Source organism: Phocoena phocoena, chromosome 1 (assembly GCF_963924675.1).
Source record: "Phocoena phocoena chromosome 1, mPhoPho1.1, whole genome shotgun sequence".
Lineage (NCBI taxonomy): Eukaryota > Metazoa > Chordata > Mammalia > Artiodactyla > Phocoenidae > Phocoena > Phocoena phocoena.
This window is the reverse complement of record NC_089219.1, coordinates 44727924-45300132: the sequence shown is the minus strand read 5'-3', so window position 1 is coordinate 45300132 and position 572209 is coordinate 44727924. Positions and strand designations below refer to the sequence as shown.

The 572209-nt window shown below is 46.2% G+C and overlaps 9 protein-coding genes, 1 non-coding gene and 1 pseudogene across 18 annotated transcripts; 6 read left to right on the top strand and 5 right to left on the bottom strand.

Annotated features, from left to right (window-relative positions):
• Positions 1-9473: 9473 nt before the first annotated feature.
• On the top strand, positions 9474-18425 carry LDLRAD1 (low density lipoprotein receptor class A domain containing 1). The gene is made up of 6 exons (XM_065894616.1): positions 9474-9494; positions 9998-10049; positions 12624-12752; positions 15067-15204; positions 16961-17089; positions 18277-18425. The coding sequence occupies exons 1-6, from the start codon at positions 9474-9476 to the stop codon at positions 18423-18425; spliced, it is 618 nt and encodes a 205-aa protein (XP_065750688.1).
• Positions 18426-43229: 24804 nt separating this feature from the next.
• Positions 43230-55889, bottom strand: LRRC42 (leucine rich repeat containing 42). The gene is made up of 7 exons (XM_065890554.1): positions 55417-55889; positions 51359-51490; positions 49888-50006; positions 48563-48651; positions 48277-48390; positions 44875-44959; positions 43230-43504 (listed from the first exon to the last, which is right to left on the bottom strand). The coding sequence occupies exons 1-7, from the start codon at positions 55887-55889 to the stop codon at positions 43230-43232; spliced, it is 1287 nt and encodes a 428-aa protein (XP_065746626.1).
• Positions 55890-61636: 5747 nt separating this feature from the next.
• On the bottom strand, positions 61637-62513 carry LOC136127744 (proline-rich protein 2-like). The gene is made up of 2 exons (XM_065883353.1): positions 62286-62513; positions 61637-62236 (listed from the first exon to the last, which is right to left on the bottom strand). The coding sequence occupies exons 1-2, from the start codon at positions 62511-62513 to the stop codon at positions 61637-61639; spliced, it is 828 nt and encodes a 275-aa protein (XP_065739425.1).
• Positions 62439-101891, top strand: IFT25 (intraflagellar transport 25). Of its 2 annotated transcripts, XM_065888199.1 has the most exons (7): positions 62439-62520; positions 81942-82012; positions 82709-82821; positions 95600-95706; positions 97311-97379; positions 99567-99610; positions 101689-101891. In XM_065888199.1, the coding sequence occupies exons 3-7, from the start codon at positions 82724-82726 to the stop codon at positions 101800-101802; spliced, it is 432 nt and encodes a 143-aa protein (XP_065744271.1). In that variant the 5' UTR covers positions 62439-62520; positions 81942-82012; positions 82709-82723; the 3' UTR covers positions 101803-101891. The 2 variants fall into 2 exon arrangements, with proteins under 2 accessions (XP_065744271.1, XP_065744275.1); XM_065888203.1 differs by lacking the exons at positions 62439-62520; positions 81942-82012; positions 97311-97379 and having other exon boundaries at positions 82724-82821.
• Positions 101892-104337: 2446 nt separating this feature from the next.
• On the bottom strand, positions 104338-104410 carry TRNAG-UCC (transfer RNA glycine (anticodon UCC)). Its single transcript has one exon. It is a non-coding gene; the product is annotated as a tRNA-Gly (tRNA).
• A 10816-nt stretch (positions 104411-115226) lies between these two features.
• On the bottom strand, positions 115227-129589 carry DIO1 (iodothyronine deiodinase 1). Of its 3 annotated transcripts, none has more exons than XM_065883600.1 (4): positions 129236-129589; positions 121262-121405; positions 118089-118288; positions 115227-116292 (listed from the first exon to the last, which is right to left on the bottom strand). In XM_065883600.1, the coding sequence occupies exons 1-4, from the start codon at positions 129570-129572 to the stop codon at positions 116224-116226; spliced, it is 750 nt and encodes a 249-aa protein (XP_065739672.1). In that variant the 5' UTR covers positions 129573-129589; the 3' UTR covers positions 115227-116223. The 3 variants fall into 3 exon arrangements, with proteins under 3 accessions (XP_065739672.1, XP_065739682.1, XP_065739677.1); XM_065883610.1 differs by having other exon boundaries at positions 116224-116292; positions 129428-129572; XM_065883605.1 differs by lacking the exon at positions 121262-121405 and having other exon boundaries at positions 116224-116292; positions 129236-129572.
• A 13693-nt stretch (positions 129590-143282) lies between these two features.
• YIPF1 (Yip1 domain family member 1) lies at positions 143283-180200 on the top strand. Of its 3 annotated transcripts, none has more exons than XM_065879333.1 (9): positions 143283-143299; positions 145692-145773; positions 150042-150205; positions 154903-154983; positions 155259-155346; positions 161517-161633; positions 164871-165037; positions 165398-165580; positions 169462-169551. In XM_065879333.1, exons 2-9 carry the CDS (start codon positions 145743-145745, stop codon positions 169549-169551), a joined length of 921 nt encoding a protein of 306 aa, XP_065735405.1. In that variant the 5' UTR covers positions 143283-143299; positions 145692-145742. The 3 variants fall into 3 exon arrangements, with proteins under 3 accessions (XP_065735405.1, XP_065735386.1, XP_065735394.1); XM_065879314.1 differs by lacking the exon at positions 143283-143299 and adding an exon at positions 144863-144968 and having other exon boundaries at positions 145695-145773; positions 169462-169613; XM_065879322.1 differs by lacking the exon at positions 143283-143299 and adding an exon at positions 180027-180200 and having other exon boundaries at positions 145693-145773; positions 169462-169593.
• Positions 180201-194536: 14336 nt separating this feature from the next.
• Positions 194537-238394, top strand: NDC1 (NDC1 transmembrane nucleoporin). 2 transcript variants are annotated; one of them, XM_065881669.1, is made up of 18 exons: positions 194537-194593; positions 196074-196194; positions 198755-198851; positions 201827-201886; positions 203038-203176; positions 206362-206470; positions 208407-208458; positions 210218-210353; positions 211390-211482; positions 213013-213094; positions 215731-215889; positions 218268-218513; positions 218603-218718; positions 221363-221413; positions 223186-223249; positions 224011-224111; positions 234925-235085; positions 238331-238394. In XM_065881669.1, exons 1-18 carry the CDS (start codon positions 194537-194539, stop codon positions 238392-238394), a joined length of 1908 nt encoding a protein of 635 aa, XP_065737741.1. The 2 variants fall into 2 exon arrangements, with proteins under 2 accessions (XP_065737741.1, XP_065737732.1); XM_065881660.1 differs by having other exon boundaries at positions 198755-198856; positions 201712-201886.
• A 32543-nt stretch (positions 238395-270937) lies between these two features.
• On the top strand, positions 270938-495586 carry GLIS1 (GLIS family zinc finger 1). Of its 3 annotated transcripts, XM_065889187.1 has the most exons (11): positions 270938-271184; positions 407248-407425; positions 411681-412563; positions 415704-415727; positions 472899-473060; positions 477919-478029; positions 482118-482250; positions 487165-487321; positions 492135-492313; positions 492816-492983; positions 495429-495586. In XM_065889187.1, the coding sequence occupies exons 1-11, from the start codon at positions 270938-270940 to the stop codon at positions 495584-495586; spliced, it is 2400 nt and encodes a 799-aa protein (XP_065745259.1). The 3 variants fall into 3 exon arrangements, with proteins under 3 accessions (XP_065745259.1, XP_065745260.1, XP_065745264.1); XM_065889188.1 differs by lacking the exon at positions 415704-415727; XM_065889192.1 differs by lacking the exons at positions 415704-415727; positions 492816-492983.
• Positions 495587-536986: 41400 nt separating this feature from the next.
• Positions 536987-547004, bottom strand: DMRTB1 (DMRT like family B with proline rich C-terminal 1). The gene is made up of 6 exons (XM_065883308.1): positions 546458-547004; positions 541727-541932; positions 541605-541662; positions 538591-538706; positions 538386-538533; positions 536987-537030 (listed from the first exon to the last, which is right to left on the bottom strand). Exons 1-6 carry the CDS (start codon positions 547002-547004, stop codon positions 536987-536989), a joined length of 1119 nt encoding a protein of 372 aa, XP_065739380.1.
• Positions 547005-560700: 13696 nt separating this feature from the next.
• On the top strand, positions 560701-561698 carry LOC136127576 (solute carrier family 25 member 3 pseudogene; annotated as a pseudogene).
• The last annotated feature ends 10511 nt before the right edge of the window (positions 561699-572209 follow it).

Here is a 572209-nt window from a genome sequence, read left to right as displayed (position 1 = left end):
AATGCCCTTTAATACACTACATTTTCAGTTGTATTGAACTGAAATCATTAAAATTTTATTTGAATAATTATGTGCTGGAATTTGAGTTAATATACTAATTTTCCAGATTGTCCCTTTCACCCCTACCCAACCCAGAAAATAATGAGGAAATGTTCTATGTCTGTTTATTGCTATGTGATGATCAGGGAGCAAATTAAAGCAAAAATGATTCACAAATGCATTTTATGTTATTTTGCACAGGCTATAGATTTTTTTGTTGGATGGATCTTTCCAAAGAACTATTTTTCTCTGTTAGAAAGCATATCAAGTATAAGTTAAAGATATTATCAGAGAAAGCTTTCCTTTTTTTTTTTTTTTTTTTTTTTTTTTTACGTTACGCGGGCCTCTCACTGTTGTGGCCTCTCCTGCTGCGGAGCGCAGGCTCAGCGGCCATGGCTCACGGGCCCAGTCGCTCCATGGCACGTGGGATCTTCCCGGACTGGGGCATGAACCCGTGTCCCCTGCATCTGCAGGCGGACTCTCAACCACTGCACCACCAGGGAAGCCCCAAGCTTTTCATTTTGATAGTAAGAATTAGACTCTCATGTTGCACAATTAAGTATAGAATTCACTTTGCAAAAACTGTTATTATCATTCCTTTATTATTATTGTCAATAATACAGATAAAAAAATAAGAGTGACATCAAGTAACATAGTACACCACAGTCTTAATGTGATTCAGTGTCATTAGACGTGAAATGTTAAATGACTTTGCTAACCAATACTTTCCTCACATGGGCATTACTGGCAACTGCACTAGTGCTGTTTGAATAAAGAGTGAGTCACACACTTGCCTTCAGCCTAGTCATTAGCTTTCTCTGAGTCAAAAGAAAATACAATTAACTAATCAAGTAAGGCTTTGGTCACAAAATATAGGTTTTGCTTTTTTAAATAGTAGGTTGTCTAGATTTGGAAGATAGAGGGTTAGAAAGTATGTCAGGCAGTCGTCTCTTTCTGATTTTTTGTGAGAAAACAGTTATAAAACATGAGAAATGGATTGGATTTACCTTAAAAAAAATAAGCCCAGTTGTCTTATTTACCACCCATGGTATACACTTATGTTCATTAATCAGACACACATTTAATTGCAATGCACCCAGTGAGGCCAACTGAGGGGAATATATTCAAAATGCTGCAGATTTATAGGAGTCAGAGAGCCCACTATTAGGAAAGGCCTCCCTTATAAAAACAAAACAATGCGAAAGAATATCTCGATAAGAAAGAGCAACTGTATAATTGTCCTATGCTGTTCCACCTTCCCTTGGTTTTGTTTCTCTTTGCTTCCCGAATGAGATACCCCTGAGATACCCTCAATCCTCTTGAAAGCATTGATCCAAGTTTAGACAAACTTTCCCCTCTTGTTTGTAAGAGACAATTCCTTGTATGAGGAAATACCCAATCTTTCCTGTTATTTATCAGGCACTCAAATATTTGTGTCCTGCCTTTTTATTTTCACATGATTAAACCAGACTGATGTTTTCAAAAACAGTTTTACTTTTATTTATTTATTTATTTATTTATTTATTTTGCGGTACGCAGGCCTCTCACTGTTGTGGCATCTCCCACTGCAGAGCCCAGGCTCCGGACACGCAGGCTCAGCGGCCTTGGCTCACGGGCCCAGCCGCTCGGCGGCATGTGGGATCTTTGCCACCAGGGAAGCCCCAGTTTTACTTTTTAAAAAAAGAAAAGAAAAACGACGACCACCACCCCCCCCAAAGGTATACAGCATAAAAATATGTGACTTGAAAATTGCAACAAAAGCAAAGAAACTGGCCCCTTCTAAAGTAACAGTTTAGCCCTTTGGGTGGACCCAACTTTACTTGTTTCCATTAGACAGGTATCACCTTCTTTCCTACCACACAGCATATTCTTGGGAAGCTTGCCTTGGTTCTAGGCAAATTATCAAGACCCTTGAGTCTCTGGTTCAAACCTCCCAGACTCCTAAGGTCCTTCTTGCTTGGTTCAGGTCCCTGGTGTAAGAGATACACTGATTCAGGCAATTACAAACACAGTAGAAATCACCATAATGAATGATTTAGGCCCAAGATTCCCAATCTTTTCACAAAACTTCATGAATACCTTTTATATATGATATATTTTTTGTAAATCAGAAATTACCAGATTATCTGGTCTATCAATCTTATCTCAAAAATTCATATGATGTATTATCAGCGAATTTGAGCTGCTCATCAGCGTGTGAAACCTGGTACTTTGAGCCAAAAGCAAAAACTTTATCCCTTATTATTAGTCTGTGTGGCTTTATCTTAGATAAATGTGCCATTTCCATTATGATTTTTTAAATATATAAAATAGTTCTATTATAATTTTTGTGGGCTCTTAAGTATCTTAGGACTACATGTGGAGAATCAGAGGGTTCTAGACCTTTTTCGGTAAAGCTAATCAGGCCCCCCAACCTTTGGTGTCTATATAACATTCTCAGCTGAGTCCCCACACCACGGTAGTGATTTTTGCCGAGATACCATATTAGAGATCCACAGTTTAACCATTCAACAACCACTTGTGAGCCTGAGTGCCAAGCCCCATGCTGGGAGATGGCACTGCAACAACAAACAAGACCCAGTGCCCAACTCTGGTCGCTCAGATTTTAAAGAGGGAGACAGACTATTATTAATGTGGTAAGTGTTGTGACCAGATAAGCATGGAGTACTGCGAGGGGACCCCGAACTTCTGGGGGGAAGTGATAACCAAGCTTAAACCTAGAGGGAAAAGGGAAGCCAAACAAAATATAAGGAGCAGTGTTTCAGGCAGTGGGGACAGTATGCTCAAAGACCTAGAGGCAAGAGGGTGGGGAACAATAATTGTTTAGCAGGCAGACACAGAGCATACAAAAGTATAGCTATAGATAGGGCTTGGCGGATCACATAATAAAGGACCTCATTAAACCTGGACTTGGTCCTGAGCAAGGTGGAAAGCATAGAAAGGTTTTAAGCAAGAGTTGCAGTGCTTTAGAACGATGCACGTGGCAACAGCGTGCACGATAGACCAGAGGGGCAAGTCCAGAGGCCAGCAATGTCTTAGCTCTACGGTAACCACCAGGGTCTATTAAATTTTGTGCTTATCCAGCCACAGAGAAATGGCAAATTCCATTCCCTTCCCAGGGTTTTGTTTTTGTTTTTGAACGCCCAGTAATCCTATTTCATTGTGCTTCACGTATATTTTTGAGCTTTTATGTATAAGGCTGTCTGTTCCTCCACCTTATTGTTTGGATGGTAAGCCTAGTCTTTGGGCCACAGTCACAATCTGAGTATTGCCAAGCAAACTGGGAAGGCTGTCCCATGCATTCCTAAGCTTCTTACCAGATTTCACATTGGGCTAAATTTTTAAACCACAATACTTGGTCAACTTATCACCGTCCTCAAATTCTAGGTTTGCCGGCCCAGCCTCAACTAACCCAGGTGTTCCTGAGCCCCTCCCAGCACATTTCCAGTTGCTGAGCATGTTATGTTTGCATATGAGTATCAGCAGTATGAGCTACCTTTTTTATCTTTCTTTCTCTGCCTACTTGTTCTAGACTAGAGTCTGGGGGAGGTATGTACAGTGACAGAGATAAAAGATTGAGATAGTGGGAAATGCAGCCTTCTGTGGAAAGCTAGATTGTACAATTAGTGTGGATTTTCTGACTCCTTGCAATATTGTAAGTTCTGAAGTACAGTTTATATACCTTTTCTGAAGTGTGTAATTGTTGAAGCCAGCTTTACATATTTCACTATTAAGTATTCTCTTCCTGTGATGTTAATGACTTATCTGTTTAGAGCAGGTGTTCTTGACGCTTTTTCATGCCATGAACCCGTTTGATAATCTGGTGAAGCCTGTGGACTGTTCCTCAGAATAATGTTTTCACATGCATAAAACTAAGTATGCAGGATTGCAAAGTAAACTATATTAAAATACAGTTATTAAGGTATTTTCAAAATTTTGCAATTATGTATATATGTACTTCTTTATTAGCACATAAAATAAGGCCTACTGGTGGTTCTAAATCTATTGGAATTTCAAAGTAATTTCAAACTATTGTTTTGAAATCTCTGCAACATCTGTGATATCTAAATCTGATTTCTATTAATGATAAAGTCACAGTACTGCTAACAGTTCTGTCATTTATTGCCTATGTTCATAATTGAAGGAAATGCTATATTTCAGTTAGACATTAGTGAAAATATTTAATTTTTTTCTCATCCAAGTTCCCTGAACCCCTGGTTTAGAGGTTGTCTAATTTTACTTCGTCGTTTTAAGAGTAAAATATTTTTGTTTGCCTCTTCAATTCTAAATTATTTGGGTTCATTTTACTGTTTCTTGTATGTTTTTCGTACCTGAATTGTTTTGCAACACTGCAGCAATAATTGAAGGCTTGGATGGCAAGAAATCAACAACTGATTAGAAATGAGAGGTTTCAACCAAAGCTCTTGATAATGTTACCTCAGGATATACCATCATGCAGTCATTATTGGAGCCCCACATCTAATTATTTCATAACACTTAAGTCTGTAAGCATCGATAAAATTTGAATCATTGGCCTAAGCAATATTATAAGCTGTCTTGTAAAAGTGTCTACTTAGACCTTTCATGATGAAGTTTATCTATTGATTCCCCACAACTTTTGCAAAGCCCTTTATAGCACTCTATCATTTTAAATGGGTCCTTACAGCATCCCTCTAGGAAAGCAGGATGGGGTTTAACATCTCCATTTTAGAATTGAGGAAACAGTCCCAGAGAGGAGAGGTGGCCAGCCAGGGCTCTCAGAGTTATGGAAGGCACAGGGGAGGAGTGGTAAATATTGAGGCAGGGACTTGGCCTCACCTCTAGGCAGGTATGGAAGCTGATCTCTCAGGTCCCTGGCTCAATCTAGTTGTGGCGCCCACTTAGCATTGTCCAACCCAGAGCCAGGCACTGAACTAAGAAGCAGTCCCAGCCCCCAAGCAGATCTCTTTGTAATTATAAACAAACCAAGTCATCCAGAAACAATATCGCACACTCCCAGGGTGCAGAACCCTTTCACATATGTGCACTCGCTTCGTTCTAACCACAACTCTTTGAGGTAAGTATTCTTATCCCCATTCTTCAGACGAGGAAACAGAGAGGCTGTGACTTGCCATCTTAAATCAGGTAGGTATTAATTTGGCAGAATCGGGATAAAAGGTTTGCCTGACTCAAGGTGAGGTTTACTGATCTCATGTGCAGAGGTCTCCGCTAGCCACAGCCAGGGTAAGATGGGGCCCTTGACCATAAGGAATATAGGGAAAGGTAAATCCAGGGTAAGGGGGAGAGTCGAAGAAGGCTTCATGAAGTGAGATTATCGCCTGGTTCTGGGCAAGAAAGATGGATTTAGAAAGGTGGAGGGAGCCAGCAAAAATCACTCTAAGCAAGTGACAAGCTGCAGACTGGGAGAGAGATGTATGATCCATGCAACAAATGATTCAAATCCAACATAAATCCATAAATCAATAAGAAAAAGATGAACCACCCATAGAAAAATGGGCAACAGATAGGAAAAAGCCATTCACCAGGGAAGAAATCCATATGACCAATATACTGGGTTGGCCAAAAAGTTCGTTTGGCTTTTTCCATGACATGGAAAAGCATTGTTAAAATGCAGGTTCTGGCTTGGCAGTTCTGGGGTGAGACCCCATCTCTCACAGATGATGAGGAAGCTGCTGGTCCGAAGACCACACTTTTGAGAAGTGAGGGGATAGGTAGGAGTAGAGTGTGAACTTTTCACCCACCCCAGTCTGCATCCCAGCTATGCTTCCTTTCAACTGTGAACCTTGGGCGAGTAACTTATTGTTTCTGTGCCTCAATTTCCTCATCTGTAAAATGGAGATAATAATAGTTCCCATCATCTGTGGTTGGGAGGACTGAATGAGTTAATATATGTAACACATGTAGTACAGCATGTGGCAAAATAGGTGTTCAATAAATGTTAGCAATTGGTGGTGGCCATAGGAATTACTAGAGAAACGCAAATTAAACCACACCGAGGGCTTCTCTGGTGGCACAGTGGTTGGGAGTCTGCCTGCCAATGCAGGGGACGTGGGTTCGAGCCCTGGCCCAGGAGGATCTCACATGCCATGGAGCATCTAAGCCTAAGTTCTAGAGCTAAGCTCTAGAGCCCACAAATCACAACTACTGAGCCCACATGCCACAACTACTGAAGCCTGCGTGCCTAGAGCCTGTGCTCCGCAACAAGAGAAGCCACGACAATGAGAAGCCCACGCACTGCAGTGAAGAGTAGCCCCCGCTAGCTGCAACTAGAGAAAGCCCGCACTCAGTAACGAAGACCCAACACAGCCAAAATAAAAAAACCATACCGAGATGGATGTTGGAAAGTCTGACACTTTCAAGACTGGGGAGACAGAAACTCTCACATGCTGCTAATGGGAGTGCAAACTGGTACAGCCACCTGGAAGAGCAGTTTGGCCATATCTGGTAAAGTTGAGGGGCCCCTGCACTGTGATTCTAGATGTATGTGTATGTGTGTGTCTAGAGAGTGTGTAAAAACCAGCCATTGGAATCATGCAAGGCATATTCAGGAAACTGGTTGACTCTGGGGAGGGGGGAAGGAATAATACAACTGGGGAAATAAGAGACCTTCAATTTTTGCTATACTTGATGGAAAAAGAAGTCTGAAGCAAAAATGACAAAAATTTTAACGTTTTTTATCTCTGGATGGTGGATACATTATTCTTCCAAGTTTTCTGTATTAAGTTTTTGAAACTTTTTTTCCCAGGGAAAGGGAGGGGGGAAGAAGGGAGAATTTGGAGCAGGTGGGCCAAGGGGGCCTGGTGCAGTGTTGGGTATTGAGTGGGGAGGACGAAGAGGTCCATCTACTGGGGCACCACCTTTCTTCAGGAATGAGTGGAAAAGAAGTTTAGAGAGGTAGATGGGAGAGCTGAAGCTCAGAGAGGTTAAGTGACGTATCAGAGGTCACACAGCTAGTGGTGGGACCATTTGGACCATCAGCTCCAAAGTTCCCACTCTTGCTAGAAGTTTACCCAGGTGTGCCATGGCCCAAGCAGGGGAGGGAGCCCAGCAGGGTGGAGGTGGAGGTTGTACAATGCAGCCCAAGTCCTTTTTCTCCTTAATATAACCTGGCTGTGACACCAGGAAGTTCAGGGATTGAGGCACCAGGGCCTCTCCTCCATCTTTCCAGGACCCCCTGTTGCCCTTCACTCAAGGGTTCTTGGTGACAGCCTGAGCCCTGGAGAGATACAATGCTGCCAGCACAGCCAGGTGTGGCTGTACCTGGACTGGAGCAGGAGTCCAGAGGAAGGGAAATTTCATATCCCTGAAGAGTCTTTTCATAAAAGAACACTAAAGAATCACAGTCAAGAAAGGCCAGGGCTTCCCTGGTGGCGCAGTAGTTAAGAATCTGCCTGCCAATGCAGGGGACATGGGTTCGAGACTTGGTCCGGGAAGATCCCCCGTGCTGAGGAGCAACTAAGCCTGTGCGCCGCAACTACTGAGCCTGCGCTGTATATCCTGCAAGCCACAACTACTGAGCCCGTGTGCCACAACTACTGAAGCCCGCGTGCCCTAGAGCCCGTGTTCCGCTACAAGAGAAGCCACTGCAATAAGAAGCCTGTACACCGCAACGAAGGATGGCCCCCGCTCATTACAACTAGAGAAAGCTCGCAAGCAGCAAAAAAGACCCAATGCAGCCATAAATAAATAAAAATAAAATAAATTTATCAAAAAAAAAAAAGGAAAACCAGAGTTTAAGGACATGTGTTGGTCCCAGAATGGCAAAATGGTCATCATGCATGATACCACTCTCCATTCTTATACCCATGGCAGACATCACTATTCAATCACAAAATCCTGAGTCCTGACCTCATAATCCTTCTGAACCTCATGTTCCAGACACTCTCAACAATCAGTTGGAGTTGGCATGCAAGGTGAAATGCCGATGCACCTTCAGCACATGCCACGAGGGTCCTGCCCGTACCCCTCAGCCCTTTCCATTTCAGGGCACATCAGCCTAGCTTGCAGCTGCCAACACTGGCATCTCTTTGCCCAAGGCGGGCCAAGGGGTGCCAGGAATAAATACCCTCCAGCAGTTCTCAGCCAGTGACTGGCAAGAACTGGCAAATGCATACCTCAGTTCCCTTACCCTCGGGTGGGGTGACTCTGATGTGCATCTTCTCCCGAAATCCTTAGCAAGAGAAAGTTCCTCTTGCCCACAGTGGGATGAGTGTGATAACACTCCTGTTACTGGAGCCTCACTTCCCTCGTTCCCCCGGTGTTTCCTGGGATTGCTCCCTCTTAAATCTGCTTGCCTTCAAAACTGCTCTTAGGTCTGATTATGGGGATCCCCAAACTAAGACATCCTCTTCATCCAGTTCAATTCCTTCTTTTTCTGGACAAGAGAACTGAGACTCAGAGAAAGGAAATGACTTGCCCACGGCAGAGCCAGTGGCAGGGCCCGCATGAGAATCGTGTTCCCCTGACCTATAGCTTAGCCCTTCCCAGCGCTGCTGCCTTCTGAGGGCTGCCGCTGAGTCTGTCCATTCCACCCCCATCCCCGTGGACTTGGTAGTTTATATCCCAACAAAAAAGAAAAGGCTGGTTACAGGTTAGGCAACCCATGGGCATCAGAGGCAGCCTACGTACAGAGACACCCTCCCTGGAGCCCCCAAGCTCACTTCTGGAGGTGGACACCACTCCTCCCTTGGTCCAGGGCTTCCAACCAGACCCTTAAGCTCCCAGGTTGTTGGTCTCCTCGGCAGAGGGATGAGCTGAATTGGTAGAAGGCATTATTCAGGGAAGCAACCTGCCCCCACCCCTCCCCCATCACAGGCATCATCTCCGGAAAAATTTAAAGTACACGGCCACTTTTTTAAAGAAAATAATTTAAAATTATATTTGCTTTATAATTTTAGTGGGAAATGCATATTCTTTCCACCTAGGTTACATATTTAATTGAACAAACATCAATGAAAAAAAAATGACCCCTGCTTTTTAGCCACTGGAACGTTAATCCTGGATATTTCTGCCTGGATCTTCATGCAGTTGCGGGGCCTGACATCCTCCAGTCTCATAATTGATGTGGAGGAAAAATCACACCCTGAAAAATTCCTGGGTTAATGCCCCCACCAAACCCACACTGTGTGACTTGAGGGCAGTTTCTCCCTCTATGAACCTCAGACTCTCCGCCTGTAACATGGGGATGAGAACTCCAACCTTGGAGTGTCTCTGTCAGACCGCAGAATGGGGAAGGGCCAGGCAGGAGCAGGGCCCTGCTGCCCTTTCCGCAGCATGGGAGGCAGCCTGGGAGGGGCCTGCCCACAGGGAGGGTGCGGCCAGGCGAGGCCTGCTGTCATCCCTCCTCCAGGCTGCCCCTGGTGACAGGCAGGGAACCTGCGCTGAGTTCTCTGCACCCACCCAGGGCCCGGAGACTGGAGCCGGGAGCCGGAGACATGAAAAAGATCTTCCCCCAGGTAAGAGCTGCCCTGAGACAGCTCCTGACCAGGGGGAGCCAACCTCAGGCTAAGGGTGGGCAGTAAAGAGGGGAGACACTGAGGTGACTCCGGTCCTCCACCACCCTGGAGGCTCTCTACGGGGACCCAACAGGTGAACCAGGTACACGGTTCAGGTGATAAGTGCTGGGAGGGGAGAAGAGGCCAAGGGAGAGAACGATCGACATTATGGGAGGGGACATCAGGGGGATCCTCTCCAAGGAGAGCCGCCTGAGCTGGTTTGAAGGATGAATGTTTGCCAAGTAGACAGTGGAGGAAAAGGCATTCCAGGGCACAGTACAGGCATGGGTGTGGGAACGTGAAGTGGACGTGATGAGTTTGGGGCATTCAGCATGCTGGAGTGGGAGGGCCCGTGGTTTCCCCCGAGGCTCTTGGTGACACTTCTGAAAAACTTTTCAGTCTGGCTTCCTGAGGCTGGACCTCGCCTCACCTCAGCCCACCCCTCACTCTGTTCTCTTGGGCAGGGGGATGGCAATGCTGCTGCCGCTGGAAGCAAAGCCCTCCCCAGAAGGCAAGGTAAATGACGGAGGGCCTGGGGCCAGTCCTTCCCCAGTGTGGGGCTCCCTTGAAGCTGGGCCGTTGCTACAGAGACACAAAGGGGGCTCTCTAAGGCTCCTGCTCTCTCAGACCTCTGTCCCCTTGCTGATGTCCCCTTGCTCCCAGCATCCTGGCCAACCATGATGACAGCCATTTGTTTAATAGGGTGGTTCATTCTCTCCATGCACAAGCATGTGTGGAGCACCTACTGTGTGCTCACAGGCACAGAGCCACATACAGTACCCCCGGCAACCTATAGAGGAAAGAGCTCTGGAGTCGAGTCCCTGGCGCAGAGGATGACCTGGGTGATTCTCTTTACCTCTGAGGGATAAAATAGGCAGGATTACGCACTTATTTAGCACCTGTTCTTGGCCACTGGCTCACCTTGTGACCAGGACAGTTTGCTTTACCTCTGTGGAATAAAGGAAGGAAAGAACACATTTATTAATCACCTGCTATGTGTTTCCAATCTTGGCCCTCATTTGATCGTTTAAGGAAACAGCCCCAGAGAGGTAGCTACTACTAATAACTATCAAGGATCAAGGCCCTGTTATGTGCCCGGCATCGCAGGGCCTGTTTCAACCCTCAGGACAGCTCTGAGAGGGGCTCCTATTAGGGGGCAATAACAGATGAGGCAGCTGAGGTGGAGGGAGGTGAAGGTAGCTCAGCCAAGCTGGGATCCCACACGGATGGGAGGAGGGAGGCAGCGTTCAAATTCGAATCAGGGTCCCTCTGGTTGCAGAGCCCCGGTGCCTTTGCTGCTCCACACTGGCGCTTGTTTATTTCAAGCCTGGCTCACGGTGGGCATGATGTGGGAAAATGGCCTCCTTTCCCCATCTGTCCCCCGGGGCATCGGCACCTAAGGGCTTTCAGGCTTTGAAGTGCAGCCTTCATCTGGCTGTGGCCCGAGGCTCTCCCGTGACCCCACCCACCCGGCCTGTGCTGTGCAAATGTTTGAGGAGTGGCTGCTTGGCCAACCAGGATGCTGCTCCTTGCCAGCCTTCCCGCTGTCTCCCTGGTTACCTGAGTTTACAAGGGAGCCACGGACTAAGGCTGCAGGGAATATGGGTTTTAGATTTATGCTGCATCTCCTACAGCATAAATCGGCTATCATCTCCCTTCCCAATGCATGCCCACTCCAGGCTCCGGACACACGGGGCCACTTGCTGTCCCCCACATGCCATCCAGGCGCTCTCTGCCTGGAGTGCCCTCTCCTCGCACCTTCCCCTCGCCTGCCTGTGGAAATCCCACCCTCCTTCAAGCACCATGACACCTTGTTCACGCTTTCTTAACCACACTTGCCACCTGGCTCTGTGAGCAGCTGGTGTACAGGTATAGTCTGAGTACAGAGTAGGCAGCTCTGGAAATGTGAATGGATTATATGGAAATGACATGAACTGACCTGAATTGGGCCCTTCCCTTGTTTCCTGGATCTTTAGATCAGAGTATTCAGAAAGCACCTACTGTGTGCCTGCCTACTATGTCCCCAGGCTGGGGACGTAGATGCGTCAGACCTGCTCCTGCCCCCTCTCTGAGATAATTGTGCCCCAGAGGACAGCAGGAGTGCCCACACTCTTCTTTTTACCTGTCTACATCTTGTCTTCTAAGTGCAACTACAAGCTTTTGGAGGGCAAGGGGATCAGAGCTGTGACTGCTTTTGTGTCCTCTACAGAGCAGGGCATCTAGTAGGATCCTAAGAAGACTTTGTTTCATTATTTCACAAGCAAGCAAATATTAAAGGATCGAAGTCAGTTAAAGGAGGAGGACATCACCTATTTCCACAGTACTTCAGATACAGAATGGCACATAGTAGATGCTCAATAAACATGAATAGTAGCTAAAACCTTTACAGCACTTACTATGTCCCAAGCACTGTTCTGATACAATACCTAGCTTAATCCTCTCAACAACTCTAAGGTGGGCATTATGACCCCCATTTTCCACTTGAGGAAACAGACAGAGAAGTAAAGTGGCTTTTCAGTGTGGCCCAACTGGAAAGTGGTGCAGCTGGGATTCCAGTCAGCATCCTGACGGGCTCCAGAATGAGCAATCAGTTGGCATGTGGAAAGGGCACCCGTTTGGGCAGCAAATAAGTGTGGATTCACATCCCAGCTCCACACAAGGTGACCTGAACCTTTTCTTCTCTGAGCCTCAGTCTCCTCATTTATAAAATAAATCTTGTCTTGAAAACTACAAATAATGGCTATGAAGGGCCTGCTTTGGTCTTTGCCCCATGGTAGGGGCTTGATACGCAGGTGTACATCTCTCTCTTCCTCCTGAGGAGACAGCCTCATGGAAGGACAGGAGGGTGAGGGGGGTGGAGCAGAGACCTGGGACCCTCATCCTGACTGCCACTCACCAGCAACTGGACCTGGGCCAGAGACAGGTGTTTGTTGGGGGTGGCCCACAGGCAGAGCCGAGAACATAATGGTGGACTTGGGAGCCCTCTGCCTCCAGGACCCCAGTGGGTAGGGACCACTAGCAGCGGTCAGGGCAGGGAATCTCTGGGCCCCAGCACTGGCTGCTCCATCACTGGTTTCCCACCCCACACAGCAGACCAGAGCCCTTTCTGCTGCTCGTGCCGAGGGGCCTGCCTCTCAGCCTTCCTGATGCTCCTGCTGGCAACTCTTGCAGCCCTGATTGCCCTGGTCGCCATCCTTGGACCCCCACCTCGCACGCCAGGTCAGGGTGGGCAAGGGAGGGTGGGTCAGACTTATTGGGAGGGGAGGGGGACACAGAGAGATGGGGGAAAACTGACCCTGCCTGGTTTCTCCATGAAATGACTTTTGGACAGTTCCTTAGGGTGCATGTGCAGACACACACAGACACTGACATATACACATCTCTGAGCTTCCATTTGCACATCTATAAGCATGAGCTATTGAGAGGACCCAGCTCTGATGCCACCTCCTCCAGGAAGACCTCCCTGCCTGCCTGGTTTAGGAGCCTTGTCTCAGCTCCCATAACTTTCACCCTTCCTCTTCCCCGAGTCTGCTTACCCTGGGTGGTGCCATCCATCTGCATGTCTGCCTTCGCTACAGAGGACAGGGACCTGTCCAACATATCCCTGAGGCCCGACTTCAGTGGTGAGCCCCAACACCTACCCTGCCATCATGCAGCTAACAGTTTGGAGAGTGAGGCGGATATTAATCCAATAAGTACAGTAAGGCAGGGTTAGTGGGGGCTCTGAGAGTCTGGAGCAGGGCTCTGACCCAGTCCAGGAGTCAGGAAGGGCTCCTTGAGCAGTGAAAGGGGGCTGAGGCATGAAGGGAAAGTGGGATTGGTTAGTGAAAGCGGTGGCAGGAAAACCACAGGGAACACCCTGTGCAGAGTCCCTGGGATGGGAGGAAATGTGAGGAGAAGGTCAGTGGACACGAAGGACAGAGCAGTGGGTGGGGCCGAGGTCCAGGGCCTCAAAGGCTGCACTGGGGAAGGAGGTCACCATCCAGAGAGCCATGGGCGGGGATTAAGCTGGGGGCAGGGTGTCAGCAGACCTACCTTTCTGAGAGATGGCTCTGTCATCTAGCAGGAGGTGCTAAGGGGACAGGTGGAGTAGGGGGTAAAATCCAAAGTACCCTACATGCCTGAGCATGGGCACTGGGGATAGATATGAGCACGCAAGGAGTTGCCTGCCTGTATGTACCTGTGTGTCTGTGTGTTTATGTGTGCGTGTACGTGTGTGTGCAGGTATCTATGCACATGTCTGTGTATGCAGGTACATATCTGTGTGTGTGTGCCCGTGTGTGTACACGTCTGTATATGTGCGAGTGTATTGATGTATGTCTGTGTGAGCAGCTGTGTGTGTATGACAATGTAACTGTCTCTGAGGGTCGGCCCCCTCACACTAGCTGAGGCAGTTCCAGGAGATGAGCCGTGGTTCACATGTGCACAAACACACAGGCACAAACCCGCTCCCACGTCCAACCTGCACTCATGCGTGTACACGTGCCCAGCCTGCGGAGCCAGACCTCCCAGTCCGTCTGCCAGTTTCTCTCCCCTAATTCTTTGGGGGAAGCCCCAGGGTTGAGTGTTCCCCGCAGTGGGATGGAAGGGCAGACTCTCAGAAGGATGGACACTCAGATGGTCCCCACCATTCCTGGATGCTGGGGAGGCGACCCGGCCTCAGGAAAGAGCAGAGGCAGCAGCCTAGGTTATTAGCCATGTGGCCGGGCACGTCGCACCTCTCTGAGTCTTACTTTCCTCATCTAGGAAATGGGGCTAATGATGACACCTCACAGAGGTTTTTGGGGAAACAATAGAATAAAAATGTGAAGGCGCTTTGCAGCCCGTAAAGTTGTCCCAGATGTAAGGGATTGTGGCATAACGGTCCCCAGCCAGCCCCAGGACGTTGCCTCTGACACCTTCACCTGCACCAGGAGCCCCACTGTGAAAGCCACTTCACTGACTTGAGCACTGTCCTCAGGAACTTCCCGTGAGACAGTCATTCAATAAACCATGACTTTCTCTGCATTCTCTCTAGGGTTATTCAAACAGAGAGGCTTTTTTTTTTTTCGGTACGCGGGCCTCTCACTGTTGTGACCTCTCCCGTTGCGGAGCAACAGGCTCCGGACACGCAGGCTCAGCGGCCGTGGCTCACGGGCCCAGCCATTCCGTGGCACGTGGGATCCTCCCAGACTGGGGCACGAACCCGTGTCCCCTGCATCGGCAGGCGGTCTCTCAACCACTGCGCCACCAGGGAAGCCCACACACAGAGGCTTTTATGTAATCTCCCCAACTGTCCTGTGGGGTGTGTGCTATGATCCCTATCTTGCAGAAAGGAACCTGAGGCACAGAGAGGTTGGGTCATCTGCCCATGGTCACACAGCTGGCAAGTGGTTGAGCTGGGGCTTGGACCCCATCTCCGACGCTGAGCCCAGTGTCCTCCCCACTGCCCCAGCCTCTCACCTCAGCTCAGGTGGGGCTCAGTGGGGAGAACTTGGTGATGCCCTTGTAAACACCACCCTTGACCCTTCCGGGGCTCGCCCTGCCCACTCAGGGGCCCAGCCCTGCGTGACACAGATGAACAGGACGGGCTTCCTATGCCACGACCGGAGGAGCTGCATCCCAGCCAGCAGGGTCTGTGATGGCATCCATACCTGTGCCCACGGCGAGGACGAGGAGGAGGCCTTGTGCCGTGAGTAGTTACTCCAGGGCCCCTTGGGAGTTGCCTCCCCCAACTCCAGCTCTCCCTGCAGCCATACTGAAGCTCGACCACCCCTGAACATACCAGGCACCCTGATGTCCTCAGGCCTTTGCTTATATGCTGCCCTCAGCCAGGAACATCTTCCCCCGCCCTGTCCCACTCACACGCACACACATGTGCCCACACTAGGAGATGCCTCCACTCTGTGCCTCTCCGTGCCCAGAGAACCTGTGTACAACCCTCAAGGCAGATTTCAAGTGCTATCTCCTCCAGGAAGCCTTCCCTGACACCCAAACTAAATTACGTTCCCTCGTTTGGGCTCTCACAACCCCTGTGCTTCCCTGCACCCCAGCCCTAGTCACACTGGTTGTCACTCTCAATTGGCATGTTTGCCACCCCCATCAGACTGTGAACTCCTATGGGGCAAGCCTAATCTGCTTGATATTGGGGCCCAGTGCCTGGTGCAGGGCACTGCACAGAGAGGTATCGAGAATGATTTGCTGAATAAATGATGAAATGAGTGAATGAATGGGAAGGTCTAGTCCCAGACCTTAGAGACCTGACAGTTCTCAAGAGAGAGGAGCGTGTCACTTGCCACAGAGGAGGGAGAGAGCCTGGTGAGTCGGAGTGGTGGGATGGGGTAGCTTATGGGGGTAGGGTCATTGCATCATGGACCCTCAAGACCAGAAGAGATCTTAAAGGTCATCTAGTCCATGTCCCAGCTCATGCCCAAATCCCCTCAGCCTCTGCTTGCACATTCCCAGGATGGGAAGCTCACTACAGTTTGAGGCAGCTGCTCCCGTCATTGCCTGGTTTTTCCACGGGAACGTCTCCCTTGTACTGAGTTTAGAGCTGCCTCCCAGTAGCATCCTTGATTGGTTCCAACTCTGTCCTCTCATTAACCCCTGCCCCCCAAGAACCACATTTCAATCTGTCTCCCGTGATGATGGCACTGCATGGATTTGGAGATTGTTTTCTTGTCCCCTATGAGTGTCCTCTTACCCGGGCCACCCTCTGAACTCCCAGTCACCCCCTTATGATTGGTCTTCCCCACTCCACCAGCACTCTACAGAACACATACCAAATGCCTATGTCCCTCTCCCTGGACTGGCCCCGGAAGCATCCATGATACTTCTTTCTGGCTGGCTCTGGTGAGTCCAAGGAACAAAGGCTTTTCCCCTCCCAAGTCTGGGTTATACCTCTAATGATGTGGCCTGAGTTTGTGTTAATTTTTGGTATACCTGTCACACTGCTGTCTAACACAGAACCCACTTTCAAGAAAGATACTCTGACTCTCTTTCACAAAGCATGTGATCCCACATTCCCTGAGCTCTGGGACCCAAGTGCAAGGCTTCATATTTATTCTTGTTATGTTCCAGTCGGAGGAGGCTTCCTGGAGGTGAAGGAACTTGAACCTGGACTTGCAGTTGGAATGGTTTTGGACAGGTGTCAAGGAGGACTTTTCTGGAGGGAGGAATAAAGCAAGCAATGGTGTGGAGTGGGAAGGCGCAAGAGCTGACAAGGGAGAAGTGGCTCTGGGCATTCTATTGGGTGAACAGGGAAAGAACCCTCCTCTCTCCTTGACGACCTCCTCCCCCAGAAACCTCCTTTTGCCCTTCCTGGATAGATGGGCAGTGACCCCGAGTTTGACAGCTGCCAGGGTGGCCAGGACAATCCACCTCCAGATAGTCCTGAGACAGCTGCAGCCAGATGTGGACTTTCTCCTGCCTCATCTCTCCCTCTGTAGGAGACATGCCCCAGAGCTTCCCTGGCTTCCTCATGGCTCACTGCGGAGACCCCGCTTCCTGGATCTACTCAGACCAAAAGTGTGATGGGATCAACAACTGTGGGGACTGCTCAGATGAACTGAGCCCAGGTAGGGGTCTGGGCACAAGCTTGGCTGGGGCAGGTGGCCAGGCAGTGGCAAGAGGGCAGAAGTTAAACAGAGAGAATCTCCAAAGTTCCCCCTGCATCCCCTTCTTGCATCCTAGGAAGAAGTTTTCCACTCCTCCTTGAATGCTTCACGTGGTAGGGTGCTCACTACCACTCCAAGGGGCTCCTTCTGGAGAGTTATTCTTCTGTGGTGGGAAACTTGCTTTCAGGGTCGCAGAGGAGGAAACTGGGACCCAGAGGGCAGTCATGTAAGGAGTATGTACATGGCCCAGCCGGGGTTTGAACCTGGGCTTCCTTCATCTTCTCTGCACCACCCAACAACCCTGTGAGGAAAGGAAGGCAGGAATCGCTGGCCCCAGTTTATATGTAGGTAAACTGAGACCAGAGAGGAGAAGTGACTTAATATGATGAGTGATAGGAAGGGGGCTTGGGTGTAAACCCAGGTTTCCTGACTCTAAGACGAGTTCTTTCACTGCTCCAGAGTTTCCTTTCAATTTCTTCCCCAAGGTTCAACCCACAAACATGTTCTGAGCACTGTTGGGGGCTGGCCTGGTGCCAGGTTCTGCTGGGGTACAGTCCCACCCCCAGGACTCACACCGTGATGATGCCAAAAGGAAGTGCTGGGGTCCCGGAGAGGTTTTTTGTGGAGGGGCTGGATAGGAGAAGTAATCATCAAGGGAGACTTCTCAGAAGACGCAGTATTCAAGCAGGCCTTAGAAAATGGACAGGGCTTCAACAGGCAGAGGCTGGTGGGCAGGGAAGAATGCTGGAGGCCCAGGGTCCAGGGCAAAGGAGGGAGGTCTGCAAGGTGCCCTCAGGGAATCATAAATGGGCTGGTGGGACCGAATCAAGGTGAGAGAGGAGGATGGGAGACTATATGTGCCCACTAGTAACTGAACACTGACTGTGGGCCTGGCACTTTGCCTATCTTCCTTGATAACGACCTTGAGCACATGAGGAAACTGAGGTTCAGACAGAGAGACTTGCTTGAGGTCGCACAGCCTATGAGTTGGGGAGTCTAGATTCTCTCTTCTCCAGGGAAATAAGGAATATAGTCAACCCGTGTCAGATGGGGCAGGGCTGTGGAGGCAATGGTAGGTTTCAGAGCTAAAGAGTGCCCTGGTGCATGGGGCATTCCAGGACAGAGCAGCTGCTCTTCTGTCTTCCCAGTGACTGTGTGCCCACCCTGCGGCCCTGGCTGGTGGCGCTGTCCCTCGACCATCTTCAAATATTGCAGCTGTATCCCCAGGAGCCTCTGCCGTGATCACGTGCAGCATTGCTCTGACTGGTCGGATGAGTACTCCTGTCCTGGACCCTGAATGGGTCCGGAGTGGGAGGCTGATTGGAATGGCACTGATAACCTGTCACGTGTGCTATGAAGCCAAGTACACAAGGGCAGGAAGGAGCCTTCGAGATCATGTAGTGGGATCTACACACCGTTGTCTCTGAATAGGAATTGCCTCTCCTGCTTTCAAGTTTTTCAGCCTCTGCTTGAATTCTTCCAGTGATGGGGAGCTCACTACCATGTTAGGCAACTCCTAACAAAGACGAAGGGAATCTGCTTCCATGATCGGAGGCCTGCCTCTGGGGCCGCACAGAGGAAATCTGCTCCTCCACTCCAAGACAGGCTTGCAGATACTGACCTTGTCACCCCTTGGAGAAAAGATAAGTCTTGGGCTTAAACACCAAGCTGAGAACTTTAGTCCTTATGGATGGCACATATATGAAGTATATGCCACTTCCTGCCCCTTTGGTACCTAAGGCAGATATTCCTGGGCTTGGATGCAGCCTCAGTGTTTTCTCAGCTCAGTAATCCTAGCAGGTCCCACTGATGGATCACATGAGATGCACATGAGACGGGGTACTTGTCGTCCTGCCCCTAGGAAGCCACCCCAGGAAGCTCTGAGCTGTAGGAAGAACAGCTTGAGGAGCCCCTCCCCCACCCCCCGTCCATCCCTTCTCTTCCCAACCACTCCCACCCTCACCCCGCGACCAGCTGCCCAACAAAACAGCCCAGGTTCCTTCAAGTAGGGATTGTATTTTGGTTTCGGAGCCTGAGTGAAGGAGTTGTTTCTCGGCATACATTTCCAGTTTCACAGCACCCAGGCCGGCAAGGATGGTTATCCCCATTAAACAGATGAGGAAACTGTGGCCCAGAGGGAGAAATAACCAGGATCATACAGCAAAGTAAGGGCTGGAACTGGGACTCAAATACCATCCATGGTGTCCCAACCCCAAAGTCTTTCCATCTACCAGTGTGACTCTATCTTGGCCAGGGTGGAGGCAGAGTCTCTGTAGTGTATTTAAAAAGGTAGCTTGGGGCTTCCCTGGTGCCACAGTGGTAGAGAGTCTGCCGACCGATGCAGGGGACACAGGTTTGTGCCCTGGTCCGGGAAGATCCCACATGCCGCGGAGCGGCTGGGCCTGTGGGCCATGGCCGCTGAGCCTGCGCGTCTGGAGCCTGTGCTCCGCCACGGGAGAGGCCACAGCAGTGAGAGGCCCGCGTACCGCAAAATAAAACAAAAAACAAATAAAAAGGTAGCTTGAGGGTCAGAAAGTGTCCCACCCTTATTCTGAAAGATGGACTTGGAATCTGGCCAATAAGGGACTCCTGTTGAGGGAGACGGACATATCCCCACTGGAAATTAATAAAATCAGTTCTGTGTATCAGTCTCACGTGAGTTTTGAAATAAATATGGGCACCAAGAGAGACGGGTGAGCTCTAGTTCATTCACTGCCACGTTAATTCATTCACTCACACACTAAACAGTCTCTGTATGCCTGCTCTGTGCCAAGCCGGGCGCCAGGCACCCAGGAGTGAGCAGGCCTGGGTCCAACACTGGAGGAGCACAGGATCCCACGGAGGAGGCACCTCACACTGGGAGGAGGGGTGGGACAGCAGAAAATGCTGGGCTGAAGGCACCAAGGAGGGGCCTTTGGGAGCCAGGACACAATCGTGTTTGGGGCTCTGATGACCTAAAGATCAGTTCCCAGAACGGGATGCCTCAGCGATCCTGCCTGGGGGAGGCTCAGCAATGGGCTCTGGCATCTTCGGCTGAGTTTCTCTCCAAGTGCAGCACAAGTGAGGCACTACGGGCGCACTCAGGGCATCCTTGGTTCTGAAGACTGATCCAGAGCAGCCGCTCCTTCCCAGAGGAGGGGCATTTGGGCTGGCTGTGGAGGGCAGGAGAATTTCCAGTGGTACAGGTGGAGGAGAAGGCATTTCCGGCTGAGGGACCTCATGAAGAAAGGCATGGGAATGCCCAGCAGGCCACATGGCCAAAGCAATAGAACAGTAGGAGGTGAGGAGGTGGGCAAGGACATGATCCTGCAGGGCACAGTGTGTCACACTTCATCCTAAGGGCAGTGGGTGTCATCAAAACATGGTAAGCGAGGAAGTCACCTGGAGCTAGTGACCTTTAATTACAAAAGTCCAAGAAGAACATGCCAGGGCATGACCAAGTGGGCAGAGAAGAGAGGATGATCAAGGGCTATTTACTGGTGGAACATGTGTGTGTGTGGAGGGGAGGGAAGTAGGGAGAATGAGGACAGCAGGGGCCCCGAAGCCTGAGAGAGGACAAGAGAGTTGAGCTGACTGACCCCTGAGGAACAAGAAAAGTTTCAGAAACTCATTCCAGCGTTCAAATACCAACATGTTCCTGACATCCTGAGCATCAGTTGTTGAAAACAAGGCCACTGGGGAGAGGCCAAGGATGAAGGAGCCTATGTTTGCTCATGCTGGAACTGTGCAACTCACATGGGGATTTGAACCCGCTGTCTTGTCATTGGGATCGCATACCTGGTCTCAGGACTTAACGAACATCAGGTTCTTTATGTCTCTTGGCAGAAAGAATTCAGTGAGAGACAAGGTGATAGGTAACAAGTGCATTTATTTAGAGAGATACATATTCCACAGACAGAATGTGGTCCGTCTCAAAAGTTGAGAATGGCCCTGGGAGAAGCACACCCCACAGACGAGTGTGGGCCATCTCAGAAGGCGGGAGGCCCCCAAATATGGGGTGGTTAGTTTTTATGGGCTGGGTAAATTCATAGGCTAACGAATGAGAGGATTATTCCAACTATTTTGGGAAACGGGCAGAGATTTCTAAGTATTGGGCCACCGCACACTTTTTGACATTTTATGGTTAGCTTTGGAACTGTCATGGCGCCTGCGGGTGTGTCATTTAGCATTTGCTGATATATTGCAATGAGTGTATAACGAGGCTTAAAGTCCACTGGAAGTTGAATCTTCCACCATCTTGGACCTAATGGTTCTAACCAGTGTTTGTTGTATCCTCAAGGGCTATGTCATTCTGTTATAGGTTGTGCCCTGCCCACTTCCCTGCTGTTTCAAGATCAGTCAGCCTTGGTGGTTCAGGTGTAGGAGAGGCCCAGTTCCTGCCAGGGGCTGGTGGTGCTGCAGTTGGTCCCCGCAAGAGAGACGGGGAGACCTCAGTGGTCATCCATTCCTGGGCTTCTTCACTGGGCTGTGGCTTTCTCAGAAAAATGCCCAGAGGCACTGGCACCACGGGTTGCACATAATTCTGCCCTCCCCTCCCAACCAAGCCCATCTATGGGCCTGTTGCAGGAAGGGGACCCCTTCCACGGCCTGAGAGTGGACGTCTTGTCTAACACTTGGAAATGAATTGTCTGAGGAGACATGTGTACTTGAAATAGGAGGGAAGGGGTTAGGGCACAACCTTTCAAAGAACGACATAGCCCAAGGACATGACATAAACTGATTAGAACCAAATGGGTCCAAGATGGAGGACCAGTCAACTTTCACTAGACCTTGAGCCTCAGTATACGCTCACTGTAACACATCAGCAAGCTAAATGACACACCCACAGGCACAATGACAGTTCCAAGGCCAACCATAAGGATCAAAAAGTGGGCGGTGGCCCAAGTCCTGGAAATCCCCGAACCCTTCCCAAAATAGCTGGAATACTCCTCCCACTCATTAGCCTATGAAATTGCCCAGCCCTATAAAAGCTGACAACCCCATAACCTGGTGCCTTTCTCACCTTCTGAGATGGCCCACACTCTGTCTGTGGAGTGTGTTTCTCTCTAAATAAATCTACTTCTTACCTATTACTTTGTCTCTCACTGAATTCTTTCTGCGATGAGACATCAAGAAGCTGAGCTTCATTAAGTCCTGAAACCAGGTGTGTGATCTCAGTTGGAATACTATGGGTTTTGACCGAGTTGGAGTCCCGGCAGTGTGGGTTCAAGTCCCAATCTGAGTTTTGGCCAGGTTCGAGTCCCGGCACGTGGGTTCACGTCCCAGTCTGAGGTGCACGGTTTCATACTGACAAAGCAAAAGACTTTATTGGGAAGGGGCACCTGGACGGAGAGCAGGAGAGTAAGGGAACCCAAGAGAACAGCTCTGCCACGTGGCTCACAGTCTCGGGTTTCATGGTAATGGGGTTAATTTCCAGGTTGTCTCTGGCCAATCATCTTGCTTGGCCCATATTTGGTCTGACTCAGGGTCCTTCCTGGTGGGACCTCTTGTTGTGAGACAACCCATGAGTATTTATCACCGTGTCTGGCCAAGGCAGGCGGTTTCAGTCAACAGTTCCCCAACAGGCCCATGGGGTTAAGATTCTTCATTTTACAGGATGGAGAAACCAAAGCTGAGACCAACTTTCCCCGAGTCCATTCAGTGTGTCAGTAGCAGGGGGAAGACCAAAAGGCAGCTTTCTGGGTGCACACAGTTGGCACTTGCTGAGCTCTTACTATGAGCCAGGCACTATGCTAAGTAGGAACTTTACCTCTCATCCTCCAACAAGGCTCTGAGGGCGGTACTGTGTTTATATGAGGCTTAGAGTGGCCAGGCAGCTTGCGGAAGTGTGTATGGCTGGTAAGGGGGGAGCCAGGGAAACTGAGAAGAACCCTGCAGGGCCTCCCAGGAAGGGGAGGGGGGACCCTTTCCATGCCCCGCCCCCTCATTTCTTGCTTAGTCTCCTAGGCCTTCCCTGAGTTCCAAAGAGCAGATTCAAGCAGTTACTAACTAGGGATGTGTGGGAATATAGAAACAAAGGAAAAGCAGCTAAACAAGAAAAGTAATGATAATAGTTTAGTGAAAACAGAGTTCTAGTTCCTCCTCAAGGAATATACATAACAATCTGATGCATATCTTTAAGTTGTTCTACAGGAACTGAGAGCCCCCCCCCACCCCAGCACTCAGGTGGAGGATGGCGACTACCTGCTGACACAAGCACTAGACCCCAGACTGTTCGGAACCAGAAAGTTGGTGATTAGGATTCCTGAAACACCACACTGCTGCTTCACAACATATCAGTGAGAAGAAAGTCATGAATCCTGCAGCTTTCACCCCCAAATGTTGCCTTTAAAAATGCTCCCCTGGGGCTTCCCTGGTGGCGCAGTGGTTGGGAGTCTGCCTGCCGGTGCAGGGCACACGGGTTCGTGCCCCGGTCCGGGAAGATCCCACGTGCCGCGGAGCGGCTGGGCCCGTGAGCCATGGTCGCTGAGCCTGCGCGTCCAGAGCCTGTGCTCCGCAACAGGAGAGGCCACAACAGTGAGAGGCCCACATACCGCAAAAAAAAAAAAAAAAAAAAAAAAAATGCTCCCCTGAAAGCCATTGGGGAGTTTGGGTCTTTGGAGCATGAGCTGCCTGTTCTCCTTACTCGGCCCTGAAATAAACCTTTCTCTGCTCCAAACTCTGTTTCCGTTTGTCTGGCCTCACTGTGCCTCAGGCACATGGACTTGCGTTTGACAACACCAGGAGTCTGGGCACTTAGCCACGGCAGTTGGCTATTTCATGCTATGTCTCAGGAGGTCTGGGAAGCTTCCAGTGGCAGTGATGTCTGAGCAGGGTGATGAAGGAGCCAGGGACAGGGCAGACCAGGCTGAAGAGCCACCGGGGCCAGTGGAAGAGGGGCACCTAAGGGCACGTGAAGTTGTCCCCCATGGCTGGAGTATGAGGAAGAGTCTTGGCTTCTGGGTTCTGGCAGAGGTATTCAGCAGGAGAAACACATTTGATTCCTCCATCTGAGGAGAGGCTGCAAAGAAGGCTCTCCTCTGTACAGCAGGAATAAGGATGTCATGATCAAACTACTTTGCAGGCATTAGGGGGAAAAGTGATGTCCAAAAGGTGAATACCACTGGGAAACAGTAAAGCTTCAAGCAGAAGAAAGGAGAGGGCCTTTAATGAATATGGCAACAGAAGAAAAATGCACAACTAAAAGTTGCAAGTTAAGTTTTATCCAGGGACCTTACTGAGGACTATAGCCCAGGAGACAGCCTCTCAGACAGTTCTAGGAACTGCTCTGAAGAGGGAAGGGAGGAACCAGGATATATAGGAGGTTTTTGCTGAAAAAACAAAAACATGTAGTCTAACACCAAAAGATTACTGCTAATCACAAAGAGCAGACATCAAAAATGAAAGATTTTGGCACTTTTCTATGTATGGAAAAGTGAAAGGATCTGCGTTCATTGAGATTATTCTTTACATATGTATCTTAATTCAAAGCACAGAATGCTTCCTGTTTTTCTCCATCCTGAATTCCCCTCAGGGTACACCATTGGTGGGAGGTTGCAGTACCTAATGGCTCGATCTTTATAGGATTGGGATGGTGGGCAACATTCTTTTTTACTGGACTGGCAGGCAACAGTCCCTGTCCACAAATATTATCAGGCAATATTTAGTGAGCATTTGGTACATGTCTTAGCTCTTATATCCCATTTTCACTTACCCTCACAACCATTCCAGGAACCTGGTTTGGTTATTTGTACCTCACAGGGGCTAAGAGAGATGAAGTTGCTTGGCGAAGATCACACAGTTTTTAAAGGGTGGAGTCAGGATCAAAGCTTGATAGGCTCAAACCCAGAGCCCACCATCCCCACTCCTTGATGGCTCACTCTTTCTTAGCCAGGACTCCCTAGAAGAGGAAGCTGGAGTCCAGGCCAGGGGGAGGCAGCCTGTAAACAGGAGGTGGCTGGTGCTGGCAGAAGAACGGTGTTTGTTCTTTTCTGCTTTATTGGTTCTTCCTTTCACAAAGAAGCAGGTGCTGTAGCAACCTCCCAAACAGCATTCCATAAGCTAGGTCCAGGAAGACACAGAGCCCAGGGCAGCCAGCCAGGCCCCTCCCTTGGTTCACATCAGCAGAGCAGGGGATTTAATGCCACAGCCTGCAGAGAGAACTTAGGTATAGAGCGTCAATATTTGCCATCTCCCAGCCTCCCTGGTCCTTGCTCCAAGATCAGTGCCTTAAGTACAACAGGTTCTTTGCTGTGCAAACATGCAGATACAGATGAATGGAATTTAAAGTGACTCAGGCTTCACCGCAGGGTTTGGACTGGAAATCTGGTCTGGTTTAACCTTCTGCCATCACTGTTTCCCAGGACTTTCCATTCATCCTTAGACTAACGAAACCACAGACATCAGAGAACTGCGAGGAGCTCAGAGCCCAGCCAGACTTTTAATAGGAGGACATTGCTTCTCAGAGAGGCAGAGAGGGAAGGGACCAGCCCAAACTGGCACTGCCTGGTAGCTGTCACTGGGATTCTGAGGGTCACCTAGCAACTCCAGGTCAGGTAGAAGCGATTTCTTTGATTCCATTTTTTAAAAAAAATATTTATTGAGTTGTAATTTACATTAGTGAAATGCACAGATCTTAAGTGTATATAGTTCAGTGAGTTTTTTTAAAACAGCTTCATTGAAGTATAATTGACAAACAATAAGCTACACATATTTAAAATGTACACTTTCATAAGTTTTGACACATGTATTGATGAATACCCATGAAACTATCACATAGTTTCATGTCCATAGTGAACATGTGCATCACCCTCAAGAGTTCTTGTGTCCCTTGGTAATCCTTCACTCTCACCCCGCCCTGATCCTCACTCCCATACTTAGACAACCACTGATTTTCTGTCAGTATAGATTAGTTTTCACTTTTCTAGAATGTTATATAAGTGAAATCACACAGCATATACTCTTATTTTTTGGCCTCTCTGACTTCTTTCATTCAGAATAACTATTATGAGATTTATCCAAGGACTTCCCTGGCAGTCCAGTGGTTAGGACTCTGAGCTTCCACTGCAGGGGGCATGGGTTCGAGCCCTGGTTGGGGAACTAAGATCCCACATGTTGAGAGGTGCAGCCAAAAAAAAAACATATAAAGATTTATCCATGTCGTAGCATGCCCACAGTCATTCCTTTTCATCGCTGAGTAGTATTCCATCGTGTGCATGTACCATGATTTTTGAATTCCAGGCTGAAGAAATGCATTCTTCACCTATCCATTCATTTGTTAATAGATTTTAGGTTACTCCAAGTTTGGGCTATTACAAATGAAGCTTCTCTGAACATTTATACACAAGTCTTTACATGGTCATGTTAGGGGAACCACTGACTGAACTCGCCCACCCTGGCCAGGCACCACAGCAACCGTTCGAGTTATCTTGCGACAGGAGGTCCTGGTAAGGAATGCAGAACTAACAAGCCACCACCAATCGGAAGAATCCGGAAAAGGTCAAAAGGAGAAAGGAGAAGCCAGTCCATATGTCCTACCAACCTCTCAGATCCTCCTCACTGGAATCCATCTTGGCTGAGCGATGCGTGTGCCACCAGGAAGGTCCCTGAGTCAGAATGATTGGCCAGAGGCAACCCGGAAACTAATCCCATCACTATAAAACCCAAGACTGTGAGCCATGTGGCAAAACAGTCCTCCTGGGTTCCCTAACCCTCCTGCTCTCCACCTGGGTGCCCCTTTCCAATAAAGTCTCTTGCTTTGTCAGCATATGTGTCTCCTTGGACAATTCATTTCTGAGTATTCGAGCCCATTCTCGGGCCCTGAAAGGGGTCTCCCTTCCTACAACAGACATATGCTTTCATTTATTTTGGAAAGTAAATGGCTGGATGTGGTAGGTGTATGTTTAACTTTTTATGAAACGACTTGTTTTCTAGTGTGGTTGTATCACTTTACATTCCCATCATTGGAGTAGGAAAGTTGAGTTGCCCTATATCCTTGTCAACACTTGGTATAATCAGTATTTTTAATTTTAGCTATTCTAATGGGTGTGTGGTAGCATCTCATTGTGATTTTACTTTGCATTTCCCCAATGACTAATGAGGTTGGGCATCTTTTCATGTGCTTATTTTCCTTGGTGAAAGGTTTGTGTAAATATTTTAAAATTTTATTAGATTGCTTGTTTTTTCATTGTTGGGTTTTGAGAGCTCTTTATATACTCTGAATACACACACCCTTTATCATATAACGATTTGCAAATACTTCTTCCAGTCTATGGCTTGTCTTTTCATTCTTTTGACAGTGCCTTTCAAAAAGCAAAAGTTTTTTATTTTGACGAAGTCCCATTTATCAAATTTTTTCTTTTATGGATCATGCTTTTGGTGTTGTATTTAAGAAATAGTTGCCTAACCCAAGGTCACAAAGATTTTATTTTATATGTTCGTCTAGAAGTTTTATAGTTTTAGTTTTTTTTTTCCCTTTCCAAGAAAAATTCCATTTTATCATGGAATGTTAACAATGCTCCATTCTTTTGTTTAGATAAATTCCAATAGTGTTTATGCTGATTTCTCCACAGGGAGAAAAAAGAGACCATTTATCTGAAAAGCCACTGGCAAAAAAATATTCAAGTTCAATTTGGTTTCATCCTGAAGGTTTGAAGTCAAACAATTCTTTGTAAGGATTTATAAATAAGACATTCATTAATTAAACTTCAAAATATTACTTTGAAGTGAATGATACTGAATTCATTTAACCAGTGGTGAAATTCTGGCAAAGAAACAGAGTAATTAGACTTGTTCAGTAAAGCATTTTTAAAGCCTAGAAAAAGAATCCAGAAGTTTCCAATGCCTCATCCTCCATGTTGAATTACTCTGTTTTGGAATCAGATACTCGGTGTGTAGTTGCAGTAAGGGTATTCTGCTGTGACCTAGATAGAACTGTAAGTATAGCCTAAACAAACTGCTTAAAGTATCAGTATTTCCTATTTGGAATGGCTATCCAATACATATCACATCTGGAAGAAGAGGCTTCTGGGAAGTCCATGAGTGCTTTCAGAGTCTTTTCACAGAGCTGAACATCTGTCCTGACCTCTCTCCAGTTATGAGGCAACCTTGGTGTTTTAGGTTTTTTAATTAGGTCTGTGATCAACTTTGAGTTCATTTTTTATATGGTGCAAGTAATGAATCAAAATTCTTTTTGTTTTTCTTTTCGCACATGGAATCCAACTGTTCCAGCACTATTTGTTGAAAAGACGATCCTTTTTTTTTGCAGTACGCGGGCCTCTCACTGTTGTGGCCTCTCCCCTTGCGGAGCACAGGCTCCAGACGCACAGGCTCAGCGACCATGGCTCACGGGCCCAGCCGCTCCACGGCATGTGGGATCTTCCCAGACCGGGGCACGAACCCGTGTCCCCTGCATCGGCAGGCGGACTCTCAACCACTGTGCCACCAGGGAAGCCCAGACGATCCTTTATTGAATTTTTCTTGCATCTACGTTAAGAAAAAAACGGTAATTCATATATTTGTGGTCTATTTGTTCCATTGACTTATTTGTCAGTCTTGTTGCCGATATCACATTGTCATGATTCCCGTTGCCTTGAAATCAGGTAGTGTTAGTCCTCCTACCATTTCCCTCCCCCCACAAAGCTGTTTTGGCTATTTTAGCTCCTTTGCATTTCCATATGAATTTTAGAATCAGTTTGCCAATTCCTATAGAAAAGTTCTGCTCGAATGTTGATTGAGATTGCATTGAAATTACAGATCAAGTTTGGGGAGAACTGACATCTTAACATTGTTGAGTCTTCTCACCTGTGATTACATATCTCCCTTTATTAGTTCGTCTTTAATTTTTCTCATAACTATAAGTTTTCTCAAAACTATAATGTTTATAGTTTTATAGTGTACAGTTTTGTATGTCCTTTGTCTGATTTATTCCTATTTCATATTTTTTGACAGCAAGTCATATTTTAAAATTTTAACTCCCCATATTTCATTGCTAGTATATAAAAATACAGCTAAATTTTGTACATTCTAGATTTTCTTTTTTGTAGATTTCATCAGCTTTTCTATATATATAATCATATCATCTGTGAGTGAAGACGGTTTTCTTTCTTCTTTCCAATCTGGATGACTTGCATTCAATCTCACCATTAAGGATAAGTTAGCTGTAGGTTTTCATAAATGACCTTTATCAAGGTAAGAAATTTTCGTTCTTTTCCTACTTTGCTGAAAGTTTCTACCAGGATTGATGTCAGATTTTGTCAAATGCTCTTTCTGTGTCAGTTGAGGTGACCTATGTTTTATTTGTTTGTTAATGTGGTGAATTACATAAATTGATTTTTAAATGTTAAATTAATCCTGCTTTTGTGGGATAAACCCCACTTGGTTGCAATGTATTAAGCTTTTTATATATATTGTTGGATTCAATTTGCTAAAATTTTATTAAGATTTTTGCAGGGCGGGAAGGGATAAATTAGAAGTTTGAGATTAACATATACATACTACTTATACATAAAGTAGATAATCAACAAGGATCTACTGTACAGCAGAGGGAACTATACTCAATATTTCATAATAACCTCTAAGGGAAAAGATTCTGAAAAAGATTCAGTTATATACATATATAACTATATATATATATATATATATATATATATATATATATACATATACATATATATAACTGAATCATTGTGCTATATACCTGAAACTAACACAACATTGTAAATCAACTATACTTCAATAAAAAATAAGTAAAATTTTTTTTAAAAAGAATTTTTGCAGCTGTGTTCATGAGGGATATTGGCCTGCATTTTTCTTTTTTTGTAATGTCTTTGTCAGAGTAACACTAGCCTCATAGAATAGGTAGGGAGTGTTCCCTCCTCTCCAGTGTTCTGGAATAGTTTGTGTAGCATTGGTATTATTTCTTTCTTAAATGTTTGGTAAAATTCATTAGTGGAGCCATATGGGCTTGGAATTTTCTTTGTGGGGAGGTTTTGAACTACAAATTCAACTTCTTTAATAGATACAGGAATATTCAGATTAGCTATTTCTTTTTGAGTGAACTTTGGTAATGTCTTTCAAGCAATTTATCTATTTCTTCAAAGTTGTTGAATTTATTGGCATAAAGTTGGTTGTAATACTCCCTTATTATCCTTTTAATAGCTGTACAATCTGTAGTAATACTGCCTCTCTCATTCTTGATATTGTAATTTGTGTCTCCACTCTTTTTTTCCTGATCGGTTTGGCTAGAGGTTTATCACTTTTACTGATGTCTTCTCTCTCTCTTTTTTTGTTGATCTTGGTAGAAATATACCATTCTGTGTGCACTTGAGAAGAATGTGTATTCTGCTGCTGTGGGACTCTATAAATCAGGTTGGTGGTATCACTTACAAATTGGCACTTGCCATCTACCTCTACAAGGATCAAATTATGAGCCGCTAAAGCTGCTGACCTTCAACACCCCCTGAAAGGAGTTTAGGGTGGAGATCAGGAATGAGGCACTCTGTGCTCTGGGAAAAACTGGCAGAACAGGTCTTCAGATAGCTATTTTTAGGAGAGGATTTTATGAGCCCAATTCTTGCATCTCCTCATATCTAGAAAAGCACTAAAATCCTTCATGGTGACATCTGCTCCTTGTGACTAGCAGTAACCTGTACGAGACTAGCAGAAACCTTCTGCAAAAAAATATGTGCTTGATTGCATCCCCTTCTCCAAAATCACATATACTGACTTTCCTCCCCACCTATTTGGAGCAGTTTCTCAGAGCTATCAGTAACGCTGTCTCCTAGGCTGCTGTCCTTATTTTGCCCCAAATGTCAATAAAACTTAACTCACAGCTCTCAAGTTCTGCTTCTTTTTTTCAGTCGACAGTGGATAGCGTTGTTCAAGTCTACTATAAACTTGCTGATTTTCTGTCTACTTGTTCTATCATTTATTGAGAGAGGGGTAATGAAATAGCCAACCAGAATTGTGGATTTGTCTATTTTCCTTGCAGGTTTATTAGCTTTTGCCTCATGCATGTCGAAGTTCTGTTATTAGGTGCATAAACATTTAGGATTGTTATATCCTCTTGATGAATTGACCTATTTATCACTATGAATTGATCTTCTTTATCTCTGGTATATTCTTTGCTCTGAAATCTATTTGTCTAATATTAATTTAGCCACACCAGTTTTGTTTTGTTTTGGTTTTTTTCTTTTTCTTTTTTTTTTTTTACATCTTTATTGGGGTATAATTGCTTTACAATGGTGTGTTAGTTTCTGTTTTATAACAAAGTGAATCAGTTATACATATACATATGTTCCCATATCTCTTCCCTCTTGACCAGTTTTGTTTTTAATTAATGTCAGTAAGGTACATTTTCCCATTCTTTTACTTTTAGCCTATTTGTGTATTTATATTTAAATTAAATATTAAATATAAATGTGTTTCCTTTAGTCAACATATAGTTGAGTCTTGCTTTTTTTTTTTTTTTTTTAATGCGTTACGCGGGCCTCTCACTGTCGTGGCCTCTCCCGTTGCGGAGGACAGGCTCCGGACGCGCAGGCTCAGCGGCCATGGCTCACGGGCCCAGCCGCTCCGCGGCATGTGGGATCCTCCCAGACCGGGGCACGAACCCGCGTCCCCTGCATCGGCAGGCGGACTCCCAACCACTGCGCCACCAGGGAAGCCCCCGAGTCTTGCTTTTTTATTCAATCTCACAGTCTCCTCTGCCTTTTAATTGGGATATTTAGACCATTTACATTACATTTATTGTGACTATTGATATGGTTGAAATTATATTGCTATTTGTTTTCTGTTTGCCCCATTTGTTCTTTCTCCCCTTTTTCCTTTTTTTCTAATTTCTTTTGGATTAAATACTTTTTATGATTCCATTTTATCTACTTTGTTGGTTTATAAACAAAATTGTTTTGTTATGTTAGTGGTTCCTTTAGAGCATGTAGTATACATCTTTAATTTAGCACAGTCTACCTTTAAGTGATTTTAAACCAATTCACTTTTTCTTTTTTATAGTTATTTTTTTTTTTTGGCTGTGTTGGGTCTTTGTTTCTGTGTGAGGTCTTTCTCTAGTTGCTGCGAGCAGGGGCCACTCTTCATCGCAGCGCGTGGGCCTTTCACTGTCGAGGCCTCTCTTGTCGCAGGGCACAGGCTCCAGACACACAGGCTCAGTAGTTGTGGCTCACGGGCCTAGTTGCTCTGCGGCATGTGGGGTCTTCCCAGACCAGGGCTCGAACCCGTGTCCCCTGCATTGGCAGGCAGATTCTCATCCACTGTGCCACCAGGGAAGCCCACCAGTTCACTTTTAAGAACCTAATAGTACCAACAGTATAATTCCATTTCTCTCCACCTGACCTCTGTGTGCAATTATTGTCATACATTTTATAATACATTGCTGTTATTCTCATTTAAATAGACAATTGCCTTTAAAGAGATTTAAATAGTAAGAAAGAGCCATTATGTATTTAGCATGTAGTTATTTCCACGTGCTCCTTATTTGTGTGTCTGTGTAGATTCATATTTCCACCTCATATTATTTTCCTTCTGCTTGAATGACTTCCTTCAACATTTCATGTACTTTAGGTCTGCTGGTGATAAATTCTTTCAGTACTTTAAAAAGGTCATTCCACTGTTTGCATTGTTTCCCATGAGAAACCTACTGTCATCTTTATTTTTGCTCTTCTGTATATGAGGCACTTTTTTTCCTCTGACTGCTTCAAGATTTTATCATTACTTTTGAACAATTTGATTATGATATGGTGCTTGGTGTGGTTTTCTTCACGTTTCTTGTGCTTACGGGACATTGGGCTTCTTGGCTCTCCTTTCATCAAATCTGCAAAAATTTTTACCATTATTTCCTTAAACATTTTTTCTGTCCCCTTTTCTCTTTTTCTTCTGGATTTCCAATTACACACATATTGGCTGCTTGAAGCTGCTTTGCTCATCTTTTTGAAGTTATTTTTCCCTATGTATATTTTGTTTTGGATAGTTTCTATTTTTATGTCATCAAATTCACTGATATTTTCTTCTGCAATTTTAAACTGCCATTAATGCCGACAATGCGTTTTTCATCTTATACAAGGTTATTTTCATCCCTGGGAGCTGGACTTGGGTTTTTTCTGTATTCTCCATGTCTCTACTTAACTCTTTCAATACATGGAACACAATTATGACTTTTAATGTCCCTCTCTGATGATTCTAATATCTGTGTCAGTTCTGGGTAAATTTAGATAGATTTTTCTCCTCACTATGGATTATATTTTCTTTCTTCTTTTCATGCCTGGTAATTTTATTTTCATATACTGTAACAGCTATACTGTAGTATAATTTATATACCATTCAATTCACTCCTTCAAAGTGTACAATAGTCTTTAGTATATCTATAGAGTCGTGCAACCACCACTATAATCACCTTAAAAACATTTTCATCACCTGAAAAAGAAACCCCACACCCATTAGCAGTCAGTCCCCATTTCTCCCCGACCCCCCATCCCTAGGCAACCACTAATCTACTTTGTTTCTATAGATTTGCCTGTTTGGGGCATTCCGTATAAATGAAATCATACAATATGTGTTTTTTTGTGGCTGATTTCTTTCACTTAATTATTTTTGAGGTCCATTTATGTTGTAGTATGTATCAGTACTTTATTCCTTTTTATTGTTGAGTAATATTCTATTGTATGGATATATCACATTTTGTTGATCAGTTCCTCAGTTGGACGTTTGGGTTGTTGCTACTTTTGGGCTACTGTGAGTAATGCTGCTATGAACATTCATGTATGATTTTGTATGGATGAACATTTTAATTTCTCTAGGAGTGGGACTGCTGGGTCATATGGTAACTATGTTTAACCTTCTGAGGAAGTGCCAGATGGTTTTCTACAGTGGCTGCATCATATTACATTCCCACCAGTAGAGTATATACAAGGGTTCCAATTTCTCCACATCCTCACCAACACTTGCTATCGCTTCTTTCTGATTATAACCATCCTAGTGGATGTGAAGTGGTATCTCATTGTGGATTGTGATTTTGATTTGCATTTCCCTGATAATGATGTTGAGCATCTTTTTATGTGCTTATTGGCCATCTATATATCTTGCTTGGAGAAATGTCTACTCAGATATTTTGTCCATTTGTTTTAGTAATTTAACTTTTTATTGCTGAGTTGTAAGAATTCTTTATATATTCTGGATACTAGATCCTTATCAAATACACGCTTTGCAAATATTTTCTCCCATTCTGTAGGTTGTCTTTTCACTGCTGCCCATTGAAGCATAAAAGATTTTAGCTTTGATGTAGTCTAACCTGTCTTCTTTATCTTTTACTTTTTGTCGACTGTGCTTTTGGTGTCATACCTAAGAAGACTTTGCCTAACCCAAGGTCATGAAGATTTATGCCTATATACTCATCCAAGAGTTTTACAGTTTTAGCCCTTACATTAAGGTCTATGATCCATTTTTTGTTAAATTTTGTATATGGTATGAGGAAAGATCTAACTTTCTTCTTTTGCTTGTGGCTATCCAGGTGCCTGACATCATTTGTAGAAAAGACTATTCTTTCCCCATTGGATTATTTTGGCACCCTTGTCAAAAATCAATTCACTGTAAATTGGGGATTTATTTCTAGACTATATATGGTAATTTTTTATTAGATACTAGACATTGTGAATTTTAATTTGTTGGGTGTTTGTTAGATATTTTTGATTTCCTATAAATATTCTTGATACTGCTCTTGGATGCAGTTAAGTTACTTGTAACACTTGATCCTTTAAGGTCTTGCTTTTAAGACTTACTGGGCAGGACTAGAGCTGTTTAGTCTAGGCTAATTACTATTTATGACTAATTATTCTCCACTACTGAGGTAAGACTTCTCTGAATTCAATACCCATGGATAATGAGGCTCTCCAGTATTCCCAGCCCTGTGTGGCCATCAAGCACTGTTTTCTCTAATCCCTCCGGGTGGTTCTTCCCCTGGCCTGAGGTAGTTTCCCTACATGCGTGTGCTGATCAGTACTCTGCTGAATACTGGAGGGGCACTCTCTGCATATCTCCAGAGTTCTCTGTGTCTGCAGCTTTCTCCTCTCTACTACTCTGTCCTGTGAACTCTAGCTGCCTTGCTTTCCCTGAACTCTAAGTTCCAACTCCTCAATGCATGGATTCTGTTAGGCTCTGCCTGGACTCCCTGTCTTTGTGCTGCAGCCTGGGAACTCTCTCTAGGCAGTAAGCTGAAGCAGTCGTAGGGCTCACTTTGTTTCCTGTCTCTTGGGGATGACTGTCCTTTATTGCCTGATGCCCAGTGTTTTTAAACTGACGCTTCATATATTCTGCCTGGTTTTTCGGTTGTTCCAGGCAGAAAGGCAAAGCTGGTCCCATTACTGCATTGTGGCTGCTTTCTGAATCCTTTGAGCAGGGCAGAGGGAGACACTTTCCCAGAGTGTCCAGATTTGTTCTACGTCCTTCATTGAGAAGACAGAGTCCAACCATCATTATTTCATTTTAAAGGTTGGGAGACTTAGGCAATGACTCAAGTGGTGTTAAGTGGTATCTCATTGCAGATTCTATTCTCTTCAGATGGGAATGTGGGAGTGAATGAGATTAAGGCCTGCAAAACTCCATTTAGCCTGCTCAACGCCGTGGGGAAATACTGAACCTGAGAGTCAATCTGAGATTACATCTTGACTTTCCCAGCAAGCCCCAATACCTCTGAGACTAGTTTCCCATCTGCAAAGCACACTGAAATTACAGAGCACTTTACCTGGAGGATCCTTGTTACCCTCATTCAGTTTCTCAAAGACAGTCCTGGGATCTGCCACATCAGATTCTTGGGAGGGGTGGGGATGTGTTGCTTAATTAAAATGCATTATCTTGGGCCTGCACGTCCGGAGCCTGTGCCCCGCAGCGGGAGAGGCCACAGCAGGGAGAGGCCCGTGTACCGCAAAAAAAAAAAAAAAAAAAAAAAATGCATTATCTCAGTGGTTCATAATTGGCAGGGGTGAGGGTGAAGCACACGTCTTCTCCCCTTTGAGACTGTCATGACGGCTATGGATCTACTTCACAGGGAGGGGGGAAACCCACATGATCCAAACACACAGCATTTTTGCATACAATTCCACGTTCTTAACCTGACGTCTGTTCTTCCTGTGTGACTTCATTCCCACCCCCAGCTTCTTCCCAATCTTTCTCCCAGGCCCAAAGCTCTCTTGCCCTGCAAAATAACAGATCAGTAGTCTCCTGGACAGTTTCATCTGGCTGTACCACCTCAAACTCTACAAGCTCCAAAACTGAACTCATCTGACCCACGAACTTCTTCCTGCTCCAATGCTCCCATCTCAGTGGTTACTTACTTCAGGCTAGAAACCTTGAAGTCCTCTTTGACCCCTCCTCTCCTGTAAGTCAATACCAAATCCTTTCAGTTCCACACCAAGCTCCACAGCAGCAGAGTCTGCGTCCATTATGGATCCCCATCACCAGACTAAGTACCTGGCTCGGAACAGATGCTCAACAAGTATGTATTGAGTGAATGATCACATCTCACGGCTGCATTCCTAACGCCTTGCCTTAGGTCTCCCTCGGCTACTCACTGGACTTCCCCTCCTGGTCAGCTTCCACCTAGTAGCCAGAGGCATCTTTCTAAAACACAGACCTCTGTCACCCTACTTTTTTTTTTTTTTGCGGTACGCGGGCCTCTCACTGTTGTGGCCTCTCCCGTCGCAGAGCACAGGCTCCGGACGCGCAGGCTCAGCGGCCACGGCTCACGGGCCCAGCCACTCCGCAGCATGTGGGATTTTCCCGGACCGGTGCACGAACCCGTGTCCCCTGCATCGGCAGGCGGACTCTCAACCACTGCGCCACCAGGGAAGCCCTGTCACCCTACTTTAATCCCTGCATGGCTCCCTATGATTTTCAGGATCAAGGCTTTCCCCTAAATGGTTCCTGCTCACAGCTCTGGCTTCATCACTCAACTCTCTCCAACTCCCATTGCTCCAGCCACCCAGAACTCCTAAGGGACTCACACGTGGAAATGCTGTCACTCTTTTCCACACTCTATAGAGCCCGAAATGCCTGGTCCCTCTCTTTGATTTGCTAACTCATATTCATCCTTCAAAACTCACTCAAGCATCATTCAGGAAGCAACTCCTGCCTCACAGGTCTTGGTTACCCATTTGAGCATTCTTTCACTGTGGTCCCAAAGCTCCCAAAGCACGCCCAAATCACAGTAATGATCACACTAAACTGTACTTGGGAAGTCACTAGTCTGCTCCCTACTTGAGGGCAGGGACCCTGTCTTATTTGCTCTAACAAAACCCACAGTAGATACCCAATAACTGTTTGCCATATGAATGAAAGAATGAATATATTAGTAAGAGTCCTCCAGAGAAACAGAACCAGTAGGGTGTGTATGTGTATATGTGTATTCCCAAACAGAGAGAGAGAGAGAAAATTTTATTCTAGGGAGCTCAGTCTTTTCTCTTAGGCCTACAACTCATTGAATGAGGCTCATCCACATTATGGAGAATGATCTCTTTTATTAAAAATCTACTGGTTTAAATGTTAAACGTATCTATAAAGCACTTTCACAGTGACACCTGGACTGGTTTTGACCACAGAACTTGGCATCACAGCCTAACCAACTTGACACATAAAGTTAACCACCATAATGAATAAGTTTCTTCTCTCTGAGCCCTAGCTTCCCTATCTGTAACATGAAGAGCTGTGGTAATGTTTTAGGATTCTACAAAGAAATAAATAATTAGATAACATCTGAATTCGACTCTATAGTTTAAAGCACTTTCACTCACATTATATCATTTAATTCCTATAACAATCCTATCAAACAAGTAAGTTTACTACATTCTTTCACAGATGAGGAAATCAAGGCCCAGAGAAGGCAAGAGATTTGCTAGTAAGCGACAGAACATGGACTAGAGCCTGGGTTTTCTGACTCCTAGTCTAGAGCTGATCCTTCACAGCCCAAAGAACCATCTTTGAGAGTTGATAGAGAGAGGAAGTTGCCAGGAACAAGAGGCTGAAGCCGAAGCAGAGGGGAAATTTTTGCTACAGATACTGAGAGCGAGACCGTAACAGCAGGATGTCAAAATCATCCAGGTCAGGCCAATCTAGGAATTCCAGGATATAATTTCTCTTCTCCAATTGAGAGGATACAGGTATGGCCAGGGCTCAACACTGATATACCAAGAACTAACTTGGGTTTTAGGATAAATTTCAAAATATAAGGATGGCCAAAGACACATGGTTAAAGGTGGCCAGAAAAGCTGTGTCACTGCTCTTTACTACCCAGAAGTCATACTGCATTTAATGTTGCCAGAATATTCTCTTATAAACCTATTGCAAAGTTAGGCCTTCATGTTATCCCCAAAGGTATGGAAAAACCTTCAGTGGAAGGACTAGAAACAGAGCAAGGCCTTCCGGTAAGATGTTCTATTTATTTTGACATGGTATTACTTACAGGAATCTAGAAGATCAAAGCTAAGTTCAACACTAAAAGGCAGTGGGGAGAATCTCAAGACCAGAAAAAAAGCTGCAAGCTAACTCTGCAAGACTTGTCAAGAAGCTAAGTGTCCCAAGCACATCCATTATTAGGAGAGCTAATTCCTTGCTCTTTAACACTCCTCACGCTTTCTCATTCTCATGTATTTTCCCTCTGTCTGGAGGCTTCAGGGGAGAATCCATTTCTCTGCCTTCTTCAGCATCTAGAGGCCACCTGTCTTCCTTGGTTTGTGACCCCTTCACTGTATCACTCCAACCTCCTGGATCCATCGTCACATCTCCTGCTTTTTACCCTGATCTTCCTGCCTCCTTCTTAGAAGGACCCCTGATTACATTGCCTATCTGGATGATCCAGGAAAATCTCCCCATCTCCAGATCTTTAATTTAATCACATCTGCAAAGTCCCCATTACCATGTAAAGTAACATATTTCCAGGGGTTATGACCTGGACATTTTTGGGGGGCTATTATACGCCTATCACAATGAGTAACAAGCATGCTCTATTCTCTCTACTTTTAAATGTTTGAATAAAAATCTACAAAAGAAAATACTTCTTTGACCCCAAGACTCCAGTTACTACAAGAATTTGGAATTTATACTCCTTTACGTAGTACAGATAGAAAAGAGACATGGCCTGAGGAATTTTTTCTGTGGTTCTTATTTCCACTTCCTCATCTCCCATTCTCTTTAATCCACTCCGGTTGGGTTTTTAACATTCACCTCTCCCCCAAACCTAATCAAAGCCACAAACAACCTCCAAATTGCCAAATCACTGTCCTCATCCAATGTGAAGTACTTGACACAACTCACCACTCCCTTCTTACCATAACATTTTCACTTCTAGGCTTATACTCTCCCGGTTTTACCTCTGTCTTCAACACCCATTCCTCTTTCGCATGATCTTAAGTGTGGGAAGGCCCCAGGCCCCGTATCTCTTTTCTATCTACACTCTCTCTAGGTGATCGTATACAGTCATGGGCTCCAAATATCAACTCTATACTGCGGAACCCCAACTTTATATCTTAGTCCTGATCACTCCCCTGACCTCGAGTCATGTGTCCAACTGCCTGTTTGTGCATCTCATTAGGCCTCTCAAACTTGTCTAAGACAGAAGTCTTGATTTCCCCACCTACCCCAAACCTACTCCTCTCCTGCATTTTACCATCCATTCAGTTGCTCAGGCAAAACCTTAGGAAGGAGTCACCTTTGATCTTACTCCCTCTGTTCCTTTACTCCCTGACACCAAATGCATCAATGGGACCTGTCAGCTCGACCTTCAAATTAGCCTCTGTATCCAACCTCTCATCATCACTACCATCGCTACTATCTAGTCCTAGCTGCCATCGTCTCTCACTTGGACTTCTTTAATGGTCCTGATTGGACCTCCCTGCTCTACTCTTGCCCCCACTGTGATCCATGCCCTACACGTTGGGCCCATAGAGCAGCAAAGGTTCACTCTTCAAAAGAGAAGTTAGATGACATGTTTTATGCTTAATCAGTGGCTTTCTGTTACACTAAGGTAAAATTCAAATGACCACGACCCACAAGGCCTAGATGATCTGCCACTTGTCTCTCTCCTAAACTCACCTTTTACGACTTGTTCACGATGCACAAGCCACCTGGCTTTCACTCTTTTTCTTCTTTCTGTCCCTAGAATGTGTCAAGCATTTCCCATCTCAGGCTTTGCACTTGTTCTTTCCTTTCCTCAGACCCAGATGTTTGCATGACTATCTCCTTCTTGTCATACTTCTCAGCTCAACGTCTCTTCCTCAGAGAGGCCTTCTGCAACCCCCTAAATTAAAAACCGAACTCTCCCCATCCCCGTCCCCCAGTATCTCATTACCAGCTCCACTTTTTCACTATGTGAACTTAGCTTGCTGACTCACCGTCCTGTTTACTTACATGTCTGTCTCACCTCCCTTGAATGGGAGCTCCTTGAAGGCATACACCATCTTTTGTCTTGTTCAGTGCTGAATCCCCAACACTTGGCACAGGTTAAATGTTTAATGGATACTTTTTCAAATGAATGGCTCAGCATTTTTTGGAATAAATGTATGAAAAGAAAATTTGGCTTAATGTCAGATTATTACGTAATTCTAACAAACTAAAAGATTCTGATTCAGTAAATATGGGTGGCGTACAGGAATTTTCATTTTAACAAATACCCCAGGAGACTCTGGGGCAGGGGTCCACAGACCATACTTTTGAGTAACACTGATTTATTCATTCTTGCAAGCATTATGTAGGTAGGTGGCCCAGTTTTAAAGAGGTAAATTGAGTGTTAGCAGAACTGAGTCACTTGCCCAAAGTTCATAATGAGTCAGAAAGTGAATTCTAAGAAGAAACAAGAAATTCTAATTAAAAAAATAAAAAAGTTAATCTTACATGTAAGTTACACACACACACAGATCACCTCATCTATTTTGTACTAGTCATAATTTCTTGAACTTCATCATTTGTTTCAATCATTAAAACAAAGACTAGACTTTCATAACTCCATCTGAATGACTACAATGAATTGTTCAGATCAAACAAGAAATACTTGCTTAAAGGACTCACCAGCAGAGGAAAATGAGAACCTTGAAAGAAAAAAAGGATTAAAGAAAATGAAATCTTAGCTTCAAAAGTATACTGTGTTTATAAAAGAGAAGTAATCCTAAGTTGCTTTGAAGGAAGATTTGCCCTCCAAAATGATCAGAACAGGTGGGATGTTTGAAGAGTAATCAGACGTCACTTTCTGACATAGCATTGCACCACAGCAGCAAGGGGGTGGTGATAGTGGGGGGTGATCAAATTTGACTCAGGTTTGACTAACAATATATGCTAAGTTTGACAAGTAAGGCTGCCTGTACTAGGAATTTGGCAAGCTGTGCTCCTGTTCACCCAAATGACATTTTAAAGCTCAACCCTACTTCCACAACAAAAACCAGTCTGCACTGAATCTGCTTTTTCATTGGATAAATTTCAAAAATCAGAACTTTTGAGATGATCCTGGGCAACAGGCCACACTTACAGAGTAGCACCTTGACTAGCTCTGAATAGCAAATAGAACACATATCAGATCCAAGATCCACTTTTATTAAAATCCTGGTTAAACTCCAGAGCATTTCCAGATGTCAAATCTACCACAACGATGCTCTCAATTCCTCGAGGCATTCTCTCCCTTCCTTTTACTTGCCAGTAAGTCTTGCTTTAAGCTCACCTTTATGGATGGAATATGGTCTAGCGCAGCACTGCTCAACAGAAATATAATGCAAATCACGAATGCAAGCCATGTAAATATTGTAGTAGCCACATCAGAAAAATAAAAACAGATGAAGTTAATATTTTAATCCCCAAATTACCATTTTAACATGTAATCAATACTTAAAAATGCAAATTTTTTTGGGTTTCCCTGGTGGCGCAGTGGTTGAGAGTCTGCCTGCCGATGTAGGGGACACGGGTTCGTGCCCCGGTCCAGGAAGATCCCACATGCCGCGGAGCGGCTGTGCCCGTGAGCCATGGCCACTGAGCCTGCTGCTCCGCAATGGGAGAGGCCACAACGGTGAGAGGCCCGCGTACCACCAAAAAAAAAAAAAAAAAGGAGATTTTTTTTATTCATACTTTTGGACTCTGGTATCTGATATCCAGTATGCATTTTACAGCACATCTCAATTTGGACTAGCCACATTTCATGTGTTCACGGGCCACATGTGAGTAGGGGCCACGGTACTGGACAATGAAGGTCTAGAGCCTTGCTACTCCAAGTGTAGCCCACAAATTAGAAGTGCTAGCGTCATCTGGAAACCTGTTAGAAATGTTCAATGTCAAGCCCAACTCCAGATTTACTGAATCAGAATCTACAGTTCAAAAAGATCCCCAGGGGACTTCCCTGGGGGTCCAGTGGTTAAGACTCCTCACTTCCAATGAAGGGGGCGTGGGTTCAATCCCTGGTTGGGGAACTAAGATCCCACATGCCACGCAGCGTGGCCAAAAAAAAAAAAAAAATCCCCAGGTGATCTGCATGCACAATAAAGCTTGAGAAGCACTGGTCTAAAGTGAGTCATTGGTCTCGGGTTCTTCATCTGATAAATGGAGGGGATGATCCTTACTTGGCAGGACTATCGTGAAGATTCTTGGTGGTTTACTTAATAGACCTAATATTTGAGATTTTAATGAATGGTAACTATTATTTAAGAAGGCCATGTAATAGAGTGGGCTTTACAGCTGGACAGAAAGAAATATAAATTCTGGTTCTTATAAGCTCCGGACCTTAAACAACTCACTTAACTTGAGGCTGGGCCAAACCGGAGTAGTAACAAATGACGCTAAGCTGCCTCGTTAGTCCCCATGGCCTTCGTCCCAAACCAAAGTGTTACTTCCTGTGGCTCCAGTCTATTTTTCACAAGGAGAACCTAAGGACAGCAAAAACGTTTATTTGAAAAAATTACTATGTATTGAAAATATACATTAGAAATTATTACATACTTCCATAGCATTCCCCTCCCCCACCACAAAAGTAGAAATATCCGCTTGCTATGCTAATGCCATAGGTAAATTCAAACGAAAAGGAAAACATCATCAGCCCCCTTTCCTCGTACATTAGAGTTGGAGGGGAAAATGGTCAACTTATATCCGCCAATCAATAGGAATTTAACAAGTCCCAGTCTTCCACAGCAAGACACACATATTTCTGCTTTGAAGACTGTGAAGAGTTGCTCTGTTCCTTCTCTGGCTCCTCGAAAGCTCTCTTCTTGCTCTTCTTTGACTCCTGGCCTGAGAGGGCTTCGTGTTTCAACAGTGGTCCATGGCAATCTGGGGCTTTCTCTTTATAGAACTGGAGTTTCTCAGAAGAATTCATGTGGGCGTCTGCCAGGTGACACTTCACTGGGGCTTCTGTTCGAGCCCGTTTCCCATCTGTAAGGGTGACAAACGGAAGGGCAACGAGTTTTCCTATGCCACTGCTAACGGCTGCCTAAGTCCAGAAAGATGATCCAAGGGAAGTGATAAGAGGCCCAAACAGGGTGAGGTTTGGATTAATTTTATTCCCTATTAAGTGCCCTGTAAAATAACTTACAGCAAATGCACCAGCACAGGTTGAAGGTATGTACTCACATGAGAGTATCACAGATTTGGATTTAAATCTCAGATCTGCCACTTGCTGCATAAATGACCTTGAGCAAGTGACTTCTCTGAGATTCAGTTTTCTCATCTTTAGAGGGATATAAAACCTATTTCATAAGGGTGATGTGAAGATAAAGTAACATAAGGTGCTTGGCACAATGCCTGGCACAATAGTAAAAGCTCGAAAAAACGTCAGCTATTATTACTCAAAATCTGGACTTGACTCTGTCTCCTAAAAACAGCCAAGTTTGCGGCACAACTCTAGCAAATGATACAACCTTATCCTATATTTTTTGGTTTGCCCTGAATTTTTCTTATTTTTCTACGTTTATTTTTCCTTCACTTCGATTTCATCCTTTAACTCCTTACAGAAAAAAGTACGGTAAAATACACATAACATAAATTTAGCATTTTAACCATTTTTAAGTGTATAGTTCTGTGGCATTAAGTACATTCACATTGTTGTGCAAACATCACCACCATCCATCTCCAGAACTTTTTCAGCTTGGCGAAACTAAAACTTGGTATCCGGAAACTAAAACTTGGTATCTATTAAATAGTAACTCCCTACCACTCCTCACCTCAGTCTCCAGCAACCACCATTCTACTTTCTGTCTCTATGAACTTGACCACTCTAGGAATCTCATAAGAAGACTCATACAACATTTGTCTTTTTGACTGGCTTATTTCACTTAGCAGAATGTCTCTAAATTTCAGCAATGTTATAGCATGTGTTAAAATTTCCTTCCTCCTTAAGGCTGAATAATATTCAATTGTATGTAAATACTACATTTTGTTTATCCATTCATCTGTCAATGGACACTTGGGTTGCTTGTCCCTTTTGGCTACACTTTTAATTCCTTTTTAATGTTCTATATCCATCTACATTTGTACCACTGCAAATTTTTTCTGGAACAAGATGGGATGTCAATAAGCACATATGTGCATACATACATACATTTAATAAGGTATTTTCCTGGTGCTGGTACTCAAAGCTAAGTGTGAACTTACACTGTAGGCTGTGTTGACAGAATACAAGTCTCAGTGATCTAATTAAGTCAATACTATCATAATTAATTTTCCCACTGAGTGAAGATGAGCTAAGTGCTTTAAGGGCAAATAACCTAAGGGCAAAACACTCCAAAGGAAAGGGAATTTCTCACAGAAATGCTGAGCAGCTGTTCCAGGCTCCGAGGTTTCTCGTGGCTTCACAGCTTCCGAAGTCACACGCTCCCACTGCAGAACAATCTGAAATGTATTTGGAAAGATTTGAATCCAAACAAAATCTCAAGCTTTCCTTGGTCCCCACCTCTCTCTTTCCATAAACACAAACCCCCATGGTAATCTTACTTCAGATGATGGGGATAAGAAAAAGAACCAAGTCAAGTCTGAATTTTCTGTTTTAAGGCATGAGTTGGTCAGAATACAAACATGCTGGATATACATACTTGCATGACTCCGAAAAAATCTACAAAGCTGACTCCCTATTTTCATCTCTATTCCAATCTAGAAATAAACTGCATAACCTTAAACTAAATACTAAAATTTAAAACCTTAGTCATAATACTTTTCACACATTCCTAGACTCACTTTCATGCCTTAAACTATACCAACTGTAACTCACTCTTGTACGTGTGTGAAAGGACCATGTTTCCATATTCTCATGACACTTCATGATCAGTTTCCATTTTTTTAAACTGCTACAAATGTATTTTTATTACAAGCTACTATAAATTCTTTTGAAAATTTGGTTTAGTATAAACTACACATAAATAAACAATTATTTCACATATAGCACAAGTAGCAAGAACTTTAAATTCAGCACTTCTCGTGGTATGCAATGAAATGATCATAAAAGAAAGTCAAGACAAACATTTTCAGGTCACAGAGGCAGCACAACACATAGTTTAAGAATATTGTTCCAGAGTTAGTTCCACCACTTACTAGCCAGGGGACCCTTGGCAAGTGATTTAATTTCTGTCTTTCAATTTCTTCATCTGTAAAATCGGGATTAATAATAGTACATAGCCCATTGGGTGGTTGTAAGGATTAAATGAGATTAACATACATGAAGGGTTTAGCAGTGTCTGGAATATAGGAAGCACTCAATAAATCTTAGTTGTCAGCCCCTCTATGATACCTCCCTGAGCATGGAAAATGGGGACAGATCTAAAAGAATGCTAAGATGAACTGAATCTGGTGGCTCAGGGGACAATAAGGAAAACTGTGCTTCTACTAACAGAAATAAGAATGTCAATTAGGAAAAGCTGTTTGGGGATGGGGAAGAAGACGACAAGCCTGGTTCTGGACAAGCTGAATTTGAGGTACCTGGCAGAGATTTATGGAGAATATTTAGGAACAGGTCTAACGTGTAAGAGAAGGTGATATCATTCCCGCAGGGACAGTAAAGGCTCTGAGAACAGTTCAGATCACCAGGAGAGTGGGTGGAGATAGAAGAAAAGAGGAGAAGAGGAAATGAGGAATCAGCAAGAGCTAAAGGGAGAAGCGAGAAAGTTAGGAGATACTGAGCAGGAAGGCCAGAGAGAAAAAGCATAAGGCATGCATGTTTATATCAGAACTGCAGAAAAGCCAAGGAAGGTGAAGAATGAGATCACATGCCACCTTCAGGACGACACCTGCAGCAGAGCCGTGAGGGCCAGAACTAGCTTACAAGGGATTAAGAACTGAGTAGGCAGTGAGGACGTGGGAAGACAAGAAAAGAAAACAGCTCACAATCGCAATGGGGGATAAAGAACATGTGAGAATAAAAGTAACATGTTTATACACATAAAGAAAACGGCCAACAGAGAGTGAGATTGAAGATGTAGTGGTGGGGCAGTACAGGGAAATAATTATTAGTAAAATATCACAGAGTATGCTGGAGATCTCAGGGAACAGAACTGAAAGGAAAAGAAGCCACTAAAGGGCTTATCACTGGAATAAAGAGGCATACCTGTTCCCTTAGATAGGAGGGAAGTGGGGTATGTTGCAGAACTGTAGAAATTTTGAGACAGAGGGAAGTAAAGGAACTCCTGTTAGATGGCCTCATTTTTCTGTGTCACCTTCTGAGAATGAGGCAGGAGGAGGATGGAGTCAGCCTGAAACAGTTTCAATAAGGATCAATAAAAGATAGATAAAGCACTGCTGCCAAGTCCTAGGGTCCAGCTGAGATTGCATGGTGCTTTCAGTCCAGGCTGTTAGGTATTTTACTTCATCCTTAGCTCTGCAAGAAAGGTCCTGGTTTCTGCATTTTACGGATAAATAAACAGAGACTCAAAGTTGCCTTAAGTCATATCCCTATTGGGTTGCTGAGCCAGGATCCCAAATTCAGGCCTCTGACCCTACAGCCTATGCTCTTTCCACCATGTCACCTGCTACCATAACCAAACTACATCAAGCCCTTGTAAGACCATCCCACACCTGCCCCAAGTCTACTGGATGTATCTAGGATTCTTCCAGCACTATAAACTTTGTCTGACAATGAACTGTTGTAATTATTTCAGCATGCATTTTCACAAACTTCAAAGTGCTTCTGAAACACTGATTCACCAGCACCCCTTCTTGCTTACTTATAGGGAGGTGATGCTACAATCAGGTGGATGGATAGGTCCACAACCATGCGTTATTGCTTGGAGCCAAGGAGGGATCCAGATCAAAAAATTTGGTGGGTCCTCTAGGCCTCCAGCAATAAACATTGGTTTAAAGTATCTGAAGGAGAAAGGCACCAGCCACAGGGAGGCTGGCATCTACTGGTGCTCTACTACTTGGTTACCTTCTGACTCTCTACTTACGTCTGTACTTCACCAACTTAAGGAAGGCCATCAAAAAGACAAGAGAGCATCAAAGTTCAGCTAAGAAGCTGAAAATGGAAGGGCTCAGTGTGCTCAAACTAGCATAGTCTGATCTGGAAATATGGCCTCAATATGTGTCACCGGTGTTTCTGCCAGTACTTGGAGGATATCGGCTTCATTGAGTTGGACTAAGTGAACTTCCTCGAATGGTTCATCCAGGACATCTACCTTTCCAAACAGTCCTAGTTCTTTGTACATAAAATAAAAATTTTTAAACTTCAAAAAGAAAGAAAGAAAATGGGAGAGCTCAGGATAAAAAAAGATGTTTCTTCACTAAGGCTCTAAGAGTTAAGAAATTTGCCCCCAAAAAGGGAAAGAGTTAGATTTGAATTCTTATCAGTGTGACTTATTCTCTTTCCAGTATACACCACTGCTAAGAGAATCTGTCCCTGTGAAGCTGGGTCATACTGCTTTTTTGCATAGCAAGCAAGAATTCATTTATTTTCTGAGTCATTTATAAGAAGGCGTTTTCTTCCAGGTCCCATACGGATGAAGCACAATCTAGCAACCAGAGCATGAGATTTAAGGACTGGCATCTAACACCTTTTCTTAAGTAACTGGGTTAGTTACCAGGCCATCAGTATCTCGGATTCGACTGAAGATGACAATTCAGCCAAGGAATACCAAGAGGATTAACATTTGTTCAAGTGTTGAATAAGACACTTGGAATTAAAATGAAGCCACGTTAACTGTAGGAGAAAATATCTGCCTTACCTGGTCAGCCCAGCCCTCTGTCTTGCAGTTACTGTGATCAAATTCCTTCAAAGGCACTTTGGAATGAACGAGACCTATGTGGGTCTGAAGCTTGTGTTTGACAGCTTTGACGTCCTAGTAAGGGAAAACCAGAACACTAATGCACACACATCTGGTTAACTCCTACTTGCTTTCAGTAGGAAATAAACACCATCACAGATCCCAGTCCTTTCTAAATGCCAATTAGCAGAAGCAAAATATCAAATTGTAAGTCTGGAAAAGCAAGAGAAGGGAGTAGAAGTCTTACCTTGAGTCCCGTCCCAGAGATATCTAAGCAGTTTAGTTTTCTAAAAGAAAAGAGGTATCCAATTCCTGCATCTGTGATATCAGGGTTACCTAAATGTCAAAACATAGATAGTATTCTGTTATAAGTATTGCTACAATGCCAACAATAAGCTCAGGAAAAAAGGCCAAACAATGATAAAATAGAAAATACTGAGTGAACAAGCTTTTCAGAGTAAATTGAATATAGAAATCTTATCTTTCCTATTGTAATGTGAAGGAGCCACGCTGGATGATCCTTAAGATCCTTCACAGCTTTAACTTTCTAGGAGCTGGGGGTTAGCAGAAAAATTAATGAACCAGATAGTTATTCCAAAGGGTTTAATTTGGAACCACATGAAAACAACATATGTAAACATGTATTAGAATGGTATATTAGACTTTGTTCACAGCCATTTTACCTCCAAAGTAAAAGATTTATTTTAAAAAGATTTTCAAGGATACTGAGGCACAGAGACTATTAATGTCTACTAACCTGCATTTAAAAAAAAAAATCCTTTCTTACATATCACCTTCTCATATCAGAGAGTACTGCATTTAGCACTGAGTCCTAAAGACCATGAGCACAGTGCCTGGCACATTGTAGACACCCCAAAAATATTTGTTAAATGAATAGACTTCCCTGGGAGGAAGGGAGGGCATTCATTATTATCTTCATTTCACACAAGCCAAAACCGAGGCTCAGAGAGGTTAAATAACTTGCACAAGGGCACACAGTAGCAGAGCAAGGAGTGTCCTCTGACCTCAAACCCCTGCTCCTTCTATTTTTTTGACACCATACCATCCTGCCACATATTTAATAAATGCTCAGTTAAATCATAAATGATCTTACCATCTTTCTACTACTGGAGTCAATAACTGGTTCATTCCATGCAAGGTATCAAAACTGTGAATTTCATCCTGATTTTCACCAGGCAATTACTGATAAAAAATGACCTAGCTGACAGACACTATAGATCAGCAACTCAAAGAAAGTAAAAATGAGCCAAATGTCCTTCATATATGCTGTGAATATGATGAAAGGTTGCCCTGTCTGCACAGAGTAAGTGGCATGGGTGAATCTGTAAGGGCTTTTACTACCTTACAGAGGTGGCACCATGCCAGGAAAGGTATTTGGCCAGGCGTCAAGAGCCTCTGGCTTTAGGTCCTGCTCTGCCATTAACTTGTTGTGGCACCTAAGAAAGTCACCTCCCCTCAATTTTATCACCTCTCAAACAAAGAGGAAGAACTAAATGATTTCTAAGTCCATTCTTCCAACGTTAATCATCTATAACTTCTAATAAAACTTACAAGATAAATCTAATAATGTTAGATTTTCAAGGCCTCTTTTCATCACCCGAACTGGTGCCGTCATTTTCCGCACCCCAGCATCAGATAAACAATTATCCTTCAGGTGGAGTTGAGTTACACTAGAAAACAAAGTCCATAAGTAAATTACTTAAAGAGCATTTGAGAAAGTCTAGTCATGAGAACATACTTTCATAAATTTCATTCAAAAATGTATCTTCTAACCTCTGCTATTTCACACATAATGCATTTAATAAAGTTAAAGATATTTTGGTGCTACTTCAGTTGCTAAATGAGGGTTAACTTACAGATCAAAGTCATGTAGTACTAGTCTCAGATGGCAGAGGGCACTAAAGGTATATGATGGAATGAGGTAAACAGGGACTGCATTAAGGATATAAATACACTTGTTTATCACAAAAGCTGCATTCCTGACAAATGATGTGTGAAAACCAAAACCACTCTAAATATACTGGGAAAGTCTGCTAAGAACTCCTATGAGAATTCTTTATGCAAAGCACAATTCTTTCATTCTAATTATTTTATAAATCCAATTCTCAGATTGGGTTTATAAGGTACAGACATAAGCCAATCCATTCAGCTAACCTGTAACTGGTGTTATTAATGTGTCCCACTGTCCCACACTCAAGAAATCCGAACCTTTACTAACCTTGTACAAAAATACCTTTGTACAAGATGAACCGGTTTGCAGGGCAGAAATAGAGACACAGATGTAGAGAAGAAACATACGGACACTGAGACAGGGAAAGTGGCGGGGGTGCGAGGGTGGTGCTGATGCTGGGATGAATCGGGAGATGGCGATTGACATATATACACTAATATGTATAAAACAGGTAACTAATAAGAACCTGTTGTATAAAAAAATAAAATTCAAAAAAAAAAACAACCTTTGTACAGGTTAGACTCAGGTTTGTAGTACTGTTATCCTTCTGGGTGTTTATTAAACCACAAAGGAATCCATCTGGCCTTCTCTCTGCTGGCCATACTGAGATCAGTCGGACTATTTGTGAATGGTATGAACTGGATGATTTCTTTAAATTATGGTTCTTGAAAAGGATTTATTTGGCTGTCTTTTAATAGCTCACATTTTAAATAATTTATAGTTAATTAGCAGTTAAAATAGAAAATGATAATGATTGTAGAAATTGTATAACTTCTCATCTCTTGCTAGAATAAACCAGGGCAAAATCATTTTTCAACACAGATAGCGTCAAGTATTATATGTTGAAATAAAGTTTATTTAGGTAAAGAACCTAGTGACTTACTTTCCTAAGAGTTGTCCAATCTATACTGCTTGTACCGAGTAAATGGAGATTGAATCATTTTAGAAAAAAGAATTAGCAAATAAACACAGGATTGGGAAGTAATCAACATTCTTCAAGATGATCCCAACTGATCATCCTTTAAAAAAAGAAACAAAACAATTCATCTACAAATGGTGGCAGGTCAATACCTAGAGAGGGCCTCATTGGTGAGATGTTCTAGAAGTTCATGCTCATCTCCAAGCTTGCAACAGGATAGATCCAGGCAGGTCAGCTCCCGGAAAGACTTAATCTCCTCGAGTTTTTCTGAAATCACCAGATATCTGTGGGGTGTGGAGAACAATCAACAGCTTTTCTTTTCTTTCTTTTAAAACATCACCGTTTGTGGCTTTGTGACACATCAACATTCCATCAGGACAAGGTACTATGTAATAAGCAGACTTTACTGATTACTATGTAGGCACAGGTTGAATTTTTTAAGCTAAAAATCTTTGTAAGTGATGGTGGAATAAAAACTTTAAATAAATAAATAAATACATATGAGCAAAGGCAGGACACGAGAGAAAAACTCTGCTTTGTTAGAAGTCAGACAGACCTTGGTGTCAATGCTGGGATTTTATCAGAGAATTTCCAAAGTTTAGAATACTCGAAATTTTAATCACTCATTCCTTTAAGGTTGCTTTTTATCTAATGCTCAGTGTCTAGTGCTTTGAAAACTGGAACAGGCCAAGAATTCTGGGTTCTAACCAGCACATCCCCAAGAACATACCAAGATATATTTGACAGTCACGTTTTATCTTTTCTATTCAAACACAAGTTTGAGTAGCTGCCCACGTCACTGTGCCACTGTTATCCCGCTAACTTTACTCCAAAAGTATGCGCAGCATGACTATTATAAGAACTCATTCTAAACTAGATGGTTATTAAGGCAAACCTGTGAGCATGAACACTTTAATTACACTGGGGCACCTTGCCGAACTGCTATCGGGAAGTATCAGGAGGCCTCTGGAGAGGAAAAGAAGATCAAAAAGACACTGCACAGCCCAGGCTATAGCCTCCACCCTGCTTTCTAGTTGTCCATCTATTTCATATGATGTCAGTGAGAAAAAATGAAAAGGGATTAGAAGTGACAGGAAACAGGAGAGGAGTCTAAGAGAACAGGGAAATGCTTGTGGGCAAGAGCGTGCCTTTCTCATCCACTTTTCTCATGGATGTCTAGAAGTTTCCACAGCGAGATGGTAAGCTAGGATCAGTGGGGTTATACTTAAAAGTGTTCACATTTCTCTACTGTTGCCAGAATCATAATAACCAAAAACAGCACTGAATAATCCAAGGACAAGAAGGGAGTTAGATCTCTTTTCTTCCTACTTCCAATCAGAATAAGATATACTGAAGCTGATCGCTGGCCTGACTGCTGGGTACAGATGGCCTGGGGCACTGATACCCCCTCTAAGCTGCCTGGTGACTGAGCTCAGCTGGGTACACAAATGAGCCTTATTTACTCAGACATATTTTAATTGCATTGTAAATAAAGCTGCTGTTTTCCATCTTCCAATCACAGAGTTGAAGTGGGTTAATGGGAATTTGGGGAATTACTGGCAATTACAGAAAGGAAAACACACATCCTTTGATCAGTTAACCAAAAGATATTTAGTAATTCTGAAACAAGGGTTATCTGGGAAGGACACAAAAACATATAACATGATTAACAAACATTACAAAAATCAAAGCTGAGAAACGAACATGCAAAACCACAGACACTACTACATGCTTATCTAGGACGTAACTGAAGCTCTAGGGTCTCACTCAAAATTAGTCTTACAACTTGCCCCTTAAAAAGTTCAGAAGAGTGTAGTGGAGAAGCAACAGAAACAGCACAGATATTTTAGTGTCAGACCTGAGTTTGGGTTCCAGCAATACTAATTACTTGTATGATTGTAAGAAACTTAACCTCTGTGAGCCTCAATTTCTCCAGCTAGAAAATGGAGCTGATGATCACTTCCTTTAAGGACTATTAAGAAAACCAGAAAAAATGTTCCAAAAGTAAATGGCATCTCATAGGCCCTCATTAAATGGTAGCTATTATAATTACTTTGGTTACACAGGGTGATATTTTAAGGCAAATACTTGCCTCCCTGTGACCACTGGTGGGATTAAAAATCACAGGGAGGAGACAGTTCTGTAGGGTTGAAACCCAGTTGCAAAGACACTGGCTTCCCCTTTTGGCAGGCAGCTTTGTGACCCAACCCCACAAAGCAAGTGCCTGTACCTACACGATTATCTTGTTTTTCAATTATTTTCTCAAGCTCTTTCCCCGTGACCTGAACCCTTTCGTGCTGGTAAAACCTTTGCTGCTGCAGCTTCAGCTGAGAATTGCAAATGCAAACCCAAATCTCCTGCCTTCTTCCTATTTTCCTTTGAGGATTCAAAAGAAGGAAAGTTTTTGATCACAACTGAAAAATCTTACTCTTATATCTGAATAAGGCAGCATTGTCTTAGTTATTGTCTTATTTGTAATTGTTGCAATAAAATATGAGCCAAAAGATTGCTAAAAATGTTTCTTATATTTTTCTGATTATAAAAGTAATATACATTCCTTGGAGAAAAAAATTAAGAAAATCTGGAAAACTATAAATAAAATTAAAACCAATTTCAATCTCATTACCTAAATTACATTTCAGTGGGCTTCTCTTTCCCCCCCCATATATGCAATACATGTAAAATTTTCTATTTTTTTTACAAACAAAATTGGGATCATACATATAATTTTAATTATTTTTTTCATTTATTCTATAATGAACATTTTACCACACCATTTTAAATGATCTTTGGATATTATCTTAAAAGTTATACACTATTTCATTATATGAATGTACCATAATTTATTTAATTAATTTCCTCTTGTTGGATATTCAGCTTTCAGATTTTCACTATTACAAATAGTACTACAATGAACACCCTTATGTAAAGTATTTGTCCTCATATCTGATTATTACATTAGAAATTACAACAGACTCTTAATAAATGGAATTAATGGGTCAAACAAATGATACGAATATTTTTAAAGCTTTTGATACATAGTGCCAAGCTTCTTTCCAGAAATGCTACATTAATTTATGTGCTGATCAAATGTGAATGAAAGTGCTATTCTCATCCAATTTGACCACTGGAACAGTGTGCAGACATCACAAATGGATAAAAAGCATCTTCCCTATTGTGAGAAATACTTAAGGTATAATGGTACGTGGAGGAAAAAACAGAATACAATTTATATATAGAGTATATTCCCAAATGTATAAAGATATACATAATGGTATACTATACTGCTATCTTAAAAATCTACACATATTGACGGTAAATGATTTTCAAAATATGTGAAGAAAGCAAAGTGCATACCAGTGTGAGCACTGTGTGTGTGTTGTTGTTTGTATAACAAAGGGGACAGCTATACATGCATGTATATGTACAGAATATCTCTGGAATTATGTAAAAGAAATTGATAACAGGAGTTGCCTCTGGGGAAGGGAAACAGGAGAGAGATGGGAGGGAGGCTTATGTTCCACGTTATACCTTTTTGTGTTTGTGTTTAAATTTTCTGTGTACTTTTTCAAGTTTTTCTTTTTAATTAGTAGATGCCCTGAAAGTCATTTTACACGATGGTGGTATAAAAATTTTAAATAAATCAATAAAAGTATATGAGCAAAGGCAGGTGATAAGAGAAAACATCTGCTTTGTTAGAAAACAGACAGACCTTGGTTCTGGTGTTGGGACCTTACTGAAAATTTCCAAACTTTAAGACACTTGAAATTTTAACCACTTATTCTTCTAAAGTTGCTTTTTATCTAATGCTCAATATCTAGTGGTCTGAAAACTGGAATAGAGACAGGAACTTTGGTTACTAATCTTCACATCCCCGAGAGCATACATACCAAGAGATATTTAGCAAATCACATTTTCTATTTTCTCTTTCTAGAAAAGTTGGTAGAGGAGTATTTACTACCTAATGGAGGAGCTGTGGCAATCAACTAATCCTTTAAAGCGTTTTCAAAATAAACCTAAGTGTTGTCTGGGAGGGTAAGGGAAGGGAGAAAGACAACGATTTTTCTCAAAATGGCCTACCACTTCGTGTATGGAAATTCTGAACTCAAGGGCTGTTTGATGGGGAAAGTGCCCAAGCACACTAAGCCCCACAGCTTGACAGAATTCACACACCCAATAAACTACTCACTGTCTTAATCAGAACACCCACCTGTTTCGCAAACACAAGGAGCAAAGCACCAGACTTCCATAGGCCTCTGTAAATTTCTGTAAAGCCCTCAGCCCTGCACCTGGCTCTGTGAATTTCTGTCTGGCTTCAGCAGCAGAGAACAGCTTTTCAGCAATCTGCTCAGGAAAGCCAATAAGGGAATCAATGTGATCAACATTGTCAGAGATGAAGCCCAGGACGAGGCTGAAGAGGGATTTGGCAGAGTACCGAAGATTCCCCTCCCGGGTGTATGTGAAGATGAAATGATCAGTCTTCTCTTTCTGTGCAGTATCATCTTCCCTGTTCATGCAAAGCTCCACCGAAAAGCCTTTGGGAAACAGTCTGAAAGGCCTTGGCTTCTGCAGGCTACTCCTGACACCATCCAAGGCCAGATTGACCATGTGCAGTTGCCCATTTTCTCGCACGTAGACGGGCCCTGGGTCCAGGTGGTTTTCTGAGTTGAGGTAGTAAGACATTGCCTTGGTCGCAACTGTAAAAGCAAGGCACAAGGAAATCAAATCCAATTAAAATGCCATTTGTAATGTGTAACTTCATCTTGCTGTGCCCAGAGCTTTATGAGCTTTCCAGGCAGGCCCTGTAGCTGATTTGGGGAACCAAAGCTTACCAGTTGCCTGTGAACTCTGGCACTGGAGGTTACCTCTATTACCTTGACCTGGAATGCCCTTTCCTATGCTCCCCCTTTTCTTGTCTATCTGGTGAACTCTTATTCATCTTTCAAAAGCCAGCTCAAATCTCATTTCTAAAATCCACTCTAAGGGAGTTATCACAGAAGTGGTCAAAGAGTCACCTACAAGGAAAGTCATGGCAGCACAGCTGATATTAGCAAAACAACCGAAAATAACCTAAATGTTCAACAAGGGTGTTATTATATAAATGATGATACATCCATACCATGGAATGCAGCCATTAAAATGATAAAATTTTTTATTGATTTGCAAGTTACAAATTGTACACATGGAATTTACTATTTCTGTTTTTTTTTAATTAATTAATTTTTATTTATTTATTTTTGGCTGCATTGGGTCTTCATTGCAGCACGTGGGCTTTCTCTAGTTGCAGTGAGCAGGGGCTACACATCGTTGCAGTGTACGGGCTTTTCATTGCAGTGGCTTCTCTTGTTGCGGAGCATGAGCTCTAGGAGGTGAGCTTCAGTAGTTGTGGCACATGGGCTCAGTAGTTGTGGTACATGGGCTCAGTAGTTGTGGCTAGCAGGCTTTAGAGCACAGGCTCAGTAACTGTGGCACACGGGCTCAGTTGCTCCGAGGCATGTGGGATCTTTCTGGACCAGGGCTCAAACCCGTGTCCCCCGCATTGGCAGGCGGATTCTTAACCACTGCGCCACCAGGGAAGTCCAACTATTTCTGTTTTTTAAAACATGTTTACACACAGAACAAAGGCTAGAAACTAATAACTCCCTTGCTACCTTGGCACCTTCCACACATTTCTTTATTGCACTTGGCTCACAGTTCTGCTACTGATTTATTTCTGGGCGTGTTCTGCTGATTTGAGCTCCTTGAGAGCAAAGATCATGTTTAATTCATCCACCCTAACAACATAGTGCTCTGGCATGTAATAGTCCCTGAGTAGAACTAAAGTTTACTCCTTTGCTAAACCTTACACAGACCACAAGCAACATGGTTTTTTGGATCCACAAATAAAGACCTCCACCACAAGAGCTAACTAAAAGCTATTAAGGTGTGATGCTTCCAAGGGCTAGAATAGCCTTTAGTTAGCTCTTGTGCCTTAACTTCTTCAGTTAGCTGGCACTTCCGAAGTAAGGCAACATATCAAAAACAGCAGGGTAAAAAGAACAAAAACCAGCAGGGTATTTATGCAATCATATGGGTGACATTTTGTGTCCAAGCGCTAACTGAAATAAACACTTGCTTTCCTGAGGAACTGTGAGGTTTCAAAATATTCGAGAAATTGCCAAGTTAAATAAAATGAAAGTATATGATTATCATTGCTACAATTTTTAGGTAAAACTTAATATAACATAGGTCAAAAAGCCGCTATAATCTCTAAAAGACTCCTGACTGACTTTTAGAGTGAACAAACCCAGCTTCTTCTGCATCAATGCAGGGCTAGGATGTAGCTCTGAAGCCACTTAAAAGTGTCAACAATCAATCAAGTCAGTGATCAAAAATGCTGAGTCTCTGGAGATCAAACACTGATCCTATTTGTGGGTATCAGTATGATCCATGTTTCTCCTGAGGATAATTATGTGTATAAAAGCACATCAGAAAAGAGGGCCCTGCCACGCCCGAGAGCCTCACTCTTCCCTGCTCATCTCCTTATGCCCTACTCTCTGGCTAAGCCATACGACCCAGGTAAGTTGGCTGTGTTCTCGTCTCACTGGCCCTTGCACATCCTGCTCCCTTTGGCTGGAACATCCTTCTCTGCTTCCCTGACCTAGCTAACTCCTGGTTATCATTAACACTCAGCTCAACCACTATCCCTCTCCTGAGAAAACTTCCTAACCCCTGCACTAGTGCACACATCTGTCTGGTTTTCCCAGAGCACCAATGTCTCTTTCTACATAGCACCTCGCACTGTGTACTGTCCGTTCACTTGCTAATATTCCCAAAGCTGTGAGCTCTTTGAGTACACGACACTTAACTTGATTCATCTCTCTTTTCTTTTCCAGGTCCAACACAGAGCCTAGCTTGAATAAGTCCTCAACAGATATTTGCTGAACCAAATGAAGAGGAAGGGTGAGACCTCAAAGGGACAGACTTAGTACTCTGAGCTGCAAGGCCTGCTGATACTGTTGCTAGGAGCCAGCTCCTCTACCAGGCAACAGCTGCAGACTCCTCCCCCACTCGCCAGACCCTTTTGCAGGTGGTAGAAGCAAAAAGGATGATGGGAGTATATTGCTACTGGTACTACCAGGGAGGAAAAAAAAAAAATCTAAAAACCAGAAAAAAAAATTGGCTAGCTCTCACAGCCCATACTCTCGCCAGTATTCAGTGCCTGCTGCTGAGGAGATACTTCAGTTATTCTAAGCTTTTCTTCCAGGGGTGAGCACCTGGCCCCTTCAGTCTCACAGAGTTTAATCTTGATAAGGAGATAAAGCAGATCCCTTTCAGTCTTTATCTCTGGATTTGGACATTCAGAGTCCTACTCTACCTGTAGACCAGAAAGTAGATACCAGATATGGCCCCAAACAAGAATGACTTAATTTTAAAAGTAGAAAGACAAATTCCATGGAAGATAACATATTATAAGTAATCAGCACACTTAAACTTCCTGGCAACAAAATAGGGTCTGCCTATCTGTAGTACCCCTAATCATCACCTACAGTAGTGTCTTCCATAAACTTTGGAGTAAAATGGACAAATGGATGAATGGATGACCACTTCCGGTGAAAATCAGAAAAATCTGATTCCATCCAGCAGAGGGCACAAGCAGCTTGGGACCAAAGTGAGGACACTTACCCAGGCTGCCCCAAATCCTGGCAGCTTCGGCTTCCATGGATCATTTTCAAAAACGGCACAGTTCTGGCTGTATTATACTTTTAAATTACTCATCAAATGCTAGTTCTCTTTCTAAACGATGAAAAAAATCAAATATTTCCTGAAGAGTAAGCCCACATCATCTGTCCAGAAACCCCAAGGGCTCTCTGTTCTTCAACTATGATACTTGAGGAACTGACCATGGTCAGGAAATCCTGGTGACCTTTGATTTCTACGACTAAATTTGTGCATCTTGCACTCTCACAATAAGGAGCTTCCTGAGAGTCTGTGAAGTACTATAAAATGATCTCAGAATTGAATTAATGTTTATGCCTTTCACGGTTAAGAACCATAAAGGTGAGAAAATTCCAAACAAAGCTTCTGTAACTTGCCTTTGCTTGTGCCTGGCTGTTACACAGAGTGGTCTATTATAAGGGAGCCCCTCAGGAGACAGGGCCTATTCTATACCATGGCACAAATACTACACGAACTGGAAAATTTAAGTAATTGGTATGTGAAAGAATAACAATGTCCAGTGGAGATCTGTATTAGCTATACTTCATATTAGAGCGACAGAGTAACAGGGCATTCTGATAGCCTCTAAGCCTGTCTCCAGGGAGGGAGTTTTGTAACCCATAAAACCTCATAGAAAACTATTACAATAGCGCATGTTCTAGTATGTGGTCACCACAAATGAGCCAAAGTTACCACGAAGCATGTCATTTCATCAAATGCATACTAAGATGTAGCCTTACTACATTAAAAACTCAGTGCTCTTCAGCCTCTTTGAATAAGAGGCAAGATAAAATAATTGATAACTAAACTTAACAGCTTTTTAGATCTTGAAGCCAGTTTGCCAAGCAAGACTCATGACTATCCAGTCAAGTGGACTGGAAGGACAGAGTCAGGGAAGCAGACAATTAAATTTGTGAGCTGAGTCTATGGATATCTAATTTGAAAAGAAAGAGAAGAAAACGCCTAACTTCAGTAGGTAGAGTAAGTTAACAATCCCCCAGGAATATTAATCATAGTAAGATTATGATGATAACAATATGGGTGTGAGCTACCACTGAGCTGCCAAGCACTGTTAGGCACTATATTAAATGATTCCTGTAATTCTCAACAATCCTGTGAAGTCAGGATCGCCATTTAACAGATGAAGGCGCTCAGAGATGTAAAGTAACTTACTTAAGAAACAGAACTAATAAGTGGCAGAGCCAGAATTCAATCTCAAGGCTGTATCACTCCAAAGCTCAAGTTCTTGCCACTGCATGATGCTGTCTCTCAAGAATAAAAATATGACATCAGCCTTAAGGATAAAAAAATGTTAAAAATTAATCTCACCCACCTGTTGGATCCCTCTGGTATTCACTGACTCAAGCTGGGGGGGAGGGGTGAGAGAGGGAGGAGATAAAAAAAACAGTGGACAACTGAGGAAAGAGTTGGTGGGAACAGAGCCAGGACAGAGCTACACTGAGGCCTCCCCTCCTTCCTCTGCCAGGGCAGAAATTACCCAAATCCACACACCAGGAAAACACCTGTCAATCCATGGCCGTCATCCCAAGGCTGCAGACACCCTTGGTTTATTTGAAAATGCAGTATTCTGAAGAAAGTTTCTAACATAAAAACCTGAACAGAAAGTAGTTCCAAACCACCAAGAACCAACTAACAATCTCAAGTTTATTGTTCTGGGTCACCACCATTATCCAGTTTTCAACTCATTTCTGTTGTCCTATAACTTGCACTTTCCTACCTGCCTTCTCACCCATACCTAGCTCCTTACTTCCCTCTTAGAACAGGCCAATCTCTCCTACACCCTGACATTTCACAGCTTTTCTACCTGCCAACTCTAAGCTTCTCACACAAGATCCAATCTCCACACCAAAAATCCTAATCCACCCCCTTCACCCACGCCCAGCTTCCCTGCCCCCACCTCTCAAACCCCACGCCCTTCCAATCCTTCCATCCCTTCTGAAATACGGCTCCCTGTCGCCCAGCTGCAAGCCCACCTCCACCTGGCTCTCCTTCCTTCCCCCCACACCATTCCACCCACGCCCTCTCTAGCCCCCATGCACTCTTCCTCTGTCCTTCACCATGTACTCCTCCCTTCCTCCCATTCTGAGATTCCCTCTCCCAGGACCCCAAACTCTCCATCTTTTTCCTTGTCTTCTGCCCTCAACCTTCAAAATCCTTCACGCTCACTATGCCCAACTTCACAGCCCCAACAACTTCTCCCAGCCCCCAAAACCCCACCCCTTCTCCTATTCCCATCCCAGATCCTTTCCTCCTTGCACTCCTCTAATCCCACTTTTTCCCCCTCCCCAGTACTGCAATTCTCCCTCTCTCTCTAAATTCCCACGCATGTCCCTCCCCAAATCCACCCAAGCTAATCCTGCTCCCTTTTCCCACCCAGGCCCCGAACCCCAAGTCTCACACGCCCCCATACACTACCCCAGCACCCCAACTCCACCCTTAAACCCGTCTCTGACAACCCTAGACCCTCACACCTTTCACCCAACCACACCCCAGCCCCGTCCCTCTCGGTCTTCCCCTCCCCCCATTCCACCCCTCCCTCAAACCTCACACCCGCCCCCACTCGCAGCCCCTGGCTCGGTGAGCGGCCCAGCCCGCGGCCGCCACCTACCTGTGCCCCTGCCTGGGGCAGCCAGCGGCAGCTCCTCGCTGACGGCTCCCTCCTCCCGCGGCGCGGCTGAAGGGGGAAGCGGCTCCGCGCCCCCGGCACAAAGCTAGGGAGGGTGGGACAGAGAGTGTGCGGGAGAAGGGAGGGGGCTGGGGGCGACCTGCGCCTTGGGACCGCGGGGCTGTCGGGGGCGGGGGAAAGGCTGGGCAGGGGAGGCGCGCTTGCGCGATACCCGGCATGAGGGGCGGGGTCGCGCTTGGAGGCGGGGCCGGACCCGGGGCTGGCGACCTGAGGGCCTAGGGCTCTGAGCAGTGAGAGGTGGGGACTGCGCGTGCGTGCTCTTGCGAGGGCGGGTCCCGTGGGTCTCAGAAGCCCCAGGGAGCCAGCTTAGCTGGGGGAGGGTAAGCAGCGTGTGCTCAGGCGCTTGCCTAGGGAAAGGCCCTTGGGCGGGGCTGCGGAGCTCAGCCCGCGCAGTAAGGAAGAGCACGGGGGCGTGGTCTGGGGGCGGGGCCTGAGGGAGACTGGGCGCGTACAACCGTGAGTACAGCTGTGCGCGACTGGGATCTCGGAGGAGGCTGGGCGGGAGCGGGGCGGAGCTGGGAACCGGCACGCTGCGCAGGGTGGGGCGGGACGGGGCAGAGCCTGTGGGCGGGGTGGAGCGAAGATCCGGGAGTAGGATTTGAGCGCCCGCGAACTCCGCGGAGGCCTGCGGAAAGGGAAGGGGGCGGGGCGGTAGGGAGACCTCGAGGCCCGACAATCAGCGCGCTTAGAGCTAACCAGAGGCCCAGGCGAGCAGGGTGGTTCGGCGGGCTCGGCTGGCACCGGGGGAGGTGGGAGCCTGGCTGGGCGAGGCCGACGGAGGTGGGGGATGCTGGTGGAGGAGGGAGAGAGCGAGCGTGGCTGGGGTTGTGAGGAGACGCGCGGCGCGGAGGCGGACAGTGGGCGGGCGGTGAGGTGACCGGGATGGTGGAACACTGACGCATGACGCAGGTCTGTTCACTCCCCTGAGTCCTAGAGACACTAGTGCCAGCCCACGAACTTTCTGGAAGCCAGAAATAATGTTTTGACCCCCAAAAGGGAAAATCAGTTCCAAATAGAAATTAATAAATGTATCCAAATGTAATCTATTAACTGGAACGTAACCCATATACTTAAGAATTATATTTGATATAGGATGTGGGTTCATATATTTTATGTAATTTGGGCCGGGCGTCCAAAAGTATGTGTTTAGGGCCCTTGGAGCTATTGAAATGGTCTTGAACTGAGTAGAAGGGTGTGGGACGGAGGTGAAAGGGTAGTGTCAGGGCTGGTTGCCTTTCAAGTGATACCAAGCTATAGGCCCTGGCCCTGGGGAGGCAGAGCATGGCCGTTTTCTAATTTACACAAAAGTTTCCAGTGGATGATGTTATGGGAAAGGGTTTGAGGAGTCTGGTTCTAAGAGTACCAGACGCAAGGGGTACTCTTTCCTGACCACAAGAAGAAAGTGAAGGCTTGGCGCAGAAAGCTTTTTGGAAAGAAAGGTGACGTGAACTGGAGGTGAAAGGGTTGGGTAAGTGGCACTGGGTTTAGAGGAGGATAAGGCATCAGGGAAGTCCAGGGTCAGGGAGTTTTAAAAATGCAGAGGATGGCACCCCAGAGTGCACCACCTTTGATGAACTGAGGCCCTGAGTGAACACGTGTGAGTTAGGTAAGGCACCCCAGGATGGGAGGTTAGATTACATCCTGAACCTGCATTTTGGAGTTAAGGAAGCATCATATCTGTTGAGTTGTGTTATGGGTTTCTTCGGGATTGGTGTGCCTCTTTCGCATTAAGCGCAACAAAGGAACCTTAAAGTGAACCCAAATTCTGCCGCTTCTTACTTGTTATTTAAATAATTCCACCCAACACAGGAAAAAGGAAGGGTATTGGTGGCTATAGGACGTATGAAATGAGTTTTGTATTAAAGTACATATTTGCTTCCTTCAGACAGTTTAGGTGGTAAGAATGTGACGTCAGAAAAGAACTGAACATTTGGAGAATACACGCTCTTATTTATCTACTACACATCAATGCTAGATATATTTCCCTAAAACATATTACTTTTTTAAAGCAAATTCTCTCCTTAAGTCTCCAACCCCCACATTTCCACTGCCAAGTAGGTTACCACAGGGTTTTTCTACCTCTGCACTATTCACATTTTCCGTCAGATAATTATTTGATTTGGGGGACTGTCCTGTGCATTGTGGAATATTTAGCAGCATCATGAAATGCCCACTAGATGCCAATAGCATCACCCCCCCACCCCCAGTATGACAGCCAAACTGGCTCTAGACATTGACAAATGTCCCCTGGGGGGCTGAATCACCCCCAGTCCAATTGAGAACTACTGGACTACAGGCTAAAGCCTACCATCTTTACCTGGCTTTCAAGTTTCTTCATTGTCTGTTCCTAATCTACCTTTCCTAGAATTTCATTCAGGCTAAAAGAACCCCAGTGCAAGAGTTCTTTCTCTGGTTTCCTCCGTAGGTTATCACCTAGTCTTCTTGGACACTTTCAGGGATGGAAAAGATTAAAAATCTTTACTTTGCTGGAAAGTTCTTACATCTATGATGTCTTCCTGCTTACAGTTCGTATTTGTTGAGTCCAGTTAAATCCTTTTTCCATTTGTGAAGACTTGTGATATTAAAACTTGTAGTCACATTTCTCTCACTAAAGTATCTCTTCTTTAAACGATAGTCTTTCAACTCCCTCCATGTAACATAGTTTATAGATCATCATGAACTTTCTGTTCTCCTCTGAACAATATCAAGCCTGATAATGTCCTACGTAAATTATACTACCTAGAACTGAACACAGTATTCTAGATGTGGATCACACTATTTGCACATAACAAATTATTAGTTTCATGTTTGTCCATTCTCCTTGACTCTGAACTTAAAGGCAAAAACAACTCTTAAGTCACCATCTTTGTCTTAGGTTTACATAGTCAAAGATTACTACGTAGTGTCTTTGCATTACTAGCACAGTGCCTGGCCCTTAGTTGGTTTTCAAAGATTTTGGTAGAATTTAGTTCCTTCTTAGCTACATTAATGTAATTTAAAATAACATTCCTTTACCTTTGGGGGCAGATATAGTACACTCTTGCCTTATAGTGACTTTGCAATCAACTAATCCTCTACATGTTATAGATGAAAGGTTGGCAAACTTTTTATGTGCTAGATAATAAATATTTTAGGTTTTATGAGCCTTATAGTCTGTCACAGCTATTCTGCTCTGTCACTATAGCACAAAAGTAGCTATAGACAATATATAAATGAATGAGTGTGGCCATTTCTAATAAAACTATTCATGGACACTGAACTGTGAATTTCATATTTCATATAATGTTCATGTGCCACAAAATATTTTGATTTTGAAAACATATTTTAAAATGTAAAAACGGTTCTTAGTTTATGGGCCATACAAAAACAGGTGTCAGGGTAGATTTGGCTCACAGGCAGTAGTTTGACAATCCCTGATCTAGGCCGTTCCTTGTGTGATTGATTTTTTTAAGTCTGAGTATATTAAATATCTTACTCATTGCAACCTATCTTTCTAGCTTGCTCAGATTTTTTGTGTGCTAATTCTTTCATCCAGTATATTAGCTGACATCACAGCTTTGTGTCATCTGCAAAACTGATAAACATATTTTTTCCTTCCTTAATTAACAATAATCTTGCATGGGATAAGGGTAGAGGTCTTACACAGTTCATTTTGTTCCATTAATCACCATTCTTTGAGTATTACCATTCCAAGAATTATAAATATCTACCTAAAGTATTGCCTGTCACCCATCCCATATTTATTCATCTCATCCACAGGGTGTCTTGGGATGCTTTGTCTGAAGTTTTGTTGAAATGTTCAGGAATATCCCTAATAGGTAGTAACTCTATCAAGCAAACAGAAATATGTAGGTTTGGTATAACTTGTGAATTAATGGTACTGTTGCTTTCCAATTTTACTACTTTCTTGTTTAGATTTTCAAAGCTATCCTTTTAATAATAATGAAATTTAGTAATTTTAGAATTTTGTTGAAAATTCACATCCAAGTACATCAGTCTCTATTTCCAGGAATTCACCGTATTTTTTTGTCTTCAAACTGTTAACAGTGTTCATATAACACCTGTTCTCTGGTATCAGTCGTATTAAAAGCTGTAGTAAGATTGGCAAGAAAAAAGGCAAAATAAAAGCATATTCGAATATATGACTTTTTCTGAACCACTGCTTTTAACACTTGACCAATCTTAGCACAGCTTTTAACACTATCAATACTAGATTTTAAAATTACAATAGAAAATGCACTTTGTGCCAATAAATATAAAATCTAGGAAGAAAGAATTTTCTCAAAATACAGATTTCAAAATTGACTCAGGAAAGTGTAGAAAGCCTGAAAAGAACTATTGAATTGAAAATAGTCAAAAATCTACGTACAAACACTTTACTAGGTTTATAGGATCCAATGACCCAGCAAATAGAAAAATAAGGGAAGCTCTCCAGCTTCTTTATGTTCAGGGTACAGTCTAAATTCCAAATCCAGACATAGACTAAATAACACCAAAAAAAATTATAGGCCAATTTCACTTAGAAATATATTTGCAAAATTTCTAGAAATAATAGCAAACTGAATCCAACTATGGATAAAAATACCAGTACACCTTGGCTGTGTAGATAGAGTTTATGCTGAGAACTGGGGATGCTATAACATTAGAAAATCTTGATTTAATTTATCACATTAACCTGTAGAAACATCTATGTGATCACCTTAGTAAATGTTAGAAGAGCATTTGATAAAATTCAACGTTCATTTGTGCTTAAAAAATAAAAGCTAACAAACTAAAGAAGGGAATTTCTATAACCCAATGAACAGTGTCTAACAAAACCTTCACTGAGCATCACATTTAATGGTGAAATGTTAGAAATATTCCTTGTAAAGAATAAGATTTTTTAAAAAATAATGTTATTTTTTTGAAGGTCTCATTTATAGTAGCAATGGAAATGATGAGGTATCTAAGAGTGAATCTAATGAAAGGCGAAGATATGTTCCTAGAAAACTGTAAAACAATTTAAGGACTTAAAAGAAGTCTTAAGTTAATGAAAAGATACTCCAGATCCATGGATTTGAAAACTCATTATAAACATGTCACTTCTCTCCCAATTAATCTATAATGGAATTGAATTATAGTTAACATCTCAGAAAATGTTTTAATATAATTTAACAAAACTATAATAATCAAGTATAAAGAATAAAACAAAAAATTTTTGAAAATTAAGTAGGGGAATTTACCTTACCAGATATTAAGATTTATTCTATCTTATTCTATTCTTTTAGTTTCATATTTAGAGTGTGTCTCTTGAAAAGAGTACTTAGTTTTTTTTTTTTCTTCAGTCTTAAAGTGTTTAGTTTACTAACATTTAATGGAATAATCTGTGTGTTTGTGCTTAAATCTGTCTTCTGGCTGTTTATTTTCAATTTGTCCTAACTGACTTAATTCTTTTTTTCTTCTTTTTCTACCTTCTTTCAAATTTACCATGTATTTTATGGTATTCCATATTTTCCTCTCTGTTGGCCTCCTTCCTATAACTCTTTATGTTTTTTAGTGGTTGCTTTATCCTAAGTCTAGGATTATAACATGTATCCTTGCTGTCTTTTTGTTTTTAACATCTTTATTGGAGTATAATTGCTTTACAATGGTGTGTTAGTTTCTGCTTTATAACAAAGTGAATCAGCTATACATATATAAATATCCCCATATCTCCTCCCTCTTGCGTCTCCCTCCCACCCTCCCTATCTCACCACTCTAGTTGGTAACAGAGCACTGAGCTCATCTCCCTGTGCTATGCGGCTGCTTACTACTAGCTATCTATTTTACATTTGGTAGTATATGTAAGTCCATGCCACTCTCTCACTTTGTCCCAGCTTACCCTTCCCCCTCCCTGTGTCCCCAAGTGCATTCTCTACGTCTGTGTCTTAATTCCTGTCCTGCCCCTAGGTTCATCAGAACCATTTTTATTTTTTAGATTCCATATATATGTGTTAGCATATGGTATTAGTTTTTCTGACTTCACTGTATGACAGACTCTAGGTCCATTCACCTCACTACAAATAACTCAGCTTCATTTCTTTTTATGGCTGAGTAATATTCCATTGTATATATGTGCCACATCTTCTTTATCCATTCATCTGTCGATGGACACTTAGGTTGCTTCCGTGTCCTGGCTATTGTGAATAGTGTTGCAATGAACATTGTGGTACATGACTCTTTTTGAATTATGGTTTCCTCAGGGTATATGCCCAGTAGTGGGATTGCTGGGTCATATAGTAGTTCTATTTTTAGTTTTTTAAGGAACCTCCATACTGTTCTCCCTAGTGGCTGTATCAATTTACATTCCCACCAACAGTGCAAGAGGGTTCCTTTTTTCTCCACACCCTCTCCAGCATTTATTGTTTGTAGATTTTTTGATGATGACCATTCTGACCGGTGTGAGGTGATACCTCATTGTAGTTTTTTTTTTTTTTTTTTTTGCGGTACGCGGGCCTCTCACTGTTGTGGCCTCTCCCGTTGCGGAGCACAGGCTCCGGACGCGCAGGCTCCAGACGCGCAGGCTCAGCGGCCATGGCTCACGGGCCTAGCCGCTCCGCGGCATGTGGGATCTTCCCAGACCGGGGCATGAACCCATGTCCCCTGCATCGGCAGGCGGACTCTCAACCACTGCACCACCAGGGAAGCCCCTCATTGTAGTTTTGATCTGCATTTCTCTAATGATTAGTGATGTTGAGCATTCTTTCATGTGTTTGTTGGCAATCTGGATATCTTCTTTGGAGAAATGTCTATTTAGGTCTTCCACCCATTTTTGGATTGGGTTGTTTGTTTTTTTGATATTGAGCTGCATGAGCTGCTTGTATATTTTGGAGATTAATCCTTTGTCAGTTACTTTGTTTGCAAATATTTTCTCCCATTCTGAGGGTTGTCTTTTGGTCTTGTTTATGGTTTCCTTTGCTGTGCAAAAGATTTTAAATTTCATTAGGTCCCATTTGTTTATTTTTGTTTTTATTTCCATTTCTCTAGGAGGTGGGTCAAAAAGGATCTTGCTGTGACTTACGTCATAGAGTGTTCTGCCTATGTTTTCCTCTAAGAGTTTTATAGTGTCTGCCCTTACACTTAGGTCTTTAATCCATTTTGACTTTATTTTTGTGTGTGGTGTTAGGAAATGTTCTAATTTCATTCTTTTACATGTAGCTGTAGTTTTCCCAGCACCACTTATTGAAGAGGCTGTCTTTTCTCCATTGTATACTCTTGCCTCCTTTATCAAAGATAAAGTGACCATATGTGTGTGGGTTTATCTCTGGGCTTTCTATCCTGTTCCACTGATCTATATTTCTTTTTTTGTGCCAGTACCATACTGTCTTGATTACTGTAGCTTTGTAGTGTAGTCTGAAGTCCGGAAATCTGATTCCTCCAGCTCGGTTTTTCGTTCTCAAGATTGTTTTGGCTATTCGGGGTCTTTTGTGTTTCCATACAAATTGTGCGACTTTTTGTCCTAGTTCTGTGAAAAATGCCATTGGTAGTTTGATAGGGATTGCATTGAATCTGTAGATTGCTTTGGGTAGTATAGTCATTTTTACAATGTTGATTCTTCCAATCCAAGAACATAGTGTATGTCTCCATCTGTTTGTATCGTCTTTAATGTCTTTCATCAGTGTCTTACAGTTTTCTACATAGAGGTCTTTGTCTCCTTAGGTAGGTTTATTCCTAGGTATTTTATTCTTTTTGTTGCAGTGGTAATTGGGAGTGTTTCCTTAATTTCTCTTTCAGATTTTTCATTGTTAGTGTATAGGAATGCAAGAGATTTCTGTGCATTAATTTTGTATCCTGCTACTCTACCAAATTAATTGATTAGCTCTAGTAGTTTTCTGGTAGCATCTTTAGGATTCTCTATGTATAGTATCATGTCATCTGCAAACAGTGACAGTTTTACTTCTTTTCTGATTTGGATTCCTTTTATTTTTTTTTTCTTTGGTTGCTGTGGCTAAAACTTCTTAAACTATGTTGAATAATAGTGATGAGAGTGGGCAACCTTGTCTTGCTCCTGATCTTAGCGGAAATGGTTTCAGTTTTTCACCTTTGAGAACAATGTTGGCTGTGGATTTGTCATATATGGCCTTTATTGTGTTGAGGTAGGTTCACTCTATGCCTACTTTCTGGAGAGTTTTTATCATAAATGGGTATTGAGTTTTGTCAAATGCTTTTTCTGCATCTATTGAGATTATCATATGGTTTTTATCCTTCAGTTTGTTAACATGGTGTATCACATTGATTGATTTGTGTATACTGAAGAATCCTTGCATTCCTGGGATAAATCCCACTTGATCATGGTGTATGATCCTTTTAATGTGCTGTTGGATTCTGTTTGCTAGTATTTTGTTGAGGATTTTTGCATCTATGTTTATCAGTGATATTGGCCTGTAGTTTTCTTTTTTTGTGACATCTTTGGTTTTGGTATCAGGGTGATAGTGACCTCATAGAATGGGTTTGGGAGTGTTCCTCCCTCTGCTGTATTTTGGAAGAGTTTGAGAAGAATAGGTGTTAGCTGTTCTCTAAGTGTTTGATAGAATTCACTTGTGAAGCCATCTGGTCCTGGGCTTTTGTTTGTTGGGATATTTTTAATCACAGGTTCAATTTTAGTGCTTGTGATTTGTCTGTTTATATTTTCTATTTCTTCCTGGTTCAGTCTCAGAAGTTTGTGCATTTCTAAGAATTTGTCCATTTTATTGGCATATAGTTGCTTGTAGTAATCTCTCATGATCCTTTGTATTTCTGCAGTGTCAGTGGTTACTTCTCCTTTTTCATTTCTAGTTCTGTTGATTTGAGTCTTCTCCCTGTTTTTCTTGATGAGTCTGGCTAATGGTTTATCAATTTTGTTTATCTTCTCAAAGAACCAGCTTTTAGTTTTATGGATCTTTGCTATTGTTTCCTTCATTTCTTTTTCATTTATTTCTGATCTTTATTATTTCTTTCCTTCTGCCAACTTTGGGGGGGTTTTGTTCTTCTTTTTCTAATTGCTTTAGGTGTAAGGTTAGGTTGTTTGAGATGTTTCTTGTTTCTTAAGGTAAGATTGTTGCTGTAAACTTCCCACTTAGAACTGCTTTTGCTGCATCTCATAGGTTTTGGGTCGTCATGTTTTCATTGTCATTTGTTTCTAGGTACTTTTTTATTTCTTCTTTGATTTCTTCAGTGATCTCTTGGTTATTTAGTAATGTATTGTTTAGCCTCCATGTGTTTGTATGTTTTTAGTTTTTTTCCTGTAATTGATATTTAGTATCAGAGCGAGTGTTGTCGTCAGAAAAGATACTTGATACGATTTCAATTTTGTTAAATTTACCAAGGCTTGATTTGTGACCCAAGATATGGTCTACCCTGGAGAATGTTCCATGAGCACTTGAGAAGAAAGTGTATTCTGTTGTTTTTGGTTGGAATGTCCTATAAGTATCAGTTAAGTCCATCTTGTTTAATGTGTCATTTAAAGCTTGTGTTTGCTTATTTATTTTCATTTTGGATGATCTGTCCATTGGTGAAAGTGGGGTGTTGAAGTCCCCTACTATTATTGTGTTACTGTCAATTTCCCCTTTTATGGCTGTTAGCATTTGCCTTATGTATTGAGGTGCTCCTATATTGGGTGCATAAATATTTATAATTGTTATGTTTTCTTCTTGGATTGATCCCTTGATCATTATGTAGTGTCCTTACTTATCTCTTGTAACAGTCTTTATTTTATTTTATTTTTATTTTTTATTATTATTATTTTTTTGCGGTACGTGGGCCTCTCACTGTTGTGGCCTCTCCCATTGCAGAGCACAGGCTCTGGACGTGCAGGCTGAGCAGCCATGGCTCACGGGCCCAGCTGCTCTGCAGCATGTGGGATCTTCCCAGACCGGGGCATGAACCCATGTCCCCTGCATCGGCAGGCGGACTCTCAACCACCGCGCTACCAGGGAAGCCCTAACAGTCTTTATTTTACAGTCTATTTTATCTGCTGTGAGTATTGCTACTCCAGCTTTCTTGTGATTTCCATTCACATGGAATGTCTTTTTCTATCACCTCACTTTCAGTCTGTATGTGTCCCGAGGTCTGAAGTGGGTCTCTTATAGACAGCATATGTACAGGTCTTGTTTTTGTATCCATTCAGCCAGTCTGTGTCTTTTGGTTGGAGCATTTAATCCATTTACATTTAAGGTAATTATTGATATGTATGTTCCTATTACCATTTTCTTAATTGTTTTGAGTTTGTTTTTGTAGGTCTTTTCCTTCTCTTGTGTTTTCTGCCTAAAGAAGTTCCTTTATTATTTGTCTTAAAGCTGGTTTGGTGGAGCTGAATTCTCTTAACTTTTGCTTATCTGTAAAGGTTTTAATTTTTCCCTGGAATCTGAATGAGATCCTTGCTGGGTAGAGTAATCTTGATTGTAGGTTTTTCCCTTTCATCACTTTAAATATGTCCTGCCACTCCCTTCTGGCTGCAGAGTTTCTGCTGAAAAATTAGCTGTTAACCTTATGGGGATTCCCTTGTACGTAATTTGTTGCTTTTCCCTTGCTGCTTTTAATATTTTTTCTTTGTATTTAATTTTTTTTTTTTTTTTTTGCGGTACGCGGGCCTCTCACTGCTGTGGCGTCTCCCATTGTAGAGCACAGGCTCCGGACGCACAGGCTCAGCTGCCGTGGCTCACGGGCCTATCCGTTCTGCGCCACGTGGGATCTTCCCAGACCATGGCACGAACCCGTGTCCTCTGCATCTGTAGGCAGACTCTCAACCACTGCACCACCAGGGAAGCCCTGTATTTCATTTTTGATAGTTTGATTAGTATGTGTTTCAGCATGTTTGTCTTTGGGTTTATCTTATATGGTACTCTCTATGCTTCCTGGACTTGGGTGACCATTTCTTTTCCCATGTTTGGGAAGTTTTCGACTGTAATCTCTTCAAATATTTTCTCAGAACCTTTCTTTTTCTCTTCTTCTTCTGGGATCCCTATATTTTGAATGTTTGTGAATTTAATGTTGTCCCAGGTCTCTGAGACTCTCCTCAGTTCTTTTCATTCTTTTTTCTTTTTTGTGCTCCCTGGCAGTTATTTCCACCATTTTATCTTCCAGCTCACTTAGATCTGTTCTTCTGCCTCAGTTATTCTCTTACTCATTCCTTCTAGAGTATTTTTAATTTCTGTAATTGTGTTTTTCATTACTGTTTGTTTGCTCTTTACTTCTTCTAGATCCTTATTAAATGTTTCTTGTATTTTCTCCATTGTGTTTCTGAGATTTTGGATCATCTTTACTATCATCACTCTGAATTCATTTTCAGGTAGGTTGCCTATTTTGTCTTCATTTATTTGGTCTTGTAGGTTTTTACCTTGCTTCTTCATCTGTAACGTATTTATTTGTCATTTCATTTTTTTTGTTCTCTTGATGGGTGGTGCTGTATTCCTGTCTTACTGGTTTTTTGGCCTGAGGCATCCAGCACTGGAGTTTGCAGGCAGTTGGGTAGAGCTGGGTCTTGGTGCTGAGATGAGGACCTCAGGGAGGCCTCACTACGATTGATATTCCCTGGGGTCTGAGGTTCTCTGTTAGTCTAGCAGTTTGGACTCAGAGCTCCCACCACAGGAGCATGGGCCTGACCTCTGGCCTGGGGACCAAGGTCCCGCAAGCCAGTTGCTGGGGGTTCTTCCCATCCCCTTAGGTGTCCACGGTCCCTCACTGGTGCCTGGTAAGTGCCCTAGATGTGAGGAGACGTGAATTCCGTATCCTCCTAGTATGCCATCTTGACTCCGCCCCATCCTTACTATCTTACTCTACTTTGAATTAATAGCATATCACTTCATGTTCAACATAAGAACTTTGCAAAAGTACTTTACAGAAAGCACAGTGTCATTTACCTTTTTATTGCCTTTTGTGTTGCTATTATATTTATTACTTCTACATCTATTAAATTTCTACCATTCATTGATATTGTTTTCACTTTAGTCAGTAGTCTTTTTTTTTTTTTTTTCTTCTGGCCACGCCACACAGCATGTGGGGTCTTAGTTCCCTGGCCAGGGATCAAACCTGTGCCTCCTACAGTGGAAGTGCAGAGTTTTAACCACTGGACTGCCAGGGAAGTCCCCTACTCAGTAGCCTCTTAAAGAAATTTTAAGAATATTTTTTTATGTTAGCAATATATTTGCCATCTCCAGTGCTCTTCATTCCTTCCCACAGATCCAGGATTCAGCTTGGAATCATATCCCTCCAGCCTAAAGTACTTCATTTAATATTTTTTGTACTGTGGGTCTACTGGTAACAAATACTTTCAGTTTTTGTTTGGCTTTATTTTGCCTTCATCTTTTTTTTTGGCCGTGTTGGGTCTTCGTTGCTGCATGCGGGCTTTCACTAGTTACGGCAAGCAAGGGCTACTCTTTGTTGCAGTGCACGGGCTTCTCATTGCAGTGGCTTCTCTTGTTGCAGAGCGTGGGCTGTAGGCGCACGGGCTCAGTAGTTGTGGCAGGCAGGCCCTAGAGTGCGCGGGCTTCAGTAGTTGCAGCTCGCGGACTCTAGGGCATGTGGGCTTCATTAGTTGTGGCTCATGGGCTCTAGAGTGCAGGCTCAGTAGTTGTGGCACATGGCCTTAGTTGCTCCATGGACATGGGATCTTCCTGTACCAGGGATCAAACCCATGTCCCCTGTATTGGCAGGCAGATTCTTAACCACTTCGCCACCAGGGAAGTCCCTGCCTTCACTTTTTAAGGATATTTTTGCTGGGTATAGGATTCTATATTTTTTCTTTCAGCATGTCATGGACATCATTCCATTTTCTTTTGGCTTCCACTGTTAATGATAAGTCAGTTTTGATTCTTCTTATTGTTTTTCTGCATATAAGGTGTTTTTTGCTCGACTGCTTTTAACTTTTTTCTTTAATTTTCAACAATTGACTAAGGTGTGCCTAGGTGGGATCTTCTTTGTACTTATGCAACTTATGGTTCACTGAACTTCTTGGATCTGTCGGTTTATGTCTTTCATAGATTTTGGAAAATTTTCAGCCATATCTCCTTAAATTATTCTTCCATATTATTCTCTTTCTCCTCTCCTTCTGGGATTCTAGTTACATGTATTTCAGATTAGTTTGATATTGTTTCACAGGTATATGATGCTCTGTTATTTTCATTATTTCCCCCTCTGTTTCATTTTGGATTATTTCTATTGACCTATCTTTAAATTCACTGACCTTTTCTTGTGCTGTGTCCAATCTGATGTTAAACCCATCTAATGAATTCTTTATTTCAGATATGGTATTTTTCAGTTCTAGAATTTCTACTGTGTTCTTTTTTATAGTTTCCATTTCTCTTTTAAAATTCCCTTTCTGTTCACCCATTTTGTCCATCTTTTCACTGAATTCTTTAATCAATTTATAATTCCTGCACCTGGGTCATCTGTAGATCTGCTTCAAATGACTTTTTTTTAAGTTTTTAATTTTTAAAAAGTTTTTGTATTTAAATTTTTTATTGAACTATAGTTTCTCTACAATATTATCTTAATTTCAGGTGTACAGTATAGTGATTCAGTATTTTTACAGATTATACTCCACTAAAAGTTATTAAAAGATAATGGCTATAATTCCTTGTGCTATTCAGATGACTTTGCATGTTCGACATTGTGTTTAAAAGAATGGTAGACACTGAAGTAGATAATGTTTTTTTCCCAGAGAGAACACACCATTTTCTTTGTCTGGTAGCTAGGATAAGGGGCAGATCATTTCAGTCCAACTAGGGGTTATGCTGGGATTGTAATGAGTTGTAGTTTTATTTAAATTGTTTCAGTTTACCTCTGATTTCACATATTTGAGAGTGAGATCAGTTCCTTCCTTCATCAGGGCTTTGGGATCTAAGTACCCAAGACCATAGAAATCTTTCTTTGCTTTTTAGCTCACACCCAGTTTCCTGTGAAACTCTACTTAGGGGTTGATTTCCTTGATCTGATTAAGAATTGAACTGGGTTGGGGCTGGGTTACTTAGTTGCACTTCAACTCTGCTATACATAACAACATGGATAAATCTCAAACACATAATGATGAGTGAAAGAAGCCAGATACAAATGAGTATAAACTGTATTATTTTCATGTACATGAAGTTCAGGTGAAATTAATCTGTAGATTAGAAGTAAGAACCACGCTACCTTTGGGAAGGAGAGAGGGGTAGTGACTAGGAGGGGGCATAAGAAGGGCTTGTCTCAAATGCTGGTGATGTTCTGTCTCTTTACTTGGGTGGTGGTTACCTGGGTGTGTTTACTTTGTGAAAATCTATTGCACCATATACTTATGATTTGTGTTCTTTTCTCTATGTGTGTTATAGTTCAAAAACAAAAAAGAAAGTGTGTATGGTGGGGGAGGAGCTCTTGCACAAAAAAACAAAGTTAAAAAGAAAAATCAAGCTATAGAATAGAAGATATTTGCAATGCTATAACAAAGGACTTGTGTACAGGTTATTTTGTTTTAAATTTTTCTACAAATCAAAAAGAAAAGGACAGAAGGAGAAAAAGCAACCCAATAGGAAATGAGCAAAGGATAAGAAAAAGCGAATAAGAGAAGAAGAGGCCTGAATAGCCCATAAATGTGAAAAGGTATTCAGCCTCACTAGTAATCCTGGAAATACAAATTAAAACCTTATTGAGGACTTCCCTGGTGGCACAGTGTTTAAGAATCCGCCTGCCAATGCAGGGGACATGGGTTTGATCCCTGGTCCAGGAAGATCTCACATGCTGTGGAGCAACTAAGCCCATGCACTACAACTACTAAGCCTGCACTCTAGAGCCCACAAGCCACAACTACTGAGCCCACATGCTGCAACTACTGAAACCCGTGTGCCTAGAGCTTGTGCTCCACAACAAGAGAAGCCACCGCAATGAGAAGCCCATGCACCACAATGAAGAGTAGCCCCCACTTGCCGCGACTAGAGAAAGCCTGCATGCAGCAATGAAGACCCAACACAGCCAAAACTAAATAAATAAATTTATTAAAAAAAAAAAAAACCCTTATTGCGATACCATTTCACACCAATGAGATTGGCTAAAGCTAAAATGTCTAACAATACCAAGTTGGTGAGAGTATGAGGGAGCAGAAAGTTTCATACACTGCTAATGGTAATTTAAATTGTTATAATTTAGGGGGGACCTTGAAGATGGCGGAAGAGTAAGACGTGGAGATCGCCTTCCTCCCCATGGATACTCCAGAAATACATCCACACGTGGAACAACTCCTACAGAACTACTGAAGGCTGGCAGAAGACCTCAGACCTCCCAAAAGGCAAGAAACTCCCCACGTACCTGGGTAGGGCAAAAGAAAAAACAGAGACAAAAGAATAAGGACGGCACCTGCACCAGTGGGAGGGAGCTGTGAAGGAGGAAAAGTTTCCACACACTAGGAAGCCCCTCCGCGGGCGGAGACTGCGGGAGACGGAGGGGGGAGATTCGGGACCGCGGAGTAGTGCACAGCGACGGGTGCGGAGGGCAAAGCGGGGAGATTCCTGCACAGACGATCGGTGCCGACCAGCACTCACCAACCCGAGAGGCTTGTCTCTCACCCGCCGGGGCGGGCGGGGCTGCGAGCTGAGGCTCGGGTTTTGGTTTTGGACGGAGCTCAGGGAGAGGACTGGGGTTGGCGGCTTGAACATAGCCTGAAGGGGTTAGTGCACCACGACTAGCCGGGAGGGAGTTCGGGGAAAAGCCTGCACCTGCCGAAGAGGCAAGAGACTTTTTCTTCCCTCTTTGTTTCCTGGTGCGCGAGGAGAGGGGTTTAAGAGCGCTGCTTAAAGGATCTCCAGAGACGGGCGCGAGCCGCGGCTAAAAGCGCGAACCCCAGAGACGGGCGCGAGACGCGGCTAAAAGCGCGAACCCCAGAGACGGGCGCGAGCCGCGGCTAAAACCGCGGACCCCAGAGCCGGGCGGGAGACGCTAAGGCTGCTGCTGCCGCCACCAAGGGGCCTGTGTGCGAGCACAGGTCACTCTCCACACCCCTCTTCCGCGGAGCGTGTGCAGCCCGCCACTGCCAGGTTCCCGGGATCCAGGGACAACTTCCCCGGGACAACGCACGGCGGGCCTCAGGCTGGTGCAACGTCACGCCGGCCTCTGCCGCAACGTCACGCTGCCTCTGCCGCTGCAGGCCCGCCCCGCACGCAGTGCCTCTCCTTCCCCCATCCCCCAACCCCCGGCCTGAGTGAGCCGGAGGCCCCAATCAGCGGCTCCTTTAACCCCGTCCTGTCTGAGCGAAAAAAGAGACGCCCTCCAGCGACCTACACGCAGAGGCAGGGCCAAATCCAAAGCTGAGCTCCTGTGAGCTGTGAGAACAAAGAAGAGAAAGGGAAATCTCTCCCAGCAGCCACAGAAGTAGCGGATTAAAGCTCCACAATCAACTTGATATACCCTGCATCTGTGGAATACCTGAATAGACAAGGAATGATCCCAAATTGAAGAGGGGGAATTTAGGAGCGAGATCTATGATTTTTTTTCCCTTTTCCTCTTTTTGTGAATGTGTACGTGTATGCTTCTGTGTGAGATCTTGTCTGTATACTCTTGCTTCCACCATTTGTCCTAGGGCTCTATCCGTCCATGATTTTTTTTTTAAAATTCTTTTTCTTAATAATTAAGTTTAATTGTAATAACTTTATTATACTTTACCTTCGTTCTTTCTTTCTTTCCTTCCTTCCTTCCCTCCTTTAGACAACGAATCACCCCAAATTGAGGAGGTGGTCTCTGGGAGCAGGATTTATGATTTTTCCCCCTTTACCTCTTTTTGTGAAGGTGTATGTGTATGCTTCTGTGTAAGATTTTCTCTGTATAGCTTTGCTTCCAACATTTGTCCTAAGGTTCTATCCGTCCCTTTTTTTTTTTTCTAAATATTTTTTAATTCAATAACTATATTATACTTTATTTTATTTTTACTGTATCATCTTTCTTTTTTCCTTCTTTCCCTCCTTCCTTCCTTCCTCCCTCCCTCCCTCCCTCCCTCCTTTCTTTCCTTCTTTGCTTCTTTCTTCCTTCCTTCCTTTCCTCCTTTCCTTCTTTCTTTACTCATACTTCTACTAATTCTCTCTACTTTTTCTCCCTTTTATTCTGAGCCGTGTGGATGAAAGGCTCTTGGTGCTCCAGCCAGGAGTCAGGGCTCTGCCTCTGAGGTAGGAGAGCCAACTTCAGGACACTGGTCAACAAGAGACCTCCCAGCTCCACATAATATTAAACGGTGGAAATCTCCCAGAGACCTCCATCTTAACACCAGCACCCAGCTTCACTCAACGACCAGCAAGCCACAGTGCTGGACAACCTATGCCAAACAACTAGCAAAACAGGAACGCAACCCCACCCATTAGCAGAGAGGCTGCCTAAAATCATAATAAGGCCACAGACACCCCAAAACACACCACCAGACATGAACCTGCCCACTAGAGAGACAAGATCCAGCCTCATCCAGCACAACACAGGCACTAGTCCCCTCCACCAGGAAGCCTACACAACCCACTGAAACAACCTTAGCCACTGGAGACAGACATCAAAAACAATGGGAACTACGGAAGTGCAGCCTTCAAAAAGGAGACCCCAAACACAGTAAGATAAGCAAAATGAGAAGACAGAAAAACACACAGCAGATGAAGGAGCAAGATAAAAACCCACCAGACCTAACAAATGAAGAGGAAATAGGCAATCTACCTGAAAAAGAATTCAGAATAATGATAGTAAGGATGATCCGAAATCTTGGAAGTAGAATGGACAAAATGCAAGAAACAGTTAACAAGGACCTACAAGAACTAAAGATGAAACAAGCAACGATGAACAATGCAATAAATGAAATTAAAACCACTCTAGATAGGATCAATAGCAGAATAACTGAGGCAGAAGAACGGATAAGTGACCTGGAAGATAAAGTAGTGGAAATAACTACTGCAGAGCAGAATAAAGAAAAAAGAATGAAAAGAACTGAGGACAGTCTCAGAGACCTCTGGGACAACATGAAACGCACCAACATTCGAATTATAGGGGTTCCAGAAGAAGAAGAAAGAAAGAAAGGGACTGAGAAAATATTTGAAGAGATTATAGTTGAAAACTTCCCTAATATGGGAAAGGAAATAGTTAATCAAGTCCAGGAAGCACAGAGAGTCCCATACAGGATAAATACAAGGAGAAACCCCCAAGACACATATTAATCAAACTGTCAAAAATTAAATACAAAGAAAGCATATTAAAAGCAGCAAGGGAAAAACAACAAATAACACACAAGGGAATCCCCATAAGGTTAACAGCTGATCTCTCAGCAGAAACCCTACAAGCCAGAAGGGAGTGGCAGGACATACTGAAAGTGATGAAGGAGAAAAGCCTGCAACCAAGACTACTCTACCCAGCAAGGATCTCATTCACATTTGATGGAGAAATTAAAACCTTTACAGACAAGCAAAAGCTGAGAGAGTTCAGCACCACCAAACCAGCTTTACAACAAATGCTAAAGGAACTTCTCTAGACACGAAACACAAGAGAAGGAAACGACCTATAGTAGCGAACCCAAAACAATATATAAAATGGAAATAGGAACATACATATCGATAATTACCTTAAATGTAAATGGACTAAATGCTCCCACCAAAAGACACAGATTGGCTGAATGGATACAAAAACAAGACCCTTATATATGCTGTCTACAAGAGACCCACTTCAGACCTAGAGACACATACAGACTGAAAGTAAGGGGATGGAAAAAGATATTCCATGCAAATGGAAACCAAAAGAAAGCTGGAGTAGCAATTCTCATATCAGACAAAATAGACTTTAAAATAAGGACTATTAAAAGGGACAAAGAAGGACACTACATAATGATCAAGGGATCGATCCAAGAAGAAGATATAACAATTGTAAATATTTATGCACCCAACATAGGAGCACCTCAATACATAAGGCAAATATTAACAGCCATAAAAGGGGAGATCGACAGTAACACATTCATAGTAGGGGACTTTAACACCCCACTTTCACCCATGGACAGATCATCCAAAATGAAAATAAATAAGGAAACACAAGCTTTAAATGATACATTAAACAAGATGGACTTAATTGATATTTATAGGACATTCCATCCAAAAACAACAGAATACACATTTTTCTCAAGTGCTCATGGAACATTCTCCAGGATAGATCATATCTTGGGTCACAAATCAAGCCTTGGTAAATTTAAGAAAACTGAAATTGTATCAAGTATCTTTTCTGACCACAACGCCATGAGACTAGATATCAATTACAGGAAAAGATCTGTAAAAAATACAAACACATGGAGGCTAAACAATACACTACTTAATAATGAAGTGATCACTGAAGAAATCAAAGAGGAAATAAAAAAATACCTAGAAACAAATGACAATGGAGACACAACGACCCAAAACCTATGGGATGCAGCAAAAGCAGTTCTAAGGGGGAAGTTTATAGCAATACAAGCCCACCTTAAGAAGCAGGAAACATCTCGAATAAACAACCTAACCTTGCACCTCAAGCAATTAGAGAAAGAAGAACAAAAAAACCCCAAAGCTAGCAGAAGGAAAGAAATCATAAAAATCAGATCAGAAATAAATGAAAAAGAAATGAAGGAGACGATAGCAAAGATCAATAAAACTAAAAGCTGGTTCTTTGAGAAGATAAACAAAATTTGCCAATGGATACATGCACAAGGATGTGCATTGCAAATTTGTTTATAATAGCAAAAAATTGGAAACAGACCTAAATATCCATCATTAGAGAAATGGAGAAATACCTTACAGCAGTTAAAATGAATAAAGTAGATATACATGTATCAACATAGTAAAATCTTGAAAACATAATATTGAATGAAAAAAGCAAGTAGCAAGGGGTATATATACTGTGAAAACATCTAAGTTTTAAAAGAACAGTACATATTGATACATGTATGGTAAAAGTATAAAACTATAGTCAGGGACTTCCCTGGCTGTCCAGTGGTTAAGACTCTGCACTTCCGCTGCAGTGGGTGGGTTCAATCCCTGGTTGGGGAACTAAAATCCCACATGCTGCGTGACTTGGCCAATAAATAAATAAATAAAACTATAGGAAGGTTATTCACCAATTTCAGAATAGCTGTTACCACTGGGCAAGGAAGAGAATAAGGACAGTAAGGGGCTACTTATTTCTTAAAAAAAAAGTACCTATGGAAAAATGTTAACATCAAATCTGGGAAGTCAGTACATAGCTGTTTAATAAGTGTAATATTAGCTCTACCTTGTTTGTTTATTTGAAATAGTTTTTTTTTTTTTTTTAAGTTAGACTGGGGCTAGGTTATGAGGTGTATTAGAAGCCTTTCTTCCTTTTCCAAACACTCTTCATCTTTTAATTCTTTATAGATACAGCTTTCCCCATCACTTTGCATCTATATTTTGGTTTGTGCCTTATCACCAGTAGATCAAGGAGAAGGGTGAGTTCTGATGTAATCTTCTATGGTCTTCCATGTGTCTTACCCTCCAGGGTTCATAGTAGAGCTCAGCAATATCTTTTCATATGCTTTTTATCAGACTTAAAATATTACTCTCCAACAGAAATGTGTTTAAGTTCATGAACCAAGTGACTGATTTAGACTTTAAAAATAAGTGAAAAGTTATCTTCTCTCATTTCACATTTCTGCTCAAAAAAAAAAAATACCGATCATAAAGTATTTTTTAAGATTTAAATAATATTGCTTGCTATTTCAATTGATGTGTATGGATAAATAGTTACAAAGCGTCTGTTTTTATGCTCTTCATTTTTTTAAATTTCTGAATTATAACTATATAAACACTTTAAAAACTTACCTACTAAGTCATGTCACTCTAGCGTATTAACTGTTTCCATATAATTGTTGAGGGTTTTAATTTTAGAAACAGAAAAATTATGTTGGTGTCAGGGACTTCTTTTGTGGAGTAGAGTAGTGCAAATACTCATATCTCACAGATTATCCCTGGGAGAGGTCAGAAGTTTACCTAAGTAAATATGTTAAGAGTCCCTCCCACTTGTTGAATAATTTGGTTGGTAAGCTTTGTGCTAGGCAACAGGCTTTCTCTCTCTTCCTTTGCTCAAGATAAAATTCAGAGAATAAAAAGGTTGCTTTTGTTGTTTTGTTTTGTTTTCCTTGCAGGTTAAATACTTTAAGATGAGAAACATTGATGTTTGTTTGAGCTCTGAAGGGACTGAAGTGATTTTAGCTACATCAAGTGATGAAAAACACCCACCTGAAAATATAATTGATGGGTAAGAGTTACTGTTCTTTCTTCCTTAAAGTCTTAATATTAAGTCAGTGAACCCCCTGAGTACTGAGATTATGTGTTTTACAACAACTAGCACTGTTAAACATAGTTTAATAAATGTCTGGTGAACTAAATTACCTGACTACCCACTTTAGTACCATCCCTGGAGCTAATTCAGTTGTGTATATTTAGGGTTTTGATCCTTTTTTTTTTTTAATTTCTTTATTTAATTTCTTTATTTTTGGCTGTGTTGGGTCTTCATTGCTGCGCGCGGGCTTTCTCTAGTTGTGACGAGCGGGGGCTACTCTTAGTTGCGGTGCACAGGCTTCTCATTGCGGTGGCTTCTCTCATTATGGAGCACGGGCTCTAGGTGTGTGGGCTTCAGTAGTTGTGGCACGCGGGTTCAGTAGTTGTGGTGTGTGGGCTCTAGAGTGCGGGTTCAGTAGTTGTGGTACACGGGCTTAGTTGCTCCACGGCATGTGGGATCTTCCCTGACCAGGGCTCGAGCCCATGTACCCTGCATTGGCAGGCGGATTCTTAACCACTGTGCCAACAGGGAAGTCCCTGATCCTTTTCTTTATGAATTCCTAAACTGAACTTTTTAGAAAAATAGTTTTTAAAGATGTGGTCTAACAAGGCAAAACTTCAAACAACAGCTACCTCATTTTATGGAAGTATACATTTTAATATCTGGTTATGGTTTTATTCCAAGTTTTTCTTGGTAAATAGGAATATAAACAGTATGACTTACTATGTACTGCCTATTTTCTTTCTGGTCTAAGCAACATCTTTGCTGAACTGAATGCTTCACTTCTTGCTATCCACCTGCATTGTTTGGTTCTCAGCTTCTTGATATCATTCCAGTTACCACTCTTCACTGTGCTAGAGCTTATTCTAGGTAGGGATAGATATCATTCTCAGACTTTTAAATTCCAGGAAAAAAGTAGTTAATGGAAGAACTTCTTTTTTTAAAAAATTGAGGTATATGGGACTTACCTGGTGGTCCAGTGGTTAAGACTCTACACTTCCGTTACAGGGGGTGCGGGTTCAATCCCTGGTTGGGGAAGTAAGTTCCCGCATGCCGCAGCAAAAAAATTTTTTTTAAAAATTGAAGTATAGTTGCTTTAGTTTAGTACCATTCCTGGAGCTAATTCAGTTGTGTATATTTAGGGTTTTGATCCTTTTTTTAAAAAATTTCTTTATTTAATTTCTTTATTTTTGGCTGTGTTGGGTCTTCATTGCTGCACGCAGGCTTTCTTAAATATTATGTAAGTTTCAGGTGTACACTGTAGCAATACACAATTTTTAAAGGTTATACTCCATTTATAGTTATTATAAAATATTGGCTATAATTCCTGTGTTGTACAATATATCTTTGTAGCTTAATTATTTTATACATAGTAGTTTGTACCTCTTAGTACCCCAGCCCTATCTTGCCCCTCTCCACTTCCCTCTCCCCACTAGTTTTTTCCCCTTATCTGTAAGTCTCTTTCTTTTTTATTATATTCACTAGTTTTATTTTTTAGATTCTGCATATAAGTGGTATACAGTATTTGTCTTTCTCTGTCTGACTTATTTCATTAAGCAAATACCCTCCAAGTCCACCCAAGAAAAACTCCTTTTTTAATAGTTCTTTTATTACCCTCCTGAATTCTCTTTCTTGGTATTTGTACAGTGATCTGAGTTTGAGTCATAGAATCATGTAATTTTAGAGCTGGAAAGACTTATGAGTTCATCTTATTGAAACCTTTCATTTAGACTTGTGGTAAGAGAGATCTAAAGAGGTCAGGTACTAGTTTTAAATATTGAAGGCAGAGCCAGTTGTAACATAGATCTCGTGGCTCTTTGTGTTCTATTGTGAGGTCCATGTATCTGTATAAAATTCTAGCAATTGGACCTGTTCCTTTAAGCCCAGTTCTTACCTCCTCTCTGACTGACATCTGTCCCTTTCCCTCAGGTAGGATAGTTTCCCTTTTTGGTGGGCTCCAGTAGAATTTGATATATATACCTCTATTATCTTATTTATTCCTTTATTATATAATTATTTATTTTTAATGTATGTCTCCCCTTTCAACTGGAAATTTCTAGAAGTCAGAGACTATGACTTCATCTTTGACTCCACAGTGTCTTAAAATATTTGTGGAATAGCTTGTGAATTAGACCATCAAAGATTAGTCATACATACACTCAACATGTACACATATACATACATACATACTTACATATATGCATCTGTTAATATATATTTGCATAGGGCTTTATAGTTTTATAGATGTTATGTCATGTGACCCTCAAAGTAAGCTTGGGGAGTAAGAGGCCAAAAAAAAAGTATTTTCACCCTCATTATAAAGATGATGAAAAGAATGATTAGAGGTAAAATGACTTACTCAAAATCATACAGATAAGCAAGTGTCAGAATCAAAACTAACACTCATGTCTTCTAACTCCCAGTTTCTAAAACTTAAGGTTTGAATAAAAAACTTAATATATGTGCCTCTTAATCCTTCTTAGTTTTTTATTTCCTGAAATTCAGGTAATAGTTATTTATCTCACTCTGCCTTAGAGTAGAGATATAAATGTGGGAACTGCTATGAGGATCACAGACCTATAGAGATGTACCTTAAATCATTTGCCAGAAATAGAGATCTTTCCAAAAATACTCCTTGTCTGTGATTGGAGATAAATCAAATTTTCAAGGCAAGATCAATTTACCTTACACCCTTTTGGTGACCTTTCTTTCAAGGGAATATGTTTATAGATCATTAAAATTGGCTGTTATATGTAACATAATACTTCAGACTTTATCAGTCCATAGTAATGAATAAGTACATAATATTTTTTAGATTACACAAAGACCCTTAATACAGAAAACTATATGGAGTAAAGTAGTTACTGACCCGATAAACTGAACAGAGCACATCAGAGACTTTTAATTCATATGCATTCCAAACAATTAGATTTTATATAGTAGATAGTAAAATTTATTCTTTGCTCATAAGTTGATTTATCTAAATGGAAATAACAATAGAATTATTTGGAGAAAACAGTGCTATAAATTAGCCCCTAATGGATAGTGCTCCCAATTCTCAATTTCCTCAGAAACAGAGTTTTAAAAAGTGATTATATTTCTACTTCCTCTTGACTCTACTTTTGACCCCTGGTATTTAACATGTCAATGAAAAAGGAGAAAAATTTTACACAAAAAAAATGAGTTAGAAAAAGTAGAAGAGAGAGAGAATTGGTTCCTTTGGCATAATGTAAAAGAATGAGAGATTTACAGTTAAAATTCCTGGGTAAGTGAACTATGTGTGTTACTTTGGGCTAAGAATATATGTGTTATTCTTTGAGCCTCAGTTTCCTGGTCTGAAAAGTGGGGATAATACCACCTTCCCTGACTACCTCAGAGTTGTGAAAAAATTACGTGACTTTTTTTATTATCACATAAGATGATAGATGTTGAACAGTCAATGGCTATAAGGCCTTGTTTTAAAGGAAACTACTATTTTGATGACTTCATTTTACTTAATTATAGGAATTCAGTTATTTTAAAATCCAAGTGCATCTCTATATATCTTTATGTTATTACTTTGATCATGTTCATTAAAAGCACCCAAGGAAAAACATAGGGCAAGTAAAAATTGTTTAATTTATTTAAATAAATAAAATTTTAAACCATATAAATATAAATAAAAAGAAATTGTGAAATAGTAAGCATAGTATAAAAAAATCAAGAATTGTGAGTTAGAGACCTGGATTCTGTTCTTTTCTTTTTTGTAACACCTTTATTGACATATTATTCTCATACCATAAAATTCAACCATTTAAGATATACAATTCAGTGGCTTCTAGCATATTCAGAGTTATGCAGCCATTTGCACAATCCATTTCAGCACCCCAAAAAGAAACCTCACACACTTTCATTGTCATCCCCTATCCCCATGAGCCCTAGGCAACCACAGATCTACTTTCTGTCCCTACAGATTTGCTTATCCAGACATTCATATCAATAGAATAATACATATGTTGTCTTTGGACTGCCTTCCTTCACTTACATGTTTTCAAGGCTCATCCATGTTGTAGTATGTATCAGTGCTCCATTCATTTTTATTGCCAAATAATTCCATTGTATGTATATGGCAAATTTTATTTACCCATTCATCAGCTGATGGATATCGGAATTGTTTCTACTTTTTGGCTGAATTTTCCCCAGTTTTATTAAAGAATACCAACTCACAGATCCAAGGAACTCAGCAAACCCCAAGCAGGATGAATAACAGACCATATCATAGCCAAACTGCTGAAAAACAAAGATAGAGAAAAAAATTTTTGAACAACTGGAGCAAAAAAATACATTACATACAGGGGTACAGTGGTACCAGTGACAGCCAACTTTGCATCACAAGCAATGGAATTCAGGTGACAATGGAATCATATCTTTAAAATGCTGGAGAAAAAAGAGAAACAAACCTGTCAACCCAGAATTCTGTGTCTAGTTAAAATATCACTAAAAAATATAGGATATAAGAAAGACTTTTCACTTACCACAAACAGACTTGCATCACAGGAAATGCTAAAGAAAGTTCTGCAGGTTAAAATGATAAAATACTAGATAGAAATTCAAACATTCAGGAAGAAAGTAAGTGCATTGGAAATGGTAAATATTTCAGTAAATATAAAAGACTATCTTTTCTTTTAATAATTTTTTTTAAATTTTTTGCGGTATGCGGGCCTCTCACCGCTGCAGCCTCTCCCATCGCGGAGCACAGGCTCCGGACGCACAGGCCCAATGGCCACGGCTCACGGGCCCAGCCCCTCCGCGGCACGTGGGATCCTCCCATACCGGGGCATGAACCCGCGATCCCTGCATCAGCAGGCGGACTCTCAACCACTGCACCACCAGAGAAGCCCTCTTTTAATAATTTTGAAAGACAGCTAACCACTTAATGGGAAAAAACATTTTGTATTGTGGGATTTATTATATATGTGTGTATAAAATATATTAAAACAATGGCACAAAAGTGGAGTTCAGTGCAAATTGACTGTCATGAGGTTTGATAACTTTGAGAGCAGCCACTAAAAATAAGAGTTATAGTTAAATAACTAATAAAGGAATTAAGCAACATTAAAACTTTTGTTGATTCACTCAAAAGTAGATAGGAAAGGAGGGAATTCCCTGGTGGTCCAGTGGGTAAGACCCCACACTCGCAATACAGGGGGCCTGGGTTCGATCCCTGGTTGGGGAACTAGATCCTGCATGTGTGCTGCAACTAAGAGTTCACATGCTGCAACAAAGAATTCTGCATGCCGCACCTAAGAAGTCTGCATGCTTCAACTATAAGCCCACGTGCTGCAACTAAGAGCCGGTGCAGCCAAAATAAATAAATAAATATATATATATTTTTTAAAGTAGGTAGGAAAGGAGAAATGGTACAAGAAAAAATAGATGGGAGAGACAAATAAAAATGAATAGCAAGACTTAAACCCAACCATATCAATAATTATATTAAATGCCAGTATTCTAAACACTTCAATTAAATGGCAGAGAGGGTTATACTGGGTAAAAATGAAAGACCCAAGTATATGGTGTCTGCAAGAGATGTACTTTAAATATAAAGTCATGAATAGTTTGAAAAAAGAAGGATGAAAAAGATGCACCCTATCAATAGTAAGCATGAGAAGGTGGCTGTGGCTATAGTCATATCAGACAAAGTAAAATATAAGGAGTATTTCCAGATGTAAAGGGGACATTTTATAATGTCAAAATATCAATTCCTCAAGAAGAAATAATCTAAATGTATGTTGACCTCATAATCGTTATTAAAAATACATAAAGCAAAAACTGACAGATGGGAACTTCCCTGGTAGTCCAGTAGCTAAGACTCCACGCTCCCAGTTCAGGGGGCCCGGGTTTTATCCCTCGTCAGGGAACTAGATCCCACATGCTGCAACTGAGTGTTCACATGCCACAACTAAAGATCCCACGTGCCACAACTAAGATCCCGCATGCCGCAGCTAAAGATCCCGCATGCCACAACTAAAGATTCCACATGCCACAACTAAAGATTCTGCATGCCACAACTAAAAGATCCCGCATGCCACAACTAAGGATCCTGCATGCCACAACAAAGACCTGGCACAGCCAAATAAATAAATAAATATTCTGACTTCCCTGGTGGCACAGTGGTTAAGAATCCACCTGCCAACACAGGGGACATGGGTTCAATCCCTGGTCAGGAAGGTCCCACATGCTGCAGAGCTACTGAGCCCCCGTGCCACCACTGCTGAGCCCACACACCGCAACTACTGAAGCCTGTGTGCCCTAGAGACTGTTGCCACAAGTACTGAGCCCACGTGCTGCAACTGCTGAAGCCCACGCGCCTAGAGCTGACGCGGAGCAACAAGAGAAGCCACTGCAGTGAGAAGCCCACGCACCACAATGAAGAGTAGATCCTACTCGCTGCAACTAGAGGAATCCCACATGCAGCAATGAAAACACAACACAGCCAAAAAAAAAAAAAAAAAGAATGTTTTAAAACCAATAATTAGGGCTTCCCTGGTGGCACAGTGGTTGGGGGTCTGCCTGCCGATGCAGGGGACGCTGGTTCGTGTCCCAGTCCGGGAGGATCCCACACGCTGCGGAGCGGCTGGGCCCGTGAGCCATGGCCGCTGAGCCTGCACGTTCAGAGCCTGTGCTCTACAATGGGAGAGGCCACAACAGTGAGAGACCCGCGTACCGCACACAAAACAAAAACAAAAAACAATAATTAAATGTCTCCCTTAGGAAGCTAGATAACAAAGAACAAATTTTACCAAAAGAAAGTAGAGGACAATAAATAACAAAGGTAAGAGCAGAAATCAATGAAATAGAAAATAGACAGACAGAAAAAATTATCAAAGCCAAAAGTTGACTATGTGAAAAGGTTTATAAAAGTTATAAACCTCTAGCAAGACTGACTAAAATAAAAAGAGAAAATGCAAGTTACTAGTACCAGAAATGAAAGAAGCAATATCACTACAGATTCTAAAACAATAGTAAGTCAGTATCAAGAACAGATTTAGGCTAATCAGTTTGAAAACTTAGATGAAATGGACAGATGCCTTGAAAAACTCAACCTATAAAAATGACACAAGAAGAAATTTAATAATTTGAATAGTTTATATCAATTATAGAAATTATGTAAAATATTTAGAGAAAAAATAGTACCAGTCTTTTAGAAACCCTTTCAAAAATAGAGGAGAAACATTTCCCAGATTGTTTTATGAGAACAGCATAACCCTGATACCAAAGCCTGACAAAGACTTTACAAGAAAGGACAATTAAAGAACAGTATCCTTTGTAAACATAGACCCAAAAAACCTTATAAATTGAATTCAGCTAATGGAGTTTATCATAAGAATGCAAGATTGGCATATTTACCACATTATCACAGGAATACAGATTGAGTGTAATTTACCATATTGCCAGAACAAGGGAGAAAAAAAATCATATGATCATTCCAAAAAATCATTTGACAAAATTCAGCATCCATTCATGATAACAACTCTCAAAAAATTAAAAAGAGAAGGGAATTTTCTCAGTTTGATAAAGGTATCTACTAAAAATTTTCAGCTTAATGATGAAATAATAAATGCTTTCCCAATAGAACAAATGAGTATATATAACAAAACAGAAACAGACTCACAGATATAGAAAACAAACTCATGGATATCAGTGGGGAGAGGGAAATGGGGAGGGGCAAGATAGGGGTATGAGATTAAGAGATACAAACTACTACATACAAAATAGATAAGCAACAAAGATATATTGTACAGCAGCAGTCCACAGCCTTTTTGGCACTAGGGACCAGTTTTGTGAAAGACAATTTTTCCATGGACCAGGGGGTGGGGGTGGGGTGGTTCAGGCAGTAACACAAGCAATGGGGAGTGGCAGGTGAAGCTCCACGTACTTGACCACTGCTCACCTCCCGCTGGGCGGCCTGGTTCCTAAAAAGCTGCAGACCAGTACTGGTCCGTGGTCCAGGGGTTGGGGACCCCTGTTGTACAACACAGGGAAATATAACCATTATTTTGTAATAACCTTAAATGGAGTATAATCTATAAAAATAGTGAATCACTGTGCTGTACACCTGAAACTAATATAATATTGTAAATCAACTGTTCGGTTAAAAAAAAATGCTTCCCCTCCAGTATTGGAAACAAATCAAGGATGTTTGTTCTCACCATTTCTATTCAGTATTGTCCTGGAGGTCTTAAACAATGCAATAAGGCAAGAAAAGACATAGAAGTCATAAAGATTGGAAAGAGAGCAAAATTATCTTTGTTCAGTATAGTATGATATCACTTACGTGTGGAATCTAAAAGACACAACAAACTAATGAATATAACAAGAAATGAAGCAGACTTACAGATCTAGGGAACAAACTAGTGTTTACCAGTGGGGAGAGGAGAGGGGGAAACTATTGGGTGTAAGATAGGCTCAAGGATGTATTGTACAACATGGGGAATATAGCCAATATTTTGTAATAACTGTAAATGCAAAGTAACCTTTAAAATTATATAAAATTTAAAAAAATTTTTTAAAGAAAATTATTAGACATAATGAGGATAATGATCAAAATGCACCCTTGTGGTATTTCCCCAAAGAGCCTTCCCCTTCCAGATGGCAACAAGGAAAAATAAGCTTTAGAATGAGTCCTCTTTACATATCTTGTAACCAAGTAGCCTTTTGAACTATTCATAACATTTATTTGAGTTTCAGTTTCTCCAGGTGTGTGTGTGTGTGTGTGTAAATCAAGAGCTATTGGCCACTAAAAAAATATTGCCTTTGTTCGCAGATTATGTGAATCTACATAACCCTAAGGAATCTGCAAAAAACTGCTAGAGCTAATAAGTAAATTTAGCGAGGTCAATACACAAAAATCAATTGTATTACTATATACTAGTAGGAAGCATTTAGAAAATGAATTTTTTAAAAATTCCAATTACATTAGCATTTAAGATGTGAAATAGTTAAAAATAAATTTAATAAGACATGCAAGACCTTTACACTCAAAACTATAAAACGTTGCTGAGAGAAATGAAAGAACTAAGTAAACGAAAAGATATACTACATTCATGATTGGAAAACTCAATATTGTTACAGTGGCTGTTTCTCCCTTAAATGACCTATAGATTCAGTAAATCTCGATAGACTTTTACATAGAAATTAACAAGTTGATTCTGAAATGTGTATAGAAATGCAAACTAATCTTGTCAGACTAATTTTGAAAAGAAGAAATCTTAAATTATCTGATTTCAAGATTTAAAATAAATACACAGTAATCAAAACAACATGGCATTTTTGTAAAGATAGATCTATATAGATCAGTGGAACAGACTAGAGATCCCAGAAATAGACCCACACATATAAAGTCAATTACTTTTTGACAAAAGGCTAAGGATACAGAAACAGGTCAATGGAATAAAATGGAGGGGCAGAAGTACATACACCCATAGACAGTTCATTAATTTTAGGAAAAGACACTTAGGTGATTCAATAGGAAAAGGAAAGTCTTTCTTTTTTTTTTGGCAGCATTGGGTCTCCATTGCTGTGTGCAGGCTTTCTCTAGCCGTGGTGAGCAGGGGCTACTCTTCATTGTGGTACACTGTCTTCGCATTGTGGTGGCTTCTCTTGCGGAGCACGGACTTTAGGTGCACGGGCTTCAGTAGTTGCAGCACACAGGCTCAGTAGTTATGGCATGTGGACTCTAGGGCGCACGGACTTTAATAGTTGTGGTGCGCAGGCTCAGTAGTTGGGCTTAGTTTCTCCGCGGCATGTGGGATCTTCCTGGACCAGGGATCAAACCCGTGGCCCCTGCATTGGCAGTCAGATTCTTAACCACTGCGCCACCAGGGAAGTCCAAGGAAAGTCTTTTTAACGTGGTGCTGGAATGACTGAATAAACATGTGGATTAAAAAAACCCTCAACCCCTGCCTCATACTAAACACAAAAATTAATTCAATATGGATAATAGAACTCAATTCAAAGCTAAAATAATTAAGTTTCTAAAAGAAAATACAAGAAAGTACTTTTGTGACAATGAAGTAGGCAAAGGTTTCTTAATAAAAACACAGGGCTTCCCTGATGGTGCAGTGGTTAAGAATCCTCCTGCCAATGCAGGGGACATGGGTTTGAGCCCTGGTCCGGGAAGATCCCACACGCCATGGAGCAACTAAGCCCGTGCACCACAACTGCTGAGCCTGCACTCTAGAGCCCGCGAGCCACAACTACTGAAGCCTGCACACCTAGAGCCCATGATTGGCAATAAGAGAAGCCACCGCAGTGAGAAGCCCGCGCACTGCAACGAAGAGAGTAGCCCCCACTCACCGCATCTAGAGGAAGACCACGCACAGCAATGAAGACCCAATGCAGCCAAAAATAAAGAGAGGGAGGGAGGAAGGAAGGAAGGCAGGCACAAAAATTACTAAGCATAAAAGAAAAGAGTAATAAAACTGGACTTCACCAAAAATAAAACTAATTAAGGGCTTCCCTGGTGGCGCAGTGGTTGAGAGTCCACCAGCCAATGCGGGGGACGCGGGTGTGTGCCCTGGTCCGGGAGGATCCCACATGCCGCGGAGCGGCTGGGCCCGTGGGCCATAGCCGCTGAGGCTGTGCGTCCGGAGCCTGTGCTCCGCAACGGGAGAGGCCACAACAGTGAGAGGCCCGCGTACCACAAAAAAAAAAAAAAGTTTTTTAAAATAAATTTATTATTTATTTTTGGCTGTGTTGCATCTTCATTGCTGTGCGGGCTTTCTCTAGTTGTGGCGAGCGGGGGTTACTCTTCGATGCAGTGCACGGGCTTCTCCATGCGGTGGGTTCTCTTGTTGTGGAGCATGAGCTCTAGGTGCATGGGCTTCAGTAGTTGTGGCGCACGGGCTCAGTAATTGTGGTTCGTGGGCTCTAGAGCACAGGCTCAGCAGTTGTGGCACACGGGCTTAGTTGCTGTGTCGCATGTGGGATCTTTCTGGGCAAGGGCTTGAACCCATGTCCCCTGCATTGGCAGGCAGATTCTTAACCACTGCGCCACCAGGGAAGTCCAAAAGAGCTTTTTTAAAAATGAGAAAATACTTAACAGACACTTCACGAAAGAAAATATATGAATGGCCAAAAACACATGAAAAAGGGCTTAGAATAATTTGTCATCAGGGAAATGCAAATTAATAACATAGTCAGATATCGTTTCACATCCACTAGAATGGCTAAAAAGCCTGACAACAGCAAATGTTGTCAAGGATGTGGAGCAACTAGAACTCCGTCACATTTCTGTTAGGAATGGAAAATGGCACAACCACTTTGGAAGTCTGACATCATCTTATAAAATTAAACATACCTTTACCTTATGACTCAGCAATTTCACTCCTAGTAATTATCCAAGAGAAATGAAAACATCCACAAAAACACCTGTACAAGAATGTTTATAGAAGTTTTACTCATAACAGTAAAAAATTGGAAGCAATTCAAATATTCAACAAAAATATCAAACAAATAATGAATAAACAAACTATAGCATAGTCTGTGGTGATAGGAATCAGAGCAGTGGTTGCATAAGGGAGGTTGTTTGGAGGGAAGAGAAGGGAAGTTTCTAGAGTGATGGAAACGTTCTTTATCTTGATTAGGGTATTGGTTACCTTGCGATATTGGTTACATAAGCATATACATTTATCAAAACTTTGAATTGCACTTAAGAGAAATTCCACTGTAGGTAAATTTTACCTCCAAAAGAGAAAGAAAAACCTTATATAATTAAAATAGAAGTGATTATTTCTGTAGTCAATACTATATATGTGTGTGTGTGTCTAGGTATATATGTAATTTTACATAGTATATGACCAACATTGAGTGCATGTTTTAATTTTTTTCAACAAACATCTGTTGTGTATCTGCTGTGGGTCAGCCATTGTGATAGTTGCTGGGGATATAAAGGTGACTAAGAGAAAGTGGTTGGACTTACAGAGGGTGTAGCTGGAGCAATAAAAACACAAGAGAAAAGTGCTAATGTAAAAATGGATGCTGTGTGTGAGGTGAGTGCAAAGGAGGGAGAAAGTTACTGTGATTTGTTGGGGTTGGAGAGATGTGACCAAAAAGTGAATAAACTTTTGCACAGGAAGAAGGGCTTTTTAGGTCAAGAGAACCTCATGAACTAAGGCACAGAGGCATGAGCCTACATGACGTGTTTGCAGAATTTTAATTGGTCCAACGTGACTACAATAATGGGAGATGATATCACGATGGGGGACGATATACTTAATGATGGGACCAGATTGTACAGGGTCATAAAATGCCATACTAAGGAGTTTAGATTCATAGGCAGTAAGGGGTCACTGCTTTTAGGCAAGAGTGACATCAATTCCATTTTTTAAAAAATGTATCTGGTAATAGTAAAGAATTATTAAAGTTGGGGAGAGATTAGAGGCAGAATGAACAGTTAGAAAGGGGTTGTGGGACTTCCCTGGTGGTCCAGTGGTTAAGACTGTGCTCCCAACGCAGGAGGCCCAGGTTCGATCCCTGGTCAGGGAACTAGATCCCGCATGCCACAAGTAAAGATCCCATGTGCCACAACTAAGACCCGGTGCAGCCAAATAAATAAATAAATATTTTTAAAAAAAGAAAGAAAGAAAGAAAGGGGTTGCAAGAATCCGGTGGTCGTTTATTTTTTTAAATAGTTATTCACTAGAATTTTGTGATTAAACATTTCTAAACATTTGGCTGTTTTTTTTCTCTTTTTCTTTAAAATTAACAATAGAAATCCAGAAACATTTTGGACCACCACAGGAATGTTTCCCCAAGAGTTCATTATTTGTTTTCACAAACATGTAAGGATTGAAAGGCTTTTAATCCAGAGTTACTTTGGTAAGCATGATATTTTCATTTCACTTCATTTCATTAATTTTCATCATCTTTCAGTTTTTCCATAGGCAGAAGGCACATATGTAAACTTTTGGCAAAACACTGATTTTTTTTTACCGCATGGAATCCAGTTTTCTTGGTGGGGTTGATGGGTGGGGAGTATGGGTTAACTGCCTTGAGCACAGTTAGCCTCTCTGAAACTGCAAATTTGAAACCCTTCCAAAGCACATAATAATTTCCATGCAATTTACTACGTGAAAGCCTTTGGCAAAAGACCGTGTTATGAATATAAGAAGCCAGCTTGCCAGAACACTAGGTTTCTGGACATCTTTATTCCAGATTCTTTTGGCTAGGGGTTCTCTGTCAAATTCTTACTGAAAATCTGATAACCCTGATTATTTGCATTTGATAATTTTGATTCTTTTATTAATAATGGCATTTTCCGAGTGATTCAGGAAGACTATCTCCCACTGGAACATCATCCTAATCCTGTCTTATGTTTATTTAAGGATAAAGTATGTCAGACAAAATCATGGCAGGAAACAGGATATACCCCAGATGACTCAGATGAAGAGACATTATTGATGGGACTACTTACAGAATTATGGCCTGGGTTAAGGGAACAACTAGGGATGGTGAGACACCCAGAAAGTGGCTACAGCAGTAAGCCATTACCTCCCCTGGGCCAAGGGACGGAAATAGTATTGCTGGAGCCCAGTGAGTGCTGGAGCCCATGCATAAGAGCCTGCCCAACAGGAGCCGTAACCATGAACGGACATAACAACTGTCAGACACGGCACTGAAATGGGAAGGGCGCAGAGAAAATACAACCTGATGTCACTTCCCCACTGCTCTTCAGTTTCCTTCCAGTGCCTCCAGTTGGCCAAATCCAACCAGTAGGCAGTGGGCAAGTGAGTCCAGGTGATGCAGTCCCCAGGGGTCCTCCCCACAGGGCACAGAACACAGAAGGGGAAGAATGGATTTGGGGTGAAGGGAACTGATTTAGGGGTAAAGGGAAAAAAACAGTGCAGAAGGAAGATGACTGCATTTTCTCTTCTGTCATTAATTGCGAAGGCTCTGGAGTCAGACCTAAAGTCTGAATTCCAGTTCTAGTACTTACTAGCTCTATATCATTGAACACTTCACCTGGCTTCTCTAAGTTGCCTGATTTCTTTAAGCCTGTTTCCTCATCAGTAAAGTAAGTTAATAATAGCTTTCTCCTAAGATTGAAGAGGCAATGAATATGTCTGACTCATAGTAGTTTCTCCATAAAGTTTTATGATCAAGACGACTAATGGTATTATTTACCAGTGTACAAAAACCCAAAAATCTAGATAATTCCAAATGCAGAAAGACCCTACTAGCTTTGTGTTGTATGCTTGCAAACACTTGTAAGATTACAGTTACACAGTCTGCATTTTACTGTAGGGACTTACGGAAAAACGGAGGGAGTGAGTGATTTTCAGAACATGTTGTTCCTGATCCCAGTACTTTGTGCAGTCCCACCAATGCCTGACGGTCTCAGACAAAGGAAAAAAGGAATACAGGGACAGCAACATAGAATTAGATAGATATTAACACTTTATTTTGTTTATTTACAATGTCAGTACGGACCTTGAGGATTGAAAAGAGCACTTCTAAAGAGCCAGTTGATTTTGAGCAGTGGATTGAAAGAGGTATGTACTGTTTCACCAACATTGTTCTGATCATGAAGAAGTAGAGAATTGTCCTTTACTCTGTATTTCCAACTGGGCTGCATTTTGGTGAAAAAAGATGACTTGAATGATACTTGTGACACACACATATATATGTATATTAAAAAGGACCCTAGGTACCTTCTCCCCTATAAAGCTAGTGACCAGTCTTTCCTCCCACAAACCACCCCCAAGAGGTGACTAGGAACATTGAATGTTGAGGCTCAGGACTCAAGGAGACGAGGCATAGTAAAGAGAGTGAATGAGACATGGAGTAGAAAACAAGGGATTTAAGTGGAAGCGTACATATTGAGTGGTGGGAACTCCAGCCTCCTTCCTGTGCTCTGCTCAGCAACCAGGAATATAGCCCCAGCCAGGAGATTGGAGGATTCATCTTTGGAGAAACTGAATGGTCCCAGAAGATCTATGGATACTGACACAGGCTAGGTCATTCCTGGTCACCCTATCAAAGTCCAGTAGTCAACGAGTCTGGCTCATGCACATTTTTCAAATGATCTATTCATGAGTAACAGAAGCCAAAAATCACCAGACATATGATGAAGGCCTTAAAACCTCAATATAATCAAGCCTTTAGCTCGAATTCCAATCTATAGGAAAAGGGGATAGAGAACAAATTAAATGAAACCACGAGGAGGCAATATGAGAAAATGAGGGACATTTACAGGATAACTGACCTGCTCTCTTCAGTAAGTCAGTGGTGTGGGAAAAAAATGTGTGTGGGAGAGAAAGCAGTTCAAGATTAAAAGAGACTTAATTCTGATTTGAATAAACCAACTATAAAAAGACTGTTAGGGGGACAATGGGGAAATTTGAATATGGACTGGATATTAAAGCATTTTTTATTGTACTATGATAATGGCATTGTAGTTATATAAGAAAATATTCTTATTTAGAGATAGATAACCAAATATTTAAAGGTGAAATGTAATTATGTCTTAGACTTTCTTTAAAATACTTTAGCAAAAAAAATTAGATAAATCAAGTATGGTGAAATTTTAGTAATTGCAAATTCAAGATTATGGGTATATATAGGAGTTATATCCTGTCTTTTATGTATGTTTGAGATTTTCCAATTTTTCATAATTTAAAAAAATGAAGCAAATGAAAGAAGAGGTTATTATTAACTTCTAGTAGAGGAGGAGTTGTCTAAGAAAGAAAATGTGTCACAATTTATTATTTCAGCAGTAAATAATGTTTATATAGATAATAGTATAACCATCAAGTATTGATTTCAAAATTGAGAGGATGGCAGGAGGGAAAATTTGCAGGAGGAGGAGGAAGAGGATATTGGTCCAAGAGACATAAATTTTACCTACCATAATATAAAGTCAGTAAAAAATTGATAAATCAAGAAAAGGAGTATAAAACATAATTCCAGGAAAAACAGCTTAAAGTGTTGAAAACATTTGCCTTTAGGGAGCAGGACTGGAGGAAAAGGGGTCAAGCAGGGAATTACTATTTTTCATTACTTCAGAGAAAGGTTAGGAAACAGAAAGTCATACATAATCTTACTTCCCAGAAACTTCCCTTTTTGTACTACATGCCTTTTAAAATTATGTACACTATTTTGATACAAACAAAATTAATTTCTAAATAATGTCGACATTATTGTATCAATTAAATATTTCATGTTTCCAAAAGAATGTTTGATGTGATTAACTCATGACCAAATAAGATAATCTGTCCTAAAATTACACAATTAAAGGTTTTCTAAAGCTGGACACCAGAAAAGATCAATTCATGGGTGGCATAACTCAGCATCATAGTGAAAATTCATTGTGAGAAATTGAGCCCTAGTCTGTACCCATGAGAATGGTAAGATGGCTCCTTTCAGGCCTGCAATTACTCTTAGTAACTTGATCCTTAAAAAGGACTTTCACATTTTATCAATTCTTCACTTTATATTCCTTTACTGTAATTTACATTTACTTTTATTTATACTCACTAGAGATATTTTATAGCTCATAGTTTATCTTTCATACCTTTTATATCAAATATCTCTATTTTTATATTGAATTTTAACCCCAAAACACTGGTAAATCTGGTCTGACTATAGTTTACCAGATATCATGTGTTGCTGAATATAAATTTCAATATGTCCTCATGCATTTTGAGCCCTACCCCAATTCTGTTGAATTTGTGTTTTAGATCTGGTACATACAGAGGGGCAGCTTCAAAATGAAGAAATTATGGTAAGTAAATATACTTTGAAGAGATAAACATTATCTTTAGCCAGCACAGCATATTTAAATTTTACACCTATCTCCATAGTCATAAAGTTAATAAATACCCTCATAATATTATAGGTTCTGTGTCTCATCAACCAATAGAGACGGTTATTCTCAATAATATATGACAGCATAATAATAATATGACGGCAAGGATAGAACAGAATTCACTTGTTTTTGTTTTGTTTATTCATTTATTTTGTAGTATGTACTTGCTTTCCTTTCATTTGATTCTGTGGGCCTTATAGAATAGGAATCAAAAAAGGTTGAGATGCCAAAATCGGATGTTAATTTAAGTATGAAAGGACAAGGGAGATTCAGATAAGGGAACTGGAGCATAGGATCAGCAACAAATAAGCCAAAGAGAGATGAGGTGAAAAGAGAACCAGCAGTTTCCAACAACATTCCATTGGGCTTTGCTTGTCAAGTGGAATGAATGCCCGTTGATGAGGAAGCTGCTGCCTCATCAGGAGTTTCTCTGTTCCTGCTAGTTTGTCAGGCCCTGGTTTTAGACAAACACAAAAAGCCAAACAACTGTGAATATGTGTTTTTTAGGTAGTAGTGTTTATTTAACTAAGGTGTCTCTAAATAAGGGTTAAAGAGGTACCTTGTCCATTAGGTTTCCTTCTTCACAACTTACTGGCAGCTGCTATGAAATCGGTGTTTCAAATGATTCTCTAGGAGTTTTTGAATCCTGTTAATTATCTTCTCTACCACCTAAGTGTGCCCAATGACTGGGGAGGCCAGTGGGGACCAGAAAAATGATTAATTAGACTGAATTTTATCTTCCTGTTTTTCTCCATCTTTATTAATGGGTTATGGCTAGTAAGCCTCTGCTGAGTATTTTGTTTCAGGACTCACTGTGGATCAGGGAGGGTTGCAGCATCATAGAGCATTTGGAGAAAAGTAAGGGGGAATGGAAGACTGTAAATCACCCAAAGTTTAGTACCGTCTCACAACAGCTTTTACTATACTTATTTTCTTCTAGTTGTTAACCAAATGCATTACATAGTTATAATAGTATGTATGAAAAAATTTGTATCTTTTAAAAATTTAATAATGTATCAAAAGCTTTATAATTTTAAAATTAAATGTATGCAGATAGATGTTAACTGATTTCCTTTTTCCTCTCTCTGTCATTATAACTAATACTACAGGGGACATCTTATGCCTGTTCCTGCTACCACAATGTTCACCTTTTTAATTATTTTCTAAAATTAAATTTCAAGGAATGGAATTACTGGGTCCATGGGTATAGACATATTTATAGCTTCTTATATATACTGCCAAATTGCTTTTTGGAGACTTTTTTTACATTTTTATATAAATGTAAAAGTATAGTAATATTCAGGGTAGTGTATTCTGAGGCATCATCCAACAAATGAAATCTCTTATTATGAAAAATACTTCAGAAAAACACTTAAAAAAATTAATCAGGGCTTCCCTGGTGGCACAGTGGTTAAGATCCACCTGCCAGTGCAGGGGACACAGGTTCGAGCCCTGGTCCAGGAAGATCCCACGTGCCACGGAGCAGCTAAGCCCGTGTGCCACAATTATTGAGCCTGCACTCTAGAGCCTGTGAGCCACAACTACTGAGCCCTTGTGCCACAACTACTGAAGCCCGTGTGCCTAGAGCCCGTGTTCCACAATAAGAGAAGCCACAGCAATGAGAAGCCTGCACACCGCAACAAAGAGTAGCCCCCACTCGCCGCAACTAGAGAAAGCCCATGCGCAGCAACAAAGACCCAATGCAGCCAAAAATAAATAAATAAAATAAATTACTTGAAAATTTTAATCAGAATTGTACAGTGCAATTTTTAACTCCACCTGCTATTCTTCCTCAAACCAAGGCTGATATTTGGCTGCTACATATCAGAATAACTGTACTGTTACGTGTGGCTGGCTTCTCTTCTGAACATTATATCTTATAAATCATTATATATTTAGAATATTATTCTTGCATCAAACACTTTCTTCTGCTAACTGCTTGTTTAACAGTTAACTAGAATTCTAAATCATCTATATTGATTTTTCCCCTACAGGTACGTGATGGCCACGCCACTTACTTGAGATTCATTATTGTATCAGCCTTTGATCATTTTGCATCTGTGCATAGTGTTTCTGCAGAGGGAATAGCAGTCTCAAATCTTTCTTAATAATTATAACAAAATACTCTTGCACTATTTTTTAACAATATATTTATTTAAACATGAAGTTGTTATTATTAAAGGTATTTGTATCAATCTGTTTCAGTTTTTATTTATTTTCTCCTCAACATTTTGTAGGAATTTGGTTCATCAGACAGCAGTGACGGCCACCGTGTAGGGCATAAGAAAGCTTTTGCTTCGGTATACAGCTTAATCAAGGATGTGACTATACATGAAAACAACTGATAATACATTGTGTCCCCACAGTATCTAACATAGTACCCTTCAGATATCAGTGCATTCATTTTTTAAATTTATTGATTGATTGATGCAAAGGGCTAAGGGAGCAATATGGAAAATAAACAATGTACGAGTTCAAAAAAGAGAAAGTATTTATGGGATGGTTTCTTTGAGGTCATGGAACTTGAACTGGGCCCTGTAGGACAAATCATTTTATCTTTATTTTATTTTATTTTGATTTCAAGACCTCAGAGAAGAGTTAGGAAACATATAATCTTACTTCCCAGAGACAACCATTATTGATATTATTTGATTTTCTTTATATTTTGGGAAGGAAATGAACAGGATAGGACAGATTCGGGTGGGGATATAAGACTTCTCTGAATATATCTTATTATACAACTTGAATTTGAAAACATAAATAATATAGCCAAAAGTTAAAGAGCAATTCCAAAATGTTGAAAACAATAGAAATGCATGAACCTAACTCTGTTACAATTGATAAACCCACAGGGGAAAAAAATGGCATTAGAATATAGTATTTTATCTATGCAGTCTATGTTAGTCTCTCTTTTTTTTTTTTTTTAATTTATTTTTGGCTGTGTTGGGTCCTCGTTTCTGTGCGAGGGTGTTCTCTAGTTGCGGCAAGTGGGGGCCACTCTTAATCGCGGTGCGCGGGTATGTTAGTTTCTTATAGCTGCTGTAATAAAGTACCACAAACTTGGTAGCTTACAACAATAGAAATCTATTTTCTCAGTTCTGGAGGCTAGAAGTTGGAAATCAAGGTATTGGCAGGGTTTGTTCCTATCAGAGTTCTGAGGGAGAATGTGTTCCATGCCTTTCTTTTAGCTTCTGGTGTTTCTGGCAGTCCTTGGCATTCCGTGACTTGTGGCACCATAGCCCCAGTTTCTGCCTCCATCGTCATATGGCATTCTTTCTGTGTTTCTCCACATCATCTTCCCTCAATGCATATTCTGTGCCTTCTCCTCTTCTTATAAGGACACTGTCATATTGAATTAAAGGTGCACCCTACTCCAGTATTATCTCATCTTAACTAATTACATCTGCAATGATCCTGTTTCCAAGTAAGGTTGCATTCACAGGTACCAGGGGTTAAGATTTCATCATATCTTTTGGGAGACGCAGTTCAAGCCACAACACAGTCTTAGTGAAATATATATGTGATAGTTAATTTTATGTATCATATTGACTGGGTCACAGTGCCCAGATATTTGTTCAGACATTATTCTGGATGTTTCTGTGTAGGTATCTTTTAGATGACAGTAACATTGGTGGACATTGAGTAAAGCAGACTGCCCTCCATAATGTGGGTGAGCCTTATCCATCAGTTGAAGACCTTAGTAGAACAAAGACTGACCTCCCCTGGGCAAGAAAGAATTCTGCCAGCAGATGGGCCTTCAGACTTGTATTGCAACATCAGCTCTTCCCTGGGTCACTGACCAACCCTACAAATTTTGGATTTGCCAGCTTTCTTGTTATCACATGATACTTTCTTACCAGTCTCAGCATTCTAAAAAAGTAGCAAAAGAGGGACAGCCACAAAGTGCCAACGCTTTGAGTCTCTGCTTGTATCATATTTGCTATTGTCCTGTTTCCCAAATCACGTTATATGGCCAAGCCCAGAGTCAGAACAAGAGGGGTCTACCCAAGGGAATGGATATAAGGAGGTGTGACTAAATTGGGAGTGGGGAGGAAGTGGTAGCCACTACTGCTAGAATCTACTACAATTAAACATGGTGCCTCCTGATATGATGCAATGTGAAGCATATAGACCAACCTATGAAGTGCTCATGCCAAAATTACTGAGCCTGAATCAAATCAAGTTCTAGAGTTATCTTTCACTTTCAGGAAGTTCAAGAGAGAGAGGAACAAGTAAAATGACACCACAAGGAAGCAAATAGACTTGTAGCCATTAATGCAGCTCAGTGAAATGCCCAGATCTGTGCCTTCTCTGCCCATGGTAAGATATACTTCCTGGCCTTCTTTGGGTAGGGCCATGAGACTAATTCTGGCCAATGAGATGAAGGGTAGTTGAATTCCAGGCTGAGCATTTAATTGCCTTCAAGAGACCCTTCAAAGCTCTTTTCTCTCTCCCACAATGACCAGAAATTTTATTCTCCACAGTAACTACTTCATCATTCTAGGTCTGGGAGTGAGACTGATGATAACAGGTAGCAGAGGTCCCAGTCAATCTGAGGTACACATAGAGGAGAAATAAAACTTCATTGTTTTTTTTTGTTTGTTTTGTGTGTGTGTGTGTTTTGGCCATGTGCGGGATCTTAGTTCCCCAACCAGGGATCAAACCTGGGCCCCCTGCAGTGGAAGTGCAGAGTCCTAATCACTGGACCACTGGGGAATTCCCAAGTCACTGATACTTTGGAGCTGCTTGTTACCCCAGCATAACCTGGCCTATCCTGGCTGATATACAGACAAATCTAGAATATGGCTTATCCTACAGGACAAGTGACCTGGTTTCTTCAACAAGTCAGTGGCATGAAAAATGCTAATTAATTAAGGAAGGGGATCCACTCTAGATTCAGAGAGATGTAAGAGCCCCAAAAAGCACATGCTATGTGTGGATTTTATTTGGATGCTGATTTGAGCAAACCAACCGAAAAAAAGACATTTTAAAGATAATTGGGGAAATCTTATGGACTGGGTTTTATTGTTCATTTTGCTAGGTGTGATACTGGCATTAAGCTTATCTAAGAAAAGGCCCATATTTTTCAGAGATGCATTTAGAAGTATGTAGGGTAAAATAACATGGTATTTGGGATTTGCTTTAAAATACTTGAACATATTTTTTTAAAGGAAAAATTGTTCGTTGAGGTAAATATAACAATAAATTGTTGGACCCAGGTTATGGATATATGGGGCTTCATTGTACTAGTCTTTCTACTTTAATGTATGCTTGAAATTCTTCATAATAGACAAATAATAAATAATGCTACAGAGGATATCTCTGTGCATAAATCTTTGCCTACCCCTCAGATGATTTTTTTTTTTTTTTTTTTTTTTTGGCCATGCTGCGGCATGTGGGATCTTAGTTCCCCAACCAGGGATCGAACCCATGCCCCCTGCAATGGAAGCACAGAGCCTTAACCACTGAACCACCAGGGAAGTCCCTCTGATGAATTTTTTAGAAGAGATTCCCAGAAGGGAATTAGACAAAGTTAGGAACAGTTTTAAGGCTTTTGATACTTTCTGATAATTTGCTTAACAAGATTTGTTGCAAAAATTTACTTACTCTCAGAAACGTACGTTTTAAATAAATGGAGGAGAGTAGAAAAGCTACTTCAAGAGTAACGTTGGTGCCATCAAAGATATGAAGGTGAGTACTCTTATAAAACGTATTTAGGGAGTGATGAATGCATACGTCTGACTAGGGCAAAGGAAAAGACTAAAACCAGACATTGCAGCCAGATCAGAAAGAGCCTTTAATGCTTTCAGATATTTTCCCATAACACTGGAGCCATTTAAGGTTTTTGAAAAGGAAGGTGACTTAGAGCAATTGTGTTCATGTTCAATAAAATCAAACACTGAGGATTTTCCTTTTGCCAGCTTCCTAAACTGGAATGTCAGTAATTCTTTGTTTAAGAAACACTGTGTTAATTTGTATGGAAACACAAAAGACCCCGAATAGCCAAAGCAATCTTGAGAAAGAAAAACGGTGCTGGAGGAATCAGGCTCCGGACTTCAGACTATACTACAAAGCTACAGTAATCAAGACAGTATGGTACTGGCTCAAAAACAGAAATATAGATCAATGAAACAGGATAGAAAGCCCAGAGATAAATCCATGCACATATGGTCACCTTATCTTTGATAAAGGAGGCAAGAATATACAGTGGAGAAAAGACAGCCTCTTCAATAAGTGGTGCTGGGAAAACTGGACAGCTACAGGTAAAAGAATGAAATTAGAGCACTCTCGAACACCATACGCAAAAATAAACTCAAAATGGATTAAAGACCTAAATGTAAGGCCAGACACTATAAAACTCTTAGAGGAAAACATAGGCAGAACACTCTGACATAAATCACAGCAAGATCCATTTTGACCCACCTCCTGGAGAAATGGAAATAAAAACAAAAATAAATGGGACCTAATGAAACTTAAAAGCTTTTGCACAGCAAAGGAAAACATAAGACGAAAAGACAACCCTCAGAATGGGAGAAAATACTTGCAAATGAAACAATTGACAAAGGATTAGTCTCCAAAATAAACAAGAAGCTCATGCAGCTCAATATCAAAAAAACAAACAACCCAATCCAAAAATGGGTGAAAGAACTAAATAGACATTTCTCCAAAGAAGATTGCCAACAAACACATGAAAGAATGCTCAACATCACTAATCATTAGAGAAATGCAGATCAAAACTACAATGAAGCATCACCTCACACCAGTCAGAATGGCCATATCAAAAAATCTACAAACAATAAATGCTGGAGAGGGTGTGGAGAAAAGGGAACCCTCTTGTACTGTTGGTGGGAATGTAAATTGATACAGCCACTATGGAGAACAGTAAACATAGAACTACCATATGACCCAGCAATCCCACTACTGGGCATATACCCTGAGAAAACCATAATTCAGAAAGAGTCATGTACCACAATGTTCATTGCAGCTCTATTTACAATAGCTAGGACATGGAAGCAATCTAAGTGTCCATCGACAGATGAATGGATAAAGAAGATGTGGCACATATATACAATGGAATATTAGCCATAAAAAGAAACAAAACTGAGTGATTTGTAGTGAGGTGGATGGACCTAGAGTCTGTCATACAGAGTGAAGTAAGTGAAGTCAGAAAGAGAAAAACAAATACCGTATGCTAACACATATATATGGAATCTTAAAAAAAAAAAAAGTTATGAAGAACCTAGGGGTAGGACAGGAATAAAGATGCAGACATAGAGAATGGACTTGATGACATGGGGAGGGGGACGGGTAAGCTGGGACGAAGTGAGAGAGTGGCATGGACTTATATACGCTACCAAATGTAAAATAGCTAGTGGGAAGCAGCCGCATAGCACAGGGAGATCAGCTCAGTGCTCTGTGACCACCTAGAGGGGTGAGATAGGGAGGGTGGGAGGGAGACCCAAAAGGGAGGAGATATGGGGATTTTATGTATATATATGTGTGTGTGTGTGTATAGCTGATTCACTTTGTTATAAAGCAGAAACGAACACACCATTGTAAAGCAATTATACTACAATAAAGATGTTAAAAAAAATAAATAACAACAAAAAAAAGAAATACTGTGTTAGACTGTGTTAGGCTTACAGATTGCTGGAAGGGATTTCCAGAGGTTATCTGATTGATCTCTTTGGCACAAGCCTAGTAAATTATCTTTAAGTCTTTTTCTCTGTCTCTCTCTTCTGTGAAGGCAGAGAAGTTCTCAGTGCAGTGCTTGTAATACCACATTATGATATTTGAAAACAGCATCCTTTCACCTTCATTTTCCTAGGCTTTAAAAACTCATTTTCACTTGATAAAACCACTCTAAGTCTCAAGCAATAGATACAATAATATGTGGCTTTACCTTTTGTTTTTCACTGCTGAACCCATCATCTTTTTAAAGTCTCATTTGTCCCCAGTTGGCTTGCTTCAATCCCCCTCATTTGGCCTTGTCTCCACCTGCCCACCAACTCCTGACTGCGATTCAGACCTTTGTGGGGTTTTTTTTAATTTATTTTTTTGGCTGCGTCGGGTCTTAGTTGCGGCATGCGGGATCATTGTTGCGGCGCGCGGGCTTCTCTCTAGTTGTGGCATGTGGGTTTTCTCTCTCTAGTTGTGGCGCATGGGCTCCAGAGCTAGTGGGCTCTGTAGTTTGAGGCGTGGGGCTCTCTGGCTGAGGCGCCTGAGCTCAGTAGTTGTGATGCATGGGCTTAGTTGCCCCACAGCATGTGGGATCTTATTTCCCTGACCAGGGATCGAACCTGCTTCCCCTGCTTTGGAAGGTGGATTCTTTACCACTGGACCACCAGGGAACTCCTGATTCAGACCTTTGAGTTTGCTGTTTCCTCTGCCTGGAAAGCTCTTTCCTTAGGTATCTATACAGCTAGCTTCCTCATTTATTTCAGATCCTTACTCAAAATCTTCTTCTCAGTGAGGCCTTCCTCACAAATTACGGAGCCTCCCTACCCTCACCACCAGACTCCCACCCCCAACCCTGCCCCCCTGCCCATGGGTTTAGGCAGCTGAGGTAGCCAGCCTGTGTCCTGTGCTTCAAGCGTTCTTGTACCTTATTCCTCTTTTCTCACTACTTCTAAAATTCAACTTAGATTCTTTTTCCTTTAATGATATCCCAAGCATACTATGAAAGAGGGCAGTGCAGCCTCCTTTCAAGCGTGAATATCTTGGGTCAGGGGCTCAACTGAATGAATTGCCCTTGGCTTCCATACCCTTTTAGGGACAGCCCTGCTCATCACTATCTATTTTGTCTTACTTATCCTGTATATCATGTTTATTGTCTCTCTGCTTCACTAGAATGTAAGTTCCACAGGGCAGGGAGTTTTGTTGCTTTTGATCATGACTGTATCCTCAGGACGTAGAAAAGTGCCTGGCACATAGCAGATTTTCAATAAATATTTGTCGACTAAATGAACATTGTTCATTTATTTGCATGTCTATATCTCTTTATACTTTAAAATCCTTGAGGAATTTTTAATAAAGCTAACTAATAATATATACATGTTTGGATCACTTACTGTGGGCCAGTGCCTGTCACAATGCCTTGCATAAAGTTATACAACCAATCAGTATTTATTTAAAGGATTGGATAAAAAAGTAAAAATCTAATAACTTTTTAACCATGTACTCAAGCAGGGCAAAGAAATATTATACAGGCGAAAATTGTGTCTATCACTTACTTATACAGACTTTTTAAAAAAGCACTGTGCTGTGAGTTATATCTCAGGAATGCCTCTCTGTGTGAGGCATCTTTTGGGATCTTCCCCTTCTAGGTGATGTTCCAACAGCCGTTTGTAGCTTGACCCCGGTAACAGGCCTTCTAAAATCTAATGTGTGGCAGAATGCATCAAAGTTTTAAACATGTGTATAGTCTTTGACACAGAAATTCCATTTCTAGGAATCTATTCTAATAAAATAATCAGATAAGTGACAAATGGACAAAGGTCTCCAGCAATGCTGTTTATAAAATGGGAATCTGGAAACGACTCTGCATCCATACATTAGTAAGTATGATATGTACAGATATCATATATCATACTTTATAATGGGATATAAATCATACATAAATATAGAATGGTTACTTCTGGTTAAAGATGGTAGAGTAAAGGGATTTTTACTCCACTCTTCCTCAAAAGTCATTCAAAACAAAAAAGATTATAAAGAGGAAGAAAAAATTTTCTCTTCAAGGAAGTAGGTACAACCTCTAACTGGGAAGCATACTCACTAAGTACTGTGAAATCAGGATTCAGTGAAGGAGGAAGATGAGACTTGACATGCTCTCCCAGAGCTAGACACTTTCCTAAACGTATCACAGTTCTGAAAGATTTATCCAACAATCCTTTGATTAGACTGAAGCGATCTTGGTCTGTAGGCAGCTTCAGGATGGAGAATGTCCCCACAGGGCTCAGGTTAATCATTCAAAATGGCGGAGGAGGTGGAGCTGAAGGAGGAGCCAGGCAAGATACACCAGCGGAGGCTGCTGGAGGTACCGCATGGTGAAGGAAGGCGTCTTAGATAGCTCGGGCTGCCGTAAAAAATACCATAGACTGAGCAGCTTAACACACCTTTATTTTCTCACAGTTCTGGAGGCTGAAAGTCTAAGATCGGGGTGTCAGCATGGTGGATTTCTCGTGAGATGTCTCTTCCTGGCTTGTAGATGACCACTATCTTGCTGTGTGCTCATATGACCTCTTCTTGGAGCAAATGCAGAGGGAGGGAGGGAGGGAAGGAGGGAGGGAGAGAGAGGGAAAGAGAGCACTTTCTGGTATCATTTTTAATGTTTATTTTATTTTTGGCTGCATCAAGTCTCAGTTGTGGCACGTGGGATCTTTCATTGTGGCATGTGGGCTTCTCTCCTGCTGTGGCGCAGGCTCAGTAGTTGCAGTGCACAGCCTCTCTAGTTGTGACGTGCAGGCTCCAGAGCACGTGGGCTCTGTAGTTGTGGTGCCCGGGCTCCAGAGGATGTGGGCTCTGTAGCATGTGGGTTGCAGCATGTGGGTTCTCCAGTTGTGACCCACGTTCTCAGTGGTTGCGGCATGTGGGATCTTAGTTCCCAGACCAGGAATCAAACCTGCGTCCCCTGCACTGGAAGGTGGATTCTCAACTACTGGACCACCAGGGAAGTCCCTCTGGTGTCTCTTCTTATAATGACTAATCCTATAGTATCAGCCTCCCCCCCACCCCATGAACTCATTTAACCTTGAATGAGTCCTACCTCCAAATAAAGTCACACTGGGGCTTAGGGCTTTAACATATGAATGGGGGTGGGGGGAGGGCACAATTAAGTCCAGATCCGGTGGTGAGAAGGCAGCTCACCTTGGCTCTATGAGCCCCATTGCAAAGGAAATAACGAGAGTATTCAAGACAACCAATCTAAATCAAAGTTGCAGATTGCCCTAGCTTACAGTTCCTCTTTCTATATTATGTTTCAGCAAATAACAAGCCCTATTAAAAAAGAGCAATCAGAAAAGATCCCGAAGAGGATTGCTTTAGGTCAGGGTCTCTAGAAACAGAGCTTTAGAGAGGAATGGTTGTAAGAGTGATTTACTGAGGGAGTGCTCTCTGGAAGCAGAATAGGTCAGGGGAGAAAGTTAATCAAAGATGGCTTCAGCTGAAGTCTGGCCTCAGCCTGATGCCACAGGGAGCTTAGGAGCATGAATGACACCAGAGAGGTATGCTCTCCAACTTGGAGGCAAGGGACCAGGCCTTTGTGCTCTCAAATCCATCAGTCATTGGCCATGGGCCACCCTCAGGGGAACATAACCTCTCAGGCATTGTAGCTCCTGTCACTTAGAGCAATTCTCAGGAGAAAAGACACTTGTGAACCATTAGCAGCCAACACTCACAGCAACTGGCAGATGGATGCACTGATGTGGAAAAAGGATCTGGGCAGAACACTGACGGCATCCATAGTAACAATAGTTCTCAAAGTGTGGTCCCTGGAACAGCAACCTCCTCCTCATCGGAGAACTTGTTAGAAATGCAAATTCCCTAGCCCAACGCCAGATCTATTGAATCAGAAATTCTGGCGGGGGAAACCCATGAATCTGTTTTAACAATCCCTCCAGGTGATTTTGATGCATGTCAAAGTTTGAGAACCATTGTGCTATAGGGACCTATGACTAGAAACTATAAGACAAAAAGATGGGAGGGGGGCCCAGAAAAATAAGGCAGTTACAGGACACTCATTGCAACAGAAATTACACAAAGAACACATCAAGAATGGAGACCCAATAGTTATCTCTCAAAAAGTCAAAAAGAGGGACGTCCCTGGTGGTCCAGTGCAGGGGATGAGAGTTCAACCCCTGGTCAGGGAACAAAGATCCCACATGCTGCAGGGCAACTAAGCCCACGTGCTGCAACTACTGAACCTGCCCGCTCTGGAGCCCATTTGCCACAACTAGAGAGCCTACGTGCCACAACTACTGAGCCCGCATTCTCTAGAGCCCACATGCCACAACTAGAGAGAAGCCTGCCTGCCGCAACAAACAGCCGTGAGCCGCAACGAAAGATCCCACATGCTGCAACTAAGGCCCAACACAGCCAAATAAATTAATTAATTAAAAAAACAAGACAGAGAGCTCAAAGAGGTGCGAAGATTTAAAGAAAAAGAAGACGCAGAAGATGAAAATTGAGCTGGCAGAGCTGAGAAAAGAAATGGAAGAGAAAAATAAACTGTTTCAGAGGTGAAAGCCACATAAGAAGCAAAGGGATGATGATGATAATTGTAGCAGTCAGCATTGAGTTAGGAAAACTGAAATCAATCTAGATATTTAGTTAAAGCTGGGAAGGAAATGATGCAGGCAATTTGTTACAAAGTGTTGAAAAGTCTGGGAAAACAAACAGAAGATGAGAATGTAACCCAGAGCTGAAGCCCATGGGCCACACTCACTGTTGATCAATGGAAGCACCATTACTGCCTCTGAACAGAAGCCACTCCACCACCATGGCTGGTGATCCTAAAGCAGCTACCATGCACAGTCTCCTGCAATCCCTACAGCCAGAGATGGAGAAAATGACTTCTGCCATCTGCCCACCTTTAATCTCCACCAGTGCTTCGTATTGGCAGAACCTAACCAGAATGCAGCGTTCAGGCTTCTACCTCCTGAAACCCAGAGGAGAGTGTGGAAGAGTAGGAAAGAGTGAGAACCAACAAGCCGTACCTGGAACAATAACAAACCCAACTTAAGAAGAATCAGGATCAGAGGAAAAATTTTGAGAAAAATCACAACATGGAATTGAAAAGAACAAAGATTTTAAAAGTTATGGAGAAGATAATAGTTATGGAAGAAAAAAGGATACAACATACCCATAATTGTAGTCCGTGAGTAAGATAATAGAACAAAAGCAACAGAGAAGATGTTCAAGGCAACAAAAAATGTCCTTGAAATTAAAAAAAAAAAAAAAAAGAAATCTTAAGATCGAAAGAGGATGTCGTATTTACCTTAGTCCTTTAGGTCTACTATAACAAAAATAACATAGACTGGGTGACCTATAGATCACAGAAACATTTCCTACAGTTCTGACAGCTGGAAATCTGAGATCAGGGTGTCAGCAAGGTCAGGTGAGGGCCCTTTTACAGGGTTACAAACTTCTTGTATCCTCAGATGGTGGAAGAGGGCAAGCCAGCTCTAATCCCATTCATGAAGATTCCACCCTCATGACCTAATCACCTCCCAAAGGCCCCGCCTCCTGACACTATCACACTGGGCTTTCAGATTTAGCATATGAATTCTGAGGGGACACAAACATTCAGACCACAGCAGTAAATTGTGACATAGAACAACCAACGCTAGACTACGTCTTGGTGAAGTTACTGAACTTCAAATATGAAGAAAGAATCTGACAAGTTTCCAGGCAGAAAAAAAGCAAGTAAGTGTCCGGGGAAATAAATGAGGCTGGCCTCAGACTTTTCCTCTCATGACAGCTAGGCAACAGTGGAACAATGTCCACAGATCTCTGAGGTAGAGACTGAAACATAAGAATCTGAAACCCAGCCAGATATCTTTCAGGCTTAAGGACAACAGCTGGTCGTTAGAAGCATGTAAGACTTCAGGGAATACAGGATCCACGAGCCCTTCTTCAAAAAACTGCATACTTGAGACTTTCAATGATGTAATCTATATGGCCAATTGGATATCCTGGAATCGAACATCTAACGATGCTGGATAAAATATTTTAATACACCTTTTGAAGTTAATGGCTGAACTTAGCAGAAATAAAGTTTTCTGTGGCCAGGAACCAGTTGAGAGCCTGACTCTGGGGAGTTGAACAAGCATTAAAGTCACTGGGCCACTCCGAGGGCATCTGCCAATTTCTGAGAGTCAGAGCCTGAGTTTCCTGGGCCTCCTGCCAGGCACATAAGGCAATGTCTTGCATCAGCTAGAATGGGGTGTAGGCTCAGAGTCCCACGTAAAGCCAGGTACCACAAAGGTCATCACCCTTAGAGAACAAGTGAACTAAAAACGTAAACCCTCCTACTGAAAGCAGACCGGCATGGTATTTTGAAGACGATTCTTCAAATCAGTTGAAGTTCTGAAAGCAAACTGTACTCAGAGTGGGACCAGACATTTTAACAAGCTTCTTTTACTTCCTCTGGATAACAAGATCATTCTTGTTATCCAGACCCAGAGAGGTCACCTTCAAATAGAAAAGCCCTTTCTTGATCATGAATTAGAACTGAATTCAAACTTCTTGCAGTCTCCTGGGCAGGTTTTTTCCCCACCTTTGCCCATGCTGTTTAGCCCACTTGAATGCTCTTCTCCCTTCCCATACTCTTCAGGCTCCCATCCCAGATTATAGAAGTCCTAGGGATCCTAGAAGGCCAAGCCCAGAGGCTCCCACCCCCACAAAGCTTTCCTAGACGCACCTAGCTCAGAAGGGCTGCTCTCTCCTCTGTGCTCTCTGAGCTTTAGTCTTCACTCTAACCCATCAGAGTCCAGCTTGAATTATGGTTATTGCAGTGCATGTCCACCCCCATCCCCCCTGCCCTAGGAGGTTAAGCTGCTGGAGGACCAAAGCTGGACTTTGTCATCTTTGCACCATCACTCAGCACCCAGAAAAGAATCAGTGCTCAATTAATGTCTGAAGCATTACATTGAAGAGAATTGAATTGGAATGTTTGGGATCTATTTTAGCTTTCTGAAAACTCCTCAGTTCCAGCTACTATTATTTGTTTAAAACCGGGATATTTCTATACACTTATAGACGTGAATTGAAGGGGGCCCAAGGGGGCCCAAGGAGGCCGTTGTGGAACAATAACGATAGTAACCATAAGAGCCAACACTTCGATGGCATTTTCTCCAAGTCAGGCACAGTTCTGAGTGCTTTATTTATGAGTCCTCTGTGGGGTAGGCCCTATTGATACCCTGTTTTGTAATAGTTCAATATACAAAAGCAGCCAACACACAGCCAACAGAGAGCACAGCTAGGACTCTGGTTTGAAGTTAGAGATGGGGTTTGAATCTCAGCTTGTTACTTACTGGTTCTGAGACCTTCCACAAGTTACTTAACTCTGAGCCTTGGTTTCCTCATCTGTAAAACGGGGCTAATAATCTCCTCTTTGCAATATACAGAGATTAAATAAGACTACATATCTGAAAGTGCCTGTGCCTGATAGATGATTAACAACTATTTTTTAAAAAATAAAATAACGACATTAATAATAACATGTAGCAACTAAGGCAGAGCCAAGGAGAATGTGTTTTCATGTTAGAAAAAATGCTTCCCAAGTCCATTCTATTATGTCACGTTGTGAACGTAATATGGCTCCCATATGGACGTTCTCTGGCAAGGAGCTCACAAGACAAAACCGTGTTAGACAGGTAACACATAGAGACTGAGTGTTCTTCCCTCCAAAGGAGGGCCTTCCAACATATGTTATTTTTGCTGATCAGATTACATTGGTCTATAATAAAAGCTAGAACAAGCTGACACACATTAGAAAAGACAGTGTAAATATCACACTGAAGCCATCTAAAATAGCCTGATATTTTTTAATCATTCTGTATTAGCTTACTGCATCTTGAAACATTTTCTTTCAAATCAAGTCACAGCTGTGTGTACTTTAGGCTGTGGCCGTCATAAACAAATATGAAAAGAGGCAGAGTTAAAACAGATCAATACCAATGGTTATCCATTAGTCTGATGTAATGTAACACAAATGACCATTAGGAGACTTGTGAAGAAATCAGAGAAGCAGAATTTCAGATATGAGCTTCTGCATAACTGAATGACAGCTCTGTAGTGCCTATGGTCTAGTTGGGTCAAGGTTATAATGTTTTTAGGAAGCCAGTCCTCCCCACAAGTGGCTCTTGGTAAGTGAAGATAGTAGAAGATTCCCGGGTATGGAGAGCCAGACTTCTATGAAATATATTCAAAGATGGTAAAGTGAGTACCCGCCTCTTCTACAGTAGAATTGAAGACATATTACCAGGGAAACTCATCTCTCATCACCCCCACCACTTTCTGGTTTAAATCTTTTGGCAAGGGAAGCGTTCCCATTTGTACTGTCTGCTCCCATTCCTACTCCTTTCTCTTTAAATTCCTCATCTCTCTCTAAACACCTGGAGTTATCCCCATGCTTAGTTCTAAAAACCAATCTACTTATTAAATTATCAATTCCATAAATGGCAAATTTGGTAAAATGAAGTTACTTCATTTAAGGAATGCCATAGTGGAGTGGCTGGATGTTCAGAAGGAAACCCAGGGAGTGCACCTGCTCTCACGCCGAGACGTTGTGCAATGAACAAGGTCTCCACGGTGGGGGCAGTGTGGAGTTGTACCTTCTTTAACACTCAGCTCACTTGCAGCTTCATTTTCTCACTGTAACAGTTGTTTGCTTGGATAAGAAAAATCTGGGCTAGTGATTCCGCTGGGGACACAGGTCAAGAGGTAAATGTCAGCTGGGATGGGGGGCAAGCCAAGCCTTGAGAAGACCTCTTGTTGAGCACCTAGAACTGGGGGATCTGTCCAGATTAACTGTGGAGCTTTTCCAGAACAGCACGAACTTCTTCTGGACGGTAGTTCCAAGGGCCAGGTTTACCCTGCAAGAAAAATGAGTCAGCATTTCCAGATTTCCACCTTGCAGGAATAAGTAGGTCTGGAGCTTAACTGAGAAATCTGGGCTGGTGATATACATGTGGGAGTCGTCAGGATGGTGTAGTCAAGGTAGGCACCCATGAGGTGGTTGAGATCACCCGTGTGGAGTGGCACCAACACTTAGTGGGAAGACTGGACAGAGAAGCAGAAGGAAAACCAGAGCAGGTAAAGTGAATAGTTTTAAAAGGAGAAAGGGGTCTATACAAATAAGCTTCTCTTCCACAGTCAGACCTTCAGACCAGCCTTATCTACTTCACCTCTCATCAAGTTCTGCCCACTCTACCTCAAACTACCTCTGCCTCTCCAGTCCCACAGCCCCAGTTCAGCCCTCTTCATCTTCTGCTTGGGCAGCTGCCACACCTCCCCCCACCCCCAGTCCTCAGCCCCTGCTCTCTCCAGTCCATTCTTCACCCAATAGGCCATGATCTTTCTAAAGTACCGATCTGATTGTGCCTCTCCCCTGCTCAAAACTCTTCAGTGGCTCTCTTTTGCCCTAAGATGTAGGCCAAACTCCTTGGTCCAGAATGAACCCTTTGTAACAGAAGTGCCGCCGATTCTCCACTCACACCCTTCCCTAACGTGTCTCAGTGCCTCTCCCCACCCTCTGCCCCATATTTGCAATGGTTTTCACTCACCATGTTCACGTGGCTGGCTTCAGTTGTCACTCCTCTGAAAGGCCTACCTTTCCCCGACATTCAGAAAATTTATAGTCTGAGAGCTAAATCTGTCCTGATGTCTCACGCCCTTTCATTTACATATTGTCTTTGCTGGTTTTGTGCTATAACAGCAGAACTGAACCATGTCGACAGGGATTATTTGGCCCACAAAGTTGAAAATATTTACTATCTGACCCTTTACAGAAAAGCTTTGCTGATCCCTGTTCTGGAGTCTCACAGCACTCGGGCCAAGTTAACGTTCTATTTGTGTCTTCCTTATCACCTCAACTGTGAGCACCTTGACGTAAGATGTGGGCCATTTTAAATTTGTGTTTGTGTTTACAGCGCTTTCCAGGGTAGGGACTCGGTACCTAGCTTGCCTCAATCGTGCCACTTTACTACCATGTCGCAGGAGAGAGGAAAGGAAGAAGGACCTGAGTCCTCGTGCTGTGACCCTTAGCACCCTGAGGATACATCTGCAGGTTGTTGCTTGTTTCACCTGTGTGAGTAGGGCCTGTCTGACCACGTGAACGTGGTGAGGGAAAACAGTTGCACTGCGGCATGATAGCGAAGGGTGTGAATGGAGAATCGGGGGCACTTCCGTTACAAAGGGCAGAGGAGCATCCACGTGGCTGGGCTTCATGTGCTTGCCAAGGCTTGAATCCCTTCAGCAGCTATAAAACTGAATTTCCATCCTCTCAGGGGAGGCTACCAGTGCCCACGGGGTTGGAGGCTATGCTTACTCCCCTCACCCTCGCCAGGCTGGAAGCACTGAAGGGTGGTGACACAATCACCAGAAAAGAAGCCTGGACGTAATGCCTGTCTCGAATTCCTGCTTCAGCATTTCCAGCTCCTAACTGCAGAGTTGGTTCTCTTCTGGCCTCTACACCCCCTTCCACGTTCAGGCCTGTCTCAGGGATTAGCAGCTTCAAACCCTGCCACTCCTATCCCATCCCAGAGGATTTGGAATTGAAATCAGAGCCTGTGCAGTGTGGCCTTGGGCAAGGCAGTTTCCTTCTCTGAGCGTTGATACAAAGTCCTGTCTTTGTCCTCGCCCTCCCTGGCGCCCTGCCCCAGGTCACCACCTTGTACAGGATCCTGCCGTCCTGGAGCACGTACAGCCTCTCAGGCAGCGCTGCATAGAGCTGACTGCTCTGGTTCTTCATTGTGTCCACCACCACGGGGCACTGGGGGCTCCTGTCCAGCAGCAGGCGGGCTGCCCTCAGGCGGTCCTGGAGATGCTGGTGATTCTTGATGTCCACGTTGTTCTTAAAAGCCCAGCCATCTGTAAGAGAAAGGCCGGACAGCAGCCCCACAGGCATGGCACCTACTTCCTGCCGGCCAAATACACCCCCGCCACACACACTTTTAACTGAGAGTTGCAGATGGAGGACTTCTCCAGTTTGGCACTATTGACAACTTGGGCTAGATAATTCTTTGATACGGGGGCTGTCCTGTGTGTTGTAAGGCACTGAGCATCATCTCTGGCCTCTACTCACTAGATGTCAGTAGCGTCCCCCTGCCTTCAATTCGTGACAACCAAAAATGTCTCATACATTACCAAATATCCCCTGCAGGACAAATATTACCCTCAGTTGAGAACCACTGCTGTAACACCATCTCCTCCAGGAAGCCTTCCCTGACACACCCAGCTGTGTGATATTGGGCGAGCTCTTTAAATTCTCAGTTTTCCCATCTGTTAAATGGGATTAACAGAACCTACGTTGCAGATGGCTGTGAGGCTTACATGAGAGAACATTGCAGAATTCCCAGTACTCTGCCTGGTTCATAGTAGGTGCTTGAAAGATATTGGTTTGTTTTGCCTGACTGCCCCCAAATAGCAGACAGGTAGGAAAGAAGCCGGTTTTCTTTTTTTTTTTTTTGCAGTTTTCATTCTATACTGCAGGTATTCTACTACTTTGCTCTGGAGATGCCCCCCCCCACCCCCAAACCAAACCCATTTAAGCTGCTTCACTTTAAATGGAAGGGGATTTTCAATTGGCCTCGTTTGCGAGGCCAATTTTAAGTAGGCCATCTGCCTACTTAAAGAGAGGGTACTCATTAGCTAGTGGGCCCACAGGTTGAAAAAATAACCATAAACTGCTACTGGCCTTGCCCTTCTACTTGGGTAGAAGGTTCTTTCAGAAGCCACGTGGCTTGCATTTATACCAATAGTTGCCTCGCAGGGTAATATAAGTTGCTGAACTCCATCAGCAGAACTGGCCCCACCTGCTCCATGCTTCCGAGTCCTCTCTGCTCAGTACCTTTCCCCTAGGAAACCCATCTTTCAGGAGAAATTTCTCAGTGGCTTGAGGTGGACAGCCCTGGGTCCAGGAAAGGGTTAAACCTGCTAGTCTGATTCCAGGAGAATGGGGGAGGAGACAGGTATCAGGACCAGAAACAATTTCTGGGAGGATCCAACCCCTTTTGTTGCAATGTGTACTTTTAGAGATCAAAGCGGGATCCTCTACCACCTTATTACTCCAAGTGTGGTCCCTGCGCTAGCAGCCTCAGCACCACCTGGGGAGCTGCGTAAAAATGCCAAGTCTCAGGCCCCTCCGCAGCCCCACTGAGCCAGAATCTGAATCTTTATAAGATCACCAGGTGACTTAAGTGCACTTTAAAGACTGAGCAGCGCTGACCCCACAGGTAAATCAGCTTCGGCAGCGCTTTGGCCATCAGCTATGAGAACATCAAGGCATCGCCTCTTCTCAACGGTGGAGACCACAGACACCTGTAGGTGCCCAAGTTCTCTTTCTTTAATTGACGGCAGCTGCTCTCCCGAAGGGTATTTAACAAAGAGACACATTGTGCTTGCCTTTGCTCTCCTGATACCTATGCTGTTTGTTTTGAATTTTATTTTGGAAATGTTCAAATATATATAAAAGTAGAGAGAGCAGTTTAATGAATCTCCATGTACCTGTTACCCTACGCTAATACTTTAAGTTGCCCCAAAGCCTTACATGAGGATAGAAATGGCCAGCTAAATGAACACAGTGTTAGGTTGAAAGCAGTTCTCCAACCTCTGGGTGCACATGAATTAAGATGCAGTGGGCCTAGGGTGGGGCCCTGAAATATGCATTTTCAACAAGCAACCCAGATGGATCAATCATGAGGGATCTAAGGACCACACTGGGGAAAGGGCTGCTGGACCAGCTTTGCTGAAAACTAATCAATAGCAGTGTCTACGCTTACAACACATGGATAAGCCAGCGAGGCTAATGCTGGCCTAAATGCTCACTTATTCACCCAACTATTACTGAGCACTGGCTCTGTGACATGTACTGTGCCAGGAGCTGTGTGACAGATGATCAAAACAGCCTCTCATCTTGTGGGGAGATGGGTGAGTAAAGGACTCGTCCCGCTTAGCCACATGAGCCTTCTTGCCTTCTCCAGTCTCTGGGTTTGAGACTTGGGCCAAACTCATGTGTTCAGTCCCCATGAAAATCAGGGAGACAGGGATGTGTCTGACCATCTCATAAAGTTCAAGGGGCTTAGACCGAGCTGTAGAAGTTTCAGGAAGGGACATGTCTGCCCATTGTAAGGAAGGACTTTCTCACAGACAGAGCTATGCAGCAAAGGAGCAAGGTTTCCCATGAGGTAAAGAAGCTGAGTCATCACCTATTAGGGGCTGAAGAAAGGATCCCCGCTCCAGGTAGAAGCTGGCCCAGAGCAGTGGTCCTCAAAGTGTGGTCCCCAGTCCGCAGCTTCAGTGTCACCCGGAGCTGGTTAGAAATGGAAATTCCCAGGCCCCAGCCCAGATCTAACTCAGACTCTGGGGTGGGGTCCGGAAGTCTGCTTTAACAAGCCCTCCAGGCGCTTCTGGTGCTCACTGACGCTTGGGAACCACTGTCTGAGATGAACCACAAAGTCCCTTTGAGCTTGGAGAGGGTTGGAATGGATTTCACAGGTTGCTATAGAGCCGCCATTTCACTTGGGACATTTCAGGTCTAAATTCCTTGCGGCTGTGCTCATATTAGCTCCTCTCCCTTGGTTTCCCTATTTATCCATTCAGAATGTTAGATGCTCTCCCAGCTAGACCTGTCACTCCAGGTTTTCTGCTCTGTGTGCCTAGTTGAGAGCACAGACTGTGGAGTTAGCGAGTGGTGGGTAAACCTAGCAGGGACTGGGAGATGGTAGGTCCTCAACAAATAGCGGCTCTTTCTCTCTCTCCTCCTCTTCTCCCTACCCCCAACCTTGAGCAAAGGTGGGAGAGAGAGAGGGAAGAGATGGAGGCAGGAAATCTTTTTTTTTTTACCTGATGCATGTGCTTCTTCAATGTAAATGATGAGAAAATCTGCTATGGAACTAAAATCGTCAATAAGTCTCTTGAATTGGTCAAACTTGAAAATAAATGAAGGTCAGGTGCAACTTCCAAAATTCAGCACCAGTGGCCTGTTGCCTGAAACAAATAGAATCACGATCAACCAATAATCGACACACAGCATTTCTTTTGCAAGCACCATCTTCACTCCTGCTTTCATTCTGTTACCTTTATTTCCCCTCTAAGATGGAGCCAGGGCACAGTGCGGGATGGAAGCCTAGAGCGCGTGATTTAGCAGAGGCTGGAGCCAGTTTACTCCACTCCAAAATGAGGGGATTCTATCGGGTGGGCTCAGCAGACCACCTGCACTCACTGGGTGGTAATTAAAATAATGACAAGGAGAGTCCCTTTCATGCAGTTTATAAGGCAGGCACACATCTATTCTCTCATTGATGTAATTAGTGTACTACAAGGAGGATGATTTTTTCCCCCTGGTTTATAGGCTGGCTCCATGTCACACAGCAGGTCAATGATGGAATTAAAATTAACATTGTGGCTTCTAGATTCTCAATTTGGTGCTCTTTCCATTCAAAGCACCTCAGTTTCCTCACCCACAAATGGACATAATACCAATACTTACCTTATAGGATTGTTCTAAGGATTAAATAAGTTAAAACAGAAAAGGGCTTAAAACGGTGCCTGCCCATAGTAGGTGCTCAATAAATGTAAGCTCTTATGTTCTTAGCTCTCATATCCTCCCTGTGAAGTGGGGAGCAGTGGAGGAGACTCCACAAAGGGGAGTGAAGCTTGGGGACTGGCCACATAATCGGCTGGGCCAGGGCAAAATGAAAATGCAGGGTCCCTTGTTCAAAAAGTGGGAGAAAGTGCCGTTAAATACATTAAAATATAAAGTTTTCTTGTGCAGTATCTCTCTTGCCCTGGCATGCTGCTTTTCAGTTGCTGTTTAATGTCATGCTCCCCTGGACACAGGGATATTCATAGGGCGAATGCAGACTCTCACAGTCACCCAGGAGCCCCCAAACTCTGTGCACATGTGTATGTGTGCTTGTGGCTGCTGGCTACCAGCTTTCCTTTCCCTCCAGCCGCCAGACCAATACACCATGCCCCAGCCAGGAGCACAGAAACTGAGCCAGACATATCATCTTCCTACCTGCCATCACCCCAACCCACAGACTGTTGCAACCTCCATGCAGGGACATGCTAGGTACCTTGATGAGGGGAGAGGGGGCAAAAAGCTTCTCCCGCCAAGTCACCCCCAGTCACTTGCCAAGTTGCTTCATGGCGCTGTCAGCCCAGGCTAGGGATAACCACCTCCACGCCCTAGTATGAGATGCGGTGGGATGCCCACACCTGACCCTAACCTTTCCCATACCTTGGTCCAGGCCCTCTCTGGGGCCAGAAGGTGGTAGCAGTCACTGGGTGGGAGCAGGAATGAGGCTGGATAGGCTGGGGCACTGGGAGTGGAGGAGTGGGCCTTAGAGAACATGTTGTGGGCAGGGAGGCTGTGGGAAGCAGGAGCCTGTGTGAGCCAAGGCTCCAAGTGTCCAGGGCATGTTCCATTGTGGAAAAGTCTTCTCTTACAAAATGCAAATTAAAGATAAAACTATTGGACTTCCCTGGTGGCGCAGTGGTTAAGAATCTGCCTGCCAATGCAGGGGACACGGGTTTGAGCCCTGGTCCGGGAGGATCCCACATGCCACGGAGCAACTAAACCCGTGCGCCACAGCTATTGAGCCTGTGCTCTAGAGCCTGTGAGCCACAACTACTGAGCCTGCATGCTGCAACAAGAGAAGCCACTGCAATGAGAAGCCTGTGCACCGCAACAAAGAGTAGCCCCCGCTCGCTGCAACTAGAGAAAGCCCGCACGCAGCAACAAAGACCCAACACAGCCAAAAATAAATGAATAAAAAAATAATAAATAAATACATTTAAAGAAAAAAGATAAAGCTATTAAGAATTTCAAGACAGCTACTGCAGAGCATTCAGCCCAAGCTCAGGGCCTTTCTGAACATGGCACCCTGTATGACTCATTGGTCCCGGGCCCATGAAGTCAGCCCTGGTGGGAGTCTTCTGTAACTCCCCCAGTCTAGACTGGGGGTAACTCTAGGGAGCTGCTAGCACCCCGTGGCTACTTATGACCAGAGCTGACGTCGCTGAACCCTTACCGTGCACCTATTAGATAGAGCATGGCAGGTCCCGCACTGTGACGTGGCCGGTTTGTGTCTGTATCCCCCAGGCTACTCATTGCACCTGAGGGTAGGGCCTGTCCCTCATTCTTCTTCATATCCCCAACATCAAGCACACTCTCATTCCATTACAAGCATTTACTCAGCGCTCATAATGCACAAGGTTCTCTGCCACACACTGGGGATTCAGCAGAGAGCGAGAGCAGCGGGTCTCTGCCTGCATGCACTTGGAGTTCTGTTTAATGGGGAGACAGGCAGGAAGCAAGCAAAAGCATCAGTGAAGTAATTTCAAGTTGTGATAAGTGACACAAAAGAGACTATAAAGGAGTGACCTCCTTGAAGACAGGTGGGTCAGGGGAGGCCTCTGAGGAGATGCCATTTATCCTGAGAAACAGGAAGGAGCCAGCTACATATGGGCAAAGGGAGGAGAAGAGCATTCCAGGCAAAGGGGCTCCATGTCCAAAGGCCCAAAGAAGAGCACAGCTTGGTGTGTTCAAGGACCTGCAAGGCCGCTGTGACTGGAACCAGGCCAGGGGCAATGAGAGACATGACTGGAGAGGTAGGTATGGGCCAAAGCAGGCAAGTTCTCCTATGCCTTGTATAGCAGCTGGATTTTCTTCCAGGTACAAGGGGACATCATGGAGATAAAGTAAGGATGCTGGATATTTGTTACATTTTGGCTGCTCAGTCTCTAGCCCTCCTTCCTCCTTGGAATTTAGATTTTGTGTACTATTAATGGGGGAGCGCGCCCAGCCTTGCTCTGTAGAAGGCAGGGGGGCCAGGTCCATTCTCGCTCCCAGCAGCCAGGGCACAGGCAGTGACCCAGGCCGATTGGACTCTCTCACATAGCTCTTTGATTCTGGAGTTATTGAGATGGTAGAATTCATCCACGGCCCAGTGGTAGTGCCCCGTCATGATGGTGGAGTCCTATAGTGGTGACGAATTCCCATGGCAATCACAGTGACAGCAGCTTCCAGGCCCAACTGTTGATGCTAAAAGATGGTCCAGGCCCAGTGCTCCAGCTGTGGTTGATTCTGGGGAGCCTGCAACATCTTTCTAATACACTTTGTACGTGTGTAAATGTGTATGACTAAGAAAATCAGAGTGAGTTTCTGTTGCTTGCGAGGCAGAACTCTGACTGCTACAGTAGGCTGTGAGATGAAAAGTTGTCAACTTACACTTGAAGATCACTCTGGTTGCTCAGTGGCAAAAGGACTGAGGGTGAGAATGGCGGCAGTTAGGGGGGGTTGGTGGAATCCACATGAGAAATAATGGAGTCTGGGCTAGTTTGTGCGCAGTGGGGAAGGGGAAAAGGTAGAACTGACAGGACTTGTTGATGGATGGGGAGTAGAGGGCATCTTAACTGACTTGTGGTTTATTGGGTTAGTTATTCCCTCACCTCGTTCTGCAAAGGATTTGAAGCAGCTTATACATATAATAAATAAAATTATTTATTTATACATATGATAATAAAATATCAAATAAAAGTTAAAAAAAAACATGGCGCTCTGAGAGGCACAGAACAGGTCTCATGCATTCATTATAACTGAGCTAATATTTGACTCTGAGTTTCCAGGTGGCCAAGGAAAAGGAGAAACATGATTACTTATATATTCCTCATTTTTCAGTACCTGAGGAGGAAGCAGGCCAGTTTCTCTGGAGATACAAAGTTCTCCTCGTCCTTGTCTCACAGATTTCCTCATAGGAGGCCCCAGGAGGCATTGAGAGGGCCTCAGTTGGTCGCATCCGCACCCATGTGAAGGGTTTGCCCAGGTCACAGCAGGAGAGTCTCAGAGGCCAGTCATGGCCAAGTGGCCAGCCACTGGCCCCCAGTGACCCCAGGGAGTCACCCTTCAGATAAGAACAGAGGAGATTTAAGGTCATGACCTGTGCAAAACGTGAGCTGTCTGGAATTTTGTTCTCAATTGGATAAAAAAATTTCACCATCCACTGGTTAGGACACTGGAAGAAGCAGAGCCATTTGTTTAATTATTTATAGTGTGTCTGGGTGCAGTGACCAGTAGTGAGGGCAAAGTTTAAACTTAGTTCCCTGCTTTCCTGCTAGCAGAGAGAGGAAGGATGGGCGCAAGTGGGTGGCTGTATGGGGGGCTGGCAGCCTACCCATGTCCACAGGCCGCAGTGCAGAGGACACCAGTTCAAGAACATCAGGCAAGACTGTCAAGTTTGTTTGTTTGTATAAGTGGGAAACTTATACAAAGTTTGTTTGTATAAGTGGGAAAACGGCTCTGTGGTAGCACTAGACTCGAACCCACTGTTGGTTAACTTACTGGTTGACCCCCAAACCAGTAAATCAACTCTCTACACCAGGCTCTCTCAGCAGAGAAAGCTAGTTTATAGTTGACCCCTCATAAGTATACCTGGAGAGACTCTAGAAGATTTTAAATGGGGGCTGAAATAAATCCTGTTTCAGATTAACTGCTAGGTTCCAAGAAAAGAAATCATCCAGACTTGCCTTCTACCCCAACATGCCAGTTAATCAATGTTTTGCGGTACATGTGTTTCTGAGAGTGTGTGTATGTCTTGTGTGTGCACGTACATGCAGAGGATAAGAGGTGGCTGGGAATTGCTCTGAGCCTCTGTTGTTTTATCCAACAACAGAATGTACACTAGCTGAGAGTCCTAAGGCTCAAGGCTGGTTCTCACTCTACAAGAACTCTCTGTGTGACTCTGAGCAAGTCCTTTACCTTCCTGGGCCTTTGCATCTGAAAAATGTAAAGGTTGCTTTAGATTATCTGTAAAGAGTTTTCCAGACTTTCCAGTCTGTGACTCTCAAATGAGTTCATATTTATACCCAAAGCATACAACAGAGCTTTTTAGTGAACTGGTGGGTTTCCAAAACACTTACAGGATGTCTTTCTAATAAGCAGAACTGATCATGTTAACTTCCTGCTTGAAAATCTTTCTAGAACTCACCAATACAGGATAAAGGATACCCTCTTTGCTAAGACGCATGAGGCCCCACAAGCTCTGATCCCTGATGATGTCTCCAGCCTCATTCTTCACCCCTTCATACCTCCCACACCCCACTTCTGCCAAACTGACCGAAGCCCCTCCACATATCAGACCTCTGCTGCTCCTCCCCTCTGCGCAGCTCCGGTCACCACTCTCCTCTTCCTCACCCACCTCAAGGCTTCTGTCCCTAGACCATCAGCTCACCATCCTCTTCTCCAGGAAAACTTCCCCTGGCCACCTTCCTACCCCACCTGACTCCTCCCAGAACTGCTGGGTCCCCTCTCCCGCTCCATCATCTCCCTCTGTGAGTTATGAGATCTTCCAGTTGTGTTGATTTCTGTGTCGTCAGTATCTATTATTTCAGGGGACTCTGGGCCAATGTGCTGAAAGCCAACTCTATTTTATAAATAGAGTTTTCTTTTGTCTCTCAAACTCCTTCTCTCTCCATCTTCAGTTTCAGGTGTAGCAGCAGGGAGCAGAGACAAATAGAACAGTCTTTAAAATGTACACTGGCTCACTGGAAAGTAAACAGTTAAAATAAGCAAGTGAATGCTGTGAATTGGCCGTGAGGCAAGTTGGCTTTCATGGAACTGATCACTAGACCATCAAAAGTCAGCAAATTGGCCTGGTTCTATCACAGTGCTTGGCACGAGGTAGACGCACAGTGAAGATTAGCTATTACTCTCATTGCTCTTATTATCAGTGGTCACTTAGTGAATGTTTATTGAATAAATAGAGGTCATTTCAGCACAATGGTTTAAAGTCATGAGCAAAAAACTCTTCCCCTTCTGTCTGATTGCAACACTCTTTTCAAGCTATAAAAATCTTACTCATTCTTCAAGGCCTAACTCCAAAGCCACTTCCTCCAGGAAATCTTCCAAGCCCTGTAGGCAAAGTTCATACCTTTGTCTGCCCGCCTCACGGAACTGTACGGATTTGTTTATTACATCTGTCTGTTCCGTGGAACCATACATTCCTCAAGCAAAACAGCAAGCTCTTTCCTAGCTCTGAGTCCTTGGCATCTAGCTAAGGGTCTGGCTCATAGGGAACACTCACAAATGTCTGTTGAGGTGTATTGAAAAAACAGGGTGAAGAAGCCCTGATTCTGGGTCTGACTTGGTCTCTCACTGGCCCTGTAACCTTTGCTCTCAGTTTCCTCCATTTCTGTTTTAAAATGAAAACATTGGATCAGGTCAGCCTTTCCCAGAGGTTGTCCTTTGGAACCAATACGATGATGATAAGATTTTCCTCTGGTGGAGAGTGGGGAGTTGTATGTGTATGTCAGGAAAAGTAGTCAGTGCTGTGTTAAAGTTTTTTCAAGTTTTGTTTGTTTTTAAGCTTCAGGGTGTCTTGGAGCCTTTTATATGTTCATGTGCACGATGAACTTCCAGGAGGAGAGTATAGTATGCAGTGTTTCCCAAACTATTTTGACCAGGGAACTCTATGTAGTAAAGCACATGTGTGGGATTTGGGTTCCAAAAAACATGCTTTGAAAATCACTAGATTAGCCAGCTGCCTCAGGGGCCTTCTCTACTCTGCTGTGTCTGTACCCTGAGAATTCAGAGATGAATCAGACACAGCCCTGTCCCAAGCCTCCCCACTGGGCAGAAGGATGACACTTGAGCTGCGGTAGCCGGGTGCTGGGTAGGAAGGATCAATGTCCAGGAGAGGTGCAGGCAGAGATCCATGAGTTTAGAAGGGAGGGAGAGCGGGCCTCAGTGTAGGGATCTGAGCTGGCTTCACAGGGGGAGGCACGAGAGCAGGACCCTGACGATGAGGAATGTTGGTGACAGAGGGGAAGGGCCAACAACACCAGCAAAGGCAAAGAGAAGGGAAAGCACAAAGGATGTACAAGAACCAGCAGTTCATCTGGAGGCAGTGGGCCTGAGGGGAAGCCTGCAGGTGAAGTTGGGAAGAAAAACTGGAGTCAGATCAGGGAGGACCTTCAGCACAAGGCTGAGCCTGGGTTTCATCCCAAATGCAGATGGGGGCTGCTGAAGGTTGGTGAGCTGGGGTACCAGTCATCCAGGGATGTGCTTGTGGAAGGGGAATCTGGCAGCCATCCACAAGTTCGGTGGGAAGAGATGGCAAGACGGGGAGGAGGAAGGACAAAAAGGGAAAACTGACCAGAGAGGCCTTTAAGAACCCAAATAGGGCTGGTTTGCCTGGAAGAGAGAGAGAGAGAGAGAGAGAGAGAGAGAGAGAGAGAGAGAATCTTCAACAAATATTTACTGAGCAACTACCATGAGCCAGCAGCAGCCAGGGGGACCTAATAGTGAGTTAGAGGCATGATCTCCACCTGCACAGAGCTTGCAGGCTAGTGAAGGGGACAGACATTAATCAAATACCCACACATGATTACAAACCACAATGGGTGTGATAAAGAAAAGTTTAGGATGTTAAGCATAGAAGAGGGAGTAGGCCAGGGGACCGGGGGTTGGCTTGTCTCAGGAAGTGTCACTGGGCAAGAGTGGACCAGGTGTGGGGTCGGGGGTAGAGTGGGGCGGCAGTGAAGAGCATCCCAGGCAGAGTGACTGTGCAGTAAGAGAGGGGCTGAAGGAGCTGACAGCCAGTGTGGATGGTTTGCGGTTTGATTGCCCGGGAAGGGGACAATGCCACTTAGAAGAACAGAACCCAGGAGAGGTGCTAGTTTCAGGAAGTGGGAAGAGGAAAAGAAGCCAAAAAAGAAGCAGCTGGATTAGTAGCATTCAGGCTTTCCAACCCACCTTCCCACCCCCATCAAGCACCCCCATCCAAGCACCTCTCAAGCTTAGACCAGCTTCCTGACCTTGCATGAAGTCCCAGATGTTGCACCTCTGTCCTGACAGGCGGACCACAGGGCAGTTTGGGGCTAGACCCCCTTGCTCCGTCATGTCCTCCAGTCGCTGCCAACGGACCTTCAGGATGAACCAGAAATACTGGGCACTGAAGAAAGTAGGTATCCAGTTTTCACAGGAGAAGTGGGGATTCTTGGCCATGCCAGTCTTCTCACTCATGGCCAGGATGTTCTGCTTGACTCTCCTGGGAAACAGTGTCAGAAGCACTTTGCCCATGGCCACGTGCAGGCCCACCTGAAAGAGCACCCAGAGCCTCTTCAGCCACAGCCCTGGCAGGGGCAGCCCCATTATGGCAGAGCCAGAGCTGGCTCTGAGGCTGGTGGGCAGAGCTGAAACCGCCAGGCCACAAGGGGTGGAGCTGAACAAAGGTGCAGGGTAGCAGCAGCCAACCCGGATATGAAGAAGGTGCCAGGACAGAAGGTGTTTGCCTTCCTGTCAGTGGAATGGAAAATTCCAAGCCAGGTGCTAAAGGTCTGTTCTAATGATCATTTCTGATTCTTTGCCTTAGCCTTTGAGAGATACTTGGACTGGGAAACTTCAGATCTTAAATTCTCCCTCTGATAAATTTTAAACACAAAAACTTTAAAAGGTCACACTTAGAGGGACTCTGTGTTTCTTTAGAAAGGCTCTGCTATAAGTAAGTTCTAATGTTAAGTAGTCTTGTAATAACGTAAATTGTTCTTTCCTACTGAAGGATGCTTTTCCCACTCACAGCTTCTAGCTGGTGGTTGAGAGTTTCTGGAGGCATAACCCTTCCCAGAGGATCTGGGTCTGGAAGCTCTCCAGGTAGACAGAACTGGGAAATCTGGAACTGCGCCTCCACTTAGCACTGGGGGTAGAGTAATAAATACAACGCTCTGCTCTCGGCAGGGTGCAGTGCGGAGCAGGGAAGCGTCAAGTAAACAGAAAATTACCATTTAGTGTATTAAGTACAGAGACGGAGGTTGAGTGGGGGCTATGGGAGCATGGAGAAGGGGCAGCTTATTCTGTTTAGAGAGGTCAAGAGGAATTCCCCAAGGAAGTGATGTCTATGCTGAAACCAGAAAGACAGAAGAGCAAGCAGTAAACCAGGCAAGTGGGGTCAGTGGTCCTGGTGGAAGGAGCCACACGTCCAAAGAACTACAAGCTAGAGAGAGCCTGGCTCATTGGAGAAACTGAGAGAAGAATCACAGAAGCTCAGAGAGGGAAAGTGTCTTAGAAAACATCGAAAACCACTTTCTTTTTTAAGCAGGGAAACTGAGGCCCAGAGAGGGGAGGTGGCCTCAGGCCAGTTCTGCCATTAATAATTTCTAAGGAGTTAATTCACAAAGCTTAAGTTTACCCCTCCTGAGACAGTTACATACCTGTGTGTTAGGGCAGAAGGAGGAATGACAGGAAAGTGGCTGTCACCTCTAAAAAGTGTCAGCCTTGGCCTCTAGCACACAAACTTTATTTAGAGAAAGAAAAACCGGCTCCGAAAGATGTTCTCTTTCTGAGCATATCAATGCAAATGCCACATGCTGTGCCCACAAAGTGCAGGCACCTGCCTCTTCAAGCCATAATAACCCTCATGTGTATGTAGCATTTTGCCAGGTACAAAGCAATCTTATATCCCTGGTGTCAGTTGTTTTTTCCTGTTTTTGTTTGTTTTTAAATAGGCTATTTTTTGAGCAGTTTTAGATTCACAGCAAATTAAAGAGAAAGTACAGTGAGTTCCCATATACCTCCTGCCCCTGCACATGCACAGCCTCCCGCATTATCCATATCCCACCAGAGTAGTACATCTGCTACAACTGATGAACCTATGTTAACACATCATTATCACCCAAAGTCCATAGCTTACATTAGAGTTCACTCTCGGTGGTGTACAATCTATGGGTTTTGACAAATATGTGATATATACGTATCCACCATTATGGTATCATAAAGAATAGTTTTGCTGCCCTAAAAATACTCTATGCTCCACCTGTTCATCCCTCCCTCTCCCCTGGCAACCATTCATCTTTTCAGTGTTTCCATAGTTTTACCTTTTCTGGAATATCTTATTGTTGGAATCATACAGTATGTAGCCTTTTCAGATTGGTTTCTTACACTTAGTAATATGCATTTAAGAAACCTCCATGGTTTTTTTGGTTTTTTTTTTTGCGGTACGCGGGCCTGTCACTGTTGTGGCCTCTCCCGTTGCGGAGCACAGGCTCCAGACGCGCAGGCTCAGCGGCCATGGCTCACAGGCCCAGCCGCTCCGCGGCACGTGGGATCTTCCCAGACCGGGGCACGAACCCGCGTCCCCTGCATCGGCAGGCGGACTCTCAACCACCGCGCCACCAGGGAAGCCCACCTCCATGTTTTTTCATGACTTGATAGCTCATTTCTTTTTATCATTGAATAATATTCCATTGTCTGGATGTACCACAGTTCATCTATTTACCTAATAAAGGACATCTTGTTTCCAAATTTGGGCAATTACGAATAAAGCTGCTGCTATAGCCTGAATGCTTGTATCTCCCCAAAATTCATATGTTGAAACTTAATCCCTAAAGATGGTATTTGGAGGTGGGGTCTTCGTGAGGTGATTAGGTAATTAGAGTAGAGCCCTAGTGAATGGGATTAGTGCCCTTATAAGAGAGACCCCAGAGAGCTCCCTTGCCCCTTCACCATGTGAGGAGGCAACAAGAAGGTGGCTGCCTAGGAACCAGGAGGTGGACACTCACTAGATACCAAATCTACTGATCCCTTGATGTTGGACTTCCCAGCCTCCAAAGCTGTGAGAAATAAATTTCTGTTGTTTATAATCTACCCAGTCTACGTATGGTATTCTTTATAGCAGCCTGAATGGACTAAGACAGCTGCCATAAATATCTGTGTGAGGTTTTTTCGTGGACATAAGTTTTCAACTCATGTGGGTAAATAGCAAGGAACACAATTGCTGGATCTTATGCTAAGAGTATGGTTAGTTTTGTAAAAAATTGCCAAACTGTCTTCTAAAGTGGATACACCAGTCTATATTCCCACCATCAATGAATGAGAGTTCCTGTTGCTCCACATCCTCACCAGCATCTGATGGTGTCTGTGTTCTGAAATTTGGCCATTCTAAGAGGTACGTAATGGTATCTCACTTGTTTTAATTTGCAATTCCCTAATGGCATATGATGTTAAGCTTCTTTTTATATATTTATTTGCCATCTGTATATCTTCTTTGGTGAAGTGTCTGTTCCAATCTTTTGCTCATTTTTAAATCAGATTGTTCTCTTTTTAATCACTGAGTTTTAAGAGTTCTTCGTTTACTTTAGATAACAGTCCTTTATCGGCTATGTCTTTTGCAAATATTTTCTCCCAGTCTGTAGCTTGTCTCCTCAGCCTTTTGACAGTGTCTTTTTCAGAGCAGATGTTTTTAATTTTAATGAAGTCCAACTTATCAATTCTTTTTGCATGAATTGTGACTTTGGTGTTGTATCTAAAAGTCATCACCAAACTCAAGGTCATCTAGTTTTTCTCCTGTGTTATCTGCAAGTTTTATGGTTTTGTGTTTTATATTTAGGTCTAAGATCCATTTCAAGTTAATATTTGTGAAAGGTGTAAGGTCTGTGCCTAGATTCATTTTTCTTGCATGTGGCTGTCTGGTTGCTCCAGAACCATTTGTCAGAGACTTTCTTTTTTCCTTTGTATTGCCTTTGTTCCTTTGTCAAAGATTACATGGCTATATTTGTGTGGGTCTGTTTCTGGACTCTCTCTTCTTTCCATTGATCTATTTGTCTATTCTTTTGCCAATATCATACTCTCTTGATTACTGTATCTTTAAATTAAGTCTTGAAGTCAAGTAGTGTCAGTCTTTCAGCTTTGTTCTTCTCCTTCAATATTGTGCTAGCTATTCTGGGTCTTTTGCCTCTTTGTATAAACTTTGAAATCAGTTTGTCAATATCCACAAAATAACTTGCTTGGATTTCGGTCGGTATTGTGTTGACTCTATAGATTAAGTTAGGAAGAACTGGCACCTTGACAATATTGAGTCTTCCTATTCATGAACATGGAATATTTCTCCATTTATTTAGCTCTTCCTAGATTTCTTTTATCAGAGTTTTATAGGTGTCCTTGTATAGATCTTCTACATATTTTGTTAGATTTATACCTAAGTATTTCATTTGGGGGGGGTGCTAATGTAAATGGTATTATGATTTTTAATTTCAGATTCCAATTGTTCATTGCTGGTATATAGGAAAGCAATTGACTTTTGTGCCTTAGCCTTGTATCATGCAAACTTGCTACAATTACTTATTAGTTCCAGTAGTTTTTTGGTCAATTCATTCAGATTTTCTTTTTTCTTTTTTAAAAATTTATTTATTTTATTTATTTATTTTTGGCTGTGTTGGGTCTTCGTTGCTGCGCGCGGGCTTTCTCTAATTGTGGCGAGTGGGGGCTACTCTTCGTTGCGGTGCGCAGGCTTTTCATTGTGGTGGTTTCTCTTGTTGCGGAGCACGGGTTCTAGGCACGCCGGCTTCAGTACTTGCAGCATGTGAGCACAGTAGTTGTGGCTCGCCAGTTCTAGAGCACAGGCTCAGTAGTTGTGGCTCACGGGGTTAGTTGCTCCGCTGCATGTGGGATCTTCCTGGACCAGGGCTCAAACTTGTGTCCCTTGCATTGGCAGGTGGATTCTCAACCACTGCACCACCAGGGAAGCCCCATTCGTATTTTCTACATAAACAATTGTGTAATCTATGAGCAAAGAAAGCTTTATTTATTTCTTCCTGATCTGTATACATTTATTTCCTTTTCTTTTATTGCATTAGTTAGGACTTCCAGTATGATGTTGAAAGAGTGGTGAGAGGGGATATTGGAAGAGATTACTGAGAGGACATGACCACTGGTTAACCTGTAAGCTGGACTTGGGCAATCAGAAGCTCCTCACCTCCTCCCCTGTCTTTGGAATGTGTGTTCTGCTTGCTTTCCCCATGCTAGAAGCTACCCAAATATGCAGCCTGAGATAGTAATGAGATGTTGAGACCATCTGGATGGTATATATGATTGAACCCAGTTAAGTCCTCTGTATAAACTTTTAAGATAATGGTGGGTGTGTTCAGAGATCTACTTGTCTTGTGGCTGCCCAAGACAAGCCTCGTAAATCCCCTTGCTTATTTAAAATGCTATCCTGCCACCTACCAATCTGGAGTGATCTGCCTCTTTCTTTGGTCTCTCCCTGCCTTCTATATAAGGGGGCCAGTGTGCAAACCATCAGGGTATATTCTTGCCTTATTCCTGATCTTAGCAGGAGAGCTTCTAGTTGTAACGTCATTAAATATGATGTTAGCTGTAGGTTTTCTGTAGACGTTCTTTATCAACTTGAGGAAGTTCCCCCTTTATTCCTAGTTTGCTGAGAATTTTTATAATTAAGCGGTGTTGAATTTTGTCAAATGCTTTTTCTGCATGTATTGATATGATAATGTGATTCTTATTCTTTAGGCTTTTTATGTAATGGATTACAGTAATTGATTTTTTAATGTTGAGCCAGCTTTATATATCTGGAATAAATCTCACTTGGTCATGATGTATAGTTTTTTTTTTATTATTGTTGGATTCAATTTGCTAATATTTTGTTGAGGATGTTTGCATCCATATTCATGAAAGGTATTGTCCTCTAATTTTCTTTTCTTGTAATGTCTTTGTCTGGTTTTGGTATTAGGGTAATGCTGGCTTCATAGAATGAGTTAGGAAGAATTCCCTCTCCTTCTAATTTCTGGATGAGATTGTAGAAAATTGGCGTAATTTCTTCCTTAATTGTCCGGTAGAATTCACCAGTGAACCTATCGGAGCCTGTACTTTTTCTGTTTTGGAAGGTTATTAATTATTTATTCAAATTCTTTAATAAGATACAGGCCTATTCAGATTGTTTATTTCTTCTGGTGTAAGTTTACACAGATTGTGTCTTTCAAAGAATTGGTCCATTTTACTATGTTATCACATGTGTGGGTATAGAATTATTAGTATCCCTTTATTATCCTTTTAATATCCATGGGATCAGTAGTGATGTCCCTTCTTTCATTTCTGATACTAGAAACTTGCATCTTCTTTCTTTTTTTCTTACTTAGCCTGGTTTATCAATTTTATTGATCTTTTCAAAGAACCAGCTTTTGGTTCATGGATCTTCCCTATTGATTTCCTGTTTTCAGCTTCATTGATTTCTGCTCTAATTTTAATTTATTTTCTTCTGACTACTTTGAATTTAATTTTCTCTTCTTTTTCCAAATTGCTAAGGTGGAAGCTTAGATTATTGATGTAGATTTCTCTCTCTTTCTTCTTCTTCTTTTTTTTTTTTTCCCTGCGGTACGCGGGCCTCTCACTGTTGTGGCCTCTCCCGTTGCGGAGCACAGGCTCTGGATGCGCAGGCTCAGCGGCCATGGCTCACGGGCCCAGCCGCTCCGCGGCATGTGGGATCTTCCTGGACCGGGGCATGAACCCGTGTCCCCTGCATCAGCAGGCGGACTCCCGACCACTGCGCCACCAGGGAAGCCCTCTTCTTTTTTTTTTGGCCACACTGCACTTTTCATGGGATCTCAGTTCCCCGACCAGGATTGAACCCGGGCCTTTCTTTTCTAATATATGCTTTCAATGCTATTAATTTCCTTGTAGGTACTACTTCTGCTGCATCTCACAAATGTTGTTAAGTTGTATTTTCATTTAGTTCAAAATATTTCTTAATTTCTCTTGAGGTTTCTTATCTGGCCCTGTGTTATTTAGAAGTGTTTTCTTCTACAAGTATTCTGGAGTTTTCCAAGTATTTTTCTGTTATTGATATCTAGTTTGATTCCACTGTGGTCTGACAGCACATATTGTATGATTTCTGTTTTATGTTTGTTTTGTTAAGGTATGTTTCATGGCTTCAGATGTTGTCTATCTTGGTGAATGTTCCATGTAAGCTCGAGAAGAATGTGTATTCCACTGTTGTTGGGTGAAGTGGTCTATAGATGTTAATTACATCCAGTTGACCAATGGTGCTGTTGAATTCTCCCAAGTTCTTTCTGATTTTCTGCCTGCTAGATCCATCCATTTCTGACAGAGGGGTACTGAAGTCTCCAACTATAAGAGTGGATTTGTCTATTTCTCCTTTCAGTTCTATCCGTTTTTGCCTCATGTATTTTGATGCTCTGTTGTTAGGCACATACATATTAAAGCTTATGCCTTCTTGGAGAATTGACCCCTTTATCATTATAAAATGTCTTTATCCCCGACAATTTTCCTTGCTCTGAAGTTTGCTCTGTCTGAAAATAATATAGTCATTCCACCCCTCTTTTGATTAGTGCTAGCGTAGTGTATCTTCTTCTATTCTCTTACCTTTGTTTTTGGAAAGAGTTGTTATGTAAAGTTATTAGAACTATATGATCTACATCTGCAATCACTGGCCCTATTACTTTTTTATTTTTGTTCTTTTATTGTGATAAAATACACATAACATAAAATTCACCATTATAACCATTTTTAAGTGTATAGTTCAGTGGCATTAAGAACATCCACATTGTTGTGCGGCCATCACCATAACTCTTTTCATCTTGTAAAACTGAAATGATACTCATTAAACAATAATCCTCCATTCCCTCCTCCTGCTAGCTCCTAGCAACCACAATTACATTTTCTGTCTTTATGATTTTTGACTACTGTAAATACTTAATATAAGTGGAATGATACAGTACTTGTCTGTTTATGACTGTCTTATTTCACTTAGCATAGGCCTCAAGTTTCTTCCATGTGGTAGCATACTGTGAAATTTCCTTTTTTCTTAAGGATGAATAATATTCCATTGTATGTATATAAAACAGTTTGCTTATCCCTTCATCTGTTGATGGACATTTGGGTTCTTTTCACATTTTAGCTACCGTGAAAACCTGCTTTCCTTCTGGGAACTTGGAATTTAGGTACATGCTAGACAGAGGATGACTACGTGACCAGCCCCCAGTAGAAACCTTGGGCATTGTTCTCTGATGACATTCCCTGGTAGAGGATATTTCACCCATGTTGTCACAGCTTGTTGCTGGAAGAGTTAAGTGTATCCTGTGTGACTCCACTGGGAGAGAACTCTTGGAAGCTTATGCCAGGTTTTCCCTGGACTTTGGCCCCATGTGCCTTTTCCCTTTGCTGATTTTCTCTTGTATCCTTTCACTGTTAAAGCATAGCTATGAGTATGACTATATGATGTTCTCTGAGACCTCCTACAAATCATTGGACCTTGGGGTGACCTCTGATACACCATGTTACACAGGCTTCCCATAAATATTTCAAAACTCCAGTAATTCTGTTATTTTCAGCAGTACATCAACCATCACTTTGGAAGCTGACAATTGTTTAGAATACAAAGTAGTTATAAATATGTATAACTGAAATCTAAAAAGTGGTTAAATATGTTTTGCCCTTCCTTTCCAATTGCAGATATGTGTTGGGAGTTGGGATTCTTGGTGCTATAACATCAAAACCAAAAGACAGAATCATTTTATTATTCTAGAAACTAATCCTTATTTTAAATGAAGAGGCAATGAGTTTAATATACATATCTTCATTACTGATTGATCATAAGTTATTCCTTTATTCTCACTGAAAAAGTTTTCAGGTATGTATTTGTATAAATCAATGCATTATTACTTTTATATCTTATTGTTTATTTTCTTAATTTTTAATAACTTTGATTTTCATTTTATTTATTATTATGGTTACATTCTATTACTGGCAAGAGATCATGGTTTTCCATTTCATGGAGTCAATAGAAGTTTCTCTTCAAAACAAATGTGTTTAAGTTTTAAAAGTGACCTCACAAAACCATAAAAAGAAAGAAGGAAAAGCGGGATCAATAGCAAAATTGCAATAAGTAAATATACATGATGGTATACGGGATTTCATTATATTGTTCGTTACTTTTTTGTGCATGCTTGGAGTTCTGAGTACCAGAAAGGTTAGTTGAGAATTTCATTTCTGGCAGTACGTCAAACTTTTGCTGACTAAACAGTTAGCTTTTCCATGAAATAACTATTTAACGTACTGCTTTCATAAGAGTTAAGGGAATACCTCCAAGCATTCACACATATGTATATACATAAACATAAATAATATCATTGGGTAAAACCAAAGTAGGGAACTGGGCAAAATAGTCCTGGGCAAATAGAAAAGTTAGAGCAGGCCTGAGAGGCACCAGTATCAGCTCTGTGGTTGTGAAACTAAGCCCTGAACCAGCTGTAGAATAGGAGAGCTGACTCTGAAATTCCTGTATTAAGATGGAAACTCCTCAAAGGATATGGAAGTGGTCCCCTATCAGCAGTGACTCCTGGCTTCTGGAAGATGCAATAGCAACTCCTCTATGAAGAGGTATCACCTGTATCTTGGTGTCAAAAATGACCATGTACTTTTGATAAAAGAGCCAAATAGGACTTTTTAGAAAAGACAAAATATTTAGATATTGTGGATTCACATAGATTAGGGTGAAACTAATATGAGCTCACAAAGATTATCAACACACAAAGAAACAAACCACCATGAGTGAGAATCAGCAGAAACAACAACGTTTAGATCCTCAAGAATTTCAGACATTGGAATTATCAATAAGATTATTTAAATAGCTATAACTACGTATTAAAGGTTTAAAGCACTCATAGGCACCAGGGCACCCTGACAGCAAAGATCAGCTTCCACCAGTAAGCTATTAAATCATTTGCCTTCCTGGATTAAAAAAAAAAAGCATTAATAGGCTACCCAAAATGATTTTTAAAAGAGTCAAATAGAAGTTTTAGGAAACAAATACACAATTGTTGAATTAAAGACTGGAGGGAGGGCATCCTGGTGGCACAGTGGTTAAGAATCCGCCTGCCAATGCAGGGGACACAGTTTCGAGTCCTGGTCCGGGAAGATCCCACATGCCGCTGGGCAACGGAGCCCATGTGCCACAACTACTGAGCCTGCGCTGTGGAGCCTGCGAGCCACAACTACTGAAGCCTGCATGCCTAGAGCCTGTGCTCCACAACAAGAGGAGCCACAGCAATGAGAAGCCCGCACAGCACAATGAAAAGTAGCCCCCGCTCGCCACAACTAGAGGAAGCCCGCGTGCAGCAACAAAGACCCAATGCAGCCAAAAATATATTTTAAAAATTTAAATAAAATAAATAAAGATGGGGAGAATGTGTTAAATAACAGATTAGGAGCCACTTGTTCAATAGAGTATTTTATATATATATATATATATATATATACGTATATAGATATATATAAATAAGCTTAAAAAGCAGACAGGAAAAAATAAATAAAATGAGTTAAAAGCAACAACCAAAATAAAATAAAATGGATGTATAACTTTGAACTAGCAAGAAAAACATAGCTAGTGAAAGAAGGGAAAGAACATGAAAAGATGCTCAACATCACTATCATTAGAGAAATGCAGATCAAAACCACAATGAGGTATCACCTCACACCAGTCAGAATGGCCATCATCAAAACATCTGCAAACAATAAATGCTGGAGAGGGTGTGGAGAAAAGGGAACCCTCTTGCACTGTTGGTGGGAATGTAAATTGATACAGCCACTATGGAGAACAGTATGGAGCTTCCTTAGAAAACTAAAGATAGAACTACCATATGACCCAGCAATCCCACTACTGGGCATATACCCTGAGAAAACCATAATTCAGAAAGAGTCATGTACCACAATGTTCATTGCAGCTCTATTTACAATAGCCCGGAGATGGAAACAACCTAAGTGTCCATCATTGGATGAATGGATAAAGAAGATGTGGCACATATATACAATGGAATATTACTCAGCCATAAAAAGAAACGAAATTGAGTTATTTGTAGTGAGGTAGATGGACCTACATTTTGTCATACAGAGTGAAGTAAGTCAGAAAGAAAAACAAATACCATATGCTAACACATACATATGGAATCTAAAAAAGTAGTACTGGTGAACCTAGTGGTGGTGCAGGAATAAAGACACAGAGTAGAGAACGGACTTGAGGACAGGTGTTGGGGGGGGTGCGGAGAGGGGAAGCTGGGACGAAGTGAGAGAGTAGCACTGACATATATACACTACCAAATGTAAAATGGATGGCTAGTGGGAAGCTGCTGCATAGCACAGGGAGATCAGCTCGGTGCTTTGTGACCGCCTAGAGGGGTGGGATAAAGGAGGCTCAAGAGGGAGGAGAAATGGGGATATATGTATACATATAGTTTATTCACTTTGTTGTACAGCAGAAACTAACACAACAATGTAAAGCAATTATACTCCAATAAAGATACAAAAAAAAGGTAAAGAAGATATAAAGAAGTAATTAATGTGAAAAAGATGACTGAAATATCTATAGATAAAAATAAATGCATTTAATGTAAGTGAATTAGCAGCACTTCTGGAATGGAAGAATAAGAATCTCTGAAAACCCACTCCTTCATAAAAGCGTGAGAACACTGTCAAAAATTGTCAAAATCAACTTCTTTCGGTATTCTGTAAATTAATCAAAGAAAGGTTTGTGATAATCAGAGAAGTGTCTATTCAATAAAAACAGCTGAATCTTAGTAAGAACAGTGAGCTTTGTGGTGTTTTAACTTGCTCTAGCCCCACTCCCCTCTCCCCGCTCCAAGGTAGCCTTGAAAAACAACCGTTTCACAACCATGGTTGTTGCAAAAATTAACAATTTAGTAACCACTGGAAGGGGAAGAATAGGTTTGGAGCTCTTCAAAAAGTCCCATTCACAGACAATTGTCATTACGTGACTTGTCTGACATCTCCTTTGGAAAGCTCCATTCTCAGGTCTTGGTTTTATTTGAACTGACTCAGAGCTCACGCTATAAAAACAGGGCATTTGCCAAAATAATCAGTGGCAGTTCTCTAACATTGCACCTGAGACAATGATGCAAAGGCCAGCAGCCTTTTTCCTGGTTGGGCGTCACTCAGCAGGTGTTGGAGACACTTTCTGGAGCATGGCTCAGCTGTGGGGTCACCAGCTTTCCCCTGCGGAAAGCCAGGGGACTCTGTCAGGATCACATGCAGCATCTAACAAGGCTCATACTTTTCAGACCGTCCCCTCCACCCCCATCCCTGTCCATCAAAGCAAGGCTTGCTCCTCTGCTTCTCTTCCTCCCGAATTCTTCCCCCATTCTATCTAGGTGAGGGTGGGGTGGGTTCTCTCTCACTGGTTTATTCCCCTCACAGAGCAGTTAGAGCTCTAATTAGTATCATCAGCTGGGCTCACCTTCCTTACCATAGTTGGACAGATGAGTTAATATGAACATTTTGAGCTCAGAGTTTTTCAACCTTGACACCATCGACATTTTCAACTAGATAATTCTTTGTTGAGAAGGGCTATCCTGTGCATTGTAGGACGTTTAGAAGCACCCTGGCCAATAGCACCTCACAAGTCATGACAATCAAAAATGCCTTCATAAGTCAGGCAGAGAAAGACAAATATCATGATATCACTCATCTGTGGACTCTAAAAAAATGGTATAAACGGACTTATTTACAAAACAGAAACAGACTCACAGATTTTGAAAACAACCTTATGGTTACCAAAGGGGAAACGTGCAGGGGAGGGATAAATTAGGAGCTTGGGATTAACATACACACACTACTATATATAAAATAGATAACCAACAAGGACCTACTGTATAGCACAGGGAACTCTACTCAATATTCTATAATAACCTATATGGGAAAAGAATCTGAAAAAGATGAATATATATATATATGTAGCTGAATCACTTTGCTGTACACCTGAAACTAACACAACATTGTAAATCAACTATACTCCAATAAAATTATTTTTTTTAGAGTGAATGATGGTTTTTATTTTTTTTTGTTGCTTTGGGTCTTCACTGATGCACGTGGGCCTTCTCTAGTTGCCGTGAGTGGGGGCTACTCTTCGCTGCAGTGCGTGGGATTCTCATGCTGCAGTGCGTGGGATTCTCATCCTGCAGAGCGTGGGCCCTAGAGGGTACAGGCTTCAGCAGTTGCGGCATGTGGGCTCTAGAGTGCAGGCTCAGTAGTTGTGGCGCACGGGCTTTGTTGCTCCACAGCATGTGGGATCTTCCCCGACCAGGGATCGAACCCATGTCCCCTGCATTGGCAGGCGGATTCCTAACCACTGCGCCACCAGGGAAATCCCAATAAAATTCTTAAAAAAAAAAATGTCTTCACATATTGCCAAATATCCCTGGGATCAAAATAGTCCCCAGTTGAGAATTGCTGTTTTAGTTAAACTGGTATAGTTATCTTTGATTCTTGTCTTGTTTTGAGCCAAAACTTACACATCATTATAATTAATATATCAATAAAACTTTTACTTCTGTTTCCAAGAGAAGAAATATATAGTCTAGGTGTTATCACTGCCCCGCCCCCCCGGCCTGACACACACACACTTATCATTAGCAATGGGGTTGTTGTTGCCATCTGACTGGTGAGGAGTCCGGTTCCAAAATTCCATCCTGAGGGCTGCTTTCTGGGGCCACTCTTGACCAACATGACAGTGTGGGTTCCTCATCTCATGTGAGTACTTTATTGGCAAGTGTGAGTCCAAGGATCAGAAGTGAAGGACAGGAGTTGTAAAACAGAGGAGAAAGGAGAGCTATTGCAAGGGGGAATTGCAATGCAATGGCGGAGGGGAGGAAGGAGAACCAGTGCAAGGGTGCAATTCTTTGTTGAGGGTGCTCTACAAAGAATTATCTAGTCGAATTGGCCACTTCCAAAGGCATTTGGTTGTTTGATCCTGCAAGACAGTTTGAAAGCTGTATGAAATATCTGAGGAGAGTCTGAGGGGAAAAAGAGAGAAGCATGTATTCATCAGTTACTGACTCCATCGGTCAAAGATTTGTCCCATGAGGCATTGACCGCTCCCCACTTCAGCACTTCTGGCTTGCACCTGTCCCAGTGCTGAACAGTTCCAGCAGTCCCATAATCCCAAGGTATCAAGACACAAGCCCTGATGCAGAAAGCAAGAAGCCCGAGTTATGGACTTGAGGTGAAGCTCACTTAGGTTACAGCTGCTGAAGCTGGAATAAGATCAGTGGTGGTGAAATAAGCAGCTGATGAAGCCAAGAGGATCTGCCATGGGGCATAAGAAGTGTTTGATACATTTGCACACCGAATTTGTGTGTTGCAATTCATTCATGGTACACATTCAACCAAAGTACCCTGCACATACATACGCTAACTTCAGCTTTCTCTTTTTTTTTTTTCTTTCTTTTTTTTTTTTTTCGTTACGCGGGCCTCTCACTGTTGTGGCCTCTCCCGTTGCGGAGCACAGGCTCCGGACGCGCAGGCTCAGCGGCCATGGCTCACGGGCCCAGACGCTCCGCAGCATGTGGGATCTTCCCGGACCGGGGCACGAACCCATGTCCCCTGCATTGGCAGGCGGACTCTCAACCACTGTGCCACCAGGGAAGCCCCAGCTTTCTCTTTATAAAATGAGGATAATCACCTCAACCTTGCTGGATTGTTCTGAGAATTAGAGATCTGCATGTATAAAGCCTGATCACAATGTCAGTTCAATAAATACGCTCCGTATGTGTGTGACTATTTTATTAGTCAGATGTAATAAGCCATTCCGATTGACCATAAGGGCCCAGTGTAGTGAGGCCAAAGTCAAAGGTTCCACCTTGTGTAGGCAGTGAATTTGGCTTATGCTGCTCAGCCAGCCAGAACTTGATCGCTCTACAGTTAACCTTCAGTGAGCAACTATCGTGTCCCTGGTTCTGGGCTGCCTTGAGGACCTGGAGACCAGAGTCATTCCTGATCCTTCCCCCCAAAGCACTCCCACGCCGGCAAAGATAGGCAAACAATAACAACTGCCATGGTTTAAGCAAGCACAGGGGACTATGGGCGCAAAAGAAGTCCTGGGAGGCGAAGGCAGGCTTTCCCTAGGTGGAGGAAAGGGTACCGACATCTGGAGGGCTGTGTAGGTGATAACCAAGCAAAGACTGGCGGCGGGGCAAAATGTTTCTCACCGGCTCACTCAGTGCAACTTCACCGTCGTTTACTGGGCCCCTGCTATAGTCGAGGTGGTGGTCAGATGCCGAGGCGGGGACAGAGCGGGGAGTGAGGCCAATCTCCAGTCACTCCTCACTGCTCCAAGGGCATAAGGTAGACCGTCGCAGGAGTGAAGGAACAAATTACCACACTTACGGGGGTGTCCCTAGGAACAGACATCATCCTTCCCGAGATCACTGATTCAACACTCGAAAACTAATTGACTCGTTCTCCCTCACTGGTTAATTAAATTTTTATGGCCAAAAAAGAATGGGGGGATTGATGACATTTTTTTCTTTTCACAATCGTCTTCCGTTACGCTACTTTATATTTCAATAAGAAAAGAGGTATAACCAAACATAAAGTAAACCCCACTCTCCAGAGAATTCTCTGCGCCCCCCACCCCCGGAGCGAGGTGAGCCGAGGCGGACCCTCTCAAGTCCCCACCGGTCCGCCCAGCGCCACCTGCCTCTTTAAGAGCCGAAGCCTAGCCCTTCGAGGGGCCGCAGAGGGAGCGAGCTTTGGTACAGTTGCCCGCAGAGATCTCGGGAAGCGGCGTCTGCGGGAGGTGCTGTCTTTTTAAGGAGGCGGGGCTCTGCCCGGAGGAGGTGGAGAAGGTCTGCCCCCCGGATCTCCGGTTTCCGGCAACTCGGCGGGACCAGAGCCTGCGCGCAGAATCTGAGGCCCGAGACTTCCTCACACCAGCTGGACGCCGAGCCCCGCGAGGTGAGGTGGAGGGGTCTGTGGGGCCGGCCCGGGACTGAGGGAGCTCGGGATCTCCTGCCCACCCGGGCCGCTGCGGCCCAGCTTCTCCTTCTAAAACACTGTGCGTGCTTCTTGGGTAGCTCTTTCCCAGACCGTCCTGGGCTCACGGTGCCCCAGGCTGTAGGGTCCCCATCACTCCAGCGCCTACTAATTGCTTCGCTATGCACTAAGCGCCTTACACTTACTTGCCTCAGTTAATGGCACCCAGTATCGTGTAAGTACAATTATGAACCCATTTTACAGATGAGAAAATTGAGGCCCCCCAGGAGCCCACAGTCTTACGGCCAGAAGCAGCAGAATCGGGAATCAAACCCAGGTCTGTTCGACTCCAGAGACTGTGCCCTTAACCACTGGCTAGGCTGACAGCCTTTGCTCTCCACTGCCCTCATAGACACCTGTCTCAAACCCCAGCCTCCCCTTCCTCATTCTTCCATCTCCAGGCTGCACCTGGCCCTTAAACACCCACACAGTGAGATTGCATGGAACCAATGGAGCCCCCCACCATTAGTTTTTTTTTATAACAGTTTTAATAGTATCTGATGCTAAATGGTTATCTTTATATAAACCTATCGGATCCCACTAAAAAAGGATGCAAGGAAAAGCAATACCATTTCTAATCCTGAAATAAGATTCGTTTGTAGATTTTTTAATGTTATCATATGAAATTTATTTATTTTTCCTTTTTAGAACTCTGTAAATTATCTTCCTAATAATTGGGAGAAGACCCTTGGCTGAATGGCAGCTGTAGATGACTTGCAGTTTGAAGGTACATCCGTTGGGTGCCCACCTTTTATGATCAGTATTTCTGCAGTCACAGCAGAATTTCCGTTGCTATGCTGGTGCATGTATTAAAGAAGATTATTTCAGACATCTTGGTAAAAGAATGTTTGCCACACTCAGGTTATTCTGTTTGTTCACATCAGCTGTTCTTATTTTGCCAAACAGCCCTTCAGATTGATAATATCATACACTTAGTGCAGTGATTACAGAAAATGTTTATAGAGTTCTTGCTTTAGTTCAACACGCATTTATTGAGCACCTGTTTTGTGCTTAGAATTCTACTAGATACAGGAGATCAAAAGATAAAGGGGAAGCTTTTTACACTGGTAGAGTAGGTAAAAGTGTAAAAAGATAATTATAATGAAATGTGATCAGGTCATTCCTTCACTGACTCAGTAAATCTCTCATGAGTGTGACCATGAACCAGGGAATTGTTCTAGTTACCAGGGTAGAAGAGTGAACAGTTTCTTCCCTTATGAAGCTCTCAGTGTAGTGAGGGAGACATTTATTTGTTAAATGATCATTTAAATATATATCTATAAACTATGAAAGTGCTGGAGGAAAAGTTCATAACTCATAACCCAGAGCCTGACCTAAGCTGGGGATTGACGAACGCTCATTTGCCTTGTAAACACTTGTATAGTATTTCCTAAATGGCAGGCAGTGTTCTAAGTGCTTTACAAATATTTACTCATTTACTCCTTATGTCAATTTTATGAAATAGTTATTTTATTCTCCCTATTTTACCAATGAGGAAACTGAAGCACAGGAAAATTAAGTCATTTGCTTAAAGGTTATAGTAAGTGGTAAAGCTGGGTTTGAACCCAGGCATCACAACATACGCTATCTTACTACTATCTAAGGAAGAGATACGATGTTTAAAGAGAAATCCACTTCATTGGCCAATACTGTCAGTTCCATCTGCAAAATACAACCAGCATCTGACCACTTCTCGTCACCTCTACCACTATCCCACCGTGCTCAAGGTCACCATCACCTTATGTCTGGATTATAGCCCTTACCTTCCTTCAGGTCTTCCTGCATCCTCCCTTACCCCCCTACAGTCTGTATTTTGCAGCCAGAGTAGACCTCTAAAACCAAGTCAGATCACGTCATTCCTTCTAAAACTTGCAGTGGCTCCCATCTCACTAGGAGTGGAAGGCAGAGCCCTTTCTGTGCTTAGGAGGCCCTACATGATCCAGGCCTCCACTGCCTCTGATTTCATCTCCTGCTACTCTAGCCCTTTCTCTCTGCCTACCCACATGGGCCTCATCACTGTCCCTCCTAGATGCCAGGTACACTAACAGCTTAGGGCTTTTGAGCCATCCTTCTGTTTGGGACATTCTTAGTCCAGATAGCCACATGGCTTGTTCCCTTGCTCTGCTTAAATCTCACTTCATTCCAGAGGCCTTCCTTGGTCATCCTGTCTGGGAGCACAGTGCAAGAAAGTTCAAGTGTAAAGAACAGCACGTGCAGAGTGCTTGAGAAGGGAGGAAGTGTGTTTCATTTTCTTTCCCAAGGAATTAAAAGAAGGCCAGAGTACCAGAGCACAGTTGGTGGGGGAGGCCTGTCACAAGGTGAGGTTTAAGAGGAAGCAGGAGCCCAGTCACACAGGACTTTCTGCACCGTGTTAAAGACTTGGCTCTCTAGAAAAGAACACAGGGTGCTGTGGGGGTCATGGAAAGCTTCTCCGAGGAAAAATGGTAGTGTTAAATGAAAACGTGAAGGTCAGGGCCCTGCAGGTGGGAGACATTGTGTCAGGAAAGGAACAGAGGCAAAACACAGCGTAGGATGTAGAAGCAGATAATGTTGGTGGCAGAAATAAGAAACATACCAGTCTTGCCCTCAAGGCACTGAGATGGACAAGAATAACCAATATAGAGCAGAATATGTGAATAGTCACGTGCGAGGTACACACATCCTACATTAAAATCAGACTTTCCATCTGCTGTTCTTCACACACGGAACACATTTTCTGTCTTCTGGGTCTTGCTCATCCCATACTCTTTGCCTGAGATGCCATCCCCACTGCTTCTGGCCATCCTTCTCATACGGCACCTTTTCCAAGTAGCCTTTCCTAATCCCATCAACTAGATGAGTTATCATCTCTTGAACCTCTTTGGACTTGATACCTCTAAAGTGACACTCTCTGTTCCTCCTTCTGGCATGTCATTTCCCCTGGTAAACTACTGTTTTTAAAATATGAAACTTAAATATATCTTCCTTGGACTGATTCCCTCAGGCAAAGTTATAACCATCTTTTTAAATGTCAGTGCCCTGTCCAGTCAGTAAATGATAGCAATAACAGTATTTATTATCTCATATCATCCTCAAAATCTCTCTGCGAGATAAGTATTTTCTACTTTTTATAGTTGAAGAAACAGAGACTCAGAGATACGGAGTGATTTGCCCAAGGTCATGGAGTGCTAGAGTCTTATCTTAAACAGAGGGCCCTCTCATTCCAGAGCTTCATGCTGCCAGAACATGGGGCACTGAAGCTTGAGTAGTTGTTACGGATCTGCCGCCTTATTAACTTCAGTCACTTTAATTCTCTCCATAAAACTATTTGCGTAGCTGAAAGGCAGTAAGATTGGGCTCGGTTATCCAAGAGCCCCATCCTGCTGCCATGAGTGTTCTGTTAACAGTGGTGCCCTGCTGGCCTCCTTCCTGAGTCCTGCCAAATTCCACAGCTGCCCTAAATTTTATCTAAGAGCAGCTAAATAAAGTTTGTTAGGATGCCCAGAGACAGAAGTCACAATCATTGCTGGTGGACATGAATAGGTGAGGTTCTTTTGGAGAACAGTTTAGCAGTATGGCTCAAGAGCCTTAAAAATGGTCTGCACCCTTTGACCTGGTGGTCACACTGATAGTGTTCATACTAAGGCAATAACCCCAAAAGCTTTCTCCTCACAGATGCCCCTTACAGTGTTATTTGTACTAATGAAAAACGAAAAGCACCCAAACATCCAATAACAGTGGAATAATTGTGTTAACTTGGGGTGTCTCTCTCCTACTATTCCCACCTCCAGCTGATGAACTGTTATGTAGCCACGTAACTGGTCATTTTAAAGACCGATATAATATGAAAAAAATAATTTTTTATATAATCCCTGGCAGATGGAGCAGGGTACAACATTGTTTACATAGTACTGTCACATCCTAAATCAGTACTTGGTACACTGTAGGCACGCAGTAAATATTTGTTGAGTGAACGATCATCCCTGGCATGAATCTACTCTATAGAGAAAAGGAAATACACCAAAAGTTAATAGTGTTTGCTTTTATGTGGATGGGACTAAGAGTGATTTTTATTCTGTTGTTTCTACTTTCTTTCTTTCTTTCTTTTTTTTTTTGCGGTACACGGGCCTCTCACTGTTGTGGCCTTTCCCGTTGCGGAGCGCAGGCTCAGCAGCCATGGCTAACGGGCCTAGCTGCTCTGCGGCATGTGGGATCTTCCCGGACCGGGGCACGAACCCGTGTCCCCTGCATCAGCAGGCGGACTCTCAACCACTGCGCCACTAGGGAAGCCCTCTACTTTCATTTTTGTCCTCGTGTTTTCCGTAGTGATTACATAGGACTTATTGGAAAAAGTAACTTCCATTAAGTTTTTTTGAACTTGAATCAAAGAAGAGAGGGTTAGATTGGTTACTTGCTACGGGCCAGGCACTCTGCTAAGGGCTTTGCTAAGGGCTTTACTTAAGTAATATTCCTAACTTTCCCAAAATTCCTGAAAATAAATATTATTCTCCCCATCGTATAGATGAGAACACTGAAGCTTATAGAGGTTAAGTTACTTACTCAGGCTTAAATACTTAGTAAGTAACTGAGCCAGAACTAAAATTCTGGTCTGACTTCAAATTCTGTTGTTTTCATAATCATTTTTCTTTGTCAGCTTGATTTCTAGATGAGATTTTTTTCAGAGCCTTTTGCCACTTGTCTCAGATAGGGTCTATAGCAAAGCTGAGGTTGTAACAGCTTATCTTTAAATTAAAAGTATGGCATGGGCTTCCCTGGTGGCTCAGTGGTTGAGAGTCCGCCTGCCGATGCAGGGGACGCGGGTTTGTGCCCTGTTTCGGGAAGATCCCACATGCCGCGGAGCGGCTGGGCCCATGAGCCATGGCCGCTGAGCCTGTGCTCCACAACGGGAGAGGCGACAACAGTGAGAGGCCCGCGTACCGGAAAAAAAAAAAAAAAAGTATGGCATTTCCAGTGTGGGTAAGGTCACTGATACCCTTGTACGCTAATTGATTTCAGAATTTGGTGATACAGCCACTTCTCTAGCAGCAAACCCAGATGCCACCACAATAAGCATCGAGGATCCTGGTGAAACCCCAAAACACCAGCCAGGACCCCCAGGAGGCTCAGGGAGAGAAGAGGATGATGAGTTACTAGGAAATGATGACTCTGATAAAACTGAGGTTTGAACTTGTCTTTTAAATTGTTTCTTTCTTTTAACTTTTTTTTTAACATCTTTATTGGAGTATAATTACTTTACAATGGTGTGTTAGTTTCTGCTTTATAACAAAGTGAATCAGCTACACACATACATATATCCCCATATCTCCTCCCTCTTGCATCTCCCTCCCACCTGCCCTATCCCATCCCTCTAGGTGGTCACAAAGCACCAAGCTGATCTCCCTGTGCTATGCAGCTGCTTCCCACTAGCTATCTATTTTACATTTGGTAGTGTATATAAGTCTATGCCACTATCTCACTTCGTCCTAGCTTACTCTTTTAACTTTCAAAAACCTGGCTCATGCATTTATTCACTGTCTCCTGTGTGCCAGGTAGAATGCCAAGCAGTGGCAACACGAAGGTAAATCATGTAAATCGAGGTAAATCTGCCTTGGGGGAGAAACAGACAAGCGAACAGACCATTGTTACCCATGGGAAGCATGCTGGGGTTGTGGGAGCAGAGACAAGGGGGTTACAGAAGGCTTCCTGGAGGCAGCGACATTTAAACTGAATCTTGTTGAAAGAATAGGCGAACCCAGGAAGAAGGTGTGGAAGGTGATCTGGGCAAAGGGAACAGTTTTGGTGAAGTCACAGAGGCATGAAGGAACATGGTATAGAAAGCACATCTTCCATCTTCATGTACATTGGGAGCAAAATATAGGTGGAGACAGGAGATGAGGCTCACAGATAGGCAAGGACTCAACCCTCTGAGTATGAATTGTATTCTGAAAACTGTTGGGAGCCATTGAAAGATTTTAAACAGTATGACCAGATACGTTAAAAGATATTTAAGATACAGTGGCCCTGTGGAGTATGAGTTGGTGGGAGACGGACTAGAGGCCAGAAAACCAGGTAGGAGACTGGTGAAGTGGCCTGAACTAGAACTGGATACAGATGTTTAGCAGATGGGCTCACTAGGACTTGGTGGAAAAGGGGTGAGGAAGAGAGGGAGGATTCTATGGAGAGTTCTAGGTTTCTGCATCCGGTTGAATTTTGAATATCAGAGCTGTTTTTGATCACAAAAATTTACTTCCATGTACACTGTTGGTGCATTCCAGAAAAACAGTATTTCTAGTAATATTTTATAAATGGATCATGATCGTGATTCACTAGAGGAGTACTCAATTTATAGCAGTGTGTTCACAGGCTCATGAAATAGTGGAGTGGCAAGTGTTCTTCGTGGAATTCCATGAAATATCAAAATAAGTACCAAAGTATATGTCAAATTAAATAGCATTGTGTACTAGATATTGTGGCAAGAGCTCAGACTTAGGAGCCTGAGTTTGAATCCAGGTCTGGCCAGTAGTAATAGCTCTGTGGTCTTGGATAAGGTACTTTAATTTCCCTAGACCTGATTTCCTCATTGGAAATATAAGAAAATAGTATACTGACTATTGTCATCATTATCATCACAACAGCTAATATTTATTCAGTGTTTAATAGCTGCCAGGTGCCATTTAAAGTTCCTTACTTGGATCATCTCATTTAATCTGTAAAACAACCCTATGCAAGGAACTATTCTCAGCTTCATTTTGTAAATGAGAAACCGGAGGCACAGAATTTAAGTGACTTGCCCCAGGACACACAACTGGCAGGTGCAGATGGAACTTTAAAGCAAGGCACTCTTGAGTCCCTCTGTATTAGAGTAGTGTATGTTAAGTGCTTATCAAAGTTGTTGGCACCCTCAGGATACAGGAATGATTTTTAGTATAACTGAGTGTATTAATTAGTTGCGGTTCTCCAGAGAAATAGATCAATAGGATATGTATATGTAGAGAAAGAGATTTACTTTTTTTTAAAATTGGTTCACATGATTGTGGATGCTTGGTGAGTCCAAAATCTGATGGAGGATGCTGGCAGGCTGGAGACTCAGGAAAGAGAATTTGAATCCAGAGGCATTGTGCTGGAGAAATAGGAAGAGCTGATAATTGCAGATGAAGTCTGAGGGCATCTGCTGGAGGAGTCCCTCTTGCTCAGGGGGTCACAGCCTTTGGTTCTATTCAGGCCTTCACCTGATTGGCTGTGGTCCACCCATATTATGGAGGGCAATCTGCTTTATTCAAAAAGTCCACCAATTTAAATGTAAAGCTCATTAAAAAACACCCTTACAGAAACATCCAGAACAATGTTTGATCAAATATCTGGCATCATGGCCCAGCCAAGCTGACACATAAAATTTACCATCACACGGAACAACAGCAGCCATCAAAAGTTTAAGAAGAAATGTATGGGGGAAAAAAATCTTAAAACTGAAAACATTATATCCATTCAGGGAATCGGGAAGAGGTTACCAATATTCTGATAGTGACAGAATTTCTTGACCTAGCTTATGGAACACGGGTCTCTGGTGTTCAGTATCTTGCAATATTAGAGTTGGAAAGAATCTACAGTTTCCTCTACAATAAGTCCCCTACATACAAACCTTCAAGTTGCAAACTTTCAAAGATTCGAACGTGTGTTCGCATGTCCAGTCATGTAAGTTCATGTGTCTGGCGTACATTTTCACGTGTGTGCATCCTCTACAAGTGTTTGTGCTTCTGTGAACTTTACAGTACTGTATAGAGTACAGTATCTTTATTTCAAGCCCAGGATGTCCACAAGCAAGTGTAAAAGCAGCGGTGATATAGCTTGTACAGTACTACCCAGACATCACTGGATCGTTTTTTTAAGAGGGTAGATAGAATTGAATCCAGCAAGGAACCAGAACCTGTGCCATCAGTGGCAGGAGTGAGTGAAATTGCACCTTGCCCTCCGTGTCCTGTTGCTGAAGATCCTTCAGCTCTACCGTCTCCCACCTCTCCCTCCTCCAGTCAGTAACTCTTCTTTTTTTTTTTTTTTTTTTTTTTTCTTTGGTTCGTTTTTTTTTGCGGTACGCGGGCCTCTCACTGTTGTGGCCTCTCCCGTTGCGGAGCACAGGCTCCGGACGTGCAGGCTCAGCGGCCATGGCTCACGGGCCCAGCCGCTCCGCGGCATGTGGGATCTTCCTGGACCGGGGCACGAACCCGCGTCCCCTGCATCGGCAGGCGGACTCTCAACCACTGCGCCACCAGGGAAGCCCTAACTCTTCTTGCCTGTTCACTCAGTGCCAGCCCCTGTATGCTGGCTGTTATACTGTACTCCTGTACTTTTCAAGGGACTGTGCTGTACGATTAAAAATGTTTTCTTGGGCTTCCCTGGTGGCGCAGTGGTTGAGAGTCCACCTGCCGATGCAGGGGACGCGGGTTCGTGCCCCGGTCTGCGAAGATCCCACGTGCTGGGGAGCGGCTGGGCCCGTGAGCCATGGCCACTGAGCCTGCGTGTCCGGAGCCTGTGCTCCGCAACGGGAGAGGCCACAACAGTGAGAGGCCCGTGTACCGCAAAAAAAAAAAAAGTTTTATTTTTTGTGTTTGTTTTTCATGTATTTGTGTGAAAAGTATTACAAACCTATTACAGCGCAGTACTGTATAGCCGATTGTGTTCGGTGGGCACCTAGGCTAACGTTGTTGGACTTAGGAACAAATTGGATTTCCAAACGCACTCTCGGCATGGAACTTGTTCGTATACAGGGGACTTACTGTATTTCAGCTTCCCTCTCAAGATATTAATGCTCTCCGTGGTCTGTCAGAAAGACAACACTTGAATACCTCTAGGAGCAGGCCGCTCATGACCGTGTAAAGCAGCCCCTACCACTTTTGGAAAACTTTAATGGTGGAAAATTTTTCCTTTACAGTGAACAAAAAATATCTGCCTATAGTACCTTCCCTCGTCTTGCAAAGGTCCTTAGAGTGCATCTGTACTTTTTGCTGTATGAATCCTCTTCAGATATCTGAGGATGGCAGTCACACTTCCTGGCATGGGGCGTGTATTCTTCTGTAGAGAGCTGTGCTCTTGGTACAGGCGTGGCCCTCCTAGTGCGCCTCTTCTAAATAGGAATTTTGGTTTTTTGTTAGAGCAGTATATTTTAGAGTGAGTCAGTATATCAGATTTTTGAGAATTCAGGTGGTGATAGTAGTGAGGATGTTGAAGCGGAGGAAGGGGAAAAGATATTAACACTGACTGCCTTCTGTAGGTACATGTTTGTGTGTGTATATACATATATATGTTGTTTTGCAGAGTAATTAAGCTAGTCCTTCCTATTATCCTATAAGGTAGATCTTGTTACCTGTACTTTTTATTTCTTTAATTATTTTATATATTTTTTTGCGGTACACGGGCCTCTCACTGTTGTGGCCTCTCCCGTTGCGGAGCACAGGCTCCGGACGCGCAGGCTCAGCGTCCATGGCTCATGGGCCCAGCCACTCTGCGGCATGTGGGATCCTCCCGGACCGGGGCACGAACCCGCGTCCCCTGCATCGGCAGGCGGACTCTCAACCGCTGCGCCACCAGGGAAGCCCACCTGTACTTTTTAGATAAGGAAGACTGAGATGAGTCTAGTGATTTGATGAAGCCATCCCCTAGTGAAGGGACCAGGATTTGAAACGTTTTGGTGTGTCTTCAGAACTGATGCTTTTATGTCAGGCTGAGAATTGGGCATGGCTGTGGTAAAATTGATTGATGAATGCAGAAGAGTTTTGTCTTTCGTACATCTTGATTTTCCATTAGACCCTCTCTCTTTCTCTGGGTAGCTAGAATAAGGAAATTGCTTCTGTGTTCATTACGTTTTTTATTTTACCTCTGACAGTTACTTGCTGGACAGAAGAAAAGCTCCCCCTTCTGGACATTTGAATACTATCAAACATTCTTTGATGTAGACACTTACCAGGTTTGTAATCCAGATTTACCTTTCTTTTGTCGTATAATGCAGACTTGTTCCTTCTATGGTTAAACAATCGAGTAACGTGAAAGGTTTTGTATACTGCATATGGTCTTCAAAAGTAAAAGGTCAATTAGCATTTGAAAATACTAAATGAAATAATAAAAATAATACTAAATAAATAATAAAAGCTCTAATCACTGAGTTTCAGTTTTGCAGTGCAAACTTATTAAACTTTAAGAAAAAAAATCTTCAGTAGACTTAACTGCTGTGCTGTTTTGCAGGTCTTTGACAGAATAAAGGGGTCTCTTTTGCCAATACCAGGAAAAAACTTTGTGAGGTTGTATATCCGCAGCAACCCAGATCTCTATGGTATGTGTAGTGCTGTTTTGATTCTTTTCCATGTCCCAGCTAAGCCCAGGTGAGTGTGCGGGTTGCCTGGAAAGTCGGAGAAGCGCACTGTTGGTGGGGCATGTGGTGTTTTATTTGACTCTTCTGAGCTTTGGTAGCAACTGTTGCAAAGAATTTGGAGAAAATGCAATTGTATTTCTGTTAATGCGCTGATGACAAGTAATAGTATGTCCTTTGAAAGTCTTCAAATGACATTACAAATTCAAGGCACATTAAGTCACTTGTGTAAGAGGAGATCGTTGATTTTAATTTTAGAGGATTTCGTGGTGGGGGTGAGTGTGGAGGAGCTTCTCTCATGCTTATTCATGATGTGCTGAGTTCCAGCTCTGCACAGGCTGGCTTCCCCTTGAAAGTCTATAAGAGGATGGGCCAGGGGATAATGTCATTCCGACCTCCCTGCTATCCGAGAAGGGATCAGAGGTCCATCCAGTGATCCTGAAGGGAAGGGTTCCAACAACGGTGGCCTGTGTTTGAGGGGAGAAGAGAGCCGGCGGCTCTGAGTGCTTCTGTTTGCAGGTGCCGTACGAGAGACTTGGTGCACACGGGCACACTTAATTCTTTCTTTTTTTTTTTTTTTTTTTTTTCACACTTAATTCTTGCATCGACATTTGGGTAGGTATTATTATCCCTGTTTTTCAAAAGAGGAAGCTGGTGCTCAGTGGGGTTCAGTAATATATATGCTCAATCCTAAACATTAAGTTTCAGAGTGATTATACTTGTTGATTATAAGAGGAAAAGGAATTCAGGAGAATCCATTGTGTGCCAGTCACTACATACACTCTTTAATCCTTTTCAACAAGACTATGTATTAAGTACTCTTATCCCTGTTTTCCATGTGAGAAAACTAAAACTGGGATTTGAGACATCATGGATGAACTTGGAGGGTGTTAATGCTTAGTGAGGTATGTCAGACAGAGAAAGACAAATGCTGTATGGTATCACTTATATGTGGAATCTAAACACTAAAACAAACTAGTGAATCTAACAAAAAAGATACAGACTCACAGATATAGAGAACAAACTAGTAGTCACCAGTGGGTAGAGGGAAGGGAGGAGGGGCAAGATAAGGGGTAGGGGATTAAGAGGTACAAACTAGTTAAGTATAAAATAAATAAGCTATAAGGATATACTATGCAGCACAAGGAATATAGCAAATATTTTATAATAACTATAAATGGAATGTAACCTTTAAAAATTGTGACTCACTGTGTTGTACACTTGAAACTTACATAATATTGCAAATCAACTATACATCAGTTAAAAAGTAAAAGTAGGGAATTCCCTGGTGGTCCAGTGGTTAGGACTCTGAGCTTCCACCGCAGGGGCCACGGGTTCAGTTCCTGGAACTAAGATCCCGCAAGTTGCACAGCATGGCCCCCCCCCCAAAAAAAAGTAGAACTAGCTCCTAGTTCAGTTTTATGTAAAAGTCCCCATTTATTCTATTAGACCGGTGTTTTTAAGCTACAGAACCTTTTCATCAAATGGCACGGATGCCCAATATTTAAAACCAGTCAAAGTGGAGCAGCTCTGATGGAGGTTGAGGAAAGTCTCCCTTCCACTCAGCTTCCTCCTTCAGGGACAGACACAGAAGTTCCATCCAGATGTCCATGGAATTGCTGGAGCTCCAGTGAGCATAGTGTGAAAACCATTGCCTTGGCCCAGGCCTCTCAGCTAAAGGTTGCCAAGGTGGCATTTCTTTCTAGCTCTCATTCATCCTTACTTCTAACCTGAGAACTTCTTGAGAAGCAGACTCTGTGTGTGAGGAATCCACGTCGTCAGCACATGGCAGAGGGCTTGGTGCAGAGTAGGTACTCAAACAGTTTTTGAGCACCTTATTTTGTGCTAGAGACTGAGGATTCAAAGATAAAGTCATGATCTCCATCCCCAAGGAGAAAGAAGAGAGGGACCCAGCGTTTGTTGAGCACCTAACGGGTGCCAAGCATGGAGTTCAGCACTGTTTTACTGTGTTACACTGTTTTATTTCCCACGCTCCAAGGTAGCCTTATCTTACAAAAGAGAAAAATTGAGGTTTGGGGAGGACAGCCTGCCCATAGTCACAGAGTTAGCAACAACAACAACAGTAATAGCAAACACACATAGAATGCTTGATATATTCCAGACACTGTTACTAGGGAACAACCTGTATTAACTCATGTAATCCTCACAATAACCCCAACTTTATGAGGTAGGTACTATTGTTATCCCCATTGTATAGATGAGGACACTGTGTCGCACAGAAGTCTAGCAACTGGCCTAAGATCACGCAGCTAGTAAGTGGCGGAGGATTCAAATCAGTACTGTAGCTCATAATCCATATTCTTCATCACTGTGTTTGGCTGTCTCTCGTGACAAGGCCAGGATACAAACCCAAAGCATCCTTCTTCCCACAACAGTATTAATCTCATGAGCCCATAGACGTGGTTAAAAAAAGAAGGTACAATCTCGGTAAAGTGTTTTCTAGCAGAGAGGGCTGAGCCTCGTGGGGTGGGTTGGAGGAAAATGGTCAGGAACAAGGTGACAGAAGAGCCAGTCTGCAGAATCTGAGGGAAAGACTGATGAATTTGACTACACTTAAACTAAAATTTAAAATTTCTGGGCTTCCCTGGTAGTGCAGTGGTTAAGAATCTGCCTGCCGATGCAAGGGACACGGGTTCAAGCCCTGGCCCGGGAATATCCCACATGCCGCGGAGCAGCTAAGCCCGTGCGCCACAGCTACTGAGCCTGAGCTCTAGAGCCTGCAAGCCACAACTACTGAGCCCACCTGCCACAACTACTGAAGCCTGCACGCCTAGAGCCCGTGCTCCGCAACAAGAGAAGCCACCGCAATGAGAAGCCCGCGCACCACATCGAAGAGTAGCCCCCGCTCACCGCAACTAAAGCCCGTGCACAGCAACGAAGATCTAACACAGCCAAAAAAATAAATAAAAATTTCTACACCACAAAATAAACCATAAGCAAGGTAAAAAATAAATAAATAAACCACAGACCAGAGATAATATTTCAATGCACATAACCCACAAAGGATGCAAAGCAAGTGTACATGTAGGATGCCTACCGATTATGAGAATAAAACCAAGTATAAGTGCTGGGGGAAAATGAGCAATTCACAGAAAAGGAAACCCAAATGGCCAATAAATATAGGAAAAGATAGTTATCCCTACCTGAAATAAAAAATCAAACAGGATATTATTTATGTCCATTATTTTAGGAAGCATACAAATTGGCTTGTCTTCATTCATTCAATTAATTCAACAAACACGGAACACTTACTCTTCTAGGCACTGGAGGTACAGTAGTAAATAACACACAAAAATCCCTGCCCTGAGGGAGTTTATAATCTAAGTTTAACAATAGACAAAGAAAATAGGTAAAATATCAATACATAGTGTGCTAGTGATAAATGCTAAGGTGAACATTTAAAAGGAGAGAAGAAAGACAGTAAATGTTTGTGTAGGTGGGTGGATTTGAAATTTAAAAACTTTTAAAATTTATTTGAGTAAATACCTGAAGGAATTGGGAGCAATACATATAGGTATCTCAGGGAAGAGCATTTGAAACAGAGAGCTCAGCACGTGCAAAGGCCCTGGGGCAGGAACTTGCCTCATGTGCTCAAAGAATAGTGAAGAGTCTAGTGTGACTGGGCCAAAGTGAACAAGTGTGTCTAGTGGCTGAGGTCAGAGGGACAGTGTGGAGGGGCACATCATGTAGGGTCTTGTAAGCAAGTGAAGACTTTGGCTTTTGCTTGAGTGAGATGCCATCGAAGGGTCTGAACAGAGGAATGACCTACTCTAAGTCAGCTTTTCATAAACATTGATACCAACTATTGCCAAGAATGTGGAGCAAGGCGAACTTTTGTATAATGTGGGTGGGTATGTAACTGGTGCCACAAATTGGAGCAGTTTGAAGATGCTCACACCCTACAACTTAGCAGTTCTACTCCTAGATAAATAGTCTTAGTGAAACTCACATATATACAAGAAGGCATGTAGAAGAATATTATTATTCATTACCTCAGCATTGCTTGTAATAGCAAATATTTAGAAATGACCAAAATATTCATCAGCAGAAGCATGGATCAGTAAATTATGGTGTGTTCATATATGGAATTTTGTAGGTCTTAGAAATGAATGTGATCTATAAGCATCAACATGGATACATCTCAGAACGATAGTCAATTTAAGAAAAAGCATGTTGTAGAAGGATATAAGTCGTATGACAGCATTAGAAAGATTTGAAAAAGAGGCATGATGGGTATACCACTGTTTGTTTTATCATTTTTTGGCTTTTCTGTATGTTAGAAATATTTTATAACATAAAATGCACAATACAAACTAAATTAACGCTCCCTCCCACCCCACCCCATAATTAGAGTAGGAATTTGGCAGGAACGAGGAAGAAAGAAGACAGAATGCAGCATTGTGGCAGGCCTGGTGGTTGTGCTTCTCTAGAGGCCAAGCAGGTGGTTGTGCTTCTCTAGAGGCCAAGCTTCCTGTATGCCTGAGTGCACCAGAGGCAGCAACTGTGTCTGTCACACATCACTGTGTCCCCAGCACCAGCCCAGGGCCCAGAGGATAGTAGGTATTTAGTAAATAATGGCTGACAGGATCCGATAGTCTCTGCTTTCTAGTTATGGGTACTATAATATTTTGACCGCTTGTGGTCGCATGCTTTGATGGTCTCAGCCCATCAACAGCACGTCAGTTTTGTTCATTCAGTAAAGCTTTTGGGGATTTTTAAATTATTGTTGTTGGTTGTAGGGTTTTTTTTGTTGTTGTGGTTAAATATTTTATGTGTTAGTCACTCAGAATAATACAGTGAACAGGATCTAATCCTTGGCTATATCAGGGCGCCTGCAGGCTAGTGAGTAAATGGCACTCCTTGGGAAGCTGATGTTGGTGGCTCTCTGGAGCCTCCCGGTCAAGTGCTTGCGCTCCCTTTCCCACCTTAAGGAAGCAACTTGACTTCGAAAAGTGCTCATGCATTTCTGCTAGTCATCTCCCCCAACACAATAATTTTCTTAATTTTATATGTCAAGGTGCCTGCAGTTATCCCAAAAGATATTGCAGAATATTAGTGAAATTGAAAAATGAAATTCATAAAATTTATTAAAATCTCTAAATTTAAAAATTGTATTTGTTCTAATAGTCCTTTTTCTAGATGGGGAGAAACAAGGATGGTGTTCATGAAATCAAGCGAAATAATGAAAGGGATTTACAAAGCATGGTGCACTCATCCACTTAGTGGAATTTTTTATAATCACTAAAAAAGAATTAGCTGATTTTTATGAATAGCTATAGTAGAATCTCCAGAACATAATAAGGTGGAAATACTTATGCTTGTTAGCGTTTGTATAAAGTGCGTGCACACACACACACACACACACACACATACACAAATATGCATTTGCTTATATGTGTATAGGAATCTCTGGCAGGATTCACCAGAAACTGGTTACAGCGGTGAGCTCTGTGGAAGCAAAATGCATAGCTAGGGAACAGAGAGGAAAGGAATTTTACTTTTCTCTATATTCCCTTTTTGTGCCTTTTGAACACTGAACTATGTGCATGTATTACTTTTTGATTAAAAAAAAAAAATAAAGATGCACATACACGGTGATTTGTTAGATTAAATGAACCCTTTCCTAAAGTGTTCTGCTTGCCCTACTCTTCCATTTAGACAACAAAGGACCTATCTGATTTAAAATCTTTTTCTCTGGCATTAACATTTGGTACTTATGTAAAGGAAGTAACCTTTGCTTCCTGTATCCTGATGGTGAAGGTTTAACAAAATGTCCATAAATTTTTTTTGATGTTCCTCCAATAAAAGAAACTATAAGCAAATCAGTGTCTTTATTCATCTAATCATGGAAGGTGTTTTGGTCTGTGCATTTCAATCCCCCTTGTCTTTAAGGCAGCTAATTACTGAGTTGCATGTTTGACCTTTTAAAAAAGAAAATCTCCACTAAACGAGTACTGATTCCATCTAAAATTCCTTTTCCCTTCCCTTTAGATTCCATCTAAAATTCATATTCACCTCACATGGATAGGGTGAGGGAGATAAGAAATTATTTTGTGAGAGCCTAAAAGCTGGTTCTTCATTTACTTGTCTGAATTTTCTGGTTTGCTTTGCAGGCCCCTTTTGGATATGTGCCACGTTGGTCTTTGCCATAGCAATTAGTGGGAATCTTTCCAACTTCTTAATCCATCTGGGAAGGAAGACATACCATTATGTGCCCGAATTCCGAAAAGGTTGGTGAATAGCTTGACTCATTTGGAATGCTGTTAGTTGGTAACCGTGAGTTCTTTCTACCCACTGAGCTCTTAGACCCCTGTCTGTAGGTCCTGCAGCCCTTTTTTTCCTGTATTTAAGGGCTCAAAATTAATCATCCGTCTATATAAATCCACATAGTCGTTTTATTTTCTATTGTGGTAAAATATATATAACCTACAATGTACCATTTTAACCATTTTTAAGTGTATAGTTCAGTGGCATTAAGTATATTCAATATTGTGAATCCATATACTCTTGGAAAACTGTAAGGCAAGACCCCATAGCAATCGGAATTTATCCAAAGAAAAATGTACAAAATAAGTAAAAAGCAGTGTGCATGAAAGTCTCCACTGTAGCATTATTTGTATTATCCAAATGTTGGAAACAATAGGGGCATTGTTATTTAAGGCATGATGACTCAGCTAGCTGGGTCTGTAGCCATTAATTATGAAGCATTTAGAGCAACATGGAAAACTCATAATCCACACTTAGGCCGGGGGCTTCCCTGGTGGCACAGTGGTTGAGAGTCCGTCTGCTGATGCAGGGGACACGGGTTTGTGCCCTGATCTGGGAAGATCCCACATGCCGCGGAGCGGCTGGGCCCGTGAACCATGGCCGCTGAGCCTGCGTGTCCGGAGCCTGTGCTCCGCAACGGGAGAGACCACAACAGTGAGAGGCCCGCGTACCACACACAAAATAAAAAAACAAACTTAGGCCAGTGCTGTTAGCAGCTTTGTTAAAGAGAAGTTTACAAATGGTCAGGGCCCAGGAGGGAGAATGCAGAAGTGAACGTGTCCTAGTGATGGGCTTGTGGATGATGTGCTTATTTTAAAACGTCCTTTCTTGTGGCAGTATTGGATAGCTGGGGAAAAAAAACCAAACAGCTTTGAGGGATTTGCAGATGTCAGCCACCCCAAGTTGGAGGTGTTTGGCTCTGCAGGAGATTGGCCTGTGCCACTTTCTCCATTCTCTCCTTCCCTCCCTCCGTCCCTTCTGGCCTGCTCTCCTGTTGAAAGGCTGTGTAAGAGCGTGGGCTCGGGAACCAGGCCATCGGCTTCAGGCTCCAGCTCCACCATTCACTAGCTTCTACCTTGCTGGGCAAATTATTTCATCTCTCTTGGCCTCAGATTCCTTATCAGTGAAATGCGAATAAGAATACCTATATTATAGCGCTATTGTAAGAATAAAGAAGTGATGTATGTAAAGAGGTTAGAATAGTGCCTTGTACAAAAAGAGTTCAGTAAAATTAACTATTGCTATATATGTATGTACACATATCTGTGTGTCTGTAGAGAAATGTATTTACCTGTGTGTTTGTCCATGTAGCCTTCCTTTCGTCCCCTCTACCCTCCATGCCCATTTTCCCTTCTTCTCTCCTCCATTATGGAGTCAGACCTGGATTCAGTCCCAACTCCATTTGTCAAGTAACCTTGGTTTAAGTTTAACTCAATAAATGTTATCCATGAACTATCAATATGCCTTCAAGTAGCTCAGTGGTTAAGTAAAGAAAAACAGGTAAATGGATATTGCTGTAATAAATGGTATGTGTTAATTTCTATATCAGAAGCCTGTAGAGGTATATTGACAGAGAAGAGGAGTGAATCACCCTGCCTGAGGGTGTGGAAGCTGTGGGGGGAGCGGGGAGGGCAGAGGTCAGGGGTCCTTGTCTGTTCTTATCCTGTTTGGCTGGGCATCCCAGTGGGAGTCATGGGATGTATGTGCCAGTAAGATAGTCGTTGACTCGATCAATAAATATTTTTCCATTTTATGTAAAGATTATAAGTCACACATCCAAGGTCATGTCCCGCTTCTACCACTTATTAATTATTTGACCCTAACCAAACCACTTAGTTCTCTGATCCTGTTTCCTCATCTCTAAAATAAAGATATAGATTATATGAAATAATGTGTTTATATACAAGTTAACAATATAAAAAGCTTATTCTTGATTGGGCATTTATTATTTATCAATCAGTGTTCTAAATATACGTGTTTTTACTCATTGAATTCTCCTAGTAATCTTATAAGGTAGTGTACTATTATTATTCCCATTTTACAGATGAGAGGCAGGAAGGTTAAGTAACTCACCACCCAGGTCTACTCAACTGTAAGTGGCAGAGCTAGGATAAGAGTCTGCATATACAGTCTGTAGCTCTGACTGTTGAACAATGTTACCTCTCAGTAAAGCACTCAGTGTAATGCCTGACACCCAGTGGACAGCTGTAGTCACTGTAGCAGTTCCCTTCCCCTCCCTTTAGTTATTCAAGAAAAAGGCAGTATATATCAGCAGAATTACATTTGGCTTAATGCTGGAGTTCCCCATGTGAAAAAAACTGCTCTGGGAGCTGAAAATGTTTTGGACAGTCACATATCTTACCCAGAGTCTGACTGTAGTTGCTAGGAGTGCCTTTGTTCTTGCCAAGAGCGTTCAGTGGATTACCTGGTGACTTTCATCTGGGAAGGGCTGGTGTTGCGGACTGAGCCGCTTATGATCCTCCACTCCAGAAGAGGGAGGACGAATCCTCTAGGGCGTGCTGCTAGAGGAGGGGGAGGGAGGGACAGTAAGTAATACACTGAACATTGCTCCTCTGAGGAGCCGCTAAGTAGCATTTCCACCACAGAGACCGAATTATTTAAAGAAGAAAGTGGAACTGGAGACTATTCCAAGCAATTCATCGGTGAGCTGGAACTCACTATTTCAGAGACAGAAGGAACTCTAAGTAGCACGTAGAACAAGTTAATCTGAACCCAGGTCATTTTCGTAAATTTGCTAAAGAAATCAGTGTCAGCTCTTGTTATATTAGGAAGGAAGATGTGTTCTTCCAAGGGGATAGTTGACTTGTATTTGATTGAAATGTTCTGTGTATTTAAACACTTGCAGTGTGGCCCTCGGAAGTATTTCAGTTGCATAATTCAGTTGTTTAATACTGTTAGTTGTTAGTAATTAAGTGAATTATAGAAACCATAGGAAAGACTACTGGTCATCACCACAAACACAAATGCTAAAGGGGCATGGATTCAGCACATTTATAGAGCACCTACTGCTGGTTGGGTACTGTGCCAGGCTCAGGGGTTGAGACCAGTAAGACACGATCCCCTGATCCAGTGAGGCAGGTGGACACTCCTGCAGGGAGTAAGTCCAGCAGGTACCGGAAGTGCCGTGACAGTGCGTTAAAGGCATGGTGGAATTAAAACTTGTGTCCTCTCGCCCTCAGTGTCCATCGCAGCCACAATCATCTATGCCTATGCCTGGCTGGTTCCTCTTGCACTCTGGGGTTTCCTTGTGTGGAGAAACAGTAAAGTTATGAACATCGTTTCCTATTCATTCTTGGAGATTGTGTGCGTCTATGGATATTCACTCTTCATTTATATCCCCACAGCGGTAAGTACCACGCTGATTCTGAGTGAGGCCCTGTTCTTAGTGGAAAATTCAACCAGCATCATTATTTCTAGCCTAACACTGATGTGCATCTGAAAAATACCCCTTGAATTTAGAAGTTTAGTGGGAATGGAGGCCGGGAAGCCAAGTGCTTTCCCTGGATCCTGAGCCCTTTGTTAGGAACGCGTTCCCCTCAGTCTGCACGCTGGTGGCGTTTCTCTGGGCTGTTCTGGGAAACCCGAGTGGCAGCGAAGGCCCAGCTGCTGACAGGCTCCTGGGCCTTTATGAACACGTGTGCCTGGAACGAACAAATGCCTCGCTGAATGCCTCCCCCAAGCCCTCCCCGCCCTCCTTTTCTTTCAGATACTGTGGATCATCCCCCAGAAAGTGGTCCGCTGGATTCTAGTTATGATTGCCCTGGGCATCTCAGGCTCTGTCTTGGCAATGACATTTTGGCCAGCAGTTCGTGAGGACAACCGACGCATCGCATTGGCCACAGTTGTGACGATTGTGTTGCTTCACATGCTGCTTTCTGTGGGCTGCCTGGTATGGTCTCATTCCGATGCTCTTCCGGTGCACTTTAGCTGCAAATGCTAAGACCTCAAACTGTTAGGCAGCACGGCTCTTTAAAAATTGGCTCCATGAAATAAATATCGTTTTAAATAGACTGTCCTAGATGAGAAATAATAGTCATGAGAATTTGATTATAATCTCTGACTTCACCTAACTTCCGAAGTTTGGTTGAGATTTGGTGTCTGGCCAGAGGAAGTAGGGGTGGATGAGTGTCTACATATAGAGCTGGGGAGGGGAGGGTCCGGGGGGGCGGGGGTTCCACCTCTGGATGCTTTTACTGGTTTTCTGCACAGACTCAGAAAGAGTTTTGAAATTCAGCGTTTCGTAGGTAGAAAGCTCGAGAATGAAGTCAAAATAGGAAAAAGTTATCTTTAAGATGAACAACATTTAAAACAATGTTTGAATTAATGTGTTTAGGTATCTTTTTAGGGAAACCGTGTGCTTTTGAGTCAGACAGGCCCAGATTGAAGACCAGCTGTGTCACTCACTGGCTGTATGAGCTTGGGCAGGGAACCTAACTTCTCTGAATCTGAATTTCTTAATCTGCAACGTGGGTATAATAGTTCTTGCCACAGAGGGTTGTTCTGAGGATAAAATAAAATAATACATATAAAGCACTTAACATGGAATTTGTCCCATAAATTAGATCCCTTTCCTTTGATCCTAAGGAGACATGTTCTTTGTAATTTCTGTACACATTGTGTGTAAAACTTGCTGCCCATGGCCTTAACAAGGCCTGGTATAGGTTTTTTAAAAAATCCAAATCCAAGAATGTTAAGGTCATGGCTGCCCACAGGAAAATGTTCACATAGCACATGGCCAGACCCTTGGTCAGACTTTGCAGTTACAGGAGTAAAGATTTCTTTGGCACTGTTTGATCTTGAATATTTTCTGTAGACAACCATGGTCTCATTAAGTGCTTGAATAAGATCCCAATACTTTATCATTGAACAAGTCTCATAAAAAGTGCCGAGTTCTTGGTTGACATGCATTTTACATATGCCTCAACTTTAACCCCTTGAGACAGCAGAGTGACACTGTTAATGTCTGGCACTTGGAATCTCTGGGCTGATGCCTAGAAATGCTGCTGTGACCTTCCTGTGACCCTCCTGTCTGCTGAGGAAGAATGTGCTTTGCACTGTGACTAACTGTCTCGCTATAATGCCTCTCACTGGTGTCTTCCCATCTCTCTTTTGAATTTTCTGTGTGTGTGTGTTATGACCTTGTTAAGAAGTTGGTGAGGGGAAGGAGGCAGGAGAAAGGCGTTGCCGTGTTCTGTTCTGTAAAGAGTAGAGAGGCGCAAGGCAGATGGGGCTGTGGAGCAGGGAGGTGTTGTTGTTATTAACACGTTTAATTTGGCACCTGTGGCCAGGATCTTTTACCTCCTAGGCCTACTCCTCCCTTTTGGGGTAAATGACACTGAAGTTAGGGTTTACCTGCCCATCTTGCTACTCAGGAACTTTCTAAAAGAGAGCATCATAATGAAGTAGAAAGAGCACTCAGTGCTGCTTACCACTGAGAGCCTAGGCTCTCAGAACTCAGAACCTGGGTTTCCTCATCTGTCAGGGAGATTCATATTTCGTGGGCTTTGGTGAGACGCAGTGAAATGGCTGTGAAAGCGCTTCGTATGCTGTGATAGTTCCTTCAGATGTAAAGAAGTTATTGAACGAGCCCTGTGTCATCAGAAACTGCCAGGGCCACTCTGCTGCCTGTTCCTCCAAGTGCCCCAGTAAGAGCGGTCCCAGGCCACAACTCTAGGGACAGTGCCCTTTCATTGGTGCCCCTCCCTGGCATCTTCCCATCTCTCTCCTGAACTTCTTACACGCGCACACACGGTTGAGAAGTTGGAGGAGAGAAGGAGGCAGGAGAAAAGACATTGCCCTGTTCAGTTTTAAGGGACTCAGGGGAGCAGGGCAGATTGGATGGTGGAGCAGGTAGCTAATTGCAGGTGTAGGACCGCTTCTTGGACGGGAGGCACAGTTTTCTTTCCTCGAGGAAGGGAACCATTTGTTTAGCCAGGGGCCCACTGGGTCTGGGGTTTTGTTGTCTCAACTCCATCACTACCTGCTTTTTTGCTTATTAGTTCACCCCTCTGGACCCCCACCTCCTCACTTAGAAAAAGAAGTAAAGATGTTACCACAAGGATGAATGATATGTACGATTACTATCACTGCAAAGGCAGGGAGAGGAAATGACAGTGAGGGGCACTGGCTGAACCAGACAGCTTGGCCTTCTCACTGTCCCCTGGGGAACACGAATTGGTGTTTTCGCCTTAGTGCAGTGAAGCATATGACAGCCCAGCACCTGCTGTGGGTCCCTTGGTGCTTGTACTTGTACACGATCTCTAAGTTGGTCCTGGAACACACCTGGCAGGGAGACTAAGGAGGCACTAGAGGTTGCATCCTTGGCTGGTATGTTTGGAGATGCACAAAACCTGTGTTTGAGGTGGTACTGCTCCGAGTAGAGGGTCTGTGCCCTAGTGTTTGTGGAATTAATTTTTATTTTCGTGGATTATTTTTTCCAATCCTTTCATTTAACAGATAAGACTTGTCCAAAGTCATAGTGTGAGTTCCTAGCAGAGCCAGGTTTAGAAGCTGGGCTTCCTGGCTTATTCCATCTGGTGAGGGTTTCCTCCAGGAACCTGGAAGATAGTCGTTGTTCTTGCATCCTGGGGGCTTCTTGGCTCAGTGCACCCACAAGATAACTGGAGGGGCCCAACGCTAGTAGCCTGGCCCCTGCCCCTACTCGGGTTAGGGACCATTCTTCTCCTTCCTCGGAAAACAGCTGCTGGAAGGGGCCTTGGGGAGGAAGGCTTTTAAAACTACTAGAATTGCCCAGGGGATGTGACAAACTAGAGGGAGTCTGCAGCTAGGAACTTTTTGAAATGGATCGTTGAAGACTTAACTCGAAATAGGAATTATGTTGGGGGAAACTCCAGAGTGTTGTGTTGGCGCCCCCTTCTGGCTGCTAGAGAGCAGAGCTGGTGAGATGGCTCTTGACTTGGTGGCTTTTTATCTTTTTTACCTTCCAGAGGCCCCGGCTCCAGGGGCGAGTCATGCGCAGGCAGTGGTCCCTGATTTACTAACGGGTTCACCTGTCCTTCGAACAACCCGAGTTCAAGGCTAGTGAGATTGGTATTTTCCTGGGCTCACGTTAGGCTTCTCAGACCCCAAAACAGGTGGGAAGATCCTCCCTGATGTTTTTCCGTTTTCCACCTCCTTCTGATTTTTGATAGTTAAATTGTAGATGGTGAGTGGAAGCACTTACCAAACCTTTCATTTCCAAGTTGAAGAATTAAGAGGTGAAGCCTGCCTATCACTTTCTGTGAAAGGTCTTTACGGGCAGCCGACTGGTTTGGCAGCAGTCTACCTTGGTTCAGTTCATTAATTGATTGTTTACACGGTGTGCCCGGCCCTGTGTGAGGGGCTGGTGACGCAGAGACCAGAAGGACACGGTCTTTGGAGGAGAGACTGTGGTGATTGACAACTTGAGCTTTGCAGTCGGAAAGACCAAGCATTGAGTCCTGGCTGCACCACTTGCTGTGCACCTAATCGAATGGCAGCCTCTCTGAGCCTCAGTTTCTCCATCTGTCAGATGAGGGTAGTGATAACAACCGCACCGAGTTGTTACGAAGATTAAGTCATAGGTAGCAAGTGCTTAATAAATGGTAGCAAAGTTTAAAAAGGCAGTCTCAGTTGAGTAAGAGACAGAAACAGGGACAGTTCAGTGATGACCAGTGCAGTGGGGGAAGTATAGGGGCCACGAGAGCCCAGCGGTACTGTCAGCGTGGAGTCTAGGACACGCACCTGGACCATTACTTGTTAACCACCCTCATGGGTCTCCTTTTCCTGCAGGCCTACTTTTTTGACGCACCAGAGATGGACCATCTCCCAACAAGCACAGCTGCTCCAAACCAAACAGCTGCAGCAGCCAAGTCCAGCTAAAGGGGAAAGTGAGCGATTATCTTTTCATCTGCCCGCTATGAGGTACAGTAAAAATGGGCAGGGGCATCAGTCCTTCTGCTGTTAGCACGAAGCACTGAGAGGGCCAGGCCCTTCTATCTGTCTGCATGATTCCGTGTGGTGTGCACACGCATGTCCCTGTGTGTGTCCCCCTTGCTGAGGCTTCAGTTGGGAAGTAGACCCATCTGGCTTTATACATTTGGGAAACACAAGCTCTCAGATTCTCCTGTAAGAGGAGTTCCTGCCTTTTAGCCCCAGCATCCCCTCTTCTCTACTCCCTGTCCCCTTCCCAGCAGCACAGCATGGGTTTGTTCCATTTGATTACAGTCTAGTGGTTTTCTCCAGTTTCTCTGTGACTTCTCAGGCTGGCCTCAGACCCTGAGTGTGACCGCTCTTGAATTACTCATGCAGTTCTCCGAAGCTTACCAGTTCTCATGCCCAGTTTGTTCTTGGGCCTCTTTGATGATTCCACTGTTGGTGGTTAGCTCAGAGGGTCAGAGTACAGGAAAAAGACCCTGTTCCTCCATGGCTAGTCTCTCGCCTCCCCGTTCCACCTCCTCTGTGTTCTGAGCCTGCAGCCATGCGGAGCTGCTTGCCATCTCCAGAACACATCCTGCCTTTGCACTTGCTGATCCAGTTGTCTGAAATGTTCCTTCCCTTCCAGCAGTCATCACTTACCTGTGAACCCATTAAACCCTATATTATACATCACTTTATTAGTGGTGCTCGAAACACCAGTCACTCACTGTCAGTGTGTCCATCTGCTTATCCGTTTGTTCACGCATTTATTCATCTATTTGTCCTCCATGTACTAGGGTGTCTCCCCATAAGAACGAGGAATGGGTATTTCTCTGTTTCTTCATTGCCCACCACATGACGTGGTATATACAGTGGGTGCTCAGTAAATGTTTGTGGAATGAATGAATGAAGCCACACTCTGCACATGATCTCACTGTGGGCCAAGAACCTTTACTCTATGTTGTAATCATGGGCTGGCCTTTCTGCCCAAGCTGCTATCTCCCAGAGCAACAGGGTGTGGTGCAATGACCAGGGCCTTTAGAGTCAAACAGAATGAAAATCCCTGCCCTACCATGTACTAACAGTGTGCCTGGGGCAAGGGGCTGACTCTCTCTGAGCCTCAGCTAACTTACTATGAAATGAAGATGATACAGTCTACAGGCATACCTCGGAGATATTGTGGGTTCAGTTCCAGACCACCACAGTAAAGTGAGTATTGCAGTAAAGCAAGTCACATGAATTGTCTGGTTTCCTAGTGCATATACAAGTTATATTTACACTATGCTGTAGCCTATTAAGTATGCAACAGTATTATGTCTAGAAAAGCAATGCACATACCTTAATTAGAAAGTATCAATACTTCATTGCTTAAAAAAATGCTAACCATCATCTGAGCCCTCTTTGAGTCCTAGTAGTAGTGACATCAGAGATCACTGATCAGAGATCCCCATAACAAATAGGATAATAATGAAAAAATTTGAAATATTTCAAGAATTACCAAAATGTGACACAGAGATGAATGCTCTTGGGAAACGTGCCAATAGACTTGCTTGATGTGGAGCTGCCACAAACCTTCAATTTGTAAAAAACAACAATATCTGCAAAGTGCAATAAAGTGATGAACAATGAAGTGAGGTATGTGTGTGTATTACGTTATAAGACTGTAGTGAGAGTAGAGATCGTGTTTATAAAAGCTGGCACATAGTTGGTGCTCAGTAATAGAATCAAGCTGCGGCCCCTCTGAAAGGGGTTAGTCATCTGTGCTGAAATTTGGTGGTTCTTACTCACTTTACTGTCACCCTTTATTTCCTTTTTGTAAAACAAATGGAGATTTTCCCTCTTAGTTGAGGAATTTAGGTTGCCGACCCTGCAAGGTGACAAGATGTGATTGGTCAAACAGAGGCCTCTCCGGTTGCCTTGTTGGTGCGACAGTCATCCTGGCCAATGGCGTGACTGGGAAACCACTGTAAATGTCAGAGCCTGATTTCCCCGCTTCCTCTCTTCACATTATAGGTGATGCTAGAATCAAAGAAGGTCAGAGCCCTTGGAGATGGGATGTACTTCTCTCTTCTTTGTACAATAAGGAAGCTGAGGCCAAGAGAGGACAGTGCCCTGCCCGAGGCCAGGTTTGGTAGCAAACTAACATGTATATCACATTCTATGTTACAAAACGCTATCCAGGTCACTCTCATTGGCCTCTCTTACCAGGCTTGTTGTCCCCCATTATATGGATGAGGGAAGCTGGGCTTTAGTAAGTCCGAGTTGACTAAGATCACCCCTCTCTCAGAGGCAGAGCTGGGAATCAAACCCAGGTCTTCGGGAACCAATTCCTGAGATTTTTTTCCACTTTCCCACTTTTTAGGCTGATGTTCTTTTTACCACGAAAACTTGCAGGCTCCCCTGCTGACCTTTGGCTCTTTTGGGGGTGGGGAACGCCTACTTCGCTAATCTAGAGGTCTCCACACTACTTTGATTGCACAACCTGTCAGTTAAGAATTTGAGGACTGTATTATCTATTTCTGCCTAACAATATTGCCACAAACCTAGCAGCTCAAAAAACACACATTCATTATCTCACTGTCTCTGTGAGTCAGGAATCCGGGCGTAGCTTTGCTTAGTTCTCTCCTTCTCCTTCTCCTTGCTTAGTACTCTCACAAGGCTGCACTCAAAAGTGTTGCCTGCGCCCGGGGTCTCGGCTGAAAACTGGGCTGGGGAAGGATCTTCTTCCGAGCTCACATAGTTCTTGGCAGGATTCAGTTCCTTGTGGCCTGCCAGACCAATGGCCTCCTTGCTGATGGTCAGCTGGAGGCTGCCCTCAGTTCCTTGCCACATAGGCCCCTCCATATGAGGACTTTTACTTCATCAAAGCCACAAATGGAGATAATCAACAGAGACTCTGTTAGGAAGATGCAAGTTACCGTCTATGTAACGTAATCACAGAAATGACATCCATCACCTTTGCCGTATTCTTTGGATTAGAGGCAAGTCGCAAGTCTTGCCCACACTCCAGGGGACAGGACACGTCAGGGCATAAATACTGGATCATTAGAGGCCATTTTTATTTTTTAATTTAATTTAATTTAATTTTTCAGCTTTATTGAGGATGAACTGACAAAATTGTAAGATATTTAAAGTGCACATTGTGATGACTTGCTGTACATATACATCATGTGGGTGTGTATATGTGTGTATACATCACATATACATCATGTGGGTGTGTATATGTGTGTATACATCACATATACATCATGTGGGTGTGTATATGTGTATATACATCATGTGGGTGTGTATATGTGTGTATACATCACATATGCATCATGTGGGTGTGTATATGTGTGTATACATCACATATGCATCATGTGGGTGTGTATATGTGTGCATACATCACATATACATCATGTGGGTGTGTATATGTGTATATACATCACATATACATCATGTGGGTGTGTATATGTGTGTATACATCACATATGCATCATGTGGGTGTGTATATGTGTGCATACATCACATATATATCATGTGGAGGCCATTGCAGAGTCTCTGCCACAAGCACACACCTTCAGTGACACGTTTATATTTGAAGCATTTACAAAGACTGTTGTCAATCCATATAGTAACTATTAAAGCTTACTTCCTTATTTTTTGATGAAAAATAAATATTGATAGAAGTTCTAATATTTTGCTTCCACTACCTCAGTGGGTTGTTTCTGGAGCCCACTGCCTTAGAATGAGCACATGGTAGGTGGTTTGCATTACTGTTGAATTGTCTGCACATTTGTCCAGCTCATCCTGCAAATGGACTCCATTGACTGTTAGCAGAGAAGGCCCCAGAGCAGGATGGATCTTCATCTGAGGTCCATGGGGAAGGGACTCTTATTTCACTTGGACTCCCCGGTCTTGGCCTAATACCCGCCTAGCACAGACAGGGCGAGTGCTTCGTTAATTGCGTGGGTGGAGGTGACTTTGTAAGATTCAGGCAAGAGTCAGGATGTGGGCTTTTACCAGAAGTGCCTTGGCTCACTGCGTCCTGGATCATAATTTACTTCCTCACTCGATGTTTATTTGAGGCCACTTTGTGGCCTCTGTGAGCTGGGCACCGGGGACCTGCAAAATCAGATAGTCTGCCTCAAGGCGCCTTGGTCCATGGGTAAAACAGCTCACCAGATAAGGACCAGGCGGTGGGCCAGGCTGTGTGAGAAGTGCCATGGCCAAGTTGTGAGTTGATGGGCACTGTGGGAGCACAGAAACACTGACTCATTTGGCCTGGGGGAAGGCTTCACAGAGGGGGTCTTGCGTGAGCAGAAAGCAATTAGTTACCCGTTTTTCTGAAAAGAGTAGTCAACTTCCCGTGGCTTTAGGGAAAGTAAAGACGTAGGCTGTTCATTGAGACACAGTGATGCGCTGTGGGCTCATATCACCTAGAACAAGAAAGCCTGAGCTCAGCTGCAGAGGGACAGAGGTGGAGGACACAGTGGCCACAGCTGCCTGGCTCTCTGCCTTGCCTCAGAATACCTGACATCAACCTGGAGAGGGGCTCTCTCAGCCTGATCCTGGGCTGAGACTTCATACATACAGTTCCTTTCATACATTTTGGTTATGAAGTCTCCAGACCAAGTGTCCCAGGTGCTATACACCTTCAGAGAGTCAGAAGCTGGCATCTTGGAAGATCCTGGCCCTTAGGGCCCTTGCAGACCTTCCATCCTGATTTACACAAATTTGGTACCTATGGGCTTTGCTCAGATCTATAAACTTGGGTGTCAGTGTCTCCATTCGGGTACCAAGTCTCTAAATGAGATAGTGATGAACAGTTTCTTCAGAGCCTCCCTGGCAGAAGCATCAATCGCTTTGCCAATGAGAGGGCTGTCCAGAGCCCTGAGCGCTGCAGATTTATGACCTGGCTGTGCCTCCCACTGTAAGCTGTGGACTGCCAGCTTTCACTGGAAAAGAATGACTTCTAATCTCACAGATAACTTTCCTCGTGTAAATCTGTGCAGTGGAGGGCTTAGCCTGGAAGGGATTACTGGGAGAGCATTAACCCCTTCTTTCCCTAGAACTTGAGGATCACGAGGGAGCCTCCAATTACTTGTAATCAGGGAAGCTACCTCTACATAAGTCATTGAGACATTATAAAGAACATCTGGCTTTCTTCTTTCCTTCCTTCCTTCGTTCTTTCTGTTTTATATTAACTTATCACCTGAGGGCCAATGCCAGTTCTTCTCTGAGCCAGGACCCTGGTGCACCTAGGGAGTCTTACTTTGGCTTGAGAGATGGAGTATCTGAAGGACTGTATTCAGACTGGGGCTACCTTCCCAGGGGCAATGACAAGTGGCTCTGTCCAGAGGAGGATGGCCAGCAGGTAAATATACCGCAGTGTGATAAGGGCTTTAACAAGGGATGAGCAGAGGGCTTCAGGAGACTCCTTTGTAATTAAAACCCTCCTGATTCGATACACAGGGTTTATATGCAATTATCCTTTCACTCACTCATGTCAAGAGTTCATTTTATAAGCCAAAGCTTCAAATGTTCTTACTAGGTTTATACACATCAGTTCTTTTATTCTGAAATCAGCTTTAACTCAATGAATGCTGTAATCCCCTTTAACACAGTGTCCAAACCGCATGATCTCACACCATAGCTAACACTGTTTTCTACAGCCCCTTATTCTTTTCCACACCATGTCGGGAAATGTCCCTTCCCAGAGAATCCATTTTCAGTTCCTGGGCTATTTCTTTTTCAGTTTTCTTCTTTGTTCCCTTTCTTTGAGGAAAATTGGGAGAACCTGGGATGGTAAGTGGGTCAACACAATAACTTTTTATTCTTTTATTTGACTTATTTAGTGGAAACTTTTGAACATAGACAAAAGTAGAGTGAATAGTATAGTGAATCCCTATGTACCCCTCCCCTCTTTCACTTTCAACAGTTGTCAACTCATGGCCAGTCTTGTCTCATCCATATACCCATATATTCCCCAACTCTTTCCCCTGTATTATTTGGAAGCAAATATTAGAACATCCTATTATTTCATCCATAAACACTTAAATTCTGTATCTATAAAAGATACTCTTTTCAGGGACTTCCCTGGCGGTCCAGTGGTTAGGACTCTGCACTTTTCACTGCCATGGGCCCAGGTTCAATCCCCAGTCAGGAAATAAGATCCCACAAGCCGGGGGCTTCCCTGGTGGCGCAGTGGTTGAGAGTCCGCCTGCCAATGCAGGGGACACAGGTTCGTGCCCCGGTCCGGGAAGATCCCACATGCTGCGGAGCGGCTAGGCCCGTCAGCCATGGCTGCTGAGCCTGCGCGTCCGGAGCCTGTGCTCGGCAATGGGAGAGACCACAACAGTGAGAGGCCCGCGTACCGAAAAAAAAACAAAAACCACAAGCCATGAGGAATAGCTAAAAATAAATAAATATTTAAAATAAGAGGCTAAAACAACCTTTAAAAAAAACAGAAAGATACTCTTCAAAACCTAACCATAGTGCCATAATCACATCTTAAGAAATAATAACTCTTGGGGCTTCCCTGGTGGGCCAGTGGGTAACACTCCATGCTCCCAATTCAGGGGGCCCAGGTTCGATCCCTGGTCGGGGAACTAGATCCCGCATACATGCTGCAACTAAGAGTTCACGTGCCGCAACTAAGAGTTTGCATGGCGCAGCTAAGAGTTTGCGTGCCACAACTAAGGGTCCGCATGCCGCAACTAAGAGTCCACATGCTGCAGCTAAAAGATCCCACGTGCCACAACTAAGACCCAGTGCAGCCAAAATTAAAAAATAAAAAATAAATATTTTTAAAAAAGAAATAACTAATATCAAATACATTTCAGTGTTTGAGTTTCATATTGCAATTGGGTGTTGTACCTCTTAAATGCCTTTTAAATTATAGAGTCCTACTCCATCTTTCTCTTTCCCTTTGCCACTTATTTGTTGAAAAACCATTTATCCTATAGTTTTTCACTGTCTGGATTTTGCTGATTGTTTCTCCATGGTATCATTTAACATATAGCTCTGTCCTGTTTTCTGTGAATTGCTGGTTGTATCTAAAGGTTTGATCAGATTCAGATTGATTTTTTTTTGGGCAAGATTACTTGATATGTGCCGTAAAACCCTTCCATCCATAAACTCATAATGTCTAATTATCTCTCTGTCTTTTTGGTATTAGTAGCCATTAATAAGCAATGCCTAGACCCATTAATTCAGTAGGGGTTTCAAAATGGTGATATTTCAGTTCTATCTTTCCTTCTTTCTTTATTTACTAGAATACTTCTTTACTAAAAATTTCCCTTCATCTGTGTGGTTCCGGTGACACAGTTTATATTAGAAAAGCAAGATAAATGATTTTTTTCTCTTTATTTACCTGCTTTCAAAATAGTAGTTGGCTCGCTAGGATCTGCAGCAATGACCAATTAGTTTCAGTCCATTGCAAATACTATGCTTATTGATGCTCAAATTGTCCTGTATTTGGCCACCGGGAGCCTCTTCAGGTTGGTCCCCGAGTCCTGTCGGCACAACCCTAGGAGTCTCTGGTAACTGCCTTGTTATCTGTTATGACCAAATGTTCTAGGCTCATTTTGGACTTTTCCTGTCCCAGACCCAGACTGAGCCATTTTTCTAAGGAGTCCTGGTCCATTCAGGGAAATAGTATTTCCAGGTCACAATTTGGATGCTAGTGGTGCTCACTGCAACTGGCTTAGTCATTGTTTTCAGGCCTTTTCAATGTTCAGAGCTAGGAAATATGATTGTTGTTTGCTTGATAGAACATATGTTGTGAGTTCATACTGATACTTCCAATTCCTGTTTAGTACAGTACTAAACTGCTTGTATCTTATATTCATATCTCCTTTCTCCTGTACTGAGGATCTCATTTCTCACTGACACCATCAATGATAGAATTGGGCTATCACATAAGTACTTACTTGTTTTATCCCACTGTGCACTTACAGGGATCTAGTAGGAAAAGTACCAAACTACCTCTAACTACTGGAAATGTTACTTTAAAATCTTTGAAGGGAATTCCCTAGTGGTCCAGTAGTTAGGACTTTGCACTTTTCACTGCCATGACCCAGGTTCAATCCCCAGTCGGGGAACTAAGATCCCACAAGCCGTGAGGCGCAGCATATAAAAAATAAATAAAAAATAAATAAATAAAATCTTTCAAGATTTTTTTTTTAAGTTCTGGAATATGCTTTTCCCTCCCTTGTCTGCTTGGAAACTTCCTATTTATTCTTCAGGGCCTACTTCAGATACTCTGTCCTTGGTGAAGTTTTGCTTTACTTCTCCAGGTAATATTACTTACTTATTTCTCTGGGCTATGCTACAGTTCTTTGTATGTTTCTCTATTGTGGCCATTTTCTTATGAACCATAACTTCATAGACTGAGGGTTCCTTGAGGTCAGAGATTTATTTACCAATATAGCCCCAGCACTCAGCAGGCATTTGGGGAAAGCTTGATTTTGAACAAGCAAGGGTTATATACATACCATGTGGCACTCAAAACTTTCCTGGGATCATTTGCCAAGCTATTTGGAAACTCTTGTTCATTCATTGAGGACCTACTCTGTGCTAGGTGCTGGGCTACTGGTGGACAATGGAGATAGGTTCTTACCTTCCCAGATTTTACAGCCCAACTTTATATCTCCTGCATCACACAGACTAGCAGACCTTGCTGAGTTAAAAAGAAAATCATGAGTTTGGGAACTTCTGATCGGAACACCCCAGATCAGGCAATGGTGATACTGTCCAGGCTTGGTTGCAGGGATGGGGCCAGGAAGGGAGTAGGGCATGCCACAGGTGGGGAGCTAGAAGTGGCCAGGGAGGCCTTACCCTGGTCTTAGGCCTGGAAGTGGCGAGGGAACCCTGGCTGATGGTGACATTGTGGGCCAAATCTTTCCATATTTATGAAAATAAACCTTTAGTGCCTGCCCTGTGGGCTGGTTTGTCCCTACCTTTACTTAGCATTTCAGAAACCGGAGCCCATGTTTACCAGAAGGCCAATCAGGACTTTAGGTTCTTTCACTCCAGCAAATTACAGCATCCACCCTTCTCCAACCACTTTTCACAGCTATTTTGTTGGCAACTTTTCCCTTTTCTAGAGCCAGTGGATTTAGGCAGATCTCCCCTGCCTCAGCCTCACCTTCATGGTATGCTTAAATGCTGACACTGGTTATGATATTTCCCCCGACGAGGTCGCCAGGGAGACCTGGCTTATTCTCTTAGGCGGAAGGCCATGCATTAGGGACCCCTCTCTGCCACATTCCTTAATCTCCCCTGGATTTCACCGTATCTCTAGCCTCTTTTTCCAAGTTCCCGTCTCTTGCAAATCCTCAACTAGGTGTACCAACAGATGCCTCAAATTCATTATGTTCAAAACTAAACTCATCCCCCCAACAACCAGATCCTCGTTCATTTTCCTGTCTCAGTGAATGGCACTACCAACCACACCGCCTCTGATTTCAGACTAGGTTAGATTCTTTATCATACCCTCTCATGGTACCTTATAATCGTAATCACATAAATAATGTTTTATGTATTTGTTTACTCTGTAGTTTCCCTTGCTGGACTGTAAGTTTCTTGAGAGTTAGAACCATGATTGCCTTATTCATCGTATCTGGTGCCTGGCTTGTGAGTCCTCCATCAATATTTGTTGGATGAATTAAGAAATCTACCTGGTCACCCAAGCTAGAAACCTCAGCATAAGTGTAGATTCCTTCCTCTTATCTTCCACATCTTATCTGTCAGCAAGACTTGTCTGTGCTACCTCTGAAATATTTCTCAAATCTGTCCTATCAGTACCATACCCAGCATTCAGGACCTGATCATCTCACATTTAGACTATGGTAAGAGCTTGATGGGTTTCTCTGTCTCTCTTCTCCTCCTTCTGATCCATCCTATATGTAGCCATAGGGGTCTTTGAAAATCTATAAATCTGATTGTGCTTTTGACTGCATCACTCTTCTACTTAAAAACTTTTTTTTGGCCTCCTGTTGTCTAAAGAAAACCCAGACTCCCTGGATTGCCATGATCCATCCCTAATCTGTTTGTCCTGCCTCATATCCTGCCATTGTCCCCTGTATAACCATATGTTTCAGCAACCACAAACAGCTCTCACTTTCCAAATCTTTTTATGTCTTTTTATGTAAAAAGATATTTACTTTTATCTTTCCTCCTCTAGCACCAAACACAGATCAGTCACAAAGAAGAGAGAAAGGAGGATGGCTGAAGGTAGCTTTGGGATGTGTATCAGAGAGTCATTGGGTTTCCAAAGAAATAGAGGAAAACTTTTTAAAATGTCATTTTCTTCCGTGGAGCCTATAAATCAGGGCTCAAGGCTCTAGGTTTAGGGAGCTGGTGGAGGCAGACTGCTCTGGTGTTCAAGTTATATCTCTAAATCCTTTCTGTATGGGGGCAACTTGATCTTGAAAGTTACTCTTTTTGTTTTTCAGTTCTCTTCAGTGGGTTTTGGAGTATGGTTCTTTCGGACATGGCATCCACTGCAGGAAAGCAGAACGACCAAAGCGCAGGAAAACGGATGGAATGGCCCCAACCCCCAACATCTGGGGGGTGCCACACTGAAGCCTAATCACCTATTTAACAAAAAAAAATTAAATATTGTTGAGTTGAGACGTGTCATTCAGCTCTTCTCTCTCACTGTCACTTGTCATTGTGACTGTGCACTGGTTTGGAGAGAAATACGAGGGGATGGGTGAGGCTGCTCAAGTGCCCTGCGCTTGCCTCTCATGGTCATGTGGTGTGCTTCACGTTAGGTACACCCTGAATCCCTGAAATGGATCCATCCTAACTTGGGTGTCTTTTCTCTGGATCGTGTACAGATTACCTAGGTGAGCCTCTGCTCCCCTTGCCATCCTAAAGTGCCCAAACAGCATGAACTTTGGTTGGGATTCATCGGGAGGCTGAAAATTTGTCTCTGGTGACCTGACTCTGGGCAACTGAACCTAATGGTTGCAAAATAAATACAAAATACAATAATAATAATAATAATGTCTGTGTCTGCACTTCGTGACTTTGAGCTCAGGTTCTTATTTGATGTTTTATCTTCAGCCTGCCGGAGGTTGCTGGGAGTCTGATTTAATGTGCTAGCTGTTGGAGTGCGGGGGTTAAAATGGACATCCGAATTTTTCTTCCTCTAAGCATGGAAGAGTGTGTTTAAAGGACATGCTTACCTATAACCTATTTTGACATACAGATTTTAGAAAATTCTTTTAGTGCCCTTTGAGTGCCTCTTCAAGGTGGTGTGGCTTCCTGGCTAGAGACCATGAAAGGGAGAAACCAGTGACACCTCAAAGATACTTGTTTATACTTTGTGTCCAAAATATACACCATCTGGGGCTTCCCTGGTGGCACAGTGGTTGAGAGTCCGCCTGCTGATGCAGGGGACATGGGTTTGTGCCCCGGTCCAGGAAGATCCCACATGCCGCGGAGCGGTTAGGCCTGTGAGCCATGGCCGCTGAGCCTGCGCGTCCGGAGCCTGTGCTCCGCAACGGGAGAGGCCACAACAGTGAGAGGCCACGTACCACAAAAAAAAATAAAAAATAAAAAAAATATATACACCATCTGGGAGGCTTAGCTTCTTCTAGGTCAGGATTGCTGATTTCCCACTGTTTCTGTTGTCCTCTTCAGGACAGGAGTTCCCCGTGTATTTCTGAGACAACTACAAAGACACATTTGGACTTAAAAGGATGATCATGCAGATAAAGGAAGCGGCACAGAAATTCAGGCTACAGTGACTTAAGGTCACCATGGCAAACGTCCCATTGAATGCTGACTGTTACCCCCATTACCTTATTCAACAAATATATATTGTGCACCTACTATGTGCTGATCACCTTTCTAGGTACTGGGGCAGCGAACAAAACAGACAATGTCCCTGTTCCCATGGATCTGACAGTCCAGTGATCCCTGCTAAGGGATCACCAGCCTCAGCCTCACCAAGCCAGCCATTCCTCCTGAACCGCTCCTGCTGTTAGAAGCGCCTCTGTGGTTTTCACTGATTGGTCCGAGCTCCAACCCTGGGCTCTCAGATCAAAGTCTGTACTCCTTTCCCTTTGTTAACTTCTGATGTTTGAAAGCAACTGTTCTGCACCCCCTGAGTCCTCTCCAGCTAAATATTTCTTTTGTCTTTAAGGACTCTTCAAAGAACTTGGTATTCATACTTTCCAATCACCATCTGAACTGGTGCTCTGGCTCGCTCTTTCTTTAATACTTAACTCCTGCTGCCCAAGGCAGTGATTCTTATACATGTGCATCTGTGCATTCCCCCGTACAAGCCATCTGCAACCTCCCATTCTTATCTTTTACCGAAAGTGACAGGATTTTTCTCCTATTGAAGAATAGAAGCATATTGTGAAATCATGTATATATATATATATATATATATATATATATATATATATATCTCAATATATAAGGTTTCTGCCCCAGTTCAGTTCCTGAGACAAAGCCCCTAAAGCCCTTGTAAATAGGGGTGCTAGAGAATCTTTTGTTCTAATATTTGGTCTTTGACCCCACTTCCTGACAGAGAGCCCTTAAGACCCCGAGTGATAGAAGTGACTGACAGAGCTCCTAAATCCTTTGGAATTTCCTGGATAGTGGAGCATTTTTGGTTCTAATTAGGAGACTCTTGGGAGCTCCTGGATGCGGCTGGTCACCCGAAAGACCAAGCCATGATTAGAAGCTTGGACCTTTCATCCCCACCCCCTATTCTCCAGAGAGAGGAGAGGGACTGGAATGGAGTTACTAATCAGTCATGCCTATGTGATGAATTCTCCATAAAAATCCCAAAAGAATGGGGTTTGGAGAGTTTCTGGTTTGGTGAATACATCCATGTGCTGGGAGGGTGGTACACCCCCAACTCCAGATGGACACAAGCTCCTGCACTTGGGACCCTCCCAGACCTCACCCTATGTATCTCTTCATCTGGCTGTTCATTTGTATCCTTTAAAATGTCTTTTGTAATTAACCAGCAGTAGTAAGTTAACTATTTCCCTGGGTTCTGTGAGCAAATTATCAAACCCAAGGGGGTGGGGTCATGGGAACCTCCAATTTATAAGCCAAGTCAGACAGAAGTCATGGGTAACCTGGGGACCCACTGCTTGCAATTAGCATTAAGACCCCTTAACCTTGGGCTTCCCTGGTGGCGCAGTGGTTGAGAGTCCGCCTGCCAATGCAGGGGACGCGGGTTCGTGCCCCGGTCCGGGAAGATCCCACATGCCGCGGAGCGGCTGGGCCCGTGAGCCATAGCCGCTGGGCCTGCGCGTCCGGAGCCTGTGCTCCGCGGCGGGAGAGGCCACAGCATTGAGAAGCCCGCGTAACACAAAAAAAAAAAAAAAAAAGACCCCTTAACCTGTGGGTGTGCAGTAACTGCAGGCAGTTAGTGTCAAAATTGTTTTGGGTGGAAAACCCCACATATCTGGTCTCAGAAATGTTGTAAGTGTTCAAGTAAAGAAAAACAGGTTTTTTTCCAGGCAATATAAATATCTGATTTTGAGGTAGAAATTAGTTACTACTAAGTATTTTTAAGTTTGACATGACTTGTACATTTTTCCAAAATTATGTTTAGAGATTCTATGATGCAGTGGTCAGAATTTAATTTTTTTAAATTAATTTGTTTATTATTTATTTTTGGCTGTGTTGTGTTTCCGTTGCTGCGTGCGGCCTTTCTCTATTTGTGGCAAGCAGGGGCTCTTCTTCATTGCAGTGCACGGGCTTCTCATTATGGTGGCTTCTCTTGTTGTGGATCATGGGCTCTAGGCAAGTGGGCTCAGTAGTTGTGGCTCATGGGCTGTAGAGCGCAGGCTCAGTAGTTGTGGCGCACGGGCTTAGTTGCTCCGCGGCATGTGGGACCTTCCCAGACCAGGGCTCAAACCCGTGTCCCCTGCATTGGCAGGTGGATTCTTAACCTCTGCGCCACCAGGGAAGTCCCAGAACTTAATTTTTAAGTAAAGATTTTAGGCACAACCAGCATCATAAATTACCACCATCATCTCGTGAAAGAGAGGACATTAAAATGTCAAATAATCTGGAAGGGCATAATCTCAGTACTAAAAGTTTGAATAAATTTAGTTTATGAAAAACCGACTACATTCATTCTTTCTCACCTACCAAGTACCAGTGGAAACTTCATGAACGAACCAGCATCACCCTTTTGGAAGCCACTGCCCTTAGGAACCCCACGTAGCCCTTAAGAATTTCATTCAGCAGTAAAAGAACCCAGAAAAGCAGTGGCTTAAACAAATTAGTAGTTTTATTTTTCTCATGTAAATAGAACTTTGGAGATAGTCCCAGGTAAATGTTGCTGCTCCATGAGGCCATCAGGGACTCTGCCTTCTATCTTTTTTTCTTTTGCAGTCTTTAGCATTAATTTGTCATCATCTGATCCCAAAATTCCTGCTTCCTTCTCCAGCAAAGTGTAGGCAGTGAGGAGTCCGCCTCTAAGCCAAAAACCTGTGTCATATTTCAGACCCATAGGCAGTTACAAAGCTTTGCCCACAGGCCTCCCGGGAAGGTACATAGCCTGTGCACTGCACTCTCTGAGGGGATTTGCAGTCAAGGGCTCTGGCCCCATCCTGCCATCACCCCAGTCTTAGCCCAGGCTCCTTATGTGGAGAAGGGGGAGCCTAGCCATGGCCTCTCTTAGGTGTCTCTGCAGAGACCAACTTACTGGCTGTTGGAGGGGGGAGGGGGAGAAGGGGGCGAGAGTGGGGCCTTGAAATGTTTCCTCCACTCTGACTCAGTATGCAGTACTTTTTCACTCCTAGCCCTTCCCCCCTTCCTTCTCCCTGCCTCCCTGGTCTGCAAAAAGGCAGGAGCCTTTTGTTCAGGGATCCTTCAGCAGTGAGACAATCCTGGCATCTGTACTAATCCACCTGACTCTTGCCTGGCACTGTTCCAGGGAGAAAAATGGAACATTAGGGGAGCCAGCACTTTCTCCTGTTTAGTCTCTTGCTTATACTGTCACAGTAGATGATTAAATCCTTGACCGTTAGTTTCATTTTTACTACTCTACACAGATGCCTAGCAGCTCAGCTCAGCTTTTGGCAGGAAGAAAGAAGGGAAAGGGCAAAAGGGGTTGGTTGGCCAGCTGAGTTGATCTGCCTTTTGGTGAGCTTTCTCCAATGCCCCACTGATATCTTATGCTTATATCTTATTGGTCAGAACTGGATCACATAGTCATCCCTAGCTGCAAGGGAGGCTGGGAAATGCTTTTTATCTGGGCACACTGCCACACTGCCACCCAACCAGAATGGGTTTTATTTATTTTTATTTTTTAATTTATTTATTTTGGTTGTGCTGGGTCTTTGTTGCAGCAGGTGGGCTCCTTTGTTGCGCCTCACCGGCTTCTTTAGTTGTGGCATGTGTGCTCCTTAGTTGTAGCAGATGGGCTCCTTAGTTGTGGCTTGTGGGATCCTTAGTTTGCAGCTCACCGGCTCCTTAGTTGCGGCACACGTGCTTCTTAGTTGCAGCTGGCGGGCTCCTTAGTTGTGGAATGCAAACTCTTAGTTGCGGCATGCATGTGGGATCTCGTTCGCTGACCAGGGATCAAACCTGTGTCCCCTGCATTGGGAGGTGGATTCTTAACCACTGTGGCACCAGGGAAGTCCCCAGAATGGGTTTTAGATTGATAACTATTACATCTTGGAATCCCCTACTTTTAGAAAAGTTAGTAGATGGTGGTTTGTCCATTGTCTGTCTGATTTCACTGGTTGGCATTATATAAAGAATTGAGAGAAAAGCATTTTGGGAAGATAGCAGTGGCATTTTTTAATCTCCCTGAATTCCACCATTAAAAAAAAAACAAAACAAGCAAACAAACAACAACAAAAAAGCCACAGAGCAATTGGGATAGCAAAACCAAAACCTATGGACATCTATAACAAAACTGGGAGACAAGATAGCACCACAAACTCCAAAATTCATGTAGGTGGAAGCCACTGGTGGCTCGAAGACTTGCATGGTATCAGCATTTTTGTGGAAAGAAGCAGGGGAAGCAAAGAGTGTCTGAGAAATCTGAAAATAAGAGAACCCCAAAATAGGTGCTCCCTGGAAAGTACAGTGGGCCAATAGGAGAACAGCAGCTGGAACTGTGGGGGGCAGGGTGTTGTACAACCCTGCTTGCAGCTGATGAGGGCAAGGGGTCCAAAGTAAGGACTGAAGAAGCTGGAGCAGCCCGGGTCCTGTGAACCCTCAAAACCAGACGAAGTGTCTTTGCAGGACACTTTAGAAAGCCACAAGGAATATACTACAAATAGGGTAGGCCAGGGATATTTTGGACAAAGGAAGGGGAAGTCCAAATGAGAGTTGGGGAGGGGAACAGAGCCAGAAGATCTCGGAAAGTATGAAGCCATACTTCTTCTGACCACTTCATGGAAACACAGACAAGGAAGCTGTAGAGCCTTGAATTTAGCAAAGCTATCCTAACTCACTCCTCCCCACTAAATGTGCAGGAAAACTAATTTCATCTAAAAATGAGCAACAGAAAGGACTGGAGTGAAATCTCATAATGAAGTTATTATAAGAAAAATGAGAACAAGGAGCAGAAAAACATCCTTAATGAAATAAAGCATCCCAGAAAGATATGCCCACAAAACCAGGTAAAAACTGTAACAGTATTTCAAAATGAGCTGAAGTAAATTAAGGAAACATTACAAGATATAAAAGAAAAGTACAAGTCAGAATTAGAAAGCAAAAATTAGGTAATCAAACTTAGGAAAGAATTGGAAAGAAAAGGGAAAATTCATCTTACAAGTGAAGACTGAACTAGAAGGAATATAAGAGTAACATGGTTTTTGCACAACAGATAATGCCTTAAGGGAATAAAAAGTGAAAAGAAGGAAAAAATTTAAATTCCAGAATGAATAAAGAGAAATCTGAGAATTCAAGAGAAAATGACAAATATAGAAGATAGGCAAAGATATCTAAAATTGTATTACACAAGTCCCTGAAGGAGAAAAGAATAGTGGGGCAATGAAGGAGAAATAATATATTTTAAAAATCTATATAAAAGAAACTTCCCTGAAAAAAAAGATTAAAAAGACTCGAGATTGCATATAGAAAGGGCACACCTTGTGCCTGGGGAAATCAACCCAGAAGATCAATACTGAGACATATTCTAGTAAAATGAATGGATTTTAAAGAAAAACTATTTGGGGCATCCAGGCTAAAAGACAAATTCACTTATAAGGGAAAGAAAATCAGACTGTGGTCAGACTTGACAACAGCACTTTATGTTAGGCGACTATAGTGTAACAATATATCTAAGACACCCAAAGAAAGGAAACCAAACCGACCGACTTTCAGGTGTGAAGGCCACAGACAAAATGTTATCAATATGGAAGAATACAGGCACTATTCTCATGAGACCTTTCAGAGGCATCTTCTAGGGAACATACCTCAGACAACCAGACTAGTGAGACATTGACATAACAGGTGGTGAGCACTAAATATACTTACTTGTATAACTAAAAATAAGTGATGGTTATAAGGGAAAGAATATAGTTTTTAATGGTTATGTGCCCTTAAAATAAATATACAGTATAACTAACAAAATAGAAAGAGAATGGGGAGAACATTTATAAGAGGCAGACAAAGCTTGCTGATTGCCTTATAGTTATTAACCAAAATATTTCTTCCAACCCGGGGCTGGAGAAGAAGGGGAGGAGGAAGAAGTTACTAGATAATGTCAATATTGTTCATAAGAGGAAAAAATAGACAATAGTTGCCTTCCCCAAATAGAGGGGATTAAAGATGTAATACAGAGGAAATGATTAGAACAAAAGTACAAACTTTTGTAAATATTAAAACCAAAAAATGAGTGAGCAAGCAAATAAACAGACCACAGAGTGAAAAATTATTTATATAAAAGAGTTGAGGGCTTCCCTGGTGGCGCAGTGGTTGAGAGTCTGCCTGCCGATGCAGGGGACACGGGTTCGTGCCCCGGTCCGGGAAGATCCCACATGCCGCGGAGCGGCTGGGCCCGTGAGCCATGGCCGCTGAGCCTGCGCGTCCGGAGCCTGTGCTCCGCAACGGGAGAGGCCACAGCAGTGAGAGGCCCGCGTACCGCAAAAAAAAAAAAAAAAAAAAGAGTAGAAATTTTCACATAGATGTGGGTGTGAATCCCTGCTTCACTTTACCTCTGTCTGCTTGGCTTCCTCTGTAAAAGTCTATATATATGTATGTAGACTTAAGTGCCTGGGAGCACATCTTATTTATATGTGTGTATGTATATATATATTATATATATATATATATACACACACACACACACACACATAATATATATAATTGATCTTGAAGGGCAAGTGTGAGAATTAAATTTATATAATATGATTTTCAGTACCCAGTATATAATAAGGGTTCAACCAAAGCAAGATCTGTAGCCTTTTCAGCAAGGGAGGGGCAAAGCTAGGACTTCAAAGTAGGATTGTCCGGCTATGAAGTTTGCTCTTTCCCTACTGTGCTCCTCAAGGCAGCACGTATCCACTGAATGGTGGAATTACAGGATTTTTCAGAAGGAGAGATTCCATGCTTCATGGAAGACATGGCATTCAAAGACATAGAGTCCAGCTTAAGTAGAGGCATGAAAGAGAAAACAAGATGTGTTGGTGAGGAGGTAAGGGGTCTGTAAGAGATCAGTTTTAGTGTCTTAGACCTGTCCTCATCCTTTTTCCAAGGACAACTTATAAATGAAAAACTGATAGTCAGTTCTACCAGATGTATTAGTTGAGAGTATGGTTTAGGAGAATGAGTGTCTAAAGATAGGAAGGTCCTGACGGCAGCGACTCTGCTCTGATGTACACCCCCGGGGCCCAGCACAGTGCGTGGCCTACACTCAACCTATACTCATTGCTGAGTAAATGCTGGTGGGGTGAATTAATAAGGTAATACCTGAAAGATAAACCAAGTTTTTCAAGGAGTTTTCAAGCCCTCATCAGGTAACTGTATTTATCTACTCGCTATTTGTATCATTTAGGGTAGGTTAGATTATTCTACAGTAATAAACAACTCCAAAATTTCAGCAGTTTAAAACAAAAAGTTTCATTTCTTGCTCATGTTACAAGTTCATCACAGATTGGCGGGGAAACTCTGTTCTTCGTAGTCACTCAGGCCCTTGGGTTGTTGGAATGAGCACCATCTCATATGTTGTTGGTCACTGTGCCAGAGGAAAAGAGAGCTCTGGAGGGTCTCTCAGTGGCAATTAAATCTTCCACCTGTAAGTGACACGTGTCACTTCTGCTTACAATTCATTGGCCAGAAGTGTCACACGGCCATACCTAACTTTAAAGAAGGCCATGAAGTGCAATCCTATTATATGCCTAGAAAACAAGAGACCTGAAATGCTTGGTGAACAGTATTAATGACCATCACATTATCTGAAGGTGGGTAATGGGGCTCCATTTAGATAGGTAGATAGAAAGAAAGGACAGTGTACACTAGTATCCCCCCTTTTTACAGTTGAGGACACTTGTGCACTAAGAGGTTGTTACTTGCTCACACTAACCTGCTATTAGCAGGAAGCTAGGATTCAAAGCTGCATCTGCCTGACTCTGAAACCTTTACCTGCCTTTGATCCTGCCTTTGATCCTGCCTCTTCCTCATATACTTGGAGATGAGGCACCAAGTAGCCTCACCTTCACCCATGGATTTCATTTTACTGTCTCTGTGTCACTGGCAGAAGGTTAAATCAGACTTTGCGAACAACCCAGGCCAGTTTAAAAGGAAGAAAAAGCCATTTCTGAAGCCTGGATTATATACTTTGTTTGTACTGTGTGGATTTTCCCTCAAGGTTCTCCCTGTCTCTTCGTTGCACTTTCCTTTGAAATATAATCCACCAAACAGCCGTCAAGAGGTAAAGCCTGGCTCCAGAGAGTGGGTATCAAAGGAAGGAGGAGGAGTTTGAGCCTCATTTTCAATTTGCTAAACCTTTCAAATTCTTCCCCAAGGCTTCAGTTTGGTAAAGGAAAAATAGTAATGACTTATGTTTATCCTGGGGAATATGTGTTTTCCATGCCCCCTTAGGAAATGTCATCAATGTGTTTTGAATTTATTTTTTGCTTGATTCATCAAAATATTGTTGCACAAGAGACTTTGGATGTCCAAAGAGCTGTCTTTTAAAATAAATGTCTTTTATTTTGCCTTTGGAAACAGCTAATCACATTTTATCAAGAGTCAGCAGCCTTCTTTCTTCAAAGGACTGAATTTAACACTAAAAGGGTTACAGATGGGGAAAAAGAGGGGTCATGTGCGACAACCACCCCCTAACATTAACAGGCTATAAGATGCCCAGGGCTATACAGTGTGAAGGTTTTGAAATGAAAACTTTAGGAAAATGATGGCTCATTTAAAAATATTAGGAAAATTTGAGCAAAAAGTAATTCCCATATTCCTTACCTCGTTGGGAGAGAGTGGTGGTTAAAAATGAGAGCCCAGATTCTTCAGGGACTCCCATTATTCATATGTTAGATCATCTTTGCCTATCTTCTTTATTTATTGCTTTTTAAAAATCCTTTTTGTTTCTTTCTTTTTTCATTTTTGTTTGAAAAATGTTCTTCCCTTTTTTATGGCATTAATCTTCTGTTTCTTTGCTCTTGAGTTCCTCCTAGTTCAACCTTCATTTCTATAGTGATTTTTCCTATATTTCTATTCTTATATTCCTATATATCTGTTTATATAGATACTCTTTCTTTTTTACAGCTATTCATAATATTTTATTTTCAGTAAGACTAGACTCGTAAGGTACTCATTTTATCATACGTGATTTTGGTATGTGTATTTACATTTTCTTTCATCTATCTCTTCAATAAACAAAATTGGCTTTGCTTATTGTCTCTATTAGGGGTCTGTTTCTATTTTCTTTATTTATTTCTTTTTTTTAACATCTTTATTGGAGTATAATTGCTTTACAATTGTGTGTTAGTTTCTGTTTTATAACGAAGTGAATCAGTTATACACATACATATATCCCCATATCTCCTCCCTCTTGTGTCTCCCTCCCACCCTCTCTATCCCACCCCTCTAGGTGGTCACAAAGCACTGAGCTGATCTCCCTGTGCTATGCGGCTGCTTCCCACTAGCTATCTATTTTACATTTGGTAGTGTATATATGTCCATGCCACTCTCTCACTTCATCCCAGCTTACCCTTCCCCCTCCCTGTGTCCTCAAGTCCATTCTCTACAACTGCATCTTTATTCCTGTCCTGCCCCTAGGTTCTTCAGAACCTTTTTTTTTTTTTTAGATTCCATATATATGTGTTAGCATACGGTATTTGTTTTTCTCTTTCTGACTTACTTCACTCTGTATGACAGACTCTAGGTCCATCCACCTCACTACAAATAACTCAATTTCGTTTCTTTTTATGGTTGAGTAATATTCCATTGTATATATGTGCCACATCTTCTTTATCCATTCATCTGTCGATGGACACTTAGGTTGCTTCCATGTCCTGGCTATTATAAATACAGCTGTAATGAACATTGTGGTACATGACTCTTTTTGAATTATGGTTTTCTCAGGGTATATGCCCAGTAGTGGGATTGCTGGGTTGTATGGTAGTTCTATTTTTAGTTTTTTAAGGAACCTCCATACTGTTCTCCATAGTGGCTGTATCAATTTACATTCCCACCGACAGTGCAAGAGGGTTCCCTTTTCTCCACACCCTCTCCAGCATTTATTGTTTGTAGATTTTTTGATGATGGCCATTCTGACCGGTGTGAGGTGATACCTCATTGTAGTTTTGAGTTGCATTTCTCTGATGATTAGTGATGTTGAGCACCCTTTCATGTGTTTGTTATATAGATATTCTATTGCTATATATTTCCTATATTTCTATTCCTATATATCTATTTCTTCCTGGTGTTCTATATCATAATCCTGAGTTTTTCTAGTAGTAATTAGTGTTGTTCTTTCATCTTTTGTATCATTTCCTTAATTAATTTTATTCCATTTTGGAGGATTAGGTTATAGTTTCATCTATTTAGTGCATGTGTCTTTCTAGTATGCTTTTGGTGTCCATAGGGATGCTTTTAAATCTTCTTTTCATATAAGCCAAGAAAGATAAAGTGACTTTCCCAAGATCAAATAGCTACTAAGTGGCAGAGCAGGTATTCACACACGTTTATCTGACTCCAAAGCCTGTTAATCTTCTTACTAATTATATTTATCATATATTGAAAATCTACTGTGTGGCAGACAATTTACAACAAAATCTAATTTAATACAGCATCTTGCAACATCTTTTTATTATTGATGAAGAAACCAAAGCTTGGAGAGCAACTGCAGATGTTGTGGGCACTTGTGGTGGTTTCAACAGCTCTAGGGTACTAGCTCCTTAGTTCCTGCTCAACAGAAATGGTGTGGTTTTAACAGCAGTAATGGAACTACCTCAGCAGCTGAGCACTGCATGTGGGCCGATGAGCTCTAATGCAGAGGGAGTAGCATCTTCCTGATATTTGGGTAATAATTCCTTTCTTCCTTTTGCTACTACAACCATGTTCTTTCTCCCCATGTTCTTTTAGCCCTTCCAATACTTTTGTTATCAATTCTTTGAATTAAATCCCCCTTTGATTTAAATAACAAAGTTTGTTTTCCTGAATCAGACACTATCTGATGCACTTACTTGTTTCCATTCATTATTTTGTTCATTTAACAAACGTTTATTGACTACCTACTAATGTTATGGGTATTTTGGAAACAATGATTAACAAGATAGACAAAGTCCCTGCCCTCATGAAGCTTGTAGACTAGTGGGAAGAAAGATAATAACTAAGGAGTTACACAATATGATTTCAGATTGTAGTAAGTGCTGTAAAAATAGAAGTCGGTTAAACAATAAATAATTGTCTCTCTTGTATAAATTAAGTCAGAAGGTAAAGGCAGGTAGCCCAAAATAGTATGATTGCTCCTAGTAATCAAGTCTCCTTTTAGCTCAGTACTTAATTTGCCTAGAGTGTGACCCTCTTACTGTGGTTCAATATGGCAGGCAACACATCCAAGTTCCATGCAGCTGGATAGAGGAAGGGATTAAGAAAGGGGCAAAGACCACGAGCTAGCTCTCTTTTAAGGGGAGGTTTCTGGGAAGCTACCATGCAATACTTTGATTATATTTTACTGGCCTGAACTCAGCCACCTGGCTCCACTTAGCTGCAAGAGAATCTAAGAAATGTAGCCACATGCCCAGTTAAACGTGGGAGCGGGGGTGGTCTACTACTAAGAAAGAAGGGGAGAATAGACACTGGTGTAGACAACTACTAGTCTTTACCAAAGGAACTAAACAAAGGTATATGATTGCAAGTAACCTGAGGTCTGTTTATGGACACTCATTTAGAATGATTCTTCTTTTTTTCATTATTTTATTTTTAATTAATTTATTATTTTTAAACTTTTGGCTGCATTGGGTCTTTGTTGCTGCACGTGGGCTTTCTCTAGTTGTGGTGAGAAGGGTCTAATCTTCATTGCAGTGTGCGGGTTTCTCATTGCGGTGGCTTCTCTTGTTGCAGAGCATGGGCTCTAGGCACGTGGACTTCAGTAGTTGTGGCTTATGGGTTCAGTAGCTGTGGCTCACGGGTTCTGGAGCACAGGCTCCATAGTTGTGGCGCACAGGCTTAGTTGCTCAGCGGCATGTGGGATCTTCCTGGACCAGGGCTCAAACCCGTGTCCCTTGCATTGGCAGGCGGATTCTCAATCACTGCGCCACCCGGGAAGTCCCTAGAACGATTCTTTATAATCTCTCTCCACCACCAAATAGAAGGTTTCTTCATGGCAGAGACTTGATCTACCTTTCTATTTCCAGTTTGTCCTGCAATACTTCAGACTTGATTGATATTATCATGTTTTTGGAAGTGAATATGATATACAACCTTAAAACAACTCAAGAAACCACTTTTAGAAAACACTGCAGAGCAATATGTGTGATCTCAATTACTCTCACCAGACTATGAGTTTCTTCAGAGTCAATAAATCACTGAATCTGTCTTTCTAGAGTACTGAATTTTGTCTGTGGTATGTAACTGGGTGTTAAAATGTGTTAGCAATATGCCTCTGGGGATCTCACTGAGGCCTAATGCAATCAGAGAAGGATTCATTAAGTGGGACTTAGGCTGGTGAAAAGCCTTTTTTCTCACTGGCAGGAAATTAATGACAATATTTGTATAGCATTTTAGTACATCTTTACAACATCATCCGATGCCATCTTTATTTTTATCCTTATTTTATAGATGAAGAAACGGAGGCTCAGGGAGGGTCAAGATATTCCACTTAGCAAGTGGCAGAGCTGGAGCTAGAAATCAGATCTTAAGAGACCAAATGCACCTCTAGGGAAAGAGAGTTTTTCATTTCAGTAAAATTAGTACCTTTGTGGAGAGGGCCACAGCATCCTTTGATTTCACTTTCAGGAGGTCGATAAAGTAAGATCGGAAGGAATAAAGGCAAATCATTTTGCCAGGTCTTTCTAATTATAGAATTCTGATAATCGGCACTGTGACTAGAAGCTGCTTTATAAAAGACTACGATTCCCAGCATGTCACAAAGGACCGCTGGGAAGACTTCGACTCCCAGCATGCTGTACTTTGGAACTCCCAGTCCCAGAATGCAACGCTCCTCCTTACTCAGAGGGCCGTAGAGACTACAGTTCCCAGCATGGAGCGCCGCCCCCAGTTTCTGGCGCCCCGCCGGACCCTGCTTCGGAGAGACGTTTTGGACTCCAGAGAGCGGGCTCTGGAGTCCCAGCCCTCTTTGGGGGACGTGTCTGCGGGGCGGTTCTGGCCCGTTGGGCCCGTCCAGACGGAACCTCGAAGGGATGGGTTGGGGCCTGGGCCAGGCTTCGCCCAGGCAGCGCCTGAGACAGCCCCAATGGGGCCCTCGGGGGGCCTTCCTCCCTTTGAACTGCGGTGGCGGGTGGGCTCACTGTATCCTGTACCTTTCAGAGTAGGGGCCGCCATCACCATGGCCACTGCTGCGAGTCAGCCTTGCGCCGGCGGACCGCGGGACATCCTGTGGCGCGTGAGTGCTGCGCGCGCTGTGGCAGGCGCTCGGCAGCTGCGGGGGTCGGGCTGGGCGTGCGGGCGCTGGTCGCGCGTGCGCGCTGGACGGGGGCGGGGCTGGCTCGAGTGTAGTGTGGGGAGCGCGTGGGGAGGGGGTGACCCGAGCGACTTATTTCAGGGTTGTGGGGGGCGTCCTGAGTGCACGCTGGTTACAGAGGGGACGGGCGTGCTAGGGAAAGTTGGTTACAAGTTGTGTGTGTGCGGGGCGTCCTGAGTGCAAACTTGTTACGGCGTAAGAGAGGGGTCCTGAGTGGAAGCTGGTCATGGTGGGAAGGATGTCCTGCATGGGAGTTGGCAGAGAATGGGGAAGAATTGTATGCAACTCTGCTAGGTGCACAATTAATAAGTTGTTGATTACTTGGGATAAGAAGCAGGAAGGAATATCCGGAATCGGAAAGAATGTGGTATGACCTTAGCAGAGGCTGGTCTTGGGGACTAGGTGAGCAGGGCAGGTATCTTGTCAAATTAGAGGAATGTGTGCACTGTGGGCCCGAGAAGAGGAGGTACTTCCTTGTTGAAGTCCAATCAACAGTTCTGCCTCCCTTCTGTGGAGGGCACAGAGATATAGGAGTAAGATCCCTTTTAGGACAGCGCTTCTACCCCAGCGGCACGGCCATCTACTTTGTATCCCAAGTTACTGAGTCTTACGTGTTCTTTACCACCTGTATTATCAGTCATCGATGTTCTGTAGATTGTATGTCAGAAACGTGGCTGCAGTTTTGTTTTTTTTTAACTTGCTCTCTGCCACTGCCTTCCTTCAGACACTGACTATAATCTTTGGCTTGGGCAATTGGGCTGGACTGCCTCCTGTTTGTCTCCTGTCTGTGTCTTGTCCCCTCTGATCCATCTTCATTATAGCCACCTTACAGACACAGGGGTGTTTTACCTTCCAAAATATAAATCTGATCGTCACTTGTGTGCTTAAGATGCCTCAGTATCTCTTCTTGTATTCAGGCAGTAAATCTTGTGCCGCATGTGGTAGGCACTGGTGAGTCAGACATGAATACAATGCAGTAGTTGCCCAGTAAGGAGCTCATGTCTAATAAACACAATTACAATATACTGTTGGTTCCTGGAAAATGAATACACTTTCAGATATTGACATATCAAACCTAGAGAGACAAGTATAAGTTGCTGTAAAGTACAGTTGTAAACTAATTGAAACCTCCCTCACCCCTCAAAGTGTGATATTTAATGTGACATCTGACTCTGGACTAAAACAAGCATCAGTTCACTGTTATTACAAGTTTCTGGAGTGATGTGTAGTGTTACTAATAGTAGTAACCATTAGAGTTTATCTGTAGCTGCATGGACTGTGATCTGGGTGTAAATATTAGAGATCAACATCCTGTATGAAAAGATAGGATTTGCATAACTGAAATAACTGAAATAGTTTAACTGACTTCATGATTGAGGGATTTTTGTTTGTTTAATTATAGGTTTTGGGCTGGAGGATAGTTACAAGTATTGTCTGGTCAGTGCTGCTTCTGCCCATCTGTACCACAGTATTTGTCATCTTCAGCAGCATTGATTTATTTCATCCTATACAGTGGCTGTCTGGTAAGTGATACTCAGTTTGGGGAAAACAAATTTACAGGACCCACTTCTCAACATAAAAATCGCATTATGTTTTAAATAGTTTATTTTAATTGCTGTATTGACAATGACAAAACATTCACTTTGAGGTATTCTTAAGGCATTCCCTTTCTAACATAGGCCTTTTCACTATATAATAAGATTAGTAGATGCATCAGAGACTGTGTAGTATTAACACATGAACAGAAAGATCGTTAGAAGACCACATAAATAAGAACCTAATTTTATTTGTCTCTTCTATTTGGCAGCTTTATTGAGGTTGTCTTTTTAAGGAAGTGAACTATTCCTTTTATATATTTAAAAATTGTAGGTAGAAAATATGACATACCTTTTTAAAAAGTCTGTCTAAAGTTAAGAATACTTTGGGACTTCCCTGGTGGTGCAGTGGTTAAGAATCCGCCTGCCAGTGCAGGGAACACAGGTTCGATCCCTGGTGCAGGAAGATCCCACATGCCACGGGGCAACTACCCATGTGCCACAACTACTGAGCCATGTGCCTAGAGCCTGTGGTCTGCAATGAAGAGAAGCCACCGCAGTGAGAAGCCTGCACACCGCTACGAAAGAGTAGCCCCTGCGCGCTGCAACTAGAGAAAGCTCGTGGGCAGCAGTGAAGACCCAGTGCAGCCAAAAATAAATAAATAAATAAAATTTAAAAAAAGAATGATACCCTGGAATCTGATACATGAAATATATTTTTAAAAATTTCTATATTGTGGTTGATAAAAAAGATGAGAAGAGAGAAAAAGAGGAAAGACTAAGGAAAATAGAGTTAAACTGAAAGATTGATGAGGAGGAAAAGATTGGAGCAGGCTAATGTTTCTCCATATCCTTGTAGATAAAATTATTAAGTTCATTAAACTAAACTATTTTATGTTAATAATAGCTACCAATTATTGCTGCCTACTGTGTGCCAGGCACCAGGCTAAGTACCTTATGTATAATACTTCTTATCCTTCCTACAACCTTGTATAATAATGACATAGCATCCCTACTTAAATGAGGGAACTGAGACTCAGGTTATAAGTCTGTGCAGAGACACAGCTAGTGAATAACTGAACTAGGATTTGAATATTGGTCTCTGACTTCAAACCTATGTTTTTCCACTCTGCCACACTAGAATTAAAAGAATAAAAAGAGAGAAATGTTCCCAGAGTAGGTTTTGAAGTCTTTAAAGTCTTGCCTAAGGCCTAGAAGCACAAATACTCTTGAAATTCTTTTTTTCCCTCCCTCTCAGAAACAGTAACAATAAATTTCTTTTGCTTTGAAAAGTGGGAAGTATGTTGTTAATTTAATTTTTCTGAAGAAATGCCAATTTTCAAAGTTAAAAGCTTACCTTGTGACCTTTGGAGAGATATTGCTGCTAAAGAATTAAAGTCATTTTAAGTTTTTTGTTGAAACATATCAATCACTTCTTGGGTGAGTCTCACAGGTCAAATGAAATTAAGCCATAAGCCAGCACAAGAATGGCAAGTATTTCTGTAACCACCTTGCTGTGTCTGCATCACTCATGAGCTGGGCTGTCTAGTTGCAACCTCAGAATATTTCAATATTGTAATCTAGAGCCGTTACCAATTGTTCAGTATTGGCACTTGAGATAAACACTTTCTGCCATTTCATGGCCCAAGGGTATCCTAGTATCACTTTCTCTTCAGATTGGATTTGATTTATGCCATTTTTCTCATCAAATATTAATTGTATTCTTCAACTTTTGCTTCACAAAGTCTTTACAGAGAAACTGTAGTCCTTCCTTCCTTATTTCCAGTCACATGAATCAGTTCTTTCACTCTTTTAGCTCAGTGTAATGCTTGAGGAGTTTAATTGTGGATACTGAATAAATATTTTTCCATAATTTTGGTCACTGAATTAAAATTTTAAAAATAATTGGTTTCATTATTAAGTCTTAGTCTATTCAACAAACATATATCCTTTTATATCTCTTGTTCATGTTTTTAGGCATAATATATACGTATTTTAAGCTTGACCACATTTTTTAAATGGAATGTTGAACTACTCTAAAATGTGAATGTATTGGTATTTCATAGGGACATCATGATATTGTTTTAATTCGGCTCATTTGGATGATTTATGGATTATGCTATTTCTAGAAATGTTACTTTTTTCTAGCTGTAGGGACCAATTGCATTAATTAAGAAGAGATCTGAAAAATATTATTTACATTTTAAAAAGAAACTTTGTTGGTATATTACTAAATGCAGTACTTCTCTGTTTCACGTGATAAAATGTTTGCATATGGTATTATTTTGTCTGATGTTAACATCTGGGTCATCTAAAAGAAATTCTAGTATAATTTTTAAGGATCTGGAACTTGGTCCAAATAGCTCGTGCTGTATGTAGTTCTTGAGTTGATGTCCTATAGGACCCATCAGCAGTGTATGAGTAAATTTTTAAATAAAAGATAACTTTTAAAATTATAGTTGTGGTTCAAGCCCCTTTTCTATTGCAGTATACTAAACATGACTATATAACTGAATGAACTTACTAATTCATCTCTCTTGTGTTTTAGATTCTTTCAGTGATCTGTATAGTTCCTATATAATCTTTTATCTTCTGCTGCTGTCAGTGGTAATAGTAATAATAAGTATTTTCAATGTGGAGTTCTATACAGGTGAGTTTTCAAATATTAACCATCTTTAAAGTATCTGAATTTGTTCTACTAAGGGCAGACTCAATGCATTTTGTATGTGGATGTGCACATCAGAGGCTGTATTTTATGTCAAAGTTTAAAAAATGTATACAGAATTATTATATATGCTTTCAATGTCTTACCATAAAATTTATTTGACCAATACATTCTCTGTTTTAAAAAAAATAATTAGAACTCTTAGGACAAATATTGGATGATTCCAATTATATATATGAGGTATCTAGAGTAGTCAAATTGATAGAGACACAAAGTAGAATGGTGCTTGCCAGGGGCTGGAGGGAGAAGGGAATGGGCAATTGTTTAATGGGCATAGAGTTAATGGGTACAGGGGAGGATGGAAAAGTCTGGAGATGGATGGTGGTGATTGTTGCACAACAATGTGAGTGTACTTATGCCAGGAAACTATACACTTAAAAATGGTTAAGGGACTTCCCTGGTGGCCGAGCTTCCAATGCAGGGGGCGTGGGTTCAATTCCTGGTCGAGGAACTGAGATCCCACGTGCCCCGCAGCACAGCAAAAAAAAAAAAAAAAAGGTTAAAATGGTACTTTTTTTTAATGTGTACTTTATGACATACAAAAATTTAGACCTTTTAATAATTCACAGCTGGTGTTAAAGTTATAATTCAGCAGATATATTATAAAAATAACTCCTTTATAGAGTAAGAGATCAAGACCAGATGATTTCTAAGGTCCTTTTCAAATAGTGAAGTCTATAATTCTGTGGTTTTCCAACAAAATTTAAAATATCATATGTTTTGCCTTGGGAGAATCACCTGTTAGATTTCAGAGCTTTTTACTTTTTCTCAATTTCTCTCCTTGCTCTTCCTGCCGTTTCAGATTCCTTAAATCTGTCTTGAGGTAAAATGAGAAGCTTTTTCTTTTTTTTTTTTTTTAACATCTTTATTGGAGTATAATTGGTTTACAATGGTGTGTTAGTTTCTGCTTTATAACAAAGTGAATCAGTTATACATATACACATGTTCCCATATCTCTTCCCTCTTGCATCTCCCTCCCTCCCACCCTCCCTATCCCACCCCTCTAGGTTGTCACAAAGCACCGAGCTGATCTCCCTGTGCTATGCGGCTGCTTCCCACTAGCTATCTTTACGTTTGGTAGTGTATATATGTCCATGCCACTCTCTCGCTTTGTCACAGCTCACCCTTCCCCCTCCCCATATCCTCAAGTCCATTCTCTAGTAGGTCTGTGTCTTTATTCCTGTCTTACCCCTAGGTTCTTCATGACATTTTTTTTTTGAGAAGCTTCTTCTGATACTTCTTTTTTTCACTATAACATCATTCTTCTTTTTAGCTCTTTAGTACTTCCTTGTTAGATATGGTATAAAATTTCACATTGCTCTCTGGATTTTATAGTACACCCTTTTCCTTTGCTTTTCTAATCCCTCACTACTGGCTGATGGATCCCTTTTGCTATTCACGCCATCTACAGAACCCCTTGGTTTACAGCATGTGTTCTTTCACACTGTCCCATGTACCTAGGTAATCTAGATTTAGATGCCAGACAAGGGCTCTCCAGCTAGTCATTCTTTTTTTTTTTTTTTGGCCTCACCATGCGGCATGCAGGATCTTAGTTCCCCGACCGGAGATTGAACCTGTGCCCCCTGCATTGGAAGCGAGGAGTCTTAACCACTGAATCACCAGGGAAGTCCCCGTCTAGTCATTCTTAAAGCCTGACTAGTCGCTTTGGCTCATTCCTTATGTATTACTTTATGCCATGCATTGTGTGGGGATAAGAGATGTATGGTCCCAGTTTTCCCCAGAGGATCACAGTTAATGCTGAGAAAGACAGTAATACATGGATAGTATGGACGTATATAGAAGCATCATTTACCCAGCATGGGGAGCTTCCTGGAGGAGGTGATGCTTGAACCAAACCTTAAAGAATGAGCTGTATTAAGTAGACACGGAAGAAAAATGATGTTTTAGGGAAAAGGTGTATCATATAAAAAGGCTTAATGACATGAGAAGGTTTGGTATGTTCAGAGTATGAGTCAGAATGTAAGTCAGTTACACAGTCAGTAGGCCTTGTGGGCATTTCTGGTGGGGAGGGGAAGGTGATAGCAGCCTCTTCCCCAAACTGTAAAGCACCTAAGCCCTCTCCCTTTATACTTAATTTTGTACTTCCCCACAATCTCTTTACTTGGTATGTATCAAAAGGAGAATGTGTACAAAGATAGGCCAGGGAACCCTGTGCCAACTGATTTCAAAAGTCAGCACCCCTCACCTCCCACCCACACTTGCTTCCCCCAGCTCACTTCTGAAAACCTTTTAGGATTGTCAGAGCGGTATTAGAAATTCCCATGCAAGCATTTATTTTAGTATTCAGTGTTATCATTATTTACCTGGTTTGTGGTTTATTTTTCACAGATGGACTATATATTGACAATTTAAAATGCTGAAATAAGGATAACTTGCTGGAGGGCAAGCACTATCTTAAAATTATTATTGTTTATTCCTTTATGGCAGTGAGGGGAGTGCCAGGGTAGGCACTATTTGAGCTATCAGGAAATCTTAATTAAAAAGAATTGAAAAATGTTAATCATACTGTACTTAGGTTTCACCTCTCTAGATCCTTTGGTTTTTCTATTTCTTTGTGCATCTGTTTGTATTGAGTCTTTTTTCAAATTATTTTAACTAAGAATTTTTAACTTGGTATTTTTCTGTACTATACTTTACAGTGACTCTGGGTTTCTTCCTGCCCTTTGGCGTATTTGTGCAAAGATGAGAGGGAATAGTTTAAGTCCTCTAATTTCATATGCTGCAGATTATAAAGCCACAGTCACGTGTTTTGTTTGCAGTTGTGCCTTCCATTCCTTGCTCGAGACTGGCACTGATAGGGAAGATCATTCATCCTCAGCAGCTCATGCACTCCTTTATTCATGCTGCAATGGGAATGATGATGGCTTGGTGTGCTGCGGTGATAACCAAGGGTCAATACAGTTTTCTTGTGGTTCCCTGCACTGTTACTGAGAGGTAATATTACATATATTTTTTCTAAGGGTGCTTGTTTAGTTACTAAGCCCAAAGTGACCTATATACATTAATAGTTTATGGACGTTCTTTACTTTCTGGACTTCAGTAAAAAGTGCTTTTTTATGTACAATCGAATGTTTTTGATGTTTTATGTTTGTTGAATTCAACAATTTTATTAAACCATTTATTTTGTACAAGGTACTATGCTAAATGCTGTTGGATTTGTTAGAATGATTCACACATGGACTGTAAGCTCCTTGAGAGCTGAGAACAGTAGGGGATTTAAGACCTGGACGCAAATAGATATAATAGGAGAGAAATAGGAATGTATGAGAAATAGTATTTAGTAGGAAGAAAGTGAAATGTGCAGATAAAACATCTGGGGCTTCAGAAGGCAGGGAGGAATCCACACATGGCTTCTTGGAGGAGGTGGTGTTTCGGTTGGGGTTTGAAGGAAGGACAGTATGAGAAGAATGAAGAAAAAAATTTTTAATAATTAAAAATACCTTCTTCAGTAGAGTACTTTTATAATTTTGAAACTTACACAGTTCTTGACCAGATGGCATTGATGTAAATTTCAAGTTTATATTCTGACTTTAAAAGTCAAAAAAGTAATCTTAAGTTCTCTGTTATCCAGTGATAAGACAGTATTCATGATTGCTACTGAATACTTGAATACTTGATTTCCTTTTGTCCCCCAGTTACATTATATAAGGCAAGTTTTTTTTCCTAATGCAATAAATTTTCTTTAGTGAAAAGGGTCCCCCTGAGGGATTGCCTAGTTCTAAGAGCAACACAGAGAGAAGCCCAAAGTTACAGCATCTCTATCAGGTTATAGCCTTTATTTAGAATTCTTCAGTCCAGATGCAATTTACCAACTCATAAGCACCATTGCTTACTGTCACAGGGGACTTTCTTACCCTTACCAGATTTCTGGAGGAGCAGAGCTAGAGCATTAACTAAAGGTCAAGTTCTCATGCATCAGGGAAAAGGGTTTTGTTAATCTTTTGCCCACACTTAACCCCTTTTTTTAGAATTTGGGGCATTTCTTAAGTAATTAAGTCAAAGCTTTGCCTTCAGTAAATAATAAGCCTGAAATAGTAATATGTGTCCCTGACTGTTGAATTAATAACCTAACTTTTCCTCTTCAGCTTAGATAGCCCTGCTGCACAAACCTGCTTAAATGAGTATCACCTTTTTTTTCTGCTGGCTGGAGCATTTATGGGCTATAGCTATAGCCTCCTGTATTTTATTAACAACATGAACTATCTTCCATTTCCCATCATACAGGTAAGCTATGATTTGAGCATTACTTTATGTCAGAATTTGGCAGAGTTAAAATTGCCTTGGTGTTTGTATATATAACTGGCATCACCTGATTAATTCAAGATTTGATCAGCAAAACTTAGGACTGAGATCCTCAAAATGCCATTTGGAGAGTAGATCTTTGTCTTCATGAGACTTCAGTGTCTGTTTGAGAGCTGCAGTTGCCCTTCCTGCTGCCACTCTCAGAATACCTCTTTGCTCCACTCTTCCCCTCCCTGCTAGGTAGTGGCAGTTGCTGTGACCTAGCAGGGCTGGGGGAGGATGATGATGACATTCATGCAAAGTACCTCTGTGCAGCTGCCAGCGTCTTTTGGAACCTAAGAAGCTCATAAGCTTGAGAATGTACAACTAAGTATAGAATATGTCAGTTACTGTCTCAAATCCTTTTCAGAACAAGGCTTGATGTGCATAAATAAAACAGTTTTGACTGGTTTGAGTGGGACGGGTTTTAAAAATTCTACTAGTTTGGTAGGAGCTGACTCTTCCTCTGGCAGGAGAGAGAAAGTTCGGTTGAGATTTTTCCGGTGCCATCAAGGCTTTCCCCAGCCTGTTGCTGGTATTCTTGACTGTGCTATTATTCGCTTCATTCCTGCTCTAGGGCATGCTGAGGACGGGGCTTTGGAGCAAAACTGTTAGAACCAGCCCCTTCCCACTAGGACGCAGTCCAGTAGGGAGGGAGGGGTATGTAAATAAATGATGTTCCACAAGAGTGTAAGTGTGAGAGTGTGACGGATTAGGATTCTCCTGGTTTAACTAAAATTTTCACATGCCTGTTGCATCCCTGAGAACAATCTGATGAAAATACACCTACTGCAAGGAGACAGTGCTCACAGGATCTGGCCCTTATCTGGATCTGGCCCTTATCTCCCTGCAGTCTGTGAGTGTATAAACAAAGAGTCCTATTTACAAATTCTTCACATCTTGTGAAGGTGAATTAAATTAGAGTGTCAGCTTTGCCACCTCAGAATTTCAAAAGGAGAAAACCCCCCAAAATCCTGTATAGAAATATCCATGGTGAATCAGCTTTGATCCAAACATAGTTAAGAATATAGGAAATGAAGAAAAAAAAATTAGAGAAAAATGAGATTACCCCCAAACATCTTGCTCCTCCACGGACTTGTGTTGAAAGTAACCACCTATTTAACATCACGGATGTGTAAGAGTGAACAAGGGGAGTCCAGGATTGACAGTACTGATAAATTATTGTTTCTACCATGTACTGTTACATTTGTAAAATTTGACTACTAAATTTTTTATAATAGCTTTTGATAAAATCTTAGATTCATTCTTGTGTATTCTTCCAGACCCTTTACTGTACATTTATATATATAGTAGCTATAATACTACATAGTTTGTGGGGTGGGGTTTTCATAAATAGTTTTATATTGTACATATTATTCAGTAACTACTTTTTTCATATAACAGTATGAAAAATTAGATGTTTTTAAAAATCTAGTAATTTTAACCATTTACCATTAGTCCATTAGGGTTTTTTTCTATAAACTTGCCTATGCTACAAAAACCAGTTCTATTGCCCTTATTAAATTCTTAATGACAGACTGATAGGGAAAAGCAGAATGTTGGCATGGAGTAGGGGACAAAGAAATGGATTAATGCCAAGACAGGCTTGGCAAGTTATACGCCAACAAGACTATTTGAAAGTATTAAATGAGATAAGATTTATAGAGCCTGGCACATAGTAAATATTTGAATAGGTACAGGGTAGCTCATAGCCAAATCACAGAAGAAGCCAACAGGGAATTGAAAAACACTTCAGCTTGGGAGCAAGAAGAGGGTTTATTAGCTGTTCTCTGCGAATCTACTGAAATGTCTGCCTGCTTCCTTAGCCTCTCTGCACCCTTGAGAGTGATGATGGAGGTGAGAGCTGCAGTAGGAATAGTTTAGGGACTGTGCCCTTTTTATTAGGGGGTTGAAGTGAGATGGTGGTAGCACCCAGTAACTGCATCGAATAGTGCAATTCCATGTCTTGGAGTTTGAGAATATCTGAATAAATCAGGATACTTCAAGCTGTATGGTTAGTGATCAAGCATTCATTTCACCTGGGCTGCTTTTTGTAAGATGCTGTGGGAATCTGCAGACGTGGTATGAAGACATAACCTCTACCTAAGGACTGTAATTCTTTGCTGTTCTTTAGCTTCTGAAATCCTTAGAGAAGGATCAGCCTTAATATAAACACAGAAGAAGACCAGAATTTGGGAAGTCCATCTTTGGTTCATTGGGTTTCCTTAGATACTTTCCAATGATTTAAAAATTATTTTTTCCATTGGCATTTTTAGGGCCGACAACCCTTGTTTCACGAGAAGTGTAATTTTTTCAGGAAAAACATTTCCTATTTTTTCATATTTGATTCTTTTCTATTAGATAGTTAGCATTGGAAGGTACCCACTAAGGAGCTGTTTAGCTGGTTCAGCCTTCTTATCTCACAGATAATTAGATAGGAGACGAGGCTGACTTAATGTTATACAGAAAGAGGAAGCACTAGAACTCGGGTCTCCCAATTCTTAGTCTCGTGTCTTCTTCACTACCTCCTATTTTTCTGCAAACAGCATGTGAAATATTTTAGTGTGAAGGCAGCATACATTATCTTTAAGGTTGCAGGCTCTGAAGCCAGCCTGCCTGCATTAAAATCGCAGATTTTTCTTTTGCTAGCTGGTAACACTGGTTAAGTTGCTTACCCTCTCTGTGCCTTGGTTTTCTCATCTGTAAGATGGGGATAATAATAGAACCTCCTTCGTGGGGTTGTTTTGAGGTTTAAATGGATTAATGCATTTAAAGTGCTTGGAACACTACCTGGTATGTGATAAGCATCCAAAGAATGTTAGCTGCTATTGTTGTAATTATTATTATGTTTTTTGTACTTACTCCATCTCTGTAGTCCTTACTATAAGTATAGATTGATATTGTTAATTTTCTCATTTCTGATCTCATATCAATGAGATGTTGTATAATGTAAATATTAAATACTTTAACATCTGAAATGGATGATTTTTTTACCTCTGGAATAAACTTTGTCTTTTTATGCAGTGATTATGTTTTTGTGTGGACTGTCATAGTTATGTGCTTGCTTTGGAATAAAAAAGAACCTTTGTTTGAATGTCATTTGATTCTGGTTTTCTTTTCTTCCACAGCAATACAAGTTCTTGCGCTTCAGGAGGTCTCTGCCTTTGCTAGTTAAGCATAGCTGTGTGGAATCGCTGTTCCTGCTTAGAAATTTCTGCATTGTGTATTATTTTCTTGGTAAGAATTTCTGCTTTTTGATACAGTATATGTATTAGCTCACAGCTCAGAAAATATCAAAGTCATTCTTGATTGTATTTATATATTTCCTACAATTGTAGGTATGTGATTAGCCCAGCTGATTGCTTGTTTCGATTAAGTGTTTAGATTTAGATTCAAATGTTCAAAGACTAGTTAAGAGAGAATATTGTTACAGAAAATGTGGTATATACATACAATGTAATAATAGTCAACCTTAAAAAAGAAGGAAAGCCTGTCACATGCTACAACATGGATGAACCTTAAAGACATTATACTAAGTGAAATAAGCCAGGCGCAAAATGACAAATACTACATGATTCCACTTATACGAGGTGTCTAAAATAGTCAAGGGACTTCCCTGGTGGTCCAGTGGGTAAGACTGCAGACTCCCAATGCAGGGGGCCCAGGTTCGATCCTAGTTGGGGAACTAGATCCCACATGCATGCCACAACTAGGAGTCTGCATGCTGCAACTGTGAGCCTTCGTGCTGCAACGAAGATCCTGTGTGCGACAACTAAGACCTGGCGCAGCCAAAATAAATAAATATTTTAAAATATATCAATAAATAAAGTAGTCAGACTCTTAGAAATAGAAAGTAGAATAGTGATTGCCAGGGGCTAGAGGGAGGGGAGAAGGGGGAGTTGTTCAATGGACATGGAGTTTCAGTTTTGCAAGGTGAAGAAGTTCTGGAGAGCTGTTGTATGACAAGGTGCCACACAGTGTATATACACTTAAAAGTGGTCAAGATGGTAAATTTTATAATGTATTTTTTACCACATAAAAAGATATATCCTTTAAAAAAAAAGAAAATATTGTATATCATTTAGTCATTACTCTATAAATAACATATTCCTTTTTATAACTTTTTGTAACTTGCTAACTAATACAACAGAAATACCCTGTTGCTAAGGGGACATTGTAGAATTTATTAACATGAATTTTAAGCACAAAGATGCAGCTTATTTAATATAATGAACAGTACAAGTTGAATGGAAAACCTTAATCTCAATAGCAACACATATTAATATAAACAAAATCCAGCATTCTAAAATACTGTTTTCAGACTGTAACATTTTCTGGTCCTACTTTTTTCTGTGGAATAATTTTACAAAATTGTTCTATTTGTGCATAGGCCATTCTGTTGTCTACTTTAAAAAATTTTTAGTTTATATAATCCATTTTTCTACATAGCTTTTATAATTGTCATTTTAATGTTAACCCTTTGTTGTTTTTTATTAACCTACTGCAGTCAGCCTGGATGTTTCCCTGTTGTTGTATCAATACATTTGGGCTGACGTAGCAGCTGTGTCAACATATCCATGTCAACTATTTCTTCTTTAATTCCAGTTATGTTTCATTCAGATTTCCAGTGTTACCACTTTTCATTTCTTTGTTGCACTTTGGTCTTTTTGGCCAGTTTCCTCTTTCAGTTTTTCATTTTGGTAAAATGTCATGGAGATTTATCATGGCAGATAAGGAGGCAACACAACTACATGCTTTGCTGTCTGTGCCAGAACTGAATAACAGACGTGAGTGACTAATCACTAACAGACTTTGAAAGAAAGAATGTCCATCTGTTATCTATATACTGATTTGTGTACTACTGAAAAGCTAGAATTGCTATATTCAGTTATGCACAGCTAAGGCTACAGTAACTGAAATTTGAGTTGTGTTGTTGCAGGCTGGTGTTATTAAACCACAGTAACTGAAATATGTACATGTTGGACGTGTGCAAAGCAAGGACTGCCTGTATTTATAAATTACTCTTTTTCTGCCCATTCCTAATCAAAGTCTAGCATTTTGACTGAGGTCTTGGTGTCTACTTGGTCATCTCATCCACCTCATGTTCCAAAGCATGATTAAGATTTGTTTCATTAACTTTTTATGATTATAGCATGGTGTTTTTTCATTTCAGGCCACATTCCCAAAGCTTGGATTAGCACTGCTATGGACCTTCAGTTAGATGAGTAAGTGATCCTGAAAAGTCTAATTTTAATGCTTTTAATTCTCTCCATCCTTTTAGATGTTTGCTACTTTCCAGATGTTTTATTTAGATTTAGCCTTTAAATTTTAAAAAAAATTGCATTCATTTTTGAATACACATAGTTCACATAATTTAAAATTCCAATGGCATATAAAAGGCTATATGGTGAATTTGTTGGCCTCTGTCTCTAGTCACCCAGTTCCTTTCCCCAAAAATAAGCAATGATAATTCCTTTTTTGTTAGATACAGCTTTTATATAAGTGGATATCTTGAGTTGCATGGACATACCTCTCTTTTGTTTTTCTCCTCAATAATCATTCTTTGCTATGTTGTGGTAGATGAGCACCATACTATGGTTTTACTCTAATTTTACCTGTGAGGAAACCAGATTTGAGTCAGGTCATGTGACCAGTTGAAGGTGATAAGTAGCAATGGAGTGACAGCATCGGGGTTTATTGTTCTAGTTATTCCCTATGCACTTTGCACATAGGCAAAGCTTTAATCTTTATTTAGCGAATAAATGTAAACTTCTCTATTAGTATTTGTTCTTTTAATTATTGTTTATTCCACTGTGATACTTTTGTATGATCTTAACTACTATCACTTTTGAGGAGTGGGAATATCGACATTAATGGATGTTTGAGGTATTATGGTTTCTCCAGTGTAGATTTCAAAAAATTCCTAACTTTTAAAAGTTGCTAGGTAAAATTTAGTTTTGTCTTCTGCTTAATCACTATATATGAAACCAAACGTGTGGGTCATTTATTATGTTAGCCCAGGTTTTATACTTGGTCAAATGGAAAGAGAAAAATAATAATGGTATTGATAGAAATTTAATATAATACTTTTTTCCTCCTTTCACCTAAAAAATGTTTTTTTGTATGGCAGTGCCTGATATTCTGGACTTAATGTATGCCAGGCCCTCAGTGATGCTTATTTAAAAGCAGAAAAAAAACTTTATCATCCCCACCGCCACCCCAACCCCAAGGAATGTCAAGTACTACGCTGGGCACTCCTAACATAAACTGTTTTAAATCTCATAAAAGCCCTAAGAGGTAGAATGAAGAGATTATGCCACCATATGGATGAGGAAACTGAGGGTAGGTTAGGTCAAGTGACTAACAAAATCACAACATTTACAAATAGCAGAGTCAGAGGTTCTAGTCCTGTTTTCACAATTGCTAAGTATGATTATAGGATTATAATGACTTTGCAAATTGAGCTATTCAAGGTTTTGGTAAAATTGCCTGCATTCCCTTTATTTAGTATTCTAACAGAGTTTCTTAACTTATTTTAAAAGTAAAGTTTGTTATTTTTAGATAGTACTTTGTGTTCTTAACTACTATGAAACTGTTTATACATATACAGATAGAGCTGAAATCTGGTCCAGGAGAGATGCTAGTCATGCTGAATGGTTTTTAAGTATCAAGCTACAAAACAACAATAATAAAATTTTACCCAGTCTCTAGGAGAGACTTCTTCCGTCATAGAAAGTGACAGTGAAGATTTGGAATGCAAGAAACTAAGAGCTAGTTTAGGTCTGCTCTTCCCTTAAGGCTCCCTTGTGTACTTTATAAGAAGGTATTAGTGAAAGAACTGTACAGGGTACAAAAGGAGAGGAATCTATCACCATTATTATTTAGAAATAGGATTTGTTTGTTTCTCAGTGTAGGGCCTCATGTCTCTTAAATGCTTAGATTGTATTTTTCCTACAGGATTAAATAGTAATTCTGCTTTCACAGGCAGTTTCATAGGCCTCTTGACACTGTGAGTGGCCTCTTGAATCTCTCATTACTTTACCATGTCTGGCTCTGTGGTGTCTTTGTCCTGATGACTTGGTACATCTCGTGGATCCTCTTCAAAATCTATGCCACAGAGGTTAGTATTGAGTTTTTTGTCAGTACTTTTCTGTTCTGGAGTGCGGAGGTTTATTTTTAGTAGAGCACTGATCAGCATGTTGTTGTGCCCAAAGCCATTTTGAGAAGCTGGGTTTTGGTTTTTCTTCTGAGATTTCATAAGGCATATATCTTTCATAACCATCATTTATTTGTATTTTTTTCTGAGGAACAGTGTTAGTGTTCTTAATGTTTGAAAACTAATCTGAATGAACTGTTAGTGGTACTTACTATGTTTTATCTATAGTGTAATTCTCATCTTAAAGTTTCTGTTTCTCTACTGAGCGTATACTAGATCGGCCTGAATTTTTAATTAATTTTACATGCTATTGATATAGATACTGTTGATCAGTATTAAAATATTTAAATATAAGGAAGGCAATAAAATACTTGTTCTTTTTTTTTTTTTTTTTTTTTTTTTTGCGGTATGTGGACCTCTCACTGTTGTGGCCTCTCCCGTTGCGGAGCACAGGCTCAGCGGCCATGGCTCACAGGCCCAGCCGATCCGCGGCATGTGGGGTCTTCCCAGACCGAGGCACGAACCCGTGTCCCCTGCATCGGCAGGCGGACTCTCAACCACTGAGCCACCAGGGAGGCCCCAAATACTTGTTCTTTGAAGGAACTTTTAAAAATTTATATTGAAGAAATGATTTTAAATGAGTAGGAATTGCATTGTCTTCATCATCCAAATGTTTGTCTTAGAAAATGAGTGTTTCTGTTTTATTTTACCATCTCTGTAGGTTTGTACCCTCCAGTGACTTCAGAGAATTTTTTCTTAAATTTGTTTCTATTATTGGAAGTCAGAGATCTAGTAAAATTGGGAAAGTAACATGTTAGAAGGTAGTGTATTTGGGTATATGTAATTTTAATGCAATCTGTTTTTGCAAGGAACACTAAAGATGTTAGTTTGGTTGTATTGTCTCCTTTATAATAAATTTCAAATAGTGCTAATTTACTGAATGTAATTAAGTCATGAAAATAATCATTCCATAGTCTTTATACTTGATTATATTTGATAGGCTCGTCTGTTCCCTGTTCAACCACCATTTTCAGAAGAGTCAGATGAATGCCTCCCGAAAGTTTTAAACAGCAATCCTCCCCTCATCATAAAGGTAGCGGAACTATGCATTTTGTGTCTTTACACAGTCATCTCTAAGTTATCTTATGGAATAGACTTAATATTTGCATAATTAAGTATTTCGATATATTTTTTGAGGTCCTAGAATATTCTAATACTGTAAAAAGTATTGTAAAAATCACCTACATGCTACATTAAATGCTGTTTACTTTTTCAGTTTTCATTCCAAGTGACTAAGATGCAAGTATATATTGCAACATATGTGTATAAGCTAGACTAATTCTATATTTAGGAGAGATATAAAAATATTTCAAGCATGAAATATAATGATATACAACCATATACATTAGCTTTTCACAAATTCTTCATGGTAGCAAAACAAAACACTGATTTTTTTTTAATCATTGGTCTAAGGTATATTTTCACTCATATAGAATTGTTGGCTGTTATGATCAAAGGAAGTACTTGATAGTGTGTACATATTCAATGAACTCTCTTAAAATTTGAATAATGATAATCTAAAACAAATTTTAATCAAAAGAGTCTAAAGAAGTTGCAGTACGTTTATAAATCCACCTAAGTGAGAATAAGTTGTTTTAAGTTTCATTTTGAAATTTTAAAAGTAGAACTACAATATATATGATCTTGTTAAGAGGTCATAGTACTTAAAAAAAGAATTAAAATAGAACCTAGAGTTTGGATTACACTCTAGAAAAGTTGTAAACTAATAAGAAAATGACCCACTACGGTTCTGATTACCTTTAAATATCAATTATTACTAATTTATTAGATAAACAAAAATATCAGTTACTCATTTGGTTATTTAAAAGATCTTTATTTACTGGGCAGATGTTAGTCACTGCTAGTTGCTTAGGGTGTAATGATGAATAAGACAAAGCACAGCCTAATGGAAAAGGCAGATACACAAAATAATGAAAATTTACTGTGGTAAGTGCAGTGGGAACCACTTACTCTGCTTGGGACCAAAGCAGGAAACCTTCGCAGAAGGGATGGTGTCTTGAATGATGAGTGAAGTGGTTTGCCAGGGAACAAAATGAAGATTTTGAGTAAAAAAGTACAGCATATGTTGTGTCTCTACTGTGTGCCTGGGCACTGCTTTTGGACGTGGCAGCGAGCAAGACATTGTCCCTGCCTCACAGTTTAGTGGGTGGAACCCGGTGAGACAAGTAAGCAGGCAGTTACAATAAATTATGGTAAGTACCATGGTTGAGAGCTGTGTGAGTATATGTTTTTGCCGGGGAGGCCAGGGAAGTTCCAGGGGGAAGTGGTGTTTTAAGTTTCCCACTATAAGGTGGGAAGGAACACAGAGAGTTCCGTAGTTCCTAGGTAGCTGGAGCCCACAATGACTAGGGTAGCCTACAGAGGGTAGAGGCAAGAAGGTTCTGGAAGTCTAGAAAGGAAGGTTATGGTTCTGAAAAGTATTTCCTTCATGAAAAATTTCAACTGATTTCCCCTTAGATATGTAGTATTGAGCCCCATTCATAAATAAGATTTTATATAGAGGTTAAAAAAATTAAATAGTGTGTATTTTTTTCCCTTTCAGTATTTGGCCTTGCAGGACCTGATGTTGCTTTCTCAATATTCTCCTTCACGAAGACAAGAAGTTTTTAGCCTTAGCCAGCCAGGTATTGCTAAAAATAGTAGACCTAATAGGAACTGAGTATGTGTGTGCAGAAAGTGTTCCACTTAAAGTTTTTGGTGAGCTCAATATATTTATTAAAATATCACACATCATTAAATATCACACATATTTAATAATACTTCCATTAAATGAAGTATTGATTTAAACATTATACAACTGTTTGCATTGCTGTGGTTAGAAATTATATTTCTAGGAAAAGTATTTTTAAATTTTTATATTATTTCCTTCTGTCCTCTCATTCCCTTCACCTGAAGAAATTATGAGGTAGGCTGACAGTTTTAGAGCAGAAAAGTACAGTTTAAGAATCCCAGAAGTTTTAATGCTATAAGGGGTCTTAAAAATCAGATGGTTTAATCCTTATGGAGGACCTAAGTCTCAGAGAGATTAAAATGGCTTAATAAAGTTAATGTCAGTGTTGGAATAAGAAATTCTGTCATTTGACTCTTAAGTGCAGAGCTCCCCCTTCCTGCCATGCAACTTTGCCTTCCTTTTTAAAAAAAGAAGTGAAAAGAAACTATCAATAGACTTGATGGTGATAGGCCCAAGGACACTCTTGGCAACTCTGAAACACTTCTTCATTGTTACTTGCCGAGCTCCTCCAGACTGCAGCTGGGCCAGTAGTGCTCTGCCTTGTTCCTAGAGGGAAAGCCTTCCAGCCCAGCACCAGTGGGGACAGAACCTGGGTAGCTTTACATCTCTGAAATAAGCTCTTCATTATTTTGCCAAACTCGCCAATCCCCACATTATAAAATAAACCTATAGTTACATGTTACGTGGAAATAAAATCCAGTTATATGAAAATATAGATGATTGGAGCCACTCTCCTTTTGGTAGTATGAAAAATCCAGTGCTGATGCTGTGGAAAATTAACTGTAGCAATACTTTTCTAGCAGACTGAGGTTTACTTAAGAATTCTCTATACACTAAATGTTTTCACAAGATATTCAAGTAAACCGTACCAGGGTGGCATGTTCTCTGCCAGAGAACATATTGTTAAAATGTAACTGGTCATAGAAATAGAGATGAGATTTGTGGTTACCAGAGGCAAGGGGTGGGGGCAGAGGAACTAGATGAGGGCAGTCAAAAGGTACAAACTCCCAGTTATAAGATAAGTAAGTACTAAGGATGTAATGTACAACATGATAATATAATTAACACTGCTGTATGTTATATATGAAAATTGTTAAGAGAGTAAATCCTAAGGGTTCTCATCACAGGGAAAATTTTTTTTTCTATTTCTTTAATTTTGTATCTCTAAGAGTTGATGGATGTTCACTAAACTGAGTGTGGTAACCATTCCATGATGCATGTAAGTCAAATCATCATGCTGTATACCTTAAGCCTAATACAGTGCTGTATGTCAATTATATCTGAAAACTGGAAGAAAAAAAAATGTAACTGGACCATTACATAGTTCCTTACTGGTCCTGCGATACAGCGGTAAAAAACGTCCTGGGGGGCTTTCCTGGTGGCTCAGTGGTTAAGAACCTGCCTGCCAATGCAGGGGACACAGGTTCGAGCCCTGGTCCAGGAAGATCCCACATGCCATGGACAGCTAAGCCCGTGCACCACAACTACTGAGCTGGCACTCCAGAACCCGTGAGCCACAACTACTCAAGCTGCGCACCTAGAGCCCGTGCTCTGCAGCAAGAGAAGCCACTGCAATGAGAAGCGCACGCACCTCAACGAAGAGTAGCCCCCGCTCACCGCAACTAGAGAAAGCCCATGTGCAGCAACAAAGACCCAACGCAGCCAAAAATAAAGAAAGAAATTAAAAAAAAAAATTTAGGAAAAAAATTGTCCTGGGGCCTATTGATGGAGTATTTTGTTTGTTTTCAGGTTAAGTGTTATTCCTCTTAAGTTGTAAATGGGAAGAAAGATTTAAGGAGGGACCTAAGTGAAGAGAGAATGATTGTTTAATGCCCAGGATGGAGAAACCAGTTTTCAGTGGACTCCTCTGCTATTCTCAACGCACAGTCGATTTTTGCATGACAGCTATTGGAGATAAAGGTTTTAGAAAATCAAAAGATAATGAGAATTAAGGGAATTTTTAAGAGTGTGGATCACAGTAGTTAAATAATAAGATAGCAGATACATAAACACTCAGTATAAAGTATGATCACTGTCAAATAGTGTGTCACTTCTATAGATGTAATAGCAAATAAGGGCTCTTTTGCAAATGAAAATGTAAGGAAGCACAGTGGGTGAGCCACAGCAATTTAGAGGTCACTGGGGGCCATGGGGTGCCTCTCATTAGACATGTTCATTGTCTTAAAGTCTTCAGTCTGTTCAGTACTGCTAGTGAAGTAACCTGGGTCTTTTTCGCTCAAACTGTGGAACAGTGTTTGGCTTTATTTTAGCAACCAATTTGAGAATGGTTTTTTTTAATGGTAAAATAGCAAATTTTTGCTTGTAGACTTTTAGGAAAATTATTTCATCCAAATATTTATTGAACTCCTGCTGTGTATTAGATGGCATGAGTATAAATGGTAGCTTGACTGAGAAAAGTGGGCCCTGATGCAAAGTGTAATATAGCATTTCTTGCTGATTTTTCTCCTCATTTTGAGAGGAGACCATAAGATTATCCACATTTTAAAAGCTGGTATTTGGACCTCCTAGGTGGACATCCCCACAGTTGGACAGCCATTTCAAGAGAGTGTTTGAATCTTTTAAATGATATGACTCAGAAACTTGTACTCTATCAAGAAGCTGCTGCTACAAATGGGAGAGTGATGTCTTCATCCTACCCAGTGGAACCTAAGAAATTGAATTCTCCAGGTAATTCCTAATACTACTAAGAGAGGGGAAAGCACTTACATTTTATTTCCTAAGGAAGGTAACCGTAGTTAATGTAAGGATATGTATATAAGTGTGAAGTATATATTTTTAGGGAAAATTGATCCAATATATGGGATATTGTACTGAATCAAGAAAAAGGCCTGGGTACTATTGTAGATTGAAAAAATTAAGTCCAGTGTGGTGGTGGTGGTGTTAAAAAGGCTAACAAAATGTTAATCATCAAATAGAGGACTTCAGCTTACTCTAGTAGAGAGCCAGGTGAATCTTTACAGGTAATACTGGATGCTGCTGTGATTGCAGTATCGCAGAGATAAAAAGTTCCTGGGCAGTGCCCAGAGAGGAGCAACTGCAATGACTCGGTGATTTGGGGATGGGGGCATCATATTCATTGTTTTAAGATAGCTTGATATAGGGCTTCCCTGGTGGCGCAGTGGTTGAGATTCCGCTTGCCGATGCAGGGGACACGGGTTCGTGCCCCAGTCCGGGAAGATCCCACATGCCACGGAGCGGCTGGGCCCGTGAGCCATGGCCGCTGAGCCTGTGCTCCGCAACGGGAGAGGCCACAACAGTGAGAGAGGCCTGCGTACCGCAAAAAAAAAAAAAAAAAAAAAAGATAGCTTGATATAATGTTTGAAAGAAGAAAGCTGAGAGGAAAAAGTACAGGTGGAGGAACCTATGCTATTTCACAAAACACCTTGAGTAGACAATACCTAGGAATGTAAGACTGATAAAAAGCCTTAATGTTCCAGTGCCTTTTGGAGCCAGGCATTTAATGAGAATGGGCAGAACTGGCTGGGTGAGGACTGTGGTAAACTTGAGAGCACAGTCTTCATCTGAAATGGGAAGCGGCGGGTTAGCTTCAGTCCATTGTTCCCATATGGAAATTTGGACCCAGTATCTGAACTTCTGGGCTTTTTTTTTTCTTTTAAAGAGAAGCCTGAAGAAGTTTTAGGGAAAATCTACCACTTTTAAACATTGGCACCTAATCTTGATATTTTAAAAAAATCACTATATGGGCCAAAGCAAACACATCTCTGTCTTTGACTTCATTACTCTGCTGGGGTCATAGACCAAAAACAGAGATTACAAAAGAAAAGTGATTTAGATAAGTTCATGAATGTCAGATTTTAGAAGATTCTAGAGTGTTTCAGATGTTCTTAGCATTCAGATTAGCATTTATTTATTCAGCAAGCATTTATTGAATGCCTACCATGTACCAAGCACTGTGCTAGAAGCCAAAGAGTTGAAGATGAAAAAACATTCTTGGAACTGACCTTTTCGTGGGAGGCACACAAATGTAACTGCTAAAAGGAAGTCTGTCAAAAAGGAGTCTGAATGGGTAGGATGATGTTTGATAATGAAAGGAGGAGTTTAAATTTTATTCTTTGGATGTGGCACTGTTAGAGAATTTTGAGTAGCTATAGTTACATCAAATTAGCATGTTAGAAAGATCATTGTAATTCTGAGTTGGGAGAGATCCTGGGCCAGACCAAATATGGATTATTCATTATTTTAAATTGTTGTCATATCCCATTACTCAGTCAAAATTTGCCTCTAATTTTGAGGAATAACTGCAAAACTTAAAAACCCCAATCTTAATTTGTAAATTGATTCTCCAAATATTTGTTATTGCCATTAACCCTTACAGAGTCATGTCATGAAAATTTGGTACTTTAAATGTTTGATGTCTTATGCCAGTTTTATTAAAAAGATAGAATACTAGTATAATTTATTTGTCTATGTGCCTTGTACTGGAGTGGCAGAAAGATGTTCTTCTATTTTTGTACAAGAGACTCTATAAATTGGTACAGTTATGAGATAAATTTTGAAGAAGCTGTTTACAGATCAGATTTGTAGGCAAATTAGTCTCTGGTGTGACTTCTGTTAACTTGAAAGAACTCTGGGGAAAATGGGATAAGGTTAGCACTCTCTCTGTACATTTTCACACTGTAGATTTGATTCAGCCAAGTAATAGTTACAGTAAGATCATGCAGTAACCCTGGGCATATTCTAATGCAATAAGGTTGTTGCCATTTGAAAAAAAAGTATAAGTTGATAGGTTCACTCAAAGCAGCTTAGAGTTAGAAAAATTGACCTTGAAGATGAAGATACCTGTTTAGAGAAAAAAAACGGGGGCTGTACCACCCTGACAGAAAAAGATGTATAAAGCTCCTTGAGTGGTCACCAAGTTGCAGTAGTAACATGGATGTTGAGAATGTAAACCTAAATGGAAACAATCTACTGAGCCTTGGTTAAATGAGTTAAACAAAGAATTGAGATGTGTAAAATTTGAGAACCTCCACAGTGGCCTGCTTTGATCAGGTTGCCTCTTCAGCACTGGATCTGTTCTTTTACAGAAGAAACTACTTTTCAAACCCCCAAATCTAGCCAGATGCCTCGGCCTTCAGTGCCATCATTAATTAAGACATCGTTGTTCTCCTCAAAATTGTCTACACCTGATGTTGCAAGTCCCTTGGCGACCCCATTTGGCTCTAGTGTAGTGAATCGGATGGCTGGGATTTTTGATGTAAACACGTGCTATGCGTCACCTCAAAGTCCTCAGCTTACAAGAAGAGGGCCAAGATTATGGACTTCGGCTTCTGGTGAGGACTATTTATTTTCTAAAATTTGAAATGTCATAGTTGCAGAGAATCAGGCTAAGTTTTCACCTTCTTGGGTTTTTTTTCTGTAGGTCAGCAAATGACTGAATATTCTAATCCTTCTCCATCTACCTCTGTTAGTGCTGAGGGTAAGACAGTGAGACAGCCCAATGTGATTTATTCATGGATTCAGAATAAACGTGAACAGGTAGGATGATACGGGTATGGGATTTATAGTTACATGTAACATTGAGAGAATCAAGGATCTCACTTAAGTAAGCCATTAGGAATAAATGGGACTTTGGGGATGCTTAATGTATTAAGTTGACCCATATAAAATTGCCAGTATTTGACTGGTTTTGAGTTACAGAAATTGCAATTTCATTTGGCTTAACCTAATACAGTGCCTTTGATCTGTGAATTCTTTCATTTAAGAGATATTTATTGAGCTCTTCATCTATATAGGGTGTGGTTTTAGGTATCGGGAAAACAGCAAACAAAAGTCCCTGACCATATGTTTACATTCTAGTGAGGGGAAAGAGGTGAGCAAGCAAGTGTATTATATTTCTTTGAATATAAAAAATACAGTTTATGCTTGAATAACTCGGGTTTGAACTGTGTGTCCACTTATATGTGGATTTTTTTTCAGTAGTAAATCCTACAATACTACTCGATTGCAGTTGGTTGAATCCACTGATGTGGAACTGTGGATACAGAGGACGGACTGTGAGTTATAGGTGGATTTTCAACTGCAAGAGGGTCAGTGTCCCTAACAACCGAGTTTTTCCAAGGGTCAACCGTACTATTAATTGTAAGACTTATTTTACGTACCACTAAGAAAAAAAAGTTGCCAGTTAAACCGTGACATGCTATTGACTATAAGATGCATCCTGATATGTCATGTGCAAAATATGAAAAATATATGTCTTAAAAGGGAAGAAATTTGATGTCTTACGTGCTATGTAGAAAAATAGAGCAGGTAAAGGAGACCAGTACCTAGGGGAAGAGAGTACTATTTTATATGGCGTGATCAGGGGACATTTCATTGATAGGGTGACTCTTGATCAGAGGCCTGAAGGGAGGGCAGGGAACAGCAAAATGCAAAGGCCCTCAGGTGGGAGTAGGATTGGCTTGTGTGAGGAACGTTGTGGACACTAGTGTGTCCAGAGCAGAGTGAGGGGAGAGTGGTAGGTGGGTGGTGAGGTAAGACAGGTAGCAGGCACCCAGAGCTCGTCAGGCCCATTAGCCGTTGTAAAGACTGACATTTTCTCTGAATGTGATGGATAGCCACTGCATGGTTTTACCCACGAGAATGACATGATGTAACTTTACATTTTGAAAAGCGCTGCTATGTTGAGACTAGATCCTCAGAGGGCAGGAGTGGAAGCAGAGGGACAGTAGTAAAGCTGTTAAAGTAATCTAGGGGGAGATGATGGTATCTGTGACCAGAGTGGTTGTGGTGGAGACTAAAATGTGATCAAGGTCTGGATATATTTTGAAGGTAGATGTAATAGGACATGCTTATGGTTTGGTTGTGAAAGAGTCAGTGTTGATTCTAAAGTTTTTGGCCTGAGGATCTGAAATAATGTAGTTGCAGTTTACTGATGATTCTGGAAGAAGAGATTTGATAGAGGTAAGGTAGGGAAATCATGAGTTTGATTTTAGACATGTCAATTTTGAGATACGTACTAGACAACCAAGTGAAAATACTGAATAAGATATTAGACATACATCTGGAGTCTAGGGGAAAGTCCAGGTTAGAAATGAAATTTTGGAAGTCATCAGAATATAAAAGCCATGAGACTCTGTGAAAATTCTTGGGGAATATAGATATAGAAGAAGAGAGATGCAAGAACTGGGACCCTCTAATGACAAGGTCTGGGAGATGAGAAGGAATAGCAAAGGAGCACCGTTGAGGTGAGAAAGAACCAAGAAGTGTTTCAGACAGAAGTGAGTGTCAGAGATGATGCTGATAGGTAGCATGAGACTCAAACTAAGAATGAACTGTTGCGCTAGAAATGTGGAGGTCATTGAGTACTTGACAAGAGCTACTGGGTGGAGTAGAGGGGATGAACACCTGGTTGGCGTGGGTTCAGGAGAGACTGGGAGAGGAATTGGAAACCACAAGAAAAGCTAGATCTTTCGAGGAGTTTTGCTATAAGGGGAACAGAGAAATGGAGTAGTAGCTGGGAGGAGTTGAGGGGTCAAAGAAGGGTTTTATTTTTTAGGATGGGAGAAATAATATCATGTTCATTGATAGAATGATCAATTAATAGAGAGGGCAGAACTGAAGGCATTTTACAAAACTTCAGGATCCCATATGGTTCTATATGCCATAAGTACTGCTATGTCATGAATTTACTTTCAAGTCAGTTGGGGTATGTAGCTTTTAGCTTAATATTAAGAAAATTGTTTTCCCTGTAAATATCAACTAGTAGAAAACCACTTCATGTCTTAAGATCTTTTTTTTTTTTTGGTAGGGGAAACATGTTCTTTTTTGGTATTAAGAGGTAACGGGTAAGACAGTTGTAGAGAATTGAGAAAGAATATGGTCTTAGAAAATATCACCAGAACCACTTAGAGTTCCTTTTTTATTATGACAGGGCTTAAGTTTGAGGGCTAGACATGTGTACATGGGAATGCAATTTAGGTTAGATGGCCTATCTTGGTTATCCAGTTTATAGTACACAGGTATTTATTTACGTAGTTTACCTTAAATACTGTTCTTCCTTTGTAAGATGTGAAGTGTTTCATTTAAGTTAGTGTCAGGAAGAACCTGGAAATGTGTAATATTATATTTGAGTAGAATTGCAAAATGTGCATGTGTTAATTCTTCCCTTTTTCCAACTCAGATTAAGAATTTCTTATCAAAACGGGTGCTGATAATGTATTTTTTCAGTAAGGTAAGAATATGTAGTTATAGCATTGGGAATGGGGGGAGAGGAAACAAAATAAGAATGAAGTAGCAGATAGGATTTGACTTCTAAATATTTAGCTTGATCCTAGCAAGCCAAACAGCTTTGCATCATGCTTCACTAAACCTCCCTTTTAACAGTAGCTGCCCTAGACACACATCTCACCTTAGTGGCTTCCTGAGGCTTGGCTCTCTTTGGCCTTCTCAGTTTCTTGGCTGCAGGCAGCTTTGTGCTGATATGTAGCCCCTTGCTGCAAAATGAGTGAATCCATGGTGATGCTTCATGGCTCATTGTCCTGCTAACATCTTTATGGCCAATTTGGTGTTCAGAAGAGAGATGACTGGGTTAGATTGCAGATGTTAAACTTGGGTTGGATAAAAGTTGTAATTCAGACCACAAACTAAATGACTTTCCAACTTGTCTGTCAGCTGCCCCAGCTGCTGTAGGGGAGTAAATCTCAATGGTAGAAGCTAAAAATTCATTCCTGTTTTCACTGCTACAGCTGTTGTGTGTCAGTTAATCCTTTGATGAGGAACACCTTGCCCATTTGTAGGGGAAAGAATTTTTGTTTTAATTATTTTAATCTAGCTTCTCTCTTTCTCCAGATATTGTAGTATTAACTAATAGTGCACTCAGTCGATGCCTTCAAGTGAAACTCTGCATTGGCGTACATTCCTCATTTTTATTCTTTGGGAGTCACACTCTGGTGGGGAGAGAGAACTCAGTAACTCTGATAGAATATAGATAACACATAGCAAAGAATCCTTTCAAGTTCTTGAAACTGTTTTTTCACTGTGGTGGCAGGGAGGATCCACCCAACTAGCAATAAGGCTATCCATTAGAGCCCTGGTTAAACTATCAGACCCCTGAGGAAGGTGTCTCGTCTTCCACCAAGAGGAAGAGGAATTGTCTGAAGTTTTACTTCAGAGCTTTGTTTCAGAAGGATGGGAAGAAAATTTACCCTTTTGTCTTCTGTATGCCATGCTCTTTTCACTTAAGTTCCCTCATTTAATCTAACAGCATTCCTGTGAGTTGTCTTTTTGTCCTCATTTTACAGATAAGGAAACCTGAGGCTCAGAGGGGTCAAGTAGCTAGCCTAAGGGCACATAGCCAGTAAGTGGCAGAGCAGAGGCTGAACAAGATAAGATCTCCTTTTTCCTTGGAAGTGAACGGCGCTTTTGATTCTAATTTTGCAAGTGGATCTATTGTATGATAAGGAGTTGTAGACACTGCTACTTAATGTTGGGACGTGTAACATGCTGTTGTACTTAGTAGGCTTCATTGGGTGTATTATGAAATCCACCATTTACACGGGCCAATTATTGCTCCACACCACAATACCTTGCTGTATTAAAGAAGGTTGGGTGGTTTTTCTTTGCAGTGGGATTGAGGGCAGATGATTTAAGATAGGTAATATGTATTTAGGCAATTCTTTTGTTTAAAAAAAAAAGAGCATTCTTAATACTTCTCTTAAGTGATCTCTATGCTAATCCCCTGAGGTGGGTTGAGTTGAATATATTTATTCAACTCTTATTGTAAATGAGAAACTGAGGCCCATCGAAATTTAGAGACTTGGCAAGGGTCACACAATGAGTTGGTGGCAGAATGCTTTATTGCAGTTAAATCATACTGTGTAAGAATTTCAGGTTTTAATTCTTCAGAGGCAGCTGTGAAATATTTATTGTTATAGTCTACGTAATTGATTAGATGAAATCATCATTTCAGGGGAACTTACTTAAATGTCTTTATTGTATTTGTAGCACCCAGAGGCCTCCATTCAGGCTGTTTTTTCAGATGCCCAAATGCATATTTGGGCATTAGAAGGTAAGCAATCTCAGTGAACTGCAACTATGATTTATTTATTAGTTAAATATTGAAGTATAATCCGTGAAAGATCAGTTCTGGACTTCGATCTCAATCTTTGAATATTCAGATACATTGTTATTTCTTTGTTTTATATAGATCATTTTTCTTAGATATTTAGGTGTATTTTAATTTAGGCAGAAATTTTCCTTGTGTATAAGTGGATAAACTGAGCCTGGGGTTCTTGCCTCTCTTTCTCTATTTCAAAAAAACTGCAATTAATAGATTGTTTTTTAACCGTCAACTTACGTTGACATAACATGTTTAAGCATATTTAGCTTAGGTTAAATATGAAAATCTAGTTCCTGAAGAACTATTTCTTTTCATCTTACAGATACTGCCTTCTCAATGCTTAAATGATACTTCCTCAGAGGGGCCTTTCCTGACCACCCTATGAAAAGTATCCTCACAGCTGTCACCCTTATCAGGCTTTGTTTTCTTAGCACTTATCACTATCAAACACAATATTATTTTTAAAAATTCTTTTTCCTACTAGAACGTAAGGCAGAGACTGTCATCTTATTCAAGACTATTGCAGTTGAGCACTTTTTCCATGCCTTTTCCAGTCTTTTGCCTATTTTTCTATTGTATTACTCCCTCTTTTTTAATTTAGAAGTCTTTTTATGCATTCAGAATATTAATCCTTTCCCAAATAGACGTATTGCAAGTAGATTTGCCTAATTTTGATTCGCTTTTAACTTTTTTCTTCTTTTCCACTTGAGGTCTGTCTCACTTAGTAGCAGCATCATTTACAGAAGATAGATTTGGAGTTGTCCAGACTACACTACCAGCTATTCTTAATACTTTGTTGACGCTACAAGAGGTAGGCAATGTGTGGGTTGGGTGGAGTAGAGGTCCTGTCCCCTCCCCCTGCCCAGCTTTTTCAGTTTGTTTCTTACAAACATATGTTGGAAGTCAAAATAATGGTACTATTCTCACCCTCAGGCACTTACAATCTAAGAGAAACTAGGAAGATAAACTTTTAATTCATTTATAAGTAATAATTGTAACAAAGAAAGAAAGTATACTAAACCTGTAGGATATACCTCTGATATTAATCAGATTATTTAGGATATTGGAATTCTGTTCAGTGCTATAAGATTGCATCCTTACATAATTTGTAGCTACTGAAAGTGACTTGAAGTTAAATTACCCTGCAGATAAGAAGTTACCTATTGGCCAGAGGCTTAAGAAGATAGAGCTGGGGCCAGCAGATTCCTGTTTTCAGGCTGGGTGCATAGTTTTAAACTACCAGGTCTTTTTAGTCCTAGACTTAAAGGAAGAAAAATAAAACGTATGCTTCTTGTTTTCCATTAGGCTGCCTTTCCTAACTTCATGTTGGGTGATATGTTTTACACTGCCTTATAATATTAGTTGTATGTCAGATGAGGAATATAAACACCGAGGGCTAGGAGCATTTAGAGGTAGGGCCTTGGGTGTTGTATAGGTTTTCTGGGGGAGTGTTACTGAACTAGGCTTAAAGGATAATAAACTGGTGCATCTTTGGGTCTTGGGAAACAATTTAAGATATGAAGAGAAGACAGGCTTTACTGTTCCTTTCTTCAAATCTCAATTCATTTTACCTCTTAGAAAGTCTTACCCATCAAAACCAGTGATTTTTTTTTTTCTTCACTTTGAGTCCTCTTTGTGCCCACTTTCTCATGTATGTTATTTGAGACATGTTTATACACATGGCTAGTTTTATTATTTGGGTTCTTTTCCCAGCTGCCTTTCTCTAAAGACAGAATTTCCTACTATTTCTCCACGACTTCTAATATTTGGCTTGTCTAACCACACAATAGGGTAACCATGATTTGGGCATATCTTTGGTACATAGCATAGTTTTTTTTTTAATCACTCTTGCTATGTAGTTTAAAATAAAACTACAGTAGAATGTTCCATAGTCTACAGAGTGATTTCTTATCATTATTTATTTTGAACCTCAGATCTATCTTGTGAAGTGAGATGGAGGTGTTTTGGCCCTGTTTTGCACATGAGAGGGGCTCGGTAGTGCAGTGACTTACCTCAGGTCTCACACACAAGTCTTGTTAGTGGCAGAGCTGGGACTTGAATGTGAGCTGATTGCAGGGCATTAGCAGTGTAGTAGACCCCAGGGAAAGCTGCAGATCCACATCCTGTATTCTCTCTGAACTTGTCTATCATCTTCTCCTGGGCTTTTATTCTTACATAACATTCTCTTTAGAGAGAATGGCTCTACCCTTAGAGCCATGGCTTTCAAACTTTTTAGACCATGATCTAGTACATTTACATTAGACTCAGAATATAGAGGTGTGTGGGTGTAACAAGAAACAAAAGATTCTTAGAAGAGTGCTTACCTTTTATTATGTGCTCTGCATTCTAATGCTTTCCATTCTATTTCATTAAAAAAAAAATGCTGGTTGAAACGGAATTGATTTCACAAGGATCACACTGCCCTCAAGGTATTCTGCACCAAAGTTACTTTCTTTTCACCTCCCCACCATCAGAATTCCTAATTCTTCATAGTTGGTTATTGGTAGGTATGACAAGGAAAGCAATTTGTTTATTTGGTTATAGTCATTCCTACCTTTGATTGATTGGGAAGATAAGAATTATAGATTTGTCGAAGGGTCAGGCCCTATTTACTTTGAAACAGAGGAGTTGAATGGAGGATACTGTTGAGGGGCAGAGTAGAAAGAGGCAGAGGCATGTTTTTGAGAGTTGAGAAGAGGTAAATGGAACAAAGAACAGGACCAGTGATTTGATACTTTGCTTCTGAGTATAAAAACCCTTCCTAGTGTGAGGCTTCTGGCATCTGTTCTCCCCTAGGCCACATCACAGTCGGCCTTTTGGTCATGCTCTGCAGGCATCAGATTTTGCAAACTGCCTTGCAGTCTTTTCCACCCCGTATCCTGAGGTTGACTGTAGTGAGTGATTCAGTGTCCACGTGGATATTTGTCCCACACTTTGACCTCCTCGCCGGTCTTTTACATACCCATCAGTGTCAGCCTTTGACCATCATCCAGGCCTCGTCATCCCCTGAATTCTCCACCTCCAAAGCTTAAAATTCCAGGATTCTACCCTCTAAGTTAGAATCCTTAAATGTTTTTGTGCCAGAGGTCCCTTTAACAGTCTGATGAAGCCCATGGACTTTTTCTCAGAATAATGTTCTTAAATACATAAAATAAAGTCCTTAGGATTAGAAAGGAAATCAATTATATTAGAATACAATTCTGAAAGTATTAAATTTGTGATACAGTAATGTGTGCTTTTTAATTAATGCATTAAATAACAAGATCTATCAGTGAGTCTACTAACTCATCACTTTGAAGTAGTGATATGATGAATGGTATTTCAGATAATTGCAATAGTAATGTGATATGAAGATATTGATGATATCTGTGTTGGCAAAGTCACAGGAATTGCTAATGCTATTGTGATTTACTGTTTCATAATTGAAAGAAATGCTAATTTTTAATTAGAGCTTAGTAAAGATAAACATGTAATTTTTATCCCAGAGTTCTTGCACCCTGAATTCTATCCATAGATCTGTGGGCCCATGTAAGAGGCCCCCCAAGCACAGCCCCTTATGCCCTTGCTTCTTCTGTACACTTTGTCTTTGTCAATATTTTCACTTCCTTTGTTTTTTGGCTCCCTCCTAGCTACACATATGTCTTTCCCTATCCAGCTTAGACCTTATAGTCTGTCACTTCAACCATTTTGTTACCAATTTTTTTTTTAACATCTTTATTAGAGTATAATTGCTTTACAATGGTGTGTCAGTTTCTGCTTTATAACAAAGTGAATCAGCTATACATATACATATGTCCCCATATCTCTTCCCTCTTGCATCTCCCTCCACCCCACCCTCCCTATCCCACCCCTCTAGGGGGTCACAAAGCACCGAGCTGACCTCCCTGTGCTATGCAGCTGCTTCCCACTAGCTATCTATTTTACGTTTGGTAGTGTATATATGTCCATGCCACTCTCTCACTTTGTCCCAGCTTACCCTTCCCCTCCCCATAACCTCAAATCCATTCTCTAGTAGGTCTGTGTCGTCTTTATTCCCATCTTGCCCCTAGGTTCTTCATGACCTTTTTTTTTAGATTCCATATATATGTGTTAGCATACGGTATTTGTTTTTCTCCTTCTGACTTACTTCACTCTGTATGACAGTCTCTAGGTCCATCCACCTCACTACAAATAACTCAGTTTCATTCCTTTATATGGCTGAGTAATATTCCATTGTATGTATATGCCACATCTTCTTTATCCATTCATCTGTTGATGGACACTTAGGTTGCCTCCATGTCCTGGCTATTGTAAATAGAGCTGCAGTGAACATTTTGGTACATGACTCTTTTTGAATTATGGTTTTCTCAGGGTATATGCCCTGTAGTGGAATTGCTGGGTTGTATGGTAGTTCTATTTTTAGTTTTTTAAGGAACCTCCATACTGTTCTCCATAGTGGCTGTATCAGTTTACATTCCCACCAACAGTGCAAGAAGGTTCCCTTTTCTACACACCCTCTCCAGCATTTGTTTGTAGATTTTTTATGATGGCCATTCTGACCGGGGTGAGATGATACCTCATTGTAGTTTTGATTTGCATTTCTCTAATGATTAATGATGTTAAGCATTCTTTCATGTGTTTGTTAGCAATCTGTATATCTTCTTTGGAGGAACGTCTATTTAGGTCTTCTGCCCATTTTTGGCTTTGTTTGTTTGTTTTTTGATATTGAGCTGCATGAGTTGCTTGTATGTTTTGGAGATTAATCCTTTGTCAGTTGCTTCATTTGCAAATATTTTCTCCCATTCTGAGGGTTGTCTTTTCGTCTTGTTTATGGTTTCCTTTGCTGTGCAAAAGCTTCCAAGTTTCATTAGGTCCTTGTTACCTGTTCTTCAACTCCATGTTGCCATGTCCTTCAGTTGCACCCATGTGGCAAAACTCTAAGGGATCAATCCCATATCAACCACCCACCCTTTCTCTTGCCCATCCCTCCTGCTTCAGCCTCACTTCAGCCCTTGGCATTTCTGACCTGAATTATTACTATGGCCTTTTGCTCCTCTTATTAACAGGGATCCTTCATTCTGACTTTAGTCACTATCCTGTTCTTCCTATAAGCCCTCTACTCTAATAACCACGATGGACTATTCCGTTTTCCCCCCAAATATATTTTATTTTCTTAACCAGACTCTAACTCTGTATATGATGCTTCTTCTTTCCTTCTTTGCCTAGAACACATTTTTCTTTTCTCTGGCTCTGCCCTGTAATCCCCATTTCATCACTTTATTATACTGCATTTTAATTGTCTGTTTACTTACTTTTTTTTTTTCCGGTACGCGGGCCTCTCCCGTTGTGGAGCACAGGCTCCAGACGCGCAGGCTCAGCAGCCATGGCTCACGGGCCCAGCCGCTCCGCGACATGTGGGATCTTCCCGGACTGGGGCACGAACCCGTGTCCCCTGCAGCGGCAGATGGACTCTCAACCACTGCGCCACCAGGGAAGCCCCTAGAGTGGTTTTTTAATCAAAACAAATTTTTCTTAAATTGTGTTAAAATACACATAACGTAACATTTACCATCTTAACTATCTTTTAGTGTACATTTCTGTGTCGTTAAGAACAGTCACATTGTTGTTTAACCATCAACCATCATCTAGCTCCAGAACTTTTTCATCTTTAAAAGTACTTTTTAAAGTTTTCAGAAAGCCTTCAAGTCTTTGAAAAGTCATTGTCACCTTGATGGTGGGATATCAGCTCTGTCTATTATATTTTTTGCCTTATCTGAAGGTCAAATTTTGATATACTTGGAATATTGAAGTTGACCTTTATGCTATTCACATATCCATTCATCCAATAAATGTCAATTATCAAATGGTTTACCATGTGTTATGATATAGAATGAGAAAAGGCATACATGGTACCTGCCCTCCAGGAGCTTACAGACTATAATATAGAAAATCATACAAATAAGTAACTACAATTGTAATAAGTGCCACAGTATACAAAAATGCAGGATGATCAGAGAACATAAAACAGGCGAGTCTAAGCTAGTCTTGTGAATAGATTGAAAGGAAGTGTGAAGTCATTAAAGGCCTCCCTGAGGAAGTGATAACAGAAGTTAGAAGGAAGAATGGGGAAAAGGAAAGGAATGTTCTTGAGGGCCAGAACTATGGGTTTGAAGGCCCAGAGACCCTTGACCAATATTCTTCTACAAGTCACAGTCCATTCTTTGTTTCTCTAGAATCCTATGCTACTTTACCCAATATCTGTGTAGTACTCCAAAAGAAATGCTCTTTCTTTAATTTTTGTAACAATCCCATAAAGTTAGAATAAGGCTTACTTTGCATGACTGAGGCTCTCTCAAAAAGACTGTATCTGTCGGTATGACTTATAATCAAGATCATGCCAATAAATGGTCGAGTAAATTTGAAAACCAGGCTTTTAGACCTGAAGTCCTTTGCTTCCCGCCATATCACATTACCTCTGTGAGGGCTTGGCAGGAGCATGCATTTCTTAACCTCCTTTTATTTATTTATTTACTTACTTACTTACTTACTTACTTACTTATGGCTGCATCGGGTCTTCATTGCAGCATGCGGGCTCTTCTTTGTGGTGCGCAGGCTTCTCTCTAGTTGTGGAGCGCGGGCTCAGTAGTTGTGGCACACAGGCTTAGTCGCCCCGCGGCATGTAGAATCTTAGTTCCCCAACCAGGGATTGAATCCGTGTCCCCTGTATTGGAAGGCGGATTCCTTTTTTGTTTTGAATTTTATTTTATTTTTATTATATAATATATACATATTTTTATTATGTATAAATAGTTATCTATTTTATACATATTAGTGTATATATGTCAATCCCAATCTCCCAATTCATCCCACCAACACCACCCCCCAACCCCTGCTTTCCCCCCTTGGTGTCCATACGTTTGTTCTCTACATCTCTGTCTATTTCTGCCTTGCAAACTGGTTCACCTGTACCATTTTATAGATTCCACATATATGCATTAATATGCGATATTTGTTTTTCTCTTTCTGACTTACTTCACTCTGTATGACAGTTTCTAGGTCCATCCACGTCTCTAAAAATGACCTAGTTTCGTTCCTTTTTATGGCTGAGTCGTATTCCATTGTATATATGTTCCACATGGAAGGAGGATTCTTAACCACTGGACCACCAGGGAAGTCCCAGTGCTTCTTGGATTTCAGTATTTAGGAGAAGACAATTAGAGTGAGAAAAGACAATAATTTTAAGCTCTGGCTACATACTGTTTCCTCAAATCCCTGAACCTGAAGCCTTCTTGTCCTTTGCTACAAAAGGAGATTAGAGAGAATTAGAAATGTGTTAAGGACACATTACCTCCAAACTAAGACTTTCTTCCCCAGTGTAACTTTTATACCATTAGGGGCTGCTGGACCCAATTTAATTTTTGTATTTATTTGTGAGCTATTCTACTTATTTGTAAGGATTGATATTCTATGACTTTTATTCTTTCTTAGAGGTCTTTCAAAGAACAAAGAGAAAACAGTCAAACAGAATTCACTCTTTTACAATTATCCTTTGGACCCTTTTAAAATCCAAGATGTATTATGAAATCCTAGTGATTTTACATTTCCAGTGTCTTGAAACAACTTGCTATTTGATCATCCCAGGAATTATTTCATCATTACTCATCAGTTATTCCAATTGTGGTAAAAAAGACCAATAAGAAAACAGAAGAATGATGAAATCATATAGTATTGTATCATCTTTGAAGAAAAGGTATATAGTCTGAACACACATCTTTACAGTTTTTTTTTTAAGCTATCATTGAATGCAGTTGCTAGTTCAGATTTTTAAAATTTACCACCAATGATGGTTAAAGGAAGAAAATTGCCAATATGTTAAATAATTATTTAGATAAATCAGAAGATGAATGTGGAGAGACAGCACTCTAGAAATTTACATGGTTCTTAAGTAGTTACATGCTGAAGGTATACAAAGGTGTATTCAAAAGTGATGGGAGGGGGCTTCCCTGGTGGCGCAGTGGTTAAGAATCTGCTTGCCAACGCAGGAGACACGGGTTCGAGTGCTGGTCTGGGAAGATCCCACATGCTGCAGAGCAACTAAGCCCATGTGCCGTAACTACTGAGCCTGCGCTCTAGAACCCACGAGTCAGAACTGCTGAAGCCCGTGTGCCTAGAGCCCATGCTCCACAACAAGAGAAGCCACCGCAATGAGAAGCTGCACCGCAACAAAGAGTAGCCCCCACTCGCAGCAGCTAAAGAAAGCCCATGGGCAGCAATGAAGACCCAACGCAGCCAGAAATCAATCAATTAATTAATTAATAAGTTAATTAATTAATAAACAAAAAAGTGGAAGGAAATAGGTGATACTGAAATGAAAAACGTCATGTACAATAAAATATTTTTATATTTGATTGATCATTTCAGTTCATCTTTATAAACCTAAGAATGAAAATGTTTTGCACAATTAGGGTACAAAGAAAATGGCTGAAGTCTTCAACAATATTATGAGCTGTCAAAAGTTTTTTAAAATATTGTATTTTGATGTGCAGATACAAGAAAAAGAATCAGAAGTAATGATAAACTAGAACCTGTTGGAGATATATCTTCCGTTTGAAATGAGTATTGCAAGATGGCTATGTTCCCGGTTTATTCATGATAGCTGATAAGCAGCTAGTTGCATTCAAAAGACTGCCTATTTCAGACGTATATATCTTCAAAACCTGGAAAATATGTTTATAATCTTATTTAAACGTCTATAAAGTTATTTTACATTATCCTGTCATTCTTATTTCTGTAAATTTTTTGTAAAAAAACTAAACTATAAAAAAGGTCCACTGGAAAAAGAAAAAAGGGGAGCTTCCCTGGTGGCACAGTGGTTAAGAATCAGCCTGCCAATGCAGGGGACACGGGTTTGAGCCCTGTTCCGGGAAGATCCCACATGCCGCGGAGCAACTAAGCCCATGCGCTACAACTACTGAGCCTGCGCCCTAGAGCCCGCGAGCCACAACTACTGAGCCCACTTGCTACAACTACTGAAGCCCTGTGCCTGGAGCCCACGCTCCACGACAAGAGAAGCCACAGTAATGAGAAGCCCGTACACCGCAACAAAAAGTAGCCCCCGCTCGCTGCAACTAGAGAAAGCCCGCGTGCAGCAACAAAGGCTTAACGCAGCCAAAAATAAATAAATAAAAATAGATTTTAAAAAAAAGGGTCCACTGGATCCAGGTGTAAATGATGATGATGATTTTGCTGGTATACTGAATGTTAATTAGAAGGTTTACAAGAAAATTGAAAAGGAAGTAACTTTTCCATTATGATTCAGTGTTATTTAATGTTGCTTAAATATGTCATTGAATACCATCTCCCATACTGCCTAAAATTATCTCAAGTTTGTCCCAGTCTTGGGAATCCCTCTTATAAGTTACTGTTGAGAGAATAAATGTTTAAACTTGCAGTTATCATGGCAGACTGAACACACGCATCAGGTCTTGTTCCTTCCCCCTAAACTCTGCTAAACTACAGTAAAAGGACTTTTAAAAAGACATAAATCCAGGGGCTTCCCTGGTGGCACAGTGGTTAAGAATCTGCCTGCCAGTGCAGGAGACATGAGTTCAAGCCCTGATCTGGGAAGATCCCACATGCCATGGAGCAACTCAGCCCATGCACCGCAGCTACTGAGCTTGTGCTCTAGAACCCACAAGCCATAACTACTGAGCCCACGTGCCACAAGTACTGAAGCTCACACGCCTAGAGCCCGTGCTCCGCAACAAGAGAAGCCACCTCAATGAGAAGCCCTCACGTTGCAACAAAGAGTAGCTCCCGCTTGCTACAACTGGAGAGAGCCTGCGCACAGCAACAAAGACCCAGTGCAGCCAAAAATAAATAACTAAATTTATTTTAAAAAAAAAAAACAAACGTAAATCCATAAGTAGGAGAGGAGACAACAGCAACAAAGTCTTCAAAGCTGGACAGCAGATGGTTGAGATAACTCACTTAGCAGATTCCAGAGGCAAATCTGAAGTTGGTAGTGGGGCAAGCACCAAGACCCTCTGGAACCAAGGGTGAAAGGACAGGTACCAGAACAGGGAGGTTTGGGTGAGAGCTGTTTGAAAACCAGTTAGATCCCTAGATTTTCCTAGGTGGTGCTTCTCCCTCATTCCAGCAGAAGTCGAGGTTCATCCTCAGAGAGAGTAGAGCACTGGGTCTCTGGACTGGGAGAGTTCACAGTTGTGGGTACTCTACTAAAAAGCGTAGAGGTGTGCTCCATAGCTCTGTTCACCACCTGGCTTCCCTGAGCACTGGGGACCAAGCCCCCCAGACAGGGTACTGGAAGACTTTTCTTTGGGAACTCTGATCAAACCAAGAAGAAAGATCTAAAGTTACTGAGTTGAGCACTTATCCCCAAAAAAGTCCACGCAGATCACCTATTGTGAAGCTGTCAGTAATCTCCAGTTGTGTACTCAAAGCTGTGGTCAATAATCTCCAGTACTCAGAGCTTTCGGTCAGCTCTTTAGGAGGTCCCACTCTCAGTCATGAGCCAAGGATCACTAGATTTTGAAGAAAGTATCCAATACAGAAGATAGAGACCAGAAGAAGCAAAGAGAAGAAAAGTAGCTTGGAAGAAACTATAAGACAAACAAAAAACCAAAAACATAACAAAAATCACCAAAATCCTCAGAAATAAAAGCGGTATTGCAGCCTTGAAACAAAAATAGTATGCTGAAGTAAAAAGGATCACTCAAATGACATAAAGAGCTCTTTTTAAATTTTTTTATTTATTTTTTGCACAGCAGATTCTTATTAGTTACCTATTTAATACATAATAGTGTATATATGTCAGTCCCAATCCCCCAATTCATCCCACCTCCACCCCCACCCCTGCTTTCCCCTCGTAAGAGCTCTTGAAATTAAAAACATGATGGCAGAAATCCTTTTAACTATAGTTTTAAGTACTTTTTTGGTGCTTACATCTGTAACTATAAATAATAGACTTATATTATTACTTCTTGTCACTTTAGACATTATCTTTCCTGTAGTAGATTGACGTGCTTATACTTCTCAGTCTTCTCCCTTCTCTTAATATAGTTTATAGCATTTAAAAATTATAATATTTACCTTTGGCTTTTAAAAGTTATACTTAAATCTCATACTATCAAGTGTAAATAAAATCAGTTTCACTGGTGAGTTCTCTTCCCACCTATTTTTGCTCATAGGTACTTTATCAGCTAGAATTGAAAAGGAAGATAAACTAGTATAGTAAATAACCTTACCCTTGTAAAGTATAAAGTTTGGTCTTCTTTTGGGCTGAGATTTATAATAAAGATGCTCTTACCCGTCTGTCATACATTATAAGCAGAGTAGGATATCTGTGTTTCACTTCCCAGTTTTGCATTTTCAAGGCTGTTGAAGTATAACTGCTTTTTAGAGGACAGATGTGGACTTTTCCCTGGTAACTGCTGAAGTGGCTGAACCTCTACTCCCTGTTTTTCAAATTGTTTTGACTGTGATCCAAAATAAATATTATATGTCTGTGTGTGTGTGTGTGTATCTGTATCTATCTATCTGAAATGGAATCTCTTTAATCTTTTGGACTAAATTGGCTTTCTTGATAGTCTGAACTAACATGTTTTCTTTCTTTCTTGATGTAGGCAGTTGATAAGTACTTCAAGCTTCCTCATGCTTCCAGTAAACCACCTCGGATTTCAGGAAGCCTAGTGGACACTTCTTATAAAACATTAAGATTTGCCTTTAGAGCATCACTAAAAACTGCCATCTATAGAATAACTACTACATTTGGTGAACATCTGAAGTAAGTTTACCTGTTTTTGTTCCACGATAATTCACTCTCAGGAGTTCACCTGAGAAACAGGTATGAGAATTATAAAGGCTCATAAGTTGAAAGTATTCTTTTGGGACCTTCATGATTCCTACTGGGAACTAACAGCTTGGATTTAGATTTAATATTTACATTTTAAAATTTGGCCTATCATATAAGCTTTGGGGCCTTCTTTCAAATGGGTAAAAAAGAGGATAGAAAGTTATAAAAGCAGCAAATGTAATTATATATTGTTTTTTTTTAATTACTAAAATATCCTTAAGGGAGAAAAAAGGCAAAATGATATTTTCTTCTCCAGAAAAGCATATTAAATATGCTTTGGTCAGCAAACTAAGACTTGGGGTGAGGAGAGTATTCCATAAATGAGTCCTTGGTGCTTTGTGAATCGTGCTGGAAAAGCAATGGTAGATCATACCACCTTCAGAAACGGAACCAGAAAGAAAACCACAAATGCCAAACCTGTGTATATTTAGTTTCATTGATGTTTACTGCTTTCTTTTCATGAAATAATCTACCTAGGCAGTGTAAGGGATACTAGTTTATTAACTAAATTATTTCTGTCATAATTATAAATAAACTTCAAAAGATATAAGAGATTGCTCTGTTTTTTTCTGTATGCAATCAATAAATAGTTTAGAACTTCCTCAGACCACTTGCTTTTAGAAGCAGTAGTGTATTTCCTTTTACTTCCATGAGGCACATACATAAAGCATATGACATACATGTCAACACATACATAAGGTAGCAGCAGCAGCAAGTTTTTTTGGAACACTTTGGTTCTATGTGGGAATACAGAAGAGTTGTAGATAAGCCGCTCTCCTTAAGAGGTTTATTCATTTGTTTAAAAACAAACCAAAAAAAAATCTATTTATTGAGTGCTTCTAGATCTGCACTCTCCAATATGATAGCCATGTATTGCTATTTAAATTTTTTGTGTGTGTGTGGTACGCGGGCCTCTCACTGTTGTGGCCTCTCCCGTTGTGGAGCACAGGCTCCAGACGCGCAGGCTCAGCGGCCATGGCTCACGGGCCCAGCCGCTCCGTGGCATGTAGGATCTTCCCAGACCGGGGCATGAACCCTTGTCCCCTGCATCGGCAGGCGGACTCTCAACCACTGCGCCCCCAGGGAAGCCCCCTTGCTATTTAAATTTAAATTAATTAAAGTTAAATAAAATTGAAAATCCAGTTTGTCACTTATATTGGCCACATTTCAGGTCCTCAATAACTGCACATAGCTAGTGGATACCGTATTGGACAGCTTAGGTATAAAACATTTCCATCATTGCAGAAAGTTCTGTTGCACAGTGCTGTTCTAGACAATACACTCGCATTTTCATTTACTCTTCTCAAGAGCCTTTGGGGTGTAGAGATTATCGTATTGTATAGATATGGAAACTGAGACTTGGAGGGTTTAAGAACTTGCCTAATAGTGTAGTCTAGTCAGTGTTAGAACATGAACCTGAAATCAGGTCTTTCTTGCTCTTAAAATTCCACCTTCTTACCCTATACAATACTAGATTCCCTTTAAGATGTAAACTTAGATAAGAAAGGGAGATAGATGACTGTTAAAAAAATTATGAGAATGAAACTCTACCTTAGTTTCTTTCCTTTGAGAAGAGCCATATTTTATACATGTACCAAAATTGATGAGGTCAGTAGAGACTATTTTGTACAAATATAGGACAGAATGGTATAGTAGAAGTTAGATTTGGAATTAAAACATTTGGATATATGCCTGGTTACATTATTGACTATCTGTAGTTGTGGGCAAGTTACCTATTGATTTAAGTAACTGGCCTGAGATTATGCAGCTAGTAAGTTGCAGAACCAGCATTTAGACTCAAATCTTTCTGACCCTAGAATTCTATCTACAAACCTCTGGAAACCATTCTGATACTGTTTACCCTCCCATGAAAAGGGTATGTTATCCATTCCAGTTTGTTTCATTTGCTGTTAAGAGAGATTAAATGGTATCCTACATATGTAAAGCCCACACTACATTATATATTGTTGTGACAATAACTGTTACTACTGTATCATACCTGGTTTATTCATTCCCCAAAACTTCACCTCTGAGAACCAGGTATAAATGAAGTAAACGTTTGAGGTGTGAAAATTAACACAGATCAGTTACGCATTGGAGAAATTCATTTAATACCTATTTACTCTTAATTTAGGCAAATTTGATTTGCTAGTTTTCCAGCCTATAACATATTAAAATATGAGAGGAAGACTGCTGTTAGAGTCAAGAATACTAACAACAGTAAGAGATTGTACAGTGCCTGCTAGCAGAGGGGAGTCATGAGAAAAGCTGTAGACCTGGTGTTTGAAAAAGTTCGGAGCCATTTAGTGAGAGATGACAACCTCACTGGCACCTAGAGGGAGTCCGAACAGTAAAATACACTTGAGATGGTGCAGTTAGTCAGAGAGATGTAAATGTATAAGGTGCTTTAGCGTGATTTGTAGCAAAATTATTATAATAAGACTTGACACTTTTAAAAGTGGCGACCTTCAGTTACCTGGAATTTTATCATTCAGTAATGGTGTATTACTATCAACAACTAGAAAACCAGAATCTTTCAGTATATTCAGTTTCTGCCCAAAAGTTTAAAAGGAAGTTTTATACTAGTTTCAATATATATATTTGCCCCGCTTTTGTCCAGGTAATGTATTTTTGTGGCGGCAAGGGTGGGGAGAGAACTCAGTTTCCCCCTCTAAGACATAACTTACGTTCAAAGGGAAAAGTAAATCTAAACCACCAAGCTATTACCTTTGAAAACGATTAGTGGAGTCTATTGTGTTTTAACCAAACATTTTAGTTTAAAGGATTTTATATTAAAGGCAATTCAAATACTCCACAACTCAAAGATAATGTTGGAATCTGGTTTAAATAAAATAATAAAATCCAGAAAATCTACTGCAAGGCCTGGAACTGCACAGCAGGTTCCACAGCAGAGCAGGTTAAAATTGATGCCTTCACTTGTCAGTCTTAATTTGCTTTGGTCTTTTAGAAGGTAGAAGCATGCTGTTACTGAATGCAAGCCCTCCTCCTCATTAGATTAAGGAGGGTTTTCATCCAGCTTTTTCAGAAGTACTAAATATGTGAAGATTTCTATTCGTTTTTAATTGTTTTGAAAAATATTGACTCTGTGCTCTGTGGTTCACTTAATATGCTTAATGTAAAATAAAGCTTATGCTTTGAATTTATGTTTCATTTAGTGCTGTGCAAGCATCTGCAGAACATCAGAAAAGACTTCAACAGTTCTTGGAGTTCAAAGAATAGTTAAGTAATATAAACTGTGTTCATTACACTGCTGATACAACTACAGATGGGACAGTAAATGTTCAGCATTCTTGGATCAGAAGAAAATGGACTAATTAGATGCTTCCTTTGTCGTGGTGGTTGCTTTGAAAACTATACTTTAATGGGAGAAATCATGGAGAGAAATTCTCAACAGAATAACTGAAAACTGCCTTTTCTGTACCGATTACTTTTTTTGTGTGTGGCATAATAAAATCTTTATTCAATTTTACAGAAGCATCTATGGCAGTAGAAATGTTTGTAGCTTATATAGCTTAATAATAGTAACTAGAAAATTTTTAGAGTTTACTTTTGAGAGGAGTAGAGTCAGCTCAGAAGATACTGATAAAATAGGTTGACTTGATCTAGTCTTCCTTCCTAATCATCCTGAGAGTTTAGCTCTCTGTAAATTCAAAATACATAAACTTTTTTGGAGTAGTTTCTGTTTGCTAAAGGATAAAAAGGGTAACAGTGGAGAAAATTTCACAGAAAATATTGTCTGAAGGACATATTTTGTTAATCTGTTAGGTTGTGTTTTTGTTTTCAGAGACAAATTAAATTTGCATGATTGTCCAAAAAAAGTCTCAATTTACAGATGCTAACTCTATATAAAGGAATGTGGAAAAATTCAGTTCTTAAGTTACAAGATTAAACATTCACATTTGGTTTTCGAAAGACAATTGACCAACATCTATGAATTTATTTTGTATCATGCTAGTAAACAATAAGCATATGGGTATTTTCTCAACTAGTTTTGCTTTCTTTTTCTGGAACAAAACATTAAGTGATTGCCGAGTTTTTCAAGTGAGAGAAAAAGTTTTGCACGAAGCACCAGGAAACTTTCCCTTTTTTTTCCTTCCCTCATCTTCATTAGATCAAATTATTTTGTAAAGCTTAATTGGCCTCACAGAGGGAGCAACCTTTGCTTTGTTAACTGGCTAATTAAAATATATTAGGAAAATCTTTACAGCCAGAAACAACTTAGTCATCAATCAGCAAGTGAAACCAAAATGTCAGAGGGATTACTGTACTTAGGAGTATGTTGTATGTCCCCAAAGTGAGTAGGTAATTTTATAATTTATTAGATCACCTTTGGAGGTGAAAGATTGGAAATCCTACTGGTAGATATTCACTGGACTAGCTTTGGACTGAAATGCTCCCTTGTAATTCTTTTCCCATTTTTTCCCTCTAGTGTCCCCCATTTTTTTCTTTAAAGTCAGCACAGAATTGTATATGAATCTTTAATGTGGTCTATATGTCTACCATTTGTCTGATTACTTGATGTATTATATCTTGATTTATTTGTTGCCCCTTCAACCAGCACATGCCAAATTATAAATGAATCCTGCTGGACTTTAAAGTATCTTTATGAGACAGTTTCCCAGTTGTCAAGTGTTTGGAGTATTTAGGCAGTTGCCTTTTTTTTTTGCATCTGAAGTGGAGTTGATCTCTTTTTTGAATGTAAAAGTTGAATTTTGAATGTGGAAGTTACTTACAGATGACCAAAAAATTGTGACTAGGTTGACTGAGAACTGTTGAGTTCCATGTTTTAAAGCCATTGAACTTTTTATATTCCATTCTCTGCTTTCCCTGGCTGAGGCATTTTGGGAGAAAAGAACTCTTAACCTTATGCTTCCATAAAGAAGAATTTAAACTCTGACTTACTTAGATAAAATGTCTGGCTTTGTTTAGGTTTTTATCATTTCCCATATACTTTGGGCAAATGTATATTTGATGAGCAGTGTGAAAATTTCTGATGTGTTCATCCCTATTTTTTCTCAAGAGGACGTGCTGTGTACACAGTATAGTTCACTTTATGTCTGGCTGGTGGAAATTTGGAAACTGCTTCCCCAAATCTGGATTGTATTTAGTAGATAAGGAAGTCAGTTCCTTTTCCTCATTATGTTGTTAATCTACACACCATCTGTTGGAGTAGGGTATGGCTCGATCACCTGTTATGAAAGAGAGCTCCTTCGCCTGTGTACAGGGAGGAGGATCTTAGGAAGGCCAGCAAGAGGAGAGAACCATTTCCCTCGATGAAGTCATATCCTGCCTGTGAACCCACTGATACTATACATTGGCCTGAAAATTAGAGGGTGTTCTTTAAAAGCCTTTCTCTGACTGTCAGTACAAAACGTGATTGTATCAGCTCTTGTAATGTTTTCTTGACCCTTATGGAAGGTATAAATCCACGTAACTTCTTTCCTAGAGAACTGGGACACTGTGCTAGAATGTTAAAAAACTTGTATAGTTGAGCGGACGTGGATAAGCAACAATTTGTTACTTTGCTGGGTTTATTCCTTGGTAGTTGTTCTGTGTGTCTTCCAGTAAATATGGTGATCTGTTTATATACTTTTGTATATCACTGATAACTCAATTGGGTAGAAAAATAAATTGACAGTTTTTAAAAATGGGACTATAAATGAAATATGTATATCTGTGAGGTCAGTTATTTAATTTCTGGGGTGTGTGTATGTGTGTGTGTGTGTGTGTGTTTCCTTAGCCATTTTAATGCAGTCTCAGAGTTGTTGCTTGTAAAACCTGAAACACTTCTTGAGAAATGAGCTTTTGCCCCTGGTTGGACTAATCTGGTAGGTGATCTGTGTTTCATGGTACCTCTAAGGAGCCTGAATTCTAAAAGCCTCTTTCTTCGTTGTCTTGGCTGCCTTTTTTCCGAAACTAAACAAAGGATGCAGGTGCTGAAAGCCATTTCTTAATAGAGTTTTCTTTTCTTGCCAGAATAATGTTTCTAAACGGATCATATTCCACCAGACTAAAAGTTTTGTCTGTCAGCTTTACTTAAATTAGTCTGAACTTCAACTCAAGGTAGTTGAGGTACTATGTATTAAGTCCCTCAACTTTCTTGTGTGCTATCCCAATCCATAGTTATGTTTCCTTAGAACCAAATAGCTTAAAACAAAGATGACTTTAATTCATCAGTTAATAATCCAGCTACTCTTAACAAGCTGCTGACCACCATTTTAAAATAAGCAAAATCGTTATCGTTTTGAGGGGTAAGAAGGGGGGATAGACAGCACGCACCCCCTAGAGTTCTCAGTCATGGTCCTAAGCAGCCTTGGCAGTTGCTGTAGTGATAGGCACGTTGATGTGGAGCTAGCTAATCATCCAAAAATACTCACTGAATGTCTATTATGGCCCAGCTATAAGAAACAAATTGACCTGTGAACAAGAGAGTCCTTGTCCTCCAGGAGTGTATAATCTGATGCAGTGGCATTTGAAACTTGGAATCAGAAGCATCAGACTCACAGGGAGTGCTTATTAAGGTTCAGAGTCTGGGCTCCACTTCAGTACAGATTCTGCTTCAGGAGGTCTGGACTGGTTCCCAAGAGATGTAGTTTGTAACCAATTCCAAGCAGTGGTCTGAGAATTACATTATGAGAAGGGTTTATCTTAGATCAGGAGATCTGATGCATTTAGCATGCATCAGAATCAGTTGGAAAGCTTGTTAAAACACATTACCGGGCCCCCTCTCCAGAGTTTTAGGTTCAGTAAGTCTGAGGTGGGGCCCAAGAATTTGTATTTCTAACAAGTGTCCAGACACTGCGGATGCTGCTAGTTAGGAGACCATACTTTAAGAACTACTGTTCTAGTGGATTTTCTCATATGTGTTGTTCTCTCAGATGAGTGTCTAAAGCATATGAACTATGATTTTCTATAAGGTGGAGTTCTTACATCTGATTCATTTGTTGGAAAGCTTGAAGAATGTGGTTAGATCCCACAGGTAATGCAGGAATGCTGAGAAATATCCAGGCGTGTGGATGATTATCTTGAAACTGCAGCAGGGATCTGACGCGAGTTGCTCTCGCACCTTTACGTGCTCTGCTCACATCGTTCCCTCTGCCTGAATTTCTGTCTTGGCGCACTTCCCATTTTTCACAACGAGCTTAGCTTTCCCTCATGCTCCTGCATAGGTTTCAATGTGTTCTTTCAATGCTTTGTCATTCTTTCTTTTTTGGACCATATCACATTGAATTGTAACTTAACTGATTAAAAATCTGCTTCCGCTTGTAGATTATGAGCTGTCTCTCCTTCCAGGATTCCCGTTACACTTTCTCAATGTATCACTTTAATATTTTTGACTTTCCATGCTTTATTCTGGGTAGTTTCTTCTGACCTGTCTTACAAGTCGTTTTCCTCAACTGTGTCTAATCAGTAAACTTATCACACTAACAATAGTTTCCTGTTAACTAAGTGAAAATTAGCAGTCCTTTTTTAGGATTACTTTTAGTTTTCATCTTTAGCAGACCTTATCTACAATTCTGAAATCCAGAGGTTTTTTTATTGGTAAGTTTGGTGACAAAACATATTTGGCAGCTAAACCCGACCTTAACTGATATGAGGTTATTTGCAGACTTAATTTATTCCATGTAGTATGACTACATTTACATTCACTGTAGTGTGATTATAAGGTGCTGTTCTAGACCCCACTAGAGTGTTATGTAATATACATCTTTATTACCTTTCTAAAATCTGAAAAATTCTCTATTCGAAACATCCGGCCTCAGGAGTTTAAGACAAAGCGTTGTAGACCTGTTTTTGTAAAATGCTGTTAATTCTTCCATTTACTCATGCAGCATTTACTAACTGCCTGCTGTATACCAGGCCCTGATAGTACAAACTTACCCCCTTAGAGTTCTTCCTTGTGTGGAAGAAGTAAGTGGAGGTAACCGTTGTTTGCAAAGACCTTTTTTCTACTTATTTACAGAATTGATGTGTCTTGCTATGTGCTGTCTCATTGTTGATTGAGCATCTATTCTGTTCCTAGCCTACCCAGAATGCAGCATCTCTTTAGGTGTCCTGGTGCCCTCCCACTTTGTCTCTTACATTATTTTTCAGGAGCTGTGTGGCTCTACCTTGTCTTTAATTGCTTATGTTCTCCCTGCACACACGTATCTCTTACCAGATACTGTTGAGTGTGACTTGCAAGCGATTCTGTTGGTAAAGTAGTTCTGATGGTAGTTCTGGAAGACCTATGGGATGTCTCTGGCAGAGAAACATTGGAAGATGACCTCTGAATTATATGCTTTTACTTGTTAGTCTTGAAGATATGTTGACTCTTGATTGATTTATCCTTTTTAATCTCTCAACTTACTAGTAAAGCGGTCTACAGTCTTGAAAAAAATTTGAACGCTAGTCCCTCCCTTGCTATATGATGATTCTTCGTTGCAAGGACACAGTCCCCAACTTAGCTTAAGCATAAGAAGGGGAGTTGATCCTAAGGGCACAGGAAAGTCTTGGTGAGCACAAGTATAGATTTGCTTCTGGGCCCCATGAAGAACCTGGAGAGCTCTCAGGACCTCTAAATGGTTCTTCTCTGCTTCTTAGTGCATCAAAGATTTATTCTGTCTCTCTGCCCAGTGGCTTTCTGCTACTCACTCCATCTGCCCTCTAACTCCTGAGTTTACATATAATAGATGTAGACTGACTATCTGTTTCTGAATGCCAACCAAATTCCTGTTTGAAAGAAATTAGCCTAAATGGATTAAGTGTCCAAGGATCTAATTAGGCTCCAGGGACAAGGTCATGTAGTGCCAACATGGCTTCTGAGAACTTACCTTTGTTGATCAGGATAAAGTGTCAGGTAGGGGCAGTTTCCAGAGTTTTCCAACATCGGGGACAGAATTTGGGATTCAGGGTCTGCAAAGAGGGGCTGGTAAGTCCCCTTGCTTTGGGTTGGAACCCCAAAGGGCTGCAACCTAGAAGGAAGGGTGAAGGGGAAGTCGATTGCATGAGCTGTAGTTGAGTTAGAATCCTAATTAAATTGAATTGCAGTAATCTCTATTTGCCAGTGTTTCTAGCTCCTGGGAGAAGCTATCATGAATCATCTCTGGAGGAAAACAACATCCTGGGTCTCAATTATTTCTACAAATGATTTTTCAGATACAGTGTCTGCAGACAATTGAAAATAACCAGGCACAGGAAGAGACAACATGAATGAGAATAACAAAAGCAACAGACAATAGAATACACCCATAGGGACTCCAGGTATTAGAGTTATCAGACAAAGATTTTAAAAGAATTATGATTACTGTGTTCAATAAGATTAAAATATGAAATTTTAATTCATTAGAGAACTAGAAACTACATATATATGTAGTAGAAACTACACACACATACACACACACAGATAATTTGAAAAAGTACCACAGAGAAATTCTAGAACAGAAAAATGGAATAAAATTAAGTCAATAGGTTTACCTGCAGATAGACATAGATGAAAAAGATTGACTTAGAATATCGGTCAGAAGAAATTATTCAGAATAGAGCATGGAAAGTAAAAATATAAAAATACAGACGACAGATTAAGACAGAGATAATATAATGAGAAAGTTTGTAAATGTAATTGGAGTCCTGGAAAGAGATCGTGATCTGATGGAACAGAAACGATTTTGAAGACTTAATAGCAAAGAACTTTATAAAATTGATAAAACGTCAAGGCACAGATTGAGAAACCTCTATGACCCCTAAACAGATAAATAAAAAGTGCACACTGAGGTACATCAGTGCTAAAAATCAAAGTGTTCAGAGTAGCCAGAAGTGAAAAAAAGACCATGTTTAAATGAGCAACAACTAAACAGCTAACACTTCAAGAAAACAATTGAGAATGGAATGGAAATTTTAAAGTACTGGAAGAAATTTACTAACCTAGAACTCCATATCCAGCATTAATCTACAAAAATACTGGGGAAATTCAAACCATTTTCAGACAACAGCTGAGAAATTTCATCAACAGGTCACACTAAAAGGAACTTAATTTGTAAACACAGGGTTTTTTTGTTTTTTCAGGGATAAGAAAGGATAGAGAAGCAGGAAGAAATTAAGAACAACAAAAAGGATAAATATGAATATTGACTTATGAGACATAGTAATGTCTGATAGGGTTTTAAATATATAGAGAATTAAAGTACACAACATAATGACATACGTTAGTATTTGGGATGTAAAATAAGATCTTTATGTTGTCTGGGAAGAGAGAAAGTGCCAATAGACAAAAAGTAGACTTTGATATATTAAAGGTGTACATTGTAACTTAAGGATAACCTCTAAAAGAATAGTAAAAGTTTCAAATGAAGACAGGGAAAGAATGAAATAACAAAAAATGAAAGGAGGAGGAAAAAAGAAATCTGAAATAGGTAGGACAAAGAAAATGCACAAAATAAGTTGTAGATTTAAACCCAAGATATCAGGACTTCCCTGGCAGTCCAGTGGTTAAGACTGCACGCTCCCAATGCAGGGGGCATGGGTTCGAGCCCTGGTCAGGGAACTAAGATTCCATATGCTGTGTGGCCACCAAAAAATAAATAAATAAACCCAAGATATCCGTAATTACATTAATATAAATAAACTAATATTCCACTCAAAAAGCAAAGATCATCAAACAAAAAACCAAAATTGAACTGTTAGCTGTCAACAACAGCCACAGTTAAAGAAAGATATATGGAAAATAAAAAAATAGGAAAGAAATACGCAGACACTAAAAGAAAGCCGGTATACTTGCATTAATTTTCGATAATGTATAAGGCAAAAACCCTTACTGGAGATAAAGAGGGGCACTTCAAAGTAAAAGATTCAATTCGTGAGAAAGATAACAGTTCTAAATGTTAATGCACCTAATAACATAGCCTTAAAGTATATTAAAAAATATGGGCAAAAGATTAACAGGCACTTCAAAAATGAGGATATTGAAATGGCTTATAAGAGAAGATAGGTATTCAGCACCATCTGTTACTAGGGAAATACAAATTTAAACTGAGATACCACTCAACAAAAATAAGTGTGTGTGCACACCAAAAGTCACGTTTACAAGGATGCTTACAGCAGGATTTTCCACAAAACCCCAAATTGGAGACAATTGTCTGTCAATAGTAGAATGGATAAATAAGTTGTGCTACACTTTTACAATGCAGTTTTACATAGCAAGCAAAAGAATGGACTACTGCTATGTATAACATGAATGAAGCTCATAGACATGGTATGAAGCAAAAGAAGCCAGACACAAAGGAATATATACTGTACGATTACATTTTTATGCATTTCAAGAACAGGTGAAACTTCATGTTATCATCCTCAGTCAGAATAGTAATGGAGAGAGGGGCAGCATATTGACTTAGAAGGGCATGAGGAAACCTGAGGTGCTGGAAATGTTCTCTATCTTGATTTGAATTATGTGGGTGTATACATAAAAGACTCGTTGAACTGGATATGTAAGATTTATGTGCTTTTTGTATTGGTGTGTTGTACCTTAATAAAAAATACACAAAACAAAAACTGACAGCACCATTTACAAGGAGACATAGATAAATCCACAATTACGACAAGATTCTTTACACACCTCTCTCAGTAACTGATAGAAGAAGTAGATTTTAGCAATCAGTAAGGACGTAGAATATTTGAATGACACAATCAGCAAACTTGACCTAATGGACACACGTGAAACACTGCACCTGACAACTAAAAAACAGGCATTCTCTTCAAGCTCACCTTGAACATTTACAAATCTGGCCATATGTTGATCCATAAAGCAAGTTTCAACAAACTTCAAAGGATTAAATGATTTAGAGTATATTTGTAAGGCAGTTAAGGTAGAAATCCATTAAAAATGATAATTAGAATAATTTCCATATGTTTGGAAATTAAGAAATACACTTCAAAATCTCCCACAGAAAATGACACAGGTGGGAATTAGAAAAATGATTCTAAAGGAGCGATAATAAGAATACATGTTGAAACTTGTGAGATATAGCTAATGCCATGCTTCGAGGGATTTATACCCTTACAATGCATTTATTAGGGTACTTCCCTGGTGGCGAAGTGGTTAAGAATCCGCCTGCTGATGCTAGGGCACACAGGTTCAAGCCCTGGTCTGCGAAGATCCCACATGCTGCGGAGAAACTAAGCCCGTGCGCCACAACTACTGGGCCTGCAGTGCCACAATTACTGCAGCCCGTGTGCCTAGAGCCTGTGCTCCGCATAAAGAGAAGCCACCGCAATGAGAAGCCCGCACACCATAACAAAGAGTAGCCCCCGCTCGCCGCAACTAGAGAAAGCCTGTGCACAGCAACGAAGACCCAGTGCAGCCAAAAAATAAATTCATTCATTTTTTAAAAATGCATCTATTAGGAAATAAGAAAGGCTGAACATCAGTGGGCTGAGTAGCGTCTCAAAAAGATAGAAAGTGAATTTTATCACTTTTATCTTTACCACCTGTATATCTTTTCAATGAACATGTCATAATGTATTATAATTAACCAGTTTACTTGGTCTTACTGGAAATGGTGATAAATGAGTTCTTTGGGTTCAAGGATCATGTCTTTTTATAAACCCAGTGCTTGTTGAAGTACCTTGCATGTGGTTGATAATTGTGTTTTAACTGAATTCAGTTCATCCTCAGTGCCTTAGGTTGGTCAGAAACCCAGGGTCTCGGGACTTTCCTGGTTGTGCAGTAGTTAAGACTCCGCACTCCCAATGCAGCAGGCCAGTGTTCAATCCCTGGTCAAGGAACTAGATCCCACGTGCATGCCTCATGCCACAACTAAGGAGCCCGCCTGGCACAACTAAGGAGTCCATGTGCCGCAACTAAGGAGCCCGCCTGCTGCAACTAAGACCCGGTGCAACCAAATAAATAAATAAATATTGAAAATAAAAGAAAAAGAAACCCAGGGTCTCAATCTCGAGCTTACAAAAGGCAAACAGGTGATGTGATGAGTAAGGCTGTCAGGATGGGGAACGCAGCAAACCGGAGAGCACGTGCCCCATCTAAAGGAGCGACTGCTGAGTACTATTCCATTGTGTATACGTACCACATCTTCTTTATCCATTCCTCTGTCGATGGACATTTAGGTTGCTTCCATGTCCTGGCTCTTGTAAATAGTGCTGCATTGGGGTGCATGCATCCTTTCGAATCATGGTTTTCTCCGGATATATGGCCAGGAGTGAGATTATACTCAGCCATAAGAAGGAACGAAATAATGCCATTTGCAGCGACATGGATGGACCTAGAGACTGTTATACAGAGTGAAGTAAGGGACTTTCCTGGCGGTCCGGTGGTTAAGACTCTGCGCTTCTACTGCATGGGGCTTAGGTTCCATCCCTGGTCGGGAACTAACATCCTGCATGCCACGCGACGTGGCCAAAAACAAACAAAAAAGAGTGAAGAAAGAAAGAGAAAGTCAAATATCGTACAATATTGCTTATATGTGGAATCTAGAAAAATGGTACAGATGAACTTATTTGCAAAGCAGAAATAGAGTCACAGATGTAGAAAACAAACTTATGGTTACCAAGGGGGGAAGGGGGGGTGGGATGAATTGGGAGATTGGGATTGACATATATACACTACTATATATAAAATAGATAACTAATAAGAACCTACTGTATAGCACAGGGAACTCTACTCAGTGCTCTGTGGTGACCTAAATGGGAAGGAAATCCAAAAAAGAGTGGATATATGTATATGTATAGCTGATTCACTTTGCTGTACAGAAGAAACTAACACAGCATTGTAAATCAACTATACTTCAATAACAATTAATTAAAATAAAATAAAGGAGCCACTGCTGTTTGGCCCTCGTTGATTGTTGCTGTGGGAGAGTGCTTGCTTGGTATGTCTCGATCTCCCCATTTGTTTTTAAGAAGGCAGAAATTCAGATTTTTGTGAAATCTCCATTTTTAAAATGTTGGAAACTAATTAATTAAAAAAAGATACAGTAAGTGCCAAATCAAACCACGCAGTCCTGTCGTTGCCAGTTTGCAACCTCTGTTTTATTTCATACCTTAAGAGGTGGGAATGTGTTTCATGTCTAAATATCTCAGCCAGTAGACTCTTGGGCAGCCTATTCCATCGTGTTTATTTCTGCCTGAAGAAAAGGGTCGTGACTGCTTCCTAACTGGATTTCTGGGTCATATCTGTAAGAGGTTTGTAGGGTTTTTTAAAGCCTTCTTTGTAGTTGGCTGTTTACCCCAGCTGAATCATACATGTGTTCCCAAAGATTTTTTTCCTCCTTTTGTTGTAATATTCTTAATGATGCCTTCTGACTTTTTCACTCTGTTTTCTACGCATTTGTCACCACTTCTGCTTTTGGATCATCATGTTGGAAAATCTGAGGCTTACATGGAAGATTGATTTTTAATGCCCCTTGCATTGTTTTTCGACTGTAACATTTGCATGTAATTATGACATTTTAAAAATAGGAGACCATGGAGTTTGAAAAAAAGAATCTTCTGGGCGGATAAGCAAATGGAAAGGCCAGCCTTTAATTTTGTTAACATCCCAATTACATTGTGGTAACCCTTGTGATGATTTCTGTACCTTATAATGCAACACCTGGTTTTTGTTTCTGGGACACGAACCAAGCCTGGCTGACTCAACCCTTGCTCAGTCGCGAGAGTTGATTGGAAAGCTCATGTTTTCCACTGGCCAGCAGAGGTCACTATTTCAAAGTTGTCAGAGGAAAAATGATAGTCCACACCACTTCTCTTTTGTTTGGGGGAGGTATTATTCATAGAGTACTGGTGGGAGGTTTTCTATTCATACTTTTCCGTATTTTCCAAATGTTCTAAAAAAAATCAATTTTGTAATATATATTACGTTTAAAAGTGCTGATGTAGTGATAACATTTATTGAGCACCTACTAGGTACCGGACCCTGTGCTCCACACTATCCCACTCTCTTATCTTTAATAGCCATCTATCTTCTGGAGTGGTTGTGATGCTTATACCTCAGTTTTCCAGAAGGGGAGCCTGAGGCGAGGAGCGGTCCAAGGGCACACAGCTAATGGAGATGGGATTCAGATGCAGGGAGTTTTGTCTTCAAAGCTCGGCTCTTCATTTTCTTGGGAGCTATACTTTTTCTTCAAAGAAGGAATATTTTAGCAGTCATCTGAAGCAAAACCTCAGAAATAGCTTGCTGTTTTTCCTTGCAAATGTTCTTGAAGAATATAAACTTGGCTTCTTGGTCCTCTTTGAAGATGGGAACTGTGATGTTCTGTCAGCCTTTGCTCCTTCTCCACAGGAAAACAAATGTTAGTAATACATGGTCTCCAAAAGTGTCTCAAGCTTAAGACCTATTTGGTGAGTAGTTTACTAAAAAGATTTCTAATTTCAATTTATAAATCCAAAGGAAAAACTTCCTAACTTTGACAAGAAATAAGCTGTTTGTGAATGAAAAGATAAATCTGTTTTCGTGGACTTTTATTTATTCATGTTTTTAAAAACATTAATAAATTATGAGGATTTTCCATAAAGCTGGAGAGTTATGAGAAGACAGCTGTGTTCATCACCAAATAACGAGTGGTCAATTTGACCCCACCCTGTTCTCACTGAAGAGGTCATATGAGAACAGTAAGAAAAAGCTTTGTACCTCTTGGGCTGCTATAAAAGGACATTTGGTTCTGGAGTCAGTCTTACAAATTGGTCTGACGTACTGCTGTCCATCATTCTTATTTCAAAATTTTTAATGTTTTGTGGTTGCTGTTGACTGTAATAATAATACTTTTTATGATTAGAACAGAAAACCATATACCCTTATAGATCTTCTTAGTTAACTAGTAAGATGGAGCGGGCTTATTTTTGTTGCGAGCAAATATTTAACAAGTTTCCACGTGGATGGCAAGTTGCTCCGAATAGCAACACTACGGCTGTAGTGGGGGAGAGAGACAATGAATATAAACAAACACCATGTGACGAGTACACAGGGGAACACTTAGACAGCAGAGAGTGGGGGTGGGATTCTATTTTAGATAGGGTGGTCAGGGAACGCCCTCCTGATAAAGTGATGTTTGGCCAGAGGCCTGAATGAGGTAAGACTGGTGATATGTGGGTATCTGGGGGAAGAGTTCCTAAAAGCAGTGAACCTGGAGACCAGAGCATGCCTGATAAGTTCAAGGGATAGCAAAGAGGGCAGGGTGGCGGGGTTCAGTGGGTGACGGGAAGAGCGGTAGCTGTGGTCAGAGACTGAGGAGGGGACCAGATCCTGTCAGGCCTGGTAGACAACAACAAGGACTTTGCTCTTACTCTGAGTCAGGGGCAGCCACTGGAAAGTTCTGAGCGAAGGAGTAACGTGGACCAACTTATGTCTTAAAAAATTAAATCTGGGGCTTCCCTGGTGGCGCAATGGTTGAGAGTCCGCCTGCCGATGCAGGGGACACGGGTTCGTACCCCGGTCCGGGAGGATCCCACATGCCGCGGAGTGGCTGGGCCCGTGAGCCATGGCCGCTGAGCCTGAGTGTCTGGAGCCTGTGCTCCGCAACAGGAGAGGCCACAACAGTGAGATGCCCGCGTACTGCAAAAAAAAAAATTAAATGTGGCTGTTCTATGGAAAACAGGTAAGAATGAAAGCAGGGAGATTGGGACCTCCCTGTCGGTCCAGTTGTTAAGACTTTGCCTTCCAATGCAGGGGGTGCGGATTTGATCCCTGGTGGGGGAACAAAGATCCTACATGCCTCGCAGCCAAAAAACCAAAACATAAAACAGAAGCAGTATTGTAACAAATTCAATAAAGACTTTAAAAATGGTCTACATCAAAAAAATCTTAAAAAAAAAAAGAGGGCTTCCCTGGTGGCGCAGCGGTTGAGAATCCGCCTGCCAATGCAGGGGACACGGGTTCGAGCCTTGGTCCGGGAAGATCCCACATGCCGCGGAGCAATTAGGCCCGTGAGCCACAACTACTGAGCCTGCGCGTCTGGAGCCTGTGCTCCGCAACAAGAGAGGCCGCGACAGTGAGAGGCCCACGCACCGCAATGAAGAGTGGCCCCCGCTCGCCACAACTAGAGAAAGCCCTCGCACAGAAACGAAGACCCAACACAGCCAAAAATAAATAAATAAATAAATAAATAAATAAATAAATAAATAAAAAAGAAAGCAGGGAGACTAGTTAGGAGGCTACTGCTGTAAAGCAGGTGAGAGAAGATGCAGTTAACCCTTGAAAAATGGGTTCAAACTTTTGTGGGTCCTCTTTTTTTTTTTACTCCTTTTTAAAATTTATTTTATTGAAGTAGAGTTGATTTACAATGTGTTAATTTCTGCTGTACAGCAAAATGACTCACTTATACATATATATATTCTTTTTCATATTCTAACTTTGGAATTCCTAATGGTTATCCTCTAAATGATGGTGACAGCTCTGGGGATATGGATGGATGACCTTGCCTTTGAGACTATGTAGAGCCAGAGAGGGAAGAAGATCTAAGCCAGCATTTAAGGCTGAATAGAAGATGAAGAAAGAAGGGCCAGGAGTTGCCAGAGAAGCAAGAGAAAAACCAAGGGAGTGTGTGGGTCCTCTTACACGCAGCTATTTTTCACTAAATCTGTACTACAGTACTACACAATCAGTGGTTGGATGAATCCATGCACGTGGAACCGTGAATATGGTGGGCTGACTGTAAAGTACTATGCAGATTTCCCTACTGCACAGAGGGTTGGTGCCCCTGAGCCCTATGTTGTTCAAGGGTCACCTGCAGTGACTGGGACCAGAGTGATAGTGAAAGCAATGAGAAACAGACAGGTCTGGGTCTATTACGAAGAAAGAGTTGATGAGAATTGCTGGTGGAATGGTTGTGGAGTATGAAAGAAAACGAGTCAGTGATATGGACTCTGAGGTTTTTGGCCTGAGCAGTTGGTAGACTGAAATTGCCATTTGCTGAGATGGGAGAGGAATGGGTTTATGGTGGGGTAAGTATGATGGGTTGGTTAAGTGTGGCTGCATATAACTGAAAAACTCAAAATAATGGTGGCTTAAGTAGCATAGAAATTTATACTTTTTTTTTTTCACATAAAAGGAGATCCAGAAATAGGCTGTCTCAGGATTGCTTCCTGAAGTTATCAGGGATTCAGGCTCATTCTAGCTCTCTACTTAGCTAGCTTCTCATCCTCATGGTCCCAAACGGCTGCTAGAACTACAGCCATCATATCTGTATTCCAGGAAACAAGAAGGAAGAAGAGAAGAGAGAATGGTGAATCCCCTCCCTTTCAAGGAGACTTCCTAAAAGTCCACACACTTACCCTTGTATCTTATTGGCTGAAGCATAGTCATGAGGCCAGATCTGGCTGCAAGGGAGCCTGGTAAATGCCTTTTAGAGGTTGTATGTAACTCCTAAATAAATTGGGATTCTGTTACTGGGGCTCTAAATGAATATTAACATAGGCTGTGAGCCGTCTCTTCTCCAGAGTTTGAAGTTTGATTTTGGAAGAAGCAAGTTCTAGTCTGGCATCATCCAGCTGTGTGACTTTGTGCTAAGATTTCATCACTAAACCTCTATTTCAACTGCAAAATAAAAGAATTGGACTGAATGATTTTTAAGTTCCCTTCTAACTAATTTTGCATGAGTCTTTGAGTTTGTCACATAGTAAGGTAAGTATAGTTTTCACAAAAGAGATAAGAAGTCTTAGAAGAAGGTATTATGGTAAGAAGATGTCTATCAAATATCTTAAAATTGATTTTTGTAATTGAAAGATTCATTTAAAACTTATCCACGAATACCATTCCATTCCATTTTTCAGAATGCTTTCTGCCTATAGGTATCGATTATTTTAATACTCAAAAAGAAGCATATGAATTACATAATACTAGTGTATACTGGATGAACTTGATATTTACTTTAACAAATTAAAATATTAATTAATAAAAATGTGAATAATCAACTATCTCATTCCTTACTCCATATATACATTTGTCGTAGCCTCATTTGCCAACTTTTTGACCTCTTCAAACAATTTAGTACATGTGTTCAAATCCACACACCACTGATTATCTCTCATACACATAGAAAGTCTGTGCCTTCAAGGGGTCTATAGTTTATAATTCGGTATGTAATAAGGCAGAAAATAAATGCTCTGAGAGGGGCTTTGTGTGCTAGTGTTTGGTTGGGAGGGGAAGCCGGTTATGTGGACAAGGGGCCATTTGAGGTGAACCTTGGAGATCTGGATGGGTCCAGGTAGGAATGGTCAGCCACAAGGGCACTCTGGGTGAAAGGAAAAGAAAGGTCAGGTGACAGAGGATGTTCCAGTTCAGTTGGAGATGAGGTACAGTGGCATGACAGGAAGACCATGGCATTTAGGGTCAAGCAGACCTAGGGCTGAACCCTGAGTCTGCCACTTGCTAGTTGAAACCTTGGGCAAGTCACTTAACTTATTTGGGTCTCATTTTCCTCATCTGTAATAGGAACAATACCACTCTCTTCGTAGGTTGTTGTCTGTGTTAAATGTATATATGTAGTGTCACCTGCAGTAATTTACATAAAAGAACCTGCCACAGGGCACGGTACTCTGTGCTTCCATAAATAACAGGCCCCTTCTGAACAGACAACCCAAACCGTCCCTCACAACTTTTCAAGCTGTCAATTCTTTTTTTTTTTTTTTTTTTTATAAATTTATTTATTTATTTAATTTTGGGTGTGTTGGGTCTTCGTTTCTGTGCGAGGGCTTTCTCTAGTTGCGGCTAGTGGGGGCCACTCTTCATCGCGGTGCGCGGGCCTCTCTTGTTGCAGAGCACAGGCTCCAGATGCACAGGCTCAGTAATTGTGGCTCACGGGCCTAGTCGCTCCACGGCATGTGGGATCCTCCCAGACCAGGGCTCGAACCCGCGTCCCCTGCATTGGCAGGCAGACTCTCAACCACTGCACCACCAGGGAAGCCCTCAAGCTGTCAATTCTTATTGTCTTCATTAGCAGCATTTGATGTGCATTTTATATTAAGTCTGATTCTGTTTCCCTACAAATACGATGATGTGCTGGAAACCAACTAATGTTTTTATGGAAAAGCAGTTGCATAATAATGAGTGAGGAAGGGGTATAACTTAATGACCTGTTAATTGTGACACTTTGCTTCTAGAAAATCACCCTTAAGGATGAAGAATGCCTTGGGCCACCCAGGGGAAGTTCCAAACTCTAAAACTACTTTTCTTCCAGATACTCAGCTTCTCCTTTCTCTTCACTCCCATCACAAGGCTTGTCAAGTTTCCTTCCTTAACAAAGCTGCATTCCAGCCACCTCTCCCCATCTCCACCAACCCTTGGCTTCTCAGCATTTCTCTCTGGGATTATCTCCTCACTAGTCTTCCATTATCCACACTTGCTGCTTTCTCAATCCATTTTCCACACAACAGCTAGAATGATATTTTCAGAACAGATCTGATCATGTCAGTCTCCAACCCAAAGTCCTTCACTGATTTTGCACCCAGCCCTTTCCCTTTCCCAGTCTCACCTGATGCCTTCCCTCCTCTCACTCTGTGGCTCCAATCAGACTGCCTCTATTTTGCTGCCTGGAAGGAATATTATTCCTTTCATTTCAAAACATTTGCACCTTTTGCACGTACTCCTCCATCTTCTGGAAAGCTTTTCCTCAACTATACGACAAGTAACTTCTTATCCTCTTAGATTCTAGTTTAATCATCACCTCTCAGGGAAGACTTCCTTGACCCTTTAGACTCCGTCAAGCCTCCGACCCCCGCTCCCCACTTCACATCCTCTCATAGCATGGGGCATTTCTCCTTGTTTGTAAATATGCATTCATTTGTATGATTAGTTGAATACTTTTTATTTTATTTATTGATTTTTGGCTGCATTGGGTCTTCGTTGCTGTGCGCGGGCTTTCTCTAGTTGCGGCGAGCAGGGGCTACTCTTCGCTGTGGTGCATGGGCTTCTCATTGTGGTGGCTTCTCTTGTTGCGGAGCACGGGCTCTAGGTGCGGGAGCTTTAGTAGTTGTGGCGCATGGACTTAGTTGCTCTGCGGCATGTGGGATCTTCCCGGACCAGGGCTTGAACCCGTGTCCCCTGCATTGGCAGGCGGATTCTTAACTACTGCACCACCAGGGAAGTTAGTTGATTTCTTTTTGTCCTCCACCAGTCGGAACCTCCATGAATCTCTGGCACCTAGGACAGTGCCTGGGACATGGTAGGCACTCAATCAATATTGTTGGACAAGGAAAGAGATTGGGATACAAACGGTGCTTCCTCCTTGCACTCTTAGCCATTGTCTTCTGACTTCTCTGAGTTTCTTGAGGGCCTGCACATCCTTTAACTCCTTCATTAACTTACGCATTTATTCAACCATCATTCACTGAGTGTGCATGGATGGTAGGCCCTGTGCTTCGTACTAGAGCTACAGAGGCAAGTGAAACAACTCCTGCCCCCAAAGAGCCAGGGGCACTCAGAAGGCTTTAAGCTAGGAGAGCAATATGGATCAGTGATTTGGAAAGACCACTCTGGTTGCAGGGAGGAGGATGGATTGGAAGGGCCAGGCTGGAAGCAGGGAGACCCAGATGAGAAGCTGGTCCAGTGGTTCAGGCTAGAGACGATGAGGCTTGCAAGGGCCACACATGTGGAGATGGAGAGAAGGAGCACTTACAGAAGGTACATTGGAAGTAGGAATCAGAGGCCTTGGAGTCTGAACGTAGGTGAAGAGAGAGAAAGGAGCCTAGGATAACTCCCAGGGTCCCAGCTTGGTGGTGTCATCATTCATGTAAGAGAAAACACAGGGTGAGGGGGGGAGAAAGGAGAGCGAGACAGGGAGAAAAATGAGTTTAGTAGAACTTGGCTTCTCAAGCCGTTTAACAGTTTCTATTTCTAGAGAGAGTCTGATTAAACTGAAGCTTCATTCAGAAGAGACTGCTTTTAGGAATAATCAACTTGACTCTTTTGTTTTAAATTTACATACAGTAAAATGCAATGTACATATCTACAAGTTTTGACAAAAGCGTAGAATCATGTAAACACCAAGATACAGAACAATTCTCTCACTGACCCTTCCTCCCTCAAATTTCCTTATTCCCTTGCAGTCAAATTTATCTCAATTCTTAATTCCTAGCAACCATTGATCTGTTCTCGGTAATTTTGCCTTTTCCAGAATGTCACAGAAATGGAATCCATACCGTCTGTAGTCTTCTGAGCCTGGCTTCTTTTACCTAGCATAATGCATTTGAGATTCATCCACATTGTTATGAATACCGACAGTTAATTCCATATTATTGCTGAGGAGTATTCCATTCTGTGGATTTACCACAGTTTGTTCTTTCTGCAGTTGAGGACATTTGGTTTCCCATTTTTGCGGATTACAAATAAAGCTGCTAAAAATCTTCATGTACAGGTTTTCGTGTAAACATAGGTTTTCATTTCACTTGGGTAAATATTGGGAATGGAATTGCTGGATTATCTGAGTTATATGATAAGTATTAAGTTTAACTTTATAAGAAAATATCAAACTGTTTTCCAGGGTGGTTGTGCCTTTTGCATTTCTACCAGCAAGGTATGAGAGTTCCAGTTGTTCCATACCCTTGCCAGCATTTGCTATTGTCAGTTTTTTGTTTTATTTTAAAATTTTAATCATTCTGAAGGTGTGTAGTGCTATCTCAATATGCTTATACTTTGCATTCCCTAATGCTGAGCATCTTTCCATCTTCATATATTTTTTGTGAAATGTTTGTTTAAATCTTTTGCACATTTAGAAAATTTGTTTGTTTTCTTTTTTTAAGTTGTAAGAGGTCTTTATATATTCTGAATACAAGTCATTTGTTGGATAAACGATTTACAAATATTTTCTCCCTGTCTGCGGCTTGTCTTTTCATTCTCTTAACAGCCAGTATGTTTTACAGAGCAAAAATTTTAGATTTTTGATGAAGTCCCATTTAATAATTTTTTATTTTCTGGATTGTGCTTTTGGCATCATTATCTAACTACTTTTTTTTTTTTTTTTTTTTTTAGCGGTACGCGGGCCTCTCACTGTCGGGGCCTTTCCCGTTGCGGAGCATGGGCTCCGGACGCGGAGGCTCAGCGGCCATGGCTCACGGGCCCAGCTGCTCTGCGGCATGTGGGATCTTCCCGGACCGGAGCACGAACCCGTGTCCCCTGCATCGGCAGGGGGACTCTCAACCACGGCACCACCAGGGAAGCCCTATCTAACTACTTTTTTTTTTTTTTTTTTTTTTTGCGGTATGTGGGCCTCTCGCTGTTGTGGCCTCTCCCGTTGCAGAGCACAGGCTCCGGACGCGCAGGCTCAGCGGCCATGGTTCACGGGCCCAGCCGCTCTGCGGCATGTGGGATCTTCCCGGACCGGGGCACGAACCCACGTCCCCTGCATCGGCAGGCGGACTCTCAACCACTGCGCCACCAGGGAAGCCCTATCTAACTACTTTTTAACCTAACCTGAGATCACAAAGATTTTCTCTATGTTTTCTTCTAGAAGTGATAGCTTTGCATTTTGGTCCATTTGGGGTTACTTTTTGCATAATGTGTGAAGTACAGGTTGAGGTTCTTTTTTTTTTAATAAATTTATTTATTTTATTTATTTTATTTTTGGCTGTGTTGGGTCTTCGTTGCTGCACGTGGGCTTTCTCTAGTTGTGGCGAGCGGGGGCTACTCTTCATTGCGGTGCGCGGGCTTCTCATTGCCGTGGCTTCTCCTGTTGCGGAGCACAGACTCTAGGCACGTGGGCTTCAGTAGTTGTGTCACACGGGCTCAGTAGTTGTGGCTCACGGGCTCTAGAGCGCAGGCTCAGCAGTTGTGGCACACAGGCTTAGCTGCTCCGTGGCATGTGGGATCTTCCCGGAGCAGTGCTCAAACCCATGTCCCCTGCATTGGCAGGCAGATTCTTAACCACTGCGCCACCAGGGAAGCCCTGAGGTTCGTTTTTTTACATATGTATGTGCAGCCTTTCCAGCACTGTTTGTTAAATAAAGGACTATTATTTCTCCACTGAATTGCTTTTGTACCTTTGACAAAAGCATATGGCCATATGTGGGTTCCATAGAATAGGAGTATTCTGTTCCATTGATCTATGTGTATAGTTTTCTTGCCACTATCACAGTCGTGATTCCTGTAGCCTTATAGTGAGTTCTAGAATCAAATAGTGAGTCCTCCAATTTTGTTCTTCTTTTTCAAAATTGTTTTGGCTCTTCTAGCTCCTCTCCATTTTAGAATTAGTTTGTTGATTTCTATTTAAAAAATCCAGCTAGGATCTTGGTTGAAGTTATGTTGAATCTTCAGATTAATTTGGGGAGAGTTGACGTCTTAACAAAATTGAATCTTTCAAACCATGAACGCAATATACCTCTTAATTCATTTACATATTTTCTGTGATTTCTTTCATCAGTTTCATGGTTTTCAGCATACGGATTTTGCATGTTTTGTTAGATTAATATCTAAGTGTATACTTTTCAGTGCTATTATAAATAGTATTTTAAAAATTTCTTTTCTAATTGTTTATTGCTAGTATATGTAAATACAATGGATTTTTGTATATTAATCTTACATCCTGCAACCTCAATAAACTCATTTATTAGTTCTAGGAGGAACCTGTTTTCGTAGATCCCATGGAATTTTCTACATAGATGATCAGGTTGCCTGCCAACAGTTTTATTTTTTCCTTTCCAGCCTGTACACCTTACTTTTTTAAAAAAACATCTTTATTGGAGTATAATTGCTTTACAATGTTGTGTTAGTTTCTGTTGTATAACAAAGTGAATCAGCTATATGTACACATATATCCCCATATCCCCTCCCTCTTGCGTCTCCTTCCCACCCTCCCTATCCCACCCCTCTAGATGGTCACAAAGCACCAAGCTGATCTCCTGTGCTATGCGGCTACTTCTCCCAAGCTATCTATTTTACATTTAGTAGTGTATATATGTCCATGCCACTCTCTCACTGCGTCCCAGCTTACACTTCCCCCTCCCCATGTCCTCAAGTCCATTCTCTACGTCTGCGTCTTTATTCCTGTCCTGCCCCTAGGTTCTTCAGAACTTTTTTTTTTTTAGATTCCATATATATGTGTTAGCACACGGTATTTGTCTTTCTCTTTCTGACTTACTTCACTCTGTATGACAGACTCTAGGTCCATCCACCTCACTACAAATAACTCAATTTCATTTCTTTTTATGGCTGAGTAATATTCCATTGTATATATGTGCCACATCTTCTTTATCCATTCATCTGTTGATGGACACTTAGGTTGCTTCCGTGTCCTGGCTATTGTAAATAGAGCTGCAATGAACATTGTGGTACATGACTCTTTTTGAGTTATGGTTTTCTCAGGGTATATGCCCAGTAGTGGAATTGCTGGGTCATATGGTAGTTCTATTTTTAGTTTTTTTTTTTTTTTTAAGGTGTTTTTTTTTTTTTTTTTTTTTTTTAAATTTATTATTTGTTTATTTTTTATTTTTGGCTGTGTTGGGTCTTCGTTTCTGTGCGAGGGCTTTCTCTAGTTGTAGCAAGCGGGGGCCACTCTTCATCGCGGTGCGTGGGCCTCTCACTATCGCGGCCTCTCTTGTTGCGGAGCACAGGCTCCAGACGCGCAGGCTCAGTAATTGTGGCTCACGGGCCCAGTTGCTCCGCGGCATGTGGGACCTTCCCAGACCAGGACTCGAACCCGTGTCCCCTGCATTGGCAGGCAGATTCTCAACCACTGCGCCACCAGGGAAGCCCTATTTTTAGTTTTTTAAGGAACCTCCATACTGTTCTCCATACTGGCTGTATCAATTTACATTCCCACCAACAGTGCAAGAGGGTTCCCTTTTCTACACACCCTCTCCAGCATTTGTTTGTAGATTTTCTATGATGGCCATTCTGACCGGGGTGAGGTGATACCTCATTGTAGTTTTTTAAAATAAATTTACCTATTTATTTATGTATTTATGGCCACGTTGGGTCTTCGTTGCTGCATGTGGGTTTTCTCTCGTTGCGGCGAGCAGGGGCTACTCTTTGTTGCGGTGTGTGGGCTTCTCATTGTGGTGGTTTCTCCTGTTGTGGAGCATGGGCTCTAGCCGCGTGGGCTTCAGTAGTTGTGACACGCAGTCTCAGTATTTATGGCACCCAGGCTTAGTTGCTCTGTGGCATGTGGGATCTTCCCGGACCAGAGCTCAAACTCGTGTCCCCTGCATTGGCAGGTGGACTTTCAACCACTGCGCCACCAAGGAAGTCCCCTCATTGTACTTTTGATTTGCATTTCTCTAATGATTAGTGATGTTGAGCGTCCATTCATGTGTTTGTTGACAATCTGTATATCTTCTTTGGAGAAACGTCTATTTAGGTCTTCTGCCCAGTTTTGGATTGGGTTGTTTGTTTTTTTGATATTGAGCTGCATGAGCTGCTATATATTTTGGATATTAATCCTTTGTCAGTTACTTTGTTTGCAAATATTTTCTCCCATTCTGAGGGTTGTCTTTTTGTCTTGTTTATGGTTTCCTTTGCTGTACAAAAGCTTTTAAGTTTCATTAGGTTCCATTTGTTTATTTTTGTTTTTATTTCCCTTACTCTAGGAGGTGCGTCAAAGAGGATCTCACTGTGATTTATGGCATAGAGTGTTCTGCCTATGTCTTCCTCTAAGAGTTTTATAGTGTCTGGCCTTACATTTAGGTCTTTAATCCATTTTGAGTTTATTTTTGTGTATGGTGGTAGGGAGTGTTCTAATTTCATTCTTTTACCTGTAGCTGTCCAGTTTTCCCAGCACCACTTATTGAAGAGACTGTCTTTTCTCCATTGTATATTCTTGCCTCCTTTATCAAAGATAAGGTGACCATATGTGCATGGATTTATCTCTGGGCTTTCTATCTTGTTCCATTGATCTATACTTCCATTTTTGTGCCAGTACCATGCTGTCTTGATTACTGTAGCTTTGTAGTATAGTCTGAAGCCCAGGAGCCTGATTCCTCCAGCTCCGTTTTTCTTTCTCAAGATTGCTTTGGCTATTCAGGGTCTTTTGTGTTTCCATACAAAGTGTGAAATTTCTTGTTCTAGTTCTGTGAAAAATTCCATTGGTAGTTTGATAGAGATTGCATTGAATCTGTAGATTGCTTTGGATAGTATAGTCATTTTCATAATGTTGATTCTTCCAGTCCAAGAGCATGGTATATCTCTCCATCTGTTTGTATCATCTTTAATTTCTTTCATCAGTGTCTTATAGTTTTCTGCTGTATGCCTTTTTATTTAATTATTTTCTTGCCTTACTGCACTTGCTAGGACTTCCAGTATGATGTTGAATAGGAATAGTGAAGGTAGATATCCTTACCATGTTCTGGATCTCAGGGGGAAAGCATTCAGTCTCTACCACTAAGTGTAGTGTAAGCGTGTGTTGTTAGCTGTAGGTTTTGTTTTGTTTTTGTTTTTGTTGCTGCCCTTATCTAGTTAAGAAAGTTTCTTTCTATTCCTAAATTGGTTCTTATTCTCTAATCATATATGAGTGTACATATAAAACATCATCTTTGGCCTCTTGTGACTGTGTTCCATATTGGGGTTCTCCAGGTTTTTGTTTGTTTGTTTGATTTGGTTTTTATTTGTTTTATTTTTTAAATAAAAAAATTTTTAAATTCTTTTGGCTGCATTGGGTCTTCATTGCCATGCATGGGCTTCTCATTGCAGTGGCTTCTCTTGCTGTGGAGCACAGGCTCTTGGCACACTGGTTTCAGTAGTTGCAGCATGTGGGCTCAGTAGTCGTGGCACTCAGGCTCAGTAGTTGTGGCTCGTGGGCTCTAGAGCTCAGGCTCTGTAGTTGTGATGCACAGGTTTAGTGTCTCCATGGCAGATGGGATCTTCCTGGACCAGGGATCAAACCTGTGTCCCCTGCACCGGCAGGTGGGTTCTCAACCGCTGCACCACCAGGGAAGTCGCTGATTTGTTCTTTAAAAGAGCATCTTCAAGTTATAATATGAATTTTAGAAATGGTAGGAGAAGTAAGGTGGGTATTTCATTAATCATCATCATTACCTCTCATTTTCCAATTGATTTTACCTTTTTCCACCTTCCCATTGAGTCTCCACAGAAGCCTGGTGGGTCAGGTACTATCACCTTTATTTGACAGGTGTAGTATCGAGGAACCAGGGATGGTGACTTGCTCGTGTCCCTCAGCTTGATAGCACCAGAGCCACAACCATTATAGAAGCTCTTCTATGGACTGACCCCAGTGAGAGCCCTGAAATGCACTGAAAAGTCTAGGCTTTGGACTCTGGTAGATAATCTTTTAAATTTTAATTACATTAAAAATTTTTATTGCAGTGAAATTCATATAACATAAAAGTAGCCATTTAAAAGTGAACAATTCAGTGTCATTTAGTACATTCACAATGTTGTGTAACCACTACCTCTACCTAGTGCCAGCATTTTTTCGTTACCTCAAAAGGAAACCTATACCCATTAAGCAGATACTTCCCATTGGTCCCTCCCCCAAGCCCCTGTCAACCACTAATCTGCTTTCTATCTCCTATGAATTTACCTATTCTGGATATTTCATATAAGTGGACTCATACAATACATGGCCTTTTGTGTCTGGCTTCTTTCACTTAGCGTAATGTTTTTGAGGTTTATCCATGTTGTAGCATGTGTCAGTACTTTATTCCTTTACATATATTTTTTCACAATTTGTTTATCCATTCATCCATTCATTCTTTGATGAACATTTGGATTGTTTTCACAACAATGTTCTTTTGGGCATATACTTAGACATAGGATTGCTGGATCATACGGTAATTCCATGTTTAACTTTCTGGGGAATTGTCAAACTGTTTTCCAGTTGTGGCTAAACCATTTTACATTCCCACCAGCAATGTATGAGGGCTCAACTTTCTCCACATGCTTGCCAATATTTGTTATTTTCTGTTCTTTCGATTTTTAAAAAATAAATTTATTTATTTATTTTTGGTTGTGTTGGGTCTTCGTTGCTGTGCGCGGACTTTCTCTAGCTGCGGGAAGCGGGGGCTACTCTTTGTTGTGGTGCGCGGGCTTCTCACTGCAGTGGCGTCTCTTGTTGTGGAGCACGGTCTCTAGGAGCATGGGCTTCAGTAGGTGTGGCACGCGGGCTCAGTAGTTGTGGTTCCTGGGCTCTAGAGTGTAGGCTCAGTAGTTCTGGCACATGGGCTTAGTTGGCCTGCGGCATGTGGGATCTTCCCTGACCAGGGCTTGAACCCGTGTCCCCTGCATTGGCAGGTGGATTCTTAACCACTGCGCCACCAGGGAAGTCCCTGTTCTTTTGATTTTTAATTTTTAAAATTATAGCCATCCTAATAGGTGTGAAGTGATATCTCATTGTGGTTTTGATTTGCATTTCCCTAATTACTAATAATGTTGAACATCTTTTCATGTACATACTTGTTGGCCATTTGTGTATCTTCTTTGGAGAGACATCTATGCAAGTCCTCTGCCCATTTTTTTTTTTAACATCTTTATTGGAGTATAATTGCTTTACAATGTTGTGTTAGTTTCTGCTGTATGACAAAGTGAATTAGCTATATGTATACATATATCCCCATATCTCCTCCCTCTTGTGCCTCCCTCCCACCCTCCCTATCCCACCCCTCTAGGTGGTCACAAAGCACCGAGCTGATCTCCCTGTGCTGTGCAGCTGCTTCCCACTAGCTATCTATTTTACATTTGGTAGTGTATATATGTCAGTGTTACTCTCTCACTTCATCCAAACTTACCCTTTCCCCCTCCGCGTGTCCTCAAGTCCATTCTCTATGTCTTTTGCTCATTTTTTTTTTTTTTTTTTTTTTTTTTTTTGCGGTACGCGGGCCTCTCACTATTGTGGCCTCTCCCGTTGCGGAGCCTGCAGGCTCTGTGGCCATGGCTCACGGGCGCAGCCGCTCCGTGGCATATGGGATCTTCCCGGACCGGGGCACGAACCCGTGTCCCCTACATCGGCAGGCGGACTCTCAACCACTGCGCCACCAGGGAAGCCCTGCTCATTTTTTTGATTGGGTTGTTTTTGTTGCTGAGTTGTAAGAGTTCTTTATATATTCTGGATACTAGACTCTTATCAGTTGCATGATTTGCAAATATTTTTCTCCCATTCTCTAAGTTGTTTTTTCACTATCTTCATAATGTTCTTTGATGCACAAAGGATTTTAATTTTGATGAAGTCAATTTATCTATTTTTTTCTTTTGTGCTTGTGTTTTTGGTGTCACATCTAAGAATCCATTGCCAAATCTAAGGTCACATAGATTACCCCTATGTTTTCTTCTAAGTGTTTTATGGTTTTAGCTCTTATATTTAGGATGTTGATCCATTTTGAGTCAGTGTTTGTATATGGTTTGAGATAGGGATCCAACTTTATTCTTTTGCATGTAGATATCCAGTTGTCCTAGCACCATATGTTGAAAAGATTATTCTTTCCTCAGTGAGCGATCTTGGCACTTGTATCAAAGATAAGTTGGCCATAGATGTATGGGAGGCAGACACTTTTGACCATGAGAACCTTGGCAAATCAACTTTGAGCTTTTAGTTTTTTCATCTATAAGATAGGAAAGATATCCTCTTTTTCTCAGAGTTGTCAGAATTAAATGAGATTACATATGGAGACCGTCAGCCGTAGTACCCGGCACATAGTGGTTTCCCCAGTGAATGTTAATTCTTCCCTTGCTGCAAGAAGTAGAGGCAGGGTAAGCAGAGTAACATCTATCACCTCTATTCCTTCTCCTTCCTCATGTCTCCAGGACATAGGAGACCCTAGACATAGAAATGTCTATTTTATCTGAGTATATGCTTATAAAGGTGGTGAGGGGGGAGGTCACAATAGGATGAAGAAGCACTTAGCCAGAAATTCAGGCAAGCAAAGGAAGTAGTGGTCATTCTTTAATAATTCAATCAACATTCAATAAACACTTACCTAGTGCTGACTTTGTGCCTGAATCAGTTCTAGGCTCTGGAGTTACAAAGGCAAAAGGTGCTCCTGCTCTCAGAGAGCTCTCAGTCTAGAGGGAGAGACAGATAGGTCATTATAAAGCAGTGTAACAAGTTCTGAGACAGAATGAAGCAGAGATTGCTGTGAGAATATGTAGGAAGAAAATAATTCTAGCCAGAGGATTCAGGGAAGTCTTCTGGGAAAAAGTGACGCTTGAGCTGGGTATTAAATGATTCTTAGGAAGGGGTGAACCAAAGGGAAGGTGTTAGCATAGGAAACATCATATACAAAGCTATGAAGGCATGAATATGTGTTCTAGGTTCTAGGAGATGAAAAATTTTCTAAGGTACTTGGAACATAGGATAGACCTAAGAGGTGCGGTGAGAAAATGGTTTGACTTTATTTAGATGGCCATTGGAAGTTGTTAATGAGGCTTAAACAGGGAAGTGACATGGTCAGATCTATATTTTAGAGATTTATAGGGAGACCAGTACGGAAAATGAATGATTGGGAAGAAGATGAAGCTGGAGGCAGGAAGAAGAGTTGGGAAGAGATGTAGCAGTGAGGAGTGAGGATGGAGACGAGGAGGACTATTAGGTGTATTCATGGCAGATCAGATACGGGAGTATGGGAGAGGAGGAGGAACAAAGTCAGAGAAGAAATAATGATGTTTGTTTTGGCAGATGGATACAGATGGAGTTACCTAGTAGACAGACCATATGTGGGACCAGAGGGCAAAAATAAAAACTAAAGAGGGCTTCCCTGGTGGTGCGGTGGTTAAGAATCCGCCTGCCAATGCAGGGGACCTGGGTTTGAACCCTGGTCCGGGAAGATCCCACATGCCGTGGAGCAACTAAGCCCGTGTGCCACAACTACCAAGCCTGCGCCGTAGAGCCCGTGAGCCACAACTACTGAGCCCATGTGCCACAACTACTGAAGCCCGCATGCCTAGAGCCCGTGCTCCACAACAAGAGAAGCCACCGCAATGAGAAGTCTGCGCACCTCAACGAAGAGTAGCCCCCGCTCACCGCAACTAGAGAGAGCCAGCACGCAGCAACAAAGACCCAACGCAGCCAAAAATAAATAAATAAAATAAATTAAAAAAAAAAAAAAAACCAACCCAAAGAAACCCCAAAACAAGACGGACTGTGTTTGAGCAGGCACATTGGTTAGTGTAAAAAAGCACACATTATTGCCTGGCCTGCTAAAGGGAGAAGTGGACTTTATTTGTTTTGCTTTGTTTTGTTCTTGACAATTAAAATATTAATGAATTTTATTTTCATAATAAAAGTATAAGGAAAAAAATTACAGTCCGTAATCCTACTACTCTTAAATAACCCTTGTTGAAAGGGAGAGAGGAAAATATATATTGTTAGAAAATACAAACAGTTCAGAGAAGTGTAAAATGAAAAGTACAGGCTTCCCCTCAGTCCTCCATTCCCTTAACCACTGTTAACACTTCTTGTGTTTTCTTCTAGGAAAAAAAAAATGTATATACCCGCTGGATTCTGTATATCTGCAAAGAGGTTCTGCCACATACCACGTTTAAGAGGTCTGTTCTATTGAGTAGATTAACCTTCTCATTGCTTTGCCAGGCTTCACAAACCCATCCGTCCTGGTAGGGTGGAGCTGTGAGTTCACTGAGGGAAAGGCAGGATCTCCATGTCCCTAGCTCAGGCATGGGACTTGGATCAGGGTAGATGCTCAGCAGAGAATAACTAAATGAGCTGTTGCTGCAACCTGGAAATTTGGAGATTCTTTGCCTGCAGTTCCAGTTCATTAAGTGACTTCTACAGCAAATGTTTCCTGAGTTCTGACTAAGTGTGCAGTGCTGTGCGTGTGGGTATGTTTGTGTACGTGTGGTGGGGAGGTAAGGCGGAGGACTTGGTTCCTGGCCTCACCAAAGAGCAGAACTGGAAAGGTCAGTGATCTCCCAGTCCTCTTGCTTTCTGAGGGGGAAACTTAGGTGCAGAATGAGGTTCTGATTTACCTAAAGCCGCAAGGCTTATTGGTGCCAGAACCAGCCCTAGCGCTTCAGAAGAGTGAGGAGGTGGGGGAGGAGCACCTGGTGGTGCGTTGGAGGCATTGGTGAGCTACTCTTACTCCTTCCATCCCTTCCCCTCCTGCCATATAAGTAGCAGTAATACCCAACTCCAGATCCTTGGGTAGAGGCAAGACCTTTGTGCTCTTATGCAGCCCATGGCCCTTGGCCTGTGTGCAATGCGTGGGATTGGCTGACATCCTGTACCTATTAGAGGCATCAGGCTGGTATAGAGGAAGAGTGCTGGACTAGGAGTCAGGAAGCCTGCATTCCAGTGCCAGCTCTGCCACACCCCACCATACTGTGGGCCGGTCACATCCTCTCTCCTCTGAACGTGGGGGTGGGTCTAATGAAATCTCCAAGGTCCTTCCTAACTTTATTGCTCTCCAACTGTAAGATGCTATATTTAACCAATGATAGAAATCAGATTTTAGGATTCTGTGATTCTGAAATCCTGGTTTTCCAAGAATCCGGGGATGCTGCTTGAGGTCTCTTACTCTGTGTGGACTCCTATGTTGTGAGGCCTGACTTGTTGAGTAGTAGGGAGGGGCTCCATATACATTTTTCAATTTTAGACCAAGGCCAAAGAGACCAGACCCCTCTCTTCAAAGAGTACGGAGCCAGGCAGGCTCCTTGGAGTGGGCCCAGATCACCAGTAAACAGTGTGGAGTGGGGCAAGCCAACATGAAATGCAGAGACGGTCTCAAGGACCTGGGTGGAACCTCCAGTAGCCTTGGCAAATAGACCTGGCCTGAGTGAACAACCCCATTTTACACAGGAAGAAACTGAGGCTCAGAAAAGGGAACTGAGCTACTGCTTCCAGTCGCCCTGAGGTCTTGTTCTTGGTCCAGTGTTCTTTGTACACATTGGGCAGGACTCACTGGGACACTGCTGTCTGTGAGGGGAGCCAGAATGCAGGGGAACCAGGTTGCAGGTCCTGGAGGAACTTAGGGGAGTGGGTCTCAACCCCCAGGGCTGTAAGCACCTCCTGGGGGCTCGCTAAAATTCGAGGTGCTGGGACCCTCCTCCCAGACAGATTCACAGATTCACTTGGGGTGTTTTCTAGTTGGGATCCGGGTATCTATTTTTGTTTAACTTCGGAATGAGACCCTCTAGTCTGTTTCCTTTTTGGTGAAAAACACCACAGAAACAAAAACTTAAGACAAGTGGTCTGAGAGCCGTGGGTTCGGTCCCAACCTCGCTGCTGACCCGCTGTGAAAGCTGTGGGAGCTCTGGAGTGAGCGGGTTGGATTCTGCAGGAAACCTTTAAAGCACTTTCACATCCATTGTCTCCGCGGTAGCAGGGTTGGCCGGTCCCATTTGACCAGGAGAAAACTGATGCTGGACAGGGCAAGAAGGGTCTTGTCTCAGCCACTGGGAAAGGCGGAAGAGAGCCAGGTTGAGCCCGGCTTTCCTGATACCCAAGGCGTTCCACCGCCCTGGCCAGACCAGCCCCGACGACAGAGCCCAGGCCCTGCAGCCCGCGGCGCCGCCCCGCGGGCCTGCCCTCATCGGCAGCCTGAGGAGGGGGGCCGCACAGCACCGGGCGCCACCGGCCGCCGCCTGTCAAACCCTCCGCCCAGCCTTGCGCCCGGCTGGCCCTGGCCCGAGGGCGGAGGCCCCGCCCTCGCGCCGCGATTGGCCTCGGTGGGGCGGCCGCAGCGAGCCAGTGGCTGGAGAGGCTGTCAGGCCGGCCGCGGCCCCGCCCCCGCCCCGGGGTGCCGCCCCGCTGGACTCTGCTGCTGCTGGGGCTGCGGCGCCAGTGGAGGCGCGCCTAGCCTCGCGCCCCGGGAGCAAGCTGCTGCGACCGCCGCGAGGTGAGCGGGGCGAGGTGAAAGGGGGCGCGGCCCGCGGCCCGGGAAGCGGGAGGGCGCCCGGCCAGACATCCGAGGCTGGCGTCCCAGGGAAGGTGGAATTGGGGAGCTTTGGGATGGCGCGGGGAGCGCGAGGGGAAAGGAGAGTTTGGGGGCCCGGGGCCCTTTTCCAGGAGGGACGATGGAAGGCCCAAGGCTCTGTGGAGGGGCACGCAGCGCGCGCGCGCGGGGAGTGTGAGACCGTGTGCGGCTGCTAGTGTTGCTGAGAGTCTGAGCGGGTGAATGAGGGTAGTGTGTATGGCACGTCGTGTCCCCGAGTGTGCATTTGCGGGGTGTTTGGTGTGTGTGGGAGCGGGCGTGCATGGGCTACCGACTTTGTGCAGGTTTGCACGCGCGATAGGTTCGTTTTCTCAGTTGCGCGTGGGAGTGTGCGTGTGATGGGTTCGCGTCGCTGGAGTGAGCGCCTATCCTCCGACTCCCATTTTCGCAGCTTGGGTGGTGGTGGTGGGATCTCACAGGGTCTCTCCCCCGGCCTGTGGGTGCTCAGTCCGCAGTCCCTGCGCGCAGCCGGCTCCCAGAGCGCCCACGAGGCGAGGAGTGCAGCGGGTGACCTACCCCGAGCAGTCTCCGCGGCTTCGCCAGAGCCCTGCTCCGGGAATCTCTGGTTGCCGCCCGCTGTGTATCTCACTGGGTGACGCGCACGGGCGCTGTCCCTTCTCCAGGCCTCAGTTTCCCCATTCGTCCAAAAAGGGCTTGGTGGGGGCGGATTGGGTGGCCGGGCCCTCCACAAGCCAGGGAAGAACGGCCAGCCGCTCCTGCGTCCTGGAAGGGGCCTTTTACGCGGATCAGGTTGGTTAGGGTGAGTGTCACGTTAGGGTGAGTGTGGTGGGGCGAACCCATTTCAAAAAGGAGGAAGAAACGGAGGGATGGTGACCTGACCAAACCTCGGCTTCCGGACGAGAAGGGGACCGCTCCGCTCATTCTAACGCGCCTGTGCTTTCTCCCCTCCGCAGGAACCCGGCGCGACCTCCAGCGGTGCGCCCCGCCCCGGCGCCATGCACTGCGAGGTGGCCGAGGCGCACTCAGACAAGAGGCCGAAGGAGGCCCCCGGCGCTCCGGGTCCCGGCCGGGGGCCCGCTGGCCTCGGCCCGCACATGGCCTTTAGGGTCACGGTGAGCAGCGGGGGCTGCGGGGATGGGGGTCCGCGTGACTTGCTGCCCGCGCCACTGCGCGCCCACGACCTCCTCGAGCCCCAGAGCCCCCGAGACTACGGTCCGTCCAAGGCCTCTGCCGCCGGTAAGGGTAAGTCCGGCCCCGCCGACGTGCCTGGCCGTGGGTGTGGAGAGATTTGGGCTCTCTGACGTTTCTACCGCAGGCCTTTGTAGGAATCCTCCGGAGAAAACTTGGTAGAACTTTCTCCGGAGTTCATCAGTTTCTCTCGAGTTGTTTGGGACTCGCTTGTCATTCTGAAACGATGATTGTTTAGGAAGCATCTAATTTAAACTCAGTAGCCTATATTGGGGAAGATGGGTGTATAGACAGCTCAGATTACATAATTTTGCTTCTGTATGTTTCTGATAAAAGTTGTGTGAAACTTGTCAAAATCTTATTATAAATTAGGATGAGTAGCAACTCGAGTATGTCTATCTCTGAGGCTGCTAAAGGCATCCTTTGAAGTATTCCAGTCTCCCTCAATAACAAAAACCAGAAGCCTTCAGCAAGACCCCTCGCCTGTTGGGACCTCAGTTTCCCCATCTGTCAAGTAAGGAATTAATTATACCAGATGATTTCTGGATTCCTGATGGAAAATTTTATGAATCTATAATCTAGCCTGAGTCAAGTCCCGACTTTAACAATGGCTGTTCTGTATTTGTTGCTTCAGAAGCATAGTTTTGGGTCAAAAGTTAGTTTGCAATACCCTTCCTCTACCCAGTGAGGCTGGTGGGTATAAGGTGCAGGCTCCAGTATAATTAATGGGTCAAAGTCAGCAATGAGGCTGGATTCTCATGAACATGTTCTTCTCATCACAGTTAATTATTATTGAGCCATTATTTATAAGTTTCATGCTGACAGATAATTAACCAGAAATTGGGGAAATTGTTGAGGCACTGTGTCCTCCCCCCTGCCCCCACCTTTTTTTCCCTGGGAGAAACCAAAGCTTTGGGGTTTCATTATTTCAGTGTTTGGGACCTCTTGGTTCTATTTCCAGCTGATTCTTAAGGAAGGAAAAAAGTGTGTTTTATGGCTCTGTAGGCATCACTACTTCAGCATCAATCAGCCCCAGCAACTTAGAAAAGGTAGGGTGGCTTGCCTTTAGAGATGAGAGCTCCTTTTAGGTTAAAAACAAAACAAAAGAAAACAACCCCAACTCCCCAATGCAAAGACTAGTAAAATGAAATAAATATAAACACTTTTTTCTTTTTAATGAAAACACCTGACTTTGTAGGAGAGCACTATTTCTTGTCTCGTTTTATTTATTTATGGCTGTACGCGGACCTCTCACTGTTGTGGCCTCTCCCGTTGCGGAGCACAGGCTCCGGACGCCATGGCCATGGCCATGGCTCACGGGCCCAGCCGCTCCGCGGCATGTGGGATCTTCCCAGACCAGGGCACGAACCCATGTCCCCTGCATCGGCAGGCGGACTCTCAACCACTGCGCCACCAGGGAAGCCCTTGTCTCGTTGTTTTAAGTGTCAGTCTCTTCTCCAAGAGATAGAGGTCATTTTTTAAAGGGTAGATATAGAGAAAAACACCTTTAGCATATTATTACTGGAATACACACATGACGTTCTCTTTTACTAGGGAGAGAGAGGGCTGTGCAGCAAGACATGAGTAATATTTGCTGCCCTGAGCCCCCTCCCTTGCCCCACTCCATACACAATCCTCCCTTAAATAGATACCCTCCTGCAACATTTTGTGTTTTAAAAAAAAAAATAGCTGTCAATTGAAGATCGAGTTCTCTGCAGACCTAATAAATGGCTCTCCCAAACATAGCCTTTGTTCCAAGCCGTAGTTAGAGACCTTTCGTCTGGATGCATTGTGTACACCTTCTGACTTCCATTCCCCCAAATCCCAATTATTTTTATCCACACACCCCCAATGTCTAAAACATGAGATCTTTAAATCAAGATTATATTTGAAAGGGGCAGAGGAGGATAAAAGAATGTGAGGAAGCACCTCTTTCTTTGTACCTTAAGATGGTTGTACTGATTAAACTTTTTAAGATGCTGCTGTTTTCTTCATAGCCCCCAGCAAGGCTGGTGGGGTAGGATTTGTCCCACCCATTTAAAAGATGAGGAAACTGAGGCCTGGGTGCGGGGTTTCTGGCCAGCCCATTGCTTGGACCTGGCCTCTGTCCCTCTGTGCGAATTTTTCCCCACAGTCAAGACAGGCAGTGGCCTGTCACAAAACCAGAGCTGGGCAGCCCTCTTGAAAATGCCGTAAAGGAAACCTTCTTACTGCCGCCATTCCCACCCAAATATTCCCTAGACATCGCAACCCTTTGAATATTTGGTGTCTAGCTCCAAGTCTCAGGCTTATTGGAAACAGACAGGTAAGAATACCAACTGAAAAATATTTATTGACCGTGCTGGAAATTGTAAGACTCTGCCATCCAGGATCTGTGGGACCAGGGGAAGTTATTTCCCTTCTCTGAGCCTTAGTTTCCTCATTTGTAAATCTACCGTGAGACTTACTTGGAAAGACTGAAGAGAGCATTAGTGATAGAGTGTGAAAGGGCCGCCTCAGTGCCTAGTTATTTTGGAGATTACTCTTGTAATGTGTTTAACGTTCTCAACTTCTGGTTTTCCATTTGCACGAGAGGTAATAATGCTTCCTCCCAAGGGAAAATGAAACAGTTGTTGTAAGAATACTTTATAAACTAAGAAGGAAAAAGGGGTCACTTTTATTAATTCTTGTAGGGCACCGTGTTATGGTCAGCGATACTTGAGATAAAGAGGGTGGGGTGAGGAGGGAGAGAGGTTTGATTTTTTAAATGTTGACTTTAACGACTTTAACTCGGGTGCCCTAGCCAGAGGAAGCTGAGAGGAGCCAAGCTGCAGGTCTTTTGTGGCCACTGCTGCCTGGTGACCGGAGAGAAGACAGTATTGCTTGGTTTGGAATCAGGTTTCAAATGATCTGCCTTCCGTTTCGGACAGACCCTAAGCCGAGGAAGGGAGTGAGCTCTTGAATCCAGCAGCTTGTCCATAAATGTTGGGGTCCTCTGTGTTTCCAGATCTGGAGTTAGGAGGCACTGGGGATGGTGCGTCATCATGGACTAACATTGTCATCATTTACAATAAGAATCACGATCTGTTTATGACAGAGTCCTGTTTATCCAGATTCCAAACAGCTGAAAAGGCCAAATTACCAGATGCTACGTTTTTTCTTTCTTATTATTAAATACCCGACACTCTGCTTTTCGAAGTCCTGACAAGGAAAGAAAGTAAACATCTGGACTTTATGGAGGCCGTCAGCTTTGTGGCGATGGCCCGATGATGCTCGCTCCCTGTGCACAGTGCTTTACAGTTTTCAGCGTGTGTCCCCCACACGTTCCCTCATCTGTCCTCATGCCAGCTGAGCTCTGCCTACCTTGCGGGCTGTTCCGAGGGGACAGATGAAGAAGCGCTGGCTTCTTATGACTGTGATTCCCATTTTATAGATGAAGACATTAAGGTTCAAGGATGTGCTCAAGGCTACAGACAGTAAGTGGCAGTTTCTAAGGCTTCCTGTTCCAAAGTTTGATTCTGGTTCCACAACTTGTACCTTCTATGTGTGTGTGTTGGGGGCCGAGAGCTGGGTGTTCATGACGGCCTCCCGAATGTTCCCAGATAATTTAAAATATTTTTGCTTTTGGTATTTCTTCTGTCTCGAATCTTTGGAAGTTGGTAACTAGTATCTATGCCATCATTAGATAACTTCGTAGTTTACCAGAAGATTCCGTTTGACCAGAATTACTGCTCTCAGACCAAACCAGATAATGAGCTCACTGTTTAATTCTCAGCGACTCACTGGGCCATTTTCATTGTGCTCTGAGACTAGACACATCCTAGCAATAAAAAGGAGGCTGATGATCATGACAAATGTGGACTCTGCCATTAGTAAAAGGCCATCATAACGTGGCTGAAAATTCCAAAAAGTAATTAATCTTGTAACTTAAAAAAAAGTATATATATTTTTCTTTAAAAATGAAAACAAAAAAGGAAAGCAGTTGTAGATTGCATTAGGGGCATTAGGGGCTGGTGGTGGAAAGTAAGACATGACAGTTTTGGTTGGCATTACCTGGTAGAGTTTCTTCATCTGAATCAGAAGCCACTGTGATGTTCTGGGGAGGCTTTTGAGGGGCCAGCACATCCGTAATAGAAAGGTATGAGTTATTTTGAAAGCATTTACCCCCTCCGGCTCTAGTGGGCAATTTGCTTGCATTTCATCCATTTTAAAGTGCTGGTCCTGTGATCCGGAAATAATCAGATCCAAATTTTTTCAGTGCTTGAGGTTTCAAATAAGGGGGAGAAAAACCTGCTGGCCAAATGTCAGGCTCAGTGAGACAAAGAGAAACATGTATGTGTGTGGGTACACAAATAAGATAGGAACATGTTGCGTCTACAGTCATAAGAATTATGTACCCGACAAATCTTTTATAGACATGTAACGGAAATATAATTCCCAAAGATTCCCTAAGAATCTTGTGTGGCTAGAATTCCTCTTCCCTTCCTGCCTCCTAAGCTCTCTAGAAGCTGCTAAGACTTGGCGTGCAAAATGGAAAGGGGACCAGCACATGAGATCGTAACTTAATTTAGGCTTAGTTGTTTCTGAGTCGTTTACCTGAAGTGCTCAGCTGGGCTGAGGTCTCAGGACTATCTTGGCTGTGGAATCATATCCATAGGCTGTGTTGCTCCATCTGTGATGAAAATACATGTTTCTTTATATGCCGTGGTTATACGCCGTGGTTTTCCTTCACACTTCTCCTTCTTCTGGAAAAAAAAAAAACCTCACCCCATCTTTTAGTTCTTCATCTCCCTGCGTTACAGTTGCATGAGAAGCGAAGTGAGCCAGCACACTTATTTTTACAGTGTGTTAAAATCCCATTACAGGCATAAGTGCACAATGAATCATTTAAAAAAATATATTCTTATGTTCTTTGTTCTGAATGTTGCATAATTATCATCATTTTCTTTGGTTTTATTTTGTGGAGTTTGGCCAGCATCCTAGAAAAGGGGAGAAACTAAAGTTTGGAATGGGGTTTTCAACCCTTTTTTGGATAGGAATAGGGAAAAACAAACAAACAAATAAATACCAACTTTGTTTGTAAATTGACCAGTGATTGTCGCTGATGGTGACTTTTGCATAGAAAGGATAATCTCCCTTCTTTCTCTCAATTTTCTTAGAAAAGCAGTTCCTTGTTTTGAAGGTGATATGGTAGTATTTCAACAACCTCACCTTGTATCTGTGATTATATTCAAAGTTAAATTACAGTGTGTGGTTTGCTATTTTTTTTTCCTAATACAGATTTTCGTTGCAATTAGTTTAGACCTAGAGACTTGCAGTTGTTTCTTCTGGTAGGGGGTAGTCTATTTTTGTGTTTAAAGAAACAAAGACAGTCAGTTCAAAGGGGAGAAGAAATGAAACAAACTCTACCCTGGGCTTTGAAAAATTCAACTGCAGCATGCAGAAAGCCCAGCTGCGATACCAGGGCCAGGAAAAAAGAGCAACCTCCTGAAATACTTGTGCAGCTCGCCTTCCCTGTGCTAATGATTCTAGCAGTTTAAAAACGGACTTCTTGTTTATCAACAGCCGCTGCCTGAATTAATAGTTTACAATGAAAAAAAAAAATGCTTTGGCGTTAGAAGCAAAGTCCGGGACTGATAGCTGAGTTACTGAGTTAAGGGAAGCAGAAAAGAGAGGCGAAAAGTTTTGTGGCTGCTTTGGTCTCCTAAAGCCTTATTTATAAGAAACTGAAAGAAAACAGAGACCTGGGGTGGGGTGGGGTGGAGAAAATACAACCCTAACCCAGTGTCTTTTAGTTTAAAGTCACTTGAAGCATCTGTTTTCTCCTTTTCCCCGTCTTTCCCTAAACTCCAAAGGGTTATTCCTTCAGAAGGTTTCCGGTGGATCGAGGCGGATTGTGTTAGCATTACGAGCTGTGTTTTTAAAGTCAGCATTTGAGTCAGATGCACTGAGAGGAGCCCTTCAGTCCGCTCACTGAATAATGCATTTCCTGCATGGCCTGAATTTTTTTGGTGGTTATGGTTGGGACTGTCTGGAGCAAACACACGCGCCATTGTACAGCCTCAATGCATGTGGGTCATGCCCTTGGCTTTGAGTCTTGGTTTCCCCATCTGTAAAATGGGAAGCAGTTCCATAGGATGACCCATAGTCTCTTCTTACTCTGTTGCTCTGGGATTCTACATGAACTTGGCTGGGGCAGTTGGGAAGGATCTAGGGTATGGAAAGAGGTCAGGTTCTAGATTTGATCTCTTTGGAACTCTTGACTCCTGAAGTAGAGCACAGAAGGAACCGGAAGAGGGCGGGAGGTCAACTAATCTTTATTGAACACCTACTCATTGCCAGGCCTAGCAGTTTATAGCTGTCATTGCACTTAATAAAGCCCAACAACCCTATGAGGAAAGGAGGCATTATTCTAAATTTACAGATGGGGGAAATGAGGCTTGGAAAAGTTAATTGATTTGTCCAAATAATGAGCTTACGATGTAATTCACAGTGACTCACTGTCTAGGTAGCAGGTAATAGAGGCTGGAATTTGAACCCAGCTCTGTCTGACTGCAAAGCCTGTGCTTTCCTCCTAAAGCACAGAGCTCTCACGGACAGCCCTTAAAACCCAAGTAGTGGCAAGGAGTCGCTGTGGCTGCAGAGCGTGCCCGAACCCTGGGGGAAGGCAGCAGAAGGCCACAGGCCGGTCTGGATGACCAGTCCCCGGAGCAGACTTCGAGTCTCAGCCAACAGGCTGAGGTGTGATTTTAGGGGGGGCTCTGCCTCCATTGGGCTCTGCCCACTGCTCGGCTGCAGAAGTGGTAGAAGGACAGTGGTTCCTGGTTGTGACATGGAGTCCTCAGGTAAGGAGTCTGAGACTGGAGGGCCCCTAGAAGCAGCCCCTTCTCAGAAGCAGCACATACACTCATTCCGCCGGTTACTGCAGGTTCAGGTCCTTCTTTGAGCCTGTCATGCAGTTTGGGGAGCTTTGTTGCCCGAGCCCTGGCTGCAGTCGCCCTCCCATCGGTTCTGAAGACATCTGTTTGAAGAGAATTCCTCATGATCGCATCACACGTCGTGTGTAGAATGCATGCTTCACTGGACATGATGGTTTGAGATCTATTAAATAATTATTTCTTATTAAACGCTTGGTGGGATGAAGAAAGGCTTGTGGGGAGAACAGGCCAGGGATCAGAGTGAACTTGAGAGTTTGTGGGAAATGGGTCTTTTGTGTCAAATGATGAATGAGTCAAATGACCCTCTATGGAAGGAAGAGGTCCCACGGCTGGGTTGTGTCTGTGGTCTTGCATGGGGGTGTGTGCATTCATGAGAATGTGAGTGTGGACATTCTCAAGGGATCATACTTCTTCTGAAGTGGAAATTGCAGGAGGCTTTATTGCCCAAAGCTTCTTTGCCTTTAGATGTTGACCCTGGGTCTGAAAGGGAGAGTATGAAGGGGTATCAGGGATGGCCTGCTTGCATTGTGGCCCAGTCTCTTCCTATTTGTGTCTTTTCTAGCAGCCAGATTACTCTTTTAGATGTTGTTGCTTTTGTTTTTAAATAACAGGTTTGATGGCAAATAAGGCTTTAGCAAGAAACCAGGGCGTATTATAAACCCAGCTTTAAAAATACAGATCCCATTTGCTGTTTTAAGCTCTCCGGAGGGCCTGGAGATTGGGTTTATTTTGGAACGTTGGTGGACTGTATGAATTACTTCTCTGAGGCCTGGGTATTTAATACCTAATAGAAGTTTGTATAAGAGTTGATGATGTATTTTGCCGACTTTCCAACCCTGTAAATAAATTACACGTGCCGGTAGAGGCTGCCAGGATCCACTGTGTCAATTGAAGCTTAATTTTTATCCCAAACCACTTAATACTTTTGTCCTAGTGAGTAGAGAAAATTCCCGGGTTTCGCCCAGCAGCGGGCCCATTCCGAGATGTAGACGGTTTCATGAGCCCACGAACAGGCCTCCGTGGATTCACCGATCTTGACACAGTTTTCAGTGGTTAAGTAGCTTCAGCCCTCTCAAGTCCAACCCCCAAGGCAGAGAATGATAATATAATTTTAAGTGTATCGTAAAAATGAAACTCAATCGCTTCCACTCCCCAAACCTGTCTCGCTCCCCTTTTCTCTGGAGAAAACAGCCGTAATTGTGTGTTTAATCTCAAGACCGCCTGTGCATTTTATCTTATTTGAGTGCAAAGCCCAGGTAATAATGTTGGCATTTCCAGTGTGAAACAAAATCGGGTTTCTAATTTGGAGACACTATTAAATATTTCATGCTTCAACCAAACTCAATTCTTTTTTCCTATAATAAGTTTAAATATTAATTCTCTGGAATGTCAGATGCCTAAAGCTAGGCATTTAGTGATCTGCAGTTTCAAGTATCTCGAAGAAGGTTTATGAAACAGGATATTTCACTGGGAGGGATGAGTAGTGTGTTTCAGAGATATCTGAATTCAAGGCAGTGTCTTCTGATTTACTTTTTAAAGGGAAAGGTCATAAAATAAGTTGCTTTATGTGCTGAAGTATTAAGTGGCTTAGGCTGAAATAACAGCAGAGACTTTACTGTTTTTCCCCGTTATATTTTAACAATGCTTTTTGGGGGAGGGGGTGGGTCATTTTCCCGCCTGCTTGTCTCCTCCCCCAGCCACCCCCCCCCCCCACAACCAGATGGCTTTAATTCTAACCAAATCCCACGCTGAGGCCAAATGATTGATCAAACAGTCATTTGTACTTACGTAGCTCTCTTTGTGAGAATATCTCTGCATTGGAGCTTTTTGCCGGGCTTGGCTCATCTTTGGGACTTCAGATGGTAGATTTCCAGCCTGGAGAGGTGGAGGTATAGGGGTAGGTGAAGGGCAAAAATCCCAGACCTTCAATCCAAAGAATTCCTTGCTTAAAACCTTTTTGTTACTTCCCATCCCTGACAGCAGGGGTATCCAGGTTTTCTAAATACAAGGACAAAAATCGATCCCCTGTCCAGATAGCTGTTATATTTTTAGTATCTGTTGATGGAGAAAATACCTGGAGGTTACTAGTTTTAAGGGCTCTTTTAAATAGATTTATATTTTATCAACCACTCACATATCTGTAGAGACATCGATTTGTTCTATAGACAGTCTTTGCCTTCAAGCTCTCCCCTGAAATTACAACTTGGCATGTAGATTCACAACCAGTTGACTGATGGAAGAAATCTGAGCCCCTTGGTCTGGCGTTCAAGGCCTTCCCGCCAATCCAGTTCCACCTCTTCCTGATGTCTGCTTTGCTTGTCCTCCAGCAGCGTTGGATTTTTCTTTTTCTTTTTTTTTCCTTATAAATTTATTTATTTATTTTCATCTTTGGCTGCATTGGGTCTTCGTTGCTGTGTGCGGGCTTTCTTTAGTTGCGGTGAGCGGGGGCTACTCTTCGTCGCGGTGTGCGGGCTTCTCATTCCGGTGGCTTCTGTTGTTGTGGAGCACGGGCTTAGTTGCTCCACGGCATGTGGGATCTTCCCGGACCAGGGCTCGAACCCGTGTCCCCTGCATTGACAAGAGGATTCTTAACCACTGAGCCACCAGGGAAGTCCCAGCATCGGACTTTTCCTTGCACAGCTTCAGACCTGGAATCTTCTCTTGTCTTTCTGTCCTTACACACTTTGAGCTTCTTTTTATTCATTTTTGTGCCTTTTAAAGTCAATTTTGGAACATAAAATAGTTCATATTCAAATATTCATCTTTGTAGCCTTACATCCAGTACCAGGTCTGGCAAAGTACATATCTGGGAAGCAAATAGTGTGCTGGTTGGGGCTGTAGGTGTGGAACCAAACCACTATGTTTGAACTCTGGTTCCAGGTACAAACTTCGGGATATTGGGCAAGTTATTAAGCTCTTTGGGCCTCAATATTCTTACCTATAAAATGGGGATAATAATAGTAACAGTTTCAAAAGACTGTTACGAGGGTGAAACGAGTTAATACATGTATAAGTGCTTAAATACAGAGATTGGCACATGGTAAGATGCTCAATTAATGTTGGGGTTATTATTGTTATTGTTATTGCTACCATGTAAATGTTTGGTAAACAGAATCTCTTAGAAGGGCCTTTCTTCCCTTCCTTTTCACCAATCTGACTCCTACTTATTCTTTAAGACCCAGCTCAGGTGCCACCTCTTCCTGGAAGCCTTCCCTTTCTCCCTTGGCCTGGTTATGCTAGAGCTCTGGCACCCACACCTTTATCCTTCCTTCTGCGGTAGCACAGGTCATACTCTGTGGCGATTTTCCATTTACTTATGTGTTCTTGAGGACAGGGGCAGAGTCTCATTATTCCAGCATCCCAGTGCCCAGCACAGGGCCTGGCTCAAGGTGGGTGTCAAGGAAGGTTGGGAATGGACTCCAACCCAGTCTCTGCCCTCAAGGAGCTTGTAGCCTAGAAAGGAGAAGCTGAGTTTTATGTCTTTGTTTTTCCTACAAGGTTAATCACATGGTAAGGTCTCAGCACATGTGAGACTCCAGTGAATGCACAAGGAGTTCTCAAGTACAGACACAGCCCTATTCTCCTTCCCACACCGTCTTGGGGCACTTCACAACGAGGTCTGTCCTACTTTTCTAGGTGACATTGGGCAAGTCTTCTCCCCTGTCTGGGCCTCCTTTTCCTCTCCTTTCTGGGAGGAGTTGGCTTCAGTGATCACAGATCTTTCTTGGTGGCTGCCAGGCCATGGGCCAGGTGGAGGAGCTAGGGGCCTGACGGCTGTCCCGAGTGACTGGCCTGGATCGTAGGCCCACTTTGCCACACACCTGCCCCCCGTCTAGGCAAAGTCCCAGGTGCTTTAAAGTGTGTCTCATCTTATGGTTTAAAGAGCAGGTATTGGTGGTTGCAACACATCTGACCCAGATTTCTCTAAGATGAAGAAGAACCCTGGAAATGAGAGTGAGGAGCCAGCTCTTGGTCACCTGCTGGGGTGGAGAGTGATGTATACACCCTGGATCCCCACTTCAGGACAGGCTTAGACAGACCCCGGGGGGATTGTGTTGGCCTCCTGGCCCCTCTCTGGGTACTGTTGTGGTTTGAGCTTTGTTAACTGTAGAGCTCTGCCCAAATCACTATTATTCATTCAATCCCCCTATGAACAAATGGGAAAACTAAGGTTCAGAGAGGTCATGTTACTGTGCAAAGGTAGCCACATGGCTTTTGGAGTCAGAACTGAGTTCAGACCCTGATTATACCATTTGCTGGAACTTGCTTGGGCAAGTTCATTGGACTCTGAGCCCCAGTCTTTCTCATTTGTAGAATGGAGATAATGCCTATCTCAGAGTTGATGAGGGGCTTAAGGTGAGGAGTCTGTAGAGCACCTAGATCAGGGGCTGGCACATAGTAGGTATGTACCACAGGTAAGCTGCTGTTACTGCTCTTACTGAGTGGCAGAGCTGGGCCTAGGTCCCCAAGCCTGACTTCGTCTGATGCTGTTTCTCCTCTACACTGCGGTATCCCATCCCCTTACTCTGGTGTTTTGTTTTGTTTTGTTCTTTCTTTCTTTCTTTTTTTTTTGGAGAAATTAGAAGAATAAGGACTTTGGGGTTTCATAGACTGAGGTCCTAACCCCAGCACTGGAGGACACAGATCTGAAGCACCTGGGCTTCACTTAGGGTTAGGGGAAGGTTAGGAGCTGTCTATGTCCCTTGCCCAGGTGGGCATGGGCTACCTCAGCACAACTGTCTGACAGTCCTGGCCCTGGGGTCAGTCCAAGACATTCACTCAACCTGTGGTGGCTCTGGTGTCTGGCAGGAGGGGGCTGGGGCTGTTTCTGGGGTGGGTCAGGAGGTACAGACCTCCCTCCCCCTGTTCCTGGTTTATTGGGTTGGGAGTTGCCTTCAGACTCTAATATCCAGGTGAATTACCTTGCTTCTGCCTCCCAGACTCGTGATGCTGTTCCTGTTCTGCTCCCACATCCCTGTGCTTGCGGGTCTCTGCAGCACTGTGGAGGCCTCCATTTGTTGGGCCCTGCTGTGAGCAGATATCCCCTGAAGCCATTCACTCCTTGTGAGGTGAGTATCATCACCCCCATTCTACAGATGAGAAATACTGAGGCCCAGAGAGACCAAATGACTTGCCCAAGGTTCTAGAGCTGGTAGGTGGTAGCTGCAGTCCTGACTCCAAGACCCCGCCCTTTCTCACACCATGCCACCGCTCTGGGCCGTTCCCCAGGCCCTCTGAACTCTGCTGCCTTGGGTCCAATCTTCCCCATTCGTCTCGGTCGAGAAAGTGCCTCCTCCAGCCAGAATTACCGTCGCCCTCCTTCATCTTCCACTGCCCTTTGTCACTTTTCTCCCGTTGAACAGTTGGGTATTATAGATGCTTCCTCCCTGATGAGACTATGAGCTCCATGGAGCGGGGTCTGTAATGACTGCATCTCTGACTTGCAGAAGGAGTGTGGATCAGAGAAGAGAACAAATGCAGGATCCCAGCAGAATTAATCTGTCCCTCTGCAGTCCAGGTGTGGCTTCCTGGGGAGTTCCCCAAGCAGATTTTCAGGACAGCAACCCAGAGTGGCTCTCTATGTCTGAGCCTCAGACAGTGATCTCTGCCTGGCCAATTGTTAGGAGCATATGGGATGAAGTGTGGGGAAGTATCTTGAAAACGGAAGGGCTGCATCCGGGTTTGGTTGTTGCTTGGTTCGTTCATCAGTGTTTTGAATGGCTGCTATGTCCCAGGTATTGGGTTGGGCCCTGGGACACTGTGGTGGGCTAACAGATAGAGCCCGTGCCTGCATGGGGCTCTCTGTCAGGAGGGCTGGGGGACAGTGGGCAAGTGTGTGCAGGTTCCCTCCCAGCCCGGCCGGGTCCCCAGTCCTCACCTGTGCAGCTTCACCACCTCATCACCTGGCTTGCTGTCCTAAGCAGACTCCTGAGCTCCAGACAGTCTGAGACCCATGACCTCAGCCAGTCTCACGGAGCCTTGGTTTGCCAGCTTATAAAATGGAAATATTTACTAGCTAGCTCCCCTTGTGAGGCCAGCGTGAGAATCAGTAATGTCAGCAGGGAAGGGGCTGACTGCGGGGCCTCTGAGGGTGGACGGGAACAGGGGTGTGTAGAGCAGCCCTCTGCAAGGACGCTGGTTGTGGAGCCACACAGGTTACCCAGTCCTGGGGGGTGGGGACACCTTTGCCAGCCCTTTTCCTGCACCTGTTGCCACTTCCTGCTTGCATAAGCCTTCCTCTTGGAGGGAATATCCTTTCTCCTTACCTGTGGCAATAAAAAAAGGCCAGAGGGCTTCCCTGGTGGCGCAGTGGTTGAGAGTCCGCCTGCCTATGCAGGGGACACTGGTTCGTGCACCGGTCCGGGAAGATCCCACATGCCACGGAGCGGCTGGGCGTGTGAGCCATGGCCGCTGAGCCTGCGCACAGTCCAGAGCCTGTGCTCCACAACGGGAGAGGCCAACAACAATGAGAGGCCCTCGTACCGCAAAAAAAAAAAAGGCTAGAGTTTTCCTTTTGCAACATGTTCAGAGTCTCTCCTGTCTCAGCCTCACACCCCTCCCTTCTTCTCACTCATTCCAGTCTTTCATTCTCCCAATGACTCTAGCTGTTGGGTACTCAGAATACAGCAGAGCTACTTGCTAGGGAGTCATGGAGACAAGTAAATTCCCATTGTGTGATATTGGCCAGGTAGGTGGGGGCTTGGGAGCTGTTGGGGACCTTCCTTCTCTTCCCCCTCCTCCTTCTCATTTTCAGTATCCTGCCGTGATCGTCTTTTGAGTACGGCAAGACATTGGATCATCTCTTTTTTTTTTTTTTTTTTTTGCGGTACGCGGGCCTCTCACTGTCGTGGCCTCTCCCGTCGTGGAGCACAGGCTCCGGACGCGCAGGCTCGGCGGCCATGGCTCACGGGCCCAGCCGCTCCGCGGCACGTGGGATCTTCCCGGACCGGGGCACGAACCCGTGTCCCCTGCATCGGCAGGCGGACTCTCAACCACTGCGCCACCAGGGAAGCCCCATCTCTTTTTTTTTTAATGGATCATCTTGTAATTATCCTGTGATGTAAGTGTTCTTATGGAAGAACTTATGGCGATTTACATTTAAATTAATTACAATTAAATAAAATTAAAAATTCGGTCCCTGAGTCTACTAGCCACATTTTAGTGCTCAGTAGACCCATGTAGCTAGTGGCTACCATATTGGGCAGCAAATATAGAACATTTCCATCACCAGAGAAAGTTCGGTTAGAGTATCTTTCTTTAGTTTATTCATTTGTTCGGCAAACATTTCCTGGAGCCCTATCATATACTAGTTTCTCTGTTAGGCTCTAGAGAAGTAGGTATAACCCAAGCGCGGCCTCTGCTTTGGGGAGCATCTAGTCTAGAGGGCAGGCAGATGGACATACCAGCTTGGAGGTGGGGCCAGCGTGCTGGTTACTGGGCTCCTGCTGGGGATGCAGACGTGAGTCTTAGGGTCTGCCTGCTCTCAGAGAGCTCACAGGCTACCACTGACAAGACAGAGATCAGAGCAGCCTTCCTAGAAAGGTAGCATTTGAATGGCTGGGCCCTAGTGGATGTGTTCTGCTGATTCCCCAGAAAGCAGTCCAGAGAGGGCAGATGGTTCATGCAAGTACACCCCTGAAGCTGGAATCACGCACAGGGTCTCCTGATGGCATCCTGCATAGCCACTTAGATAGGAATGGGTTCCTGCCCTCCAACAAATTACTTGATCTTACTCCTAATCCTTCTTTGGGAAGTGGCTGACCCTTTAAAGATAATTTAATAATTGTTATTTTCCCCACTTATATCAGTAGTATATACTTATTGTAGAAAATTTGGAAACTCTAAAAACATTTAAGGATGGAAATAATCTCACACGCAGAAGTGATCAACATTTACATTTTAGTATATTTCTTTTTAGGCTTTTTTCTATGCTTATCTATATATTAATAGTTTTCATTATCATTGGTATCATTATGAATATAAAGCCTTGTGTACTTAAACTTAACATTCTAACATAAATCTTTTCCATGCTGTTAAATTTTTTGGTAAACATTCAAAAATGTATTGCATTTTACTACATTTGTTAAATTATTTTGAATAGGTGATACGTTTAAAATGGTTCAAAATTCAGAAGACCCAAAAAAGGGTTCTTAGGAAGAGCCTTCCTTTTCTCCCCCCAACCCCCAGTTCCCCTTGCTGGAGGCAACTAGTGACACCCCCTCTTCCTTCCCCCATTTTTGTTTGGCCTCTCAGATAGTTGATGTGAGTACAAAAAAATTTGTATATATATTACTTGCGTGTGCATGATGCTTAGAGTTTTTCACCTTTTCCTTTAGTATAGATAAAGCTGCAGTGACTACCTTTCTGCAGTAATCATCATTTGCATCTATGATTGTTTTCTTAGGCTAGATTACCAGAATTGAAAATTACTGGGCCAAAGGCTAGTGGCATTTGACACACATATTACCAAATAGCTCTTTAGAAGGTTGCACGAATTTTCACAACTGCAAGCAGTGTCTTAAAGAACTTACTTCCCTGAATCTTCACCAGTGTTTCCAAAGGAATTTCCTAATTGGAAGGTGGAAGTGACAACTGGTTATTGTTTCATCTTACGTTTATTTGATCGTTGGTGTAGTGGAATATATACTGTGTATTGATTCACAGTTCATAGCTCCTCTTTTGCAAGTTGGTGTCTGTGTCGGGGTCTGAACATTTTACGTATAAAATGTAACACTTTACATATTTTAAAGTGTTCAGCAAGTTAGGTATGTTAATATTTTGTTCATATTTTTTGCTAATATTTTTATGAGTCTACTGTTTAAATTTTTTTATGATGATTTTGAAACAAAAATTCAAAATTTTTATATGGTCTTAATTCCAAGATTTTCCTTTGTCATTTCCTCCATTGCTTTTCTTTTTGTCATTGGCCAAGTCCTATTGTTTGCTATTATTACTATTTTGGGGAGCTTGTTTTATTACCATTCTAAAAATATTTTTATTTTCAGCAAAATAATGTTAAACATAGTTTTAAAATCATCTAATACTGTTAAGACTTTACAGGGAGTTAGTCCCTTACCTTCACTGTCACACTGCTGAGAGGCAGCTGCCTTCAGCCAGGGCTGCTGGGACGCTCACTTCCAGTGGACATCACTTACCCCCATCTACGTGGATGGTGCTCCCTGGACTTGCGCAACACAGGGCTCCTGCCTTCAACTCATTTAGTTGTCATTTTCTAGTGTTTTCTGCCATTTGTCTCAGTTACAAAAATAAAAGCGATAATAGCTAAACGTGGTGCTTATTACCGTGGTCCAGTCATGCTCTAAGAGCATTCCGAACATAATGCCTTCGATTCTCCCAACAACCCCATGAAGGAGTTGCTGTTATTATCCCTGATTTGCAGATGAAGAAACAGACCCAGAGGAGGGAGCCATGTGTCCAAGGTTACACAGCTGGTGAGTGGTGAAGCCTGAATTGCTAGGCTGTACAGCCTCTAAGTAAGACTTAGGCTGCTGTTTTTAGATCGGCTGTATTCATTGGCTGCTGGCTTCTTGTATGATGGGTGAGGATTTAGTTCTCTTGAACACCCCCCCCCCCCACCCAGTTCTTATCCCGCTCGTGCTGGCCCTCTCCTCCCTCCTGCTCTGGTTGTAGCAGTTCAGCCTGTGCACAGGTGGGACTGTGGGGAGCAGGATGCCAGTGTGCGGATTTTGCTTTCTTGGTTCTGGCTGAGCCCCAAGATGATGGGTATTGATAATAGGCATTGGTGCTACCTTCTAGAGCAGGATTTCAGGTGCCTAAACTTAACTCTGGTTTTGAGATCCTTAACTGGCACACACTTTGAGGGTGTCAAAGGGTTGAGATGGAAGAGACGAGGGAGGGCATTTCCTTAGAGAGAGCTGTTGAGAAAGCTGTGACACTTCCTTCCCCGTGCCAGGTGGGTGGGAAGGGGGTTGCTTTCTCCTCACCCAGGACTCAAGTGAGAGGGGCTCTGAGAACCCCACTCAGAGGAACGATGTGTTTTTCCATGCCTGAAAGTATTGAAGATGAAAGCTGTAGGTGGAGCCCCTGCCTGGTGGCAGAGTGAAGGGGGTGGCTGCACTGTGGTTGTGATGGACAGAGGGTTCTGTTCCACGGGTCCTGCCTGGTGGGCATTTTCAGATTGACCCACCCTGCCAGAGAGGACTTCTTGCCAGGCAGAGGAGAGAGAAACTGGAGGTGTCCCATGGGACACAGTGGGGTTCTCTCCTGGGAACCCACGGAAGTGGGCACTGAACACGCAAGTCCAGAGAGCTCCCCTGGTACCTGGCAAGTGAGTCCCTTCTTGCCACTCCAGTAGACAGAGTAAAGGGCACTGGAGACATTGCCCCTCCACCCCTGCTCAGGGGCCCCAGCAGGAGGCAGGCCCGAGCCGGGGGAGGGGAGGAATTTGGCTGTAAATGAAGCTCAGAGTTGAGATTATTAATCTGGATGGGACATCTTAATAACTAAGATGAGACTGTTCTTAGGACTAAAAGTGTCTGGAAGATGTTTTATGATCCAAGAATGGTTCAAAGAGTTAAGGGAACTTCTAGAGACTTCACAGGGGTGGGGAGTGGGGATGGGGAACAAGTCTGCAGATCGGGTTTTAAATAAGGGCCGGTGGGGTCGGGTGGCACGGGGTAATGACATTGTTTCTGGAGCACCCTCTGGGGTCCACTTTTTCAGCGTAGGGCTGGTTACATTTGAAACAGGATGTTGAATTAAGTCATGCACTGTGGGAACTTTCCCTTTGGGGTATAGCATTTTGTTTTCCTGGGGTTAAATAGGGTCTCTTTTTTTCATTTGCTTAGTTTTATATTTATGTATCTATTACCACTTTCCCCTAAATACTCCCATCAGTTTTGTCAAACATCTGTCAGTCATACTTTCTTAAATGCTCAAATGCATCAGGTTATCTTAATTCCATTTCTCATGCACCCCAAAGAAGTGGGGAGCACTTCTATTACACCTCCTGGGTTTGTCACTGATGCTCTCCTATGTAGGATTCCCTACTTCTTGCCTCACACATGTATCACATTATCTGGCTGATTTAAGCAGAAAAGAGATTTTAGTAAAAGGATGCTGGGTGGTTCTCAGAATTACTTACTAAGATTTGGAAGCTACGTAGCTGAGAACTGTACCCCAAAGTCCGCCACAGGGCTGTGCAGCGAAAACAGTGGGTGCCAGACATTGGCAGCAGAGCCCCATCTCTGGTCACTGGCTGTTGCTGACTCCTTGGTTTTGCTTGTGTAGATGGATTTGAGCCATACCCCTAGGTTTATGCTTCTAATTGGCAGAGCCTGGGCCATGTGCCCATGCCTCATCTCCAAGGGAGGCCGGGGAAAACACAATCTTTTCACGCAACATATTTTTACTGAGCACCTGCTAGGCACCCTTCTAGATGCTGGGAAAACAAGCAAACAGGCAAGAATCTCTGCACTTACATTTTAGAGGGGGAAGATACAATGATCAAATAAACAATCAAATATAATGTTTACCAAATGGTGGTACATACTTTGGAGAAAAAGCAGGGAAGGGGGCTGGGGACTTCTGCTGAGCAAAGACAAAGTACGTGAGGGATGTGACACTTTCAACTTCTGTGTGCATTTTCAGTGTGCGCGCGTTATGTGTGTGTGCATGCATGCGTGTGTGTGTGTGTGTGTGTATGTGTGTGTTGGGGTGGAGTGGGGGTTTTTTGCCTTGGAAGGTGAGTGATTTTCCCAGTAGAAGAAAGGTGTTCAGATGCTGAGCACCCAAAAGAAATTCAAATGTCCTTCGCATTGTATTTTCCTTTTTCTTAGTTTAACCCCATAATTTGCTGGAGCCCATCCTCCAATGACTTTGTAAGAAAGGTAAGTAAGGGTGTTTGTCTGAAAAGTGTCTCATTCCTGATTAATAGTTTGGCTTGGGAACTTTAATAAGAAGAAGAACTAATCTTTAAATGCTTATTACCATATGCCAGGCATAGTTCTGAGTGCCTTACATCAGTTAATTCATACTCACAACAGTCCATTGACTGTTATGCCCATTTTACAGACGAGGAAACTGAGGTCCAATGAGGTTAAGTAACTTGGCCATGGTCACACAGCTAGTAAGTCAGGGCCAGGATTTGAACTCAGGCTGTCTGGCTTCAGAGCTCATCCTGTTAAGAATTTTGACGATAGTGTCCCATTGTCTCCCAGCTTCCCTCACTGCTGTTGAGAAGTCAATGCCATGGTGATTCCTAAAACTCCACGTAGGTCCCCTTCCCCTCCAATCTATTTTCTAGCTTTTGGGTCATTCTTTTCATCCCTGATGTTCTGAAGTTTTCTAGTGATGTGCCTTGATGTGGGTTTTTTTCCATTAATTGGACGGAGTACTTGTTGTGCCCTTTGTTTCTGAAGATCCATGACCTTCAGTTCTAGATGTTTTTATGTAGCAGGTCTTAGAAGTTTTTTTCCGTGCCGTTTGTCTATTTCTTTTCCTGGAAATTCCACTAGTTGCATGTTTTGTTTTCTGTATCCATCCTCTCATTTTCTTATCTTTCTTTGATATGTAGCTCTTTGTCTTTTTGACCTGCTTTCTGAGAACTTCCTTGACTTTCTCTCCCATTTTATTTAAAATTTTAGTTATTATTGGTTTGCAGAAGTACTTTCCAACAGTTCCCTTTCATGCATTTTGTCTCTGGTTATGGGTACAATATCTTATACCTCTCTAAGGAGATTTTAGGATTTAAAACCATCTTTTCTCATATCCCCTGTGTTCCTGTTTTCTGTTTATGGAGTTCCATTTGTTACTGTTTGGTCTCATTCTTTCAGGTTGGGGATTTCCTCCCATGCTGGTGACAATGACCTGATCTTATGAAGACATCTTGTCCACTAACCTTATCTCTTTTTTGCTGCCCATTGCCCCTTGTGTCTGCCCTCCTTGCCCAGCTTAGAGTCCATCCTTATACTTACTCCTTTCCAAGCAGCTCTTCTCACGTCAGGCCCCAACCCTGGTTCAGGCTGGACCACCTGAGCCTGCCTGTTGATGGGTGCTGGTGGAGACAGCCGTGCTGAGTGGTCGGGTCTGCATCCGTGAGCTCAGCGACAGCGGGCCTCTCTGCAGCCCGGCCACCTGCTCCTCCTCGCTGAGTGCCCACAGGGCCCCTGCTTTGGTCAAGGCCAAACCGTCCTTATTTGTTCTTCTCATCCTGTTCTCTCTCATTTTCCTCACAGACTTTGCTTCTTCACTTCCCTTTCCTGCAGTATGAATTTCACCCTCTCTAGAGGTCATCCCCATCAGCATACAAACTGCTCCAGAACCTTCCAGCCTGAAAAGCAGAACCAACATTGCTTCCTTGAGCTCACACTCCCTCCTTCTACAGCTCCTTTCTCTGCTTCTGCTGAGGCTGAAACTTCCAGAAGGAGTCACCTCGGTTTACAGTCCTCCTTCGGTCACGTCCCAGTTTCTGTCCTCCCCTGTCTGCAGACTGCTCGTGTCAAGGTCCCTGTGGCCGGAGCTAACCATTGTGCCCATCTCCATCTCACTGCCCACGCAGCAGCATCAGTGCAGTGACCGCTCCCAGTTCTCCCTGGCTGCCCCTTCTCACTGCCTTTGCCGGCTTCTCCACCTGCAGTGCCCAAGTTCTAGAGTCTCTGGGCTCTGGGCTCAGCCCTGCGTCTCCGCCACCTGGTCCGTGCCGCTCCCCGGCACCCCTCTCCTGGGAGTTGCAGCAGTCACCTCACTGGCCCCTTGCTGCCACCCTCACCTCTCTGGAGTCCAGTGCAGGTATGAGTTAAAATGCAAGTCACGCCACGCCACTTCTCTGTTTAAAGCCCCCCATCAGTTTTCTGTTCTGTACAGGCCCATGAGGCTGACGTGATATCTGCCCTCATACTCTACATCCTCTCTGCCTCCCTCACTGCACTCTAGCCACACTGACCTTTCTGTCCTGTGAGCACGGTAAGCTTGTCCTCTCGTGAGGGCCTTAGCACAGCCTGTTCCTGCTACCTGGCTTGCTTTTCTAGTTCATCTTCGCACGGTAGACTCAGGTGTCTACTTAAGGGTCACCTCCCAGAGAGGCCTTCCCTGAGCACCCAGTTTCCTTGTGTTATCTTACTCGTGGGTTTTCATTGGAGCACTTGTTATTACTGCATGTTTTCTTTTTCTTGGGGGGGCAGTGTTGGGTCTTTGTTGCTGCACGTGGGCTTTCTCTAGTTGTGGCGAGCGGGGGCTATGCTTTGTTGTGGTGCGCGGACTTCTCATTACCGTGGCTTCTCTTGTTGCGGAGCACGGGCTCTAGGTGTGCGGGCTTCAGTAGTTGTGGCACTTGGGCTCGGTAATTGTGGCTCGTGGATTCAGTAGTTGTGGCTCGCGGGCCCTAGAGCGCAGGCTCAGTAGTTGTGGCACACGGGCTTAGTTGCTCTGCAGCATGTGGGATCATCCTGGACCAGGGCTCGAACCCGTGTCGCCAGCATTGGCAGGTGGATTCTTAACCACCGCGCCACCAGGGAAGCCCCTACTCTATGTTTTCTTGTTCATGGTCATCCTTCACTCCCAAGAAGGAAAACTCCACGAGATACAAGGACCCCACAGGGCCTAGAACAGGTGGGCAGAGTGCCCTCCCACTGCTCCTGTCTGTCTCGGCAGCGGTCACAACACTGTGATGTCTGTCTCCCAGGAAGGCAGGGCCACGCTTCATCCACCTCTGGGCTCATCTTTGCACGCGGCCTGCGGCTTCCGCAGAGGCGTGGCCACTTTTTGTAGGGAAAAAGATGCATTTCTTTCTTTTTTTTTTTTTTGCGGTACGCGGGCCTCTCACCGTCGCGGCCCCTCTCTCTGCGGAGCACAGGCTCCAGACGCGCAGGCTCAGTGGCCATGGCTCACGGGCCCAGCCGCTCCGCCGCATGTGGGATCTTCCCGGACCGGGGCATGAACCCGTGTCCCCTGCATCGGCAGGTGGACTCACAACCACTGCGCCACCACGGAAGTCCAAAAAATGCATTTCTTGTTAATCCTGTGTGGGCCTTGGTTTTGATGCTGCCTGCAGCTGGTAGAGTAGAAAAGGTGGGGGCCATTGTGGAACTGAACATCCATACTGTTTTGAGCACTGGGGGCTGCCATGGAAGATCTCTCAGTTTTCTCTTCTGTGAAATGGGGCAATAATTCCATGCCTGGGCTCCCGTGAGGCTCAGGGGAGAAACAGGATAGGAAAGGACTTAAAAAAAAAAAAAACCTAAAAAGAGGGCGTTTGTCTAACCCATTCTGCAGTTCAAATGCAGTGACCATTTATGAAGCACCTACTGCGTGCTGTACTAAGGGGCTGTTCTCATGTTTACATAATTCATTTAATCTTTCAACACTCTTGTGAGGCTCCTGGTGATCTTGCACCTGAAGAAGCCGAGACTCCGAGAAGATGAATGACTTGCTGATCATTTGTAGAGCTTGTGATACCTGTGTTTTCTTAGGCTCGGCTCAGTTTCCTACTAGTTTTGGACTTTGTCTTTAGACAAAAAAAAAAAAAAAAATTCTAATTGCTGTTTCCAGTTTCTTTCTTCATTTAGTAACTTTACGGGGAAGGGGGAGGATTGGGGAAGGTAGAGGGAAATGGGGAGATCTCAGGACTTTCCCTGTCCAGCCACATACCCCAAATCCCATCCCAGCATGAAGAGGCTAAGGCCCTCAGGGGACCAGACATCCTTTTGTGAGGAAGCTGTCATACCCCCTCTAGATTCATGTCTTTTCGGGATGAATTAGCCATAATCTTAGGGGCTGTCCCCTTCCCCTCCCTTTTCAAGATTCTCTTCTCCCCTGTTTGTCTTCTCTCGGGCTCCTGAGCATGTGCTCTCTGTCTCTCTATGTACTTGGTCCCCTCTTCTTTCTGTGGCCGTCCCTATTTCCCTCCTTTTCGGTGTCTCTCTTTATACTATCTCTATTTCTGACTTTCCCGTTTTTTCCTTCTGCATTCTTCTATGTCCTTCTATCCAGGATTCTTTCTGGCTCACTTTCTGTGTTTTTTCCTTCCTTCTCTCTGGTGCTGCTTTTCTGGGTCCATATCAACATTTAGGCTCCTGCTACCTGCTGTTGCTGAAAAGTGCCCCTTTGGAGTTGTGTTTACAAAGAATCCACGTGGTGGCCCACGGCCATGGCAGCTCTTCTCTGCACCTGGACTGCCTCGAAACCAGCCCCAGTGGGCAGGTCTGAGAACGACCCTGCTGCCCATGACCATATTCAGCTCGGGGATGCTCCTGCCCCTCCCTCTGTGAAAGTCCTGTGCTGGACACCGGGACATGCCCCACCCTCAAGGGGCCCTTGCTGGGGACACGGACGGGGAAGCTGCTTGTCGTGAGCATCGCTGGGCGGTGATCACGAGTTCCACACACAGGAGTCCTGCTGGGGCTTTATGAATCCTGCTTCGGGTGCAGGTGTCTCAACAGAAGCGTTGCTTGAGCCAGGCTTTGAAGGGTGAGGAGGCCCTTTACTAGGTGGTGAGCAGGGAGAAGGCATTCTAGGCCCTCGCTACTCAAAGTGTGATTTGCAGACCAGCAGCATGGGCACCACTAGGAGCTTCTTAGAAACGCAGAATCTCAGCCCTACCACAGACCTGCTGAAGCAGAATCTGCTTTCTAACAAGATTCCCAGGTGATTCATGTGCGCAAAAGCTGGAGAAGCACTGCACCAGCCAAGACTGTGTAAAGGTCTGGTGGGAGACAGCCCGTGTGTTGGGCAATGGGGAGGAATTTGGTGTTGTAGGACATTGGCTGAAAGTGGCCAGAATGAAGCTAGAAACAGAAGATGGACTCAGGTTGTGCTGGGCCTTAAATAATCCACTCAAGATGAGGACAGAGCTGGAGCCATGCTTGCTGCTTCACAGTACCCGCCAGACCCACAGACCCACAGACCGCTGTTTCAGTGAAGCCCTTTAGGGCAGGGGTCCCCAACCACCGGGCTGAGGACTGGTGCCGGTCTCCGGGCTGCTAGGAACAGGGCCGCACAGTAGGAGGTGAGCGGAGGGTGAGCGAGCGAAAATTCATCTGCTGCACCCCATCGCTTGCATTACTGCCTGAACCATCCCCTCTCCCTCCACCTTGGACCATGGAAAAATCATCTTCCACGAAATTGGTCCCTGGTGCCAAAAAGGTTAGGGACCACTGCTTTACGGATCATCAGATCCTGTCTTCTCACGAGATGAATGGGGAGACTGAAGCCCAGAGATAGCAAGTGACTAGCTTAAGATCACACAGCAAATAAGATGAGGGATGGGATGAAAAATCATGGCTCTCAGACGCCACAGTTCTCTGACTCTTTTGGGAATGTGTTTGCTCGTAATAAGAATGACTACTGCTGGGACTTCCCTGGTGGCGCAGTGGTTAAGACTCCACGCTCCCAATGCAGGCGGCCCAGGTTTGATCCCTGGTCAGGGAATTAGATCCCACATGCATGCCGCAACTAAGAGCCCGCATGCCACAACTAAGGAGCCCGTCTGCCGCAACTAAGACCCAGTGCAACCCAAATAAATAATAAATAAATATTAAAAAAATAAATAAATGCATAAATATGATTTAAAAAAAAAGAATGACTACTGCTTATTAAGGTCATGCTATGGGCCAGGTGTGGAACTAAGTGTTTCCCATTGGATTAATGAAATAGTTCATTTCTCTATTGTGATCTACATTTAACACGCAAGAAACTAAGGCTCTGAGAGGTAAAGTCATTTGCCTAAAGACAAGTGACTTAAGAGACAGAGTTGGGCTCTGAATTGATGTGTGGCTGATTCCAGGGCCTGCTGCTCTACCCACCTGGAGGACAGGCAGAGAAATGTGAGCTTTATCCTAGAGGGGATGGGAAGTCATAGAGGCTTTTGAGCAGGGGAAGGAGCTGGTCAGACCCGGTTTTGGGGAAGCTCACACCAGTGTGGCAGTCCCTGAGGTCTTTGGATGGCCTTGGGTGAGCAAGTCCCTTCTTAGTTTCCTCACCTGTTGGGTTCTAGTAGAGGCTCTGGAAGGTCCATCCTGAGTCCGGCTTTGGGTGTGTCATGCTGTAACTGCAGAGCTGCTGGTGGGTGCTGTGGCCCTGGACCTACCAGCGTGTGGGTTGTTTCAGTCCTGGGGTGGGAGGTGGGGGGTGTGTGTCGTCAGAGAAATGCAGAAGGAGTGGTGGTTGTGCCGGGGCGGGGAGACTGACCAGCCTTCCCTCCAGCTCAGCCACCATCGCCACCTCCGTCCCACATGTGATTCTGATTAGGGGGCCTGTGTAAAAGTTACCTAAACACCACTCTAATTACTCTGTTTAGGAACATTCACATGCGTGGGAGGGTTCCTGGCCCTGGCTTCCCACATGTGCTGGGGGTCTGCGAGGAGGCACCACGTCTGCACGAGCATGAAGGCGCTGTGTCGGAGCTCCGCATTCGCCCGGGCACAGGGACCCTGCAGGACCCGCTCAGGGAGTTCTTCCCGGGCCCTGGCAGGCGGAAGGGTGGGAGTGACTGGTCTAGGCAGGCGGTTGTAGAGAAGAGCTTGTTTCGAATCTCTCATCCTCCCGTGAAATAGGTGGTGTTGTCCCCGTGAGGAGAGACAGCCTCGGAGGAAGGTATCGCGACAGAGCATGGGACTCGGAGTCAGCGAGACAGCCCGTTCACCGTACGACCTTGGGCAAGTGCCCTCACCTCTTTGAATTTCGGTTTCTTGGTTTGTCTAAGACCACCTGTCTTTCAGGCTTGTTGTGAAGATGAGATGAAGCACGTGAGAGGACTTGGACTGTTGTCTGACCGGGGCTGCCGTAGCTCACAGCTTCTCCGGGCTCCACTTGCAGTGAGAGTGCACAGGCTCTGCGGCCACACACAGCGCCTGCGTGTGACGTGTAAAAGGCCGTGGGGCTGTTTATTTCATTTACAGCCTGGTCGGGGAGACAAGACACCTTCCGGCCGAGTATGCCTTAGAGCGCCCCCTGGAGGCGGAGAGGCATGGCATTTGGGGGCCTTGGGTGAGCAGAGAGCTGCACCCAGGACTCTTTGGAGCTTCAGGAAGAAGGAGCCCCCCTCCGAGCTGAATGGGTGGTCCCAGCGGGGGTTTGCAGCTAGTGGGCTGTCAGTGTTTCCCTATTCCTGTAGGGTTGGATGAAGGGGTGTGGGCAGCATGAAAAATGATGACATAGGAAAAGGTTTCTTGTGCCTTGTGCTTCCCCTGCCCAACCTCCCTGTTCTTCTGTCCAAGGATTCCCCTCCCATCCTTCTGTACATCTGTGCGTACTCCCCTGTGCCTCCGCATCTGTCCATCCACCATTCCCCCAACAAGAAGGCTTCCAGATACCCACTGTTCTTTTGCCCACCCAGCTCCATATCCATCTTCATGCCTCTTTGTGTGAACACCCATCAGTATTTATATCCGTCTAGCTAGTCACCCATCAGCCAACACTCACCAGGCCCCATCATGAGCCCTGCTCTTCCTCTGTACTAGATTACACGAGATGAATCAGATTTGCCTCTGCGAGGAATCATTGAAGGTGGTTGTGTCTTTTTGTCTTTGACATCAAAGAAGACCATAAACTCCTTGACCTTCCTTTAAAGATGAATCAGATCAGACAGTAAATCTGAATGAGTCTTTCCCTTCCACCTTTCCTTTCCCTTCCACTTACTTGTCCATTTACTCATTCACGTGTCCATCCATCTTGCCATCTATCCACCCACCTACCCACTCACTCACCCATCTATATAACCCACCATGAAGCCATCTAACTGCCACGAACCACCCAACTATCCTGCGACCCATTCAGCCACCCAGCTACCTATCAACTCATTCACCTTTACACCATCAACAAATCTATTTTCAAGATCCCAATAGGTACGTATGAGATACTGTATTAGATTCTGGAATACTAGCCTGATATATGCCCCGGGTCAGTTGAGTTACTGGGATTTGCTTTTAAAGTCCCTTCCAGCTCTGACATTCTGAAATACATAGAAGCAGAAGACAGGGATCCTACTCCCATTTATTCAGCAAATCCACATATTCAGCAGTTGTTGAGTGCCTCCTGTGTACCTGATACTTTCCTAGACACTTGGGATACTGTGGTGAACAAGACAGATAGCCCTCAACCTTGCTGAGTTTACGTTCTAGTGGGGGAGACAGACAGTAAAGGAGTAAATAAATTGCAGTAAGTGCCTCTGTGTGCCGGCTGTGGGTGAGGCTCCCTCAGGGAGCTTCTAGTCTAGTTGGCAGTGAGACAAGTTTGGACAAAGATAAAACTCCCAGACTCTGTCTGTGTGTGCTGTGTTCCAAAGTGGGGTGCACCTGTACAGCAGGGACTTCAGGTGATTAGAGGGGTAGCTGAGGAGGACCTCCCGGAGAAGGGAAGCCAGAGTTCAGCCTAGGACGTTACAGTACCCGGGGACTTGCCGCAACACACGGATGAGGTCCCTCAGTGCCGTCCGATTCCCGGATCCAGTGTTCAGTTCACTAAACTTGCTGGATGAAGCCAGAGTCTCACCCACTCTGAGCCCCCGGCCCAGAACCACAAAATGAAGGGATGGGATGAGATGACCTATAAAGTCTTCTGGACCATGACTCTGAGATCTATGAATTTAATTAGTAGGGGAGACATAGTTATGTCATGTTTTATGGTGGCATTCTTTTTTTTTTTTTCTTTTTGCTGTACGCAGGCCTCTCACTGTTGCGGCCTCTCCCGTTGCGGAGCACAGGCTCCGGACGCACAGGCTCAGTGGCCATGGCTCACAGGCCCAGCTGCTCCGCGGCATGTGGGATCTTCCCAGACTGGGGCACGAACCCGTGTCCCCTGCATCAGCAGGCGGACTCTCAACCACTGCGCCACCAGGGAAGCCCTATGGTGGCATTCTTGAATATACCATTTCGAGTAATAATCCTTGTAACAATCTTGTGAGGGAGGAGGTGCTACCCCCATTTTGCATATGAGAAACCTGAGTCTTCCCCCTCTATAAAGCCGCCTTTTAGCCTTTGATTTCCTTTCAAAGCTTCAGGGAGAGCTTCACTGCTGGGTGGATGGACACGTGTGTCTGGAAGCACCTGCCCTGAGTAGGGCACGTGTTAAGAGGTACAAGAGCTCTGCCTTCATCTAGTAGGTATCATCTTTGAAGATGGCAAATGCTTTTACATTTCTTTTTGAGGGAAGAAGTCAATAAATGGTTTCGAAGTCTTTAATAGCAGGGACACTGGAAGAGAACATATTGTAATTAACTGCTTTCCTATTAGATGAGGGTCAGACAAGATGCTGGCAGTGGTCACTTGGTCCTAAGTGGCAGAACTGGGACTCAAACCCAAGGCTGTTTGACTCCCCAAGCCTCATCCTCTTTCCCTGTCTCCATTTCAGGGCTTTCTGAAGAGCGTGGGAGAGTGCCAGGGAGGAAGGGGATTGAAAGGGAAGAGGGAAGGTTTTTATCCTATCACCCTCTCCTGTATTTTCCCTATGAGGAAAATGGGGAGTAACACTCCTTCTTTTACAAAAGAAGCTTCTTGGGCCCTCAGAGTCTTTTTGCAGTGGAGATAGCCAGTTTCTGGTCTAGCTGGGAATGCTTTGGAATGATTTAACAGGTGCTGCTGACGCAGAATCTTTTGTTGAAGGGCTCTGTGTGCACTTTCATTATGCACAGGACCAGCTCCAGTCTCTCTATTAATTATGAACATTTAGAAATGTTCCTCACTATACCCAGAGTTCCCGCTTGTGAAACTCCACACAGGTCAGAGGCCACACATGTTTTGATTTTCTTATTTGAGGTATTATGTGTTCAAGGTAGATTTATGCTGCAACCTTTGTTTATTGACTTGTACTTTTCCCTGTGAACCTAATGGAACATGACAGATGATATTTACAAGGCACGTGTTTCCGATTAAATCATGTGAGACATTAAAGCCCGATAAATGAAAGCCCCTTTGAAAGGCCAGGTTCAGAGAGAAGGAGGCAGTCCCTGATGGGGCCTGGATGGTGGAGTCGCCCCTCAGCTGGCTGCAGGAAATGCGGAAGGTGGCAGGCAGTCCCTTTGCTAGGGTGGGACCCATTTGTCACGATTTCCCACATGGGGATCTAGGCTGCATAGAGGTCTGAAAAAAATGGTCACAAAGAGCCCCTCTTACTCTCAACCGCCTGAGGAAGAAGGGAGGGAAAGAGTGCTCCCTTTTGGAGCGCTTACTGTATGCCAGGCTCTCTTGCAGAATGCTTTCCTGCAGAGTCTAGCTGAACCTCGCGACAACTCTGAGGTGGTTACCTTCCTGAAAGGGAATCCGAAAGGCATGGGGTTGAGAATGTTGACTGCAGCCCGCAGGGACTGCTTTCAGGTCCTGGCTCTGCCAATTCACTGTCACTAAGCCTTGGCTGCTTTACCTGTAAAGTGGGGACAGTACCATTATTGTCTGTGCTCCATGGGACATGAGCCAGTGTTATCAAATGGAGGCACCGAGAGGCTAACTTGTCAAGGTCACTGCCAGTAGGAGATTACAGCCAGAACCCAGGCCTTCAGGTTCCAAAGCCTTTCCCGATGCTGCCCAGGCTGCTCTGATGGGGCTGTGCTGGGCGGCAGATGGCCAGCAAGGGCCTGCCTGCTGACTCCTGCACTGGGATGTGGGGTATTCCCTTGGCCTTCCTGAGACTTCCCAGGAGCATTAATGGGAAAGCTTGGTAGGCAGGATTAGCCTAATCGGGAGTCTTTCCATGGAGGTCAATTAAAGGATTTGGGTAAATATAAAAAGTGGAAACAGCTTGGGATGGGAGGCTTTCCCTGCCCCCATCTCCCTCCCTCTCTCTCCCTCCTTTCCACTTCCTCCCTACTTCTGCCTCAGAAGGGATCGGGTGGGGGTGGGGGTGTGGCTGCTGACCCGTGGGACTGAGCACAGCCAGAAGACTCACCTTGTTTTCCTTTTCTGGACACCTGGTGGCAGGTGACCTGAGAACTAATGAGAACAGGATTGGATATTTTTCATATTTAAAATTTCTTTTTAGGACCTCTAACTAGCTTAGCTGCTTTATAGGAGCAGAGACTGACAAAGAGGAGAGAAGGAAAGATGCCAACCCCCCTCCACTTCCCATAATAGAAAAGCTTGCTTTTGGAAACATTGATTTCCTTTCTGTGTAAGAGCCTTTATGGACCGTCATTGGCCATTTCCCTGGAGATTAGACATCTGATTTTCATCGCGATGCAGGGGTAAGGCAGGGATCTGTAGAGTAGTGGGGAGGCTGGCTCTGGAATCTGCCCACTTGGATTTACCCCCTGGCCTTGCCACTTGACGACTGAGCATCTTGGGCAGGTTGCTTTCTCCCTCTGGGCCTTGGTGTCCTCATATGATAAATAGTTGGTATGGGAGTCAGATGCCATAGTAGATGTGAAGGTTTTGGACTGGGGCTAACAGCACGTTAGAATTTGCCAGATCTTCCCGGGAAGCAGCAGGGACCTAGGAGAAGCCCTAAGGAGTCAAAGCCTCTTTCATTCACTGCTCAGTGCCGTAGGTGCGTGCAGGGAGCTGGTGTGAGTGCAAGCTCCCCTGCTCATTTCCCCTCCCTCGGCCTCCCTTTACTCATCTGCAAAATGGGGATGAGAATCCCTCTTCTGCCTCCCAAGAGGTAGCTCTTATGAAAGTACTTGGAAAACTGCAGACCCTACAAATAAAATAATGATAGCAATGATCATGCTTCCCATGGAAGGTTATAAAGAACATCCTCCTTTAACTTCCCAACACTCGCCTGGGGTGGCTGTCATCTCTCTCACTATGAGGCAGTACTGGGAAGGGAAGTGATTTGGGGACTGCGAGGTCCCACAGAGCCAGGAGCTAACCTGAGGTCTGTCCCACTGCAGGTCAGACCTGCTTTGTCCCCACCCAGAAGCCCCACTCTTGCAGAGACCCTGGATGCCTGGAGTTGGAAGGGCTCATTAAGCAGGAGGTTCCTCTAGTTCCCTTTATCCTAAATGAGCTCTCCTCTTCCCCCTCTCCCTCTTCTCTCATCCTTTCGCCTCCCCCTTCTTCTCCACAGTCCATCTACTGACCCAGGCTTAGGGTGGTGTGGCTGAGTGGTGCAAGACGGGGAGTCCACTGAATTAAAAGCTCTGTGTACGAACAGGTGAATGACACTGCTGCTAACTTTATGAGTCCTTGGGCAAGTTACTGTCTCTCTCTGTGCCTTGATTTCTCCAATAGTAAAATAGGATTGGTAACATCTGCTTTATTCCTGCCACAAATTTGTTACAATGGATTAAAAGTAGTGCCCACAACGTGAGCATGTGAGACCCAGTTAAAGGAGTTGTCACACAAGGTGCCCTTATGGCACATTGATCCTGGGAGAAGACCCTGTGTCTGCAGCGTCGGCTGTGACCAGACATTTCTAAGTGGAGAGAGAAGGATTTTTAAAGCCACATATGGTCTTTTTTAAAAAAAAATTATTTATTTCATTTATTTACTTTTGGCTACATTGGGTCTTCGTTGCTGCACGCGGGCTTTCTCTAGTTGCGGCGAGCAGGGACTCCACTTCGTTGCGGTGCACGGGCTTCTCATTGCAGTGACTTCTCTTGTTGTGGAGCACGGGCACTGGGGCGTGTGGACTTCAGTAGTTGTGGCACATGGGCTCAGTAGTTGTGGCTTGCAGGCTCTAGAGTGTAGGCTCAGTAGTTTTGGCGCACAGGCTTAGTTGCTCCACGGCATGTGGGATCTTCCCGGACCAGGGCTCGAACCCGTGTCCCCTGCATTGGCAGGCGGATTCTTAACCACTGCACGACCAGGGAAGCCCCCACGTATGGTCTTAAATGCGCAAGTGGGACTGGGGCAGGGGGAGAAGAGTTTTATTTCTTTAGTAGGTAACGCTGATTCTCAGAACAAGCTAAATGAATCCCCCTTTACTGAAGAATGTTGCTCGAGGCTAGGCTTGATTAGAATCGGAAAATCTAAGAGGCTTAAACATGTGCGGTTTGGAGGGATCCGGAGTGCTTTCGCTGCCCTGCGTCTCCCTGGCCATGGTTATAGGATCAGGAGGCCGCAGAGGGTCTGTGGCAGTGATCAGCCCATCCAGCACCACAGTGGGGAACTGGAAAGCCTTCTCCCTGGGCAGGCAGAATCCACAGCACCTCCCCTGGCTCTGGATGCCCCGGGTCGGGAGGTTTGTGTTGAGGGCTTCATGGCAACCAGTTTGCTCTGTGGACTCTTTGGAACAAGGGCAGTCCTGTTAGTCTCAGGGACCCCAAGCCCTGCCCCCATCCATTCAAGGAGAGAGGACTCATGCTTTGAGCAGCTCTAGAGGCCGGGCGTCCTGCATACGTGTCTCCCGTACACCTCTCTCTGTCTTGTTTCTTCGTCTGTAAAGTGGGGATCCTGACAGTGTCTACTTCATAGGGTGGTGGCGAAGGTAAAGTGAGTTAATACATAGAAAGAGCTTAGAGCAGGGCAGGGCACAGGGTAAATGCACAGTAACATCGGCTCCCGTGAGGACCCTGCCAGGAGGGATGAAATTACTTTTTTTTCTCTTGCATTATGGTTTATTTTAAGATATTAAATGTAGTTTCCTGTGTTATACAGTAGGACCTTGTTGTTTATCTATTTTATGTATAGTAGTTTGCATCTGCTAATCCCAAACTCCTAATTTATCCCTCCCCCATCCCCTTTCTCCTTTGGTAACTGTAAGTTTGTTTTCTATGTTGGTGAGTCTGTTTCTGTTTCATAAATAAGTTCATTTGTGTCATATCTTAGATTCCACATATAAGTGGTAACACATGGCATTTGTCTTTCTCTTTCTGACCTACTTCACTTAGTATGATAATCTCCAGGTCCATCCATGTTGCTGCAAATGACATTATTTCATTCTTTTTAATGGCTGAGTAATATTCCATCACATATATATATGTCACATCTTCTTTATCCATTCATCTTATGATGGACATTTAGGTTGCTTCTATGTCTTGGTTATTGTAAATAGTGCTGCTGTGAACATTGGGGTGCACGTATCTTTTCGAATTATAGTTTTCTCCGGATATATGCCCAGGAGTGGGATTGCTGGATCTACTTTTAGGTTTTTTAAGGAACCTCCATACTGTTTTCCATAGTGGCTGCACCAGTTTACGTGGAATTACTTTTTATGTTGAATGTGGATGAAGCTGACAGAGGTGAAGTCATTCGCCCACACTGGTGAGTGGCAGAGAAGGAGTTCGAGCCTGGGTCTGGTCGATTTCGAAGCCAGAGAAGGTCTGTTGGCAAACTAGAGCTTTGACGCCACGAGGCATCTCCGGCTGCAGGAGCATCCCCACAAGGGACACGCTGTCTCCAGTGCCACTTCCCCCGCGAGCCCTGTGGGCAGGCTGGGCTTCTGAGGACGGGAGCCCGAGCATGTGGGAGAGCTTTAGCAGACCGGTCAGGGCTGGCGCTCCGATTAGAGTTTTATGGCCACGCAGAGAATGCGGCCAGAATCTTCTGTGGCTGAAGTCCCAAGGCAGATGGTCCCTTGCTGGCAACTGTTCCTCATTACTTGTTCAGGGCAGACTGCCAAGTGGAGAGCAGCCCGCACCCTTGCACTTTTGCTACCTGGGGTTGCCAGCAGGGGTGCCCTGGTCTGGGCTGTGAGTGTGACTGGGGTTGGGGGTCGGTGAGAAGAAAGCTGGCCCATGGCCGGGTGGCTCAGGGTCGGCATCTCTCTCTCCTCTGTTCCTACCACAGCCAGGAGGCCCTGCCACCCACTCCCCCGGGCTGAAGATCTGTGCTCCCCACACTTTGGAGAGGGGGCAGATGCAAGGGAAGCCTCCCTTGTGGGAGCCGATGGTTACTGTATGTTCGTCCTGAGCCTGGCTCTTTTCTAAGCTCCTTCTCTGTGTCAACTCACTTAATCTTCACCGTAACCATGTGAAGTAGCTGCTATTGTTACCCCATTTTACAGGTGAGGAGAGAGCCTTGGCATCCTCCTGGAGAGGCAGCCTGGCGAGGGGAAGGAGTACCGACCTTGGAGCCAGGACGGAGGTCTAGCGCACGTCCTGTCTTGACCCTGTAGCCCTTGATGGAAGGGAGTGGGAAGGAATTTGAGGTAGAAGCAAAGCTCCGGGAGCAAATGCAGGGAGGGAGAAATGCGTGAAGTCTGCCTGTCTCCTATAAACATTTACTAAATGCCTACTGTTTGTTGGGCATTGTGTCGGTGGCTGGGGCACTGGGCTGACTGCAGAGGAAGCTGGGCTTTATGGTAGCAGTGATCGCAAGTGGTGGTGCAGTCCTTTAGTTTCCAAACCAAGTGTGTTCCTAGCATTGTCTTTTTTGACTCAGGAGGCAGAAGATGCTAGTGGTTAAGAGCCAGCCAGGTCTCTGGAGCCAGACTCCTAGCTTTGAACCCCAATTCTACCACTTACCAGCTTGGGTAATCACTTCTTTCTGTGCCTCAGTTTCTGTATCTGTACAGTGGGGATAACAGCAGGACTTAGGGCAGTATCTGGCACATCGTGAGCACTCTCAGTAAGTGTGCCTTTTTGCAGGAGAGGAGGGTGTGGAACAGGAGGGAGAGGAGGTGGAGCAGATTCTGGGAGCCTCTAAACCCCAAAGTTATTCTTTCTGGGAGAAGAGGACTATCCCTGAGTCAGGAGTTCACAGCCCTGCCTAACCACAAAGAGGTGCCGTGGCGTACCCACGAGGATGGCTCTGGTAAAAAAGACAGATGCCAGCGAGTGTCAGGCAGGACGTGGTGAAACCGGAATCCCGTACCCTGGTGGTGGGAACGGAAAATGGTGCTGCAGAAAACAGTCTGCAGTTCCTCCAGAATTTAAACATAGAGAGACCATAGGACCCAGCAGAATTGAAAACATGCGTCTACACAAAACTTGTACACGAATGTTAATAGCAATATTATTCATCGTAGCCCAAAAGTGGAAACAACCCAAAATGTCCATCGGCTGATGGATGGACAAACAAAATGTCGTCTATCCATACAAAGGAATGCTATCCAGCCATAAAAAGGATTGACGTACTGATTATGCTACAACATGGATGAACCTTGAAAACGTTCTGATGAGTGAAAGAAGCCAGACACAGAAGGCCCCATATTATATGGTTCTATTTATAGGAAATGCCCACAGTAGGCCAATCTATAGAGATAGAAAGTAGATTAGTGGTTGCCAGGGGCTGGAGGGGAAAATAGGGAGTGACTCTTAACAGGTATGAGTTTCTTTTTGGGCTGATGGAAATGTTTTGGAATTAGACAGAGGTGATGGGTGTACAGCTCTGCAAATATACTAAAACCACCAATAGTACACGATAAAAGTGTTAATAATAACACTTTAAAAATAAAAGATATCTCAATTTTTAGAAAACAAATAAGAAAAACAAAACCCCTCCCTGACTTGACCCCTTCACTCGCTCTGGGGACACACCTCTCTCTCTGCTCCAGGCAGTAAGATCTGGTGCAGCCAGGCCTGTGCTCATCTGGTTCTCCATCCCATTCCCCCTTGGCAGGCTGTCTGGGCCAAGAAGTAAACACTTCATAGATGATATCTTGGGAAGAAACCCACGGCTTTGGAGCCACCGAGCCTTGCATTTTCCCATTCGTGCCCCTTCTTCTGAGTCTCAGTTTCCTTACCTGAAAGCGAGGAGGATAGAATCTCTGGCGTAGGACTCTTGTGAGGGGGGAAATGAGGGCAGTCAGTGGCTTGGGATAGGTATCAAGAGCAGGAGCGTCTGAATTCTCCATCGTGCATTAGTTCCTCCAGGTCAAGTGCCTTGTGCATGGTAAGTGTTCCAGAATGTTTAGTGTAGTGTAGGACAGTGGCCAAGGCCCTGGGTGAGCAGATAGCTGGGCTCTGCCATCACCTGATAGAGGCAGCACCAGCTCTGAGTCCCAGCTATGGGTCAGGAAGGCCTAGATTTGAATCCCAGCTCTTCTCTTCCTAGCTGAGTGACCCTTTGCAGATGGCTCAACCTTTCTGTGCTTCAGTGTCCTCTGTAGTAGACGCGGGTTGTCATAGGCATGCTTTGGACTGAATTGTGTCTCCTCTCCAATTCATGTGTTGAAGCCCTAACCCACTAATGTGATGGTATTTAGAGATAGGGCCTCATCTAAATCAGGTTTAGATGAGGTCATGAGGATGGGGTCTTCATGATGGGATTAGTGCCCTTATAAGAAGAGACACCAGAGAGCTTTCTCTCCTTCTCTCTCTTTCATCTTTCTCTGCCATGTGAGGACCCATCCAGGAGGTGGCCATCTACAAACCAGGAGGAGAGCTCTCACTAGAAATTGACCATGTGCCACCCTGAGCTCAGACTTCCAGCTTCCAGACTGTGAGAAATAAATGTCTGTTGTTTAAACCCCCCAGCCTGTGGTATCTTGTTATGGCAGCTCGAGCAGACTACACGAAGACATTAGAAACAGTAGTGGATGTACAGTGTGGAGTGCAGTGCTTGGCATGTGGCAAGCATGCCTGCTATTACTCTCAGGTGTCTCCATTTATGACTGTGATGGTCACTAGTAGCTGTGGGGCCTTGGGTGAGTCACTTGACTCTCTGAAATGTTGTCACTTCCTCCTCTGTAGAATGAGGTCAAGACGCTGCCCACTCAGGGCTGTGGCATGGTCAGATAAGATCATCTAGGTCGAGGGGCTCGTAAACTGTGAGATGGCATGCCTGTCGAAGGGGCTGGGTGTTTATGGAATGGAGCTTGGCAGACAAACGTGGGACGGAGTGTGAACAGCACCGTGATGCAGTGGGTCTGGCGGGCACTCCTGACTGGGAAGCTCTCCGTGTGGTCCTTTCAGGAAGTCTCTGTTTTGGCAGCAGCATCTGTCAATACCTATACCCAGGTGGCTGAGCAGAAGTCCCTAGGCTTGGTGTTCTGGGCTCAGTGTCTCGTCACTGAATGGGGAGCCAGGTGGAAGGGAAGAGGGGCCCGTGCCCAGAGGCGGTGGTGTGCGCTCAGGACTCGGGGTAGGGGAAGACCTGCAAACAGCTTGTGACCTTGCCGCTTGGCAGTGTCAGACCCTGAGTAGGGGAGAACCCTGAGTAACAGGGAAGCCTCACAGGCTGAGTCCAAAAGCTGCCTTTGGGGAGCTGAGGAGACCTAGAAGCACCAGCAGAGCTGCCTCCTGATCCTGCTCTGTGACATCAGGAACTCGGAAGTCTTCGGATGGAAAAGCACTGTCTGGAATTCCTTCTGTGTCATCCTCTGGAGCGCGTCCCGAGGGGCCCTAGCCCATTGCATTTGTCTTCAGAGCTGTGGGCTGAGGTCGTCCCCCAGCTCAGACGTCCCACACCGGGCAACGGGAGGGGCGTGTTCCTGGGAGAGTTTATGGGATTTTCTGGTTGGTTCTTTAATCATGTCCTGTTTGTTTGCTGTCTGGTCTGGGGCTGTGGGGTGGGGAGTCCTCGGAATGTTGGCCTGGGCAGTACAGAAGGCCTCTCTGGGGCACTGGAGGGCAGACGTCAGAAAACCGATGTGGAGACAGGGAGGTTTTCAGACATAAGGGGTAGGGGGTTTGGTTGCTAGAATAGCTCTGGTCCAGCCACACCCCATAGGTCCTTGTATTTCAGAGAGGCATTGGCTGTAGTGGTTAGAACCACTGGAGCTGAACCCAGTTCCACCGCCGATGGGCTCTGTGACCTCGGCAAGTTTCTTAACCTCTCTGTGCCTCCATTCCCTCATCTGTAAAATAACAATAGTAGCACCTATCTCATAGGTTGTTGTTAAGATGAAGTGAGGTGATACAGGCAAAGCATTTAGAACAGTGTCTGGCACAGAATAACGCTAAGTAAACCTTCACTGGACTGTGCAAGAGGCATGGAGGACAGGGCGGTCCTTCCAGAAGGACTGTTTCTCCTTCTTCTTCTGAGTTCCTGTTTCGTTCAGCTCCACTGATGCTCACTGAGCCCTTCGCAGGGGTAAGCGCTCTGCTGGGAGTGGATTCAATCCTCTGAGCCTATCTGGGAATGCTCATAGCTTGGGTGAAGGGAGGCTCAAGAACAGACAGTGGCCCCCCCAAGGGAGGGAGGGATTAGGGAGGCGATAGTGGGCTCTGTTTTGAAGGATGGATAGGAGTTTCCTAGGCAGAGTGGAGGGGAGCAATTGCACTTGTAAGGCGACTAGGTTCGGAAGTGCAAGTGGAGAATTGGGTGACGAGGCTGGTAATCTGTTCACAAAGGGCCTTGAATGCCAAGGTAAGGAAATCTGCGCAATAGGCAGGGGAGTCATTGAGAGATTTCTGGTGTTGTCTTCCCCTAATTTTGCTTAGTGAGCCATTGCATCATTCTCAGGGTTGTATGTGTGTGGCTGTCTCCCCCACTACCTGGTTAGTGTCCCGAGGGTCCTTGTCTTGCCTCCTCCCTTCCTGGTCTTGAGGGAAATAGCCCTCAGTGGTTATGGAGTCCATCTCTTAGTTCATGCAGTGGAATTGGATGCACCTCCTGTAAAATCCTGGGCACCATGCCAGGCACAGTGGAGGGGTGTACAAAGATGAGTCAGTTGCAGGGTGATACCGTGTTGAAGGTGTTCGGTTCTAGTCAAGGTGGCTCTCCCAGGAGGCTATCACCCGAGGCCAAAAGGAGAAGGTCTTCATGAGACAGAGAATGCTGCTGGAGTTCCATGAGTGGGCGACCTGCTCCAGCTCAGGAATCGGGCATTGGTGGGAAGGGAATTCCAGGCAGCACCGTTGGTACGGGCAAAGCCACGGAGGTGGGAAAGCAGAGGGCGTGCGTGAGGAGCAGCCATGGGTTCTGCTTGGCTGGAGAGAAGGGTCTATGGAGGGAACAGAGAGAAATAAGGTTGGAGGGCCTTTTGTGCCAGGGCAAGAGGAGGGGCGAGGGGTAAGGGGAGTTTTGTTTGTTTGTTTGGAGAGCTTTTTGCTCTGGTACCCTTAATTTTTATAGACTATGATTCTTTGGAGAAGGGGCAAGGAGTGAATTTATTGGTCTTTAAGATGGGGGTGGGTAGAAAGGTAACTTGTAATGAAACCATTATAAAAATCCTCAGAGATTTCTGCCTTAATGAAGGAGGCAAGTCGTCTCCCACAGATTCTTTAAAACTTTGGTTTTAAGGGGGGAGTAGCGATACATAATTTATTTCTCCTGGTGCTTGATCTGAGATCTCATGGGAAAGAATAGGAAGGAATTAGTGAGCTCTATATTACAATTTAATTGCTTGGAGGAAAAATATTATTTTTTATTGTTAGCCATTAGCTGCTTCTAGTTTTATTAAATTCAACCCTCTGCTGAGCACAGCATTAGCCATTTGGAGCTTGCCGGGAGGAAAACCCTCAGAATGGTCCCACCTTGTAAAGCAAGGGTTGCTGCTGGGATCCAAGTGGCCCCGGGGATTCTGGCGTTTCAGGCATCTCTGTACTTGGAGTGCAGCCTCCGGACAGTGGGTTCAGCCCTCATTCTGTCCCCTGATACCGGGAACAGAGGTCAGGAAGGGCTGAGGAAAGGATCCTGGTGCCTGGGTCGGGTCTGGGTCTCTCCTAAGATGGGTGAACTTGGCTGCGTTGCTTAATCTCACATTTTACAAACGGGGAGTTTTCATTTCTAGGGGTAATAGATAGGGATAAATGAGACACTATATGTAAACAGAATACTCTAGTATTCAGTGGTGCTCAATAAATGCCAGTTAATGGGTCCTAGTACGGCACCCTTCTCCAGGCTGTTTCCCCTCCTTTGTTCTGACTCCAGGCTCCAAGCTCTTGCCTACCGGAGCCCTGCTCCAAGGGCCAGTTCCCACCCCACTCCCCATGCACAGGGCAGAGGGGAGAGGCCCTGGCTCAGTTTGACCCCTCCACCGTGCTGGGCAGTTCACTCCCTGATGCCTGCTTTAGACAGGCCCCTGCCCTAGACAGGCCCCTGCCCTTAGGGAGCCCCCAGCTGGATGGATGAAGACAGGTGAGTGAACCACCGTGATGTGCGGAGTGGCCAGGCGGGACCTTATCCTGCCCGAGGGACGGTGGAAGGTTTCCCCACTCTGAGGGACCAGGAGGAATGAGCTCGCTGCGGGAGACTGCCTTCTTGGCTGTCACAGCACTGTGACGGCCACCTTCTGGCTGGAAGGTGTCTGCTCACCCAGCCCTGAAGGCCTCTCCCTGACCTCCACTTCCTCCCTCACCCGGCTCCTTCACTCTTCACCTACACCTCCTCTGCATTTACACACATCTTCTCGGTGGACTTTCACCTCGACCTTGGAGGCTTCTCACCCACCCTTTACAGGCGGGAGGTCACCTAGATGGGCATCTGGCCGCAGTCTGGTAGAGGGCAGCAAAGCCTGGGGCTTTCCTAGACCCCAGCGACCCTAGCAGACCACTCAGCGGGCTTTTTAACAGATATGGGCCTACTGTGGATTGTCACGTTTTCACTGACTTACCTTTTCCCCATTTACTAGGAACCACTTGTTCCCTGGCCTTGGTCCCTCCCGTAGCGGGTGGGAGAGAGCCAGTGTTTTTCTGCAGAGTGGCCCTGAGCAGCCTTCCACCGTGGTTGCCCTCTCCTCCATCCCTGCCCCACGGCTGTGGCTGCCCTCTGCATTAGAGCTGCTGCCCGCACAGCATGTCATGCTTATCGAATGACCCAATGGCCTGGAGTTTTGGAGAAAGCCTCAATTTACTCAGATAGTGAGAATTTACCTCCCACTCCCAGACACTTACGGTGCGTGCAGGACTATGCTGGAGCCTTGTGTAACCTTGTCCAGAGCGACTCCCTTTACTGCAAGTCCGGGGTCTGAGCTCGGGAGTGGCTTGCCCGAGGTCACACAGCCGCTACGAGGCAGGGCCGGGGTCCCCACAGCATCTGTCCAGCCTGGGCTTTCTCCCTGGATGGCATTCCTGCCTCATCGGTCTCCCTTTGGCATCATCTTAATTAATAGGCGGGTCCCAGTTTGGAGCCCAGAAGACTGTGTCAGCAGGGCTCTCCTGGAACACTGGGTCCCAGCCCAGGGAGCAGAGTAGGCAGATGGGGTCCAGGCCACAGGGAGCCAGCTTGTGGAGAGGGAGTGCAGAGCCCTGCGCTTGGACCTGAGTCCATGGGGGCGTGCGGGGATGGGAGCATACTGTGTGCCTTGCCCTTTGCTGCGTCATCCCTCCTTGTCACCTCCCCAGCACCCCAGCTCTCCTTACTCTGCCTCCGTCTACACGTTTTTCCCCCCACCCTGCCCTGCCTGGAGGGCCCTCCCCTCCTTCTTGATTTGGCTAACTCCCTCTGGTCTTTTAAGACGCATTGCAAGACCCGAGGAGATCTGCCCTGACCCCCAGGCTGGGTTGGAGCTCTTTCTTGGGGCTCCCGCAGTCCCTGGCCCATCCTTTCGCAAAGCATTGACTCACCTGTGTGGTGATCGCTTGTCCGTCTCCCCCACCAGGCAGCAGATCTTGGGGGCTAAGACTGTGTTTATTCCTCTCTGCCCCCCGCCACCCCAGTGCCCTTCATCAGGCCTGGCACACTGGGGGAAGGCTTGTCCAACTTGATTAGTAATGATAGTCCCCTCGTGTTTGGACTGTATTGTCTGTTTTCCAAAGCATGTTCACGTCCATGGTCTCTTTGACCCACACAACTGTTGGAGAAGAGTTGGGTAAGGCAGCGGTGATAAGGTTCGGAAGCAGAAGCTAAGGAAGCTGCCCATGGTGATGGTGGTAGAGCCTGGCCTCCACATGCAAGGCTCGCTGCGCTGTCTCCCCCCACCGCATGCGTGTGCCGCGATGGCGCCCACACCCTTGGCAACCCCGAGGCCGGGACTGCTTGTAATCAGATTGCCTTCCTCCCGACTGAGCTCATGCTGCTGAGGGAATGGAAATTTGCACCAGTGGGCGGGGGTGGCTTTGGCTCAGGTGCTGGGGGACCAGGATGAGTGGGGGGTCTGGGTGAACAGACTTAGTGGTTCTGGCCTTCGGCCCTGGGGGCTGGTGAAAACCATCCTAAGTGGTTGGCCAGAGGCCTGCTGCATGTATCTGGGTATCCAGAAGGTTCTGGATGGTCAACAGCAGCAGGGAGGTGGATCAGACTCCTCTGGCCTTTTGAGGTTAGGTTGGCTATGTTGGTGGCCTTCAGGCACTGACTGCACCAGGGAGACCTGGTTCAAGTTCTACCTGGTCGGTAATGCCACTGACTTGACCTGAGGCTATGCAAGTCACTTCCCTTCTCTGTGCCTCAGTTTTCTTACGTATAATGGGGATAGTAGTAATCTCAGAGGGAGGATTAAATTATTAAACAGTGCCTGGAGCATACTGAGTGGCACAGTCATTTCCTTTTCTGGGTAATGGCCTTTTACCTTACTCCGGTCATCTCCTTGGGTTGTTGTGAGGTCCACATGAAGCGGTCGGTACCCTGTGAACTGCTGTGCACCTGTCTTTTCTTAGAAAGAAGCAGGGTGGATGTGGAGGACAGACCCCTGGGAGCCAACCCAGGGCCAGGCTGACAAATGGGCCAGTCCAGCCAGCAAAGACTGGGCATGTCTGGCCAGAGTGCAGGCAGGCAGTTGGTGGGTTCCAGGAAGAGCTGGGGGGTTTCTCAGGGTGGCAGTGTCCATCCGTCCAGAGAACTGGGCCTGCAGGGATTCCCGGGCCAGAGTGTGCTTCCAGCCCAGTGGGGAGAAAGGAGCCTGCAACTGAGGTGGCCTGGATTTCTCTAACTTCCCCTCTCAGCCCTGCTCCTGACTGCAACCTCTAACCCTAAAGCAAGGACAATAATAGCACCCACCTGGCAGGGTTGTTGTGCCAGTTACTATAACCCTGTGAGGTCATGGAAGTAATATGTGTGGAGCACACAGTAAGTGCTCAATAATTGTTAGATTATATATTTTTTGTTATTGTTACATTCTTCACATTATTGCTCCATTCTTTCCACACACATCCCGAGTACGTTGGATACCACTTGCTGTTTTATGGTTGGGCTGAGTACTTTCATCCTTCAGGCAATGGAGAGCCATGGAGGGCTTTTGAGCAAGGCTGTGACGTAGAGCTGGGCTCCAGGATGATTAACCTGGCAGTGGGTTTAAGCCTCATTACGAGGTGTGGTTAGCTCAAAAAGGGACTTGTTGTTTTATCGTATTTTAAAAAATGACTTTTCAAATCCTTTCCTATTTAGTTGAGGGGAAAGGAGAGGTTGGAGGAAAAGGAAAAGAAGGTTTGTGTTAAGAAAAAAGAAAACAGTTGGAGGAGGTCAGGTATTTAGCAGAGATGGGAAGACCTGTCGAGTGGGCTGCAAGACTGGGCCTGGGGTTGCCAGTGTCCTCAGGTCAGACTGTGGTATGGAATTTCCCCACCCCATCACCCCCATACATGTGAGACTTGAGAATAATCAGAATGTAAATCATCTCTGTGCCTTCAGGGATGCAGACACCTGGGGTGGGGCTGCTTTGAACACGGAACCTGGTATTGCTCGTGGGTGTGACTCTGGATTGGGATGGGAGGAGGAGGGAGGTTGGGATTGACCATGAAAAGAATATAGAGGCCATTTAGAGAAACTGGAAGTTCGATAAGGTGGGGCTGTGCGGAAATGATGAACCTTTGGTTTTTTTTTTTTTTTTAGCAACCCTGGAGCCGGGCTAGTGTATGACTTGAGGTTGGCTGAGCAGGCCGCAGGGATTGGGCTTTGGAAAAGGCAGAGGGGAGGCTGGAGGGGTGTGGGTGGAGGGTGAGGGAGGAGGAGCTGAAGAGGGAGGGAGGGAGGTTTGGGAGGTGGGGGTGGGGGTGAGCAGGGCACTCAGCTCCTCTGAATGTGTGTGCATTTGGGACCCAGGGCCTAGGGGTCTTCCCAGGCTCCTTTCTTGGTGGTTCTGACTCAGGGAGTCCAGGGTGGACCCAGAAATCTGCATTTTCAACATGATTCTGTGGACAGAGGCAAAGACCAGACTCTGAGGAACGCTGATTTAGGTTCACCTCTGGCCCCCGTGGTGGGGAGGGGGATGATGTGGCAGGCAGCAGATGTTGAGAGGGGCTGAGTCTGGGCATGAGGGGCTCCCAGTGGAGGGATGGAAGGGGTGGACCTAGCCTGGGTGGAGGAGAGGGGCCCTGGCCTGGGTGGGTGGGAGTGAGCCTTTAGAGAGCTTTGATTAGAAGCTGGTCGTGAGAGATGGTAAAACGGGTGTGTGTGTGTGGATCCATGAGTTGGATGGGGACTGCAGGGGGGTCAGACCAGGGAATCAGACTTCGGGGGGGTGTCGAGGAGCAGGGGTGCACAGTTAGGGAGACAGAGGCAGGACCAGAGCGAGCCTGACGATGGTGTGGATGGTGAGGACACAGTGGTCTTTCCCAGAGAGATGGGCTGAGGTCAGAGCAGGACCAGTAAGTCGCCCTGGGCTCCTCACTCTGGGTCCCTTAAAACCGTCACCAGCAACTGGTTGGATCCCAGAGCCTGGGCGGGGAGGAGTGTGCTGGGCTGCTGCGTAAGTGAGGGCTGCCGGCGGGGAGCTAATGTTACAGATAGGGGGAAATGCCGAGCCTCTCCATTCATTCATCCACGTGTTTGCTCATCAAATATGAATTAAGGGCCGGACGCTGAACAGAGTGCTTTCACATGCTCCTGTACTTTTCAGGAGGCTCCTGGAGCCTGGGTTTGCATCATTCTTGCTCCTTCCCCTGCCAGCTGCCTTGGGAACGGTACTTGATCTTTGTGTTTCATCTGTAAAAAGGGGGAAAGAATTGTCTCCACCTCAAGGGGCTGTCATGAGGGTGAAGGGTCTAAAGCCACGCGGGGTAGTTAGAGTCGTACCCGGTCTTGATTGTCCTTGCTCCAGGCGCGCCCTTGGACAGCCCGGGCATCGTCACCAGTGTCTCTTCCTGCTGATGCCAGTCCCTCTGCCGCAGTGCCCTCTCTTCGCATCTCTGCCTATTAAGGCCCAGGTCGAGTGTGCTGCCTTCTGACTCATTTCCTTAGCTGTAAAAAGGGGCTAATCATCCCTGTCCTGCTGCCTCAGCGGGTGACAAAGGGACAAGAGACAGCCTTGGCACACTGCACGGTGCTGCACGGCAGAAGCTGCTCTGCAGTCTGACTTGTTTTCCCACGTCCCTTTCAAGGCGAGAAGTCGAGCCTGAGCGGTGCTTACTGTGTTAGAGTCCCCTCCATCCTGGGGTTTGGCAGGTCAGTTCAGGCAGAGGGCACTTTGGTATTTGGTTTTGGGAGGAGACCCTGCCGTGTCCCTGTGAGACCTGCTGAAGCTGTCCCAGCTGCGTCCCGCATTACAGACCTTCGGTGGGCCTTGGACATCACACCTTCCCAATCATGGTGCTGTCGGGGGGACTGGAGTCAGGGGTGTGAGATGACAGACACAGCCCATCCCTGCCTGTGGCCCTGGAGATGCTCTGCCATGGTGCTGAGTGGGTGAGGCTCACTTGCCCGATGCCTTTATTACAGCACATGACTCAGGCCTCAGCTGGACCTGCCTCTTTCTGATGTCTGTTCTCTGTCCCTTCTGGCTACTGCTGGATGCTGGGGACTCAGAGACAAATCAGATCCAGGCCTGTCTTGGGGAGCTCACAGCTGAGGGGTCAGACAGCTGGGTGTGAAATGATGACCACACAGAGTGACTCAGGGTCAGTGAGCCCAGAGGGAGCCAGGCCCAGTGCACGACGTGAGAAAGCTTCGCTCCAGAAGAGGTATGCTGCCTGGAGAGCCAGGAGCCCTCTGTCTTCCCTCCGTCGCTCCCGCTAATGTCTGCACCTCCCGGCCTGGCCTGCCTCTGCAGGTGGCTCCTTCTGCCCCCTCCCCTGGGGGCGAGGACACGGCTGGGCACACAGGGCCTGCTGCACTCTGCCTCGTCTGTCTTGCTGCCTTTACTCCAGTCACACTGAACGGTGTGCTCTTCCCTCACATGGCTGTGCCTTTGCCTGTGCTGTTCCCTCTGCCTGGGCTGCCCTTCTTTATGTTGTTGCCTATTTCCTACCTGCTTTTCAATATCCAGCTTAGATGTCACCTCGATGGGGCCTTCCCTGAGACCGGCTTCCCTCTAACTGGGCCGGTGGCCCCCCGGTGCTCCCACCACCCCCCTCCTTTCTTGGTGTCTGTCTAATTCACTCTCTTGAATTAGACAAATGGATAAACTGTGACTTTGGGCTGGTCTCTTAACCTCCCTCATCTCACAAGGGTGGCGACTTATGGAGACAATGAAATAACCCGAGAGAGAGCACTCAGTGTCACACAGAGTGCTGTTAGAGCCAAAGGCAGTGCTACTGTTCCTGACATTTGTGTTTTATGCCCCCTCCATACCTGGCATCGAGTTGGCCCCTGACCTGGGGGTGTGGATGGTGCCACGTGGACCCAGCTCCTGGGTCTTTGAGGGCTCTGCCAGCAGGTGCCCCTCCAGAGTCCTCCAGGTGCTCACTGAGTGAATTCTCTACCATTCAGTAACAACGGGAAAAGTGTCAGAGTGAGAACATTTATTTATTGACTCACTCGTGAGCAGGGTTTTCCTTACCGTGGTACGTGATGCTTTATGGGGGCTGTGGGCCTGCTGTTGAGGAGCTTGTGGTCTCGTGGGGAAAGCAAGCATCCGAGAAAGGAGGAAGCTCTGGGCAGGAGGGCGTCATTCCCAGTGGGGGTGAACCCGGGAAGACTTTGTGGAGGAGGGGGCATGTGCCCATGGCGTTAAAGAATGGGAAGGGTTTTAGGGGTGGTGATGGGAGGGAGAGCAGAGGGTGGGGGGGAGGCAGGCACAAAGGTGGGAGGAGGACTGGGGGCTGCTTGGCAGCCCCAGCAGGAGCACCTTCTCTCCTCCCACCTCTTCCCTCTTCCCCACCTTTCCCTTGCTAAGAGCTCAGAGCACGTGTTGTAGGGACTAGTCAAAATACAGACTCAGACGGACTTATCCCCCGTGAGCCCATGGTCGCATTCCTGGGCACAGGAGGGGCGGCGGGCCCGTGGAGATGTTTGCAGAGAAAACAGAGCCTAATGAGAGTCTGATGAGGGGGCTCGCCGTGAACCAGGGGTGGGGCAGGCATCTCCTGCCACACACAGGGCCAAGCTGGCTGTGCAGGAAACTCTGCTTATCTGGCGGTAGGGCCACTCTGGCCTCCTGTGGGGCAGCCCACAGTTCCGCAACCTTGACAGTGTCCTGATGGCACGAGGGAGGGTGGGGAGGCTGGGGTTCTCCAGGCCTGAGATGGGGCTGTGTGGCCCCAGGTGGTCTAGTTTACCTCTGCGACTGTTTCCTCACCTGTAACTTGATGCATGCGTTGGCCTCCCCAAGTCAGGGTGAGAGTTAGATACAGCGAGGTAAGCCCCTGGCCCAGAGCCTGCACCTGGGAGGCTGTCAGTGTCTCCTGCCAGTGGAGACAGTGATCACCATCACCTGGTGATGTGGGGCTGCCATCAGGGCCTGGGGCTACCCACCCGGTTAACTGGAACCCCCATTAGCCAGCACCCCTGCCTCACTGTCATTGCCATGCAGAGGAGTGACCAGATGGTGTAGAAAAGACCCCTGGGCTGGTGGCGGGAGGTGGGGGCTTTGGTCCAGCGCCGTCACTTCTTCTCTGGGTGGATCCATCACTTGTTGAGCAAACCTTGTGGATTGAGGAAGAGAATAAACAAACACATTCTCTAGCTGGGCGACCTTGGCTTGTCATTGGGGTACGGGTAACAGGGATATAGTGGTATCTCCCACGAGGCGTTCCTGTGGGGATTAAACCATGCAAGGGCTGACACAGGGGCCTTGAATTTTGGTGAAAGCAGGGTTGGATGGTTGGACCAGGTAGTAGATGTTGCCTCCAAGTCTCCTTGGAATGGCTGGGGATGAGTAATTAGTGAAAGAACCCCAAGGGAAGGCCTCAGGAGATCCTCACTTTCTTTCCTCCTGCCTGAGAGAGTGTCTGAGAGATGAGGCGGGTGGGCTTTGGAGGGTGTGAGAGGTGATTCGAGCTGGGTCCACCCCCTCTGACGTCTGTCGAAGAGGCCGCCTTGCAAGTCCAGCTCTCCTGCCTGGCTCTGGTTCTGGCTCACACCTCCCCTTGCTCATCTGCCTCCATCCTGGGAACTTCTGCCCTTAACTCTGGAAATACTGGGTTCCAGGCCAGGCTCTGCCCCTTGCAGGCTGTGTGACCCGGGCTAAGTCACTTGGCTTCTCTGAGCCTGTATCCTCACAGGAAGGACCCTGGCATTGGAATAGCTCTCAGGAGCCTTGTATACACAGCTCTGGAATCCTTTGCATACAAAGGCAAGGGAAAGGCTCAACACTGTCAGGAAGTTCAGTTCGTGGCAGACATAGTGATCCTGCAGGACATGGTGTAAGCTCCCGCAGGCCCTTCATGATCTGGCCCCAGTAAACTTACCGCTCCGCCCCTGCTCCATTCAGGCCATCCTGAACTTTTTCCATTCTCTGAACATACCATGTGCTCTCGTACTTCTGGGCCTTTGCACGGTCGCTCTTTCCTTGGCCGAAGAGCTCCTATTTATTGCTCAAAACCCAGATCTGATGTTCCCTCTTTGAATCCTTCCCATCTCTTTCAGGCAGTCAGTTACCCTGACTAGGTACAAGCAGTATTTTCCCCGTGTTCTAGTTTATCAGCCCTTCTCCCTGGTTCCCTCAATAGGCTTTGAGCTTCCCAGGGAGAGGAAGAGGGCCTGGTCCAGACCCCTTCTGCACCCAGCTCAGGGTCCGGCACAGACCAAGCAGGACCATTTTCCTCTGCTTATGAGGAGCTTTGCTCCATTCCCACCTGCTCTTCTTTTTCCCTTTGGAGGAAGTAGCACTGTAGGTGAGAACAGTGTGCTCTGTCTGGGAGGCATAGGAGCTGGTGGAAAGTAGAATGGGGCTGAGACAGGGAGGGGAGAAGTGTGCTTTGTGGAACTGAAAGGTGAGAAGGGGCCAGGCTTTGACCTCCAGTGTGCTGCCTCCATAGTGGGCTGCAAGGGGTCTCCATTCATTCATTCAGTGAGCATTTTGTGAATACCCGACTTCATGTCCAGCATTGCTCTAGTTCCCAGGGAAACAGTGGAGAACAGGAGAGAGACCCTGCCTAGAGGGGCTCACAATCTGGTGGGAGAGATGGAAGAAACAGTGACCATAGGTGGGGCGACTGGGAGGCGGAGGGAAGCCCCCAGGACCCGGAAGCTGAGAGGAGCCAGCCGGCAGCCCGGTGTGAGAGTGAGGCAGAGCCAGGCATGTGAATGATGGGGAGACGTGGACTAGACCATGGGGTCCGGTGGAGGGGAGGGTGTGTTTCCGACAGAACCTGTGGATGCGAGTTGGTGGGAGGTCACAGGTCAGGCTGGAGGGGTCAGCAGGGACGGACGTCTGGGAACGGGGGTGGCTCTGGTGTGGCTGTGGTGTGGGTTGGAGGGGCGAGGCAGGGCAGGAGGTGCAGACTGGGATAACCTGGTTAACCATGACCAAGGCCAAGGCCACCGGAGAGAAAGGGATGGGTCAGGGCCCGCTATTTGAGACTTGGTGACTGACTGGATGTGAGAGATGAGGGTGAGGGAGACAGTCACAGGCAAGTGGGGAAGTGACAGTTGTCTCAGGAAATAACTCGTTGGAAGAGAGGGGAAAAACACAAAGAACTCAGCAGGGATCTCTGCAGCTCAGGGTAATTCCGGCTTTGGAGAGCCGGCCCTGCCAATCAGATTGTAAAAATCAGGCACCGGGGATTTTGCAGAAAATGAAGTAGATCAAAGCCAGGGTCGATCAGGCTCTGATTAAACATGGCTGAGGAGGGTCAGACTCATTACGGAGGAATGTACACAGGCCGGCAGCGCTGACGGGGGATAATAACAGATCGCACCCGGCAGCGCAGACACCACGGCGCTCTGGGGACGCAGCGCTCCGCGGCGGGGCGGCCACAAGGAATGGTATGTCCGCAGGCTCCAAGGGGAGTGAAGGTGACAGGGGGCACGTGTGCAAGTCTCGTCCGCTCTCTGTGGCCTGTCTCTTTCCGCAGCCTCTGCGTGGGGACTGCTCCATCGGCACAGGTCAGCCAGAGCGCTCGCCTTGCCGTTTTCCACCTCTGTGAGCTGGCTTGTGCCCCTCCTGCTGTGTCAAATGCCTCCCTCACCCTTTCCTGTCTTCTGTTTCCCTCCAGGACACCGCTTGCTTGCCCCTCCTCCAGGAAGCCTTCCCTGACCCCCAGCCAGGTCAGGTGTCTCCTCTGGGTCCCCACAGCCCCCCTCACTCAGGGTTGTCATCATCTGTGTCCACATGTGGCCCCCAGTCCCCTCCTGACTGTGAATCCCTCGATGGCACCGTGCCTCTCCATGTCCTACGTGTCCAGCTCAGTGCCGGGCACAGAGCAGATGTCAGGCCGTGTTCACTGATGGGGGCAGAGCCCAATCTGTGAAACCGCACAGCTGGGCAAGAGCAAAGCAAGGTCAGGCTCCACCTGCCTGCCGTGGGAGTAGTCCCAGGACTTCTGCCGAGAGGTGCTCATGGGGTGGGGACGGGGTGCAGGCCAGGGGAAGGTGTCCCCCGGATCTCCCCCACCTGCTGCCCAGCCGAGGAGAGGCAGGTGGCTCCACCAGGCTGAAGTGCATGAAGGAGACGCATTGGAAGGGATGATGGGAGTGTGGGTGCCAGGCTCAAGAGCGTGGCCTTGACCCTCTGGACACTGGGGAGCCATTGAAGATTCTTGATTTGGGGGCAGTGACAGAAACTGAGCTTCAGCAGGAGCCCAAGTTTCTTCTGCCGTCAGATGGGATCCCTATGCACGCCTAGCTGCCCTGGTGGATCTGACCCCCACTAGCTGCTTCACTTCGCAGTGCAAACTGAGGCACACCTGCACTGGTCTCCGTGCATGGCCTCAAGGGGCCTGGCCTGGGCCTGCACAGACAGGCCACTTCAGCCCAGGAGTGAGAGGGAGCAGGGCTGGACTAGCCTGAAATCAGGCTGAGCTTGGTTTACACACTCCAGAAACACCTACTGTGTGCCACACCTACTGTGTGAGCCCTGGGGATGCTCTGAGGTTCTGGCAGCCTGGCTCCTTCCGGAGATGGGAAGAGGAGCTGGACTACAGAGGTCTGGGAGGGGGACGCCCATCTGAGGGAGACACGGATGCCCCCAGGCCTGGCTGGAAACGTTTGGGGTTTAGAAGGAAGGAACACAAAAGCCCTTAACCTCCCAGCCGGAATGTGGACACTTCATCCATCCTGCTCTTCTGTCCCTCCTCCAGCCCCATAAACGTCCAATTTGGGGAAAGGATTCAACTCTAAGCCCTGGCAGAATAAGGTTGATTAAGAAACTGAGCTCCATAAAATTGTCCTTGCTCTGGCAGGCTGGTGGGTGGGGAGAGTCACTGGAGCTCAGGCCTGGAAAGGACGGTACAAAGCCCTCCTCCTTCTAATTCAGGCCCTCCCAGCGCCCGAATCCCTTCTGCAGCAGCCCCAGCAAGTGACCACCCGTGTGTGCTTGAGTATCTCCGCCCACCACCACATGGTGTGCCCACTTCAGGACTGTAACACTCATTACTGGACAAGCATTTACTGGGCACCTGGGCCGTTCCTTTGTTCCACGTACCTGCCCTGTGCCAGGCCTTCCCAGTGTTGGAAACACAGATTTGCTCTGGCCAGGACTGGCTTACATCCTTTGTGCACTGTGAGCCAGACACGGCGCTGACTGACTTGTGCGATGCTCTCGTTTGATCTGTGTGGGGACTCTCTGTGGTAGGTGGTACCATCGTATACCCATTTCACAGATGGGGTCCACAGAGGTAGAGTAACTCACCTCAGGTCATGCAGGAAATGAGAAGCAGAGATGGAGCTTGAGCCCAGTATTCTGACCCACGGTCTCTGCTCTCGGTCACTGTGTACCATGGCTTGTTGAGAGGGGGGCCTTTGGTGAGTGGCTCAGGCTCCGGAGGCTTTCTGTCTGGGTTACAGTCACATCCACCAGATTCGAGGGCTGTAGAAAGGGAGTTATGGGTGTAAGTGCTTAGAAGAGGCCCCGCACTTGGTAGATGCTTGCAGGTGTTAGTAGCGTCTACCAGCAGTGCAGGTAGAGGAGCGAGGATTTGGACCCCAGACTCCACGTGCCAGGACTGAGCTCGTCTGATCTTCGCCTGGTGTTTCTGGCTCAGTGGAGGGCGCTGCCACCAATACCTCAGAATTGTTCTTGAGGGCAGCTCCCTACTCCCTATTCCCAGTTCCTCTGCAGGCTCTATCCTGTAACCTCCTGGGTCTCTCTTGAGTGTGTCCACTTGTCTCCATCCGCACTGTCACTACCCCAGTCCAAGCCTCCCAGCTGGGCTCCCTGTCTCCCCTCTAGGTTGTTTCCCTCCCTGTAGTTAGGGTGACCTTTTATTTTATGACACAAATGTGATCCTGTCACATACCCTCAACCTGCTTAAGACTTCACTAGTTTGCTGCTGTTTTCAGAACAGCATCCACATTTTGCACCTTGACCCACAGGGTCCTGCACAGTCTGGCCCGACTGCCCCCGTGGCTTCATTCCTCCCTCGCTGCCCCCTCACTGTCTGTACTCCAGCCACACTAGTTCTCTTTCCTTCCCTCCCAAAGCACTGTTATCATTGCCTTGGGGTCTTTGCACAGGCTATTCCCATGACCTGGAATGCTCTTCCTTCCTCTTCTGAAACCTTTGCTCACTTAATATTTACTCATAATTCATGTCTTGGTTCAAATGACACTTCTGCAGGGAAGCCTTCCCTGATTTTTCTCCTGTGTTCTCATTGCCCTGTCCACGCACTTCGTGCCACTAACAGAGTTTATTCTGCATCTGTTTGTGCGATTCTTGGTTACTTTAGCATCCTCCCTAGGTGCTAAGCTCAAGGCAGGGACATCTGTTTGGCCCATGATTTTGTCCATAGTGTCCCATACATAGTAGGCCCTCAACCAATACTTGTTGAATATAAGTTCAAAGAAAAGAAATCAGAGTACCTGGGACCTTTGGGAGGAGAGGAAGGGGCTCCAGTGAAGCTGGCCCGGGTCTCAAGGTGGTCAGCATTTGCAGAGACCCTCCCTGTGACAACTCCACTTCTTCTTGGCACCTTGCTGGGGAGCTCGTGGGCTGTGGGCCAACATCCTCCTCCAGCTGCCGGGACCTTTCTGTGGCAGGCAGGGGCAGTGTGGACTAATGAAGCTGGCTTCAGCCTTTTTGCTTGGACACCACACCTGGCCTCCTGTCCAGGTCCTGTCCCTGCCTCTCTGTGAGGCCTGGGGTAGCCCCTCTTCTTTCCTGGGCCTCAGTCTCACCATCTGTAAAATGGCAGGGTTGTCTGAGACAATCTTTTTTTTTTTTTTTTTTTTTTGTGGTACGCGGGCCCCTCTCACTGTTGTGGCCTCTCCCGTTGTGGAGCACACGCTCAGTTCGCGCAGGCTCAGCAGCCATGGCTCACAGGCCCAGGTGCTCCGCGGCACGTGGGATCCTCCCGGACCGGGGCACGAACCCGTGTCCCCTGCATCGGCAGGCAGACTCTCAACTACTGCGCCACCAGGGAAGCCCTGAGACACTCTTTGAGGTCCCTTCCTACTCTTTCGTTGTATGATTTAATGCATTACTCCTGCACTTTCTTCGGGTAGAAGACAGATCCTCATAGATTAACCATTGGTAAAAAGGCCTCTCCTAGTTCTTGTCCTCCTTGACTGCCTTCTTTGGCTCTGTGGTCATTGCTTATGAAGAATCAGTTCACAGGAGGTAGATGTACTCTAATAAGTGATGCCATATCCACCCTGGTGAAAAGTTACCAACCCGCAGCGCCAGCACTCGGCGTCACTGCTAGGGCTCTTGGCATCCGCTTGTGCCCCGACGATCCTTATGGGGACACATGTGGAAAGGTAACCCACAGAGGAAGGCCCTGTTCTGATTACGGGCAGTTTATTTTAGCCACATCTACAGGGTGAGAGGTGCATAGCCCTAGGCCATCCCCCCCCAGAGCACACTCTGAGCTCCTTGTGCAGGGACTTGGGGACCGTGCCCGATTCACCTTGCATCCCCGGCCTAGCCCAGGGCCTGCCGCCAGGTGTCAGCTCTACGGACGACTGTTATCTGCGCGGTTCAAGGAGAGAATGAATGGTTGCAGAGTGGGTCCCGCCGTGGGGCTTGTTGAAGGGGTTGCAGAGAAGGAGAGAGGCTCCCCACCTTTACAACAGGAAGCATCTGTGCAGAGTTGGTGCCGAAGCTGCCTGGAATGGCCCCCGCCGGCCAGATGCCAAGAGTTTATTGCAGGCAGCCTAGCAATTTCAAATTTCCTTTATTCTTCAAGAGCTGATGAATTAGTTGAAAGATTAAGAACACTTGCAAAGTAGCCGACAAAGTGGTTTAAGTTAGTGTAGAATAAACTCAGCACAGGAGTGTGTGCGTGTGTGTGTGTATGTGTGCGTGTGTGTGCATGCGTGTGTGTGCGTGCGTGTGTGTATGTGTGCACGTGTGTGTGCGTGCGTGTGCGTGTGTGTGTGTGTCTGTGTGTGTGGAGGGGGGTGACAGGGAAGGACCCAATGGCTGACTGGGTGCTTGTGGTTCTATGGAAAGAGATGATGGGAGATCGGAAAACAGGGTTTTGAGTCCCAGCTCCACCACCTACCAGCCATGTGACCTGGGGCACTTCTTTTACCTCTGAGCAGTTTGGGAGGAGGTGGGACGTCTGTCGTAAGTTCCCTGAGGGCAGGGCCGTGTCGGGGCAGAGAGGGTGCTCCACACGTGTCTGTGGGACGGCGGTGGGCCCAGGCCCTTCTACCTGCTCCTCCTTGCTAGTCCTTGAAAAGCAGTCGCCTCCCAGAGCTCTGGAGGTTTTGGGAAGTTCAGCCTCTCACTTGGTCAGCAGAGACAATGTGAATGTTCTCTTTCTTGGCCGCCTTTGATTGGAGACATTGGTCCGGGTGGGCGGCATCCATTTCTCTCATTTTGCTCATGGTTTTACAAGAATTCTCCCAAGTCTCTTTTCGGGTCCCGGTCCCTCCTCCCACCCTGGCTCTGATCAGCATATTCCACCCCACTTGGCATCATCCCTGGAGCAGTGAGGGGACCGTCTCAACAGCGCAGACAAGAGGCCGTGCAGCTCTGCCTCAGTGGTCTTTGCCCCACGGCTGCGTTCCTGGTTCTGATGCAGTTTGTGCCATGTGCCCATCCTAGTCCATTCACAGCCAGAACGCATCATGCAGCCATGAACTCGGAAGAGAACCCTGCTCTCCTGGTGCAAGTGTAGATCCCAGGGCAGCTGGAAGAGTGCTTTAGTTTTCTTCTTTGACTTAATTTAGGAGAGTTGGGGCTTGGGTAGACCCAAGGCCGGGAAAGAGGGGTGTGCACGCCTCCCTCTGACACCGGCAGATGCTATCAGTGCAGTCAGGCCCCAGGCCCAGGAATCATTTACCCAGCTGTGTCCAGTCTTGAGATGATTGGGCCAGTGTCCGCTGCAGGGTGAAAGTGTCAGATGGTGGCGATGTGTGTGCCAACTTTTGGAGAAGTTCACCTTGGGTGTGGAAGGGGCGAGGCTCTTGCCCACAGTCAAATCCAAGTCCTCAGGCATCTCACCCTGCTCTTTAAATGCAGTGTGTGTGTGGGGGGTGGGGTAGGGGGGATTTCCTGGTGGTCCAGTGGTTAGGACTCCGAGCTTTCACTGCTGAGGCCCTGGGTTCAATCCCTGGTCGGGGAGTTAAGATCCCACAAGCTGTGCAGTGCGGCCAAAAAAAAAAAAAAAAAAGGCAGTGGGATTGGATATTTTATTCCTACTGCTCTTAGGGCTAGTTAGTCTTGGCACGCATTCAGATGGCCTGAGGAGCTTTGCTTTTGGAATATCATTTATTTATTCATTCACTCAGCCTGTATGAGGAGCATCACACACACTTGCCTATATCTAACCCTTCCCCGAATAAGACTGATTTGTTTTCTGATCATGTGAGTTTTAAAACTTTCTCTGATCATAACAGGATGGTGGCCCCTCACGTTTCCATGCTGTTTACATTTCATGCAACATCTTCCCTTCCATTATTTCATTGAATGTCCACGAGGAGAGGGGGATTTATTGTCTCTATTTTGTAGGAGAGGGAAACCGAGGCTCAGAGAGGTTAAGTGTCTTGCCCAGGGTTATGTAGCTCGGTCAGTAGCAGAGCTCTGTGGCGGTCCCCTCTCTCTGCACTGTCCCTGTCTGGTGCTGGTGCCACTGGGTGAGCAGTTCCCATGCTCATGACATAGATAGCATCCACTTCCTGCCAAAGAACAGGGATTTGTGGACAGGGAAGTAAGTTCCTAATCTGTTTGGGCCTCAGTGTTCCCATGATGATATCTGTGTGATGGAAATCTCTCTCCTTGCCCTTCCTTATGAGGACATTAAGGGCAAATGTTGTAATTGACAGGAAAAGGTTTAAAGCTATTAGCTGAGACTTGATGGACAGTCAGACCCTTCCTGGAGTGAGTGGAGGCTCCCTCCCTCCCTGCCGTCTCCCTCCTTCATTCAACAGAATGTCGGGGGACCACTGCTCTGTGTCCAGCTCTGGGCTGGGACTGGGGACCAAGAGAATCCGACCTGTACCTGACCTTGAGGAGTTCATAGAACGTGGCAGTGGCCCTTCTCAGGTGGGTAGCCTGCGGGTCGCTCTTTATAAGAAAAGACCGACAGGCTGGAGGGAGAAGTAGGGAAGTGGGCTTGTGTTGCTGTCCTGGAGCCCCCTGTAGCCAGCCCTGGGGCAGGGCCTTTCTAGATCTCCCTGACATGCAGGAAGTGGGCGTGTGCTTTCCAGCCGAGGAGGTAGGCTCAGAGCAGCACAGTGACTTGTCCAGGGCTGCACAGCTGGCATTTGAACTTTCATCTCTGAGACTCTGAAGGCCAGACTTCTTTCTGGGACACCTTGCCTCTGAGTAACCCTCTGCATCAGTGGAGGAAGCTGACAATGGAGCTGGAATGCTGGCTTTCTGGGTCCTGCACAGCCTGTGGTTTGGGGCAGGGGTCTGGGTCTCTGGGTCTTCACTGTCTTGTTCTGGGCGGCCCCTGCTCCCCAGGCGTTGCAGGGCTCCTGCCGGAGCAGCAGATGCTGCAGGTCAGACGTTCAGCCTCACATCTGGTCTCCCTCCTACTTTCATCTGAAACCCAACTCAGATTGTCTCAGTAAACAAACAGTAAATTCAACGGTACAGTCTTCTTGAAATGCCTTGTAGTTATTTTAAGGCTGTTTGGGGGTTTATTTTAATTGCGGGCCCAGCTCCCACAGTCATCCAGCTGCTGCTGGGGGCATTCGTGGCTGCTGCCTCCCTCCCCACTCCTTGTGGACCCCATCACCTTCTCACCAGGGGCCCAGGGTGGCCTGGAGGTAGTGTGGGAGATAAAATGAGGTGTCAGGCCGCTCCCTCCCAGGTCGCTGATGCATCTAAGAACTCGAGGGGCTGCAGTGGCCAAGAGGGCAGCTTTGGACCTGGGCCTGTGGGAGGAAGACACAGCGGAGGGGGGATGACCTCCCAGGCTGAGGAGGGGTCGCTAGGGAAGGAGCAGTCCGGCCCGGTTGTAGGCTTACACTCTGGTTACCAGGACCACAGTCACACCCCACTTTATAGCAGAAATGGGCTGGAGAGTTGGGTCTAAATAAGTCAGTTTCTGGCTAGGGTAGGGCCCTGGGGGTTATCTTGTCCAGTGCTTTCCTTTTACAGTTCAGGAGACTGGGGTTCAGAGAGCGAGGGGCTCACTTCCCCACGCCCAGAGGTTTCACTCTTACTCTGCTCCCTGCTAATTCTGTCTGTGTCCCGGCTGATAGCACCAGGAATGACTGACCCCATGCACACCCTCAGTGATGTTCCATTCAGATGAGTGGCTCTGGAAGCCAGAGCCTTTAAGTCCCAAGGGAACTGGGCACTCAGGGTGGATGTTAGTACTTGGACAGGCTGTGAGCCGATGTGCCATCAGCGTGTCCTGCGTTGACCTCCCCATCATGACTTGGGGTGGCAGGTACCAGCTCTTTCTCATTGGTGTGAACTGGAAAATATTGGGACTGGGAGTCTAGAGACCTGGCTTTCTCCGTGATGCCAGGCAAGTGACCTCACCTCTCTGGGCCTCTTTTTCTTCTTCCGTGTGGTGGGGAACAGCCCGAGCTGCCAGACCTGATGGGCAGTCTTTGTTGTTTGACGACAACTCCACAGCAAGTTTCCTGACAACAAGGTCGGCTCCCTCGGGGGTGTAGCGCGGGGTATGCGGTGTGGATCCCCAGGAAGGGGCGCAGACTGTCTCCAGGGCCTGGTCTGGTGGGGAGCACAGTCAGGAGTGATGGGGGTGCTCGCTGCCCCAGGAGCTTGGGAGGACAGGCTTGGCTGAGCTTCCGGCCATCCACAGCCAGTATGTTTCCCAAGGACCTGAGGGTGCTGGGGAACTGTGGGGCCGTCTCCTAAGTGCCAGGCTCTATGAGCAGGGACTTCAGGTGCTTTTGTTCTTGTAACACCTCTGGCAGAAAGACATCATTTCTCCCATTTTACACATGAGGAGACTGAGGCCCCCCTGCACCTCACAGCAGGGAGGTGGGAGGCAACCACCAGAGGCCTTGCTTCTCCCCTGGGGCAGGGGGAGAGGGACTGCGCAGTTCCTGAGGTGACAGCAGAGAAGGGGGTGGGGAGGGGAGGGGTGCAGCAGACCCCAGGGATGGCGCGAGAACAAGTGAGAAGTGAGAGTACTCTGCGTGGCGCCCTGTGCCAGAGCCAATCAGAGCGGGGCCCAGGCCCGGGGGGACGTCTGGTCTGGGCCTGGCCGAATCCCCTCTATTTATTTGTACATCACCAGATGTAAATTAATTTGTTTAGCAAGAAAAAACACATTTTTATTGCCTTCTAAACTGGGCTGGTTTTCCTCCGGTCGGCTGTCGCACGTTGAATGGCCGAGCTGGGAGCAGAACTTTTGGGAACACGCTGAGGTGTTGGTGAGGCCAGGCTGTCATTTGCGGGGTGTTTCTCCACGGTGGACCCCGGAGCCAGCACCTGGATTCCAGCCCCAGCTCGGTCGCTGCTGGCTGTGAGACTTTGGCAAGTTGCTTGGCTGCTTTGTGCCCTCATTTTCTCACCTTGGAGACAGGGATGACTGCACGTCCCGCGCAGAAAGGGGCTCTGGTACCACCAATCTTGTTCATTGGTGAAAAGCCGTTTCAGCGATCATTAACTCCCATTACAACTAATCCACGCTCTGCACCCTGTTAATGGAACCGTCAGCCCCAGAGTGAAGCCTGCCATACCCCCACGTGCGTTTGTAATTACGAGCTGTGGATAGCGGTGTGCCCTGTCCTCATATGCAGAAACAAGGGACTGTGCCCTGGGAGGGAGGAGGGGAGGAAGGAGAACTGGGGTTTCCAGGGTACCTACTATGTGCCAGTTGCTCTGCTGGGTGTAATCATTAAGTGTTTGTTTGTTTGTTTTTGTTTTGGTTGCACCGTGCGGCTTGTGGGACCTTAGTTCCCTGGCCAGGGATCAAACCCTGGACAGTGAAAGCCCGAAGCACAAGTCTTAACCACTGGACCGCCAGGGAATTCCCAATCATTAAGTGTTTTGGAGACAACTCCACAGCAAGGTTCCTGACGACAGACAGGCTCCCTTGGGGGTGTAGTGCTGGTACGCGGTGTGGATTCCCAGGAAGGGGTGCAGAGTGTCTCCCGGGCCTGGTCTGGTGGGGAGCACAGTTGGGAATGATGGGGGCACTCACCACTCCAGGAGCAAACTAGGTATTATTGATATTGAGACCCTGCCAAATCGGTATTATTGATATTCAAATTTTGCAGATAAGGCTCAGGGAGGCCAGAGGGCCTGCTCAAGGTTGCATGACTGGTAAGTGGGATTTGGAGGCATGTTTGTCCAAAACCCATACCCCTTCTGGTGTGAGGCAGGAGGGAGAGAGAAATTTTAATAACTTCAAACTCCTCAGTGAGGCCAAGGAAGGGGTTACAGCCCTGGAAGGCTCAGCCTGAGGGTTGGAGAAGGACTGGGGACCTTGCTTGTTTCAGCCTGATTTTTCTTAAGCAATGTGTCTGTGACAGGCCCAATGGGTAGGTGATTTCTGACTGAGAGCCTGATGTGGCCAGGCCTGGGCCTGGCACGGGGACCTGCTCGCAGGGGCCCCCCCGTGCAGGTGGGAGGTGGAAGGATCGTTGGGAAGACCAGGGCAGGCTGAGGGGGGGACGTAGTTGGAACCCTCAGGCTCAGACGTTCCAAATCGGGTGGCTGTACTAGCATCGTCAGGGGTGACGCTGGGCTTTCCTGCGAGCAGCCAGGAGGCTGGTCCAGCACTCTCCTTGGCTGGAGGAGGAGATGGAGCTGGGCAAGGAGGGATGCTTCTCAGTCCAGGCCTGGACTGCCTGCTCTTAGAACTTTAAGGAGAACCGGGACTCCTGCCTGAATGGTCTTTTTTTTTATTCCCTGTCCCTCAGATAGAGCCATTGAGGCCGATGCCTTTGGGGCCTGTGGAATGAGGTATCCCCAATTGCTGCTTCCCAAAGACTTGACCAAAACTTCAAACCCCAAACTGGAGCAAATGGTGGTAATGTGCTGGATCCCACACCAAACCCAAAGATGAATCTTTTTTCCTTGAACTGTGGACCAAGTCTCCAGTTTCTTCCTCGCAATAAAAGAAGGTTCTGTTCAAGAAGTTTTGCCTCTTAACTGTGTCTCTTTTTGCCCTTCTGCTTTTGTCTGGGGTTCCTTGGCCAGGGTCTTGGTAGCTGCTGGCTCCAGGCTGGACTCCCTGGGCCAGGTAGGGAGTGGAGGTGGAATGGGTAGGGCGGGAGGGCCGTGTGCCAGCAGTGGTTATGGGAGGAGGTTTGGAGAAAGAGGAGGCAGGACAGTGAGAGCCCGGTGGAAGGAAGGCGCCCTGGCCCAGGAGGTCGAGTGCGGGCTTTGCTGCGGTATGCCTCTCTGAGAGGTGTGAGTCTCAAAGCCTCTGTTGGAATGGGGGAACCCTTGCAGGGTGGTGAGGAGAGATCCCCTGCAGGTGTCTGTCCTTGCAGTCAGGGTGAGAGGTGACCAGGCAAGGACTCCGCATGTTTTCACATCTCCTTGTTTCCGTCTTCTGGTTAGATTTCTCCAGACAGGCCCGGGAGACACATGGTATTTTCCCCGCTGTCTTTGGGGCATCTGGGCTCACTCAGATGGAACTGTGACTTGCCTAATCTGGAACCTCATGTGGGGCTAAGCCAGGCACAAACCCAAGCTTCTAATTGAGGGAAGCAGCAAGAGCACCGGTGGAGCACGGGCTTTGGTGTCAGACCACCCTACTCTGCCTCTCTTGAGCTGTGTGACCACGGGCAGGTCATGTAAGCTCTTTGAGCCTCACCTCTAAAAGCACAGTGATAATCCCACGTGAATGATTTTCTTGTGCTTGCTGGGATTAGCGCCACCTGCACAGAGCCTGGCATAGGAGGTGCTCAGAAAGTAATTGTCAAATGACTAAATGAATGAATGCGAATTTAAGAGTCAGAGTTGGGAAAAGAGGCTGCTTTGAGGAGGAATTCCAGGTTGCTGGAATTATCTGGACCCCCCACTTTTAACCCCAATCCAGCAAAGCAGGGGGCCCAAGAAAACCAGTTGTCACCAGCTGGGATGCTGTGGCTCCTCACCTTGAATGTCAGCTCGTGTGAGGCTCCTGGCCAAGAGCGAGTTGGCCCCTACTGTATGCAGGTAGCCTGTCCCTACTGCTCTTGTGAGGCTCCTGGCCAAGAGCGAGTTGGCCCCTACTGTATGCAGGTAGCCTGTCCCTACTGCTCTTGTGAGGCTCCTGGCCAAGAGCGAGTTGGCCCCTACTGTATGCAGGTAGCCTGTCCCTACTGCTCGTGTGAGGCTCCTGGCCAAGAGCGAGTTGGCCCCTACTGTATGCAGGTAGCCTGTCCCTACTGCTCGTGTGAGGCTCCTGGCCAAGAGCGAGTTGGCCCCTACTGTATGCAGGTAGCCTGTCCCTACTGCTCTTGGGCTGAGGTGAGTGAGGGGGTCCTGCAGTGGGCACTTCTGCTTGAAATCTGCTGCAAATAGAAGCCTGCATCCCAGGCTGGGTGACCTCAGACCAGTCTTGCCCCTCTCTGACCTCAGTTTCCTCCTGTACAAAATGGAACTTGCAGGTTCCTGTAGGTTCCCAGTATCCTTTATGGGGACAGCTTCAGCTCAATGCCGGGGGCATCTGGGTCAGCTGTGAGGTTTCACTCACGTGACCCCAGCCACACTGCCAAGCACGTCATTACACCCGCCTCAGTGTTACGTGCCTTTATCCCGAGGCTGAGCTCTGGCGCACAGAACTCTGGAGAGCAGGCTGGGCTGTGTCCCTCCCAGGGCCTCCCGCGGGCTGTCGTCAATTAGTAACAACAGCCTGCCTGCGACTCTCCTGAGCACATTTACATGTCTTATACCCGCATTGCAGAGGTCCAAACAGCAACAGAGAACTTAAGTAACGTAGACCTATGATCGAAACTCGTGTTTCTCAAACTTTCCTATGCAGTAAAATCAGCTGACAGGCTTGTTAAGATCCAGATTCCTGGGCCCCATGTCCAGAGAATCTGTTTCAGTAGGTCTGGGGTGGGGCCTTGGAATTTGCATTTCTAGCAAGTTCCCAGGTGATGCTTATGCCGCTGGATTTTGGCCCACATTTTGGGTGGCCCCAGTCCAAACCACCCTCACACTGGTATTCGCAGTGTTCTCACTCGCATCTCCGCTGATCTTTACCATCGTAGGAGCCAGGCCACTCAGGTTTCCATTCATTCCTGCCTTCATTCAGCCGTTAGCATCTACCTTGCACCAACCATTGTGCTTGGCACTAAGGGTATAGTGGAGGGAGGCTTAATTCTTGTGCTAAAGATGAAAAATAGGCCCAAAGAGTTGAACTTTGTTTGTTCTTTGTTTTTCTATCTATCATCTATTCATCTACCCATCCAACAAAAGCCCACTGGTAGCTCCTCTGCCCCAGGCCCTGAGCTGAGTGTCCCTGACTGGGAAGGAAATCCCAGTGAAGTAGGAGATGCATGGGAAGCTCAAGGAATAGTTGGTGCCCATAAATAGGGGCTGGTCAGGGGCAGGGGGTGGATCAGGGAAGGCTCCCTGGAGGAGGTGACTTGCCTAAGACCACATGGTTGATAAACATCAAGTCAAGGCTTGAAGCCAGGTCTCCCCTGCACTGTGCTGTCTCTCTATAAAATGCTTTTGGCTCATTTTCTCAACATAGTCTAACTGGAGGCATGGATTTATTTTGTTTTTCCTCTGTGTCTGGGGCTGGGTTTTTTTCCCTGGGCAAGTGACCCCAGTGTTAATCCAGGCCCTTTCAGAGTAATTTTATCACCACTATCTCTCGAGACCACTCCAGTGTTTCACTAATAAAAAAAATTCTGTAGGGATGGTGTGGACAGGAGGTTAAAGACATTAACGCTTATGGTCCTAAACTGAGCGTGGGCTCAGGGAGCTGGACCTCAGTCTGGGGACCCAGACTGGAACGAGGCTTCCATGACCACTGGCGCCTCTCTGGCCTTTTATAGGCTTGAGATGGTGGGGAACATGGCGTGCTTGCCAGCTCAGGGAATAATGCACCCAAACTGGAGTGACCTGGCTGGGCAAAGACCTGGGGACAGTCTGGCCCGGCTGGGCCTGGGGGAGGGCCCTGCACTGCTGTAGCCTGGTGGGTGGGATAAGGAGTGGCCAAGAGCCAGGCGGCCAGTCCCAGTGGAGGGGAAGGGTAGGGCCACAGCAGCTCCAGGGCACTCTCGCTGCTGTGCACAGATAGATTTGGAGAGGTGTGGTCCTATTACGTGCCCATCCCTGAGCTAGGTGCTCAGGGGCATAGAAAGGAGAGAGAAAACAGCGTTTGTGTGGGGGAGGCAGGGTGAAAGGAGCAGGAGGAAAAGCTGCTCTCAGAGGCTGCAGGGAGTTTCCACAGAGATCTGCAAATGCCATGCTGGTTCTGGGTTGGCAGAGAGGCCTTGTTGTCAATCCAGCTTATCAGTCTGTGCAGCTGGAGACACACAGCACCTGCTCCAAGGCCCACAGTCACATAAGTAATCCAGGGATAAGGGATGTTCTGAGTACTAGAGAAGAACAGAGTAACTCACTCTGGGCCCAGGGATAGGAAGTGATCAGGGAAGGCTTCATAGAGTAGGTGACTTTGGGGCTGGGCCTTAAAGGATGTGTAGCAGTTCACAGACAGGATAGTGAGAGGAGGTTCGGGCAGAACTGTGTGCAGCTTTGAGTTGGGCCAGGTAGATGGAATGGTTCCATTTTGCACAAAGGAAAGCAGGGCTCAGGAAGATGGAGTGACTTGCCCAGGGTGATGGAGGCCAGACCTCCTCCTGATTCCTCATCCGATGTTCTGCCCACTGCCCCACACTGTTTCCTAGGTCCACTCTCAGGCACTGCAGGAGCCCTGGGAAGGCTTAGGATGTGCTCTGGGCGTCTGTTCCACTTGAACTCCTGGACTAGGGGGAATGGCTGGGCAGGGTGGTTTCAGGGCTGCTTTGAGGCAGGGCCTGACCCCATTGGCCTTGGCCCTCCTACCCTGCAGGTGGGCCGCTGCCAGCTTGGCCAGGGCCTGCTGTGTTCCCACCACCACAGCTTATAGATGGAGAAGTTGAGAATTGCCTCATCCTACAGGAGGAGGAAGTCTGAATGAAGACTAGAGTGTATACGCGGGCCTCTCACTGCTGTGGCCTCTCCCGTTGCGGAGCACAGGCTCCGGACACGCAGGCTCAGCGGCCATGGCTCATGGGCCTAGCCGCCCCGCGGCATGTGGGATCTTCCCGGACCGGGGCATGAACCCGTGTCCCCTGCATAGGCAGGCGGATTCTCAACCGCTGTGCCACCAGGGAAGCCCTAGAGTATATTCTTGATAATGAAGGAAATATTTAAGAAGTTAAAGGTCGGAGTGAAGGGAAGGAGCTTTGGAGTTGGGTGGATCTGGGTTCTAATTTCTGCTCTGCCTTGGCTAGCTTTGAAAGCTTGAGAAAACCATTTCACCTTCCAAAACCTCAGTTTCCTCATCTGTAAAAATCTATGAAGATCCCATGAAATAATATGTATTTAAAGTGTATTCCAATTTATACAGGTGCTGAATAAATATAAGTTCTATTTCCCACAGCCTGCATGAAATTCATCTGCTTATCTCCCTAAAATATTTCCAGACTGGAAAATATTCTCCAGTCTGCCCTGAATACCCCTAGTGATGGGGGAGCTTTCTACTTTCAAGACAGTATTGAGCGAAATCTGACCCGTGTAGCTTCCCCCACTGATCCTGGTTCTGCTCTGTGAGGCCTCAGGCACTGGAGGCCAGTGAGCCTTCCCTTATCCAGGAGCCATATCCTTGGGGCCATCAGCTCTGGGCATCCTTCTCGGAAGGCAGGGTACCCACGCTGCTTTTAGAATTTGTTGCCAGAATCTGAGCCTGGTTCCCCAGGTAACCTAGCTGGGCCTGGGAGTAGAGTTTTACGCCTGAATATTTGCAGCAAAAGCAGCTTGAGATCTCAACTTGTAAACTCAGTGTATACAAGCATCTCCATCCCTCAAAACCCTCTATCCTTTAAAGACATCCTCTGCTATTAAGACAGGTTTCCACCTTCTTGTTCTTCTTTAAGTGACTTTTTAAAAAAAATTCTTCACTGATAACACTATAGCAATAACTAATTCCAAATGAGATGCATTCTCCCATCTGAGCCCAAGGCACTTCTAGAGTTTTCCCAGAATTACTCTTTTCATCCTCGTGTAATTATTAAAAGAGTCCCCTTTCACTATCAAAAGTGTTCCTGGTGGGGATAAGTTACAGTAACTTCCTAGTGTTAGTCCTTTTGGTTTGAGATAGGGAGGAGGTGGGAGGGAGAAGGAGGCAGCCGATTGCGGCTTGGGGCAGCAGTCTCGCTTTGGGGGGATTTATAGTCAAAAGGTTTGTTGCCTTGTTTGATATACCTCATGCTACCCAAGTTATTCCGTCTGTTTGGCCCTGCGCTGTGTGACTTGGGAAGCCATCTGCCCTCACTGGAGATGTGAGTTTGGGCTAGGAGAGAACTCAATTCTTGTCAGCTGAGCCATTCTTGGCCAGAGCTGGTTGAGTATTGAATCCAGAGAGAGATCCAGTCCGGAACTAGGATTCCCGCCTGGGCTGTGGCTGCTGAGCCGCTTCGGTTTTATGCTTTGGGTCACTTAGATAAAAGCAAGTAGGAACTTCCATGGTCATCCAGTGGTTAAGACTCTGTGCTTCCACTGCAGGGGGCACAGGTTTGATCCCTGGTCAGGGAACTAAGATCCCCCCTATTGTGGCACACCAGAAAAAAAAAAAAAAGCAGGTAAAAAGCTTCAAGTGTCTGCTCTGCTGCTGGTCTGACAAAGCAGCGCTGGGCTGCAGGCTGCCCTGGTCAGGAAGTCCTCTCTGGAGCAGATGACGCCCCTCACCCCAATCCTTGGATGCACTGTTTGTTCATTTCAACCAGCAAGTGGTCCCTCAGGGCCAGGCTGGTGCTGGGTGCTGGGTGTGGGCACACAGAGGGGAGATAGACCCCACCTCTGCTTTCAGGGAGCTCTTGGTTCATGTGGGGCAGATACTTACCAGGCAATGACCAGGTGGTGGGAGGAGCTGGGACGGAGGGAAGTTCGGGGGCTGTGGAGCTGGACATCCTGCCAGCCCGTAGGGTCCATGAGGGCTTGTTCTCCACAGTACCTTCAGCCCTCCATGTTGCCTGGTGCAGAGTAGATGTCCAGTAGATATCTGTGAAATGAGTAACTAGGTAGCGCCTAATCCAGCCCAGGTATGCTTGTTAGGGGGGAATCAGTCATCAACCCAGTCTTACCTGGTAGGAAACAATCTTCCCTCCCTCTCTTTGTCTTTCCTTTCTCCCTTTCTTCCATCTATCCCTTACTGAGCTCCTGCTGGGATCCAGGCCCTGTGCTGGTAACTGGGTATACAGAGGGGGCCCCCAGGGAGGAGAACATGGAGCCCTGCTCTCACCCCACCCCATTCCTGTGGGTCCTCCATCGTAGCCCCCAAGACACTTCGGTGTACTTCTCTGTGTCCATGCCTCCCACCTCGAGCTCCTCCAGGATGGGCAAGGGCTTGAGCCCAGGACCAGCAGTGGAGAAGGGATTTGGGAAAGTGCTCTCGAGGGCATGGGGGTGGGTGTACATGATTATTGCCACCATCCAGGGGCTTGCCTGGGCTCCGTGCCTCTCTGTGCTGGGCTTTAAGTCTGCCGGACCAGGGTTTGGATCCCCAGGAATGACAGCAGACGGGTGGGAGGTGGGGCAAAAGATGAAGCTGGAGAGGAAGCAGGCAAGACTCTGCAGGGACCCCAAGAGCCGCCCACAGTGCTTGGACTCTGTCAACCGGTGGGATTTGGGCGCCCCAAGTCAGGGGTTGGCCCTGTCCCTGCCTGAACAGAGTGTCCAATCCAGTGGGACCCGGGATGCCATCCTGGAAGCTATCAATTAAGGGCACAGGCATTGGAGTCACCCTGACCTGGGCTCGAACTCCGGCCTCACCTCTTGCTAACTCCAAGCCCAGGTTTCCTCATTCGCGAGGTGGGAAATCACAACTGACCTGCAACTGGTGGAGGGAGGTTGCAATGCTGTCTGGGCGGTGTAGTGAAGAGCTAGCCCTGGCACATGGCAGGTGCTCAATAAACAGGCGGCTGTATGTCAATAGGAGTGAAGGATAGCAAAGCAGAGTGGGTGAGACCAGAGGCCCTCGGGCCACCTTGCCCAGCTTCAAAGCCTGGCTGTGTGACCTTGGGCACTCTGGTGAGCCCTCCCTGAGTCTCTTTTGTTTTTGTTGTTTTTAATTTATAGTGATGAGAAAAATCGTACTGACCTCCTGGGATTGTTGTATCAAATGAGTTAACGCCAGCTTTCTCTCTTCCCATTCTCTTTGAATCCTCTCCACTCAGGCTCTCACCGCCATCACAGGAGTCACCCAGTCAGGGTCAGCAGTGCCCTCCGTGTTGCTGGATCTGGGAGTGGTTCATCGTAGTTGACCTTTCTGCAGCATCTGACACAGTTGCTCACTCCCTCCTCCTTGAAACACTTTCTTTGTCTGCTTCCAGGACACCTCTCTCCCTCCCTCTCCCTCCCTGGCAGCTCCTCACTCACCTCTGCTGGTTCCTCCTCCTGATGTCTGAATGTCCCTGTGCCCCAAGCTTCTCATCTCTGCATTCACCCTTGGTAATCTCCTCCACGCTCATGGCTTTAATGTCATTGGGTGAATTCCACATTTATACTTCCAGCGTGGATCTCACCTCTGAACTACAGACTGCCCTGCGTTTCAACTGGATGTGTCTAATCGATATCTCAAACTTAGCACATCCAGAGTTGAACTCCTGATAACACCCCAGCCTCCCCCATTTTCCTGCTAGTTGCTCAGGCCCAAAGCCTTGGAGTCCCTTCTCTCTCCAACATCCTACATCAAATTCCTCTGCCTATCTTGTTGGTTCTGCCTTCACCACACAGGCAGACCCTGACCCTTTGCATCCCGTCCTTTCCTTGCTGTCATCCTGGCCCACACCACCATTGTTCTCACCTGGATTATTGTAGTTGCCTCCTCTCTGGCTTCCTTGCTTCCATCCTGGTCCCCTTGTGGCCAGGGTCCTGTTCTGACAGGAGCCCAGTGATGTCACTTCTCTGCTCAGAACCCCCCAGTGACTGCACACCAGAATCTCCAGTGAGCTGGGCTCTCCCTGGAATGGCTACTGGGTGGACGCTGTCAGGATATTTCAGACTCTGGCTGGGGCCTGACTGAGTGAAGAGTACATTCCAGTTGTCCCTCTTTTTCTGAGCTGGCTTTCCTGCCCCCTCCCAATCAAGGGGCTAGGGGAAGGCAAAAGGGAAGGGAGGGGGAAGGGAGGGCAGGCTTGGGATGGGGCCACCCGGGCTAGTCTTGTGCTGCTCTCCCGGCTGCTTTAATAGGTGTCTGGAGCCACATCAGAGGAGGCTTTCCTTACGACCTGAGCCCATAAATCATGACTCCTTGTAAAGGCCAGTGCCTGGGGCTGCCCGGCCGCTGGCCCAGAGGGAGCCACAGCTCCGCCTCGGAACATTTTGTCCTCCTGACCCCTGGCTCCGGCACCCTTCCCCAAGAGAGACCTCTGTGGAGTAGGGGCAGCCAGCGTTGCTCCAGCTCTAGCTCCATGCCAGAGCTGCACCAGCCACCCGTTGATGTGCACTCCTCCAGCTGCCCCGACCACCCTTCAGGAAGGCATGGCTCACCCCGCCGGACAGACGAGGAAACTGAGGCACAGCACAGCGAAGGGCCGTGAGGTGGGGCTCAGGGGTCAGCCTCATCTTCCATCTGAAATCATGCTCATGGCTCACCTCTGCAGTCCAGAAGAGAACTCTCCAGCTGGTGGAAAGGAAGGAGCCTGGATCTGCCCAGTGACACAGTTGTACCTGGAGGGGTCCTCACGTGAAAGAAATGGGGTGAGGTGTGGAAAGCACTCAGTCCATTTCTGGCACCCACAAGCCATCCATTTGCTGCCTGTGGCCCCCTCCCCAGCCTTAGCAGCCCCCAGGCTGCCCGAGTGGGTTTGGCTGGGTTCAGTGTACTTGGCGCTCCTTGATGCCAGCCTGCTTTGGGCCCAGCCTTAGGCTGGGCCCAAAATTTGGAAGCCTAGAAAAGAGCCAGACAGGTCCAAGCCCTTGAGTTACTCACCCTGAGTGTGGCAGACAGGTGGCCATACGGGCTGAGGTGAGAGGTGCTGGTGGCCTGGACTAGGGTGATGGCGGTGGTCACAGAGTGGAGATGTGAAGTGCATTTAGGAGATGGGGGGGGCTGTGGTCACAGCGTGGAGATGTGAAGTGCATTTAGGAGATGGGGGAGGCTGTGGTCACAGAGTGGAGATGTGAAGTGCATTTAGGAGATGGGGGGTCAGTTTGTTGGCTCCATTATTTACCAGCTGTGTGACCTTGGGCAGGTTACTTACCCTTTTTGTGACTCTGTTTCCTCAGCTATAAAATGGGGGAGTGTTAACAGTTCTTTATGAGCTAGGGGAGATGGCCTTCAAAAGGGCTTAGAGGATCCCCACATATGTGGTGCTCACATTAGCTGTCATTGGTGGCTGATCAGATGGGGGACTGGGGCAGAGGGAGGCATCTAGGATGATGCCTTGGGTATCTGGAGGTGGGAAAGGAGGAGCAGGTTGGGGGTGGGGTCGGAGGGAGCTTGGCTGAATCCGGGGTACCTGTGGGGCAGCCCATGGAGATGCACAGGCCCTTCTGGGCTTGGCCAGGGCTGTTGAAAATTGCTTCTCAGCCACCTCCAAACCAGGAGGCTGATGGCTCCATAGGCGACAGGTCTGCTTTCAGAACCTATGGGTTGATTATTTTTGGCCGCTTGGGGTCCCTGTGGCTGGAGATGGGAGAACAGTGATCATCACCACCATCACCACCACCATCATCATGATAATGGCAATGATAACAACTACCATTTGTGCGGGGGATTTACATTTTACAAAGTGCTTTCTCCTCCATTACCTCATTGGGAACACATGGTTCCAATAGAAGGCAAGGATGCATTTCTCCTGGGTCCTGTGGGGCCCACTCCTCTGAAAGTCTGTTTCAAATGATAATAATGCCGTGCATTTTTATAGTGCTTTGTACTTTGCCAAGTGCCCTCACATCCATGCTCACATTTGGCTCTCACTATGGCTCCTCACAAGGCCCATCAACCAGGAATGAACATCCTGTTTGACAAGAAAATCTGAGGCCCTGAGAGTTCCAGTGACTTGCTTGAGGTGACCCAGCTTATGAGGCTGGGACTTAAGTGGTAAAATGAGGGATTTGTGGGGTCTTCATTTTCAGTTTAGTCTTCCATACAGGGGAGGCCTCCCTTCTGTAGCAGCAGCTCAGCCACTTGATTACATACCTCTAGGGATGGGAAGCTCACTACCTGAGTCAAGCAGAGGTCTGTCCCCCAATCCATGATTCTCCATCCCTCCCACTGGTTCTAGCTGGTCTGGCGATGCACAGCCTGGCTGAGACATCAGGACAGGAGGTTTGTCTCTCCTGATATGCAGCCCTGGGCTGAATGACCTTTCAAATGACCAGATGTTATCCAGGTGTTCCCCCCCGCCCCACCCTGTCCCACTATCCCTGCCTATCTTGCCCCCTATTAGGACACATCCTGGGGCTGTCCCAGAAAGGGGGCAGAATAGAGACCACATGGGGAGTGGTGTGCAAAGGAGCCTTCGGCTGGGCATCTGGGGATCTGAGCTCCGCTTGATCCTGGCACGTCAGTATCTTCCTAGTCCTCCTTGAATCAGAAGGTCTTTAAGGTCCCTCCAGAGCCCAAAAACTCAGTCGTGTCCTCTCTAGCCCCTCCCTTTTAAGGGCCTTCCACCTGTGTGGGCCTGTGTGGAATAGTCTAGGGGAACTTGGAAGACCAGGCCTTTGGAGGGGGGTTCAGTGTTGAGGGATTGTTTTTGATAAGAGCAAATTAGGCTTTTTTGGGAATTTTGTTTCAGGAGAGAGCTCAAATGTGTAGCCAAGCAAACAAGCCATCGTGGTGGGCCTGGCCTGCCTTTTCAACCCTTCCTTTGTCTCTCTGCCCCAGTTCGCTGCCCTCAGTTTCCCCACCTCCATGCTCCTGTGCAGTGCAAATACCACCTCCTCCAGGAAGCCTTCTCTGACTTCCTTGACTGGGTGAGGGGCCTCTTTTGGACTCCTGCAGTCCTCAGTCATCTCTCTGTCACCAACCATTTGCTTTCCCATCTTCTCAACAGTCAGGGACCACAGCCTTGTCCCTGACTCCCAAAAAGTGTTAGTATTTCTCACTTGGTGCCTCTCCCAATTATATCCTATGAGCCAGGCAGCACTGAAATATATATACATGTTTGCCCACATATGCATTTATCTCCTTGCTCAATTCTACAACCTGTGGAGTGGGTATTGCCCACGGCCCCTCGGTGGGCAGGTCACAGAGCCACATTCAAACATGGCTCTGCCAGTGCACGTTCCACCCAGCCAGGCCACCTCCCCGGGGAATTGCACTGTGGCTGCTGAGTGCAGTTCCCTCTGCCCGGCTGGGAGAGCGGGCTCGCTGGTGGACTGAGCTTTGATTTGCAGTGACCCACTGCTCGCTTTGTAGTTGATCCTCCCCACTGAGCCCTGGGGGGACACATTCCTGTAAACTTGAGCATCATAGGGAGCCCCCACCTCCCCCAACCAGCCAGATGAGAAGATGAGAGGGAGGAATGTCCAGGCTGGGCTCAGCTCAGGGGTCCAAATCTGCATGCATCCCCTGGGGCCCCACGTTCCCCTCTCCCTGCCCCACTCCAGGCTGGCCCAGGCTCTCCCCTTTTCCCCACTCCTGGCCAGCGGTCAGGTTCAAGGGGACTGTGGTCTAAGCTTTCTCCCTCTTCCTGGGGGGGGGGGTCCTTACTCAGCATGGGGTCCCAGGAAGGTACCTGAGGGTGGAGTGTGTGCTAGAGGTCCAGTCTCTTTCCTGCCACCTTACCAGAGTGGCCAGGGTCAGTGTGACCAGGGGCCAGTCAGTTCCCCTCTCTGAGCTGGCTTTCTCAGGGTCAGATGGGGTATGCTATCCCCATCCAGGAGTGGCTGTGACAGTTAGGTGAAATTACATAGGTGAAGGGCCTGGTGCCCAGAGTGCTACATAGTAGATGCTGAATAAATGTTAGCTCTTTTTACTGCGTTCATTAGAAACCAGCCTCTTTCTTGCTGAGAATGGGGGACGGCGGGGTGAGAGAGGCATGGGGGCGGGGTGCATTTGAAGTGAGCCAAGAAAGACCTCGCCAGAGGTCTGGAAGATGGGAACAAGGCAGTGGCTCCCTGGCCTCCTAAGGAAGGCCCTAATGCTTTTCGGATGTTCTCCCAAACTGAGGTGTCTGGAAAAGGGGCCAGGCTTCTCCTATGCTAGTGAGATGGCTCCCCAACTCAGAGAATGTCTGGGAAAACCTGAAGTAGATGTGAAGAATTTTTGAGCTGGCTAGGACCTTTGCGATCACTTACACAAATTGCTCACTTTAGATGAGGCAAAGGGACTCAGAGAGGGAAAGAGGCCTTCCTAAGGCCACCCAGCCAGAAGGGAGCAGAGCTGGGTCCTTTCCATTCCAGTGACTCAAATGGTTTAAAAAAAAAACAAAAAAGGCAACAACTGACATTTATTGAGACTTTGCAACATCCTGGGCCTGTTCTGAGTGATTTTTATCTTTTATTTTGTTAGTCCTCACACAAACCCTTTGAGGTGGGACCTATTATTATTTCCATTTTACAGGTGAGCGAACAAACTGAGGCTCAAAGTCGCTGAACAGCTTTCCCAGGGTGGCACAACCCTCTTGGTGCTGCAGAGCCTTGGGGTTAGGATTTGGCATCAGTGGGAAGGGGCCTGGGGGTGTCTGGGGGTGGAGTTTGCCTATAGGCCCCCTCATAAGCATCCCTGGCTCTCTGGGTCAGCTGAGGAGGGTCTATGGGGAGTGCTGTCTTGATTGGGAGTAGGGAGGACAGGGTGCAAGTCTTGCTCTGTCACTAACTCACTGTGTAACCTTGAGCGAGGTCTTTTGCTTCTCCGGGCCTCAGTGTCTCCATGTGCATAATGAGGAGATTTGGAAGACCCTCCAGACCTGAGATTCTGAGGTTACCCAATTGCTAAGTGTCTTGTGATGGGCAGCTCACTACCTGTCCAGTCAGCCCACCCAGCGCTGGACAGCTCTCCTCCATGTGGAACCAAACTCTCTGAGTGCTCCAGAGTTTCTCTGCTGCCTGTTGCCCTCCTGGTTCCCCTCATCTCTCCCCGAGTGTGACAGCCAAGCCTGGGGCCTGACCCTTGGCTGCTGCTTTGGAAACGTTTCCATCCCTTTCCTGGGCCTTCCTTGTCCAGAGGCCTTCTCCAAGGGGCCTTCAGGGCCCAGGCTCATCCCCTAGCAGCCCCAGAAGCTCAGACTCGTGTCTAGTGGGCATCAGTGCAGACTACTTTGTGCCAGGCGCTTATGCACTAACCTGCCGCCATCCCTGGTCCCAGAGGGGTAGCTGTGGGCTTGCAGGCCAGCGCCCTGTGGCTCCTTGGTGCATTCTTCAGGCCTCTCTGACCCTCCTCCTCCCACAGTGTCTCCCTAACCTCCCCCTCATTCATTCAGCAACTAGCCTCTTCCTGCTTGCTCTGGCTGGGTCCCCCTGCTGGTCCCTGTCTCTGAGAGGGAGGAGAGACAAGCAACCAAGTTATAATGCCCTGGTGGAGGTCAGCTTGTCCCTAGTCCCCCAGGCTGGGCTCTGTGGATGCAGCAGTGAGTGGGGAGCAGGGTGCGTGAGCAGCACCCATGATGCACTCAGGCGAGTGCAGCTAGCGGGAGTGCAGAGGGCAGCCTCAGCACGGAGGAGGACTCTCTGGAGGAGGAGACTGTGACATCAGCATGATCTTCCTCTTCCAGGAAGTCCTCTCTGGCTACTTGGGCCCCAGTTTCCTCTGCCTTCTCTGACTTGAACTCTTAATCTCTGCTGTGCTGCTTGTTGGAGTTCTTTGTTGGAATTCAACTTATCATGTTTTCCTTTCCTCTAGACAGGTTGGGCCAGGATGCGTACTGAACTTCCTACATCATGCATTTATTTTACTAACTTATTCAATAAAACTCTATTGGATTCTGTGTCAGGTGTCATGTTAACACTGGGCAGAGAGAAACCCAAGAGTGTCTTCCTTTTCTCAAGTTGCTTCTATAATGAGAGTCAAGCGTATAATGACACTATAGGATGGTGAAGGCTAAAAATTCCCAGGGGAGGGAGCTAACAAATGGCCTGGATTTGAGCTGGGCATTGAGGGATGAGTAAGAGTTTGCCAAGAGACAACAGGGAGCAGGGCATGAGGCAGAGGGGACAGCATGTGCAGCAGCAAGAGGGGCTTTCAAGAGTGTGCTCCCTCTGCGGAATAATGAGCCTACAGGTGGGAAAGGGAGTAGTAGGCAGGGTGTTGGAGAGGTGGTCAGGACCTCACAGGGCTTTGGGCACCAGTGAAGAGGGTGGATGTGATCAGAGCCTCAGCTTATTTAGCAAGGTCACTGGAGCCAGAGGGATCTGACTAGTAGGAGACCAGATAGGAGGCTGGGAAGCCAGGCCAGGGCAGCTCTCCAGGCTGAGATGATGAGGAATGAAAGGGAGGGAACAGTGAGTCTGGGGAGGAAGGGGGCAAGGGTGGATGACTCACATAACGAGCCACCCCAAAATATAGTGGTTTAAATCACCAAACATTTCACTGTGTCTCACAGTTTTGTGGGTCAGGAATTTGGGGCAAGGCTCTTCTGGGAGAACCTTCCCACGTGACATCGACTGGGGTCACTTTGGTGGTATTCAGTTGGCATCTGGTCTGATTGGAGGGTCCAGGACAGATTGGCCGTGTGCTGACTCATGGATGAGGGTGACTGGGAGGCTGGGCTCAGCTGGGCTCTTCTGTCTCTCTGTGCAGTCTCCATGGGGTGCCTCCAACAGGGTAGTCAGACTTCTTATGTGGCGGCTCAGGGCTCCAGGAGACCAAGAGGGAAGCCACTAGTCCTTAGAAAGGCAGGCTCAGGAACAGGCTCACTTCCACCATGCTCCATTGGTCAAGGCAGTCACAGGCCAGCCCATATCCAGAGAGGGGACACAGCCCAACTCTTAGTGAGAGGACTATCAAAGAATTTCGGCCATCTTTAATCCACATGCAACTCCTCTCCTCCATCTCCATCAGAGAGATTTGAGTCCCTCTGAGGACTGGGAGGTGAAATCTTCCAGATGCTGGGTGTCAGGCACTTGGTAAAGAAGATTAACTCTGGGGCTTCCCTGGTGGAGCGGTGGTTGAGAGCCCGCCTGCTGATGCGGGGGACACGGGTTCGTGCCCCGGTCCGGGAAGATCCCACATGCCGTGGAGCAGCTGGGCCCGTGAGGCATGGCTGCTGAGCCTGTGTGTCCGGAGCCTGTGCTCCGCAACGGGAGAGGCCACAACAGTGAGAGGCCCACGTACTGCAAAAAAAAAAAGCTTAGCTCTGTAGCACAGGTTTGAATGTCTGACCTGTTAGCACACACCTCAACTCCTGAACCATTCCACACACTTGAACCTGGAGCTTATTAGCATATATAGAGATCATTAGGAGTTTAAAGCCCACCTGTTTCCTTCAGTGCCCGAACAACACACCACTGGTGCTCCAGCCTCAGCACACACCATGAGGCCCCCCAGTGCTTGAGCCCAGGACTAGCAAACAGGTTTCCGTTCTTAGCTCAGCTTCAGTCATTTGCTAGTGCTGCCTGGAGAACTGTGTTGAGCAGCATTCTGAACTTAGCAGGAAAGAGATGGTGTGAATTAGTGATGTCTGCTTTGTGCAAGACAAGGGGAGAAGCAGTATCACTCTTCCTCAGCTCACTGATTCTGTTGGCCTCTTTCCCCTTAGCACCTCCAGGAGCACTGCCATTGTAAGGATCCCTCTAGTCTAGCCAAGTATACCCAGAGGGTCAGCAGATTTGCAAATGCCTGTCCCTTTGAAAGCCTGTCAGCACCCCTCTGCCCCCAACCCATCACCACAAGCTGGACCTCCAACCCGATGGCACGTGCCTGGGTTTCGGATGCACCAGCGCACCTAGACCCTCCCCTGCCAGCTGGTACCTGAGCAGGGCAGACGCTCAGCTTGACGGTTGCTAACACCAGCCTTTATCAGCCTCACACCACATTCCTTAACTTCACCATCTCCCTCTAGCCCCCTCCGACCCCTTTCTCAACCACGGAAGGTTTAATTGTTGCAAATGGAATCCGTGTTCTACAGAAGTCCAATAAATCTGCAGTCTGTCTTCCTGGTAATCAATCACAGATTGCAAATCGCACGAGGAGAAGTCTATAAGATATGTTCTTCATGTCTAGTATGTTGGGTTATTTTCATGTCTTGTGGTTTGAATTTGGCCACTGTCATTTTAGAGGAATTTCCTGCCATCTGCGTTCAATTGAATTTTCTCACAGATTTGTGCTTGCTTGTAAATACTAGGGACTGGCAGAAAGGGGAGCTTTGTTCTTGGTGACATTTCAGAAATCCGTTAATGCAGGCTTGCCAGCTGATCTGCAGCTCGGCCGGGAGGGAGGCGTGAGATGAAGGGAAGGTGCAGACTCCCTAATGGCAGCGATGCGTCTCTGGCTCAGGCCAGGAGACTGGGTGGAGTGGGGCGGGACGGCCAGGTTAGGGTCTCTGTCCCCTGCAGCCTTTCCTGCCTACAGCCAGGCTCCATTTTCCTCTGTGCTTCTGCTAATTATGAGGGGTGTGTGCATTTGCCCAGCTAATCCTTCCTCTTCTGCTGGGGGGCTGGGCGACATTCAAGCTAAGAGCCAACCCTTGCCCACCAAGGAGCCAGAATTCGGGCAGTATATTCTGGCTGCACCTCTGTGATGGGGAGAGGCCACTACTAGCCAGGGCACTAGGCATCCGGCTGCCCCAGCGTGGCCCCAGCTCTGCTCTAACTTGCTCTGCGACCTTAGACCAATCACCTTACCCCTCAGAGCCTCAGTCCCTCCCATTGTAGGTGGAATGTCAGTGCCCACCTCAGTGGTTGCTGCAGGGATTAAGTGATGTGCGGCTCACGGTTGGGCCTCAACAACGGTGAGTCTTAATTCCAGCAACAGTTTGTTGCTCACTTGCTGTGTGCCAGGCCCTCTGCAAGGCATTGGCGTTAAAAGGATGACTAGACGCATGGTCCTGGTCCTTGGGGACCTCATGGTGCGGCCCAGTGATCACTAAGGTGGGACACCAAGACCATCTATGGGGTGGGGAAGAAATATTAGAGAGTGATTTATGTTTATGACATAGCTCATTTCTGGTATAGTGATGTGGATGATCTTGTGTGTCAGGCACTGTCCTGAGCACTGCTTGTGTTTTGAACTCATGTGGTCTTCACAACAAACATATGAGGTGGGTCTCTTATGGGTGGGGAAACTGAGGCACAGAGCGGTTACTTGGGCCACGTGCTCAAGGCTGCACACCTAGCATGTGGTAGAGTGTTTCTGATAATACATATAAGAAGAGTAGTTTATGTCTATGATTTAGAAATGAATACATTTTCTCCTGATAGGGATATGAGATAAAAAAAAAAGTCTGATGCCTGCTGGTCTAGAGCAGTGATTGTCATACTTCTGTGTGGGTGAGAAACATCTAAGGAGCAGGCTCAAATGCAGATTCCTGCCCCACTTCAGTGGGTAGAGGAGGTTTTTGAGCAGGGCGCAGATGAGGAAGGAAGGAAACTCCTGGGTGACTGCTCTGGAGGTGCAGGTTAGCCATTTCCCCTCAGTGTCCTCATCTGAAAAATGAGGACAGGTCCCCCTGCCCCCCAGCCTGTGGGATGTGTGGGCGTCAGACTGTGCACTATACGCCCTTCACCTGCTCAAGGACGCGGCCCCAGCAGGCCCCCTGCTCCTGCCATGTCAGCTCTTCCTTTCTGCTGAGTCATTCCCAACCCCACGTAAGCAAGCTGTTTTTTCTACCATATTACAAACAAAACAAACCTCTGGACCCACTTCTCTCTTCAGATACCACCTCAATTCTTTCCTTCAGAGCAAAGCTCTTTGAAAGCGAGTCGGCGGTTCTCTTTGTCCCGTTTCTCTTCTCTTCTCTCTGGGCCTGTGCTAGGCTTTCACACGCACAGCTGTACTGCTGCTGCTCCTGTCGAGGTCCCTGTGGCCTCCGTGTTGCCCAGGCCACCATCACCTCTCAGTCCCTCTGCCCATCAGCAGTGTTCGCCTGTGCTCACTCCCCTCCTCACCGACCCCGCGCTCTCCTGATCTCCCCACCTCTCTGCTGCTTCTGGCCCCCTTCCCTGGGTCCTCCTCATCTCACTGACCTTTCTCCCTCTCTCAGTGACCTCATCCAGGCTGTGGCTCTGAAGCGTATCCATCTGTTGATGACTCCCCATTGTATATGCCCAGCCCAGACCTTCCCCTGGAGCTCAGACGTGTACATCTGGCCGCCTTCCCTGCATCTCCATGTGGTTGCCAGTGGTTGATTATGTATGTTGCTTGCTGTCCATCTCCTCCACTAGAGTGTCCGTTCCACATGGGCAGGGGGTTTTTGTCCATCTTGTTCCCACCCTGTCTAGGTTCAGGACCCAGAACCATGCCTGGCACAGAGGAGTGCTTAGTAAGTATCCGTCGAATGGACGGGTGGAGTGTCAGGACCTTGGAAATTATGAAGTGCTGGCCTATGTGTGCAGGTGACCACCATCGCTGTTGTGCTGAGGGGTTCTCAGCCCCAAGCCGGGTGGGTTTGCTGCTGTCCCTCACAGAAGGATCCCCCTGCTTCTGGCCAGGGTGGTGGTACTTTGTCTGGGAGCCCCTTAGTGAAAACTAAGCCCAGTGGTCCCATGGTACCCATTGATTAGGGTCTGGTCCAGGTGGCACCCTCTCCTTTGGGTGCCCCCCTTCCTCCTCACCCGCTGCTGGCAGCCAGGAGGGCTGGGCCACGGAAGTGCCAGGGGTGGGGTGGAGGTGTGATGCACGGGTAGGGTGGGGCATGGCAGGGACGCTGGTCTCCCCCTGCTTTGAGCTGGATCACAGCTGAGCTTCAGGTCATGCCCCCTTTCAACAGGGATGTCTGCCTTGCCCTTATCCTCTCTCACTGCTTACAAGCAGTGTCTCCCTGGATAAAGCATCTGCAGACTCACCTGTGCCAGCTGGAAGCTAGGCTTTCACAGGGGGACTGGGAAGACAGATGGGCGATGGGGTGGAGGGAAGGAGAGAAGAAAAGAGAAGACAGAGAGAGGCCGAAAAGAGAGGCAGACACCAAGAAAGATGGATAAAGATACCCACCTACTGAGAAAAACAGAATGAGACAGAAAGTCAGAGAGTGAAGGAACCGAGAGATGTCCAGGAAGAGACAAATAGGGACAGCATGGGAGGCAGACACGTGGGCTGGGTCTTTGGGCTGTGATGCACGCTGTTTACAGGCCTTACCGTGGGGTCACCAGAAGCATGTGGGTCTGGGTGTGGGTTTTTGAGGACAGGGCGTAGCAGACTGCCTCCATGGGAGCAGAGGGGACCGAAAACTAGAGGTTTGAGTCTTGCCCACTCCTTCGTTCATTCCTTCGTCCCCAGCCATATGTCCATCCCTCCGTCTACTTATCAGTCCACCATTTACTAAGCTCCCATTCGAGCCAGGCACTGTGTCCACTGCCGCCTTTTCTTTCCCTCCACCTTTTCCAGGCTTGGCGATGCTCAGGACCCCCACTGGTCTCTAGGCTAGCCTCCAGCCTGGGCTCATCCCCCAGGCCACAAAGCCTTGCTCACAGTAGGCGCACAGTAGAAATCGGTTGTGAGATAAGAGACAGAGAGGGCTGGAGAGAGATGGGAGCCTCCTGTGTGCCCAGCACTCCTCATTCCCTTCTTTTAGGTCACTTGGTCCTCTCGGCAGCCCTGGCAGGCAGAATGGCTGCTTCATCCCCACTTACGGATGAGGAAGTGGAGTCTCAGCCCCCTCCTCCGTTTTGGTGGCCTTAGCTGGTCCTTGTGTCACCTAGGACTGGCCCCAGAGTCCAGGTTCTTCTGTGACGCCTCAGTTTTAAGAGGCCTGGGAGGCTTGTATCGTGTGGGGATAAATGCTTCCACCCAGGATGCCCTCCATCCTGAACCACAGGAAACATAGGGAAGATGTTGTTGGGGGCTCATTTGTTTATCAAGAACCATCACTGAGTTTCTGTCTTTTCCTGGCCTGGCTGGGCACCGAGGACTCAGGGATGAGTCAGACACTATCTTCGCCCTCAGGGGGCTGATGGTCACAGGGCCTGAGGGACATGGACATATAAACCATCCATCTCAGGATGGCCTGGGGTTCCTGGAGGGTCTTTGGTTGTGTCTTCCTGGCCTGGCTTCCTCAACTGTCCTGCCACCCCCATTCCTGGTCAGCACTGGTCTGAGTGGCCAGCAGCTGAGGACACCCCTTCAGGAATGGCACACGTGGGACTCACCCATGAGCCTCAGATCCCAGCCTCCTCTGCCCCTGAGCTCCCATGGCATGCCATGCCTCCCGCTCCAGCGAGCTGGCTCTCCACCGGTGCAGTGACCAATTCTTGTCTCTGCATCCTCAGCACAGAGTTGGCTCAGAAGGCAAGAAAGGGCCCAACATCAGATGACACCCTGCTGCATGCCAAATGTGTGCTGAATTCTGTATTGACAAGGACACATCAGGTTCGTAGAACAGCCCCATTTTACAGATGAAGACATTGAGACCATGGAGCTAGGACATGGCATAGCTGAGATTTAATCCATCTGTCTGACTTCTGGTCCTGCAGTCTTTCCTCTTGACCAGCTGCCCCACCGCGGGTGCACCATCAACGCTTGCTGACCGCATGTCCCTGGAGAGGCCTTGGGGACTTGTGTTTGTCTCATCCACTCCTCGCTACTCTGGTGGAGCCCGGGACCTCGTGTGCCTCGCTCATTCACAGATGGTTGAACAAAGAGAACAGCACCCCATTCACCAGTCCATGGCACCCACGAGGCCGCTGCCCTGCCCAAACCACCTGAAGGCAGCATCATGGGGACTTGGGTCTCGGTTCTGAGTGGATCTGCATGCTCCTCTGGGTTACATGTTTCAGAACAACAACAGCAAGGCTGGGAAAATGTTCTTGGAAATTACGTGGTTAATTTCGTGTTTTTGTTTAGGCAGGGCTGGGAGTGGGAGCCCATAATTATTAGTATAAGTTTGGAAAAAAATACTGAGGCATTCACGGCCAACTGCTTAATAGTTTTCACTGAATTAATTTTAAAATGAGAACCTTGTTTCCCTTATTTAATAGTGGAAAACGACTTCCACATTCTGCCCAGTAACAGCCTGGGTTACGGGCTCTCCACAAACAATATGCACATTAAAGGCATCACTCTGCCCATATGTGGAATGAATAATTTTGTGCAAACTATTTATTATAAGCACACGATGCACTTAAACTTTTTTTTTTTGATTTTCATTTTTTACTGTCGTGGTGACAGATCTAGCCCAGAACTGGAACGTTAAAAAAGACTCTGACTCTTTCAGGTTGTGAAAAAATGGAGTAACATTTGAGAAACACCATAGGGTTGAAAGGAAATTGTTAACTCACTTGGCCCAATGTCCAGGGCTCCCTGGGCCGGTGTGTGATGCTGGAGAGAGGGTGGTGAGGGGGTTTGAATAGAGGCTGCACTAATTAGGCCGGTGCTAGCTGAAATGAAACATAAGCATAGGGAGAGGATGCTGGTGGATGGATGGGGTGAGACACTCATTGAGGGTCATGTCCTGCTTCACCTGTGGGTTTGTCCATCTGTCTTTCTTTTTTCCAGTTTTATTGAGATACTATTGACATATAACCCTGTGTAAGTTTGTGTGCAACATGATGATTTGATATATGTATATATTGCAAAATGATTACCACAATAAGCTTAGTTAAAATCATCACCTCACATAGTTACAGACTTATTTTTCCTGTGATGAGAATTTTTAAGGTCTGCTCTCTTAGCGACTTTCATATATACAATGCGGTATTGTTAACTGTAGTCACCATGCTGTACATTACATGCCTAGGACTTATCTTAAGAGAACATCCATCTCTTCATGCAGAAATTATTTATTGGAGATCTGTCTTGTTCTACATGCTGAATACAAATTTAAAAAATAATATTTATTCCAGCTATAACAGAGCACGACATCACTTACTTGTCTCATGACCCCATGAGGTAGGTGGTGGTGTTCTGATTCCAGTGATTTCCTCCTGGAATGTGGTCCTTTTTAGGTATTTATGTTTTTAATCTTAAATGCATAGAATTGGATTAAAGCCCATTATTAGTTTGTGTCACTGTCTTCTTTGGTCCGTTAATGTGCTCACCTCTCTCTCTTCCCCTCTCCCTCCTCCTCACTGTCCTTTCTCCTCCCCACTCATTCAACCACTAATTAAGAAAATACATTTACCTGTGTGCTCTCAGTCACTTTACTGAATTCTGTTCCTGTTATTCCATTTTAATTGTGTTTTCATTGAAGTAAATCTTACCTGTAGAAAAGTGCACAAATCATGTGTACAGTTTGATGAATATCACAATGCGGACATAACTGTGAGACCAGTACTTACTTAGGTCAAGAAATGGAATATCACCATCACCCCAGAAAGCTGGGCTCCTCCCAGTATCTACTCCTTGCCTCCTCCCCCAGGTGAATACAGGCCTGCTTTCCAACACCACAGCCTGGTTTTCCTTGCTTCTGAACTTTATATAGCTAGGGTCATATCGTACATTCTCATGTTTAGTTTCTTTCACCCAACGACATGTTTCTGAAATCTGTTCACGTTGTTGTGTAGCTATGGTTTACTTGTTTTTATAGATGTATAGTATTATAGTTTATTGATCTTTTCTTTTTTTAAAAAAAATTTTATTGGAATATAGTTGATTTACAGTGTTGGGTTAGTTTCAGGTGTACAGCAAAGTGAATCAGTTATACATATACATCGATCCACTCTTTTTTAGATTCTTTTCCCATACAGGCCATTACAGAGTATAGAGTAGAGTTCCCTATGCTATACAGTAGATCCTTGTTAGTTATTTATTCCATATATAGTAGTGTGTATATGTCAATCCCAATCTTCCAATTTATTCCCCCCTGCTCCTTACCCCCGGTAACCATAAGTTTGTTTTCTACATCTGTAACTCTATTTCTATTTTGTGGATAAGTTCATTTGTACCCTTCTTTTTAGATTCCACATATAAGCGATACCATATGATGTTTGTCTTTCTCTGTCTGACTTGCTTTACTTAGTATGGCAATCTCTAGGTCCATTTGTGTTGCTGCAAATGGCATTATTTTGTCCTTTTTATGGTTGAGTAATATTCCATTGTATATATGTATCACATGTTCTTTATCCATTCATCTGTTGATGGACACTTAGGTTGCTTCCATGTCCTGGCTATTGTAAATAGTGCTGCAATGAACATTGTGGTGCATGTCTCTTTTTGAATTATGGCTTTCTCAGGGTATATGCCCAGTAGTGGGATTGCTGGGTCATATGGTAATTCCATTTTTAGTTTTTTAAGGAACCTCCATACTGTTTTCCATAGTGGTTGTATCAATTTACATTCCCACCAACAGTGTAGGAGGGTTCCCTTTTTACCACACCCTTTCCAGCATTTATTGTTTCTAGCTTTTTTGATGATGGCCATTCTTTACTGTGTGAGGTGATACCTCATTATAGTTTTGATTTGCATTTCTCAAATAATTAGTGATGTTGAGCATCTTTTCACGTGCCTCCTGGCCATCTGTATGTCTTCCTTGGTGAAATGTCTATTTAGATCTTCCGCCCATTTTTTAACTGGATTGTTTGTTTTTTTAAAAAAATTTATTTATTTTATTTGTTTTTGTCTGTGTTGTGTCTTCATTGCTGCGTGCAGGCTTTCTCTAGTTGCGGTGCATGGGGACTACTCTTTGTTGCGGTGCATGGACTTCTCATTGCGGTGGCTTCTCTTGTGGCGGAGCACAGGCTCTAGGCGTGCGGGCTCAGTAGTTGTGGCTTACAGGCTCTAGAATGCAGGCTCAGTAGTTGTGGCGCACGGGGTTAGTTGCTTTGCGGCATGTAGTATCTTCCCGGACCAGGGCTTGAACCCGTGTCCCCTGCCTTGTCAGGTGGATTCTTAACAACTGCACCACCAGGGAAGCCCCTGTTTTTTTGATATTGAGCTGCATGAACTGTTTGTGTATTTTGGAGATTAATCCTTTGTTGTTTCATTTGCAAATATTTTCTCCCATTCTGAGGGTTGTCTTTTTGTCTTGTTTATGGTTTCCTTTGCTGTGCAAAAGTTTTAAGTTTAATTAAGTCTCATTTGTTTATTTTGGTTTCTATTTCTGTTACTCTAGGAGGTGGGTCAAAAAAGATCTTGCTGTGGTTTATGTCAAAGAGTGTTTTTCCTGTGTTTTCCTCTAAGAGTTTTATAGTGTCTGGTCTTACATTTAAGTCTTTAATCCTTTTGGAGTTTATTTTTGTTTATGGTGTTAGGTAGTGTTCTAATTTCATTCTTTCACATGTAGCTGTCCAGTTTTCCCAGCACCACTTATTGAAGAGGCTTTTCTCCATTGTATGTTCTTGCCTCCTTTGTCACATAAATTTTCTCCATTTCTCATCTCCACTGAGATGCATTTTAAATCGTTTCCCAATCACATGGTGGACCATACTCTGGGTTTCCCATGCATGTTTTAGCTGAAGGAAGAATCCCTTGAACCTGGAGAGTTGGGACCCATGGAATGGGTACCATGCAATATGACATGGAGAACATACCTCTCCAGGAGGTATGTTCTTGCCTCCTTTGTCATATAAATTAGGTGCCCATATGTGCATGGGTTTATCTCTGGGCATTCTATCCTTGATCTATACCATTGATCTATATTTCTGTTTTTGTGCCAGTACCATACTGTCTTGATTACTGTAGCTTTGTGGTATAGTTTGAAGTTGAGGAGCCTGATTCCTCCAACTCTCTTTTTCTTTCTCAAGATTGCTTTGGCTACCTGGGGTCTTTTGTGTTTCCATACGAATTGTAAGATTTTTTGTTCTAATTCTGTGAAGAACGCCATTGGTAGTTTGATAGGGATTGCATTGAATCTGTAGATTGCTTTGAAGGTTACATTTTTTTTAAGTATGGAAATTGAGGGAGCCAGCAGTTTTTATCAAATACCATGTCCTTTCTCCACTCTCCCTTAAATCAATTCAGCGAGTGGGTCTATTTCTGCATTCTCTGTTCTGTTCCATTGGTCTGTTTCTTTTTTTGCCAATTTCACAGTCTTAGTGCAGTTTTCCAATAAGGCTTGATATCTAATAGTGGATGCCACTTCATTTTTCTTCACGATTACCCTGGCTGTTCTTGGATGTTTGGATTTTAATATAAATTTTAGAATTAGCTTGGTGATTTCCACACATGAAAAGACCCTGTTGGGATTTTGATTTAGATTGCATTGACTCTCTAGATAAATTTGAGAGATAAATGTAGAATTTGCAAATTCATGTTTGGGATCTTTTGGTGCATGAATATGATATATCCCTCTTAAGTGTTAATTTCTCTCAATAATGTTTTGTAATTTTCTATGTGGCGGTCTTGCACGTATTACGTTAGATTTATCCATAGCTGTTTGATGTTTTTTGATGTTATTGTAAATGCTATCTAAAAAATTTCTTTTTCTGTTTATTGCAGATAGACACCCAATTGATTTTTGAGGATTCAACCTATGTGTACTGACCTTGTCAAGTTCACTTATTAATGTTGATCATTTGTTTCTAGTTTCTTTTTGTCATCTGTGAATGCTAACAATTTTCTTTCTTTCTTTTTAATTCTTACATATTTTGTTTCTTTTATCCCTACCTAATGTAATTTTATGTTTGTCATTCTATTTCCTTAAAATAGTTTTATCCAAAAAATAATTTTTATCACATACATATGTGTACCTAAACAACATATTGTTTAGTTTAGTTGAATTTGAACTTTAATCTATATTTCTGGGACTCATTTTTTTAAATCCAGTGTTATGTTACTGGTCATGGCAGGTGCCTCTAGTTCATTCATTTTCACTGCTGTGTAATGTTTCATTGTATGAATATACCATTGTTATTATCCACTCCAGTTGATGAGTATTTGGATTGTTTCCAGTATTTAGGCTGTTTTCCAGTCTTGACTTGAGTTTCCTTATAGTCCCAGCTTCCTAACTCACGAAGAAGGCCTTATGTCATCCGACTCCTATCTCCTGTTTTAGCCTCCTCTTACAGGTGTCCAACCAGACTGAAGCATTCACCTCCAGGCCTTTGCACCTGCTGTTCCATGCATGAGATACTCCTCTTCACCTCGCTCTCCCTCCCATCCCCCTTGTTCACTGCTGCATTCCTCAGGACCAAGCACAGGGTCAGGCATGGGCTGGCAGGTCAATAAGACTTGGACTGAATAAAAACTGGAAGGATTAAATAGTCTCGGGTTCAAATCCCAGTTCTGCCATCTCCTAAACTCTGTGATTATGGGAAAATTAGTTAGCTTCTCTGAGCTTCAGTTTTTCCTCTTGAGTAGAACAGAGATGATGATACTTAGTTTGTATGGTTACCATGAGATAACTTTATGAAGGCACTTACCATGGGATGGCACGGCTCTTCCTTCTGCTCTGGCCTCTGTCTCCAGGATTATGGTTAACAGGGGGTCTTGCTGTTGGACAGGGGGTCCTCACCATCGCTTGTTGCCCTGGCCTACCATCCTGCTCACTGAGGTTGGATGAGGGAGCAGGCAGGAGGAATCACTCAGTCATTCAGCAAACATTTCCTGGGCTCCTGCTGTGTGTTAGCAACTGTCCTAGATGCTGCAGCTCGATCAGTGAGTAACATAGACAAAAGTCTCTAACTTCCAGGAGCCTATTTTCTAGTGGGTGGAGACAGTTAGTAGGAAAGGAAAATAGAGAGTATGTCACTTGGTAACAAGTGCAACAGATTAAAAAATGAGCAGGGAAGAGAGATGGAAGTGCTGGAGGTGGGTATTTGGTATACCTGAGGAAAGGCCTCAGGGTCCGTGTGATGTTTGAGCAAAGGTCCGAATTGTGGGAATAAGCCATGAAGATATCTGGGGAAGAGCATTCCAGGAAAAGTACGCAGTAAATGCAAAGGCCCTGAGGCTAGAGCGTGTTTGGCGTGTGTGAGGGCTAGCTGGGAGGCAGGTGTGGCTGGAGCACTTGTTTGCTTGTTTGGTCAGTCATTTCACAGACATTTAATGAGCACCTATATGTGCCAAGCTTTGTTCTCGGCACTGAGGAGATAATGGTGACCAACTCAGGTCAAGTGCTGCCCTCAACAATCTCATATTTTTGTGGAGGAGACGAACAATAAACTAACAAACAGGCGAGACAGTCTGCTCTCAACACAGCAGCCCGAGAGATCCTTTTATTCTGAGTCAAATCTGTCTCTCCTCTGTCATTGATCCTTTCTATTGTGAGATGACTCCCCGTTTCACTCAGAGCAGGAGCCCGAGTCCTCACGGTGGCCTGCAGTACGATTCTGGAGCCCTCTGGCCACAGCATCGCTTACTTCTCTCCTTCTTACTTCCTCCACTCCAGCCAGGCACACTGGAGTGTGCCCTCGCACTGTCTGTTCCCTTGGTGGGGCATGCCCTTCCCCCAGATATCTGCGGGACCAACTCCTCCTCTTCTCTGTGGTGCCCACCTCAACACCCTATTTTAAAATGCCCCCCTCGACCCACCCTGTCATGCCTAATCTCATTACTCTGCTCAATTACTTTTCAAATAACTTTTCACATTCTAACAGCCTATACAGTTAACTTATTTATCCTGTTTATGATGTATTATTTGTCTCCCCTTCTGGTATGTAAGCTCCAGGAAGGAAAGGGTTTTTGTTTGTTTTGTTCATTTCCCAAACATCTACTACAGCTTCTATGTATGTAATAGGTACTTAGTAAGTATTTGTTGAATGAGAAAAAAATTGATGTTGTGCCTGGTAGTATGATATATGGTGGTTTATAGAAAAGGCAGGGTGAGAGCCTGGGGACCGATAGGGTGGAGGTGCTATTTTAGCTGGGTGGGGATGGACTCTCTAGGGCGGTGGCACCTGAGCACAGGCCTCAGTAGAGTGAGGGAGGGGCCCAGCGCTCTGCAGGGAACAGGCAGCCTGACCGCAGTGGGAGCTAGCGACTGGGGAGGGACAGAAAGAAACAGAGGCAGGTCTGCTGACCCTAAGTGGTGTCTTGTAGGCACATCTTCCAGTATATTTGAGTCGACCTTAATATGGATCCTTGCCCCTTCCTCCACTTTGCCTCTTTTTTCAAAACACGTTGGCCTGGAACATTCTGTGTCAGGGGAAGAACACGGGGCTTGGCATTGGGAGTCCAGGGCCGGGTCCCCAGTTCAGTGAATTACAGGCAAGTTAAGACCCCTCTCAGGCCTTGTTTCTCTCATCTTTTAACATGGAGGTAACATCATGTACCTCCTAGCTTTCTTGATGGATACACTTGGACAATAGATTTGGAAGGGCCTTGTGTCCACTTGTCAGCATCTGTCGGCTGAGGACGGTGAGAGAAGACCCACGGGAGCAGAATGGGGGGCTCACTGTGTGCAGAGCACTGGTCTGCGCCCTTCTGCAGCACAAACCCCCATAGTGCTCATGGCAGCTCTTGACCCAGTTCCTGGTGCCGTCCTGACACCGTTCCCCCATATTAGAGATGTGCAGAGTGAGGCAGAGAGCCTCAATAGCTTGTCCGAATCACATAGCTAGTGAGATTTGAACCCACGGCTGCTGTTATGCTGCGCCCTTGAACATTAGTGGTAGATCTGGCCTAACTTCCTCCTTCCCTAAGCCCATTGTACAGATGGGGAGACTGAGACCCAGACTGGAGAGTAGCCTGTAAAACCACACCCATGGGCATAGCAGAGTCTGTACTAGAACCCGGGTCTCTGGGCCCCATCCATTGCACCTGGTTCAGGTGACTCAACCTACAGGGTTACCGGGAGGGCAGGAGCATCTGGGAGCCCCTTCTCCTCCTGAGTCATAATGGACCATTTCCTGTTGCTCTGAAGGGTTGTTCCAAGGGCTTGCTGGGGCAAAGGTAAAACTTTACAGAGCTTCTGGAAAGAAGAAACCTGAGTGTAAATCAGGTTTATGGCCTGGATAATAAAGTGTCTATTCCAACTGATACTTTATTCCTCAGTCCTCTTGATTCCTTCCATATGAAGCCTTCTGCGCTTGGGTCATGGCAGCCCTCAGTGGTTTCATTTGTCAGTTATTAGGAGCCGGGGCTTGTCAGTCTGAGAAGACAGGATTCAGGGGATTCAGACCACAGTCTATGGGCCTCAGATTGTCCTGCCCCTTGACTGTTTGATAGCGAGTGAATGCACGTCTTCAGCACGCATTCTCTGAGCTCCTGCTGGGTTCCAGGCCTGTGCTGGGCACTGGGGACAGAGAGCTTCTAGGCTAGGATGGGACACAAATGTGCAAACTGACAATTACAGCACAGTAGGCAAGTGTAGGTAGTTGGGGGGGAGGGCGGGGCAGCACCCAAGGTAGCCTGGCAGCAGATCAGGGAGGGCTTCCAGAGATGATGTCTAATCTGAGGCAAGAGAGTGAGCGGGAGTTAGAGCTGCAGGGGGAAGGCAGAGGAACCGGCATATGCAAAGACAAGAGAAAAGATGGAGTTTAGCTCATGTGAGGCTGGAGAGACAGGTCTTATAGTAACGGGAGGGAGTACTTTACTATATGGAGTGCTCAGAAGGCTTCCAGGAAGAGGTGGCATCTGAGCTGGGTGTTAGAGGATGGAAAGTATCAGCATGCAGATAACCTTCGCAAAGGCCTGGAACTGTGAAGTGACGTGGTGAGTGTGGATAGCAATGAGCAGTTCTAGTTCCAGCAGGGTGTTGCGAAGGTGGGGGTGGAGGGGAATAAGTCGGCGGGGTCCCATGGTGAAAGGCCTCGTGTGCCATGAAGCAGCTTGAAACTCCCTAGCAGTGTGCTGGGAAGTCGGAGCAGAGGACCCTGGCTCCTCCTGCCTCCGACGTCCAGAACAATCTAAACTGAGCCACGCTGCTGCTTGCCCCCCATCAAAGCAAGGCGGCTCCCCTGATCCCAGATTGCTGAGCTGCTGATGTTTATAATTACAGCATCCCACCGTCAGAATCTTTGTTCATCAGGCTTCATGAGCCTGATTTGTTTGACGGGCACTGGTCCTCGCTTATAATGGGGAACAGAAGCAGGGCGGCACGCTGCCCGGGGATTCATCAGGGTGGGTGTGGCCTGGCCCAAGGGGCTCCGCTGGGCCCCTGAGGTGTCCTGGCCCTGCCCAGGTGGCCCCAGGAGCAGCCTGTGAGGCCCCATGCCTGGCAGTGTCTAAGGGGAGGCTAGACACGTGATCTAGGAGAGCTTTGGACGCAGCCTAGAGTGGGAGACGCAGAAAAGACAGGCTCTGGGGTGGGAGTGCCCTGAGCGTGAGACCTGGGCCAAGCATCTCACTTCTTGGCATCAGTGGCTGTTGCTTTCTGGGGCTGGGGGATTAGCTGAGGTGCTATCTGCGGCAGCTCCCAGCACAGAACAAGTGCTCAGTGATCATTCATTCCCCTACTTTTTTCCAGCACAGGTGAGCAGGCTATTCTGTCCCGGGAAGCTGGAGGTGAGGTGGACGTGTGTCAGGAGGGCGTGTTAGGAAAATCACCCTCACTGCACCACTGAGGTGGTGCCTGTCCCATCATCATTCTGTCCCCCCATTGTCCTTATCTATTTAAAGCTCCATAATTCACAAGGTGCCTCTGTACTCTCAATCTCATTTGATCTGTATGACAACCCCACAGGGCAGAATTTGTCACTCATGTTTTTTTCAGGTGAGGAGCCCAAGGCCCCAGAGAGGGGAATTAAGTTTCCCAAGGTCACACAGTTGGCAAGTGATGGAGCCAGGACTCACCCCCAGGACCTTTCCCAGAGTGCTTGGGCTCCTTTGGCCTTCTCTGCCCTCCTCCTTCCCCAGACACCGCTGGAGCACCTACTGTGGGAGCTGAGACATTCCTGCCTTAGAGGAGCTAATGCATGGGCGTCAACAAGTGGGCAGAGTTGTTTCATACTGTGCCACGCAGGGCATGAGAGAGAGGACACCCAGGAGCACAGGAGAGGGGTCAAGGAGCGTGTCTTGGAGGACGTGCACACCGGAGCAAGCCTCCTAGTAAGAGAGGGACTTCTCTGAGGGGAAGAGCTTTCCTGGCAGAGGAAACAGCATGTACAAAAGCAGGAGGCCAGCTTTTGCTGAAGGCCCTTTTCATTCATGGGAGGAAAACTGACATTTTCAGGACATTCTGGTTTTGCTGCTCATGGATGCCTTTGGGGTAATGGCTCAGGAAGGCAAGTAAGGCTCTTGGTCCTGATGGATGGGGTGGACCAGGGCAAAGGCAGCAGGGTTCATACCAGGTCTGGGTTCAGACTGTGCCAGCTCCACGACTGACCTGTGTCTTTGGGCAAGTCTTCCTGCCCCTCTGGACCTCTCTGTGAGACATGAGGTCGAAGAGTCTCGTGCGGGAGGGAGTTATGGTCTGAGCTGTCATCAGGTGAGGCTCCTGGATTTTCCCAGGGCTGGGTGGCTGGGATTCTTGGGCCTTCGGTTTTAGATTTCTCCAAGTACAAAGTGTTTCTGAGCTGCTCCAAAGGGAAATGGTTGGCCAGATGCTCCCAGGTCAGGCAAGGGAAAAGGCAGGAGCGTGAACAGGGCTTGAGTTGGGAGGCATTTCTGACTTTGTCGGGAGGAGAAGAATAGAGAACACGGCAGTTTCTCTGGTTGAGTGGGGAGGGAGTGCTGGGTGTGTGTGTGATGGAGTGGGCACCTGACCCCGTGAGGATTTTCATTCTCAGAGCCCTGAGGATGTTGGATCGGGCAGTTTGCTTCTCCTGTCAGAAAACCTACCCTCCAGGAGTTCTGTGCTTGAACCTGCTGTGGCTCCCTATTGCCGCCGATAAGCCGTAAGCAGCTTGCGAGGCAGGCAGCGAAACGGCTAAATGACAGGCACTGGGGTCAGACAGACCTGGGTCTGCGTCCTGGCCTGGCCTCTTTACATGGAAAGCCCTTCACACAGGAACGGACTCTGAGTGTTCATTTTGAGGGTCCATCTGTTTGTCCAGAGCTCACACAACCACAGCGACCCTCTGGAGCCAGGAGGCCTTGATGCCGCTGGTTGTCGAGTCCCAGCTGGGCCGTTGATTGTTCAGAAGAGCTGGGGGCTCTTTCAAAGGAAACTGCAGTCAATTAGTGGAGAGTGGAATTTGAAAGGCCCAAATCCCTTTTTTCCCCCAAACTTCAAATCTGGTTTTCGTCAGTGGCTTTGAAAACAAATACTGAAAGAACCCTTTTTTTGATTATTTTTTTCCGTCTCCCCTTTTCCCTACCCTCCTTTGCATGTTCTTGTTTCCCAGGCTTTTATCTCTTTGCAGAGTCAGCTCTGGCAGCTCAGCCCGCCTGCCTGCCTTGGCCACACTATGGTGGCCAAGCAGGTGGCCATTGGGGTGGCACAGCCCCCTCCCTCCCAGTGCTGGTGGTTGCTGGGAGAACCCAGTGTGACACTTTTACCTGTGAGTTGCAGTCCCTCCTGAGCCCCTCTGGTGCATCTCCATGTTCCCCGGGCCCAGTCCAGAGAAGGGGTCAGTACGGGTGTCCTAAGGAGCAGTGGGAGGGAGGTGGATGGATAGAATGCCGTCGGGGAGCAGAGAGGACTTCACGGTGGGAGAGGCACAGAGCGTGGTCTTCAGGGAGGTGTTCTGGCCACCCATCACTGCCTCATCCATCTGCTGAGTTACTGACTCATTCATGCCACAAACATCCACTAAACATCCACTGAACATCCACTGACCTGGGCCAGCCCCTGTGCTGGGGACCCCAGGTGAACAGACACAGCATTAGCCCTAAATGAGCCAGAGCCTGCTGGAGGAGAGTATGTAACAGCTGTGTCCACCCAGGGTGAGCAGCGCTGGGATGGAGAGAGGAGCAGCCAGAGCTAGAAGAGGCACCAGCCTAACCTGTAGTAGTCAGAAAAGGCTTCCTGGAGGAGGTGGCTGATGAACTGAGTACTGAAGGATGAGTTAGGAGTTTGCCAAGGAAAAGGGTAAGGAAGGACATTCCGGGCAGATAGGTTCAGAGAGCAGAGGCCCAGTCAGTAAAGAGCCAGACCGCTCTGTGGGAGGTTGGGGGTAGCTGTACCCTGAGAGCAGGTCACGGTGAGAGGTGGGCAGAGGCCAGGTTGTAGAGGGCCTTGAGGGCCAGGCTGAGGCCTGTGCTCTCTGCATCTTGTTGTAATTCTCTCTGCTTGACTGTCCCATTAACTCCTAAGGGCAGGGAGGCTGTGTCAGGTTCACCTCTGAAACCGTGTGTCATCTGGTGTAGTTTAATCTATAGGACAGCCCTGTGAGGTAGGTGTTATCCCCATTTCACAGATGAGGAAACTGAAGCTCAAAGATAATAAGGTCACAGTCCTGCTATGAATCTCAGCTGAGCCTAGACTCTGGGAGCTGCCTCAACATAGGCGGTGTGTGTGTGTGTGTGTGTGTGTGTGTGTGTGTGTGTGTCTGTTGTATAACAGAACAGGGTAAGGGTAGGGGCAGCAGAGTGGCTGAGGGGCCAGACTGCCTGGGTTTCAAATCCTGCCATTATCTCTTTGATGACTTTGGGTCAGTTGCTTAACTTTTCTGCCTGATAACGTTCCTCCTCTGTGTAGTGGGCACAGTGCTGGTGCCCCCCACCTTATCAGGCTGTGGGGAGAAGGGAGGGAGACAGCATGAGGCCCAGACAGATGGGCAGAGCGCTGGGGATCTCAGAAACCTGCCATCAGATGAAAAGCTGAGATCCAGGGAGGGGCAGCTCGGGATTTTAGCCAGAAAAGGTATGTGGGGACAGGCCTGTTTTTAAACCAGGTGCGTAGCTTTTTTATATTCCTTCTCTTTGGTTACAACAAAAAGTAGTTGTCAACTTGTTCTGGATGCAGACTCAGATATTTTCCCTACTTACTGGACATTCTTCATGAAGGGAGTTGGTGTTTGCCTGGCCTGAAGCCTGGCCGCCCGAGGAATGGGCTGAGTTGTGCTGGGTAGGCACCTCAACTCCACCTTCCGGGTGTCACATCCCTGCCTCGTGGGATGGGGCCCAGCACAAAGGCACACCCATTGTGGTGTATCTTCTTTTCCTTTTCTTCTCCTTGACTGCCTGCCCTGGTGCCCCCTGTACAGGGGGAGGGGCCAGCCAGTCCAGTGGGCTGCAGAGAAAGCTGTGGAACCAGCTGGAGCAGGTGGCTGACCTCTTCCACACGACGACGACATGCTGTATGACATAGGATGACAGGGTCTGCAGTATGACCTTGTCACAGGGCTAGCCATCCCTTCTCTGAGCACTCAGAATATTATTAACACTAACAGTGACCGTCTATTGAATATCTAAAATGTGCTGGTCCTGGGTAAGCTATTAACGTATATTATTTTAATTTAAATCTCACCTTTCTATGATTTGTCAAGTGTATTATCCCTATTTACAAAATAAAAACGTAAACTGAGGCTTGGTGAAGTGTCAGACCTGGGGCTTGAATCCGGGACCATCAGGAGCAAAGCCTCAGCTTTTAGCCACAGCTACCCTCTGCTGGTTTCCTCAGGCAGAGCCTGGTAGGGAGCTTGAGGAAAATGGAGTCCTATGGGGGAGGGTGTCTGCACACTGGGAAGCCCCACAGCAATGCTGGCCATCCTTGCTACTGGCTTCCCCAAGCCTGGGGGTCTATTAATATGCACTGAGTAAACCTGGGTTTGCTGTCAGCCCAGGATAGAGGGCTGGAAAAAAAACCGCACCCTGTCTCCGAGGTAAGACAGGAAAGAAAATATTATCGTCACCCTCTGGTGGATCCAGGCCCGGCCCCGTCAAATTGTGAATCACCTGAGAGAGTCTGGTTTCATGGCAACCGTAGGAAAGTGCCAAGGTTCCAAGCAAAACAACGTGTGTGCATCTGCTTGGAATTTATTGATTGATTTATAGGGCGGCTCCTGCCAGCCCTGAGGAGATGGACAGGCCTTCTCAGAGTTGCCACCCTGTGGGCCAAGGGGAGAGGGAAGGAGAGAAGCCCACTGGGACCAAGGAAAATGCCTCCGAATGTGGTGAGAAAGCCCAGCTGTGGGCTGGAGAGGCTTCCCCAGAAGCCTGGCCGGATGGCCGCAGACCTGGTGCAGTTAGGAGAGGCAGCGGGGGCCTGGCAGAGCCCACAGACCACATCCTCCCTTAGCCTCCCCTGGGGTCATGCTGGAGAGTGTGGTCGTTGTCAGGTAGCTACTCTGCGTCACCTGGTGTAGTTCAATCTCTAGAACAACCCTATGGGGGGTATTATCCCCATTTTACAGATGAGGAAACTGAGGCTTAGAGAGACTAAGGACTTGCTTTAAGTCACATAGTTCCCAGTGGCAGATCCTGGTTTCAGTGCTTTGTTATTCAGGCTCGTGCTGTCAGTGTGAAGCTGAAAGACCCTGGACGCAACAGGTCCAGCTCACTCCCCCTGACCCCAGTTTGTGGATGAGGAAGTCCAGGCACCAAGGTGGGATGTGACTTGCCTGAGCTCTTCTGGTGAGTCAAGGCAGCCCCTAACCACAGCAGCCCCCTTCCCATTGCTGCCTCTGTTTTCTAGCTGCCTGGACCGGCCCTGCCTCTTCCAGTGGCCTTCCTGACCAGGTCCTCCACGGTCACTTCTGGTTTTATGTCCATTGGCTCCTTCTGCCTTTGGGCTTCTGGTGTGTGAAATTTTAGGGGTGGAAAGGAACTTATTGACTGCCGTCTGGCCTGAGGCTGCAGTGAGAGGAGCTGGCTAGGGCCACACGATGGTGGCAGTTGGGACGTGGACACGGGACTCTTTGCTCCCAGGCTCTGTGCTGCTTCAGTGGCCCACTGGGGTTGGGAGGCAGCCAGGCTGGGGAAAGAGGGAGGACAGGCCAGGTTCAGGACTGCCGTGGCCACTTATAGACTCTGTGACTCTGCGGTGGCCCCGGGTTAACCCTGTGCAGGTCTTGGCCTTATGTGTCTGCTGAGGGAGGGACCTGGCCTCCTGACCAGCTGGGCCTTTGCTGACATGGAGGAAACCTGTCCTTTTAGGCCAGTATCTGTTTCGCTCAGTCTTTCCTTCCTGCAGCCAATGCCCAGTATAGTTGCTGTGATGGTGAACAAGCCGGCAGGCACTCTTTCCTTTGGATCTTTGGTGTCCATCACCAAGCAGGCCTGTAGTTGTTATCTGTCAAAATGAAAAGAAACACAGAAACCCCCCTTTCCTCAGAGATGCTCTCCCTGGTTCCCCTGCCACGTACACTGCCGTGTACACATGCCATGTACAAGGGGTCGGGCACCCCCTTGGACATACCATGGCAGTTACCACCACAGTTATGGATCCTTCTTCACACCCAACCAGAGTGCACTCTCTAAGCCTAAACTGGACGCTGGCTCTCTCCTGCCCTCAGGACAGCATCTAAGCTCTGGGGTCTGGCCCACAGGGGCCAGCTTCTCTCACACATGTCCAGTCAGCATCCTGGCATTGGATCCTCCAGCCAGTCCCCCTGAAGCACGAGGTTCTTTCATGCCCATGTCCTCTGCTCACACGTGTCCTGTTTTAGGAACTTTCTTGTCTTTCCTGTCTGCTTGGCACATGTCTGTCCATGCCTGCTTGAGTGCTCAGCAATCTTGGTGGTTATGGTGCCGCTCACGAGGGGGATGGTGACACTTCCTTCCCAGTGATGGGGTCACTGCAAGGCCTCTGTCCGGCGTGCTCTGCCCAGTGCCGGCGAGACCCTCGCGTGTTGGATTGAGTGTCTGTTCCAGCCAGGGGGTCAAGCTTGGCCCTGGGGGGATTATTTTGGATCTTGGCCAGGGTCATGGGTGAAAGTGGACAGCAGTTGAAGCTCACTTGTATCTTTCTTCCCCTAAATCTGGAACAGTTCGATTTTGCCATCCTCAGGATATAGCCCAGATTCTTAGAACCCCGGGGTCCAGGGTGGGCGTCAATGTATTGTGCAATCTTAGGATGCATTCATGCATTTTTCTAGCAGGAGGGTTCACAGTTCCACACATTCTAGGAGCGACATCTCTGGTCTCATTTTTCCCTGCTGACTCTCACAGTGCTCTACCCGCAGGGACCCACTTGTAGCTCTTCAGCCCCAAACATCCTCCCACCTCCAACCTCCTTTAGACAATAACACCTCTCATATTCTGTAGCTCAGTTTAGAAGCCCCCTCCTCCTGGAAGCCTCTCCTGATCTTACAGGCTGGGTCAGGCACCTTCTTGCTCCCAGTGCTCTGTGTGGCCATTGTCAGCACACCAGTGTGGGGCTGGGTCTCGGCATGCCCCTTATGTCCCCAGTGCCCCCAGCAGAGGGCCAATATAGAGTAGCTGCTCAGTGCAGGGCAGTGGGAAGGAAGGAAGAAAGGAAGCAGCTGATATATGTTGGTGAAGCAGGAAGCCCTGCCTGGGAGAGAGTCTTGCTGCTGCTGTCACCTTCCATCTACTCACTTGTCGTTTAGTAAGTGGGCTGGGACATGCTGTGTGTGAGGGGCTAGGAGCCCAGGTGGATCAGACCTGGTCCTGCCCACAAGGAGCTGAAGAAGCTGAGGTCGAGACAGTGCCGCTCACAGAAGAATTCGAGAGTGGTCCCAGCCCCCCGCATGCAGTCTGTGAGGAAGCGTCTTCAGAAACACCACAGGGCAGAGCAGGGAGAAGCAGAAAATGTCAGGTGACCAGTGGGTTCACAGAAGGCCCAGCAGGCATTCGCTCAGGGCGTAGGGGGAGGATTGAAGACCGGTGAAATGGAAAAAAAGAAAAGACAGGTAAAGCACAGGTTGGAATCAGAGGTGGGAGTCCTCTGTATGAGCTGGAATCAGAGAAACCTGGGTGTGGATTTCAGCTGTATTCATACAGCCTATCTTTTTATTTCTTTTTTTCTTGCCTTTCCATTCTGGCTAGGACCTCCAGAATATAATATGTAAAATTTTTATATAACACATACTATGTAATATAGTTGGACTGGAGGATGGAGGATGGAAGTCAAGGATGGAGGGTACCCTTCTGCTTCCAGTGTCAATGGGAGGTCTTTCAATAGCTTATCACTAACTGTGAAATTGACTGTTAGCTTTTTCTAAATACTCTTTATCATAGTAAGGAAGTTCCTTTCTTTTCCAGATTGACTAACAGTTTTCTTTTAAAATCATGAATGTGTGTTGAATTTTATCAAATGCTTTTTCTGCAATTATTGAGATGCTCATTTTGTTTTTAAATCTATTAATGTGATGAATAACATTAAATGATAAACCAACTTTGAATTCCTTGAATATACCCAACCTGGTCATTATGTAGTTTTCCTATTTGTGTACTGTTAGATTCAGTTTATTAATATGTTATTTAGAATTTTCCCGTCTATGTTCATGAATGAAATTAACTTGTAGTTTTCCTTCCTCATACTGTCTTTTTTTTGAGCCTTGATATCAGGGTTTTCCTAGCCTTATACAGTGAATTGTGGAGTACTCCCTCTTCTAGTTTCTGGAAGAGTGAGTATAAGATTAGAAGTATTTCTTCCTTGAACGTTTGGTAGAAATCACTGGAAAAGGGATCTGGGCCTGGAGTTTTCTCTGTGGGAAGATTTCAGACCATTTATTTAATTACTTTAATGCCTATAGGACTAATCAGGTTTTCTATTCCTTCTTTAAGGTTTTGTTAAATTATATTTTCCTAGGAATTTGTCCATTTTGACTACGTTTCAAAATTATTGGCATAAAGACATTTAAAATATTGTCTAAGTATTTTTATGTGGCCTGTAGCATCAAGTGTTGTCTTGTTTTTCATTCCTGGTATTACTTATTTGTTCCTCCTACTTTTGTCTTGTGATCTGTCTTGTCTGTTGTTTGTCAATCTTATTTTTGTTTTCAAAGAACCAACTTTAGGCTAATTTATTGATCCCCTCTATTGTGTTTGTGCACATCTGTGTATATTTTCTGTATTATTGATTTCTGCCTATATCTTTATTATTTCTCTTGTCCTGTTTTATTTTGCTCTTTTAAAAAAAAATCTTGAAATGAACATTTAACTCATTAAATCTCAACATTTCTTTTCTGATAAATGTGTTTAAGACATTAAAAACCATAAAGTTTTCTTAAGTACTGCTTTAGCAGTATCCCACAGTTTTGATATGTAGATTTCTCATTATCAATTACTTCAAAATATTTTCTAATTTCCATTCTATTTTTTGACCCACAGTTACGGGGCATCTTTTCAATTTGCAAACGTATGAGATTTCGAGTTATCTTTTACATTGTGGTCAGAGAATATGTTCTATTCATTTCAGTCCTTCGAAATGTGTTCAGACTCGCTTTGTGGCCCAGTTTTGTAAATATGACTGTGGACCCTCCTCTCACTTACTCAAGGACAGCACTGCTCCAATGATTCTCCACTCTTTTCTGTATCAATTTTTGCCTTCCCCCGGGTCATTCCCATCAGCACACATGCCTGCTGTTATTTCTAACTTCTTAAAAAAAAACAAAACCCAAACCCTTTCGTGACTCCATATCCACCTCCAGCCTCCTTCTCCTCTCTCTCCTTCCTATTTGTCTTAGCCTGCTTTCCCCCAACAGCAGAGAGTTTCATGCTCTGGGGCAGGTAGTTTCCTCGGGAGGTGATCCCAGGGAGCAGGTATGAGAGCTGAGGGAATGAAACAGAGCGGGGAGGGGACGTGGGGAGAGCCAGTGCAAGAGTGCATTCCTGCAGACTGGTACAGCCACTATGGAGAACAGTATGGAGGTTCCTTAAAAAATGAAAAATAGAGCTACCATATGATCCAGCAATCCCACTCCTGGTCATATATCCAGAGAAAATCATAATTCGAAAAGATACATGCACCCCAGTGTTCATTACAGCACTGTTTACAATAGCCAGGACATGGAAGCAACCTAAATGTCTATCAACAGAGGAATGGACAAAGAAGATGTGGCACATATATACAATGGAATATTACTCAGCCATAAAAAGAAACGAAATTGAGTTATTTGTAGTGAGGTGGATGGACCTAGAGTCTGTCATACAGAGTGAAGTAAGTAAGAAAGAGAAAAACAAATACCGTATGCTAACACATATATATATGGAATCTAAAAAAAAAAAAAAAAGGTTCTGAAGAACCTAGGGGCAGGACAGGAATAAAGACTTAGATGTAGAGAATGGACTTGAGGACACGGGGAGGGGGAAGGGTAAGCTGACACGAAGTGAGAGAGTGGCAAGGACATGTATACACTACCAAATGTAAAATAGATACCTAGTGGGAAGCAGCTGCATAGTAGCACAGGAGATCAGCTCGGTGCTTTGTGACCACCTAGAGGGGTGGGATAGGGAGGGTGGGAGGGAGACGCAAGAGGGAGGGGATATGGGGATATATGTATACATATAGCTGATTCACTTTGTTATATAGCAGAAACTAACACACCATTGAAAAGCAATTATACTCCAATAAAGATGTTAAGAAAAAAAGAAAGATGTGGTATATATATATACAGTGGAATATTATTCAGCCATAAAAAAGAACAAAATAATGCCATTTGCAGCAACATGGATGGACGTAGAGATTGTCATACTGAGTGAAATAAGTCAGACAGAGAAAGACAAATGTCATATGATATCGCTTATATGTAGAACCTAAAAAAAGGGTACAAATGAACTTATCTACAAAACAGAAATAGAAGTACAGATGTAGAAAACAATCTTATGGTTACTGGGGGGTAAGGAACGGGGGAGGGATAAATTGGAAAATTGGGATTGACATATACACACTAGTATATATAAAATAGATAACTAATAAGGACCTACTGTATAGTAGCAGTCCCCAACCTTTTTGGCACCAGGGACTGGTTTTGTGGAAGACAGTTTTTCCACGGACGGGGTTGGGGGTGTGAGGGGTGGGGGGGATGGTTCAGGGGGTAACGGGAGCAATGGGGGGCGGCAGATGAAGCTTCGCTTGCTCGCCTGCCGCTCACCTCTTTCTGTGCGGCCGGTTCCTCGCAGGCCGTGGACCGGTACTGGTCAGCGGCCCGGGGGTTGGGGACCGCTGCTGTATAGCACTGGGAACTCTACTCAATACTCTGTAATGGCTTATAGGGGAAAAGAATCTAAAAAAGAGTGGCTATATGTGTATGTATCAATATAACTGATTCACTTTGCTGTATACCTAAAACTAATACAACATTGTAAATCAACCATACTCCAATAAAAAAGAAAAAAGTGCATTCCTGAGCTGCCTCACCTTCCAAGTGGACTTTAAAATTCCTTTCAGGGACTTCCCTGGTGGCACAGTGGATAAACTCCATGCTTCCAATGCGGGGGGCCCGGGTTTGATCCCTGGTCGGGGAACTAGATCCCACATGTATGCCTCAGCCGAGGAGCCCGCGTGCTGCAACTGAGACCCCGCACAACCAAATAAATGAATAAATATTTAAAAAAATAAAAATAAAATTCCTCTCAGAGCACTGTCTAGGGGACAGTATTTATTCATGGGCGTCCATACCCACTGGTCAGGGGCACAGCAGAAGCGTTAACCCGCCACCCACTTTAGGATCGTTGTCTGAGGTTGCCTGGCATGTGTGTGTTTTGTAGGAGACGCCGTCAGGCTGCCCCTGCCTGAAGCCGGGAAGCATGCCTGCACCTGGCTGCTGTGGCAGGGGCAGTAGTAAGACGCATGGCCGAGAGGGGTCTGGGAAGACATTTCAGCAAAATGAAAGAGCTGCCTTTGCTCAGCGTCTTACATTGCTCTCCTCCAGTCAAGCTCTCACTCCACCCTCACCTCCAAACAGCTCTTGGCTCTAGCCAAGGTTTCTAGTGCCTTCCATGCGGCCCAGTGGACAGCGCTCAGCCTTGGATGCAGTTGACCGCTCTCTACTCCTTGCAGCACCGCCCTCTCACAGCTTCAGGACATGGCTCTTGCTCTTCTACTACTAGGGCTGCTGCTCGTCAGCTCCCTGACTTCTAGTATTGGCGGCCCCAGGCTTAGTCCTTGGACCGCTTGCTTTTCTGTTTATGCTGTCTCCCTTGGTGGGCTCATCTTGTATCACTTTGTTTCAAACACCATCGACTTGCTGCTGACCCAGAGTCATGTCTTGGGCTCTCATCTGGGCTCTGAACTCCAGACCTGTCAATCTAGTTGCTCTTCAGGGTCTCCATTGGCAGGTCTCAAACATACATGACCGAAACAGCTCCTGGAGTCTCCCCAAACCTGGTTCTTCTCCTGTCGTCTTCTTGGTAAATGGCAACTCCGTCCTTACATATCTTCAGGATCAAGCCCTGGTGTCATCCTTGACTCTTCCCTTTCACTCCCTATAGCTGATCTGTCAATAAATCCTGGTGCCTCTACACTCACAGTATATCCAGTCCAGCCACTCCTCACCACCCTGGCTGAAGCTACTACCATCATGTCTCACTGATTGATTGCAATAGCTGCTCAGTTGGGTTCTCTGTCTCTGCCTTTGCCCCCATCAGCCCAGTAGTCAGAGTGATCTTGTTAAAGCAGTGGTTCTCAACTGGGGGCATTTTGCCTCCCGAGGAACAATTTGGCAGTGACTTTTTTTTTTTTTTTTTTTGCGATACGCGGGCCTCTCACTGTTGCGGCCTCTCCCATTGTGGAGCACAGGCTCCGGACGCACAGGCTCAGCAGCCATGGCTCACGGGCCCAGCCGCTCCGCGGCATGTGGGATCTTCCCAGACCGGGGCATGAACCTGTGTCCCATGCATCGGCAGGCGGACTCTCAACCACTGTGCCACCAGGGAAGCCCAGCAGTGACATTTTTAATTGTCACAGCCGGGTGTGTGTGTGTGTGTGTGTGTATGTGTGTGTGTGCACGTATAGGCACACATGTGAGCTACTGGGGATGCTGCTAAACATCCTGCAATGCACAAGACAGCCTCCCAGAGCAAAAAATTATCCGGCCTCAAATGTCAGCAGTGCTGAGGTTGACAAACCCTGTGTTAAAATATTAGTGATGTTGCTCTTCTGTTTAAAATTCACCAGAACTCTCATCTCATCCAGATGTGGAGGTAAAGCACAAAGGTCTGGGAGGTCCTACATGATACGCACACACACACCCGTATTCCTCTGGCCTCAGCTCTTTCTTCATGCCCTCAAGCCTGCTCCACCTCGGCCACACTGGCTTCTTGCTGATCCTGGAACATGTTAGGTCTCCTGCTGCCTCAGCGCCTTGGCACTGGCTGTTTCCTTTGCCTGGATGTCCTCCCCCTACAGCCAGACATCCATATGGCTCAGCCCCCAACCCAGGTCTTTATCCAAGTGACACTTCTCAGTGAACCCTTCCCTGAGCATCCTATGTAGAAGTGCGTCCTCCCCTCAAATACTTTCAATCCCCCTTCCTTTATATTTTTCTCATTATCGCAAACATACTGTATAATTTACTTACTTATTTTACTTCCCCCATTAGAAGGTGTGCTCCATGAGAGCAGAGATTATTATCTGTTTTATTCACTGCTGGATTCCTAGCACTTAGAAGAGTCCCTAGTGCATAACAAGCACTCAGCAAAAACGTGATGAATGAATGATAAATGAATAATGCTTTGTAAAGTGTAAGTGATACATGTGATATTTGTGATTATTATTACACTGTGGTGCTACTAAGGGAGATGGTAGAAACCCTGCCATAAGGGTCTTGAAAAAAATAACACAGATGGGGACAATTGGTTAACTATTTGGGGAAAAAAATAAAGTTAAATCCTCACCTACATTATCCTGCAAAATACATTCCAGATGGATTAAGGAGTTAAGTGTGAAAAATGAAACCACACAAAAAATTAGAAGGTATTATAGGGAAATATTTATCTTATGTCTGGTTGGAAAAGAACTAGCTTTACTTAAAGCCCATGGAAGTGATCTCAACTAAAGACTGTTGGATTAGACTACTTGAAAATTTAGAACATTTTTATGTGTAAAAATTTATAAACAATAATGAAAGGCAATAAGCAAAATGAGAAAAGTATGTAAGCCTGATGTATTTAATACCTAAGAAAAGCTCCCCCAAAATGATAAGAAAAATGCAGAAAGGATGGGAACAGGCATTTGACAGAAGAAGAAATACGGATAGCCAAAGATATTTTCAAATGTTTGCCCCCACTAGTAATAAAATCCAAATAAAAATGAAGTCTGATTTCAGTCTCACAAATTAGCAAAGCTAAAGGAAATCCTGTTGCTTATTGTTGCAACGTGCAGTGAAGTTGGCCCCCTCACCAGTCACTGGTGGGAATGTAAATGGGGACAGTCTTTCTGGATGGCAATTTGACAGTACGTTCTGTGAGCCTGGAAAATACTCAATCCCTTTGACCCAGGAATTCCTCTTCTTGGAAGTTGTCCCGAGGAAGCGTTCAGAGATGCAGACAGTGATTTATGTTCACGGGTGCTCATAACAGCATTATTTATAAGAGCAAAAAATTGGAAACACCCTACCTGAATGTCTAACAATGAGGAATAACTAAATAAGTTATGGTGAATTCCATGATGGAGTACTATGCAGCTGTTCAAAGGGGGCTTTTGAAGAATCCTTAGTGACAAGGGAAAAAATGCTCATGACTTGATAGTTAGTGTTACAAATACTGAAGTGTCAATGTGTAGTAAAATGTTAAATATGTGTGTGTATGTGTATATGCACAGATACAATCATACACATAGGTGTAGTGGAAAAAAATGAACATTTTAAAACCTAAGCAGTCTGAGGAAGCAACTCAAGTGTCCATCGACCAATGAATGGATTACCAAAATGTGGTATATACATACAGTGGAATATAATTCAGCCTTAAATAGGAAGGAAATTCTGTAATATTCTGCGAGGTGCATGAACCTTGAGGACATTATACTAAGCGAAATAAGCTAGTCACAAAAAGACAAATACTGTATGATTCTACTTATATGAGTGGTCAAAACCATAGAGCCAGAAAGCAGAATGGTGGCTGCCAGGGGCTGGCGGGGAGGGGAGAATAGGGAGTTCTTGTTTAATGGGTACAGAGTTTCAGATTTATAAGATGGAAAGAGTTAGGGGGATGGATGGTGGTGATGGTTGCATAACAATGTGAACGTATTTAATACCATGAACCGCACACTTAAAAATGGTTAAGATGGTAAATGTTATGTTCTGTGTATTTTAACACAATTTTTTATAAAAGAAGTCTAAACTGTCTGAGAGATAGGGTTGTGGAATTTAAAACAATTTTTGAAGGTATTTCGTCCCTTAAAATTCATGACACATGAACATGGTGAGTCAGATAGGAGAGGAAAACCCAAGGCTCACATATGAATGGTCTAGGATGGCTTTCTCAGGCCTGTGTGTGTGTGTGTATGTGGGAATGATCAGGAAGGCTCTCCAGGCTTTCCAGAAACCACTTGATTTAGCAAATATTAGTCCCTGCCCTCATGGAGCTTGTGTTCAAATGGGGCAGACAGATGTGAGCAGCCAGAATACTATGTAGGCAGTGGTATGTGCTAAGAAGGGAGATGAAGCAGATGAGGGGTTAGTGAGTGGTGGGGCCTGGCGGCGGTCAGGGAAGACCTCTCATAGGAAGGGAGGTCTGAATGATAGGAAGCAGGCATCCTTGAACTCGGGGCAGAGGAGACAGCTAGTGCAAAGGCCCAGAAGGAGGAGCAACCTCCCTGAGTGGGACGAGGCCAGTGTGTCTGCAGTGGGGCTGGGACAGTGGAACAAGGAGCCGAGTGGTGCCTCCCCTTCTCCTCTGTATCTTTGGGTCATGGCCTGTTCTCCGAGACCATCTCATGCCTTGTTCATTTCTAGGACACCGTTCTGAGCCAGGTGCTTGGCCAGTGAGTCAGGCTGGCGGGAGAAGTGGGGAGAGGCCCTGAGGAGCCAACCGTCCAGTGATGGGGATAGCGGGGGCCCAGCGGGGGCTAATTCATGGAGCTCTGAAGCATGGAGGAGTTCAGGGAGGAAATGTTTGAGCTGGACCTTGAAAGATAAGTAGGAATGAATTCCCCAGGTGGAAGTGGGTGAAAGGCATTTCAGGAGAGGGAACGGCATGAAGCATGGGGTGGGGTGGGCTTGCACATTCAGGGCTTATCAGGGGAACGGTAAATAGCTGTTAGGCCTGGACTATATGACTATATGGGGTGTGTGTAGTCTTGGAAGATCAGACCAGAGGAGTGGTTTGGAGCCAGGCTGTGAAGGGCCTTGAGTGTGCCAGGCCAAAGAGGGAGACCTTTTTTTAAAGTTTGGTGGTGGCCAAACACTAGGCTAGCAGCAGGATCGGCTCAGCAGGGTCCTCTGGAGCATTCATACCAGGCCGCTTCCCTGGCCGTATCCCACGAGATTCTCATTTGCTATATCTAGGGCAGGGCCCAGATATATTTTTCATAAGTCCCCCAGGTGATTCTGATGTGCCACAGAGTGTGGGGCTCACCGCTGTGGACGAAGAGTCATTGAATTGTAAAAGGGAGATCCGGGACCCTGTTTGTTCTCTGCCCTGGGAGCCTTCCCTGATGGCCGTCCCTTCTGACCTCTCAGGGTGTTGCTTGTCCCCCTAGGTCGGGAGGGTTAAATTAGTTTATAAGGTGCCTGGTACTCAGATGTAAGTTCCATGTGGGCACTATGTCTGGTTCACGATTCTATCCCTGGTGCTGGTACAGAGAGGGCACCAAAAATGTGTGAGGTGCTTCATGAATATTAGCGTCTTGCCTTGGCCATCCCCCTGCTCTTGGTAGATGTGATGCTCGTATTCAAGGTGCTGGGGCATCAGGGAATGATAAAAACAGCATTGAGCATCTCCTGGGTGGCCATGGGAGGATACAGGAATGGATACGGTCATATTTATTTGAGGGAAGCCTTCTAGGGATATATAACACAAATATAAAAATGCTATAATTCAGGGCACTCTCTTGAGGGCAGAGACCCAGGCTGGGTCCTGACATGATTGTGAGTTCAGGATGTGACCACTGAAAGCACCCCAGGCAGAGGGCACAGCAAGACTGAAGGACCAGCAGTGGAAAAGGGCACTGATCCTTGGGGCACTGGCCCCTTGGGGTGCAGAAGCTCATACACTTGCTGTCTGTCTGTCTGTCTCTCAGGTGCTCTGTGCTGTCACGTTGGGCCATCTGTTTTCCTGCATTCTTTTGGGTGGAAGGAGTAGAGCTTTGGTTTCAGGGAGGCCAGGCTGTGTGGCCTGGAACAAGTTATCTTGGAGTATCTTAGAGTCTTCATCCATAAAATGGGAACAATATTGTCTTCTTCACATGGTTGGCTTAAACAAAACAAGTCATGCCAAGCCCAGCGCCTCGCACACAGCAGGTACATAATTAATGTCGGTTCTTATGTCCCTCCTCCCTTTCTGTCCCACCTCTTCTCTGGTTGATAATCAGCCATAGGAAGTCCCGGTGGATTTCCCAGCCAGGCACGTTGGCCCGGCATTCTGCTATCTCTTCGAGATAATAAATATACTAATAAAACCGAAATCCATTATTAGCTTCTTCTAGACTGTCTGCATGATTTATGGCTTCAAAGTGTCTCTAGTTAATCTGTCGAAAGGGATTTTAAATTTCATCCGTCTTCCCTGCTGGCAGCCTCCTCTACCTTGAATTCAGCTGTTTGACATGTCTAGTACCGGGGTCCCATTTTAAAAACATTTACAGTGGGCCGGCAGGAAAAAAAAAATCAGAGATGGAGCAGCAAGCAGGAGGCTCAATTTGGCACATCTGCTTTTAATTCTACGCATCTCCAAAAGTGCAAATAACTTGAAAGTTCTCCCAGGGAAGAAGTCCGCTGTGCCCACGAGGGCTACCTTAGGTGACTTTAAAGGAGAGATGGATAATTACTGAAAATGAATTGTCACTGAAATGGAACCCTCCCGATTGGTCAGGCTGACCATCTGCTGCTCACATGTGCAGGCAGCTCTCCACACCCCCTCCAGGACAGCGGAGCACTCAGCTCTGTGGTTTTCTTAACCTCTGCCTCCTGGCCGCTCAGATAATGAGTTGTCTGACTCACGCCAACTGAGGTGGGGGCTGCACAGGGCCCATGTGCGGCTGTGACTATTGGCCTTGGAGTTAGGGCACAGGCAGGACTGCCCAGAATTCAGTTCAACAGACCGTGCGGTAAGCCCCTGTGGCTGTCAGGCCCTGGAGTATGTGTGTGTGTGTGTGTGTGTGTGTGTGTGTGTGTGTGTGTGTGTATGTGTGTGCATGTGCTCGTGTACATGAGTGCCCGCTGTACTCTACTGTCGACAAAGCCCTTTTACATTTATCACAGGTGGGGAAGCTGAATTGCATTCATTTATTTATTCAGAGAAAATGTGTTCATTCAACCCCTGAGGCGTACCAGTCCCTATATTAGGTGCTGGACACAGTGATGAATCAGCCACAGCCCGGCCTTTGGGCACCAGTGGGAGTGATTTGGGAGGGGTTGGTGAGGTCTGCACCTCTGAGAGATCTGAACAGAGGTGTCCAGGAAGGTTACACTGAGGCAGCATCACTTCAGCTGGGCCTTGTGGGATTCATGCACGTGACAGTTGAATTGTTGAATTCCTATTATTCTGAGGCAGTGCTCTCAGATCTAGGTGGTGATCAAAACAGACCAAGTTCATGAGAGCAGAAAATAAATAGGTGAGTAAAGAAACAAGACGCTTTTAAATAATGATGAGTGCTATAAAGGTGGTCAAACTGGATGGCGTGAGGGTGAGGTTCCCAGAGCATCAGGGAAGCCCTCCCAGATGAGGTGGCTTTTGCTCCAAGATGTGAATGGGGACAAGGAGTTGCACAGACATGAGAGAAGAGAGGCCAGAGAGACTAGAAAAGCAAAGCCCCTGAGGTGTGTTTGGGGACAGGGCATGTGTCTTAGCCGCTCAGGCTGCTGTAACAAAAATACAACAAACATTTAATTCTCAGTTCTGGAGGCTGGGAATTCTGAGGTCAAGGTACTGGCAGATTGAGTGACTGGCGAGGACCCAATTCCTGGTTTGTGGGTGGCCATCTTCTCACTGTGCTCTCATATAGGGGAAAGTAGAGGGAAGTACTCTCTCTTCTGACTCTTAGAAGGGCACTAATCCCATTCATGAGGGCTCCACCCTTGTGACCTTATCTAATCCTAATCACTTTCCAAAGGCCCCACCTCTAACACCATCACACAGCAGGTAGGGTTTCAACATGTGAATTTTGGGGGACACAAACATTCAGTCTGTCACAGTGGGTGTGGCAGGAGCAGAGCAGTGAGGGGCTGATAGGCAGAGAAGTTAGCCTGGCTAGCTCGGGGGTCCTCTGGACGCAGGCTGGTGACCACCAGGCCTGGGGAATGAGGGCCACTGGAAAGGGTTTGGAGCAGAAATGGGGGTCCCTGGGGTGAGGTGGCAGTGTGTAGAGCCTGTGGCTGCCAGGCTGTGGAGGACAGACTTGGCAGGAGCTCCAGAGAGGTGTGGGGAGCTGTCTCCTGGGGAAGCTATGGGTTGTGTCTGCTGTTTGTTTGACTTACTTCTAGATGGATTAACGACTAGCTGCAGTACTGGGAACTTCAGTATTTGGCCAGGGTCTGGTCACACCAAAGGGAGATGTGGGCTTGGCGTGGAAGAGGCTGGACCTTGGCACCATGCCTCCTTTGCACTCTGGGCCTGGTGTTTCCACCAGGAGGCAAAGGGACAGAGCGTCTGTTGTCATGAGCGGCTAGAGAGGGGAGTCCATAAGACCAAGCTGGTGCCCTCCCTACAGCTCCACGGTCACTCAGCCTGGGCATGTGGGGGCTGGCCTGGACCTCTGTGAGGGAAGGTGGCTCCCCCTCTGATGGGAGAGGCAAGTCACGGGCAGACAGGTGTGAGCACTCAAGGGCAGCACTGTGAACACCTGTGCCCCTGTGCAGGTTACAGGGCCTGGCCTGCAGCCTGTACTTGGGTATTGTTTCTGCACAGATGGATGGATCAATCTGAATGGGGGTTTGGGAATCAGATAGGCCAAGGTTTGAATCAGTTTCTTCTCTGAGCCTCTCATTTCTTCATCTGCAAAATGGAGAAAACATGAAAGTTAAATAAGATTTTGCTTATATAGTATTGGGCCCAGCACCTGGCACCTAATAGGAGTTCACTCTATCGTGGCTGTATATCCCAGAGAAAGAGCCAGGGCTGGGAATGCAGTGTGCCCTCTAGGCTGGGGAGACAAGAATGTCAACAGCAGGTGCCCAGTAAATGTTTGTTGAATGAATACTGGAGTCAATGAAGAACGAATGGATAATACAGTTTGCATGTTGGGACTTGGTCCAGAACTGGACCAAGTGATAGAATCTGTGACTCAATTATGATAGAGGATAAAGTCCAAGGTTACTGAAGTGGCCCACCGGGCCCCACCTGCTCCAGCCCCTGCTCATCTAATTCCTGGGCTTTTCCTAATCCCAGCTCTGAAATACTCAAAGCTCCCGATACCTCCTGCTCTTGCATGTCTGCTCCTTGCATTTTTGATGCTCTTCATGCCCTGTCTTCCTGGCAAGTAATCTTTCAGTATTTAGCTTGAGTCATCTCCTCTAGAAGGTTTTTCTGACTTTTTCCTGCTCGGAGGAAAAGGAGGTCCATACAAATGAAGCCAGGTGTGTCATCCAGACCCAGAGCTGCAGGAAGCTGGACTTGTATTTTGTTTTCTCTTCAGAACTGGCCAGCAGGAAGAAAGTCCTTCATTATAGCAGCAATCATTAGCCCTTCAGTGAGTGTCCAGTTACCCACATTCCAATAAGCCAGTGTTGCTATTGTCCCCTGGTTTTACTTTAATTTCTCTGATGATTAGAGATGCAAAGCATCTGTGGATCTTCCTATGTGCATATCTTCTTTTGAGAAATCTATTCAAGTCTTGTCCATTTTTCAATTGGGTTATTTATCCTTTTATTATTGAGTTGTGAGAGTTCTTTATATATTCAGGATACAAGTCTTGTTAGGTATATGTGTAGGGAATATTTTCTCCCATTATCTGCCTTGCCTTTTCATTTTCTAAATGGTGTTTCTTAAAGAACAAAGATTTAAAATTTTTCATCAGTCTAGTTTATCAACTTTTTCTTTTGTTTCCTGCATTTTTAAATAAACTTTTGCCTGTCTTGAGGTATACTCTATTCTAGAAGTTTTATGGTTTAACTTTAAATTTAGGTTGATGATGCATTGTGAATTAATTTTTGGGTACAGTGTGAGATAAGGGTCAAGGTTCATCTTTTCCATACAGGTATCCAGTTATCCTAGCAACATGTGTTGAAGAGACTTCTTTTCCTTATTGGTTTGTCTTGGCACTTTAGGGAAAAATCAGTTGACCATATTAGTGTGGGTTTATTTGTGGGCTTTCTGTTTTTTCCACTGATCTATGTGTATTCGTCTATTCTTATAACAACACCATGCTATCTTGATGACTGTAGCTTTATAGAATGTCTTGAATCAGATAGTGTGAGCCCCCAACTTTGTACTTCATTTTCAATATTGTTTTAGCTATTCTAGGTCCTTAATATTTTCATATATATTTTAGAATTAACTAGTCAAGCTTTACCAAAAAACTAGCTAGAACTTTGATTGGGATGACATTAAATGTAGAGATTGACTTGGATAGAATTGACATCTTAACAATATTGAATCTTCCATCCATGAACATAGTATCTCTCCTCGTTTATTTAGGTGTTGATTACTTTCTCTCAGAAGTGTTAATAGTTTTCAGTGTAAAGGTCTTACAAAACTTTAACTTTGTTCCTAAGAATTTTATGTTTTTTTGATGCTATTATATGTGAGATTGCTTTTTAAATTCTATTTCCCCATTAATTCCTCTAGTATGTAGAATTATAATTGTTTTTACATGTTGACCTTGTATCCTGTGACACTGCTAAATTAATTTATTCTTTCCATGTTTTTCTTTTTGGAGATTTCTTAGGAATTTCCATGTAAGTAATCATGTCATCTGAGAGTAAAGAGTTATGCTTCTTCTTCTATTTTCATGCCATCTTCTTTCCTTCCCTAATTGTACTAGCTGCGGGACCTCTAATATGTTGAATAGAAGTGGTGAGTATGGGCATCCTTATTTTGTTCCCAATCTTAGGAGAAAGCATTCAGTGTTTCACCGTTAAGCTTGATGTTAGCTGTAGTTTACCATTGATGTACTTTATTATATCGAGGAAATTATTTTCTGTTCCCAGTGTGCTGAGAATTTTTATCGTGAATTTTTTTCTGCATCAGTTGAGCTGATTATAAGCCTCTTCTCCTTCATTCTTTGGATTTAGTGAATTATGCTGATTAATCTAGAACCTTACATTCTGAGGATAAACCTCACTTGGTCATGACGAATCATCCTTTTCATATATTGCTGGATTTGATTCATTAGTTTTTTTAAAAGAGTTGGTATCAAATTTGATACTTTAACCATAAATGTGAAATTGTAAAGAGTAAAAGAAGTTGGTTGTAAACCATAAAAAGTACTAAAAGATACTTAAAGTAATAAATAAACTAAGAAGTAGCATAGGCAGCCCTATCACCATTGTGTGTTAATTGCTAGAAACAGACAAACTAAAGTTAACAAGTTTCTTGAGAAATTAGCAAAAGAATCCCCCCCTCCGAAAAAAGTAAGAATAGGCAAAACAGAAAAAGACATTAGATAATGATGAAAGAAATGTGTATTAGTTTCCTGAGGCTGCCGTAACAAATTACCACAAACTTGGTGCTTAAAAAACAACGGAAGTTTATTCTCACAGCTGTGGAAGATTCTGGCATCAAGGTACTGGCTCTGGAGGCTTGTGGGGAGCATGCATTCTTTGCCTGTTCCAGCTTCTGGTGGCTGTTGGCATTCCATGACTTGTGGCTGTGTTGCTCCCGTCTCTGCCCCTGTGGTCATGTCATCTCCTCTCTGTGTCTCTCCTCATATGGATCCTTCTCACTGGATTTAGGGCCCACCAGGATAATCTCTTCAGCTCAAAATCTTTAATTTCATTACATCTGCAAAGACCCTTTTTCCAAATAAGATCACATTCCTGGTTCCAGAAATTTGAAATGGACATGTCTTTTCAGGAGCCACCATTCAACCTACTGCACAATGTAACTTCAAGATTTCCTGTATGAAACACTGACATTTGAAAACTGATAATGAAATGCACTGAATAGTAAATACTAAATAAGAGGACTAAATCAACCCATGATCCTTGATTTTGACCAGCTTAATATTCTTTAAAATGCTGCTCTGAGCACAAAATCAAAACTTATTAACTAAAACTAAAACCATCTCCTCCAACACAAATGGTTGTCATCTTTATAAATGGCTAAAATAAATAAGTTTTGGGTAACTGTTGAGGTAATGTGGGAATGTAGCCACTTGGCGAAGTAATTTGTGGCTAATTGGCTTTTGATGAATTGGTCATTTGACACATTGATTTTCGGCCAGCTGGCACTTGAGAATTGATGTTCGTCAAGTTGGACAGCCTCCCACACGGGCCTGGGGCTTAATGTCTGGGGCCAGGCTGTGAGGCCCACATGGGCGCCTGGCAGGCTGAGTGCTTGGTCAGGGATCCAGAGATCATCTTGGACCGGGAGGGGAGAATCCAGAAGACCTGGCCACTCCCCAGCCTTGGCCACCCGCTTCATCCTGAGAGCCTGCTCTGGGCAAGGCTCTGTGAGATTTGGGGCATACAAATCCTAACAGAATGAGAGTGACCTTTTATTACTGTATTATAAAACGCCTGTGAGCATTGTCTCATTTGCCCCTCGCCACTGCCGGTGCAACAGGTATGATCATTTGTATCTTACAGATAAGGGAGGTTCAGAGAGGTTGGGTTACCTGGCCAAGAACACATCAGTGGGTCAACGGCAGAGTTTGGATTCCAGACCAGGTAAGTTGTCTGTCTCTAAGGCCCATGCTGTTAATCACTGGGCCAAAATGGATTGGATGTAGTTCTTGTCCTCAAGCAGCTGCTGGTGCAGTCAGCTCCTTCATCAAGTATTTCTGAGGGCCTCCTTGCAGCCGACAGTGGAGCCCTTTCCTGTTTCTCCAGATGAGGAGGCTGAGGCCTGGACGAGGTGTGAGTTTTGTCAAAACAAAAGTCACCCGGTATCTGCGTCAGAGCGAAGATTGGAACCAGGCGGGGCCTCGTTCCTCCCCACCCGGCTGCCTCCACCTCCAGCCTGGCTCCTGGATTTCTGTCTTTGTGTTCTTGTCTCCGAAAGCGGGACAGACCCCAGCGGCCTCCTGCCTTCCATCCCCCAGCCCTCCTTGTTTATGTCCATGTTAATGGACCTTTGCAGGCTGGCCCAGCTGCCGAGCGCGAGCCAGCGAGCCACCTGGAGCTGCGTCTGCCACAGAATGTTTACGGTGCATGGAGCCGAACCGAAACAACATCCATCTTGTTGACTGGTCCCAAACACTGCACTCATTCACGGCCTGTCCGCTGACATGGTCCCCGTGCTTGGCAGTGAGCTGCTGCGGCTCACCAGGCAAAACCTGGCAGTGCGATGGTGAGAAGAAAGCAGGAGGGCTTTGGGGAAATCACACCCTGAGCCCCAGGAGGCCCTCTGGCCCGTTTTCTATTCTCCCCATCCTTTAACCAGATTCACCCGTCAGGATGGTACACTGTGACGTCAGGGTTGGTCTGAAGAAAAGATGCTGGGCACTGAGCTGGCATCAGGAATGCAGGTCAGTGCTAGCCACAGGCCTCGGTGAGGACGGATGAGATCATCTGTGTACACGCGAAGTGCCACGTTGTGGAGGCCAGCGACCCAGCACCCTGGAGATGGCCGGGGCTTCACCCTAGACAGACCTGGCTTGAATCCGGGCATGGCTCTCATCACCTCCCAGACTCAGTTTCCTTATCTCTCGATGATCCCTACCTGGCAGAGCTTATGGGAGAAGCTTTAAGATACACTCATAAACCAAGTTGTCCCGTGAATGTCCCATCTCTGCCAGAACACTAGGGAGAGTGTTACCCTCTCCAGCTGCCTTTAAGAGGTAGCAGTGAGGTGCCATGGAGTGAATGCCTGATGGAGACTCTGGAGAACTGGGTCTGATCCTGACTTGGCCACTGGCTGTATAAATGTGGACAAACCCCTTGCTCTCTGTGGGTCTCAGTATCCCTTTTCTGTAAAATAGGAGGCTGAGATTAGATTATCTTTCAGGGACATTTTAGCCCTGACATCTTATAATAGAGTAACTGAGGGATGCTCCTCAGGGAGTGTGCACTTCCTTCCCCCTAGGAATGGCCTCTCTGGGCCTCTGGGCAACCCTGTGGGTGGGGTGTGGGATGATCACTGCAGCCCTGGCTGAGGACTGTAGTCTGGAATCACCAGCCCTGTGATTGAATCCTAGGTCCGTTTCTTTCTAAGTGTGTTACTCAGGAGAAGTCATTTTGCCTTCCTGGGCCTCAGTTTCCTCATCTGTAAAATAGGCTAATAGATCTGTCTAGCAAGACTGCAGAGAGGCTTGGATGAAACATTTAGCTCTGCCCTCCAAGGTATGGACACACCACTTACATCGTATGGTAAGGGCTGCGGGGGAGTGATTCCCAGAGTGCCTGGGAGCAGCCAACCACGTGGGGAGAGGGTGGCAGAATCAGGGAAGGCTTCATGGAGGCAGTGGTCATGCTAGAGGAAGGATAACAGGAGGCAGGTATGCTCCTTCATCCTTGTAGAGGGAAGAGGATTGTGGACTTCAGTTCTGGCACTGATCCACCCCAGAGTCTTTTTCTGTTTAAGGGTTCATGTCACTCATGAGACTATGGGCTCCTGAGGGAAGCACCAGTGTCTGGCTCACCTCTGTGTCCCAGTGCCCAGGCCTGGCACACATAGGAGCTCAGAGTCGGTGGGTGGATGGGTGCTGACTTCAGCCCATTGCAGAGAAAACCGTGGGAAGTGGCAGGCCTGTCAGGTAGTGAGGAGTCCCGAATGCTAGGGCTGGCGGGAGGGAGAAGTCAGGGTCTTGTTCAAGACCGGCCCCTGCTCTGGGTCATGAGGCCTCTTGACAGGGCATTCATGATGGTTCTTTGGGGTGAGAAGAGAACAGGAACGTTTAGAGACACCTCCAGTCCACTCCCCTTGTTTTACAGCAAAGGAAACTGAGACCCAGGAGCTGGGGGCTGCCCAAGACATGTAGTGAGTCCTCTGGGAAGCCCAGAATACTGGGCTCAGCTTCCCTGTCCAGGGGCCCTTTCCCCGGACTCTTAGCCTGAAGTGTGAAAAAGGGGCTTGGGGGGCTTCCCTGGTGGTGCAGTGGTTGAGAGTCCACCTGCCGATGCAGGGGACGCGGGTTCGTGCCCCGGTCTGGGAGGATCCCACATGCCGCAGAGCGGCTGGGCCCATGAGCCATGGCCGCTGAGCCTGCACGTCCAGAGCCTGTGCTCTGCAATGGGAGAGGCCATAGCAGTGAGAGGCCCACGTACCAAAAAAAAAAAGGGGGGGGGGCTTGGGACTGAACTCGAGGGCTACTGCACCAAACACACGAGCACTGATTCATTTATTTTGGATTGAGAACCCAGCTCCCTCCTCATGGAGTGAATTGTGACCTCGTGGACCTTTCTTCTCTGTGACATGTGTTGATGGTATGTGCCTGAATAGGCTGCCCCATCAGCTGTATCTTCCTAGACTCCCTCCCTTGCAGTCTCAGAAGTCGGGGCAGTGTGGTCCTGTGTGGGCTGGGCAGTCCAGAGTAGAGCCCAGGCTGGGCCAGGGGTGGACCTGCAGTCTCCCCGCTCCTCACCGAGGCCTGCTCCTGTTTGGAATGAAAACACTTCTAGGTGCTGCTTCAAGTTCCCTCAATCATGTTTTTGGAAATGTTCCTTATGTTTCCATCCCCCACCTTTCCAGGGAAATCAGTGAGTTTCAGCCAGTAAAGCTGTAATGGCTGGAGTGGAGTCTGCAGCCTGACCGGCACCCCCTTCCCCTCCCTGCCCCGACTAGGGGCCTGTGTCTTTGAGAAAAGGCTTCTGTCCGTCTTGTGTTTCTAGGTCTCTCTTTCCTGGTAGCAGAGGTTCGAGTGTCATTCAAGACCTTGCTCAGCTCTCGCCTGATGTATTCTTTGCATTTGTCCTTCACTGTCATTTAATGCACTTATACATGGGCCACACACACAGTGCAAGGGGAGCTGTGACGGGGGCCACATGGGGCTGGCGTAGCACAGAGGGAGTAGTGAAGGCTGCTCCACAGGGAGATGGCAAGGGCAAGGGCAGCACTTACAGGGCAGGTCTGGGGGGCTGTGAGCAGCCGGGTGCAGCTCTAGGCTGGTGGTGTTGGGAACCTGCAGGAAGGGGACTGGACAGTGGGAACAAATAGAAGGTACAGGGTTTTGTTTGCCTGGCTTAGGCATTCAGAGGATATCTTGTGGGTAGTGGGAGCCATGGAGGGTTAGGATCAGGGGGAAAACTGGACAGATTTTTGTGCTTTGGAAAGATCACCTTGGCCGCAGTGGAGTGACTATGTCACGTCTAGGTGAAAGGTGGTGGCGGTTTGAACTGAGGCAAAGATGGTGAGGACGGTGAGGGAGGGATGGATTGAGAGCTGGCAAGTGGCGGGCATGGGGGCTGAAGGTGAGGAGAGAGCTGGGTCAGGGGGCACAGCAGGAAAAAGGGAAGGTATAGGGTGGGGCGAAAGGGAGTGGGGAGGTGAGCTTGGTCCCAAAGTCTCAAGCCTCAGACTCTGCTCCCAGGCCTGGGAGACTCACCTGCCCGAGGCCCTCTGTCTGGCTTGCCTCTCCCAGGGCTTCCAGAGTCAGCCTGGCACACCCACACCTCCTGTCCCTGGCACGGGGCCTGGGCTGCCCACTCGCCTTCTCTGGGGAGCCCGCATGGGAACCGTGTGCCTGCCTTCCTGGGGGTCCTTATGGGCCCAGGGCTCTCTGTGTGTCACTGAATCCAGAAACAGGTCCTGGGAGTCAAAGACATCATACCAGGCCCATCCTCGGAGTTTCTCAGGGCTGCAGAGTCAGACACACCTGGCTGAATCCCAATCCCCCCACGCTCACCTCACTATGTGACTTTGGAGGACACCTCCCTTTCCCCATCTGGAAAACGAGGAGTTGGCCTGGTCAGTGGTTCTCAGCACTTTCTTCTAACAGGACCCTTTTGTACTGCCTCCTTTACACTCTTGAAATGAAATTGGTAGATAATGGAACCCGTCGGCACCATAGTTCTTAAAAATTCCATATAATATTTCAACTGTATTATAGAGAAGAAATGAAAGGGAAGCAACCCTTAAGTCATGTGTGCTTCCCCATATAAGCGCCTAGAGAAGTTGCCAGTTGCTCACACCTGTGCCCGGCATCACTGACCAAACCTGCCAGCTACAGACGCATAGACGTCACAAACGGAGGGACTGAGGGTGACCTCATTTTCTGAAATGGTGAACAACTGGTCAAGCTCCAAACAAAACACAGTACCATTTTTCCTCCATGTACATCGTACGTAGTTCCATTCCTGGAAAATTCAGTGTATGTTAAAACCATAAAAAAAATACTTTGTGTTTATGTGTAAAATGGGGCTATGTTCTAGACTTAGATGACCAGGTTGCTTGCTTACAGATATTTTGAATATCTGGCAACATATTCAGAAGTTAGTGTAGGGCTTCCCTGGTGGCGCAGTGGTTGAGAGTCCGCCTGCTGATGCAGGAGACACGGGTTCGTGCCCCGGTCTGGGAGGATCCCACATGCTGCGGAGCGGCTGGGCCCGTGAGCCATGGCTGCTGGGCCTGCGCGTCCGGAGCCTGTGTTCCGCAACGGGAGAGACCACAGAAGTGAGAGGCCCGCGTACAGCAGAAAAAAAAGTTAGTGTAGGGCTGACCCACCCTGGGCAGTGAGTTGGCCATCCCTGGCTCTTCCCCACTAATAGACAGTGACTCCCAGTCATTGTGATGCCAGATATCCTCCCAGGGATTTTCAGTGTGCCCTCTGGGGTGGAACTTCCACTCTGGGGAATCCCTATTGCAATGATGGCTGAGGGAGGGCGCCTTGTGCCCTGGTGAGTAAGGGTGCAGACTGGAGCCCTGGCTGTGGGTCCTCGAGGAGGGCAGAGGAGGAGAGCAGAAAGCCCTATGGGATATGGCTGATCAGGGAGGGCTTCCTGGAGGACGGGCCCTGGGAGCTGAGTGATTTCAGCTCTGGGGCCCAGGAGAGGGGATTTTTCATAAGCCAAATCAACGTCTATGACTTCCTCAGTAAGCTTTGCCAGCTTTTCTGGCCACACTGTGGAACAAATGATCTTTTCCAAGAGTCAAGAAACTCTGAGCCTCTCTGAGGTACAAGGAACCACTCTCACTGCCTGCTCCATGCTGCATCTCTGGATGTACCTTTTTCTGAACGTTGGAACATCTTCCTTGGGATGGTGGTATTTTTTCAGTCATAACAACTGATCCTTCCCCAAGGACCCGAGATGGAGGGAGGGGATTTTAAGGTGCTGGCATCTTGTGTGCCCAGACCTGCCTGCAGCTGCCTGGAGCTGGGCATTTCTCCTCATTGCCTGTATGTCTTCCTTCTTGCTTTATAGATATTTTGAGCAGTTTGAGGGGATGTTTCATCGGTTAGGGGGAAAAAAACTGACATGGGCATAGGAGTTAACTAATTAGCTTGATTTAAGGGGAGGGAGTTAAAAAAAAGGCCAAACATGAAATGTTAAATATATGCCTGACATAAATATTTATGGTCCTGTATTTACTGAAAAAACACAGATGGGATATGTTTGTCTTTGAGAAGTTTTTATAGATTTTAACAGCCATTTCCTCTGGATTTCTTGTCATCCCATTACTCTCTTGTTTTCGTCTTGGACAAAAACAAAGGGGTTTTGGTGACCATAACTATTGCCCCCTGATGATTTAGGCCAGGCAGGGACTAATGTGGGGCTCAGGGCACCCTAGGAAGTAGCAGCCTTTCCGATCCAAGAATCATGGGTTTTTACACCCTTGGAATCAGATAGTTTCCTTATGTCTGATCCATAACATCATAGACTCTTAGAACCATAGTAATTTAAATGCTTAGCTTCATAAAATTGCATCATCTCAGAATGAGAGAGTCATGGAATTTTAGAATCCCAGATGCATGGAAATCTCTAATCTTAAATTTTGGAACCGTGATGGCTCAGTATGATGAAATGTAGAATCTGAGAATTTTAAGGGCTATCAGAGTTTATTTACTAGACCTCGCTTCCCTTACCCCTGGGAAATACATAAATATGCTGAATATGTACAGTGCTTTGTTCTGGCAGCCCTGGGGCCCCTGCTTTGTGTTGCTCCCTCCTCACTCACTCACTCAACCTGGAATCTGGTGTGTGTGTGTGTGTGTGTGTGTGTGTGTGTGTGTGTGTGTGTGTGTATCTTCCTGGGCACTCCAGCAGTCATTTACACCTAGTGTAGGTGCAGCCTTTCCGGGGAAGGATCTGAGAGGAGGGGGAGGAGAGGGGGGAGGAGGGAGACTGTGAGATTGCAGTAGGAACAGAGAGAGGACAGAGTTTGTGGCAGAACAGCCTGAGGAGGGGAAGCCCTGGGTCCCGAAGACTCACTGAGCTGTGCATCTCTCCTGTTCACCATCTTATCTCATGTGAAGGTGCCTGTCTCCTTAGGGCTGTCCTCTTCTGTGAGCCTTCAAGAGGAAGGGTACCCAGGGGTCCTCTGGTCCAGTGTGGGGAGTACCCACACTCCCCCTGCCTGGAATTGCTGGTGATGGGCTGGGAAGGACAGGGCCTGTTCACAGATCCATGTGCTGGACGATGGTCCATGCCGAGTTAGGGGCAGCAGTCTATCCCAGCTCTATCTTTGGTCTATTCTCAAGGACGGATTTGGGCACATTTTTTTAAATTATTGAAACAATATGAAATATTTTGAAATATGTAATACAGAGATTTTAAAATCTTTTAAAATTTATGTACAGTAAAAATCACTAAAACAGCGTGTGTATGAACAGTTCTGTGAGTTTTGATAAATGCAGTCATGTTATCACCATTACAATCAGGAATCAGAATAATGCACTCAATCCAAAAGGAATGGAGGTTTTAGGAAGCACTCTGATAATAAAGCCACCACTCTCCGCACAGGTACTGTTTTTCTTCTTTTTTCAACACAAACTCAGACATCCTTCCACACCATAAGTCAAGTCTGGTCTCTCACCCTTCCACGGCTTTCTGCTACGTTGGTACAAAACCCAGAGCTTCGGGAATTCCCTGGCGGTCCAATGGTTAGGACTCTGTGCTTCCATGCAGGGGACACAGGTTTGATCCCTGGTTGGGGAACTAAGATTCCGCATGCCGCGCGTGGCATGGCCAAAACAAACAAAAACAAAACAAAACAAACAACAACAACAACAAGAAGCATAGTAAAAAAGAAGAACCTGAAGCCTCACCAGGATTCTCAAGACCCTGCTGGTCAGACCCAGCTGGGTCTCATCACCTGCCTCTCTCATCCTTGCTTACTAGGCTCCAGCCACACCTGGCCTTCTTGTGTTCCTACCCTGGAGAACACTCCTACCTCGGGGTCTTTGTACTTGCTGCTCCCTCTGTGTGAAAGTTCTTTTGCCAGGTGTCCACATGGCTCCCTTCTTCCCTTCACTAGGGCATTTGTGTAGATGTCCACCCCTCGGAGAGACCTGCCCCGACTGTCCCCATCTCTCTGCACTTTCTAGCTTCTTACCTTTAATTTAATTCACATTTATCCCTACTTCATATTATAGTATATATTTATGTGTTTACTTTTGAAATTGTCTTCTCTCTGATCAGAATGTCAACACCGTGAGAATAGAGATTTTTCTTCTTGTTCATCATTGCATTCCTGTGCCTGGTGCCTGGTGCCTGGTCCTTGCCCAAAGTAGGTATTCAGTAGACATACGTTAAATGAATGAATGAGTGATTAATGGTTTTTTAAATTTATTTTATTATATTTTATTTTTGGCTGTGTTGGGTCTTTGTTGATGTGTGCAGGCTTTCTCTAGTTGTGGCGAGCAGGGTCTACTCTTTGTTGTGGTGCGTGGGCTTCTCATTGTAGTGACTTCTCTTGTTGCGGAGCATGGGCTGTAGGTGTGCGGGCTTCAGTAGTTGTGGCGCGTGGGCTCAGTAGTTGTGGCACATGGGCTTAGTTGCTCCGTGGCATGTGAGATCTTCCCAGACCAGGGATCGAAACTGTGTCTGTGTTGGCAGGCAGATTCTTAACCACTGAGCCACCAGGGAAGTCCATGATTAATATTTGATGTATTGATTTTCCATTTTTTTTCTATTCAAGTTAGTTTTATGCATGTGGAATTTTGAATCTTCTTTTTATTTAATTCTTATAAATATTTTCCCTTGTAATTAAAACCTTTAGTAAAACCTTTAGTAAATCCAATAAAACTCATGATAAGATACCTTGTGATAAGATGTCTTCATATAAAACATGGCAGTAGCTCCTGTCCCCTGTCCAGCCTCTGCACAAAAGAGTTCTTCTTTTCTCTGGAGGTTGCAGGGAATTATGGGTTAGGAAGTGACTGCAGCATAACCATTTGAGATTTTCTTAGTTCCTTGTGTAGTGTGTACTTTGTGATAAGTGGGCTGTTTCTGACATATCTAATAAATGAAAACATCTTTTTCCCATATATTAACTGGAAAAAACACCAAAATACCATTTTAAACTCTGCATTTTAAAGGAATTGAAGATTTTGGACCACAGTTAATTGCATTATGATGGAATTCTACTACATTTAATGGCTACATAAAATTTCTGCTGAGTAACTTTATGTAATCATTTTTCTGTTATTCGATATACAGACTATCTCCTATTCTTTTCTATTATAAATCACCCTGAACTGTTAAAGTAACAGATTTTTTAAAAAATGAGAATACCTAGAGTGGTGAGAGTGCAAGGAAACGGGCTTTCCTGCACTGCTGATGGTATAAATTGATATATTCCTTTTGGAGAGCAGTTTGAATAGCAAGTAGCAAAATTCTTTAAAATTTTGCATGTCCTTTGACTCAGCCATCCATCTCACATCTAGGAATTTATTCTAAGGCTATAAATATGGGTGGACATGAAGACAGGTCTGTAAGGACATTCATTACATGACAGTTTCTGGTTTTAATCTTTTTAAACAATATAAATCCTAACTATGGAGAATGGATTAAATAAAGTATGTACAAGCATATTATTGAATACTATGCAGTTATTAAAATTATATGTTGGAAGGGGCTTCTTGCATCTGTTTATAGCAAATAAGCTTATATCAGACAAACCTTCCCTCTGAATAAAATATAAAACCCAACTGTTTGAAAGCATCATGAACTACCAAGGCAACCAGGACTTGTGGCACCAACACCCTGAAGAGAAGGGAAAATACACTGACATGAATCTGACACTCTGCACAGCTTCTTCCTTTCAGGCATTTGCCAGATTGCAAGTTGTATAGGACCAAGAATTGGAGAAATGAACAGAGCTTTCTGCAGCCTTACTATGCTGGAGATACAAAAACTGGAGTTTAGGGCCACCAAAATAGGCAAATTTTGAGGGGTCAAGGTTCCATGGAGATAGGAAGCGCCGAAAAGTGAGCTGAACATTAAGTGTTGCGTTTCCTTCCAAAATATTTGTTGATTCTTAAGTGGCATAGGCTATACGGCTGAGAAATCAACAGTGTGGCAGTTAAGAGGTTGAGGAACTAAGTGAAGCTTTCAACAGCCTCAAGTTCTGGGAACTTATATTGAAGTTCAGTGTCAACCAGGGAGGAGTCCGGGCCTCCCAAGCTTTCACCTGGGGACCCTGAAGGGCAGCATCCTAGGAGAAAGGATGAACCAGAAAGAGAGCAACCTTTACAAAGCCTAAAACTGAAATCCTAGAGTGGATAAAGATCATCTTCCCCTCTTTTAACTGCCTTTGAGAAGCAAAAGAAAATTCTCTCTGGAGGAAGATATCATCTGGAGCCTGTACAGACTTCATACACAATGTTGGGCATTCAGTCAGAAAGTACCAGGGATACGAGGAGGCAGGACCAATGGGGGGGGGGGGGGAACATACAAAAACAGACTCACAGGTGGTCCACGTGTTGGATTTATCGGGTACAAGATTTAAAATAACTGTGATTAATGTGTTCAAGAAAATAGATTACCAAATGGAGAATTTCAACGGATATCTGAAAGCTATAAAAATTAATCAAATGGAAAATTTTAAACTAAAAAATAGAAAAATTTAAGAACTCAAAAGATGGATTTAATAGATTTTAAAAAAATTTTTATTGGAGCATAGTTGATTTACAACATTGTGCTAGTCTTAGGTGTACAGCAAAGTGAATCAGTTATACATATACATATATCCACTCTTTTTCAGATTCTTTTCCCATATAGGTCATTACAGAGTATTGAGTAGAGTTCCCTGTGCTATACAGTAGGTCCTTATTAGTTATCTATTTTATATGCAGTAGTGTATATATGTCAACCCCAATCTCCCAATTTATCCCTCCCCCTTTCCCCCTGGTAACCATAAGATTGTTTTCGACATCTGTGACTCTATTTCTGCTTTGTAATTAAGTTCATTTGTACCATTTTAAAAAGATTCCACATATAAGCAATATCATATGATATTTGTCCTTCTCTGTCTGACTTACTTCACTCAGTATGACAGTCTCTAAGTTCATCCATGTTGCTGCAAATGGCATTATTTCATTCGTTTTTTTTTTTTTTACGGTACGCGGGCCTCTCACTGCCATGGCCTCTCCCGTTGCGGAGCACAGGCTCTGGACGCGCAGACTCAGCGACCATGGCTCACAGGCCCAGCCGCTCCGCGGCATGTGGGATCTTCCCGGACCGGGGCACGAACCCGTGTCCCCTGCATCGGCAGGTGGACTCTCAACCACTGTGCCACCAGGGAAGCCCTCATTCCTTTTTATGGCCAAGTAATACTCCATTGTCTATGTGTACCATGTCTTCTTTACTAATTCCTCTGTTGATGGACATTTAGGTTGTTTCCATGTCCTGGATATTGTAAATAGTACGGCAATGAATATTGGGGTGCATGTATCCTTGTGAATTAGGGTTTTTTCAGCGTACATGCCCAGGGATGGGATTGCTGGATCATATGGTAGCTCTATTTTTAGTTTTTTAAGGAACCTCCATACTGTTCTCCATAGTGGCTGTACCAATTTACAGTCCCACAAACAGTGTAGAAGGGTTCCCTTTTCTCCACACCCTCTCCAGCATTTATTGTTTGTTTTTTGATGATCACCATTCTGACTGGTGTGAGGTGATACCTCATTGTAGTTTTGATTTGCATTTCCCTAAAAATTAGTGATGTTGAACATCTTTTCATGTGCTTTTTAGCCATCTGTATGTCTTCTTTGCAGAAATGTCTTTTTTTTTTTTTTGCGGTACGTGGGCCTCTCACTGTTGTGGCCTCCCCCGTTGCAGAGCACAGGCTCCGGATGCGCAGGCTCAGCGGCCATGGCTCATGGGCCCAGCTGCTCCGTGGCATGTGGGATCCTCCCGGACTGGGGCACGAACCCCTGTCCCCTGCATCGGCAGGTGGACTCTCAACCACTGCGCCACCAGGGAAGCCCCAGAAATGTCTATTTTTAAAAAAATAAATTTATTTATTTATTTTTGGCTACATTGGGTCTTCGTTGCTGCATGCAGGCTTTCTCTAGTTGTGACGAGCGGGGGCTACTCCTCATTGTGGTGCACGGGCTTCTCATTGCAGTGGCTTCTCTGGTTGTGGAGCACAGGCTCTAGGTGCGCAGGCTTCAGTAGTTGTGTCTCGCAGGCTCTAGAGTGCAAGCTCAGTAGTTGTGGTGCACGGGCTGAGTTGCTTCACGGCATGTGGGATCTTCCTGGACCAGGGCTCGAACCTGTGCCCCCTGCATTGGCAGGCGGATTCTTAACCACCACACCACCAGGGAAGTCCTGAGAAATGTTTATTTGGATCTGCCCATTTTTTTGATTGGGTTGTTTGTTTTTGTTATTGAGCTGCATTAGCTGTTTGTGTATTTTGGAAATTAATCCCTTGTCAGTTGCTTCATTTGCAAATATTTTCTCCCATTCTATGGGTTGTCTTTTTGCTTTGTTTATGGTTTCCTTTGCTGTGCAAAAGCTTTTAAATTTAATTAAGTCCTATTTGTTTATTTTTATTTTATTTTCATTACTCTAAGAGGTGGATCAAAAAAGATTTTGCTTCGATTTATGTCAGAGAGTGTTCTGCCTGTGCTTTCCTCTAAGAATTTAATAGTATCTGGCCTTACATTTAGATCTTTAATCCATTTTGAGTTTATTTTTGTGTATGGTATTAGGAAGTGTTCCAGTTTCATTCTTTTACATGTAGCTGTCTAGTTTTCCCAGCACCACTTATTGAAGAGTCTGTCTTTTCTCCATTGTGTATTCTTGCCTCCTTTGTCATAGATTAAACTATGGATGTGTGGGTTTATCTCTGGACTTTCCATCCTATTCCACTGAACTATATTTCTGTTTTTATGCTAACACCATACTGTTTTGATTACTGTAGCTTTGTAGTATAGTCTGAAGCCAAGGAGCCTGATTCCTCCTGCTCCATTTTTCTTTCTCAAGATTTCTTTGGCTATTCGGGGTCTTTTGTGTTTCCATACAAATTGTAAAATTTTTTGTTCTAATTCTGTGAAAAATGCCATTGGTAATTTGATAGGGATTGCATTGAATCTGTAGATTGCTTTGGGTAGTTTAGTCATTTTCACAATATTGATTTGTCCATTCCAAGAACATGGTATATCTCTCCATCTGTTTATGTCATCTTTGATTATCTTATAGTTTTCTGGGTACAGGTGTTTTGCCTCCCCAGGTAGGTTTATTCCTAGGTATTTTATTCTTTTGGATGCAATGGTAAATGGGATTACTTCCTTAATGTCTCTTTCTGATCTTTTGTTGCTAGTGTATAGGAATGCAAGCGATTTCTTTGTATTAATTTTGTATCCTGCAAATTTACCTAATTCACTGATGAGCTCCAGTAGTTTTCTGGTAGCATCTTCAGGATTTTCTATGTATAGTATCATGTCATCTGCAAACAGTGACAGTTTTACTTCTTATTTTCCAATTTAGATTCCTTTTATTTCTTTTTCTTCTCCGATTGCCATGGCTAGGACTTCCAAAACTATGTTGAATAAAAGTGGTGAGAGTGTACATCCTGATGTACACTCTTGTTCCTGATCTTAGAGGAAATGCTTTCAGTTTTCCACCATCAAGAATGTTTCTGTGGGTTTGTTGTATATGGCCCTTATTATGTTGAGGTAGGTCCCTCTATACCCACTTCCTGGAGAGTTTTTATAATAGGGACTTAATAGATTAGATACAGTTAAAGAGAAGATTGATAAATTGGAAAATAAGTTAGTAGACAATATCTAGACAGAAGCATGAAAGTTAAAAAAAAGATGAAAAATTCAGGAAAGAGCATAAGAGAGATATAGAACATGGTGAAAAGGTCTAACATACATTGTTGCCCCAGAAAGATAGATAACGGGCAAAAGTAATGTCTGAAGTGATGATGGCTAGTAATTTTTCAAAACAGACAATTTTGCATGTAGGGGAGTGGAGGCTGCTCTTTCCTTAGTGTCAGAGAATTTCCAGGCCTCTGTCTAATTAACCCAACTTGCATTACATGCCTATCTCTGAGCCTGTCACTGTGGCACTGTGGCTGGGGAGATGAGACCATGCTGATGGTCTAACCTACCCTGGAAAATGAACAAGAACAACAGTGAAAGCAGACATTTACATAGTGCCTACTGTGTGCCAGGTGTACTGTTCTATGTACTTTACATTTGGTATATAAACCCATTTTAACTTCATAAACTGTGGCACAGAGAAGTTAAGTCAGTTGACTTAGACAAGGCCACAGCTGGTAAATGGCAAAACCAGGATTCAAACCTAGTCAGTTATGCCCCAGAATCTGCATTCTTATCTGCTGTGCTATACTGTCTCTTTTTCTCAAGCCCCATAGATAGATATGGAAATACAGGACCCTATTAAGGCGAGGAAAGGAGGGAATGAATATTAGGTGTTATGGACTGGATGTTTGTGTCCCTCCCCACATTGAAGCCCTAACCTATGTTGAAGCCCTAACCTATAGTGTGGCTCTATTTGGAGATGGGGCCTCTAAGGAAGTAATGAAGGTTAAATGAGGTCATAATGGTGGAGCCCTGATCCAATAGGATTAATGTCCTTATAAGAAGAGATACAGCACATGTGCACTCTCCCTCTCCTCCCCACCACCTCCATGCATGCACTGGGAAAGGGCACATGAGGGACATAGTGAGAAGGTGGCTGTCTGCAAGCCAGGAAGAGAGCCCTCACCAGAAACCAAATCATCAGGAACCTTGATCATGGACTTCTAGTGTCCAGATCTGTGAGAAAATACATTTCTGTTGTTTAAACCACCCAGTCTGTGGCCTTGTATAATGTCAGTCCAAGCAGATGAATACAAGCAATCAGCTGCATTGACCCTAAATTTCTTAATGATGTGGAGCAATGTCTGGGTCACCACTGCCTTCCAAGTCTGAGAGAGCTGGACTTACATTTTGATTCCACCATTCAACAGATGCATGACCTTGGGCAAGTCACTTATTCTTCCTCTGGGAAATGGCATTAGTAATTCTGGCATGGAAAGAGCCTACTACTGTGCATGGCACATAATGGGCACTCTATAAACTTTAATATTCATGATATATTACTAAATGAAAAAAGCAGAATACAAGAAAATAAGTATATCATCCTTCTTTTTGTCAAAAAATTATATGGATGCTTAGGGAAATACCATAGAGGTTTATGTGTCATCATGTCTGCTGGGGCTCTCTGGTTTGTGGTCTTATACATGATGTCTGTTTTCTAATTGTTGCCTCAATACATTTTCTAATTTTTTCTACAGCAAATGTGGGCTAATTTGATAGCAATAAAAGAGTCTTAGGGAAAACTTGGCCCACATATATGTTTATATACGTACCTGCATCTCCACGTGCAGCCAGCCTTGGGCTGCTCACTTCCTGGCCCTGGATGGGACAGAGTTGCAAGCTCACTCTGGTTTCTCTGTGGCGCCTCCATGCTGCTCAGGTTTTAGTGAGCCTGAGGTGAGCCTGCTCAGGTTTTACTGGCCTGAGTCCCCCGTAAATCTAGCTTAGCTTTAAAGGGGAATTTATGGAGCTTTTTGTGACCTGGGGTAAGAGACGCCGGGCGCGTGAGGCCTCGAGCATCAGGCTCTATAGCTCCAGAGGCCCTGGCAAGGTTACAGGCCCCCTGATGGGACCTGGGACGCCCCAAGACAGCTCTGCATTGAGCAGCCCATCTCGCTGGACTGTGGAGACTGGAGAAAAAGCTCAGACGTCCACCTTCCTGCTTCTCCTCTTTCAGAAGCCCCCACTTGCTGCTGATTGCCAGGCCTTTGGGTTTGCTGAGGAGGGAAGAGAGGGCATGATGAGGCAGCATGGAGGCGGGAGGGGCCCTGGAGTGTGGATGCAGCACAGGCTTGGCATCTGCTGAGCATCCTTAGAGAGCCGGCGCTCACCTCCCTGGGCCTGAGAATGGAGCCTGATGCTCCCTGCTGTTTGGGGTCTCTAGTGCCCCTCCTGCTCGAGCCTGGCCCTCCCACTACTCAGAGGGGAACGCTAAGGCTCAGAGAGGGGGCCTGCAGAGCCCAGGCTCATACTCAAGACCCGTTGGCCTGAGGCTGCCCTCTGTGGCCCCTGGGGCTCACTGCCTGGGGAAGTGGGCCACTGTTGCTGGAGAAACACCACCTCAGGGTGCTGTGACCATGTGTCTCCTGCCTGTCAAGAAGGCAGTAGAGGGACTTATACTGAAGTGCTGACTGCACCAGGCACCACACTGCTACATGTATTATCTCATTTACCCCTAACAGCCACCCCTTGGAGCTGAGATTCTTATCTCTGTTTTACAGATGAAGGAACTGAGGCTCAGAAGAGTAAGGTAGCTCATCTAGGGTGAAGCAGCCAGAAAGTTAATAGTGGAGCTAGGGCTTCAACCTAGGTGTGTGTGTGCAAAACCTTGTTCTGTTTCCCCAGGTCACGGTGTCTGATGTAGAGGAAGCACGAAAGTGAACTTTGGATAATCCTCCCAGCCACCCCGCCCCCTTCCCAGTGTTTCCAAGCACCTACTGTAGTTCTAACCGTGTGCGAGGAATGAGGGGAATATCCCCATTGGGGCCCAGGTGTTGAGAGAACCTGCTTGATGTGTGACTAGGACCAGCCTCTCCCCCATCTGGGTCCCTGTTTTCTCTTCTGTATGTGAAGTAAGTTGAACAAAATCATGTGTCAGAATGCACTGACATTCAGCCGCTCTGGAGCTCTAAGACCTTGTCCTGAAGGATTTCACAGACTCTAGATGAGGCGGGACCTTAACCGCACTTACAAGCGTCAATGTGGCCGTACAGAGCATTATAGTCCCCACCTTGTGGTGATGTTGTGGAGATTTAGAGATCAAACATGTCGAGTATTTGGGACTTCCCTGGTGGCGCAGTGGCAAGTTAAGACTCCGCCTGCCAAGGCAGGGGACATGGATTTGATCCCTGTTCTGGGAAGATCCCACATGCCACAGAGCAACTAAGCCCGTGCGACACAACTACTGAGCCTGCGCTCTAGAGCCCAGGAGCCACAACTACTGAGCCTGCGTGCCACAACTACTGAAGCCCGTGCGCCTAGAGCCTGTGCTCCACAACAAGAGAAGGCACCGCAATGAGAAGTCTGCGCACCGCAACAAAGAGTAGCCCCCACTCACTACAGCTAGACAAAGCCCGCGCACAGCAACGAAGACCCAACACAGCAAGCAAGCAAGAAAGAAAGAAAGAGAAAGAAAGAGGGAGGGAGGGAGAGAGAGAAAGGAAAGAAAGGAAGGAAGGAAGAAAGAAAGAAAGGAAGAAAGAGGGAGGAAGGGAGGGGGAGGGAGGGAGGGAGTTGGGGGGAGGGAGGGAGGGAGTGGGAGGGAGGGAGGGAGAGAGAAAGAGAGACAGGGAAGAAAGAAGGAAAGAAAGAAGGAAACCACATGTCAGATGCTGGGTTAGGTGCACCCTAACAGGCAACTATTCGCAGGGGCTGCTGTGTGCAGAGGTGGGGAAGCTTGGGGGAGGGCGGGAAAGACCAAGGAACATTCCAGAAGGAGATGCACTTCTGCTGAGCTCTGAGGACCCAGAGAGATTTGGGAGGTGTCAGGCACCCTGACTGGAGGGCTGGGGTGTGTACAGCGCAGCAGCAAAGCACTATGGGAGTGGGAGGTAATGCCCAGATAGGGGGTGAGCCCAGGCTGTGGGGACCCCTGAGCCAGGCTGATAGCACCTCCATTTATCAGGTGCCACCAGGGGCTGGCCCTGCAGTCAGTCGACAGTGGTTTTCATGTCGTCAACACCCATAAAATGCTCCTTGTTTTACAGATGCAGGAAAGTCTTTCTAACTGCAAAGCCCACCTCTAACTGCTGCACTAGATTGGGGTCAGCATGTTACAGCCCAAGAGCCAGTGAGCTCTTTTTCTCAATAAAGTTTTATTAGAACACAGCCCAATCTTCTGTTTACATGCTGTCTATGGCTGCTTTTCATGTTACAACAACAGAGCTGAGTAGTTGTGGCAGAGAATGTATGGCCTGCAAAGCTTAAAATATGTGTTATTTTGCCTGTTACAGAGAAAGTTTGCTCTCTGAGCCCTACACTTGCCATGTGAGCTTGGGTAAATTGCTGGCCCCCTCTGAGCCTGTCTGGCCAATTTCTGACGGTTGTAGCAAAGCTTATAGGCGATGGCTATGAAATGTTTTGACTGTAAAGTGCAGTACCCTGTCACCAGCCTGGCACCTGGCGAGCACTAAAATTCTGCTTGTCCATGAATGAGGAGCAGTCATCATGTAGGCCTTCCTAGATCCAGCCAATGGCTGCTTCTGGGACAGCAAGGAGGCGGCATCTGGGCCCGAGATGCTGAATGCATCATTGTCCCTCTCATGCAGACTTGGCAGTTTTCAGTGTAAATTAAAATTCCTGTGGGGAGTCACCTTATATGTGGTAATCACTTTATAGCCAAGTCATTACGGTAATTTGCAAAGCTCTGTGGTGTGTAACTGGAGCCATTTGCTTTGGATTTGCTGGCTGTGACCTCATTCAGGCTGCCCAGTTCTGCATTTGGTGACCCCTGAGACTTGGGGGCTTGTCCTCCTGAGCCTGGCCTCAGGGTCATCCAGACCTGACCTTCTTGGGGATAGAATACTTCTCATACAGGCCCTGCCTCCCAGCCCCATCCTGAATTCAAGGATAAAAAGAAGAAGTAATTATCATTATGATCATCATAACTTTTCGAGTGCTTGCTGTGAGGTAGGCACCATGCCAAATGCATTGTGTTTGTAATTTCACTTAATTGTCACCACAACCTTGTAAGGTAGGTGTTAGCACCATTTTACAAACGAGAAAACTGAGGCTTGAAGAGGAAACTAAACCGAACTCTTACCTAGCCCTGGGGGTGCCAGTCCAGGTTCTGCTATGGATTTGCTGTGTGATTAAAGCAGAGTCTTTCCCTCTCTGAGCCCCAGTTTCTTCATCTATTAATGAAATAGTCACTCAGTCCCAGCCCTGACATTCTAGGTTTTTTCTCATCAATCTGTAAAAATGAACAGAGGACCTTCTCATCCTCCAAGCCTCCAAAGAAGCTTGATGTATGTGGGGAGAGTCAGGTCCAGGGTCTGCTCGTGGCCCCCTGTGGCACAGAGGGAGGCATGGCTGCTGGGTGCCAGTCCCTTTTCAGGGCCCCCCCAGCCTGCCTCAGGGCAGCGGGGCTGACATGCCCCTCTCATTCCCCTGCCTTCCCAGAGAAAGACACCATCCCTTCTCCCTGGAGACAGAGAGTAAGCCAGGGTGAGTCCTGTGATGCCCTTGGGGACAGAGAGGCAAGATGTCAATGGGCAGGAAGGCAGTGGGAGGGCCCAGGGTTGAAGAGTGACTGTAGCCACATCTTTCCAGTGGTGACAGCATCGCTGGGACAAAGCCTCTGGTTTAATTTCCAGGCTTTGAGAAAGCAGGTGGCCTGGAGCAGAGTCCAGCATGGGTTTTGGGAGAGCTGGGTTTGGACTCAGCTATGCCAGCAATTGCCATGTGACCTTGGGTGGCCACTTGCCAGCTCTGGTGCTCATGTACTTCCCTCTGTGAGGCGGGGAGGGCAATGCTTTCATCAGGGTGCTGTGAGAGTCACATAAGACAAGGGCTTGAATGGGCTTGGATCCCCGAGCAGTGCCAAACTGTGACCCGAGGGACTCCTTCCTCCCTCCTTCCCAAAGCTGTGTGTTTATTTATTGTAGGAAAACTTCTTACTGTATCCAGTGGAAAAGAAGCCAATAGTCCCCAATTGTTTGTCTGGTAATGACTGTTTCTTCCCCCAGAGGTGATGAGTTTGCATCCCAACTGAACCCCTTACTCCCTGTTTGACCTTGGGTAATGCGCTAAATTTCTCTGAGCCTTCGTATGCTCATCTGAGATGGAGTGGTCTTACCACCTGGCAGAGTTGTTGCAAAGATTGAAGTTTAGCAGTCATTGTAATGGTTGCACTTTGACTTCCCCAAAGGCTCCCCAACATGATCTTATTGGAGTCAAAGTTGTGGATGCTTGTTTGGGGGTCCCCAGTCGTTCATCATTTGGCTGAGAGGCAGCAGGACAGGACTTGAGCTTTGAAGTGTGAGAGATCTGAGTTTGAATTGTGGCCCCGCGTCTTATAGACTCCAGAGCCTGGTGGAAGGCACCTAATCTCTCCAAACTTCAACTTTTCTCATCTGGAAAGTGGCTGTAATGAGCCCACCTCACAGGGATGGACACTTAAAGGAATCAAATGTTCCTGTTGATCAAATAGGAAGGGCTGATGAATAGGGCTTGATATATGCTGGGCTCCCTGGCGCCTTTCTGGGTCCCCGCCTTCCATCTCTCCATACATCCTCCTGTGGGAAGGAGGGGTAGGTAACCCAGAGGTCCCCAACGGGCCTCGTGGGTCCTTGAAAGAAGCTTGGAACCATGTCCCTGACCCAAAGACGCTGGAAGAAAGACCCTGGCAGAACAGCCCCATGTGGTGATGAAGCTCTTTTTGCGCCAAATGCTATTAACGGTCGTAAAATCATCCACAGTTTTCTCAGGCCCAGTCCCAGGGTTTGCCTCAATGGGACAATAAAATCACAAGCAGAAACAATTTGGAAAAGGCAGAGACCGCCTTGCAGAGGAGGAGTTAAATGAGCGGCAGCCGGCTCTCATTAACTCAGGCCATTCACATTTGTTACCAGGGATTTCTTTTTAATTAAAAAACAACCAAGTTATTAAAAAATAAGCTTGTGAGGGGCTGGCCAAGCAGCAGCCCAAACCAGCAGGAGTGAGCGTTCCTCACAGCAGGACATTGGCCCAGTGCTTGGCCTGGGAAGGGGACCAGAGGTCCACTTCTGAGGAAGTACTTGTCTGGAGACTTGTCACCTGCCCTGGGACCTTGAGAGCATGGCATTCTCATCTGCAAACTGTAAAGTGCTCGGCAGGTGAATGCCTAGTGCCTGTTCGGAGCTTTGGGCACGTGGCGAGTAAGCACTGAGCGTCTGACCTTCTGTGAAGGGGCTGCCTGGGGGTGGGGTAAAGCTAGAATTAGGGTTGGGGGAGCCGGATCCTTGAGGATGAGGTTGGACTTCTGTCTTCCTAAGAGGTCACTTTTTATTACATAGTGATTAAGACATGGGTTTGGGTCTGATGGACCTGAGCCAGAGATCCAGCCCAGACTCTTACTAGCTGTGTGATCTTGGGTGAGTAGTTTAGCCTTCCTGAGCCTCTGCTCTCTTCTCTGTACAATGGGCATAATACTGATCTCTCCCTATGAGGGCTGCAGGAGGCCCCAGTGAGGCAGTGGAGTCAGGGCCTGCACATCCTGCTTAGCTTCAGGGCTGATCGTGTACTGGTGTCAGCTCTTTTCTCATCTTAATGGTTTATCTCGCTCAGTGTTGACAGTCCCTGGACAGTCCTTGGGCCTGTTAATAATGTTTTATTGCATCTGTCAGACACTTTATACTCTTCAAAGTGCTCTTTGACAATACGAGCACTTTCCACTCCAGGTGCACCACCTACTAGGCACCTGCACTTGGCTAGGGCTCTGCACCTCAGCTCTCAACACCTCACAGCATCTCTGGAGAACTGGTGTGGCTATCCCCATTTGACACAGGGGGACTCAGCCTCTGGAAGGGACCTGTCCGAGTCACAGACTTGGTTGGGGGCAGTAGGGGCTCCCACTGGGCCCATCAGGCCCCAAAGCCCTTTCCTCCTTAGCATAACCCTGCCAAGTGACTGGGCAGAAAGCCCGAGAAGATAGTCTTCGGATTAACCCTCCTCACACTATAGACGAGAAAACTGAGGCCCAGAGAGGGCAAGTGGCTTATAACAACCATGTCTAACATTTTTGTTATACTTTATATAGTTTTTAAGGGCTTTCAAGGGCTTTATATAGATTTCAAGACTAATTGAGGCACGTCTGCCTCAGTTTGTCTTCCTAAAAGTCCCAGGAGTGGGGCACGGCTGGGCATATGATAGTTAGGCTGTCAAAGAACCGTGGAGGACACAGAGGCGTGAATAACTGTATCCTGTGCTTCTATGGGGTAATGCAATTTGGAAAACAACGTGGATTCAGCTTCAGTGATAAGAAGAACACATGCTGTTTAGTGAGCACCTCCTCCTTGACCTACAGATGTTAGTGATGCTTACCTGGCCTGCTGGGCAGCCAGCCCCAGCCATGGCCTTGCATCTTGTCAAATGAGTGCCAGGATCATAGCTTGTAAGCTCCAAGAGGCAGGAGTGTGTGTCTAGCTCACCATGTTTCCTGCACCCGGAGAGTGTCTGGTATGTTGTAAGTGCTCTGTGTTTGTGTAAAGATCAGTTACCCACTGGAGCTCAGCATCTGCATCTGAGAACTGGGGATTTTATTATTGATCCTGCTGGTGATTATGGGAATTAATAGGTGTCCCCAGTGCCTGGAATGCGGCAAGGGTTCAGTTAGTGTTTCTCAAGGGCACTCTGTCCCACCTGGTACCCCAGTGACTGCCCTCTGCAGGCCATCCTCACTCACTTTGTCTCCTTTTCCTGTCTCTCTCTGCATAGTGAACGGGAGCTACGGCCACTGCACTCCGGGCTCGGAGAAGAGTCTACTGGACCTGGACCTTGCTGAAGGCCCTGGCCCCCCCTGCCGCCAGGGCCTGTTTCTCCCTGCAGGAAGCCCACCACCCCGGGGCCACCCCTCAGCCTGTGAGAGGCTGCTGCATTTCCCCCACCCCAGCAGGTATGTGCTCCGACCCCACGCATCAGCTGCCTTCTGTGGACGGTAGCCGGAAGCTGCAGATCTAGGGCCTCCAGACCTCACCTGGTCTGCCTGGCTCGTGGGACACACAGGGAAACTGAGGCACAGGAGGACCAGAGACCAGCCGGAGCCCAGTAGCACATGGATGGCCGCTTGGTCTAGGCTCTGGCCCCATTGCAAGGCCCCATGAGAGACAGGAGTGGCTTTATTGAGGTGTGTTTCCCTGTTGCAGAAGCTGAGCTGACTTTACAGAGAATCAGTCATTTCAGAAGAAGAAAAAGATTCAGAGGATGGGGGGAGAGGTTGGGGAGGGAAGACCCAGCTCAGGGTTCACGCATGCTGTAGTGAGGAACCCTGGACTGCTCTGGGAGCTGAGAGGGATTCCTCCACCCAGGCGTCTCCTGCCCCAGGAAGCCATCACCCCATAGAACTCTGCCAGGTAACCATCATTCAGTGCTGGTGCATGTTCACCTCTGGACAGATGTTCTGACAGATTGCATATGGGGCTGAACTCTGCCTCCTGCAGCTTCTCCCAGGATCCAAGCCATGCCTCTGTGCCCTCTGGTTTGCGGACAGGCAGAGGCCAACCACAGACAAGCCTCTGCATCCACCTGCTCAGCCCTAGGGCCCTGAGCCAGTGCCTGGGGCTGCTGGCCTGGGGCCTGTCTCACAGATCACAGAGTCTAAAAACTGGCCCAGTTGCCTGTTTGCAATTGGTTCCTTCACCAGTCATTCATCAGGGGTGGGTGCCTTGGTGAAGGAAGCAGAGATCTCCCCGACAGAGTTTACTTTGCAGTGGGAGCTCCATGGTGGGAGATATTACTAATTAATTAGCAAGATGCTACATGGAACCATTTTTCTTTGAGGATGTAGATTCCCTGTGGCTTTCTTTGGTCTTAGTGAGACTTCTGATTTACAGGAGTGTGTTAGTCTGCTTGGGCTTTGCCATAACAAAACACCTCAGGTTGGGTGGCTTAAACAACAGACATGTATTTCCTCACAGTTAGGGAAGTTGGAAGTCCAAGATCAAGGTGTCTCAGGTTTGGTTTCTCCTGAGAGCTCTCTCCTTGGCTTGCAGATGGCCACCTTCTCACTTGCTGTGTCCTCACATGGTCTTTTCTCGGTGTGCACACCCCTGGTGTCTTTTCTTCTTCCAAGGACTCCAGTCTGGTTGGATCAGGGCCCACCCTATGACCTCATTTAACCTTAATTACCTCCCTGAAGGCCCTACCTCCAAATCCAGTCACAAAGGGGTTTAGGGCTTCAACCTGTGAATTTTAGGGGGACACAATCAAGTACATGAAGAGGAGTTCAGCAAGCATCGTTTAGACTTGGAGCTGTGCATTGTTTGGTGACAGTCAAATGCATTCATCTGCTCGATTGTTCACTGAGGCCCCCCTGGCAGCATCCAGTTTCTCCAGTGAAATTCTATCTCCTGGCAGAAGCTACAGTAACCTAGCGAAAGCTGAGGAAGTGGATTTTTGTTTTCTCTTCTCTTTTGGTAGAGACGATCAGAAACATCATTTGTCGTTTTGAATGTCATTTGACAGGGTACAGGAGAGTCTGTACCCAGAACCCTATGCCAGCATCAGTCTGAGTTGCTGCCACCTCTGCTGCTGATCTGGCTCTCCCAAACTCCCTCATTTTCCTAAGGAAACAGAGGGCCCCAGCCCCTCTCCCATACCCAGTTGGGTTCTATGCCTTCTCCCTCCCGCCAGATTGCCTTGTGTTTGGGGTCTGTCCGTTCATACGGCTCCCTCTGATTCAAACGGATCCAGGTTCACATTCCTGCTCTATCACTGCCTGCCTCTGAGGGCTTGGGCAAGTTGCTTTAGTTTTCAAAAGTGTCAAACAGATAGTAGTCTCTCCCTTGAAGAACTTGGCCATGCCTTCAGCTACCATGCACCGTTACACTGTTAGGATTCATGAGACGGCCCCTGGGAAAGCGCCTGGAGTTGTCCACTTTTTCTAGGGACCATACTCTCAATTTCTAGAGATGTGATGGGATTTGCCTGGGGTGTACAGGGCTCAGCGGCAGAGCAGGGCCAGAACCACTGCCCGGCCTCACAGGGACACTGAGGGCAAGGGGAGGGGCTGCCTTAGCTGGCATTCGGAGCCAGGAAACCCTAAGGCCTGAGCTGCCCCGTCCCTGCCGGATGCCATTCGAGGTTTTGCTGTTGATTATTCAGGTAACTTCAGTCACAGAACACCACAGCTGTTCTCTTCTGGTGTTGGTTGCTTTAAGCTGGTGCTGTTTTTAAAGCAGTTGCTTCAAACAGATGCTTACCTGGCTGCCCTTCCCCATCCGTGCCCACCTCTGCCGGGCCCAGGATCATGACCACGCAAGGAACAGCTGCGCACTTATTTTTTTTTCAGCTTCACAAAGTCACAGCTTCAAATCCGATCTTTAAGCCCCTCGGAGCTTTCTGCTGGCAGTAGTGGGCCAGGATCCCCAGCCCTGGAGATGGGGGGGTATGTGTTTTCTCCTTCTGATCCCACCTCGTGACCATGCTCCGGACAGCAGAGTTCCTGGGAGGGAAGAGAGGCCTCTGGGGAGTGAGGCAGAGAATTGTTCAAGTGTAGTTGAGAACCGAACAGAAGAAGAGCCCCTCCCCCAGCCTCCTATCCAGGGAGCACTTCAGGTTAGGTCTACACAGGAGAACTCCACACCTGGGAGGGAGAAGGGGAGCCTGGGTTCTGGTCCCAGCCCTGCTGCTGGTTTGCTGCTTGTGACTGCGGTGAGCCCTGTGCCCTCTTGGTAGCGATGGGGTTGGAGCTGGTGCTCTCGGAGGGCTCCGGGCTCTGACTTTCCTTCTCCCCTGTCCTGTCCCCTCCCTTCCACCTCAGGGCTGGAGCGGAGGATGCCACAGCTGCAGGGAGCCCGAGAGGGAGGGGCTGGGGCTACAGGGCCATGCTGGGAAGCAGAGGGACAGGTGATGGCGCCACAACCCCCGGCTGCAAAGAGCCCCAGGACGGCAGTGTTCATGATGGCAGTGCTGATTGCACCATTCACCCTGCTGTCCTCTTCCCAGAGGGCTGTCACAGCATCTGTTTCCTCCCTTGATCCTGGCAGCCTCCCTCTGAGGTAGGGAGGGTTAGTCCTTATTTCACAGGTGAGAAGACTGAGGCTCGGATGGGGACAGGTATGAGGGCACGTGGGGTATCCTAGTCAGACTTTGGGCACATAAGCAGGCCTCCTGTTCTGCCCAGCCAGCTCCTGGGGCTTCCCGGACCCTGAGCCCACTGTCACCTTGCTGGTCTCTTCCCTTCCCAGAGTCCTCTGATGACCGGCAGGCCCTGATATCTCTTTCTGCACTTATTTGTCCCACATTTGGGAGAGGCCCCTTCTAGGAATGCATGTACCACATGTGTGATGATGATAGCATCTTGGCCAGCTGGGTCCTGCCCATCACCGTCCTCACCCTCAGGAGAACCATTCTCCCGTAGCTGGGCTACAGGGAGAGGCCCAGACCACGTTGCTAAGTAAGGTCCGCTGAGCTGCGAGTGGCTGAGACCTGAGGGTTAAGAGATGTTAACCCAGGTCTCTTGCTGCGCCACCTGGCCTGCCTGCCTCCAGCTTCATTTTGTACATTCATGACCTTGAAATTCTGCACATTCCCCCCAAGAAACTTTTCCTCAGTTTTTCCTAGGATGACCCATCACTGTGATTGTGATTCAAACCCCACCCGCTGACGTTCACAGTGGAAAGAACAGATTGCTTGGGGCAAAACATCACATTTTTAGAAATTAAGAAAGATTACAAGAATTAAGAGAGATTTAAGGGACAAGTAAGCAGAATTTAAAACAAACTGGACCTGGTGTCCCTCAAAGAGCCATCAGCCTTCTTCCTCCAGAAGTCACTAGAAGGTCACGGGAGGGGGACAGGGCAGACCCGGGGAGGCCTCAGTGGCAGGACGGATAGCACTTTCGCTGGAGAGGGTGGGCTGGAGTTAATAAAAGGATGAAATGCGCTCCTTTCTGGCATCCTCCTGGGCACATTCATGTCTCTTGAACCTCTTCCCAGCCCCCTCCTCTTCCTCTCTCTCCCCTTCTCCCTCCACATTCTTCCCTGCTGACCGGGCAACCAGTCCTGGTCTTTCTGCTGCCAGCCCTCAGCCTCCCTCTCTTGCTCTGGGCTTCTCCGCCCCTCGGTCCTCAGGCTCCCCACCGTCCCCTGCCTGGACCTCCCCACTGTGGAGTGCCCACCCTCTCATGACCCCTGTGCACTGTCTTCCAGGTCGCCCAGGCCCCAGGCCACCTATGTGAACGGAGGCCTCCCGGCCACACAGCACATCAAGCAGGAGTCCCTGCCTGACTACCGGGCCATGACGGAAGCTCGCGCACCCCTGTCTGCCCACTGCCGGGCCCCGCCAGCCACGGGCCTGCACACAGACCTGGACCTATCGGGCCGAGGCCTCGCCAACCCCGCACCTTCCTGCTACCTTCTGGGCAGTGAACCCAGCTCTAGCCTGGGCCCCCCACCTGAGGCCCACCTGCCCGAGGGTGGCCTGAAGCGCTGCTGCCTCTTGGGCCTGCCCCCCGCATCCTCAGCCTCCGCCTCGCCCTGCGCCTCCTCCGACATCACCTCCATCATCCGCTCCTCCCAGACAGCTCTGGTCACCTGCGTAAATGGACTCCGGAGCCCCCCTCTGCCGGGAGACCCGGGGGGCCCTCCCAAGAGGGCCCGGCCCAGCCCTGCGTCCACCGAGAGCCACGAGGGCAGTTTGCAACTTGAAGCCTGCCGGAAGGCCGGCTTCCTGAAGCAGGAGCCCGCGGACGAGTTCTCAGAGCTCTTCGGGCCTCACCAGCAGGGCCTGCCACCCCCCTACCCCCTGTCTCAGCTGCCGCCTGGCCCGGGCCTTGGAGGCCTGGGGCTGGGCCTGGCGGGCAGGGGCGTGGCTGGGCGGCAGGCGTGCCGTTGGGTGGACTGCTGTGCAGCCTACGAGCAGCAGGAGGAGCTGGTGCGGCACATTGAGAAGAGCCACATCGACCAGCGCAAGGGCGAGGACTTCACCTGCTTCTGGGCGGGGTGCGTGCGCCGCTACAAGCCCTTCAATGCCCGCTACAAGCTGCTCATCCACATGAGGGTGCACTCGGGCGAGAAGCCCAACAAGTGCATGGTGAGTTCCCACAGCCGCCGGGCTGTGCCCCCGCCACCCCCAGCAGAGCAGCACCCACCTCACTGCCCTGGGAGAGCCCTGCCTAGGCTCCTCACCCTGGGGGCTGCTGGGATGTGGCCACAGGTCACAGTGGTCAGTGCCCTGTCACTGGGGACCTTGGCAGAGGGCCAGGTACCCGATCCTCCACCCTCCATGGCCTGGTGTCACACACACTCGTTCAGGTGGTGACACACGTGCTCTGAGGTCAAAGCAGCTCGGCCAGCCTTCTCTCTTACATACAAATGCTCAGTGTCACACCTGCCGATGGCCAGGTGAGTCATGGAGAGTACGCTCTCCCCCAGCACTGGCTCTTCACCTGGAGTCCTTCCCAGGGAGACTCTGGGGCCTCCTGGAGCAGCCACAGGCTTGATTTCCTCCAGGGAGCACTGGGTGCTCACAGACATTTGGCTTGAGAGCTGTGGGTACCCAGGGTAGGCTTTGGGGTAAGGCCAAGGGTTAGCAGATAAGGACCTGGATAGCACCAGCAGTGTTCTGGCTGAGGTTGAAACTAAGCTTTCCAGGGAGACACACACACACACACACACACACACACACACACACACACACACAAAATATAGGCACCCAGGCCTCCAGCCCTTCTAAGTGGTCATTTGCATGTTCTGCTCTCACTGTGGTGGAAATCTGTATCAGAGGTTAGAAATTTAGTCTTAGTCCCTGATATCTTTTTTTTTTTTTGCAGTACACGGGCCTCTCACTATTGGGGCCCCTCCTGTCATGGAGCACAGGCTCCGGACGCGCAGGCCCAGCGGCCATGGCCCACGGGCCCAGCCGCTCCGCGGCACGTGGGACCCTCCCGGACCAGGGCACGAACCCGTGTCCCCTGCATCAGCAGGCAGACTCCCAACCACTGCACCACCAGGGAAGCCCAGTCCCTGATATCTTTAGCCAAGCCACTGTCCCTACCCACAGGGCCCAGCCAGCCCACCAGAACAGGCACCTGCCTGGGGTTGGAAGGGCTGATGGAGCCACCAAGGCCCAGCTCCGTCTTCCCAGCTGCTGGGGCTTGGGTATGGCAGAGGAAGGAGGCAGTGTGTCTGGTCTTCAGGGCCAGTGTTGTAGCCAAAGTTGAGTTCTTCCAACACTTGTGTGCTGTCACTGGGCCCTGCCTCATGGAGAACTCAGTCTGGGAATGGGTGCAGCTTGGGGAGAGGTGCACCTCTGTCCCTGCTCAAAGTGTAGGGTAGCATTTGCAGGACCAGGGAGGGGCAACCAGCGGCATAAACTCCATCCTCCTGGGACCAGATGTTCGCCCTTGGGGCACATCTCCTTGTGGAGCTGTGAGCTGGGTACCCACTCAACCAGCTTATTCAGCTTTGAGGAGGCTGGGTCTTGAGGATGAGAAGAAATTCACTTTGCAGACAAGTGAGGGTCAGGGTTGGCATGCTGGGGTTGTGGGGAGAGGCTGGAGTGAGCAGGCTGAGAAGCTGACTGTATCGTATGTCTTTGGACCGAGAGTGTGCTGGAGGCAGAACTGGTGGCTGGGCCGATTCCTGGCGACACCCCCATTCCTTTGGGGTGTTGTGACATGTGCCTTGTGGGAGGGCACGCCCCTGCCTGGAAGGAGATGCCCAGCGGACATCGCAGGGTAAGACTCCTGGGCCGCAGACAGTCCTGTCTCTCTCTGAAATCCTGCAGTTGACAGCTGCCGGGCTACAGTTCTCCTTCATGTCTTCTCTCCTGGGGTGATCCCAGTGGTGTACGCAGGGTCCTCGAAGAGGCTGCCTGGCCTGAACCCTGGTGTGGCGTGGTCAGTGGCCTTCTCTCACTCAGGCTCCCGTGTAGAATCACGGCATCCAGGAGTTTCTGTGTTAGACATGAGGGACCTTGGAGATGATCTAGGCCTTCCCTGTCCATTTTCCAAGTTGGGAAATTGATGCCCAGTGAGTGGGTCACAGAGGCTCAAATCACTCAGAGCGGTCTCAGGATCTCTCTGTAGGGTTTCTTCTCTGGGGCCAGCCTGCCAGAATCTCTTTTGGTTCAGCAGATTCCACAGAACACTGGCTTACACCTGGCTCTGGAGACAGACCTGGACCTGCCAAGATCTTTGAGGGCACTCACAGTCAGAGATGCGTGGGAGATGGGTGTGGAGATGAGTGACAGGGTCTGGGATGGAGTTTGCATCGGCCCAGGGAGGAGAGATCTAAAAGGGCTTCATACAGGAGGTGATGTTCAAGCCATGTCTGTACTTACCCATGGCTGCGTTTAATCTTTACAAGAGTCCTGTAAAACCAAGGGTTTTTATAGACGAAGAAACAAACCCCACATTGGGGGTCAGTAGGGTCCAGCTGGCCTTCCACCTGCTGCTGTGAGAACACTTCATCTTGCCTCTTAGGGGGGTTAGGATTATGGTAATAACACCAGCAAGCAGCTCCTGAGTGCTGACTGTATGCGGGGGCTATTCTAAGCCCATTGTCCTCATACTCCATGTGGTCCTCACAACAACCCTGTGGGGCAGATACTATTAGTCCCCATTTTACAGATGAGGAAACTGAGGCTCAGAGAGACGGCATAATTTACCCCAGGCCACACAGCTAGTTAGAGACAAACCATAACGACAATAATAATAGAGGCTAATAATCATGATAGTAATAATAGTATTGATAACAACGATAAAAATAACTTGCCCAGGGTTACACGGCTAGTAACCATTGGAGTGGAAGTTGAACTCACATCTTTCTAAGCCGTGATGCTCTTGTTCGTGTATATCTTCTCCTGTTAAACTGATTATTCTCTGGGGTCCAGGTACCAGCCCTGCCGGGTGCCATCCTCTGGAGATGGTAGCAGAGAGCTCTGAGCTCCGCCGTGTCCGCAGTGGGGGTGCTCCCCCTTCCTGCAAGGCTGGTGCAGTAGGTAACCCAGGGGAAGGGGCGGGCCCTAACCCGCACCCCAGATAAATACAATCTCCCTTCCCTGTAAAATTATTAATTTCTCATGACAGGCCTCTGCTACCATGTGCTGTAATAGACAAAGGAATTTTGGACCCGGAGCCTCTGGAGAACAGGAAATAGATGAGACACTTTGATTGCAGAGTAAATGGCCCACTAAAATAGCAGTTAATCCTTTTATTATCTTTCCAGCAGCCGTTTCCACGGTTCTTTCATGAGGTAAGCCTTCCCCGCCCCGTCCAACTGTAACACTCCCATCCTCGCAGCTGGTTCACATTTAGCCTGCGGAGCCTCTGCTTCCGCACCGGGCAGGCCTAGAGGTGCCTGGAGGAGCCCAGCTCCCCTCTGCCCAGGCCGTTCATCCTCAGGCTCAGCCGGGGACCCAGGACTCGCCTCACTGGCCCACAGGGTGCACCGCCCGCCCCCCACCCTGCCCTTTCCACAGCCCTTCCACGCCGTCCAGCGGAAGCTCCCTAATCTCTTTGCAATATCCTGTTATGTTTCTTACATTGTCGGAGTTGTCTTAGCCTTATTATATTTGGGGTTTCATCTGTGTTACGATAGCAAGGTTACGTCCAACCCAAATACTGACGCGACGCCTCGAAGACGTTAACTTTGAAAAGATTACTTTCTTGCTTTCTTAGGTTGGCTCTCTCAGACGGTTGGAATTCTGATTGTCTGAGACTGCAGAAATTAACAGACTCTGAGTTTGCATTTGTCCACATCGAGAAAAAGACAGGCAGAGGAGAAAGAGGAAAACTTCTTATAACCTTGGGTTTTATGAAATAATCATGACAACAACCCCTGACTTTTGTGAAGAGCTTGACCAAAGCTGTGAGCTCAGCATGAAGGTGTAAAAGGCAGGTGAAAGCCCAAGTCTGGAGTCACACCGACCTCGGGCCCTGCCACTTACCAGCTGTGTGACCGCAGGCAGGTGACTTAACCTTTCTGAACCATAGCATACTCAATTGTAAAACGGGGTGATAATAGTACCTACCTTTTAGGACTGTCGTTATTAGGATTAAAAGAGATGACATAGGGAACTGCTTAGTTAATTCTCATCCTCCCCAGTCACACTCTTCACACTGATGGTCTTAGGAGATTCATACATTAGCCCTAGGAGTTAGGACAGGATCTTTGACAGCTGTTTTACAAATGAGGAACCTGAGGCTCAAAAGAACCTGTCAGGAGTGGAACCTGGACTTGAGGTCAGCTAACTGCTGCAGCCTCTGCTGTTGGTGAGGTGGGCAGAGCTATCACACGTGCTGGTGGCCTTGTGGTCAGGTGTCTGCCAGCGATGCAGAGCCCCTGCTCGGCGCCAGACAGTGGCTGTTCGGGGTAAGAAGGAGGAGCCAGGGCAGAGGCACAGGGAGGAGGCTCTAGTCCCTGCCCTCCAAGTTCTGATGCACGGCTGGAGCCTTGAGGCTGGACTTAACATCCTGCCCGGGTTCCTCTGAGAGCTGCAGCCGCACTGACCATTGGTCCCCATCCCTCACCCCGCCCAGTCTGTCCTAGGTGCCACTGGACCTGGGACCAGGGATATACCTCAGAGGGAGGCTTGACAGGGGGTCCGGGATAGCATCTTATGGGAAGTCCTGAGGGAGAAGAGACCTAACATATTCTGAGACAGTCTCTCTCCAGCTAGGGATTACCATGCCCATTTTACAGAAGAAGAAACTCACATTCAGAGACGCAATGGCCTGCCCTGTATCACCAGGCACAGCTGCCTGGACCATTCCACAGGCCACACTGCCCTCTACCAGCCGCCTTTGCCCAGCTTCTCTATTCAGCAGAGTAGAGCCCTCTGTGCGTCTCACATCACAGTGTGTGGGGTCCCAGGACATCTGCTCCTTCCGGCCCCCATGTCCTGAGACCAGCCTGGTGGGTTGGGCACATTACCAGGCCAGCTGACACCCCTGACTCATCTCAACATCTCAGGCTCATCCCAGGGAATTATCTGGGAGTTCGAGATGTCTGAGCTGGTGGCTTTACCAGTCCATCCTCATCACGTAGGGAGAGGGCATGGGGAAGACAGGTCCTGAGAGGATGGGGGTCTAGGATGGCACAGCAAATGGGGCAGCTTCAGTGGGCAGGGGGGTTCCTGAAGGGGCCGGTAACCAAAATTTGGGGAAGTTAGACTATGGGAAAGTGACCCTCAACTGAGGGAATAATCCTCCCCTTGAGACACTTGCCTCACTGGAGGGACAGCAGCCTCTCCTGTGTGCCAGGAGTCGGGGGTCCAGAGACAAAGATGATGTGATGTGAGACTTCTAGCGCCATGGGAAGGATTCTGCCCTTGAATCTTGCCATCTTATTGCTGGATGATGGAGGGAGGGAGGGAAGCCAGGAGCCGAGGATTTGAGCCTGGCTGCTCAATCTTGTTTGAGTCAGTCAAGGGGGACAGGAACGTTATGGAAATACTCATTGGGTGTTTTTCAGTATTGAGGGCTTCCACACGTGTGTGATCTCAGCGCTCAGAACACTTCCTGGGGACTGAAATTATCCCCATTTTACAGATGGGGAAAGGTTAGTCCAGTTCATGTCCAAGTGCATCATGGGGTCAAATTTGAACCCAGGTCTCAGCCTGACTCCAAGGACTGTGTGCTAGCCATGACCCCAAGCCACCTCCCAGGCAGAGAATCATCAGTCTGCTTGCAAATGTCGAGAGAACACCCAGATCTGAAACTTATTGGGCAAGCTGACACCAAGCGCCTCCTGTGTGCCAGGCCCTGGTGGGCCATGGGGTCACAGAAGGGAATCAAAGCCAGCCTGGCCCTGTGGAGCCCTGATGGAGCAGGGAAGCAGATAGACGTCTGCATTTAACTACTTTTCCCAAGCCAGCGCCCCATGATCTTGAGAGCCTGCAGGTCCCTGCCCTGCTGACATGATGGGTCTTTTGTCCTATATGAGAGGAGAGAACACTCATGGGATGAAGAATAAGACATTTTACCTTTTTAAAAATAAATAAGTCACCTGAAAACAGTCTCCGTTTCTGGAGGCTGGGGTTTCTTGTAAGATTAAAAGGCTGCAAAATTGAATATGGTTTTAAACCCCTTGCCCTGGAGGAGCCTGCTGTACATGAGCCCATAGAGGCCAAGCTGTTCCACCCAGGTCAAGCCCACCCACTTGGGAAACAGGGGCCTGAGCCTCATCTCGTTCTAGGGGTCGGGGGCGGGAGGGACTGGGTAGGAAAACCTTTTTGAGCAAAGGCAGCCATCTAGTTTGCATCCAGATATGCCCTCATTAACAACCCTTACTGAAGTCCCTCCTCTGGGCCTTGGCTTTTGCTGATACCTCTGCCTGGAATGCCTTTCCCAACCCATCAAACTCCTAACCATCCCACACAACCCAGTCCAGTGTCCCCTCCTCGGCACCCCTTTTCTCCGTGTGTCCTGCTCTCCCAGCACATGTCGCCCCATTTATAACAGTGTTCCTGGTATGGCTGAGTGTCTTGGGGACCACATGCTTTTTGGCACCTGGCCTGGCCTTGGAGGCAGAGGCGTTGAGTCTGCTCCCTAGTACAGAGGCTCTGCCCTAGTGGCCATCTGCTCTCTCTGCTCCGACACTGTGTGACGTTGCCCAGACACTGCCCTCCAGAGCAATTTCCCATAAAGTTACAAGAATGGAGGGACCTTAAAGATGGTCACATCCATCCCTAATCTGGTGCTTGAAGTTTTCCTGCAAGAAAGCCTTAATTTGAAACCTGGCTTTTCTACCTAGCAGCCTATGATTGGTGTGCAAGTAAGTTGATTTCTGTAAGCCTCTGTTTTCTTACCTGTAAAGTGGAGGGAATAGAACTGCTGTGAGGCTTCAATGAGGTACTATACATGAGATGTTGCGTACTGCCTGGCACACAGTGAGTGCACAACAAATGGTCTGACTGCTCTGGGCAGTTTGCATTAGGAAAGGAGAAGAGGGAGGGTCTAAAAAGCATAGGGGCCATGCAGTCATGAGCGTCCCTAAAGGAACAGAAAAGGCTGTTGTAAGTCCCAGCTCTGCCATGATGTGACCTTGGATGGGTCACTTAGCTATGCTGAGCCTCAGTTTCCTGAACTGTGCAATGGGATTAATGCCTAGCACTCTGTGTTCCTTGGGTGCTCAGCAGATGCTAATGTCCTTTCCCCTCTTGAAGCCAAGGTTCCAGCTCTACAGATCTTGGCTTACACTGGATGCCTTCCTATCTCCCCCAGTTTTTAAAAATCAAATTCAGGGACCTTCATAAGGAGAGGCTTTCTGGGAACTCCAGCTTTGCATTCAACTCAGAGCCCTGAGGGCCCCCTCTCACCACTGTACAGAGGGGGAAACTGAGGCCACAGATGGAAAAGGCTTGCCTGGGAAAGAGGAGAGGAAGGAGACAGGTGGAGCTGGAGACTCATCCCAGCTCTGCTGCTCACTGACTGTGCCACCTTGGACAAGTCACTTCACTCCTGAGCCTCCGTTAATGTATCTGTAAAATAGGGCTTCTGATGCTCACCCCAGAAGAGTCTCTGTGAGGGGTGGACACCTGTGGTCCACAAACTGCAGAGAGCTCTGCAGAGGGGATCAAGTTGAGTCCCCATCTCCCAGTCCAGTGCTCCGGCCTGTAACCCGGCCCCAGAGTACACAATCACGCTCATAGGCATGTCCCTCCCAGATGGGTTTCCCATCAGGCACAGAACCTTTTAGCTACATGCTCCCAAATGCAGTGCTTGGCCTTTAGGCCTCTGTCTGCAGCTCTTCTAGCTTCCTCCTTCTCTGCTTCACAGTGCCCCCATACGTCCCCCCTCTCCCTTCCACCTCTATCCCCCATCCCTCCTACTCCCATTCACTTCCCCATCCCTACCTCATCTCCATCCCTGACTCCCCGCCCTCCATCTTATTTGAATTCTGAGCCAGAGTTTGGCGAGCCAGGGTGGACCAATGGCTAAAGGTATAGGATAACTGTCGGGGTTCAAATCTCTGCTCTGACCCTTAACCAGCCGTGAGACCTCTTTGAGCCTCAGTTTCCTGTCTGTGTAAAAGGGAGAGTGTTGTGAGAATTAAATGAGATCATGTATATGGAGCACTTACCTCATGCCTGGCAAAATACTCCATGCTTGAAAACAGGAGCCCTTGTTCCTTTTTTTTCTTTTTTTTTTGAGTCATCAAACCCGAGCTCTCATAGAGATGAGAATTCCTGGGAGCACCAAACTTGAGGGTACAGGAACACTGGCCAAGTTTTGTGAACTCCACACTGCTTTATGGAATATGAAAAAAATTAAGGATAAAAAAAACACAGCCCTCTGAATTGAATTTAAAATAATAAAAGGAGAGAAAGCTTTTGAATTTAATGTAAATGGAATTGAAATGATTCTCTTATTGGACTGAGAAAGTCAGATAAAATCAACAGTGACTTGAAGAAAGTGTCCAGAACATGTTTTCTAAGAGGGACATCCTGGAAATGGTAAACTTCATGACTGAGCGTTAATAGGCTCTGTCTCCACAGGATGGCAGATGGGTTATCTGAGCCAGCTTCACGCGCCTCACTTGGCCTGCTGCAGTGACTGACCTCATCCGTTAAAGGGGTGATGGGCCACACCAGCGCTATGGCCTCAGTCACCTCCAAGACCCGGGACACTCAGCTTACCTGCTCCCCTCCCTCGGGAGAGTGCCTTGGGCTCAGCTGTGCTGTCTCCCCCCTCACTTCTGCCACCTTTTCAACACAGCTTTATTGACACCCATACTGTGCCAGGTTTGATGCTAGAGGCAGGAGGTGCAGCATCAAATGAGGAATGGTCTGGTGCCAAAGGAATTAACCAAATGCTGCAGAGGCACAGAGGAGGGAGAAGGCTTCCCCCAGGATGTCATGAGAGCTGGGCTTTGAAGGGAGGGTAGGAGCTTTCCAGGTGCAGACCATGAGGAAAGGCATTTCAAGGAAAGGGAACAGCATATGCAAAAGATGAGACAGTCTTGGCCCTTGAGGGGAGCGTAGGAAGCCTCTTGTGCTTGGAGTGTGTTCTGTGCATGGGGGCTGGGAGTAGAAATGGCAGTTGGAATTGAACCTTATAGGGCCTTGAAGTCCAGTATGAAGAGCTTGGACTCTGTTCTGAGGGCAAGGGAGAGAACGGTGGAAGGGTTCTGAGCAGGGGAGTGGCACGATCAGCATTAACATTTAGAATGTTGGTCGTGTGGTGGATGCGTGCAAGGGGGAGCAGCAGTAGGCAGATGAGGACGCAGAGGCCCAGGAAGGAGCCTTCTTCCCAGGTCCACCAGAGCAGACAGCAGCACCTGGCTGCCAGCCAAGGCCTGGGCACCACGGGCCAGGCCAGCTCAGCCCAGCGAGCCATGCTGAGCGCAGTGTCTGTACCTGATTGGGTACCGGGGCTCAGTCCCCCTTTGGAAACCGCATCCAGCACATTTACCAGTGGGAAATGGGAAAGGCATTTCCCATAATGTGGCTCCGTAAAGTTTGCACAACTGTTCTTTGTTTTCCGTCCATCCCCACAATAAATCTTCCTCCACTGCCAGGACTGGGGCCTCCGTGGTCTGTAAGTGATTACAGCGCTGACTTGTGCAGTGCTGCCCCCTCAAGATGCATTCTTCTGACGTGGGTAATGATAAAATGAGAGTCCATCACTGAGACTCATGGCCTTGCAAGTGGCCATTCCCAAACAGCTGGGAGGTGGCCGCCTGATGGAGGGCAGCCTGCTCTTGCCTCCTGCACGTACCCCCCAAGCCTCCCTTGATAAGTCTGCCACACTGGGAGCATGAGCCTTGGAGAGCAGAGAGGGTGGTACTCCTGGGCTGTGTGTTTCTTGGGGATATTGGTCTCTGCTGGGCATGGAGGAAGGCAAGTGCCCTGTGAGCGTTCAGCTGATGTTCCATGAGCCAGCCTCTTTGTTGTACTGAGCCAGAAAGTGTAGGGTTTTCGAGCTGAAAGTAACATTTGTAGCTTCCCAGGGCATGACCAGGCCCTGGGGTGCAGTTTTGATGGGTGTAGTTCCTGTGGTCGGGGAATGCACAGGGCAGTGGCAGGATCCCTGTTTTATAATGGGCTCGCTGAAATCCACAGAGGGGAAGCTACCTGGCTGGGTGTCACATCTGGGACTCCACCTCCTGTCCCTGGCTCCATGCTCCGTCATCTTCCCACTGCCCACAGCTGCCTTCTGCTCCCCTATTTAACAAGTCTGTGCTCCCCAGAATCTGCTGATGAATCCCTCATTTGGGGAGTCAGTTTGGCCTATGGGGTCATTTCTGACCACGTTTAGTTGCCAAGGAACATGATAGCAATGGGAAGTCAAGAGAGTTTGGCCCCAGGAAGAAAAATGAGTCTGCTGTGCCTCCAATACTTCCCCAAGATCCCACCCCCCCACCAACTGCTCCCATTGCTTCTCCCCAGGTATCCAGGACCAGAGGAGGTGGCCTCGTGGAGGCCACAAGTCCGAATGCCTGTGTTTGCACTTTTGCTGTTTGCTGCTGTGGGAACTGAGGCACGTAGAGAGGGTTTGGCTCATAGAGATCACAGAGCAAAAGAACCAAAGCTCAGGTCCCTTGCCTTCCAGTGCAGTGCTTGTCCCGCTGTGCAGAGCCGCAAAGTCTGTTGAGTACCTACTATGTGCCAGGCCCCATGTTGAGAGCTGACTTGCATTGCCTCCACCTGTACCATCACTGCCTCCCAAATTCTGGAGAACGCTGGCTTGTGTTGTGTTCACACTGGGGAAGAACCTTCCAGGGAATCTCATCTGATGCTGCTCCCAAGCCCTGCAGCACCTTTTGACAAATGGGGACTCGAGGCCCAGGGTGGGGAGGCAGCCCCCCTGGAGGTCACGCAGAGGAGATGGCTGGCAGCTTGTTCAGTCCACACGTGTCAGAATCACCTTCCCTCCCAGCAGGATCGGGTTCAGGCAGCACTGTCCAGCAGGCTCCAGGGAGGCTGTAATCAGCGGTGGGTTTCAGACATCACAGCTCCTTACGTGCATTAGAAAAGCTTGATGATTGATTGCCATGGGTGTTAGGCCCAGAGGAAGCCTGGCTTGTGCAAAGGCCCACACGGCCCAACAAGAGTCTGCAGCTCCTCTACCCACCCCGACCCCTTCTTCATGCACACGCAGCCACCTGGACTTGGGCCTCAGTTTCTTCACGTGTGTGACAAGGACTTTGATCAGTCCCAAGCCCTTAGGTTTCCTGACCCTGACTCCGGCAGTCTGGGTAGAGACAGCGTGGGCCAGGGCTCAGCGCTCAGTTCCCTCCCCAGCTCTGCATCAGACTGCCTTATGGCTCTGGGAGAGTCACCAGACCCTATGGGGCCTCTCTTTTCTCATCCATAAAATGAAAGGACTCCAGAATCCCTAAGATCCTTTGAACTCAGACAGTTACCTTTCTGCATTCCTGGCAGGGCCCTAGGGGAGGAGGAAAGAGGTGAAGGACAAGGAAGGGGCAGGTGTGGGCCTCTGCTGAGCTCTCTGACCTCAGTTCCTTCCATACTCCTCTCTTGCTCTGCTCCAGCCACACTGGCTCCTGGCTATTCCTCACACATGCCAGCTTCATTCCCACCTCAGGCTCTGCATGGCTCTCCCCTCCAACCAGAATTCTCTTGCTCCAGCCCCACCTCCCTTCACTCAGGCCCATGGAGAGCTTTCCTGGGGGTCCATGTCACCTCGTCCAGGAGGCCTTCCCTGACCACCTGTCCAATGTAATATCTTCATCCACTCTCTGCCCCTCATACTACCCAACACTGTGTGTTTGTCTCTGATCTGTTCCCTCCACTCAACTGTAAGCTGCATAAAGTCTAGATCCTTTTATGTTTTGTTCCCTGTCACGTTTCCAGGGTCTTGAACAGTATGTGATTGACAACTGTTTCCTGAATGAATGTGATTGAGTGAAAAGGGGGAGAGCCGGACTCAGTGGGGCAGAAGTGATGGAGTGTGCTGGGAAGGGCCCAGGCTGAGAATCAGGAGTCTTTTCTTGTAAAATGAAGGTTTTTGCAGCAAACTCACAGGGCCGTGGTGTGGACTGCATGGGTTGCTGTCTGAGGGGCATTTCTGGGTTAGGCTAGATGGGTAGTGTGCCCAGGGAGCCCAGCCAAGCACCCGGTGCACAGTGTTACTTCACTCCTCCTACCCCATCCCCGCCTTGATTTCCCTCCCTCCTTAATCTGCAATATGAGGGTAAAGGAGAGTCTGCACCCCAAGTCCTCCAGCTCATGGAATGTCAGACCCAGACAAGAGCTTAGAAACCATCACCTTGGAAACCATCTGGCTCAATCCTGTTTGTGGATTTGGAAACTGAGGCCTAGAGAGGAGGAGTTCTTGTCCACATTCCCACGCTTGGAGAGAAATTTACAATCAAGCCCTCCACAGAGTAGAAGCTCTGTAATTAGCTGCTGCTGCTGCTGCAGCTGTTTATCATTAATTCAGTCTCCACAGATCCTGTTTTTATGACCATGGGCACAGAGATAGAGTGAGAGTACAATTTTGCATTAATTGACAACAAAAGGACTATTATAGCCAAGAATGCAGCAGAGGAAATGATTAAACTACCCCAAAGCAGCTACTTTAAAGTGTGAGGAAGGAGGGAAAGTGGCATTATTTTAGGTATGTGCTCTTCTCCAGATAGCAGATTAAGCCCTTTGTCTTCTCAGTGAATCTTTTGATGTTGGCATTACTGTCCCATTTTATAGATGAGGAGACTGAGGCTCAGAGAAGTTAAGTGCTGGGGTTCCAATCCACGGCCACCCACTGCTCCAGGATGTCCTCTGTGTCATCATGTTTTTCTGTAATTGATCATGAGCTGATCACTCCCTGTTTTCATTGAGCTCAGCCCAGAGAATGCCTGTCAAGACATCTTAATTAGTTACTGTGACTCCTCGAAAACAATCCCACGTAATCTGGACTTTGCATGGATCCTTGCACTTAACCTACACTGTTCGGGGGTGGGGTTTGCTTTATCCAGAATTAGCACCGTAAGCCCAAGGCATCCTTTGCCTCACTTCCCTGGCTTCTTGTGCAGGGAGACAGTGACCTCACAGGTTAGGGGAGGCGTGCGGGGGTCAGAGGAAGGGAGGGGTTCGGGGGCAGCTACCTGTGCTGCTTTTACCCCAGCGGGGATGGTGGTATTTGTCAGGCCAGCTCTGCTCCCGCTGTGGCCCCCGCAGTGAGCCCAGCTCGTGAGCTGAGGAAGACGAGGTGTGGTCCTGAGCCAAGCAGAACAGAGGGTCTGCGGCCCGCAGTCAAGACCTCTGTCAGGAAGTTCACGGCTCGTGCCTTCCAAGTGCCAGCCCTTTCATTGTCTCCACGCTGTGAACCCAGGAAGGTCTGTCCTGACAACTTGTTGGCAAACTCAGCCAGGGGAAACGGCTCCACCCTGCAGCCAGGAGGTGGTTTCGGCCTTTCAGGAGCTCTCTGAGGTGCTTACTACCGGGTATAAATTAGATTCACCTGGCAAGGCCCCACTTCCCACTAGAATCTTCATGAAAATGCTCCCTTTGGATCCCATCAGAGAGGGAAGTGTGGAGGAGGCCTGGGTCCCCTGGAAGCCAGCAGGTGGAACGTAGAAGCTTCCGGGACTCGTTGGTGAGATGGGTAAAGCGAGCAGGGCCTCATCATGACGTTTGCTGACCCCAGCACTTTTGGCTTCAACCTCTTCCTCCATAAAAAATACTAAAAATGACAATTTATGACAGCATTGGTTTAAAGACAACGAATTAATTTTATGTATTAAAACATTTTCTTTGACCTAAAAGTTCCTTTTTTCTTCTGATTATAAATTAAATTCAAACATTTTCAGGGGCTCCTAAAAGTATTGTGGACTCTATGTACTGTGTATGCTGTACCTGGTGGACAAGGCAGCCCAAAAGCAAGGCCTGCAGAGGCTGGGAGCACTTGAGGTGCAGTCCAGGTCTTGCCTCCCCCTCCCCTTCTCTAGACTTCAGTTTCATCCTCTGTGAAGAGGAATGAGTGGAGGAAACACCGGAAAATCCTGCTGTGATGTTCTACTATGTCCCATTCTGTTCTAGTCCATTTTATTCCTGATCATTGAGTTCTTGTCTTTCATTAAGAATTCACGGGTATTTACTACAAAAGATCTATATGCAGTTAAACTGACATAGAGAAAAGGACATAAATATGTGAAAAACCTAAGCTCACTTAGTTACTGCGATTGAACCCTATATTTACTGGAGCTTCCTGGAAGCCAAGGCAAAGAAGGCAAGTTGTTGAATTGTAGAATTCTTATTGTCTGGGAAAGGAAGAAGAGCAGCCAGCTTGTGTGTTGGGGCCAGTTGTGTCTGGATATCAAATCTTTATGAGGCCTGATGAGAGTCACACAAGTTGATTGCTGGAGGAAGGCTGTACGAATGATTGATGATGATACAGAGTCACTGAACAAAGCCATAGACCTTGTTTTCACAAATAACTTTGCTAATGTTCTTTGAGAAAAGCCAGGGCCAAGTAAATACTGGCAATGAAGGAACCTCACCAGTGTCTTATAGTCTGTGTTATATTCTTAGTCTGTCCGTACAGCAGCCCTCTGAGGTAGCTGTCATTATTCTCACTTTACAGATGAGGAAACTGAGGCTCAGAGAAGTTAAGTGACTTGACCCTGATCACTCAGTGGGAGCTGACTTCTATAGCAAGTGGCCTCTCTCTACAGACTTCATGGGTCAGTCTGTTACTTGGGGCAGACTCGGCCCCTTGCCCAAGGAGCTCATAGCCTAGTGGACTCTGCAGATCTTAAAAAGAAGAGGGCAACACCGTGATACGTGCCTTGAGGGGTGCTCAGGGGTGATGGGGCCTAGTAGGGGGAGCATCTGTCAGCCAGGACCTAGGGTGGAGGAGGGGACCAGAATGACATCATGGAGGAGGTGAGAAAGGGCACTAGCGTGGGCAATGAAGCCTGGATCTGGGTGGTGGCAGAAGGGAGAGAAGCAACTGCCTGCTAAGTTTCTAACTTATAAGCAGCAGAAACCAGCTCTGGCCACAATGAGCCCTGCATCCCCTCCCTCCCCACCCCCTAGAATTTATTGGCAGGCCCTGTGACCACAGACCATTTGTCTAAGGAAAGAGGAGCAGGCTTTGAGGACAGGCAGGATCCCAGGACCCCAGGGGCCTAGAAGCAGGGAACCTAGACCTGCTTCTCCAGACAGCAAACTATCCAAACACCACACTGGGGTCCTCAGCTTCTGTGCTCTCGCTCCAGGGCCAAAGCTGTAGCAGGGCATCCCACTGACCAGGCCTGTCTTGGGTTCCCCCCACCCAGGTTGACGGGGGTTGCCCCCCCTCCTTTGTGGGAGGCATAAATGTCCTCCCTATTCACACCTTCACTTCCCACACTGAAGGATTCTTTAACATGGGGAAACTGGGCAACCAATCAAACTGGCACATCTGCAGCTACAGAAATGATTGGATCTGAGAGGTATTTAGGAGAGACAGTCGACAGAAAGGGATGGGAAGCCTGTTACATGTGGGGTTAGAGGAGGAGCTCAGGTTGGTGCTCCACTCTCCCGCCTGCGTTCATTGTGTGGACATGAGTACAAGCCCTGGCAGCACGAGGGAGGAAGGTGTGCTGAGTAGGGAGGTGCCAGCCAGAGGGCCCCAGGGGGCTAGAGATGTGGGAGTCTGGGACTCCTGAGACAGGAGATGGGGGTCATCAGCCTAGAGGTGGGCCTGAGAGCATAAAAGGCTGGAGGATCTGGTCAGGGAGATGGGTAGGGGGTGGGGACTGGAGAGAGCCATCACCCTCCTGACTGCAGTTGCCCATGTCTCCAAGAAGAGATAGCAGGCCAGCAGGCTGGGATGCCTCCTCCTGCTGGGATAACAGAGGGCCCTGACGAAGTCCTCCTGTGCGGTGGCTCCTGCACCATCTCCAGGGGCCCAGGCTGGCACAAGGGCCAGCTCAGAGCAGCCTCTGAGCGTGTGCAGCTGTGCTTGTGTGTGTTCATTCATTTACCATCACGCGCCTGCTCTGTGCTCTGCCTCGTCCTGCCCTGGAGAAGCTCGCCATCTAGAGGGGGGCCAGTCTTTGAACCCGAGTTACAAAATGCCATGATGAATCCCCTGGAGGAAAATAAATGGGAACTCAGAGGAGAGGATTTAATACCGGGTGGGGAGGCCTCCAGGGAGAAGGTAGGTAAGAGTTATCCAGGTGCAAAAGGATGGGAAGGGTGTCCCAAGGAGAGGAACAGCATAAGAAAAGCCTGGAGGTGAGAGTTTCGAATGGCTCAGTGATGGAGTGATGGGGAGAGTGATGGAGAGGTGAACAGGGGTGGTGACAGAGGACCTTGTGTGTCAGATGGAGGAGCTTGGGCTCTGTCCACAGGGCTGCAGAGACCCGAGGGTGAGTTAGAGCAGGAGGGGCCTGAGGTGCATGTGAGCATAGATGTGTGTGTGCTTCCTTTGCCTCTCAAGGGCCAGCATGCACACAGTCATGCCATCAACTAAAATCTCTGCCCAGCTCGTGTTAATTAACAAGTAATGACTTAATTCTAGAGGCTTTTCTAAGAACAGAGTTAGTGCCTTTGGTATTGCAGTTTCCCAGGTCTCAATGACCCCTTTCCTCCAGATTTATATAGGCTGCTGGAGAGCACTGCACTTGCAAGTAGTTTTCCAACTTGGCCCAAGAATCCTCTGTGCTGGGCCAGGGTGTCCAGTGAGGGCCCCTGACAAGATATCAGGTCCCAAGGGGGGCCACCACTCTGCCCCTGGACTGATCACACTGTTTATGGAGAGGCTCCCTCTCAGGGAGCCCAAGGTTTGGGCCGGCTGAACGTACCCCCTCCAGCGGGCCTGTGGTCAAACCCTGGCTGAACTCGGTCCTCCTCTTCTTAGACATATTCACATTTAGGCCCCATGGCTAGGTGGGGATCACAGCGCCCCTTGTTAATGGTACGGCTGGAAGCCCGAATGTGGCTTGGACACAAGGGCAAAGTAGGTCTGCTTCCTTTACCCGTATTAGGGACCACAAGACATTGGGACCTCACCAGACTCCCAACCAGAGGAGGAGTGGGGGGCTGCCTCCCAGAGCTAACCCCCAAGGGCAGCTGTGCTGTGTGTCATTGGGAGAGTTACTTTACCTTTCTGAAGCTTCCATTTCCTCATCTGTAAGACAGCATTTAGGTGGATGTCCCAGAAGCAGACCGTGAGAGGAAGATTTGTGTACAAGTGATCTCCCAGGGGAGGCCGGGGGTGAGGGTCTGCCACAAGTGGGGGTAACGATGCCTGTCTTCCAGGGTGGGAAGGGGGGTCATTCATTCATTCCACACTCTTATTTAGTCTTTGAAATATGCCCGGCAATGAGTGAAGTGCTGGGGACAGAGGTGAATGGGACTTGGGAGAAAGGCAGGCTGGGTGGAGAAGCTGACCAAAGTCCCGGTGACATCTGGGAAAACTGAGGCTCAGAGCTGTGCTCCACCAGGGCCTCACCCAGCGTGACCTTAGAGCAACTCAGAGCCAGGACCACAGAAGTGGATGTCAGAAGTGCAGACGGTCTCGCTCGCTGGGTGAGGCCCTGCTGGAGTCACAGCGTCCTGCTGTCTGGAGCGCCTGGAGTGGACTGCAGGGGCGGTGTGGGGAGCAGCGGGGTCTCTGTTTGCACAAGCTAACCAGCCTGCGGCAATTGCTGCTCTAACTGTCATTGTACTGCAATTTGTACGACAATTTGTACGGCATGGAAGGGAGCAGAGATTATGCCCTGAATGTCTGTTTATGTCATCTCTAAAAATACCCCTCAGATGCCAGGCTTGCTGAGCAACCAACGGGCGACCTGTGGTCTCCAGCATCAGCCTGAGCTGCCCCCCAGGGACGTGTCCAGGGTAAATCAAGTCCATTTCTAGGAAAGCACAGAGCCCTCCCCGACAAGGGGCTCTGACCCTGGCTCCCCAGCTTCTGGAGTTCTGAGAGCTTATGTGTGTTTGCCTGTCTCTGGATGCCTGTCACCAGGTCTCTATGCGCTTGTGGGGGGTGTGTGTGCACGCACGTGCGTGCGTGCACCCTCGCAGGCCTGTGTGTGAGTGTCTGTAGGCAAGTTTGTGTTGTTGAATGTGTCCCCAAGGGCCAGGGTGTTGTGTGTGTTCCTCTGAGTGGGTTGATTTGTAAGTGTGTATCTGGGGTGTGTGTCTGCACATCTCTGTGTGTCCATGCAGCATATGTCTGTGAATGTGGGTTCTACAAGCCTGAGGAAGGTGTCATTCCTCCTGGTCAGGGTGGTCAGGGGAAGCACCACTGAGAAGTGCAGACTGGATTTGGGCCCTGGCGAGCGTGTACAAATGGGGTGTGCAGGCGCTTCTCCTCCCCACTGTTCTTCCCCTGTTCTCAAAACTTGGAGGGAGGCAGCTGCCAGGAAGCACGCTGAGCCCAGTACCAGGAAGGACTTTATAGCACGCAGGACTTTCCCCAGTGGAGGGAAGTGTGGGAGCAGAGGCTGGCCTGCCACTTGGCAATTTCATTCAGCAAACATTCCCTGAAGCGTCTTATTCTTTATCAGGCCTTGCTCTGGGCCCTGGGACAGATGGAATTCAGGTTGAGTTCCAGGACCCACAGGCTAATGATATTAACCCTTGAGACTGGGTCCCAAAAGGCATAATAGCAGTTAAAGTGATGGACCTCATACACTGCTGGGCACCGCTCTAAGCTCGCTAACACATTTGGGCCAGGTGCTGTTTTACAAATGAGAGACGGAAGCCCGAGTGATGAAGCAGCTTGCCTGGGGTCCCTGCAGCAAGCAGAGGCACAGCTAGGATTGGAACCCGCATCCCTGAGTCAGGAGGACTTGAGCTGCTGGCCCCCCTCCCTTGCCCCAGCTCTAGGCGATGGTGCTGGCCAGGGCCTAGAAGAGGCTGGTTTCTGCCCCCAGAGCTCATGTGCATCCAGGAGGTGCCTGTGCCATCCTGCCTGTTCCCTGCCAGCCATGCTCTGAGAGCTCTTAGCGCTAGGCCAGGTTATTAATCAATAAGGCCCAGAGGCCACAGCAGTGCTGGCTAAGGATTTCAATCCAGTAGGAATGTAAACGTCCCCTGATTGTATGGGGCTGTTGGCCATGGTGCTGCCTGAATCAGTTGCCCCTCTGACAAGGCAGGAAAGAGTCACCCTGCTGCAGCCCACAGGGGTCTGGGGGCACCAGGCAGAAAGGACAGCATAGTAAAAGCAGTAAATTGGGAGTTGGGGGTGGCCTGGGTCCCCGCCCGGCCACTGCCTATGTTTATCACTATTAATAGTAATAATAAAAATAGCAAACCCTTACTTAGTGCTTGATACGTGCCAGATACTGTGCTAAATTAGGATTGGCTCTCAACACCCCAGGAGAGGGGTGTCGCTAACCCCATTTTACAGACGAGGAAACAGAAGCTTTGGAAAGGGAAGGATTTGCCAGGGTCACACATTAGGAAGTAGAGACAACCAAGATTTAGACTACATTTTTAAAAATTATATCGTGTTTGATACATTGAAAATAATACATGCAAATATGTGTAAATAATAAGGCATAGCAAAATGAACATCCATGAATTACTGGAACCACTGTTTATTTTCTGTTTAGGATCACACATATATATCTATAAACAATGTATTGTTTAGTTTTGCTTGGTTTAAAACTTTACAAAAATAGTATACTGTATGCGGTCTTTGCCATATTTTCACTTAATGTTATATTTGATTATATCCATATTACTGTGTGTAGCTATAATTCATTCATTCCTACTACTGTGTAATATTACATTGTGTGAGTAAACTTTAATCATTTTCTTGTTGATGGACATTTGGGTTGTTTCTGTTTTGTGCTGGCTCACAATGCTGCTGTGAACATTCCTCTTCATGTGTCTTTTTGGACGAGTGGAAGAGTTTCACTAGAGTGTGAGCCTAGAAATGGAATTGCTGGCTCAGAGAATGTAAGATGATGCCGTATTGTTTTCAAAAGTGGTTCTACCAGTTTACACTCCCACCCACATGGTGTGTAGAAGTTCTGTTGTTCCACAGCCTCAAAAGCATTACGTAACTCTGTCAGTCTGGTGGGTGTGAAATGGTATCTGGTGGTGGTCTTAATTCTCATATAGATGATTACTAACGAGATTGTGTACCTTGTCATAGTTTGTAGGCCATTCATGTTTCCTCTTCTGTGAAATGCCTTTAATGTCCTCTGCCCATTTTTCTATTGATTTGTCTCTTTCTTATTGATTGATAGGAATTCTTGGTATTTTCTACCAGCTGGTGACTCATATTTTCTTTCTTGATGGTGTTTTTCTTGAACAGAAGGTCTTAGTTTTGTTGTTGTTGTTTGTTTTTTTGCGGTACGCGGGCCTCTCACTGTTGTGGCCTCTCCCGTTGCGGAGCACAGGCTCCGGACGCGCAGGCTCAGCGGCCATGGCTCACGGGCCCAGCCGTTCCACGGCATGTGGGATCTTCCCAGACCGGGGCACGAACCTGTGTCCCCTGCATAGGCAGGCGGACTCTCAACCACTGCACCACTAGGGAAACCCAGAAGGTCTTAGTTTTAATGAGTGAGTCTATCAGTCTTTCCTTTAATTGCTTAAATCTTTTCTTTCTTAAAAGAAATCCTTCTCTACCTTGATGTCACAAGTAAATTCTCTTGTATCATAATGAGAGGATTTATTTTTAAGTTTTTAAAGTCTTACTTTCATTTAAGGTTTTAATCCATTGGAGTTAGAGGGTATGGTGTGAGGTAGGAACCCAATTTAATTTTTTTCCATCTGGGTAGCCATTCCCTGAATTACCCATCCTTTGTCCAGAGATCTGCAGTACTGCCCTGTCATATATGTTTTTATGTATTTATTAGTCTGTTTCTAGGTGCTTCTGTTCCATTAGTCAATTTTTTTTTAACCCTGTACCGGTATTACACTATCTTAATTACCATAGTTTTGTAAGAAGTCTTTGCTAATATCTACTAGGAGAATCTATCCCCCTACTCTCACTCCAGTCTTCTTTAGGTATTCCTTGGCTATTCTTAGGACTTTACTCTTCCATATATATTTTAGAATCAACTTTAAAATTTCAAAAACTTAACATTTTTTATTGCAATTCTGCTTACAGATCAACTGGGGGAAATGGACCTCTTTATGATATTTATTCTTTCTGTGTATAAACATGGTCTTTGTTAATGATTTTCTGCAAGATTTTATGTTTCTCCATACATGTATTGCATGTATTTCTTTTAAGTATTTATTCATAGGCTTCTTTTGATTTTTGCTGCTAGTGTGAATTACATCTCTTTTCAAATTATCTTTTATGTTTGTTCCTGGTGTATAAAAATACAATTGCTTTCACTATATGTATCTTATACCCAGCTATCTTGACAAATTCTCTTATTATTTCTATTAATTTTTATGTAATAGATTCTTTGGGGATTTCTATACAGACTCTCATATATGTGAATAATGATGATTTTACTTCTTCCTTTTCAATCTTTATACTTTTATCTCTTTGAAAAGAAACAATGATAGTGGATATTGTTGTCTTGCTCTTACTTAAAATACTTCTAACATTTTACCATTAAGCATAAAACTTCCTATCTTGTATCAGATAAAAGGCATTACTTTTTTTAAAAATCGATTTTATTTTTGAGGGAAGTTTTAGGTTCACAAAAAAATTAAGTGGAAAGTACAGAGAGTTTCCATCTATCTTCCGCACCACCCTCCCCCCGCCCCAGTTTCCCCCACTGTCAACATCCTGGACTAGAGTGACACATTTCTTACAATCAGTGAACCTACACTGACACATCAGTATCACTCAAAGTCCATAGTTTATATTAGGGTTTATGCTTGGTGTTGTACATTTATGAGTTTGACAAATGCATAATGACATGTATCTGCCATTGTAGTATCATACAGAATAGTTTCACTGGCCTAAAAATTCTCTGCTGTGTCTAGTCATCCCTCCCTTCCCCCTAACCCCAGGCAACCACTGATCTTCATAATTTTCCTTTTTCCAGAATGTCATACAGTTGGAATCATACAATATGTATCCTTCTCAGATTGGTATCTTTCATTAAGTAATATGCATTTAAGTTTCTTCCATGTCTTTTCATGGCTTGATAGCTCATTTCTTTTTGGAATTGAATAATATTCCATTGTCTGGATGTACCACAGTCTATCCATTTATCTACTGAAAGACATCTTGGTTGCTTCCAAGTTTTGGGAATCATAAATAAGGTTTCCAAAAACATCCATGTGCAAGTTTTTGTGTGGACATAACTTTTCAACTCATTTGGATAAATACCAGGAGTACAATTTCTGGATCACACAGTAAGAGTATATTTATTAGTTTTGTAAGAAGCTGTCAAACTGTCTTCCAAATTGACTGTACCATTTTGCATTCCCATCAGCAATGAATGAGAGGTCCTGTTGCTCCACATTCTCTCCAGCATTTGGTGTTGTTAGTGTTTTGGATTTTAGCCATTCTAATAGATATGTAGTGGTATCCATTATTGTTTTAATTTGCAATTCCCTAATGACATAGGATGTGGAGCATCTTTTCATATGCTTATTTGCCATCTGTATATCTTCTTTGGTGAGGTTTCTGTTCAGATATTTTGCCCATTTTTAAAAATTTTATTTTTTATTTATTTATTTTTGGCTGCGTTGGGTTTTTGTTGCTGTGTGCGGGCTTTCTCTAGTTGCAGCAAGCGGGGGCTACTCTTCATTGCGGTGCGCGGGCTTCTCATTGCGGTGGCTTCTCTTGTTGCAGAGCACGGGCTCTAGGCACAGGGCCTTCAGTAGTGTGGCTCACGGGCTCTAGAGTTCAGGCTCAGCAGTTGTGGTGCACAGGCTTAGTTGCTCCGTGGCATGTGAGATTTTCCTGGACCAGGGATCGAACCTGTGTCTCCTGCATTGGCAGGCGGATTCCCAACCACTGCACCACGAGGGAAGTCCGTTGCCCATTTTTTAATAAGGATAATATTCCTTTTTCAGATATGTCTTTTGCAAATATTTTCTCCCAGTCTGTGGCTTGTCTTCTCATTCTCTTGACAATGTGTTTTGCAGAGCAGGAGTTTTTAATTTTAATGAAGTCCAACTTATTCCAATTAGAATAAATTATTTCTTTCATGGATCATGCCTTTGGTATTATATCTTAAAAATCATTGCCAAACCCAAGTTCACCGGGATTTTCTCCTAGTTATATTCTGGGAGTTCTATGGTTTTACATTTTTTATTTAGATCTGTGACCCATTTAGAGTGAATTTTTGTGAAGTGTGTAAGGTCTGTGTCTAGACTTTTTTTTTTTTTTGGCATGTGGATATCTAGTTGTTCCAACACCATTTCTTGAAAAGACTGTCTTTTTGCCATTGTATTACCATCTCCCCCTTTGTCAAAGATCAGGTGATTGTATTTATGGGGGTCTCTCTCTGGACTGTCCTGTTCCACTGTTCCATTTGTCTGTTCTTTCACCAATACCACACTGTCTTGATTACCATATCCTTAGAGCAAGTCTTGAAGTCAGGTAGCGTCAGTTCTCCAACTTTGCTATTCTCCTTTAATATTGTGTTGGCTATTATGAGTATTTTGCCTCTCTTGTGTAAACTTTCAAATAAGTTTATCAATATCCACAAAATAACTTGCTGGGATTTGGATTGAGATTGTATCAAATCTATTAACTAAATTGGGAAGAACTGGCTTCTTGACAATATTGAGTCTTCTTATCCATAAACATGGACTATCTCTCCATTAATTTAGCTCTTCTTTGATTTCTTTCATCACAGTTTTATAGTTTTCCTCATATAGATCTTGTACATATTTTGTTAGATTTATACTAGGTATTTTATTTTGCAGGGGTGTGCTAATCTAAATTCTATTGTGTTTTTAATTTCAATTTTATTTTTCATTGCTGACATATAAGAAAGTGGTTGACTTTTGTATGTTAACCTTGTATACTGCTATAATCACTTATTAATTTTGGTAGTTAATTGATTCTTTTGTATTTTCTACATAGACAATCATGTCGTCTGCAAAAAAAGACAGTTTTATTTCTTCCTTCCTCATCTGTATTCCTTTTATTTCCTTTTCTTATTGCACTAGCTAGGATTTCCAGTATGATGTTGAAAAGGAGTGGTGATAGGGGACATCCTTGTTTTGTTTTAAGGCATTCCTTTTTATTCCTAATTTGCTAAGAATTTTAGAATATATGAGCATTGAATTTTAATCACATGGTCTTTTAAAATCTGTTGAGGTTACCATATATAATTTACTTCAATTTGTAAATATGGTAAGTTAAATTTATAGATTTTTCTGATGTTAAATTGTTCTTACATTCTTAAAATTCACCCAGCTTGGTTATGGTGTGTTATCTTTTCTTTATATCACTTAACTCAGGATTTTTACATCTTTGTTAATGAGTGATATTTGCCTGTAGTTCTCCTTTCACATACTTCTGTCATTTGATTTTGGTATCAGGGTTTTATTGGCCTCATAGAATGTGTTGAGGAGTAGTTCTCTTTTTTCTATCCCTTGACGAGTTTGTATAAGATTGGAATGATATGTTCTTTGAATATTTGATAAAACTTGCCTGTAAAACTGAGTCTGGTATTATCTTTGTGGGAAGATTTAAAACTACTGTTTCAATTATCTTAATTGGCATAGAACTATTAATGCTTTTTTTTTTTCATCTGAAGTCAGTTCCCCTACCCCTATCCCTCATTCTTTTAAAAAATTTAAAACAATAAAAACTTGCAGAAAAGTTGAAAGTACAGTATAAAAATTTATTTCTGAATAATTTGATAATAAGTTGCCAAATGATATCCTATCAGTCTTGAATTTTAGTATGTGTTTCTTACAAAAAAGGATAAAAGTTAACCATCAAAATCAGGAAATTAATACTGATACACTGCTACCATCTAATCCTCAGGCCCCATTCAGATGTCACCAACTGTCCCAGTAATGTTCTTTATTAAAAAAGGATCCAGGTCAGAATCATTCATTGCTCTTTTTTGTCTCATCTGTTTTGTTTCCCCCAGCCCTCAGACTTTCCTTGACTGTCACGGCCTTGATACATTGGAAGATGACAGGCCCGCTGTTTTATAAGATGCGCCTCATTTTGGGTTTATCTGATGTTTTCAAATTTATTGTCATAAAATTGGTTATAGTGTTCCCTTTAATTTTTAAATCTTTGGTGGATCTGTAGTTATGTCTCCCTTTTTTAATCCTAATATTACTCTTCTTGTATGCCTTTTCTCTTGTTTTCTTAATTCATTTCACCAGAGGTTTGTCTCTGTTATTAGTTGTTCCAAGAACTAATTCCTGGCTTTGTTGGTTCTCTCTATTGTATCTTTGTTTTCAACTCTATTCAATTCTGATTTTATATTTATTATCTTCTTCTTTTTATATTTTTAATTTTATTTCGCTGTCCCTTTTATAATTTCTAAAATGGATTGCCTAGCACATTAATTTTCAGACTTTCTCTTTTTCTAGTATAATCATTTGCAAAATAATTTTTTAATGCTACTTTTACTGCATCTCAGAATTTCTTATATGTAGTATTGGCATTATTGTTCAGTTCTAAGTAAGTATTTTAAATATCCATTATGATGCTTTGATTGACTCAGTAAGTCTTTAATTTTCCAAACATAGGAAAATATGTTTCCCTTTTGGTTATTAACTTGTAATTTAATTTTATGGTTATTGGAGAACATTTATTTATATGATATCACCCATTATGACTGTAATAATGACAGTTTTCTGTAAATGTTCCATGTGCTTGAAGAGAATGTGTTTGTTTTATGTTCAATAGATCAAAAGTCCTGTATTATTCAAAATTTCTATAACTTTACTAACTTTTTCTCTGTTGACCTATTAATAATTGAGAGAAAAGTGTTGAAATCTCCCACCAAGATGGTAGGCTTTGCATTTCTATCACTATTTGCAGCATCATTAGATTCCTAGAAGTTTAAAACTTTTATCATTAGATAACTCCATACCTAATAATTTTTTGGTTTAAATTCTACTTTATCTAATATTAACAGGCTATAGCATCTTTCTTTTGGATAGCATTTGCATGATATGTCTTTTTCTATCCTTTAACTTTCAACTTTTTCATGTCCTTATGCTTTAGGTGTGTTTATTATAATTAGCACACAGTGGGAGGTGTGATTTGTTTTGTTTCTTCAGTTCATTCTGACGTGCTCTCAAGTTTAGTCCATTTTCAGTTATGATTACCAACGTATTTGGACATGTTTCTGATATCTTACATTTTGCTTTCTACTTCTGCTTTTTCTGTGCTTTTTTGTTTGTTTTGCCATAGTTTTCTTGTTGTTCATTTTATTTTGCTTTTTTGATTGATTATGAGAGGTTGGGTTTTTTTTTTTTTTTTTTTTTTTTAATTTATCTATTTATTTATTTATTTATTTGTTTTTGGCTGTGTTGGGTCTTCGTTTCTGTGCGAGGGCTTTCTCTAGTTGTGGAGAGCGGGGGCCACCCTTCATCGCGGTGCGCGGGCCTCTCACTGTTGCGGCCTTCTCTTGTTGCAGAGCACAGGCTCCAGCCGCGCAGGCTCAGTAGCTGTGGCGCACGGGCTTAGTTGCTCCGCGGCATGTGGGATCTTCCCAGACCAGGGCTCGAACACGTGTCCCCTGCATTGGCAGGCAGATTCTCAACCACTGTGCCACCAGGGAAGTCCGAGGTTGGGTTTTTTTGTTTTGGTTTTTTTTTCTCCGTATTACTTTTCCCTCTCTCTGCTGGTGTGGAAGCTATACACTCTAGAAGTCTAATGTTAATACCTTAAGCCTTTCCCTGGCAGTACAAGACAGAGGTTGAACAAGACAGAGGTAGAAAACTACCTCTAATTCCTCCATCCAAACTTGTTCCTATTGTTGGACAGTATTCTAGTTCTGTCCTTGTTTCAACTCCACAAATTAGAGAACATTGTTATTTTATACAACAATGTTTTTTTAGCTCCAGCTCCATGTTTACATATTTACAAATTTATTTGCCCTTCATCAGTTCTTGCACATTTTATACCTTCCTTCTGGGATCATTTTCCTTCTTCTGAAATTTATCCTTTAGAAGTTCCTGGAGTAAGTTTGTCTGTCTTGTTTGTTTATCTGAAAATATCTTTTCTTTCACCTTCATTTTGAAAGATAGTTTTTGGAGTACCCATTCTATGTTGACAATTATTTTTTTTCTTTATTTTATTTATTTTCTTATACAGCAGGTTCTTATTAGGTATCCATTTTATACATATTAGTGTATATATGTCAATCCCAATTGCCCAGTTCATCCCACCACCAACCACCCCAACCCTGCCACTTTCCCCCGCTTGGTGTCCGTATGTTTGTTCTCTACATCTCTGTCTCACGACAGTTATTTTCTGTCAGCACTTTGAAAATACTAGTTCATTGCCCCTTGTTTCCATTTTGTTGTAGAAAAGCCTGTTGATATAATTGGCATTTTTTGGTGAGTTTTCTCACAACACAGGTTTTCTCTCTGTTATTTTCTATATAAAGATCTTCTACTTTGGTGTTCTGAATTTTCACTACCCTGTAAGTAGAAGGGGATTTCTTTAATTTTTTATTTCCTCCTTGTAGTGCTTGACAGTTCTCAGCCATTAGCTCTTCAAATATTGCTTCTTTTCCATTTTTTTCCTTTGCTTTTGAAACTTTGATTAAAGGTATATTATGCCTTTTTTACTCTGGCCTCCAAATCTCTTATTTTCCAGCTACTTATCTCTCTGATCTGAATTCTGTGAAATTTCTTCAGCTTTTCCAGTTCAGCTGTGTCTAACCTGCTGTTTTATCCATTTTGGTTTTAAAAAATTTATTTTAGCAATTACATTTTTAATTTCTAGAAATTCTGTTTGATCTTTTTCAAAGGTCACTGGTTTTTTGGGGTTTTTTTTTTTTTTTTTTTTTTTTGCGGTACGCGGGCCTCTCACTGCTGTGGCCTCTCCCACTGCGGAGCACAGGCTCCGGACACACAGGCTCAGCGGCCATGGCTCACGGGCACAGCCGCTCCGCGGCATGTGGGATCTTCCCGGACCGGGGCACGAACCTGTGTCCCCTGCATCAGCAGGCAGACTCTCACTGCGCCCCCAGGGATCCCCACTGGTTATTTCTGATAGTCTCTCACTACTTGCTCATATTTTGTGATTCCATCCTTTATTTCTTTAAACATTTCACCCATATTAGTTTATATTCTAGATCTGATAGTTTTAAATTTGAAATCCTTGGGGCGGTGGATGGCTACTTTTGTGATCCTTTGTCTCTTCGGGTTCTTCCTCTGCTTGTCACCTTGTGTGCCGGGTAGTTTTAAGTGTGAGGGTGTGTGGGTGATCTTTATCTCTGGGTACCCCAGAAGCCTGAGATGAACATGCTTGCCTCCCTAGAGGAAATCTAGAAGCCAGGAGCCCTCAGAACCAGGTCCCCAGGCTCGGTGTAGGAGTTGAAGGTCTAGCCCCCCCACTTGGCTGCAGTCTGGTGTCAGCACCTGCTTCAGGGCAACCCCATGCTGTAGCAGTCTATTTTTAGCTCATGATTTCCTCCTTTTGTCTCCCCTAGCCACTGAGATTTTCCTTACCTTCTAGGATACAAGCAACTCAACAAAAACCATGTTTTATATATAACCTGGTTATTTTGCAGCAGAAAGGCCCAGAAACAAAACCTCAGTTTCCTCACCTGTAAAATGGTCACCAGTCATAATAACAATAATAGTTAACAACAACTCTCCCATGAGTTGTTACGAGAATCATAGGAACTCAGATATGGCAAAGCACCATAAATGTGTTATTTTAAGAATCGCCTATTGATATGTTGTTGGTCTTTTACAGTGCTGAGTGCTTTACATGCATTATTTTACTTAATCCTCCAACAGATCTGGTTCTGTCATCACCCCCGTGAGGAAATTGGTTTCAAGGGGTTAAGGGTCATGTACCTCACCATTGCTATTATCACGATTGTTACGTTGTTGGAGGAGAGGGAAATGAGAATACCTGTGGGCAGAGCGGGTCCAAGGGAGTGGGGCGGGGTGCCTGCCTATTGGTTGAAGGGCCGTGCGGTGCAATGGGGAGTGCTGGGCTGGGACTCAGGAGAAAGGGTAGGCTCTTGCTGGGTGATCTTGAGCCAGCTCAGCTCATGGTCTGGGGTGCTGGCTGCAAAATCCCAGCCTGTTCGTCTCTTGGGAGCAGAAGGGTGCATTGTGGGTGCAGGAGCGTTTCCATACATTGTGAGTCACCACGGAGGTGCAACCCCAGTTGTTTCCCAGGTAGGATTATACTTCTCTGATGTCCCCAGGTTTCTTCTGTGTTTCATCTCTGTGTGCAGTAGAATCCTTGGTGCCCTGTTTTCTGTTCACCACTTAGTTTCTTGAGTGGCTGAACTCCCTGAAGGCAGGCACTGATTATACTGGGCTCTTTGTGACCTGGCAGAGGCCTGGCGCACCGCAGGTGTTCAGCAAATGATGATGACAGGAATTCACAATGGATCTTCTCTACCGCATTGTGCGCAAACCCCATCTACAGAATCTTTGTAAGCCTCTGTTCATTCGTCTCTGGGACGCTCACTCCTTTCCCCAGTATTGTGTTCTGGCATCATCCCACATTAACATGCTCTGTTGCGTTGCCCTCATAACCACACTCGTTGTTTGTCATTCCTGGGGGACAGATTTTTGGTTTGGCAAATATGATCTCTGTTACCTGTCTGCTCCAAGTCGTCTCCTCGTGTGTGACATGGAAAAAGCCTTTGGAACTCGGCAGCCCTGGACCCAAACTGGCTTCTCCACTTACTGGCTCTGTGGACAAATAGTGTAACCCCGTGAGCTTCAGTCTCCCTACCTCTAAAATGGGGAGGGGGAAGCCAGCCTCCCAGGGGTGGGGAGAGATTTGCGTGCCGTGGGCTCATGGTAAGGGTGAGTTCCCTCCAGTTTCCCTGGCCGGCCTCTGGACCTGCTCCGCTTGCTGGCGTGCTCCACACAACCAGAGCACTGTGGCTCCCATGGGCCTAAAGCCCCTTTTACTCCACACCTTAGGATGACGACTCCATGAACTGCTGGGCCCACTGGCTCCCTTCGGCCTCTGCCAAGCCCAGCATGTTCTGTGGCTTCCTGAGAGCTGTCTGGGCCCCAACCCCAGGCCCATTGCTCTAGTTCTTGGCTGGCCGGGAGGCAGCTGCCAGCCAACTGTTTACCTTGGGAACGTGGTGTCCTCTGCAACAGCATTTGCCAGCCATGGAGCGAGGGCAGATTTATGAAGTTGGTCGCACAGAAACGATTTAAGGCCCTGGTTGGCCAACAGTAATGTAAAGATATACAGTGCCTGTCTGCAAAAGATTGCATTTAGGTGCCCACACTTTGGTCTGATTTACAGCATAGGCCGAGGCTCCAATTAGCAGTCATAGCCGTCTTTTAGCCAAAACCTAGCACCTTTCAGGATTATGCAGACTTTCCAGGGCCTGGCCTATGATGAAATTGTCGCTGGAGGCTTGTAAATTCATGCGCCATTTATAAAGGCCCTGCTGCTCAGCTTACCTGCAAGGTCTGGGCCCCCGTGGCCTAGCTGCTTGTTAAAGTGACCCGAGGAGATTATTGGAAAGTGGGACCTGGTTTCAATCCTGGCTCTCTATTCCTTGCTGCGTGACCTTGGAAAGTGGTTTAGTCTCTCTGATCCTGAATTTCTTCCTCTATAACTTGACTAGTGTGGCAGGACGGGACTTGGGAAGAGTAGTAGACACTTTGCTTTGTGGGGATCGAACAAACTGGGTGACAGCTATAGAGAACCCATCACAGTTTCTGGCACATAGTAGGTGCTCGGTGATGGCGTGTACGTTAGAGTTCCTAAAAGGGACAACAATCCAAGATGGGCTGGCCTCTTCTCTGGTACTCCGCCTAGCTGCCTGGCAGGGGCGGGGGCAGGAGCGGGGGACAGGCGGCAGAATGTTACCTATTGCCTGTGGTCCTTCAGGCAGCGAGGCCTGGAGTCCTGAGGGCGGGGTGGGTGGTCCACCCTGGAGTGAGTCCAAAGTCATCAGCATCACAGGCTGCGTTTGAGCAGTCTACCGAGCAGGCTGTGGCCGAGGCCTTCTTAAAGCACTTACTGCGTGCACTACTGCTCCAGTGCCTAGCCCCATGCTGGACTCATAGCCGAAGGCATGGTAAAGCCAGGTATGCTGATGTGCCCTTAGGCCAGCTATATGCTGTCTCCAGTCTCCCCTGCGCCCCACTCCATCCTCCTCACTGCAGCTTCTGCCCTCATGGGGAGGGGGAGGGCTGTCTGATGGGTGTTGGACGGAAGCTGATGTCAGGTCAGCATGTGGACAAGTTTCTCCTGATTAAAAACTGTCCACAGGTAGAAACCCTGCCCTTCAAGCAGGGAGTGAGCTCTCATCCTGGGTATGCTGAGTGCTGTGAGGGGATTCAGTCACGGGGAAGATTAGCAAAAGGAGGGACTGACACAGGGCTGAGGACCAGGCCCTTATGCCACATGAAGGCGACCTGAGGACAAGGGGAGCCGTGGGGTGAGAATGGGTGAGAGGAGTAGGCGTGGCAGCTGCATACCCGTAGAAGCCTGCTGGACATCATCCCATCCTTCAGTGGCAGGAGGATCAGGACAGGGGCCAAGCAGATGGAGGGATGTTTAGAAGGACAGTTACCAGGACCGAGGTGTTGACAAGCAGTCAAGGGAGAGGACAGAGCCCTTCTACCTTGGGAAGTCTAAAGTCCTGGGCCAGTTCTGGGATTGAACACATGACAAGGTAGGGCTGTGTCCTTGTGGGCTCTGGGGTCTTGAGGTCCTCTCTCCAGTCAGCAGGCCCCAGTGCCTGTCCACTCGGTACCAGTTCAGTCTCTGAGGGGAGTGGGCACAGCCAAGAAAGACTCGGTCCCTGCCTTCAGAGAAGCCAAAGTTTGAAAAGACAAGGTTTATACGAAATGGCCGAGGCCAACAAAGCCCACTGCATTGTGCGTTACTGTTTTCTAAGAAGCCCCAGGTTTCTAAGACCTAGAAAATTTTTCAGGTCCTTCTAGCTCCGGGTCTGATTCTTCTCTCTGCTACAGCAAACCCTCATCAGTTTGGGCTTTGCATCGTTCCTGCTTTTCGGTTTCCAGGATGGCACAGACAAGTCCAAGACTACGCTCCGTTTACCTTCAGGCCGTAAGGCACTATGACAGGTTCTAGGTGTCCCAGAAGAGCAAAGAATTACACACTAAGGGTGTCCTGCACATACAGGGTCCTGAACCAAGCGAGGTAAATGGCTCACCCAAGGGGAAGTGGGTGGTCCTTCACTGATTGACTCAGCCTTTACCAAGAGCTCCTCTGGACCAGGCCCTGGGCTGGTGCTGGGCACCATGACACGAATGGGCCACCCTTCTCAACCCTTGTCCCAAGTCTTGGGGGGAGCCAAACACTGGAGCAAGGGGAGTGGACATAAGCGTTGGCCCAAGGCAGGGTGGAGTTTATTAGGAGGAGAGGTGGAGGACGGTGTCATGTTGTGGGAATGCCTGGGAGTTTGCTGGGGCTGGAGTAGAAGGCCTGGGGTGGAGAGCAGCAGATGGGAAGGTTGACTGGGGCTGGATCACACAGAGCCACGCATGCAGAGGAACTGGGACATTATCCTGGAGATCCACTGAGGGCCGCTATCATCAGCGGCTGCTTTCGAAAGATCACTTTGATAATGACAGGTGAGGGATGGAACCCCAGGGGATGGCGCTCAGTATGACCCTGGGCCCGCCTCCAGGGGTCATTAAGCTACCCCGCTAAACTGGACCCTTTGAATGTGTCCCTCTGCCTTTCCGCCCCACCTGCATGCTGTCGCACTTCCCAAGCCCAGGCTCCCATCACATTGCTTACACACCTTGTGCGTTTGACAGTGAGCCCTTACAGCCTGACAAGCAGTGCCCACTGCAGGCCTGGGGCTTCCAGCCCCTGCTGGCCTCATCTCATATTATCCAGAGCCCCATTCCCCATCTAATCAGCGGCTCCGTCCTGCTTTGATTTGGGGTTCTCCTAAGGACATTTGATTGGCAGTAACTGGAGTCAACCATAAGCTCATGCAAAAGGGCAGATTATTTATGTGTTTTCTGCTGTTCTGTTAACAATGACTTCAGAAGGGCATATGGAATGGATAAGGGATTATTTAGAAATCAGAAATTTGCAGGAGACTGGAAAGAACTTGATAAAAACCATTTAGGTACTATAATGTGCTTCACTCAAAAAAAGGTATATATTTACCTCGTCTGTCTGATTATACAGGAAGTGAATTAGGAGAGGTATTCAGAAATGTTCTTGGAGTGACAAGATATTTCATGGAAGCTGCTGGACAGCACCGTGTGAGCACGTGCTCTGCCGCGTGTGTGTTTCAAGGCGGACCTGGTGGGCTCAGAGGGTCGGTTCCTCCCCAGCCGGCCTCAGCCATGGGATGTGGTTGCTCTGCATCTGGATACCTGCTGCTGCCCCCACCCGCTTCCTTCACAACCCCAAGAGGCTTTCTGGATGCTTTCTCACCTCCCTGTGTTTCACTGGTTACCAAATGCTGATGACTCGGACTCCTAAACCTCTCTGTCCAGCCAGACTGCCTGAGTCAAATCCTACCTGCTACCACACTCATCCCTGGAGTGGGGACTCCTCAGACAACCCACACAGATACCCAAATCTGCAGATGCTTAAGTTCCTTATGTAAAATGGGCTAGTACAGTCGACCTTCTGTATCCGTGGGTACCATGGATATGAAGTTGGTTGAATCCACAGGTGCGAACTGGTGGATGCAGAAGCAGAGTGTATTTTCCATCTGAGGGAACAGAAGCAAGTTCCATAATGCTGTGTGCTTCAGTTCCTCCATCTGTAAAGTAGGGACCATGATGATATCACCTACCATTGGGGCCATTCTGGGGACTTGATGATACAATGTACAGCGTCCAGGGTGGCCCAACCGTGACCGAACAGATACATTTTGTTTCCAGTCCCAGCCTGGGGTTTAGGGAGGAGAGCGGGTCTGGGCGCTGGGCACAAACCACGCTGAGCTCCAGGCTGGCTATGAGTGATTAATGAACATGGTCTGCAGCGTAGTGCTCTCCTCCCACACCTGGGAGTAAATGCTTCTTGTTTCGACGGATTGCAGCTTCCCAAGGTGCCTTGTTTCAGAGTTAAGGGGCTTTTGTTGCTCAGGCTCTCCCAAAGCAGGTCAGCACAGCCCCAAGCCCACTGGGGCAGGGTAACCCGGTGCCCTCATGTAAGCACGCACTCACCCACACACCCTCTTCAGGTCCCCTTCAGTCCTGCTCTGTGCCAAGGCCAAGCCACAAATGAGGTCCGAGGCAGGGGATTTTCAGAATGAGGGTGGCCCAAGAGGCCACTGACACACTGCTTTGCAGGGAAGACAGTGACCTGGTCACCTGAGGCAGGGGCAGGGGTGGCCAATCTTTAGACCTGAGAGTCCCCGTGGAACTTTCTGGAACATGCCAGCCTTTCATCTCTGAGCCTAGAGAAGCTACCCCTGCACGGCACTCAAGTCTGCCCAGAGAGACAGCTGCCAGTCCCTCTCAGATCCCCAGGTCCCCTGCCCTCCTTGTGAGGCCTTATCCATTCTGCACCCCAGAGCATGTCTCCTTCAAGCCTCACAGGCCCTGACGGAGCCTGGGAGGATAACAGAGTGTCCTTCACTGGTGGCTTCAGCAGGGTCAGAGAGGATGTCAGGGGTGGGGAATCCCTCCTGAGCCCCGTGAGACAGTGGCTCTTGGGATTGTCCCCCAGCTTCTCAGAGCTGGCCAGTAGGGCCTGGTAACAGGTCAGGACTGGTGGGGCCTGTGTCACTGCCTCCCTGATGTGACCCATCCCCACCTACACCCTTCCCCAGTGTCCCTATTGCAACAGACTCAAACCTGAGTCCAGATCGACAACAGAAGAGGAAACTTGCCTGAACTAATGAGCTGCTTGATTAGTCCCGTGGTGCCAGACCTGAGTCAAGTCCTGGCTCCTTCTCAGATTTGCTGTGTGACCTTAGGCAGTCATTTACCCTCCCTGAGCTTTGGTTCTCTAGTTTTATAAGCTAATACATAGAAATAACCTGGCACTTTGCCTGGTCCCTACTGCCTGCCCCTACCTCAGTTATCCAAACGTTACCCCAGAGGGCTGTGGTTGGGTTGGTGGGATCCTCTGGATACCCCAGAAAAGGGCTTGGATTCAAATCCCACTCACTGTCTGACCTCAGATGATAGTTCTGCCTTCTTTGAGCTTCAGTTTCCTCATCTGTCAAAAAGAAGTTGTCATGACTGTCCCTCCCTTCCTTGTTTTGAGGATGCTCAGATGGGACTGCAAATGTGAAAGTCCCACAAGGGCAGGTAATGGAAGGTGAGATGTTATGTCCAGGAACTCAAGGTAGGGTCTTCTGGCCTTGTGGGTGCCCGATGGCGTTCTCTGCACTGACAGGAGTCCTTGAGCCAGACTTTGGGGGAGGCCCAGTGTACTGGTTTCTCTTTAGGGACATCCAGGGAGGGGATGCTGGAACACTGGCCAAACCCTCGTCTGGCCAACAAGGCAGGCCGCTCCACCTCTCTAGACCCTTCTGGCCATCCTCCCCCTTGCCCTCCCTACTTCACTCACACTGGCCTCTTGCTCTAGCTCTTTTCCTACCTCAGGGCCTTTGCACTGGTGTTTCGTCCTACCTGGCATTCTCTGTCCCTAAAGCTTAGTGCGCCTGGCTCCTTCTCATTCTTGAGCTCTCAAGTCAAATGCCACCTCTTCACACTACTTCTGTCCCATCACAAGGCCAAGTGCTTTTTCCCATAGCACTCACATGGTCTGACATTATCTTACTTACTTACTTGGCTAGTGTCTGTGTCACCCCAATAGCATGTTACCTGCACAAGGGCAGAAGTCATGTGTGTCTTGTTCACCACCATGTCACCATCAGCTGGAATGGTACCCAGCCTCCTGTAGGCACTTAACGTTAGATTAGATGGGTGAGTGGGGATAGATGGGTCACGGTTGGATGGAGAGGTGGTGGATGGATAGGGAAAGGCTGCCTCAGATCCGGGGTACCATCTCAGCAGCTGTGTAAGCCAAGGGGAATGGTCCCTGGCGGGGGGCCGTGGAGTGGATTACTGTTCTTGGGGAAAGTGGATGAAGTAACCCCACAAGTCCCTCCAGCCTTGGCTGTGCTCTCCTGGTGTATCCCAGATCTGAAGGACAACCTGTATTCACCAAGGCTTCCAGGGGTGGGGTTGGCTGCAGCTGCCAGACCAGCCAGTGGGGGAAATGTCTTAAGAAAGGCAGACCTACTAGAGCATGGACTTGAGGATATGGGAAGGGGGAGGGGGAGGCTGTGACGAAGTGAGAGAGTGGCATGGACATATATACACTACCTAGCGTAAAGTGGATAGCTAGTGGGAAGCAGCCGTGTAGCACAGGGAGATCAGCTAGGTGGTTTGTGACCGCCTAGGGGGGTGGGATAGGGAGGGTGGGAGGGAGGGAGATGCAAGAGGGAAGAGATATGGGGACATATGTATATGTATAACTGATTCACTTTGTTCTAAAGCAGAAACTAACACACCATTGTAAAGCAATTATACCCCAATAAAGATGTTAAAAAAAAAAAAAAAGGCAGAGAAGGTTGTTGGTCCCCTTGCTCGGGCTGTGGAGTCAGCTGGAATACCAGCTTTGTGTTGCCTTGGTTGGGGCCTGACACCAGTTGAGGACTGGAACAAGTTCCTTATTACCTCTAAGCTCAGTTTGTTCATAGGTAAAATGGAAATAACACTAGTACCTTCCTGGCCCCCAGGTTGTTAACTGTTTAAGAGGACCGATTAAGCCAACAGGAGTCTTCGGTTCTGTTGCTGAGGAAGTTTGTCTCTGCCTGCCCAACTCCCTCCTCTAGGGTTGATGATAAAAATAAAAACAGAAAACTCTCATAGAGATAGTCTCATGTAGGGCTGCAGCCCAGGGTCCAGTCAGGTCCTCCCTCCGCCCCTTGGCCTCCAGACGGCAGGGAGGGGACCGGAGGAACCGTCCTTGCGAATGAGCGCGGAGCAGGCTGAGGGGATGGTGAGCAGAGGGGGAATGTTTCTATTAGGCTTTTGGAATGTTTTCTTTTTTTCTCCAAGAACTGGTTGTGGTCATGTAAATCACCCTGGAGAAAAATCAGAGGGTCCCCATACGCATCTGTTGGTTTTGGTTTTTATAAAAAAAAAAAAAAAAAAAAAAAAAGACGAAGACAGCAATCTTTGCGGTCTGCTTAAAAGTATTTTAATCATCAATGAACAAGGGAAGAGTAAACCCCTGGAGCAGGCAGGAATGTGGCCAGGGGACCTGAGGAGGCAGGCCCCGTGGGGCTGCCCATCCCCCTGCCACCTGGGTCCCTCTGCACAGAGCCAGCCCACGCACGGGGCTTGTGTGCAGGCTCATGGGGTCCCTGCCTGCTTCCACTCCCATGGGGTCTGCCCTCCACCCATAGAAGTTTAGGGTTAGGGTGTATGGCGAGGCCCGGAGAGCAGGTAGGGGAGAGTCCAGGGGGTTCCATCTTTGGGTGTGGGCAGGGGGTCTGTGAGAGAGTGTGTGTCTGCGTGTGATTGCCTGTACCGGGTGTGTGTTAAGCACTGGGGGGATTGGGCATGCGTGTTTGTATGAGCAGGTCTGTGTGGTGTGTGTGCGGGTTGTTCGCAGTGTGATTGAAATGTGTGCGGTTGTAGAGCTCATGTTTGGGATTGGGATTGGGGTGTGGGGGAGGTTTGGTGTGGGATGGGGGTGTCCGTGCAGTTAAGTACATACGTACTGGGGTTATGGTTGGGGAGTGTGTGGCAGAGATAGACATATACCCACTGCACCCCCCGTGTATCCCTGTGTGTCAGCCCCCACAGACACTCCCAAGGCCACACCCGTGCACACATCCCGCACACCCCCGGAGCACACTCTCCAACACCCTCCTCTGGTAGATGTGCCTGTGTGTGTGGTTAGGTGAAGTGAGTGTGAGCGTGCATATGTTTGTGTGGGGTATGAGTCTGAGTGTAAGTTTGGGGGTGGGTGGTCATGGTCTGTGCTTGTGTTGCGGGGAGCAGTTTGAGTGGGTGAGCGTTGTACATTCAGCGTGTGTGTGTGAGGTGTATGGTGTTGTATTGGGCGTTGACTATTTTGGGTGTGCACGTGGTCAAGGCACACGTGTGTTTGGAGAAGTGTATTTGAAAATCTGTTTGCTGTACGTGCGTATATATTGGGTATGGGCGTGTATGTTGGCCTTGGGTTCGTGTGTGTGTATTTCAGTGTGTGGTAGGATGTTGGATGTGCGTTGGGGGGTCATGTGTGTCAGGTGTAGGGTGAGGGAGTAGGGCTCACACTGACTGGGAGAGATGAGTCTCCTACCCAGCCCAGGCTGTGATTTGAACCCAGGAGCCTGTAGCCCCCACTTTCTCCTCAAGTTGAGGACCATGTGAGGTGCTGGAGGGGGCATCTGGGAGAATCTTGGAGGGAATGAGATTGAGCAGGGCCTGGAGTGGTGAAAAGAGCACGGTGTCCAAGGACTTTCAAGGCAGAGGGACCAGGAGGCAGGTCAGCCAGTGCATCCAGGAAAGGAGTGGAGTGTAGGGGTAGGGGGGGCAGAAGGAAGTGAGGCTTGTGCCATGGCATGGTGAGTCTGAATGTCAAGCCCAGGAGTGGAGACTTGATCCTGTGGGCAGAGGATGGAAAAGATGGAGCAGGCATGACTGCAGAGCTCACAAATGGAAGAGGCCCTAGTAGGGGCGGTAGTGCCAACAGCACTCTCTCAGGTACTCATGGGGTCCCTGAGAAAAGCAGCCCCTTCCTGAGGCTTCACCTTGGTCCCCCAGGGCTCTGAGCTGCCTGCAGTAGATCACTGTTTGACCTGGCCTCTTCCCAGCATGCAGGGAAGCAATAGCGCAGAGGTTGTTACCCCGTTTGGCAGATGAGGACGCTGGACCAGAGGGGAGGCTCCTCCCTCCCCACCTGAGCATCTCCCACTAGCTGTGAGAGGCCTCCATCCTGGGGACCTGGGGTTTGGGTGCTGAGTGTAGGTGGGCTGCCACAGTTTCCAAAGAGCTACGTTGTGACGTCCCAAGGGCTTCCTTGCATCCCCAAGAGGTGGGTGTTTCGGGTGTGCTGAATTACTCTGAGTGTGACGTAATCACTTGCTAGAAATTTTGCAAAACCAAAAAGAACAGATGACTCAAACCACCACAGTGGAATGTTTTCTTTGGTCATGAGCTCATCCACGTATGACATGGCGCTTAGCACAATGTCTGGCGCATGGTAAGTGCCCAACAGGGGCGATTTCAGATTCATTGCCAGGATTTTAGAGTGAGAAGGGTCCAAGCTATGGACCAGTCCAGGCCTCATCTCAGATGAGGTGCTTCACTTCTCTGTGCCTCAGGTTCTCAATGGGGTTGTTGAGAAGATTATTAACAATAATGAGCGTTGATGAATTTAGCGCTGGGCCTAAGAAATTTCCCACGATTCCAGGTGCGTCATCGCGATCGTTTTTCATGGCCGTCTTGTAGTCCATCATGAGGACTGTGGTGCAGTCTACTCAGCTTTTCTCCCACTGTTGGATATTAGGTTGTTCCTAATTTTCCACTATTCATATTTGGTGACAAGAATGTTTCATTCACCATCTTCTTGCACAAAGTTTGTCTGATCTTAAGCCTGGGTGGGCGCCCAGAACCCAGACGTCAAACAGCAATGGAACCTGGCACTGTGTGAGCCAGTGTTCGTTCTGTCCACCGTCACATCTAACCCTCCAGCCCCTGGGGCAAGGCTTTCCCCCTCTGAGCCCTATGTTCCACCGGCACCATCTCCTTCCTGCCCAGGCCTACTGCCGAGAAAGGCCAGGGAAGCTCGCTTGCTAATGTGTTAATGGGCTGGGCTCCCTCTGGTGCTAAGGGCTGAAAACATCACCCATGATTTGCAGTGGGTCAGTCTGCAATCTCCACCCAATGTGAGCATGCATGGCTGAAGGAAACTGAATCCTTCCTGAATAAAATTGAACCCAGAGTCCCTGAGGCTGGCAGAGGAAACCACAAGAAAACCTTGTGAGGTGGGCTCAGTCTTGTGGCCCTGTCTCCTGTCCCAGAGTTGAGTCCCCTTTTACGGGTCCCTGGCTGCTCTGCCCCATATCAGTCCAAGGAGGTATCACTTCCCAGTTTGTCCTATGGCTCAAGGGTTTGCCATGACCTTCCCTTAGTACCCCAGAACTTCCGCTTTGCCCCTTCCTAGGTGGGTGACTTGAAAAGGGTGCTGCTCTGTGACTCTCTTTACTCATCTGTAATATGGGGATGATAACAATAAAACCTACCTTGTGGTGTTGTTGTAGGGATTAAAACACTTATTGCATGTAAAGCGCTTGAAACAGGGCCCAGCACATGGTAAGCACTCAGTAAATGTTAGCTGTTGTTGTTTTAGCTCAAAAATGACTTTGCTTTTGCAGTCACTTTTCTGATAAGGGACTTGTACCCAGCATATATTAAGAACTCTTACAATTCAATAATGAAAAAGATAAATAATCTAAGTAAAAAATGGGCAAAGGACTTGAATAGACATTTCTCCAAAGAAGATGTACAGATGGCCATATGAAGAGATGCTCAACATCATTAACTGTCAGGGCAATGCAAATCCAAACCATAATGAGATACTACTTCACACCCACTAGGATGGCTGTAATGAAAAAGATGGGCAGTAACAGGTGTTGACAAGGACATGGACAAATTGGAACCCTCATACAGTGAGGATGGGAAGGCAGAACAGTGCAGCTGCTTTGGAAAACAGTCTGGCAGTTCCTCAAACAATTAAACATAGAATTACCATGTGATCTAGCAATTCTGCTCCTGGATATATACCCAAAATAAATGAAAACATGGGTCTTCACAAAATTTTGTACCTGAATGTTCACAGCAGCATTATTCACAATAACTAAAAAGTGGAAGCAATCTAAATATCCATCAACTGATGAATAAAATGTGGTGCATCCATAGAACGGAATATTATTTAGCCACAAAAAGCATGAAGCACTGATACACGCAACAGCATGAATGAACCTTGAAAACATTATGCTAAGCAAAAGAAGCCAGCCACGAAAGACCACATGTTGGATGATTCTAGTTACATGAAATTTCCCAAATAGGCAAATCTATAGAAATAGAGAGTAGATTAGTGGTTGTCAGGGGTTACCGAGAGGGAGGAATGACTGCTAATGGGTATGGGGTCCCTTTTAGGGATGATGAAAATGTTCTAAAATTGATTGTGGTAATAGTTGCACTACTCTGTGAATATACTTCAAAACACTGAGCTGTGTGCTTCAAATGGATCGACTTTATGGTTATGTGAATTACATCTTAACAGAGCTGTAAAAAAAAAGAAAAGAAAAAAATAAAGACTTTATGAAGGGCTCATGGAAGACCACAGGGAAGCAGACACAGAATGACATCGCCCAAAAAACCTGGCCCACTTTCAGCATTCCTCCTGGTCTGCTTTCATAGGGCAGAGGCCATCTAATCCTCATCTTGCCATAGCAGGTCAGCAACTTCTGAACTCATGCAGGCCTGTCCCCAAAAGCCAGGCCCAGAGTTGTGGTCGCAGTGAAAGACAGTGTGGTCAAGTGGGAGGACCCTGAGCTGGGATTACGTTAGTGTGACACCATTGTCATAGGATTAGCAGAAGTCATAGGCGTAAGCATGTGGCCCAGAGCAGGGGTCCACATATCATGTGTGGCCCTCCTCCCCTGCCCCTTACTGCCATGCGAGTGCCCCCCCACACTCCCATCCATGATGGACATGGCAGTGCTAATGGCAGCATGCTACAGGTCTGGCAGATAAGCACCTACTCAGTGCTGCACAGAGACCCCAGTTCTCCAATTAGAGACATGCACAAATAGGGCCTTTTGCTGGAAAGGGCAAAGTCCAATGTTGGTGTGAGTACGGATGCCCTCAGAACTCACCCCTGAGCCCTGCCTTCAGGTGCCTGGCGGTGCACACGAGGTGTGGCATGCCAGAACCAGAAGGGGTCTGTGAGACCATCTTCAGTCCCTTCCCCTTTATTTTATTTTATTTTATTTTTTGGCCACAACATGCATCATGCAGGATCTTAGTTCCCCAACCCACGACCAAAACTGTGCCCCTTGCAGTGGAAGTGCCAGGGAAGTCCCCCTTTATTTTATAGATGGTTAACTGAGGCCCAGAGAAGTGAGGTGGTACAGTGGAAAAGAGGAAGTGCATTTTTGCATTCAGGTCCCGGTCAGCCAGGGACTCCTGTGGCGGCCTTGGACAGGAGTTATCTTTAAAAGGTGGAGTTGCTGAGAAGGTAAAGCCAGCAGACACAAGGTCCAGTTAGAGCTTGGCAGCTGGAGGGGAGAGATTCAGCCCGTGTTCAGCAGAAACCAACCCCGTATAAGGGAGCAATGAGAGACAGACCAGCAGGGAGAAGTCGGAGGAGCAGGGGGATTCTGTCCTTGAGTTTTTAAAAATAAATGTTTGTAAAAGTTTTTATATGCTTGTTGCAGAAAACATGGAAAACACAATAAGCATAGATTTATAAGAAAACAAAAGTCCTCTCTGCGGCTCCCTCACAAAGAGACTCTCAAGTTGGACCTCTTTGGGCTGTTCCTGGCTCCTTGAGGAAAATGGAAATGGACTTTATGAAACATATTTCGAATGAGAAATTACCATCATTCTTCTCTGGTAATCCCCGGCAGCCCGGCTCGGCTCGCACAAAGGGAGAGGCAACAAATAGAATTTGCCAGACCCAGTCTGAGCCCGGTTCACCGAGTTTGTGTTCCAAACTACACAGTCATTCAAAAGTCAATGAAAACCCATTGTGTTGCATGCAGTTAGCAAATACGTTAGACTGGGCCCGCGGGGTCCACCGGAGGGCTCGCTGGTGGTGAAGTTCTGGGAGCTACCTGTGTCGGCAGGACTGCCTGGGTTAGGGCCTGAGAAATGGGACCTTACAGAGATAAGCAACACCTTCCATCCATTAAAGGCAGGACCGTGAAAGGTGGAGAAGAGCTCGGGACCCAGGAGTCAAGAGCTAGTTCTCTGCAGATGCAGGAGGAGGGGGGGGGGGCCACAGATGAGGACCCACTGTTGTTACCATCTTCAGCCCATGTTGAAACTGGAGCTGCTGCCTTTTTTCTGGGTGTGAGGAGGAGAGTGCCCCGAGGCCAAAGGTCAGGGAGCCCTGGGCTGGGAGCCTGGAGTCTGGGCTCCCTGTCTTGGTGTCACCATTGACTTGCTGGGCAGCCTTGAACAGGTCTCTTCTTCCCCAGCCTCAGTCTCCCCAGTATAAAACGGGCAGACTTATTCTAACACCTGTTCCTGTCAGACCTGTGATTTTAAAAAGAGCCTTTTTCTCCTTACCCAGGGTGGAATGGGACATGGATGGCTAACCCCAATTGAGCAGATTGTTTCAGTAAGCAAACATGCCCTGAACCCCTGCTGTGAGTACAGTCTACTGCTGGGCCCTGGGTGAGAGGCCAGCTGGTGGGACCAGCACTATTCCATGTCTGAGTCACAGCCCCGGTGGTGGGAGCAAGGGACCCAGAGGCAGACAGTTACGATCCTGAGTCCTAGGGTCTGTGATGAGGGAAGGCCAGGGCTGTGGGACCCCAGGGGAGCCTTGCCCTAACAGTAGGGGAATCAAGGAAGGCTCCCTGGAAGAGGTGGCATATGATCTGAAACTTGGAGGATGAGCAGGATTTTGCCAGGTGAAGTGGCAGGAGAAGGGCACCCTGAGTAGCAAGTGATGGGAGCAGAGGTACATCAGTGCAGGCTGCATGGAGAATGACACCCATGCCTGGCATGCAGTAGTGCTGGGGCGGGGGCCTGTCCACGCCCAGAGGTGGAAGGTCCTGCCATCTCCCTCTCTCTTTTTAATATTTTAAAGTATTGTTGAAATATAACTCACAAGATTCATCTTTCTAAAGTATACAGTGTTTTGAGTATAGTCACAAAGTTGTGAAACCATTATTACTATCTTAATTCCAGAACATTTTCATCATGCCTAAAAGAAACCCTGTACCTGTTAGCAGTCACTCCCATTCTCCCCTCCACCCAGCCTCTGGCAACCACCAATCTACTTTCTGTCTCTATGGATTTGCCTATTCTGGCATTTCATGTAGATGGAATCATACAATATGTGGTGTTTTGTATCTGGCTTATTTCACTCGCCATAATGTTTTCAAAGTTTATCCATATTGTAGAATGTATCAGTGTTTTACTTCTTTTTATGGCCAAATAATATTCAATTGTATTGATATACTATTTTTGTTTATCTATTCATCACTTGATGGGTATTTGGGGTTTTTTCTATATGATTTGATTTAATGATTTGAAAAATTAAACTTATTATTACTGATTCACTTGTAGGAGTAAGAAATGGTAGATCCCATGCAGTCTCTAATCTCATTTGGCCCTTACAATAAACCTACAAGGAAGGAGTGTTAACTGTTTTCCAGAAGATAGCTCTGGACCAGAGCGGCTAAGTACCACGCCTAAGGGCAGGGGCCAGTCAGCAGCGGAGCTGGGACTTGAACCCAGCTCTGCCTGCTCTAAAGCCCGCAGCCCATCCAGCTGGCTCAGAGACGTGTCCCCAGACATTCAGCTGAGGCTGCAGAGAAGGACGTTGAAGGAGCATTTGCTCCCCACGGCGCTCTGTGGCTCACGGCTGCTGCTGCGGCGTGAAAGGCAGCCTTGCCCGCCCCCATGCAGTTTCGTGGTTCGGACCTGCCTATGTGTCCTCTGCCCTAGCAGTGAGCTTGTTTGTGTCCACGTTTACTTAAGCTGGCCGCTCTGTCTCCTGAGACTCCACAGTCATCACTCGTCATCACGTGTGAAACAGCTTGGCGATGTCACTCTGTGAGGAGGCATCCCTCAGTGCATCCCATGGGGTGAGCCTGGGTTCCCTGATGCAGCCACACAGCTGTCATCGTCATGGGCTGTGTCACCATCCATGAAAGTTGGTCACCATGTCTTCCTTGGTCCTCAGATCCCCTCTGGAGGTCATCATGTTGTTCCCATGTATTTGTGTGGAAACTGAGATCAGGGGGAAGTCCTTCGCCCACATCACATAGGACAGGGGCAAGTGTCTGATCCAGACCTGACTCAGATCTTTCAGGCTCCACATCGAGGGTGGGAGCATCCCCAGGTCGTGTTATGCAGGACAGCTCACCCAAAGCCACGTGCAGAATTAAGAAGGAAGTCTAGTTCTTCTGCAACCTAGATCTATCTATGAAAGTATCACACTGGCCACTGTGAATTTTTTTTTAAACTTCAACAAAACAGAGTAGTATAAAGTATAAAGCAAAAGTATAATGTATCAAGAGGTAGAAAGTAGAGAGTAAAGTATAAAGAAAAAAGGAAAAGTTACCTCTAACTATAGTACTCAGAAATAACCACTGTTTAACATTTTGGAGTATTTTTCCAGACTTCTCTGTGTATATGATAATTATACTCTTTACAGGAAGGGAATCATACTAGATGTGTTGTTTGGTAATTTGCTTTCTTCACTGCAGTGTATTTTGGGCACCTAGCCGTGTGCACTTAGCTGAGTGAATGAATGAGTGAGGAAATGAATGAATGACTTGTCTGCTCTCTTGTGCCACTGGACAAGTCAGGCTTTGTGAACTCTGCACAGACTACCTTTCCAGAGCCGGGAGTCTTCATCTCCATCCTGTCATTGATTCCCTGTCCTCTGTAGCCTTGGACCTCGGTTTCTCTGTCTTCACAGGGGGTCACTGGTGGTGACCCGTGGTGATAGAGCAGAGCCTGGTGCCGATTCTCCACAGCCCTGGGAGTGGGTAACACTATACCATCATTTCCATCCTTGCAATGCCAACAAAGATGTTGAACCCCAGAGAGATTAGGTGATTTGTGCCGCTCATAGAGTGGAAGGGATTTGGGATTTGAACTTCAGCCTGGATGACTTCAGAGCACTCTTTAACCCAGAATGAGCATGTCCTGAGAATCCAGGGGTCCAAAGCTGGGGGCAGGGGCAGCCGTGCCCTCTCTGGGCTGTCGTGATGTCCCCACCTATAACACAGAGGCCTCCGAGGGCCAGCCAGTCCTGACATTGTGTGAGTCTCAGGTCCCCACGCAGCCCAGCCCAGCCACCTTGCTATTACCCCTGAGCCTAGGAGGACCCAGAGAGGAGTCTGGCCCAGGACCTGCCCCCAAAGCCCAGAGCCTCTGCAGAGGAGCCACCATTGGCGCTGAGCCCTGGTGTCTGAGGGAATTCCAGGCTGAGGGAACAGCATATGCAAGAGCACAGAGGTGTAAAGTTCCAAGAGCCCAAGTAGTCCGTGTAAGTGGAGACTAGAGAGGGAGGAGGGAGCTTGGGGAGCCAACCACCGCTGGAAGGCCTGCAGATTCAGATGGTGGGAAGCTGGAAATGCCAGGCTGAGGGCCTGGGGTTGCATCCTGAATGCAGTAGGGAGCCATCGAAGGGTCTTTGCAATGTTGGGGGCAGGTTGCCATTTAGGAGTCTCTCTGGCTGCAGGACAAATGGTGGATCTGGGGGCAGTGACCAGGGTGGAGACAGTGAGGAGAGTGGCAGGATTGGCATATAACTGGCACTGCCAGAGGGAGTGAGTGGTTGGAAGACCTCACCTAGGCCCCACCCAGGCTCCCAACTTGATTCCCCCAGGACGGAGCTGGAGACTCCTCTCTCTGTCCTCAGCCCCCACTAGCAGGGCGCCCCGGCTGGGCCCCAGTGTAAGGCAGGGATTTTTTTTTTTCTGAAAATTATTGGTGCCCAAGTCATAGCTGAGTGGCTCAGCACAATGGCATCCTTCTCTTTTTGTCCTCCTTAATTTTAGAATCCAAAGCTAAATGTTTTAATTTTACATTATTCCTGACATAATGCTAATGAGTTCCAGGTGTCCCCCTGAGTCAGGCTGTGCAGCCAGCCATCTGGGCGGGGCCCTGCTCCCCAGGACGCCCCTCCTGCCACCCTCTCGGTTCTCAGAGAAGTGCCTCGCAGCGTGTTCCTCCTTAAGGACCCCTTCCTGCTTTATCATATGGTTGTAATTTTTTTCAGTTTACTTGATCGTTCTTTTGTGTGGTGACCACAGGGTGATTCTCCCTTGCTCGAGGGACGGAAGGTTCCCACGAGAGCCGGACAGCTTGCCTGGCCCAGCAGAAGGCATGCTTCCCTTTCAGACCCCCGAGGCACCAGGCGCAGGTGAGGGGTGGGATGCCTCCCCCAGACCCTTCCAGCGCTTTCCAATCTGTGTTGGACTGAACATCTGGAGAATTTGTGTTTTAAGGGAAATAAACACTCTCAGGGGATCTGAAAAACAGTGTGGTGGCTATTATCGCTAGTATTGTTATTTTCTGGTGACGTGAAACATTTACTTCTTTGTTTCTAGTCATTTCTTGCCCGTGGCCTAATGTTTCCTAAATCTGCAGACCCGTCTGCTTTTTGTTGAATGAGATGTGAGAACAGGGACAGGACTTTGGCATCAGACAGCCTTGGGTTCAGTCCGGCTGCTGCTCTAAACCCCTGGGTGCCCTGAGCACAGGCTCTCTGGGAAAGAGGGTGATAGAGCACCTTCTGTCCAGGGTGCCCCGAAGAACACAGACGGCGGTGCACAGAAAGGGGGCCGCACAGGCCGACTCAGAGGTGCACACCTCAGGAGCAGTTTTCCTCCCTTCTGCCTTTTCCACATCCTCGTGACAGGGCAGACAATGGTCTCTATTTTATTCATGTCAGGTCTGAACCTGAAGTCCACAGACTTGAGTGTGAGAGAGTGTAACTTGAAAGTCTTCCTTGAACTCCCATCCTGTTCTGAGTCTCCGTAGCTGAGTAGCAAATCTCAGGCAGTTCACAAACCCCTGCGCCAGTTCTGTGGGTGGGAGGGGCTTGCACTGAACCGAGGGGTCCTCAGAGTCATTTCTCATGCTGGCATCTTCTGAGCCGTCCTGCACCCCACCTTGTCTTTGCCCAGAGCCCAGCGGTCTCCCATCCATCTGAAAGGCTGCCCTGGGGCCAGCTTGGACTCAACATCTGGGTGTGGGACCTCCTGAGAGATCCAGAGTCCTGCCCGCCTGGGAGGAGCCCTGCTTCAGGTCCCACAAGCCTAACTGGGGGTGCTATCAGCACACCAGAGCCTGGCCCCAGGGTGAAAGGGCAGAGCTCTGAGCCTCCCCACTTTGAGGGAGCCCTGCCGTCTCCCCGTGTCTTACTTTCCCTCCAGCGTCCCTTTCCCAGCCAGACATTTTCCAGGGGTGGGAACACAGGAAGCTTTGCTCTTCCTCCCACCTAGGCTTCTCCTGGGCTCCACTAATTTGGAGGGCTCCCTGCCCTGCTCCACACTTCCCTCAAGGTTCGTATGTTTGTTGCTTTCTTCTTTCATTCATTAACAGATATTCTCACACAAGCCCACTGTGTGCCAGGCCTGTGCTGGGCACTCTCAGATGGCTTGGGGCAGAAAATCATTTGAAATATTTACTGTGTGTGACTCATCTCTGTCTCCAGAGTTCTTTCCATTTGGCCCCGAGACCTGAGGTTTTGAAACCCAAAAGCCAGGAGTTCACTCCTGTCTGCTCTGCTTTCTGCCAACTAATCTCCTCCAGAAGCACTTGGGTGGAGGCACAACGCTATTACTACATACCCATTTGACAGATGAGAACTGAGGCCTAGCAGGGAAAGGGACGTTCCCAGGACACCTGGCCCAGGGGAGTCCTCTGTGGCTGAACCAGCCAAGTGCACAGCTCCCAGCTGGATGTCTCTTGCACAGTGGGCCAGTTGGGAGGCATGAGCAGTGGCTCGAGAAGCCCCAGAGTGAGCCTGTGAGCCTCAGTCCTGCCTCTGGCGGGGTTGCCGTGATACTGGTTAGACCAGGGAAGAGAGGTGTCCTGCAGACTGAGGCACTTGGTCACTGGAAAGGTCTGCCCTGTCTCTTCCTTTCTTCTCGTCCTTCTGTAGGTTGGATTTCATTTGTTTTGTTGTTGTTTGTGTACTTGGTTCCTAATGGCAATTGACCTTCCTTCATTAGCTCGAGTTTGAAAGCTGGGCTGTCATCGTTCCTTCCATCCACCATTATAAGTGAGTCCAGGCACTGGGTTCAGTCAGTGGCAGCAGCGAGCAATGTGGAGCCACGTGACCCTCTTCAGTGTGTGGCCCTAAGTTGCCATCACAGGGCCTCACAGAGGATCTGTGGCGGGTGGGAGAGTGGTGACGATGCTGAGGCAGGTCAGCTTGGCCTGTTTATCCCACTGGGCCCCAGGTGTCGGATCCAACCCAATTTAGAGCCATTGGATATCCCCGAAGGTAACTTATGAACCATCTTGCACCCTCCAAGCAGCCCCGGTGAACATGCAGTCACCCGACTCTGTTCCTGAGCACCTGGGAGTGGGTCACTCATGTCCTCTCCAGTAGGGCTCCCCCTGACTGAGCACAGCCCTCTGTGGCTCCCCACACCCTCACTACGACCTCCACAGGCCCCTGCTACCCCCGAGCTACACACACCAGCAGTCTGGCCCAGCCGTGCCCCTCCCCCCTCCCAAGGGGCCCAGAGCCTCACGGGACATTCCTGGTGGGAACTGAGCCCCAGGTGCACATGGGGCAGGTTGCTCCCACCCATGACCTCAGAAGGGAACTTTGCACGTGTACGTTTGTCATGATTCGCACTGACCCGACATGAGGTTTTCTTTCAGGTGATGGGTGGAATGTCTTGGATCTCCTCTCTCCCCGGGCAGCCCCAGGGTGCTGCGGGTTGTACAGGGCTTAATTCATGCAGCCGCCACCTGTGCACTCGCCAATCCTGGGCAGGCGGCCCCGGGTAATTAAGCCCAAGGAAGGCAGGTGACTGGTTTAAGGTCACACAGTAACCTGTGACAGAGCCAGGGCTGGAATCAGGTCTTCAGACCCTAATGTTTTTCACACCATGGACCCACCCTCTGTTGTTTCTCCTTGGAATTCGGGAGAGGAGCCGAAAAGAGGACCGAGCACCTGCCCTGTGCCCAGTACCAAGGCCACACCCTGCTGTCCATCATAGGCCCCTGAGGCCAGGAGTGTCATCCCCTTTGCAGGGAGCGCACTGAGGTTCACAGGGGCCAGGAAGAGGAGGAATTGGACCTGAGACCCAGGCTGTGGGCGCAGGCTTGTTTGGGGGAGAGTTGAGGCTGGAGAGAACCCTTTCATTCATTACAGCCCCTCCCCTCCTCCTCCTGGAGCAGCGCTCACCTGCCTTACCCCCAGCTCTTAGGATCAGATGTTGACGCACCTGGACAGGTGTCTCCTCAGCAAATGGGCCAGGTGCTTCTGCTTCTCAGTTGGCTGTGGAGATGGAATGGGCTGCCGTGTTGCTTTCCCGCCTGTGCCTGCCTCTCCTCTTGGGGGTGAGCTCTAGAGACCGGGCAGCATCTGGCAAGGCTCAGCGGGTATGCAGCGTCTGCAGAGAGGACGAGCAGTGAGAGACAGGCCGTCCTGGCCTCAGCGCGTCAGGGTGGTGTCCGGGCGCTCAGGGCAGGGTGGGAACAGGGGCGATTAGGGAAGGCCTGGCACAGGAGGAGGGGAGGGCTGAGGCTTGAGCCAAGACCAGAAGGGCAGGGAGGACCGGACAGGCGGAGGACACTGCATGGGCAAAGGCCTGCGGCTGGAGCTTAGGAAGGGGGAGTGGGCACTGGGCTAGAGGTCAGTGGGGCCAAAGGGTGGCCTGCGGCCCTGTCTTGGAGTTCTCTATGGCCACATGTTCCCTCCCCAAAGCCAAGCCTGTCCAGCTGCCGTGGGAAAATCAGGAGGTACAGTGGGCTCAGCTGGCTCTTCCCACCTGCAGCCTCCTCTCCTGGGCAGCCTGGAGCCATGGAGGGGCATGTGGGAGCGTGACTGTCCATGGGTCTGGCTCTGTTGGGTGTGGAGATGTTGGTGTGAGGACTTGTCTTTCTCCACTGGCCTCTTGGAGGAAGCCTTTGCTGGATTTTGTCTCTGGGTGTCTCTCCCTGTGTGCACACAGAGCACCATGAGGCCATCTGTGTTCTGATATGTGAGCCAGTTTCTACTGTGCTGTACGTGGGGCTGTATGTCGGTGCATCTAGAGTCCACGGAGTTTGTACGTTTGTGCCTGTGGTGGGGTCTGGGCTTGGGTGTCCTTGGGTATATGTATGAGTGAGTGTGTGTGTGTGTGTGTGTGTGTGTGTGTGTGCACGCACTGTGTGTTGGTGTCCTGGGGTTCTGTGTCTTTGACGTGTGGCTTGGTTGGCAGAAGAGGTGTCAGAGTGTGTGCATGTCTGCATTTCTGGGTCTGCGGCTGGTGGCTTGCTATGTGTGTGTGCGTGTGTCAGCCATTCTGCGCAGTCTCTGAGCCCTGGCCCCTAGCCGAGCCTCTCTCCACACCTCAAGCCATGTGTCAGCACGGGGAGCCCCCTGGATCCCACCTGTCTACTGGGTGAGCAGACTCAACCTCCCCGTGCACCTCCTACCCTGGGGAGCTCTGCATACCCTGGAAAGGTGGCCTAGCCCTCTTGGCTCTCTCTGGCTGGGAACAGGAACCTGTTTCTTGCCCAAAGAGGGACTTTCTGCTGGAAAAGCGCCCAGCCCAGAGCCTCCAACGCAGTCCTGGTGAGGAAGAGATGGGGAATCTCCAGCCCGCACCTTGCTAGCTTGAGAAATCTCCTCCCAAGGGCAGACCCAGTCTGACCGGCTCTGGAAAGGAGGCCTGTGGCCCCCTAGCCCAGTCTCTCTCTGCCTTTTGTGTGCCTCCAGCTTCTCTAGGTGGTCATGAAGGCCTAGAGAGCTGAGAGATGCTTGCCTTGGATCTCATGGCACCCCTCGGTCCTGGCTGCCTAGGACAAGAGTGGGCCCAGGCACAGAAGGGCTCTGGAGGCAAACCCAGGCTCCATCCCTCATGAGCTCGGGGTCTCTCTCACATAAACTCCCTGGGCCTCAGTTTCCACCTCTGTAACAAGGGGACCTGTCGTGCTGGTTAATGGGACTAAGGAGACATGTTTAGGGAGAGTTTGGCCCAGTCCCCCACCTAGTAAATGTGATAGCTGCTGTTACAGTCATGGTCTCCCTCCGGCCCCCATCTACCCGTCCATTCATTCACTCAGACGGCACTAGGTACCCAAGGCTGGACCAGACCCTCACAGCCTTCACAGGGCACAGTCCAGGCCAGTGCCATCCAGCCTCACCTCCCAGGACTCTCCACTTTTGTCCCTCCCCTTATTGCCTCCACCTACCTCTGAGGACCCTCGAAGCACAAGGCCCTGAGAAGACCCTCGTGGAAAACCCATGGGGTTCAGAGGACAGTAACTGCAGAGCAGCACCCCTCTCCCGGGGAGCAGGGTGAGGCGTGGACCTCAGCTCCCGACTGGCTGGCCTTTCAAGCTGGCCAAACAGAATTATTTGACATCTTGGAGAAGGATCTGGCACCGTGCAGCTCTCCCATCCAAATCACTGTTGTAAAGTAGGTTAAAAGTTTGTACGAAAATGAAAAGTTGATCCCTGAATGGCCTGCCAGACTGTTGAAACCCAATATATTTTACCCTTAAACCAGAAATGTGTTTGTTTAGAAGCAAGTCATTGGCAAAGGCCAAAACTGGAGGCATTTCCTCTCCTGCCCCCACCCGTGTGCCCTGTTCCCCCAAACCTCCTCCTTGCCCTTTGTGTCCAGATCCTTAGCCAGAGCATGAGAAAAGGGCCTCCCTCCTCCTTGGCCCATGTCAGCCACAGGGAGGAAACTTGACATTCCTCAGGCACCGCTGTGTGCCAGGTCCCGTGCTGGGCATGTCCTTTTATTTACTTCTAGCAGCCGTTTGTGGTGGCCCCATTTTAGAGAGGAGAAAAATGAGGGCAGAGGTGGGAAATGACCTGCCCAAGCTCGTGGCGGTCGGTGGTGAGTCCCCGGCACAAACTTCTGTCTGCGAGACCTCGTGGCCTTCGGCCTGTGGCACAATTTCCCACACCTCACATGTGACACAGGGCCCTTGATCATCCCCCAAGGCCCAGAGGGAGAGAACAGGCGTGCCCGGCACCAGCTGGCTCCGTGCCGGGGCTGCCCTGAATGAACTCGCTCTGCCCTTTCACAGGTGCGAGAAAGGCTCAGAGACGGCAGCTCGCTGAGTGGGGTGAGCCCAGCCCTGCAGATTCTGATGCCAGACCCAGTGCCCTCTCCTTCCCCCAGCCAGAGTTTGAAGGGTCCTTGGGCTTGGTCTGGAAGGGAAGAGGGTGCCCCCTCCCCAGCTCCCGGGGCGGCTCCTCTCAGGCTTTCATCTCCTGCCCTTGGTTCTGTGAGCTGCATGCAGCGGTAATGGATTGCAGTGGACTTTTTTCAATTAGGTTCTGATTTTCCCCTGCCTGTTACTATAAAACTCCAGATGGTCTAGGGCTTCATGGTTCCCGGGGTATTTTCCCCCGTTATTTGAATCTTCTTTAGTAACACGCCCCACATGTGGGAACTGGGCCTTTCAAGACTCTGTGCCTCAGCCGGGCTCGCTGTTCTCTGCTGTGTTGCCTCGGCTTTCCTTTTTGTGTGGTGGCATCTCCTCTCGGGGGCACCGGGAGGAAGGAGGGCGTCTCCTTCGCCCAGCATCAGCTCTGCATCCAGGGCTGGGCCTGATTTTGCCTGGGAAAGGAACCCAGGATGTGAGCCCAGTTGGAAATCATGGTCATAGTTCCCGAGTACCTGCCTGTTTTGGGTGCTTTCTGTAGGGGTCCCTGAGGCGGTAGCCAGAGCACTTAGGGACACATGTATACAGACTTGCACATCAGCCAGACCTGAGATCCGGTCCCAGCTCTGCCACTTACTGGCTGTGTGACATCACTTAGGGCCAGTGATGTCACTTTTCTGAGCCTCAGTTTCCTCATCTGCAGAGTGGCGCTAGAAAGGAGCGTCACCAGAAGAGCCTGTTGTCACAATTAAATGAAGTACCACACAAAACACATATGGCTCCCGGCTCCTGAGAGGTGACTGAGAGGGTGTCACCCAGTCACTAAGGTCATTCTGAATTCACCCCAGTTTCATCTTAGTACATATTTTAATGTTTATGCCTTCTAAGTAAATAAGAAAAACCCAGCACTCACTCTTACATTTTTCTAGACTGTCAGATAGCTCTTCTCTTCCTTCTCCCCTCTCCGTGTACGCCTTACCCACAGTAGCGACCGTCTCTGTTGCCCATGGCATGTGAGCCTTTGCTTCTGGCCAGATAAATCTGTTGTGTTTGGTTATGTGAACTGGTGTGTTGCAAATTCATCCCGAATAAGAGGTGCCCGGGTAATCCTCTGGGTGCACACAGTTGGCATCAGGGCTCTGGCCGCAGGGTGCTGCATATACCCTGTGGTTCACAGAGAGCACCCACCCACCATCTGCCCAGGTGTGCCCAAGTGGATGCCCCCATTTACAGATAAGGCACCTGAGCTCTGACAAGTGAAATGAACTTGCCCAGGTCATCCAGTTCGGAAGAATGGATTTGAACCCAGGCCAATTTGATGCTGAAACACAGTGGTGGGGGGCGTGGGGGTGGAGGGGGCAGACATCACCAAGCTGTTACCAGGGCCAGGTCGCACCAGCCAGAATGCTGGGGTGAGGGTTTGTACTTGCCCAGGCACTGGGGAGCCATGCAGGGTGTGAACGGGGGTGGCGGGGAAAGGGGGCTCAGACACACCTATAGGCTTCCGTCTTTGTTCTAGATACTGGATATCATGTGGGAATGAATTGGGAGGGGAGGGTGGAGGCAGGATGGCTGGTACAGTCACCTGGGTGAGCAGTGCTGGGGTGTGGACCAGAGTAGTGGGCGGATGTGAAAGATGTTTAAGAGGTGGCATTTCCCTGGCTTAGCAGATGGCTGGATGCAGGGGCCAGGGAGGAAGGAACAGGTTTCTGGCTCAAGCATCCAGGTGGAAGGTGGGAGGTCAGTGGCCGGGGAGTCCAACCAGCAGAAGTGGCACCACAGTTCCCCAGGTGAATAGCCCTGTGCTGTACTGCTGGCTGGGCCATGTGAATGCTTGCACAGGGCAGTTTCTGTGGACAAAGAGTGGAGATCATAGGCAGACTTGGCGGGGTGGTGTATATTCTGGAAACACCTAAGCATCTGCTGAGCCAGAATGAAGGGGAGGAAGAGAAGGAGATCTAGAAGTAGAAATGGGAGTTTCTGGGGGTCCCTTCATTCAAACCCATGGGGTGGTGATTCATTCTGGAACAGGTGAGTTTGGGGATGTTTTGATCCCAAGGCTCCACACTTGGGGCACACGAGTGACTTTCAGAGCTGTAGGGTTTGTCTGACATTGCTACCTTGTGTTGGAGATGGATGGGTCACTTCTTTCTAGAAGAGACGGCAGTTCTGACTGCAGCCGAGCCCAGGCTTGGTGCCCTCTGGCGCGGTGGGGGCAATTACAGCTCCTTGCCCCCTTGCAGTGGGAGCAGGGGTGTTCCAGGAGGTGTGCTCTGCAGGTTATACACCTGGACATGGACAACAGAGAGGAGGGGTCTGCCCAGGGCAAAATCTGCCCTAGAACCTCAGAAGACTGGAGTGTTGGGGGAGGAATGTCAGGAAGGCCCCACCCTAGCATGTACCCTGTGGGGTGCAGACCCTGCGGAAGCATCATTACACCCTTGGGTCACCATAGCATTGCCTTAAGGCCCATCCTCCACCCGCCTCAAGCAAACGGAGACCCAAAGCCCGGATGTGCCCGTTGACTCCATTTCTGTTCCAATAAGACCCCTGTTTCCATTCTGGCAGCGTCTGTACCCCATGACACAGCAGTGGTGGGGCACCTCTCTCTGCTGTCCCCCCAGACCCCACACAGTCAGTGCATGGGGCCCCTTCAAGCCATTCCCATCCCAAAAGGCAGCCTCACTCTCTTTGGAGGTGCCCAAAGGGTACTCCACGGGCTTGGCGTGGAAAGAGTTTTAGGGCCACACCAATCAATGGCAAACACATCAACCAGGGCCTCCTATTCTTTACTTCTGGGGTCAGTAAAGCCTGCCCCACAGGGGTGTCCTCCCTCAGGGCAAGACACCACCACCACCAGGATAATAGTGACAACATTGACGTTCTGCGTACCATGCAGATATGCACATTGCCCCACTGCCACAGCTCTGTGAGCTGCTTCCTCGCATCTTCATTTTACAGAGAAAGAAACTGAGCCACAGAGAGGGCACTGACTTTCCAAGATTACAGAGCCATCTGCTTTCCAAGTTTGAACCCTTCACCCCAGCCTCTGACACACCAGACCGTGGAGGGCATTGAATACCAGGCTAAGGGGGTTGACCGGATGTCAGAAGGCACAACGAGCCTGGAGGGTCCTGAGCAGGGGTGACCTGGTTAGATTTACAATTTAAAAATGGACTCATAAAGCATTAGAGCTGGAGGGGTCTTGGGGGCTGTCTGGTGAAGCTGCCACTGTAACGCAGCAGAGAAGGACTCATGAGAAACTCAGGTGCCCCAGCTCTAGGATTCCAGACCAGGCCCTTCCACCACTGTGTGAGCCCTGTCAGGTCCTGGCTCCCCAGGGTACAGATGAGGGGCTTGGTGGGGGAGCACACCTGTCCAGGGCACCTGTTCCTTGGAGGTGGAGCCAGGACAGCACTGAGATAACTCCCCATCACAGGAGGTGCTGGGGCACCTGCCCCTCCAGACTGTTCCCCAGTCCCCAGCCTGCTCCAGGCCCCAGGAGCAGGCTGACACCCCTTTGATAGGCCTGAGCCCACGGGCTGGAGAGCCCAGGGTGTGTTGAGAAGGTTAGTCTGGATGTCAGGCTGGAGGAAGAAGATGGGGAGTGAGGTGAGGGGTTAAAGAGTGAGAAGTAGAAACAGGACTATGGGGGGACTTGAGAGCCCACCATGCCCAGCGGGACATCACACACACACGCATACACACACACCCTTCCAACTCCGCAGAGGGCCAGCAGGCCCAGGAGTTGCCACCCCAGGCAGAATGCCACTCCACTACTTACCTGCTCTGTGATCCTAAATAGTAGCTACAATGACGGTATTGAGCAAGCACCTGGTACCGAGGGAAGCACTTACTGTGCAGTCCTCACGGCCACCCTCTGAGGTCGGTAGAACTCACCCAGTTTTACGATGAGGAAACAGGCTCAAAGAATTGAAGGGACTCATTTCGGATCACTCACAAGTGGAGCAGCCAAGACACAAGCCCTGGTCGTCCCACACCAGGGTCCATGTCTGTAACTGTTGTGCTGACTCCCCCGAGCCTCATCTCCTGACAGTGGGAGAGATACTTGCCCCGAGGGCTGCGGAGAGGATACTCGATCATGCTAGAGACATTACCAGGCCTAGCAGAGTGAGCGCACAGGTGCTGAACCCACGAGCATTCCCGTCCTCTTCTCTCTGCCTCCGTTAGCCCATCTCTGGGGTTGTTAAAGGGGGAGGATCGCGGGGACCTTGGCAAGCAGCTGCAGGCAGAGCCCATCTCCCCTCAAGGCCCTGGCATGCCTGGGATGCTGGCTCTGCTGAGGGCGTTGCTCTGCCAGGTGTACCTGTAACATCCTCGTCCCAGACCTGTCCTGATGGGGCAGTTGCTACCCCACCTGCTGCTACCTCTGGTTCTACCTTGAGGGATGGGTCCCCCATCATGGTGCTGTGGCCAGCTGCTTGTTATACCCCAGCCTGGGACTCAGCTCTGTTAAGTTCCAGTGGGGTAGGGGTGGGCAGGACGAGCTGGGCCGATATACACAGGCATGGCATAGGCACAGCACACATGCACAGGTGTGGGGTACCTTGATGAACACGAGGGAGGCGTGTGCACCCCTAGGCTCCAGAACCCCTATTCTTTTTTTTAATATAAATTATTAATTTATTTATATTTGGCTGTGTTGGGTCTTTGTTGCTGCGCACGGGCTTTTCTTTAGTTTTGGCGAGCGGGGGCTACTCTTCATTGCGGTGCGCGGGCTTCTCGTTGCGGTGGCTTCTCGTTGTGAAGCATAGGCTCTAGGCGCGCAGGCTTCAGTAGTTGTGGCAGTAGTTGTGGTGCATGGGCTTAGTTGCTCCATGGCATGTGGGATCTTCCCAGACCAGGGATTGAACCCGTGTCCACTGCATTGGCAGGCGGATTCTTAACCACTGTGTCACCAGGGAAGTCCCCAGAACCCCTATTCTTAACCACCATTGGATCACATTTCTAACTCACCCTTTGCCCCATAAGTGAGCTGCTAGCTCTGCCTGCAAGGAACTCCCAAACCCTTAGCCTGGAGGCATGGAGAAAGGGCAAAGGATGTGCAGTGAAAACCTCAGGGTGTGACCAAGGAGGAGCAGGAGGTTGGGAGAGGCTTCTCCAAGGAGGTAGTGCTTGGGCACCATGAGTAGATGTCTGCCAAGTGAGTGAAGGAAGGAAAGGTGTTCCATTCCAAGGGAACAGCTCCAGCAGGCCTGGGGGCATTCAAGTTCCCAACACGTTCGGGGTCTGATCACTCCCGTGTGGCTACAGCATAACGTGTGGGGTGTATGCAGATGGGAGAGGCGTCCAGCCGTGCTGGAAGACCGCGAACACCAAGCTGCAGATCGTGAAAAGTGTCTGGATTGAATTGTCAGCGAACTGGAAGGGAAGGTGTCCCAGGAGGGGCACAGCCCGAACAAAGGCATGGGGGTGGGGGCAACGGTGCTGAGACCGACGGCTGGCCAGGTAGGCGCACAGACCGGGTGGGGAGATGATATACAGATCTCCAGAGTCGGATGGACCCTCCAAAGTCAGGAATGGCACGTGGCACCTGAGGGGTTATTGCCCCTCCGCCTCAGATGTCCACCCTCCCGGCTCGGGCCAGAGAGGAACAAAGGGACCGGCTGGGAGCCGAGGGGCAGCCTGCTCTTCAGCCGCTGCCCCACCTCACTGTGGGTGAACCTGGCACCGGCCTTGCAGGAGAGCAAGGGGGGGCGTGGCTCGTGGCCTGTTTATTCCCCAGACAGGATTTCCTTCTGGTTTTGATGCACGGAAGAGGCATAACATCTGGAAATAGGAAGCGGAACAGCTTCTAAAACCCAGCTGCGGACAGCTTGCCTTGGACCAGCCCCAGCAGAGCACGGCCCACAATTGTGGCCGGGTCTTCAAGGGAGAGGCTCCAGGAGAGCCCGCCCCAGACCGTTGTCTCTGGGTCCTTGTTCTGACGTCTGCCCTGGCCTGAGGGATGGAACCAATGGCTCATGAGAGGAAACCCAGCCTCCTCTGATCTCTTCCTCCTCAAGGGTCACCTCCCCCTGCCCCACTGCCATGAGAAGGCAGGAGGCACAAAGTAGCCACCTGGGCTTTGGCCCCAGATGTGGCCTGCATCTTGTCCCAACACTGTGATCGCCCCTGGAAGCCTCTGTCTCTGAGGTGGGGACATTGAGGCCGCACACGTCCCGGTTGTCACGTGGTTAAACAGCCAGCGCCACAGCCGGATGGTTGGAGCCCGTGTAGCTTCTCCTCCTGCCCACAGCGAGCGCCGTGGGAATGGCGGCGGCCAGTCACACCAGGACTAGGGCGTGCTCGGCGGGCAGTGTTTGAAGGATTTTGAAGGCTGAAGGGGGTTGGATGCATTGTTATGAGATAGGACATTCTTTGCTGAGTGCCTTTCTAGTAGTACAAAGGCTTGAGATTGCCTGGAGGACCCCTGCTGTTTCAAGCCTCTGGTGGGGAGTCAAGAGGGGCTGGAACGTGTGGCGGGCTGAGTGTTTGAATGCCAGGCCCGCAGGACTTCAGGCGGAAGCAACAGGGTCCCTTTCCTACACCAGAGGCTCCTGGGGTAGCTGTGTAGAGAGTAGGGAGGGAGGAGTTTGAAGTTAGAGGATTCTGGGGAGAGAGATGGGAGCTGGGCCGAGGCTGCTGGGGTCAGCACTCTATTTGTTGCTCTCTGCTCACCTCCACCCTGACCAGGGGCGTCACATGTCTGTGCTGTACCTACTGAATGCCCACTGCCTGGCATGGGGCCTAGTGCATGGATGTTGATGGATGTTAAACAGATAAACAGCCAAATGATAAATCAGAGACACTGCGTTTACAAATGTGGTCATTGTTCTGACAGCAATCAGCATTGATGCTGTGTTCCAGGTGGGCAAAGCCCTTTGACAGTCAGCGTCCTACCCCTTGGGACCTTCATATCAGCCCTGAGTGGTGGCCACACAGTCTTAAGTTTGTAGTCCAGGAAATAAGGCACAGGGAGGTCAAGGGCAGTGCCCAAAGCCTCACTGGGACAGAGCCCGACTCATAGCCAGGCCTTGGATTCCAAATCCAGGGCTGTCTGCAATAGATGTATACCTACATCCTGTCCATTCAGGGCAGTGCTGCCATTAGAGCAGCACATCATTTCCAGATGCCGATGGAGGGCAAACCTGTTGAGATCCAGAGTTGGAAAGACCACTTTTTTCTCAAGCCCTAGTGGCCATTTGTAAGTCAGGAGTGTATTTTTTTCTGGACCTACCAGGGCTTCCCAGATAGAGTTTGGGTCCTGAGCACTTCATGGGAAGCTGAACTGGGGCAGCTGGAGGCCTCGGGCAGGGTCAGGGGGTTGGCGGGGAGAGGATGCTGGGGCCCACTTCCAGGCTGGGCGGTGGGCCTTCCGGGGGCTGCAGAGCACCCCTCACCAGCCTTTCCTGCAGTTTGAGGGCTGCAGCAAGGCCTTCTCGAGGCTGGAGAACCTCAAGATCCACCTGCGGAGCCACACGGGCGAGAAGCCATACCTGTGCCAGCACCCGGGCTGTCAGAAGGCCTTCAGCAACTCCAGCGACCGCGCCAAGCACCAGCGCACCCACCTTGATACGGTAGGCCCGAGGGCAGAGGCCAAGGGTGGGGTTGGAGGACGCGCACTCTGCCCCCACTTGCCTAATGCAGGGCAGCAGGCAGCTCCAGGCAGAAACCCTGCCTGCATCCTTGAGCCCTGTTGACATTTTGAGCGGGACGATTCTTTGTGGGGAGAGGGAAGTACTGTCAGTATAGGATGTTTAGCAGTATCCCTGGCCTCTATCCATTAGACAGGAGCGATTTCCTACTTCCCAGTTATGACAACCAAAAATGTCCTTCAACGTTGCCAAAAATCCTGGAGAGGAGGAATTAAACTCTCCCCTAGTTGAGAACCACTGCTTTAGCCCAAGGGTACCGGCCCAGGCACTAGTGTGGGCCCCACTGAGAGGGTGAGCTCACATCCTGCATCCTATCCCCAGGCCTGTCAGTCACCCCCAGAGCAGGTCCTCCCTGCTCTTCCCACCCACTCCCTCCATGGAGACAGGCCAGAGGCTCTCCAGGGCCATTCTGTATCTCCCGGGCACAGTGGGTGAGGAGTTGAGGTGAGAAGGGCCTAAGACTCCAGGCCCCTGGAATAGTGGCCTGGGCCCCAGATGCTCGTGTGTCTACCTCCTTTCCCTTGTTTGTGCCAATGTGATAACCTGCAGCTCCATCATGGCATCGGTCCAAGCATTCTCTCCCGTGCATACAGACCTCAGCGGTTAGCAGAGCACTTCCTAGAACATCATCTCCCACGATCTCACAATGACCCTGCCAGTCGGGGGGTCACTAGCCCATTTGACAGATGAGGGAAGCGGGGCTCTGGCCACTTCGCTACTCAGCTGGAAGGTGGCAGAGCTGACTCAGCACTGGGCCTCACCCCAGTCTCATAGGGCCTATGTGATAGGATGCACCCAGCCTGGGAGGCCCCCAGCCCTCATGTGCAGCAGGAGACGGGTCCGTAGCCAGATTCCACGTCTGGGCCACTGGCCTGTGTCTCTGCATTTTGTGCAAATGTTTGGGGAACTCTGCTGGTCGGGAACTGGGAGACCTGAGTGGCCGTCCAGCCCAGCCCATCCAGTATACAGACATACAGATGAAGAAACAGAGGCCCAGGAGGGCGACTGACCCCTCCAGGGTAAGTTGGAAGCCACATAACAATAGAGGTCAGAGCTAGAGGCCCTCTGGGGTTTTATAGCTGGGAAAACCAAGACCCAGAAAAGATGGGGCAAGTGGGTAGCAGAAAATAGCAGGAAGTCAGGTTTTGGGGCCAGGCCCAGGCCCTGGGCAGAATGTTCTACACATCTCCCCTGTCCCCTAATATCACACACACTGTCCCTCAGTTTAATCCTAGTGACAAACCACAAGGTGTAGGGGCCTATCCCCATCTTGCAAACAAAGAAACTGAAAGTCAGAGATGAAGTCATTGATTGTGACACAGCTGGTAAGTGGCGGAGCTGGGATGCCACCCAGTCTGCCTGACCCCAAGTCTGCTGCCCCTTGCTGGAAAAGGGGAGAAGAGCCGAGGGGAGAGGGTGGGAAGGGGGAGCCCTCCCGCCAACCTGAGCCCGACTGCTGTCCCCACCCCGCCCCTCTCAGTCTCACTGTCACGGGAGTTGGGGACATGAAGTGAAGAGGTATCTTCTTCCCAAATCCCTCTGCCTTTGTTACCTCCTCACATGCCCAGCCCTTGGGGCCCTTGGCACCTGTCCCAACCCTGAGAGGCATGGCTTGTGCCCCAGCACCCTGGTTACATCTCCCAGAGGCCACAAGGCAGCCTCAACAGCACCAGGCCTCTCTGTACCCCGCTCCCCCTGGGCGACGTCCCTCCAGCATCTCGGGGTCACCTACCCTGACTCATACCCTTCCTCCCTTCCCCTTACTGCACTTCCTGGACCCAGCCCCAAAGCAACATGCCTCTGGCCCCAACTTGGTGTGTGAACAGAGCTCCGAGGGCTGGGTCGGGTCAGGCCCAGAATGAGCTCGCAGGGTTGTCTCAGGCCTGCATCTCCTCAGAAGGTCCTGGTCAAGCCCGGGAGGTGCAACCACCGAGCGCAGCCCCCGCGTACTCCAGCCCCATGGAGACATGTAGGCGGCCCCCCCGTGGCTAGTTTGCTTTCCCAGCGCCCGAGGCTCAGGCCCACTGGGTCAGCCCCATGTAGGCTGGGCCTTGTTTTCCAGAGAGGACCCAGTCGTGTCCCCAGCTCCCCTCTGGCACCAGAGAACATGGGATTCTCTCCGTGGGCAGGAAAGCAGTGGGACAGACTGGAGAGAACCGGCCTGGGTTCTAACCCTGGCCCTCCACCTGGTCCCAGAGGTCCCAGGACCACCACCCATCCTCTCTGGCCTCAGTTTCCTCAAACATCTACCTCACATGAGAGGGATAGGGGATCAACTGGGGTGACAAATGTGGAGCCCAGACACAGGATCTGCACAGCAAACTTGAGTCCCTCCTTTCTTGACCTATGACTCACTGACTGAATGCTGACTACATCCTGCCATGTCCCAGGCACTCCATGTGGGGTTCATGTCCCGACTGCCACAGACCATCCTGCCCTGGCCTCCATTTCCTTATAGGGAAGAAGGGGGTGATAATCTCTCCTTTGCCCACTTCCCTGGACCCTTCAAGGCTGCAGAAGAGAGGGGGCACCCTAGCAGAGTGTCATGGGCACTCCACTCACCGTGAGATCTTGGGCAAAGCATCAGCTTCGATATCCTCATCGGCAAAGTGTGGATGCTTCCCACGGGGTGGGTGTGAGACTGAAAGGAGATCGTGGGTGGCCAGCCCCGAGCACAGGCCTGCACTGTGGGGACTCAGTAGGTGAGGAGCTGTCTTGAACACAGATCAGGAGGGCTCTGTGAGGTGCTCCATGCTCACAGCACGGCCGTGAGCGTCCTGCTATTAATGAGGCTTTGAAGCTGCTGTGGTGACTCCAGGCCCGGGGCTTGGCTTCTGCTTGGGACAGCCACAGGGTTTCCTGAGGGCTCATGAGGGAGCTGGGCCAGAGGAATGTTCTACACACGTCAGGCTCTGGAAAAACAAACACAGAGATGGGCCTTGTGCCCTCTTTCCAGGCGAGGGTGCTTGCACACACGGAGCTCTGTTTGTTTGCTTTTTGACAAAAGCGTGTGGATTTGTATCAGCGTCCCCAGGGGACCGGGCCTGGGGCAGGGCAGGGTAGGGCCCATGAGAGAAAGTGTGTGTGTGTGCACACATGCACGCACGCGTGCGTATGTTGGGGTAGGGAGCAGGCCTGTGTGAGAGGGACCCTGTAGCGTGTCGGTCTGTGTCTGTGTCTCTGTGTGGTTGTGTAGGGACAGGTCTGAGGCCTGCCTTCCACCCTCCCGCCCATACCTTCCTTTCAGCAAGGCAAGCCTCTCACTGCTCTGTCTCTCTCTTTTTGCTCTCCTCCGTTTCTTTAACCTGGCAACTCTCCGTGGCAGCACCAAGGTATGGCCGTCTCTTTCTGCTTCTCCCTCCCCACGAGGTCTAGCAGGGCTGACTCGCCTTGAGGTTCGGGGAGGGGGGGCAGTTCCAGTGGGCGTGTCTGACGGGGACATAGGCATCACCTCCAAACGTCCCCTCCCCATGACGTCCCCTGCAGTCGCTGGAGGCCAGAAGGCCCCGAGAAATCGGAGCCACTAGATGTGTTCAAAAAGGGCGCCTTAGGGACTTCAAGTAGCAGCTGGAGTCCGCAAGCAAGGTCTTGTGGAGGCCCCTACAGAGAGCTCAGAATTCAGTTAGGGCCACAGGGTCCCTGCCCTGGGTCAGACCCTGAGGCCTGAGACGAATCAGAAGGGAGCCTCCCCTGAGGAAAACTCACCACTGAACAGACCCAGCAGTGCAGGTGGACAGCACTGCCTCTGGAAGCTCGGGAGGTGGCAGTGGGAAGAAGATTCGAGGAAAGGTTGGAGAGGAGGTGACGAGGGCTGGGTGGTGGGTGTGCAGGGGCAGGGAGAGGGGTGAGGACTCAAGCAGGGCCCAAGTCACAAAGGGCCTTCAGTGCCCGGACGTGGGCTGTATCCAAGGGCACCAGGGAGCCAAGGGGGGTTAGAAGGTGAGAGCATGGCCAGGCCTGTGAGAAAGGCCCTCTGGCTGTGAGTGTGAGGGGAGGTTGGAGGCACAGAGAGCAGGGTGGGGTCTGGACAGGAACCAGGGGAGGCGGTGGGCATGCATTCGTTCTAGAGGAGGGATGGGGCTCTGAGGGGAAGGGACGCAAAGGGCACAGATGGAGGCACAGCCTCCCAGGGCTGTGTCTGAGATCCAGTTCCCTCTGGTCTCCTGTGACTGTTGGGTCAAGGACCTGTGATTCTGGACCCATGGCAAGTTTTGGTCAGTTGCTCCCAGCCCGGGCCCTGCCACTGTGCAGGTTGGCTCCATGTTTGCGCCCGCCTTGCCCTGCGCTGTCGCCCTCTCCCCCTCTCCCCGTCTCCCCTTCTCCCTGCCCCCATCCCCCTCCTCCAAGGCAACAACCTCACTTTACTCATTCTCCACTTGCTGCTTCTCTGCAGCCATAAGCCCCAAAGGGTGTATTTTCTCCGAGCTAGTATTGGAGCTGGAAGAAAGAATCCTTAGGACTCAGTTGGCCCCATTATGCAGAGGAGAAAAGTGAGACTCAGAGAGGGGAGGCGACTTAGCCGAGGTCCCAGCATGAGGGTAGAATGGAGACACAAACCCCCTCCTTCACTGCCAGGCCAGGCACCTTCCCCGCACCCATCGGCAGGCCTGGCTGAGTCAGACCCCTCCCGGCCCAGGACAGAGAGGGAGGGACAGGGTGTGAGCCTGCAGCCGCCCCTTGCTCAGTCGTCCCCCCCCCCACCACTGCAGGCCATGCAGCGGTACCTCGGGCCTGGCAGGTGGACCCTCACTCACCCCACCTCTGCCCTCTGATGTTACAGAAGCCATACGCCTGCCAGATCCCTGGCTGCTCCAAGCGCTACACAGACCCCAGCTCCCTCCGCAAGCACGTGAAGGCCCATTCAGCCAAAGAGCAGCAGGTGCGTAAGAAGGTAAGAGGGCTCCGTTCCAGGCCCGTCTCTGCAGATGCCCCCACCCGGCCTCCCGGCCGCCCGTCCAGCATCAAGGCAGGTACAAGCCACACTGCTTGCGTGCATTCAGCCTTCCACATCCAAGGGTGCCTCCGTCCCTTGCCCTCCATCTGCCTCCCACCAGCCCAAGTGTCCAGACAGTCCCCGACTTACGATGGTTTGACTTATGATGGTTCAACTTACAATTGTTCAGCTTTACGATGGTACGATGGTATTTTTGCAAATTCAGTAAAAGCATACTTCGAATTCTGAGTTTGACCGTTTTCCAGGCCTGCGATGTGCAGTAGACCCTCTCTTGTGGCGCTGGGCAGCGGCAGTGGCCACAGCTCCCAGTCAGGTGCACAGTCACGAGAGTGAGCAGCCGATATGCTAACAGCCAGTCTGTTCCCAGACCTCCGTTCTGTTTTTCACTGCCAGGACAGTATCCAATATGTTATATGAGCTATTCAACACTTTATTATAAGATAGGCTTTGTGTTCGTGTAATTGTTCTGAGCACATTTAAGGTAGGTGAGGCTAAGCTATGGTGTTTGGTAGGTTAGGTGTATTAAATGCATTTTTGACTTGTGATATTTTCAACTTACAATGGGTTATTGGGGACGTGATCCCATTGCAAGCTGAGGAAGATCTGTACTTCCTCACCCTCGGCCAGTGGACATTTATCCACGCACAGACTGTCCACCAGCTCCTCTCTCATCCATCTGCCCACTGGCCATGGCTTGTTTATAAATATTTGATGTTAAGCGTCAAGGATGGAAAAATACAAAACCATGGTCCCCACCTTCAATGGAGACCTGGCAGTGAGAAACAGACATAAAGAGATATGACAAAGACTGCAGTAGACGTGTGCAGAGAACAGTCAGGGCACAGAGAAGGGGCTCTAGCCCGTCAGGGTGGGAATGGGTGGGTCGTGGAAGAAGTGACATGGGGCCGGGGGTGGGGGCAGTGGTGTGCGCTCTGGCCAGCCTGCGGGCTCACCGCTACTAGCCTCATGGCCTCGGGCATGTGTCTTAGCGCCTTTGTTCCTCATGTCCTCAGCTGTCAGATGGGGCAAAGAGGACTTGCTTTAAAGGGTTGTCATGAGGATTAAATGAGTAAATCTATGTCAAGGGTTTTGAACAACACTTGGCCAAAGTAAAAGTTCAGAACAGAAGTCGGTGGGTGTTGTCATTAAGTCTTGAAGAAGGAGTAGCGTTGGGCCGGTGAAGACCGTGCGCAAGAGAGGAACTGAAGCTTAAATCACTATGCGAGGACCAGTGGGCCCCCTACCTGTCTCGGAGCTGAGCAGCAAGCCACACAAAGGGGAGGTGGAGTGACAGGGCGACAGGACAGCCCAAAGCCCTGCAGAGGAGTCTGGGCTGTCCTGAGGACAGGGGGTGCCATCGAGGGGTTATAAGCAAAAAAGGGACATGTCACCCTGAAAGATGGCTCTGGGGCCTAGTGGAGAATGAATGGGTCAAGGTGGTTGGAGGGACATTCAAGGCAGGGAGGCCACTGCTGGGGAGCAGGGGAGACAGTGGGGGCTGACCTGGGGCAAGGTGGGAGGGGATTGGGTTTGGCGACTACTGGGCTGGGCAGTGGGGGGACTGGCAGAAGGAGCATCAGTGTCAGACGTTTGGGGGCAGGATGGACAGACGGATGGTGGTCCCCTTCACCGGGAAAGAGAATCTAAGAAAGAAGCAGGTTTGCAGAAGAAAGCAGCAGGTTCTGTTTTGGACAGGCAGTGTGTGAGCCGCTGGGTTTAACCCACATCTCCTGAGGACCACCGGGGCCACGGGTGCTTGAGTGCCAGAGAGGGTGTGGGGGGAAGAGAAACACCAGGGGCCAATCTGGGGACATGAACATGACAGAGGAGGACAGAGGGGGGAAGAGCCCATTGATTTGTTTGGCAAGATTTATGGAGCAGCTCCTGTCCTCCAGGCACTGTTCTCAGAACTGTGGATACGGCGTGAATAAAGCAGAGAAAGGCCTAGAGGCTGGAGAAATAGACTGTTGTAGTCTGTGGGATGGGTGTATACAGAGATGAGGTGCTAGAAGCAAGCAGGCCTCAGTGGCAAAGACAATGAGGAGGGGACAGACAGGCTTGGGAGCCCCTGGAAGCAGTAGAGCAAAGAAGGGACATGTTCACAGCATGGGCCACGAGCTCACCATGAACACACGTTCACCCTGAGAAAGGAGAGACGAGCCTGGTGCTTCACAGACTGTATCTCATCTAGTCCTCACTATAACCCTCAGTATAACTAGGAAGTGGGCAATTTTCCCCCCATTTTACAGATGTGGAAACTGAGGCTCAGAGAGGTAACAAATCTCCCCAGAGTTGTTCAGTGTGGGAATGACAGTGCCAGACCCATCTGCTTCCAGGACCAAGCTCTCTCCAGTGCTCTCAGCTTGAAGGGCTTGGTCAGGGACAGGGAATGGCCCAGGCTCCACGCCAGGGGGGCTTCTGTCCCAAGCGGACTGGTGCCCAAGGGCCAGAATCCTGCCCTGGTTTTCCCAGGCCCTGTGCTTGGCTTGCATTGAGCCCCAGGGACCTGGGGCCGCAGATCTGCAAACTTCCCAACAATAAGCGTCCATTAAAAGCCATCGGGGATGATGTATCTTTCTGGGTAAAGCGACCCTTGTATTATGACAGCTCTTTGGCAGCCCTGCTGCGTTTCAGAGAGAATTAGAAATGCTTTTCTTCCTTAATTCTCCTCTCCCGCTGCTCCTAATCCGATCGACATTGCGGTCTGTAAGAACATGCCTTGGCCCTCTTTTGCCAGAAACTTAACTTACATGGAAAACAGCTGCTGGGTCAGGGAGCCGAGAGCCCATCGGGAGGCTGGGCATGCCTTCCCCAAGCCTGGGTGCTGGCTTAGCTGGCCTGAGCGGGTAGAAAAACCCTCAGGGCTGACTCCCAGCTGCTGTGTGACATGCGACAAGGCTCTTGCCTTCTCTGAGTCGGTTTTGTCCCAGATAAAATGAGGGTTTGGACAAGTCAATCTTCAGGACTCTGATGGTGGTCAGCTTTGGGATTTCCCTGGGAGAAGGGACCCTCCCATCCTGGTGCATGCCACCCCCCCCCCCGCCATTGCCCGAGGGCCCCAACCAGCCCCTCCCTGTGCCCATCTGGCCCCATCTGGAGACGTGAAGATGGTCTGAGGTGTCGAGCTCAAGTCTGTCTTTAGGGACAGCTGAGGGCGGTTGGCCAAAGACTTGCCCACCCAAGCATACTCTTAGCCAACACCCTCAAGGCCAGGTATCGACCCAGCGAGCCCACTGTCATGTGAGCCTGGGGGACTCTGCCAGTGGAGCCAGCCAGCCCTTGACACCGCACCTTCAACAAGCGTTCATGCCCATCCTCTCCTCACTTCTCACAGCAGCCTGGCCTGAGGGGTACTGTTGCTCATTACGGGCAGGGGAGGGGAGAGCCAGAGAGGAGACACTTAACTGCATGTGCCCCCTGTATCTTACTCCATGGCATCAGTCACCCCGGCAGCAGCCCCGAAAATGGGCCTCACAGAGCTCCAGCTACTTGGAAGGCCCCAGCTGCTGCACTTTGATGCCTTCTCGGCGTCTGTGCCGAGGCCACCCCTCCTGCGGGCGCTCCCAGCCAGAGACCGAGCCCGGCAGGCCCTGCGGGGGTGTGAGACCAGACCCCTTCCTGGGAGACTTGGATCCCCCTGACTCCCAGCAGACTTTGGTTCCCTGAGGACTCCCTGGTACCTAGGCTCCCAGTCGAGGAAGCTTCCTCTCCCTCCCTCCTTCCCTTGGTCTGACGGCTCTCCCAGCCTGCCCAGCTCTCCCTGTTTTCTCTCACACAGGCACTCTCCCTATTAAAACCCTTGCATGTTCAACCTTCCCTTAGCATCTGCTTCTCAGCCCTGAACTAACACAACCTTAGCTGTGTACATAATTAGCTCCATTTGACAGTTGAGGAAACTGAGGTACAGTGAGGGAGGGGTCGTGCCCTGGGACCACTGTCCTTCCTGCCCTGTCCCCTAAAGCAAGGGTTGCCCGTGGGCAGGTGGTCTCGCGCTAACACTCTCTCTCTCTCTGCTCACTCCCCAGCTGCACATGTGCCCTGATGCTGAGGCCGATGTCCTGACCGAGTGTCTGGCCCTACAGCAGCTCCACGCATCCACACAGCTGGCTGCCAGCAATGGGAAGGGTGGCCGCACCCTGAGCCAGGAGCTGCTCCCAGGTACGCAAACAGGGAGGCAGGGCTAGGCGCACAGCCTGGAGGGGCCCCTTCCTGTACGCAGCCCTCCAGGAGGATGGCCAGGCTCTCTGGGCAGCGGGGGCCATGTGGGCATGACCTGCTGGAGGGCACCCACTCCTTGGAGCTTACTGACTCTGCAACTTATCTGACCAGGTGTATGTTCCTTCACACTCCTCTGTGGCTCCCCACTGCCCTTGGGATGAAGCCCAGGCTCCTCCCAGCTGGGCCTCCCAGGCCTCACGGGGCCTAGGCACTCCTGGCGGCCTCCTGCCTCAACCTTGGCATGTTGGATGCAGTTCCCGAACACCCCGTGCTCCCTCTTGCCTCTAAACCACTGTACACACCGTGCCAGCCTCCACTCCCCTCACCTTCACGAAGGCAGCTCCTGCACTTCCTTCAGGACCTGCCTCAGGGCTCAGGCCTGGACCCCAACTTAACGTCCCATGTACTCCCCACCATGACTCCTTGCTTCAGAGGAGAAAACCGAGGCTCTGAGAGGGTGGGCAGCTTGGCCATAATCAGTTCCAGCTCATCATAAGATAGGGCCCGCCAAACCCCTGGAACCCTGCAGCCTATCCACCCGGACACTCAGAGCCTCTCTGGTCCAGCCGAGGCAGGCGGTGTGTCCCTCCCAGCTGCCGCGGGCCATGGAGCAGGTCTCAGGCCCTGGCAGGGATTCCTAGATGCTTGGGAATCCAGCCCAGAAAAGGGCAGTGTGGCCTGTGGATTCCAGCTGATAATACTTGTGCTCTACCCGCTCCCCAACCCCCAAAGAAACCACAGTATCAGAGCAGAAAGCTTTTCCCACCCTTCGGGATTTCTTGAATTACCCCAACCATTTTAAACATTTTTTATTTTCTAGTTTTTTAAAATTCTCCCCCCACAGCCTTAGAGTTGCAGCAAATTTTTGCAGCAAATTTAAAACTGTGTCAAAGCACTTTACCAAACAACCTCAGGAAGAGAAGGCGTTTCCCCTTTCTCTAGGTAGCCCTTCACAGGGTCTGTGCTCATACAGGTCCACAAAGGTGAGGACACCCCAGGAGGATGGGTCCATGGAGGAGGGACCACACCCACCTGCCTCCAGCTAGGGGGCCCATCTGCCATGGCTGCTTCTCATAGGGTCAGAGTTGCTAAAATAGGGACCCTAGTAGAGAAGAGACCCTAGGGATGACCTAGTCTAAGGATAAAGGTTTGCATCTCAAGTGCCAGCTGCCTGTGGCTGGAGCTGTGTGTTGAGAAGGATTCTGAGGCTCAGCAGGAAAGAGGGCTGGGACTGATTAATAATGGCTACTCTGGGGTCGAGGTCCTGCAGCTGCATCATTTTTACCCTGGGAAGACTCAGGTCTGGGCAGGAAAAGGACTGACCCAAGGTCATCCAGAAAAGTCAGCAGATCCAGTCTGTAAGCCTGTTCTCCCAGATGCTATCCCAGGGCTTGTCCCAGGGACAGCAGTCGGAACCAGCAACAACCATCTCTTGAGCACCTGCTTGGGCCGGTCACTTTACAAACATCATCTCATCCAGTCGCCAGTGAGCCCATGCTGCAGATGAGAAGTGAAGTCACTGAGGCAGCATCGTGGACGGGACGGGCACTGGGGTAATACCAAGCCTGCCCAGGGCTGCTCCGACAATGCGTGAGGGGTGTCTCCCCTGCCCTGAGCCTCAGTTCCCTGCCCCGTCCCACACCTGCTATGGCGACAAATGGGACTGTGGATGTGATTCCTTATATGAACCCATGTGACTGAGAATTTTATCATTATTTTTGTGTCTCGTGGTGAAGGAGAAGAGTAACTATTTACTCATCCATCTCCTAATAATGCAACAGCCAACATTTATCGAATGTGTGTTGCCAGGAGCCGTTCTAGAGCCTATACGTATGTGTGTTAACTAACATAGTCCTCAAGCCAGCCTCAGAAAGTACATGCGCATATGCCCTTTCTTTTCCAGATGAGGAAACTGAGGCCTTGAGAGCTTAAGCAACTTTCTGCTGAGGTTCCACAACCAGTAAATGGCAGAGGCCAATTTCAACCCAGGCCATCTGGCTGCAGCCTGTGCCCTTAACCAAACCGTCTGCTGCCTCCCTGCTGCCAGTGCTACACCTCGCCATACTGAGCACCTACTGTGTGCCAGGCTCTGTTCTAGTCCCTGTCCTTGAGCTGCTTCCAGCACAGTGGGGAGAAAAGGACCAGCCAGGCAAACCCAGGAGTCCTGGGTCCCCCTGGGATTCGGCCGTCAGGTTCTTCTGCAGACCCTACAGCAGATAGATGCCTGAAGCACAGTTGGGAACAGATGTTGGGGCCAGAGGTTAAGTGCTCACGGCTGGTGATTGATGACACTGCTTTACAGGCTGAAGTGGTATGTTCTGGGGAGAGAACGGGCAGGCCTCACGTCCACATACTCAGCCGCCTACCGTGTGTTCATCCTCAGGGGGCTGTACAGAGAGGGACCTGGCCCAGGCAGGGCAAAGGCAGGGGGAGCGGCACAGATTCGATGAGTGTGGACAGAAGAGTCCAGAACAGAGGGGTGAGGTTAGCGAGAGGCTGGTGAGGGCGGCCTCAAATCTTCATTTGTCTGACTCTAGGAAGCTCCCTCTAGCTTGTCTCTCACCAGGGAGGACCAGCTCTCTTTACAGGAAACCGCTGGCAGGCCTCCCTCAGCTGACCCTGGTAACGTGATGGGCAGTAGGACATGAGAAGCATGAGGTCAGCACGGCTGAGGGAGAGGGAACAGGATTTATCAGGATTCTAGGCCTTCCCAGCTGTCAGACTCCCAAATGAGTTCAAGAAGGCGGGTGCGGAGGTGCCGTAGAGAGCGGTGAGCGGAGCAGGCCATGAGCAGTGCTGAGCCAGGCCCCATCCGCAGAAACCCGCTCCTGTGCCTTCCTGACCAAGCTGGGAGGGATGTATGGCTGAAGGAGACGGCCGATGGATGTTGCCCGTGGGAACAGAGGTCCCCGAGACGGAGCGGGAGGGACTGGGGCTGAGAGGCAGAGGCTCCCGAGAGCCCATTCAGAGCCTGGGTCTCACAGCCGGCCCACAGTGAAGCCTGGACCAGAGCCCCCTAGCCAGACATCCAGGCTACAGCCTGAGCTGGAGCCCCAGGCCATTTCCTGGGCCTGGCTCTAAATGGACTTTCTCTTGGTATCACTTGGGAGGCCCGATTAGCTGCCCATTGCATGACTTGGGACAAATCACTGAAGTTCTTAAGACTGAGTTTCTTCATCTTAAAATGAGATCATATTATCTGCCCGATTGACAGTTGCTGAGATGCTTAAACTTGATACTGTGGAAAAAGAGCTTGACGTATAGTATATTCTTAATTAACTGTTGTTAATAATAGATTAGAATTTCACCTAATGGAACCCTTCCATAGGACGTCTGTTGCTCTAACTCCTGGCCAGGGGTTGCAAACTGTTTGGTCTACAACCTGTGTGGTGCCACAGTCCCCTACCGTAAACCCTGCCAGTTCATTTACTTTGCTCCCTGCCATGCCACCTAAGGCATTGAGCTTGCAATCCCTGCCATAGTCCTGCTCAGTTCCTGGTAGTAGTTCCCTGACTTGCCGGCCTGGGATGGACTAGCCTTAGAACCACCTAAGAAGGTAAAAGTTCCTCCTTTACTGCATCCATGAAAAGAGTGTGGTGTGTTCTCAGATGGTCCTCATGAGGTGCTAAGAACATTGGGTCTGGATCCACGATGACCAGAGTGATATTCGAAATGTAACAGCTGACAGAGTGGACACTGCATCAGTGCAGCTCGGGGCACAGCCCCCAGGTCCACAGAGTCCTCCCAGGGCATCAACTTGATGAACTGATTTCTGGGAAAATGATGTCAATTTCTATTAATATTCAAATAAACATGGCCGGATTAAAGAAGGGGTGCAAAATTGGCCTCATTTTTTTTTTTCAGATGAAATAGGGAATGTCAAAACTTGCAGCCTTTGCTGTGACCTTCTCAGGCTCTAGTCCCAGAGTTGGGGTTCATTCTCCCCTCTAACTGGGGTTCCTTGGTGAAGGCATTTGGGAAGCGCAGTGGCCTCAGTAACTACTCTCAGACCCTCAGTTGGGACCCTGGACTGACTAGTGTCCCCCATTTGATTCATTAGCCCACCTGTCTTCTTAATAAGGGTAAGACCCTTGAGAGTAAAAGGTGATAAAAGGTGGTACTACCCTGCAGGTGTCTTCTAGAGGTTTAGAATCTGAGACTAGATCATGGCTGACACCTCTCCTCGGTCAGGACCCTTGTGCAGTGTACAGCCTACACAGCCATCTGTGGTATCCCTTCTCCCAAGTCTCCCAGGCCAGCCTGCCATCCAGCTAGCATAGTCATCCTCTCTCTAGAACCCCTCACAGCAGACATCCCGGCGCTGCTTGCACATCTCTGGGATTGGGTAGTTAATTTTCTCCAAAGGCAGCCTGTGACCCTACAGCAGCTCTGCCTATTAGAAGGAACGGCCAGGCCTGGAGCTAGAGTCTGCTTCTCTCAAACTTCTCTTCATTCCAGGGTCTCTGTCTACTGGGGCTACACAGAGCAAGCCCCTTCTTTCCCAGAACAGCCCCAGAGGTTTGAGGCAGCCTGCTCCATTCAACGCCCCTCTGCCCCAGTAAGCACACATGTGCACACACACAGCCCGACCACCCCTGCCTCTGACAGCCCCTGTCAGTCCACCTCTGCTCTCAGCACAGACCTCAGCCCCGCACACAGCCCTTCAGCTACAGCATGAACAGAGCAGAGTGGGGCCATCTTCTCCCCCGTTTGGGCCCCTAACCTTCTATGAATACAACCTCGCTGGTTTCCCTTCTTGTCTTTCTCTCTCCGCAGGCACACAGCTTCTGGGGCATCCACAGCCATCTCTAGGGAGTGGCCGAAGCCCAGTGATATTTGTTTGCTTCCCTGCAGGCGTGTATCCTGGCTCCATCACCCCCCATAACGGGCTCGCATCAAGCATCCTGCCCTCTATGCACGATGTCCCTTCCAGGCACCACCCACTGGACGCCACCACCAGTTCCCACCACCATCTGTCCCCTCTGCCCACGGCTGAGAGCACCAGGGATGGGTATGTACAGCAAGCCAGTCCTCCTCCGGGACAGCAGGTGGGCACCTGCACGGACAGCAGGTGAAGGCAGGCGTCCCGCACACTCAGTGGTTGTTACCAATAATGAAAACAGCCAGCATTTACGCAGCACCTACAGGCACTGCGCTCTGTACCAAATCCTCGCCGTGCACGGTTTCCTCAGTGCCGCACAGTAACCCTACCAGGTGGACGACAGCAGTACGGGGCTTCTCGGGGCCTCACCTCGTGCCCCTTCCGCTCCCTGGGGGGGCGGCCCTGGGAAGATGCTGCATCCCCACCCGACCCTGCATTCTGGGCTTCCACAGCCAGGCCTCCTTGGGAGCCTCACCCTGACTTCTCTTTGGCTTGCACCGTGTATTTGGTGAGCAGACTGCCCACTGCCCACTCCAGAGTGGCCCGCCTGGTCTCGTCCCCACTTCTGGCCGATGCAGCTGTGACTGTTGGCCGGCCCGCCAGGGCTGTCCAGAAGCCCTTTCTGCAGGATCACTGCAGGGAGGGGGCCTCTTTCTACATTCAGGGTGGTTCCCACTGTGGCCATTTAATTGGCTGGAAACGAGGAATGTGCTAATTGCTGGCCCCTAATGCTTCAGAAATCTGTTTTCCTTGCAAGTGGGCAGAGGGAAGCCTCACAGCCCTACCGCCTGCCCTCCCTGCCACTTTTGCTTGATCAAAACTTGTCCCCCAAGTTTGACTTGATCAAACTCATCCCCCAAGGCCTGGTCCCATCACCTTCCTCCTCCCCTGCCCCTCCTTCTCAAGGCTGCAGCCGTGGCCTGCCTGTGCGTGGGGCCACCAGCCTGAGTTCATTACCAAATTCTCTGTCCAGGGCTCCTCTTGCTACTCCCTCATCCGTTCATTCAGTGTCCAGTTATTGAGCCCCTGATGAGGGCAGGGCCCTGGGCCTGGTGCTGGGGCCACTGATGCCCCCAACCAGCCCTGGTGAAGCTCCCTGTGATAGACCTACAGGGATTGAGGACGCGGGGCAAGTGCCCTCAGGGAAGAAAGCAGAAGGGGCTGTGGAAGCCCAGAGAAGAACCCAGTGTGGTGGGGGAGGATGTCAGGGAAGGCTTCCTGGAGGTGGTGTTAAGCCGGGCCTCCAAGGTTAAGTAGGAGCTGGCCGAATGGAGAGATTGGGAGGAAGGAGCAGCCAGAGCGTGGGCAGGTGTGGTGAGAGCTTGGTGTGTTCTGAGAAGCCTGAACCTTCGTGTGGGGTGATAGGCTCAGGAGAGCGGTCACCAGGGCCAGATCACGGGGCCTGTAACAGGACTCTGTCTGAAGGGTGTTGAGCAGTGAGCAGGTCAGGTTTGGGGATGAGAAGACACAGCCTGCAGTGTGGGGCTGGACTGCATCGTCCAAGGTGGGTGGATGGCAGCCTGAGCCAGCACCTGTGGGAGAGAGGAGGAACGCTCAGAAGACATGAGTGCCATGGAATGAGCAGGACTTGAGGACACTCTGGCTGGGTGGGGAGAGGAGGGCTGGTCAGAGATGAACCCCTGGGTGAGCAGGGAAGACTGGCTATGAGTAGGGGAAGAGCCACAAAGAAGCAGCATGATGGAGTGCAAAGGGGGACCCAGAAAACCAAGCCCTCCCCGAGCCTCAGTTTCTTCTTCTGTAAAATGGGCATTAAAATACTCTCCTCTAGGAAGGTGGTGAGGATCAGCTACACATGCCTGACATTGTATGTGTCACCCGGTACAGGTTCCTTGGACACTACCCACCTGTCCCCCACCCACTGGCTCAGTCCACCTGTTCACCCACAGCCAGCCCCAAAACATCGCCAACCAAAGAAAAATAAACCAGAGTCCTTTCCCCTCTCAGGCCTGTGCACTCTGCTCCACCTCATTCGTCACCTCCCTGCCGCCTGCGTAAGTGCCCATCAAGAATTCCTGCAGCGAGAGGCAGAGTGATGACAGGACGGAGACAGGACCCCAGGCCCGCTCGGTCACCCGTACCTGCAGGAGCAACGGGCAAGCCATCCCCACCAGCCAGGTGCCCAGGCTCCCCTGGGCTGCTCGAGAGAAAGGCCCTCACGCCTGACACCAGGCCCAAGCCCAGCTTGAATGGGTTTCTTTTTTCAGCCCCTGAGAAGAGGCGAGGAAGGGGGGAAGGCCTTCAGCCTCCCCTTCCTGCCAAAGTCAACATGGAAGGCCACTCGCAGCTCCCTGGTGGTTTGCTGGGACGTTAAATAGCTTGACAGAATTATCTGATTCACTCAAAAATATGCTAAGAGGGCCTGACTTCATGACCAGATTTGTTTACCCTGGCTCAGAGAAGACGCTCAATAGGGTGGTTTTTTCTCCCCAGCCCTGTACGAGGTATGAAGCCCTAGTCTGCCAGGCCAGTGAGGTTTTATATTAATTTTTATAGGTTCCAATTGAAGCAAAAATATTTGATTTAGGGATCATTTGCATGACTCAGAAGAGGAGCTCCAGATGATCTTTTTTCCTTTTAAAGGGTTCAGGTAGAGCAGTATAACCTCAACCTTCACGTCTGCTGAGGGGAGAGTCGTGTTCTGTTTAATTTCACTGGCTGTGAAGGTGGCAAATGGGAATTTATGGCAGGTTTGAGACAGGAGAAACAAACTTTGAAAATGCATGTTTTTTCCCCTTCGGATCTGGTTCTCCTTAAGTCTGCAGTGCTGTTAATCTCTGGATTTTGTAGCTGAGTGATTCAGAAGCCCATTTGTTAGTATTTATCAGCTGTTTGCTATGTGCCGGGCCCAGTGCTAAGCAGGGAGTAACTGAGAGGACCAGGCCTGGCCCTCCCCGCAGGGGCTCCCAGGGGAGGGGACTGACAGGAAGTCGGGGAAGAACTGGGCTGTGGGTGCCAGGATGGGGTGGGCATAAGACAGGAGGGTACCACCCAGCAGGCTGGAAGGAGGAAGACCCACCCTCCTGGCCACGCGTGGACCCAGCCTCAGCCGAGAGAACTGGTTACGAGGACCCGTGGCTTGTGCACAGCCCTACACGGTTTATAGAGCACAATTGTAGACCCACTTGATGGCCCTGTGAGACAGGTCTAAAAATATACACGTTGATGATAATGACAATTAATTCATGGAGTCTTGATGACCGTCAGTTCATCAACTTCCGGAGGCTGACGCGTACCTCCAGGGCCTTAGATGCTGGGCCTGGGGACCAGGGACCCGGCGTGGAAGCCCCTTTCTGCTGTCTTCAGCATACTCACACAGTGGTGGGGGTCCCAGACATGCAGTCCCAGACATGCAGTGTCATCACAGGGGCAGTGACAGCAGGATGCCCAAGTTAGAGCACGTGGGGACCCTGCAGAGCTACAGACATGAAGCCCACCAACCTCTCCCCAAATCTTTCCTTGTTTTGAGGCAGTCCTGCTCCCCTCAGAGAGAGGCACTGATCTGTCTGTTCACACCTCTTCATGTGTTGGAGGGTGGGCGGGGGTAACATGCCTAGCCTGAAAAGGTCACCTGGAGCTTCACCTGGAGCTGTGACATTGAGTTCATAGGCTATTCTAACGTGAACGGTCCAACATAACCATTAATGCAAACAAGAAAATAAAGACTCTGAGCCCTCACACTCGTCCTCTTTCTGCAGTGCACATAAATGCTTCATAGGCTGTGAGCCTTCAGCCAAGTCTCCCTGACCCCAGGGTCATTTGGGTTCCTGTGAGCAGACCTCAGAGGCTTAAGAGGGCGGCAAGAGGAAGGAACCTGGCGTACAGTGACGTGAAGCCTAGTTAGACAGCCCACTGGGGCTCAGCTGGGTTCAGGGCGGCTGCACAGCTCTCAGCCGCTGCAGGCTCGTTTCAGAACGTGAGCTTCCAGAGAGTACAGGCTGAGGCCTACACCCCTTCAGGCTGTGTACGAAGGAGGTGGTGAGTCCCCCATCACAGGATGTGTGCAAGTGGAGGAGAGATGGCCAGAGATGGAGACAGAAGGTCCCTAAAAGTACACCATGCAGAGGACTAGAGGCCAGTTTGGACATCAGATCTAAGCGTTAGTTTTCCTTCCTTTCACCTTGATGATAACGCTGATAATTCACAGTGTGGCTGAGCATGTATCTGACATCATACTGGGTGCTTTGTCTACATTGCTTTACTTAATTTTATCCTCACCATAACCTATGGGGTCAGTGCTGTGTGGCTGGGACTAACTTGGGCAGCCTCTCTGAGCCTTGGTTTTCTGATCTGTGAACATGTCTCACAAGGTCTGGAACGAGGCAGAGGTTCAATGAGTGAATGGTGACTGTTAGTGCCTTGGAATGTTCTCCTGCTGAGAAACTGCCCCGGCTTTCAGTGGGGCTGTTCCTGGACCCATCCTGCTGGTGGCCAGAGCGGCTTGCACAGAGTTAGGGTATGGGGATCCAGCAGGGGTGGCTGGTATTTAGCCCTGGGGAAAGAGTTTCAGTGGAGTTGCAAGGTGGAGAACACAGCAACCCTGTGAGGAAACCAAGGCTCAGAGACATTAAGCATTTTGCCCAAAGTCACGTGGGCACTGAGAGCAGATGGGGTTTTAAACAGTTTTGTTGACTCCAGAGGTTGTGGTTATAACCAGTGGTCTTGACTATCAGTCCTAAATACCAAATAGAAGCTTTTCTTTACTGGTTCCTTTGGACTCTAAAGCTTACAGGATTTAAAATTTTAATTCCGGTTTGAACATAATCAGAAATAAAAGCTTCCTCTTCTAACTGCACTGTTGTAAGTTAGAACAGGTCAGTGAGTGAGCTCACCGTTGCTGGAGGGGAGCAAGAAGTGGCAGGCGTGCCTGTGGCCCCCACATCCCCCAGAGCCCATCCTGCTAAGGGCTGTCTCTTCTCTCCAGGTTGGGACCCGGCCTCCTCTCGCCCATGGTCAGCCCACTGAAGGGACTTGCGCCACCGCCACTGCCACCGTCCTCCCAGAGCCATTCTCCAGGGGGCCAGTCCTTCCCCACGCTCCCCAGCAAGCCACCCTACCCGCCCTTCCAGAGCCCTCCGCCCCAGCCTCTGCCCAGCCCGCAAGGTAAGCTCTGGCCAGGGGGCCCTCTCCATATGTACCCACCGATTCCACTCAGGCTGCCCGAGAGGCAGGAGACACTGGCCTGGGGGTGGCAGGTGGGTACTCGGAATGATGGCGGGCACTGAGGGCCACACTGGGAAAAGCCGGGAGGCAGGGCTGAGGAAGAGTTTGTTCCATCGACCAGGCATCAAAGGGAACAGCGTTCCCTTTGATGGCTGGGGGTGGGACTGGCCTGCTGCTTGGAGGAACAGTGAGAGATGGGGTTTCTCGGAGCGGAAGTCGGGGGAGGGCCCACAGTCCCTTCCCCCCAAGCAGACCACCTCCCCCAACCCCATGTGGGGCAGGACCCCCCGCGCCTCCTCCACCCTGGGGCTCTCTTCACTCATTCACACCCCCCGTGCCCACAGGAGTTGGTGGGGGGAGCTGAGCACTGCAGTGGGGGACCGTCCCCTCCCTCCCTGGGCATCTTCCCTCTGAATGCAGCCCCCGCTGCCTCCCCCTGCAGGCTACCAGGGCAGTTTCCACTCCATCCAGAATTGCTTCCCTTATGGTGACTGCTACCGGTCAGCCGAGCAGGCCACCAGTGGGGACGGACTGGCCGGGGAGGCCCACGGTTTCAACCCACTGCGGCCCAATGGCTACCATAGCCTCACTGCACCTTTACCTGCCACAGGTAAGCCCCGCCTGCATGCCTCCTTTCCATTCCTGTGCCGCGTGCTTCGTGCGTATTGTCCCACAGCCTTGGGACGGCCCCATGAGGTAGGGTCATCCCCACTTTACAGAGGCGGAGCTAAAGGTGCAGGGAGGTCCCAGGACCCCACAGAGTGGGGATTTGCACGCTGCCTGACCCCAGCTTCAGTGTTCCTTCCACACTCTCACACAGAGAAGAATCAGACTAGGAGCTCCCCGTCTAGCTGATGCTTCCCTTTAAATATTTATTGAGCACCTACTGTGTGCCAGGCACCATTGTAAACCCTGAGAATACAGCAGGGAATGAGACAAATACTGATCCCCATTTAAGAGATGAGGGAACCGAGGCCCACAGAGGCCACACTGTAGGAAGAGACAGAGCCTAGAGGTTGTGCTTGTTCCTTATGCTGCATCTGTGTCCCCCTCAGGGCCCTGGACCTTCCTCGAGTAATGCCCCCAGCTGGGGTGGAGAACCCGGTGAGAGGGGAAGGCTGCGCACAGCCCAAGTGGAGGTCTCAGACCCCAGGGCCACACCTGGTCAGAGCGGGGACATCAGATGGGTGGTACCGGAAGTCCCCAAGCCAAGCCCACCCCAGATCAGCCTCGGGGCTCAGATCTAGCTGGAAGCTGCAAGGCCTGGGCAGGATGGTGGGTCCCCGGACAAAGGGGGGCCTGAGACCCTTCCCCGAGGCCCCTTGGGCAGCTCTGGGTGTGTGCAGCGAGGGGTGGAGGGATAAGGACCAGGGACAAGGCCACAGCCGAGCACACACAAACCTGTGGGTCACCTGCGTGCGGACCCGTGCGTTCCTGCTCACACACACGCTCCGGGTCTGTGCATGTCTTCTTTCTACACGTGTTTGTGGGGCACGTCTTTGTGGCCATGTGCATGCGTGTGCATGCAGGGCCAGCACGGTGGGTTCCCGGTAGTGTGAGCCCCCCATGTGTGTAAGGAGTTCGGTGGCACGTGTGTTGTGTCTGCAAACGTGCTCCACATCGTGCTTGTGCTGATGTTCATGCCGCGTCTGTGCACACGTGTGTCCTCCTCCTGTGGTTCCCCTCTGTGTGTGTACACGTGTGTGTGCACAGTTGTGTATTCGCCTGTTTGGGCCATTTCATATGAGCATGCTTGTGTGCAGGTGTGTGCCTGTGTGCTGGGGCACAGTGTACATATCTCTGTGAGTGGACATGTGTCACACGCATGCACGAGAGGCAGATGTGAACCTGACCACAGGTCCGCGGGGGGCGGGGGGGCGTGTTCCGTGTCTGCTTTTGCACGTGGGTTGGTGCGTGATTACACACCTGCCGCCACCGTCTCCAGCGCTGCCAGCTCTCACCACCCCAACCTCCCCCTGGCCCCATCCAACTCTAGGCAGGATCTTCTTGGTTTAGCAGCAAGACCTGAAATAAATAGCTCGGGGGGGGGGGGGGGCGAGAAGCAGCCTCCATGCCCCCACATCTGGGTAGGGGGTTCTTTTGGCCTCCCCTCTCCCTTGCTGTCTGGGTGGCAGCCCAGCATCCAGTGCCCTTGCCCACACCTCATCTGCCAGGCTGAGAGCAGACTCACAGGACTGAATCCGGACCAACAAGGTAGGGCCATGGGGCCTCAGGGTTAGTTTGATCTGATCCCATTGCACAGACAGGAAGACTGAGACCCATCTGTCTCAGGTTATACAAATTCATGACAGCAGCTCAGGGACAGTCCTTAGGGCAGGGAATGGATAAGACGACCTCTCTAGGCCCCTTCTAGGTTTCAGGCCCCCACCCCAGAGACAGTGTGTCCAATGGAAGAGCCAGGTGTCTCGGAGCCAGATGGACCTGGGTTCAAATCCCAGCTCCCCTGCTGACTATGGCCTGGGGCAAGGCGCTTGCCTTCTCTGAGCCTCTGTCTTCTCACCTGTAAAATGGGAATGAATCCACCTCACAGGATTGTCGTGAAGCCTAAGTGAGACAAGATTTAAATGAGCTTTGGGTAAACGCCCAATGAGTGCTGGCCCCCTCCTTTGGGTTTCTTGTGTCTGCTGGGGCAGAGGAACCTGAAAGGGTGGCGGTGGGCTGGGGTCCTTCTGCCAGGAGAAAACCAGCCCTTGAGGGCTAGAGCTGTGATGTTCCCACCTCGACCTCCCCTTCCTCCCCACATTCTGCACCACAGTCCAGCACTGGGTGATGGACTGCCCCACGCCAGCCCTTGCCTCTCTCCCCAACTGCCCTGGGCCCCTTGGGGGTACAAGGCCTAGGGAGCCTCCTCCCAAGCCCCCGCCCCGCCCACCAGCTCCCCTACCTGGAAGAGCAGAGGTCTCAGAGCACCCTGCTGAGGGGACACCGTGACGAGGGACCCTGGGCAGGAGGGTGGGGTCTGGGAGCTGGGAAAAGATGACAAGGCATGGCCCTTGAGTTCTCCAGTCTGGACCCTGTTCCCCTACACCCACAGGCTACGAGGCCCTGGCCGAGGCCCCATGCCCCACAGTGCTGCCACCACAGCCGTCGGAAGACGTCGTGTCCAGCGGCCCCGAGGACTGCGGCTTCTTCCCCAACGGGGCCTTTGACCACTGCCTGAGTCACATCCCCTCCATCTACACAGACACCTGAAGGAAGGCCTCCCACACCTGCCTGACCTCCACCGCAGACGCTCCCTTGCCCACCCCGTCGTCTGTTCCCACCTTCGGGGCACCCAGCCCGAGCAGCCAGGCCACTGCTCCGCAGAACGCAGGGTGCCTGGTCTGTGGCAGCTGCAAGCACTGGCCGGGAGTGAGCCTCTGAGCCTGAGCCAGGTGCTCAGAGGTGCCCTTCAGGATCCGTGACCTGTGGCATCCCTTGACTGTGTCTTCCTTTTGTTTCCCCAATGGTTTCGAAATCACAGACCTCGTGTATATAAAATGTACAGAACTTGTTTTCCATTCCCCTGCCAGTTTTATATTTTTGGTTTTACAAGAAAAACATTAAAAACTGGAAATGAGACTCGGGGGCCCGGTTCTGCTTTGTGATTCAGCCTAGAGGCCGAGACCAGGAGAGCAGTGGGGGAGTGTGTAACAGAGCCGAGGTGCGGAGCCCAGCTTGCTCCCTGGGTTCCCTCGGCAGGGACGGGGGCCCGCATCACAGGGCCGCCACCACGTGCTGTGGGCCTTACAGACACCAGCACTGGTCCCAGGACAGCAATGAAAGGCAGGCTTATCCCCATTGGCAGACAAGCAGACCAAGGCTGGGACTGAAATTGGAATCCCTGTATGACCCAGACCTTTGCTCTCTGCACTGACTCCTCAGCTGGTGGAAAAACGTGCTTCAATTCTGGCACTGGCTTTGGGTAAACAGGGGAAGCCAGGGGAGGGCAGAGCAGGCCTTCCAGGGACAGAGCCCGAACAGCCTCCAGGGGGCAAGGGGCAGAGGCAGGGCCCCTACAGGCAGGTGGGGGTGGAGAGAACATCCTTTTTACATAGAGCCCTACCCACCCTGAGTGGCCCAGCAGGGAGGGAAGAGGAGGCCGGTTCGGAGGGCACCAAGGCTCCCACAAGGCGGCTGCCCTCCCCACAGCCCAGGCCTATGCAGGTGCCCTGAACAGTGTCCTGTGTCTCACCGTATCATCCTGAAGGTCAGCTTGTTAAAAACAAATCCTCAGGGAAAATTCCTGCCTCGTTACTGCTGCAGTGAAATAAAGCAAGGGAGGTCATGTTTACTGAGCACCTACTCTGTGCAGGGCTCTCCTCCCACCCCACCCCACCCCACCCCGGCTCTGGGAAACAACCCTGTGGAGGGTCTTTCCCCATTTAGGTGAGAGGAGCAACCAGGATTCAAACCCAGGTCAAAGGGACACCTCTTCGTACTGCATGGCTGCGTTAGCCAGAGCATGATGGAAAGATCCAGCAACCCCTTCTTTATAAAGAGAGGAAACTAGGATTCAGAGAGGCCACCCAGCCAAGTGGCGACAGAACCTGTGACGCGGGCCTGGCTTTCCCCCTGCCATAATCTACGGGGGTCTGTGAGTGCCGCTCTGCGCCAGCCTGAGTGTGCTTCCTGGGTCAGCTCGCCGACGCCCGTTCACCCCAGGTAGACGCTCTGCCTGCCCTGTGTCCGGGGCCAACCTATCTCTGGGGCTCCCTTCGTGCTGGCTCCCGGCTGGCTGCAGCCAGTGAGGAGCACAGCATGGCAGGGAGGGCAAGAAGGAGGGTCCATGGCAGGCTATATCTTCCACTGAAGGTCAGGGGCCCTCTCACGTGGCCCCCAGCCTATGTGTTCAGGCAGGGGCTGGCACTGGAATTGCTCCCACTCTCAGGGAAGTCAGCACACTGCACTGTCTCTTGCTCGCCTGACACCCGGCTCACAGCCTTGCGTGTAGTCCCTTCATTGAACCCTCCTCAGCTGCCCAAGACTGAGAGGGCCATCTGCTTCCTGCCAGAGCTGGACTGACAGTTCCTCCCATTTTACAGATGCAGAAACTGAGGGACGGTGAAGTTAAGTCACTTGCCCTCACAGCCAGCAGATGGTGAGCTGGGATCCAAACCTAGGCCTCGGGCTCCAGAGCGTATGCTCTCACCCAGTGCACCTCTGACCGCTTGAAGACTCGGGGGGACCTGGCTCCCACCTCCTCTCCCAGCTCCAGCCTCCCGGAGCAGGCCAGTTCCTCCCCAGTGACATCGGGAGGAACGGGCATGATGTCACTCAGCACACTGGCATTATGGGATGGGGATCCAGGGCTCTTGACTCCCACCCAGGCTCCCCTCGTCCCCTGGTCCCGTCCCCCACTGGTTTTATGGAACTAATTAGGTCGTGGTAAAATTCCTTTAACAGGGATGCTCAGGAATCAATACTGCATGTCATTGTGAGAGCTTAATCCACTCCAGATAAGCAGAATTAAGCTGTACAATGAGGACATATTTCTATTAATAATGAAAAGGGCTGAGTCGTGAGCAGGAGAACACACGGGGAGCTAGCAGTTGGATCCTATTTAATTTCAGAGAGCCAGAGAAAGGGAGAAAAGGAGACAAAGAGACAAAGTCAGGAGAAGCAAAGGACAAAGAAAGAAAAAAGACAAGTGAGCTGGGGGCCAGGCGGGTGCTGAGAGCCGGCACGCAGTAGGGCTCAGTGGGTCATAGCTTTCATGAGCGACCATGAGCTAGAAATGTGATTGCTCCCCTCCCCTGCTGGGATCTCCTCAGAGCCTCCGCGCCTCCTCTTGGCATCCTCAGGGGATCCTCTGCCCTGATTCCCCAAGCCTGCAGGGTCCCTCCAAGTCTAGGGGAGCACAGCAGCAGGCAGGGCCCACTGGGAGACTGAACCTGAGCGCCTTCCCAGCCAGTGCTGTTTGCATCCCTTATTTAGAAAACACGGAGAACCGTAGCCCCTCCTGAGCTCTGACCCTGTGCCAGGGACTCTGCCGCAGGAGTCACGCCGTCACAGGGGGCATGGGGGTTACCGCCCCTAATGAGGAGGCGTGCCTGCTGCCCACCCTCCCAAGGGAGGACCCGGGCCAGGTGGAGGGCGTGGTGTTTCTCACTTGGGGAGCCCGTCCAGGGTGGCCAAGGCTGGGGGCCCTGTGGGGTCTGTCTGTAGGGCAGTGGAGCTGAGTCAGCCTGGGGGTCCTCAAGGAGGACCCAGAGTGCAGACACACAGGCCTGCAGAGACAGTGACCACGCTCCCCTTCCAGCGCAGCCACTCCAGACAGCCCCGCAGCCCTAGCCTTTGTCCAGGCCAGGCTGAGACTGCCTGCCTCCCTTATGCCTGGTCTCTGTCTCCATCGGGGCCCTCTGTCCTCCATCTCCCTGTCTCTCTGTCCTCTGTCTCCCTGTCTGTCCTCCATCTCCCTGTCTCTCTGTCCTCCATCTCCCTGTCCTTCTGTCCTCCGTCTCCCTGTCTGTCCTCCGTCTCCCTGTCTGTCCTCCATCTCCCTGTCTCTCTGTCCTTCGTCTCCCTGTCTGTCCTCTGTCTCCCTGTCCATATGTCCTCCATCTCCCTGTCCCTCTGTCCTCCATCTCCCTGTCCCTCTGTCCTCCGTCTCCCTGTCCCTGTGTCCTCCATCTCCCTGTCTGTCCTCCATCTCCCTGTCCCTCTGTCCTCCGTCTCCCTGTCTGTCTTCTGTCTCCCTGGCCCTCTGTTCTCTGGCTCTCCTCCCCCCCATTTCCCTCTCCCCGTCTCACCATTTCTCTGCAGCGCCCTTTTTCCCTCCCTCCTCCTCCAATTCTCTCCTTCTTCCCTTTCTCAGCTCCTCCCAGCCCATTCCTTTTGTTTCTCTTTTTCCTCCATTTTCTCTTGCCCTTTCTCTTTAAATTTCGAGGTCTGATCCCAGATAAGGAGGCTTCCTTCTCTCTCTCCCGACCCTCCCATGTGTTCTTCCTTCTTCCTCACTCACCTCTGAGTCTCTGTGGTCCAGGGGCCGAGGGCGTCTTGCCCAAGGCCCCATCGAGCCTTGATGGCCAAGGGGCAGAGGAGGGCTGAGAGGCAAGCCTAGAGGAGGTTGGTGGGAGAGGTTTTTGGGCAGCGGCCAGTTGGGTTTTTCCCCAGTAATATTTTATGCAGCATTTATATGTGTTTGGAGTGGGGATGGTAGAGGAGCGTGGTGTCAACTCAGATCATCCTCTGTCACAAGTGGAATCTCCCAGCCCTGTGCTTCGATACTTGTTTTCTTCTGTGGTTAAAAACCAGCCCCCCGGGGCTTCCCTGGTGGCGCAGTGGCTGAGAGTCCGCCTGCCGATGCAGGGGACAGGGGTTCGTGCCCCGGTCCGGGAGGATCCCACATGCCGCAGAGCGGCTGGGCCCGTGAGCCATGGCCACTGAGCCTGCGCGTCCGGAGCCTGTGCTCCACAACGGGAGAGGCCACAGCAGTGAGAGGCCCGCGTACCCCCCCGCCAAAAAAAAACCCAGCCCCCAGCCAGTTGCTGTTTCAGTCTCAAGTCTCCTCTCTGGCCGCCCTACCCACGCAGGTGCCCCACAGTGGCAATGATGGTGAGGGCTTCTCTTGTGACTTCAAATCTTCTGATTCCTCTGCCTGCAAGTCCCCCACACCCACATTCAGGCCTCTGCCCATGATTCCTGGTCCATCCATCCCGGCACTGCCGGCAGCAGGCCCAGAGCAGTGTGAGTTGCAGCCCATTTGGTTGAGTAGGAGGCAGCAGGACTCGGGTGAGCAGGAAGGACCACCCCCTGGTGGTGGCGGCAACATGGCCCGCATCCCTTGGCTGGACCCTCTGCTGTCCCCGGGCCCCCAGCGCTTCTAGGCTGTTTCACCTCTGGCTGGCTCCCTGAGCCACCGCTGACCCCTGCTGTGCCACTGCTGCCCCCAGCTGCCCTATTTCTGCCGCCGGGACCGGAGCCCATGACATTGATGCCCTCCTCAGCCTGAATTCCACCTGCCAGGGGTCTCTGGGGTGAATGGGTTTTATGACCTCCCCTTTTGCCTTCATAGCCAGGCCCAGGGTTCCCCTTGATGCTGAGCACATACCTGGATCTGCCCTCCAGGGACTCCCCTGCTTCCCCATCCTCTGTTCCTGGTGGTCTTTGTGGTCCCCCGTGACCCAGACCATCAGGGCTGAGAGCGCCTGCTCCACCCTCCTCACTTCACAGATGGGGAAAGACCCAGAGAGACTCCATTTCTGCAACCGCTTCCAGCCTCCACCCACACTCCCTAATCCAGCCTAAAGGGCGTGGAGAATGGGGCTCCACGCAAGGGAGCAGTCAGGAGGGGTGCGCCAGGTTTATACCCGAGATGCCACCTCCCGCCCGTGCCCGTGGAGGAACGGCTTGGGGAAGCTCCCACTAGAACGTTTGCCCTGTGAGGGCAGGTCCTGACCTGCCCTAGGACAGCGCTGGGCACACAGAAGTGCTCAGCACCTATTTGTTACCTACGTTGATGGAGCAGAGAGACGGGAGCAAGAAAACAAGGGCCCGTCTACACAGAACCTCGCGCACAGTATGGCCACGACAAATACTTGTTAATTCAACTGCCTGACCAACCCCTCATTTTCAAACTGAGGAGACAGGCCCAGAGGGGATGTGATGTGTCCAAAGTGACAGAGCAGGTCAGTGACCATCAGGGGAGAACCCTGGCCTCCTGGACCCAGCCTGTGCTCCGTCCACATACCCTGCCGGCCCGGCTGCTGCAGCCCGTGTTTTACGGCTCCGACGGCACTTGCCTGATGTTGCTGTGACATGCTGCAAGGTGAGTGCGATGGCCCCATTTTACAGAGGGAAGAACTGAGGCTCAGAGAGGTGGCTTGCCTGAGGCTGCCAAGAGAGGGCAGACAGAGCTGGAATCCCAGTGTGGGTCCTGGGGGGCAACCAGAGTAGCTCTGGCACGTGCCCCTCTGCGCCATCCAGAGGGGACCATGATGCTTTTACAAGTGCCAGTTTATATACTTTCCTGGGTCGTCAGCCCTGCCAGGGATTTATAAGTTTCTAAGTGATCGTGTCTCTGGGGGAAAATGCAAATGGAAAGTGAACCGGGCAGGAGTTGCCAGCCCTCATCAGCCCCAGGGCTGTGGAGCCAGAGCTCTTCTTTGATTTATTCCCAGGGGTCCCGGGGGCTGTGGTGTAGCCGGACCCTGCAGAAGGGCCACCAAGAGGCCAACGAAACAGCCCCCCGTTGCAGGCTTCCACCAAGGACATGTGTGCTATCTGTGCAGGAGCCTGGGGGCTGCCTGAGCTCCCACGGGGCCAGGGCTTGGACTGGGGTCTGGTGGGTGATTTTAGGGTCTAGGAAGAACTGGAGCTGCCAGGTTTCGACGTAATTTGGGGAGGGGGGAGGTGCAGAGGGGATAGAAACAGGCTTCACCTTGAGTTGAAAGCACTGAAGCTGGAGGAGGGTCCACTCCACTATTCTCTGGGGGTCCATTTTACTTCTCTGTAATTTTGGGTATGCTTGAAATTTTCCAGAAAAGAACTGATGTGGTCCTGGTGTGGCCAGGCTGGGATTTTTCTTGCTGGCCTGGCAGCCTGGATGGGTCCAGGAGGCAAGTCCAGGCTAGGGCCCTGCTGGGGGAGGGGCTGGAGCCTCAGTTCACCTTCCCTGTATGACTGTCTTGTCACTGCAGGGACCGTGTTGGGGCCCTGTGTCCCCAGTGCCCAGTGCAGGACCTGGCCCACAGTTGGGATTTAATTAACGCGTCTTTGTTTTGGTTAATATGCCAGTGACATACATGTGTGTGCAGAACTTGGGCCAGGACAGGGAGAGGTCTGCTCACCTCCTACCTGACAGTGGCCGCACGTGCTGCAGGCATGCTCAGGAGACCTTGGCCCCAAACCCAAAGCTCTGCGGGGAGCCCTGGAGAGAGGGAGCTGGAGACCCTCAAGCAAGCAAGACTGGGATGCTAGGGAGTGGGGCTGGGGGCAGATCTCAGATTTCTAAAAGGCAGAGCCCTCGAAAGCAGAACGGACTACTTTGGGATGAAGTGAACTCCTCATCCCTGGGGGTGTACAAGCAAGAGTGTGCAGGAAGCCATGAAGCAGTCCTGTCACTCGGTCAAAGGCTGGACTGCATAATCCCGAAAGGCCTCTCAGGCTCACTCAGGACTCGGAGGCAGCCGCTGTCTCACACCCACACAGGCTGCAGCAGGGCCAGCCTCCCAGCATCGCTGTCCCTGAGGCTGGACAGAGGGAAGCGCGTGTCCAGGTGAGTAACTGCACACCTGCAGGGAAAGCAGGTGGCCGAGGCTTGGGTCACTGCCTCAATATTTCTCAGAGGTTCAGGGCTGTCAGGCCTCAAGCCCAGGACAGAAGCAAGGGGAGACCAGGATGGGGCCTCTGCTCTCAGCCGCCTCTCGTTCCCCCGCAGGCAGCCAGGCATCAGGAGACTACACCTGGCCTGGAGGCTGCAGGGAAGAGCAGTGTTGACCCAGGGGCTGCACACCGAGCACATGAGCGTCTGTCGGCCTTTGGAGCCTTGGGGGCAGCCAGGCCGCAGTCGGGCAGCATCTCCCAACGCCCTAACTTCCCAGATGGGGAAACCGAGGCTCCGAGGGGTCAGACTGGCCCTGAGGTGAGGGATAGGTATTATTGACAAGAGGAAAATTAAGTCCCAGAGAAGGAAAGGCTGTGCCTGAAGCAGCTCAGCCAGTCCCTGGCAGTGAGGCCAGAGCCTCCCCCGCCTGGGCACCCAGCAGCTCCCTCAGGAACGAGCCACCTGAGGGCAGCCGAGTCTTGGAGCAGCAGGGACAGGAGCCCAGACGACCTGTGGGTCACCGCGCTGCTCAGAGACCAGCTTACCCACCTACCTGATGCCTGATGCCACGCAGCCTCCTCCGCCGACTGCACGGCCGGACCATCCGAGAGCCTCCAACAGCTTCAGTGCCCAGGGAGGGAGGGCTGGGGATGCTGGTCCTGAGATTACACTAACGGCTGTCCCTTAGCAGGGGCCGCACCGTCAGTGCTTTACGTGTGCAATCTGTTTAATCTCCACGCAGCCCTGCAGCGAAGGTCTATTCTCATCCCCGTTTTATAGATAAGAAATCGAAAAGCCGGAGAGATGAAGTCAGTTGCCCAGGATCACACACGGCCAAGCCAGATTTTGGACTCATGTCCTTCTCACTGCAAAGCCCTCACCCTTGGTCAACCTCCGAGCCCCAGTACTTTGCTCTCCCCAAACTCCTGGGGTGAATGGCACATGCCAAGTTGAGATGAAATCCCAAGGTTGGGAGTCAACCCCAGTTTATCACCTGCCTCTGCCACTGACTTGTTTCACCCTCGGGGCGTCTGTTTCCTCATCTGCAGAATGGGAATGATACTCACAGCCCTCCTGGCTCCTGGAGAATCAAGAGCTCTAATGGAACAGGAGACCTGCTTGGCAAACTGGGAAGGCCTGTGCCAGGGCGAGCTGGCGCCTTCACAGAAGTTTGGCACTTTGCACTCACCCAAGCTTTCCTCTGGGTCAGTTGTGCCTCCACCCTGGACGGTGAGCAACCTGTGACAGGGCCCAGGCGAGGGGTGGGGAGGTGGTGGGTGTCTCCTGCTACAAAGCAAAGGGGGAGGTGGGGGGCGGCCCCAAGTTGAAGTCATAAGTTCTGCGCGGGGCGGGCTGCCGGGAGCACAGGCTCGTGGTCCCTCCCCAGCAGGTGCTGCGTGTTGTGTAGCTGTCTCCATGGAGCCGGGTTTTACAAGGTGCCTGCATGCCCCAGAGAGGCCTGGAATGTGACTGGCACCGCTGCTCTACTTTTATTGATGGAGAAACTGAGGCTTAGGAAGTCTGTGGCTCTCTAAAGATGGTGAGGCCCGGAGCACTGACAGCAGGGCTTCTAGTGTCCGCAGATCTGCTCAGACTGGGGCCCTGGGCAGGTCTCCTCACTGAGTCTGGGCTTCTAGTCTGTAAAATGGGACGATGGCCCTCCCCTAGTAGGCAGATTAAATGGGGTGATATTGTCACATAGTAGGATCTTAAGAAATGTAACTATTTTCTTCCATTTGAGGGCTGCCCATTCAGATAAACGCCCTGAGCATTCTCCTCATAACTAAGTTCAGGGTCATGATACAAGTGGGAAACTGAGGCCCAGGAATTGGTCTGACTTGGCTGGGGACACATGGTAACTTGGTGGTGGATCTGGTTTCAGGGCTCCAGGGCAGCACTCATCACCCCATGTTGTCTTGGGCAGAAGCCTCATTGGCCAGAACACGCCAGTCTCTCTACCCAGGGCTTGGGACCTCCATTCAAATTCTGGATGTGCAGCCTTAGACAAGCCACATGCCCTCTCTGAGCCTTCGTGTCCTCAACTGAAAATGAAAACCATGATTACACATAAGGTTGTGCTGAGGAAGACATGAGAAATCAGAGACGGCAGTTATTTGGTGACCGTGGAAAGCCACAGTGGTGGTGAGGGATGAGGAGTCAGCCTCCATCTACCAATTCAGCAACTGAGTAACTCACTATACATCACTTGGTTCTAAAAAGAATCTGAAGATGCTCCAAGTATTCTTACACTCAGCCAGCAAGGTAGGCTTCTGTAAAGGTGTTTCAGGGACCCTCACCCGGAAGCACCCCCAACGTGACCTACCTTCCCATTGCTTACAAGTCTCTCCTCTCAATTTCTCTCTGTGCATTTAACGTGCTCTTGAAATAGACTTTCCTCCACGGAGCCCTCCTGGTGGCCACTGGACATATGCACAGGAACAGGCACTGCTTTTAGCATCTCCCTGAGTACGTTGATAATTAAGGAGGGAAAATCTTGCTGTTGCCAGAAACAGAGATAGAATGCAACCTTGCCAGCTGATGAGCCTGGGCTGTCCAAAGGCAAGGCCATCACTCCAAGGTCAAGACATCTTCTACAATCCAGACTGCTTACTCCCTCCCACTGGCCAAAAAAGAGCCTGCCTTAGTCTCCCCAACTTTCAGACCTTGTGTATGACAACAGGAGTTTTTTGAGCCCCCTCTGTGTATCAACCACATGACATACGTTAACTCCTTCACTCTTCAAACAACCTAGAGAGAAACAATCCAAGCTCAGAGCACCAGACCAGGGCTGCTAGACCCTAAGATCGCTCCTCTTCCTCTGAGTCCCACTTCCTTCAAGTTGGTCTGTTTTTTTTTTTTTTTTTTTTTGCGGTACGCGGGCTTCTCACTGTTGTGGCCTCTCCCGTTGCGGAGCACAGGCTCCGGACACGCAGGCCCAGCGGCCATGGCCCACGGGCCCAGCCACTCCACGGCATGTGGGATCCTCCCGGACCGGGGCACGAACCCATGTCCCGTGCATCGGCAGGCGGACTCTCAACCACTGCGCCACCAGGGAAGCCCCTCAAGTTGGCCTTTGTGTTTTGTTCACATGCAGCTTCCAGCATCAGAGCAGAGTGAATGCTCAACAGCCCACATGACAGCGTGCAAAGGCTCTAGATGAGCTCACGGGGTCATGGACTCAGAGCCAGGAGAGACAAAGGGAAGTGGGGCCTGCACAGGTCACTCTGCAAGTGGGAGAGTGGCAGAGGCTGGATGCACGGGCTTGCTAACTCCCAGCCAGGACTCTGGGATACACACAGCCCCTCCAAGCTGGTCAGTCTTTCCATGACCTTTTTCTCAGGGCATCTCATCTCCTAATGATGGGAGTTCCTTGAGGCCGGGTCATTCAAGTCTTCCTTTCACACAACGAATGCTCAGTATGTCACACAGCATGGATGCCCACAGTTTGGCTGGAGATCCCCATGTGGCTGTCAGGCTCCACTCAGGGAGATGGCCCCAACTCTCGAATCCCAAGGCCTCCAGTTCTGTCAACAAGACCCAGAGTTTCACCCAGGCCTTCTCAGAAGGGCTTGAAGGGAAATCAGTTGAACCCCCATTTTACAGATAGGGAAGGGCAGGGTCTTGCCACTGAGTGTAGAACCCAGGAAAGGAAAACAGGAGCCACTTCTCAGGCTTCGTCAACTGGTCACTCTCCTTTTTCCCTTCTCCCCCAGGCAACAGTTCCAAGACTCTGTTTCCCTACCTGTAAAATGAGAGGATTGGGATTTATAGTTGCTACGGTTTTCTTTAGCCCTTTTTGGGTTCTAGCATTCTGTAACTAGTATTTACAATAGGTAGCATTTATTAAATGCGGAAAGAATAGTCTCTTCAACAAATGGTGCTGGGGCAACATGCAAAAGAATGAACTTAGACCCCTACCTCACATCATATACAAAAGTTAACTTAAAATGAATCAGAGACCTAAAGGAAAGAGTTAAAACTATAAAACCTAGAAAAAAATAGGAGTAAATCTTCACAACCTTGAATTTGGCAATATTTCCTTAAATATGACATTAAAAGCACAAGCAGCAAAAACAACAAAGATAAACTGAACTCCACTAAAATGAAAATTTTTTGTGCTTCAAAGGATACCATTAAGAAAGGGAAAAGACCCTCTGACACCCTCTCCAACCAGGCTTGGCCTAAACCCCACCGACACACCCTCACCCAGGGCCTTACCTCCAAACTCCAGAACTCCACACTACAGAGGGCCCCCTTCGGATGTGCTGCCTCTCCCCTTCCATACAGGTCCTAAGCAGAGGCTGTGCTCCACGCTTCAGTGTTGCCCTGCCTAGGCCCCGCCCCCAAGGCCTTTTCAGCTGCGTGGGTCCTGAGCCTAGGCCCCGCCCCACCCTGAACCCCACCCCTGCCTAAAGGTAGTTTAGTTCTACCACCTGCCTAAACTCCACCCCCATAGCCAAGGCCTTTTTTTTTTTTTTTCTTTTTCTTCTTTCTTCTTTTAGGTTGGAGTTCTGTTTTACCTTGTTGTTGTTGATTCATTTATAATTTTATTTTTTCTAATAAATCTTTTATTTTTCTAATTTTATTTTATTCTTTACACTTTGTTATTGTTCTGCTCATTTTGGCTTGTTCCCCTTTTTTTTTCTTTTTCTGTTGTGGTTTTGTTTTACCTTGTTGCAGTTGATTCAATTATATTTTTGTTTTTCCTAATATATTTTTTATCATTCAAATTTTATTTTATTTTTTAGTCTTTGTTGTTGTACTGCTCCTTTTATTCTTTCTGTTTTTTTGTTTATTTGTTTTTGGTTTTTGGTTTTGGTTTTTTTGTGGGGTTTTTTGCCATGCCATGCAGCTTGCGGGATCTTGGTTCCCAAACCAGAGGTCGGGCCCGAGCTCCTGTGGTGCAAGCACTGAGTCCAAACTGCTGTACTAATGGAGAACCTCAGACCCCAGGGAATATTAATCAAAGTGAGGCATCCGAGATGGCCTCATCTCAGCACCAAGACCCGGCTCTACCCAACTGCCTGCAAACTCCAGCGCTGGATGCCTCAGGCCAAACAATTAGTAAGACAGGAATACAGCCCCACCCATCAAAAAAAAAGTGAAACGACAAAATAATATGTTGTAGACAAAGGTGCAAGGTAAAAACCTACAAGATCAAATAAATGAAGATGAAATAGGCAACATACCTGAAAAATAATTCTGAGTACTGATAGTGAAGATGATCCAAAATCTCGGAAACAGAATGGAGAAAATACAAGAAACGTTTAACAAGGATCCAGAAGAACTAAAGAACAAATGAACAGTGATGAATAACACAATAACTGAAATTAAAAATACTCTAGAAGGAATCAATAAAAGAATAACTGAGACAGAAGAACAGATAAGTGAGCTGGAAGATAAAATGGTGGAAATAACTGCTGCGGAGCAGAATAAAGAAAAAAGAATGAAAAGAATTGAGGACAGTCTCAGAGACCTCTGGGACAACATTAAATGCACCAACATTTGAATTATAAGGATCCCAGAAGAAGAAGAGAAAAAGAAAGGGTCTGAGAAAATATTTGAAGAGATTATAGTCAAAGACTTCCCTAACATGGGAAAGGAAATAGTCACCCAAGTCCAGGAGGCACAGAGAGTCCCATACAGGATAAACCCAAAGAGAAACACGCCAAGACACATATTAATCAAACAATCAAATTTAAATACAAAGAAAAAATATTAGAAGCAGTAAGGGAAAAGAAACAAATAACATACAAGGGAATCCCCATAAGGTTATCAGCTGATTTTTCAGCAGAAACTCTGCATGCTCTAAGGGAGTGGTAGGACATATTTAAAATGATGAAAGAGAAAAACCTACAACCAAGATTACTCTACCTGGCAAGGATCTCAGTCAGATTCGACAGAGAAATCAATAGCTTTACAGACAAGCAACAGCTACGAGAATTCAGCACCACCAAACCAGCTTTACAACAAATGCTAAAGGAACTTCTCTAAGCGGGAAACACAAGAGAAGAAAAAGACCCACAAAATAAACCCAATTCAATTAAGAAAATGGTAATAGGAACTTACATATCAATAATCACCTTGAATGTAAATGGATTAAATGCTCCAACCAAAAGACACAGACTGGCTGAATGAATACGAAAACAAGACACTTATATATGCTGTCTACAAGAAACCCACTTCAGATGTAGGGACACATACAGACTGAAAGTGAGGGAATGGAAAAAGATATTCCATGCAAACAGAAATCACAAGAAAGCTGGAGTAGCAATACTCATATCAGATAAAATAAACTTTAAAATAAAGACTGTTACAAGAGATAAGTAAGGGCACTACATAATGATCAAGGGATCAATCCAAGAAGAAAACATAACAATTATAAATATTTATGCACCCAACATAGGAGCACCTTAATACATAAGGCAAATGTTAACAGCCATAAAAGGAGAAATCGACAGTAACACAATAATAGTGGGGGACTTTAACACCCCACTCATACCAATAGACAGATCATACAGACAGCAGATAAATAAGGAAACACAAGCTTTAAATGAAACAATAGACCAGATAGACTTAATTGATATTTTTAGGACATTCCACCCCAAAGCAGAAGAATACACTTTCTTCTCAAGTGCACACAGAACGTCCTCCAGAATAAATCACATCTTGGGTCACAAGTCAAACCTTGGAAAATTTAAGAAAATTGAAATCGTATCAAGCATCTTTTCCAACCGCAACACTATGAGATTAGAAATCAATTACAGGAAAAAAAAAAAACAGTAAAAAACACAAACACATGGAGGCCAAACAGTGCACTACTAAACAACCAAGAGATCACTGAAGAAATCAAAGAAGAAATTTTTAAAAATACCTAGAAACAAATGACAATGAAAATGATGATCCAAAACCTATAGGATGCAGTAAAAGCCTTTCTAAGAGGGAAATTCATAACAATTCAAGCTCACCTCAATAAACAAGAAAAATCTCAAATAAACAATCTAACCTTACACCTAAAGTAACTAGAAAAAGAAGAACAAACAAAACCCAAAGTTAGTAGAAGGAAAGAAATCATAACGATCAGAGCAGAAATAAATGAAAAAGAAATGAAGGAAACAATAGCAAAGATCAATAAAACTAAAAGCTGGTTCTTTGAGAAGATAAACAAAATTGATAAACCCTTAGCCAGACTCATCAAGAAAAAACAGGAGAGGACTCAAGTCAATAAAGTTAGAAATGAAAAAGGAGAGATTACAAATAACACTGCAGAAATACAAAAGATCATAAGAGACTACTACAAGTAACTATATGCCAATAAAATGGACAACCTGGAAGAAACGGACAAATTCTTGGAAAAGTACAACCTTCCAAGGTTGACCCAGGAAGAATTAGAAAATATAAACAGACCAATCACAGGTAATTAAATTGAAACAGGAATTTAAAATCTTCCAACAAACAAAAGTCCAGGACCAGCTGGCTTCACAGGTGAATTCTACCAGACATTTAGAGAAGACTTAATTCCTATCCTTCTCAAACTCTTCCAAAAAATTGCAGAGGGAGGAACACTCCCAAACTCGTTCTACAAGGCCACCATCACCCTGATACAAAAAACAGACAAAAATATCAAAAAAAAAAATTATAGACCAGTATCATTGATGAACATAGACGAAAAATCCTCAACAAAATACTAGCAAACAGAATCCAACAGCACATTAAAAGGATCATACACCACGATCAAGAGGGATTTATCCTAGGGATGCAAGGATTCTTCAATATAAGCAAAACAATCAATGTGATACACCATGTTAACAAATTAAAGAATAAAAACCATATGATCATCTCAATAGATGCAGAAAAACCTTTTGACAAAATTCAACACCTATTTATGATAAAAACTCTCCAGAAAGTGGGCATAGAGGGAAATTACCTCAACATAATAAAAGCCATATACAACAAACCCATAGCAAACATCATTCTCAATGGTGAAAAACTGAAAGCATTTCCTCTAACTTCAGGAACAAGACAAGGATGTCCACTCTCATCACTATTATTCAACATAATATTGGAAGTCCTAGCTACGGCAATCAGAGAAGAAAAAATAAATAAAAGGAATACAAATTGGAAAAGAAGTAAAACTGTCACTGTTTGCCGATGACATGATACTATACATAGAAAATCCTAAAGATGTCACCAGAAAACTACTAGAACTAATCAATGAATTTGGTAAAGTTACAGGATACAAAATTAATGCACAGAAATCTTTTGCATTTCTATACACTAACAATGAAAGATCAGAAAGAGAAATTAAGGAAACAATCCCATTTACCACTGCAACAAAAAGAATAAAATACCTAGGAATAAACCTAAGGAGGCAAAAGACCTGTACTCAGAAAACTAAAAAACACTGAAGAAAGAAATCAAAGATAATGTAAACAGATGTGGAGATATACCATGCTCATGGATTAGAAGAATCAATATTGTGAAAATGACTATACTACGCAAAGCAATCTACAGATTCAATGCAATCCCTATCAAGCTACCAATGGCATTCTTCACAGAATTAGAACAAAAAATTTTACAATTCGTATGGAAACACAAAAGACCCGGAATAGCCAAAGCAATCTTAAGAAAGAAAAACGGAGTTGGAGGAATCAGGTTCCCTGACTTCAAACTATACCACAAAGCTACAGTAATCAAGACAGTATGGTACTGGCACAAAAACAGAAATATATATCAATGGTATAGATTAAGGATAGAATGCCCAGAGATAAACCCACACACATATGGGCACCTAATTTATGACAAAGGAGGCAAGAACATGCAATAGAGAAAAGACAGCCTCTTCAATAAGTGGTGCTGGGAAAACTGGACAGTTACATGTAAAGGAATGAAATTAGAACACACCCTAACACCATACACAAAAATAAACTCCAAATGGATTAATGACCTAAATGTAAGGCCAGACACTATAAAACTCTTAAAGGAAAACGTGGGCAGAACACTCTTTGACATAAATCACAGCAAGATCTTTTTTGACCCACCTCCTAGAGTAAGGGAATAAAAACAAAAATAAACAAATGGGATCTAACGAAACTTAAAAGTTTTTGCACAGCAAAGGAAACCATAAACAAGATGAAAAGACAACCCTCAGAATGGGAGAAAGTATTTGCAAATGAAGCGACTCACAAAGGATTAATCTCCAAAATATACAAGCAACTCATGCAGCTCAATATCATAAAAACAAACAACCCAATCCAAAAAGTGGGCAGAAGACCTAAATAGACATTTCTCTAAAGAAGACATACAGATGGCCAACAAATACAAGAAAAGATGCTCAACATCACTAATCATTAGAGAAGTGCAAATCCAAACAACAATGAGGTATCACCTCACACCAGTCAGAATGGCCATCATCAAAAAATCTAGAAGCAATAAATGCTGGAAAGGGTGTGGAGAAAAGGGAACCCTCCTGCACTGTTGGTGGGAATGTAAATTGATATAGCCACTATGGAGAACAGTATGGTGGTCCCTTAAAAAACTAAAAATAGAACTACCATATGACCCAGCAATCCCACCACTGGGCATATACCCTAAGAAAACCATAATTCAAAAAGAGTCATGTACCACAATGTTCATTGCAGCACTATTTACAATAGTCAGGACATGGAACCAACCTAAATGTCCAACAACAGATGAATGGATAAAGAAGATGTGGCACATATATACAATGGAATATTACTCAGCCATAAAAAGGAATGAAATTGAGTTATTCGTAGTGAGGTGGATGGACCTAGAATCTGTCATACAGAGTGAAGTAAGTCAGAAAGAGAAAAACAAATGCCATATGCTAACACATACATATGGAATTTTAAAAAGCAGTACTGATGAACTTAGTGTCAGGGCAGGAATAAATACACAGACGTAGAGAACGGACTTGAGGGCGCAGTGGGGAAGGGGAAGCTGGGATGAAGTGAGAGAGTAGCATTGACATATATACACTACCAAGTGTAAAATGGATGGCTAGTGGGAAGCTGCTGCATAGCAGAAGGAAATCAACTCAATGCTTTGTGACAACCTAGAGGGATGGGATAGGGAGGGTGGGAGGAGGCTCAAGAGGGAGGGGACATGGGGGTATATGTGTACATATAGCTGATTCACTTTGTTGTACAGCGGAAACTAACACAATATTGTAAAGCATTTATACTCCAATAAAGATGTGAAAAAAAACAGAAAGGGAAAAGACAATCCACAGAATGGGAGAAAATATTTGCAAATCATATATCTGATAAGAGACTTGTATCTAGAATACATAAAGAACTTTTACAACTCAATAATAAAAAGACAACCTAATTTTTTTTTTTTTTTGCGATACGCGGGCCTCTCACTGTTGTGGCCTCTCCCGTTGCAGAGCACAGGCTCCGGTCGCGCAGGCTCAGCGGCCACGGCTCATGGGCCCAGCTGCTCCGCGGCATGTGGGATCTTCCCGGACCGGGGCACGAACCCGTGTCCCCTGCATCAGCAGGCGGACTCCCAACCACTGCGCCACTAGGGAAGCCCCAAGACAACCTAATTTTAAAATGGGCTAAAGATCTGAATCAACATGGCTCCAAAGAAGATTTACAAATGGCCGAAAAGCACATGAAAAGATACTCAACATCACTTGCCCCAGACAAATGCAAATCAAAACCACAATGGAATACCACTTCACACCCACTAGGATGGCTGTCATCAAAAGTCAGATAATAACATGTGTTGGTGAGGATATGAACAAATCAGAACCCTCACACAGTGCTGGTAGGAATGTAATAGGGCAGCTGCTGTGGAAAACAGTTTGGCAAGTCCTTGAACAGTTAAACATAGTGTTAGCATGTGACCTAGCCACTCTACTCTTACATAGAATAAAAACCCAAGAGACATTAAAAACATGTTCACACAAAATCTTGTACATGAATGTTTACAGCAGCATTATTCATAATAGCCAAAAAAATGGAAACAATCCAAATGTCCACCGACTGATGAATGGATAAACAAAATGTGGTATATACATACAATGGAATATTATTCAGCCCTAAAAAGGAATAAAATATTAATACTGCCACAACATGGGCGAACCTTGAAAACATCATGCTAAGTGAAAAAAGCCAGTCACAAAAGACCATATATTGTATGATTCCATTGATATGAAGTGTGTAGAATAGGCAAATTCATAAAGACAGAAAATAGACGAGTGTTCATCCAGGAATGAGAGCTTGGGGGGAATGGGAAGTAACTGTTGATGGTTATAAGGTTTCTTAGCGGGGGTGGTAAAAATGTTCTAAAATTGATTATAATGATGGTTGCACAGCTCTGTGAATACACTAAAAACCATTGAATTGTACACTTTAAATGGGTGAATTGTATGGTATGTAAATTATATCTCAATAAAGCCATTATTTTTGAAAAAGAGAGTCTCTGTGTGGAATTTGTTCTTATAAACCTAGAGAAATGGTGGCAGAACCCATGCAGTCTAATTAAGTGACGTCTTGGCAGCAGCACCAAATGACTAACCTGTTATTTTTCCCACTGGCACTGCATTTCTCATCAGTATGCAGCCCTGTCCCTTGCTTGGTCAGCGCTCTCACCTCAGAGACAGAAAACTAACAGGTCAGGTACTAATTATTAAAAAAACTCTCCTTGAGCAGAAGAAAGGAACAACAGGGAAACATGTGCATCCCAGGTACATACTGCAGCAAGCCTTTATTTATTTTTTAATTTTTAAAAAATTATTTTATTTTTAAAAAAATTTTTATATTTTATTTAATTTATTTATTTTTATTTTTGGCTGTGCTGGGCTTTCACTGCAGCGCACAGACTCTTCGGTGCGGGCTCAGTAGTTGCAGCCTGTGGGCTTAGTTGTCCTGAGGCATGTGGGATCTTAGTTTCCCAAGAAGGGATCGAACCCACGTCCCCTGCATTGGAAGGCAGATTCTTAACCACTGGACCACCAGAGAAGTCCCTGCAGCAAACCTTTTATATGAACTAAAAGAATTAAGGTCAAGTGTTGATCTCTAAAGAAACCTCAAAGAAACACCATGGGAAAACATGCTCTTACAGACACAAGGGCTGATAGGAGGTGAGTTGGGTGCTTTTACAGCTGTGCCGGGAGACTGGGTAGTCTTTGTTCTTACAAGCAAGTTTTCCCACAACTTCTTTTGTTCTTTCTCCAGGGGAACAGCCTGTGCAAAGGTGTAGAAGTGGGAGAGAGACAGTGGTGTGAGCCGAGCACTGAGGTCGTTCAGGCCGATGCAGTGGGCAGGGTGGGGAGGGTGGGAGGCTGGAGAGGGCAGTGCACCAGGACCACCCAGGGCTCTGACGCCAGCTGACGAGTTTGGATGGTCTAGCTGGGTGACCTTGGGCAAGTCACCGACATCTCTGAGCCCAGTTGCACATCTGTAAGTGTCCTCGGAGGGTGGTAGTAAGAATCCCATGAGATAATACATTGTAACAGGATTAAGAAGGTTCTTGGAAGGAGCAAGCACTGAGTAAATATTAGCTGTTACAAGGATGATGATGTTTCTCTGGCTTCCCCAGATTGCCTGACACAGGGAAAGTCTAAGTGAAATAAGAGAGGGAGCCTTGATAAGCATTGATCTCATCTCCTCCTAAAACCCCATTAAGGTGACAGGACAGAAATAAGAAAGACCGTGGGAACAGGAGCGGAGCCAGTGGAAGACAGGGCTGATGGGGCCGTGGAGACTGCACTAGCCGGGCAGAAGTAGCTCCACGTCTGAGGAGGGGGCACTGCTGGACATGAACAGGGTCTCCCACGGAGCCCCAGAAACGCTCAGGACTCAGAGGCACCAGATATTGAAGAAGGTGGGGGCTAGGGGTGGATTAAAGAGAAGGGGAATGGTGGAAAGTCAGTGTGGGAGAGTTAGACTTCCTGGTACCCCCTTTCCCAACCCTAAAGCCAGGCAACTAGTCCTCTCCCTACCACTCACCTCCCACTCCCAGGAGACCAGGAGATGAAGGTTCATTCTCCAGAGACAAAGAACCAGGGTGGCTCCTGACCCAGAAACATCCTGAAGGACAGGAGGATGGAGAGTCCTCTCCGGAGTAATTGGTCTCTAGAACCCTCTCCTCGAAAAGCTGACTTGCTACCAGATCACCCCAATGGAGCCCACAGTCAACAATTGTGCTCCCCGCCATCCTGAAATCAGGTACACAGTTTCTTGTTTCTTTTTTTTTTAGTGTCTGTAAGAATCACCAGGAACAAACAGGGACAAAATAAACCCCGGAGGAAACAGACAATTCAGGCAGCAGGGCAAAACTGAAACAACAAACAAAGGAGAACTGAAATGAAACCCTGGACAGAAGGTTTGAAAGGTAACATTAAGGAAATCCTTCAGAGAGTCGGCAAAAAGTATAGAAATAGAGAATAGGAAAAGATAAATAAGAAGGCTTGAAGATCAATCCTGGGAGTAATATCTGACTAATAAAAGTTCCAGAGAGAAAAGAGAAAATGAAGGAAGGGAAACTGTGAAAGAAGCAGTATAAGAAAAATTTTCATAACGGAAGGATATGAGCCTCCAACTTGGGAGGCCAGGACAATGGATGAACAAAAGAGCCTCACCAAGACAGGTCATTTGAAAACGTCTGAAGATCAGGGATGAAGGAAGGGTCCTAAAGAGAGGAGGAGGAAGTGGAGGCTAAAAGGAGCAAGGAAGCCCCATACAAAGATACAGGGTCAGAACGTCATTGAATTTCTCAGAGTAACACTGGAAGTCAGACAACTGTAGAGACAAGTCTTAAAAATTCTGAATGGAAACAATTTTCACCCTAAAATTCTATGCCCAGCTAAACTAGTAATCAAAGGTGAGCGTGGAATAAAGATATTTTCAGACATGGACTACAGAAAGAAGTATTTTCTATGCACCACTTTTCAAAAAGCTACCAGAGGACAAGCTCCACTAAACTAAGGAAATAAAGCAAGAACGAGGAAGGAATTGGATCTTGCAAACAAGGAAGCCAGCGCAGGAGAGGTCAAAGCCAAGGCTAAGTGGACAGCTGTGCAGCAGGGCTAGAGGAGCAGAGGGCTGAACTGGAGCCTCTGGTGCATTTGGCAGTGTGGACAGTGCTATGGAGAGGTGACATACGTGGCTATCAGAGGGTTTGGGAGGGATGAGCAATAGGAACATAGAAAACTAGACAAACGAGAAAACAAGGCAATTATTAATTTCAGAAAACAGTAGAAGTATGAGAAAAAGAAACTAATCAGAGTAGAGTACTTGGATTAGTAAATATTTACACAGTCACGATAACAAAACTCCAGAATATCTATTTAATGAAAATGTATGTGCTATAACTACTGGGAGTTTGGGGAAGAGGGAAGTGGTGGAAGCATCAGAAGAACGCCAGGTCATCACCGTCCCCCAGGAAGCCAACAGAAAATATCTCAAAGTGAAGAGGCAAGAAAGAGCAGTTAACGTATTGTACTGAAGTGTGAAAGTGAATACAGAGGGAAAAGCTTCAGGATTTGACTGTAGCTGCCCCTGGAAAGTGGAACTGGAATTGAGGCTTCTTGAGACTGGGATAATTTGGGGACTGTTGATTTTTCTTCTCAGCCCATAGTACACTACTTGATTTTTTTTAAAAAAACAATGTGTTTATATTACTTTGAGAAAAATTAAAATGAAGGAGCAGTAGGTATAATTAATCCTCTTGGTAGGTGAAGATACTGATGCCCACTAAGTGTAAGGGGCGGGCCCAAGACCCCAGTGCGGCCAAGTTAGGACAGGAGCTGGGTCCCCCGCTGCCAGGTGGCTCTCGGGTACCAGTGACTGTAAGCCATGGTCACGGGAAGGATGAAAACGGGAACGTTACCATGTTGAATCTCAACCTTCCAACGCCGGAAGGACCATTTGAAAAAAGTTCAATCCATGTATGTTATGGCTGGTGAAGCCAGTTGAGGTCAGGAGAGACGTATGACCAGAATTTGTATTTATTTGATCCAAAAGCTTGACTTTCAAAGAGGGGGAAATATGGGACCATGGGAAATTCTTCTCAGTGACCGTGAATTCTCGGGCCACATAGTAGAGGAGACAATTTCCATAATATTCCACCTTATTCTGTGCACGCTTCCAAGCAGCCTTTGAAGCTGCAGTTTAGAAAGCAACCGAGAGCCTCTTGCTCTGAAACAAATCAGCTGTTTCCCACCTACCCCTCCCCAGTGCCCACCCCCTCTACCCCACCCCACTGCCTACTTTTGCAGCCTCAGCTCCCAGCAGCCCCCAGCAGCCCCCAGCAGCCCCCTCTCAACCTGCAGCTCAAATGTAGGGTGTGGGGTTTGGGGTTGCCGGGGCTGGACCGGGTGTGGTGGCTCTGTGAGTGCCCTGGGCACAGGGAGCCCCGCCCGGACTGGAAGTCGGTTACTGTTGACGGAGGGAGGAAAGGAATGAACGTGTGAGTGCCGGGCTCGGAGGTGCATCCAGCCAGGCGCCCTGGACATGCTGCCTTCGCCTGCAAAGTGGTGTCTCATAGGGTTGTCTGCAGGTCCCCTGGTTCAGAGCCACTGGGGGCCACTGGTACAAATGTAGATTCCCGGCTCCCTCTCAGGCCCTCTGAGCTTTGCAGCCCGTGCCCCAGGGCTCAGCGCCCTTCCTCCAGCCGTGGCAGCCTTCTACTGGGCTGAGGTGTCTACTTGCGGCCCCCAACCCTGGTACCAGGGATGTGTGCCTCCTGGCTACTCACAGAGCAGGGTGAAAACAGAGCCCAAGGCCCTGGCACAGCCTCTCCTGGTGGGGGCATTTTGGGGCAGGTGGCCTCGAAAGCATTCAGTTCCTTGTGCCTCAGTTTCCACACCAGCAGAGTCAGGGCCCTGACTTCCCAGAGGGGTGTGGGGATTGGGCCAGTGTGGAAACATCCTCAGCAAACTTCAAAGCCCTTCAGAGCTGGGAGGCAGCCTCCTGGCCGAGAACGCTAGTGGAGGCCGCGGTGGGCAGTGGGTAGGTGGGTCCAGGCACAAATCACTGCAGGGTGGGGGGCTAGGGAGGCACAGGCGCTGCTGGGCCCACCTCCCTGCACTTCCCACACCCACCCAAGCGAAGCAGGCACCACCATTGACCAACAGGAAACAGGCCTGACAGTGCTTGCGGGGACTTTACCCAAGGTCTCTGGCAGAGCTGGGAACCGAGCTGGACCTCCTGCCTCCTCTCCAGGACGGGAGAAGCCCTACCCCATGACAAACTTTCAAGTTCTCATTGCAGCTAATAGCCGCCTCGAAATATAGTTAGGTAGAGACTATGGAGCCCTCTCTGCGGGAACAGCCGGTTGGCTTGGGTCCTGGCGCCCCCTCGTGGCCATTCCTTCAGCTTTCCCCAAATGCACTTAGCAGTCCAGCTACCTGAACTGCTGATGGGAGGAGACGGGGCGGGGGGGGGGGGGGGGGGGGGGGCGGTCCCCGCCAGCTGCAGGGGGTTATCCCAGGTGGAGGAAGGGGTCAGAGGCCTGGATGCCTCTTGGATTCACTGTGAAACCTTGGACAAGCTCCTGAACGCAGCCAAACCAAATTGCCAGGGGAGATTAGAGCAGAAGGCACCCTGGAGACTACTAACCTGCCCCGACTCATCTTACAGGGGAGCAAGCGGGCCTAGAGATGCCAGGCAGGTGTGATACGGGAGTGGACACGGGGGTGCTGGGGAGGGTGCAGCATCATGCACTGGCTGGCTCTGGAGAGCGGGGCTTCCAGAACCAGGAGAACGCGCCCTCCCCACTCTCACCCCCAGCCAAGGGCCCAGGGTCTTCGGGCCAGCCACTCTCCTCCCCCCTCACTGTCTCCACCGTCCTCCCTCCCCACAGCCTGAACCCTGGCTGCTCTCCTCCAGCCCCAGCCCCTCAGCACTGCCAGGACGGTTGCTGGGCAGGCTAGGGGCAAGCTGGAATTCACGTCCAGCCTCAGTACCACCCCAGCCTTGCCCCTGGGGCCCCCTCCCAGCTCCATGCCCCTCTACCCATGCAATGTTCACACTGAGGACCCCATGGGCCACGTCCTGTCCAGGTGCTAGCGGCAGACTCTCCTGGACAGGCAAACCTCCTTCCCTCCTCCCTCCCAGACCCCCAGCCACAGGCCCCCCTCCTACTCCGCCAGAGTCGGGAGTGCTGATGGCCTTTTTGACCATCAGAGGGCCCTCTTGTGACAGCTGGCCCCAAACCCCACAAACTACCCCCATCCTCTGCCTCCTCCATCTGTAGTAGCCTCTTTGCTCTTTCCTCATCAGCACTTAAAGAAGTTCTCAGCTAATCTTAACACACACACTCACAGACCCCCTTCCCTCACCAGCTACTTCCTACTTCTTCAGAGCCCAGTTTTCAAAAGAGCAGTTACACTCATTATCTCTCCCTTCCCGCTTCACAATCACTCCAAAGCCCTCTTGTTCTGAAATCCATTTGACACTCTTTAGTCCACTCTTGACCCATTCAGCTCAACCAGCTGACCCAGGTCCACCCACTATGTCTGTCCTCTCAGGTCTCCAGGACTTTGCATATGCCATTCCCTCTGCCTGGAACACCCTTCCCTCCCTTCCTCACAATATTAATACCTTCTTATTCTTCAGCACCAAGCCTGAGTGTCACTTCCTTTGGGAAGCCTTCTCTGATGCCCCAGGCTGGTCTGGCACATCCTCTAAAGGCCGCCCGTGATTCATATGACCTGGCCCCTGGTCCTCTCAGCCCCAGGGAATTTCTTTCAGTTTCTCAAATGAAAACCTTTTTCCTACCTCAGAACCTTTACATGTGCTACTTTTCTGCCAGGACCCATATCTACCCACCCTGTCCCCGATTTATATCTGGAAAACTGGTGTCTCCTCTTCCAGGAAAACCTCTCTGCCTCTTCAGAGGCCTCCCTGGGTTCCTGAGGTCCCAGGCTTCCTCTGTCACAGCACTGACCCCTCTGGGTGTCACAGAATGCATATGTCTTCCTCCTGTAAGCTTAATGGCTCATCATTCCTGGGCACCGTTCAAAGCACTTTGTATATATTAATCCTATACTGTATAGAATAATCCTATTGCTATCCCTGCTTTCACAAGTGGAGAAAGTAAGGCCCTGTGTCCTTCATTAAGGCCAGAGCCGCACACACAGTCTGCACCAGGCAGAGCTTCCCAGATCCAGAGCTGAGAACCGACGCCTCCAAATCTGGTTTAAATGGAAAACAGCCTCTGAGCAGCTCCCCACCCTCCCACCAGCCCTGGATGAAGGCTCTGCATCCCCTTTCATGCTGTTTATTCTTTTGAACAAATTGTGAGTTTTATAAGACATTCAAGGCCTGTGGTAGCAAACACATGTTCCCGTGGTGAGAGTCATTGGACCTGCTGGGCAGAGGGCTATGAGTACAGACAGCCCAGCCACCTAGCCCTGCTCTTCCTGTCCCTACTCTTCCGAGAGCTGTGGACGCCCTCAAGCACCTACAGCCCCTTGGACCACTGGAGAGAGAGGCCACAGTTTCATCTCCGCAGCTCCCTGATTCCACCCCCCGCCAGCATCTCCTTCACATCCATGGCTCCCACACTCCAAGGAATGCCCCCCAACCCCACTCTGCAGCAGCCGGAGCCTCACAACACTGCTATCATCTCCACTCAGCAGGGAAGGAAAGCGAGGTTCAGAGAGGGGAGGTGCCTTACCCAAGGTCACACAGCTGGTTAGCCGAAAGGTTTTGTGCCCCTTGTACCTGGCACATTGTACTCCACGCATGATGTCCTGGAAAAGCCTGAGGCTCTAGGAAGCAGGGGCGCTGCACTCTAGGCCTGACTCTGCACCTTGGGAAGTCACTCACCTCCTCAGGCCTCAGTTTCTCCTTCTGAAGAGCAAGGGGGATGGGCCCATGGAGCTCTGCAGACCCCCACGCTTCCAAGGAAACAGCTTGGCCGTGTGGCCTCAGGCAGCCCTCACAATCATCAGGTCCACCCCTCTGAATGCTGACCCTGTCAGTGAAAAGACTCTCTCTATCTCTTTTCTATCAAATTTACAGGTAGCCCTCAGAAGTGTCCAAAACAACGGAGGTTTGTTTTAGTCTCACAAGCATTCTCCAACCAGAACTTGGTTTTCCAACTAAAGTAATTGGACCAGTGCCCCATAGAATGTGACACTACGTAAAGATTGAGGGATAAATTTGGGGGAATACCTCGTATTTCATCATGTACGGTAGCTGACCCTCCCCAGGGGCCTGGGGGAGCAACCTGGCTGAGGAAACAGCAGGTGCAAAGGCCCTGGGGCAGGGATGAGCTGGGAGTATGTACTAAGGGGCCAGAGTGGCTGGCATGAAGTGGGTGAGGGGAAGAGTGCTAGAAGGTGGGCCAGCAGGGGCCTGGGCAGTGAGGTTCATAGCAGCACTGCCCCCTACAGCCAAACCTGCACACCGAGTGCCAGCAAGAGGGACAATGTGAGAAACCTGGGACACCACACAAGGATATCACATAGCAGGTAAAACGAAAGGGCCACATCAGCCCACAATGATGTGGGTGAGTGTGAAGATATATTGTAATATTCGGTGAAAAAAGTTCACCCCAAAGACTACAGCCTAAAATAACTTTAAAAAAACATTTAGGAAAACGTATGGATGTGCTGAAATAAAAAAAGGAAAGCCAGGGTGCTGGCTACAGTGAGTGGGGGAGGTGAGGGTAGAATTGGGGACCAGATGGCTGGATGGATACTGTCAAGGGCCTGGCTTTTGTCTGGAGAAATGGAGTGATGGGTGCTTATCACATTATTAAAAACAAACAAGCAGATGGAAGTAGGCAGTGCGTGGGCCAATGATGAGTTTTTCTCATGTACCAGCCTGGGTGCTGACCATTTGATTCAGAACCTCAGAAACCAGGTCAAGGAGTTGGGGTTTTACTGGAAGAGCAATGGGAGCCACTGCAGGGTTTGGGGCCGGGAGTGACCTGATTTGATTCATATTTTATAAGGATCACTCTAGTTGCTTACGGAGAGTGGAGTGGGGAGGGGAGGCAGGGCGTCCAGTTAGAAGGCCACTGCCATCCACCAGGCAGGAGGTAATGCTGGGGACAGGGGTCAGTGGTGGCTGATAAAGCTGAGAGCTCTGTTTTGCCATGTCCAGTTTGAGATGTGGAGCCGGTTACTCTCCCTTTGCATCTCACACACAGATCCCTGATCCCTTCTCCACCCTGTGTCCAGAAGGGCTGACCCCTGTGGACAGCGTCTCCTGGGCTCCTTTGCTCTCTGGCTTCCAGGAGGAGACCAGAGGATGGGAGGAGATAGAACTTGGGATATCTCCTCTACAATGAAAGGTATGTAGCTCCGTGTGGTACCAACTACCACCAAATAAGAGGCGTGGTGCTAAAGGGGCCTCTGGGTCTTAGAGGTTGCATACACCACACCTGGGGGTGCAGCTGTGACCTACTGACTGGGGAACTGGTACGCCTGCCAGTTTTGGATGGGTCCAAAGTAAGAGCGGGCTCTGCATTTGGTCCAGACTATAGTGCAAGCTGTCCTGCCACACGGGCCTTAGGACCCAAGAGATCCAACGGGACTTGGGGTGATGGGGGCCGAATGGCGTTGGGTGGTGTCCCTGGCATGGCCCCCACAGAATCGCAGCACAGACCGCTGAGGTTTGGGAGCCCAGCTTGCTCTCCTCCACTGACAGCTCTTCAGGCTCTGGGAGAGACTGGACCCCGTGGCCACGGGACACTGAAGGGCTGGGTGACGAGCTGTTGGCTGGATGTCCTCCTGCTGCCTACCCTCCACTGCCCCTGTCTTCTCCCCTGCTCTGTGCCCCGGAGCCTGACCTGTGTGGACTGTATCAAGGGGCTCCTTTGTCCTCTGCCTTCTGGCTGAACTCAGCATTGAGGAGCCCCAGCGGGAGATTGGAGGGGGGAGGGGAGAGGGGTCAGAGTGGAGTGTCCCTGGGAGAGGTCCTTGCTCTGTCATAGCAAATTTCTCTACATGACTCCTTCCATGTCCCACTAGCTGCTCTGTCCCCTCGCCCCTCAGCCACCCCAGGGATGCTAACCGAGCTCTCTAGGTACTGCACTACTGCACTTACTCCTCACCAAGCTTTTCTATTCATTCCTTTACTGGGCCCCCTTAAATTATCTTAATTTGAGCATGCTGTTTCCTATGGGGACCCCGTATGATAGGTGTGTAGGCAGAATTCTAAAATGACCCCGGGAGTCCGCCCCCTGGTGTACATGTCCTGTAGAAACCCCTCCCTATGCGTCTAAATATGATGGGATAGTCACTCCCGTGACTACATTATATAAGACCCTATCATAGCAGACTGGAGAGACATCCTCCCGCTGGCTTGGAAGAAGTAGACGTTGTGAGACGCCCACATGCCTGGGGCTGAAGGTGGCCTTTAGGAACTGAGAATGACTCACCACCAACAGCCTGCAAGAAGACCCCAGTCCCACACCTGCAAGGAAGCGAATTCTGCCTGGATGTGCTTGGAAGAGGACCCTGAGCCTCAGATGACATCGCCACCCTGGCCGACACCTTGATTTCAGCCTGGCGAGACCGAGCAGAGAACCCAGTCATGCAGTCACCCAGCTTCTGACTTACGGGAACTACGAGACAATCGACGGGTGTTGTTTCAAGCCACTAAGTTTGTAGAGATGTGTTATGCAGTCATAGAAAACAAACACACTGGATTTTCTCCGCTCCTCCAAACCATAAGGTTGAGTGTGAGAAGCAAACATGTGCACAACACTGGGCTGCAGCGGGTCCGAAGGCATAAGTGAGTCACGCGGACGCTTGGCTTACACGCCCATGGAACCTGCCGCTGGGCTCTGCCATCTCCTTTGGGGAATTTCCTGTGACCAGTTAGCAGAAGAGAAGCCACTAGGAGCCTGATTTACAAATGGGGGTGCATGGTGTGTCACCACCAGCCGGAGTGGATGGAGGCTGCATTACAACCCCATTCAGGGGCTTCCCTGCAAGTGGTGAAAGGAGATCCTCCTATGCGCAGGGCTTAACTTGTACCTGATGCCCACGTCAGAGGAAGGAGGGACAGCCTGAGGTACGGATCTACATTGATTCATGGGCAGAGGTGTATGGGTTATCTGGCTGCTCAGGGTTTTGGAAAGAACAAGATGGGAAAACTGGTGGGTATGTGGCTGGACCTCTCCAAACAGGCAGTGTGTGAAGATATTCACTCCCAGGAAATGTGCACCAGAGGGTAATGACTGCAGGTGAGGCTCTCAGTAGCCAGAGGGACAAGAGGACCCATCTTGCAGATGTCAGTTAATCTCTCTCCCCAGTTCAATGGGCTCATGAACAAAGTGAGTGTGACAGCAGGTGTATTAGTCTGCTTGGGTTGTCGTAACAGACGGGCTTAAACAACAGAATCTACGACACAGTTCTGGAGGGTGGGAAGTCCAAGACCAAGGTGCCATCGAGGTAGGTGCCATTCTGAGGGCTCTCCTCTTGGCGTGTAGGCAGCGCCATCTTGCTGTGTGTTCACTGGACCTCTTCTCTGCATGCATGGAGAGAAGGAGAGAGGGAGCTCGCTGGCGTCTCTTCTTATAAAGACTATTCTTATGGGATCAGGGCCCCAGACCTATGACCTCATTTAACCGTAATTACCTCCTTAGAAGTCCCGTCTCCAAATGCAGCCACACTGGGAATTAGGGCTTCAACATATGAATTTGGGGAAGACACACTCAGTCCATAACAGCAGGGAGGAAGGCTTTTCATAGGCTCAACAACATGAACTCCCCCTTACCAAAGCTGATCTGGCCGCTGCCGTTGCTGAGTGCCGAGTCCGCCAATAACAGGCCAGTTGCTGGCCAATGGTGCCCAAATGGCACCACTGCCCAGGAAACCACGATGATGGCAAGTTGATTACCTTGGATGTCTTCCACCATGAGGACTGCATCAATTCATCCTCATGGAATCTGGGAATAGATTTGCTTTCTCTGCTGGATACTTCTGCCAGCACCACCATCTGTGGTCATACAGAATGCCTTCTCCATCACCGTGGCGTGCTGCACTGTTGCCTTCCACCCAGAAGCGCAATTAATAGGGAGAAAAGTGTGGCGGGGGCTTGTACCCAGCAGCTAGCCTGAGGGGATGGAGGAATGGCTGCTGAGGGCCCAGTTACAGCACCAGCTGGGAGTCAGTACCCTGTGATGACGTCGGGGATCCACCGCTTAGGATGGGGCATGTGCCTTAATCAGCGACCGACGCACAGTGCTGTCCCCCACCAGGAGCGTCCCCACTCACTTTTAAAGACAATAACAACTTTATTGTTTATAATGCACATGCCATATTATTCACTTATTTAAAGTGTACAATTCCATGGGTTTTGGTTTATTCATAGTAGTGCAGCCATTACCACAGCACACTCGCGGTTATCCCTTCCTAACCCACTTAGGACGTTTTGGCTTCCCGTCCCTGCAACATAACAGATCATGTTGGAGCTCTGCCCAAATTCCCTCAGATTCCTGTTGTCCATGTTTGGGTCCTTCCTGGGTTCGGCGTGTTTTTGCTTCCAACAGGCACATCTGAGACCTTTTCAGAGAACATCCCTTGGGCTTCCAGAGCCTGCTTGGTCCAAAAGCTCAGACAGCTGGAGGTGCCTGGGCATTTACATCACCCCCGGGGCAGTCCTTAACCAGTGACTGAGGGTGAAGGAGTGTGACAGCCCGGTTCTCTGGCTCAGCTCCCGGGCTGAGGCTGAGGGCTTGCCTGAAATGGCATCCTTCCTGGTTTCTCCCCTTTCCCTGTCCTGCTCTCCCCTCTCCCTAACTGGTCTCTCCCAAAAGCACCTCCTTCATAAATCACTTCTACACTAACCTCACCTTGGGGTCTGCTTTGAGGAATCCAAACTACGACAGCGGCCTTGGGCTCAGCAGGCTGGGGGGGTGCCAGTTCTCAAGGCTTCCACCGGGAAGCACTACCACGGTTCCGCTAAATTGGAAGCTGGGCTTCCTCTTGGCCACTTTGGGCTCCGTGTGCTATTGAACTGACAGGCAAAGAGTTGCCGTGCTGTCCGGAGTGGGTGACCACAACTACCAAGGGGCCACGGGGCTCTTCTGCACACAGGGAAAAGAAAACCTGGCCTGGAACCTGCAGAGCCCCTGAGGTCGGGGACAGACGCTTCCATATCCTCTAAAACAGTAGGCGGAAAGCTGCAGCAAATGACAGTGACGGGCTGACCGAGGACTCGGGCCACGAGGAGGAAGAGCTGGGTCACCCTCCCAGGCACAGAGCTCCCCCAAGCTGCGCGGCTGGCAGAGCACGAGGGGAGCATAGAACGGGTTCTAGAAAGAAGCACTAACGACGATTCGCCTCCGCCTCTCAGCCAGCCGCAGACATGGCGAGCACCGCCACAGGCTGCGTCTTTTGCTGACTAGTCAGTTTCTTTCCCCTTTCCTGCCATCTAGCTGATGCTCTGGTTTAGGTTCCAGGCTGGAGTGTGACTGAAGTGACATCACACCAGGACGATACAGAGGCTGATGGCTTGTGTCCCTCCTCTGATTTTGAAGATGAGAGTTTCTTGCTCTGAGAGAAGGGCAAGATGCTGAGTGGCACGGGGTGGACTGTGGCTGTGACTCTCTGTTTGCCTCCCCCCAACTATGCTCTACCCTTCTGCCCTATTCTGTGCCCAAGGGGCTAAGCCACAGCACTGTGAACTGCATCCCACCCTCACCCCCAGTGCCACCGCCGCCCACAGCTCCTTTGCCCTGTGGCTTCCAGTTGGGTTTGGCCAATGGAAAGCACCGGCAGGAGATCAGAGGGTGGGAGGAGAGTGAGGTAGGGCTGTTTCTACCCAGTTCCCTCTACGGTCTAAGCTATTTTTGGGGGGCCAAAGTTATATCCCTCCATGACTGCAGCCCCCGCAGGCAGACCTGCCTCCACAGGCTCCAGCTCACTCTGGGAACACTATTTTCTAGTCTAATCTTGAACCTTCCAAGCTGACTTCTGTTTCCTGCCAGGACACCTTTTAGACATGCAGGGAGAGAGGTGTGTAGACAAAGCTGACACAAGTGTGGAGCCCAGGCCAGCCCTTCCAGTGCACTAGACTGAGTGTAAGGACTTGTCAAGACAAAAGGAGGGTCCAGGGCCTGCCTGAGGAACGCCACCATCCAGAAAGCAGGCAGAGGAGGGGGCAGAGCAGCAATGCAGGAAGGAGCAGCAGTGAGGCAGGAATCAGGAGAGAATAGCGTCCCAGGGTCTAGAGAAACATGTGTAAAATGCATCAGGAGGTCGAGGGAGCAGAGGACAGAGAACTGACCCCTGGATGTGGCCATGAGGCTATCACTGGTGACCTGGATGGGTGAGTCAGATGTCATCCTTACCTGTGACAAACCCACAGGAGAGGCAAGTGAGTGCAGTAATGTCTTGGAGGGAGAGGTACAGGACTCACCTGGCATCAAAGGAGAGCAAGACCGGACTTCCTTGGGAGGCTCAGAGCGGCTCCATGGAGGTGCCGATGAGGCCCAGGGGAAGGGCGGCCCAGGCAGAGGATGCTGTGTGAGCAAGGCATTTGGGGAAATCCTCATGCAATGGGGGCAAAGAGGCATAGAAGACTCTGAAATGATCAGTCTGCACTGTGGGTTGTGAAAGGCCTGTAGGCCAGCCCGAAGAACTGGGCCTTGCAGCAGTGGAGAGCGAGAGGAGGGTTTCATGTCGGGGAGTGCCCAGGCCAGGGTGTGGGAGGGAAAGAGCCACCTTATCCTAGGAGCCCAGCACAAGGCCTGGCCCATTGCAGGCACCCAATAGATGCATACTGGCACTGCGGACAGAATATGGGCCACTGCTGATGTTAAAGATGGTGGCTGACATCACCCTATGACTAGGTTGGTATACTGTGTTAGCAAAAAATTCATTCCAAATTGGAAAAAAAAGGCAAAATCCAGATGTTCAAAAACACTGACAGGGCTTCTCTGGTGGCGCAGTGGTTGAGGGTCCGCCTGCTGTTGCAGGGGACACAGGTTCGTGCCCCGGTCTGGGAAGATCCCACATGCCGCAGAGCGGCTGGGCCCGTGAGCCATGGCCGCTGAGCCTGCACGTCCAGAGCATGTGCTCCACAACGGGAGAGGCCACAACAGTGAGAGGCCCACGTACTGCAAAAAAAAACAAAACACTGACAAAGACCGACAGTGAAACAGCCAGGGTTTCCAAACCAGGTGTGTTTGACACATTTCGGAACGAGGTGTTATTATCTCTTGTTTCCCCAAGTTGGGGCTGGGGGGAGCAACTCTTCCAGCAAATGGCTGACAACACTGGGAGGCAACTCAGTGTTTGCTGGTACCTGGAGTATAGCTGGGAATTAATTGTCCGTGAATGCGGAAACGCAGCCAAGTCCACACAGAGTGTTCCATGGACAGCATCTGCTCCCAGGAAGAAAGGAAGGAAGGGAGGGAGGGAGGGAGGAAGGAAAGAAGGAAGGAACGAAGGAAGAAAAGAAAGAAAGAAAGAAAGAAAGAAAGAAAGAAAGAAAGAAAGAAAGAAAGAAAGAAAGAAAGAAAGAAAGAAAAAGTAAGAAAGAAAGTCCTGATTCCAATTAAAAGAAGAAAAAAGATGAAGACACCACCCAGCAGCTAATTACTGACAGACCAATGCCTGTGTTAGCTTGAATGCAAGAGCTGACATGATAGAATGTTAGCATCTCGCGATCTGCTGTTAATTAAACGTAGCACAAAGGCGCAGAGGAGCCGTACATCTGCTCACAGGATGCCGCATGGCTTGGGGAACCCTTGTTGTACCGCTTAGCCGCTCGCTCACCGGGGCTGGCATGGAACCCCCAGCCGGGGCTTGAGGGCAGGGGTGAAGGACTCTATGGTTGGAGGTTGGACGGCCCCAGAAGGAGTGACAGGTGGGCTTGAGCCTGCTCACCCAGATGCCCTCTGCAGATCCGCTGTGTGTGTGTGCCCAGCCAAGGGTTTCTCTGAAGGCAGAGGGGTCAGTTTGGTGGCCCTGCTTGAGAAGAAAATCTTAGCCGGAGAAACCTTTAAAATTTTAAGTTAGCAGTAAGAGCAAAATATTGGAAACAACCTAAAAGTTTCGTAGCGGGGCACTGTTTACATAAATTAAGGTGCATCCAAGCAGCGAAGGACTACTCAGCTGCTAACAAGAATGAGGCCAGGAGGATCTCCAAACTCAGATGCGGAAGTTCATAACCAGGGTCCGGAAGAGAATTAAGGGCCCTGTGAACTTGGCTGGGGGAAATTACATATTGATTTTCACTAACCTCTAACTATAATTCAGTGTTTCTGTCAATTATGAGTTCAGGCCGCCAATCCCAGTAAAATTAGTAGTGACTTGGTCACCAATAGAAATCACAGATTTCCTCATATCACTTTACAATGGTTGCAAATAACTCAAAGTATCAATTATATCACTACTTAAAAACAGCTAATAGGGCTTCCCTGGTGGCGCAGTGGTTGGGAGTCCGCCTGCTGATGCAGGGGACACGGGTTCATGCCCCGGTCTGGGAAGATCCCACATGCCGCGGAGCGGCTGGGCCCGTGAGCCATGGCCGCTGAGCCTGCACATCCGGAGCCTGTGCTCCACAACGGGAGAGGCCACAACAGTGAGAGGCCCGCATACCACAAAAAAAAAAAAAAAAAAAAGGCTAATAGTATTAGACTCACCAATAGATTTTGTTATTTAATGTGTTAGTAAAGAAGTACATGTATTACTAAACCACAAATGTATTTCTCTATTTTGACAAGTATATTAAACATAATTGGTTTCCTCTGTAACCTTATGTGTTTTATTTTATCCATTTAAAGCACTGCTCTGAGAAGGGGTCACAGGCTTTTCCAGACTGACAAAGGGGTCCATGGCTCAAAAAAAGCTCAGAACGTCTGATCTGGTGTTAATGAAAAGAGAAATGTGCAGAGCACTGTGGATCATACACTACCGTTTATGTTTTTAAAAAAACACATCAATGGAACAGATTAGAGAACTAGGAAATAGGTCCACACAAATATGCTCAATTGATCTTTGACAAAGGTGCCAAAACAATTCGACGGAGGAAAGACAGCCTTTTCCACACACGGTGCTGGAGCAACTGGACATCCACAGGAAAACAAATGAAACTTAGCCTCACAGCTCGGACAAAAATTAACTCAGATGGAAAATGTAACACTGAATCTGAAAAACCTGAGTGGGCTGTATCAATATCAATATTCTGGTTATGATATTGTATGACTGAGGGAAACTGGGTAAAGGGCATGTGAGATTTCTCTGTGCTATTCCTCAGAACTGCATGTGAATCTATACTTATCTCAAAATCAAACTTCAGTTAAACAAACAATCAAAAAAGCTGGTACAAATCATCTCTGCAAGGAGACAGAAAAAAGAGGAGATGTCTCTGAGGAAAGAAACGAGAATGGGTAACAGAGGTGGTGAAAAACTAATCTGCTTCTGGCTTATACTTTTACCGTTTTCTTATATTCACAATTAATTATTTTAAAACAAAAATGAACAAAAAGTTTGGAGAAAAATAAAGAAATGAGCATGAAGAGAAATCATCCCGATGAAAATCAAAACTGTTTCCTAAGTTACACCATTACTGGGCTTCCCTGGTGGCACAGTGGTTCGTGCCCCGGTCCGGGGGTTCGTGCCCCGGTCCGGGAAGATCCCACATGCCGCGGAGCGGCTGGGCCCGTGAGCCATGGCCGCTGAGCCTGCGCGTCCGGAGCCTGTGCTCCGCAACGGGAGAGGCCACGGCAGTGAGAGGCCTGCGTACCACACACACACACAAAAAAGCATCATTATTGATAATTTTCCTATCTACCTTGTGGAAGGGTATATATTTAAATTTTAATATACCTCAAGTACCCATTTTTTAAAAATCAACTTCACGCTTCTTTGCTCATTTTCAAAATGAAAATAAAAGGTCTTAATTAATTTTATTCCTTGTATAAGATCTGAGCTACGTTGTTCTTTGTGTTCAGCCTGTCCACATGCCTTGAAAGCAGCTAGGCTGGGTGGACTACAGCTGGGCAGCAAGTCTCGGGGGACCCATGAGTTCCCCAAGACTCCCAACTCTCCCTTGCTGAGAAGCAGGAGAGGCCAGTATGGTTGGGAACTTAGCTCTGGACTCAGGTGGAACTCAGATTTGATCCTGGCTCTGCCACTTATAGACTGTATGACCAAGAACAGGAACTTAACTTCTGTGGGCCTCAGTTTTGCCATCTGTAAGATGGAGGAATTACGGTGCCTGCCTGGAGGAGTCGCTGTGAGAATTCACAGAGAGAATTGGTGGAAGCACTCATACAGTGCCTAGCACACGGGGAGCATCAGGAAACAAAGAGCCACAGCTGTTAGCCTTTGTGATTCTTAGCCTCCCGACACAGACTCAAAGAGGATGCTGCCTTCAATCATCTGACCACACGAGTTACCATATACTGTGCACTGAGAGGTGGCATCGAAGGCGTATTTCTCATGAGAGCTCCCTGCATCCTCAGCACAGCCCTGAGCCAGTGCTAAGAGGGCAAAGGGAGGCTCAGAGAGGTTATGTGATGTGCCCAAGCGCACACAGCTAGGAAGAGGTAAGGAGGAAGAGTGGAGCCCTAAGACCTTAGGCCTTGGCCAAGGAGAAGCAGCCACGGCTCATTCTAGGGCCTCTGAGCAGCTCTCTAGTAAGAGCGGCCTAGGTTCAAGCCCACCAAGACCATGGCATCCAGGAGTGGAAGGAGCTGTGATAATCCCCAGGGCGGCAGGAGACGAGGGAGAGAACCTCGTCTCCTGCCCTAGACCCAGAAGGGCATGTTTAGTCTGCAGTAGATCCCTACCCCACTCTCCAGGAAAACTGGGAAGGTCAAGGTGGGAGGGCTTCTCTCCAGTAGGGTCTGGGGGGCCAAAACCTACAGGTGCAGCCTTAGAAGACACACCTCTGTCCTCCACTCTGGCCACAAAGAACAAGCCTTCTGTCAGTCCCAGCTCACACCATGGGGCTTGAGGTGAAGCCCAGGCCACAGCAGGGGCTCCAGCAACAGGAGGTGTTGACTGTCTTCTGGCCCAAAGACCCCAAGGGCCCTTTCCACACTGGTCACAACAATGCCTATTTTAGCATTCTCTCAGGAGGCTTTGGATGCCGGGGTCAGTGAATAGATTGAGCCAGTGGTTTTAGGAGGCAAAAGTCCTCAGGCCACTCTCTCTGTGCTGTGCTAGAATCTGCCCAGAAACGAGGGTGCGTTCAGGTAGTCTGTGTTCAAAAAAATCTCAAGATGGTAAGTCAGAGCTAAATGGATATTAACAACTCTGTAACTGGTGCCCAGGGATGTCGTCCTCTGTACGCCCACCTCGGCCACTTATAAGATGTGTGACTTTAGGCGAACACTATCCCTCTCTATGCCTCACTTTCCTTCATAAAACAGGGATGATATGGGCTTCCCTGGTGGCGCAGTGGTTGGGAGTCCGCCTGCCGATGCAGGGGGCACGGGTTTGTGCCCCGGTCCGGGAGGATCCCACATGCCGCGGAGCGGCTGGGCCCGTGAGCCATGGCCGCTGGGCCTGCGCGTCCGGAGCCTGTGCTCCGCAATGGGAGAGGCCACAACAGTGAGAGGCCCGCCTACCGCAAAAAAAAAAACAAAAAAAAAAAACAGGGATGATAACATACCTCTTCCCTGGGTTGCTGTGGGTATTAAATGAGGGAGGGGTGCAGGGCTTGGCACACAGCAGAGTTTCAGTAAAGGCTGACTCCCTGCTCCTCTGCCCCCGTGTGACGCCGAGGAGATAGAGCACAAGTGTAAGGCAGAAACGCCGAGTGAGTGGCCACAGGCAGGGTAACTCAACCCTCCACCCAATAATGCACAAAATGACCCTGAAATTCTGCAACTGGTGCTGGATAACTGTAGTCCTAAGCAATGCTGAGCCCACCTGGGAGTGGGGACACAGAGACAAATGAGACCTTGTCATTGCCCCCCAGGAAGCTCACGGGCTTGTGGGAGGGACATCTACTCGGTGGGCTCTGTGTGATGGAGGGCAGCAGAGGGCCTGGACAGGCCCCATAGATCCTCCTAACCCAGGCTGAGGAGCCCTGGAGGAGGGGTCACCCGGACCAAGTCGGAAAGGGATAAGTAAAAGATGAGTTAGGTGAAGCTGGAAAGTCTAGGAAGAAGGCTTAGCGTGAGCCAAAGTGCAGAAAGGAGAGAAAGGGTGGGGGGATACGTCATGGGACACTGGGATTGGGGTTGGTGTCTGAACACAAAGATAGCAGAGCATCTATTTCAAGAGCAGGGCAGAGCGAAGGCGATTGCTGAGAGGTTGGTGATCATACAGCCCGGGGTAGGGGCTCATCATTTTGAATTACCAGGGAGATCCCAGGTCTCCTGGGAGCGCTGCACGCCTACTCCTCCAGCTGTGCTTGCGGAGTAGCAGCCACGGACCCGCGCGCTTCTGCGGAGGCCAGTCGCTAAGCAACAGGCCCCGCCCCTGCAGTTGTCTCGCCTCCACGCGCCCTCTCCCGGTGGCCCCTTGCCAGTGCATCCGGGGTCAGGGAATGCCGCCTGCTGCCTTCCAGAACGTTCTCCCAACTCATAGACAAGTCTTGGACGTTTCCGTTGAGCGATGGTGCCCCCGCCTACGGTCTCTGCTTCCAATCTTTTTCTGCCAGGATCTGGCTGACTCCACCCCTGCAGGACCTGGGCTGGGCCAGCCAGTGAGGGAGGCGGCCAGAGAGGCGGGCAGGCAGGTTGTGCCGAGAACATTGGTCTCAGAGCAGTAGGGAGCCATGGAAGGTGCATGAGCGGGACAGCGACATGAGCGGATCTGGTGTTTCAACGCTCACGCTGAAGCTGCTGGAGGACAGCCTTGTGGAGCAGGGCATTCAGGGAGCACGATTAAACTGATTGGAAAGGCTACAGGCAGCAGGGGTCAACTGCGCCCGCCAGGAAGTAACCATGGTGACGGCACACAGGAAAGGGCAGGCTGGGGCTCTCAGAACTTGGGGTTCACATCAAGGGGAAGGGAGCTAGGCAGGGTTCCACCCTGCCCCATAGCTGGTCTTTTCAGCCCCAGCAGGCACCCTCAAGGCTGCAGGAAAGATGCTGACCAGTCTCTAAGACTCGTCAGTTCACAGGTCTGCAGGACAACTGAGCGATCCTCCCCTTCCAGGAGTCCTCTGGACATGGATCCCTGGAGGACCAGGGAACATTGCTCTTCTCCACAGGACAGAGCTTCCCACCTCAACTCTGTGAGCAGGCTAATTAAACATTGGTCTGGCATGGTGTGGAGTCCCTGTGGTCACAGGCTGCCTCTTACTTGTGTGTGTTGATCAGAAATACAAAAACAGCTTTATGGATTAACGCAGTTTGGTTGAAAAATCTTTCAAAGCATGGGGTCTACGATAAAGCAAAGTGATGAAAAATTAGGGTCACTGATCCAGCCCCACCTGGCCATACTGTCAGAAGGTCACAGGTCCAGTGAGGGCAGAGTTCCGCCAAGTGGAACCAGACGCCGGGTCTTCTCCCACCCTCCTGGGGTTCCTGCAGCCCTGTGGACCCAGGGGCAGCACCAGCATTGGGGTGGCTGACAGCTTTAGCCTCAAAGCCAGGCTAGTCCAAAATCGCTGCATCACCAGGTCCAGACTGAAGCCAGTGTGACCTGCAGGCCTCAGTATGCCTGGTTCTGCTCTGCTGAAAGCACTGTCTATAAAGCAGTAACTGAAAAATTCCTGACTGTACTTGCTCCAGTACCTTCCAACAGAACAGGCCCAGGCCCTTGAACTCCAGCCACCACACTGATGTCGAGAGAACAGTTAGAATATCACTTCTCAGTGTTCTTCCTGCCACCTGTCCTAAGACGCCTGGCCCACAGGCAAGACAGGAGGCAGGTCGGCCTAGTTTCCTGGATGCCAATCCTTCCCAGACAGAGAACAGGACACCGTCCCTCACCCTCAAATCTGTCACTCCAGGTCTCCTACCCTTTCTACCTCCCTCCCGAGAGTGCCTACCCTCAACTAACTCATTCTCGCACTTGGAGATGCAGTCAAAGCCCCAATTTTTCCGGAAGGCTTTCTCTCCCCCACCCCCGCCAACAGCCCCTTTACCTCTCTCTGTCCCATGGCAATCCCACTGGACTGTCTGTCTGTTTGTCCCACTAGATTCCATGCTTCTCATGGGCAGAGCTGATTGTCAGGTTCTGAATCCGGCAGAGATGCAGGATGCTTTTTAAATGACAGAGGAAGTGAAAACAAGGGAAGAGAACCAGGACCCTAAAACACAAAAATGGGATCAAGTTCTGTTTTTTAAAACCATGTCACTCGGCAGGGACCATGAAAGGAGCTAGGGAAGAGAAACTAAAAGAAATCTTTACATTTTATGTGTCTGCATCAAATTTCCTTAAGAGGTCTCTACTGCTTAAAATAATAACAATACTGATAGTAAAAAACCTACTAGCCTGGTCCAAGGCTCTCACTTGGTAACTGAAGTAAAGGAAGGGCCTTGCCTAACTACACAGAAAGAGCAGGCCAACGGGCCACGAACCCCAGCTCCCGACTCCCCTACCCAATGCTGCCCTCCACAAAGATTTAAAGAGACGATAAACCTTCCACAAGGATTTCTACTGCCAATTTTATTTCAATAGTCAACTGTTCCCAGAGAAGAAACTGCTGGTGCCACAGGTGATGTGGAAGAACCATCCTGTTCTCTGAGAACTGCATCAGCACTTATGAACAGGCTACTTTTTAAAGCTAGCAATCACTATAAAAACACTAAATAGTCAAACTTTAATAGATTTTTTTAAACCAGAAATGATGCCTATAATGGCTTAAACTTCCCGGAGAACAAGTGAAGCAGCCCTAGCGGCCAGAAGGCTTATAGTAAAGGCTGGAGAAGGAGCGAGGGGCAGTGGCCAGGCTGACTGTGGGGGACAGAGCAGCAAGGAAGGATGCTGCAGAACCTGCTGTCAGCACCCTGGTCCTGGCTGCTCGTGCCATCCTGGATGTGCTGGACGCCTGATGTCTGTGTGGCCCCCAGCTGGGGACCAGGGAGAGGCAGCGGAACCAGAAGGCTGGAGTAGATGGTGCCTCCTGTCCTGGAGCGGGACCTAAGGAAATCAGAGGCTGCCTCTGGGGGCGAGTCTGATAACAGCAGCACAAACCAGAGATGGTTAAATTCATTCCTTAACGTGAGCTTCCACCAGTCCCCCACTCCTTACAGCCCTGGCTCTGCCCTCCAAGCTCCTTTTCAACCGCCTGTTATCTCAGGATTGAGAGAACTTTAGCAATCACCTTCCTTCCTCCAATCTTGAAATGGGAATTAACTGTCATCTTACGCCTATCACTATCCTTCCTCCCTACACATCACTGAACAGAGACAAGAAAATCATTGCTGTTAGCACCCCCAAGGCCCCACTCTGCTGGCCTGAGGGCCGGGGCCTAGCCGGACTGCTCCTGGGACTAAGGCTGGCTGGGCTCCCACGGCCCCTCCGCATCCTGGTCATCTGTGAAGGACAGAGAAGAGGGGCTGGATTCAGCAAGAGGAAAAATTTACTTACATCTGTTTTCAGATGTAAGTTTTCTCGAAGGCATTCCCATCATTCCCAGTCCCTACGGAGAATTAGTTATTCCCACAGCCACCTTTAATTTGCTAGGAGTCAGGACACTGGAATTCTAGCCCTGGCCACATGACACAGACTCAAGTTCAAACTCCAGCTCTGCTTGTCACAAGCTGGGTGGGAGGAAGCAAGCTACTCCCAGCTGTGAACCTCGGTTTCTCCTTCTCCTCAGCTTCTCCTTCTGTCAAAGGAGATGATGCCGTACTTTGCAGCATCAGGGGATTAGGTGAAACACTAAATGAGAACGAACTTTTACTACCGCCTTTATCGTTTCAGCCATCTTCAGGATGGCCTCGTGAAGTAAGGGACCCTCATTAGTCCGCTTGTACAGATACTGAAACTGAGGCACACAGGAGTGAATTAACGTGCCCGAGGTCATACCGTTGGCAAGCGCTGGAGTCAGGACTTATACCCAGGCTGTGCGGCACCAAGCCACACTGCACCATCTGCCCAGCTAACAGAGCTAGGTGTTGCACACACAGCAAGTGTACAATAGGCCTCAGTTTCTTTTCCTGTGGAGCCTCAGGGGAGGATGGAAAGGGTAAAAAAAAAAAAAAAAAATCCTAGAACCTTTAAAGCTGCAAGGGCCCTCAAAAGAAAACCCAAAGCATTTTCACATCCAGAGTTGCAGTTGACCCTCATAGTAACCCTGTGACAGGGCCTGTTTTACAGGTGAGAAGACTGAGGTCTAGAGGAGGGTGTGAGTGCCCAAAATCACCAAGTGCACCAGTGGCAGAGCTGTGAAGGGCAGGTCCTCTCCAGAGTGGCCTGGGGGAGAGGAATCATCCCCACCAGCCCCCAAACTGGCTCCAGCTGCTGCTCCAGGCTCAGCACGTGCTGTTTCCCCAGCCAGAGAGGCCCGGCACCTCTGGTCTTCTGAACACACCACATGCGTGCCATCCTCCAAGTCTCTGCCCACGGGCACTGCTAAGGTGAGGAAATTAGCATTGGACCTGGAGCCAGGCAGAGAATTCTGTTGAAATCTGAGCTCCGCCATGGACATATAGGAGAACCTCTCAGGGTTCTGTCGGCTTCCTCACCTGAGAATGGGGACCCACCTCCCCTAGATGATCACGGATGGAATTTAGGGAGGGGTGCAAGGAAGAGCTTACCCAGGGCCCAGCACATTTAAAATTCTGTTCTCCATTTCCCTTCTTTGCATATCCATTTCGCAGTAGGGCCCCCTTCCTCCAGAAAGTCTCCCTGGCCCCTCGGCAGCTGGAAGGTGGGGGCTCACTCACCAGTGTTCTCCTTGTCCGGGTCAGACACGATGGGCAGCGAGGACGACGGGGGCGGTGGGGGCACGCAGTGGAGCAGGTACCGCGGGGGTAACTGGGCCGGCGGCAGCAGGTAGTAGCGGGTCTGGAGGTCTTCCACTGGCTTCTCCACCTGTGGGGCGCACACAGCAGAGAGCCAGAGGGGAGAGAGTTGGCCAGAAGGGCCAACCCAACGTTCATTCTCCTGAACGGGGGGCTCCCCGTGGGGCAGATTCACCTCCATGGCCCAGACCCCGGGGCACAGGGTGCCCGGAACAGGCTGCTTGGCAAGCACCTGCCAGATGACTGAGGCAAGAAGGAACAAAGGCACACCTCAGATAAGCCCGGGAGCAGGCGCACTTGCACAGGTCCACAACCTCCTTCCATCCTTACGACCCTAGGAGGGAGGTTCTATTACTGTCCTCACTGTGGTGACCCAAAACTGCATCAGTGAGATGAAGGTACAGGCCCAGGGCCACAGAGCTGGTGAGTGGCAGAGGCAGAACTGAATCCCGAGTCGGCCTGACCCCACTGCTTTGCAATGGAGAAGGATCTACATGCATCCCGACTACGTGTGGTCCCACCTTCCCCACGTGTAATGACTCAGACTCCAGGGTCGCTGGGCCTGGGGGGTGTCCCCCTTCTAACCGGACAGTGTCGTGCAGCCGTTTCTGAGGCAAGGGCAGCTGGGTGACCTCAGCAAAGTGGCTTCGGCAATCAGCCCTTCTGTATTTCTGTTCCTTCTCCAGAAGATGGAAGCTCACCCCACATCACAGGACCCCAAGGCTGGAATGAGGGGACGTGGAGGGGTGATGACTACACAGCTCAGAGAAACTTAACTGGAAAGACATGAATGTGATAGAAAATTATGAATTTCAGGTGTGGGTCCTATTGTTTACTTCTCCATCCAGATGCTTCAGAGCATCCCTTCTTAAGCTGTGCTCCAGAGAACTCTGGTGTCCTACAAGGTATTTCTAAAAGTGCTCTCAACAGTGTTCTTTGTCAAGGGAGTTTGAAAAACACTGCATACCACCTCCACACTGGTGAGTCACACACAAGCATATTAAAGGCCTCGAGGCAGTCTGCAAAAATCTCCTTAGGTTAACCGAGCACTTCCTAACTTAATTTGACCACAAGGAAGGGAAGATAAGCCCACTTTTGAGTACCTGCCATGTCCCAGACCCTGTGCCAGACACTTTGTACGCACTCACACCTTATTGCTGGAATCTATCAATGGCCCTATGAGATAAGACTCTCACCCCCATTGTACAGATTAAGAACCCAAGCGAGGTCCTCAGAGGTTAGGTGACATCCCCAGGCCATGTGGCCAGTAAACAGCGGAGGTAGGATTGGTCTTTAGGTCTGTGCGATTCCAGGCCTGTGCTCTTTTGTGGGAAGAGAAAAGAGGAAGCAAAGAAGTAACAGGTGGGGCAGGACAGGAAGAGAAGGTGGAAGGTGGCTCGGGGCGTATCTAGGAGGCTGAGCAGGGGCCAGGAGGACAACGATGAAAGCAATTCATAGGCTCTTGGGTTCGAAACAGCTTCACAAATAAATGCCTGGTCCTCTATCCAGACGTGAAGCGGGTGGGAAGGGGGGTTATTAGTGCTTTAATTCCAAGCTGCTCAGCGGAGTCTCTCCCTGGATCACAGCTCCTGCCTGGGGCTTGTGGTGGCAGCTCAGGCCCAGATAAAGCAACTGAGATCACACTCCTAACAAAGGCCGTCTGGCAGGCCTGTCAATCAGAGCCCTGCCCCGGATGCCAGGCCCCAGGCTTCTGTGTGAGCAGACGGTGGGTGTGTGCTCCATTTGGCCAAGGTCCCTCTCTTTGTGTGGAGGCTAGAGACGCCGTGCTTTCCCTGGGCTGCAATGGGGTGGCCGGCAGCCCCAAATTTCAGGCAGGTTAGGGGTGGCGGTGAGAGTCAAGAGCCATGTTTGCTCTGCCTCTGTCCTGGCTCTGTCACTGACCAGCTGTGTAATCTGAATCCTAGTCCCTCACTCCCCAGTCCTGTGACCCTGGACAAATACATAACTCCTTGGGGCCTTCTTCCTCTGCCCTACAATGAAATAACATGCACCTCGAGGGCTGACATAAGGGCCAGTAGACACCCTGGAAATGATCAAGACCAGGGGTGTTCCAACTTTTCCCCCTTGAATGAATGGAAAATGATTTCTAAATAAAACTTTAAAAGATCTGGAACAGACAGAGGAGATGCTGCTGAGGTGAAGCAGGAGTGGGGATCCAGCCCCTGCGTGCCTGACCTGCCTGGTCACAGCTGGAAGGAACCCCACTGAACCAGCTAATGACCTGTGGCTAATGACCTCATTATGTAAATGCCAAGCTTTTATCCTTTCTCTTACTCACTTCCCACATTAAACCATAGAAGCCTACTCTCTACTCGCTCTTCTCCACCCTCCACCCAAGGGAAACATCTCTGTAACACCCAGCGTTATGCTTGTAGCTCTGAGAGAGACAGTAAAGGTGACAGTGGTCTACATTTCCCTGAACTTGAACTGCGTCTGAGCCAACCTCCCCCACAGGTCCAGCCTTATGGGGTCAAAGTCAGGACTGGTCACCCAGGCCTCTCACTATCCTGCAGTCCTGATGGCCCTCAGTGCTTGCCAAAAGGGAGACGGGCAGAAGGAGCTGGTAACCAAGGCCACAAAACCTGGTCCCCCCACCCGTATCTCACACAACGGTTCTGACTTTTACACATCCAGCACTCAAAACTCCAGGCTCAAAAGCACACCAGTTAGTAGCCAACCACTGATCTTATAAAAGGATTAAATTTCATCCATTCTTTCAACAAATATCTCCTAAGGTGACAGGTGTTTGGGGAAGGTTTCCATATTTTTCATGACTAAGCTTAAATGCCACTTCCTTCTGAAAGCCCTCTGCCGTCTCCGGTGGGATATACCTTTGGGGCAGGGGACCTACGTCTGCTCCTGGCTCTGCCCTCAAATGTGTGGCTCCAGGAAAGTGATATTTCCTTTCTGGTACCCAGCAAAATGAAGGGCCCTTCTAGCACTGGCATTCCATGGGTCAAGGCTGGTGGTCACTCAGTGTTACTGTGTGGCGGTTCCCCCCGGAGCCTTTTAACCCACGCCACAGCCCAGGCTGACTTGTCTACATGTGTACAGACTTGGCTACACATGTGCATTCCCAGAGGCGTACACAGTACAAGGTCAATGCTGTATCCTTCTGACCAGTGCCCAGGGCCTGGTACAGAGTGGGCACAATGGCTGGCTTCCTGGGACTGAGGGTCTGTAAAAGCAGCCAGGGTAACCGGGGTAAGGAGGAACCTCGAAGAGTCAGGGATGGTACTCACCAAGCCTGCTCCATTGTAGTGGCTGCAGGACACGTGCTGGAAGCCCTGCTGCAGGGGGACCCGAGGGGTAAGGGATGCATCCTGATAGCCCAGCAGGAACGGGTGGTAGGGGTGCACGCTGGAGCAGTTGTGGTACAGCTTGGAAGGCTCTCTTTCCAGGTACTCAGACCCCACCACACGATCTGAGTTGACGCTCAGAGTGGGCCCTGAAAAGGGACACAATGAGGGAAGTGTTAAAAACACACAGAGCTAGGAAACAGGGCATCACATTACTGTCTGGAGGTAGCAGTACAATAAACACTCATATCCATTTACAGAGAACTCCCACATCCATTATGCTTTTGACCCTCCCTGCTCTTTAAATGTTGGGAGCCAAGAAGTTTTCGCCATTAGAAGATGGCCGACATCCTGCTTCTCTTCCTGCTTAATGAGATAAAAGCCCGCGCCTAAAACGAAAGCCCGTGCACGCAGCACCAATGATAATTTGCCAAGTACTTCCCTTATTCTGGATCCCGCCCCCCTTTCTCTGTACTGTATAAATACAGCTACTGCAGCAATAAAAGTTTGAGGCTTGATCAGGATTTTGTCTTGCCTCCATTCTTTCGCGTCTCCTGCCCCTTCTTCTCTTTTCAACCCCTACAGGTTCCTCCTCGGACTCACAAGGATTTGTCCTGCTGGTCGGGACTCCCGGGGACGCCCGGGGCCGAGCACAATTGGCGCCCAACGTGGGGCTCGAGGAACGGATCCTAACGGAGGTAGCACGCTTATGAAGGCCTGGCCAGGCACCCACTGAGCCGCCGCGAGAGTGAACTCGAAAGTGCAGCTCGATTAGGTCCCCGGAGGACTAGCCGCCCTTCGGCAGTTGTGACCGGTAGAGAGTAAGGTAAGTGGAGCTTAAAAATGGGACAGGAATTGAGTTCCCACGAACTCTTTCTTCAGGGGATCGAGGATTCCCTCAAGATGCGAAAGATTAAGGCTAGAAAAAAAGATTTGCGTGATTTTTTTTATATTTTTGTCTGATGTTTGCCCATGGTTCCCACAAGAAGGGACGATAGATAAAAAATGTTGGAATCGTGTAGGAGATTGTTTAAATGATTATTATAAGACTTTTGGGCCTTCTAAAGTATCTGTGACTGCATTTTCATATTGGAATTTAATTAGAGAGATTCTTATGGGTCATTTTTTTGACCCCGATATCCAAAAGGTTGTTGAGACCGGAGAAACAATTCTTAAAGCAGCCCCTATGATTCCAGTGAGGCTCAGGCTGCTTTTCCCCCTGGTCTGTTGGCTCAAATACAAAATGCTGGCCTTAAGGCCTGGCGCCGCCTTCCGCCTAAGGGTTCGGCCACAACTTCCTTGGCGAAAATTCGCCAGGGACCAGAAGAGCCTTATTGTGAGTTTATTAGCCGCCTCACGGACGCCACCGAACGTCTGGTGGGCGACAGTGAAACTGATAACGCCTTTGTTAAACATTTAGCTTATGAAAATGCTAATCCGGCCTGCCAGGCTGCCCTTCGGGCTCATCGTGGTGGTAGCCTTGCTGATTATATTAAATTGTGTTCCGGAATTGGTCCCTCCCATTTTGTTGGTCTTGCAATAGGAGCCGCCCTAAAAGATTTTATTAAAGACACATCCGCCCTAGACAAACAACAAAAAACTTGCTATAATTGCAAACAACCTGGACACTTTGCCCGGGATTGTCCACTATATAGACAAGGACAGTCATCAAAGGCTAACCCACAACAACCCCAACATCAATCCCGAGCTCCTCCCATCACCGTTTGTCCTCGCTGTAAAAGAGGCAAACATTGGTCTTCGGAATGTTATTCAAAAACGGACATAAATGGCCAACTACTCCCCCCAAAGAAAAACAGGGAAACTTTTCACGGGGCCAGCCCCTGGCCCCTTCCTTGGAACCGAACCAAGGGGCGATTCGGTTTGTTCCTCAAAAATCTGGACAAGTTCCCCTCACCCAGACGTTGGCTGCCCGAGCGTCTTATTAAACCTATAAATTCTATGAAATAATGAAAATTATCCAGGGCCCTTTTCCCTGAGATTGTATTTCTTTTCCTTTTCAGAAAAAGATGGAGATCCTCTTGGCATTGAAAAGACGACAAAGACAACAAGGACTATCCGTTGTGACCCTGATCCTGTCATCTTTGCTGGTTGTCAGCCAGGCTGAACCCCCTCCACACTTGCCTCAGAATTTAACCTGAAGCAGAACCAAAAGATGATTCTGGCTGCCCCTCCACTGGAGCGGCATGAGACAGAGACATGCCTACCCCCCTCTTTGATGGGAGGGTATGGGTACCGAGTTGAGTGTGACAGCAAAGCATGCACAAGGGAAAACCTTTATACATAAGGTAATCTCTGTTATTCCCTGTGAGTATACCTGAATTATGAAAGAGGTTGGTATCTAAACATTGTTTTTGGCTTCAGTATCTAAGATTATTCTTGGCTCTGCCTCTCCTTCCCAAAAGATACCAAGAGCCAGCAATGGTGGACACACATACATTGTCCACGGGAGGATTCAGGTCACTACTCCCTCACTCGGTTAATGCCCACCTCCTTAAAAGAAATAAAAAGGGAGGAGATGTTGGGAGCCAAGAAGTTTTCGCCATTAGAAGATGGCCGACATCCTGCTTCTCTTCCTGCTTAATGAGATAAAAGCCCGCGCCTAAAACGAAAGCCCGTGCACGCAGCACCAATGATAATTTGCCAAGTACTTCCCTTATTCTGGATCCCGCCCCCCTTTCTCTGTACTGTATAAATACAGCTACTGCAGCAATAAAAGTTTGAGGCTTGATCAGGATTTTGTCTTGCCTCCATTCTTTCGCGTCTCCTGCCCCTTCTTCTCTTTTCAACCCCTACAGGTTCCTCCTCGGACTCACAAGGATTTGTCCTGCTGGTCGGGACTCCCGGGGACGCCCGGGGCCGAGCACATTTAAACCCTTCACCCATGTTCCACTCACTGTTCTTAGGAAAAGTCCTTTGGCACAGCCACGAAGCCCCATGTGGGCTAGTTCCTGCCTCCACTCCAGCCTCCTCATTCCTGAAAATCTAGCAGCTCCTTTCTCCTCCACCTCAGGGCCTCTGCAGATGCTGTTCCCTAAGCTTGGAAGGCTTTTTCTCCTGACCCCACTCTGCCTCCTGAAGTCCCCAGTACTCAGCTCCTAATCTTCCTTCTGACCACAACTAAACCATCGATTATTAGAGCTCTATACACCAATCTGTGCGACTCTTTGATCAGTGGTGTCCCTCTCCCCGGGACAAGATCCTTGAGGGCAAGGAATCTGACTCATCCTTTTCATCATTAGTGTCTGACACATGGTGCTCAGGGCTCAGTCCCTGTTCTTTGAGAGATGGAACAAAGAAAGGCACTGTGGGGCTTCCCCGGTGTCACAGTGGTTAAGAATACACCTGCCAACGCAGGGGACACGGGTTCGAGCCCTGGTCTGGGAAGATCCCACATGGCGTGGAGCAATTAAGCCCGTGCGCCACAACTACTGAGCCTGCGCTCTAGAGCCCTCATGCCACAACTACTGAGCCTGTGGCTCCGCAACAAGAGAAGCCACCGCAGTGATAAAACCATGCTCCGCAACGAAGAGCAACCCCCGCTCGTTGCAACTAGAGAGAGCCCGGCCACGACAACGAAGACCCGATGCAGCCAAAAATAAATAAATGAAAGGAAGGAAGGAAGGCACTGCGTCCATGGAAAGATATCGTTCTCCTAGAATTGCTGTTTCAGATCTGTCTTCCCCATCTAGTTCTCTGGGGACCTATATTTTCCTAGAATGCCCCAGAAGGCAGAAACGGGCTTCAGAGAGCATCAGGCCAATCCCCTTAGCATACAGAGGGGAGAGACCACCACAGAAGGAAGGAGCTTGCCTAGGGTTACAGAGTGAGCAGGCCCCCAGCGTCCTGACTCAGACTTGCGCTCTTTCTACCACACTGCCATAGATAAAACCAAGAAGACACGTGTCTGCACCCAAAACGAGCCCCTTTAAAAAAGCTTCAAATGTACACGTGACTTGAAATTGTAATAGTGAAAGCCACAAGACCTAGGGAACAATGTAATTTATGCATATGGGGGGAGGGGAGAAAAAAACAGGCAACAACAATCATCTCAATAGACTGTCCTCCTGTAGTGTGCAGAGCTCGCATTCCCACCCACGCCTGGGAAAAGGCTGGAAGGGCTGAACAGACAGACCCATTGGGGCAGGGAACGGGTGAGGCTCGGGGCCTCTAGGGCACAGAAACGGAGGGGACGGTGCGCAGGCGCAGTCTTGTTGCGCTAGCCCACCCACAGGGACGTCCTGGGGAGGAGCCTCCAGCCCAAGAAAAGGGCGGGAAGAGGCGCGCAAGCGCAGTATGGTCAGGCTTCCTCGAGCCTCTCCGTGGAGGGGGAGGGGCAGCAAAGTCGACTGGGAGCCATTTTTTTCCTTTCAGGATGGAAACGCAAAAAGCTGTAGCTAAATGTTAAAAGCCCTCAGAACCACCCATTCCTTTCTCTCTTTTACCTTCTTGCAAAAAGGCACCGAACCCAAATGACTACTCAGAAAAGGGTATCCCAAAGCAAGGTTACCTCTAGAAAGCATCTTCCCCACCCCCACCCCTTCCCCGCGGGATCCGAGTGGGCCTGGGACGCCGGCGTGGGGAGCGGGGAGGCGGCAGCCTGGAGAGGAACCAACAGCAGGGCAAGGCCGCGCGGGGCCCGCCCGGGAATCTTACCGAAGTCGGCGAATGGCGGGCTGAGCACCGGCCGAAGCGGCCTGCTCAGCTCCAGGCGGCTGGGGCAGCCCCGGCCAGCGGCCTCCGCCCCGAGCTGGGGCCTCAGAGAACTGGGCATGGCCGCGGCGGCTTGTTTGCTCGGCCCCACGTGGCCGCGGCCTCCCAGAACTGGCTGGAAGGTGCTCGGGCCGGGGCTCCAGCCCTGCTGGGGTCTCTCGAGGAAGCAGGCGGCCGCGCGGCGCTCGGGGCCCGGGTGCGCGTCTCCCGAAGCGGCAGGCGGAGGCAGCGGGCGTAAGCTTGAGCCTGGGACAGCGGCCGTGTCCCCGGAGGCCAGCTGGGGCCCTTGAGCGCACAGGGCCACCTCCTGCTCCTCCTCGGAGACTTGCTTCTGGAGTACCTGCTGCGCGGCCGTGATCTTCTGGCGCTGGGTAATCAGGTAGCACTTCTTGCAGGTGCACTGCTTCCAGCGGCACTTGCCCGCGTGGCCCTTGACGGGCACCAGGAAGCCATGGTTCCGGCACCGGGAGCACCTGGGGGCGCGCAGCATCTTGTCGGCCAGCTTGGCAAGGTCTGCCTCCATAGCACAACCGCTGCCTCTGGGAGCTGCAGAGCGAGTGGAGCACGGATGAGCAGTGCCCCACGAGTCGCTGGTGCTGGGGACTTTGGATACACTTGTAACAAAGCGACTCCCAGTGCGTCCCAGGAACTGCAGCAAGACCCTTGCATTTTCCCTTTTTTGGGTGCAAAATTTGGAGAGTTTCTATCCCTTGGTTAATAAGATGCAAGGGATTGGGTTGAATAAGTTCTTCATGTAATGCTATTGCATATATGTCATCTGGATTATCTGACGCTTTAGGCATTTAATTTCCAAACTCTCTATTCCCGCCATCCCACAGACAGAAGCTATTTCGTAGTTTCAAAAAAAAAAAGGCGGAGTGATATTCAACGGTGCACAGATTTAAAGCTCCAGAGGAACGTATAAACCAACCCATTCCGGTAGAAAAGCATTCCAAAAGGCAAACCGTGTTTCTCCTTCCAAAAGCTGCTGCTTCTGCTGAATTTAATTTGTCTCCCCTGCAGGGAAGCAGCCGTTCACAGCGATGCTTCCAGAATATTCTCAAGAGCTCAGTGCAGTGTGATAGCTGCTCAAGGGTGTGCCCTATAGTAATTCCCATTTTTTAAGTCTTATTGGTATAGGAATGCATTTCTGGAAGATGGCATATTGCTGTTGTTGATGCCTTCCAAAGTGAAGCATACTTAGAATGCTTTAAAGTAAAATAGACTTAGGATATTTTAGCATGAGCTTGAACCATTGCTTAACTGTGCCATGAATTTAGTTACCTCTGTAAAACAACCCAAATCTCGGGACACCTAAAAAGTTGCCACAAACTTCATAGCTTCCCAAGACTACTAAACTAATTCATTTTTTTGTTTTATAGAAATTTGTGACTCCGTGAGGTCTTCCCCCGCCCCCCTTAGGTCCAAAAAAGAAAGAAAAAAGCTTGTGATCATAGGATCAATCATTTTCTTTAAGGAGGTAGTTATGGTTAATACCTGGTGAAAACGTGTGTATTTTTAACTGCCCTCTCTCTGAAGTTCTCTCTTTCGGGTAGCAGAATGGTAGAAGCTGAGAGCCAAGGCCTGGTGTCCACCTTGATCTTCCTGAGCCTCTGGTTGCAGCTGTATTTTGTATTTCTCACCAGCTGCCTGACAATAGGAAGTGGTTGCCAGTCTGAGGCTGATTATGTACTGGAAAGCTGAAAAGAGGTTTCTAAAATCTTTTTCTGCTTTAAGGAAATATATTCCTCGGGCTTCCCTGGTGGTGCAGTGGTTGAGAGTCCACCTGCCGATGCAGGGGACACGGGTTCGTGCCCCGGTCTGGGAAGATCCCACATGCCGCGGAGCGGCTGGGCCCGGGAGCCATGGCCGCTGAGCCTGCGCGTCCGGAGCCTGTGCTCTGCAACGGGAGAGGCCACAACAGTGAGAGGCCCGCGTACCACACACACAAAATATATATATATTCCTCATCTTAATAAGAGGGCAAAAAGTATATTCTTCCTGTATTATTTGGCCCTTTAGGAATTTCACTGGTAATTTAAATCCATTTAAAGAGATCTAGGTTTGTCTTTGCTTTGCTCTAACACCCTGTATCTTAATTTTTGATTTAAAAAATATGGTCCTATAGATACAAGGACAGGCAAGCTCTTTTTCTGACTCTACTCAATTCAGAATGTCTAACTTTTTCACCGACCTTGTCAATTGAAAATGTTACTTAAAAATCATATTTTCAATACTACTGTCAAAAAAACTGGGGCATAAGCTGCATTGTTTCATTATGCTGCAAATTATAAGGTCATTTTCTGCATTATCAAATTAAAATTTTAACATCAGGTGACATCAGCTGGTAAGGCCTAAACAAGAAAACTACTCTCATTTACACTTTCATGCTTGACCACCCAAGCTCTCTTCATTTTCCTATTAATGATTTAAAGGAAAATCCTATTCAAAGACAACATTTGAATTAACTTATTTTAGCCTTGTTAAGGACAAAATGCTTCCATATCTATTTCATAACTTTAGGGGCAAAATTTACCCAAGGTGATGTGAATTTGCATAGTGCTTTGAATTAATAAACAACCATATGTCTTTTTAATCAGTAGTCACGTTATAAGATGCAGAAACCTCATAAAGTAAACAAATAAGAAACCTTATATAGTAAACCTCAGAAACCTTATATAGTAAACAAATAAGAAAAAAATATACTAGTTTATTTCTCTCTTCCCCGCAAAGTCTCAATCTGTGTAGGTAAATTCCAACAGAGCTTTATTTATTTCACTCTTGGAAATTCAGGCAAATTGATAGTTTTGTTTTATTTAGGTTGATGACTGATTACTTCTTAGGCTGCTGCTGCTAAATAGAAATAGATATACTTCTTTAAATTATTATTTAAAAAGATGGTAAGATGTAAAAGTGAAAAACTGGAAGTCAAAGAAGGATGAGAGCAGTAAGTACATAGTAGACCCCTTCCTTCCCCACACCTAAACCTTTGGATGTTATGTTTAAGAAAGTCTGCATCATTGTAAGCAGTAGTTTATAAAATGACAAGTTATAGTTACTGGGGAGTCACCAGTTTGACTAGTTAACCACAAAGGGGCTGGTTGATGGGCATATCTGAGTTCCAGCTTTAGATATGGCTGTATTTTCCTCGGAGTCCCAAATTTCCTACTTTGAATGATGCCTCTTCTCTTCTGTTAATATGATTGCTATTGGTACTGTTTAATTCATATTCATTTTAAAGAGCCCTGTATTATGCAGTACACAGGGGTATCATTTATAATCATTAAATATTGCATGCACTATAATGTTTCCTCACTGGTAGCACACAGGAGTAAGGAAGGGCTTTTTTGCCTATAGCATCTTTCCCCCAGCGGCTATAACCTAGATATCTAATATCTTCTTCTTCAGGCTCTCTCTAGTGAGCAATGAAAACTTTATTGAAGATTTTGTAGGGGATAGAGGGGAGGATTTACATGGCACATCCTACAGCAGATGCTTTAAAATCCTGCCTTAGCGTTTCTGTTCTCTCAAGATCCTCTTCTGCTGTGCCACACCCACTGGAGAGGAACTGGTCTGGTTCCCCACCCACCCACCCCCGTCTCCACCACCTCCCACCCCCACCCCAGTACCCAGCCTCTCTAGCTTTTCTCGCCTTGATTTTTGAGAGTTCTGTAATGGATGTGACTATCTTACTTTTCTTTATGTCTAGCTCAATATAGACATTCAGTAAATATTTGTTGAATGTACAAATGAATCTTACCTCCCTCTCCTGCCAATGTCAGAATCATCTCCTTTCTCACCGGCACAGTAAATCAACTTGAATCCACCAACTTTTACCAAACATCATACAAAACAGAAAGGCCAGAGTGAACAGGACTGCTCTCCCGACAAGCAGAATCTGAGGATCAACTTTGGTTCCTTGAGCTTACCCCTTATCCCTGATGGTTTCATAACAGTAATAATACCTACTAGCACTTACTAAGTGTTTGTATGTGCCAGTAACTATTAAGCCCTTTATGTGTATATATTCATATAATACTCAAAACAACTCTCTAAGGTAGGTACTATTATTTTCAGCCCCAATTTACACATGATGAAACTGAAGCCTACAGAAGTTAGGTATCTTGCCCAAGGTTTTCAGCCATGAAGTGACAGAGCCATGATTCAGAACCAGGAAATTTATCCTCAAAGTCCATGTTCTTAACCATATATCTGCTAGCTCAATATTTCTTCTAAGCAAACACAGGGAGAAGAGATGGAGAGGTTGAGCAGTAGCCATGTGGAGGAAGTCCTTAGAGGAAACTATAGCTGTCACTTTTGAAACTGAGCAGGACCCTGCAGGGCCCTCCTGGGTACAATAGCCCCTCCATGTCTCCCATTTCTTATAAAGAAAAAGGCTTTATAGTCTCCTAGGCCTTCCCAGAGTTCCAAAGAACAGATGCAATCAGTTACTAATTAGGAAAGTGAGGGAATGCAGAAACAAAGGAAAAGCTGTCACGAAACAATAGTTCAGCAGGAAAACAGAGTCCTAGTTCCTCCTCAAGGGGTACATGCAACAATCTGACACGTATCTTGGAGTTATTCTGTAGTAACTGGAACTAAGACCCCCCCACCCGAGTGGAGGATGGTGATCACAAGCTGAGCAGGAACACCTGACCCCGGACTGGTTGGAATCAGAAAGTTAATGGTTAAGATTCCTGAAACACCACCCTGTTACCTCACCACCAACCAATCAGAAGAAAGTCATCCCCCTGCAACCCTCGCCCCAAATGTTGCCTCTAAAAGCCCTTCCCTGAAAGCCATCGGGGAGTCCAGGTCTTTTGAGCATGAGCTGCCTGTACTCCTTGCTTGTCACCCTATAAAGAAACACCGTACTTTCCTTCACCAGTAAACTGGCTCTGCTGCCCAGCAGGTGAGCAGACCCAAGTTCGGTTCAGAATCACTATCTAAGACTAAGGAGTGGAAATGACATGGCAGAACCAGGCCACACTAGAACCCACATATCCAGACATCTAGTCTCTGTCCTTGGTTTTTCTTTCAGAGGGTGGAACAATAAGTAACTAGGACTCACATAGGTATTGCAAGATTAAAATAGAGCTGAGTGGGGTTTTCTTTGGGGCAGTTGTTCCAGGTGAGGCACACACTTGAGGCCAGTCATGGCCCTGTGCTAGCACTGTGCTAGGCAGGGTTGTTCCTCCTAACCCTGGGTCCCTGACCGATTCATATGACTTCTCCTAGGAATCTTAAACAGACGAAGCACCAAAGCAGCAGTGATGGAAGACAAAGGAGTGAGAGAAAAGAAAAATGAGACGAAATCAAACAGAAAGCAGTTGAAGAGATTGTGTAGATAAAGACTGGAACAAACAATTCTGTGGAGCAGATAAGAATTACAGCATCTGGGCAGAGGGCATGCTCACAGTGGCATTGCTAGCTGAGTTAGGCTCAATAGCCCTGACATTTGTTTGGTTTTTACTTTGCTAATTTGATGGAAAAAAAGTATTTTTACACACACAGAAACTTTCACAGTATATATAACTGATCACCTGTACTTTTGATAGTACTGTCCAATTTCCATAAATTTCAAGAAATTTTGTCTTAAAGGGTGACATGTCCCTGTAAGTACAGTATTAAAAGTGGCTAGTAGCTTTAATATCTCTGTCCTTTGTTAAAATGCAGATTTGTTTTAATGCAACATGCGTGAATTTAATGCCAATATATGCAGGATACTGTTCCCTAGTAAAATCAGAGTAAAAAGGAACAAAGGATACACCAGAAACTAGCACAACATTGTAAATCAACTATACTTCAATTTTTCAAAAAAGAGAGAAAAAAAGAACAAAGAAAAATTTAATCTTCCTTTCTCTATGTATGGTCCTTGTCTAGTTTCTTAAAACAGTAAATTCTTATTTATCAAAAAAAAAAAAAAACACAAAACACCCAGTATTTTTCCCTGAATTCTGCTTCTATGAGAACAGCAAGCAGACATCAGGAATTTATCTTTCAAAAGACCTTTTCTTTTTATGTATAACGTCAGTACAAATTCAGTCCATGTTATAACTGTAAACAGATGGCAAGAAATACTGCTCTAGAGACAGGCAAACTGGGTTGAGAACCTGATCATTACTTATTAGCTGTGTTACTTTGGTTGTCATTTAACTTCTTTGCACCTCAGTAGTAGTAGCGGTAGTAATGTTTGTATAATTGCTGCAAATTCCGAAGTGTCCCACATTTATCCCATTTAATGATATTAAGATTTAATGCATGCTTACAGCTTTGCAGGCAATGCAAAACGTAAAGTGCAAAATGTGGCCTCATTTAAACCACAGAACAACATCTATAAGGGAGGTACATTTATTTTGTCCATTTGACAAATGATAAAACTGAAGCTTAGAGAAATGAAGAAATTTCTTACCCAAGGTATACAGGAAGTGTCAGAAATGTGTATGAATAGCCTCCAAGTCTGTATCTTAGCCACTACACTATAGTACCATCATTTAGTTATTTCATTTACTTTAACTATAAAGTAAGATCTCTGATTCTTGCAGGATTCATGAGATAAGGCACTTAGAATGTCCAGCACGGCAACCAGTATCTGGCACGTGGTTAGCGTGCATTACGTGATGTCAAGAAAGAGGAAGGGGCAAGGGAATGGAGAATGAGGAGAGAGACGTAGCACCTCTGGCTTACCCAAGGCTACCTCTAACCAGAAGATTCGATTCAGCCGCACACCCTTTTTGTGGTGTCAGGCTCTCCAAGCATAGATTAAACCCAAGCTGTCCAGTACCATAGCTATGACCCCATGTGGTTATTGAGCACTTGAAGGGTGGCTAGTCCAAATTAAGATATGCCGAAAATAAAATACACACCAGATTTCAAAGACATAGTATGAAAAAAAGAATGTAAGTATCATTAATAATTGTTTATATATTGAAATAATGATTGTTTTGGATGTATTGAGGTAACTTTTTTTTTTAATGTGTTTTTTTTAACTTTTTTAATGTGGCTACCAAAAAATTTTAAATTACATATATGTCTCACATATTTCTATTGGACAGCTCTGAAAGAGAGATTTGTCCGCTCAATCCTCCTTCCACTTCTGAAGACCAGGTTTTCAACAGCAGCTCAAATTCAAGCTGTTTGGCCATTGTCATGAGGAGTACGCCGCTTTCATACGTTCCTTCCTCATGTTGGCTACATTACCTTCACTAACTTGAATGTACTCCTGGTCATTTCGGGATCAAAACGCTCATGCTTTACAATTGGAAATATTTATCTGACTACTAGAATATGTTAGCTAGAAGTCTAATAAAGCTCTAGTTTGCATTTTGAATCTGCAGGTGCATTGATGTTATTTTCATAGGAATATTTTCATATTTATCTTCTTAGCTATAAATTACCAATAAATTGCTGTGTAAACTCAGAAAGAAAGAAAGGTGTCATTATATACTAAGGTTACACCATTACTGTGAGACATAGTCCATCAGATTCTCCTAAGATTCCTATTGAAGGGCACAGGTAGATTATGTACATGCTGCTTGATCAGTGGAGTTCTTTGGAGATTTAATATTGTTAAGAACTCTGGAAATTTAAAAAGTACTTGATGTATGTACTTCCCTCTCCAGAACCCACCACAGGTAAACAGTTATTCCCACTAGGAGCACTAACGTTGCTTCACACAAGTACTTCCTTAAACAAACAACAAAAAGGCATGAAGATCTGTCGTGAGCGATTTTCATCCAAACATATAGGGATTATTACCTCCCACAACATTCTCTTTAAACATGGTTAGACTGAGTTTAATGAGTCTAGAGATTGTTGCTTTTCCCCCTTTAACTTGCCAGATAAATCAGAAATATTTATGTTAAGAGACAATTTAAAGAACTCCGTAATTCCCAATCTGACAGAGTTTTGCAAATAAATCTCAGTTAAATGCCTGTCATTGTTTCCAATCTGGTCAAGCAAAAAAAGGGGAAAAAGTATACAATTCTTTAGAATAATTAGTTGATTGGGGTTAAATAATTCTAAGAATAAACATTTGACCCCCTGGCACATCACAAACCTCCTGGAGAGAGGAGGATTATAAATTAAATGTACAAGATTTAAAATGGTCCAGATACACCCTGAACATTATTGCAGGCATGTGGGACACATTTAGATAAGTTAAAACCAAGTGTGGGTTTAGAGTTTAGCCATCTTTGATCAGTGGTTTACTAAAGCTTCATTGCTTTGGTGTGAGGATGGGGGGAATGCAGAGCAGCGGGTAGAAAGAGTGGAATAGTGGCAACAGTGCCCCCTGCTGTCCAATGGGCCACCTCACTTCCTTGAATCAGGGATTTTTAGAGACGTGGTATCCCAGGGGATAATGAAACCCTCTTAAGTATGTGGAAGTCAGGAAGGAAAGAACTAACATTCACTGAGGGCCTATAACATTGCAAGCACTGTGCTATCATTTAATTTAGTAATAATAGGAAGTTCATTACAAATTCAGGAAAGAATAGGATGAAGTTTACAGATCTAGAAACTGCAGTTCAAGAAAGATAACTTTTATAAGATTCATAGCTAGAGTTACAACGAGCCAGGATTTGGGCCCAGGGCTGCCTGGCTCCAAAGCCAGTGATTCTTATGCCACAGCACACTGGTAGTGGCTGGAAGCCACCAGCACAGCTCAGACTCCTGTAAGTACAGTGACCAACTGTCCTGATTTGCCTGAGACTGAGAGGGTTCCAGGGACACTGGACTTTCAGTGCTACAACCAGGAAAGTCTGGGACAAACTGGGATGAGGTGGCAGACCTAGCTAGAATTCAGTTGAATAAGGCACTAGGCTGGAAGAGTCACTTTGGAAAAGGAAAAAGGTCACCCAGTTGTCTGTCTTGTTCCTCTCTGTGGCCCCCTCTGCTGTGCCACAGGAGAGCAACCTCTGTCCCACTTGTTTCATGCCATGGCATGTCCTGGGGCATTGTCAAAGAAGTTCACACTTCTGTCACTTAGAATTTCTTCAGTTCCTGTCCTAAACCGTCTAAGTCAGTTGGAATTTAGTTGACAGAATAAATCATCCACTCAAGTGGAGGGGAAAGAGCAGAGACTATGGCATCACAGAAACATGGGTTCTGAGAGGATTAAGGAGGACCAGAAAAGGGGGACAGGTAACAGAATTGACATTCATGGGATGCTCATTAATGCACAGGGCACTGGGCTAGATGTTTTGTGTGCATACTCTCTTCTTATAAGAACTCTAAAAGGTTATAATTAGTTCTAATTACAGATGTCAAAAATACATACATAAATTGGAGCTCAGAAAGGGGCTAAATAACTTGTCTAAAGTCACACAGCTAGAAAAAAAGGTGAACTCAGAATTTATTTCTGCCCAAAGCATGTGACTTTTTCCACTGTACATAGTGTGCTTAATAAACATTGAATTCCCCTTCCCATTCAGTTCCTAAGAACTTAAATTTATTAATTTCAATGTCCTTCATGTGCTTTTTTTAAAAATGACATACCAAAAATTGTATTCTCTAAATGTTTATGATGGATATAGAGATTTACGATGGGGGATGAAGTTACCTGCTTAAGTTCATTGTATATGTTAAAGCTAAGAAAATAACTCAAGCAACTACTCCAGTTCGCTCTCACCGATAAGTGAGTTGGCCAATGCCCACGGAGACTGGATAGAACACCGAATCATGACCTGAAACATAAACAAAGTAAGCTGTGTTCTTACAGTCTCATCTGAAGTATTTCCTTTACAGTTTTTTAAAATGGCAATTTACCAGTCCAGATTAAATACAAATGAATGTCTGGCAAACTAAGCTGTAATTACCAGAAAAACACAAAGGAGGTAGGTTAATAAAGGAAAGTTTTCTGACATACATACTTTGCCTCTGATTCTGAAAAATGACATGAACTGGCAGAAGAAAGTGGAAAGACATACACAAACACATGGACATAGGGGTAAGGACATCGTGCACAGATATATACTTGTGTAACTGGAGCAGAGAAACCATCAATGGGCATAAGTATTTATGGCCAAAAATCAAATACCCTACCTGCAAGTTAAAATGTCATGAGAAGAAAGTGAGCAAATATGATGTAGAGATCACAGGATATCTGCTGGATACCTGAACAAACAGAGATTCTGTAGCAAAGAGGAATAGGCAATTGGTTTTTGGGTAGACAACAGTGTCCGCCATTTATATTTATAAAATGGGAAGAATATCTATCTTGTACAGTTGTTGTAAGGATTAGAGATATTTACATCACCTAGAAAAGAGCAGGTACTTGAGAAGTGTTTGCTGTTTTATCTGGGAACTCTGTGATTCTGTTTTAGAGCTCATGAAAATTCTGTCTGAGGGCAATGTAGATTATTAGCTCTGCTTTGGTATATGAATTCAAAATATGCCTGGCACATAATAGAAGTTTAGTAAAATTCTGTTGAATGAATGAGCACATTTTAACTTTCTTCTCTTTAAGTATAACAAATAAGAAAACATAAAAGTCTACATATGGCCCTGTGGAAAGGTCTACTGTTCAACTCAAGTTAGCAGGGAGAATACAGCAAAAGTGTAATAATGATTTCAAGACAGAAATGTTGCCCTACGTTACGTAAGTACCAAGGAGATAAACTTAATAGTGGTGGTTTTTGTGCTCTGTAATGCCAAAATATTTTTATAGGCTACTTCCAGTTGTTTCTGACTTTATGGCTTAGTTATTGAACTAAGAATTGTCTAAGAAAATTCTGGTCCTGAAGATTTCTAGATTGGTTTCTTCAACTTGTACATTTTATTTAGCAATATCTTAATGGTAAAGAACAAGTATCTCATATGAATGAGATAAGTTGATTTAACCTCAGTTTTCACAAAATAACTGGTGACCTGTGTTACATGTTAGCAAAACATACAAGTTGCACCTTTAGGAAACAGAGGCCTAAGTAAATGGTAATTGCTATTATTACTCTGGTCCTCTTTACTCCTTTTTTTCTCTAAACTTCATTTTTGGATAGAGTTCAGCAGTTCCCCAAATATGCTCCACGGAAGACTATGTCTGTGAAATGTGAATAGGTATAATATAAAAAAGGGCTTCTGAGATCCAGTAAGATTAGGGAACCCTAAGTTAACAAAGTAAAGTTCTTTACTATAGAACGTCTCTTTAAGAAGGGAATCTGCAAGAGGAAGCTCTAGTGTTCCTTAAGCTTTTATTCATTATTGGCCTTCCCTTCCCACATCCTTTTTAGACTTTCTTTCCCTAATGGCCTTTTTCTATCCCCCTGACCCTCCCTGCTCTCCTCCCCCAACCTGGAAATGAAATAACAAGGAATAAGATTTTGTTGGGTAGAGTTGAGTTTTGGAAGGTCTCAAACCACCGTACTAAGATTTTTTGGCCCCTTAAGAACCAATTTTCACCGCCTTGGGGAATAATATCACCTCAGTTGAGAATGAATGCTCTAGTACGAAATGCCCCTAGAACTTGCTGGACCACTGACCTTTTTCAAGTGGGCCAATAACCTCAGGAACATACTTTGGGAAGCCCTGATTTCATCAGCATGGGATATTTTAACACTTCATTGTTCTCTTATGACTCAAGGAGAGAGTCTTCTCTTTCATACTGAAATTCCTGGTGTTAAAAGATAAATTGAGGCATACTAAATATTCTAAGAGTTTATTTGAGCAAAAATGGATTTTTTAAAAACATCTTTATTAGAGTATAATTGCTTTACAACAAAAGTGGATCTTAATCAGCATCGTTTAGCAGCACCAAACAGGAAGTATTTAGAAGTGCTCCGGTGACAGGAACAAGGGGAAAGACTTTATAGAGATGCTGAAGCAGAGCAAGAAAATTATTTGATTGGTTATAGCTTAAGCGTTTGCCTTATTTGGAAAATCAAAACCAATCACAAACAGCCTAGCTGCTTGGTTTCCTTACATAAATTGCCGAAGCATTAAAGTCCTCTCAGTCTAAGGGCCTTGTTTAATTAATTAACATTGGTATAGGACTACAATAGGGGCTTCCCTGGTGGCACAGTGGTTAAGAATCTGCCTGCCAATGCACGGGACACGGGTTTGAGCCCTGGGCCGGGAAGATCCCACATGCCGCGGAGCAACTAAGCCCGTGCACCACAACTACTGAAGCCCGTGAGCCTAGAGCCCGTGCTCCGCAACAAGAGAAGCCACCGCAATGAGAAGCCTGTGCACCGCAACGAAGAGTAGCCTCCACTCACCACAACTAGAGAAAGCCCACGGGCAGCAATGGAGACCCAATGCAGCCAAAAATAAATAAATAAATTAATTAATTAAAAAAAAATGCTACAATAAGGAAATGAGTTCAATAAGACTTGTTGATTGAGAAGTCTTGTATCTGCCTCTGCTTTCTCTCTGGCCATCATCCCTAGTTCGTGGTTAGAATTTTATACCAGCCAATTTTTAAAAAAATAATTATGATATAACATGTGTAAAGTGTGGAATGAGCACTAATCTTCAACGTACAGCTGGATGAATTTTCAGAGTTGTATACACATCCAGGATATGTGTTGAATTACTAATCAGAGAACCTTAAAAAAAAATTCTTGACCTCCCATCATCTACATTCTGTGGCTTTCAAACTTTAGTGAAGTTTCATGAAGAGTCCACCCAAGGGAGCTTATTAAAATTGCATAGTCCTACTCTCAGATTCTCATTCAGAGGGTCTAGGGTGTGATCAGGGATTTTAAATGAAATTCTCCAGATGATTCTGATGCAGGTGGTCTATGGATCACACTTCTGAGAAACACTGGCCTCCCTACATGATAAAAGTCAAAGTCCTGAACAGGTATTAAGGCTTTCCCTAATTTGACCCAATTCTATTTTTTTCAGACTCAACCCTTGCTGGTTTCCACCATGCCACATTACTCACCTCTCCTCAGTGGGTCATGCACTCATGTTTCCCCTAACCTGGAATTATCTTTCCATTTTTCTTTATATAACTGACTCCTACTCATCCTTCAAGACCTCTGAGAAGTCTTCTTAAATTTCATCAGGCAGAATTAGTTGCCCCTCATTGTTCATCCAGAACTTTATTCAAACTCCTGTCATGATACTTATCACACAATACCAATTTTTAATCTCCTTGTTTAGACGTAAGCAAGAATATGTCTGGCTCTTTGCTAAACCCCTAATCCTGCATAGGGGCCACACACAGTGAGTGAATGAATGAATATATGCTACTTATTTACACGTGGAGCCATTTAGTTCTCATTTTCCAGGCCAATGAGACTGCAAGCTCCCTAAGAGGAGAGAGGATTTCTGAGTTTCGTAAACTCCAGAATCATGGCAGGGATTCAGTAGTCAATGAAAAAAATACCTAATGAATGAAAATAATCAGCACCCTCTCTCAATTTAGTGAGAACCTCCATGTTTCCTAAACCTTCACAACTCTTGGAGGGAAACAAGAGTGGAGTGTGGGTGTTGGAGGGAGATATCCTATCCATCTGCAAAAGGATGTTAGGTAAGGCCGGAAGCTGAGGGACTGGGCCTCCAACGCCAGGTTCCTGGTTCTCTCTGCCCATTCCCTCCATAGAACACTCTGTGGCCATGGAGATGACCATTACCATAAGCGGGCAGTTGAGTGAGGACTCCAGAAAAGTCTTTCAGGAAAGCAACCGTGCATGGCGACTCTTCGCCCTCTCCCTCACCTCCTTATCTATTTACTTGCCTATTCATGTGTTTACTCATGTTTGTACTTGTTGATTTACTTTTTTAGCATCTTTGTATTAGACTAAGCGGCTGAGACGGACAGAAGCCATTCTAGGCACGAAAAGCCTTACCCACCAGCGAAAGTGAGACCTAGGGGCCACTGACCATTGGCTAAGAAGGGCTGAAGGGCGGGATTCCTGCCGTTAGCAGAAGCCCATTCGCCCGAAGGCATGAGGGCGGGGCGAAGGGCGGTCCTGGAGGTGAGGGGCGGGGTGATGCCCCTACTTAAAATTTCAGGGGCGGGATTGCAACCCCAAAGCAGCCCAGCCGATGGTAGGGGGAGTTACAGGTGCAGGTACAGTGCAACTGAAGCCCTGTGGGCGCCGGCCGGCCTGTCCCTCACCCTGACCTTTGGGTTGGCGGGCTCTCGGGGGTAAACTCAGATGCATGCACAATGCACCGGGGCCCCTGAGGGAGGAAGGAGCTCCGGCTGAGGGGAGTGTGTGACTAGACCGAGCTCGGCCATGTGTGACGCTGGCATTTACCGAACCCTGCAGGTGAGAAGCGTGGGCCGACTCAAGGGCAGGTCCTGGGCGGCGGCTGCGGAGGAACCCAGCTATGCGTACGGCTCCTCGAAGTACCTGCAGCTGTGCGGCCTGGGCGGGATGCTGAGCTGCGGGCTGACGCACACGGCCATTGTGCCCCTGGACCTCGTAAAGTGCCGCATGCAGGTGGACCCCGGCAAGTACAAGGGCATCCTGAGTGGCTTCGGCGTGACGGTGCGGAACGACGGGCTGCGCGGCCTGGCCCGAGCCTGGGCCCCGACCTTCCTGGGCTACTCCCTGCAGGGCCTCTTCAAGTTCGGCCTATACGACGTCTTCCGTGTAGATCCGCTAAGCGCAGCTCCTGGGCCAGGAGAAGGGCTACGAGTGGAGAAGCAGCCTGTACCTGGCCGCCTCGGGCCGCGGCCCCCAGGATGTACGGTGAGGAGGGCCGGTGGGCCTTCTACAAAGGCGCGGCGCCGCGCTGGATGCGGCAGATCCCCTACACCATGATGAAGTTCGCCTGCTTCGAGCACACCGTCGAGGCGCTCTCCAAGTACGTGGTGCCCAAGCCGCAGAGCCAGTACACCAAAGCTGAGCAGCTGGCCGTGACCTTCGCGGCCGGCTACATAGCTGGCGTCTTCTGCGCCGTCGTGGCCCACCCGGCCGATTCCCTCATGTCCGTTCTGAACAAGGAGAAAGGCAGCAGCACGGCCTTTGAGATTCTCCGCAACCTGGGGTTCGGGGCCGTGTTGAAGGGCCTGTTCGCCCGGATCATCATGACTGGCACCCTGACCGCGCTGCAGTGGTTCATCTGTGACTCGGTCAAGGTCTGTTTCAAGCTGCCTCGCCCTCCGGTCCCTCAAACACCCGAATCCCTAAAGAAGCGAAGTAGGCGTGGATTGGACGACTCCTGTGGACACCGTTGGCCAGTATTTCGATTGGGTGCGGGATTGCATTCAAACAACACTAGTGTGTAGGAATGTTAACGTTTGTGGAGAGGTGACCTAACGTGCAGACCGACTTTTCTTTAAGTGATTGATTCCTTCTTTCTGGCAATCCAAGAGAATTGCAACCGTTTCTTTTGGCGGTTTGAACCATTATCTTTGGGGAGTCGGCATGGTTGCTTTAACTCAATAGCTTTTCCACAATCATAAGGAAAAAATTCTTAACAGGAAGTAACGTTAGGTGATTTCGTGCCTCCTCTAGATTGCATCTTCTTTGATTCACCATTAGGTGGAGATTATCCAAACATCACTACTGAATAGCCTACTAATGAGGGTTTAAGGTCAGCACGACTATGTGGGACAGAGAGCAAAGTAAAATTCTGCTACATGGTGCTCGTCTCAGTAGAAATCGTGCACCTATTGAATAGATAAAGGACCCATTCCATAGTTCCTGCTCATGTCCATTACAGGTAAAAATTATTAAACGTTAAATTGTGACTTACATTGCCTGATAGCTTAGAAAGCATCCACTGTTTTCAAAGAGCATGACATGAAATCTGCATTTTCTCATTTGGCTTTGTCCTATTCTCTTCCTGATGTTGCTGATTAGAACCTAGCTCGCTCCAGGAAGTGCTACAATTGGATCAATGTGGAAAACCAAAACGAGATGAAGGGCAGGCTCTGGGAATAAGTATGTAAAGAAAAGTCTCTGTTCTCTAAAGATTTCTTTTGTACAACTCAGCTTTCAACAGCCATACATCCAAAGAAAATCATACCACCCTGACATTTAAACACACACACAACCCTACAAATTCCAACAAATTTTGGTTAAATATTAAAGAATGGTTTTTGTAATTTTGAAAGGAAAAAACCTCACTTTTAATGTAACAAATGTCATTCATTTAATGTGGTAGATATTTCATTGATCTTTACAGTGGTTGAGGTTCATAAAATTTATTGAAGTTATAAGGCACGTTTTCAGTTTTTTGTAGCCTTCACATCTCTGACTGGGGAAACGATAAAATTAGTGAAATTCTGTGAATTAGAGATGTTTGTAGAATGTGAATAAGAAATAAACTTCATATGATATTTGATATGATTTACCAAAATGTTACACAATTGCCCTAACAACTTGTATTAAAAACCACAAACTTGAGCTTCTCTGGTGGCGCAGTGGTTGAGAGTCCGCCTGCCGATGTAGGGGACGCAGGTTCGTGCCCTGGTCTGGGAGGATCCCACATGCCACGGAGCGGCTGGGCCCGTGAGCCATGACCACTAAGCCTGCGCGTCCGGAGCCTGTGCTCCGCAACGGGAAAGGCCACAACAGTGAGAGGCCCGCGTACAGCAAAAAAAAAAAAAAAAAAAAAACCCACAAACTTAGGATATGTTAATGTTTTAACTATGTAATAGTAACTGTTTAGTGGTTAACAGAAAAAAGTGTCTAAGTATGTTTGAACGTCTTGACTGGATAATAAAGAGCTTGGAGGAAAAAAGTCAGAACTTGTGAATGAGATGCAATGAAATTTATATTTAGTGCTCCTATTTTGTTAGGGAGGATGCAGGAGACAGGTCATTATGTATTTTTAAGACACTTTCACTTTCCCTAGGAAGTTAGTGTCCAGGTTTGTGGAAAAGAAAAGTTCTCAAGGAAGGAGAATGATAAATTTTGAGGAAATAAATTGTGCAGTTTCATTCTTGCAAAGTTTTAAAACATATTTTTGACTAGTGTAAAATGTTTGTAGGAAGTTTCTTTGGTCAATAATTTATTAAGTAAATTGCTTTCTAATGTAATGTAATTTAAGGAATTGCTACAAAATCTATGGAGTTTTAAGAAAGTGGGAGACCGATTATTCTGGTCTGTGGTATTTCATGATTGTTCTGTTGACAACACCAGATAATTTCTGTAATATACAATGTGTATGTTTAGACAAGTATAATCTAAGGAGAACTGTTTGGCATGATTCTTACTGTTATGGACATGGTTGAGAGGATGGATTTACTTAGTTTGGGTCAGAGTTTTCATATTCAGTCCCTAGATTTCTTTTTTTTTAAATTTATTTATTTACTTTTGGCTGTGTTGGGTCTTCGTTGCTACGCACGGGCTTTCTATAGTTGTGGCTAGTGGGGGCTACCCTTTATTGTGGTGCGCGGGCTTCTCATTGCGGTGGCTTCTCTTGCTGCCCTTGTTGTGGAGCACCGGCTCTAGGCGCGCGGGCTTCAGTAGGTGGCATACAGGCTCAGTAGTTGTGGCGCATGGGCTTAGCTGCTCCATGGCATGTGGCATCTTCCCGGACCAGGGCTAGAACCCATGTCCCCTGCATTGGCAGGCAGATTCTTAACCAGTGCGCCACCAGGGAAGTCCCAGTCCCTAGATTTCTATTTGCCTTTTTTTGTTCATGGTAGTTTACAAGTGTCTGAATAAATAGGGACCATGGTAGCTAACAATAAAGAATAAAACATAATTTAAGAAAGATAATGTGAGTTCAGAGTCATGAGGTGCTTTTTCTAGTTACTATTCCTTTGGAACAATTTAAACTTCTATTCAGTGTTTTACCTTGTCTGTAATTACCACTCTGTGAAATTGTGCATATCTGTTAGAATTAGAAAAGCCATAGATTATGTCTGGTATTGTTAGACATTTTATATTCGTTTTCATGCAATCTCAATCTTTGAAGTAGTCCATTTTATATGTAAAGAAACAGACTCAGAAGCTAGGTAACTCGCTCATAAAGCAAATAATTGATACAGTCTGAATCAGAGTCCACATTTTCTTCATCACTCTAGCTCAGCACCTTGACATAACCAATGACTATACTTTTCATAAATTCCTTTTTCTAATACCTCAAAAAATATATTTTTCAAATCTTCTGTTTGTATATACTATAAAACTTTACTAATTTTGCACTAATGGAAAGTTTGTGATGTGTCTCAATTGTGAAAAACCTATTGTGTAATAACTTAGAAGTGATCAAACTGCAAAATACTTAAATACATTTAATTTAATATTTAAATTATTTCCGGCACGAGGTCAGTGCCTCATCCCTAACTTGAAGGGACTGATGATCATAAAAACAGTGATTTTCATTTTTTAAAAATTTGTGGTACTGCAGTTTCAACAAGAGGCTTTACCCTATCACATTTTCTAATTTTTTCCTCTAAGCTTTAGTTCCTACAGCTAAAAAAGCTAGCTTGGGCTATTTCTCTTTTCCCCCAGGTGGTGATTAAAAGTAGCTTTTTCAAGTATTTGAGATTAATTTCATGATAGGAAGCTGTAATCTTGTCCATTGATCTGTCTTTTGAGAAGTGAATAAAGAGAGTAGGTAAAATCTTGAAAAACAAAGGCCATATTTACATGTTAAACCACACTGATAAAGATTGGAGAGAGTCGGAGTATTAATGTTATGAGTATTTTTCCTTGCAGTACAAGTGTGTCTTTAGAAAGTTTTTCTTTAGATCCTTTCAAAGGCAAGCATAATTTTCTGAAGTCAGAAGATCACATTTTGATAGGCAACCATTCAATTAAAGTATGCTTGTTTTATGTGGTCTTAAAGATCAATTATTTTTTTAATCATGAGCAAAGAACTATTTGAAAGGAAATTTAAATTTTGTTATTATTTATAAAGCTTTGTCTTGTTTTACTGAATGCTATTATTTGGATGGGTCAGTGAGTAGAGAGGATGCTAACAATGTAATTATAACTAAGATTTGTTTGTACGTGTGTCCATTTTAGTTAGCATATTTTGAGACCTTCAGTTATAGAGTATCCAAAATTTTAGAGGCAATTTGCTAGTTCTGCCCATACCCCAGTCTATAACACTGTTGATCAACATCTACCACGTGCCAAGCATTGTTCTAGGCAGAAGAGTTCTCATGAGGAGCACAACACGCGGTCTTTGCCCTTATGGAGCTTAAAGTCTAGTGGAAAAAATTTACAGTTGTGCAAATGCTGCAAAGAAGTGTAGGGTGTTGTAAGGTCGTACATCTAAGTGACATTTGAGATGATACCTAGAGGATAAGTAGGAGGTAGACCAGCAAAGAGAAGATACACAGCACAGTATGTGCATTTCCCCTGAAGAAAGAGAAGGACTGATGGTTTTGAGAAACTAAGACTTCACCTTGGCTGGAGCCCTTCAGTTGCAGACAGCGTGATGTGAAGTGAAATAGGAAAAGTAGACAGGAAGACATTCGCTGCAAGCTCTGTAGTTCTTGTTGAAGATTCGAACTTAGAGTGTTCTTAGAGCCATTGGAAAACCCCCGAAGGACTATGAGCATGAAATGACCTTCAATTTGCTGTCTGGAGAGAAATGGAGCAGAGGGAGAGAGGTTAGTTAAAATGTTCTTGCTGGGGACTTCCCTGGTGGCCCAGTGGTTAGGAGTCCGCCTGCCAGTGCAGGGGACGTGGGTTCAAGCCCTGGTCCGGGAAGATCCCACATGCGGTGGAGCAACTAAGCCTGTGCACCTCAACTACTGAGCCTGCACTCTAGAGCCCACGAGCCACAACTACTGAGCCTGCATGCCACAACTACTGAAGCCCACATACCTAGAGCCCGCGCTCCGCAGCAAGAGAAGCCACAGCAATAAGAAGCCCAAGCACCACAATGAAGAGTAGCGCCCGCTCGCCACAACTAGAGAAAGCCCACGCACAGCAACAAAGACCCAACACAGCCAAAAATAAATTAATTAATTTAAAAAAGAATGTTCCTGCTGCAGTCCAGGTGAGAGAATGGTACCCTGGACTAGGATGATGACAAGTGAAATGTTAAAATACCATGAGAAGCCAAAAGGTGGAAACAACCCAGATGTCCATCAGTGGTTGAAGAGATAAACAGATTATGATATATGCAGGCAATGGAACATTATTCAACCATAAAAAGGAACGAAGTACTGATACATGCTACAACTTGGATAAGAAAGAAGCCAGACACCAAAGGTCACATATTGTATGATTCCTTTTATATAATATGTCAAAATAGGCAAGTCCATAGAAACAGAAAGCAGATTAGTGATTACCTGGGGCCGGGGTGAAGGGAATGGAAAGTGCTTGTTTAATGGATATGAAGTATTTTCCCCTGGGTGATAAAAGAGTTTTGAAAGTGGAGAAAAGTGGTGGTTGGACATTGTGAAAAATTAAATGCCACTTAATTGTATACTTTTAAATGGTTGTGTGTTAAATGAATCTCATCTCCATAAAAAAAGCTATCACGTGCTGCTTTATGCATAATAGCCCCAAAGTGGAAACAACCCAAATGTCCATCAACTGATGAATGGATAAAAATGTTGTATATCCATACAATGAAATATTTGCACCATAAAAAGAGAATAAAGTACCATTTGCCATAAAAAGAAGCGAAGGAATAAAATATGTGCTACAACATGGGTGAACCTTGAAATCTTTATGCTAAGAAGCTAGACACAGCCACATGTTGTATGATTCCATTTATATGAAATGTCCAGATTAGGCAAACCCACAGAAAGTAGGTTAGTGGTTGCCAGGGGATGGAGTGGGAGTTGAGGGATGGAAGGGAGGAATGAGAGTGACTGATAATGGGTACGGGATTTCTTTTTGGAGGGATGCAAGTGTTGTGGAATTAGTGGTGATGGCTGCGCTATTTCGTGAGTATAGTAAAAGCTGTTGAGTTCCACACTTTAAAAGGGTGGATTTCATGCTATGTGAATTATATCTCAATAAAGCTGTTATAAAAATATCATGAGACTATAAAATGCACCTTAAATATCTATTTCTTCCTTAAAGTACAGCCCTTACCTCTATCTTCCTCAATCAAGTGAAGACTACAGCTCCAAATGTAAGCTGCTGTCTGTGACGTGTTAGATTCCATATAAATGAGTAGGAAAAAATCCACCATGTTGTGAAGGCTGGAAATTGCCTCTAAGGAATGAAAAAATCTCTTGGTTTCTAGTGACACAGAGATGATTAATTTTGGAGAATCATCTCACAATGTAAGGTGTTGAGCCACCAACAATTTTGCCCTCTATGGTAAGGAAGAAAGGGGAACAGATGGATTTTGAGAAAAGCAGGTGTGTGTATAGTGTCCAAGAAAACCTCAGTTAACCAGAAACATTCAGGAATTGGTGGTTTAAAATCCTCTTTTGTTTATAATCCTTGATTAATTTCTCTTTTATAATGTACTGAATATGATGAATAATTTAGGGATTATTTTGTAAATAATTTTTTGTAAAGCCTCTGCACAAAGCTTTGTAAAGCCTCCTGGGCCATCAGCTATGAAAATCAATGCTTGTTGAATAGCTCTAGCAGGTGTAGGGCTTTTGTGGATGGATGTACACAGACTCTAGACATAAATGGACATGGATGTGAGTATGCGTGTGCGTGTGTTTAATCCTCAGTGTTAGTTTGAAATCTTGTCATTTGCCTCTACTAAAACATAGAGGGAAGGAAAATATCTGGTTTACTCTAAGATTATTTATTGAGTATCTGCTATATGATATTACCTCTGTTAGCTAGGTACTTTCGCATGTTATTTTACTGTATTTTTACTTTGTGTTCTAGTAGGTTGTTTCAAAAATTGGTGATTTCATGTCTAATCTATAGGTAGTCCTGTGAGTTACCACAGTGCTCCAAAATGGTAGGCTATTTCTAAGGAAATGATATTTCTAAATTATTATATTTTTAATATATGTATATCAGTATTTCTATCTTTCCTGCCATAAAGACATAAAACGTGTTTTCAGAAAATACTAGTAAAACTTGGTATTCTGGAAAGAGATTCTGTGAGTTGAAAGAACTCTGCCCCTTTGCAAGGCTGGTTAATTCACGTAATTGTCACAAATACACGTAATTGTCAGGCTTCAGACAGGAATCGGAGCTGCTGACAGGGTGATTGTCCGTTTTTAAGAGGATGGATGGAGACCTGGCAAAGAACCACGGTCCCTTCATCTCCAGTAGTGCTCGAATTCTGGCTGTAGTTACATCCTACTGCCAGATACGAGGATTTGTCACTGTCATCATTTTCTCATACCTTAATGTCTCCCTGACCCTTACCAAGAATATAAAGCTTTTTGGTTGCACTAAATCAGTTATCATTCATCTTATTCATCTGTGTTGTATTTTGAAACTTTTGCTTTTTTAGATCGTTACCTATATCTGATAAATGCTGTTACTAATATTTATAGCAACCATTTACTGTACCAAGCGTTGTGCTAAGAACTTTACATACAGTGTATCATTTATTTACAAAAATTTTGTGAGTTTGTTACTTGTATAAGTTAGGTTGGTTTTTTTTTTTGGCTGCAAACAACACAAAATCTATTACACAACAGGTTAAACCATAAAGACATTGATTTTTAACAAGAAATCTGGAGACAGGCGGACCAAGGTTGGTTCAGTAGATCAGTGTTGTCCCCAGGGACCTAGGCGCTCTCGGTCCTTCTTCTCTGCCGTCTGTAGTGTGTCCGTGATGTTTCCCCTTGTGTTCAAGAGATGGCTGCCACCGTACCAAATATCACGTCTCCGCAACAGCATCCAGATCAGGAAGCAAGGAAGGCAAAGGCAGATGGGCTTTCTCTTCACGTGTCTCTCTTATCAGAGAGAAAAATCTTTCTCACAAGCTTCTGACTGACTTCCCCTTTGGCCTCATAGGCCAGAATTAGGTCACATGCTTTCTTGTAGCCCCTATAAACCAATCACTGACAACAAGAACGGAGGACTTAGATCAATGTGACACATCTGCGGGGATTAGGCACGTGGAGTCCTGAGCAAATCCAAGATTTTCTGTTGTCGTTGTCGTTAGCAAGGAAGAGGAGGTAAATGGCTGTTGGGTAGGCAACCAGGGTTTGCCCTTATATTCTTTTCCTTTTTTCACAAAGGAGGCAACTGAGGCTCAAAGTAAGGTAAAACCATAGTGACAAAACCAGGATTCAAACCAGATTTGCCTGCCCCCAGACAGTTTTGTTGTCACATTACTTCCTTTAGCTTGGAAATTGCTCTGAGACAGAGCTACTATAGATCATATCACAAGGGATTTATTACTGAAAGTGCCAGAAAAACTTTCTAAAAGCGACTAATCCATAATGAAGTCTCAAAACCAGGAATCTGGACAGTGGCGGTCCATGGATAATGAGATATGATTAGATCTAAAGTTTGCTCTCGTGCTCTGTAAAAGAGAAACCAGGTGAGAAGAAACACACAAAGAAACATCTTAAAAGAAAGCAAATGTTTGTAAACCTTTTTTGTAGTCACCCTCAGTCTTTTCTTTCTGCACTTTTCTCTCCACTGACTTTCCAGAAATGGCCAATTTCTTTCAAGTGCTGCATACCAGAAAAATGCAAAGGATTCGTCAGATGAACAAATTTCAAAGAGCCACTACCAATTTTTTTTCTTAAGAAATACACCAAGCCAAAAAAAAAAAAAAAGAAAAGTTATGAAGAACCTAGGGGCAGGACAGGAATAAAGATGCAAATGTAGAGAATGGACTTGAGGACATGGGGTGGGGGGAAGGGTAAGCTGGGAGGAAGTGAGAGAGTGGCATTGACATATGTACATTACCAAATGTAAAATAGATAGCTAGTGGGAAGCAACCGCATAGCACAGGGAGATCAGCTCGGTGCTTTGTGACCACCTAGAGGGGTGGGATAGGGAGGGTGGGAAGGAGATGATGCAAGAGGGAGGAGATATGGGGATGTATGTATATGTATAGCTGATTCACTTTGTTATAAAGCAGAAACTAACACACCACTGTGAAGCAATTATACTCCAATAAAGATGTGGAAAAAAAAAAAGAAAGAAATACACCAAGCATCCGATTTGCTGCTGATAAATCCTCCGTAAGTAGCATTATAATTAAGCACACACAAACCCATTTGTGTTTCCAAGAATACAGCTGGACTGGCCCTGAATCGGTGATAGCGCATGGGCACCGAGAGGGAGGGTTCCATTGCATCTCAACTACCGTGTACCTTCTTTGTGCAGCCACCAATCTGTCTCTCCCCCAACACATCCTCTGAATCACAGGCCATTGCCCATTCACCCCGTGTCTGTCACTGAGCTAGCTTTTGGCCACCTTCATTGAGCCTTGAGACTGGCTGTCCTGCTTCCAGGCTCCAGTCAGAAACAACGGCAGGAAACTGAGTGGTACACCTTTCTCTGCATGAGTCCCCACCACCTCAGATCCCCAGACTCGGCCCTCGGAAATGGAACAATGGTCTTGGCAAAACTGGAGAAAGAGAGACAGTGGAGGGTGAGGTGGCAGGAAAGGGTGGAGCAATCAGACCAGGCTTCCAAGCCTGGCTTCACCACTGGCTTTTCATGGCTTTGACAGGTTACCTTACCTCCCCAAGTCATAGTTTCCTCATATGGAAAATGTGGAACCACAGCACCTACCTTGAAGACTGATTGTGAGAATTAGCAATAAATCATGTAAAACACATGGTATAAAATAAAAGCTCAGTATGTTATAGCACTTATTATTTTACCAGTTCCTTAGTAAAGGAAGGCGGTTAGCATGGAAAGATTTAGCCTGTGTTGTGTTGTACTGTTGTTATGGTTGTTCTTGGTTATATACAGGATTTATTTGCTTTCATTTTTAATGCATCATAAAGTACATAACCCTTTGTGGGAAATGCAGTGTGTAGGGAAATGAAAAGCAAGTAGCCTAGTCTGTTGTGAGTATCGAAGCCTACGCCGGCAACCCCACGTCTCCCTGGCCCCTAGGCAAACAGTTTCTTTCACAAGTGTGTTTTTGGTATGCAAATCACCCTATGCAGATTTCTGTGTGCAAAATACAACATAGAAAATGGCCCTCTTGCCAAGGGAGATAGGAGATGTTGGCTGCCATCAAATGAATCAGCTGCAAAGTTTAGATTTCTTTTCCTACTGCTCTTTCTAACAATGTATGGGGTGAGCATATTTTTGGCACATTAAACCGAATTATCTTGGCTTTAGATTGTGTGTTCTTGTGATAAAAGTGTGTTTATTGAAGCCTGTAACTACGTTTTGAAATTTAGCATTTCACAACAGTGTACCACCTCCCGTCAGTAAAAATGCTTGTTCTGAAGCCACAGATGGCTTCCATCAGAGGTTAGGCTGCTCGTCTCCACGTACTTCCTACTTTTCTATGAAGATTTGTGCTTATTAACAGATTTAAGTTTATATTTTGGAGCGTGTTTTCTCCCTAATTAATGGATGTCTTAGTAAGTGAAAGGAATACATTTAACATTAAAATCGTCTTCTTCTTTGGGTGAACATGGGAATCCAGCACTTCATTCACAAGGCCGTATTTTATCATCCAGGCAGAATAATAATATGTCTCTTTTATGGTGTTTCTCACCATTTTCAAAGTCTTTTCCTTTTGGCTCCTCTTGTGAGCTAATGGAAGCGGGTGAAGTAAAGCCTTTGTCTGAGGTCACTTGTTAACAGACAAGCCCAGGGCTGGGTGTTTTGTTTTTCCTGATCATACTCAGGGAAAACTGCAACTGCAGGCCAGCGGCCCCACCAACTTTCCCCTCTCTCCTCTTCTTTCCTTTCCCTTCCCCCAACCATTTTTTGCTTGGTCTGAATGTTTCAAACTTGC

Coding starts and splice junctions, on each gene's coding strand:
- LDLRAD1 (XM_065894616.1), top strand. CDS start 9,474: ATGAAAAAGATCTTCCCCCAG. Junction 10,050..12,623: donor AGCCCTCCCCAGAAGGCAAG/GTAAATGACGGA, acceptor CACCCCACACAG/CAGACCAGAGCCCTTTCTGC. Junction 17,090..18,276: donor CTCAGATGAACTGAGCCCAG/GTAGGGGTCTGG, acceptor CTGTCTTCCCAG/TGACTGTGTGCCCACCCTGC.
- LRRC42 (XM_065890554.1), bottom strand. CDS start 55,889: ATGTCTTACTACCTCAACTCAGAAAACCACCTGGACCCAGGGCCCGTC. Junction 48,652..49,887: donor AACATTATTAGATTTATCTT/GTAAGTTTTATT, acceptor TTTGACATTTAG/GTAACCCTGATATCACAGAT. Junction 48,391..48,562: donor TCTCTGGGACGGGACTCAAG/GTAAGACTTCTA, acceptor TTCCCTTACTAG/GACGTCAAAGCTGTCAAACA.
- LOC136127744 (XM_065883353.1), bottom strand. CDS start 62,513: ATGCGTCAGTGTTCCACCATCCCGGTCACCTCACCGCCCGCCCACTGT. Junction 62,237..62,285: donor TAGCTCTAAGCGCGCTGATT/GTCGGGCCTCGA, acceptor CCCTTTCCGCAG/GCCTCCGCGGAGTTCGCGGG.
- IFT25 (XM_065888199.1), top strand. CDS start 82,724: ATGAGAAACATTGATGTTTGTTTGAGCTCTGAAGGGACTGAAGTGATT. Junction 95,707..97,310: donor TTTAATCCAGAGTTACTTTG/GTAAGCATGATA, acceptor TTACAATGTCAG/TACGGACCTTGAGGATTGAA. Junction 97,380..99,566: donor TGAGCAGTGGATTGAAAGAG/GTATGTACTGTT, acceptor TTTGTGTTTTAG/ATCTGGTACATACAGAGGGG.
- DIO1 (XM_065883605.1), bottom strand. CDS start 129,572: ATGGGGCTGCCCCTGCCAGGGCTGTGGCTGAAGAGGCTCTGGGTGCTC. Junction 118,289..129,235: donor CATCTGGGACTTCATGCAAG/GTCAGGAAGCTG, acceptor TTTCTCTTACAG/ATGGCTGGGCTTTTAAGAAC. Junction 116,293..118,088: donor ACGGCAGGATCCTGTACAAG/GTGGTGACCTGG, acceptor TTTTTCTTGCAG/GGTAAACCTGGCCCTTGGAA.
- YIPF1 (XM_065879322.1), top strand. CDS start 145,743: ATGGCAGCTGTAGATGACTTGCAGTTTGAAG. Junction 155,347..161,516: donor CAGCAACCCAGATCTCTATG/GTATGTGTAGTG, acceptor TTTGCTTTGCAG/GCCCCTTTTGGATATGTGCC. Junction 165,038..165,397: donor TCATTTATATCCCCACAGCG/GTAAGTACCACG, acceptor CTTTTCTTTCAG/ATACTGTGGATCATCCCCCA.
- NDC1 (XM_065881660.1), top strand. CDS start 194,537: ATGGCCACTGCTGCGAGTCAGCCTTGCGCCGGCGGACCGCGGGACATC. Junction 198,857..201,711: donor CAATGTGGAGTTCTATACAG/GTGAGTTTTCAA, acceptor TTTTGTTTGCAG/TTGTGCCTTCCATTCCTTGC. Junction 206,471..208,406: donor CATTGTGTATTATTTTCTTG/GTAAGAATTTCT, acceptor TTTTCATTTCAG/GCCACATTCCCAAAGCTTGG.
- GLIS1 (XM_065889187.1), top strand. CDS start 270,938: ATGCACTGCGAGGTGGCCGAGGCGCACTCAGACAAGAGGCCGAAGGAG. Junction 473,061..477,918: donor AGCGCACCCACCTTGATACG/GTAGGCCCGAGG, acceptor CTGATGTTACAG/AAGCCATACGCCTGCCAGAT. Junction 492,984..495,428: donor TGCACCTTTACCTGCCACAG/GTAAGCCCCGCC, acceptor CTACACCCACAG/GCTACGAGGCCCTGGCCGAG.
- DMRTB1 (XM_065883308.1), bottom strand. CDS start 547,004: ATGCTGCGCGCCCCCAGGTGCTCCCGGTGCCGGAACCATGGCTTCCTG. Junction 541,933..546,457: donor CCCGCCATTCGCCGACTTCG/GTAAGATTCCCG, acceptor GTCCCTTTTCAG/GGCCCACTCTGAGCGTCAAC. Junction 541,663..541,726: donor ACTACAATGGAGCAGGCTTG/GTGAGTACCATC, acceptor CTGCTTTTACAG/ACCCTCAGTCCCAGGAAGCC.